The 576,716-nt window shown below is 44.2% G+C and overlaps 7 protein-coding genes and 3 long non-coding RNA genes across 40 annotated transcripts; 3 read left to right on the top strand and 7 right to left on the bottom strand.

Annotated features, from left to right (window-relative positions):
• Nucleotides 1-105,556: 105,556 nt before the first annotated feature.
• SMIM23 (small integral membrane protein 23) lies at nucleotides 105,557-112,997 on the top strand. Its single transcript, XM_045035597.1, has 5 exons — nucleotides 105,557-105,733; nucleotides 111,072-111,123; nucleotides 111,348-111,415; nucleotides 111,682-111,886; nucleotides 111,993-112,997. Exons 1-5 carry the CDS (start codon nucleotides 105,644-105,646, stop codon nucleotides 112,019-112,021), a joined length of 444 nt encoding a protein of 147 aa, XP_044891532.1. The 5' UTR covers nucleotides 105,557-105,643; the 3' UTR covers nucleotides 112,022-112,997.
• Nucleotides 112,998-173,901: 60,904 nt separating this feature from the next.
• Nucleotides 173,902-178,338, bottom strand: LOC123379571. Its single transcript, XR_006584194.1, has 3 exons — nucleotides 174,619-178,338; nucleotides 174,304-174,513; nucleotides 173,902-174,166 (listed from the first exon to the last, which is right to left on the bottom strand). It is a non-coding gene; the product is annotated as an uncharacterized LOC123379571 (long non-coding RNA).
• A 1,016-nt stretch (nucleotides 178,339-179,354) lies between these two features.
• On the bottom strand, nucleotides 179,355-302,081 carry FBXW11 (F-box and WD repeat domain containing 11). Of its 9 annotated transcripts, XM_045035547.1 has the most exons (15): nucleotides 301,943-302,081; nucleotides 293,023-293,184; nucleotides 279,730-279,906; nucleotides 223,506-223,568; nucleotides 220,230-220,455; nucleotides 210,171-210,357; nucleotides 209,212-209,302; nucleotides 201,581-201,718; nucleotides 197,125-197,243; nucleotides 195,645-195,894; nucleotides 192,799-192,917; nucleotides 190,860-190,970; nucleotides 189,653-189,731; nucleotides 188,157-188,342; nucleotides 179,355-181,921 (listed from the first exon to the last, which is right to left on the bottom strand). In XM_045035547.1, the coding sequence occupies exons 3-14, from the start codon at nucleotides 279,772-279,774 to the stop codon at nucleotides 188,181-188,183; spliced, it is 1,590 nt and encodes a 529-aa protein (XP_044891482.1). In that variant the 5' UTR covers nucleotides 279,775-279,906; nucleotides 293,023-293,184; nucleotides 301,943-302,081; the 3' UTR covers nucleotides 179,355-181,921; nucleotides 188,157-188,180. The 9 variants fall into 9 exon arrangements, with proteins under 9 accessions (XP_044891482.1, XP_044891492.1, XP_006927983.1 ...); XM_045035557.1 differs by lacking the exon at nucleotides 223,506-223,568; XM_006927921.4 differs by lacking the exon at nucleotides 279,730-279,906.
• On the bottom strand, nucleotides 282,590-290,635 carry LOC123379570. Its single transcript, XR_006584193.1, has 2 exons — nucleotides 289,870-290,635; nucleotides 282,590-289,626 (listed from the first exon to the last, which is right to left on the bottom strand). It is a non-coding gene; the product is annotated as an uncharacterized LOC123379570 (long non-coding RNA).
• Nucleotides 301,280-372,955, top strand: LOC105260865 (alanine and glycine-rich protein-like). Of its 16 annotated transcripts, XR_006584170.1 has the most exons (8): nucleotides 307,423-309,472; nucleotides 310,699-310,751; nucleotides 311,483-311,523; nucleotides 353,317-353,474; nucleotides 358,968-359,172; nucleotides 360,645-360,711; nucleotides 372,185-372,364; nucleotides 372,704-372,955. XR_006584170.1 is itself a non-coding variant. In XM_045035558.1 (3 exons), exon 1 carries the CDS (start codon nucleotides 301,635-301,637, stop codon nucleotides 302,265-302,267), a length of 633 nt encoding a protein of 210 aa, XP_044891493.1. In that variant the 5' UTR covers nucleotides 301,280-301,634; the 3' UTR covers nucleotides 302,268-302,457; nucleotides 353,317-353,474; nucleotides 353,960-355,896. The 16 variants fall into 16 exon arrangements, 1 of the variants encoding a protein (XP_044891493.1); XR_006584168.1 differs by lacking the exons at nucleotides 307,423-309,472; nucleotides 310,699-310,751 and adding an exon at nucleotides 302,464-302,599; XR_890685.3 differs by lacking the exons at nucleotides 307,423-309,472; nucleotides 310,699-310,751; nucleotides 311,483-311,523 and adding an exon at nucleotides 302,441-302,599.
• STK10 (serine/threonine kinase 10) lies at nucleotides 349,551-468,430 on the bottom strand. 2 transcript variants are annotated; one of them, XM_011285468.4, is made up of 19 exons: nucleotides 468,122-468,430; nucleotides 442,650-442,814; nucleotides 414,447-414,495; nucleotides 408,678-408,827; nucleotides 392,632-392,704; nucleotides 391,180-391,374; nucleotides 390,517-390,598; nucleotides 383,054-383,188; nucleotides 380,410-380,955; nucleotides 377,938-378,068; nucleotides 373,553-373,676; nucleotides 372,955-373,134; nucleotides 368,795-368,887; nucleotides 365,851-365,980; nucleotides 363,953-364,077; nucleotides 362,767-362,955; nucleotides 362,049-362,174; nucleotides 359,034-359,147; nucleotides 349,551-352,014 (listed from the first exon to the last, which is right to left on the bottom strand). In XM_011285468.4, the coding sequence occupies exons 1-19, from the start codon at nucleotides 468,275-468,277 to the stop codon at nucleotides 351,874-351,876; spliced, it is 2,904 nt and encodes a 967-aa protein (XP_011283770.2). In that variant the 5' UTR covers nucleotides 468,278-468,430; the 3' UTR covers nucleotides 349,551-351,873. The 2 variants fall into 2 exon arrangements, with proteins under 2 accessions (XP_011283770.2, XP_044891462.1); XM_045035527.1 differs by lacking the exon at nucleotides 468,122-468,430 and adding an exon at nucleotides 461,751-461,872.
• Nucleotides 468,330-476,761, bottom strand: LOC123379569 (translation initiation factor IF-2-like). The gene is made up of 2 exons (XM_045035581.1): nucleotides 476,020-476,761; nucleotides 468,330-469,197 (listed from the first exon to the last, which is right to left on the bottom strand). The coding sequence occupies exon 2, from the start codon at nucleotides 468,915-468,917 to the stop codon at nucleotides 468,330-468,332; it is 588 nt and encodes a 195-aa protein (XP_044891516.1). The 5' UTR covers nucleotides 468,918-469,197; nucleotides 476,020-476,761.
• A 2,143-nt stretch (nucleotides 476,762-478,904) lies between these two features.
• LOC123379559 lies at nucleotides 478,905-489,312 on the bottom strand. Its single transcript, XR_006584148.1, has 2 exons — nucleotides 489,108-489,312; nucleotides 478,905-479,635 (listed from the first exon to the last, which is right to left on the bottom strand). It is a non-coding gene; the product is annotated as an uncharacterized LOC123379559 (long non-coding RNA).
• Nucleotides 479,221-539,194, top strand: EFCAB9 (EF-hand calcium binding domain 9). 2 transcript variants are annotated; one of them, XM_045035496.1, is made up of 5 exons: nucleotides 479,221-479,356; nucleotides 482,799-482,947; nucleotides 483,893-484,069; nucleotides 484,800-484,993; nucleotides 537,556-539,194. In XM_045035496.1, the coding sequence occupies exons 1-5, from the start codon at nucleotides 479,221-479,223 to the stop codon at nucleotides 537,821-537,823; spliced, it is 924 nt and encodes a 307-aa protein (XP_044891431.1). In that variant the 3' UTR covers nucleotides 537,824-539,194. The 2 variants fall into 2 exon arrangements, with proteins under 2 accessions (XP_044891431.1, XP_023115378.2); XM_023259610.2 differs by lacking the exon at nucleotides 537,556-539,194 and having other exon boundaries at nucleotides 484,800-485,044.
• On the bottom strand, nucleotides 492,231-554,549 carry UBTD2 (ubiquitin domain containing 2). 6 transcript variants are annotated; one of them, XM_023259612.2, is made up of 3 exons: nucleotides 554,039-554,540; nucleotides 512,540-512,776; nucleotides 492,231-494,718 (listed from the first exon to the last, which is right to left on the bottom strand). In XM_023259612.2, the coding sequence occupies exons 1-3, from the start codon at nucleotides 554,106-554,108 to the stop codon at nucleotides 494,321-494,323; spliced, it is 705 nt and encodes a 234-aa protein (XP_023115380.1). In that variant the 5' UTR covers nucleotides 554,109-554,540; the 3' UTR covers nucleotides 492,231-494,320. The 6 variants fall into 6 exon arrangements, with proteins under 6 accessions (XP_023115380.1, XP_044891452.1, XP_044891449.1 ...); XM_045035517.1 differs by having other exon boundaries at nucleotides 554,035-554,242; XM_045035514.1 differs by lacking the exon at nucleotides 554,039-554,540 and adding an exon at nucleotides 553,536-553,960.
• Nucleotides 554,550-576,716: the final 22,167 nt, after the last annotated feature.

Genomic DNA, 576,716 nt, shown 5'->3' with positions numbered 1-576,716 from the left:
TATTGCTTCTGGGGGGCTCAGATCAGTTTGCAAATATTGTTGAATTTAGAAAGGAGTTTTAATACCCACTGTGTAATTTGTCCTCACCCCATCTGTCGACTGCAGAAACAAATTAGCTTCTCTCCACATGGCCTGCCACTCCCCTGTTCCTTCCCCACCCCCCATCTTCTAGCTGCAATCCTTTTCCAAGAATCCAAACTTGGAAGAAAAGCTGAGTGCACAAAAGGCAAGACCTCTTCTTGCCAAGGCAATAAGAAACATGGGCAGCACGCGTCTGCATCTGAGTGTGTGTGTGTGTGTGTGTGATGTGTTTATACATGTGTGCATCTGCATATGTGCATATGTGTGTGTGTCCCTGTGTGTGTCTACGTGTGCATGTATACATGCGCATGACTATAAATGTGTTTAAAGGTATCTTTGTGTATGGACATTTACGTAGGTGACCAGTATGCCCATTTCTCCAGCTCAGGATGAGGTCACATTTCTCTTATGTAAGGAGTATGGCCAAGAGAGAATATACTCTGCTTATTGAGGAAAAGTCAGTTCCTCCCAATGGCCCTTCTGTGATGATCAAGTGGCCCAAGCCCTCCTTGTTCTGGGAGGTAGGATCCATCTAGCTACTATCTTCTAGAATAGGAAATGGCCTTCCTTAGACACGCCCTCCGCTGCAGCTGTCACCCCATGGTGTTTCTGCAAACACAGAAAGGCTCTGAGGCAAAATCCCTCTCACCCTACATACCGTGGCAGGAGCTATCACCCACTGCCCAGGAAACCTGCATTGATTGCTTTGATAGCTCGGGTCCCTCAAGTCAGCACTTCTCAGTGTGGGATGGAGGGAGACAGGAAGTCCCATCCTTCTGGTGGGGTGCTCCACTACGGGTCTTTGTGCTAAAGGAAATGACGTCAGTGACTGGAACAGAGAGGTTGCCCCCAGAATTGGCATCCTGGCCACCACACTCACCTGCAGCATTCAGCCCTGGTTCAGACCCCTTTTCTGGGTGGGGAGCTTCTGGTCAAATGCCCTCTCCCATGAGAGGCCTTCTCATAGCTTTGAACCTCAAAGGCTAGTGTCGGGTCTCAATCCCCTTTCTTCCAGGAATCCTGTGTGCCTGCGTGCAGATTGGCTCACCTCCCTCCCAGTGACCCTCAGGCACACTGGATGTGGGTAAGAAGGGGTAGGTGGGGGAAACTGAGTCCACTAAAAAGTGAAGCCCCAGGCTCTGAAGAAAACAAATAGCTACCCCCACCAAAACCCAAACTGAAAGCCTATCAGTGAGCGTCTATTTGTCTGATGTCCGCATAATTCGGAAGAGAATTCAAATGCTTTGGCTTAAAGACAAAAGACTCTTCCAGCTAGTAACAGAACTTACCGATGATCTTTAAACGACAGTTTTTGCTTTAAAAAAATAATAAATAGACTAAGAAAAGCAAACCCTACATCCATAATAATTCTACTACATGCATGTGTGAATTACATCTATCACAATACTTATCATTTAATAAGTACCATGTATGTGCCAGACATTATGCCGAAGTCCTTCATGGGCAATGTATTCCTTTATTCTCCAAACAACGAGGTGAGTTGAACAGCATTCTTAGCCCTCCGCCGCTGATGATGAAACAGAGACTTAAAGGGGGTTAAAATAATTTGCCCAAAGTCAGGCAGCCAAAAGTTGTGTTAAAGCCGGCATGCAAACCCAAGCTATTGGACACAAAGTCTTCACTGTGTGGGGGTGATTTTTCAGATTAATGGACTTTCGGGGCACCTGGGTGGCATAGTCAGTTAAGCATCTGACTCTTGACTTTGGTTCAGGTCATGATCTCACAGTTGTGAGATCTGGTCTGGGCATGGAGCCTGCTTGGTATTCTCTCTGCCTCTCTCTCTCTCTCAAAAATAAGAGAAAATAACCCCTTATTAAAATCTTAGGTTAATAGATTTTATTTCATTCATAACCTTTGTTTGTTTAGAGCAGTTTTAGATTGACAGAAAAAGTGAGCAAATCGTACAGAGACTTCTCCGGTTCCACCCCCTGCCACCTGCACAGTCACCCCTATCAGCGTCTTACATTAGCGTGGTAAATTTATTACAACTAATGAACCAGTACTGACACGTTATTATTAATTAAATTCCACAGTTTATTCAGATTTTTTTTAACCTGATGTCCCCTTTCTGTCCTAGCTTCCCATCCAACGTACCACATCACCTTTACTCAACATGTGTCCTTAGGTTCCTCTTGGCTCTGACAGTTTCTCAAACTCTCCCTGTTTTCAATGACCTGACCATCGTCGTGGCTCCTAGGCAAGTATTTGGAGGATGCCTCTCTGTTGGAATTTATCTGGTGTTTTTCTCATGATTAGACTGGGGTGATGTGTGGGTTTTGGGGAGAGAAATCCCAGAGGAAAAGTACCATTTTTTATTGCACCCTTCCAGGAGTGCCTACTACCAACATGATCTGTGATTACTGATGTTGACCTTGACCGCCTGGCTGAAGTAGGCTCCTTTTATGAAGCAGTGGAAGCTTATGTGAAGTAGTAGTTGCAAAACAGTGTGATTTTGAGACCCAGGCAGAAAGAACTCAGGCTTTGGAGGATGGAGTTTGTTGGTCTCTGTTCAGGACCCTACAAAACCTTCGAGCCAGTTTCATGTGGGTTCCCTGGGCAGTACACACACCCCTGCACCATGGACTACCAGACAGCACGCCCTCCCTAGCGCTCCAAGTGGTAGGACCAAGCCCCCTCTCCATACCTGGAACTGAGCGGGATTGTCCCTGCTCATCTCAGGTATCCCGCCTCAGATTCTTCTACTTCCTTAATTGCCAGAGACATTCCAACCTAGACACTCTATCTGGAACTATTTTTCATTCCAGAAAGCCTAGGGATTGCTACTTAACCCTGGACAGGGTGCCTGGGGTGTGGCCTGGAATTGTTCCACCTCCTTGCGGCCACTTTTGTTCTTTCATGACAATCAGGACATCGGACAAGCAGAAAGAGGCAACTCTGATGGTGACCATGACCTGAGAATACGAAAACATTCTCACCTAATACATGCGCCTGTGGGAGAGGAAGACTTGAAACCAAGAGGTGCTTGGGTTTGAGGATCTAGGATCAATTTCTCAGGCATCACATCTCGCAGCCTGTGGACTCTCAGGCCACATTCAGCCCAAAGGCATATTGTTATTATTTTTTTTTCATTAATAGGTTTTGCATTTTAGAGCAGTTTTAGACTCACAGCAAAACTGAGCAAAAAGAAGAGTGTTCCCATACCGTTGCCCCCTCCCCACAACCTCCCCACTAACGACGTTTCCCCCCAACAGAGTGGGACATTTGTTACAATCGATGAACCTGCATGAGAGTCCATTATCACTGAGAGTACTTAGCTACATCAGTCCATAGTATACACCACTCTCATTGGTGTATATTCTGTGGGTTTGGACAAACATATAATGACACGTGTCCATCATTATAGTATTGTACAGAATAGTTTCACTGCTCTACAAGTCCCTGAGCTCTATTTATCCTTCCCTCCCTTCCCCCAACCCCTTGGCACCCACAGATCTATCCAGTATCTCCGTAGTTTTTGCCTTTTCTAGAATGTCATATAGTTGGAACCTTACAGTGTGTAGGCTTTTCAGATTGGCTTCTTCCACTTAGTAATATACATTTAAGCTCCCTCCGTGTCTTTTCCTGGCCTGGTAGCTCATTTCTTTTTAGCACTGAATAATATTTCAGTGTCTGGATGTACCAGAGTTTATTTATCCATTCACCTACTGAAGGACATCTTGGTTCCTCCCAAGTTTTGGCAATTCTGAATAAAGCTGCTATAAACATTTGTGTGTAGCTTTTTGTGGGGACGTAAGTCTTGACATCATTTGGGTGAATACCAAGGAGAACAATTGCCGGATTCTATGGTAAGACTATGTTTAGTTTTGAAGGAAACTGCCAAACTCTCTTCCAAAGTGGCTGTACCATTTTGCATTCCCACAGACAATGCATGCGAATTCCTGTTGTCATATTGGTATGATAGGACCATACCTCCCAGCCCTGCTATCCGTTCCAGGATGAGCAAGTTACCCACGCAAGGTCAATTTCAATTGTTCCCCATGAATTCAGGATCTGGAACTGCACTGACGGTTGCTGAAACCACAAAGGCTGGCAGCTACTGGAACCGAGTCACATGAAGATGATGCTAGGAGAAGGTCCTGTGACCTCCAAACATTGAAGGCCCATGGCTGCTGCTGAGGTTTTTCTGTAACTCAATGCTTCATGCCTCTTTGAATTCTAGGGCACCCCTGGAGTATCCTTCCCCACTTTTTTTTTAATGTTTATTTATTCTTGAGACAGGGACAGAGCATGAACAGGGGAGGGGCAGAGAGAGAGGAAGACACAGAATCTGAAACAGGCTCCAGGCTCTGAGCTGTCAGCACAGAGCCAGACGTGGGGCTCAAACTCACGAACTGTGAGATCATGACCTGAGCCGAAGTCAGATGCTCAATCGACTGAGCCACCCAGGCGCCCCCCTTCCCCACTTTTTAAAGAGCTACTCACAACAACAACAAAAAAATTAACTCATTCACCTTTCCTATCAAATTGCCCATGAAACCAGACTTTCAGGTGTCAGAATCAAGATGAAACAGGAGACCGGAACGATGACCCAGAAATCAGGTTCTTGTAGCCAACTCTGTTATGTCATCTGAGCAGATCCCTCTCTTCTGTTTTCAGTCTCCCAGGGAACTTTCTAGTTAGAGCTACAGGAGAATTTGGGGAGCATGTTGGGAATCTGTGGGCCCTCATATTCACGGTGGCCATCTTGGTTGTAACCAAAAAAAGTTAGCCCTGAAAAGGAGAGAAGGAGCCAATAGGCAAATAACAAGAGATGTAGAGAAAGACTTCTAGCAGTGCCTGAGGCCTCCCTGAGTTTGGTGATGGGTCACTTGGTCCCAAAAGCCTTATGACTTATACAGCCATTTCTAGCAAGGATGGTCCTGAGGACAGGATATTTCTTACAACCGTGGGATGTGGCACACAGTAGACACTCAATAAATGTTTGTTGAATCACTAGGCAAATCAATAGCATATGACTGGCAGCTTCTTGTTCCTGGGGATTGGTGCCACCAGACTGACTGGGCTCAGGAGGAGCACTGCTTATCACAGTCACAGTGGGCAGAGGCAGATATGGCCACTATGGGGTGCAATAGGGTGATTCCTGGGGGCAGGTCATGGTTAGACTTGCCTTTGCATCACAGCCCTTGGCCAGCGCCTGGCACAGTGCCTCCCACATAGCAGGTGCTCAGTACACAGTAATGAAGGCAAGAATAAGTGAGTGGGCATTCATAAACTTAACACCTCTGCATGCTAAGCATAGCCTCACCTGCAAGGCAGAAAGAGGATCCACTCCTCATTCTTTTTTTTTTAAGTTTACTTATTTGTTTTGAGAGAGAGATAGAGCACAAGTGGAGGAGAGGCAGACAGAGAGAGGGAGAGAGAGAGACAGAGAAAATCCCAAGCAGACTCTGCACCATCAGCACAGAGCTCAAGGTAGGGCTTGAACCCACGAACCACAAGATCATGACCTGAGCTGACGTTGGACGCTTAACCAACTGAACCACCCAGGTGCTCCTACTTTTCATTCTTTAGTTGAGGAGAGCAAACTAAAAACCCTGTAACCATAGAATAATAATAATAATAAGTAAGGGTTAAGCTACAGTGACTAAAGACACAATAAGAGATTGATGTATTCCTTCAACAGACACTGAGAAAGGACCTTCTTGGGTCTGGAGCCGAGCACTGGGGGGATTCAGATAGGAGTAAGATACTGTCGCAGTAATTATGCTCCAAGAAGGGAGTTCCATAATAACACTCATATAGTCATTCGTTCATTCAAGACATCTTACCAAACTCCTACATGACGCCAGGGCCTGGCATGGTGCGGTGCAATAAAGGGCCGGGCAGCTGGGGCTCTTGCTAAGGTCGCTGCATCCTTGTATCATCTTGAGGAAGGGCCTCTTCCTCTGTGGGCCTCAGTTTCTCCATCTGTAGAGTTGGTGACAAGACCAAATGATGCAAGGACCTTTCCATTTCTGACAACCTATTCAGATCCTCGTGGGTAGCGTTCGATTGAACTCTAATCCTCAGTTTCCTCATCTGTGAAAAGGGGCTTATCAGGAACAGCACCTACGTCCTTGAGTTCCTGTGAGAATTAAATACAAGAATAGATGTAAATTACTAAGGACGGTGTCTGGCACCCCGTCCATGCTCTCTGCTCAACAGCCTCGGTTATTATTACTGTCACACGGACTCCTGCCTTGTGCCCCTCCATGCACAGGGCACTGAGCTGGTTATTGTGGAAGAAGCACGAAAGACCCTCCAGGGCCCACCCCTGGGAGAGATCAGTGGAGTATGTAGCAGGAGGGAACTCAAGTCCAGGGTGGGAAGGTGAGCCTGGAAGCCTGCCCTGGGGACGGGGGATCAGAGGAAGCCTCCTGGGGGGGGGAGGGGCCGGGCCTTCATCCTTCCCTTCCAGGAGCCAATGGTGGCTGGGGCTGGGCTGGGGCTGCCGAAAGGTGGCCTTGTGGGTAAGTCCTTCCAGCTGCGGACAGGTAATCCTGGGCCTTGGAGCTGGAGAGATGATACCCCCCGAGGGCCAGGCCTGGTCCCGCTCAGGATGCTTTCCCTGTGAAAATGCTCAGCAGTCCTCGCGTTTAGGAGTGCTCGGGTCCAGCATGAATCATTCCTTTTTGAACTTGTCTAAATGTGTTTATAAAATAAAGCTGCGGCCCAGGGCTGCTCCGGGCCGAGCGGGAAGGTAATATGTTTTTAATTGGAGAGATTGGGGGAAGGAGGCAGCGGGCCAGAGTGAGCTCACCCCACATGAATGCGGCTGGGCGGAGAACAATGTACGTTCACATTCCTGGACTACAGCAGGACCCGCTCGGTGGGCAATCCTCGGCTGAGTGGCGGCCTCCACCAACGCAGGCAGTCCGGGGTTAGCCAGGAGCTTGAGTCCTGGGGTGGGGTGGGGGCAGTCAGTAACCCCTGGATCTGATGTCAGCATGGGTCAGAGCAGGGGTTGCAAACTCCAGTGCACCCCGGAGCCAGGCAGGGGCTAGCAGCCTGAACGCACCCGGTGTAGACCTGGTGGATGGGAGGTGTGCGGCCCTTGCAAAGGGGCCCGTCACCGCTCGACTGGGCCCTCCCCCATCATCAGATCTGATGATTTCTCAAGAGAAACCAGAAATACGGACGTGAAATCTCATTCTCAATGTTGGCTTTATTTGATTTTATCCTATTTTCTTTCTTTGGCTATTGGGCCAACTAAAACAGATGTGCAAACCATATTTGGCCCCGCAGCTGCCCCCTGAAGCTCATCTTTGAGACTGTGGTGTGGACCTCACTGTGTCATTTACTAGCCATCATGACTCGAGGCAAGTTAATTAGCTTCTCTGGGCTCTGGTTTCCTCTACTAGAAATCTGGTATTCTAATGCTATTTTTCCTGACGTTTCCAATAGCTTCCAAGTTGAGGATAAAGGAGGGAGGAAAGAAGGTGATATTTATGGTGCGTCTGCTATGGGCCAGGCGTGGTGCTAATGATTCGTGTGTTGTTGTTTTGCTTTGTTTTGCTTTGTCTTATTCTTTTCATCATCACAATGATTCCTAAGTAGGCATTATTCCCCTTCTGAAGATGAGAAGACAGAAGCTTGGAGAGCCGAACTAGAATTTTAACCAGCTTTCAGAAGTTTGGAACCGTGGGGCGCCTGGGTGGCTTAGTCAGTTAAGCGTGTGACTCTTGGTTCTGGCTCAGGTCATGATCTCACAGTTCGTGAGTTTGAGCCCTGCATTGGGCTCTGCGCTGACAGAGTGGAGACTGCTTAGGATTCTCTCCCTCCCTCTCTCTCTCTCTGCTCCTCCCACTCTCTCTCTCTCTCTCTTAAAACAAATAAATTAATTAAAACTTAAGAAAAAAAAGAAGTTTGGAACCGTCCTCTGTGTTTTAGCAACACCTGTCACAGTAAGGGTGGGGAAACTGAGTCAACATTTAATGCGGCACAGCCGTGCTGAGTAAAGGCACTAATTATTTTAGATCCTTGTTCAGTAATAGTAATTCACCTGTTTAATTAGCAACAGTTGGTTTACAAAGTAAAATGGGCAGAGAGGTCAAGGGTATGAAGGGGCTCTGTCCCCACACTGCTCCAGTTACAAAGTGCCAAAAAACAACAGAACAATGTGTATTAAGATATTCACACTCTTTCAGCCAGTAATTCATCTTGAAGGACTCAATCCTAAAGTAAAAAGAGCTGTGGGCAAAGATTTAAAAAAAAAAAAAAAAAAGGACTCAGAAAATCAAATGTTCATCGTAAATGAAATAGTTAAATAAGTTATGTAATAACCATACCAAGGCAAGTAGGATAAATGTTTAGGAAGCATGTGCAGTAACATGAGAAAAGGCTTACAATATATTAAGAAAAGAAAATAGAATGCAAAATTGGGTAAAGACATATATTATACTTAAAGAAATGCAAAGAAGGAGGACAGAAGGAAATTCACCCCAATGTTAATTCTCCATGTGTTGGGATTTTAATTTAATTTTCTTCGTTCTTTTTTGGGGGGAAATTGTTAGATTCTCCCTAATGAGCATATTGCATTTTATAATTGGAAATGTATATATTTGCAGGAGGTAATGGCCCTCATCTCATCCAGGCTGAGAAGCGGAGAGGTCTGGAGTCAGGTATCACATTTATTTTAAAAATAAAAGCCCAGAAAGAAACTCTAGAGAGAAAAATACCACAATGTAAAGTGGTTATTACTGGCTGATAGGATTATGGGTGATTTCTTTTCCCCTACTTCTTTATACTTCTATGTGTTTTTCAAACTTTCTACACTGAGATTTCTTTGAAATTGGCAAACAAACAGACAAACCGTAAAATACTCCCTTGCACTTACAACCGTTCCAGGCAGGGAGATATTCTTGGCAAGAGAGCTGTACCAGAATCCAGGCTTTCCTCACTCATTGCTCTCTGTCCATTCTGGGCTTTGTACCTGTGCCCCCAACCACCGCCACTACCAATTCTGGAGGTTTTAATAACACTTGAATCTGTTTAAACCTAAAGAAACGTGGACTTAGGATTCTTGTCTAGCTGATGGAAGAATGGCTTGGCTCAGTTTGTTCTTGAAACCTGTTTTCCGCCATCCTGCCAAGTTCAAATGGCCTATCGTGGATTATATTTCATTGAGGCAAACCTGCCTGTAATCAGGACATTACTGACCTAGAAGGCACATGTCCCTGACACTCCTCCAAGATCTGAACTGTGTCCTCACCTCCTAAGCTTACCCTTTCGTGGAGCTGATCCGTCTTCTGTCTTGGAAGGCCAGAACCTCTCCAAGTGTCCTTGTTATGAGTGAAGGCCTTGTGTTCTGTGGTCAGAGCTCCTTGGGGTCCTTTGTGGGATGTACCACCTGATGGGGCTTCGTCCCTGTGTAGCTCATCATCTTGAATGTACCCCCTGCCCTTGTTCCCCGAGATCCGCCAGTCTCCATAGTCCAGAAGACCTGGAACTGACCGATGTGAACTTAAGCCGATCCCTGCACTCCTCCCGGGCCTCCTTCCACGTCTGCAGAAGGGAAGCAACACCAACTGAACCTCTTTAATTAGAGGATTAAAATAAGGCACCTTCGGAGTGCCCGGGTGGCTTAGTCGGCTCAGTGTCGAACTCTTGGTTTCAGATCTCAGGGTTCGTGAGTTCGAGCCCCACGTCGCGCTCTATGCTGAGAGTGGAGAGCCTGCTTGGGATTCTTTCTCTCCCTCTTTCTCTGCCCCTCCCTTGTTTGCGCTCTCTCTCCCTCTCTCTCTCTCTCTCTCAAAATAAATAAATAAATAAACTTAAAACAATAAAATAAAAATAAAAAATAAAATAAGGCACCTTGTTATATAAAGCCTTGAACACAATACAGGTGATCTTTCTTCTTGCCTGTCCAGCATCTTTCCTTTTTTCCTGATCCAAGAGCATTCAAATATGCACTTTGGCACATTTCAGCAGGTCTGCAAACCCTCATAGTACTTTCCACATAGGACTACTGTGGGAATTAAGAACACTGAGGGCACTCTCACTGGGACCAGGCACGGGGCATGCCTGAGCTCCATTTCATGTGGTCCCCAGCATGGGGGGACTCTGTGAGGTAGGACGCACAATCATCAGTCACATTGTGTAGGACGCTGAGGCACAGACAGGTGATATGACAGCTGTTAAGTCCCTTAGTGGACATTTTATGTTTATTTACGTTTTCCCCCTTTCGTTCTGCTGAGTCTTCCTTTCCCTCCTTTCACTGAGGATTCTTCCAAGTTCACACAAATGGAAGTCGTCCTTAAAGAAGAAGGCAAACAATTGAGAAACCCCATTGTGGCCCAAATCGATGGCTATCACCTCACTTCTTTAGACCCAAGTGGATTTCTGAAGACTGTACCTAGAGTCAGTTCCTCCAAAACCCAGTTAATGTAAATTGCATGCCTCCCAAGGTAACACTGGTTCTTGCTCAATGGGATGGCATCAACCTCTTTTGGAAGTTTCTAGATCTTCTTTAATATCTTTTTTTTACTTTCGGAACTCTTGGACATTTCAAGGTTTTATAAGGTTTGGGGTTTGTTTTATTTTGTTATTATTTTTAAGTGAATTCACCTCAGGTGATTCTACCTTAATTTCAAGAAAACAAGCACATTTTAAGCTGATAGCTAGGAGGGAGGTGATGGATAACCACGGGAAGTGAGGCTCATCGAAAAAAACTGACAACCACCCTAAGTGTATGGCCTTGGGCAAGTTGCTTAAGCCTCAGTTCTCCTCATCAGTACAACAGGGGTAACAATTTCTATCTCATGTGGACGTCTGATGACTAACTTCAGTGACACAGCGTGTCACTAAATATTCTAAATATAGATGTTCAGTTATACAACAATGATCATCTCTTTCGTTAGGGGCAATGATCACAGTCTTGCATGTTTTGTGCCACTTCTGGTATCTTTGCTTCTGTTTGGCCTGGAGAAGAGAAAACAAGCTCAGGATGGGGAGAGAAGGGAGCTTGGATGTGTCAATGGCGCCCCTCCTCCTACAAATTACAAACCTGCAGTTAGACCCTTCCATATCCATACCGTGCACTGAAATGCATTCCAGATGCACTGAAGAACTGAACATTTAAAAAAAAAAATCAAACCATAGAGGGAAAAAGACTTGAATATTTATCAGACCTCAAGGGAGAAAAGGCTGGTTAAACTTAGAAGCGTAAGAAAACATCACCGAGAAAGAGATGGACAGAATTGACTGCAGGAAAATTTAGCACATTTGTACATTGAAAAAAGAAAGGAAAATGTATGTGGCAGTGGCCAAGTGACAGGCAACGACATCGTACCTGTATTACAGAGATTGTCATATATGTATGTACATATGTATGGAAAGAGTTGAGAAAGTCATCCAGACCCTTCTAGATTGAGGAACAAAGAAGTCAAATAAATAATGTGCAAATAAGAAATATATTTGGGGATAAAAAGGGAGGAAGAAATCTCATTGGCAATCCAAGAAATTAATTACCACTTTCCTACCATCCCATAGTACTGCTTGTCAAGATAGTAAGACCTACTGTTAAAGAGGGTATTGCGAAGTAGGCACACTCGTACACTGGCTGTAGGAATGTAAAGCAGCCTCTTTGGGAGAAAAAAATGTTATAGCACCATGTGTTGTAAAAAAAAAAAATCTGGGATATGGAGAAAAATACAACCAGGCCCCCACCTTAAAACATACACAAAGATGGACACCAAGTGGCTTAAAAACCTCACTGTGAAAGATAAAGTAGAAAGCGAGTTACAAAAGACGTAGGAGACATTCTCACCCTGACGCTTAATAGCCATGTGGCCTTGGCAGGATATTTTACACCTCTGTAAAATTAGAGATTGAATACCCACCTTACAAGGTCATGTCTGTAAAACACCTGGCACAGGTAGGTGTCTTTGACAAAGATAACTGATTATTCCTTTCCTCCTGGGTGCCTCGCTTGATCACCACTCCAGGCCTGTCTTGTGAGTGAGCTCTGACTAGTAAAAGTGATGAGTGCACTTCTAGGCCTCCCCTGCACAATCCCACATTTGCTTTCCCCCATCCACTGGCTGCATAGGGAGAATCTGGGGCCATAAAAGAGGGTAGTGTATCAAGACGAAAGGAACCCAGGTCCCTGAGTCACCACCTAGAAGGCTGCTTGGCCAAAGCCCCCGGATGAAACTTTATGCATAGGATACCAACTTCCATTGAGTTAAGCCACTGCAATTTGAGGATTCTTCATTATAGCAGCTAACAATACCTTTCATAACTAACAGGCCACCCAATAATTATTATGCAGTTTGGCCAATGAATTCCATCTCTGGGAAATCTAATGGTTGGGGTTCATTAAATCTGATTCCTGTATAGCCTCCGGTGGGCAGCAGTGGGGTTTCTTAATCCAGTCGCTAATCAAAAGTGCACATTGGAAGATTTCCAGAGAAGTGGCTAATAGAAAAATGGATTCTGTTGGTTGACTTAAGGTTTTGTTCTAAGTCGTTAAAGTTGGGTTTGACACAAATTCTGAGGTTGGGATTGGCTACAGTGTTTTGACTAGACTGGACTAGAGCTCAAAAAATAGTCAAAGGATAAGCCAAAATAAAAGTAGAAATAGGAAAATATGGAAGTAATCAGATTGTCTGTATCAGCTGATAATATTCTGTCCCTGGGCACAAAGCCAGCGAACGTTAACCCTGGCCAGCTACTCACACACTGCAGGTGATGTGCTGTAACAAATGACAGTGACAGCTAGCCTGAGGAGGGGAGGACACAGCTCGAGGGGCACTGAGATGCAGAAAAGTCCCCTGACTGTGCACCTCCAGCCTGATTCCCAAGACAACATGGAGTGTGTGTATCCAACCACCTCACTAAGGAGATCTTTTTCTTTAATGTTTTTTTTTTTAATTTTTTGAGAGACACACAGAGAGAGACAGAGAGAGAGAGACAGAGTGAGAGCAGGGGAAGGGCAGAGAGAGAGGGAGACACAGGATCTGAAGCAGGCTCCAGGCTCTGAGCTGTCAGTGCAGAGCCTGACGCGGGGCTTGACCCCATGAGCCGTGAGATCATGACCTGAGCCGAAGTCAGATGCTTAGCTGACTGAGCCACCCGGGTGCCCCTAAGGCGATCTTTTAAATATACAAAAATCTTTATGCCAAAGACTATTTAGGACAGTATTATCTACATAGTGAAAAATTTCAGAAGCATCTGAAATGCGTGTGGCAGGTGCTGCTGGTCTCCTACCCGGCAGCCATTCTCCCTTCCTTCCTAGAGAACAGTATCCCGATTTTGTGCTGGCTCCAAAAGTGGAGTCAGGATCGTTCTATTCCAGTTTTGGTCCTCCCATTCCTTCTTGGCAGTGATTGGTCTAGGATTGGTCCTACGATTCTGGCCAATGAAGCGTAAGGGGGAAGGGAAAGTTCGCCAGGAGCTTTTCAGAAAGACTAAGGGCAGAGGCACTCAGGAAAATGTCCTTTCCTCCCACACACACACGCACAGGCACTTTGGACTCTGCTGATGAAGCTGTGATCCCTGGAGAGGCTGCAGCCATCTTGCCCTCTTGAGTCAAAGAGACTCATACAGAGACATTAATCCAGAGCTACTGAGCCTCTGGACCAACCTGGAAGTGTGTTATGTGAAATAATTATGTCTTTACTATGCACTTTTATTTAGATGTTCTGCTGCAGGTTCGCCCTGTGATGCCGTTGGAGTGTACAGGTGGTAGAAAAATCGTTGGGAAAACTGAACTGGCACACCTGGAGTTATCTAGACATGGTATCTGCCTCTCACGAGGGAAGTCTGAAGGCAAAAGCCTGGGGGTCTGCTCACGAGAACTAACGAAAGAGAGAATGCTGCCGTGCCCTTCCAGAGTCTGGTGGGGCAAAGAAGGTGGACTTTTCTCATGGGCTAAGGGAGGACTATAGAAAATAGCTGGGCTATAGCCTTCGGGAAAGGACCTCACTTAAGAAGAAGGCCTAACTGGGGCGCCTGAGTGGCTCAGTCGGTCGGGTGTCTGACTTCGGCTCAGGTCATGACCTTGTGGTTCGTGGGTTCGAGCCCCTCATCGGACTCTGCGCTGACAGCTCCGGTCCTGGAGCCTGCTTCGGATTCTGTGTCTCCCTCTTGTCCTGCCCCTCCCCTGCTCAGTCTCTCTCTCTCTCTCTCTCTCTCTCAAATAAACATGAAAAAATTTAAAAATAATAATAATAAAAAGAAGGCCTAACGGGGTAAGAGGGCTCCAGAAGGATCTCTGTGTGTAGCATGTATTGCAAGATCTCCAGACAAGGTAACATTCACAGGTACCAAGCAGTAGGGCTTCTATCTATCTTGGGGGAGTGGGGAGTGGACACAACACCTTCCTATCATACACGGGGCTTAGGTATTGCTGTTGAAGTGTGTTTCTGCATAGGGATGAGGTATCGGGTCTATCTGCACTGATGCCTCACTGATCCAGATCCTTATACAATCAGGTGGCCCTTGAGGGCGGACCATCCCTCTGCTGCTCTGTGGTTCCGCTCCCGGCTCCAGCCCTTCCATTTACACTCATGGGTTCAGCTCTTGCCACCTGTGCCTTCCCCTGCCGTGACTTTTCTCACTCTGATTTTGTGGTCCGCTTCTTGCTAATCCCCTTGTCTGTAAGCTCCTTGAGATCAGGGAACTCACCTGATTCACTTCTGAGTTCCCGGTGCCTGGCAGAAGCCCTGACACCACGTGGGTGAGCTGACGGGTCAATTGGATGAATTGGTAAGTGTGTAAGTGGAGAGCCAACGTGTATAATACTCAAAGTCATGAAAAACGAAGACGGACTGGGGAGTTTTCACAGATGGGAGGAGGCCAAGGAGACATAATGACTAAATGCGACACGGTATCCTGGACAGGAGCAAGGACGTTAGCGAATAAACTGGTGAAATTGGCATAAGGCTGATGCACTAGGAGTAGTTTAATAGTGTCCCATCAACGTTCTTAGTTGGGACGAATGTCACAGAAGATATTTGCATTAGGGGAAGCTGGGTAAAGGCTATGTGGAAACCCTCTCATTGCCTTTCTAGCTCTTGTAAATCTAACACTATTTCAAAATAAAAACCTAACTAAATAAATGTTGAGGAAGGGCAGGCACCACGATTGTCCAGGGATTTACTAAATTGGTGAATACGCTGGGCCTTGAAGGAGAAGATGGAGAGACGGGATCAGGGTCCATGAGCGACAAATATCTGGGTGGAAAAAATGAGCAAGTGTTGCTCAATTTTGGCAAGCCCTTTTGGCCACCCATCTGCAAAATGGGTGAAAACCCACAGGTCAGATGAGGCCATGTCAGCTGCAGGTCTAGCTAGGGTTGCCTGAAGACCTCAATCCCATCAGCTGGAGCAGATTAGAACCTTCTAAGACTTCTGTGAATTTTCAGAGGTTTGGGGTCTCATCATCAGTCATGCTTCTTGGCTCCTACAGTAAGAATATGTATGTTGTCTGATAGCCCCATCCGATGAATTCATCACACACACACGCGCACACACACACACACACACACACACACACAGACATGCATGCACCACTGGATCATTTGGGAGAGTGTCTGAAAGTTTGGGTATCACACGACAGAGAGACATCCAACATAGGAGAGGCTTCCATTCTCTTGCTGGCTCCTTCCTCCCCTCCTCTCCCCTTCCTGCTCCTTTCCCTTCCTTCCTCCTGAGCTGTCTCTGTGCTGGACACTGTCCCTAGGGCCCTCAGTGTCCTACCTCCCTCAGTTCAATCTATATTAAAACACAATTCCCTTCCTAGGAGGAATTTTGACACCAGCTATTAAAACACCATTTGCTTTAGCTCCTTACATGAGTCTGAAGCCAGTGCTGTCTCGTCTTGGGCTCATTACAGCCGTGGCTTTGATCCACTGTGTCTAGACAACCTTGTGGGTCAGAATCAGTTGGGAGAAGCCTGGCAATGTAATTATTTGCTAATGTCAAAGCACTAATATTTCCAATGTTTTGGGTTACAATCATTCCATTGAAAGTGTCTCCAAGGTTAGCCCTGTGACAATGTCACCCTTCCCCATTTGCATTCTCAAATGCAAATTTGAGAGAAAAAGGACAAAATGTGAAAGTGGCCTGTGGGAATTCTGCATGGCAGAATGCCACGTGTGTGGTGACCTCATCACATGCATGCCAACAGAAAACTAGGTTGAGAAGGGCTGGGTGAGAGGATCAAATGAGATCTCTGCAAACTGTGAATTACTTAAAGTTAGTGCCTAAGGTTCTAACATTTGGTCCAGGAGAGCCTTAAAGGTGAGCTGGTCCTGTCATTTTAAAGATGGGGAAACTGAGGCCACGGAACAGAAGTGACCGTGGGTATGCCCAAGGTCATACTATGAGCCCCTGACAGCCCAGGCCCCCTCCAGCACCTTACAGTCTCCCTTATTCCTGGAGGTGCTCAAATGCAAAAGGGATGGCCACGAGGAGACATCAGCAGCTGGCCACTGTTTTCCCCATGAATTTCTAAGACTTCAGGGGGGTGAGTATTGATCGTGGTCACTCAGGGACAGCATTGCTCTGCAACACTTTTGCTCTCTCTTCTCAGAGTGTGTCTTGTTCGATAATGTTAGGGATAATTAAGACCAAACACGTGGAATCAGCCAGGCTCCAAGGGGGAAAGGATGCCACAAGTTGGGAAGGTTGGGATTTTGGTGCCATGGTGTCCTACTGCCTGACTTTGGCCGAGCAGGTTCACCTAAGCATGCCTTCCTTTTCCCCTCTGAAAAACCACGACAGCTGCAGCTCTCCCGCAAGTTGATGTGAAAAGGGAATGAGGTAAAAAGCGTACAGTACATGCTTGCTTAGACTTCCCAGCGTGTGCCCCAGCCCAGAGTTCACAGCTTTGCTTCTTATGGGACAGGAATGGCTCTACACGCTGTCCTTCCACTTCTGCAGGTATACCGGCTGCTTCTCTTCCCTCCTCCTCCCAAATAACTCTCCTATAGGAGAGGAAGCCACCCCAAGCTGTCTGTGCTCAGGGCGAATGTCCAGGGTGGAGAGGAAGGGCATATGAATGAATTGGAATCTTATTCTTGTGAGAGACAGATGCCCAGTTTAGACCACAGTATTCATCTCCTCAAGGACATCCCCTCCCCTAACCCCACAGTTTCTCATTGTGCCTTGCGATCCACGGACAGTTCATTGGCACATTAAACAATGGTGCATCGGGGCGCCTGAGTGGCTCGTCGGTTAAGTGTCAGACTTTGGCTCAGGTCATGATCTCACAGTTCGTGGGTTTGAGCCCCGTGATGGGCTCTGTGCTGACAGCTCAGCGCCTGGAGCCTGCTTCGGATTCTGTGTCTCCCTCTCTCTCTCTCTCTCTCTGCCCCTCCCCACTCACACTCTGTCTCTCTCCCGCTCTCAAAAATAAATAAAACATTTAAAAAAATAAAAAATAATAATGGTGCATCTATGATCCACAGCACGTCAGATTCTATGCAACATGGCAGCTGAGGCAACCAAGGGGATCCATTGGCTCATGTAACTAAGCCACGGAAAGGAGTGATCATCAGCGGATGAAGGAGATGGGCGGGTGGACTTCAAGACCTAGGAATCCATTCTCTCTCTCCCCTCACCTTGACCTCCCTATGTTGTCTTGGCTTCATCCCCTCACGTCAGCAACCCCACAAAGCTGGGGGCATGGCCCATGCAGTCCCCATCTTACAGAAGAGACAGCTCTTCCCTGCCTGGCTGGGTCACGAGCCAGGTGCTGGCTGGGTCACGAGCCCTTGCCGGGCCAACCACTTCTGGGCCTTGGCCATGATACCCCTGTGGCTGGGAAAGTGGGGTTCTCTGAGCGCCAGCCTCCCCCAGACCCACAGGGCTGAAATGGAGGAAGAGAGCCATTCTTCTGGGTAGGTCGCACAAGAAGAGTCCACTGTCTTCAGGACTGGATCCACACGCTTCATGGCGACCAGGAGCCTGGTCCAAGAGCTTCTGGGTTTTGTTCCTCGCTAAGTCAAAGGAACGTGGTCACTTCTGCTTTCGAACTCACTAGCTATCATTGTACTGTTACTTCTCACTATGGCCCCAGTTCAGACTACACGCTTACGGAGGCCGGGCGTGTTTCCTCCATTTCTTTTGAGATCGAGATCTTCTACTGCAATAGGCAGTCACTAAAGTATTCTAGGAATTACTGATAGCAAATATTTATGGAGAACTGGTAATGGGTCAGGCACAATTCTAAGTGTATTGACTATTTGTATTAGTCATTCTCAAACCACCCCATGAGGTAGATACTGCGATTATCCCCATTGTACAGAGCAGATAACTGAGGCACAGGGAAGCGGAGTAAATAGCAGAGTAAATAAGTTAGGAGAGCCAGAATTCACCAGCAGGCAGCTGGGCTTCAACATCCACGTTCTCCACCACCACAACCCTTGGGGTAGGACTGAGTTTGTCCATCGAATCCCACTGAGCAGAGGCTTGTGAAGACATATCCTAGAGCCCCAGCTCCTGCTACCATCCAAATGGCCGGTCTGGGTGCTGGGCAGCATGGAGTTGGAGTCCTCACAGATTTGATTTTAATCTTTGATCATAACAGTTACCATTTGTTGGCACTGGTCTAAGAGCTTACATTACATGATCTCAATTTTTCTTCTAGACAACTCATCTTGAAGCTGAAGAGTCAGAGGTTCAGAGAGGGTAAGTAACTTGCTTAGAGACACACAGCTAGGGAAGCGGGGAGCCAAGGTTTTAACCTAGAATGGCCTGACTCCAACACCCAAACTCCTAACCATGCTCCTCTCTGCCCCAATCCGAGTCTGGGGTGAGGGTGTGCAAGCTGGTCAGAAAGAGCCTTGGGAAGTTAGACTTTCCTCCTCTGGCCCACATTTCCATGCCCATTTCTGCCCTGAGAACTGCCATGGCCTCGGGGGCAGGGCTGGGAGGGGCTGCTCACTTCCTCCCGTGCTCCTACACCTGTCCCAGCGCAGAGTCTCCAGATGTCCGGAACAATGCCACCACAATTTCAGGTAGCTGTGGCTGTGGTTGTATGTGAACTGTTCCCGCGCCCGAGCTGCACCACTGCCGGGATTATCCGTGATTTTCATAGGACTGCCTCCACTGGACCAACAACATGTAGTAATAATCATAGCTAGCACTTATTAAATGCCTAGAATTGGCAGGGCCCAGTGCTAAGGGTAGTGGAAACTTCCTCCCTCATTCTTCCTAATGACCCTTTATAATGAGTGTTCAGGAAATTGAGACTAGAAAGGAGGCAGAGAAAGGAATGCGGCCAATGCTGTGCAGTCATCAGGTGGCCGAGTTGGAACTCGAACCTGGGTCTGATGGACTTCAAAGTCCATGACTTTAATGCCAACTTGAGGCTGTACCTTAGCCTCTGCCAAGACAACAGAGCTCAAGAAGGCATAGCCTTTGCTCCCAGGAAGCTCAGAGTTCAGTAGCCCACATACGTGATTGAACAAATTGCAGTTGGGTGAATGCATGAGGAACGACACATGTGTGTGCCCTGGGGTTGCCAGGGGGAGAGAGCGTTGTCCTGGATGAGATATTCTCCATGACTCGATGGCAAGTGACGGGAGTCCAACTCAAACTGGCTTAGGAGAAGAGGCAGGGGTGGGGCAGAGACTGACTGGCTCATGTTTCCCCAAAGTTCAGGGAATTGGCTTCAAGCATGGTTTGATCCAGGAACTGAAGGTTAAGAGGAATCTCTTTGCAGCTTTGAGCTGTGCTTTCAGCCATGTTGACTTTAATTTCAAGAAGGGTCCTTGACAGGCGAGATGTCCCCCAGAGAGAGGTTACCTGCTCCTTAGTCTACAAAGCCAAGGTGGTTAGCAATCCCAGTGAAAAGAGAGTCTCTGTTTACTTTTAACTTCAGCCAAATGCCCAGGATGGAGCGTCATTGGATTTGCTCAGGTCCCATGTAACTTGCTCTGGTCTCAATCACCGTGGCCAGAGAGGTGAGGCCATTGATCAGCTATTGGCCAGGTCTGGGTTCCCTGCTTATTCCTGAGATTGCACATGAGGGTGCTGGCGCTAGGAGAAGGAAGGGGCGGGAACGCTGGGAGGGCAGAGACAGTCAGTGCCCACCCGAGACCAGGTGGGTGAGGGAGACTTTGCAGAAGACGGCCCCGGGAGGTTGGTTCTGAGGGACAAACAGAAGCGTGCCGGGCACAGCTGGGGCTGAGCAGAAGGGCGTTTCCTATCAGAGGGAACAGCCTGTGCCTGGCCATGGAAGTGTGAACTAATTGTTTGGCACCGCTGGAGGCCAGAGCATACGTAGGAGAGGAGTGTCAGATGTGGCTGGAGAGGGGACAGGCAAGGGACTACAGGCCTGGGGCCCATGCTCAGCAGTTTGAACTTACTCCTGCAGGGACCCCAGGGAGGTAGAGCCTGCGGGTCAGGGGCAAGGACTCTGGGCTGGACCTCCTGTCCTGTCCTTCCTCTCTGGGTGACTCTGTTTCTCTGATTCTCAGCTTCCCCATCTGTGAAATGGGGAGGATATGGTACAACCTTCAAAGAATCTAAGTGAGGCTAAAGGGAGGCCGATCCATGATAAGCAGAGAGACTGTATACAGTAAGTACTGACCCACAAAGACCATTACTTTGGACAGAGTTTAAGCACCAGGGGGACATGCTCTGAGCTACACACTAGAAAGTTCCTTCTGGGGTAGGGTGGAAGATAGAAGCCAAGAGGCCCACCGAATGTGATGGTTCAGGTCCTGGTGAGAGAGAAAAAGAACTGTTGTGTGGAGAGGGAGAACACAGGGCTGACGGGCGAGGGCTCATGAAGAAAAATTTCCACGGCGTTTGGCAAAAGCCTGGATGTGGGGAGAAGGAAGAATGCAGGATAAAAACAAACAGGAAGACAAAAATCTATCTTTGATTTGGGATCCCGTAACTTTTCACTTTTGAACAAATAAATCTTCTCAGATAAAATCCAACCAATTCCCCTAGATTTTTTTTGTCTTTTCCTCTTCAAATATCTCAAGAAAACAAACATCCCTAGACCGTTTTATTCCCAGTTTTGAAATCTTAGAGTTTTGTTTTGAGCCTGAACATGCTTTGAACGCTCCACCTGATCCCTGATGGCCTCACCTGAGAAGTTCGCCCAGTTTTCTAGGCCGTGGGTTCTTTGTGGGGCGAAACAGGCTTGTTCAGGTGGACGTACAACCCACTACTCACCACGATGAGTCTGAATCTCAAACAAGCTTTCTGGACTCAAGTTCTAATGAATTCTCACCCAAAATAAATTAAAAAGGGGCAGAGGAGGAGGAGGTGGAAGAAAAAGCGGCAGCCGCCATCGCAAATTCAAAAGAAAACAGAAATTTGACCAGAAAAGCCCCTCAGCCACTTAACAAAATCTTTCACAAGAGCTATTTGATGTCTAAGTGTAAATAATAATGAAGCTGAGACTTTGTACTAAACTTTGTCATTTCAAAGCCATTTTTACAATCATTAGTTAATCAGCAAATGAATCAAAAACATATGGATCATATTTCACTGGAATCACATGACTTTAAATCAGAGGAAAATGGCTGTAGGGAAAACAAACAATAAAAAGGCTTTTTTTTTTTTTTTTTTTTTTTTTTTTTACTTTTTAAATTTTTGGTTTTGTTAAGGCCCAGCGCTTGATAACTGGATGAAATGAAGTTGGACACAGATAGGATCAGGTTGCTCATTGAGTTTAATGAGAATATAAACCCCAGATTTCCATTACGGCACCCAAGCATCCCTGGATGGAAACGCTGGAGGGAAGGAAGGAATAAACAGTATATTTACCTGGCCCTGTACCCAATAAATCTCAGCGAGAATTTCCCTGGGGAACCAGCTGCTGGGTACAACAAACCGAATGCACCGTGGACACTCTGTCGAACCGCAGTGGACGTTTCTGGAGAACTTTGAGGCTTGTAGCCTCTCAGTACCGCACGCTCTGCTGGCCAGGTGTGGGCAATTCCTCAGGCACGTGAGGCCTGGTGATTAATAACAAAACTTGGGGCACCTGGGTGGTTCAGTCTGTTAAGCGTCCAACTCTGGCTCGGGTCGTGATCTCACGGTTGGTGGGTTCGAGCCCCGCATCGTGGGCTCTGTGCTGACAGCTCGGAGCCTGGAGCCTGCTTCAGATTCTGTGTCTCCCTCTCTCTCTGCCCCTCCCCTGCTCATGCTCTGTCTCTCTCTGTCTCAAAACTAAATAAATAACCAGTTTTTTTTAAAGGTATACAAATATTAACAATAATAGTTGTTGAAGCCCATTGAACCGCAACTATGCGTTGGGCACTCTTCAAGTACCTGACATTCAATAACTCCTTTAATCTCATGCTGACTCTATGTCCTATTGTCTCCTTTATGTAAATAGGATGGGGAGGGGGGTGGAGGATGTTCCAGTAAGTTATCCAAGATTACCAGTAGTTACAGGGTGAAATGCATCTTCAAACTCAGGCACCTGCACCCTCAACCACTAAGCTGGACCTCCACCTCAGGCACGGGGGGCGGTCCAAGGTGCCTCCCTCTCCTTATCAGCCAGCACCCACGGGGAGGCTTAAAGCATGTCTTTGCAGTGTCCCCCAGGGTTGTGGTATGCTTGCATTTCTCCCAAAGATGTGATCTCAGAAAAGAGCAACTTCAAAGCCAAACCTGCCATCCACTTGGTCCCTCTGGGCCCGGAGAATAAGTTCCCCAACGGTCTTGACTTCCTCTTCCCATACCCAGGCTGACAGAGCAGACAGCCCTTCATGGGGGTAAGGGATGCCAGGAGCCTGCACACACTTCCCCAAGAAAGCATCATGCTGTTCAAAGATAGGGTTTTCCGGGGCAAGAAAGGGGCTGAGCTACAAGGAGGATGAGAGAAGAGGCATCCAGACCGCCTTTTGCATGTCGCCCACTCCTCCCTCACTCCGCTCCAGTGACACCCACTCCCCTTATGTCCCTCCAAAGCACCAAGCTCTTTCCCGCCTCCCAGGCTTTGCCAGTGCTGATCCCTCAACCTGGAGGGCCCTTCCCAAGGCCTCCAGTCCTCAGCTTCAATGCCTCCCTCTCCAGATACCTTCTGACCACACTGTCCAAGTAGGCCCCTCTACTTTCTCAGTTGGCTTTCGCCCTTCAGTGTCTTACCCCAGCTTGTAACTGCACTTGCGTTTGCTCACTGACATGTGGATTCTCGCTCCCCATCTCATCTGTGCCCTCCAGGAAACCTTGTGGAGAGTAGCCAGCAAAACAGGATCTAGTCCCGAGCCCTGTAACTGAACCTGGACCACAGAGCATGTGCTCAAGAAATACTTAATTGAACAAGAACTATCAGTCAGATTCTGATCTAGGATTGGAGCTCTGGATTCTCTAGATCGGAGAATCTTCTCTCCTTCATTGTCTGTTGCTGGGACTCTACACTCCGCGGGAGCTAGACTCAACTTGATTTCCTTTTACTGTAATTTGACAAACTCATGGAGCTGGGAACCTGGAACGTGGAACCTGGAAGTACCAGTTACTGCCTTCCAGGAGCTGTGAGTCCAGGGCAAGAGACCAACTCCAATTTCTCCCAGATTGAGCTTGACATCCAGGATGACTGCCAGTGGAGTTAGGGCAGGTGACCACGACCTTCCCAGGCAGAGAGGCAGAAGAGGCAAAGGGTGGGAGAGATGGGGGCATATTTGGGGAACTTCCCATGGTTTGCCATTACTGGCATGGAAAAGGTGGCAGAGGACGAGGCTGGAGAGCCAGGCCACCGCCAGATCCTCAAATGTGTCAGGTTTATGCAGTGGGGACGCCTGAAGGTTTTGCCCCAGAAGTCTGGTCGGGTCCTCCTCTTGGTACAGTGACCAGTGGGGAGGCAGCAAGGCCCGGGGCAGGGAGACCAAGGGGTGAGCGAACAGATCTGAGGGCTATTTGGTGGCAGGCCTGACAGGACTGGGCTCTCTGGGGACAAGTTCAGAGAGAGAAAGAAGAAAGTTCCAGAGACTCGGTGGTCCTGCAGAAGCCGTATCGCGAGCATGCATTCCCTTGGCTCCTGCTGCAGACTCTTGTCTGAATAGGCGTTGTCCTCTAGGCCCTGACCTCTCCCCCCACTGGCAGGGCCCCCGCACAGTGCGCAGCTCCGCCCTGCTCCTGGATAGAGTTTCTAGCAGATCCCAGAATATTGAGGTCTTTCAAATTCACCAGCACCCGGAGGCACCCGGCTCTCACCCACGGCAGTAACTCTTCGGTTCCAGGGCTGCAGGAAGGATGATCTACGCTTTGGCAACCACAACTGTCGTTTCCCTCACCACGGAGAACTCCCAATTCACAAGGACCAGTGCGCAGGACTCCACCAGCAGAGTATCGCTTCTTGGCTCTCGGGCCAGAGGCAAGATTTAATTTTTAATTTTCAAAAACATAAGTGGTCAGACCATGGCTCAAAAATTGAAACCATCCTCCCAGCAGTTCTGCGTCTCCCACACGGACCTTCCCGACCGCACCGCATGATGTAACTGGGACGGGGCGGCCCTTCACAGCCTCCCAGCTAACAAACCAGCCAAGAGGCAGTTTTCCTTATAAAAACAATGATAACTTCCCAGCTTCTAATTCTCTAGCCCCTGTGACCTCGAGCATGGTTCTGAGCTGCTTCAAACCTCAGTTTCCTCATCTGCTCAATGGGAGCATTAGTATTAACACCTCACTGAGCTATTGTGAGGAACAAAAGAGATAGGCATGTTAACTCTCCAGACCGCGTCCATCATATAGTAGGTATGTAATAGGAAATAGTCTAGATTTCTCTGAGTTCTAGACTGAGCCCATGCTTTCACTTTAGAGGACTGAAAATTACATCAGTGAAAACTTTGCTGACTCATACTCCCATTGTCTCCCTTCTCTGGCCAGGTCTATGAAAACTTTGAGAAGAGTGGGGCAGCTGGGAAGCCGTGTGATCTTTAGCAAGTCTCTGAACCTTTCTAGGCCTCAGTTTATTCATCTGTAAAATAGGAGCATTAATGACTGCCGACCTCAGGCCGTGTGAATTCAAGGAGTGACGACTTGCCCAGCTCTCAGGCAATGTTCCCTGATGGAGGAATAAGCTGTGTGAGGGGTTCAAGGAGGCTGCTCTTGAAAGAATAAGAGGATTTCCCCTTTTCTCTTTGAAGGAGGAAAGGCGGGGGAGAGCTTGTGCCCTAAAGGACAGAGGTTTCCCTAGCCCATGCAAGAGGTAAGGGGCTTAGCTATTTTCAAAATGTTAGGTTCAGAGACACAAAGAACTGGCCTGTCCGATTCCAAGAAATGAAAGACACATAAGATTTCCAAGGATGGGTACGTGGTGGAGGGTGTGGGCTCCCCATGCAGCAGAGAGGGGCCTCCTGCTCCCATAAAGGGCCCTGGAGGAGTAGAATCATTCCAGGGAGAATGACACAGACCCTCCGGGCAGGACCAGCTACCTAATTTGCAGAGCCCGGTGCAAAACAAAAATGCAAATCCCTTGTTCCAAAATTATTCAGAATTGCCAGACAGTGACAGAGAGCAGTTAAGCCAAGCATTAGGCCTTCTGAGCATGGGGCTCTGTCCAACTGCACAGGTTAGACCCTCAGGAGGCTGGCCTTGCCTTGCCTTGTCCTCAGAAGCCCAGTGAAGTATCCATAGCCCAGATGGGCACCAAGGGAGTGGATGCCACAAGCAGAGAATCCCTGACAACAGAGTTTGAGGCCTTGGACAAGTAAGGAAGACCAGACGCCCAGCCCTGATTTTCGGTCCACGTAAGGTTTCCAGAATTCTCGTTTAGGGAAAGCAAGCCTGTCCCTACTCTGCACCCCTAAAGAGCTGAGACTGAATATCCTGCCAGCCAGGTGCATATGGAGCCAGATTTAAGGTGCCTTAGCAGAATGGAGAAAACGTGACCGTCCTTGTGTCCGAGTTCCGGGCAACAGATGCAACCGGCTAATCGGGCCGAATCTCATTTCGTCCTCGGAACAGTCCTACTGGCTCCACATCCAGGGCTGCGCAAACACATGTCGCGTCAGGAATAGTACACTCAAAGCCAGCCCCGCGCTCTTTGCTTTAGCTCGGGGAACCCTCACGACCATGACCCCAAGGGCTAGTTTCGTTTGCAGACGGGGACACAGAGACATAGGGAGGTCAAGTCATCTGCCCGAAGTCCAAGAACCAGTAAGTGGTGGAGCTGAGATCTGGGCCCGGGGACCCTGACCCGAAAGGTCACTGCTTCACGGCTCCAGCAGACTGCCCGCTAAGCCCCAAGGGCTATCTTCTCGAGGCCTCATGATGTGACTTCTCTCCTCTTTCTCTAGCTACTGTCTTTTGCTTTGCATTCCTTGATCTTAGTCTTTATTACACTAGTGCTCTTACCACCGGGGCCCCCGATCCTGTGTGGAAGCTGATGGGGTGATGGCAGTTAAGACAAGTGGTTCCCCTGTGTTGCCTGCTCACTCTTCCTGCAAATCACCGGCCTCAGCCCCTCTCCCGCCCATGAAGGCACAAGAGAGGGTGCACTGGTGTCATGTCACACGTAAGGAAAGTGGGGCTCCAAGAGGGGAAGTTGCTTGGCCAACATCACTCAGTGGGGATTGAACCCACGTCTGGGTGACCACAGAGCCAAATTACCAAAAGGCAGGGTGTATTTTCTTCAGCAAGTAAGTGTAGCCAGAAAGCACCTGGACTTTTTCACATCATGGAATAGCTGTTCTCTGAGGTCCTGCTGCGTGAGACAATCCCTTCTTCCCCCTCTGGCCCCAGCTTCCCCATCTGTAAAATGGGAAGCATGAAAGAAAGCCGCTTAACAAGAGCACATGTCCAATGGTCCAACTTCCCAGTTCAAACTCCAGCACGGCAGGCTGTATGACTTTGGGCAATTTATTTAACGTCTCTGTGCCTCAGTTTTCTCATCTGTAAAATGGGGTCGGTGACCATAACTATTTCTAATCTTAGAGCTGTAAAGTTAAATGAGATTAAAATATGTAAAGCATTCAACCCAGAGCCTGTCACATAGTAGGCACTGAGTAAATAGCCTGAGTAGGCTCTGAGGCACTGAGGAGGCACTGAGTAAATGTTAGATTTTCTTACCAGCATGAAAGATTCTCACTGGGTCCTTCTGTCACCTAGCTACACCCTCCCGCACACACATTCCTGACCCCCAACATCCTGGAGGGGGTCCCCTACGGCCCTGGCATGGTGACCCCGCAGGGGTCAGTGCTCCCCCACTCTCACTGCCCCTGTGTGGAGGCAACAGTGGGCAGGAAAGATGACTTCCTGCCCATGAGTCTGGCCAGTGACCCAGGAGCTGGGCGTGAGGTAATGGAAAGCTAGAGCTCACAGCAGGCGTGATGGCATAAATTATCACTAGAGCGGTCAGAAGCGAGAGTCACTAACATGTTCTGGACCCCAGTGGCCAAAGAGCCACCATACAAGAGCCCGGTTCAGGAGGGCCACTTCCTTGTCCTCACCTTGGGAAGAAGAAATAGGAATGGAATCATGCCAGACTAAATGGGCAAAGTGAGCCTCGGCGTTCTCATCTGTCACATTGGTGGGTGTCCCGCCCTCGAGTTTTCAAGACATAAGAGGACCTGACCCTGAACTACCAGGTGTTTAGGGTGTGGAGGGGAGACAGAGCTCAGAAAGCGTAACCATGCTATTGATGATTTGGGGACCCTTGAAAACCATGGTAAGGAGTCTGGATTTTGTCCTGAGGACCATGTGGGTCTGTAGAGCATTCAAGCAGGAGAAAGAACCGGTCACATTAGCAACTAGCAGGGCACACCATGGGGTAGAGCAGAGAATGGAGGCAAAGGATCCAGAATGGAGTAAGGTCAGAAAATCACCGGCCCTGGTGTCACCCCCTGACCCGAGGACCACAGCCCCAGGACCTGGCGTCTGATTACCCTTCCAGACCCTTTTCTTCACATATACTGCGAGCACACTGCGTAGCTTCAGCTCCGCCTTGCTCCAGGCTTCCCTCACTTTCTCACGTCTGCCCAGAAAGCTCCTTCTGCTCCTCTTTGCCTAGGTGGTATCATCCACACCACCCTCCCGTTCCAGCTTACAGGTCACTTCCTTCAGAAAACCTTCCTCAATGACTTACCTCTTCCAACTAGGCCAGATGGATGGCCGTGTTCTGCGTTTCCTGGTCACTCTGCCCCACTCCTCCGACCAGGCTCATTGTTTTCCCCTTTAAGAAAGGGTGCAGAACTGGGGCGCCTGGGTGGCTCAGTCCATTAAGCGTCTGACGTCAGCTCAGATCATAATCTTGCCATTCCTGAGTTCGAGCCCCGCCTCAGGCTCTGTGCTGACAGCTCGGACCTGGAGCCTGCTTCAGATTCTGTGTCTCCCTCTCTCTCTCTGCCCCTCCCCGACTCGCTCTCTGTCTCTATGTGTCAAAAATAAATAAACATTAAAAAAATTTAAAAAAAAAAAAAGAAAGATACAGAACTTGGCATCCCTACCTGATGCCCCAGCGCTCAGCACATGGAGCAGCCCCTGGGCATCCAAGGGCTTCCAGATTGGGGTTCCGAGGCCGCAACGTCTCCTTAGAAAATCCTCAGTCCCACTCACCTCCCACACACTCGAGCTAGACGTCCATCCTCAACCCTCACTCACTGAGTCCCTCCTGGTCTTAGAGACATTGTGTAATGAAGTAGGCACCTGACAACAGTTTTAAGGGAAGTTTTGAAACATTAGGTAGGTGCAGTCGTGTTGTCTTGAGATGGAGAAAAGTGAGTCAGTTCAGGGAACTTCTTCTCTGAGACTGATGTGTCCACTCCCACCCTGTTCGGCCCCTGGCGGATGGAATGGGGTTCCTCCCGGGCTCCTCCTTTTGGACGTGCCCACCCACCCTCCCACTAGACTGGGTCTGACTGAGCTCCCTGTCCGAAGCCTGCCCGGCACACGGCAGGTGCTTCAGCACCTGTTGAATTACCAATTGAATGAATGGCCTGATAAACATAAAATGCAGTAATGAACATTTCAAATTGAATGATGCCCATGGCTGGACTACGGACGCGGAGGCCACCTTGGCTCAGTGTGGATGAACCAGAGGGACCCACGTGGGAGCCAGCTCCACCTCCTACAGGGACTGGGATAGGCAATGTCTGCAGATGACAGAGACATGCTTGGGTAAGTTAGGGCCTCATTTCCCGTAGGTCCCTTCCTCCTGAGGAGTAATTACTTTCCTCCTTGATTCCTATCTGAGTGGGTCATACAGTGTCATCCCCCTTGCTGGCCTACTGTAGACACCTGCTAACCCAGGCGGCCCATCCCTGTCTCAAGGAACCCACAGATCTGCTTTCCTTCGTCTTGTGGGGGAGGTGGGGGAGGTGGGGTGCCCAGGGCTACCTCTTCCCAAAGCTCAGAGTGGAGAGAGGGGGCCCTGAGGCACAGCAGCGAGTTTTTCCATATTAGCAAGGTGATGGGCAATTAAAATCTGTTAACACCTCCCACGAGCCAAACACTTTACATACTCTGTCTCCGACCTCTACACCAGCCTTACAGATGGCTGCTTCCCCCCCTCCCCCATCTTACAGATGAGAAAACTGAGGCAAGGGGGCAAAGTGGCCGGCCCAAGGTAACACACTGAATTGGTGGTGGAGCCGGGGTTCACATTGGGCTCTCCGTGGCTCCACAGTGTTCCTAGCAACCATCCCTGCCAGTGCCCTGTGCCCCTCTCCTGCGGCCTGGACGCCGAGTTTGGCTTCCACCCGCGCTCGGCTCATGCCGCCCAGTTCTCGCCACCGCTGCCAAGTTCTGGGACCTGATTTGAATTTGGGGTTCTCTCCACTGCAGCCTAACAAAGGTTTTTATTGGAATGCCCCTCAGATCTGCAGACTTTGAAGATGTTTCAACAATGCAGTCAAAGGCAGGTCTTTGCCACAACAAAAGGCAGAAATATCACCGAGGAGTAAACAGAATTCCTTGGCCTCCTCAGAGCATGTGTCAACATCGTTTTCTTCCCCTTCCCCCTTCTTCTATTTGTTTCTGCAGATTCAGGGCTTGTCGGGGAGGGCGCCTCCCAAGCACTGATGGGGTGGGCCGTGGGCCGCCCCGAACCCAGCAGCTCCGCCTCAGAACAGATGCCGGGGCTTTGGTAAACTGAGAAAGCGTAACTGCTCTGAGCCACTCTCCTGACGGCCACAATTACCCACATGGAAAAGCCATTCCCTGCTCCCAGCCCCCTCGCCCTGCCCCTGGCACACACATGTGGCGTGCACGGCTCCACAAACACGCCTTCCCAGGACGAAAATGTATGTGACATGTACGAAACGGCTTGATTTCAACTGATGGCTGGAGATTAAATGGATCTGAAACGTACATGCTTAAAAACAATTTCGGCGGAAAGCATACCCATTTAATATTGCGTCTCCAAACGAGGCCTCGCTCCCCAGGCAGGCTTGTAACGTGATGAAAACCAGCAGTCAGACCCCACCTGGGACCCCCACTCACCAAGGACACGGGACCCAGGGGCAGGGTGTGTATGTAAGTGTGTGTGAGTGTGTCTGAGTATGAGGATGATGAATGTGTGTGTGTGTGTGTGTGTGTGTGTGTGTGTGTGAAGGGATAGAAGGAGGGGCAAGATGCTGGCCTTCAGTACTGTTTCAAGTCAGCAAATGTTACCTGAGCACCCACCTTGTGTCTGCAGGGGACACAGGGACGCAGGGAGAGAGTGTTGATCACAGGAAAGGAGAGGTCACGGCCTTTCCGAGCTTATAGGCTATTTGAGACACTGAAACCGAGTCAAGGAAATCACCGAAGAGCGAGCCAAGACCATCTTTAAGTGTTGAACTGGAAGGGGAAAAGGAAGTTAACGAATTAAGCATAACCTGGGCATTGCTATGGGATCTTGAAGAGCATCTGAGCTCTGAAACACTTAGTCCTGGGTATGGATTCATTTCTGCCACTTCCTGACCGTGAGACCTTGAGCAAGTCACTTTTCTTTCTTTTTTTTTTAATTTTTTTTTTTAACATTTATTGATTTTTGAGAGAGAGAGAGACAGAGCACGAGTTGGGGAAGGGAGGGAGAGAGAGGGAGACACAGAATCCGAAGCAGGCTCTGTGCTCTGAGCTGTCAGCCCAGAGCCTGATGTGGGGCTTGAACTCACAGAGTATGAGATCGTGACCTGAGTCGAAGTCCAACACTTAATGGACAGAGCCACCCAGGTGCCCCATGCAAGTCACTTTTCTCTGGGCCTCAGTTTTCTTGCTGGTAAAATGGGTATAATAAACTTACTGCATTCATAGAAAGATGAAAAAGAGTGTGCACAAAGCAACTCATTGGGCCCCCTGTTTGCCAAGCACTCAATAAATAATAACTTGTACTCAAATTACGATATGAATATTATTATCAGATCTGACCCGGGTAGTAGTCATGATTCCCATTTTATTTTTTTTAAGTAGGCCCCGTGTCCAACATGGGGCTCAAAGTCACGGCCCTGAGATCAAGAGTCACATGCTCTACCGACTGAGCCAGTCAGGTGCCCCAGTCATGTCCATTTTAGAGATGGGAAAACCAAGGCCCAACGGCCTCCCAGTCGCATAGTGACAGAACCAGAACCGGAACCCAGAGCCATCTGGCTTCAAAGCCCACCATGTCACCTGGCCCTCGGAGGCTCTGGCCCCCAGAAATACTGGTTTTGGAGGTAGGGGGGCCGCTACCCGTGCAGTAGGAAGGAGAGGTCCGGCAGAGAGAAAGAGCTTTCGTCGTGGACACAGACGCTGAGACAGGAGGTGGCCCTGAAGGAAGGTCCGCTCTTTTTCCAGAGTGAGAGGGAGAAGCAGCTCTTCTCTTGCTGAACTTGGTAAAGGCCCTGGGGTTGAGAGGTGATCGAGACACAGCCCTGGTCCCTGTTAAATACCATCTCATCCTGGCCATTTTGTCCCCCTAGCCAATGATCATTGAACTTCAGATATTGGCCCCTTCCCAAAAAGAAGAGCTCCAAATCATAATCAGAGGCCATTGTTTTTTCTAATGTCTATAGTCACCCAAACACAGAGTTAGCCCCCTTGTGAGGTAGTGAGGTCCCCGTCAGTGGCTAGTCTGGGATATTACTGTAGAACTGAATCTGTTAGATCATAGGACATGCACCAGTTCAATGACTGGTACAATTTAGTGTGACAAGAGGCTCTGTTTGTTCAACCAAACACCCGGCAAGCATTCATTAAGCACTGCTTGTATGCTATTCACAGGGGATACAGAATTAGTATGACATAATCCTTGCCCTTAAGAAGCTCCTGTCCTAGTTTAATTCTCTCAGCCTTACTGATTCTTGGTTTGTTGTAGTTATGGCCTAAGTCTGAGCGACTATGGTTTTAACTTCCTAAGCAAATATATTGAATGTTTGGTATTTACGGTTCTTTTTAAAAAGTCTTTAAAACAAGTCAGTTGGATTGTTTTTACTAGCATACGGCCATGCATGGCCTGACTGCCTTTCTTCTACAGCCGGGGTTTCTCAACATCAGCACTAGTAACATTTGGGGCTGGATAATTCTTTGTTGTAGGAGGCTGTTCTGTGTTAGCAGCATCCCTGGCCTCCACCCACTAGATGCCAGTAACACCCCTCTGCCCACAGGTGACGACCAAAATGTCTCCAGATATTGCCAAATGTCCTCAGTTGGGGACAATGTCCCCAGTCGAGAATGATTGTCGTAAAGGATTATCTCCACTGATACAAGGCCCAAAAGGGGCAATAAGGTAAATAAAGGAAATTCAGGGTCCCTGTACCTCAAGAATTTATAATCCCGTAGGGCCTCCACAAACTAACCACATGGAAAATAAAGCCTCACTAAGGACCTCCTATGCGCTAGGCACTGGGCAAAGTGCTGCTGGAGGAGGAGAGAGCCCAGGTTCTAGGTCAGACAGCCCTGATCATCAAATCCCATAGAAAACCTGCATAGTCTGAATACCAGTGTCCTTCTTAGCAAAAGGTATTACTGTGAGCACTTGAGTGAAATACAGTCAGTACCAAGCACAAAGAAGGTTCAGTGTCCAACTGACGCGGATCGCGCTCTTTTCTCCAAATCTAACCCCACTTTTCCAGACCCTGGGGTCAGCAGCAGCAAATGCTGCCTGCGTCCGCCCTCTGCATCCAGACAAAGCGGCAAGGTAATGCAGCCTCACCTTGGGGATCCAGGCAAACAGGTACCTGAGCGTCTCCACGTTGGAACCTCCGGGGTCTGGAGTACACCCATTGTCCTCTCCAGGCTGTCTGTCCATCTTGAATCCACTCACAGGCATTCCAAAAAAAAAAGTTTTCACAAGGCCAGGCTTCGAAAGCATAAAATTAGCTTCAGAAAAGTCCTGAACTTGAGCTAGCATGTTATTGGGCAAATTTTGAGTGCCATTTGCATTCATTTCAAACAGCTCTTGGAGGGGTTCTGGGAAATCTGTTGGGCAGTGATTTTAGATTTCATTAGACACCAGTCACTAGACGCACGGGCATCACAGTGCTCTGTGCACATGGTTCGTAAGCAGCTGAAAACCTGAGATCAAGTGCAAGGAGGACTCCGGCTGCCAAATTTCAGAGCAGGAGGGAAAAAAAAAGAAATCTGGAATGTGTTTCTACTTACTGTCCATTCCAGTAAAATGAAACGGTCTCTCCTCCAAACATGTGTTACTGCTTAGGCCAGAAACTGTATATATTGGTCTAAATCCAGAATGGTCTATGTGACATATTACTCCATATGACAAAATTACTACAACCTGCATTCTCTGTACAAACGCCTGTTGCAACAGTATAGGATGATAATTTGTTGTACAACAAAAGTACATAATAATTTCATGTCAGTGTGGGCCAGGCCTCGGGATTTTCAAAGGGAAATCTTGGAGGCATGTGGACCAGTACTGAATCTGCACCCCCCTCCCAATTCCTCCACTTCCCCCCGCCCCACATGCTCATATGGTATGTGATCAGGATGGGAGAAAGTGGGGCTTTATTTATAACATACCATATTCCACTTGAAAGTGACAAGAACACACACACACACACACACACACACACACACACACACCTAAAAATAAAGCCAAATGGAAATCTGGTGTTCTCATGCTTGAGGCATCAGTGGCCAGAGCTGGTTCACCTACTAAAGGGTAAAGGAAGGTAATGAAGCCAAAAGACAGGAATGTTCATCTTTCAGCACTGAGCTGTTTTGAACCCATCCAGAGCGAAGCCACGTGAATTCCTCAAGACCCCCCAAACCACAGCCTCCTCTTCGGCCCTTGTCTGGGCTAGGGTTTCATTACGAACCCCGGGCCCCATTCCAGTCCTCTCATCTGTCCCTCTAAGCGGCTCCGACAGATCACTCCACAGTACACGGATTCTCGTTGCGATAATGTCTTGGAGAGTAACAACCTGAAATATGATCCAGTCAGAGTGCGTTAACGGTAAAGCATTTCTTTATGACACTTTTCACAAAGCAAGGTTGCAAACCAGGGAGAAACATATAACTAGAAAAATTGAATGCAGAGCATAAAACTACTCAGTTGCTAATACATTTTAGTGTGACACCATTTTTCCTGATGTGGAAACTTTGATTATAGGAAAACATTAAAACATTCTTTTTTTTCCCCCTCCCTCCTTCCTTCCTTCTTTCTTTTCTTTTTCCTTTTCTCTCCTCCCTTTCTCTTTCCTTCCATCTTTCCTTCCATTTTCCCTCCCATCGGTTATGGTTTCAGAGTGGAAAACAAGAGATTTTTCTGGGTAGGCTTCTCAAAGTCTCCTTTCCTGGACCTTCCCCCTTTCCTGGATGTACCTCCAAATGCCCCCGATCCGCCCCCAACCCAGAGCACAGCTAAATGTCAAACCTACTGCTCTCCCAGCAAATTAGCTGGGCTCCTCTCAGATACACTTACAATATTCCTATAAAGAAAAAGATCCTATAAAAGCCTTTTATATCTCAATTACATCAAAATCTAACTTAATTTGTCTGTGCTATCAAGGGCCGTGGCTTAAGCTACTGTGGCTTAAGAGAACTAAGTTTTCTCTACAGTCAGCCTGAGCAGCCTGACCTGTCTTCTGGGTTTGGTGACCGTCGAAAATCCATCTTCTTAGAGTTTTTTGGTTCAATAAAACCTGAAACATATTTTGCCTGGCATTTTTCCTCAGGATTTTTAAACCCGTGTGCACTTTATGGCAAATGAGATCCATATGTCCCTGATTCATTGATACTTAAGCCATTAGGATGCTGTTTTGTAAGAACACTTTGATGTCTAAGGGCCGTCGAGCTATTTGGATGGCTTTTTTTTTTCTTCACAAACAGGAAGTTTTCCCTTCTCGGGGAGTACACAAAGGGAGAGACCGGCTCCCCCAGAATGCCGGACAGTGAGCAGGAAGTGGTTCCAGCCCGTCAAGATGTGTTTGTCCTGCTTGGCCACAGGACAGCCCCCAGACCCTGCCCCCAGGGGGTGGGGTGGGAAGGGGTCTTGTGTAAGGAGGCTCAGAGCCGGCATTGGGCCTGGCCTGGCGCCTGGGTCATTAATGCCCTGCCCACACCCCTGGGACTCAGACCCGTCTCCCAGAGTGGACTCAACATGCCTTGGCATGTTTATTGCTTTTATGGGACTTCAAAATAACATGTGACAAAACAAAGAGCCAAATGCCATGGCTGGGGAGAAGGGTCGGGATGTCACTTGGCTTCCCTTCTCCAGGACTGCTGCGGGGATGGTGACCTAGACTTGGTTCAGGGAGTGGGTAGGACTCAAGCGAGGAAGTTTGGAGACCAGTTCCAGGTGACCGAGTTTGGAATACCAGCTCTGCCGCCCACAACTTGAGTGAGAGGTGTCACCCATCGGAGCCTCAGTTTCCCCCTCTGTAAATAGTAACACCCAGAGTAAGGGCAGCTGCACCACCACACCTTAGTGGTCACTCTCACCTACAACGGACATTTGTCACTTGTTTGGCTTTCCAGCACTAGATCTGCTCTTTCTGGTCTACCCAATGCTCTCTCTTAGGTGAGGACTGGGGGCTATCTTCTAGTCCCAAGAGGCCAGACTCTCCCCTCCTCACCCACTGCAGCCAGGGCGCCATCACATGACATCGGCTCAGCCGGTGGGATGCTTTCATCTGTGATTTTGAATCTTGAGCTTATGACTTCAGCACACAAAGACGGCTGCATGTCAGGCTTGCCACAGCAGCCGTAGAGCTGGGGACCACTTATTTCTGCTGCTTGAGCCTGCCTCTCTGTCCCGGGACAACCTTGGTTCACACTCACAGTCCAAGCCTAGCTCTCCAGGCTCCTGTCAACTCTGGGAGCGCCCAAAGTCCTTCTAATGAGGACTCTTGTGCTCAGGACAGAGGAAATCTTTGTCTTGCAGCCAACAGCCCCAACAAATCCATACCCCTGAGCTCAGTCTTCACATTCATCCTGTTGTCTACCCCAATGACAATCCCTACTCATTGCAAGCGCCTCATCTAAACAGGCCCATCATTGTTCACTTGAACCAATCCTTTGCCAGTTCCCGTGGCTCCTTTGTTGTCCTAACTCTCCCACCTTGCAAAACCCCAACCCTAGATCAGCCCACCTGTTGATGCTTCGTGGCTCTAACTCCCACACCAGACACACTGGAGTCACTTCAGATCCAGGGTCTCCAAACTCAACCTAGTTCTCGGCGGTGCCCTATGATCCTGCTGGGGTCCCCTGGTGAACCCCCTCACCCCAGCCCAACGTAGCTGTCCCAAACATTAAATTCCTCTTCCAAATCTCCAGCCTCACCAGTACCTCCCCTCTCAACAAATGTCTTACCCGTGTTCATTAGCCTGATAGCAGCGATCGCTTCACAACGTATGCACATCTCAAAGAGTCAAGTTGGACGCCTCAAATATACAGACTTTTAAAAAATTACACCTCTAAAAACCTGGGGGGAAAAAGACTACCCTTGACTTTCTGCCCTTTCTGTCCACACACCCACACACTAGCCCCACAAAATTGTCCCTGCAGGCACAATGTCCTTTCCTTCTTGGCTCCTGTGGCCCCTGGACAGATGGGCTGCCTCTTGTGCAAGGCTGTTTCTTTCTCCCTTCTCCTTTGGCTTTGGACCAAAACACAACCTGAGTTCAACATCAGCCCTGCCACAAAAACTAACCACATGTAGCCGTGGGTGTGGTGGCTCGGCTCCCCACGAACAGTCCCTCCTGGGCTTTCGTGGCATCGCAGAGGACAGCGTGTGTCCCCAGACGCTTTTGGCTGCATAATGGTAACATGATCACCAGTGATGACGTACCATTACTATATGACCTGTCGATCATGAAGCAACACGTCCTGAGATATGGGAGCAGATGATTCCTGTACTCCAATTTTTTTATTTTAAAATTTTTTTAATGTTTAGTCATTACTAGAGAGAGAGAGAGACAGCACGAGTGGGGGGAGGAGCAGAGAGAGAGGGAGACACAGAATCGGAAGCAGGCTCCGGGCTCTGAGCTGTCAGCACAGAACCTAATGCGGGGCTTGAACCCCTGAACCGCGAGATCACGACCTGAGCCGAAGTGGCTGAGTCACCCAGGTGCCCCTCCTGTAATCCAATTCTGATAACAATACCAAGTATTCGTGTCAGAGTTCCTGGGGAATGGAGCTGGGCATGGGGGGACAGGACATCTGAAAGGCATCTACTCCAGGCTTCCTACCACCTGGCAGGACCCTCTGCTGGACAGGCAGCAAAACCCCCCCTGGCACGGCCAAAGGGAATCTGTCGGAAGGGAGCCGGGAGAAACCTGAGAAGGCATGCCGCCTGAACCCCCTAACCTGACATCACGCCGCAATTCACGTTGGCCTGCCCAGTTTGGGCTCATCGCCGGGAGCAATTTTGAATCGATGTGTGTGTGCCAGAGTATTCTTCGCCAACCCTCCGATGCAGTATTTCCGAGGAAGATTTCACCAGGTGTCCAGGCGATGGCACCTTTTTGAGTTTGGTCGCCTGGTCCGCAGCAAAGGCTGATGTGACCCTCTCCTCGGAGGGCCGCCGGGAAGACTGTTGGAGGGGACGGGACGGAGGCCTCGGCACCCATGGCACACAGTCAGCTCGCAATGAATAGTGCTGCTTTTTGCTCACCTGGCTCCCCACCCACCCAACTGGAATGTGCAGCCTCAGCCCACATCCAGTTACCGCCCCATCTCTGTCTTCCCTTGACAACCGAATTTCTGGAGTTCCCACCCTGGCAAGTTCTACGACCGACCGCACTTCCCACTCCCGCCTTAAAGCTTGCCGCCCTCTCATTTCTGACCCAGCCTCCCCTGTGCAAGTCCTCTCCTCAGGCTCACCAGCCACCCGTGGCAAGGCCTCTTTCTGTATGTACCTCAATGGTGCAAAGAAGCTGCTGGAAGCAGCAACCTCAGTCAGTTCAGGGCCAGAGTATGCTGAGCAAGGTGCCGAGTGTATGGTTGTAGGTGATTGTGCAAGGGTGACACCCCCTTGAATTGTGTGCCCAAGGCACCGCACTCCCCTCCCTCCCCCCCAGCCCTGGCCCTGCTTTCCAATAGGATCCAAAGTGCAGTTTATTTTTAATCCAAAAGGATACAAGAGCCACACAATGGAAAGCAGCAGTCACTAAGAGGAATAAAATGGGGACAGTGACTTCCTCTGGCTATTCATTCCCATAGGAATGCAGGCCCAAGGTTGCCAGATTCTAACCTATCAAGAATTTGGGAAGCTGGATTTTTTGTGTGTGAGAGCTTTATTTTTTTTCATTTTCTTTTAATGTTTATTTATTTTTGAGAGAAAGAGACAAAGCACGAGCAGGGGAGGGGCAGAGAGAGAGGAGACACAGAATCCAAAGCAGGCTCCAGCCTCCAAGCTGTCAGCACAGAGTCTGACGCGGGGTTCTAACCCATGAGCCATGAGATCATGACCTGAGCCGAAGTCGGACGCTTCACCAACTGAGGTACCCAGGCGCCCCTGTGTGAAAGCTTTAAATGTCAGCATCAAAGTCAAATTAAAACTGGAACTTTGTGTATGCCCAATAAAATACATTAGGCTAGATTCAGACCTGTTGGTCCGGGGCACAGACCTCTGGCCTGAGCTGGCCAGGAGATGATGCCAGCTGGAAGGTATAGATGTATGTTGGGGATGATGCAGGAAGGGGAGAGTCCAAAGGGGTAAAGAGATAGAGGGTGAGGAAAGGGATTTCTCTGGGCCCAGGGAGAGTGGGGATCCACACCCCCAACTCCAACACCTTAAGGGATGGCAGGAGGTGGCCATCAGGTGGCCACAGGAGGCTGTGTGGTATGATTCTGCACACCGAGGTTTCTAGTCTCTGCGAAACCTCCCTCTCCGTGTTTGAGGAGAACATGTCGGCTGGGGCAGTGGACATCCTCCTGGCAACCAGTGTGAACTGAGGTGTTGGAGGAACAAAAATCCTTCCTATGGAACCACCCAGGGAAGGGCGCCCCCCAGTAATGACCAGAGTTGTTTCCTGCTAAACCATTAGAATGGTACCTTCAGGGCACATTTGAAGCTGGTCAAAAGAAAATAGCAAATGCTCATTTCTTGCCCACCTGGGATTCACCTCCTCTGTGCTTTTAAGTACACTCTTCCATTTCTGTCTACATTTAGCCTTTTAGAGAATTTTTTCAGAGCTACGCTCTAGCTTAAGAACAGCCATTCCTGAGGTCTGTTCTCCCCACTGTATTTCCAGTGCCTACCCAGCATCATCCAATAGAAGTAGAACACGAGCCCCATATAAAATTCTAAATTTTCTAATATTTAAAGAATATAAGAAAACACAAGATTAATTTTAATAATGTATTTTATTTAACCCTACATGTCAAAAATAAATCCCTTTAACATGTAATCAATATAAAAACCCGTGAGATATCTTATATTCTCTTATTGGTACTGGTCTTTAAAATCCATTGTGTGTTTTATATGTATAGTACCTGCATATCCATGTGGATTAGCTGTATTTCAAGTGCTCGGTGGCCCTGCTCTGTGGGGGGACTAAAGGCTGGGTGTTGAACAGTGCAGGCTGGGCATGCTGTGAGTGTCCAACGAGTGAGTAATTGGGGGCTGTAAGAAAGTTATTGAATCTCACTAAGCCTCAGGATTCTCAGCAGGGGTGGTACGTAGCTTGCAGGCTGGTCCAAAGGTCCACCCTGAGAGGCAGAGACAATGCCTGTGGGATCACGCTACCTGCCCAGTGCCTGCACTCAGCAGGCACAAAGTGTACATTCATGGAATGCGTATATGAAAAAGGATGTTAGGTATCGTGTTGTTATATTTGTCTAAAATGGTGATTCTGAAACTTTTGGGCCTTTTGGACATTTCCCCCCATCCCCAAAAAAGAGATCCAAACTCAAAATATTTGGATAAAATTTCATATTTAGAGTCTCTAAAAACCATCCCCAGACTTCCTGGTGTATGGCCTCCATAAGAAACTTGTGGTCTAAAGGATTATTTCTATTTCCAACAAGTGCTTATCAAGTTTATAATATATGATTAGTATTCTGTATGCTTTCTTTAAGACACTCTTGCCTTTAATTGGTGGTTTTCTTTCTGCAGAATCATTTATAAAACTTGGAAAATAGCTAATCTCCACTTCAATCGAGTGACCTGTGATGATCGTGCCAGTGAGGGAAAGCTTTTGAGCAAGTGCAACAAAAATTCACTTTTTGCTGTTGAACTTGATTTTCTGGTAGCATCTAAATCATGCACCAGCACTGTCTCACCAAATATGAATTCGGTGGCCACAAATCATTTTGCATGACTTGTTCAAATGAAACATGTTTATTGAATTAAAAGAGAAAATGCAGAAAAAACAGAAATAGGACCGGGGCGCCTGGGTGGCTCACAGTCAGTTAAGCATCCCACTCTTAATTTCAGCTCAGGTCATTGATCTTGCAGTTCTTGAGATAGGGTTCCAAGACGGGCTCTGTACTGGCAGCACGGAGCCTGCTTGGGATTCTCTCTCTCACTCTCTCTCTGCCCCTCCCCGACTCGTGCACTCACACACACATGTGTTCTCTCTCTCTGAACATAAATAAATAAACTTTTAAAAAATTAGGAAGGGGACAAAAACACTAATAGTGCTTACCACTCACACATCTATTCATATTTTTATCTGTTTTTCCTACACCTTTTTTCTGGGTATAAGTTCCTGATAATTATTATAGGTTCACTGATGTTTTATCTATGATTGTATGTCATATTTACATTATATGTATATTCAATTATATTTATTTTTATATCTTTTTTTTTAATTTTTTTTCAACGTTTTTATTTATTTTTGGGACAGAGAGAGACAGAGCATGAACGGGGGAGGGGCAGAGAGAGAGAGAGACACAGAATCGGAAACAGGCTCCAGGCTCCGAGCCATCAGCCCAGAGCCTGATGCGGGGCTCGAACTCACGGACCGCGAGATCGTGACCTGGCTGAAGTCGGACGCTTAACCGACTGCGCCACCCAGGCGCCCCTATTTTTATATCTTGACATATATATTTTAAAATTTTTATATGTGTGTGTATATTATATACATATATTTCCCACTTTTTAAAATTTATCGTTCTTTCTTTCATTGGGATATAGTTGCCATATAAGCATTGCATTAGTTTTAGGTGTACAATATAATGACTTGGGATATACAAAGATAGAGAGATAAATAGATAGGTATCAAAATGATCTTAGTTAACATCCATCACCACATATAGTTACAATTTTTTTCTTGTGATGAATTATTATTTCTCAAGCATTTCCTTGGATTTCTCTAAACTCTCCTTAAACATTATTGTAAATGGTTGGGTAATATTCTATAGAATGGAGGCACTATGCTTTCCCTAACCATCCCTCTACTGTTAGATTTTTAGTTGTTTCCAATTGGTTTTATAAATAGCATTAAAATGAACATCTTTCCACATAAAGGTTTCCATCTTGTTAAGTTGAAGGGTCTGAGCATTTAAAAACACGTCATATGCATTTCCATACCCTTTCCGATTTATCCTCTCTTCTGAATTATATTCCCACGAGTCATACCAGAACCTGCCAGGCCCAACCCACTGCAGAGCCGGCCCAGAGCAGACACTGTGGCCTGTGGAGGTTGCCTGCCCCTCGCGGTCTCTGGCTGACGTTGTACTTCTGGTCATCCCCAAGGCTCTAGGGCACCAGCAGGCACCTGGACAGCCCGGGCACAACCTGAAAGTAGAGAGAGAGGAGAGCAGCAGACACACAGAGCCACGTGCATCCAGAATCACCTTCTCTCCTTTGAGCAAATGTGTACGGCAGGACCACTGTGGGCCAGCCGGGCTCCAGGAGCTGGTCCTACAATGGGAAGAAAAGCAGACATGCTCCTCCCTCTGGGAGTTTACACGCGACTGGAGATACATCATGGTCACATACGTTATGATCTGTGCAATGGGAGTGTGCCCGATTTAACTTGAGGACTCGCTGGCCTCACTTTAAACAAAATCTGAAAGCCTTAAGGGGGATGGGAGGGCTACATAGGCAAAGAGCTGGTGAAAAGGGACTTTCAGGCAGAGGCAACTGTGCTTGGAAACTTCCCGGGGCAAAAAGAGTTTGCTGTGTTCCCCAAACTTAGAGATCAGCCTGATGGGAGCATCCCAGAAAGAAGGCAGGAGACTGACACGAGCCTGGAGATGTCGACAGGGCTGCGTCCCACCGGGCCTTGCAGAGCCTGGTCAAGGGGGTGAGCTTTGTCCCAAGGACAAGAAGAAACCAGTGACTAGGTTGGGTGATGACCTGGTTTAACTCACCCCTTGTCAGACTGGCTGCTATGTGGAAAATGCATCAGTACAGATAAGACTAGAGGCCCAGAAGAACACTTAGGGGGGCCATTGTTGTTATCCAGGTGAGAGATGGCTTGGACAAGGGGATGGAGACACAGTTGATTAGGTGGAGGGGTGGGTGCCATCACTGACTCCCAGGATCCTGATGGATGTCACCACTGTTCACTGAAATGGGAAAGGCTGAAGGCAGGCACACTGGACACAGAAGACAAAGCATTCTTATTCTGTCCCTACAGGGTTTCTATTGAGTTGTCCCTGAGACAGAAGTGATAGTTGAAGATTTGACCCTAAGGGAGGAACCGCATTTCAGTTTTCCCAGAAATATGTTGCACCAATGACCCAATGCTCTTATGGTCTGTGGTTTTCAAAGTTTGGAAATGCTGTCGACCATGTATCTCCCAATTAGGGCCTCACAATGCACTTTGGCACAGACACCTTTCTTTGCAGAGAGGAAGCCTGTTTAACTTTGTTTAAACCTGTGCTTCATACATCATTTGATCAAGGGATTTTTTGTGTGTCTGTCTATAGCACCTATTAATATTCCCTGGCACTGAAATTCAGTGGAAAGCCCTTTAGGAAATATTGATCTAACTATAAAATTATTGGTAAAAAAAAAAAAAAAAAAGCGTAACAGACTCCCTAGCCACAATGAAACACAGAGCAGTGCAGTTTGTGAGAGCCCTTCAAACACACTACCCAAAGACGTCACTTCTTCCCATAGTCACCGAGGTGGAAATTCCATGGGTAACTTCCTTTTGAGGCCTGATGTCTCCTTCATGCATTGCCTATGGAAATGAAAACACCCCTGGGAGAGGTTCAGTAACATCTAGTTCATTCAACACACTCGCCCTGTGCTTGATCCTGAGAGACACAGAGAGGAAGACATCCTCTTTCCTCTCGAGGAGCTGACAGTTTCGTGAGAAAGATAAGCAGTTTAGCCAATGATTATGACACAGAAGGAAAAGTGCGGAACATACCGTAGGAGCACTGGGGCCGGCTCGAGAGTCCAGTCGGGAGGCCCCAGGAAGGCTTTCCTGATGAGATGGCATCTGAGTAGGACTCTGATTGCCAAACGGGTGGTTTACAGGTAGGAGGGAGGCCTGGGCTGGGCTTGGCTTAGCCGTGCTTCCTTTGATAAAACTGCTCCTCTCTCTCATCTACTGTGGGGCTCTCTAATCTTTTCTGCGACAGCAGCCCAGACCATGTTTCAATGGGAATACCTGCTAAGAATTCTTCAGTGGCTTCCCAGAGCTTTTAAGATGAAGACCCAAATCCTCAAAATGGACTATCAGGTACTGCCTGGCCCACCCCTAGCCTGCCTTCTGCTTCCTGACGTCCTTTTGCTATGCTCGGTTCTCTGTCCCCTCTAGCCTGATCTCCATTCTCAAACCTGCCGCTCTCCCCCATCTCAACTCCTTTGTCCATACTGCTCCCCCTGCAGAGACACCCTTCCCAAGCGCTGCCCACACTCCTTAGCTGAGTGTTCCTACTTCTCCTTCAGAGCTTGGTTCCAAATGTCACTCATCAGGGAAGCTGTCCTGACACTTCAGATGATATCAGGCCCCCTCATAGTCCTCTGAACTTTTTTATGTCACGGCATTTACCATAAGATGACACTATATATCTGCTTGTTTTATTATTTGACTAAAGCCAGCCTCTCCCACGAGGAGAGCCTCCCTAGTTCCCGAGGTCAGGGACCATGTTTGACAGTTCATTGCACTGTGTCTGGTGTAAAGTAAGTGTGCATAAATATTTGTTGCACACATTAATGAATATCAGTGGGAGATCAGGACCTGTCACAGGGAGGGAACTTGGAGAGAAGAGAGTACAGTCAGAGGGCAAATGACATTGTTCAACCAGCAGAGCAGAACCGTTAGGAGATTAAGAGATTTACTGCAAGGAATTGGCTTACACAATTGCGGAGCCTGGCTAGATAGGTCTGAAATCTATAGGCAGGCCGTCAGGAAGGACAGGCTGGAAACCACTGGGCATAGATGGGCACTGATGCGCACAGGTGGAATTTCTCCTTCAGCAGGAAAGTCTCAGTTTTCCTATTAAGGCCATTCAACTGGATGAATCAGGCCGACCTGGATCATCTACGACCATCTCCCCTACTTAAAGTCAACCGATTATGGACTTTAACCACATCTATGAAATAACTTCATAGCGACACCTAGTGTTGGAATGAATAACTGGAGACTGTAGCCTAGCCAGGTTGATGCATCAAAAGATCATCACAGACATCAAACCCAGGAGGCAACAGAGACAAACCAAAAGACACCGAGCTTCAGAATCAGGATGACGCGTTTGCCTCTGCAGCTTCTAGCTGAGTGACCCCAGTGTGGCAGAGACTAGCTGACTCTTTAGCAGAAACATTTCCTCTTCTACTTGGGCACACAGGTAGACTACCTTTGTGAGCTTCCCTTGCAGTTAGATTTGCCATGTGACAGAGTTCTAGCCAATGAAAGTGAGAAAGGTGTGTGCCACTTCATGATCTGGCCCATGAAACTCCCCGGTCCTTCTCCATGCTTTCCTCCCCTCCTGGCCGGCTGGAAGGGAGCTGGCCTCCAAGACAAGATCTCCATGTTGGAATTTGCATTGGAATTTACACATTGAAGGTGGAAGCACCTCCATTATCCCGGGTCTCTGATGACTGCAAAGAGAAGGTTGCCCCACTGACTTTTTCATCTTCCAACTACTGTCAAGTGAGCCGAAAATAAACATCATAGTGTTTAAGACTACATATGTCTGGCATTGGGTCTATTTGTCACCATAACTAGTGTTAACACTAATGCACTTTTTGCAAGTTTCTAAACCTTTCTGAGCTTTGTTTTACTCATCGCAGCAAAGGGTGGAAAGCGTGTTCTCCTAAAGATGCAGATGTATCGTTGGGGTCTCTTTTACAACGGCAGAACTCATATTCAACCCTAAGAGATTTGTTTGTCTCCAGGCATGATCTGATGTCTCCAGGCATGAGCACTTCAGGGTTGATATGGGGGCTCCAGAGTCCCAGGAACTTAGGTTCCTTCTCTCTTGCTGCTCTGTGTCCTCATGGACCCAATGGCTCACCATCATGCATTCATGCCAGCCAGCATGTAGAGGAGAAAGGACACGCCCCTATCCTTCTAAGAGCAAGACACTGAACTTGCACAGATCTCTCTGTTCACATCCCATTGACCAGAATACACTCTAACTAGCTAAAAGAAAGGGGTGGGACATGCCTTTATTCTGGATACTGATGTGCAGAGGTTAACATTGGGGTCCTGATCCTATTGGAGAGAAGGGACAACAGACACCAGGAGACAACCTGTAGTCTTTGCATCGATATGAAGCATTTAACACGGGCTTCACCCTCATCTCCCAGTCTCTGTACCGCCTTCGATGTGCATTTAGATAAGATTGTTACCAGTGCTCTTGGGCCTTTATTTAACAAGTCACCAGACACCAGGCTGGACAGAGGCCTGTCCCGCCCTCCCCATGCAGATGCTTGACAGGGGAAGCCTGTGGCCTGAGCCCCCATCGAGCTGTATCCCTGTGGTCTAAGTGATAGCAACACGTCCTCAACACTTGCTTTTCGGAGCCCAGATGTCAGCCACATGAAACCTAATGATCTGCAGCTGGTCCTTGGGCATCCGTAGACTCCCAGAGGCCCAAACCAGGGAATGATAATAATTATAATAATAATTGCTACCATTTAGTGCTTGCCCGTGGCCTGGGTGCCAAATGGAGCCCTTTACATGACTGCTCATTTGCACACAGACTGTAAGTGAGGAGGTATCTTCTCCACTCTATAATGAGACAACTGAGGCTCAAACAAGCAGACTTTCCTGAGTCCTCCCAGCAAGTAAGTGGCCAAGCTAGGTAGGATTTGAACGCAGAGCTTTTTTCACTCCTCCCCATTTTCTAAAATATTGATAGTGGAGAGCTTGCAGCAACTTCTGTCATCTTTCCCTGTAACACCCATTCCCTTTACCCTCCAAAGAGCTCTCGGTTCCCTTGTAGGGATGTGAGGGGGGTGGGGAGGACCACACCCCCCCCCACTTACTGTCCACATGGTCTAGGCCCCAGAAGTGGACAACACGGCCCAGGCCTAAGCTCATCGGTGTGTTACACCCCACGGCCACACTGATCGTGGGTCTGTGACCCCACTGAGCAACCTCTGGCTGGGAAGGTGACACTGAATCAGAAAGCATGTGAGGCTTGGCCCTGAGGCTGCCAACTTGTGAGATTCAGAGAGAGATGGAGAAGGTGCGTTCTGGGAGTGTCCTTGATTCCCTGCACCAAGCCCTGCCTGAGCTGGAATTACCTGGGCGGTTCAGTGATGTGCGCCCAAGGCCGCACATCCAGGAAGCTGGCTGAGATGGGATTTGAAGCAGGTCTGGAGCACTTGGCCACGCACCAGAATAAAGATGATGGCCGTGCCACAGCCCGATAGGGTAGATTCCACTCTCCCCTGCGATCCTATCTCCACTGACCCAGCCCTTTTACCTTTTCCCAACCTCACCTGGAACCCGCAAGGCTTATTCATTTGTGACCAATGTGGCCTTGATCAAACGGCTCGAAATTCCTGCGCTGAATGCCCTCACTGGGTTGTACTTAGTATTTTACCCATTAAATGCGGATGGTACCATCCTAAGCCGCTGGGGGTGTAGGGAGGGGTGCTGTTGCTACTGCGGGGTTTCCAATGTATCAGGGTTTGCCACGTGTCAGGTGCTTTCCTATGTGCCCGACAGTCAAGAGTGAGCCAACACAGAAATGATTCCCACCCTTGAAGATCTAACAGTCTAGTACCCAGTGGAAACTTCTGGGCCTCCTTCCGGGACTGAGTTCAGAAATTACCAATAGACACTACATTCGGGTTTGCATTCTTAGATTAAGGTTTCGCAATGGAAGCCTGCAGCTTCAGCCCATTATGGGCTGCTTAAATGCTTATCAGGTATGTGCCCAGATGTTGAACATGAGGGAGAATAAGGGATGTTACTTTTCATAAACTGTTTCATAATTGGGTATCAGTCAGGGTCTCAGGAGGAAACAGATGGCACGTGCAAAAGGAGTGTTAGAATTTAGAGGTGTGAAAGCCAACAAGGGGGTGTAAAGCCCCCAGTGGGGACCTGCCACCACCTATAGGCAAAAGAGGCAAGGGGAAGAAAGGTGGGGCTGCAGAATCCAGAAAGAATCTCTCTGTGGCTTTCCCACGGATCTGATGTTGTGCGACTGCAGCCATTAGCAATATATGTCCCAGTTCTGTATCTAAAGCTCACTTTTGGGGTGCCTGGGTGGCTCAGTTGGTTAAGAGCCCTACTCTTGACTTCGGCTCAGGTCACGATCTCACAGTCTGTGAGTTCGAACACCACACTGGGCTCTGCACCGACAGTGCAGAGCCTGCTTGGGATTCTGTCTCCCTCGCTCTCTGCCCCTCCCCCACTTGCTCTCTGTTTCTCTCAAAATAAATAAAAATAAACTTAAAAAGGGGTACCCGGGTGGCTCAGTTGGTTGAGCGTCCAACTTCGGCTCAGGTCATCATCTCGTGGTTCACAAGTTCAAGCCCCACATCAGGCTCTGTGCTGACAGCTCACAGCCTGGAGCCTGCTTCTGATACTGTGTCTCCAGCTCTCTCTGCCCCTCCCCCGCTTGTGCTCATTATCTCTTTCTCAAAAATAAACATTGAAAAAAAATTTTTAGTATACTTAAAAAAAAAGAAAAATAAAGCTCAGTCTTTTCTCCTGGGCTCCAGCCCACCCAATGCCTGACGGCTGGTTCCACCTGAGTCAGCCACAGGCAATGCAAATACAACCCATGAAAAATCAGCAGTCAGAGCTGGATTACGACGTAGGCAAGTGAAGCATGCATCCAGCAAACCAGAGGGACCAGATATACAAGGCACAGAAAGTATTTCAATAAATTGCTATTTCAAAAAAGTATCTGAGTGTGCAAGGTGGTTACACCAGTGCCAGGACAACTAGATAGTTGTAAGGACAAAAGTGGACCTATCTCTTGTGTCATACCACGCACAAAACATAACTCTCCTAACAGCTAAAAATTCTAAATTTCTAGAAGAAAACATAGGAGAAAATCTTTACAGACTTGGGCTGAGCAAAGGTTCCTTGGATGTGACAAAAACCGTGAACCAAAACAAAACGTTATGAATTGATTCTAACAAAATTTAAACCTTCTCTTTTTCGAAAGCCACAATTAATTAAGAAAATTAAAGGCAAACTACAGACCGGAGAAGTTATTTTCAAAACAATTGTTTGACAGAGGGCTTGTATCCAGAATACAAAAAAAACCCCAAAAAACAAAAGAAAACCTTCTACGATTTGACAAGAAGAAGAGAGGGGCGCCTGGGTGGCTCAGTCGGTTAAGCGGCCGACTCGGCTCAGGTCATGATCTCGCGGTCCGTGAGTTCGAGCCCCGCGTCGGGCTCTGTGCTGACAGCTCGGAGCCTGGAGCCTGTTTCGGATTCTGTGTCTCCCTCTCTCTGACCCTCCCCCGTTCATGCTCTGCCTCTCTCTGTCTCAAAAATAAATAAACATTAAAAAAAAATTAAAAAAAGAAGAAGAGAAATAATCTAATTCTTTTTAAGTGGGGAAAAAAACCCCACTTTGCTTCTCAAAAGAGGGTACATGAATCTCCGATACACGTATAGAAAGATGGTGGTTATCGGGAAAATACAAATTTAAACCACAGTGAGATACAACGTCATATCCACCGAAATGGCTAAAAATCTTTAAAAGGAAATAAAATAAAAAGTCTGATGGTACCAAGTGTTGTTAAGGATGTGGTGCCAATGACATGCTCGTGTACTGCTGATGAACAACAGAATGGTACAACCACTTTGGAAAACGATTCAGCAGCTTCCGCAAGAAGTTGAATATCTACTTAGCATAGGATCGAGCTCTTCCACCTCCAGGTAATTACCTGAGATAAATGAAAATACAGGCTTGTACATAAATGTTCGTAAGGGTCTGTTCACAACAGCCAAAACCTGAAGGCAATCCAAATATCCAACAACACGTGAATGGATAAACAAATTGTGGGTGTATTTACACAGCGGAATACTGCCTGGAATTAGAAACAAACACACAACAACACTAGGAATCTAAGAAGCAGGACGCAGAGTAAAAGAAGCCATACCAAAAAGAGTATTTTCTGAATTATTCCATGTATGTGATGTCCCAAATCAGGCAAACTAGTTCATACTCACAGAAATCAGAGCCGCATTTGCCAGGGGTAGGGGATGTAGGGCCTGAGTGGGAAGGGGCACCGGGGAACTTTCCGTAATTATGGGAACATTCTCTACCTTGACTGGGGTGGTGGTTACCCAAAAGGTGTACGCAGTTGACAAAATTCATTGAACGGTGCACTTCAAAGGTGTGCGTTTATTGTATGTAAGCTATAGCTCAATAAAGGTGACTTTTGAAAAATGTGTTTAAGCAGGGGCATCTGGGCGGCTCAGTCAGCTGAGCGTCTGACCGGCCCGGGTCATGATCCCGCGCTTCGTGGGATCTCTTTGTCAGAAGAGAGGCACAGGGCAAGGTGTGGGGAGGTTCCACGCACGCCCTCCATGCCCCCCTCTCTCCCCGCATCTCCACGCGTTCACACGAAGCCCGTGTGCTCCACGACGCACTCTGAACCTCATCCTTTTGGGTTTTCAAGGAGGCTTCATTGCACAGGTATGACTGATTAAGTCATTGATCGTTGCTGATTGAGTCAAATCCCCAGCACCTTCCCCACCACCCTCAGAAGTCAGGGGGCAGGACTGTAAGTTCGAACCCTCTAATCACAGGGTTGGTTCTGGCAACCAGCCCCCATCCATGGGCGGGGTCCTGAGGTCTCCTCATTAACAGAACAAAAACCAACTTTATTGCTCTAATCGCTTAGGGGATCCTGAGGGTTTCAGGAGCTCTGTGACAGAAATGGGGACAGAGACCAAATACATACTTGTTACCATAAGTCACAGTGCCACCCTCCCTCTCTTCCACCCTCACATCCCATCCACCACCAAGTCCTGTTGCTCCCGGCTTCTCCCCTTTGACTTCTCTCCATGCCCGCAGTCCCCACGCCAACTCAGGCTCCTTCACCATCTCTCTGTCTCCTGTTTTCCCTTGCTCTTTCCAGGCTGCAATCCATTGTACTAGCAACATGACCTTGCAACATCCCTGCTTCCAATCTTCCTACCCCTCAGGTGGAGACAGCACCCTGCCCACCCAGTGCCCATTCTCCTCTCCTCCCTTAGGACAAGAGCCTATTTGGGTAGGACCGGCAATCAGTCCAAATGAGAACCTACATTGCCAAGGCCTTTCAGATACATATCTAAGTTTTGCACAACAGTATGGGGGTGGGAGTTACTTGACGGGGCTTCCAGGAAAGCATACTTACTAAGGAACTGACTCAGCTGGGAGACCCATTTGACCTCTCCAGGCCCTCCTTCTTACTGACTGGAATACTAACATGATGGCTAGGGTGGCAGGGGCTAACTGGTGACCATGAAGGGATACTGAGGATGGAAACCAGTACTAGGAATGGTGGAGCTGGGAGATAAAACATAGTCTGGGATGTTGACAACTGTGAACTGCCAACTTCTGGATTCTTTTGCAAAAGAGAGAAGTATCTATCTTGCTTGCACCACAGAGAAATATCTATCTGTGTCTCTCTTACCAAGAGCTGAAAATAAGTCCTAGCTCTTACGGTATCCTAAATGCCCTCCACAGAGAGTACTGGATTCCTTAACGTGGTACTTCACGCTCTAGCCGTCTAGGCTTTTATGGATGAACTCCAACGACGTCATTAAATCTTAAGCAAAATCATGGAAGGGAGTGTTTTTGTGTGTATACATTTTTCCCTAGAAAGGGGATCACCACTTTTCATCAGATCTTCAAAGGGACCTGTGACCCATGCCCCCCGGCAAAATGTTTTCAACCTTCTATAACAAGCCTGCTTAGTATGCGTAACTGTCTCCTTTTGCACGTGAGGAAACCGATTCTGAATGTTTAAGCACCTTGTAAAGTGCTACACTCAGGGCAAGTGAAGGGAGAAGCCATGGATGAATTGTGGAGGAAAAGACACCACGAAGGGAAGCAGAGTGTTTCTCAGGGTCGGAAGCCAGAGCAGGGGACCTGCGTTTGCACACTGGGCCTGGGATGTGCCAGGACTTTCCTAGGGCCTTCTGCGTCCCTATGCCAGCATGGCTTTCATTACTGAGGGCCATCCTTTTAATGAGCTGTCTGCCTTCAGTTCTGCTTGACTGTAATGTTCTCCAGTTGATTCCTCAGTAATGGAGAGGCTCTGGCGTTTGAAGTCATCTCATCAACCCAGTTTGTTGCTCTGTTCAATTTTGGGGGGTTACCCCGGAGAGGGGCAAGCCCCCATATTTCCAAGGGTGCATTAGAGCATGTGCTTGGAGCCTTATTCAGTGGCCATAGTGGGGCCTAACAGGCCCAGCTAACTTCTGTAAGCCCTGTTTCGCTCAGTTCCAGGAGAGAATTAATGCAACTTGTGAAAAATCACAAGGTTTGCTGAGCACCTGATTTGCTAAGCCCCCTACCAAGCCTCACAGACTCCCTTTGTAAGCATTTTCTCATACTCTTGGAACAACATTAGGAAGGATTTTGTGTGGCGGCCTTTTTTCTTCCTGTATTTAGGTGGCCAGCATCTGAATTCCTTCCTGTGTTTGGGGTATTCCCTAGTACATGAATCTTAGTGAAAGGCAGGGTCCTTTAGTTTCCTTTAGGAAACTAAAATCTAGGCACCTCCCTCACCTTCCAGCCTCCCCTGCAGGCACCACCAGCCATCATTTCATAATGTCACATGGGAGCTAGTGACACTAAGCTGAGGGACAATGACGAAACCACCCTGGTAGAAGCAGCTGGAGTGAAACATGTCACTTCTGGCACCAACACTTAGTGGCCAGTACAGGGGCGTAGCATGGCCATTTATGGCATCTGGACCTTGGTCACTACAGTGGTTAACAGAGTCCTTGCAGGACAGGCTCAATGACTTGATTGTGGCCAATGTTCTGGCTGCCCTTTCTTCCAAGCCAGTTTTCCTCTTCACATTATAGATGGGGTAACCAAGGTTACCCATGAGCAAAGTAACCCATGAAACATACTAGCCATAGTCTGGGACCACTGTCCAGGTCTCCCAAACTTGAGTCCACTGCACTTTTCTCTGACCTATATTCCCTCTTTAAACTTGGAAGTCAGCTATAAAATATTCTAAAACCGGGGCACCTGGGGTTAAGCGTCCGACTTCGGCTCAGGTCGTGATCTCACGGTCCGTGAGTTCGAGCCCCGCGTCGGTCTCTGTGCTGACAGCTCAGAGCCTGGAGCCTGCTTCCGATTCTGTGTCTCCCTCTCTCTCTGCCTCTCCCCTGCTTGTGCTCTGTCTCCCTCTGTCTCTCAAAAATAAACTTAAAAAAATTATTAAAAAAAGAGAAAATATGGGGCGCCTGGGTGGCGCAGTCGGTTAAGCGTCCGACTTCAGCCAGGTCACGATCTCGCGGTCCGTGAGTTCGAGCCCCGCGTCGGGCTCTGGGCTGATGGCTCAGAGCCTGGAGCCTGTTTCCGATTCTGTGTCTCCCTCTCTCTCTGCCCCTCGCCCGTTCATGCTCTGTCTCTCTCTGTCCCAAAAATAAATAAACGTTGAAAAAAAAAAAGAGAGAAAATATTCTAAAGCCACATAAAAATGTAGGTCCTTAATTCCATGACATGAGAGTATCTCACTCCACAAAACAGGCATTTATGTAGCACTTACAATGTACGCGGTCACTGTGCAGGTCCTGGGAGAGTATGATAACTATTGTTCTGTAGCAGACCATCCTTAAACTTAGTAGCTTGAAACAACAAGCATTTATCATTGCTCACGAGTCTTCGGGTCAGCTGAGTGGTTCTACTAGTCTTAGCTGGCTTATGTATGCATCTGCAGTCAGCCACGTGTCATCCAGGCAGCTCTGATTTGGCTGGGATCTCTCCCATGCTCAGGGGTCAGTCGGCTGTAGGATGGCTCTCCTCCACATGGACTTCACCCTGTGGCAGGCTAGCCTAGGATTGTTCTTGATGGCGGGGTCCAAGACAGCAAGTGGAGGCATTCAAGACTTCCTATACCAAGGGTTGGAACCAGCACACCCTCACTTTTGCTGAATCCTATTGACCAAAGCAAGTCAACATGGCAGCCCAGATTGAAGGGGTGGAGAACTAGACACACCCCACTTCTTGCGGGAAGAGTGGCAAAGCCACCTTACAAAGGCCAGGCTATCACAGGATGATAATACAAGAGAGAAAAGCTGTTCTACTTGTATGCTATCTATGCCTCTGTCTCATTGTTCAAAGGATTCAGGGTAGCTTGCAAAACAAAACGTGCAATTGAAAATATAAGTACGGAAACTAAAATCTAGAAGAAAATCCTAAGTCCTGGGAGGGAGTCAAGACTCTGAGAAAACAAATAATCCCCAGGAGCCCTGGGCTCCCAGCAGCCTACTCTCCTCCCATCTGACATGGACTCTCCAGTCTGTGAACGTCTCAAGTCAGGGGGTACAGCTCACCATCCCCTGACTGGTGCAGAGATGCGTGTTCAGGTACAGTTGTTGATCTGTCCGTGGTACATCCTGCTGAGTTTCCCAGCAGCCAAAGTGGAGGGAGGAGCATCAGTTTCCCTAATTGTTGTTGTTTTGTTGTTGTTAGAGAGAAAATAATTCCCAGCAAAGCTTTCCCTTAACACCTTCTGATACAAAAAAGTAAGCTTCACACAGGGCTTCATCCAAGTGGCCCTAAACCCATAAAGGGCCAAATATCTACAATAACCTGACAAGACTAGAATACATAGGATACACAGAGCTGGCTCCTCGGCTGCCTCCGGGTGAAGGGTGGGGGGACAACGGTTGACCGACATAAGGCACAGGGTAAACTCACACGATACGCAAGCCATGTCAGATGCGTTGGTCTGCAAGAAGGCAGAGAAGTGGTCCTGTGGTACAAGAAGCAAGGGGTTGTGGGAGACATGGCCACCCTGGGGAGGCCTCAGTCTGCCAGGTACTGTGCCACAGAGCACCCATCCAGAATCCCCTTGATGGGCATTTCCTCCTATAATGAAAGAAGCTGGGACTCAAAGGAGCCGGTGTGACTTGCCCAAGGTCCCATAGCTAGGAAGTGGCCAAAACCTGTCTGTTTCAGCCAAAGTTCTTTCCCTAGGCCATACGGAGAAGCAATCCACTCTACTCCTCCGCTATTATATCAAAAATAGAAACTTGTGTGGGTCAGGAGAAGGGAAATGCGTGGCCCCTATAACGCACACGAATACCTGGTTTTTAGAGTTTCTACCTCATTTTTCAGGCTTCAACTTAGAGGAAATGCATAGCACAGTTGCACACTCCTTCTCTCCTATACTTGCTTTTATAACTTGGGCGTCTTTTTGTTTGTGTGTTTATAACACTCTTCTTCCATAAAGGAATCTGGGGGTGGTGTAAACAAAAACACATACAATGTATGGTGCACAGAACACGAGAACCAAGGCAAAGAAAAATGTACCAGTCACAAGGTGGTATAGAATAACCTGAAATTGAGCTTTGAATGTGGTTCTGAGCTTCCTGTCAGCCAAAGCAAAAAAAAAAAAAAAAAAAAAAAAAAAAAGAGGAGAGAGAGAGGTTACAAGATTAGTTATTCACATATTTTCAGAAGGGGAGGAGGGTATACCTTTTCCTCAAGTTTCTCCTAACACTGAATTCTAAAAGAAATTTATTTACGAAACATCACTGAGCGATACAAAGATATCTTCAGTGATATTTTTTATAATGAATACATTCATGAATTTTATATGGCTATCTATGCATGACATTAAAGCTCAACTCAGAAAATACAATTCTGGGGTGCCTGGGTGGCTCAGTCAGTTAAACATCCAACTCTTTTTTTTTTAAAAGAGAGAGAACGTTCAAGTGGGGGAGAAGGGCAGAGGGAATGAGAGAGAGAGAGAGAGGGAGAGAGAGACTCTTATGTTTAAGAGCAGGCTCCACCCTGAGCACAGAGCCCGAGGCGGGGCTCAATCCCATAACTCTGGGATCATGACCTGAGCTGCAATCAAGAGTCAGATGCTCAACTGACTGAGTCACCCAGGAGCCCCAAGCACCTGATCTTGATTTCAGCTCAGGTCATGATCTCACAATCATGAGGTTGTGAGATGGAGGCCCACATTGGGCTCCACACTGGGCATGGAACCTGCTTAAGATTCTCTCTCTTCCTCTCCCTTTTCCCCTCCCCCAATCATGCTCGCACACATGTATGCTCTCTCTCTCAAAATAAAATAAAATAAAATAAAATAAAATAAAATAAAATAAAATAAAATAAAATAAAAATCCAAGACAGGAATTCTGATAGGTATTATAGGAAACTGACAGGAATGGGCTCTTTAAATACTGCTGGAAGTTCACACATAATTGTCTCTTTTACTATTCAGGCACAGTATTGTGGTGCTTACTAGATTTTTTTCACTCCATATCAACCTTTTCAGCTGCAAGTTGTAGAAAACCCAACTTCAAAGTGATTTATCAAAAAAAAGACTTTTGGATTCATGTTATTGAAAAGTTCTGGCTTCAGGCACAGCTAGATCCAGGGGTTCACAGAAGGTCAAATCAGGTTGGTTTCTCAACAACTCTCCGTACTACGCTGGCTTCATTCTCATGATTCTTGTGGTGGCAAAATGGTTCCTATAACTTTGAACTTACATCTGGTCTACTTCGTGCCCAGAGGGAAAGAATTCCCCCAGCGGAGAACCGTGCCAATAACCTCGGGGGGAAAAAAAGCATTTACTTTTTCACCATCTCAGTTTTCTCATGAAAACATCCCAGAGCCAGTGATGGTGGCGAGAGGAATGTGACACCTACCTGGGTTAAGCTGCAATCCCTTAACCTGACCACACACCTTGAGAGCTGCCGGGAAAGAGGAAACGGATGGGGAGGGGAGAGACAGCAATGGTCGTGATGCACATCTTCTACATTCATAGATCGGCTTGCAAGAAAAGAGGGCTTGGTCTGTGAAATCAGATTATTTTCAGAGGCCTGAGAGATTACCAATTCTTCCAGAACTTCATGCTTATGCTTTTAATGATCATTCAAATTTATAATCATTAAATTCTTGATAAGGAACTCCCTAAGCCATTTTCTAGGTGGGCAGAGAGGGTCACTTGACTGTCACCCTTACAATTCAGCAATTACCATCCCTCTCATATCTCCTATTTTATTGATTCTAAGATACACATTTTTTTCACATATTAACACTTCCAAAATTGGGTTGTGGGGTAGCTATTGAGCCGTCCAAAAAGTAGGCCGGTTCTCTCCCTCTGGGAGCAAGGTAGCGTCGCACTTCTCCAGTCGCATAGCCCTTTGAAGTTAAACGTGCCCATGGAACTTGCTTTGGCCAACAGTGTGGTTTCTGAATAGGAGCCTTGAAGAGCCAGTGCGGTTGGCCATGTAGCTTTGTCCCTGCCAAATGATCACGGAGCCTCCCCTAGTCTGGCCTCCTGTTATGGGCTGAATTGTGTCCCCCTCAAAATTCGTATGTTGAAGCCCTAACCCCCGATAGCTCAGAATGGAGCTATATTTAGAAATAGGGTCTCTAAAGAGATAATGAAGTTAAAATCAGGTCATTACAGTGGACCCTAACCCAATGTGACTGGTATCCTTATAAGAAGAAGACACTAGGACACAGACACCCAGAAAAGCCCACGTGAGGACACAGGGAGAAGACAGCCACCTACAAGCCAAGGAGAGAGGCCTCAGAAGAAACCAGCCCTGAGATCACCTTGATCTTGAACTTTTAGAAATGTTAAACAACATTTCTGTTGTTTAATCCCCTTCTCTGTGGTGCTTTGTTATGACAGCCCGAACAAACGAATAGAGTCCCCAGGCGACCACAGTGAGCAGAACCCTCCCATCCCCTGCATCTGGCAGGTAACATAAGCTAGAAATAAACTTTGGTTGTATACGCCACTGGAACTTTGTGGCTGTTTGTTACTGCTGCATAACCTATTCTATCCTAACTGAAAAGGATACACCTGACAGCTGATGTAGCCAGAAAGCAATGTGCCACAGTTTGATGGACTGCCTTTTTTTCTCTCTTAGAAGCAATACAACAATCATCTTGCAACAGGTGTCATTTTGTATTAGTTGAAACATGGTACATGCAGCATGTAATAGTTGATAAAACACGCATATATCTCTTACTCCTTTGCATTTCCACAATAACACAGTTGTAGCAGAAATAATAATAATAGCAGTAATAACAGTTAACATATTCAAGCACTTATCTTATGATAGCCACAATACCATTTTCCATGCTTATATATATTTTTAATGTTTATTTATTTTTGAGAGAGAGAGAGCATGAGTGGGGAAGGGGCAGAGAGAGGGGGAGAGAGAGAATCCTAAGCAGGTTCCACGCTATCAGCAGAGTCCAATGCAGGGCTCGAACTCACGAACCGTGAGATCCTGACCTGAGCTGAAACCAAGAGTTGGACACTTAACTGACTGAGTCACCCACGCACCCCCCATACTTATATTTTTGATCCTCTCAAAAACCCCATGAGGCATATCATCCCCATTTGAAGATGAGGAAACTTAAAGAAGTAAAATGAACCCCGTGCCCCCACCCTACCCCACGGTAAGTTGTAGAACCCTTAGAAGGTCTCTAAGCCCAGGGGGACTCTGCTGCTTTCCATGAGGCTGGCTATTTTTTTCTTTCATTTTGTAAATATCACATATCTTTCATTTTGGGATATGCATTATACTTAATAGTAATAAAACTTTAATGTTTTCGTTTAATCATTTAAGCTGTCCAGTGAAACCTGGGAAACTTTTCTCATACACACTTCAAATACCTAAATACATGTAGCTAACCGCTGCACGTGAATACGGTGGAATTTTTTTATGCGTAATATCCATAGCGCACGCGATAAGCCATCTTTTTTTTTGTTCTGGTTGGAAAAACAACCCTTCTCTACAAACTGTGTGATGATTTATTCGATTGTTGTTATTCATGGCTCGGAAAAACTTAGAATGCTCAAAATAAGCAAAAACAGTTCTGCAGCTGCCGCAGATGTCCTGCTCCCCGATACAAAGTTGGCCCTGAACAGCGTGGATCGCGCAAAAGTGCCAGCCTCATACTGAAGCCATTAGCACTTTAAAGGAGCTTGCGCTAATGGGGATGTCCTTGTGAAAAGTCTGATTACTGGGAGAATGCCCAAGCTAATCTTTGACCCTGAAATCAGTGCGGCGATCTCCAGGGCCCCTTGCATGCAAGAGCACCCTTTCTCACGCAACTGGAGCTGTATGGAGCAGGGAAGGATGAGGTGTTAAGAGAGTCCTAATGAGCCATGTTACAGATGTGTAAAACAGCTGGGGGGATGATGTCATTGTGCTCACCCTGCCGCCTCTGCTACTTGCTGCTGTTATTAGAAACAGACACTGGAGGAGGGCACCTAGAATACGCGCCCGTCCCTTCGCGACCACTCTCTGGTCCTAATTAGGTAGGCTGGGCCCCAGCTGGTGCACATAAACCCCACCAGGTGACTCCAAACCGCCAAGGTTTACAATCCAGATGAGCTCTGCTCCAGCTCGCACAAGAACGAGGCCATCTTCGCTGAGGGATTTATTGTACTTGTTACATTGTGAGCCTGACCCCGGCTGGGTGGGGAGAAAAATGAAATTCTCAGGGAAAGGATCTGAAAAGGACTACAATTAATCACAAACTTTGAACATGTTCAATTAAGAGTGTGATCCTTAAAGCGCCTTATGTCTGATGATGTCAGACTCTGTCACGGCTGTGAGTTTAAGACTTGTTTTCCAAAACAAACATGAGGAATCATCCTGTCTTGTTGCTAACTCCAAACATACATTTTTTCCCTCATTAAGCTGGAAAAGGAATCCCTTAAGTGCCTACTATGTGCCAAGTGGTTACACAGAGTGGCTTATTTAATACTTTAACAACCCTAGGAAAAATTGTTGCAGGTGAAATTGGGCTCAGAGACGTGTGGTGATTTATCCAAAATCACACAGCTAGGAAGTGGAGTGGAATTTGCACTCAAGCCAGCAAACCTGCAGACCATGTTCCCGGCTTCCCCAACCACATTCGCCAGGACCGCCCCCCCCCACCCCATCGTGGGTCAGTTTCCTGACTACATGCTACACAACTGGCTTTCTTTCCCTTCGTAGCACCGACCTCAGTTTTAATTACATGTTTATCAGAGCGATTAGATAAATCTCCCCCACCAAACCGTAAGCCCCACAAAGGGAGAACCCACATCTCATTTTGGCAACCATTTATATAAGTCACTAGTGGTTGCCACCTATTGTTCATGTCACCCCCTCTCTCCTTGCTAGCTGAGTCAAGATTTTGACCTGCTATTTACTTCTTCAAGTGACTCAAGGATAGATCCCAGTTAGTCTAAGCCAATGATGGTGTCCCCATTCCCCTTACCGGTAAATGACCGAGGAGAGAGGCCTGAGGGCCAGTTCTGGTCAATGAGATAGGAAAGGGAGCCAGCTGGAGGAATTCTGGGAAAATTGTTTCTGCTCTTAAAAGCAAAGGCATAGGAAGAAACAGTCTCTTCCCTTCCTCTTGGCATTGTCATCTGTGCATGAGATGCTTGGAACTATAGCAGCTGTCGTGTGACTGTAAGAAGAGCCAGCCAAAGGGCAAAGCTGAGAACAGAGGGGGAAATGGAAAGAACATAACATGGGAGTTGTGAGAATTAAATAGCACATTCATTTATTCATCCTGCTATTATTTGTTGAGTGACTACTAAATACCAAACAATGAGAACGCAACAGTAAGCAAAACCAAAGTGGTCTGTTCTGACAGAGTTCCCTCTCGTGAGAGAGGCAGACATTAAATAAGTGAACATTGATATCATATACAAATGCAGGAAGTTACACTTCCAGTAATGGTACGGTAACTTGTGTTGTAATAACTCTCCTAGCAGCCTACAAACTGGACAAAACAACCATCTGAAGGCAGTGGAGAGTTACCAAAAGCAGACCGAAACTGAAGGGAAGTTGACTAGGTTCCAACCTAAGAATATGCCCCAATGGATGTAGCCCAGAGTGGCTGTAACTCAAGCAAAAATCCTCAGCATTACTGGTTTAAAGAGTCAGAGAATGAAGTTTGAGGCTGCCAGAAGGGTTGAAACCGAGGGGGAAATCCTGGAAAGGAGAGAGCCACAAAATACGAAACCTCTAAAATCTGCACTAAAAACTCTACCTCAAATTCTTGTTGACTCCTGAATTGTGGGTGCGTAGGGAAGATTCCAAGATTCTCAGCAAAAAGCAACAGGCTGGAAGTTGCAGAAACTGAGCAGTTTCAGCTGCTATCCACAGCAAAGGAGACTGAGTTTGGAGTTTAAACTCAACTGAGTCAACAGCTTGGTGGGGCAAAGCCCCACATTCTTCAAAGGAAGATAACTGAATCCAGAAGTCATACAAGGCATGGTTTGAAATCTTCAGGATACAGTAAAAAAAAAATTACCAGGCACGCAAAGAAACAAAAAAGCATGACTCACAGCCAAGAGAAAATCACCATCAACAGATACCAACTCTGAGACAATCCAAATGTTCACATTAGCAGAAAAGCACTTCAAAACAGGTATTATAAATATGTTCTAGGATTTTAAAGGAAAACATTGTCATCATTATAAAACAGATGAGGCATCTCAGCCAAGAAAGTAAAACCATTTTAAAAGTAATAACACAATACATACAAAGGAACAAATATATAAATGATGGCTAACCTCTCATCAAAAACAGTAAAATCCAGAAGACAATAAAAGGGCACCTTTAAAACGTCAGGAAAAATGTATCAGCCTAGGAATCTATGTTGAGTAAAAAACAGCCTTCAAAAGTGAAGGTAAAATCAAGATTTCTTTTTTCAGGTAAATAAAAACGTAGAGACTTTCTACAGCTTTCATTTATAGAATAGAATATAAAGAACTCCTACAACTCAAAAAACAAAATATTTAACTTACTTTATTGTCAAAAGACTACAACAGACATTTCATAAAAGAAGATATACCAATGACATTTGAGCACATGAAAAAGCCCTCACCATCATTAGTCATCAGGGAGATATTAATTAGAACTACAATGAGATACCTCTCCATAACCACCAACATGGCTAAAATTTAAAACACTGACAACTTCAGGGGCACCTGGGTGGCTCAGTCACTTAACCATCCGATTTCGGCTGAGGTCATGATCTCATGGTCATGAGTTCAAGCCCCGTGTCGGGCTGTGTGCTGACAGCTCAGAGCCTGGAGCCTGCTTCAGATTCTGTGTCTCTCTCTCTCTCTCTCTCTCTGCCCCTCTCCCACTCACTCTCTGTCTCTCAAAAATAAATAAATGTTAAAAATGTTTAAAACAAACAAACAAAAAAAAACACTGACAACTTTAAATACTGGTTAGGTTGTGAAACAGGAGAAATTCTCATACATTGTTGCTGGAAGTACAAAATAGTACAACTACTTTAGAAAACTATCTGGTTGTTTCGTATAAAGTTAATTATGTGTGAGCTATATTCAGTAGAGCTGTTACCTGCCCCCCCCTCCCACCAAGCAAAAAGGGAAAAGGAAAAAACAGACACCTAACCATTAATCTAGCAATTCCACTTTTAGGTATTTATCCAGGAGCAACAAATATTTAAGTTCACAAAAACACATTTACATGAATCCTCATAGCGGCTTTATTCATTATAGCCCTAAACTGGAAATAACCCAAATGTCCATCAACGGGAGAATGAATAAACAAACTGTGGTGTACTCATAAAACAGAGTAAGTACCACTTAGCAAAAAGAAGAAACAAACTAATGACACATGCAATAACATAAATGCCTCTCACACACATTACATTAGCTGAAAGAACCCAGATACAAAAACGATAATTACTGTATACTGAATTGCATTTCTATGAAGTTCTAGGATAGGCAAAATCTCAATGATGAACCTACATAGACAAAAATATCAGAAAACTTGTCATGGAAGTAAAATTAAGAGGTTCTAGAAGCAATGACACCTAGGTAGCAAGGCACATACAGCCTGCGCTCAGATCTTGCTTTCTAAATATCATCCTCCACTCACGGGTGCCTGGGTGGGTCAGTCGGTTAAGTGTCCGCCTTCAGCTCAGGTCATGATCTCGTGGTTCGTGAGTTCGAGCCCCATGGCGGGCTCACCGCTGTCAGCGCAGAGCTTTTTTAGGATCCTCTGTCCCCCTCTCTCCGCCCCTCCCCGCCCATGTTTTTTCTCTCTGTCTCTCAAAAATAAACAATAAAAAATAAATAATAATAAAAGTAAATATCATTCTCCACTCAAAGGAACTAGCAAAATCTTCTGGGAAAATTGCTGATTTAGGGGCTGGGGCAGATGAGGCGAGAACTCGTGGTTGCGCCCAAAAGCAAGGTGGTGTGCAAAGAACAGAGGCACATCAAGAGGACGCAAGAATCAGCTTGGAGGAGCCCCCACTGCCAAATCTGAGACAACTCAGAGGAGAACTTTCTTTCTTGCAATAGAATGCCAGCTAATTAACATACAAGGAATGACAGAATTAGGAAATTATTAACAGATGATAAAATTAGTGGGTGTGTGGTAAAGAGCAAGATATTTACATAGTCTCCAACTATCTCCCCACAGATGATTTATTGAGTCTGAAGACAAAGATAGAATTATAATGAAGATATCCCTTTGACCAAGTGAGCAAAACTAACATCACCAAAACTGGGACAAAGCAACCCCACATGCCTCCTGACATGATGCCTTGAAAAAGACACAATATCACTTTGGTGGTATTCCTGCCCCCAAATGCATGATACGAATATAATTGTGAGGCAACACCAGCTAAACTTAAATTTAATAACATCCTGCCAAATAACTAGCCTTTAATCTTCAAAAGAGTTACAGCCATGAAAGATGAAGAAAGGCTGAGGGCCTATTCTATATTAAAGGAGGCTGAAAAACATGACGATGAACGTAATCCTGGTCTTGAATTGGCTCCTGGACTGGGGAAATGGCTATTAAAGACAGGATTATTGAGTCAACTGATAACATTTAAATATGGTCTGTGGATTACATAAGAGGATTCCATTAATGTTAATTTTCCTGATTTTGATCCTTGTTAGAAAAGAGAATGTTTTTGTTCTTAGGCAAGACATACTGAAATACCTAGGGTTAAAGGGACATCTCTAGGGGCACCTGGGTGGCTCAGTCGGCTAGGCATCCGTCTGACTTGAGCTCAGGTCACGATCTCGTGATTCGTGGGTTCAAGCCCTGCATCAGGCTCTGTGCTGACAGCTCAGAGCCTGGAGCCTGCAGGCTGTTTCATATTTTGTGTCTCCCTCTTTCTCTCTGCCCTTCTCCTGCTCACACGCTGTCTCTCCCTCTCTCTCTCAAAAATAAATAAACACTGAAAAAAGGCACATCTCTATATATGATCATATATATGCAGAGAGAGAGGAGAATGAATGAATGGATAAGTGGATGCATGAGTGATAAGGCAAATGAGGTAGGAGGTAAATAATTGATGGATCACAGAATGTCAAAGGATATTCCTGAATTCTTTCTCTTGTCCTTGCAACTTTTCTGGAGCTTAAAATTATATACAAAATAAAAAGGTTTTAAACATTCAATTATCCATACTGGTAAGTGCAATGAAGAGATAATGCATGTAAAAAGCACTTAGCCCAGAGTCAGCACCTACTAGACAGCACCTACTGTCCTCATTCTCAAAGGCAGAAGAAAACAGGAAGACAGGAGCTGAGTATCACGACAGTAGGTAACTCAGCCAGATCTTGCCCAGCTCTCTCCTGACAGATGAGGCAGATCAGCCCAATGGTAGGGTTCCCTCCGAACTAAGGGAACTGAGTTATTTGGTTTTTGTTGTTTTGTACAATAGCAGGAATATCCACAGTGTCCAGGGAAATGTAGGCTCCATGATATTTGCATTAACAATAATGGAGAGGTATTTTAAAACAGGCCTTGGCAGTTACATAATGCAATCCAAAAATCCAAATTCATCAGCTTTATCGTGCAGTGATACACAGTAATAGCCCTAGAACAAGTAACTGCTTGCTCAATCCGCAAAATGTAGGTGAGTCTACATGCGTGTAGCTGACATGTCTGTCACTTCCTCTGCTATATTAGGACACTGGTCAAGACCTTTGAGATAGAAAGTGACAGAAAGCCCAACCTGGAATGGGCTACACTAGAAGACAATATATGTAAATAAATAGTCCAGGATCAAACTGGGTTCAGGCATGGCTTGATTCAGCACCTTAAACACTGGGATCTAATCTCTCTATGTCTCTGCTTTCCTGGTTCTGCAGCCTCCACAAGCTGGCAGAATGGCTGCTGTAGCTCCAGGCTCCTGTCCTCTCAGGTCCAAATTCAGCAGGAGACAGCAAGCAAATGCCTTTCCATGGGACTTAAGACACGGCCTTAGGGTTGGTTGTCTTTGATTGCCCCAGTTTGGTGTGGTTTGAAGCACATGCCCATTCCTGAACCAGTGACTCCAGTTGGGAGCATAACATACACTGGCTGAGGCCAAAGTAAGAAGCCTCTTCCTGGGATTGTTGAAGGACTCACATCCAGTCTAAGTAGTAACCACTGCCCAAACCAAAATGGGGAGCGGTCTTAAGAGTAAACGGATGTTGAAGGTTTCTCAGTTACCCTGACCCAACAACAGCTACTGAAAAGACTAGCCCTATATCTCCTGTGGCCTTCCCCCTCTCTCCACATACACACACATCCAAGCCACAGAGAACTGAGCATGTGAACCTAAGGGAACCAATCCCCGGCTCTGGCTAACAGCCAATCAGATGCCCTCTCTGTGATCTAGCAGTTGCAAAAGGGGCCCCAATTCTTCAGGCCTCCCGGCTGCCATACCCTTTGCAGTGTGACACTGCATCCTCAAGTATGACTTTTCCCCTCAAGAGGTAGACCCAATTTCCCCTTTCCTTGAATCTAGGCTGGCCCATGACTCACTTTGGACAATAGAATCCAGAAGAGATGGTGTACGAGTTCTCAGACTGGGGCTTTGGAGGGCTTGAGTACTTCCACTCTCTCTCGCTTGACTCTTTGCTTTTCCATGAGGATATGACTGAGCTAGCCTGCTGGAGGTAGACACAAAGAACAGAGCCGCGTCAGTCCATGTGCCCCTAGTGAGGGTCAGACATGTGAGAAAGCCTATCCAAGATTCTCAAAGCCACCCAGCTAACCCAAAGCTGACCACAGATGCACAGAAGAGTCCTGCCAAGCTCTGCTCCGCCCAGCAACCCACAGAACAGACTGGTACGTAAAAATAAACGTTTATTGCTCTACCCCTCTGAGATGTTGTTGATGATTGTTACGCAGCATGACTGTGGCAACAGATAACCGATACACTCTCCTAAAAACCGGTGGAGAATCCCAGAGATGGCAGCCATTGATGGACGGTGCTGTACTTGTAGAGTCACGTGGAGACGGGGTTGGAGATAGTGCCAAAATCCTGGCGCAAGCCAAAGTTGTGGAGAGACAGAAACCACAAGGAGGCAGAGAGGCCAGTCTGTTGCCTCTCAGGAACAGATGCCAGGCGGCACCACAAAGGAAGAAACGGGAAGATGAATTGCCAGACCACTTTCTAGTTCCCACAAGGCTGGGCTTAATTCTGTACTTTCTTGTCACGAGAATCCCTTTTATTATTCCCCAATTAGTCGCCCTTTTATCTGAGCTATTTTAAATGGCATTCTATTCCTTACAGCCATCCTTTACTACTATGGAGTAGACAGACCTCGATGTTTGCAACCCCATTAAAAAATAATGTGATTTCATGTACACACGTGGGCCCAAACGTCGCCCAGAGCTGGACCAGATAGCCAGAAGTATCAGGATATAATTCTAAGATCTATACCCACCTCCGTGATTCAGAGTCACAGGGGCTTCCGGATGAGCATCACTTTCATCCTGCCCAAGCAATGTCTTCTTAAAACAGCCACATGGACTGTTCGGGCCAGCTGAACCTCCGGACCCATCTCCAGGTGTGCGCAGCAAACACAGCCACTGAAACCTTAACCAAGACTCTTGACTCCTCAGAAAACTGAGATTCTCTCCTGAAAATGTAGCCATGCCCACAAAATGGCGTGGACCCTTCCATAACCGTGACGGCAGAGTGGTCAGGGCAGGTAGGCACGGAAATATGAACCGCGCCCCGAGTTGCGGAACGTGGGTGCCCAGCGTGAGTCTGGATTCCTGCACTTCCGTGGACAGAAAAGCACGTGACGTCGTTCCTTTTCCCGGCAGCCTCAACTGCAGCTTCACCCAGACGTCTCTTCGCATCACTGAGAAAGTACAGTCACAGGGGTCAGGTGTCTCCGAGGCCTTCAAATCCGCACGTTTTCAGGTCTGAGGAATCCCCAGGCATCCCCCAGGTGGCCACATGACATTACACGGTTCTTCGTGCGCCACTCCAGCCTCTTTCACATATCCCGCAAACTGACCGGAGGAAAGGGAAACCTCACAGCTCCGTGGATTTCTCCCTCCCTCACAGCCCACAGCGATTTCAGCTGCAGAACTTCCTCCTCAGACCCTCCTGACGGTGGAGGGGTGAAAGGGGGCTGTGGCAGTCTCCTCTTCTGACTCAAGGAGAGGGTTCAAACCGTCTCCCCTTCCCTGCAGGCGCTCCTCTGGGGTAAGTGAGCTCAGCTTTTCCATATTTAGACCAAACGCCTCAAATTCCTTCCTGGCAGGTGTTCACAGACGTGAGCAAATTAGATTTGGAAAGTCCTCTCTGCCACAAGTCTCGGGCCTGCGACGTAGGTTGCGTGAAGTCCCGGGCTAGCCAACACTGCTTCTCTGAGGCGCTGGAAGTCGGGGCCGGTGGAAAGGAGGATTGATAAAGCCCAGAATTCAGAATCAGAGCGCCCTGGGTTCGAATTCCAACACCGCCACTCACTGGCTGTGCAACTTTGCACACGTCACTACAGCTCCCTGAGCTCCCGGGTCCTCATTTGGAAAGCAGGTGTACTCATGCCTTCCTCACCAGGGCATTTGGGAATCCTACAAGACGTCACATGCCAGGCGTCTGGCTCATACTTCGCGTTTAATAAATGGCTGTGCATTAGTCAGGGTTCTTGAATGCGAGCTGGGTGGCAATAAAATGGAATTTATTGGAAGGCTATCAGGGGCTCATAGAATTGGCAGAGAGAGTCGCGATAAAGTTTGGAAAATGACCAGAAACCAAGAGATTACTGGAAGGTTAGGCAACAGAGCCTTAGTGAAGTCATGGGCCACGGCCAACACACCACCACTGACTCTGAATCGCTCACTCAAGCTTCCAGGTCCTGGAGTGAACTTCTGGTTGCCCTCATCTGAATTAGATGCCCAGCCCCCCGCAGTTGCAGCTCAAGCAGAGAGGGAGAACTGTGCTGTTTGCGTATCTACGGGGGGGGGGGGGGCAGACACACCCCCTGCCCACCTATGACTATACACGATGGCAGAAGGGTGGGTCTCCATGGGGAAATCGAGGTGTTGTTAGAAGGCAGGCTGGATGTCAGATAGCCCCAAACCCACAAATGCACACTGCAGATGTTACTACTGACATCCAGGACAGAAGGCAGACTGCGTCTCCTTGAAACCAGGGCTGGAGTTACGTGGCATGAAGGGAATGGGTGGGCTTAGGCTTCTAGTAAGCTCCATTCCTTGAGGTGAGGGAAGCTGAGAGTGGCGGTGCCAAGCCTTCACAGGGCCTGCCTGTGTACCCTTGGGCAAGCAACTTCGCCTGTCTGTCTGAGCTTTTGTTCTAAGCAGGAAAATAACAGCGGTGAGCGTCCAACAGGATGATCCATCTAGATCCATCTAGAACATGAGCAGGCACCTGGCAAACACAGGAAGGGTTAGCTATGGCGACTGCAGTACCTTCTGCACAGAGAAGCAGCCTGGGGGCCCCAAAGTAGAGAAGCAGGGGCGGGGAGTATGCGACCCTTGCAGTACAGGTATGTTGCACACTGGGATGGGAATAGATGGCTTTCTCACACAGGGCACAGACACCCACTAAACTTGCTGAATCTGGGCTTTTCTGGGACTTCCAGCAATAACACCCAGTCATCAGCAAGAGCAGGGGGTATGCATTTCTCTCCTAAAAGAAAATGACTTCCCACCTAAAATACTCCGCCAAATCACTCTCAGTCTGTCCTCAGAGGTTTTCCAGGGACGTTGAGCAACTTACCTATTTCGCAGCCCGGATCTTCCCATCCCACCCACTCGTGACTCTGCTAAAATGTCAGAGAAACCCCGGCCCAGCTTCATGTAACCCGAGAGCTGCCAAGGACAGCCAGCCTACGGAAAGAGAATCTGGTTCAGTGAAAACATTGGAGACAGAGCAGACATACACATCTCTCTTTTTCTTTTTTCTGGAAGATGATTTTCCACAGTGAGCCACAAGATCCATTTTCTAAATGAGAAAATAATGGCCTGTATGTAGCAATTTGGAGCCGAAGCATTTATCATTGATTAACTCCGCAGCCTTTATGAGGCACCTATTCTATACGGAGCATTCTATTACATACCCTTAAAGGATGATGGGGAGAAGGCTAAATAAACCTCAGATTCGCTTTGCCACTTATTTTCCCCTGGTTTTCCAGGTTTCCCACCCTCATGGTTTGCTCCCAGTGTCATTCAGTTCTGACTTTGTCACATCCTTGCTTGAAATTCTTTATTGACTTTCCATTACCATCAGGAGCCTCCACACAATTTACAAAGTCTTTCTGGACCTGGCTCCTCGCCACTTCTCCAGCCTTTGTTCCTTCCCTGTCCCTCAGGCCTTCTGTCTCCAGCCATTCAGGCATTGATTGGCCATTCATTCATTCCCTAACACTTCCTGGGCAGCCACTCCAAATCGGATACTCTGTCAGCTGCTAGGGATCCAGCAGGAGGGGACTAGACAAAGGAGACCGCATCTCCTAGGAAGCATACGTTCTAGTGGGATGTAAATGACAAGGAGAGAAAAGAGGAGCATTTCTGACCTTGAAAAGTGCCGCAAGGAAAACGCAACAGGGTGATGCGCTAGCGACAGGGGAAGAGGCCAGACATCTTTAGAGGAGGTGGTCGAGGGAAGGCAGTCATACGAGAGCTTTCCAAATTCTGCGATCGTACAATACGCGGTCTATGCTCTGCGCATGCGCACACGCCACTGCCGCCTCCAAAATGCGCTCTCCCTCCCCCACCCCTCCCCACTTCCTCCTCCGCCTGTAAGGCTGGCTCTCCATCATCTCCGCAGGGAAGCCGTTCCCGATCTGCCAGGGACCTGCTTGGGCACCCCTCCTCTGTGCTCCCCAGATGCCCTGAGCCTTTCTCCAGCTTTCGCCACTGCACTGCGGCTCACCTACTCCACCCCACGATGCCCAGCATGAAAAGAGCAGAGCCCAAAAGTCACCTCTGCCGCATGTGCAGAACCAGGGAAGGAGGAAAAAGCAGGAGGGGGACCGGGGGGCACCCAGATGGGGTCTGAGCTTGGTGAACATCAACAATTTTTCCAGCATTTTTTGTTTGATTAAATCCCAGAGGACATGTTTTCCTCCAGCTCCTTTTTCCTTTAACTTTTAAGCCATATGGTTCTGATTCATTTATACTTAACTAATTACAACATTGGTTTTGCAAGAGCTATTTGATGTCCGTGAGTCTTCTGAGCCCTTTCATACAATTTTCTAACCCTTTTTACTGTGAAAACCCAGAGTGGTCTTTCGCCAGCTGTAAACAGCGTCCAGCGCCAGAAGGTTACAGTTTGGTCTTTTTGGTCACAGGGACCAAGCCTTGTGGTTACAAGGCCTTGGAATTTGGCAGAATGTGTTTTCTGACTCCCAGGGAAATTCTAAACAGGTCCTCAGAGAAGTAATGAGAAGAGGACACGTAAATAAGATAAGCAACTCTTAAAAAGCAAGGCCCTTCCCTCCAGAGAAGCACTCCTGGGGTCATGGCTTCCTCCAGCCCTCCCCCCCCAGGAAGAGCAGCCAGGAGTTGGACTGCTCAATAAAGTCTGATGGTGTTTTCACTTCATGATCCTGCTGTGCCTCTTAGGGTCTTAGAAAGTGGCATTTGTGTAAACAGGTAGGATTTTATAAGGATGCTAGTGTTCCAGCCAATTTGGCAGCAAAGAAATTCTATTCTTGTTATGGGAGATGAAAGGCACTAAAACCAGCTGAGGGCCCACTATGTGCCAGGCGCTCTGTAAAGCCAAGGGCACACGGAAATGAAAAAACAGCAGTCCTCACTCTTCACCAGTTTAGAGTTCACAGAGTTATAGTAATGTTCATGAGCCACTATCATTGACCACAACATACCAGGCATGATGTCGAGCGCTTCCAGAATGCGATTTCAATTAACATTTGTGATAACTTCGGAGGTCAGCGTTCTTCATATCGCCCACTAGCACATGAGGAGAGTGAGTCTCTGAGAATGTAAGTGACATAGTTGGTAAGCAGTAGAGTTAGGGTTGGAACCCAAGTCAGTCTAACCCCAAAGATCATAGTCCATGAAAAGAAGCTTATAGGAAGGCCCGTGGGTTCTGAGAAGTTGCATGCCAGGAATCAGGCCAAAGATCATCATGATAAAGGTCAAAGAATGAGACGTGGGTGAAGGAGACGTGGTAGGTGGAGACATGAATTAACGTTGTTGAATACCTCCTATGTGCCAGGAGCTCAGCCCTAGTCATACTCTCATTTTGTAGATGAGGAAGCTGAGGCTCAGATTGGTGAGGTCACTTGCCCAACACCACATGGCCAGAAAAAAGGACCGCTAGAGTTTGGACCCCATTCTGTCTGACTGCAAGGTTCTCTGAACACATCCTTACAGGCGTGATGACCTCTCTTTCCCACTGGGTCAGTGATAAAATCACCATCTTCTGCATTCAGCTAAAATCTATGTGAAGTGGGACATTTCAGAGGAAGTCAAGGTAAGGCCTATGTAAGACAACTTCAACAAATGCTACACAGGGCAAGGAGCTGGGCCAGGAGAGAGGGCTGAAATCACGGAAGGAGGGTTTGGACCAATTAACCGTGGAAAAGACGTATGAAATGCAATCACCTGAATAGTAAAAGCGCAGAGTTCTCAACACAATGAGGAGGGAGCAGACAACAGCCAAATTCGGGTGGGAGCCAACAAATAGAAAAGTGAAACCATGACACTAACATGTGTCGAGGCTGGTCATGAGGGAAGCGGGTTTGCAGATAGATGACAATACACAGTTTCTTTTAAAAAGGAAGAGAGGTGGGGTGCCTGGGTGGCACAGTCGGTTAAGCGTCCGACTTCAGCCAGGTCACGATCTCGCGGTCTGTGAGTTCGAGCCCCGCGTCGGGCTCTGGGCTGATGGCTCGGAGCCTGGAGCCTGTTTCCGATTCTGTGTCTCCCTCTCTCTCTGCCCCTCCCCCGTTCATGCTCTGTCTCTCTCTGTCCCAAAAATAAATAAACGTTGAAAAAAAAAAATTAAAAAGGAAGAGAGGAAAACCTTTACAGAGATCTGCCGAGGCCCAGCCATGTTCAAATAGGTTTATCTCATTTAGCACATTTTCTCGTTTAATCTTTACAGGGTCTTTCAAACGTTGCCTGATTCTCATCAGCATCTACAGAGGAGAACAAGAAAAACTCAGGGACACAACATGACTTTCCCAAGGTCGTGGACCTTGAAAGCATATACTGCATTATGTCAAGTGTCCTGCATAAGAGCCTCTGATGGCTTCCCATTGTTCTTAGAATAAAACATAAATGTCACACCAGGACCTCTAAGGCCTTGAGTGATCTGGTTCCTGCTGACATCTCCGACCATATCCTGAGCTCCCCCCCTCCACCCATCACCCTGAATATTCCAGTCCCAAGTTCATTTTTAATTCCTTGAGTAAATACACAGTCTTATTTCCAATTTGGGGGCCTTTGCATACGCTGTTTCTCTGCCCACAAGACTGTCCTTCCTCCAGCTCTTGATCCATCCAGATCCTTTGGTTATTCAAGCTTTAGTTCCAGTGACTTCTCCAAGGTGCTTTTCTTGACTGCACAATCTACAATGGGCCCTCCCACTGCTCTCTCAGACCGCACCCCACCTTTTATCATAGACTGTAGTCTCTTCTATTGCAGTGTTTTCTTGTCTGTTGCCCATCTCCCCGGCTAGGCTATAAGCTCCCTGAGACCTGATTTTGTTCAAACCCTCACATGAAACATCCCTTACTATGACTCAGTGCCAATTCAGGGTATGTTCAAATAGAGTCTTCATAGGAGAGATGTCAACCCCAGCACTGCCCTACTCACAGCCCCTCCTGTGGGGGGAGCACATGTAGGTCACATGACACCACAGCGGATGGACACTAGATGGATAACAGACCCTCACATGACCCCCAGCACAGCAGTTTGGACCCAGGCTGGATACCTGACCTGAGAATCCACAAACTGACCAGCAACCTGAGACGTGTCATGAAACAATGGGCTGGCCTGTCCTATTCCTCCTTCCAGACTTTCCAGTGAGCACTGAAGTTGAAAGAATGGCACGTGGTAGAGTCAAGGCCTCACTGGGTCACCTGCTCGTGGAGATTTGAGGGAGCAAAACCCATGAGAAGGCAGGGGACGCTTGTGAATGAAACTGGATCAGAGCTCCCACAAGAGAAGAGACGCAGGGGTCTCCCGTCCCCAGAGCTGCCTTGGCTTCTGCCTGAACCAGACGCCAGGTCCCGGCATCAGGGATCCTCAGTGAACCTCGATACCTTCAATGCCTTTTCCAGAAGGCAACTAGCAGTTGCTTGCAGCAAGGAGTAATCTCCAAATGGAAGCAATCTCCAAGCCAAAGTTATATAGTTATACACCAAAAATGTGTTTGAGTGTGTGATGAGAAGATAGGGGTTGTCAATATACTACATACATGAAACATCACAGAATTTTTTCAGGAAAGATGTACCAAAAATTGACCTAGAGGGATTGCCTCCCTGACCTCTTTCATAAATATACTGCCATGGTAGCAGGTGTATCAGTCGTGACTCTTCCCATTACAAGAGACAGAAACCGAACTCCTGGCTTCAGGAACTGATGGATCCAGGTGCTCAAATGCGCCTTCCGTCATCTCTCAGCTCTACTTCCCTCTGCTTCAGCTTTTTTCTCAGATATACCTAGAGTGTCTCAGAGTCCAGCATCCTGACTTACGTCCCTACCAGCAGAAGAGAAGCTTGTCTTTCCTAAGGGTTTCACAGGATTCCCAGGATTTCAGACACTAGATGATTTGGGCACTCTGTCTCAAGCTTTGGTCAGATGGAAGGAATGCTCTGATAGGTCAGAACCACACCATGTGACCATCCCTGCCATGTGGGTGAGGAGTGAGGAAAAAAGAAGAGTCTGTCTCCCCTAATACACGGACTAAGGGTGGAGTTGAGATGGTTATCACAAAGAAAAACTGGAATGTGCCACCCAAAGAGGAGGGGTTGGATGCTAAGGAGGCAGAAACTCCAAGATGCCCCTACTAGGATAGTATAATACAGTCTAGGCAAAGGCTATTTGCTGTCCTCCAAGAAGGTCATCTGATCATTAGGAAACTTGTAGCAACTGAACCTGCACAAAAGCTCTTCCCGGCCCTGGGCCTTGGGGTCACAGCTTTACCCCAGAGCACATTTATTTGAGGAGCATGGGCTCCTTCTTGAGCAGCATCTGAAACAATCAAATGGACAAAGTGGCTTCTAAATGAGACAAATCCGTGAGTCAGTCAGTTAAGTGTCCGACTTCGGCTCAAGTCATGATCTCACAGCTTGTGAGTTTGAGCCCCCCTTCAGGCTCTGTGCTGACAGCTCAGAAGCCTGGAGCCTGCTTTGGATTCTATGTCTCCCTCTCTCTTTGCCCCTCCCCCATTCACAATCTCCCTCCCTCTCTCTCTCTCAAAAAATAAACATTAAAAAAATAAATTAAATTAATAAATAAGACCAATCCTATCCTGGAGGTTCTGATCTTTACTCCGTAACCTACCTGCTGGATGATCTTGGGCAAATCCTCTCCCTTCTCTGAGCCTCGGCTTCCTAAACTATTAGATGTCAGTAAAAATACCCACCTTACAGTTTCGCCATGAGGATTCAGTGTGTTCACGCAGGTAGAGGACTCAGGAGAGTGCTTAGTATAAGATAACACTCAAGAGATGGTGATGATGATGATGGGAAAAAAAAAGACAGAGGAAGAAGAGTTAATGATGATGTTGGTGCTGGACTTTGGGCTTCAGATTCAGAGGGTTCCGAGCCAGAAAGGACCTTGGAAAGTCACCTGGGCCATCCAACTCTTAACATCTACACAAAGACCCCAAGAGATATGATTTGGCTTTGCTCAAGTTGGAGAAACTGAGGCTCAGATGGGAAGAAGTTTGCCCAAGGCCTCTGAGCCGAAGAAGTAGCAGAAACCCAAGTTGGTTAGTTCCGAAGCCTACACAGAACCTGCAACCCACCCAGCATGTTAATGAACTCTTTCCACCCAGCAGAATGTACGCAGCGCCTCCAAAAGTACGCACCCATTATATTGTGGCTTTGCACCCATGCACTGGAGGAGGGGCCCCCGCATTGCAGGACCCTCACCTCTTTTTCCTTGGGCTTTCTTTCTACCCTCAGTGAGCAGCAGACCAAAAAGTAAAATAAAATAAGACAAAAAAAGAAAGAAAGGAAAGGGGGGAAAAAAAACCCTTCTTTCTAAAAATGTAAAAAGCACACAAATTATAAGAGCCACCCATATTTCAAAAGCAATTTCACATCTGCACTGAAATTCCTCCACTTACAAACACTCACAGATAAGAACAAAGCTATGCACTAAAGAAAAAGTAGGCCAGCTTTGCCTGCTCCCCACAGATGGTGTGAAACAGTCATGCGCATCCATTTTCGTCTTGGCCATCACGTTATTCATTAGTGTTGGCCCATGAGCTGTTTAAAGAAGTGTCTTCTTACCATGAAAAGAAGAAAGTCAAAGTAAAAACATCTTTGGATACATTTTTGAAGAGCTGAAAAGAACCAAGGAGAGCCAGAATCAATGCCAGCACATCACTGGTTCTCTTGTGAAACTCAACTTTACACAGACACATACACTGAAGCGGCTTATATATAATGTCTCTTTTGGGCTTAGAAAGAAAGAGACTAAAACACAGCCTTTTGGACATATGTTTGTACATGGATACTTTCCGAGTTTCTATCAGCAGCAACAGCACTGAGCATTGCCTTATTTTAGCCAGACAATTAATGGTATTATCTAGACACAACCAAACCTTACATCTCACCATGGCAGACGCTGTTGGTTGCCTATTCAACGGCCATTCTCCTCCTTTATCATCCTTCCTGGTGAAATCTCTCTCCAATAACAGAATTGAGCATAGCAGATACTTTCTCAGATTCCCTTGAATTTGTATTACTGACCAATGAAATGTAAGAGGAAATCTGTAAGGATTTGAAAAATAAAAAAATAGATGTAGGGGGAGAGGTCTGGTGCTTCCCGCTTTAGGTAGTACCCTGTGAAGGTGTGATGGCTGGAGCTGCATGGCCATTTTGCAACCATGAAGCAACAAGCTTAAAGACAAAGAACAACAGGCAAAGGATGGCAGAACTGAAGGACGGAAAGATCCCAGCTTCTCGATAACAAGGCTGAACCGTGAACCAAGCCCAGCACCCCTACTTCAAAGACTATTTGGTAGATAAGAAAATAAAAGTATTTGATAGTTAAACCGCTATTAGTTGAGTATTCTGTTACTTGTATTCCAAGTGATACGCTCATAAAGCCACATTTTATAGATAAGGAACTGAGACAGAGGGAAGGCAGGTCTGCCCAACTCCAGTGACTACGTCTGATGGACAGTTGAATCCACTGGTGCGACAGCTGTGTTTGTACCACATGACCCCACCGCCTGGCCACAGCTGATTGTACCAGGGATGGACCCCTCACCCACGCCGAGTCCATCTGAGTCTCTCTGCTGGGAACTGAGAATTGGGGTTCAGAGACAACTAGAGAGCTTCTGCAAGTAAGTTTGGGGGAAATGTACACAGAGAAATGGAGGAAGGCTGCATTTGGACAAGTAAACAGAAGCAGAGAAGACAGACTTACTGGCTCCAGAAAAGGAGAGCCAGATGGAGTAGGTGGTTGACTGGTAGCATTGACCTTCCATTTCCAGTTCCAGGTCATTGTGATTTTCCACCTTTGGGTTCTGTGAAAGCCCCCATCTCCTTTGCTTTAAGCTGTTTGAAGTAGAAGTTTATTTCTAACAGCCTTGCCAAGATCCCGCGATGCTGGTGGCAAAGCTGGGGTAGAACTCACTTCTCCTGACTTTTTGCTGTATCCTGCCGCCTCCAAAAGCCATAACTAACACTTACTGGGCATCTCCTCAGTGTCAGACACTCTTCTCCAGCACTTCACATGTGTTATATTTGAATCTCACAACAATCCTATGAGATAGGTCCTATTAGCAACCCCATTTTCCAGAAGAGGAAACTGAGGCTCAGAGGTTTTAAGTAACTTGCCTATAATCACACAGCCAGCCTGTGACTGAGCCAGGATTTGAACTCCAAATCTTAAACTCATAACCACTCTGCTTTATGATCTCACTGTCCTCTTCCTTTTCCCCTTCATTACCACCTAATAGACAGACAAATTATGCAAATGTTTTCAGTGGGTCCATCCAAACTGTCTCCTGTATTGCTATGGTTCTCATAACACCTTGTATACACCTAGGAGCCCAGATGCTTGCGCTACTAACTGCCTGTTACTTGCAACTTGAAGGTAACCAAGGGGAAAAAAATCCAAGAAGGCTTCCTGGAAGAGGCACTATTTGAGTAGAGGGTTTAAAGATGCGTTGGAATTTGCAGAACAAATGGAATGGAGAGGGAGAGTATACTAGTCAGAGTTCATGGTTGCCAGTAAAGATGCTGATTTTGGCTCTTTCAAACAGGAAAATGAATTCATTAAAAGGATATTTACTGGGAGCTCACAGTAGTGCTGGGAGGAATGGAGTACCACATTCAAGACAGCATGGCCAGGAGCACTGCTCTAAATTATGTTATAGAATTGGTCCAAAGAGAACCTCACAACCACCACCTGCAGCACCACAGCACCCCCATTAGCCCCTGAAGGGGTTCCTTCACTCTTTTCCACTCTGCTTCAACAGCTCCTGATCTCAAGGCCAGGGCAAGTACATCTGATTGGCAGAGCATGGGTCACTTGCTGTGCCCTAGCGGCAAGGAAGGTTTGGAAAGTAGATGTCACCCTTCCCGTATCTTATTCCGAAGGATGAACTCTGGACCCACCAAGACTCATGTGAAGGACGTTCAGATGCTGGATGGCCAAAGACAATGTCAAGTGTCCACAGTGGGGGCCACTTAAGGCAAAGGAACGGAAAGTATGTGCCTCTCTCGGCTCAGTGTAGGAAGATGGTCACTGTGCTTCTTAGGATATATATTTAGTGCTGGATTATGCCTCCTGAATTGCTGTTTGGACAGCTTGCCTTTGCATTTCAATGTCTTCTGTCTGCAAGGGCAGACTATGTGTTCTTGTCGGGCCTCAGAAGGCCTGGAGGGGTGCCAAGTGTTCCAGAAAGGTTCAACTGCCGTTGAGAGGGAGAAGGAGGTATGGGTGATGGAAGAACAGAGCCACAATGCAGGATCCTTTGATCCGAGGCCCAGCTCCCCAGAGAAGCAAGTTCGCAAAGGATCCCAGCCTCTGTGGAAGGTCATCCTTGTGCCTAAAAATGCCCTTTCAGAAAACACCAGAGCCCTGCGCAGATGGTTCTTCTGAAAGGGTCAGCTGCCACCTGTCCAGCCCCTCCTCCCAAGGTCTTCTCTGCCTGCACAAAGCTCAGAAGAGGGAGGGGCCACTGCTTCTTTAGCTCCCTTCCCCTCTCCCAGCCATCAACAACCTAGGACTTCCTTCACCCTTCAAATACTGGCGAGAAATCCTGTTCCGGGCTCTGGTCCCAGTAAAGCCAAATTGAACGAATGTCAGACAGTAGCAAGAACATAGCCAGAGCCCGGGGTTTTCTGTTGGAAAGACGTGAGGCTTCTCTGGCCAGGGTGGTGACCCGTCCTGTCTCCGTTCCTTCTCCTTGCCTTAGAGAGCGGCAGCTGTGGGAGCCCGTCCTCAAAGATGCTGAGGGGACAGTTTTTAGACAGGGCCAGAGAAGGTGGGAGGGGCAGGCAAAGGAGGATTGAATTCAGAGCATTTCCCTTCTCTCTTTACTGGGTGAGTCCTGCTCACCCAGAGCGACTCCTTTCCTGGCTCCTGGAACGGCAGCCTGCACAGTGGCCCAAGCCAGACACCTGGAAGTTACCCTTAACTACCCCTTCTTCCCAGGCTGTGAGTCCAAACAGCAGCTCCAGGACATCGCTCAGAACCGTCCCTGTCCCAGAACAACCCCAAAGGTTCCCTTACCGAGACCCTGCCTCTAGTTTGGCCCTCTCTAAATTATTGCCCCTGGGGCGCCGAGTGGTGGGCAATGTTTCTCGTGGTCCACTCTTGTACAAGAGAGGTCCCCGATGCCTCTTTGTTCGCGGTTCTCAAGGTCACGATTCTCAATTTGAGGCAATTTTACCACCTCGGAGACATTTGGCAATGTCTGGAGACCTTTTGGGTTGTCACAACTGGGGCAGGGGAATGCTACTGGCATCTAGTGGGTAGAGGCCAAGACCGCTGCCGAACATTTTGCAATACACAGGACAGCCCCTACAATGGAGAACCAGCCGCCCAAACTGCCAGTGGTGTCCAGGTCGAGAAACTCTGCACGAAGCTGCCTCACCCATGTCCTGGTAGCCGTTCGAGTCCTCCCAGGGGCCACCGCAAAGGCTTGCCCACCACAGCTCTGACATCTGTGACCTCTGTCCCTGAGCGTCCTGCCTGTGCTGTCGCCCATGACTTTCAGGCCTGGACACTCCCTCAGGGTTGACCACAGATGCCCGCCCCCCAGAGCCATTACCTCCACTCTAGAGATCTCTCTGGCAGGCCTTATGCCACCGTGGCAGCCCTCCCAGCACATCCAGGGAGACACAAGACCCAGCGACCCTCTGGCTGTTCAGAGACGCGTCTTTCTCCAAAGAGACTGAGCGGGCGCCCTCACTGGTGTGAAGAAGGAGAGACAGGCAGGGACATCTCCCCCAGAGTCGCTCTGCTTGGGGGAAAAATAGGCTAACCAGCTGAACAGCAACAAGGCCCAAGTCATTCCTTCTGTCCCCCCAAGGCTCGGTGTCACAGTCTCGTGGAAGTTTTGCCAAGCCTGGGGCAACAGATGTCTGTGGTTCCGTGGAAGGATCTGGGATAAAGACGGCCTGACCCACTGCCGGGCTTCAACACCCTTCCAGCTTTGACTCCTGTGGCTCCCCCTCAGGTCGAGTACAACCCCCGGCTCTGCTCTCCTGCCTCTGTGCCTTTGCTCGTGCTGGGCCCTCCCCCTGGAAGGTGTCTCCCCTGCTAGCCCTACACAGAGGCCCTGCCTGTTACATGCTGTCCAAGAAGTCCCCTTTGTCCTCACTGTTAGAAGGGATCACATCTTTTTTTTTTTTTAAGTTTATTTATTTATTTTTGAGAGAGACAGAGACAACGTGAGTGGGGGAAGGGAAGAGAGAGAGAGGGAGACAGAGAATCCCAAGCAGGCTCCACGCTGTCAGCGCAGAGCCCGAGGCGGGGCTCCCAACTCAGAGCCATGAGATCGTGACCTGAGCCAAAACCAAGAGTGAGACGTTTAACCAACGGAGCCACCCAGGCACCCTGGGATCGTAGCATTTGAAAGATATATTTCCCCTTGGTTCCTTGTCATGAATGTTTATACTTCATCCTTCCTAATGGACAGTGACTTTCCCAAGGGCAGGAGGTCTCCATTCCTCAAAACCCTTAGTGCCTAGCACAGGACTGCCCTATAGGAAGTGAAAAGCTACAGGAATAAACATGCCACCTAGGCCATGATCTCTCCTTCCTGTTAGCCTTCTCACAGCCTCTTCCCTCTGCCTGGAACACCCTTCCCACCATCCCCCACCTGGGCCTGTCTGCCCACACTAGGCCACTACTCCAACCGCCTTCACAGGGCCACTTCCCCTTGGAGGCCTCCCCATCCTCCTCACCCAGGTAAGTGCCCTGCCACAGGAACCAGTAACAGCTGTGCATCTTTCTTCATAACCTGCACCACACTTCAGAAGATGCTCTCTTAATGAGCATCTACTTGGCCAGCTCCCTAGATTAAGAGACACTCTCCAGCCCCTCCCTCTGTAAGGTACACAACTGATGCCCAGTACAAGCCAGATGCTCATGCCTGCCAGGCCACAATGCCCTTCCCTTTGGGCTGCCTTCCTGACACTCTTTCCCCTTCCTTTCGTCCTTTCTGGCAGAGCCCATTGCTCTATAGAGGCTGAAGATGCCAGTCACCTGCTCTCCCAGCTTCCTTTGTAGCCAGGATGTAAGCATGTGACCAATCCTGGCCAAGAGAAGTTGAGGAGAATTCAGCTGGGGGCTTCAGGAAGGGTTCCCTCTCACTCTTCTTTGCTGAATGAAGTTCTGTCTGTGTGAAAGTGCTGCTAGATGTGGGAGCCATTCTGTACCATGAAGGGAGACATCCCTAGTCCTCTGAGGATGGCCAGAGAAAAAAAAGGACACTGTTTTGCCATTGCAACAACTCAGGGACTCCCCTGTCTCTGGACTTCTTCCTGTGTGAAATAATAGATGTCTTTATCAGGGGCACCTGGGTGGCTCAGTCTGTTGAGTGTCCTACTTTGGCTCAGGTCATGATCTAGCAGTTCATGAGTTCAAGCCCCACATCAGGCTCCTGCTGTCAGGCCGCTTTGGATCCTCTGCCCCCCTCTCTGCCCCTTCCCACTTGCTCTCTCTCAAAAATAAACATTAAAAAAAATAATCAATGTCTTTATCATTTAAGCCAATGGTTTTCATACTGTGGGTCGCACCTCTTAATAGGGCATGTGATTATTCTTGTGGGCTATGACCAATATTTTCTTTTAATAGATGAGGAAAGAATAGACTAGAATAGAAAACATTAGATAGCGATCCACACAATAAAGGTAAGTAGTGTTTGTGAAAATGTGTTTCTATTCACATTCTATGTATGTGTAGGTGCTTGTGTACTAAATGAAAATGTAAATTGTATTTTTTTTCTATGTATTGAAGGTTTTGTGAAGGCAAAACTTAAAAGCTAGTTTTACAGTATGGAGGTTCCTCAAAAAATTAAAAATAGAACCACCCCAGGATCCAGCAATTGCACTATTAGGTATTTATCCAAAGGATATGGAAATGTTGATTCAAAGGGGCACATGCACCCCAATGTTTATAGCAGCACTATCAACAATAGCCAAATTAAGGAAAAAGTCCAAATGTCCATCGACTGACAAATGGATAAAGAAGATGTGATATATATATGTATAATGGAATATTACTTGGCAACCAAAAAGAATGAAACCTTGCCGTTTGCAACAATGTGGATGGAACTAAAGAGTATTTTGCTAAACGAAATAAGTCAGTCAGAGAAAGACAAATATCCTATGATTTCACTCATATGTGGAATTTAAGAAACACAACAGATGAACATAGGGGAAGGAAGGAAAAATGAGACAAAAGAGAGAGGGAGGCAAACCATAAGAGACTCCTAAATACAGAGAATGAACTGAGGGTTGCTGGAGGGGAGAGGGGTGGGAGTTGGGCTAAATGGGTGATGGATATTAAGGAGGGGTTCTACTCTTGAGAACAATACTACACCGTATGTTAAATAACTTGAGTTTAAATAAGTATTTTTTTTTTAAAGCTAGTTTTAGGTAAAGATTCTGTTACTTGCAGCCAAATGCATCATATCCCACACAGCCACTCTTCAGCATGACCTTGAACTTCAGTTCCTACAAGTTAAGCTGTGTACTGACCAAAAGACCATTCTATCTGTGTCTAAATTGTTTATGGCAGACATAGGCAGTATTATAATTATATAATTTAATTGAATATCATGCAAATTAGTGAAATTTGAGCATTTTTAAAAATTTTTGTTTTGGGGGTGGCTAGGTAGCTCCGTCAGTTAAACGTTCAACTCTGGCTCAGGTCATGATCTTGTGGTTCATGAGTTCAAGCCCCATGTCAGGCTCTCTGCTGTCAGCATGGAGCCCACTTCAGATCCTCTGTCCACCCCCCTCTGCCTCTCTCTCTCTCTCTCTCTCTCTCTCTCTCAAAAATAAAAAAAAAATTTTAAAAATGCTGTTTCTAGGGGCGCCTGGGTGGCTCAGTTGGTTAAGCATCTGACTTAGGCTCAGGTCATGATCTCACAATCCGTGAGTTCGAGCCCCACGTCGGGCTCTGTGCTGACAGCTCAGAGCCTGGAGCCTGCTTCACATTCTGTGTCTCCCTCTCTCTCTGACCCTTCCCTGCTCGTGCTCTGTCTCTGTCTCAAAAATAAATAAACATTAAAAAAATTTTTAAAAAAATAATAAAAAAAAATTAAAATGCTGTTTCTACTCTGAAAAGAATCAATAAAGGCAAATCCCCGAAAACATAACTGTCAGATGCAGGTGAGGAGAAAACTCCACACAATTGGAGACAATAAGCATAAAATTCCAGAAGGATTATGCACTTGTATTAATTCATAAATATCTTGCCTCACTCTAAAGAAAGTGGTATATGAAAAAAAGGACAGAACCCCACCCAATACAAAAGGCCAAGAAAAGACCCTTTCCTACATCAAAATATTGGTGAATAAGTATATATGTATGTGTTTTTAATCCAAACAAAATGCTTACAGCATATATGTATCATTTTCTTAATTTCTGATGGTAACCCAGTTTTGTTTTTAATTGACTGGCTACCATTTTCATTGGCTACATTGCACAAGGAACTTCGAGTTAAATTGTTTAATTTCTGTGTTCTACAATTGGTTGTAAACTCCACAGGAGAAGAAGACACATCTTCTTGTTCATCTTGTTCATCTTGTTCATCACTTTCTGCCCCAGCACAGTACCAGGCACACAGGAGATTCTTAACAGATGTTGTTTGGGCGGACACATAACTAAACAAAGGAACAAACCAACCACTGAACATGAGGTTATATGATCCTCACAGAAGCCTCATGGGAAAGAAGGGCTGGTAGTTTTTACCCCAATATTGACAATGAATTTAACTGAGGTTCAGAAAAGCAAACTGACTTAAGGAGCACCACTAGCATGAGAGCCAAGCCAAGCACCCAGAATTTTTAGCTCATGGGATTACTCAGCTGCCGGAAGGTTATGACGCAAGGCCATCGCATCACCACAGAATGTTCATTACATTTCCACTTCCGGTGCTTTGATTTTGTGATTTCTTTGGAACGCCGCAGGGGATTCTGAGTTGTGTGAGTCCCATCAGCATTTTGAGGGTTATTGGTAAGGTTTTATCAGAGAATTGGTTTTCTTAAGTGTGGGCCTACAGCTGGAGGTCAACATGTGTTCCCCTAAAAGAGAGTGTTTCCAATTTTACTATAGGAGTTGATGCGAAAAGATTATTTTTGATAGAAATTCACTTTACAGTTGATTTTGCCGGGTTACATCTCTTCAGTTGGGTAAAAGATTCCTGATCCTGAATAGTCAGACATTTGGTATTATAGGTTGTCATGTCCTTCAGTGTAGCTTCGTGTTTCACCTTCCTTGAGCATCTACTTCCTTTTTTATTCTAGAACATTTATGGTTGCTTATAAAAGAAAACATACAATATAAACGGAAGGTTTTTTTACTCATGTGTATATGTTCAAAAATGTGTCAGAGAGTGGGGCATGAGGGAACCTTCTAGGACAAGTTCTGTATCTTGTTCTGGGTAGTGGTTCCCTAGTGTATAAGTGTCATTTAAGACCTGTGTACTTTACTGTGTATAAGACATTCTTAAATAAAAACTGTTTTAAATGTGTCTGGCTTTAATTTTACAGAGAGCTCGAATGTGAGGGATGAAACTAGCACATCCTAAAGTAAATCAGTTCAAGTTTATAGGCATTTATTAAGCATTTACTGTGTACAAGGCACTGTGCTAAACTCTGAATAAGAAAGACTACAGAGATTGTACTAATTATAAATGGTCCTTTGCACAAGTTGGGCTCTCAAGAAATATTTGTGGAATAAATGAATGAGTTCATTAATTAATAGCTAGTACAGACTAAGGGGTTAAATTTAAGTAGGAACAGAGATGCACTGTCCCCTGATACTGAATGAAGGAAGATAAAGATGTGTGAATATATGGTTATTCTCGGTGGTCTAAGATGATCAATCCCCATGTGAATATCTCTAGAATATCATTTAGGTGAAGAAGATCAACTTGACACCTGCTACATCCCATGCATCAAGCCTGACAATTGGAACAGCACTAAGTAAGCTGCTAACTGTAGCAGATGAGGAGAGAGAAGTAGGAGGGGGATCCTACAGTGCTGTTAGGACGTCATTGGCCACTTAGCTGTGGAATGGGGGGACAGAGCAGAAGTAAGTGCACAGGGAACTGAGCACAGGACGGAAAGAGCAAAAGTCAGGCAACAGTTGTAGATTTCTTTTGAAAATTTCGTGTGAGAAGGAGAAGGAGATTGGACAGTACCTGGAAAGGGACAATGAAACAAAGATTATTTTATAACATAGGGGACTATGTTATGTATATAGACTGGGGAGAAAGAGAAAAGAAAGGGATTGAAAATATTGGGGAGACTGAGGAGATAGCTGCTTAAGTTAAGTGTTGGATAAAATGGGGGAAGGAAGGGAGCAGAGCCTCCTGCACAGGTTTACATCACCTCTCACCTGTGATTACAGTAGACTTAGCCTCGGCCCCCCTCCTCCCAACCTTATCCCTCAATCCACGCTTCCCAAGCAGCCATGGCAATCTGCCTGAAATGTAAATCTAATCATGTAACACTCCTGACCTTATCAATCCCAAACCTTCTCGATCCATGTTGTATAAAATCCAAACTCCTTGCCGTGAACTTCAGAGTCCTACAATGGCCCCAGCCTCCTTCTCTAACCTCATCTCTCTCCATTTTCTCCTTCCCTCACTGTGCTCCCCCACACTGCCCTACTCTCAGTTCCTGACATGGGCCAATCTCTTTCCTGCCAGAAGACCTTTATACAAGCCAGTCTCTCTTAAATGCTTTTCTCTCCCACTCATCCTCTGGCTGGCTCATTCTTATCTTTCGGGCTTTAGGATTCTGATCACCAGTCCCAATACGTAAGGATTTTTCCCACACCACTGAGCAATTCTCCAACAGCAGCTGGGTGTCGTGCAATTCAGTTCTGATACTATCTACCCAGAGACACTGTCAGATCTCACCGGTTACGAGCTCAGTCCTACAAGACTGCCCCTCCTCCCAGTTTTAGGCACCAATGACAAGTCCAGGTTGTCACCTGGCTTCTGACCAAAGGGGTAAAGATAGGAGGTTCCAACAACCCCCTCTGTGGGTTCAGTTAATTTGCTAGTGTGGCTCACAGAACTCAGAGAAGCATTTTACTTACTAGATTACCAGTTTATTGTAGAAGGATATCACTCAGGAAGAGCCAAATGGAAGAGATAGATAGGACAGGGCATGGGGAAGGGGCCTGGAGATATGGTGCCCTTTTGGAATGCACCACTGTCTAGGGCTTTGCACATGTTCACCAACCCAGAAGTTCTCTAAACCCCGTCCTTTGGGGCTTTTTATGGAGGCTACATTACATAGGCATGATTGATTAAATCATTAGTGATTGAACTCAATCTCCAGCCATCCTCCCCTCCCCTGAGGTCGTGGGATGGGACTAAAAGTTCCAACCCTTTAATCACAGGATTAGCTTCCCCAGTGACCAGCTCCTACCTTTATATAACTTATGGGCATTCCAAAAGTCACCTCATTAACATAACAAAAACACTTTCATCCCTTTCAGTGCTTAGGAAATTCCAAGGGTTTTAGGAGCTCTGTGCCAGGAATGGGGTCAAAGACCAAATATATATCTATGATAAATCACAATATCACAGGCCTCAGCTAAAATGTTACCATCCCAGCAAAGACTTCCATAACTGTCCATTATTAAGTAAGGCTCCCAAGTTCTGTTCCTTTGTAGGATGTGATAAGTAGAGGCAAGCTATAGCTTTTATGGCAACAACAACAATAAAAATGTATGGATTATTAAATCATATTTTAGAGATGTCATAGAACTGTGAAAGCAGAGAGGAGCTAAGTTCTCAATCAGGAAGACCCCTTCCTACATTCCTGAAATGGCCAGTCATTTCTCACCAAGCTTGGGCACCGGTTATGGATCAGGCTTTCCATAGGCAAAGAGAAATGATAAATTTGAGTCCTCTACTAAAACAATTACTACACTAAGTATAAACAGACCAGAAGAAACACTTCTGGAATGGAGGACCAAGGACCTCCAAAAATCTGCTATACCATAAAAGCACCATTAACCCTGGCGAAAACCCACATCCTCAGAACTCTGGAAATTAACTAAAAGCTTGCAACAATCCAAGGAGAAAATGAAGTACTTAAGGTAATTATTAGCTTCTCATTCGTAGATGACTAAACCTGAGTATCTGGTTATGCCTCTGCTGTAAATGAAAACGCTGAAGATTAGAGAGGATGAATGACTTCCCCAAGGTCACACAGAAGTAAGTGGATAAGAGGTGTCCTGAACCCGGGTTTCCTGACTCCACTGGATAATGGGTCCAATAGCCCTGGGTTCTAGTCCTAGCTCTGGTGTTCATTGGCTCTGTAACCTGGAGATGGTCACTCCATCTTGCTGAGCCTCAGCACATTCATCTGCCCTCCAAGGCTGTACTTACTGTCACTGACCTTTCTTGAGATTCTTCAAAATGTATCCAGTCTATAGTCCCAATTTTTGAAATGTAAGGATCTTAATATGAGATCCCTAGATTCCCATTTCAGCAGATCCATCAACACCAGGAAATCATAAGTAAGTTTTGTGCAGATGTATGAATGCACATTTTGGGAGGGTCCATCAGAGTTCTATGTCCCCCTCAATTTAAGAATGTTGCCTCAAAGCCATGCTAGATGAGCAGTACATATGACATGCCTTAATATGCCTTCTTTTCTCTGGTTGGATTTGTTTTTGAACCCGAACTTTCCATGCTTAACGCAAAGCAATGGTAAGTATCAGAAATTTCAGGCATTGGGGCAGGGCCAATTCAAATGAGATAGCCTGAGATGGAAGTTTTTGCTCCCCCTGAATAAAAATAACACTCATAACGATAATGCTTCTAGCACTAACAACTCATACCCAGTTTTGGTCTTGATCTTCAGCAATAATTCTCTTTGAGAAAGGAACAGAAAAATGATTCCCCATTATGTGGTTAGAGGTTCAAAGAATTGATCAGGTTCAACAGTCAGCGCTTGGTTCCTTCTTTCTCTCTTTTCAGAGGCACAACTAGGACTTAAAATCAGGAGTTTCCGAAATGGGGACTGCTAGCCATGGGAGTCCTTTATTCCTCCCTGGGGTGGGATCAGTGCAGTGAGGAAAGGGACAGAGTCCTAAGCACATTTCTTCCTCCACATCGCCTTCCTGTTTTCTAAAGCCCAGACTCAACAGGCAGCCCACACAACCCCCGTCCCCGGTCACCATTCCCAAGGCGCAGAGGGATGGCAAAAGTGGTTGGGATCTCCAGCCTGGTGTTAACAAGTCACATCTTGTTAATAGCATACTATTCCCTCAGTCACATGCATGTTTGTGGGCGTGCTGAAGATGACTAATCAAGTGCAGCTGGCCTCAAGCTGACAGCCAGGACACATGCGTGTACACGCATGCACACACACACACAGACACATGCACGCACACTCTCACTCACTCATGTTTAGAGGATGCCTGCTGCCAATTTCTTGCCTGGCAAACCAGAAATATTTTAGTGGTTTACAAATATGACCCCACTCCATCTTGGGACACTTCTCAGGTTCAAGCCCATCTGTGTCAGGTGCTCACAGGACTCCAGGTCCATTCATACCCACGCTCAACCCCAACAAGCCTTCCATGTCCCAAGACGCACAGCGAACTCCTAAGCACCAAAGAGACATCTGAAATGGACAATTTCACAGGCTGCATCCAGTCGTGTCTTGATTTGTTCTTTTTTGTCTCTCCTGTTATTGAAATGTTATTTTTTCCACTCATATACCACCACCCCTAACCCCTCCCAAATCAGCCTGTTGGAAAAGATGTTTATTTTGCTTTTCCTTGGCATAATTTAATATCAGGCAAGTGCATCTCTGAGGCAGACAGTATATTCTTGGGGCATACATTTGAGATTCTGGCTGATTAGAATTACAAATTTGTCATGCAATCCTGACCAATTTGGAACTGGCTCTCTGACATCATGTTTATGTCCTTTCGGCCTTGCCAGCGGTTACTAGGATTGTTGGGGGGGGTGGGGGGACTTTTCTCAGCAATAAGTTAGAATTTCATAAATAGTTGGCAGGGCCTTAAAAGAAGCCTGCTCTTTAACATGAGATAATGTATGTTTTCTTTCTACTTACTTGGAGCAGGTCGTATTGGGAGCCACCCAAGTTCACTTTTAAATCGTTTCTCTACATTGCCAGACGCGGCTTTTGAAGTCATCTGCCCCAGCTCACTGGGAAGCCAGAGCCCAGGCTTCTACCAGTGGCCCCACTGTGTGCCCTGCCACCCATAACAGGAAGCGTCTCAGAGCCTGGTGGGCACAGGGTGGGTGGAGCAGGCCCGCAGGGCTCTGTTCCACCACATGGAAAATCCTCTGACGTGTCTTCTGTCTTCGGCGCGCGTGTCTGGAGCTCAGGCAGGTCAGATGTCACCCTTGCCTCCAAGTCTCAACACCCCTTTCTGTCTGCCCCGTTGGCCTTCAGATGCGGCACATGGCGTAACAGCAGGCGTTTTCAAAGTGCAGGCCACAGGAAATCACATTTGAAGTGCCTGGCACGGAGGGTATTTTTATACCGTTCACTTTTTCCCTTTTCTTTTCATCTGTTTTCTGCATTTTTTCAGTTTGCTTTTTCTTCTTGATTTATTGTTGTATTATTCTATTTTTAAACCAAGACATACTTTCCCATCAGACTCTTTAATGTAACTCATATGAAAATTAGTGATGGGTGGACCTCAGACCGTCCAGGAGCTGGATCCAGTAGGCATCGACTTCCCCAAGTGCAGATGCTTATCTGAATCCACACCAGCTGCTGGAGTCTAGGGGAGCGGAGCAAGGGGGGGAAAGAACCCCTCTCCTTTCCTCCCTCGCTAACCAATCTGGGGTTCGACAGCGCGGGCTCCTGGACCTTCCCCTAGAACATATAATGAATGGTTTCCTCACCCCACTCAGCTTGCATCCCCTTCCGTGTGGAAGCGCTGGCTTTCCAATAAGGATCATAGAGTCCCCAACACAGGAAGGAAGAAAACCCAGTGTGGCCTCACCCAATTTGCCCACCTTGGGGATCAGTCTCCTGGAGCTGGATTCCAGAGCGGGATGGGTGATGGTTGGGGCACATCTGACCCTCTTTCAAGCTCTTCCATATCTCAAGGAGACCACCTCAAGCTCCAAAGCCAATGAGATGTGGGCTGAACCCCTACTAGCCTCGTGACCTGGGGTGAGCCTCCTTAACAACCAGTGTCTCCGTGAAAATCTGAATGAGATACTTTTCTTCTGGACTTGCAGACATTAGAGAAATTGCTTGTCAAATGGTCAGTGCTTAGTAAAATGGTAGCTGGTCCTATGATTCCAGGATCGTAGGAATTCCGATCCCCATTCGATCTGAACTCCCCCCAGCCTCCAGCTGAAAATTTGTCAGTCTCCCTTCTATTTTTTTTTTTTACATGATTTATGTGTCTCTCTCCCACTTCTGCCCAAATTGGAGATATTATGCAGGGTAAGGGCCACATAGCATGTGACTTGCAAGTTAAAAACACAGAGACCAACAGCCTATCTTCACTGCCTCTTAGTGAGTCCATCCATCTACTCAGCACAGCACAGCTTAGTGAGTCCTTGTGGGTGTTGAGGATTCGGCAGAGGACAGGACCAGTGTGCTTCCTGCAGCAGGCGCTTCTGGATCTCCTCTTACCACAGCCCGCGCCATGAGTGTGTTTCACCGGCACAGGTGAGCACCTTCCTTATGCCCATAGCATCTCCCGTTCAGAATCCACATGCCTTCCGTCCTCTGCATTTTCACTCTGCTGCTGACACAAACCACCTGCCTTCCTTCTCCCTGAATCTACCCACCTCACTTTCTCTGGAAGCTCTCCCTGATGAGCCCAGTGCACGTGGAGCTCCCTCCCCACTGAACCTCAAATTCCAGCCATATTTACTTCTTGTCTTTCATAGGATGCTGAACTGGCTAGCCTGACATCCAGGGTCCAGCATGATCTGACTCCTGCTACCCTCCTCCATTTTGCCTTCCACCCTTACCCCTTGGAGCCAGTGCCTCAAATGCACCACGCTCTCCCCCCTTAGGGCTGCCTGACGCTGCCCCTCTGCCTCTTCTGCCCTCCCCACTCCTTCCTCTGCCAGAGAGTGCCTTTAACACTGAACTCCTCAGGAGGCCTTCTCAGGACTCCCTCTCCATGGACTTCAGACTGAGGTGCTTCTCCGTATTCTCTGGTTATCTCTCATAAGACTTACACCACAGTGAGGCTTATCTACAGGCTGCCTCTCTCGACAGACTCAGAGCTCCTTGAAGTCAAATTGGATCATTGGTCTCTGTGTCCCCAGTAACCAACAGAGCACCCTCAAACCTCCACCCCCATGTCCCCATAAGTACGCTTCTCTAATCTGAGAAGTGTCCCCATCTGAGACACTATGAGACTGTCAGGGCAGTTGGCGGAAGAGAGGAAGGGCTGATAAAAACAGATTGAGTATCGTAGATCAATAACAAATGATGGATTAGAAAATGGCATTGTGGGGCTCAGTCGGTTAAGCATCCAACTTCAGCTCAGGTCATGATCTCACAGTCTGTGGGTTCGATCCCCGCGTCGGGTTCTGTGCTGACAGCTCGGAGCCTGGAGCCTGCTTCGGATTCTGTGTCTCCCTCTCTCTCTGCCCCTCCCCCGCTCACGCTCTGTCTGTCTCTGTCTCAAAAATAAATAAAAACATTAAAAAAAATTTTTTTAAATGGCATTGTATTATTATTAATGATATTTCAAAAGGGCGTAGAGAAGGGTAGTTTGAGTGGACAAATACACATTTACTTTCCTTTACGTGAAGACAGCCAGCACCTCCCAGACTAATCTGTTATTTCAGAGGCAGAAAAATTAACTTGCTTACCCTGAAAAGAAGTGAAAAATTATCCAAAAAGTACCATTCTTTTACTTATTCATCCATTCAAACACTCTCTCTCTCCTCTCTCTCTCTCACTCTCTCTCTCTCTCTCACACACACACACACACACACACACACACACACCCTCCCTTCTCTCCTTGGTAGTATATAGTCTGACTTCTAAAAAATGGTTGTTCCTTTCTGCTTGAAAGACGGTATTAGCTATTCAGGGAATACTAGCCCTTTCCTTGGACTCAAAAAAGTATTTTATCCATTAAAATCTAACCAGGGTGTAGTAACCATAAAATCCAGCCGCTCTGTTAGGAAGACGGATATCCTCAAAGATTTATGTCTGGCCGTCTCAAAGAAAATGTGTAAGATGGAGTTTTCTCGAGACTTCCTGGCTGCACTCCACCCCACACATAATTTCTGTTTGCATAAACCTCAGATCAAAACTCAGGAAGGGTTAAGGGAAACCTTTATGAACCACAGGTTATGTCTGCTCACCATCCTCGGTTGACCGTTTGGAATGAATTAACCAGTCCCTAACCAGCCCACAACGGGTTCTTGGACAGAATTAACCAACCTCTTCAGTCCAAATGGTCAAACCATTTGGGGTCTCAGATTCCATCCAGATTTGGGGCGAGGGTATATTCAAAGTCATTTGCATGTCCCTATAATTGTGGCAAAAGATAATGAAAACACACCACATTATTAGTCTCCAGGATATGGAGGAGACCATTGGAAACATCAGAATTCGGGAAGGGGTGGAGAAGGGGGTGTGACTGTTTTGAATGAACCTGAAAGAAAATACTTCCCGAACCTTCCTTCAGAAGGCAATTTCAGTCCCAATTTTTCATAAGGTTGGAAAAAGTTAAGCAAACGAGAACTATAGACACTTGTTTATAGAAGGTTTTTCTCTTTAATTGCTGTTTTTGTTTCATGAAAGAAAAGTCCCATAAAATAAAACCTCGTCTCTGGTTCAGCGAGGCGGCGAGACCCCTGAGGAGGCCACAAAAGGGCTGACTTGACACTAGCCGGCTGAGGAGTCCCGAAGACTTGAACGTCTGTAGATTTCCGTAGCAAGGTATGTGCCTTTCTCACCCTCCACCCTGAAGGTCCCTCCATACATTTGAGACGGTTTCTAAAATCTGAAGTGTGGGACCGTCTGGTCTCTGGCAAGCATTCCAGACAAGTGGTTTTCTAAGAAGCCAAGTTCTGGTTTGACTCTTTGATTGGAAAAGTATCTATTTCACTAAGGGTGATAGGCCCCTGGATGCATTCTCACCAAAAAACCCATAAACCAATACTTGAAATGCCAGCAGCGAGTTGTAGGGAATTCTTTTGGTTTGCCTTCAAGGACACAAAACATCGCAAAGGTCTTCTCTTTGGCAGAGAGGGGAGACTGGCTTGGAGAGTTGGCCCGGGGTGTGTGTGGAAAGAGTCAGACGTGGGAGTCAACAGACCCGGGTTCGAATCCTGGCTCTGCCACCAGCAAGCTGTTCTGACCTTAGGTGGGCCTCTTCACTTCTCCTGAGTCTGATTTTCCTCCCCAGTAAAATGGGGGTACTGACCTCAGCCTCGGGGACGTGTAGGGCTCAGAGAGATGGTGTTTGCATGAATCCTTCCACTGTGTCTCGTACGTAACAGGAGCTTAATAAGCAACGGTTTCATATCCACCACCCCACCACAATACAGACCAATGGGGACACAACAGCTCTGAGATTACTGAATCCCTTCCGACACTCCTGTCTGGAGCCTTCCAAGAAAACAGTTTGTCACCTGCTTTCATTAATCCAGTCAACAGATCCTTACAGGTCATGGGCCCTGGGGCTGGCACAAGGCCCCAGACAGGAGGGATGCTGAAAACGTAGACGGTATTTCCCCCTGCATAGGAGTGAGTGCCAGCACAACAGGGAGCAAACAATGCATAGGAAGTATTTGCTAGTAACCCAAGGTGTCGTGATTAGACAACTAAACCGGGAGTGAGATTCACCAAGCCACGTGCCTTCAGGACCAGATAAATAGCATAACAGCAGCTAGTGGATGACAGGAGGGCCCAGGCCCCATTTGAAGGCAGGCGCCAGCACCAGGCAAGTGTCCTTATGCAGGAACATGAGACAGTGCGGCCAGGTTTCTCATTCTTCGAGAACAGCCAGAAATCTGGATTTGTATATAAAGGCTCTTAAGTTTCAAATATTGACAGCTTTTTAAAAATGTAAACATCTGTCTGTGGGCCAGATGGCTAGGGAGAGATCCCTGCGTCTGGAGGGCTCCCCCAAGGAGGTGGGTTCCCGCCAGGCCTCAGCTGGGGAGTAGAATTTAGATTTGCCTGTTTGCGTGTTTACCATAAGGATGCTTCTCAGGAGGTGGTGTGGCTTGGTGGTTATGGACTTGGTTGGTGTCTGATTCCTCATGTGCAAAATAAGAAAAATGACATGTATTCAGAGGGTGGTTGTGGGGATCATATGAAATCAAGCTCATTAGTTTCCACACGATCAAGGGGCGCCTGGGTGGCTCAGTCGGTTAAGCGGCCGACTTCAGCTCAGGTCACGATCTTGCGGTCCGTGAGTTCGAGCCCCGCGTCGGGCTCTGGGCTGATGGCTCAGAGCCTGGAGCCTGCTTCCGATTCTGTGTCTCCCTCTCTCTCTGCCCCTCCCCCGTTCATACTCTGTCTCTCTCTGTCTCAAAAATAAATAAACGTTAAAAAAAAAAAAAAGATTCCACACGATCAAGAGCTCAGTCACGTTAGCCATTGCTATCCCAACCATCTTGTGTGCTGTAATTGCTATCGCTATTAAAGCAGGGACTAGGGGCACCTGGGTGGCTCAGTCGGTTGGGCGTCCGACTTCGGCTCAAGTCATGATCTCGAGGTCCATGAGTTTGAGCTCCGCATCGGGCTCTGTGCTGACAGCTCAGAGCCTGGAGCCTGTTTCAGATTCTGTGTCTCCCTCTTTCTCTGACCCTCCCCTGTTCATGCTCTCTCTCTCTCTCTGTCTCAAAAATAAATAAATGTTAAAAAAAAAATTTAGAGCAGGGACTGATGGCGGCTACAGCTCTGTCACCTTCCACCCCGACCCACCCCATTTGGAGAGCCCACGCTTGCCCCTACCCTGACACAGTGGCCCAGTGAAACCGATGATGACGTGGTTATCCCCATTTTACAGATAAGGAAACTGAGGCAGCTCAGAGAAGCGAAGAACCCTTGCAAAGTTACACAGAGTCGGTGGAGTCTCTCTGGCTCCACGGCTCACCTTCTATCTGCTCCGGCCACACCCACAGGACCTGCTCCGTGGACGGCCGTGGGTGCCCCCGTGTAGACTAGATTCCAGGAGCTCACGCCCCCTGAAAGTTTCTTGTGGGCTCATCTCACACAGGTCCATGACCTACCATCCTCGTCCTGCCCTGCCCCGCCATCCAATCCCATCAAATGTTCCTTTGCACTGGGTGGCAAGGCTCATCCACAAAGCCCAGGAAGCGTCTTGGACACAGAAAAGAGTTTCACGGTGTTCCTTATAAAAGCACAACCTGACATGCAGCTATTGTGTCAATGATCCCTCCCTTCCCAACTGCCAGAAACCCAAAACAGCTTAAAACAAAAAGAAACTGGCTCAAGGTCTGCAGGAGCCTCATTTCAGGCCGCGTCTACACCCTCACTCTGTTTTTATTAACTGGGCCTGAGGTTCCCAACCCACAGGTCTAGGGCAGCCCTCCTCAGGAGCCCCCTGGGGAAGGACACAGGGCATGTCTGGGGGCACGGGCAGTCCGAACTGGGCAGCACTCTGCGACAAACGTCCCAGACACAGATGTTTTGGTCTCATCTTGAAGCCATTTCAACCCAAGGCGGGGTGCAGAGGGCTGTTGGCCAAACCCGGACACTCATCCTCGGCCACATTCATTTGGCAGACCCTGAGCACTCACTATGAGCCAGGAATGCTGGGTATTTGTAGCACCTTTACAGGGTCCTCCCAGGCATGGGCCCTTGGCCATCTAACTTACTCAAATTCAAATATACGCAATCAGATGGGGCGCCTGGGTGGCTCAGGCAGTTAAGTGGTCGACTTCAGCTCGGGTCATGATCTCACGGTTTGTGGGTTCAAGCCCTGCATCGGGCTCTGGGCTGACTGCTCGGAGCCTGGAACCTGCTTCGGATTCTGTGTCTCCCTCTCTCTCTGCCCCTCCCCTGCTCATGCTCTCTCTCTCAAAAACACAAAAAACAAAAAGCAAAAAATATATAAATAAATAAACATTTAAAAAAAAAGAAATTTTAAAACATATGCAATCAGAGAGGGAATGAAACGTCCAGAATATACCAAAACAGTGCTGCCCTCCCAACCCAGCACCAGGAACTGAGCATTGCCCCCTTCCCTGGGGCTCCACTGCCACGGGTCCCTCCTAGAGTGGGCACCCTGTCCCTCTGAGGGCAGCTCTACCATTTGAAAAGATCTTCCAGTTCAATACGTGCCTGCAACAACTTTGACTTGTGCTCAGATGAAGGCCCGGTGGTCTTTCCGTCACCACAGGAACGGAGACTGCGTGGCGCTTTTCAAGAGACTCCGTCTCTTCTGACTTGACTACGTACGCTTTTTGCTGTACGAGCTTCTCTTTAAGGCCTAATCTTCATGGGAGACGGTGGATGTTGAGAGCTCAGCCTCCGGGGATAGACAGGCCTTCATTCACAGCCTGTGCATTTGTGATCTTGGGTGAAGCCCTGAATCTTCCTTAGCCTCGGTTTTCCCGTCTGTAGGACAGAGATGGGGTCAGTTCCGCCTCCCAGAGTTGCTGTGAGGGCTCCATGACAAAAGGGAAGCAAAGTGCCTAACTGGACACCTGGAGGTAAGTGTGCAGTAAAAGGGAGCAGTTGTTATCCCTGCAGGTCAAGACTTCTACGTGCATTATCTTTTTTTCCTTCCAACCACCTGGGAGGCAGCTATTTTTATGCCCACCTTACAGATGAGGAAACTGAGGCCTGGCAGGGTGGAGTGCTCCGTCCAGGGTCTTGCAGCGGATGAATGGTAGGGTGGGATTCGTCCCCAGGACTGGCTGGCTCTGCGGCCTGGGGTCCTAACCGCCACCACATCACAGTGCCTTTAAAGAAGGCCCAAAGCGAGGACAGACGGATAGACACCCCTTGGTGTTCCCACCCATCACCCCTCTATGCAGCCGGTGCTGGCCAGCGCAGAGCCGACCCCACGCTCCTCTTCCCTGTACCCGCCGAAGCCCCTCCATCTGCCAAAAGCCCAGCCTTCAACCAGGACTTCCAGGAACAGCGCGGCCACGGATTTCACGCCGACACACGTTTCCCATGGCAAAGGAGCCACACGCCCTTTTGGCCCCACCAAGGCCACTTGCCGGAGTTCGGGGATGCCTCTTTATCATCTCTACAGATGCCCCTCTCACGTTTCGGCATCCCATTGCTCCTGGAATCTAGCGGCTCGCCTGTCGTGTCTCGAATTCTACTCCTAGGCTAATTTTCCATGAAGAGTCTCCGATGCAGGAGCCAGTGGCCTTAGGAATTCAACGGCCCCACTGGGGTTTCTCCCTCACCCAGCAACCTGAGGCCCGGTGTAACACACTCGGCTAATTGAGGTGAGCGCCCCACGCTGCAGTCTTTTCCGCCCTCTGCTCCTGCAGGTGGAGGCTGAAGTCACATGCAGAAGGACCCAGGTGTCTGAGGAATTCAGAGCCCTGTCGTTGATTCATTTGTCTGCAGACATTCTAGACTCCACGTCTCCGAGACAAGCCACGACAGAGTGCATTACGAGGTGAGCCCGCTATTTTTCCCTCCAGCTTTCCCCCCGTTTCTTTTTTTCTTCTTGGCCTCAGGGCCCAAAGTATTCTGGACATATTTTTCATTTTTCCAAATATCAATTGCTCTCTTATTCCCTCTTCGAAGCAGTGAGTAATAAGAGTTGTGTCTGGTCCTGAAATTCCGACTGAAATAAATTAGCCCAATGACCAACAGGAGGTGCCTAGAACAATAACGACGGAATATTTGGCATATTACAAAAGAGCCCCTGGATGTCGAAGTACAGTAAGTCTAGAAGCACATTACTGAGCAGCGTTGCCAAGACGGGTATGCAATGAGCCATCCAGGCAGCAGAACGCCTCATAAATTAATCCCGCTTTTTTTTTTTCTTTCTTGGTCCACTGTTCACAGTTCTTTTAGCCCTCTGGTTAATGGGGCATGCAGACGGGTATTTTTGGCGTGGCCCTGGTCCCCAGCAGGCAGGCATATGCCAAGGCTGTGTATTAATGTGTACATTGACCCCCTCGCTCATCTGGCATCCCAGGTGCCATGCTGCATCCTAGGGCCAGAACCCAGACACTGGAGGCGGCAAGCCGTCGGCAGATCCCGAGCACCTACTAAGTGCCAGGTATGGTGCTAAGTTCTGGGGATGCCACGGAGGACAACGGGGGGAGGGTCTCTGTCCTCATGGCGCTGATGGTGCCATCCGCATCCCACATCCCTCCTTTACTGGAGGGAACCACCCATGATGCGAGTCCTGGAGAGGAGACACAAGCCTGCCTGCTGCCCACTGTGGAAAAAACAGAAGCCCCGACCTCCTCCCTGCCTCCTGGCAGCCAGGAGCCCAGCCTACAGCTTGCCTCCGCTCGGAGCTTTGAATCTCGACGGAATGTCCCAGAGGCATTGGGGTAGGGTGGGAAAAGTCCCCCAAGATATCCATGACCTAATCCCTGGATCCTGTGAATGCAAAGGGCTTTGCCGATGTCATTAAATTCCGGATTTTGAGATGAGAAGACTACCCAGGCTTACCTGGGCGGGCCCCAGTGTAATCTCTGCATCCTTGTAAGAGAAAGATGACACACACATTTCCTATTATAAGAGGAGAACACGGTGTGACCACAGAGGCAGAGGTCGGGGTGACGTGGCCATAAGCCACGGAGCGCGGGCAGCCAGCAGCAGCTGGAAGAGGCAAGGAACAGATTCTCCCCTAGAGCCTCTGGAGGGAGTGAGGCCAGGCCGATGCCCTGATCTCAGCTCTGTGATACGGACTTTGGACTTCTGGTCTCCAGAACTATGAGAAAATGAGCTTCTGTGGTTTTAAGCCACCCAGTTTGTTGCAATTTGTTACAGGAGCCGTAGGTAACTGATGCAGACGCCAAAAGAATTTAGAATTCTCTCATGGCGTTGGGATCCAACCGCTGGGAGCCTGCATTGGCCCCCATATACAGTCCTGGGCTCAGACTGTTTCTGTGATCGGCCCTTGTCTGTGGTTCTGACGGTTGTTTCCCTCCCTGGATCCTCAGCCTCTTCATCAATTCCAGGAGCTCCCTTTGGACATTCCTCCCAAACTTTCTTTTCTGATCTTAGTGAGGCATCAGGGCTTCTGTTGGTTGGCATCTTAGGTAAGAAACCGCACGTGGCAGGGCGGTTGTGAGGATGAGGGAGAGGCCATATTTGGGCCCAGCACAGCGCCCATCACACAGGCGACACACGATAAATCAGAGTTCACAAACCAATGGCCTGCATTTCCCTCACATGGTGTATTTTTAACTAAAGTGGAATGTGTTGCCAACATTTATAAGTCAGGAGACTCCACATTCAAAACTGAATTTCTTTTATTTTTAAATGTTTGTTTATTTATTTTGAGAGAGAGTGAGCAAGGGAGGTACAGAGAGAGGGTGAGAGAGAGAGAGAGAGAGAGAGAATCCCAAGCAGGCTCCGCGTTGTCAGCACAGAGACCGATGCGGGGCTCGAACTCACGAACCGTGAGATCGCGACCTGAGCCGAAACCAAAAGTTGGACGCTTAACTGACTGAGCCACCCAGGTGCCCCAAAAGCCTGAATTTCTAACTTCTCTTGAAAAAAATCAGTTCTTGCAACACTAGACCCCACACTTTCATGGCAACAATTTGTTGCCCCTTCTAGACATGCATGTTATAATTTGCCATAGGCCTTTTGGTTGTATACCCAGCCCACTCCCCTCATTTCATTAATTGTTCAGTACCTCTAGGCTCTGAGTTTGTCATTCTTATTACAAATACGAGTTTCTCTCCCATCAGACTAGAGGCAGGCACCAGAGCCAGAGTAGGACAGGGCTCCTGTGGGAGGCCCAGGTGGGAAAGTCTTTGCCCGGGAGGCTCAGTCTCCCCACGTAGCCTTTCTTCTCCTTTCCGGTAGCCAAAAACGCCTGCCCCTTTATGAAGCCATTCTGTCCCCTCCTCCATCTCCCCATTATTCCCCACCCACTCCTACCCAGGCTTGCCTGTTATACTGCTGTATCAGCTTCTTGAGTACACTTCTCTTTTCTTTATTTTTTGAAGTTTACTTATTTTGAGAGAGAGAGAGAGAGAGAGAGCGAGAGAGAGAGAGAGAGCACATGAGAGCTCGAGCAGGGGAGGGACAGAGAAAGAGGGAGATTGGGAATCTCTAGTGGGCTCTGTACCACCAGCGTGGAGCCCGACGCGGGGCTCGAACTCACACGAGATGGTGACCCGAGCCAAAATAGAGAGTCAGAAGCTTAACCGACCGAGCCACCCAGGTGCTCCCTCTGAGTACCCTCTTCATAGAGAAGTCTTTGCGTTCTTAAATTATTGGGAGGGAGAGACATTGGCATTGAGTTGTCCCAGGAGCAGCTAGTCAATAAATTTTGGAGAAGTGAGGAAAAGAAGGAAGGAAGGGAAATTGAAAAAAGGAGAGAGAGGGTGAGGGAGAAGCGGGAAACCGAGGTTCCTGCTGTGAAGCCGGCACAATCCCATCAGTTCATCCTGCGTAGCCCTCCCGATAACCCCACAAGACGTACACCATCGTCGGCTTCGGTTTTCAGATGCCTGAGACTCAGAGACAGGATGTCACGTTCCTTAGGGACGTGTTTCAGTGACATCAGGACTTGAATCCAGATATGGTTGAGTGACTGGACTTAAGCACACAGCACTGCTTGAGCCACACTTGTTGGGTATGGGGCAGACGTCCCCTGTGGCAGGGTGGAATTTTTCAATTAGTTATTTGCCTGGAACACCATTCGTTCGCGCATTTTCCATTCATTCCCTCCCTCCCCCATCCATTCCCACATTCACGCAAGAAGCCTAATTCCCTTGTTTACAGCACCCCTCCTCCCTTCTCATCCCCGCCTTCTTCCTTTACTGGGAAATGGGAGGCCGGGGTAGGCTGTCAGCCCCAGGGCTCAGTGTGGACCCTTCCCAGCCCTCAACCCAGACCAGTTTCTGGGCATGCACTCTGAGGGCCAGGCAAGGCCCTTCCTTCCTCTCTTCCCTGCCCTGAAGCTGAATCCACAGCAAATGGCCCTACCAACTAATCTCAGAAGCTTCCCGACTCGTCGCTGTTCCTCAGGGCAGTTTCCTGGAAGAATTCATTGGCTTTCCTAGAAAAAGTTCCTGGTCATCTTCTCTTTCCATGACTGTAATTCATTACTCTCCGTGTGTTGTAATTAGTCTAATGCCCCGTCTTTGATCCGCATTTGACATCGGAAATGTTTCTGCGAGGTTAAGTCCGAGAGGCCAATAGCTGCCCTGGAGCAATGGCGTCATCTCCATGATCTTGCACCATGGGAATGACACAAACGGCCTTTTAAAAAGCCCCCTGCGTGGGGATCAGAGACTTGAGATCTGGTCCCTTTGTTCCAACTGACTCGGACAGGTCCTTTTCTTTTTCTGGTCTTGAGTTTCTCCAAGGAAGAGGCAAATCTCATGGCAATCAAGAGCCTAGGAGCTTACATGAGACACACAGAGTTCAGATCTCAGCCCTGGCTCTCACTAGTTGTGTAACCTTGAGAAAGAAACTTTAACCACTGTGAGCCTCAGTCTCCTCATCTGTAAATGGGGACAATGATATTATTTATTACCTAGAGTTGCAATAATAATACAGTGAGCCAATATATGTGAAGCACAGTGCCTGGTACTCAGTCATTTCTTGAAATATCTTAGCTGTGGATGATAATAATAAGAATATGCTAGAGAAAGGGGAAGGAGAAGGAATGGTATGAAAGGACAGGTATGAGATCCCTACGTACTAAGCTAAGGGAGTCATAGAGTTGGACGGAGAGGAGAGAATAAAGCTACTTTTGATATTTCAAAAAGTTTAATGGGAATCCCACATCTCCTTATGCACAATAAAGCCATAAAGGATAATAAGAAAGGCAACTTTCTTTGCTTTGGGCTGAAATTACATTAATTCCTTGTGGTCAACTAAAAGGCTCTGGAATTAAATAGACCCGCACTCAGCCCAGGTAAGGTGTGTGATCTTGAATGAGGAAAGTAACATCCCCCAAGGGGAGACTGGCAACCCTAACCTTGCAGGGCAGCTATGAGGATTAAATGAGATAATGTATGGAAAAAGCACTTAACATGGGGTCTGGCACAAAGTCAATACTCACTACATGCCAGCCACTACGGCTAATATCCTTCCCTAGCCTCCCTAGGGCTCAGCTTCTTCATTGGTAAAATTAAAATCATACCACCTGCTTTACTCATTCAACAAATATTTACTGAGCCAAGTATTATGAATACAAAAATGTATTCACCAGACACAGTTCATGGCCTCTCAGAACCCACAGTTTGAAGTTGCTCATTATTCATCCCTTCAACAAATATTTTTTACCGAACATTTAGTGTGTAACAGCCTGCATAATGGGAATTAGAGACACAATGGCTAGTAAAACATACTTAATCCCCAACTATCTACAAAATTATAGCCCAGAGAAGACGCAATAAAAATAAGCTAGTGAAATGACTAAAGTATAGTAGGTGTTCAATGAGTAAGTTATCCGGGTGCTAATCAGAAGCTGTGGACGTGTAACTTTGGGAAAGTTAGTGCATAAAAATGTTGCAGATTAATGATTTCTTAACACATGAAATTTGTTTGATAGACAAGGGCTTTGTATGAAAGTGTTGAATCACTCTATTGTACACCTGAAACTAAATTTTTTTTTTAAAAGGAATGGGTAGTTAATTTTTTAATTAAAAAATATACGAGAGAAGTAAAAAAAAATGTAATATTTAAATATACATTTAAAGAGGCTCTGTCTGCTGAAAACTGCAAAATGCTGACCAAAGAAAACCTAAATAAATGGAGAGGCATACTGTGTTCACGGATTGGGAGACACAACACAGTGAAGATGTCACTTCTCCCCAGAGGGATCTATAGGGGTTTTTTTTTAATTTCTTTTTTAACATGTATTTATTTTTGAGACAGAGAGAGACAGAGCATGAATGGGGGAGGGACAGAGAGAGAGGGAGACACAGAATCTGAAGAAGGTTCCAGGCTCTGAGCTGTCAGCACAGAGCCCGATGCAGGGCTCGAACCCACCAACCATGAGATCATGACCTGAGCCGAAGTCGGACACTTAACCAACTGAGACACCCAGGCGCCCCTATAGGTTTAATGCAATTACTATCAAAATCCCAGCCAGGGTTTCTTTTTGTAGATGTAGACAAGCTTGTTCTAAAGTGTATATGGAAAAACATAACAGCCCTAGAAGTGCTGAGACCTCCTTGATAAAGGAGAACAAAGAAGAAGAAATCACTCTACTCAATACTAAGGCTTGTTGTATAGCCATGGTAAACAAGACAATGTGGTATTGGTGCAAGGATACACAGATCAATGAAACAAAATAGAGAACACAGAAATAGACCTACACAAATATGTGCAACTGATTTTTTACAAAGGTGCAACAACAACAAAAAAAAGACAAAACAAGCAAACAAAAAAAGAACCGTGATCCCAACCTCACACCTCATATAAAAATTAACTCCAAACAGATTATGGACTGGACTGTAAGACATAAAACTATAGCATGTTTTTTTTAATGGTTTTACTTATTTTTGAGAGAGAGAGAGATGGAACACAGAATCTGAAGCAGGCTCCAGGCTCTGAGCTGTCAGCACAGAACCCGACGTGGGGCTCGAACTCACAAACTGTGAGATCATGACCTGAGCCGAAGTCAGACACCTAACCGACTGAGCCACGCAGGCGCCCCAACATGTTTTTAAAATAGGAGAAAATCTTCTGTTTCTAGGGCCAGGCAAAGAGTTCTTAGACTTTACACACACACAAAAAAAAAACATGATTCATAAAAGAAAAATTAATAAATCAGACCTCGTTAAAATTAAAAACTTTGTCTCTGCAAAAATCCACATGAAGAGGATGAAGAGACAAGCTACACATTGGAAGAAAATATTCACAAGCCATATATTCAAAAAGGACTAGTATCTAGAACATACAAAGAACTCTTGGGGCCCCTGGATGGCTCAGTCAGTTAAGTGTCCAACTCTTGATTTCGGCTCAGGTTATGATCTCATGGTCTGCTGACAGTGCAGAGCCTGCTTAGGATTCTCTCTCTCTCTCTCTCTCTCTCTCTCTCTCTCTCTCTCTCTCAAAATAAACAAATTAATTAAAGAATAATAACTCTCAAAACTCAAGTGTAAAAAGAACCAATCCAGTTAGAAAATGGGCAGGAGACATGAACAGAGATTTTACTGAAAAGGAGATACAGATGGCAAATAAGCACACGGTAAAAGTTCAATATCATTAACTATTAGGAAAACGCAAAGTAAAACCACAATGAGATCACTAACTACCTATCAAAATGTCCAAAATAAAAAATAATGGAAACACCAAGAGCTGGTGAGGTTGAGGAGAAGCCGTATTGTTCATACATTGCTAATGGGAATGTGAAACGGTACAGCCATTCTAGAAAACAGTTTGACAGTTTCTTACAAAACTATTAAGCAATTACCATAAAGCTCAGCAATTCGCATCTTAGGCATCCCAGAGAAACGAAAACTTAGGTTCACACAAAAACTGTGCAAAAATGTCCATATCAGCTTATTCGGAAGAGCCAGTAATTAGAACTAGCCCAGATGTCCTTCAGTGGGTGAACGGTTAAACAAACACATACATGCCATGGGGCACTAAAGAGGAACGAACTAATGATACTTCGCCAATCTGGATGAATCTCCAGAGAACGATGCGAAGTACAAGAAAGCCCACATCCAAAGATAGCTTACTATTTGATATTCCAGTTTTGAAAAGACAACATCTTAGAAGTGGAGAACAGATGAGTGGTTGCCAGGAGGTGGGGACAGTGGAAAGGATGGTGGGCGTGCACTATTCTTCTGGAATCTCGAAATTCTGCTGCATCTTGACTGTAGGGATGGATACAGACACCCACACACGTGGCAAATATTTAGAATTAAATACACATACAAAATGAGTGCAAGTAAGACTGGAGGGGTCTGAATAAGATTGGTAGATTGGGTCAATGGCAGTATCTTGGGGATGGATACTGGGGATCTAGGGGATTACAGGGGGAAACTGGGTATAAGGTACAGTGGACCCCCTGTATTATTTCTTACTACTGCATTTGTATTTACAACTATCTCAATAAAAGTTTCAGTGAAAACTTTTATTGATTTGTATTTTAAAACTCCTATTTTATTAAAGATTTGAAAATACAGGAGAAAAAAATCTGAAAAGTCACCATCCTGAAACACAATATTTTGATGCTTTTGTTTTTCCTGATCTTTGTTTTTTACATTTATATGGAAAAAAAAAATGTGAGAGGTAGGAATAAAAATCAGGGTGGTGACGAGGTGGGGGCCTTGCTGTCTCCCACCTTCTATGACATCAGAACTCAGTGTTTGATGCCTGGTGACCAGAGGCCAGGACGGAGGAGGGTGCCCCTCTACCCGGCAGGTGGGGGTACTTTGCTGCACCCAGGCAGCCTGACCTGAGGCCATGGTGATCCAACAGGTGGGCAGCAGGGGGCGAGTGGCAGCCGAGAGTCTTGAAAGGAGAAGGGGCAGTCGCTGTGAGGACAAGAAACAGGTGAGGCCAGACCAGACGCATGCTGCCTTCCTCCCATCTGGGGTCCCTTTGACACTCCAGACAGACTGTAAGGCCCTCAAAGTCAGAAGAGGCTGAATTTCAGCCGGACTCTCCCTGGAGCCCGACCTGGTTGAACACAGCATGCGTGCTTGGGTTCTCCGTCCCTGAAACCACTACTGACTGACTCTCTAACTTCATCCCCAGCACCGCCAGTATAACGTGCGCTCCAGAAGGGCTGGGTTTTTCATTTAGTTTCCTACTATATCCCTAGTGCCTACAGTGGTGCTTGGTTCGTATTAGTAGCTGAATGAATGAATGAGTGAAGGAACGACTTGAAATAAATAGGATACATCTGAATTATAGACCTCCCGGAGTATTTGTTCTTAGGACTGAAATTCAACCTCATGTAGAACTTTGTCAAAATGGGAAATGTTATCACTTACTATGCACAGCCTGGTGCTTCCACCCCCCTCTCTCTTTCATGACTTACAGCATTCCCGAGAGGCAGCTATTAACAGCTTCATTCACAGATGGGTAAACCGAGGCTCAGAAAGGCAAAAAGACCATATAGCCACGATCTACCAGGATTTGAAGCCAGGTCCATCTGATTTCAGAACTCTTAGCAAGCTTACCCTGCACTCCGTTGCCTCCCAGCCGGGGAAGTGAGGAAGGCATATAAAAGAAGGCTGGGGAGGTCAGCTGGGCCTGATCATGCACACCACGGAAAGGGACGGGATTTTATTCTGAGATTCATAAGAGGCCATTAAAGGTTTGTTGGTTTGTTGGTTTGTTGGTTTGTTTAAGCCATTGACGGATCATAAGCAGAGCAATGGACGGCTGTTCTCTATATGTTTCCAAAAGATTTGTTCACTTGTTCATTTGATATACATGCTCCAACGCCTCCTTTGTGCTGGACCTCACAGCAAGATGGGGCCTTATGGGATCCCATCATGCTGTAGCTTTTCCTAACAAGAGTCCCACAAATACCAAGCCCCAGGAAGGCTCTTTGAGAAAAATCTCCAAAAGACTTCTGCCATTCAAGGAATGCCAATACTCTTTCTTGTCCCCTCTTGGAGATTGACACTGCTCATTCACATAATGAAGGATCTGAGAAGTTCTGCAACAAGGAATTCACTTTGTTGACCACAGCATTTCCCAGACCAATCAAACACCGAGCCCCAGCTTTTGTTTTTGAAAGACCTTTCAGTATACTTTAGAATCCATTTTCCAGATGAAGCGGTTGAGGCTCAGAGAGAAGAAATGATTTGGCTCAGGCCCCAAGGCAACATGGGAGAAGAGCTAAAACTTAATCCTGCCCCTGTTCCCCCCTTAGTCTCCAAACAGCACAAAATAAAAAACCCAACAGCAAGTGTACTGGGGAAGGCATTGTTCTGTAAAGTACATGGACAGAGGGGCTGTTAAAGAAATATGAGAGCATTGAGCATCAGCCATTACAAAGAATGAGATAATTCTGTGTGTCTATAGAAAGATTCCCAGGGAACACTGTTAAGAAAAAGCCCCTTAGCGCCTGGGTGGCTCAGTCGGTTGGGCATCCAACTTCGGCTCGGGTCATGATCTCACGGTCTGTGAGTTCGAGCCCTGCGTCGGGCTCTGTGCTGACAGCTCAGAGCCTGGAGCCTGCTTTGGATTCTGTGTCTCCCTCTCTCTCTCTGCCCCTCCCTGCTCATGCTCTGTCTCTCTCTGTCTCAAAAATAAATAAAAACATTTAAAAAAATAAAAAATAAACTATAAAAGAAAAAGCCCCCTAAACTTAAGTGTAAAATGCAATGATCTTTACATTGAATGCACACACCCAGGTATCGTCCCCCACATCAAGCAATGGAACATTTCCACTTCCAGTACCCCAGAAGCCTCCTTGAGGCCCCTCCCATCTCACGCCCCGCCCCCATAACCATGATCTCTGATCTCTACCATCGTAGAGTTTTGTGTGTTCTTGAATTTCACGTGAACGGAATCCGTCAGTGTGTACCTTTACGCCTGGCCTCTTTCCCTCGTCAGTGTCTGTAAGACTGTAAGACTCAGCCAGACTGATGCTTTGTAAATTTATTTTTATTTTTAAAGTTAATCATAATAATAATATAGTTACTAGTATATATAAAGAAAACTATCTGGGGGACAGGGAAATTATGCAAATCTTTTATCTTTGTTGTGGTAGCAGGTCTAAATCTTGCTTCGTGAACTCGGGTAAGTAAGAAATATATTATTTCAAGTCAAATTAAATCTGACTCAGCCCACATCTAATGAGTCGAGCAAAGTTCCATGTCAGTCAATACTGTGTTTGTCTTAATCCTTTGTCGACTTCTGCTTGTCCCTGACACCATCACTGTCACAGCTCACACTGTCTGTTGAAAGCAGGTGTCTCTGAACTCCCTGGGCTAAGGCCTGCCGAGACACACCACAAAGCCACCGAGAGCGGGCGCCAGGCCCCTCCCAGACTCAGACTCGGCCTCTCTCTTCTCCCACCTCTCTAAAAGGCCCCTGTCTCCTCTCCTAATCCTGGCACATCCACCAGAATCTCCTAAATGATCGTGGGCTGACCCAAGCATCAGCGAGCGATGTTGCCTCCAGGCAGCTCCTTCACTCCAGCCTGCACTAAAACGCTATGATTAGACTTCCACTTGCAGCCTTAACCCAGTAGCTGGGGCGAAGCTAGCCCTCCCATCGTAAGAAACCACGAAACTGTCGATATCTAGAAAGCAGCCATTTTCAGGGGAGGGGTAACAGGCAGCACAAGAGTGCCATCCCTGAATAAAGGAAAACTCGTGATAGCCTCGCCTCTTTCCCAGAGGCTGCTGCTCCGAGAAGCAGAGCCCAAGCACGCACAGCAGTCCCCACTGAGCTGCCCAGTGTAGGACAGCTAAAGCAGCTGGGCTCTAGGGAACATGGCCCTGGAGAGGGAGGAGAGCTGTGCACCAAGGGGAGCCCCATGACTCCCTGGCTGAGGGGGCGGGGATGTGCATGCCAAGGGCTAAATTAGCTGCTCTCCGCAGAGTGGCTGCTATGCAGTTGGGAGCAGAGCAGAGATACTGGAAACCCAGCGGTGCTGGAGGTTCACAACGGACCACATACCTAACTGGAAAGCTAAAGCAATAAAATGTCTAGAAGACAGAGGAGAGACTCTTCACAACCTCGAGTTCGACAAAATTTTTTAGACTGCGCACAAAAGGCACAACCATAAAGGGAATATATTTGATGATTTGAACTTCATCAATATTGAAACCGTTTATGGGGCGCCTGGGTGGCTCAGTGAGTTAGGCGTCCAACTTCGGCTCATGATCTCGCGGTTCCTGGGTTCGAGCCCCACGTCAGGCTCTGTGCTGACAGCTCAGAGCCTGGAGCCTGCTTCGGATTCTGTGTCTCCCTCTTTCTGTCCCTCCCCCACTAGTGCTCTCTCTCTATCTCTCTCTCTCTCTCTCAAAAATAAATAAACTTAAAAAAAATTGAAACCGTTTAATTTTCAAAGACACTGGTAAGAAAACAAGAAGGCAAGCCACAGACTTTGACTTTGTAGTCACGATACAAACATCTGACAAAAAAATGTATATCCAAAACACATAAAGAACTATAACTTAATATGAAGACAACTGCTCAACAGCAACAAAAATGAGCAAAGAGTTTTTAATAGACACACCCACAAAGTAAGATGTGTGAATTATGATCAGTAAGCACATGAAAAGATGCTCAACATCTGTTATGGACTAAATGCTTATGTCCCCCCCCCAAATTCCTATGTTGAAATCCTAACTCCCAAAATGATGGTATTAGGAGTTGGGATCTTTGGGTGATGATTAGAGCCCTTATTTAAAAAAGACCCCAGAGAGCTCTCTCTGCTCTCTGCCACATGAGGATACGATGAGAAAATAAATGGCTGCTTACAACCCAGAAGAGCGCCCTCACCAGACCCCGACCCTACTGCCCCCCTGATCCTGAACTTACAGCCTCTAGAACTATAAGAAGTTTCTGTTGTTTATAAGCCACCGGCTCTGTGCTAACTTCATTACAGCAGTGCAAATGGACTAAGACAACATCATTAATCATTGGGGAAATGCAGGTAAAAACTAGGTTGAGATATTACCACACAACCAACGGAATGCCTAACATGAAGAAGATTACTGACAGAGATGTGGGGCAACTAGAATCCTCGTGTTGCTGGTAGAAATGCAAATTGGTACCAGTCCATGGAAAACAGTTTGGTGGTTTCTTATCAAATTAAACATACACTCGCCATATGACCCGGCATTTGCATTTCTGGGTACTGCCCCAGCAGAATGAGAACACATGTCCACACAAAGAGGCGTATCCAAGGTGTTCACAGCAGTTTTATTCATGATAGTCAGAAACTAGAAGGAGCCCAAGGTCCATCAGGAGGTGAAGAGATAAACTGCACCATATTCACACAAGATGATATTACTCATCAATAGCAGTGAACACAAAAACATGGACACACCTCAGAAGCTTTCCGTTGCGCAAAAGTAGCTTACCACAGGGGCGCCTGGGTGGCTCAGTCGGTTAAGTGTCCCACCTCAGCTCAGGGCACGATCTTGCGGTCCTTGAGTTTGAGCCCTGCATCTGGCTCTGTGCTGACAGCTCAGAGCCTGGAGCCTGCTTCCGATTCTGTGTCTCCCTCTCTCTCTGCCCCTCCTCCACTCGCACTCTGTCTCTCTCTGTCTCTCAAAAATAAACGTTAAAAAAAAAGTAGCTTACCACAAAAGAGTACAGACTATGAGTTTCCATTCATTTGAAGTTTTGAAACAGGCAAAACTACTCCATAGTGACAGAGCACATTAGTGGATACTTCTGGCATGGTGAGGGCAAGGAGGCAACAGACTATAGAAGGACATAAGGGAACGTGCTGGGATGATGGAAATGTTCTTTCTCTTGAGTGGGATGATCGTCCACAGGTGTAGACGTGTCAAAATTCACCAAACCATACATTTAAAATGTGTGCCTTTTGCTGCCTGTGAAGTATACCACGATAAGGTTGATTCCTTTTAAAGATCATGTAGAGCAAAAATGTAAAAAAAAAAAAAAAAAAGCAAGGCAAGACTGAGAAGAGAGGCGGGCCTTCCCAGCAGGCAGAAGGGAGGAAAAACACCAATGGAATGGCGGGAGGCCGCCATGTGACCGACTTTTGCAATGTTTGGGGGTTGTGTGATAAGCATGCATGACGTGGATGAAGTTAAGATAAGGATAAAGAAAAAAGTTGAGCTCTAAAAACGATCTTATAGCACCCCCGTGCCTAGCCCTCTGTGAGGGAAGCAGGGATGCCTGCTGTCCCCCGAGAAAGTCACCTCCTTCCTCCTCCTCTTGCCCCCAGACGCTGTTGGCGTTGCTGATCTTGGTCCTGTACGTGGGCACAGGAATATCAGGTGAGCATTCCGAAATCTCAGAAAGGAGGAGCCGAGTCCACACGGGGTCGGGAGGGGTGTTCTGGAGATGGCTGCATGCCAACGAGGCCTCCACAGCCTGCCTTCTCCTACCTCCTTCACCCACTGGGAGGACCGAACATGTTCATTTCAACTACTTTCTTTCTCTTGAGTGGGATGATTGCTCACTTGCCCTTGTTAAGGGGCGATGTTCGTGCCTGTTTCAGGAAGAAGTTGGGAGGTGTCAGAAAGGATCAGAGAATGTAACTATCCCCAGAATCCTGTGGCTTCCCAGGTAACATATTCAGGAAGGGTACGGAGGGGATGTCAAGCTTGGCTGAGGAAATCCGGGAAGGCTTCCCAGAGGTGTCACTGGCGAGCTGGATCTTGAAGGATCGATAATTAGGAGCTGGCCAGGTGGCGAAGGTGGGGGTAGACACTCCAGACAGAAACCCTGCAAAGGCTCAGAAAGCTTTTTGAAACCAGTGGCAAGAGGTGGGGGGTTGGGGGGGCGTCCTACATGAAAAAGTTCAAGATGCAATTTTGATATCTGCCTTTCAGGGATTTGAATACCAGACCGATGAACCCGCAGAAGAGCCAATAAAGGTCATCAGGACCTGGCTGAAGGAACACTTGCACGTTTTCTTGGAGAAGCTAGAAAAAGAGGTGCAGGAGTTGGAGCAGCTGGTACAGGACCTGGAGGGGTGGTTAGATGCCCTTCTGGGAGAGGGGCACCCGGAGGATCCCTGCTCCAGCTTCAAGAACGGTTTGTGAGGGCCCGGGGCTGGACCTGGGGAGGACGCCAAGTGAAAGGCGGGGGAAGGCTTGCCAGCTGACAAGAGCTGAGCTGTGACACTTGAATTTCAAAGCAGGCAAGACAATAAAATACCCGAGACCCTGAGAACTTTGCCGGCACCACGGCTGGTTCACGAACGAATGCCATCAGAAGGACACCAGGGCCCTGCTGAGATAGCCTCCAGGGCACCAGGACTCCGGGATGCCAGAACGAAGCCAGCCTCCGGGGCAGAACCCTTGCCCACTTCCCCGAGATCCGGCACAAATCCCCTAACCTCTCTGAGACGCAAGTGCCTCATGAGGAAAAATCAGGGTCACAAATTTGCCTCCCAGCACTATGAGGGTGTATATGTAGAGTGCCTGATAGATAGGTCTTCCTTTCTTTCACTCCTTTTCCTTCCTCCCCGGAACTTAGCGAGACGAGTCTGGTTCTAGAGTATATAGATGTTAATGTGGCAGCTCAACCCTCTGGCCCCGCTTCTAGCAGCATCAATTGCCAAAACCCCTGTGCAGGGCAATGTGGTGACAGCTATGAAATTCACAAATGCATTTACCACTTGACCCAGCAATCTGCCTCAGGGATTTATCTCCTATAAATGTGTGAAATATATATTTATCATATATATTCTACATATATACTTGTCATAGTTATAGCATTATATAATTATGTATAACATATATATTATATTGAAATATATACTTACAACACATATACATACATGTGTGAAATTATACGTACGTAATGTTACTCTCCTAGCTTCGTTTATAATAGCAAAACAAAGGAAACAACCTAAATGATTATCCATAGGTCCCAGGTTAAATTAGGTAAATTTAAGTAAATTAGGCCCCTGTAGGTATGAAAGAGAATGAGGGAGCTTTTCTACTGATATGGAAAAGTCTACAAGAAAGGTTGTTAAATGAAAGAAATCAAGGTATAAGAAGAGCCTGGGAATAAGAATCTGTATTTTGTTGATGATGATGATGATGATGACGACGATATTACTGAATGTGCATAAAAACTAGTAGGATACAGGGGCGCCTGGGTGGCGCAGTCGGTTAAGCGTCCGACTTCAGCCAGGTCACGATCTCGCGGTCCGTGGGTTCGAGCCCCGCGTCAGGCTCTGGGCTGATGGCTCAGAGCCTGGAGCCTGTTTCCGATTCTGTGTCTCCCTCTCTCTCTGCCCCTCCCCCGTTCATGCTCTGTCTCTCTCTGTCCCAAAAATAAATAAGCGTTGAAAAAAAAAAAATTAAAAAAAAAAAAAAAAACTTGTAGGATACAAAACGGGGCGGGGGTGGTTGGGGGAATTGAAATGGGCAAATGCATGACCAGGATGAGAGCGAAACTTTTCACACTTTGTTATTTTCAGACTATGTGAATGTTTTGCCTATTCGAATATTTTTTAAATAAAATTACCTATTATTTTGCTTACAGAGACACTGGAATACGGTGTCTACAAGTAAAATAAGAATATCACTGTGATGAAATTACGAGTGACTTTTAATTTTGATGACTTTGATTAAACAATGATAATTCTTATCTAGGATTTTCCCTTTTTTTTAATTTTTTTAACATTTATTTATTTTTGAGAGATAGAGACAGAGCGTGAGCAGGGGAGGGGCAGAGACAGAGGGAGACACAGAATCCGAAGCAGGCTCCAGGCTCTGAGCTGTCAGCACAGAGCCCGACATAGAGCTCAAACCCACGAACTGTGAGATCATAATCTGAGCCGAAGTTGGACGCTTAACCAACTGAGCCACCCAGGCACCCCTAGGATCTTCCCTTTTTCCCTTGACTTCAGAAGTTCAGAGTTCAGTTGTCCATTGTGGGAATGATATCAGCCTCATTTTTTTTTCATTATTTGACCCTTTCTATGATTTTTTGGGTTTGTTTTCTAGTTTACTGGAGCTATTATCTATATGCCAATTATCAGAGCTACCTCAGATCTTTGGAAAGTCATGAGGGTTGCAATAAAAATTGTCTCCTAGAATATCTGACTTACAGGGAATGTCACGGCGATTCGTTTGCCGGGAGAAATTATTCGGTTGCCGCTTGGGAAGGAAAATGTCTTTACAAGTCATGGTCACAGTTTTGCCACTTTGAACATTCAGCAGGGGCTGGGAAACCTGAATCTGTTTTCCTTGTTTGCAATTACTTCAGCAAGCGCTCTGCAGGAAGGTCTCATATTGGCATTTCTCTGCACTTATCTTTACTATTACTATAAAGCTGTAGTTCCAGAACCCCAAATCATGTACATGTGCTCTACAGGTGTTGAGAGGGTTCTCAGGCATGATTCTGACTGTATACAGCCTTGGCTTAACACACACCGCAGACTCTAACCCCCGTCGAAGTTGCAACTGTTCTGTACCTGTAACATATGGGTGTGTGTTTATATTTAGATATCATATATATTTATAGTTTATATATGATACGGTTATGAGTGTTTTTATAAAACATACAGGTATATAAAATTGGGGGATACGTGAAAAAAAGAAAACAGAGCTAGATCCTTGAGGAATGCAACCACCCCTGTGGATATTAGCAGAGCATTTGAAGAGAGGCATCACACCCTGAAAGCTCTTATGCATCACCCCCACGCACCCACACACAGAGCCTAACAGAAACAGCCCATGCTGGTGTGGGGCTGCAGCCCACTGGTGGTAGTTACTTTTGGTATGTCGACTTGTGAGCCCATAAGGGCAGCAAGCCATTCGGGGTGGCTCAGGCAATGAGGGTTTGTTGTGGCACAACAACACAGGAGTCAGAAATCTCATGGAAATCAGGGGTGTACCATAACCTGGGATCCTGGAATCTGGACCAGGAAGGGCTTCGAGAACCCAAAGCATCCACCAAGGTGCTCCAGGAGCCCCTGCTGCAAGACTCTGGGAGCTTCCCTCTAGCATTCCACCTTTACCTTGACCTGGCCACTCTCTGGGTCTCTGCTTTTCTTTGTGTGTCTGCCCCATCTCTTCCTGCTTCCAGTGGCTTCCTTGAGCACCACTCTAACCATCCCCTCTTCAGCTCAGCACTTCTGCCTCTGAGTCCTCCTAACTCTGATTTGCTCCTGGGCCCACAAGGCCTCTCCCTTTCTCATGACCTTCCAAACTTCCAGTGACCATATAATTCTGTCTGCATTTCCCAGATCAAGCTCCAAAGGGGGTGGATGGGAGGTGACTGACTCATTTCATTGGCTGGAGTTTCCTGTCTTGAGTCAGGATCTGTGTCTACCAGCCTTTGGATTGGATGGCCTTGGGGTGACCACTCCCGCTCCAATTAGCTGTGGCAGAAGGGGGAAGGGAGAATCAAATACGCCAGGATGGAGCTTCCTCATACGAGAAACAGCCTGGGATCCTTCCTGATGAGTGACTCTGGACCATGTGTAATGACCTCATATTTCCCAAGGTGGTCACAAATGTGGCAGAGAGAGAGAGTGATGGCAACCCTTGTACCTCAGAGCCCCCAGAGCCAATATCAGGGAAGCAGAATTGTGTGAGGCAAACATTCAAAAGCTGAATATAATTGCTAAGAATGAGGTGGAAGTGGCTTGACTACCAGAGTCACCATAGGCGAGTAGGTCATCTTAATTTGGCAATATTTCATTCATTCTCCAGCTCCTGAGTGTGAAAAATACAAATGACACACTTCAAAGGGAGAGCATGACTACCTTTCATGACTTTGAAGTCTTATAATTTGAAGGACTTTGGCAAAATGTTGCCCAGAAGGTCTATCAGGGGCCCACTTTCATTATCTATAGAGTGGACTTCCCTTTGGGAAAGAAAATGTCTTTTACTTGAGAAGGCAACTATTTCCAGCTCTTTCCATTCAATCAAGAAACAATGCTGCCAGCAGAGCAGGGTCTCCCTGCCCCCACCACAGTCCCCAACCCAACTCCCTTACAACAACCGGCTCCAAGTGATTCTGCAAGGCCAGGCTTCCCAGCGACCGAAGACTAAATAGAAAAGAGAAATTGAATAACAAAATCAGGAGTCAAAACTGAAGGGGCACCTGGGTAACTTAGTTGGTTAAGCATTTGACTTCGACTCAGGTCATGATCTCACCGCTCATGAGTTCTAGCCCCGCATCGGGCTCTGTGCCCACAGCTCAGAGCCTGGAGCCTATTTCAGATTCTGTGTCTCCATCTTTCTCTGCCCCTCCCCAACTTGTGCTCTGTCTCTCTCTCTCTCTCTCTCTCAAAAATACATAAACATTAAATAAAAATTGAAAAAATTGAAAAAAAAGAAATGATGGGGCCATGGGTGTACCAGCCACTGGCAAACGCAAAGTTTACAGGCTAATGGGAAAAACAAGTAGAAAAATCAAGACAAGGCAATTTCAGAGAATGATAAATGTAAGAGTAGAAACAAGAAAACCGCTTAGCAAGGCACTGTGGTTTTCCAGCTGGAAACGGAGGCTTGGAGTAGGGGGAGAGGTACAGAGAAGCAGAATTCAGTTTGAAAGTGTAATCAGCAGGACATGCTGCTGGATAAGAATGAGGAAGAAAGGTCTAGACAGCTGCCTGCCAGGCCTCAGGACTTCCTCTCCAGCGGAGTGCAACCTAAGCCATGATTCAGGTCCTGACCCAAGGAGCTCATGAGGAAGAGACAGGTGTGGTCTTGTTAAGAGAAAAGTGGCCAGTTGGAAAAATGTCATGGCCACTCAATTATCCACATTTCTTCTTTTGTTTCAGGCACCTGGAGCATGAGGTCAGCATCACAAACAATTAAAATTTTCAATTAATTTTAATTGATGGTTTTCTCCCCATCTCTCTTTTACTTAATAGATCTATTTGGCAGCCTTCTTAATGCTCCCTCGGGCTCTTCTCTTTTGCTAACACTGATTCATTCTACGTTTTTCTTTGTTTTATTGTTTTTGGTCAGCTTCTATTCTGTTCCTCCAACTTATATAATGGTGAAAAAACCCACAGTCATCCAGATAATTCATGTTTTAAAGATAAGAATCTGATAATCGAGACAAAAATTGGGTAAGATAAAGTCTGCCTACCTATTAGCGGTATGTATTTTCTAAGACTATAAGGACTATTGGAAAGACATAATGAAATTGTGGCAACAGACACTTAGAGAATGTGGTCCTGTTTTAGGCGCTTCGTCGAGTGTTATTGTTACTTCCAGTTTATGGACAGGGAAACTGAGGCATAGAGAGATTATATCATTGTTAAAATCATATAATCAGTGAATGGGGAGCCAGGATTCAAACCCAGGCTCTCTAGCATCAGAGCCCTCACATTAACCCAATGTATTTTACAGCCTCGCCTCCACTAAGCCTAGCCAAGATCATGTATTGTTAAGTAATCACATGCCAATTAAATTTATAAGGTAATAAATTCTCATTTCATGCTACTACATGTTGGGTACATATATAGAAAAGTAGAAGTCACATTCCCTGCCCACATATAGCTTGTCTTTCTACCATGAAACCAAGAAACAAAGGTGAGAAAAGTGAAGTATTTATATTCTTTTAGTAGCTATTGGGTAAAGTGCCAAAGGCACCTAATTGCCAAATGAGCTATATATTTATTGGCCTAACTAAGAATTTAGAGAAGGGATAGGGAACTTGATTTGGCACTAACATGAAAATCTGTTAGTCCGGTTATAGAAAAATGCAGAAACTTAAATTGGGCTGTAGCCAAGGGAGAGTCACAGGGGCAACAGAAGACAGATGAATGATGGGTGGGGGCAGAGAGGCCCCCTTCCCACTAGAGTCACATCTCAGGTACGGGCTGGTGTGGCCTCGCCTCACCCCAAGTGTCAGATCCCAGGTCTCACGTAAGATTTGGGACCAGGCTTCCTACAGGTGTTTGTGAGAATCCGGATTTTTTTTTGTTGTTTGTTGTTTGTTGTTTGTTGTTTTGCTTTGTTTTTTAAACAAATACCCTTGGGATGTAGGGATTTGGTCTTCACTGAAATTATTCCCAGACCAGGAAGGTCCATTTCCAGTCTGCATGTCATATTTTTGATGATGTCAAATAAAAATGTGGATTTAATTTGTTCCCTTAATCCACAAATTTGTTCAAAAAAAATTGTGAAATGCACTAAATCCAATTTGGTTCTGATCTGGCTGTCAGAAGGATAATTGAGGGTGGTGAGGGAGGGAGCCAAAGAAGACGCCTTTCTAGGGCATCCATCCCTTCTGTTGTGACATTTCCAGGAGGACATGCACCCTTGCTGGAGGGCAAAGAAAGAAGACAGGAACTTTATTCAGACACTGTCGCTGGCTTTCTCAGTAGAGCGACTGAGCCCTCAGCAGAAGGAACTCTGCTCACCTGTGTGCTTTGGCCACATCACTTCACACTCAGAGCCTCAGTTTCCCCCTCTGTCATATGGGGCTATTACCACCTCCTCTGAGTGGCTGTTGGGATATGAAAAGCACATAACAGTCAAGCACAGCGTTAGAAGGCCAGTAGGTGCCAACAAAAGGTAGCGGAACAGAAGAGTCCCAGGAAATCTAGACTCATACCCAGTTAAGTCCAGGGGACACTGGCCCTTGGCTCAGTCTCCATCTACAGCTCTGCTTGTCTCTGGGCAGGCCCCATTCTCAGCAGGCTGTCCCCACCGTGGTAGCAAGATGGCGTCGGGAGCTCAGGCTCTATCCCATACTCCCGCTCTCCCGGCTCTCCCCGGAGGAAAGCAAACGCCTCTGCCCCAACAACCATGATCAAATCCCTACAACTGAACCTGGTGGTTCCCAGATTGGATCAAATACTGATTTCAGAGCTAATCCTGGTGGCTAAAATGACACAGTGCTCACATTGACCGGACCTGTGTTACACACCCATCCCTCTAGCCACGGACAATCCTACGCCCAGACTGAATGGGCAAGTGGTGGTTCCCCCTAGGAAATCAGGGTGCTGTTACCAGAACGTGGGAAACCAGTGCCAGGAAAAAATTTTAAATACTTTATTAAAGTATTAGTAACAATTCTTTACATTCCCATCATACTCTGGCCGAATACAAAGCGACTTCTCAGCTATCTTCATTCGGGTTGTAGCTCATCTAGACAAGACGGGTGATCTTTCCTGACACCCGGTGCAGGGGCAGACTCTCCTGCCCATGAGCCCAGGCAAAGTGCATGTCAGAGGAGGTGGCATGAAGAGGCTGGAAAGTCACGGCTTTGGGGTGACACAGACCTGGTCCAAGCCCTGCCTCCCCACCCCAACCTCTCCAGTGTGACCTCAGACAGGTCACTCCATCCTTCTGAGCCCCAGTCAGCTGCCCATAAAGTGGGGTATGTCTACATATCTCCAGGGTCCACTGAGAGAATTGAGTAATAACAAGCAACTTTTATTTAGTGTTTACTATGCTCCAGGCACAATTCTAAGCACTTTATGAGCACCGCCTACCTTATTTAATTATCACAACAAATCTGTGTGTGCTATCAGTGTCTTCACCGCACATGTAAGGAAACTGGGACATGGGGTGCACAAATATTCCGGGGTCAACAGTAAGTGGTGCAGCCAGGATGCAAACTCAGACAAGCCAACTCTGGGGCCACGTGCTGAAGCCCCACCCTATGCTCCTTCCGGATTAAATGAGGTAATGCACATGCTGAGCTATGTAAACTGTAACACATTATATAAATGTCACTCGCTATTACTTCTCTCCTCCCGCCCTGGTCATGAAAGTCATGAGGGACCTCATGAATCTACCATACAGATATGTTCTCTCAGGGCTGGCCTCAGCCCCTTAGCGGCACTTTCAGAGCCTGCCCGTGGCTCTGAGGCTACGCCTACAGACCCATCTGATTCTTTTCTCTCTAGAGTCTGGGCAAAGTCATTTCTTGTACAAAGGCATTCATTTACTCCAGAACTCTTAATGGCCGAAAGGATAAGCTGGGGTCATACCGGACAGCAAAGAGATTGAACTGGAGAACTGAACCAACATGGTCTCTACTCCCAGTGCGGTGGAGAAGTCAGAGAAAATGGCACCTGGGGAGGAGACACAACATCACGGGTAACTTGGGCATAATACTGGAACCCGGCTGCCAGGGTGGGGGTGAGATACACGGGACAGGAGCAGCTAGCCGAGCCGAGCATGTTGATCTACTGTCACAAAGGGAATTCTACTCCCCGCTCCCTCTGGCATAAGCTTAGCATCAATTCTTCATAACATACTTGTTTCCCCTCCAGAAGACATCCTTCCTTGTTCTTGGTTTCTGCTTTACTTCTCGTATCGAAGCACATACTCATTAGCAAAAAGTCAGAAAAAAGATACCAAATGTATATACTTGTAAACATTTTTTTTTTATTTTTGAGAGATAGAGAAAGAGAGAGCACGAGCAGGGGAGGGGCAGAAAGAGAGGGAGGCAGAGAATCTGAAGCAGGCCCCAGGCTCTGAGCTGTCAGCACGGAGCCTGATGTGGGGCTGGAACCCACGGACCGCGAGATCACGACCTGAGCCGAAGTTCGACGCTTAACCGACTGAGCCATCCAGGAGCCCCAAATGTATATATTTCTAAAATAGCAGGCACATAGAGGCAGAAAGCAGATTAGTGTTTGCCAGGGACTATGGGAGGAGGGATAGGGAATGACTGTTTAATAGGTACAGGGTTTTCATTTGGGGTGATGGGGAAGTTCTGGAGTTAGATCGTGGTGACGATGGTTGTACAACATCATCAATGTACTTAATGCCACTGAACTGTACATTTTAAAATGGCGAAAATGGTAAATTTTATGTTATGTGCATTTACCACAACAAAGAACTGCAGGAGAGCATAATCTCACTACCCAGAGTCAGCCAAAGCAATGTTTTATGTATTTCTCTCCACCTTTTAAAATGCGTATTTTTAAATAATTAAGGTCATAATGCAAAGTAAAATGTTGCATCCTCCTCTTTCAATCCAACAGTCGTAATAAGTATTTTCATCATATCCCGCATAACATTATTGGGCACCTAGAGGATTCTTTTCCTCAAAGAACTATTTACTATTATTAACAAATGCACCAAGAAAATGAAAGCCAGGCCATAGATTGGGAGAAATTACTCACAATACATATATCTGACAAAAGACTTATATCCAGAATATATAAAGAGCTCCTACAAATCAATAAGAAAAATATAGACCACCCAATGTTTAAAGTGTGCTAAAAAGAAGATATATGAATGGACAATAAGCATGAGGAAAGTGCTCAACAGCATGGTTCATCAAGGTCATGCACAGTAAAATCACAGTGGGACACCAAGGCAATACCACACTTGGGGAGGAAGGCAGAGCACTGCAAATCTCATACATCGCTGATAAGGTATAAAATTATGCAAACCAGTCTGGAAATCAGTTTGGCAGTTTATTATAAATGTAGACCTACAGAATGCCCTAGTGGTTCTATTCTGAGTATTTACCCAAGAGAATGACAAAGTGGGGGGGGGGGGAGGCATTGAAAAATATATAAGTGCACAAAAACTGCAACAATTAGAAATAACTCAAACGTCCATAAATAAATTGTAGCTAGATTCATACAGTAGAATAGTGCTCATAAATAAAAGAATAAACCGCTGATACATACAACAGCCAGATGAGTTTCAAAAGCATTACCTGGCATGAAATAAGGAAGACAAGTGTAGCTATTGTCTGATTCCATAGAAACCTGAGCTCTGGTGATGAAAATCAGGTCAACATCTCAAGGCCGTGTATAAGGAAAGGTTCTGGAGTGATGGAAATAACCTACATCTTAATTTGGGTGGTAGCTATGTGGGTACTTTAAACTCTTTATTGTATATAAATTATGCTTAAATAATATGAATTGGAAACAATAAAATTAAACACCAACTCTGTGACCCAACAATTTCATTCCTAGATTAACCCAAGAAAAAAGCATATACTCACAAAAAGTCTTGTATTAAAATACTCACTGCAACTTGATCCAGAAGAGCCAAAAACTAGAAATGGACTAAATGTTCCAATTAAAACAGAATGGCAATTAATCTAGATTTTTTTAAATGCATGTTGCTTATAAGAGACACAAATAAAAACTTAAAAATAAATGGATGGGAAAACATCCATAAAAACATCAAAGAATAAACAGATTATTTTTAAAAGGAGGTATAGATCTATTAATACTAGATGAAACAGACATTAAGACCAAAAGTATTAGTAGACATTAAGAATAACAATTCATGGGGCACCTGGGTGGCTCAGTCGGTGGAGCATCCGACTTCCACTCAGGTCATGATCTCACAGTTCGTGGGTTCGAGTCCGGCATCAGACCCGCTACATCAGGATTCTCTCTCTCCTCTCTCTCTGCCCCTCCCCCGCTTGCATTCTCTCTCTCTCCCTCTCAAAAATAAAAAATAAACATTAAAAAAATAGTAACAATTTATAATTATAGAGGGTCCAGCTCGACAGGAATACATAACAATCCTAAATTCGAACGAGTTTAGTAATGGAGCCTCAAACATTGTTAGAACTAAAAGGAAAATAACCAATTCCATAATCATAGTGGAATGTTTTGAAACATATCTCTCAGTAACTGATAATACAAACAGACACAAAAGTAAATAAGGCTGTATAAAGATTGAAGGGACTTGACTAACAAACTTGAGATCAGACACAAATTTTGTAAAAATACAGTCACCTGATTTATGGCAAAGATACCACTACAGCATAGTGGGGAGGAAACTGTCGTGTCAATAATGGTACTAGACGAATTGCACAAACTTATGGAAAATATGGCTGTTGATTCTCACCTCATAACATACTCTAAATGCTACTTCAGGTGAATCATAAGCTTAAATGTGAAAAGTAAAACAATAAAGTTCCTAGAATAAAACACAGGAGTGTATGTTTATGACCATGGATGGACACAGATTTCTTAACAAAACACGAAGAACACTAAACATAAAGGAAAAGATCGGTACATTAGACTATTTAAAAAAAATTTTTTTTAAATTTTTTTTAACGTTTATTTATTTTTGAGACAGAGAGAGACAGAGCATGAACGGGGGAGGGTCAGAGAGAGAGGGAGACACAGAATCAGAAGCAGGCTCCAGGCTCTGAGTGGTCAGCACAGAGCCGGATGCGGGGCTCGAATTCACGGACTGTGAGATCATGACCTGAGCCGAAGTCAGACGCTTAACCGACTGAGCCACCCAGGTGCCCCTAAAAAAAATTTTTTAATGTTTCTTTTTGAGAGAGAGAGACAGACAGAGCGTGAGCGGGGGAGGGGCAGAGAGACAAGGAGACACAGAATCTGAAGCAGACTCCAGGCTCTGAGCTGTCAGCACAGAGCCCAACGTGGGGCTCGAACCCATGAGCCGTGAGATCCATGACCTGAGCCAAAGTCAGACAATTAACCGGCTGAGTCCCCCAGGTGCCCAGGTACATTAGACTATTTTAAAATTAAGAATTACTGTTCATGGAAAGACACCATTAAAAGGGGGAACGGCAAACAAAATGCAAGAAGACATTTACAATACAAAGAAACTGTACATTGAATATATAAAGAACTCCTCTGAATAATAAGAAAAAGACACCTCCCCAAATGGGAAAAAAATCTTGAACAGGCACTTCACAACAGGGCAATACCCAAGGACTCAATTTGTTATTTGCGAACGCCTAATTAAAACCACAATGAGATATCATCCCCTACAATCAGAATGTATAAATTGTTTTAAACCAAAACCAAGTGCTGTTAGGATATAGGTCTATTAGCACTCTCCTATATTTCTGTGGAAGTGTAAAGTAGACAACTGCTTTTGAGAACTGTTAGCAGTACCTCCTACAGCTGAACATACATATGTTTTATGAACCAAGAATTCTACTACAAATGTATAGTATGCTCTTGGAAATGGATATGTGTATATGTGTGTATCTGTGTGTGTGTATTGAAAAGTCATGTCCAAAGATATCACACATTATTTTTAACACTTAGGAACTAGAAACCATTCAACAGTCAATAGTAGAATGGATAAATAAGTAGTATTCCATTAATACTTGGAATGGAATGGAATGGAATGGAATGGAATGGAATGGAATGGAATGGAATGGAATAAACAGTATTCCATTATATTTGGAATGGAATGGAATACTATCCAGCAGTGAAAAAGAAAGCAAATCAGTATATACAAGACCATGGATAAGTCTCAAAGATATAATGTGACTAAAAGTCAGACAAGAAAGAGCACAATTCTTATCTATGATCCCATTTATATGAAATGCAGAATTGGGCACAATTAGTCTATAGTGCTATAAGCCAGGATATTGGTTACTTTTGGAGAGTAATGATCAGGAGACAGTACAAGAGAGACTTTTGGAGGTGCTGGTAATGTTTTATCTGAATGGTGGACACCCATGTGAATTCACTTTTAAAACTTCATCAAGCTCAGGGCACCTGGGTAGCTCAGTCAGTTAAGCGTCCGACTTCAGCTCAGGTCATGATCTCACAGTCCATGGGTTCAAGCCCCGCGTCAGGCTCTGTGCTGACAGCTCGGAGCCCAGAGTCTGCTTTGGATTTGGTGTCTCCCTCTCTCTATGCCCCTCCCCTGCTCATGCTCTGTTTCTCTCTGTCTCAAAAATAAATAAAAACATCTTAAAAATTTTAAATAAAAATAAAAATTCATCAAGCTCTTCACTTAAGGCTCATGCATGGAAACTGTATCATGTTATCATTCGGTTTAAAAGTTTAGCAAAACATAACAGATGATATTATTAAAATTCATGATACATATTACCAAATTACTTTTGGGTAACATTGTATCAGTTCCCACCAGCATTGCCCAGGAGTTGTGTCCCAACCAAAGCCTCCCAAATATTGAGCATTATAATCTTCAAAGTCGTTCTTCATTAACTTGACTTTATCCAGCAAATAGTTATCACATCTCAAGGTACAATGAATTCAGATCAAACTGTTTTACTCTGTCTGCCTTCCATCCTTCCCCCTACCAGATGGGAAAGGAGAGGGAAGGATGAATTTGAAAGAGATGTAATAGAAAGTAGCAACAAGATTTATCATGGAGTGTGCTGGTATGCACTCAAATACCTTCCTGAGAGCAGCCTTTAAAGAAATGGGGCAAGGAGGTGGCTAAAGATACATGGCCCAGAGCAAAGAGCACTGGGACAGGCGTCAGGAAGTCCAGGTTCTTAGTTCACCTTCCCCACTACTTCATGGTGACCCTGGGTAAGTCCCTTCCCCTTTTTGGGTATCTGTTTCCTAACCTGTAAAATGAAGGTTTAGATTAGTGGTTCTCCAAAGCCTTTTTCAGTTTGAATTGGCTAGGATCACATATGACTCCATGGATCTATATGTATAAAACCCTTGTTTTGGTTTTGTCTTTGGGATTTTTGAGGGTTTTGGGGTTTTCGTCTTTGGGGTTTTTTTAATGTGTATTTTTGAGAGAGAGAGAGAAGAGAGAGAGAGAGAGAGAGAGAGAGAGAGAATGAGCAGGTGAGGGGCAGAGAAGGAGACACAGAATCTGAAGGAGGCTCCAGGTTCCAAGCTGTCAGCACAGAGCCCTATTTGGGGCCCAAACTCACGAACCATAGATGGTGACCTGAGCTGAAGTTGGACACTTAACCAACTGAGCCACCCAGGTGCCCCGTTTTGTGTGTGTTTTTTTTAAGTTTATTTATTTTGAGAGAGAGAGAGAGAGAGAGAGAGAGAGAGAGAGAGAGAGAGAGAACGTGCAGGAGGGGCAGAGAGAGGGAAATATAGAATACCAAGCAGGCTCCACACTGCCAGTGCAGAGCCCAACGTGGGGCTGGAATTCACAAACCGCAAGATCATGACCTGAGCTGAGATTAAGAGTCAGACGCTTAATAGACTGAGCCACCCAGATGCCTCTTTTTTTTTTTTTTTTAAGTTTACTTATTTATTTTGAGAAAGAGAGAGAGTGAGAACGTGCGGGAGGGCATGTAACACTACTTTAAATGCTCTGCGAGGTGCCTATGGGTACTTTTATGCTTGAGTTGAACATTTAGTTCATTTAATTCACCTAAGGAATTCTCCTTAGGAGAGGAAAAGTATTTGAGCAGGGGTGTGAGCCAATCATGGCACCTGAGTATGTGAGAAAGGGGCTCTTCTCTAGGAGGAAAGACGATAACTTTGTTCATTTCTCCAGAGAGGGAAGAAGACAGAGGGAGGGAAGGAAAAAACCCAGATAGACACACAAGATGGCGGAAGGCTGTGTGCTCTAAAAGCACCCACTCCTTATACCCTCCCCAAGGGTCAGTGACGTTGCCAAATTCATGACATGCCTGATTTTCTAGGTAAAACCAGAGAAGGGGTCAAACTCCCTGCACAGACGGACATGGCCCAGTCTCAAGGCAGCCCATGCAAACACAGGGTCCAGGAGGGAGCGGGAAGTGTGAAAACATTCTCCACAGGGAATGCCATATGGGGGAACACGCACTCAGCTTTCCCATCGAGGGCAGGGAATTGGGGTACAAGTCTCAACGAACCCCATCTCCAGGGCACAGGAGAGCCATAGGTGACAAACACCTCGTATTTTCTAGGCTAATGATAGCTATCTGCTGCCCTCAACCTGAATAAAGTAATGTTGGGAAACTGACAGGGTTCCTCTCATTTCCCTCGTCTCTTCTCTGCCCCTGGGGCGGGGCCTGCAGCAACCCTGACACCCCCACCGCCACCGACCTCTTGTTTGGGGCCACCCTCACCTGCGTCGGGCCGGTACTGATGGCTGGCACTGGGTGCTCTGGAAGTATGGCCCTCTCCACCCATCACACGGGCTTTGCACCCTGGAAGCCATTTCCCCCTCTCTTGATTGAAAACAAGGTTGAATTCATAATTTTACAATTTTCAAAACCACCTAACTCTGAGGGGGGAAGAAGGAGCTTTCAGTAACCCCTATTCGGTAGCCAAGAATTAGCAAGGGAAACACGGCTTCCCGCTCTCTAATTGATGCCCCTGCCAAGGGCCCCAGGTATGTCGGCTCCTGAACACACATCTTTGGGGAATTAGTCTCAGGAAACATATCCTCCTAGGCCATGTGTGCTTCCTGTCGCCAGCAGGACTCCGGGGGCCCGCTCGACGCTAATTTTCTTAATACAAAACCATTTCTTTTTTCGAAATGAAAAATGACTTGTGAAACCCCTCCCGGGTCACTTTCTTCCCCCCCTCCCAGAGAAATACATTAAAGTAAACAAACTTGAGATGTAAAATGAAAACAGGGGCCTCCGTAGCACCTGCAGGGTTTAACCAGCTCACATTACAAAGCCCCGTCTGAAGTGGCCCGAGAACTGTTTCCATTACAAATAGCTAGTTCTCCTGAAAGTGAGGCAAAAGCCAAATTAGTCAGATTACATCAGGATATATTTTCCTGTAGCATAAGTTCTTTGGAAACACCTGCCTGACATATTTCAGACTCGTGCCCAGGCAAGCCGGGCCCTTGGTGGCTTCAAGGGCTCGTCAAAGTCTCAACAAAAATGGGTGTTTGGGTTTTACTGAGTAAAACTGGGTGAGATGCCTAGGTGGAATCTGAGTTGCTACAGGCGGCCTTTCTGGTGCCTTTTAGCCAGCAAGTTATAACCAGCGGCTGTCCCCGTGGCATTGCATGGTGCCAAGATGGTCCTGGAACTCAGGCATCCTGTGTCCGAACCTCCTTTGGATGGCAGCAGGAAGGGGTCACATGGTCACGTGGCGGTTCCATGGTCAGAGAGGACTGAAAGGACCGGATGGAGAAGGAGCATGACATCACTCTGTGGGAAAGGTTAATATTAGGGAAGATTGCAGAGCCCGCAGCCAGGTGGGGAGCTGAGTGGAGAAGACAGAAGCAGGCAGGTGATGTTCTGGGTCAAAGCTGGGGGGGGACGGGGGTTCTAGCCCCACCCCTTATCTCTCCCTATACCCTAATTAGCATTCCACTTTTGACAACTGTCTCCCACGTGAGTCTTTGTTATTTATTTTCTTACCACCTAGTAACCATGGATCGTTTACTTTCTCGAATGATCTGCATTGCTTAAAAGTGCCTGGTCAAGTAGGTTAAATAAATTATGGTAAATCCACAATATGGAGTACTACTTACCCATTCAAATGAATCAGGGAAAAGGACAGGGACTGTCATGGAAAGGCCTCTAAGATATAGTAAGTGAAAAAAAAAATCAAGTTGCACAACAGTGTGGTTAAGCTGATCCCGTGTATTCAAAAGGGGGTGGGGGGGCGCAAAGACCCCACATATGCCAGGAAACGCATAGAAAGTGGACAGGGAGAAGGGGTGGTAAACTATTAATCGTGGCCACCCAGCGGAGGAAAAGGGGAAGAAAGAGAGGTAAGGACGAACTTTCACATTCTCGTTGGAATATTCTTGAAATGTTCACAATGAGAATAAAGTCATGTGTTACTTATGTAAAGAAAAATGCCCAGAATAAAATAATATAAAAAGCGTGTGTGCTGGTGGAACTCCAGATGAGTTCCTAAATCCTGAAAGCTGAAGAATCCACATTTCCAGGCGTGTGATGGGCACGGCCCTGGGGAATTGCTGAGCTCTGACTCATTGGATTTTCTTGCACCCTGACGGGGTCAGACGCTGGCCAGAGAGGCCCACTTAGCAAGCATGCGGTTCCTGGAAGGTGTTCATCAGCAATGATATCAGTGTATCAGTAAAGAGTAAAAGCTTTAGAATCAACCACCCTGGACTGACATCCTCACAAGCAACAGGACTTAGGACACCCTCCTGGACCTCTCTATGCCTCATTTTCTCAGCAATAAAATGGAGAAGGGATGGGAAACTACCCAATAAGGTGGTCATGGGGATTAGAGTAGGTAAATCAAGTAAATGCCTTCAGCACAGTGCTTGGTACATGGTGAACACTCTACAACGTGAGTTAGTGTTAATATAGGACATATACTGAAAGATTTATTTTTTACACTTATATGTCCTGCACGAGCGCCTGGTAGGATCCAATTCAACAGATGGACATTTCCTCCTAAAACAAGGATAGGTATTTAGCTCAGATCCTTGCCTACTGGCAGAGCAGGGCCACACAAACGTCCAGAGTGTGCAGGAGCAGGACTAGGTTCTTACACACCCTATTCCATAGGGAGAGAGCCAAGATATGTAGACACAAGTCTACAGCGCGCCCCAGGGGAGGTGTTACAATGGGTCAGCCAGAGGAAAGTGCTGAAGCAGAACTCTAAAGGCAAGGAAAACAGGTCATCTGTAATCAAGGAGCCAGAGACCTGGAGATCCACTGGAGGAGAGTGGGGAGGGCCAGGGAGGTGCTCCAGCCCAGCTGCAGCACCTTGCTGGGGTGCACCAGCTGTATTAAAGGCCAGGGTTGGGATGCCTAGGCAGCTCAGTCAGTTGAACATCAGACTTCGGCTCAGATCATGATCCCATGGCTCATGGGTTCGAGCCCCACATCAGGCTCTGTGCAGACAGCTCAGAGCCTGGAGCTTGCTTCGGATTCTGTGTCTTCCTCTCTCTGACCCTCCCCCACCCATTTTCTCTCTCTCTCTCTCTCTCTCTCTCTCTCTCTCTCTCTCTCTCTCTCTCTCAAAAATAAATAAACATTAAATTTTTTTTTAAAAATGGTGATGTCTAAAAAAAATAAGGTTCAGAACAATCCTTAAAAAAAAAAAAAAAAAAAAGACGAGGGTTGAACTAATCAGCCAGAGCTGCTTAAAGCCAGGAAATTATTGACCTGGAGAATGACCGTAGACGATCGTCAAACGTAACACGTGCCAGGTCCAACCTGCCTTCTCTCCCAACCAGCAGGAATCTTAACTGTACAAACTCTGAAACCGGCCCCTGGACTCCTTTGTCTCATACATCACAGCCCAGATCGCCAGCACAATTCCCCCCGGTAGGGTTTTTATGACTGGCGATGATGTAAGGAGGCAGAGAAAACACAGCTGCTCCTGCGTGCAGTTTACAGAGAGGGCGCTGGGAGAAAGTGTGCCTGTCCCCAAACACCAGCCCTTACAGCTGCTCTGCCCCCCTCCGAAGGCTGAGGGTCCCCACCACCTCTCGTGGAAGGAAACACATGGCTCAGACCAGTGAGACATTTCTTTAATTTGAAAATAAAATTCAGATGTAGGTATTTTTAAAGCACTGAGAAGTGTGGGGTTCTCCTTCCCTGCTGCTTTCATCAGTGAGTTCCCATCCTTGCCAACTTTGCCTATTAAATACCACTCTCAAATTCATCCCCTTCTCTGCATCCCCAGCACCACTTCCTGCGTTGGGCCTCATTATCTCTCACTTAGGGTCAATACCACCTTCTAACTGTTCTTCCTGTCTTCAGTCTTGGCTCCTCCAATCCTCTCTCCACCCAGTAGCCAGAGGGACTTTCTCAAACACAAATCATATGTGTCTCTCTACTGTTAAAAAAAAAAAAAAAAAAAAAAAGCCCTTCAGTGGTTCCCTGTTTCTTCCAGAATAAAGTGTAAGCTCTTTTACATAGAACATTTTACATACAACAGTCCATTCTTGTTATCCAAAGTAGCCAAGTTCTATAAAGTCACTGCCAACACTGTATTAGTGAATACTAAACTATTCCTCTTGGGGGAAATGCATTTAGAGTCCTGTGAGCCTCTGATCACAACATTTTTGTCAACCGATAATATGTAACCTTGTTGTGTGTGTGTTTTGGTTTAATTTTTACATATATACTAATATATGCTGGTGATTCATTAACAGTGAACTCACTGCCAATAGGACTACAACTCATGCGTCCATGAAACTTATCTAACACACATGTTTTCTCCATAAGGCACAACATATCTTTCATGAGCTTAGGATCGCTAGACAGCGCCTCAGCGCTATGCTTGGAAGCCATTTTAAATAGTGAAATCACCATGAAAAAGCACACACAAAAAAAGGGGAAAACATGGCATTAAATAGACCATGACAAAGACACTTGGTTGCAGTTTGAGAGCTGAAACAGGAGGGCAAGCATCACCTTGTTCGTCCTGAGCTAGGAATGTGCGCATCAGGTGACATAAATTTTTCTTTGCTCTCCACGCATCCGTCAGCGACCACAAAAGCACTATGAGTGCTGGTGTGGGGATTACAAATAAATTTTAGTAAGCAAACTTGAAAATATGGAATCTGTGAATAATGGGGATCAACTGTATTTATAACCATTGCCTTCCCAGCACCTTTTCCTCTTACTTCTGTCTGGGGATAAAGTGAATGCAAGGACAGGCACATGACCACACAGAGCCAATCCCAACGTCCTATCCCCTTGGCTACAGCGATTGGTCCAAAAACTGGCATATGATCCAAACACAACCAATCAGAGACCTCTCCTGGAATTTTTCTCCTGAAACTGGGAGGAAAGATTCTTCAATTTGGAGGATAGACTTAGAAAGATGTGACTCCAGGGGCACCTGGGTGGCTCAGTCAGTTAAGACTCCGACTCTTGATTTCAGCTCAGGTCATGATCTCATGGTCATGAACTCAAGCACTCCAATGGGCTTGATGCTGAGCATGGAGCCTGCTTAAGATTCTCTCTCTCTCCCTCCCCCTCTGCCCCTCCCCTGCTTGTGCTTTCTCTCTCTCTCTCCCTCATAGATAGATAGATAAATAGATGGATGGATGGATAGATAGATAGATAGATAGATAGATAGATAGATAGATATGACTCTGGCTATTGATGACCATGTTCCTTGTCATGTTGGCCACGTGTGATAGGAAAGATGGTAACTGAAGGTAGGAAAGAGTGAGAGACAGAGACCAGGAACTGTCAAATCTAGTTTTTCTGTACTGCTGCCCTCAATTCTCTGAACTCTCCCGGCATCCTTCAACAAATCCTTTCTTTCTGTTCTTTTATCTTACCTTCATCTGGTTGCCTCTTACAACAAAAGGACGCCACACGAACACAGCATTGGAGGCCTTTCGTGATCTGGCCCCCATCTACCTTGCCTTCTATCATGTTCTTACTTCAAAAGTTACGTGCCATGACATAGAAACACTCGGAGTTTCCTGCACGCACTCTGAAGCTCCTCTCCTTCACATCTGCTCAGGCTGTTCCTTGTGCCTGGAACCTGCTTCCTTCACACATTAGCCATTCTCGAACCCCTCGTGCTGGGCTACCTGCCTCTCTCCTCAGGGTTCCTGTTGCAGCAGACCAGGGTTCCCTCTCCTTGAGGCTCCTGCAGCATCCAGCCCCACCCCCTCTCCTCACTCAACACATGACATTGAACTTACTTGTTTATAGACCACAAGCATTCATACAGCACACAGCAGGGGGCTGGCACACTAAGGGTGCCCAGTGGCAAGGTGGAAAACTATTGAATTTTTGGCCGAAATGTAGAGTCCAGGTTTCTGCTGCCACTTCTCTCCTGAGGCTAAGCCAGCGCTGCTGATAAAGCACTCACATCTGAACGATGGTTCGTGGTTCAGGAAAGCCCTTTGACATGCATGATGTCGTTTGAACCTCACAAGAGCCTCGGGAGGCAACTGGATTGTTCTCTCTTTGAGGAAACTGAGACTCTCAGAAGTAAAGTGCTAGTGTCCCATATATACAACTAGGAGGTGACAGAGCAGGGCACCAAGCACAGGCTTCCTGACTTTGAGGTCAGTGCGTTCTGGACCCCGAGGACAAGCTCTGGGCCTTTCTTAGATCGAGTGTCCCCGAAACTCAAAAAGCCTGCCAACCTCACCTCATGTGAATGAAGAATTGAGAGAGACAGTGTCCAATATGGGAGAGGAGAGGGGCCCATCCTATGCTGTGGGAACTCATGCCATCTTGAGGGAAGGAGCACCTCTTTTTTTACTAGCTCCAGTAAACCTCGGTCAAAATCTAGACAGTAAATAATATTCTCAACCTTTGTGAAAGGTTTTCCGCATGCCTCAAATACTCCACAGGCCCTGTCTTATGTGATCTTCACAACCCAGGTGACCCACTCATCCCAGTCTTCCCAGGACTATCCCCAGTTTAAAACTAAAATCCTGCATCCCAGGAACGCTCTCAGTCTCCAGCAAACCCGGATGGTTGGTCCCAACACCTCATAACCATGATGTGAGGCAAGTATTGAAACTGTTCCCACTTACACTGCAGAAAACTGAAGCTCAGAAAGGAACGGCGACTGCCAAAGGTCACACAAGCAATCCCTGGCAGGGCCAAGTGACAAACCGACATCCCTCTGACTCCAAAGCGCCTCGCGCCTGTCAGCAAGGCCTCTACTATCAACCGTTTAACCAACCAGCCAGTCATCCGGAATGCATTACCAAAATTGAGGCATCACGCAGGAAGAGTGGGTGTCAGGCCACAAATATTATACAGCCGTGTAAAAAGGGAAACAAGGCATCTAACCACCATGTTCCCTGGGCCTATATTTCTCATCTGATCTTAACGACAGTTGCGTCTCCACGGGCCTTCCAGATCAGCTAGTGGAACAACAAGTTTGACAGATGTTTCTCCCCCACTGAATTGGCCAACGATTTGACTGTAACTGTGTCTGTGCCCAATGCCAAACAACAGGCCAATTAATCCCATTCCATTGGCCAATACAGTGGAAAGAGAAAATAAACAAAGCTGGTTGTCTGAGAGAGATGACCCAGTTGAAGACGGAATCTGGCTGGTTACCTCACTACACTGACTAGTGAACTTGGGGGTCTATCGGCTCACCTTGAAACCTTTAGCAGACTCAGCCTGCCCTGGATGAAGTAACCGGTTCTATTGGCAAGGTCTATATGTGGCCCCTATCTCCCCAACCGTAAAAGACTAGATCAAATTGATGGTGGGTGTTGTACATTTTTCCATGTTATGTAATGACTGCCCATGCTAAATGCTTGCTGGGAATCATTATTTTCAAAGGCCTCTGAGTGCATTATGTAAGAGACACTAGCTCATGCATTATGAGCAGACCAGGGCAAAAAAAAAAAAAAATGACATTTAAGATATTGCTCAAGTTTTAAAACGAGTGGCTCTACAAATAAACAGTGATTTTTAAAAGAGAGGAGAAAAAAGAGTTTATAAACCCAATAAAGATGCAACAGGGGCCAAGCAAGATGAAAAGAAGAAGTTTAAAGCTGCGGTGAGCCACCTTCTGAGGCCTTCAGAACCCTCAAATCCAGAATAATTCCCCACACAGAAGAAGGAAAGGGAGTATTCTCAGACACGCCAACCAATAACTCACCCTCCTCCCTCCCCACCCCATCACCACCACTAAGTTGTTTGGATTCAATGTACGAAGTAAGAGGCAGCCAGCAAAGGATTTCACCCAGGAGGAACTGTCCATTCCGCCTCTAGCTCTTGGAGCACACTCTGCCAAGATCCGAGCCCGCTCACCTCAGAAAGAGCTAAGGGCAAGTAATAGACACCTTCCCTTCTTGCTTCTCACGTGATCACACCAGCTTCCCGTTAAAATAGCCACCAACAGAAAACATTAAGTACCTGCTGCATACCAAGCTCTGTTCTAAGCACCTTCCATACATTATTCCATTTAATCCTCATGACTTTGTGATAGTTGTTATTATCAAATCCAATTTAAACAAGGCACAGAAGGGGCGCCTGGGTGGCTCAGTCAGTTGAGCGTCCGACTTCGGCTCAAGTCATGATCTCATGGTTCATGGGTTGGGGTCCCACGTTGGGCTCTGTGCTGACAGCTCAGAGCCTGGAGCCTGTTTCGGATTCTATGTATCCCTCTCTCTCTGACTTTCTCCCCCCTCATGCTCTGTCTTTCTCTCTATCTTTCTCTCTCTCTCTCAAAAATAAATAAACATTTAAAAAAAATTTTAATGAGGCATGGAGAAGTAAAATTGCTTTTCTTCTTGGTCCCCCAGTGGTGGAGTGGGGACTTGAAACCAGAGGTCTGATTCTAGAACTTTTTGTTTTGAGTACCTGTTGTCAACCCCCCGGATTCTCCAGCCATCAATGCCATACTCTGGCTCCCAATAACTGCCCTAGGTTCTCCTTATTTGGGGAGCCCCAGCTGGAATACCGAGCTGAGGTTTAATGTGCAAGTGTGGCCACCTTCAGTGGATTTGTGGGCAGTGGGGGCGGGCGGGGGGTGTTGGCTGGAGGAGAGAACAGGTATTTGCAAACAGCAAAGAATCAAGTTTCATGGATTTGCATCTGAGTCCTTTCAAGAGAGGATTTAAAGACAGATTAAAAAAAAAAAAGAGCTAAGTATATGTCAAAATCCTTCAGAGAGCAAATGAAAAAAAAAAAATCAAACCGGCTAGAGATAGTCAATTTATCTGTTCAAATAATAGCAAATCTTGTGGGGCAGAGGGGCAGGGGAGACTTCAAATTCAATTGATCCAGTGTCTCACTGTCAATGGTCTATCTTTCCATCTACTGACCACAGTGTCAGCTTCACGCCAAGGCTGGTTCCCCTGGGTCTGTGAGATGGCTCTCCACAGGAGCCATGGCTACCGTGCCCTCACTGGATTTGCTGTGAGAGAAAGAGAGCTTGGTTCCCCATGGGCCTCTCAAAGCAACGAGAAAACTTCTTTCGGCAGAAGGCACCCCACTCTGTCTGGAACTCATCCTGGCTTCAACACTGAGCAAGCCTCCCAGAAAGACTGGCCAGACTGGTCCCTTGAAGGGTTGTGGCTACAAAAGCAAGGTACTACGTCCCCATCAAAACATCTCACTCCCATAGAGCTCACCAGTGGCATCGCGACTGGCAACGCACTGCCCTCGAGTAGGTTTTTGGGCAGCAGACGTTATTAAGGGGACTAGATGATCATCTAAATGGACTTAGTTTGTAGGTTCACATAAGACACCCCCAGAGATTCCCGGAAATAACCAGGGAAACACTGAGGAATCCAATGTCCTACATTGTGTGAATTGTAGTAAAAAAGTCTGTGAAAGTTGAATGCGTTGGCACCATGAAACTGGAAAGCCCTAGGAAAAATTGGGTCGCGTTTGCTTTTTTTTTTTTTTAATTTTTTTTTTTAACGTTTATTTATTTTTGAGACAGAGAGAGACAGAGCATGAACGGGGGAGGGGCAGAGAGAGAGGGAGACACAGAATCGGAAGCAGGCTCCAGGCTCTGAGCCATCAGCCCAGAGCCTGACTCAGGGCTCGAACTCACGGACCGTGAGATCGTGACCTGAGCTGAAGTCGGAGGCTTAACCGACTGAGCCACCCAGGCGCCCCAAGGGTTGCGTTTGCTTTAATGACCCTGTCGGAGCCACTTGTACTTCTACCTGACCCTCAGCCTTCCCCCAGACGTATTTATTCCCTCTGGCTCTTTGCATCAGAGTGATGGGTACAAGACACCCTCAGCTGCATGGCCTGTTCCAGGTGGTCCATAATCTTTGCGTCCCAGTCAGGGGAGAGGCTCAGACACCAATCGATTTAGTGTATTCATTATCTTGCAGAGCCTACGTGGGCTAAAACGAAGTTGGCTGAAGTAACCAAGTTTCTAGTTTTGGCTCCAATCACACCAATGACCCTATTTGTTTTCCAACTTCAACCTAACAGTCCTCTGCTTGAATCTACCCAGGTAGAGTTTTTGAGGAAAAGCCAAGGCTAGAAAATACCCTTGTCCTCAAAACAGATCAGCTCACCTGTCTTTAATCAATCCCCCCCAGACAACCAGTCAACAGGCAAAGGGAACCTTAACTTCAGACACTGGTAGGTCTGATGCCCCCTGCAGGACTGAGAACTCCCACACTCGCTGATGGCTCACAGCTGAGATCCTTCCTGGGAGCCGCCCTTGACAAAGATCAAACTCCACTCAGGCCCCTCTGAGCCTTCTTCTCAAATGGTCTCAACCTTGAGCTTCCACATCCATCCTTGCTGAGTCCAGCTTAGCAAGAACTACCCACCCTCCCCAACCCTTGATATCTGACCAAGCTCCTCACCCCCGTTCCTCATCCCAAATTCTTCATCCCTCATTCCTTGGCCTGCCTCTAGTAAGAATCCTGCCTGGCCAGTTTAGCAAGAACCTCCTACCCTCGATGTCTCCTAGTAATTTTCTATCCACTGACCTCCTCACCCTGTCCTTGGTTGTAAACCCCCATGCATCCTTCTGTTTGGAGTTGAGCCCAATCTCTCACCCCTCCTGCAATATCCCTATTGCAATAATTTTGAATAAAGTCCTCCTTGCCCTTTTAAGCGTCAGAATAATTTTTGTCTTTATCACCCTCGGCTAAAAGGAAGCCATCTCAACCACAGTGACGCTTCCTTTGCACAGAAGCCCACACCACATGGCTGGTTGGTGCAGAAAGGCCAGTTCAACCTCCACGTTCCCCGAGGGATCAGCCGAATCCTCTGCTGCAACGGCATTGGTTCATCTTCTCTTCTGCCTAGTCCTGCTTCTCTCTCTCTAGACAGGTGCCCGCTACGGGTAGAAAGAGACTCTTACCCAGAAGGAGCCAACATGGACCAGCAGACAGGATCATATGCTGGATCAAGGGGACAGAATATAATTAGAAAAGGGAGAGTTTATCAACATGGTCACCTCCCATATGATACAGCACTTCACATCCCGGCGAGGACCCCAGGAGAAAGCACTAAACATGTTACTCGGTGGCTTTTAGAATGGCCAACACTAAGTGAAGCAGAAATCCCAGAGCTGCCATCGTAGATGATGGAAGAAGGGATAAAAAGAGTAGCTATGTTCTCCAATTCTATTCTGCAGGTGGACCTAGAGCATGCCCCATCTTCCAATGCAGTAAGTAATGAGCTGGTGAGAGGGACAGAGACAGGACTGAAGTTCAGGGGGGCTGGGCTCCAGGAGCCAGGGCTGATAGTAGGAGATGCTGCTACAGGATTCCATGATAGCAAGTGGATCACAGAAGAATAGAGGCCAGGTGGTGCTGCTGACCTGTCTGAAGCAAGGTCAGTGCAACCACAGGTGTGACTGGCAAGATGGCGTGGCAACCCAGAGGCTGGCTCACAGAGACCCATGGGAGTGGTGAAGAGAATGCAGTGCCTCTATGCACAGAATGGATGGCCTCCCAAAGGATATTACTCAAACTATACCAATGAAAAGAAATCAAGGATGACTTCTCAGGAAACTGAGGGGAGCTGTATCAGTAGAGTTTTGATACCTGGCCCAGTTTTTAGACCTGAAAGCTGTCTACTAAAGCTGTCCTCATGAGGATGGACCCTGCATCACTGCCTCGGGTATACACAGTCATGAATCCCCCAGTCATCTCCCAAAGGGACTGATAGCCAATTTACTCAGATAAAATGTCCAGATCTTTCAAGGACTGTGAGACACTGGATCTAAGTTGCAGCATCCCCTGGTCTCCTGTAAGCTGGGGATGGGAGGGAGCCAGGTAATCAGTGGACCCACCTCGCGGTAATTTCCCTGGTTCTCATATATAAATGGAATGGGTACCTTTTGTAGTTAGGAGAACCCCAACATTGGCGCTCCTTGACATGTGGAGCCATCCTCATGGGGAAAGCCAAGTGGAATCTCCTGAAACTGTCCCCCACCCTTCATCCAAGGTATTCAATCAAAAACAATATCACATCCCAAAAAGAATCTTTAAGAAGCCACCTTTATCGAGGAGGGAAGGAGCGTCCTCTGAAGGGGCAGGTGTAGTAGTCCCCACAATATCCCCGTTTAGTTCGCCCATTTGTCCCCTACAAGAAGCGGGTCAATTCTGGAAGAGGACAGTGGACTATAATCACAGCTGCCGGTTCAGATGTAGTATCTTTGCTGGGGGACACAGAGCCAGCATATGGTACGCAGCCCCATCTCTGGTAAGTGTATTCTTTTCTACCCCTGTCAAGAAAGAGTACAACAAGAAGTTTGCATCCCCATGGAACAGTCCACAGTAGAAATTTTACAGTCTCACTCTAGGGCTATATTAATCCTCCCATCCTTTTTCATAATATTGTTCAAAGGGATCTGGAGCATCTGAACATTCTGCAGAGCATCCCATTTTTCACTGACAGACATGTCAGATATCACTATATCGGTGATATCCTGTTGATCAAATTGGACGAATATGCTGGAGGCCTTGATAGGACACATGAGTTCCAGAAGTTGGGAAGCAAACGTTACAAAAATTCAGAGCCTCCCTTCATCAGTGCAATTGTTCGGGGTCTTATCGTCTGAAGCCCGTAAGAGTCAATATACTAAGTAAGGGAACATATCTTTCAAAACAAAGGACAGCTGCTGTGCTCACCGGAGACCCTGACAGTGAGCAGAAAGCAAGAAATGCATCCGTCCATCCACCCATCCGTCCATCCACCCAACTTTGTTGACAGCTACTCTGTACAACCTGCTCCTTGCCTGAGGCTGAGGTGAGGTGGGTTGGGAACCATCTGACAGTGCCTGGATCCTGCCTCTTACCATCACCACCCTCCCCCAGGGAGAATCCGTGCAGCCAGAGCCAAAGAGAAACAAAGGAGCCATTTCAGAAACAGCATCCCAGGTGACCCTTATAAAATTTACTCTAGACGAAGGTCAAAGTAAGGTCACCCAGCCCAACTCCAAATCTTTTAGTTGTCGACTCCCTTTGAAATTCCCTCCAGTGAACACAGCGAATGCTCAATAAAAATCCAGACTGTCTTGCAGAAAAGAGGGTTTCCTCGGCGGGGGATCGGTATATTCATCAGGAGAGCTTTATGAAGTCAGGTTGGGTTATTTTTCCCCCCGAATTGCGGGTATTTTTGAAGCTGGTTTGTGGCGTGCACACGCCCTGTCCTCTCAGAATGCTTGGCCGCCGAGGGCTCCGCGCCCTCTCCCTGAGTTCTGCTTGGTGGCCGCTGAACCAACAAACATCCTTCACTTGTACACAGTGAGCTAGAGACGGGCCAACTCCAGCAGATTTCTGCTGCTTTTGCTTCCAAAATTATCCAGCAAGCTCGCTGGCGGCCGTTCACGTTCTTCCAGGTTTCAGTGGGGACAGAGGCTGAAAATTGGCCTCTCAAAGCACCCTTGGCTGAACTGAGTGAGTTCGTGAAAAGAAAAAAAGAAAGAAAGAAAACATGGCACAACCACTCCAAGAAAATTCCCACTGGGCTGCAGTTGTATCACTCCATCTGACCTTTTCCAAAGTAGGGTAACCATCTTTACGGAATAAAATGTCCGAAGTAAGGGCTTATCACATAGTGTCATACAAAGTAAAAAGGCTTTGGTATCAGAAGGAGCCAAATTCAAATCCTGGCTCTGCTTCTGTGTCAACCTGAGCTATCCACGTGGCTTCTCAGAGCCTCGATTTCCACATCTGCAAAATGGGGATATGGATTGACTCCTCACATAAGGGAGGAGCGCATCAAAGGAGAGGGTGGCTGTGAGGTGCCTGGCACACAGCCCACGTTCTTGGAGTCCCTTTACCATAACTGGATCAGCTTGCACAGAATCAGAGCTCATCAGAATTGGAAAGGGCCAGACAGAGTACTCTGTCCAAGTCCAGTCGAATATTCAGTTCTTACAGCCCCTGGGGCTTCTGTCTTATGGCTGACCTCATCCAAAATGGATAGAGAAGTCTCAAAAAGGAAATCAAGACAACATTTCATTAAAAAGAAAATATTAGAAGGCATATTCTCCCACCCGTTTCTGAGATGTCACCATCATCCAAGGGTGCCGCATCGGTCTGACATCTGGACTATGGCAGGGGGTTGTGACAGAGAGGGTGGAGAGGCTGGGCCTTGGCAGCCAGGCAGGGATCTCTGACCTCCCCCAGGTGCTGTCCCCTGAGCCCAGTGCTGGGGTATAACTCAGAGGCTGCATCTGCAAGATGGCCCGAAATGCTTTCCAAAGAAAAGAACATGGACGAGGCAGTAGCTCTGTAAATCACTTAGGAACACCTCATTCCCAAGTAATACACAATAGTGAATTAAGGGAATTTAGTGGCCCCTGCAACTGAGAAGTCCAGGGAGGGGCAGGATAGGTTTTAGCAACGCGTGGTTAGCAGCTCGGGGGAGGGTGCGAGAAGCTTGTTTCTTTCCATCTCCCCACTCTGCCTTCTGCCTGAGTCTGCCTCTCCTCTTGACCACGAGATGGCTGCCTGCAGCAAAAAGGGCATCCTAGTCCAGTGAGGAAAGAGAGCTCCTCCAAGATAGCTTCTATGAAAGAATAACAACAAAAAAGGCTTCCTTCTCAAAAATGTCCAGCTTCCCGAGGACACTTGCCAGTCACTGAGGCCCAGGATGTTAAGCTGTGAACACATGCTTAGGCCAAACAGGATCCACCTCCTGAAACTAGGGTTTGGGCCTGTTTCCCACTGAAGAATAAGAGTGATGTGGGGGGACAGCACCCAGTGGAAAATTGGGGTGCTGACACCAAGAAAAAGGGGGAGTGGACAGTGAGAAGCCAACGGCAGCAAATACCCACCTCACCATCGAATGCTTTGCCTTATCCTAGACTTATATCAGCTCTGATTCTCCCACTGTGTCCACTCCCCTCCATTCTTGTAAAGGTAGAGAAGCAAATCTGACCAGTTCATCTGTCTCCAGGGTGGATGTGACTCACGGATTGGCTGATGTTCTGGTGGAAGGGGCCCAGGGTTGTCCAACTGCCTGAAAAATCTGGTCTCCAAGCTTTGTTCCAAGAAGCATTTTTTGTCCATGGAGCAGCCTTGAGGGGCATTGGAGTACAGCAGAAAGGGAGTGCCTGGGGATGAAGGAGGCTAAACAGATCAGGTTCTGGATCCCCTCCTTCTGTGCTAGGTTCACACATCTGTCCCTTAAAATGGGCATTAGTTGTAGTCTTGACTGTGGGCTTTGACCCTGCCCCACATGCTATGCAGATGCCAAATCCTCCCAGCCTCTGCCTCCAAAAGCCCAGTTTCCTGCTCGTGAGTGACCTCAGTCTTCAGATCAATGCCCTGAGATTTGCTTCCCTTGCGACCCTGAGCAGACCCCTAGACCTTCTACATCACACAGACAGTGAGCACTGTCACTCAGCCAACCTGCTATTAGCCAGTTTCCACTAACGTCCTACCTGTGTGACCTTGGGGGGATCCCTTGACCTCCCTCAGCCTCAGCTTTCTTCTCTATTAAATTGCAGGAACAATCCACAATTTAGACCAACTAATATGCTGCCTATTGGGGCATTGCATTGACTGTTAACATTTGCAGAATCTCTCTTTTATTATCAGTAATGGCTGCAACTGCTTGGCCTGCTCAACATTACTGCGAACTGTATCCAGGCTCCATTTAAAAAAAAACAACAACAAAAAAAACCACACCTCTTTAAAAAGGGAATTAGAGGCCTCTAAAGACAACACTTGCACTAAGTGGGCTATGAGTGGCCCCAGGCTGGTTCCCCAGAGCTCCATAACTTTCTAGAGCCTCTCCAAATAGAATGCTTAGAGCTCAGTCCCCCCTTCCAAAGCTGGATCCATTTACAGACATGTCTGCCCTTCAGAACTGCTTTCTGTGGTGGCTACCAAGATACGCGTCTTCTCATCGCTGCTTCAACTCTCCTGCCTTTGCAAGCCTGACCGCTGGACTCAACCAAGACCCTGCCAGTGAGCAGAAGACGACATCGAGGATACACATCTATCCATTCACTCATTCATGCATCCACCCAAGACTTGTTGACAGCTCTTCTGTGCAACCTGTTCCATGCTTGAGGGGAGGTGAGGTGGGTTGGGAACTATTTGATGGTGTCACTGCACAGGACCCAGGAGTGTCTGGATGCTGCTTTTTTGCTACCACCCTCCCCACGGAGGAAACCCAAGAAGCAAGAGCAGAAGAGAATTAGGAGCCATTTCAGAAACTGCGTCTCAGATGACCCTTATTAAGTGCACCTTAGACAAGGTTCAAGGTCAAAGTGAGGCCGCCTATCTCTACTCCAAATCGTAATCTTAAAATCATCACACCAATGCATGCTGAAAATACATACAAGAGAAGGAGGGGGAAGATTCTGGTTGGGGGAGGAGAACAACCACGAGAAAGAACCAAACACCAAGAGGGGTGCCGAATCCCCTTACCCACCCACGGGTATGAAGAGGAAACGGAAGACAAACGAGAATGTCCCTGACCCTTGAAGCCAGACCTCGCTTATTCAGAAATGATACAATGGGGTTGAAGCAGTGAAGAGTGTTCCGGGCCCCTGGAATAGCATGTGCACAGGTGCCGAGTGTGACAAGAAAGAACTGGGGCAGCTGAGGTCTGCAAGGACCAGCTTCAGAGGATGTATCGTACAACCTCACTTTTGCCATGGTCCTGAGAGTCCCTTCATATTCGGTTTAACCATGTGACTTGCTTTGACCTCCAGATGCTAGCAGGCCTGAGAAGAGCAACGGCTGTAAATGCGTCTCCAAGATTAGGACTGTCTCCTTGAACTCCTCCCTTCTGCCTTGAGAAGAACACGCTTTAGGCCATCACTGATCCAAGGAGCATGGGACATATGGGGCAGACCCGAGACCCAACACCCAGCCTGCGGTCAAGCCCATTCCGCCTGGCCAACACCAGCCACATGCTAGCCACTCCACAGGTGCATGAACAAGAACTATTCACAAGGAGATTTTGTGGTTATTTGTTACACCACAAACGCTAACTCGTAAGCCTTGTGTGCCCGGGTAAGACATTCAGAACCTACCCGGCATGCAAAAAGGACTCACTTAATAATTTTATGCAAACAGTCCTCTCACGACTGCCCCAGTAAAATCTGGAGTATGAAATTCACTCCCTCCTTATTCCCTGGAGCGGGGCTGGCCATGTAGAGCACACACACTGAATCCTTGCTGATATGCTGACAAAATCACGTGGCTTTGCTTCCACTGGTTCCTCTGCCTGGAAAAATGCTGCCCACCTAAGAGATACATTTTCTACTTCAAGCACTCTGTTGGAAACATTCACAGAACCTTCCCCCAGCTACAGTAGGAACTCAGGAGGATTTGGCTCCCCAGTGCCTAGGACAGGACCTAGAGAGAGTTGGTGCCTGGTAAATGTTTGTTGAATGAACAAATGAACCTCCTGACAGCTTCCAGCACAAAGCTAGGCCAGTGGCCCTCATGCAACAAATACTTGGTTGCCTGGCTGCCAATGTTTGTCCTAATTAATTCCCTTGCCTGTTATTTCTTTCTTCTCTCATTTAGAATCACAAACTCCCTCCCATGTGCTACTCAGCCTCTGCTACAGTAACCTCTTTATTCCATTTTAATAATACCTAGACTATGGACAGAGTGACATAAAGGAAACCCGTGAGTCAAAACATCTATGGTAGGAAAAATACAGGTGACCTATAAAGTACTTCACCAACTTTCCTGAAGACTTCATGTTTGGACCTTATAAATCACAGGCGCCTGTCCCGCGCAGGCTGGCCAGCCACACTGCAGCAAGCGGCCCATCTTTAAGAGGCCTGGGCACAATGGCTTGTTGATGCAGGGTATTTATACAGAATTTCCCACATCAATCTTGGTGTAAAAAGCGAGGTGATGTCATCGAGCAGTGAAACAACTATCATCTGTAGAAAATCCTAAGCAGTGCCTGGGACCGAGTTGTGCTTATTTATTTATTCAAGCGTGTAGGGATTGTAAGATGGGACACAGAGGCTGCACCACAAAGACTCGGAGCTTTGCACTCGGTCATGCCCTCTGACCCAGGAAATCATTCCCCTTCTAGGAACCTGTCCTAATAAAATCACTGAGAGGTGCGTGGAGAGACGCACAAAGATTTCTGTCTACACTTTGACCCCTGAGATGGTATCTAGAAAAGGAAAAATACAAACAAACTCGACTTGCTTACCGTGGTAAGCAAACTAGGTTACATCCACCTAATGTAGTATTTTACAGCCATCACAAATGATCATTAGGTCCTTACTCCCTCCCTTCCCTTCCTGATTAATTCTGTCTAGGAGCCATTAGGTGCGGCTGAGCAAGGTAGGCATCTCCTGAAGGTGAGGGTGGGGAGTCCCAGAGCCTCAGTAAGTTACGTACAGAGTATGTCTACACAGGGTGGTGGCAGTGGCAGGGGTGGCTCGGCCCAGGGTGCTGAAGCATGAGTGTCCATGCAGGAGGGTGGCCTGGCACAGGGTGCCTCACCAAGAAGATGAGAAGGGGACCCCTGCAGGGAGGCGGTGGGGGGGGGACAGTCTAGCACAGGGATTCAGAGCCTGAGTGGATGGAGGAGAATGTCCTCATAAGCAGCGGCAGCTGCAGCGGGCCAGCAAGGGGTGTGGAGTCTGACTGGGGTAAGGAGGACCTCCACACGGCGTGAGAAGAGATGCATCCCAGCATTTTGGTTCAGAACCCAAGTGGTCAGGAAGTCATCCATATGTCTGGAGGGTGGGTTGAAGTGGCAGTGAAGAGACTATAGGAGCATTAAGCCAAATGGGAAATACGTTTTGAATTTCTCATTGCCAGAGAAGAGAGTTACAAATCTGGAAAGGCAGAAAACTGGAATGAACCTGTGGCACTGCAGATATCACTGTGACTTCATGTGAATTCAGAGAGAGATACATAGATGGCTCTGTGTGTGTGCGTGTGTGTGTGTGTGTGTGTGTGTGTACAGTTCCCCTAGCTCTGTCTTCTGAGAGCATCTAGGAACGACAATAGCTCAAGAGCAATGAGCACACCTCACTAGGAGATCTTGGTTTCTAAATACCATTCTCCTCTAAAAGAACCCAGCGGGTCTGTGAAGAAATGGCTGTTGGAAGAAGCAATCTGCAATCGGCCTAAGCATTCCTGCACATTCTTGGTTGGTGTGCCAAGAATAGAAGAATCCGATCACTCCTTTCTAGGCCTGTCCCAGGGTCATGTCAGCACTGACCAACTTTGCAGAATGCATAATGTCTCCCTCCTCCAGGCTGAAGAGAAGGCTTGCTTCATGCTTTCTATAAAAGCAGTGGGCTCCCCAAGCTCAGTGTCCAGTTCTCAGGCAAATGCACTGCAGCTGTCCATGGAGGCCATATCACATTGCTCCCGTCGGACTTGGGTGTAGGAAAAACCAATGTGAGTGTGCTGATGCTCATGCTACTTCCTGTGTCATGAGTAATAAAGTCCCTTGTCTCTGACTCAGAGGTCTCATGTATTTTATCAGCATCCATGAAAGAGTAAAGGGCTCTTAATAGTTTGTAATTAGAATACAATCCAATCCCAGACCAAATGGTAACTAATTCTAGGGCTGGGCCAGGAAAAGTATGAGACATGACTGTAATATGCTTTACCGGAGAATAAGGGAATGCTCAGAAAGAGATGGGGACACATCAAAAGGATACAGGATGCAGCTTTACGGGGCTCTCACTGGACAAATCGGGGATGAGTGGAACATCAAAATAAATAATAGTAACAGATTATAACCTATTAAGATAGGAACTCATGATTCATACTGACTTAAGTAAACAAATAAACAAAACAAGAGGTTCAAAGAGGTTTTAGGAAATGGGAAAAATGTTCCACTCTACATATAGGACAGAAGACATGAACTTTTTCCGGTTTATCAGAATCCAGTCCCCGTTTCCCAATATTTGTTTATGACTCCCCCTCCCTTCTCAGGCCCTGAGCTCTGGATGAAAATCTGTTTCAGATGTGGAGCGCATGATCCAGTCCTGGTCCATCAAAGCAGGCCATGCCCGTGGCCACTGGAACTAGTTCAGGGATGGGCACTTGACCTAGTCTGTCTGATCAAAGTGAATCTCAAAGTTTTATGGGGGAAAAACAATCTTACTCTTTTCCACTGGTCTTGAATTTGAAAGGGTGTGACTTTGGAGCTGCTCTGCTATCCTGTCACCATCAGGGAAGAGCCTGGAACTCTTGAGTGAGTAAAGCTGCTGTATAGACTTGTCGTGTTGTCTGGATGCCCACTGACTTCTGAACACCCTTAATATGCACATTATGTGTGTCCTTTTCCACACCACCAAAGAATTCAATTCTGACACTCTCTGTCTGAAATAGCATCAGATGCCCCAGATTAAAAGCTCAGTCCACAACACTACTCCCCGCTAACACACACAACACACACACACACACACACACACACACACACACACACACACAGACTTCAGATGCTAATCACAAGTATAGGTTGTCACCTGGGCTTCCGACTGAGCAGTTATAGATTGCAGGTTCCCACTCAATCTATAGATTGAGTTCAATTAGTTTGCTAGAATGGCTCACAGAACTCAGAAACATTCTACCTAGTGACTACCAGTTTATTATAAAAGGCTATAACTCAGGAACAGCCACATGGAAGTGATGAACAGAGCAAGGTATGTGGGAAGGAGTCAGAGAACCTGCTCTCCTGGAATCCCCTTATCTTCACCAAGTGGGAAGTCCTCTGAATCCCACCCACCCTTTTGGGTTTTTGTACAGGCCTCATTGTACCGGCATGTTTGATTAAATCGTCATCATTGGTGATTGAATTTAATCTCCAGCCCTTCTCCCCTCCTCTGAGGTCAGCGGGATAGGAGGGAAAGTCCCAACCCTCTAATCCCATGGCTGATTTCCTCTAGTGACCAGCCCCCATCCTTAGGTGACCTGGGAGGCTTCCAAAAGTCTCATTTACATAACAAAAGCCGCCTTTATTGCTCTTATCACTTAGGAAACCCAAGGCTCTTAGGAGCTCTGCACTGGAAACAGAGAGGAAGACCAAATACATGTATCTTCTTATAAATCATAATATAGTTATAACTCTTTGGCTTTATGAATCCATAAGGTAGAATTCAGAAAACTTGCTTCTCTAGCTCCTTTGTCCCTGGTCACAGGCCTGTGCTCTGGGTGCCACCAACAAGGTGTATTCATGCAGGCTTTGCGTATAAAGTAACCAAGGGGGCAAGGAGGCATTGCTCGAAACACATGTTGCAGGGGAAGGCAGGAGCAGAGGCAGCTGGCTGCAAGGGTGGTAGTGGCTGAGAAGTCAAGTTGCTGGCACACGGGAGGAGCATCAGTAGAAATAGTAGCTGCGCTGAAGCTGAGCTCCTGACAGCAATGCAACTGCTTGCTTATAGCAGGGGTGACAGTTTTCTCTTCATATTGGTTCCCAAGAATTTATAGGGACATTGTCTCTGGACACTTAACCTTGACCCTGATTCTTCAGCCCTTGCAACAATTCTAAATTACCCAATATTCTTTCATCAATCTTCTTTTCTGCTTGGTAAGCCAGACTCAACTTCTGCTGCACGCAACTAAAAGTTCTCTCTGATTCAAAAAAAAAAAAATGGGGGGCACGAGGGTGGCTCAGTCAGTGAAGCACCTGACTTCGGCTCACGTCACGATCTCACGGTCCATGAGTTTGAGCCCCGCGTCGGGTTCTGTGCTAATAAATAGCTCAGAGCCTGGAGCCTGCTTCAAATTCTGTGTCTCCCTCTCTCTCTCTGCCCCTCCCCCCCCAAAATGAATAAAAACATTAAAAGAAGAAAGAAAATTAAAAAAAAAAAATTGGTGCCAAGAGTAGGGTAATAAAGGTAACAGAACCTAAAACATGGGAGGGAGCACCTGATCTTTACTGGCTGAAGCAGATGACACCTTTTATGCAGTGGCAAACATTTGATCAAATTGTTGCCTGCTCTACCTTAAGACTTCATGCCAATTGAGGGGCCCCTGGGTGGCTCAGTGGGTTAAGCCTCCGACTTCAGCTCAGGTTAATCTCATGGCTCATGAGTTCAAGCCCCACATCAGGCTCTGTGCTGACCGCTCAGAGCCTGGAGCCTACTTTGAATTCTGTGTCTCCGTCTGTCTCTGCCTCTTCCCTGCTCATGCTCTGTGTCTGTCTCTCTCTTTCTCTCTCAGAAATAAACATTAAAGGGGCGCCTGGGTGGCGCAGTCGGTTAAGCATCCGACTTCAGCCAGGTCACGATCTTGCGGTCCGTGAGTTCGAGCCCCGCATCAGGCTCTGGGCTGATGGCTCGGAGCCTGGAGCCTGTTTCCGATTCTGTGTCTCCCTCTCTCTCTGCCCCTCCCCCGTTCATGCTCTGTCTCTCTCTGTCCCAAAAATAAATTAAAAAAAAAATTTTTTTTTTAAAGAAATAAACATTAAAAAAAATTTTTTTTTAAAAGACTTCATGCCAACTGAGATTGAAGAGCCAGAAGAAATGATAGGAAAATTCCAGAATATTAGTCCATGCCGGCTACTTCTCGCTATTTTTTAAAAATGTTTATTTATTTTTGAGAGAGAGCACAAGCAGAAAAGGGGCAGAGAGAGAGGGAGACACAGAATCCGAAGCAGAGCCCAGGCTCTGAGCTGTCAGCACAGAGCCCGATGCAGGGCCTGAACCCACAAACCGTGAGATCATGACCTGAGCCGAAGTCAGACGCTTAACCCACTGAGCCACCCAGGCACCCCTTGCCATTTTTAATAAAGTCCTGCAAAAGAGAGATGATCTCAGACAAGACCTAGCCAGTCTGCAAGCCACTGGAAGGGATAGTGTTTTGCTAAGAGAGGCACCTTCTGACTGCAGCCTATAATCTAAATTGACTGAGAATTCCAGAATTTGAAGGCTTCCAAGTTGGAAAAGCCCATGTAACAGCAATGAAGCTACAATGTTAACAGGAAATGAGATCAGACTTAGACTATTGTCTAGAATCTTCCCCTAAGAGCTGTCAAATAAAGGAGGAGCACCAACAAAGATCAAATTAAAGGAGGTATCTCTCCACTCAAGATCACTATATTAAATTGCCCCAAAGAATTAGCCATTAAACCAGGGACTAGAGTGTTGGGCAGAGCACAGAGAGTGGGTAAAAGAGGAGACTCTTTAGGCTTACACACTATGTCTACATGAAACCTTTTGCTGTGGGTACTTATACATGGAAGTCTCTGAAATCAAAGACCAATCTCTATTACATTTTTGAGGGATATATATTTCCAAAACAATCTGAGCTTGGCCTATGATAGGCTGTTAAACCCTACAAATAATCTTTGGGAGTCAAACTCTCACCAAGAAGAATGGGCTACTAAAGCCGGTACAGTCCCCAGAAAAGACACCCACCCTAAAATCTGTCTCACACATAGCTAAGATAATAGACAAGGCAGTGTCGTCTCACATCTGGATCTAATGGGTGGCCTGCATTTCGTCACTCAAAGATCCCAGAGTTCAAGACAGATGTAGCAATTGACTTTGGACTTTAGACTATATACAGAGTATATGTATAGAAAGAAAGGCATGTGTGAATGCTGAGTAACTATAGATTGAACTCTGACAGATGTTTTTAATTGGCCACCCAACAGCTCCTCACAATTCTTCCTTGCTTTCCTCTACTAGCAAAGCTAAAAACTCATCACCTTCTCAGACCCCTTTGCAGCTAAGGGTGGCCATGTAACCCAGTTCTGGCCAATTCAATATGAGGGAAATCATTGAGTGGGGCTTACAGTCATGGTTTTAAGAGGAGATAGGCTCTGGGCACCTGGGTGGCTCAGTCGGTTGAGCATCTGACTCTTGATTTTGGCTCAGGTCATGGTCCCAGGGTTATGGGATCGAGCCCTGCATTGGGCTCCATCCTGAGCATGGAGTCTGCTTAATATTCTCTCTCTCTCTCCCTCTGCCCCTCTCCCCCACACTCTCTCTGTCTCTCAAATAAAATTAAAAACTTAGAGAAAGAGAGAGAGAGAGAGAGAGAGAGAGAGAGAGAGAGAGAGAATCAACTGATATAAGTAAGGTAATTAAACTTTTTCTTTAAAAAATACCAAAAATACCATATACAGGGGACACCTGGCTGGCTCAATCAGTAGAGCATGTGACTCTTGATCTCAGAGTCATGAGTTCAAGCCTCATGTTAGGTGTAGAGCTACTTTGTAAAAAAGTACCTTTGGGGTGCCTGGCTGGCTCAGTCAGTGGAGCATGTGACTCTTAATCTCAGGGTTATGAGTTCAAGTATCACATTGGGCATAGAGCCTACTTACAACAAAATAATACTACCTACAAAGCTGAGGTTTCCTTTGACCATCCCTCAAGTCTAGTCTCTTATCCTCCTTCCTCTCCTGTTATCAGTTTCTTGAGCACCCTTCCAGGCCATTCCCATGCATTTGAACATACTTCTATTTGTATACAGACAACACATGTATTTGTATGTGTATATATCATATGTAATATAATATATACAGTTATACTGTATATGTAAATGTACAATGCACAATATTACAAATGATCTGTAATATTTTTGGGGATTACACATATGGTATCATACTGAGGGTATCATTCTGCAACTTGTCTTTCTCATTCCACAACATGTTTTAGAGATTTTTCCATGCCATACTTAAAGATCTACCTCATTCTATTTACCTGTTTCATAGTTTTTCATAGTATGGATGTTCTACAATTCATTTAGCCATTTTGTTTTACTGATGGACATTTAGATCATTTCCAATTCCGTGATTTACTTCTTACCCTTAGAAACAACAATGGAATGAAAATTCGTGTCCAGAGCTCTTCATGCACATGTGCAAGCATTTCTCTAGGGTAGATACTTAAAAGTGTAATTGCTGGGTCATAGGCTATGCACATTTTTTATTTTTATGTCCTTTTAAAATTTTAATAGATCCTGCCAAATTTCCCTCCAAAGTGGCAGTACAAATTTATAGTCTCTCAGCAGTGCATGAGAATTCCCCCACACTCTCACCAACTTAACTCCACCCCCCCCCCCCCAATCTGATGGGTAAGAAATGGCTTCTGGTTGCAATCATGTGCAATTTTCTGATGAGCAGTGAGTTCGGCTTTGTCTGTCCGACTCCTGTCTCCAAAGTGCTTGCTTTGGCTCCAGCAGCCCAGTGGGTTCAGTCAGGCATCTGCATCATGGAAAGGGACAGTCTCTGAAGTGGGAACCAGCAGAGTCAGGCTCTACTGTCTTTGCCGCAGTAACTCAGGAAAGTTAACAAATCTTCCTGGTTCAAAGAGTAGTGTGGAATTAAGTGAGATAACGCAAAGAAGGGGGTTAGCCCCGTGCCTGCACATCAAACTACGAATAAATACTGGCTATCACCACCAGCCTCGTTCCTGTTACTCTGATCACCACGGCTTCTTTTCCATTGCGCGGTAGGCAGCTGCTGACGTGGCCGTCAGTGATCCCTGCCTCCTGGTATTCACACCCTTGTGTAATCCCCTCCCCTTGAGCGCAGGCTGGACCCAGTGGCTTGCTTCTGCAGCAAAAAGTGATGGGATCATTTCACTTTCATGATTAGGTTAGAAAAGGCCGTGGCTCCCATCTTGCCGACCCAGTCCTATTGCCTTCACTGCTTGTACACTTGGATGAAGCAAGCAGCCATATTGGGCAGGGCCATGCGGCAAGGGACTCAGGCCATTAGCCAGTTCCTCCCTGAGGCCCACAACAGCCTGTGGGGGACTGAAGCCTGTCAACAACCACGTGAGTGAGCGTGGAAGCAGACCTTGTCCCTAGTCAACCCTTCTGATGACGACAGCCCCACCTAACACCTTGTCTATAGTCCATGAGAGGCCCTGAGCCAGAGGATCCAGCTAGGTCATTGCCAGATTGCTGACCTACAGAAACTGTGAGAAAATAAATGTCGTTATTTCAAGATGCTAAATTTTGGGGTAATTTGTTACACAACAACAGATAACTAATACAGCATATTCCTTCCTTGAAAAAACAGGTTCCACTGACCCCCTCTCTTGATCAGTAACACGAAATTGAGAATCTCCCCCGAAAACATGGCAGTAATTTACATTTGACTAAAGATAACCATTGAACAGTTCCCTGAGACAGGAAGATGCTGTGAACTATTTCGAAGAAAAAAATCTGTGTATTTTCATAGCTGGTAGTTTGATTTGCCGCCCCTGTGCTTGCAAAGGTGGGAGGCACTGTAGTGCAAAGTCTTGATGATCAGACGGACCTGGCTTTCAAGTTCAACGCTGCTACTTCTGAGCTGGACCACCTTGGGCATGTCCCTTGTCCTCTCTGAGCCTCCGTTTCCTCAACCTTCAAAAGAGGCTTAGGGAGGAAGACAGCCTCCACGAGCTCCCATGGTTTTACTGTGAGGATGCCGAGATACGACATATTCACGCACCCAATGTGCAGCCGGCATGAAAATATTACTCTCTTCTTCTAAGACTTTTTGACCTGGACATTCCCGTCCCTTCACAACCAGAGAAAACGCTGAAAAATACACCAGGGAAATGGCAAAGGAGAAATAGCAGCTCTGTTTGAGCTTGTACAAAAAGAGAAGGAAGGCCCAGGCCTCACGAGATCCAGAATAAAAGTGGATGAGGTGTGGGAACCCACTCAGGAATGGACAGTATTGTAAGAGAACGTTTTCGAAATCGCTCTACACGTTCGCACTCTCTTCAGCTTTGCAAAGGAAGAAAAAGAAATTTTTAAAAAAGAGGTTTGGGAGTATTCCCTAGAAGGGTGTGAGCTGGTTTTCTTTTAACATCTCAGTTAATCTTCTCAATCACCTTCTAAGTAATTAGGGGCTGAAGAGTAAAGCTCTGCTGGCTTTGGAGAGACCTTATCTGGGGCACTTTTTCTTCTTTTTTCCACAAGAAAGACTCTAAAACCACAAACTTGCACCTGTTTCCCTTAAATTAAGGGCCCCCAAAATGATGTTTTCAATTAATAGATGCCTTTCTTTCTAAACTTGATCTCAGGCCAAGCTGTCTCAAGCTAAAATATTCATTTTCTCTCATAGAACCTCCCCCAACCAAAAAGATAAGAAAGAGGAGGTGTGGCACCTACTGTTTCTTACCTTTTGTTAAATTATTCACTGTGAAAATTCAAACTTTTCCTTCAGTGGAAGCACAAATCCTTTGAAATGAGAGCGAGAAACAGCCCTGGGCCAATTCTGACTAGGGCCCAGGCAGTCTGAGGATGGCTTGGGGAAGACAGGTGGTGAGAGCTTTAGCCAAAGCCCACTTGTGTCTGCTTTCCTCCCCGTCCAGAGGATGGAGCCCTGCCTAGACAGTCAACCCCATAGATTATTTCCATTTCAGCTCAGCTCCGTCACCTGCTCTTGAGTGACGAGGGTACGTTGGTAAAGACTTCAGGCTCGTTCCAGAAAGGTCCTTGAGTTCTCTGCCTCCAAGACGGCGGCCCAGTGCGGGGAGAGTGGGGAAGGGACATCTTTTGTGTTATGAAAAGTGGGCACAGAAAAGGAATGACCGTGTGAGTCATTCCTGCCACCCAGGCCCTCTCTGGGTGAAGGCAGCTTTGAAAACAAGTCAGGCGTGCGACGTGTTTCTTAAAGGCAGGTTTTGAGGAATTGCAGTTGATCTGTTTTGTGACTACGCTGCATCCAACAATACAATCAATCCAGTCCTTCCAGACTGGCGTTCTTGCTACAGAAGCGGAGGAGCAGATATCCCCTCCCACCGACCTAAAACAGAGCAAGGCCCTTTGGGTAAGCGGGCCAGAGTTAGCAAATAAAAATAGACAAGGCCCAGTTACATTTGAATCGCAGATAAACAACCACTTCATCAACTAAGAAAGCTTTTTTATTATCTGAAATTTAAATTTCAATGGGCATCCTGTGTTGTTTTTTTTTTTTTTTTCCCCAACCCGGTGTGTGGGGAATTTGTCTCTGGAAGGAGGAACCCAAAGGCACAGAGAGAGAGATGGCTCAGAGAGGCTTCAATGGTATTCCGTTCAGCGGGGGTAGATGAGACCCAGGGCTGGTAGTGCCACTGGGGATTGCAAGTGTCCCATGGCAATGGTGTCAGTACCTTTGTGTGAAAGGGACCATCTCTGGGCAGGGACTTCTCCATGCCTCAGTTTCCTCCTTCTTGCCTAAGGCTCATCCTGCCACTTGTCTCTTGATTCTCAGAGCTATCTAAGAATCATTCAAGAAATTCCTTCCTGACAGTGTTTTTTTTTTTTAATTTTTAATGTTTATTTATTTTTGAGAGAGAGACAGAGACAGAGAGAGAGAGCAGGGGAGGGGCAGAGAGAGAGGGAGACACAAAATCTGAAGCCGGCTCCAGGCTCTGCCGAGATGTCAGCACAGAGACTAGCGTGGGGCTCGAACCTACCAATTGCGAGATCATGACCTGAGCCGAAGTTCGATGTTTAACTGACTGAGCCACCCAGGCACCCCCATAATTATGCATTTTTAAAATTTTTTAACGGTTTTATTTATTTTTGAGAGAGAGAGACACACACAGAGTGTGAGTAGGGGAGGGGCAGAGAGAGGGAGACACAATCTGAAGCAGGCTCCAGGCTCTGACCTGTCAGCACAGAGCCCGATATGGAGGTCGAACTCTTGAACCTCGAGATCATGACCTGAGCTAAAGTCGGACGCTTAGCCAACTAAGCCACCCAGGTACCCCCCTGATAATGCATTTTTAATAGAAGTTTTCCCAAATCTATCTTCTCTCTCAGTTAAACAAATGAATAAGAAAGATGCACACGAGCATTTGGGCTCTCAGTCCAACTCAGGGGCAGTCCTGGTCCAGGGGCAGTGGCCAGAACCCCCACCCCAACCCTAACCCCTCGGAAGGGGCCCGCCGTGTTCCTTTGGCAGGTGGGTGACCCGGAGGCCACTCTGCTCTCCCTTGATTGGTGAACTTGGCCACACCGCAATGCTTCTGCAATGCTTCTGGGCTGGCCACTTTTTCTCTATTGTTTGTGGGTTCACAAGGAAAGGGGCCATTTCCCGGATGGCTTTTAGGGCAGTGGGCACTGCCATTCCAACACCGGCTGTGTTCTGTTCACCTTGGAAGGCCAGCGCCGGCAGGGGGAGGGGTGGTTTCTGTGCTCCATCCCCCACCCATAAAGAGCCCCCCCGCCCCCCGCCCCCGTCCTGTTTCAGCTGGGAGCTGGTTCATCAAGCCACTTGCTAAAGAATTAATTCAGAGCAGCGGGACCCTGGCCCTTGCAGCTCATCGCTGGGCTCATTGCTGGAGGACCGCCGCGATCCCCCTGGGAACCCGCCTTTCACCTCCACCTCTAGCCTTTTCCTCCCTGTGTCTCCCCGTTTAAATACAAAGGGTTTGGAGCTGCACAAATGCGGGTACCAACCCTGGCTGTACTATTCCTTGGCAGTGTGACCTCAGCCACTGTCTGAGCCTCGGCTTTCTCACCTATAAAAAAGGGGTAATAAATCCATCTAGCTGATGGGTTGTGGCGAGAATGCAGTGAAATAATGCATGTGAGGTGCTTAACCAGGACATCCCCTGGCCTCTGCTTGCACCCTCTCTTACAGAACTGAAGGCAGGTTACTAAGTAGGCCGGCTGTGGTGTCTTCTCTTTCCCGCCTGGACCACAAGCCCACAGACAGCCCCTGTAGGACGCCACCCAGCGGTCTCAGCCAATGCCAGACGATCATGAATCGAGTTAACAGTAACAATGACTCGCATTTATTTACTGTCTTTATGTCTCAGGAACCACAAATAAAAATAAAATAAAATGACAAAACCGCCAGTCCTCATGAAGTTTACATGCTTTAGCTCAGGCAGTCCTCACAGTCACGCCCACGATGAGCTGCTGTGCCTACTTTACAGATCAGGAAACCGAGGCTCGGAAAAGGTAAGCGACTGGCCCAAGGTCACTCAGCTTAATAAGGAAATAGACCGGGATTTAAACCCAGACCCCAGAGCCTGTCCCTTTGTTACTACTCGGTTTCACGTACGCTTCATGAGAAGGCGGTGAGACTGAGATTATCTGGTACCGTTTAGCCAGGGTGAGGATGAAAAGCGCTGAGCCCTAGTAAGCCACTCACCACAAGTCACCAGGTTGGTCAAGCCCAGAGCACCAAGTGAACGCTGGTGTGTTGAGTCCCCAGGGCTGTTGGTACCCTCGTCTCACCACCAGAAGGGCCACCTCTGAGCATTGCGGGAGGAGGCTAAGGCCTGGTACCTAGGAGGCCCCTCCAAATCCCTCTTCTGTTGAAGGAGACCCCAAGCTGGACTCAGCAGCAATGAGAATGGCAGAGATCAAAGCCACGGAAGGGTCAGGCATCCACTTCAAGACTGCAAGGCACAGAGACTGAACTCCCTCTTCACCCCGTTTCTATTGCTTTCTCTTCATTTCTGCGCAGCTGATGGGGACCACCTCAGCCGTGGCCTCTCCTTGCTCAGCACCTCACACGAGGTCTGAAGAAGCTACACCCAGCACAGTGCTTGCTGGACGACTCCTGCCTGTTAACACCTTGAGCCAAACCGCTGCTCCTGAGTTCTGTCTGAGCGTCTCCCAGGGAGATACCACCTGTGAAGCGTTACTCTCAGCTCATCCTTCACGGCCCCATCCAAGGCTTCTCAACATGATCTCTCCCCTTCTTGAAAGCCTTTTTAACCCCCAACTGCATTTTTATTTTTACTCGCCAGCACCCTAGCCTACTCTATGCATTAGAAATGTTGGGGGTAAAGGAGGTTTCTCCAGCCCTGTCCCCCATGGCTTCAGGGCTAAGGTGGAAATTCCTGCCTAAGTGGGAAGAGGCTGGTGCCAACTCAGATGATATTTTTTCTGGATTTGCTACCTCTGGCTATTGGAGTTGGATAGACCTGGGTGCAAATACAAGCACTATCTTGCAAGATGAAGTTTAATTAGAGGTGGACTATCTTACTAACTGGTTCCCCTGTATGTTACTCAGGAATTTCAGATGTAGTAAGAGAAAGCCAATTCAATTAGTTTAATAAAAAGGGGGAAATAATGCTTAGGTATTTATTGGCTCATGAAATGTAGAGTCCGGGATAGTATGAGTTCAGCTTTAGGTACCACTGGATCCAGGAGCTCAAATAAGGTCAGGACTCAGTCTCTTACTCTACCTTCAGGTGGTTTTTTTCTGTTTTGGTTTCTGTTATGAGCTGAAGTGTGTCTCCTCAGAATTCATATGCTAAAGTCCTACCTCCATTTAAAGTGCCTTATAGGGGCGCCTGGGTGGCGCAGTCGGTTAAGCGTCCGACTTCAGCCAGGTCACGGTCTTGCGGTCCGTGAGTTCGAGCCCCGCGTCAGGCTCTGGGCTGATGGCTCGGAGCCTGGAGCCTGTTTCCGATTCTGTGTCTCCCTCTCTCTCTGCCCCTCCCCCGTTCATGCTCTGTCTCTCTCTGTCCCAAAGATACATAAACGTTGAAAAAAAAATTAAAAAAAAAAATAAAGTGCCTTAAAATGTCACTATGTGTTGTGACAGGATCTTTAAAAAGATAAGTCAGGGAAAATGAGGTTACATGGGTGGGCCCTACTCCAATATGACTGGTTTCCTTATAAGCAAAGGAGATTTGAACACAGACAGACACAGAGGGAAGACCATGTGAAGACACCAGAAGATAGTCATTTACAAGCCAAGGAGAGAGGCCTCAGAAGAAGCCAACCTTGTTGACACCTTGATCTTGGACTTCCAACTCCAGAGCTATGAAGAAATAAACGAGTGTTGAATTTAAGCTGCCCAGTCTCTGGTGCTTTGGTATCGCAGCCCTAGCAAACTAATACAGCTTCATTTTCAAGCAGATGCTTCCCAGGAAATGATGATATGGCCCCTGCAGTTACAGGCTTACATCCTCAGTTCAGCAACCTCCGTGGAAAGAGTCTCTTTTCCCTAACAGGTCTGACAAAAATCCCAGAACTGAGTCTCATTGGCCTGATTTGGGTCACATGTATACTCCTGAGCCAATCCCTGGGCCCAGAGGGATGGAAGAAGCTGATTGGCCAGCCCTGAGTCCTATGCCCACCCCTCAAGTCTAGCTGGACTCATCCAAACTCCCTGGCTTGAGAGCAAAGGGGAGGCAGAGTGAGATCCCCTGGGGAAGGTCAGAGCAAAAGGGAAAGTGGGTGCCAAAAAGCTGAAACTGCCCTGCTCTAATCTACCCCCACCCACAATGCATCCTCCACTGAGCTGCCCCAGAGCTCTTTCTTCATTTAAAATCAGACTGTCTCACCCCCTTGCTTCAATAAAGTTTCATTATCTGGCCCTGTCTGCCTCTCCATTTCCCCTCTCAGGACACACCCACCCCCGCAGCTCTTGGCATGTGGCAGGCACCCTCAACTCTGGGGGTCTTGGGTTGCCACTTCTACCTCAGAAACTTCCCTAGTCCCTCCTCAAGACCCAGACTCACAAATCACTCTCTCCAAAGTACCCCCCCCCCCGCCTTTTTTTTTCTTTTGAGGCTGACCCACCTCATATCCAAAGTGGAGCTAGGAAAGGATGATGGTAAAAAGGCGGACAGACTGCCTAGGTGCAGATCTGTTTGCTGTGTGGCCGTGGGCAGTTATTCACATTTCTGGGCCTTCATTTTCTCAGGATCTAGTTCCTGGGATTGTTGATGAGGTGAACGACTTAATACATGAAAAGCCCTTGGAACAGCGTCTGGTACACGGAGAACGCCTAACAGGTTAGTTATTGTTACCTCGTGCCGTTTGCACCCATCCCTTTTGGGGATGATCTGTTTCCCCTGGGGAGGCTAGGCTCTCCTGGGAAGGGAGGAATGCCTATTCAAAGCATTGCACCCCCAGGGCTCAGTAGGTATGCTAGTTCCCCAGCTCGGAGAAGGTGCTCAGAATTTTGAAACCTTAAATGCAGTTGAGTGCGAGAGTAAGCAAATGAATGAATGAACACAGAGGAAGAGCCTGGGACAACGGAGGGAACAACATCTTCCCTGGATCTGTGATCTGGGCACATCTCCACCTGTCCCGCTCTGAGCCAGCCCCACCCTTTTCTCCCAAAAGCCCTTTTCCTCCAACCCCCTCCTCCTGCTCCATTCAGCCCAAGTTCAAGTGCAAACCACCAGGAAAACCCAAAGAACGTTCATGGGATAAATCACCCGATTACTAATCAGGTCCACCCGTCCCACCGTTAACCGCTATTTTCCCTGCGAAAAGTAAATACGCCTCCTCCCCACCGCCTGACAGCGAAGCCATTAAACCCAGGAAGGGCGTGTCTCCACAGCAGCCCAGAAACAACTTGAAAGTGGAAAAATACGGTGGATTCGGTGATTCAGTGGTCGTTAAGATAGCCAAAATGTTTGGTTTCAGCTTTGACGGAACCCATTCCTCTCCCCTATTTTGTCTCTTCCCAGATCAGAGGAAGCAGAGCCTCAGGAGACACTTGAGCAGTTCTGACGCCTTTGCGCTCCCAGGTGAGTCTGCCAAGCACGTGGGTTTCTTGCCGATCTGCCCCCTACCCGCGGGACGGGGCGTTGGGGGTGCCCCGAGGTTCTGACACAGGCAGGTGAGCCTGAACAGCGCCCCCTGGAGGAGGCCGGGGCGGTGCTGAGAAACCAGGGAGCACGGCCCCCAGCACTTGGGCGACACATTTGGCTCCGGCTTCTGGCAGCTGAGGCAGAAAGAGAAACACATCGGGTTGCATAGTTTTCATTTTCCGACAACAGAAAGCATGTTCAAACCTCGGCAGAGACAACATTTTTACTGGAACCAGGCTCCAGAAGGAATGTATTGGGGGCACGGCGGGGATAAAGGACACTGGGCGACAGGGCAGCCATCTCTGCCACCGCAGTTTCATTTGCCCCCACATGGGTTCCTTCACTCCCGGAACACCTGCTGAGCCCACATGCTGTGCCTGGCCTCAGCTGGGGCCGCGGGGCCACAGACGGGACAGGACACACTCCCTGCTGCCCAAGGTTCGGGTTGTCTCCCTCCTCCTTCAGCACTGGGGATGCCCACTCCTCAAGTTATCACTTCCATCTGCCCATGAGTAACAACCATGACAGCAGTGTTACCCTAAGGGCTGGATGGGGCCAAGAGTAGCCCACACACCTAGGTGCCCCCCACTCCCAACATCCAGTCCCTCTCTTTGTCTTTGCTAACAGAACTCCCATCTTGGTAGGCTGTGCCCAGCCTTAGGGGACACACATGCTACATCTCTGAAAGCCAAGGTGCCCCCCATTCCCTTTTATTAATTACTCACTTTCCCATCCCTTGTAGCTAAGGCTGATCCTGTGAGCCAGTTCTTGTCGAAGAAATGCCTGCTAAAGCCTCTGGGGCAGGTCTTCCCACCCCCCCCCCCCGCCCCCGATACATGGGAAGCTCCCTACTTTCTGCTTTGACCATGATATGTGAAGACTGACACTCTCAGCTATGGCAGCCTTTTAAGACTATGAGGTGACAAGGCTGGACTCCTAAAAGGAATACATGGCGGGGAGCAGAATACAGAAGGAGAGTCCTTGATGTGAACTCTGATCACTGAACCAGCCTATGCCCAACTGCCTGCCTGCAGATTTACAGCATAAGATGTTTTTATTGCTTTCGCTACTGTTAGATGAGCGTCCTATTACTTGCAGCCAAGTACATCCTGATTAATGCAACAGGTGTACACACAGCATAAGACAGTTCGGTCCTGGGGTCCCACAAGGGGTCATGAAAAGAAAGCACGCTTTGCAGTAAAGTGGCTCTGGCTTTCATCTTGGGCTCCCGGTGATGACAGGGGAGACTAGACGTGGAAGTGCTGGACACACTTCCTGTCGGGCTGCCTGCCTGTCTCCTGCACTGCGCTTTCCCCAGCATCCAGAGGCATGCCTAGCTCATGGTGGGCATCCGGGAAAGTTTTGTGGAACAAAGGGATAAATTCCTTTCCTTCCCTCTTGTAAAATGAGGTTTCGGTGGTGCGTCGGCTTTGCTAAGGCTGCCACAATAAACTACGACAGGCTGGGTGGCTTAAACAACAGAAACTTATTTTCTCACAGATCTGGAGGCTGGGAGTCCAAGGTCAAGGTGTCAGCAGGTTTGATGTCTGCGGAGGCCTCTTTCCTTGGCCTGCAGATGGCATCCTGCTTCCTCTGCCTGCGCGTGATCTGTCCTCTGTGCTTGTAACCCTGGTGTCTTGCTGTGTGTCCAAATTTCCTTCTCTTATAAGGACACCAGTCATATTACACTCGGGTCCACCCTCACGACCCTTTTAAAGACAGTGTCTGCAAACACAGTCCCGTTCTGAGATACTGGAGGTTAGGGCTTCAACGTATGGATTTGGGAGGGGGGGGGGGCACTATTCATCCCATAACAATTGGTTATTACCGAGTCTGCCCCCCAACTGGTTAACTCAAATCTTTCCCTCATTCCCTGCATGTCCAGTGGTCATTTGGACCTCACTCTTAGAATATTTAATGAAAATTATTGTGATAAATGCTTTCATAACATTCATTTGACAAATACCAGAATAGCCCTTTTTTTTTTTTTTTTTTTTTTGCTTTATCCAAAGTACCTTCCACATCCACGATCCCACAGCGTCCTAGGTGTTCTCATTTTGCGCATAGGAAAACCAGTGCTTAGAGAGGTCACCTGACCTTCCCGAGGCCGTTTGCTAATAGCCGGACCAAAAGTCAGGAGGCTGAACGCGGGGCCTCTCCTCACTGTCTGATGTGTGCGTGTGCCATGGACGGCGGGAGCTGGAGGGTGGATTCTTTAGGTGATGTGGACGATGGCAGGGACCCCGGGCCTCTTCTTCAAGGAAGCCCTTCTCTGTGCCAGTCTGGCTGTCTCCCGCCCCACCCTGTCTTTCACTTCAGGCTCCAATCATACAGCACTTCCTGGCACACACACACCCTTTCTCATTTTGATGGGTTGTGCCTCTGGCTAGCACATCCTTTCCCCGCTCCTCCCGCCATCCTCCTCATTGTCTTGATTTCCCCAGAAATGCCTGTGCTCCCCTCCCCTGTAATCTCCGTGTCTACCCCTGACCTCCTCGGGTTGAAATTGTCCAGCCCGTGCCGGCCTCCCCGTTGGGGCCAAGGGCATTTCCTGTTGCTTCTGTATCCTCGGCACCGGGCGGCAGGCAGCACGGGGCTTGGCGGAGCATCACTGCCCAGCGACTGTGGCTCCGAACTGACGTGAATCCTGGGGGCAGAGACAGCATCCTTGTTCCCGTACGAAAGCAGTGTTTTGGAAGAATATTTTTTGAGAGACTGGGGGAAGGCAGAGTAACAGGAGATACGGGCCGAGACACAGGGAGGGGCCAGAGAGGACGAAGAAGGGGTGCAATGCTCACAGGTCTCCAGGAGGGAGACGGTCAGCTTGCGCACAGAACTTCCCCGCTCCAGGAAAACAGGAAGCAGGCTTTACCTCCTGTCTTCTGGCCAAAAGAGAGGGAGTCCACACCTGAGCGTCCCATGACTTCCTTGCCCAGGGAAGGGGGAACATCCTATTCTCCTGCCAAGGAGAAGGCCTAGCTAGCTTTTGGTAGAGAAATAATGACATCCAGTGGACAGCCATGTCATCCTCAGACTCGGCTGATGGCTTCCCCAGTCAGGAGACCTTCTGGGGCCGGGACAGCAAGGAGTTGGGAATCCAGCACTGGAAGGTTGAACCTTCAGTTGAACCTGAATCCTGATTCAGCCTCTTAGCTGTCTGACCTTGGGTAAGTGACTCCTCCTTCCTGAGCCTCTGTTTCCTCCATGGAAATAGACTCCGAAAGCATGTTTTATGAACTGTTTAGCAGACATCGCTTCTCCTGCTATCAGAACTTGGGTTTCTTGGGAACGGTACCTTCGAGGCAGTGCTATGAAGTAAATGGAGGACAAGTTCTGGAATCAGATGGCCCTGGGTCCAAATGCTAAATTCCCCACTGAATGGCCTGAAGCAATTAACCATCTCCCTGAGCACATAGTTCTGCAAAATGGGTTCATGACTGCTTCCAATCCCAAAGGTTATCACCAGTATGAGACCCTATTGTGGGTGCACAGGCAACAGCATTCCTGAAATTTGGGAAGACTGATGTGTCCCCACCTCAGGGGCACAGGGAGGGCTATGCAGATGGCAGAGCGGTCAGCAACTGAGAAAATAGGAGGAGAGCTTCACGTCCCTGCATTTCCTGAATGGCCCCAGCCGACCTCCAGCCACGTTCAGGGGCTCGAGGTCTCTGAGATCTCACCAGGCTCTAGGGCCAGCACTAGCCAGAGGTCAAGGCCACCATTTGACCTCTGCTGGAACAGTCCCCCAGGCTGAGGGGGCCAGGCTAGAGAGAAGTGAGGGGGGCCAAGGGAGGAGCGGAGCCCCCACTGCATCCCTCCAAGAGGAGAGAGGAACCGGGGAAGGAGGGCCAGTCAAATCCGACGGTGACTCAGTGGTAATTGACAGAGCCGAAGTCCCTGGGCTGGAGCGAGGCAAGTCGGAAAATGACCAGATTAAGCAGCTGCCACGAGGCACGCAAGGAACTCTGGGAGCTGGGAAACCGGTTGTCAGCCTGTGTTCCAGAAACAAAGCGACATTTTTGCATGCCTGAGTTTGTGACTAAGAAGTTAATGCACTTGAGGTAGGCAAAGTGTATGGGCATAGTAGGCCCTCAGGAGAGGTTGCCTGGCTTTCTGCCTCTTGCTCTGTTTGTGTGGAAGCTGGCTAGTTCCACAGGTCTGTGTGTGAGGCTACCCTGAGCACCTGTCCTGTTCATCTTAATCCCCTGGAGGAAAGGAAACGTGTGTGTGTGTGTGTGTGTGTGTGTGTGTGTGTGTGTGTGTGCGCGCGATCCTGACCCTCAGAGGTTAGCCCGGGCCTGGGCAGGAGAAAAGCCTGGCCACTCATAATTGTACTGTACCCTCTCATCCTCCAACAAACCTGTGAGGGAGAATTATCCCCCACCCCAGCCACTTTACAAACCAGGAAGCAGGAACCCTGCGAGGGCCTGTGATGTTGCCCCAGTCACCCAGGTAGGAACCTGAGGGGCTGGAGTTTAACCCTGGCCTCTGGCCCCTGCCTCCCAGAAAGGGCTCTGGATGGTCTTTGCCGATGCCCCACTGTGTGCAAGGCCTCACACCAAGGCTTCATGCTCCACGCCTTCCCGCACTGTCGCATGTATGCCTCATGAAAGCCCCATAAACCACTCCTTCCTGTCGCCACCTCCCCTCCCATTCCACGGATGAGGAAACTGAAGCTCATGGAGGTTCCACGACTCACGTAAGGTCACTCAGCTGGCCCGCAGCAGGGCCAGGACCCCGTCTAAGCAGAGGCCGACATCCTCCCGTCTACCCACTCTGTGATCCCAGGTGAGGCAGTCATGCCCGAACAGAGGCTGGTTATGGTGTCCACACTGCAGAAGTTCTCTCGGGCCTCCACTGTGCCTGTCAGCTGCTCTCATCATCACCCGCCCGCCTGAAATTTGGCATACCCTTATGCCGTAAACAACACACGGTATTTCTTTCCTCTTCTCTCCTCAACCAGCTCTGTGACATTCACCTCTCCGAGGTGCCTTCGCCCCTCTCAGCCTCGGCGTTCTCATGCATGAAAGGGGGCCGGTAAATCCCATCTACAAAAGTATCGTGAGCCGGTGTTTTCATCCCAAATGCCTCTCCTCCCTGAGCACACCTGTGAGGCGCCCTTCAACCCCCCCCCCCCCCCCCCACAGCCTGGATTCCAGCCACCAGCTCTCCTGTCCTGGCTCCTTCACGCAGGCCCCTGCCACAGGCCAGAACATCTGCCGGAGAACGCCATGGAACTCTGCCCCTGAGCCGGGGTCCTGCCAGCAAAGAGTTTAAACAAACAGAACCGGGCAGAAACGAAATGGTCCGTCGGTCGTAAAAGGTTGTGCCTCATGCTCATGCACTCGGGTTTCATGATAATCCGAGTGATGGTTCTCCTGAGGAGGATTGGAGAGAAAATGGTTGGGCGCTCTGAGGGGAGCAAGAAAAAAAAAAAAAAAACAGCCATGTACCCAAGGCAAGCACCGCCAAGAAAGTGGCCCTGCATGGTCAATAAACGGAAGATGGCGGGGGGCGGGGGGCGGGGTGGCGGTTGGGGCACTGGAGGAAAAGTGGGGCTCTTTCCAACTGTTCCAGTGTCCAAGTCAGACCTTCACCAGTGAGAGCTCTTTCCACCTAATTTGTGCAGGACTATCAGCAACCCCAAACCACTGTGGTCAGAATCGGGGAGGTGGGGCGGGCAGCTCAGACACCCTCTGAGGCTGTGCAGGTAAACCATGAAGCACGTAAAGGAAACACCAGAACACACATGATGAGCCTTGACCACTGACCCACAGTGTTGGGAAGGCAAGAGGGAGCGATGGGGACTGCGGCAGTGGAGACAGCCGGGCCCGGGGCCGTCAGCTCCCGCCAAGCCCTGCCACTCGGGAACGCGGACCCAGGATCGCCAATCTTCTGCTTTTTTTCAAGACAAGCAGGAAAGAACGGATTTTGTTTTTTAATGTGCAGGTTCCCAATTTTTAAACATTGGCCACTAATTCAAATGTTTTTTTTTTTTTCTTTTTTTCAAAAGCGCTACATGGGCCAAACAAAATATATCTGTAAGCCAAATTTGACTCACAGGCCACGGGTTGCAACTTCTGCAGTTTTGTGTCACGGTCAAGGCGACGGGATCTGCCCGGATTCAGGTCCCAGTTCTCCCATCGACTGGCAGGGTGACCTTGGGCACGTCACCTAGCCTGTCCAAGTCTCAGTTACTTTGTCTGTAAAATGGGAATCGCAGTAGCATCGACATATGGCATTTGAGGAAGTTTTATGAAATTTATGTCATGGAAATTCCTTGGCACAGTGCCCAGTATATGGTAAGCCCTGAAGAAATGTTAGCTATTGTTATTAATTCACCCGGGGCGGGGTGGGGGTGGGGGACGGAGTGGGGGGGGGGGTAGATAGAATAGCAGGTCATGGACAAAGAATGAGGCCAGGAAAAGAGACCAAGCGGGCAAAACAGGGCAAAGCCTGGAAACGCCAACCAAGCTTTCTCTCTCTAGAATGGCCCTTACAGAATGACTGTCACAAACTGGCACCAAACTGCCAAGAGAATTTTGGGCAGGTCGGACAGTGGCCGGAAGGCTGGTGGCCCTCCACTATCCCCCCACCTCTTTCCAGACTATCACCAAACAGACCTCATGAAACCTTCCGGACTGCTGCAGAGCAAAAGACAGATAGGCAGGGGGCCCTACAAGAGGCCAAATGGTGCTTCACGTCTGTGGCTCAGCTGCGGTGGGCAGGGTGACTTTGGCTATGTCATTTCATCTCCCTCTGAGACTCTGTTTACCTGTCCGTACAATGGGATAACTACACTTATCTCCCAAGATACTGATTGGGATTAGGAATAAGGCAGGGTAGGATCCAGTATGGCACTCATGTTCCACAATTGCGGGCTGCCACTGCTGGTTATTGTTGTTACAGTTTTTATCATTAATGGGGCAATAGAGATGCTTGTCTGACCAGCATCCATCCACCTCTCTTCAGGTAACCATCCCAGTTCTCTGAAGAAATATCCCTTCTCCATTCCCAACTGAATGGTTCAATTGGTGTGGACTCCTCCCCTCCCTCCAGCGAGAGGTGTGTGAATCAGGTGTAGCTAATGAGAGTAGCATAGTTTCCTGGGCCAACACAGGACATTCATTCAAACTGTGATGGAGGGGCGCCTGGGTGGCGCAGTCGGTTAAGCGTCCGACTTCAGCCAGGTCACGATCTTGCGGTCCGTGAGTTCGAGCCCCGCGTCGGGCTCTGGGCTGATGGCTCGGAGCCTGGAGCCTGTTTCCGATTCTGTGTCTCCCTCTCTCTCTGCCCCTCCCCCGTTCATGCTCTGTCTCTCTCTGTCCCAAAAAAAAATAAATAAAAAACGTTGAAAAAAAAAAAAACAAACTGTGATGGAAAAGAAGGTCTCTGTTTTCCATCAGATGCGTTGTGGTGAGGAGTAAGCTGGAGCCACAGCAGCCATCTCACTACCACATGGGAAGAGCCTGTCTAAGAATGGAACCAGTATCGAGGAAATCATGGCAAAGGGTTGGAAACGTTCTTGATAACACTACTTAAGCGCCTGGATCCAGCTGTACCTGAAGTTCACACTACACTGAACTATTCCATCTCATGAGCCAAAAAATTCCTTTTTCTGCTTAGACCATTTTGGATTGAATTTTCTGTATCTTGCAACAAGAACCTCAACAGACACATGAGCCTTAAGGATGAGTTAAGAAAATGACCCACACCTGAATGGCTCAGTCAGCTGAGCGTCCAACTTTGGCTCAGGTCATGATCTCATGGTCCGTGAATTCAAGCCCCATGTGCTGAGCTGTCAGCACAGAGACCGGAGCCTGCTTCAGATTCTGTGTCTCCCTCTCTCTCTGCCCCTCCCCTTCTCACACTCTGTCTCTCCCCAAAATAAATAAACATTTAAAAAAAGAAGGAAAAAAAAAAAAAGGAAATGCCCCGAAAGGAGAGTTTCATTAGTCGGCAGTTCTTATAGGCTGTCAGACCATGCTCTGAGCATGACTGCACTATTTGCCTTTTTCTGGGAGTACAGTAATATATCCTGAAAGCCTTTCACAGACTTTGGTCAAGCTTTCCTTAAAACAATGGTTGTGAATCAGGGGCAAATCTTCCCCCCCCCCCCCAGAGGACACGTAGCAACGTCTGGAGACATTTTTGGTTGTCACAGTGGGGCAAGGGGTAGGCACTCTGTGCTACTGGCCTCTTGGGGGTAGAGGCCAAGGATGCCGCCCAACATCCTACAGTGCACAAGCCAGCACCCCTCCTGGGATCAGGAATGATCCCATCCAAACAGCAACAGTGCTGAGGGTGAGAAACACAGGAGAAGTAATACACCAACCCCTTCTCTAGCCACCTCAGCTTCCCTGGAGTCTTAAAGTGCTACATGCTTGAAGACAGAAACCAGGCTATTAGGGGACTTTATATACTTCATCGTGTTCTCTTGGGGTAGACAATGCTGTGACTCCAACCCAATTCAAAGAGGCTGCCCCAAATGTACACACCGTTTACGCATAATCCCCCCATGGGTCTGCAGCAACCTTCCCCGTCACTGTAACAACCACAACCCATAACTAGTGGGCCAACAGGAAGAGCAGGCAACCTCTCTGAAGACGGACAGTCTCATCCGGTGACACATGCGTGTCTTCCCCATCTGGCGATAATGGATCAGACAAATGAGCAAATGACCTAAGTCCCACATATCCAATAGAAAGGAAAGATAGTATTCCCTTACTGTCTAGAGTAGCATTTCTCAGTGTGTTTCCCCTTAGAGTACTACTCCTGTGAGATAGTCACAGGGGGAAAAAAATGATTCCAAGATCAAATAAATGTGGGAAACACAAAAGCCTCCACTACCTTCATGGGCAGCAACAGCATGCGTTAGCCCATTAAAGGCTCTGATAAGACCTGCAGTTTAAAAAAATGTGCTTGAATTTCTTTTAGTCCGCATTTTTCAAACTCCACCACGCAATCTTTTTTCACTTATAATACTTATTTAGTATCCATGGAACTATCATCCCAGAGGACACGCATTGGGAAACATTTCAAAGAGACTACAGAGAAAGTGAAATATAGTATATTAATGAGATGTAAAAGCCAATCCAACAAAATCAAGTAATGGTGGCAATAGACCAAAGCCCTTTGGCCAGAGAACTCTGCCTTAAATGTGTCAGTACGGCTCATCCTTATTTTATTTGAGCATCCCTGCTTTTTTTTTTTTTTTTTTTTTTTTTAATTAAGTAGGCCTCACACCCAGCACAGAGCCCTATGCAGGGGTGAACTCTCAATCCTGAGATCAAGACCTGAGCCAAGACGAAGAGTCAGACTCCTAACCAAATGAGCCACCCAGGTGCCCCATCTCTACATTTTTGTAGCTGCTCCAAGGGCCTCCCAAGGGCTGCCCAAGTGTCAGGCCTTATGCCAGATCTTGGAATTGTGAAAACAAAAAGTCACACTTTGGTAGGTACTGCAGTACAGGATGTGCAGAAACTGCTAGCCTTCCTGGAGAGCCTTCTGATGCAGTAAAGAACAGGGGCATCTGCCCCTTGAACCTTAAGACCTCCAAGTCATTTCAGGAATATGCAGTTCGTACGTTATCAGTCAGTTATATTGACCCTGTCAGCATTTACCAAAGAGATGGGCAGGGAGTCAGGAGGGGACGGGTGGTATCAGCCACCCGTAAGTGCCCTCCTAAGGGAAACAGTCCACCCAAGCCCGCTGTGCTTCAGGGGTGCTTCAACAAAGGATGGTCAAGGGTTGGACAAAAGATGCGCACCTGATTCAAGGGCAGCCCCTTCATTGGCTGGTTGGTGACCTATGAGGAGGCCAGGACAAAAAAGCTCCTCCCAGTCCGTTCAAGTAATTGACCTGAGGAGGCTCTGTCGCTCTGGGACTCGACCAGGCAAACCGCGAGGGAGGCTGCAAGTTGGTGGCAGAAGAAAAATGCACAAGAAACAGGAGCTGACACTGGTTCCACGGCGTGAAGATTGGTGACCCGCCACGAAGAGATCTGACAGCAAAAAGCCCGCTCAATTCCTGACCTCTGAGCACTCACACGCAGAGATGGGAGTCAGACTCCAGGCTGTTGTTAATCAGCGGGTCAGCACAGGGAGCCAGTGTTTCTGCCATTCCACAAAGAACCAGCGCCGCTGGCCTTGGCCCGCCCTAGGCCAAGGAAAGGCGTGGTTTCAGAGACCACAGTCAGGAGAACTGCAACGTGGGTAATGACAGTCGAAGCGTGCAAACGCCGGTGGGAAGGACCTGGGCTTCCGCAGGAAGCCTCTCGGCCTTTGGACGCACCTCTGGATTCTAGGGCCCTTTGGACCTCACAGTTTCCTTTCTCCCCAAGGGACACTGCAATCATGACACAGTATGGCTAAAGTCACACCCAGAGGCTTGACGCGGCTGGCCCGGAAATCACACGGCCTGCAAAAACACAGGATAAACCTTCGTTCCTGGAATAACAATGCCGCAGTGCTCTTGACTCAAGGGCTGGGTGGCTTTGAGGGATGGGAAGGGGGAGAGGAGGTGGTTGAGGTTACGTACTTGTCCTGAAAGTAATATGCTGCTAACCAAGACTCAGGGAAAAGGGACCAAGGTCAGCTTCACTTGCCGGGATTTTACACCCCAGCCACAGGGTTATGGAGGCGGGAGCAGCAGCGCAACTACGTCCATGCCGCCTGACTTTCACCCCAGGCTTTAGGACCTACATGTCAGTGACCGATGTCTCAAAGCGAGTGCGAGAGTCAGTTTGGTGCAGCCGCCAGCAGGAGATGCAGGCAGCTGAGACCTCTACAGCAACCCAGGGAATCGCTGCATGTCAGACCACCGAGCAAGACTTGGGTTTGGTCCATCACATTCACGGGGCCCCCACTCTGTGCTTCACACTGTCCTCCACGCACTTACATATATGGTCACAAATGTTCTCCGCATAACAAACAAGTCTCTTGACATGTATTAAACTTAGAAAATAAGGCTGCACATTAAGCCAGAATGGAGTGAAACTTGCAGGCAATTTGAAATTCAGAACTTCCCACTTTCTCTTCTCCTTTTCCCCTCGTAACTCTCCATCCCTCCTGATAGTCCTTTTAAGAGCAGAATCATTTGAGTGACCGAGTGTCTGTGTTTAGACTTGTCTCGTCTTCCCTGATCAGCCTGGGGGTTCTCAACCTCTAAACGGGTGTGAGAATTGCTGTCCTGGGTCATACCACACACACCTTATGTGTGGTACTGCATTCACATCACGAGAGTTTTCAAGAGTCTCTGACTGTGGTTTTTCACCTGACGGGCTCACTTTGAATCTGAATGCCACAAAAGGGGAGACCCTAGGGCACCCTGACAGCTCTGAAATCACACTACGGGTCTGTTCATTCAACACACATGTACCAGTGCCTGTGATCAGGGCTGGGGACACAGGGTTAGAGAGTGGCAGGTAGGAAATCAAAAGCCCTCTGTGAACCCAGGCTGGGCTGGCTTCGTCCCAAGCAGCTCCTGGGGAGAGGAATGATCACGAAGAAGTACCTAGTCCTTGGTCACCAAATCAATGAACAGCAGGGTGAGATCTGAACCCAAACCCTGTGTCCCCAAAGGCGGACTCTTCACCCTCTCCACCTGCAGGCCCTCAGATGTGCACACTACTAGCTACAACACTTAGGGGAAAGTGGAAGGCAGGAGAGGGGTTCGGGTATGGAGGGTTTAGTCCCTGTTCCACGGATGGGGCAGGAGGCAGCATTTGAGCTGAGCCTGGAAGAACATGCAAACTTCGTCACTCGCCATGGGGAAAATGTATGCCTGGTGTCAGGAGCAGCAGACCCGGGGTTTTATCTCCCCGGCCTCTGCCCTCCTTTGTTTTTGGACCTCAGCACCCTGCTCTTCCCTTGGGATCTGCCTCCCTTCCCTTCTCAGTCTGTATGGTTTGTGTGGGCTAGACCCCCGGGCCCTGGTTCCAGGCCTGTGACCCAGGCCTGGCCAGCCAGAGCATCACATTTTACTGACCACAGCCATGGCTTTCAGAGTGGGCACGTGAGCCAATCCGAGCCAAGGGGTCTTGAGTCCAGGGTTCTTTGGGCCTGCCAGGAAGAGAGACATTGTTCCACCCAGAGATACCCAGAGGATAGGATGTGCCCCTAGGGTTGTTAGCGGTCACCTGGCCACCGTGTGCACAGAGAGCCTGTCTTCAAACGAGACCATGAGACAGGAGAGCTGGGCAGGGAGGGAGAGTGAGACCCAAGGGCTGATGACATAGCTGGAGGCTCCCAGATCCATGCCTAAAGCTTAGCCCTTTCCTGGGTTCCTGTGTAATATGAGCCGATCAATGCCTTTCTTTGCCCAGGCAATTGTGAATTGGGCTTCTATCCCTGGAGCAGCAGAGTGAGCTGAGTAGAGGGCTAGAAATAAGAGTCTGAGAAGAGATAGCCACTGAGACTGTGTTGGCCCTTGACATTACTATTCAGCTGGGGCTGCAGAAATCAAAATTAGTTTTCAACCTGTCCTGAACCCAATTTACAGATCAGTTAATCAGAACTCAAGATACCAGAACCTCGAGAGCTTTGGCAAATCTACTGTGGTTTAAATTCTCACTTTGACCAGGGACCTGGGCCTCAGGGAGCTCACGGATATGGCCCAGAGTGACACAGAAACCTAGTAGCCCCACAGAGAGTGGGGAGCTGAAGGCACAGTCATGAGATAGGTCAGATGGCGGTGGGGGAGACGAGGAGGACCCAGATATTGGGCTGGGAGGAGGAAACAGTAGGGAAGGCACCCTGCAAGAGGCCTTGGACTGGGCCGGCCTTGTAGGGAGCCCTCTTCAGAATCACACAGAGCTGGATTCAGATCCTTGCTCTGCCGTTTTGAAAACCACTTTCTGTTCTGTCGTCCTCAATGCCACTGTTTATACAATGGGGTCCAGTCCTTTATTTAACTATGTGGTTACCATGCCCAAAATGGACTCTAAAGAACAAAAATAAGGTCCCAGACTTCAGGAAGTTTACACTTCTGATAAGGGATATCAGAAACCATACAATTTGTTTATCATGTGCCTTCCCGTGTCATACTGTAGGCTTCCCAGGAGCAGGGATATTTGTTCTGTCACTGCCTGCCTCGGTACCTGGCACATAGTAAGCCTTCAATAAATATGTCTTGAATAAATACAAGTAAACAAAGTAATAAACGGGTGAGTACTGTGGAATAAATAGAACACAGGATGCAACGGAGAGTGACATGTAAGAGAAGGCTCCTAGGAGAAGAGGGTATTTGAGCTGAGACCTGAATGATGAGGGAGCAGCCATAATGAATAACTGAGGAAACGCATGCTAAGCAGAGGGAACCGCACATGCAAAGGCCCTGAGGCAGAAATAAGGAATGGGAAGCCAGCCCCACAGCTGGAGTGGGAGTGACAGAGGGAACTGTGATTGGGGAGGCAGGCAGGGGCTAGATTGCTGCGTCATGACAATGAGTTTGAACTTGATTCTAACTAAGCACAATGGCCAGCCACTGGAGTGTGTTGGGCAGGGCAGTGACCTCTGACTTAGAGGTTCAAGAGATCACTCTGCCTACAGTGTGGTAGATGGATCTCAGCAGGAAAGACAGTAACGTATGTCACACACAGCATCTGGCACACAGTAAGTGTTCAATGAACAAGCAGTGTGCATCACTACCCCCGGTGCCACATCCACAAAAGCTTGCCAATGTCCATTCCAGTCCAAGAAATGTGCTCTTTATCCTCTTGGGTTCAGGCTCTCTCTAGCTACCCTCTGTGCACTGTGACGGTCAAAGTAAAGCCAACAGACAAGCTTTGGGGGAAAATCCTCTCCTCTTGTTGGTTACAGGAACAGCCCGGGAGCCATGGCGGGGAGGGGCAGGATGGGGGCGGTGGAGTGGGAGCCTTCTGTTAAATGTTGAGTTGCTCCCAACATACTTTTCAAACATTCGTTTGCTTTTGCCCAGTCTCCTCCGTAAGAGACATGCTTTCGGATGTGTTTTGAAAAATATTCCATATGCTAATGGAATGTCACCATCTGCCAAAGAAGGCAGAGCTGTTTTTAAAGGAAAAACTATTACAGAAATGAGGTATTCACAGAGGGGCACTAAAGAGCCCAAACGTCGCTGACCTGAGGCTGACCTGGGCCGCCTCGTGTTACCAACATGAAAAGGGAGTGAGAAAATCTGAGGCCAATTAACTTCTCTCCCCCACCACCACCTCTCCCTCTCTCATTTTCCCCCTCCCCTTCTTGGAGACATGATGAAATTTCCTGAAACAAAAACTCGCAGCCCGTTCTATAAAATGCTTTCGCCTTTGGTGGAAAAAGCCCCGATGGTCCCTTTTATCTTCTCATTCCTGAGGCGCAGACCTGGCCCCCGTCTGTTTGTGCAGATGGGCTGCAGGGAACACTCCCAAGGACAAGAGAGGCTAGGGCCGGGCCGGGCTGTTTGCTGTTGCGACCGGAGCCTGGCCATCGGGAGAATGGGGCGCTGTGCTGAAGGAGGGGAAAGCAGGATTAGGTGTCCCGCGGCATGATGAGTGGACAGGCATTGTTCCCCGGGAGGCCCGGCCAGGCCGGAGGCAACTCTTCAGAGAGGAAGGCTTTCCAAGCTCTGGGAGCAGCCACCCTACCTTTACAGCTGCTCCTTCTCCGCCTCTGTCGCTGGCTTGTCTTCCTGTGCCCTTGTCCTAAATGCAACATCCTTCCCGACTCAGCGTCTGGGCTCTTCTTCGAAAGCCTGCCTCTCTCTCTCTCTCTCTCTCTCTCTCTCTCTCTCTCTCTCTCTCTCTCTCTCTCTCTCGGCAGCCCGAGTCAGCTTCACGTGACTATTTCTCAGGCACCTGCAATGTCCAAATCCGAAAGCGTCACCCCTCCACCCAAACCTCCCTCCCTTATCGGGGAGACCAAGTGCCCCTCCTGCCAGTTTGGTCCAGGGACATACCCACCTTACAGCCTTTGCATGTGTTTCCCCGGCCTGGGACGTCCCCCACCGGCTCCTGCTTGTATCCTTGAGGTCTTGGTTCAGATGTCCCACAGCCCGCTGCACGCTCGCAGACGGTCGTAATCGCTTCACAGCACTTAGCGCGATCAGGATGTAGCCCGTGAATTCACCGGCGCGTGCGTATACCGTAGCAACCACGGTATATTGTCTATTTCCTCCGGACTGGAAGCTTCCTGAGAGCAGGGGCGGGGCTCCTGTCCCTACAGCTCCACCTAGCGGCGCATGGGAGACACGCCAACCGTGGGTGCCCTCGCTAAGGCCTCCTACTCCCTCAACCTCGGATCGCACAGCTCCTGCCTCCTCAACACCCCTCAAAACCGCCCTCTCTCACCGCCTCAGTGTTCCGCCTTATTCCAGACCTCAACATGCCTCTCCTGAATCTTGGCACCAGCCTTCTGACTGCTCATCCCCGGCTTTAAACCCATCAGTGGCTGCCCAGTGCTGCCAAGATAGACGCTCAGCCTGGCCCACCAACCTGGCCACGGTCGGGTCCCCGGCACCTATGTTGTTGTGTTCTTTACACTCTACCAAACTTTGTGCATTGATGAAAGCGCTGCACACATTTATTAATGACCAAAGAATGTATGGCAGGGGAGGAAAACAGATGTGCAAAGCGTCTGTTAATGTAAGAGGAAGGCTCCTCCGGGGAGACGCTGCTGATCACAGCGCCCGTGGAGCACGGGCGGGGTGGCGGTGGGTGGGCAGAGGGTGGCGTGGTAAGAGGCCAGCTGTGGCAGCCGAGATAGACTGGAATCAAGGCTAAACCCAGCCGCCTAGCAAGACAGACCTGGGCCTCAGTTTCCTCAGCTGTCAAGTGGTACGAACACATAGCACACAGGGCTTTTGTGAGGATCACACGGTGTGGAAGGCCCTTCCCAGCAGGCCTGGCACTCACTGTTTGGTGGTTATGTTTATTCTTGTTGTTGCTATAGCTGGCGTTGAACCACCCTCTTCCCTGCACTGCCCACCCTGCTCCCCGCCCCACCGCCCACTTGCGCGCGCGTGCACGCACGCACACACACACGCGCTTAGGACGTGAAAGTCTCGCCTGTCCACTCTGGAGACACTACAATCTGCTGAGCATACTGGCGTGTTGAGGTCTCACTCTCTTCCCAGAAACACCCCAGGAGGATATAAGTTGACTGCTTTTAAAGCTGAATTATTCTAAACTTAAAAACCAACAAAAGTAACTTGGCATAAATACTATCCATCTGGTCCACCTCCCTCAGTTGCACCGACTGAGCAGCCCAGGCCCTGGTTACTGACTCAAATGCTCCCTGGGGACGGTCAGCATAATTCCAAGTGCCAGCTCCTGTGTTTCCCTTCAAGAGGCCCAGACAGGCCTCGCTCAGGCTGCCTGAGCACGTTTGGTTTTGTCTCATCCCCCACCATCCTGAACCCTAACCCTCATAATACCTTTCTCTGCTCCGGACACTCTGTACCAGCTGCTTAAAAGCCACAGTTGGAGCTGCCCAAAGGAGCAGGCACTGATAAAGGTATCTTATGTACGGGTACAGAGCTTCGAGTCGACTTGAACTGAGATTTCAGATGAGGTACTTTAGGCTATGTCATTTAATTCTTGAAGAGACTTTAAAACACTGTCTCCACTTCCTAGAGGAAGCTCAGGTTCAGCGCAGAGAATGTCCTTGCTTATGGGGCTGCTGCCAGATAGGTGGCAGAGCTCCAGTCTCAAGCTGGGTCTCATGACGCCAAGGCTCATGCTCTTTCCTCCATCCAGTAGACCAGAGCCCCCCCATGGGGTATCTCTGGGCGTGATACTAAGCTCCAAAGGCTGCAGTGCTCTGAGAGCATTCCTTCTCAACCCCTAGAGCTGCAGGGCATTTGAGAGTAAGACACAGCCCTCGAGAAAGGTCCGTTAGATCCGAGGTTGGTAGTAGAGGGTGGAGGGAGCTTACGCTGTGTCACTGAGATCTCGCCAGCTTTAAGCGGTTCCTTGGGCATGACCCCACTACAGATGAAGTCTATGGCTGTCACTCGTAGGTTCTCCCAGGCCAGTCCAACAACATACGAAAAATACGATGAAGCAATTCCTAGAGACAGGATGAGTAAAAAGCCAGAAAGTTGAAAGCAATCAAGAATACCACTCCACTTTTGGAGTCTGCTTTCCAGTTTACCCTACATGCACACAAAAAAAGTTACTTGTGGCCTGCACTATAATTCTTTCACATGGCTACACATAACCAAGAAAAATTCTTACAAACTGGATTAGGATTTCAGCGCATTTGATGTATGGGGTCCATCACCCCATCTTTGGGCAGGTAAACACCTTAAGACAGCCATGTACGCAGTCACCCCACATATAAGTTTGAACGTCTATGAGGTCTCAGACCCAGCATCACGAAAACCCAGCATCAAGGAGCTTGGAGGTCCTAGAGCTCCCAGAATTTTCTCCAGCCGGAAGCCCAAGTCGATCCTGGGCCTAAAGCCTGCCTTGCTGTAACGTGAACTCAGTCCCAGCACAAAAGCAGGCAGCTGGTCTCAACACTCACAATGTGACTGAAGACGGTGGTCGCCAGCTCTTGGCTCCTTCCTTCCCCTTCCTCCTCCTTTTTTTTTCTCAAACTCCTCCCTTGTTTGGTCATTTTTCCTAAAGGAATATGTATGGAGTCATTCTATGGGCTGGTCACTTTGTCACAGGGCATATCATTTAATTTGTCCCTTTTCTCTGAAATCTCTATTCTTCAAGTGTTCGGTGGCCAAACCTAGGCACAATATTTCAAGAGGTCGCTACTAGAAATGTTTCAAATCATGTTGGTTCAGGGATCACAATGCTGTCAGTGCTCCAGTGACTGACTTTAAAAGTTCCCAACTTATAAAAATTGGGTCTTTACATAATATGGATGTTCAGTTTTTCTTAGAAATCTAGACCTGGCATTACAGGGTCTGCATTCCTGCAAGCCAATAGATCGTCTAGAGCTGGGGCATGTGCCCTCCAGGACTTGAGCTAGTGACACCTTCTTTTAGACATGGGGAAGCTAAGACCCCAAAGGGGGTATTGCCACACAGCTAATTAGTAACAGGGTTATTAGCCAGATGGCCCAACTTCCTTTTCTCCTTATTAACTAGAAAACCAATAGGCTGAATGGCAAAGAACCACTCATCTCTGATTGTATATCCAAGGAGCTCTACAAAACCTCTCTTAGAATCTCCACAATCAATATGGGATGCATTTGTAGCTGTCAATTTCTTGCAGTAACACCTCACCTACTGAGGAAAAAAGAAACTATTATTTATTGAACAGTTATGTGACTGTAGGAGTCGACTGGAGAGGTTAAGATCGTCTGACACCCGAGGTCCTTCCCACTCTGCAGCAATGTTCGGGCTCAAGGTCTGCTGTTCATAATGATGAGCACAAGTTACCAATAGTTTTTCACATTTAGCACAGGCACAGACAGAAAGACCTGTGAAAAATGAGTCACTACAGGGAAGGGCAAGCAATCACCTCAACTCCTCCCTCAAGGAACTTGCTGAATAAATTATGGTAACCAAATATTACACGGTCATGCTCAAGGAGGTAAAATTACATGCACTCGCATGGAATGATCTCCTAGAGAATATTAGATGGAAGGGCGCCTGGGTGGCTCGGTTGGCTAAGCATCTCTTGATCTCGGCTCAGGCCATGATCGCGGGGGTTCATGGATCGAGCCCCGCACTGGGTCCTGCGCTGACAGCGTGGCGCCTGCTTGTGGTTCTTCTCTCTGCCCCTCCCCCCTCACACACACTCTCTCAAAATAAAAAAAATTTAAAAAAAAGCGTAGGATGAAAGTGCGGCACAGCATGCTACCGTTGATGTTAAAAGGGGTGTGGTGATGTGTGTATGTGTACATATATATCATATGTACACATACACACACAGAGTATTATTAGCTGTTGAAGGATATACAAAAAACTGGGTAATACTAGGGGACTGAGGGTCCAGGGTGAAAGGGAGGATCACTTTTTACTCTGTGATTTGTACATAGGTTTGCTTAATCATATGCATGTTACATATTTTTAAAACATTTACAAGAAAAATGGATGGAGGCAATACTGTCTAGAAACACTCTCATCCCCAAAGTCCACATTACCAACCTGGCGGGTTGATTGGGGGGGGGGGGGGCGGAGATCTAGTTAGCGGAAACTTCCGCTACCACGCAGGACTTCTGAGCAGAATCCTACACACGCAAATGGTATCCTTCCTGATTTAGTAACCAGCCAGTGGTGTGTGCATCTGTGAACGTGGACAACTCAACAGTCCCACGGCCTGCATTTACCGGGGTCAGGCAGCAAGCGTGCTTTTCACACCTCCACCTGCTTCTTCGAGAACCAGAGGATCCACTTACCCTCGGAGCCACTTGGGACACTGAAGGGGCCGTTTTCGGATTTTTACAGTAACTTGTGAAGCAGTGAAGAAAGAACTTATGGGGAAGCCAGCCCCCACCCAGCTCCTCAGATGAAAGTGAAACAAAAGAGCAAGACGCCCCAGCATGGACTGGTATTATCGCACACAAACCTCTCCCAAGTCAAAAAGCAGTTTGCTTTCAACCTCATTTTACAGAGCAGATGAGTTGTTGTTGTTGTTTTTTAATCTACAAACTTTAATGGTACATCACTGAATTACTGAGAGAACATAACAGTTGGTTTGTTGTTTTTTTTTTTGAAAAATTTCTTAACAGAGCATCAGAGTATTGCAACACTTTATTAAGAGTATTGGCTTTGAATTAGTAGCTGAAGTAACAATTGCATGAAGCCAGATTAGGTGTACTGCATAATACTCATACTTGATTTATTGACATTACTTAGCAATTTATTGGACAAAAGTCAAACTTTTTGTTTTTTATTAAGCACATTCCACAGTACAAAGCTGTCATGAATAATATCTGTACAATTTAACAGTTTCAATAGCTGTTCAGACACAAATTTATTTCAAACAGATAATTGGCAAACATAATTAATTACAAGTTAGAATTAGACTATCCCAGTGCTTTAAAACATTAATATAGCAGTAATTTACAGTTGCTCAATTATGGTTAGCAAAATAAAGTCCAGAGTACGGCTGGGAATTACTACTATAATCCCAGAAAGTCAGAATTCCTTGGGTGCCAGAGTCCCCTGCTATAATTTAATAGGCACAATTCAAAGGTTGTGTGCATATTCAAAGGCCATGATCTCCCAAGGAACAAGAACTTCTATATTAAACATGCAAAAACAACAACAGAAAGTCCATTCGTTCAGAAGAATTGCCTCCTCCCCCGCCCCTCCCACACCCCCGGGCTCTCCTAACCAGTCTGATATAAAGCTGTAAGGTGGAGAGTGGTAAAGGTGAACTCACTTCCACAGCCACTGTCAAGCTTACAACATCTACCTCACGAAATAGAGATTTCCTTTTATTTATTTATTTTTTTTACACTTGGAGACTCAACTTCTCAAAAATAGAAATTAATTTGGTAACATGTGGAAGGGAAGGATGCATTTTTAGAAAAGGAGAAAAGAAAAACCAAAAAAGCCAAGCCAAACCAATAAACAAATCACATACACACACTTTGATCCCCACACCGTTCTCAATGCAAAGGACAGAACAGAGCCCAGGGCCCTTCCCTTTAGTTATAGAGTGTGCTTCCACGGGAAGAGGTTTAGTTAACAGGAGGTTCTTATTGGTCCTTTAAAATGTTACTGACGTTGCTTAATCTTTGGAAACAATGGCAAGGGGCAAACAGGAACCTAATATTGAACAAGGGAAAAGGAGTGCCAACCGAATGCCAAAGTCCTTTCGGTGCACGGTCGGCGTGAGAGTGCCATTCACACATTCGGGCTGCGGGGCACTCGGGAGCTTTGAGAACCTGCCAGGGCCACAGCGACATGTGACACCAGAGATGACGGCAATGGGATTCAGGAGCTTGAGGCTTTGCACCACACAGGAGTACCCTTGCACTCAAGATGGGCCCCTGAAGCAACCTGCCATGGGATACGGGCTCCGACATATGAGCAGGCCCGGTTAACATCCTGGTAAAGCCAGGATGCCTGAATTCCAGAGCCAGGAAACCCAGTCAACAGGGCCTTCTTGTTCCTCCCTTTCCAGGGTTACTAATGCACAGAAGAATGATCTTTGACAGTGAAGTCAAATAAACGCTAGTACTCAGAGAAGTACTTGGGAGGAAAAGAACAACAAGAAGTAATGTTAAGGTACCTCTCTGTTGTATATGCTGCACAATGAATGAAACATTTTGTGTTAAACTTTAGAAACTACATTTTAAAAACAAGATTCCCGTTAAAACCACACACACCACACACACACACACAAAATGACAATGACAAAATAAAAATACCGTATGAATACTGCAGGAAGGGTTCTAGGTAATCCACATCAACCCTGGTATCAGGTTCTTGAGCCCAGCCCATGGCTAAGTGCGAACACACTCTGTATTAGTGTCTCAGGCACAGGGGCCCTGACTCTAGCAACCTTGAGGTTAAACTGTTATGTACATTATATCTACATGCGGATACAGTATTTTAAATTAGGAGGCAAGCACACGTGTAAAAGTGTTACTCTACCAAATATCAGGAGACGGTTGGGGGACAGAGAACAGTTAATAAAAGAAAAGAGCTATATTACCTGTTGGGAGATAATATAACCTGGCTTATAGTTCTTTAAATTAAAAGAAATCGGTACAGAAAGGAAGTGTGATCCAAAAAATATTACTAAAACAAACCAGAGAAATGTTTCCATTGTCCAACATGTTCCTAATACAGGTCAGAATTCATAATGACTTGGACGGTCAAAAGGAGAATGCTAACTTCTGAAAAGGAAAGCCCTGGACATTCTGGGTAGGTGTTTGGCACCCAAAATTTCACCAAAGAAGAATGCGGTTTCTTAGTATCAGACCAAAGTGCAAAGCAATATAAATTAGAGGCCAAGTCTTCTCTTGATGGTCGATTTACTTCTGTAAAACAGACAGACTGTACGTTCCTTTTATATGAACAATTTACATTTGAAGCATTAGATTTTGTTTTTTTTCACTGATGGGGGGAGGAAATGGGCTTCTGTTCTACTGGAAGTCGGTGAAGCTAAGGTATCCTTCTCAAAGTAGAGGCCGGAATCGGAGGTGAGAAATGTTGGTACTTGGAAGAGTTAGGCTGCTTTGCATCTACCCAGCGTCTAGAACCAATTCCAGCTTCATAACTCAGCTGCGAAGAACTCCCTTAGGCATTTGGTAGCCATGTAGCCAGTAGTTCAAGACTAGGAAACCCTGGGAAAACAAAACAACAAAACAAAACACAAAGGGAGTATGGATGGATATTCTGGTTAGACATGGAGATATACACCACAGCCCATCCACATCCACACAGACATGCCCTTGTGCACACATAACACATTACTGATTTTCAAATATATAAAACATATAAAAATATAAAAAAATAGACTTTATGTATTATATAAAAATATATAAAAAATAAAAGCTGCAAGATGTTTTGAGTGTACTACATACCAGGCATCGTATTTATTTAAAACCACAACAATCTTATGAGGTAGAAACTATTATACCCACTTGACAAATAAAAGAACTAAGGCTCAGACACATTGTTTAGCTCAAAGCATTAGCCATTAAGTGACAGAGAGGGCATTAGAAGAGATGACTGACCCCTATAACGTACATCTTTCAGTGCTTCTTGCTAAAAATTATGCATGTAACAAAATATGCTTCATGTTAGATTTTATAGTTAGCATAATCTTTTATGACATCCAAAGCCTATGACGGCTGGTCTCATATCTGCCCGAGAGAGCCCTCATCTATCATTGTGAAACAAAAATATGCAAAAACTAGTAAATAAAGTATTCATTCTAAATAGAATGCTAATAATCAGAAACTACTTCTTTTCAAAATAAATCATTTATAAAAGGACAATACAACGTAGAGGGAAAGACTACTGAATGTTAAATATTGTTTTGACGGTGACCTTGAGTCAGGGACACATTTTAATCATATATATTCTACACTCATCCATGTATATAAATATGTGTACACACACACACACACACACACACACACACACACACACACACACACACGCACCTAAACTTATCATTACTATGTACAATGCAGGCTGACATTTTCTATTCTAAATTTCATCAAAACAAAGTCAAAATCCATTAGAATGATTTCACCATCACTAATGGGTCACAACCCTTTCCAAACACAGCACTAAACCAATAGCCTAGAAGATCTAAAAGTTACCTATATGTCTAAGATTCTCTGACAAAAAGAGAGAGAAAGAGATTTTTTTTTAAAGCTTGTATGTTTTTTTAAAGGAAACTTTCCTAAAAGGTTGTCTATTTTCATAAAGATCAAGAATCCTAACAAGCCTTTTCAATGAGTTCAAGAGAGATTTAATTTCATTCACCACAGCTTTTGCATGAAGGATCTTTAAGAGTATTATTTTTAAAACATTAACATCCACAGATAAGAAGCAGGCACTCTCAAACACTGCTGGCAGGAACGTAAACTGATTTAACTCTTCTGGTGAGTAACATGACTCTATGAACCAAAGTCTTTAAACATCATACCTTTAAACCTGACACTGCAGACATTTCTAGAATTTTATCCAAAGGTAATAAAGCAAAGATTAAGCTAAAAGAATGATTCCAGCAGCGTGTTTTATAACAGCTAAAAGCTGGGGGAAAACTTATGTATATAACAGGGCCCATGCAAACAACTGAATATTATTTTGCCATTAGGGATGGTGATTTAGACAAATACCGACATTACAGACAAGGAACAAATTTACAATAAAGGGGGGGGGGGAAGCATTTTAAAAACATATACAGTTCTCAACCATAATTTTAGAAAGCCTGAAAGAATATCTACAAGGGAGTGAATAATGATGAATCATGAGTAGGAGTTTATTTTCTTTTGGCTTATCTACTTATTCTAATTTCCTAATAATGATCTTATATTGTCTTGTAATAAAAAAGAGAACTACTGTATATATTAGCTCTTAGGAGTTAGTAATTTAAAAAAATGACTCAGCAAATAAATCTGTTGCTAACTTTCCTGACATAGAAATACTCTTACCTTATATTTTAGGGGTGAATATTTTACTGCAAGGTTAAATCATCATTAGGGTAGTGTTTCTTATTATGCATAAATCTTACAGTATCACATGGTAATAATTTTTTTCATGTTACAATAAATGAAAAGAATTTGGAAAAGAGCAGTAAAATCTATAGAGCTGACTGCCAAGGTTGTCAAAAGTAATTCACTTTGAAGAGACAAACACATTTGAGGTTTCACTGCTTGTGCTGCTTAAAAAGCAGATAAGATTTTTCCATTGATTTATAATTGTGGATCATAACAAGGGCAGTTGTTCTTACATTCCCAAAAAGGGGCGGGAGGAGGGCCTGGAAGAAGTAACACCACAGTTTCCTTTCTACCACAGCCAATGAGAGAAACACCATGGGTGACCATTATTCCATTTCTCAACCAAAGAAATCTTGTTCCGGGGCACTTTAAAGTAATATGTAAAAGTTGTCCAATTTGTGAAATTTTACTGTGTTCTAACATTCATCTACTAAATATGCCAGAGAGGGAAAACATACTATGGATGTCTTGGATTTCACCACGTACCTCTCTAAACAGAATGTGAAGACAAACACACATATCAAAAATACAAAAGAAAAAAAAAGCATTAACCACTTAAGTTGTTCTCTGATACACCTATTCCCCTGAGACTATCCATTCCAGCTACAGTTGCCCATGTCCTATTTTATGTGCTGCTCTTATGTGGAAAAACAAAAGCATGGGTGGGATGCAGCTAAAGCAATGTGCAGAGGAAAATGTATAGCTTAGAAAAGAAAAAGAATGAAATAAATTGAACAGAAGATGTGCAAAGCTGCTTTTGCAAAGCAAAGGGAAGCAAAGCAAAGCAAAAGTGCAATACTGCTAGGAGGCTGACGACCTAAATAATAGAGAGTTCTACCATGTTTATGGGTTGTAAGACTCAACATTTGTTAAGGTGGAAATTCTCCCCCAGAATGATCTTACAATTCAATGCAGTGCTAACTATAATCCCGGTTGTCCTTTTCATAGACTTTGACAATTCAAAACTGAATATGAAAACCTAAAGAATCTAGAATAGTCAAAGCAATTTTTTTTTAAGTTGGAACATTTATTACACACTATGGTATTGGCGAAAGGACAGCCACATAAATCATGGACTTAGAACAGAGTCCAGAAATAGACCTACAAATAAATGGTCAATTGACTTTTGGACAAAGACGCTAAAGCAAATCTATGAGAAACGGAAATTCTTTTCATCAGATAGTGCTGGAACAACTAGACAGCTATATAAAAAGACCAGTGACTTTCTTATCTCACACCACACACACAAATTAAATGATCAAAGACGGAAATGTAAAAGCTAAAAATACAAAACTTTTGAAACTATGCCGGTCCAAACAGGCATCACTACCTATGTGTAACTATTTGAATGTAATGTTAAATAAAGTATGATTAAATACAATTAAACATTCAATTAAATTCAATTAAAACTTAATTTAACACTTAGTTCCTGAGTCACACTGGCCACATTTCAAGAGCTCAATAGCCACAAGTGGCTATTGCCTACCACAGTGGACAGTGCACTTTAGAAAATGTAAACTGATGCAGGCCAGTCTTTGCTAAGGCTGGGATGGGGTCAGGCTTTGACTACAAAGGTGGCACAAGGGAACTTTTGAGGGTGACAGAAATATTCTTATCTTGATTGTGGAGATATTTTCAGGTATACATTTGTAAAAACTCATCAAACGGTACACTTTAAACGAGTGCAAGTTTTGCACAAATCCTATCTCCGTAAAACTGGTTTAAAAAACAACAGGGGCAGGGGCAGAGGGAGACACGTACATCTAGGTGACCTGTCTACCTAGGGAACGTATCTAGTACCTGACCGTGTCAGTTTAGATGATTTACTCCAATTTTTCACTGACTTATTATCTTTATGCTTGCTGAAGGTGACTGCAGGAATACCCTAAAACTATTTATCTACTTAAGGGTAAATTCTTGTGTGGCCTCGGAGAAAAAACACAAATATGTCATTTTGGCCATGGGTGTCACTTGCCCAACAAACATCAATGAGCGCTTGCAATATACTGGGGACTCCAATGAACCCTGGAGCTCCGCAACACGAGGAGGCCCACGGCCTTGTGAGTGGGACAGGCGTGCAAACCATTTCAATATCAAATAATAAATTAAGCATGAAATGAAAGGGCAGAGGGGGAGTGGGGCTGTCTAGAAGCCATAATAACACAAGCAAGGGGAGGGAGATGGTGGAGGTCTGCACTACTGTAGTGTAATTAGAGACATTAAACAGAGTTCAGTCTGGCTGCAGCTAGGGTTTTGGAAGGGAGTAACAGGAGACGAGAGCATGGGGAGGATAGTGAGGACACAAGGTAACAGCCAGACGCTCAAACTCCTGTCAGCTAATGTGAAGTAGTTGAACCATGATCCCGTGAACGGCAGGAAACCAGTAAGGCAGAGGACGGCAGAGGCAGGGCTTAAGATGATCCTAAATGACAGCAGAATGGAGATCGGGCTGAAGAGGGAGAGGAAAGACCAGGAGGGAAACCAGTTTTCATTTAGGTCCATTTCTACTTCCCAGTATCTTCCTTAGGATTTTGGGGAAGGGCGGTTGAAGCGCGGAGGAGCAATCACTCAAGAGATCCTTGCCTTCTTCCTCTGTAATCCCCCATTGTATCTATTTTAAGGCTCCATTCAAAAAAATGTAATAATTCTGCCATACAGTTTTTTCAACTTTGGAAGAATCCATCCAGAGAGAAGGTGGCAAGGCAGATAGATGGTCACTATCATGAGAAATAATATGAACGCACTTGGGACCAGAAACAGTAACTATGTATGTGGCTTACAGGTCATTACTGCTCACCTCCCACATCCAGGCAGACACTGCCAACCCATCACAGCATTATCCCTTGGGGTCACAAGGTCCCAGAATCCTTCCAAAGGCAGCACTCCAGTCAGGCACTACTGATCAAACTCAGCCAGGATGAAGAAAAAGCTTATTTGCCATTCCTGCAGACCCTGGGTTTATCACTAATCGATGGCACAGGGGCAAGACTGGAGGACGGCAAACTTTCTTAAAGAGCTGTCTAATAAATATTTTAGATGTCACAAGCCATATGGTCTCTGTGGCATCTAGTCAACTCTTCCAATGAAGTATGAAAACAGCCACAGACAATACGTAAACAACTGAGCATGGCTATTATAATAAAATTTCATTCATGGACACTAGAACTTGAATTTCACATAATTTTCGTGTGTCATGAAATAGTACTCTTCTTCTAATTTTTTTCAATTATTTAAAAGTGTAAAAAACTATTCTTAGCTTGCTATAGCAGGGGAATAAAATCAGGCAGTGGAACAAATTTGGACTCTGCCTATAGTCTGCTGACCCTTGGGTAAGACAAACTTCCTGGACATCTGTGTTTTGGGCCTTAGAGTCTTAAGTAAGAAGTATTAGAAATGATGGTAACTTGGTGATCTAAGGGCCCCTTTTTTTTTTTCTCCCCACAATTCTGCATCTAAACTCTCTTTACACTTTTAACATTTAATGAGCAGAAAACATACAACGATAAAGAGCCACTAAGTAGTAAGTAATATTTTAAAATAAGTATGAATTTTATTTATTAATCAGTCTTTACATACATATATACATAGTAATACAAGTAGGTACAAACCAATTTATTCAATCTGTAAAGTTTAACGTGCACAGGATTTACTGGCCCCCTTGCAAAATATTCAGAGCTGGAAATACTGCTCCAGATGAACAGGGTCATCAGGTTCCAGGACACAGCCAAGTAAGGCTTCTCATCCTCTAGACTGGACACCCTTAGTAATCAAAACATGCCATTATCAATGGTTACAATGGCTCTAACTCTTCCTGTAACCAGAGCAAAGGACTTTGCCTCCAGGGTACCTGCTGTATCTAGTGGACGAAGAACGGGTTCTAGGGGCTCACTCAACAAACACCTTTCTTTCATTCCTCTTCTAGGGGACAGTGATGGTGGGTAGATTATACCAGGGACAGAGGGGGAAGTTTGAGTGTTTGGCTGATGTTGATTTTTTTTTTTTTTTTAAATAAAAGAACTGAAAAACAGGAAAGAGAAAAAGGAGATTCCTGCACCCCAAAACAGAATCTGAAGGACCTTGCCTGTGTTAAACTGACAGGAAATCATTTAGGAAATCAGTTTCTAAAAACAGGAATCACACTGTCTGCCCATGTGAAAACCCACAATATGTAGGACTCTGATTTAGATCTTATTTTAATGTGACCATAAAGATCTAGCCTTACATGAGAACTGCAAAGTTGACACAGCTAAAAAACACTAATCACTTTGGTTCCTGTCGATGGGGAGCCCAAATCACAAAATTCCCCCAAAGGGAAGATGAATTCAATTAGCAAGATTAAACTCACCTGAAACGGGTAAAGTGCAGACTGTTATCTGGAGATGTAAGTGTATGTTCTGGAAGGAGAACGGGTCTCATTCTGGGCACTGGGAGGCACATTTAAGAAATCCCAAATCAAAATAGTGTCATCATGGGAGCTGCTGATGATCTGAAATTCATCAAACTGTAGCCGAAACACACGTCCAGAATGTTCCTGTGAAATGTGACAGCTTGATGAGTAAAATGAGACCTTTACAATCCCTCACTTCTACCCGTGCTCTGGCGCAGGCTGAAAATGCAGCTACTTATCCAGGCTTACTGAATGTTCCAGAGCTTACTGATCTTTGCCCTTCACCCCAGGGACAAAACTCTGGCTTTTCCTTCTAGGCCTCTTCTTTAAATTAATCTTTGTATCTGAGATCCTGGCTCATTAATGTGTCAAAGAAGACAAATTGTGTGATCGCCTCACCAAAGATCTTGGAAAGGTAAACAACAATATTTAATACCCATTCTTGATACACTGCAAAAAGGACCAGAAGGATAGTGTTTTTAACATTACCATGAACATCTATCTCAACCACAGCCAAACTCAAAATTAATGGTGGAATGTAAGAAGCATTCTCATTAAAATCACGAAGAAAACAAGAATGGCCCTCACCATAGTTCTGCATGTCCTAATCGATGCAAGAAGCAAAGAAATAGAAAAAAAGATAAAGCTACGAAAAATACGAAAAATCTATCAATATTTTCAAAAAACTGTCTCCTCATTAATATAACAAAATCAATCAGACTACTAGAAATAATGAGCCTGCTAAAGATGTTAAAACAAGATTTACATAAAGTATTTTTAAATGCCAAAGAAATAATTCACACAATATAGACTGAGGAGAAATTCCATCTTAATAATACAGAAATGCGCTGTATTATAAAAATTCAACGTAACCAGATACCCGTATTAAGAACTCTCCCAAGGGGCACCTGGGTAGCTCAGTCGGTTAAGCATCCGACTTCGGCTTAGGTCATGATCTCACAGTTCATGGGTTTGAGCCCCGCATCGGGCTCTGTGCTGACAGCTCGGAGCCTGAGGCCTGCTTGGAATTCTGTGTCTCCCTCCCTCTCTGCCTCTCCCCCTCTCTCAAAAATGAATAAACATCTAAATAAATAAATAATAAATAAATAAATAAATAAATAAATAAATAAATAAATAAATAAATAAATAAAAGAACTCTTCCAAATCTATAGGAAGGAAATACTTTGAGCTCTACGAGGAAACCAATCCACCTACAAATGAGGATGTCTGCTTTCATGTTTTAAGTTGTATTAATGTTCCTTAGGGAAGAGCTCACTGTAACGTCAATGTCAATTACTCTCTGATTTGGGCTAACCAAAATGAATAAAACAGTGCATTTCTCTGAAGGCATGCTGTGAGATACACAAGATTTCCTGTGACACAGCTGGGCAGGTTCATCTACAGGAGGCCACCCTCCAGCACGGGAACCACTCCCACTTCAACAGATTACCTACCACCAACGTGCGCAAACACAACGTGCTTGCTGGGGCTCGAGGGTCAAGAGCAGCTTGCAAGTCCCAAACTTTAATTTTCCTAGAAAAGAAGACTGCGATTAGTGGGAAAGTTAACATTTTATATATTGTCGAGCACTTCCTTGATAGAAAGGAGTGCACATGAACTGCTAGTACAAAAGCTAGTGGAGGGGTGCCTGGGTGGCTCCACTGGTTAAGCATCTGACCCTTGATCTCGGCTCAGGGTGTGATCTTGCAGTTTGTGGGATCAAGCCCGGCATCGGGCTCTAAGCTGACAGTGTGGCGCCTGCTCGGGATTCTCTCTCCCTCTCTCTCTGCCTCTCTCCACTTGTACTCTCAATCTCTCTCTCAAGATAAATTTTAGAAAATAATAATAAGCTAATGGAGAACATGCTTATGTTTTTACAAATTACTTAAACTAATTACATCTGATTTTGGAAAAAACAAGGACCTACACATTCTCAGGATTGCTGAAACTGTGAAGAAATATTTTTAAGGGAGATAAGAAAACAACTTCATGCTATCTGAATTCAGTTCCTGACTTGATAATCTATGTCACCAAATTCATTAATCAGGGGGCTCTCTAGGGCTGAGTAGGTGCTGCTGACAGAAACTAGGGCTCTCTGGGAAATTCCAAGGATACCTTTCTTCAAACTAAGCAAATGCTGAAAGTTAATAATAGGAGCATAAACAGACCAACTAATCTGTGAGTATATACAAGGTCACCTTGAAAGGTTTACAGTTGCCACTTGCTCATTTAAAAAGTCACAAGGCTTTTTAAAGAGTATTTGTTCAATTAACCAAAAGGGAAAAGGAAATGTATCGCCGAACGAACACACACACACACACACACACACACACACACACACACACACACACACACACACACACACAGTTAGTTTAATTTAGGGCGAAGGCAAAGAACTGAATTCCCACACAACCTTTACAATAATGGTTAAAGCTGTAAGCACAGGAGTTACAGAGGCTCTGCTAGACTTGGGACAAGACTGCTCATCCTTCTGGGCCAGAGTGGCCTCACTTGATCAAGCGGTACGGCAACACCTGCCATCCACCATTACACAGAAAGGACCGGGCACAGAACTGGCAGACACGTAGCTGCTTAATATTCAACACTCCTTTTCCTCTAGATACCATGGCAGCAGTGCACTTAGAAATCTGAAATACATACCCATCATAGGCCCCACTGACAATCCTCTTGTTATCAAACCGGATGCATCGGACCAATTCTTCATGTCCCTCTAGGACTCTTAAACAGGCACCACATTCGATATCCCATAGCCTTGAATATGAAACAGATCTCTGTGAAACAACTTCCCACACATGATTCACACTATCTGCCCCGTAACGTGACTTTCACTCTCTCCTGAACTTTGTTTCTATCTTGTTCCCAGTCTACACTGTACACAGAGAGAGATACACATGTACATTTATACCACTTGTACATTTTAAAGCACTAATTTGGGTAGAAGCCTTACTTCTCATTGTATTTTCTTTTACTCAACTGGAAACCTTTTTTAATCACACGCGTGTATTACTATTTAAATAAGATCAACAAACAACAAACTTCAATTATATTTAGTTCCTAGGCATTCTTTTGATGTCTGAATTGATTAAACCATGTAGCCAAATGGTCTAGGAAGGGCTTTTCCGGGGGAGATAGGGACTGTAGGCAGGAGAGAAGAAAAGGCATGATGTGTGTGGGCTGGGGGAGGATAACATACAGTCAGGAGGGTAGGCTTCCACCCCAGGCACTTCTAGCCTGGAACCCATGAGACCCACTGAAGTTAGAACCAGTGGGCCAGCATAATGGTCTTCCTCTCCTGATGAGGTTTAGGGACACCCCTCCTAGATAACACTCCCGGACACGAGGGTTGTCCAGTTTACACAGTCACAGTGGGAGCCTCTCATTAAGTATATGAAGTGTCTCAGGAACATGAACCCACACACTACGCCCAGCCTTCTTCTTGGTGTATGATTTACAGAACAGTTCTGAAAATAAAAATTTTTTAATTTTTCTGTCATCATTGATTTTTCTACATTGTTTGTAAACATAAATCACAGCAAACTAACGTGTACAAAACAAAGTTAGCAAACTCATTCTGTAACAACCTTTTCTTCGCCCCTCTCCCAATAGCTCTTACCATACACCCAATGAATATTTTACCACAGCCACCCTCAGCAAATCTTCTCATCAGTGTCAGTGACGGTGGCTTCTCTAACCTACTGTGAGCAGAGCCATTCAGCACTGCCACTGACTCCAAAGTGGTTCCCCTCTATAAACTATAAAGGAATATACATTATTATTTTGTAAAATCTCAGATATTCCGGTGAGAAAGGTAAGGACTATTTACTGATGAAATATTAAGTAATATAAAGCATGATGGATACAAGAGAACCAAGATTCAGGGTCAACTGACTTTAATAATATCTTAAAACTTAAAATGATAAAGAAAACTTGCAGCAGTTTCAGCTTTATTGCTGTTTTGTTCCCTCCTTCCTTCCTTCTTTCTTTTAAAAATCATCTTGAAACCAAACTTTATTTTGCCCAAACATTAAACAATTTGGTTAAAAAAAGCATATGTTGGGACAATGGAAAAACGACTTGGGATCAGTGAGTAGATATTTAAGGGAAATTCTTAACAAATACAGTGTTTATGGATAGTCAGATTTATTAGAAAGCAAGGACACTGAGTGCTGGGAAGAAAAAAGGGAGACAAAATAAATGATGAAACAGGAGTGGATGATGTTGTAGTGTAGCCTCGGGTGAGACACAGATAAATCAAGTACACTCCTCCCACCTGTTAGTGAGGGAGACAGGAGCTCACAGATAAGGGAAAGTAGAGAGTCAGGCTGGAGCGTCCTCTCTTCTGAGGAGTTCTGGTATTAAGGGATCTTGGGTGGAGTTTATGTCATAAAAAGTGTGTATTGGAGGAGTCAGTTTACCCACTTCAGTTCACAGGACCAAATGGACTAATAAAAGTTACCTATAGTTTTCTTACTTGAAGTATCTCCAAAGGCTCCAAGTCTTTTGAGCATCAGGACTGGGGCAGGAGTCAAAACTACAGCAAAAATCAGCCTACTCTGTCAGCACACCAGCTTCTACTCACCTTATGGTATTATCTGATGATCCACTAACAACCAGCCGATCCCTGTACTGGAGACAGGCAATGCCTCGCTTGTGCCCATTCAGAGTACGAACAAACTCACAGGTGCTCGTGCTCCAGACCTGCATAACCAATTAATAATACTTTAAGAATAAACGCCGAAAAGTCCCCTCACAATATACCTTTTTAAAAACATCAGCGCTTCTAAGAATGACCAAAATACTTGATTATGAAATCTGGTTCAGAAGCTGGGGGACAGACTGGCCAGCATACAGTTTTCTTAGCTGCAGAGTGATAAAACAGGAATGAAACACAGAGGGAAGCTGTGAAGTCTCCAACCTTGAGATATTCACAAAGAGAACATCTCCTGGATGGTTCAGACATTCACTTGCCTAGAGGGAAGAGTGTGGGCCAGATTTTATGTTTTCATGCCAGCTGACATGTCATATCCAATGCAACTGATGTGAAAAAGTTTCACCTTTCACATCCTCCTCTTTTCCAGCATAGTTTCTTGAACAGCTCCATTTGTTTTGACACATCACTCCTAATATTATGTATGTGGAATAAATAATCCCTCTTTTGTGAAACCATCTGCAAGACTTAGATGTTCACAGACACACTTAATATATTACAAGCCAAATAAGGAGACGCAAAGCAACCAGAGTGCCCTGAATTATTTTACCAGCTGCGTTTGTAGTTGAATGGGGTAACTAGATCTCCACATGCAAAAGAATGAAGTCGGACCCCCAACTCACACAATATACAAAAATACAATTCAGGATAAACCAAAGGCCTAAATGTGAGAGCTGAATCTATGAAACTCTCAGAAGAAAACACAGGAGTAAATCTCTGTGATCTTGGATTAGGCAATGGTTTCTCAGACAGGACAATAAATGCACAGGCAACAAAAGGCAAAAATTGATCAATTGCACTTCATCAAAATTAAAGTTGTCTGTGTGGCAAAGAACATCATCAAGACAGTGAAAAGAGAAGCCACAAGATGGTAGAAAATATTTCCAAATCATTCACCTCTTAAGGTACTTGTAACCAGAATATATAAAGAATTTTTGTAACTACACATTAAAAAAAAACAAAAACAAACAAAAAACACCCAAATAATCCCATTTTTTAAGTACATGAAAGTTTCTCCAAAGAAGATACAAAAAAGGCCAATAAGCACTGAAAAGATGCTCAATATCAGTGGTCACAAGGGAAATGGAAACCAAAACCAGAGATAACCACTACACAACTACAAGGATGGCTGTAATAAAAAAGACGGACAATAACAAGTGCTGGCAAGGATACGGAGAAATCCTCCAGGCTGATATTATGCAACGGCTGCTCTGTAAAAAAGGCCCAAACCCTCCTGACTTCCAGGCAGTGATCTTGTTCCAACTGGTCTGACTGAATGGTAAGTGAGTTACTGCACACAAACCCTACTTGTTCAACTGCTAGACCACTTTATCTAAAGGATGATGCTACCTCTGTGATATGTGGGGCTAGATACTAGATACCAGAATGCCACCTAGTGCTGGTCATAAAAAAAAGGTTTTTTGATCCAAATTCAAACGCTCACACAATGCTGGTGGGATTTTAACACAGTGCAGCCACTTTGGAAAACGTTTGGCAGCTCTTCAAAATATCAAACCCAGAGTTACAATTCCAAGAGAACTGAAAATGTATGTCTGTGCAAAAAGTTATACACAAATGTTCATGGCAGCACTATGTTTAACAAATGAAAGGTGCAAACAACCAAAACGTCCATCAACTGATGAACAGATAAACAGAGCGTAGTACATCCACACAATGGAATTTTCTTCAGTCGTTAGAATGAATGAAGTCCTGACACGTGCTACAATATTCATGGATGAACCATGAAAACACCACACTAAGTGCAAGAAGCCAGACAGAAAATGCCACATATTATAGGATTACATTTATATGAAATGTCTAGAAGAGGCAAATCCATGCACAGAAAATAGATTAGTGATTGCTAAGGACCAGAAGAAGAGAACAGGGGTTGACTGTCAGTGGGTAGGAGGTTTTTCAGGGGGCAATGAAAATGTTCTGAAACTAAACTATATTAAATGGCTAACACTGTAACTACATTAAGGGGCACTGGACTGCATGCTGCATGCTTTAAGTAGTGAAACTCACGGTATGTGAACTATATCTCAAAAGCTAACATTTTAAAAAGTTAAAATGGATACTGGGATCAGACCTGCATTTACTACATCCTATGACTCACCGTAGACTGCAACCATTTGTCTCATGCCTGCCACCCACCGTATGCCGAGCTTCTTGAGGGCAGGGATGGGTCTTATTCATTATTGTATCTCCAGCATCCAGCCTAGGGTCTATGGCACGGCATAGACCATTAAGTGGATTAATTCAAATGAAGTGAATTAAGTGAATAAATCAAATCTCAGCTCCGCCACTAACTAGCTGTGTGGTCTCCAGCCCAGTTCTTCACTCCCTGAGCCCCATTTGTAAAATGGAGGCAATACCTTCCTCAACAGAGTGCTGGAAGAGATCAGCGACAGGGTAAGGTGAAGCTCCTTGCACACAGTACATGTTCCACAGGTTAGTTCTCTTCCCCTTGAACACGCGATCGATGGTGTCATTTCATGAAATAGAAGGCTGCTCTCCATCATGGACCCATGACCCTTTCCTCCTACCTTGCCTGTGATTCCAGAAGCATGAAGAATGGGATTGCCTCAAGGGCTCAAGCACAGATGAAGGAGATTACAGATCTTGCCCAGTACCAGGTTGGTAAAGCCCACCTCTGCTTCCTCTGTGCTTGAAAAGGCACAGGCGGAAGCAGAGTTATGACTAGTAGATACACTTACTTTGATGGTTCTGTCACCAGAGGCAGACACGATGTATTTATCATCAAAGTCTACCACATTGACAGCAGCACGGTGGCCAACCAGGACACGGCGTAGAGTGATATCGGTAGCAGAAGCCATGTCCCACACAGCGATGGAGCGATCCTTGGAACAGGTCACCATAAGTCCATTGCTGAAGCGTAAGTGCAGTACAGCCTCATTGTGGTGGATCAATGTGTTCAGAACTTCACCCGTGTTCACATCCCAGACTCTAAAGAACAGAAAAGCACAATGCGTGATTACTGAGACAACCAGGAAGAGTCAGTGTCTGTGCCCTGGGCCCATTCTTAGTAGTAGGCTAGGGAGATGTAAGCTTCACTTGTGACTGGGACCTCACACCCAAGACCAGACCATGTTTAAAAGGAGCCCCCAGAAGCAATTATTGTATTTGCTGAGAAGTACTGAGAGGGTTTCAAAAAAAGGCGGCCAATTATGGAGGGGCCTGGGTAGCTGCTCAGTCAGTTAAGTGTCTGACTGTTAATTTCAGCTCAGGTCATGATCTCACAGTTCATGTGTTTGAGCCCCACATCGGGCTCTGCACTGACAGTGCGAAGCCTGCTTGGGATTCTCTCTCTCCCCTTCTCTTTCTGCCCCTCCCCCATTCATGCTCTCTTGATCTCTCAAAATAAATAAATAAACTTAAAAAAAAAAAAGGAAGAAAGAAGGCCAACTCTGGCTCTGTCCAGGTTTAGGTTTATTTAACATCAGGTAATCAGGGACAGTGAGGACAACAAAATGATTCTTCAAGTAAGTGGGCTCGCAGGGAGTCTGAGATGACAGGGGAAGGAGGCTTCATAGCTGGGGAACTGAGGGCAGTTTCCAAGCTTAAGGCTCTTTTTGGCCTCTCATAGGTCTCAGAGTCCATTACTTATCCATTGCACACTAGAGACTGTAAGTCATGACAACTCATCAATTCCCACATGCATCTATTTACCCAACTGCTTTATGGACAAAGGCAATATGGCAGCTGCTCCATCCATGACATATAAGGTTCTCAGGGGCAGCCCTTTCACGTCACAGCTTTTCTGTAAACCCAATCTCCTAAGAGGACAAATTCACACAGACCAAAGGAGGAAAGTCACAGGCTTCTGTGGCAGAAGCAGTGCCTCAAAAGCACTGAGTCAGAGAAAGGACACTAGCATGCTGGTGACTTTTCCAAATGTCTGGAGCATGGTCTCCCAGGAGAAAGCTAGTCTAACACTAGGTAATATTTCCTAGTACATTTCCATCTCTATAACATACAACAATGAGCATAGGACCTACTTAACAAAAGGTGGCTTTCTAGCCTGCTTTGTTCAAATAAACCCACACCTAAAGTGGTTTTGAAATACAGCACATAAAACATATACAAAGAATGTGTGTCCTTATCCCCGAAAAGGGTGCAGTCTCAGTCTTCTCACGGAAGATATGGAAGTCAGACCAGCGAAGCCAAATCACTCACCTCACTGTAGAGTCTGAAGAACCAGTCACAATGACACGTTCATCATACTGGAGACAAAGGACAGAGCCAGTGTGTCCCGTTAACACTTTCAAACATTCCAAGCTGGTTTTATCCCAAATCTATGGAGACAAGAAAACCACAAACAGTGATTTAGTCTATCACCTTCTGATAAATGTTTTTGTCTCACCTTACTTTCTGAATCACAAAATAGAACAAACCTGCATTACAGTAAATAAGAACAGTTAAACTTCAAACAGGTGGAAAATGACAAAAAAAGGGAAGAGGCAATATCGAATAACTTCCAAAAACAGATGTGCTATTTTGTTTACTTTGTCCCTCTATTATACTTACTATATTTAACAGCCTTATAAAGGGAATTTTTAATTAAACTCTGAAAAACAGTGTGACATCTATTAAGAGCCTTTAAAAATGCATTATCTCTAACCCATTATGATTACTTACAAAAATTTTTAAATGAAAAATGTTCGACATTTCAGAAAAATTTCAAAGTAAACTGCAAAGCTTTTAATGAGAGAATATAATGCTTCATTACAGTTATGTTTTTTAAAAAATAGAATAAAAGCCATCTATATGGTGATATAATCAATATATTTAAAACAAAAAAAAGATGAAAAGGAAAGATAACGTTAATAATAGTCGGCTTTGCTCTCTGAGTGTTCTTTTTCTCCCTTCTTTTGATCTTTCCAATGTTTTTCAAGTTTTCAATACTCCCCACATATAACAGGGGATAGGAAATCATTTATTTTAAAGATTGGATTGTTAAAAATAGATCATGTGAACCTGTTTCTTCCTTTGTAAAATCATACTGTCATAATTTGCAGCATCCCTCAAGTTTACTACAAATAGCCAAAACAAGACATTTAACTGTCTTTCTACAACAGCAAGACCTGCTTCTAATTTCTGACCTATTAGAACCACGGTTATTTTGAAAGAGCGATTGGTGATCCAGGACTGGTACAGAATGAAGGACAAAAGGTTTCCAACCACTGTCCTAGATGATCTCTCTAAAGTGCATCTCTGCTCTACTGTTTATGTCTCGTAAATAAAATGCATGCCTATTTTAAACATGGTGTGCCTCTATTAACGGCACTCTTTTAGAAACACATCCAGTGTAAATGGAACACAAGCCTGTGGTCAGCCTATGCTCTGACAAGGTCCTTATAAACCATTCTTTTTTTTTTTTCTTTTTAAGGTGTATTTATTTATTTTGAGAGAGAGAGAGAGTGTGCACCCATGTGGGGGAAGGGCAGACAGAGAAGGGGAGAGAGAGAGAGAGAGAGAGAGAGAGAGAGAGAGAGAGAGAGAGAGAGAGAGTGAGTCCCACGCAGGCTCCACATTGTTGGGTTGGAGCCTGATGCAGGGCTTGAACCCACGAACCATGTGATCATGAGCTGGATGCTTAACCAACTGAGCCACCCAGGCACCTCCCTTATAAAACATTCTCACTATTCCTTAAAGGATAACTGCCCAAATTAAATAGTAACATACGTCACTCTTGCCAGAGTATATTTATGGCTGCAGGTTATCACGGCTATTGATTGATAAGTATCACATAAAAATAGGATTCTGAGGTCAAATATATTTTGGAAGTGGGGAAACACTGGGTGTCTCTCTCCTGCAGACCTCAGAGTCTTTATGTGCTACTCTATCCTGTGAATTTCTAAGGAGATACAGCATGCCATCAGCTTGAGGACAGACTAAAAGAAATTATTCAGAAAAGAGTGGGGGGCGGGGGGGGAAGCCTGGAGAAAATGTAAGACAATAACAAAAGATCTACTATTTATGTAACTAGAGTCTCAGAAGGAGAAAAAAAGAAAAGGGGGCAGAAAAAATATTTGAAAAAATAATGGCCAAAGACTTTTGAAATTTGGTGAATGAAAGACATAAATTTACAGATCCAAAAGCTCAGTGAAAAACTTGCTAGGTATGACATCAAAAGCATGATCCATAAGACAGGCACCTAGATGGCTCAGTTGGTTGAGCATCTGACTCTTGATTTCTGCTCAGGTATTGATCTCTCAGTTCATGGGATTGAGCCCTGCATCAGCCCTGCACTGACAGTACAGAGCCTGCTTGGGATTCTCTCTCCTTCTCTCTCTGCCCCTCCCCCACTCTCATACACTCTCTCTCTCAAAACAAATGAACTTTAAAATAAAAAAGCATGATCCATAAAAGAAAAAAATGGTACACTATTCTTCATCAAAATCAAAATCAAAATCTCCTGGTCTATGAAAGATATCATTGAGGAAATGAGAAGACAAGACTGGAAGAAAATATCTGCAAAACATATCTCAAAAAAGGATTTGTATCCAAGGGAACCTGGGTGGCTCAGTCAGTTGAGCATAGAACTTCAGCTCAGGTCAGGATCTCTCAATTTGTGAGGTCAAGTCCAACATCGGGCTAGCTGCTGTCAGCACAGAGCCCACTTCAGATCCTCTGTCCCCCTCTCTGCCCTTCCCCTACTTGCACTCTCTCAAAAATAAATAAAAATATTTTTAAAAAAAAGGATTTGTATTCAGAATATGTAAAGAACTCTCAAAGTTCAATAATATGAAAACAACCCATTTTAAAAATGGACAAAAGATTTGGATACTTCACGGGGCGCCTGGGTGGCTCAGGTCATGATCTCACAGTTCGTGGGTTTGAGCCCCGTGTCGGGCTCTGTGCTGACAGCTCAGGGCCTGAAGCCTGCTTTGGATTCTGTGTCTCCCTCTTTCTCTCTGCCCCTCCCCTGCTCGCTCGCTCTCTCTCTCTCAAAATAAACAAACATTAAAAAAAAAAAAAAAAAAAAAAAAAAAGATTTGGATACTTCACCACCAAATATACAGATGGCAAATAAGCACATGAAAAGATCATGTGATCATCAGTCATTGGGGAAATGTAAATTAACTCAAAATGACATATGTCTACATACTTATTAGAATGGCAAATATCAACCTGAGAATACCAAGGGCTGACAAGGCTGCATAACAAAGGGAACTCTCATACCTTATTGATAGGAACATAAAATAGTACAGCCACTTTGAAAACCAGCTTGGCCATTTCTTAGCAAGAAATACAGATACTTACCATATGGGTCAACAATCCCACTCCTATGTTTTTACGCAAGCGAACTGAAAATGTATGTTCTCATAAAAACTTGCATACATGTTTATCGTGGCTTTATTCATAATTGTGAAAACTGGAAACACAAATGTCCTTCAACAGGTAGACGGATAAACACACTGGGGTGCACCAGAAAGTAGACTGCTACTCAGCAAGAAAAGGGAATCAACTACTGCTAAATGTAACAAAGGAGATAATCTCATCTAAGATGCTAAGTATAAGAAGCCAAACTCAAAAAGCTACATACTGTGTGAGTCCATTTACAGACTGTTCTCTAAAAAGCAAAATTATAAGGATAGGGAAAAAAAGACTGAGAAAAAAAAAGGTTGGGGCACCTGGGTGGCTCGGCTGGTCAAGCATCCAACTCCCGGTTTCAGCTCAGGTCATGATCTCACAGGTTCGTTGAGTTCAAGCCCCAAGTAGGGTTCTGCACTGACAGCACAGAGTCTGGAGCCTGCCTGGGATTCTCAGTCTCCCACTCTCTCTGCCCCTCCCCCCCCTCCACATGAGCACACGTGCTCACTTGCACTCGCGCGTGCTCTCTCAAAAATAAACTTTAAAAAAAAATTAAAAAGTAAATAAATAAATTTAAAAAGCCCAGTGCCTAAGGGGAATAACTGAACACAAAGGGGCTGAATAAGGGAACTTCTGGGGATGATGGAACTGTTCTATATCTTGATTTTTGTTACGGTTACACAATTCTTTGTGCTTGTCAAAACTCATAAAACTTTACAACAAAAAGAGTGAATTTTCCTGTATGTAACTTGTAACTTTAAAAAAAATGGCAAAAAAAAAAAAAATCCTGCTATGTTTTCTTAAATACGAGAAAATAAGCTATAAACAATGTAAAACAAAATCTGTCAGATCAGCTGCTGAACATTAAAAACACAGAAATGATCCAGCTTATCTACTTTTGAAGAGTGAATTAAAACATATAAATATAAATTGCTCTATCATTCTTTTGTGTTATCACTTGAGCCTTCGTCAGCACCCATAAAAGGCAATGACTTTGATTTACAGGCAAGGCAGCAATGCCTCCACCAGCTAGCAAAGTCAGCAAGAGTCCTGTGATACTGAGATATTTTCCATGCGCACCTAAACACAGAACACAGAATGCACATGTGCTTAGAGAAGGATAAGAAATGAGACAATCCAGGGCTCTTGTGTTAGTCTAGGGAAACACTCTGCGGTTCCTGAGAACCACACTGAGAGCTGCCAAGATGGAAGGGCACTGATGAAAACAGTCTGGAATAAATGGAGAGATTCAGTGATCTAGTATCTAACACAACCACAATTCTAAGAAGAACACATACAAAATACAGTCATTCACCTTAATAGAATTATCTCGTAGGCCACTGATAATTTTTTCATCATCATACTGTAAACAGTAGACACCTTTACTATTTTCAGAGCGGCACTGAATCCTCTGCAAGTTGTGTCGTCCACACCGCCAGTTAGATTCTATAGTCTGGGGGGAAAAGGAGGCAACAGATGAGTTTTTGTGAATCAACCATTCTATTAGGCTTCAGACTCTAGTGTTGCTTCCAGGAACAGCATACCAGATACCCCATCTTGGTTTGCATAACTGTCTGTGGATAGGAATCATGCTCTTTCCAAGTAAGACATTAGCCCAACAGTGTTTTTTGTCAAACGCTCCCTATCTGGCAACCACCATAGGATTTCCAATGAGTTTGAGTTGGGTTTGAAAAAAACTAGCCTAGACAGAACTCAATATGCTTAAAGAATGCCATTTGCACCCAAAATATACAAATACGTAGTAACTCACTGGGTCACTCTCTAATGCCAATTAAAATATTTGGCAGAAGACCACCACCAACATTAAGCATATACTGACAATCTATGTATCCATCCAAGGCATTGTCTTAATCACTGAGAAAAGACATCGAACGATTACTACCTGTCAACTACTACAGAAAGAATTTTATTTGTTATCCATTTTTAATCATCTACTAGACTGAAAGGTCTTTTAGAATAAGAATGGCACACCTGGGCCCTGGATAACATTCTTCCATCATTCATGCAACATTTACTGAGATGCTAATTTTTCCATATACTGACTGTGCTAGGTGCTGGGGATTAAAAGAACAGGAAGCACACTGTTCAAGGGAGCTACCACTACAGGCACACAGGTATCTAGGCACACAGTACCTGGAACTAGATATACTCAAAAGATGTTTATCTGGTTAAATGATCCACACACTAACCTTGGAAGGAAGTTCTTATTACTTCCCTTTTAAAAACAAGGGAAGAGTTTAATTTCCTGAGGCCACAAAACTAAGTAACTAGACTAAATGGAAATTATACCCGGTTCTTCCTGACAACGAGTCCATGCTTTTCCACTAAAATATGCGGTGTCTGTAAAGAAGTACAGTCCTAGCTATTGAGGCAGTGAACACAGAACATAAGATCGGTAACAATTTCAGATAAAATATGAGTGCCAAATGAGTGATTAAAACTATAAGTTCTGTAGGACACTTACAGGAGAAAAACAGAACCAAGGCCTCAGACCAGTGGGCAAAGTTTAATGAGAAAGTGGATCATGCCCAGGGCACTAGAAGACCTAAGCTTTGGTAGTAGATACGAGGCATTTTTAGGATCAAAGGGCACAATGTTTCTAAGAACAACCCGAGCGTCAACTCCAAATCCTTGAAATTAGGGGACGATGGGGACTAAAATAATTGGTTACACCTGAGTTCAGGATATAGCCTGAAAGATTATCTCTGAGTAGTTAATTATATGAGTAGCTGAAAGTTTAATTAGTTGCTCTGCTAAAGGAAGGTGATAAATCTCATCTTCATTCACAATATGCACTTAATTACTAGCTCTGCTGACATCTGACAAACTGTATCTCCTCTTATGTTGAAGGCAGTATGCTTCTGTATGCTCTAAACTGTTCAAATTTACTGAATGTTATGTGCCAGGTGCTATGCTTTCATAACACTATGGTATGTGATTTAAATATTTTATAGCTAATTTAATCGTCACAACTCTGAAGCCGAAATTACTGTCCTCCTTTTATAGAAAAAGAAATGGAAGGTTGGAGATAGTGATACACGTATACCTAAAAAGGAAAATGTTTCATCATTTGTGGCCTCCACACTTAGCACAGGAGCCTGGAAATATAATCCCTGCCCTCAAAGAGCTCCTATGTACAGCCTTGAGAGAGGGCAGGATTGCATATTTCTAACACCCGAGGGATGCAAGGAGGTGTCATGGAGATGCCAGGAGTGAGGAAACGCTCATCTGCCCATCTGCTACCAAGTCAGAGCTTCTGAGCCAGCATCATCATCTCCAGTAAGTTTGTGAAATGTCAGAAATAAACAATATTCCAAAACCAAAATTAATAATAAGAATATTAATAATTCACCCCACCTCTGTTACCGCTACCAACGTAGATAACAGATCTGAGCATATAAGCGACTTTTAGAAAAGGGGTCCAGAAAAAAAGACTTAAACTGAACTCAATGCTTAGAATCATTTAGAGAGCTAATATATTTTTAGATAGTGACTGAGCCACCTCAGCATGCTAAGTATACCAGGAAAACGCTGACTTAGGAGACAGATGCACTGGTAACAAGTCTCATTCATGGCCAGTGACTCTTGGCAGTGGTTACCGATATTCAGGCTACACCCTACAGGGGCCCAGAGAGTTGCTGCAGAAGGCATGACTCCATATAAGCCCGAAGTATTACAAAGTTGAATACGTAACATAACTTACATATATACATATATATGCATATGTGTGTGTGTGTATATATATATGTGTGTGCATCTCGGGTGTTATTTTAAAAATTCATACAACTGCTTTCAGTTATAAAACATAAACATTTGCTTTAAAATATCATCAAATCAGTAAAGCAGCTTTGTTACTCTATATATTTCAATGCAAAGGAAAAGTATTTACTATCACATGGGAGACTGAAAAAAAAATAATGTAAAAAGAGAAAGCAGAAGAAGCCTCATACCAAAAAGAACTGCCTATATGCTCCCTCGAGTGGAAAATGTTTTCTAGAACTGGGCGACTTGATTACAATCTTTTACTATACCTAAAAACCTAAAGATACAGCAGAGAGGACCAACGAGGAGTTGGGGTGAGGCAGCAGTCATCCTGGGGTACACCCATCCCCTGCAACGCCTGGTCAGAGAACACCGCCTGACGTGACAGCCTGGGCCATACCCTCTGCCTCTGGCCCTCACATGAGAAATGGAGGCCAGGCCCTCTCCAAAGCTGTCAGATAACAGGCTCTTGTTCTAAGCTGAATGGAAGTTAAGAACTAGGAAATGGCTTAGCTTTTCAATATTCAGAAAAGAGCCTAGTTTTTCTAAAATACATTTCTGAATTTTAAATAAAAGGTCTGCCAGGTCATTCTTGATGGGTCGTTTGAGGGAGCTCCCGCTTAAGGCTGTGTTAAAAAAAAATTTTTAAGCTCCTGAATCACCACAGAAGTGGTTTGTTTCAAAATGCCAGGAAAGGGACACTAACCCAGAGCAGGGAACAGATGGTTTTGCTGCACACCAATCTCGTGTAACTCCTGAGACTCTACTCTTCTCAATTCCCTGGGCCACCCACAAAAGAAAGCAGCACGTCCTGCTGACTATGACTGCCCAAAATACTACCTACCACCATATTCGACGACCTCAACTCTTACTAGAATGCTTATAAGCCAGGTCTTTAAAAAAATAAATAAATAAAAAATAAAATACTAGACCCTTAAAAATGGAAGGCAGCCCAGTGTGGTACAGAAAATACCTAGGTCAGTTAGCAGCTTTGGCAAATGAGGTGGGACTGTTTGCGCTGCAGTTTCCTCCTCTGTAAAAATGGGAAAAATAAGATCTACTTCCTTAAAACTCTTGTAAGGAGCAAATGAAATTACACATATAAAGTGCTCATCACAGTGCCTACAAACGACAGCAGCGATGCTCCTCCTCAGCTGCGGAGAACACAGACCCAAAGGAGTAGGCTGTGACCAACAAAATCTTCTCACCAAGATGTCAGGAACGGTTGTCTCGGTCTGGGCTGGTATCTAATGCTGCTAGCCCTGGGCCCTCCCTAACCATTCCTGGGAAGGGGCTCAGCCTTCCAGTGCATTTCAACTGTGACTCCAGCAGCAGGGATACAGGGCATACACAGGTGCACCTCTTTAATTATGCAGATACCTGCCATTACACTTAGACATCATGTGGTGTGGCTACTGTAGAGGAGTCCTTCGTGTTTTTGAGAACTTGTAAAATCCCCTTACCCTGTGCAAATTTTAAAAATACTGGGAAAGTAGCCATGATACACAGAGTATACAGCGGCATTTAAATTGGCAATAGAGTGAAAACAGATGTCTGAGTATGGAGGAATAACATTATTTTTAGAAGCCTAAACACAACTGGGTGGGTGGGCAAGTTTCAGCATTTTCTGGTCAGGACAATATTAATATCAAGTTTGCAAACCACAAAAAAGCTTCCCACTTTCCCTGAATAAAATGTGGTTTATTAAAAGGTGCGATACAACACACCATCATTTTACCAGTGGTCTATTCCAAGGAGAGTGCTTCAAAGGCTTTAATCCAGTGAATAAAAAGAGGGGAAATGCATATTACATGAAAGAGTTTACACTACTCTGAGATGGCAACAGAGAAAAATCCAAGTTCAGGACACAGAATTCTGATTAAGTCTATTGTAACAATTCCCACCTCTGCTGAGAGACGATTGGGGGCATGGTAGACCCCCAAAAGAGCATGAAAAGAGCATGAGCTTTGGACTAAGACTGTTTTGATCGTCTGAGAGTTAAATCAAATCACTGCAGCAAAGCACCTAATAGTAAGCTCACCATTAGCAGTGAGCAGAACAACTGAGACTCTAGATAGCAGGAGAAATATGGCTGCACCTTTGAGGAATGTGCCTCGGGTTTTCCAGGAATTCCTTCTCAACTCAGAGGTACTCTAAACCACGTCCCGTCCCCCCCCCCCCCCCCCCGTGTGGCAAGAACACCCAAGAGAAATGAAGCTTTGCAGAAAGCTAAGAATTCTTATTTATTCTCCCCAGGCTTCATCTCTCACATCTTCGTTTCCTCAATAATGGGAGTTGGCCACACTAAGCTAGGTTTTCTATTTTTTTTCTTAAAAATTAGCCGATTTGTGATGGGTCAATGTAGAAAGGCAAGGTCATCTGCTCATCACAGTCAAATCTAGGAATGGACAGATGACACAAGACAGTACCTGAAACACAGCTGTCAAAGTAGAGCAAGAAAAGAAGAAGCTGTTGTGTACTGGCAACTTCGCCAAGTATATGGGAACTACACAGAGACTCTGCAGGCATGGAGGGGCAACTGGGCAGGGGGCACAAGCACCCACTTGATGCTCGGGGTGTAATTTATCTTTGGCAATGTGCTTCTTAAAATTAAAACCCTTTAAAATACTACCTTTGCCGTAAGTAGACTATAACAAGGCCAATTAATCTTACCTTAACTCATGCCCCTTTTTTAAACTAGCAGTCAAGGATGCTGAGTACTCACACAACTGGGGAGAGATGAGATCACCTTGAAAAGTCCATAGGCATGTAACATCACACCTCTTTCTCCACTTCCTGACTTTTCCACTTTGAAAATGATAAACAACACACTAACCCCAAAGCTAAACAGACCTCAGGTCAATTCCCATCTCTTAGTCTCAGTTTTCCCTTGTTACAGATAGGGATAATATGTACCTTGTTGTAAGAATTAAACGCAATACTCTTTGTAAGTCATACAACATAGTTCATGGTATACTGCAAGAGCTCAACAGAGGGTACCTGTAATTATTCTCTTCTGCTATGAGAGTTTCATGCCAGCCATATGGTCAAGAATCAAGTCCTTGAGTCTCTATTTGTTTGATCCATAGGTCACTGACACAACTCTCTACATGTGTGTTCACCCTGGTCAGAATAAAACACACTCCCAAAACAGAGGTAAAGAACTCTATTCTGATGAGGCACCAGTGATCTCGAGTATAAAAAAGTGGTAGTAAGTGCAGAAGAATTGTAGGTTGATCACAGACTCTATTACTCACTGTGTGATCTGGGGCGAGCTATTTAATGTTGTTGAGTCTCCATTTCCTTAGCTCTGAGTAAGGACATGGCCTACCTTTCAGGTACTGTTCAGAATGCTAAATGGAAAAGTGTATCATAAGATGCTTAACAAAGTATCTAGTACAAGTAAACGGTCTTGTAGGCATGATACATTATTTTTTATTATGACTACTATTAGTGAATATGCCAAAGTATAAAACATCATCCCTTACACTAAGAGATCTAGCCCACAAAAATCTGGAGGAGACTCTTGTGGGCCACCAGTGGGTTTTCCCAAACCACACTTTAAGAACCACTGGGTAGACCACCATGATGTAGAGGTTTTGCATCAAATAGGGTTTTCCCCCATAGCTCTATTTCCCTCACATCTGCCTCCTCCACTAACTTTAAAATATTATTTTAGCCTGAGGAAATGGTTACGGTAGGTAGTGTCACATATTACCATGCCACAGAGTACTGAGTTCATACTACTGATTATAACAGTACTCATGAGGATTAAATAATCTATGTCACCAAAATCTTCAACCTGATCAAAGTTCTTCCAGAGTTCCTATTTATTAATATTGACTTTAAACATCATCCTTCTCATAACAAAGGATTTGCTGAAATTAGTCAAGGAAATCTGGAGTTGCTTTGGAAAGAACAGTTGAAAAAAGAAGCGAAAAGTAATATAGTTTCTAATATGTATGCAAAGCAATAATTAGTACAACTATCTTGGGGTAAGAGACAGCTCCTCTCCCCTAAAACACACACACACCGACTCAAGATTCAAGTTAACAGTGTAGGAGCAATTTATTCTAAGTTTTGAACTTCCAGTGGATCAAGTAATTCCTAACCTTTGATTAGTCAGGCAGAAGTTTTAAATTATTTAGCCCTCCGTAAAAGATTGCTTTACAGCTCATTTTAGGAAGTAGATACTCAAAACAAGGGTTTGTGTTTTAAATATGATGTTCCAGTCACATTGAAATTTACCATTAACCTAATGATTCCATCAGTTCACATCTGCCTTAAAAGGGAAGGGGGTGGGGGAGAACTCCCCAAAAAGCACATGTTTCTCCATTAATGAATTTTGGCACAATAACTTTTATGTCTATCACCTGGGAGAGAGGATTACTTGACATTTGGGAAACTGAGTATAACTTTATGGGTGATACAGCACTGCCTAGCAAAGGCTAAACTTTTCGCCAAGGAGGAAATAGTGAAGTAACCAAGACCTGCCAAGAACACATGTGAAAGAGTTAATGAGAAATGCCTGTGCCTGTCTTTCCTGGTTCAAGGAAAAGGGCTAAATAATAAAACTGAACTAATTAGAACACATGAATAATATCAAACATCTCCAATGTTTCTCATCAAGTTTACAGAGTTTTACTGGTCTGGTGAAGTTACACTCAAATCCAAAATGGTCCAGGAGCATAATTTGCTGTATAAAACCCACTTAACTATTGCTTAGATTCATATTTGAGACATTTTTATGAAAAAAATTATGGGAAATTTACAGAAGAAACTGAGCCTTGTGCCTTCTCTAATTCTCTAGAGATGGCTCAAAAATGTAAAACTGCTAACCTGAAAAACTGTGCCTGGGATTTTGGAAAATTTATCAAATTAGAATAAAAAGCTGACTTTGGACTCAGGTTTTAATTAACTGGCAACTTTGCAGAAGCATTTCAGGTTTTAGAAAAGTAAGGTCAGTTTTTACAAACAGGCATTATCTACCCTGAAGTATGGCTGCAGGTTAGACTGACTGTTGACATATTTGCTTCAAGAGTTCAACTTAAAAAAAAAAATTACTAGCTCCATGTTTTTAGATCAACAAAACGCTCTAAGGCAACATAAAAAGTTGAGAACAAGACACAAAGAGCCCATAAAACAGATAAATCATAAAGTTACCTCTATGTCCTGGATAATCTTTGGGTATAATGACCTATAAAATGAATTGGGAGGGCCATCTGTAGGTCTGTTCTTAAACAGGTACTGATCCCTGGCAAATGGAAACAAACAGATGTTATAATCTTGCACATAAAAAGGTGAATTTTATTTAAACGTGGTGCTGACAAAGATAGTGTACCCTTCGAGTGCTTTGATTTTAACAGTTCAAAAGTAGGATTTCTGACCATTACATTTCCATATTAGACACAAATGTACTTTAACTTCCAGCTCTCTAGCACAATCCTGGCCTTTTATTTTCTGAATACCCAACGCATATTAATCCAGCCTTTCATTCTACAATTTAATAAAAAACGCTAAGGCAGCTTTGTGAAAAACCTTACTTGGGACACATCAAACTTCCTCCCATAAGGAAAACAACAGCCCTATCCCTCACTCACACCATAGCCTGTACAAGGTGTAACTCTCTTTCTGTGCTAAGTGGGCCAGGTTATGGACACGTATAAAGGTAAAGAACTGTACGTAAGTTAATGGGTCGGCCGAAAATTCCTGCCCGCCTCGCCTCCCATATCTTCAGTCAGAGCAATGACCAAAAACAAAATGTTATTGACTTTCTCATATTTTCTTTTTTCTTATCTATCTTTTGGTAATAGTATCATCACCTAAGAAAAATGTGAAAGGAAAACGAAAACATAAACTCATAGATTTGAAAAGCCCAATCACTCACTCAAACTATATAATACTTCCTAACAGTTAATACTTGTAAAGGAAATATGCATTGCAGAAGGAATTACTCTAACAGCTTTAACTCCCCCTCCCCCACGTGCCGCTTGTGACCACTCCTCCTTCCCACTTCAAAATAGGCCAACACATCTGGCAAGTCAAACTGCTTGTTTGAATAACCAAACTGACCCTACGTGCAAGAAACGTTTTTCAGGGGAACAAGCAACCCAGCAACTTACCACCCTCTTCTTTCTGAAAGTCCCTTCCACAGAGGGTCAGTGCGCACCATCCTTTCAATCAGCTTCTTCCAAAGCATTCCTTCCGAGATCACTCGCTGCCATTCTTTACATACCAGCTCTGCTGCACACAGAGACCTGGCATCCAGGTAAGAAAGAATGTTTTCTGCTATGTGATCTAAGCCTTGCTCTACAAAATAGAAAAGGCAATGAAGGAATGGGAAGGGAGATGGAAATGTACCAGTCACCGTTTCTGTAAAGGTAAGAGGAATAAAGAAATCCTGAACCAGGTAACATACCTGACGAGTATCAAAAGTTCAGATATACAAGTGCATGAGTACATAAACACATACACTTCTTTTTGGTTCTGAGTTTTTAAGATAAAATAATTGATGGCAGGGTGCCTGGCTGGTTCAATCAGTAGAGCATGCAACTCTTGATCTGGGGGTTGTGAGGTCAAGCTCCAGGATGGGCACAGAGCTTACTTAAAAAAAATACATTTATTTTTTTAATGGTTATTTATTTTTGAGAGAGAGAGAGAGAGAGAGAGAGAGAGAGAGAGAGAGAGAGAGAGCGCGCGCGCGACCGGGGAAGGGGCAGACAGAGAGGGAGACACAGAATCCAAAGCAGGCTCCAGGCTCTGAGCTGTCAGCACAGTCAGATCCCCAACTGACTGAGCCACCCAGGCACCCTCAAAATTAAAAAAAAAAACAAAAAACTGTTTTGATGGCAACAGATTCTATGTATAAAAGTGGATCCTGGACAGGTCTCTATTTGTCAGATGTTACGAAAAAAGACTTATTTGCATTCTTTTACATAACTCTTAGAAAACTACTACAGGGAAATGATTCCTCAAATTTTAAGGATGAGGCATAGAGAGGTTATTAAGTCCTCAAGGTTTCACAACTATAGAATACTAAAACTAAGATTGCAACTCCGATCTCTTGCTCCTAAGTTTGTGTTCTTTCCCCTCTGACTTACCGTCTCTCATAACAAATCATCCATTTAATATATGACCTATGTGAATCTCTTGGAGCCAAGGAGACAAAGAAGGAGAAACACTCACACATCTTAAAAAGCTTATGAAAAGTCAAGTGACAATCCAAGAGTTAAAGGCAGGTCTCCTTAAATGTATCTTTGCCAATCATTTCTTCATCCCCTTCTTATGGAGGTAGAATCCTCAAAAGCAAGAACCACATGTCTGTAAATTCTTAAACCTTATGAGATTTATCCCACACAATGCAAGGGTCATCCCAAAGACAACCAAGATTCAGAGTCTGCCTGACACTGCCATCTAGTAAGGAAATCACCATTTTCATCAACGTTGCCACCTGTGAACTCCCATCCTATGGCTCTAGGCAAGTCTTCTGTAGCTACAAAAAATAAAGCTCACCTCCCAGACCTATTGTAGTGGTGGGAACACTAGACGTATAGGCAGAAAACTTCAATTTCAAGTGAAGGCTCACCATGTAGCAGTTCTCTGACATGAAACAAATATTTAAACATAATCCTGAAACATCACTGCCCCTTGGTCTTTTACCATTAAAAAATGGTAATTGCCAGTAACCACTGTCCTTTCGCATACTACCAGTAAGAATCAGATGGAAGAACTTTATAAAAAGATTTTAAGGCAACAAAACACCATATAAGGTAAATACTTGTTCTCTTTTTCAAGATAAATAGAAGCCATATAGTAGCATTAACTTTGCAGGATGTAAGTAATTCTTTTAAACTTTCAGAGCTCAGTTTTCCTCATCTGTATAAGATGGGGATAATAATCTCTATTTTGAAAATATCAAAATGAGATGGTGCATTAAAATGCTTTACAGACTAATGGTTTCTTCAACTCTGAGAATGACACTTTATACTCTTTCCTGATTGTGGTTTACAGGCTTTTCATATACTAATTCTCCTACTCTGGACTAGATCTAATATCCAAGCTCTGATCTGATCATAAGGACTACATACACTGAGACCACTATTTTTTCTGGTGACTGTCACTGTATCACAGTTAATGCAGTCAAAGATTATACTGCCTTTATCTAAGTAGTCCTATCACAGTAGATTCCTAAGATGAGTAAGATAAATAAATTCCTAGGCCTGATTTCCAAAAGGATTTATTAAAGCAATTCCCCCACGGTGCCCAGGTGGCTCGGTCAGTTATGTGTCTGGCACTCTTGATTTTGGCTCAGGTCACGATCTCTCGGTTCGTGGGATCAAGCCCCACATTGGGCTTGGTGCTGACAGTGTGGAGCTTGCTTGGTATTCTCCCTCATCTTCCCTTTGCCCCTCCCCTGCTCACAGGCATGCTCTCTCTCTCCCTCAAAATAAATAAATAAACTTAAAAAATAAAATTCCCCCTAATTCTACATTTGTATGGCTAATGGAGAGGTGAAGGGCAGCTTCATCCAAAAGTTTATAGTTATCCTTACTGTAATTCACCTTTGAAGCTTAATCTGACCCTTGCATGTCACCTCTAGAATTCTGATTCTGTCATCCAGAAGAGTGGATATTCCACACCAAATCTGCATGATGGGCAAATGTAGTAAGTTTTTATCCCAAGTTCTTGGCAAACATGTTAAATGGGTCAGAACCAAGGACAGCACCCATGATTCTAGATCTGTATTTCCATCGAGGCTACTGTGGATCCATTCATTAAATACTCACAGTACCAATACAGAGCCACTGGTTCTGTGGCCACCCGGATGTACTACTGTCCAGCCCACATCTCTCTATTCAGTGTTCGGATATTTGGAGAAACTCTGCCCCCCATAAAGACCCTATCACCTTTACCTTTGCACCATTCTTCTGACCTACTAATCTGATAGGCTTATCCCAATCTCCCACCCCACAATCAAGTGAATTTGGTATGGTTACTCTTTGTATTCCCTTGCTGGTGCTTCCTACATAAAGTTGGTATTGTATTTTTTGTTTACAAGTTGGCAAGGAGCTGCTTTGTATCCCTTTTTTTTAACATATATAACCCAAGTTCATGACACAAAAATTATAAAATGCATATAAGCAAAAATTTTTAATCCCTAAATCCTCTCAGAGATAAAGGTTCCTAGCACTCTGTATATATCCGTATAGGTTTACACAACCCTACACGGTCTCTTCAGCTGCAAATTAATTAAATTTGATAATCCATTTTAAAAGTCTGCCACAGTATAACATTAAATTTACTAGCCAATATCCCCCAAGTACACCCAACCTCAGGTCTCCAGCTCTTAACACCAGGAAGTCTGCTCATCAATCATCTCAGAGTACTATCCACGCAGGGCTACCAAATGCAGTTGTACAAGCTGTAAAGGGTACAACTGTACCTAGTAGCTCTGCCTACGGTTTTCTAATGCTTGTTTATTTTGAGCTGCAGAGAGAGATGGAGAGACGGAGAGATGGAGGGATGGAGGGGGAGAGGGAGAGAGAAAGAGTGAATCCTAAGCAGGCTCCATACTGTCAGAACAGAGCCCAATGTGGGGCTGGAACCCACGAACTCTGAGATCATGACCTGAGCCAAAATCAAGTCAGACACTTAACCGACGGAGCCGCCCAGGAGCCCCTCTGCCTATGGTTTTCAATTACTTCTCAACGTTCCATAATTCTGAAAATCACAACCCCGTGTTCAATCACTACCCTGGCACACAATGTCTTTAGGTCTACTTGTCTATAGAAGCTATGTGTTTCCTTTTTGTGTATCTCCATGATCATGTGCTCTTTTCTTCCATTTGCATTTAAAATCAGGGAGATCCATGGATAATCATAGGGTACTTGTACCTCTCCACTGCTAGGGCTGACAAATTTACTGACAAGAATTTCAAATTTCAGAATCTCTCTGCCCTCTACAATCACATTTTCTTTTAGCACCTCTAATCATGGGCTAATAGTTTAGCTCTTCTCTGAATTTTTCTAGTTCTGGGTACTTATCTCATCTAGTTTCTCACGTTCTATGAGAACAGTCACCTTTCAAGGTCCACATTACTTCCATATCGTCAACTAAATCCTCTTAATTGGTTATAAACACACCCCTAACCAATTCCCCTCATGAGTCCCTCGCTCTGAGTGATGAAATGCATAGTGAGATAAGAACGCATCAGATAGTTGAGTTGCTTTCTCACTGCAACTCAGTGCAACTTCCTCAATGACTGCAACACCTCCATCGTCTGTATTTGAGCTGGGAAAGTGGCATCCATCCAAGTCTTCTACCTGGCTGGGTGGTCCAGGAGCTGGCTCTCAGAAGCCTGTGTAGTTGTAGTTGAATCACTTAGGGCAAGTGATTTTTAAAAATAAACAGGGGCACCTGGGTGGATCAGTCAATAGCGTATCTGACTCTTGGTTTCAGCTCAGGTCCTCAGGTCATGACCTCATGGTTCGTGGGATTGAGCTCCGAGTGGGAATCTGTGCTGACAGCGTGGAGCCTACTTAGGATTCTCTCTCCACCCCACTTGCTGTCCCTCCCCCATTCATGTGTGTGCCTGTGGGCTCGCTCATTCTTTCTCTAAAAAACAACAACAACAAAAAAAAAAAAAACAACTTAAAATAAAACAAACAAAAACACCACCACCAAAAACAGATTCCCCGGACATTGTTTTGGTCTACTGAATCAGCGTGTTTACATGGTGAAGACCAGGAATCTGTCTTTTTAGAAGTGCCACCAGATAATTCTGATACTGGGAACTACTGCCTTATAGCAATTGATCTCCTTTTTTGTCTAGTGATAGTCTAATGACTATCACTGAGTTTCTACATAAGGAAATCTCAAACACATCTTTCCTCCTCTTTCAAATGCCATCACTCCAATCCAGCCACATCTCCATCATATCTAGAAGACTGACTTCCCTTGCATAATGCTTTAAGTTCACGCCATCAATTCCAGGAGGCAGGGCATTTCAGTCTCTTGGAAAATGCACTGGCTGTAGAGTCAGATAGCCTGGGTTGAAGCAAATCAGTTTTCCTTTTTGGATCCCAGTCTCCCATAAAATAGGAATAATATCAGACACCTGTCATGAATGATCTGATATAATGTGCACAGTAACACTCTGACAACAGTTATTCTCAATATCCTCATTTTACAGACAAGGAACTTCTTAGCCTTGCTGGGAAGGTTAACAGGAGAAGGTTACGAAGGAGCCAGACACAGAGCAGGCTCTTGCTAAGTGTCAGTCTCTGCTCTCCTTCCCTCATCTCCAAATCCCCTTAACTGCTACCATTGGTCAAAGAAACTAAGCAATGTTGCTCTTGTTATTTTCCACAAAGAAAAACGCTGAACAGCTCCTCTAGCAAAGCACTAAAGCCCATTCTAACATCTTGGTGCTAAGTCGCATATCCCCTTAAATGTCAGCATAACAGGAATCCCACAACCTCTACGAGAACACCTTAGAACAGTATCCCCAGGAGCCAAGCAGACCATGGAACTTTCTCGTTTCAAGCCTATTCAGGACAAAGAAGTTACTGAAGAAGGTGGGCCATCTGCTCAGGCCAGAAAGTGCTTTGAAGTGTTAAAACTAAGCATTTTCTTAAGTACCAATATCTGGCTCTCATTTCTCTATCTTGCTGAGACCCCCCCCCTCCGTCTCCCACTACCACCTCCCTTCCCAAGGCAACAAGAGGACACATTATGGTTTCAGAAAATGAGGCCAGAATACGGCACACACAATGCTGAAGAAGTGCTTCTGTTGCTAATTATAGGCACCAGACGAAGGTCTGGAAAATTTTCAACAATAAATTAAAACAATTAAGAGGCACAAATTTCAAAGCTCAGTATGTAAACAACACTGTATCAAAATGAAACTCAAATGTATAATGTCACTTCAATGCCCTTGACTACAGCCAGTTTTAACACAGCTGCTTAGATCATACAATTACAGAAACTTTTATTATTTTAGAAACACATTTCAAAGGGCAGCTGCAAAGAAACTTCCTTCCCCACCCACTCCTGCTGTCCCTTCCTAGTCACAGATCTAGTGGTAAAATCTGAACTTAGCAACCTTTTGAAAGAAAAAACAATGCAACTGCTGACAGCAATAGGATGTCAATGGATGCCTTTAACTTGGCATATACAGACCTAAGGATTCAGACAGAAATGAAGTGAAATGACACTCAAGTCACAAAGTTCAACATTTTGTTGTCCCAACAAAATGGCACAAGCATCTACCTCTATGATGTCAGGATGAATCAATTCAGAAATTAGCAGGTGAATAATTAAAACTTCCTGGCAACAAATCTTACTACCTCTGGAGAAGCAGGTGTTTCCTGTCTCTCCAGGTTTTTTTTTTTTTTTTCTTTTTTCTTTTTCTTTTTCAAGCTACCATCCTCACAATACCCACCAGATGTCAGGCATATTACATACCTTGTCTTTAATCTTTACAATATCCCATGAAGTATTATTATTATTATTCCCATACAGATAAGGACACGGAGGCTCCAAAAAGTGGGCTCATGTAACTATCAAGTGCAGGGGTTGGGATTCAAATTTAGGGACTGTCTAAATCCAACACCCACACTCTTTCCACTCTGTCATGCTGGTCCTTGGCCCTACACCCAGCCTGAAGCCTCAGCTATGCTCTCTCAAGACCTTTGATTTAGTCTGTCACATTTACAGTCCATAACGGTTTATCGCCCTTACTTGGGGATAAGACAAATGAATAAACCATGGCCAGGAAGCTAAGTGTTTCAAAATTCTTAATTGCTCAGATACCTCACCAAAAACATCGCCAATGCTTATCATCCTCTTTGAAGTACAATCTGCCTCTACTTCAAATGATGTAAATTTTCCCTTTAACAACAGTTCTTACAAACCACAAACTTAGCCTGCAGAAATTGACATTGCAGACTAAACATTTACCATGATTTTTAGAAAAGCATATCATAATTATCACTTTTTCCACTGAACCAAAAGGAGCCAGAGACCACAAACATTTTCCATTTTCCCTATACTGACAGGTATGATATTCACAGTAAGCATTAAAAAGCGAGAACTACAGACAATTTTTATAGAATTAATGGTTTCCCCAATCAAAAGAAGTCTTAACTTGACAACTGAAACAGTAAAACTTCAAACTCAAGATCATCTATGGTAAAAGTTCAACACCAAACTAGAATAGTGATTACTAAGTTGCTCCATACATTATTAAATTTAAGTATGCACGTACACATGGACCAGTTTCTCCCCTAATACTCTTAAGGCAGGGTCTGTGTTAAGGAACTAATGCCAGGTTTAATCCAAGTCTACTAGACACGAACACAATCAACTTGGCCAGCTTGTCCCCAGCTATTAGATTCGTATGTATGATATATACTGACATATGTATATATGTTCAGATCAAATCCTGTTAAAACAAATAGCATTTTAACAAAAATATTTCCATGTCCCAGCCAATGGTCCATTCATTTCATGTAATATTCAATACCACAAAATTCCACTTTAACAGAGATATGGACAATGCCTTAAAATTCGCTGTAATGAAAACTGAATTGTATGCAATTATACTAACCATATTTATATACATAACACATGTTCATCTGTTCTGTCTCTTCTCCAAGACTGTACACTCCCCAAGAGAAGGGGTTGCCTCTGGACTACACTCTGCAAATCAAGGGAACTTCAACAGTGCCACCTTGTGGATATTCTGTAAATACAAGGTGAGTTTCCTGGCACTCTAAAATGTTTGAGAAGCAAATTACAGGCAAAAATAAAATAAAACCAGAACAGCAGGAAGCAAGCACACCAAAAAACAACAGGTTTCCTTGAGCAAAATGGAGGCATAGTTTCAAAGCACTTATGAGGAACAAGTACCATCATCGAATATTTAACTGTCTGATCTTTTCTAGATATGAGATGCAACCTGAGTCCACAGAAAGGCTTGGCTGCTGCTGGAGGTTCTGAGTTCTGGCACTGCTCATACCAGAGAGACGGCACCACATGGTCAATCACCTTACTTAAACTCACTTATAATTCTCTCCCCCTGAACCCCTCACCCTCCTTCCCTCCCATACAATTAAAACCATATCTGTTTCCTCCTTTCTCCCTATCATAAATAACTGGGCTGTAAATTGGGTTGTAAACATGTATTCTATACTATGGCCAATAAGAATTTTCCAGAGTAATCCTAGCAATTTCAGCCTTTGCACTAACTTTTGAACCAGCCCCCACCATCGCCCACAATTCAATCACCACAATAACCAAGATGTATGATCTTCGTCATTTCATGAAATTTCTCTGATCCTTGGCTTCCTGGTCTATACAGTGAGAAAGAGGATTAAGTGATGGCTAAGATCCTTCGTAGCAATTAAATACTATACAATTCTAGAAAGAGAGGGTTCTTATTTTCTTTTCTAGAAATACTAATGAATGAAATGGAGCAAACAGTGCTATATTTCAGCATAAAATAAACCAGAAGAGTCAAAATTTCCTAAGCTAACTCTCAAATATCCTTACACTCCCACCGTAGAAAGTAAATGTACACATTTTGGAAGAAAGATTCGAAATTCAAAACTGGCCTTTCAATTTGCCTGAGACCTGAGAACAGCTCCTATTTGCCATGAAAATACTTAGAGCATGGAGTCCTGATGCACTGTAAATCACAGACAAGCTAAGGAAGGAGCTCCTCTTTGAAGAGAAGAGCTCTTCTTTGAAGAGAAGCTCTGACGGGACAGGGCTGGTGGCAATGGCACTTTTATCCCTGGCTATTTCTAGGTCTACCCTGGCATGGCAGTTATAACCTCTAGACCACAATGACCATTATTAGAAGAAACATTCTGGCCAGCATTCTCTTCAGAAATCTATCTTACCTAGCCAAATTTAAAATTAAAGTTAAAATCAAAATTAAAGGAAGAAGGAGAAGGAGGAGGAGGAGGAGGAGGAAGAGAAATAAAGAGAGAAAAGACAGAATTAATGAGTGATCAAAAATCAAAGTGGGCATAAAACAGGCAGAGCACAGAGGCTTTTTAGAGCAGTGAACCTATTCAATATGATACGATAATGGCAGATACATGTCATTACACATTTGTGCAAACCCAAAGAATGCACACCAAGAGTGACCCCTAATGAGTATGGAGTGGGTGATAATAATGTGTCAATGTAGGCCCATGTGTCCCAGAACAAATGAGCCACCTGGATGGGATGTTAACGGGGGAGGCTGGATGGGATGGTGATAGTGAGGTAGGATGGGGATATGGAGACTATATGAATTCTCTGGATTTTCCGTTCAATTTTGCTCTGAATCTAAAACTACTCTAAAAAAATAGTTTCTCTCTCTCTCTCTTTTTTTTTTTTTTTTAAATCAAAGTAAACTTAACCAGAGGAGTATGGGGATGGGAGGAAGAGGGAGAGAGAGAGACAGAGAGGGAGGGAGAGAGAAAAAGAGAAGTGGTGAGGGAGAAGATCCAGAAATAAGTTTTTCAAAAAATGTAATAAAGACATGCCATCAGTTTTTCCAAGACATTTGTACCATTCCCTACCCTAAGTGTCATTTTAAGTACAAATGAACATCCTAAACTTTGGGATACTGCTTAAACATAAATGCTGTAGGAAAAATTATCTCATATATTTTTTAAATTACTTATAAAAGCAAAATCCAGATTATATATAGGCTACCTCAAAACTAACAGCATAGGGATGCCTGGGTGGCACAGTCAGCTAAGCGTCCAACTCTTGATTTCAGCTGAGGTCTTGATCTCACAGTTCATGGGATCAAGCTCTGCATTGGGCTCTGTGCTGACAGTACACAGCCTGCTTGGGTTTCTCTTTCCCTCTCTCTTTGCCTCTCCCCCACCTCAAAATAAATAAACACTTTAAAAAACAGGATAGCATTAGCTCATTAAACTAAATTAAACAATGGTATGACCAATGATCAACACCACTAATCGTGGCAACTGCCTACATTTCCTATACAGATCCTAAATTATAACTCCTTTTCCAATGCCATAATAAAATATAGTATGGGTACCAAAGAAACTCACACTGTACTCATTCATTCATTTCACAAATATCTACTGATTTCTGCGTAGGCCCTTGGACTAGACATTCTTCTACTGCTCGGCTTTTTAAAAGACAAGTACAGTTACCTGGTAAAGCGGTAATAAAGTCCCGCTGCAACATGGGCTTCAGGTAAGAGTTAATATGTCCATGCTGATAATGACACATTCGTGAAATAAGGTGTTCCACAAATTCCACTTGATCTGATTCAGACCACTGGTCAAAATATTTAATACACAAGTCTTTTTCTTTTTGATAGTTTCCTTCTGATGGCCTCTTTCTGGAGACGATCACAGATGATGTTCCATTACTTATCTATTTTAGAAAAATAAACAAAAAAAATAATTAGTTTGACAAAGAAAAAAACTCTAATTAGTATTTTATTGGAAACATTTTTCACCCTGTGTATTTAATCTTAAAATACCAGCTATACCCTGAAGCCAAACTCATTCCTTTATTAATTCATTCATGAAGTAATTTAAAACGTATTTAGGGCCTCAAATTAAGTGTCTAAAGTAAATGTCGAATTTACAGCTATTTATAAAGCTATCTGGTGTCCCAAGTCATCATTCTCCAATGCTTATTCCAAAACCATGTGGTTATTAGATAACCGATGTCAGAGATAACTATCTTAGAGAACGTGCTCAACTTGGCAAAGTAGCAACTGATTGACTATTAGTAGTTTGCTTTACTTCTTCAAAGATCAAAGTCAATGCTATATTCATCTAGCCAATGGTTCTCACACCTGTGTGTGCATCAGAGTAACAAGAGGGCTTCTTAACAGACAGACTGCCAGGCTCCACCACAGATGTCCTCATTCTATAGGTCTGGAGTAGAGCCTGAGAAGTTGCAAGTTCCCAGGTGGTATTGGTGCTGATGGTCCGGAGAATGCACTTTAGAGACCACACTTTGAAAACCACTGGTCCATTTAATGAAGAAATCTGAAGGCAATTCAATCTAAAAATTGAACCCATCTCCAAACTGTTACCAGAGCTACTAGACTGCTAGCAAATAACAGTTTAGACTTTCACTCCTTTTTTTTCTTCACCTACTCTGAAAGCAACCCAAGGTGAACCACATACACCTCAAAAGATTCTCATCCTATAGAGTTGTCGATGATATCCCACAGACTCCTATACTACCTATGCATCATTTCTCCTCAAAGCTACATGGATGATGGTTCTTGCATAAAACCAGTATATTTCTTAAAAAATAAAAACTACATATACTTTATCTGACAACAGCATCAAAAAAAAAAAAAATTGGAATCCCCAGACTGAAGCCACAACTGCCACTGGTGTTATGAGGCTCAGTAACATCCCTGTTTAAAACCAAAATTACTTCAATGTTTTTGTCAAACATTTGCCAAGCTATCTACCAGTCACTCCTTTGAGAGCCCCTTCATGTGTAACACCAGAAATAGCCTAGAAGAGAATTTTGAAAACTGAAGAGTTATATTACAGACATGCATTAACTCCATGCACGAGCTTATCTCAGAAGTTTTACACAGAAAGAACCAAGAGCTGTGTTTTCACTATGTCCCCTAATTTAACTGAATCTATCCCAGAAAGAGGACATCCTTCATAAATAACCAAAGGAGTCTGACTTTCCTTATTAAAATCTTATATATCATACCTCTCTGCAGCAAGTTTTTATGTCCACATTTAAAGGTACATAGTGAGAAGGCATTCACCTCCCATCCCATTTATCTTACTACCTCCTTCTCTAGGAATGTTTTTCCCCCCCTGGAAATTGGATGGAGAGCTCACTGACACTGGGTACCACCAGAGGGCAGCATTGAACAGAAATTTATGATGCTGCTTGTAGTTAAGACCTCTATCTGACAGAGCCCAAAAATCAACATTCAAAACAGTCAGAAGTGAAAATTCTTCACGGTGGTGAGTATCAGCTAGTATAAGGGACATCTCTGCTACTTTTAAGTATAAGGATGTTGAGTATAATGTTATAGTAACTGCCCGACTATAGGCAACTGGTTAAAGCAAATAATAATACATCTACATAAGGTACTATAATGAAGCCATTAAAATTAGGTTTATATAGTAACATCTTAATAACAAGAGAACATGTTTATGAAACAATATTAAGGAACAAAAGACAAGATGCAGAATTTTATACAGCATTACAATCACGGTTAGTTTGTGCAATGGGGAACACACAAGACAGAATAAAGGATATATTAAAAAAAAAAGCCGTATTTCCTTCCTCCTTCTTTTCTACATTTTACTCATTGTAACTTGTCAAAATAATTGCTTTCCTGACAGGTTAAATATATGGTAACAACTTGCATTTGTGTACTGCTTTATAATTTCCAAAATACTTTCACATCATCATTTGATAAGCAAAGAGATTATTTCATTTACAGAAGGGTTCTTAAACATCTAACTTCCCTACAGCATTGGGATACCATTAACTAGTTAACTAAAAGAACTTACGAAAGAAAAACTGAAAGCCAAAATGTTAAGAACCACTGTGAACTGAAAAATCAATAGTCAATGAAGAGAACCCTATTGGAAAATACGGAGCATGAAGGAGGAACAGACATCAAGCTGCACACAGTTCCCCCGACGCAGTGGCAAGTGCACAGTTCTACAGCACATTTCCCATTTCTACTTCTAGCCACCTGCTGAGCCCAGATTTTCCTGACATTGTTTTGCTTTGCTTATTTCATCATAAATTTGTTGGGCATACTTTATTCTTGCTAACTCATCTACTCCTCTCATTTCAAATCAAATGAACGCAGAGAATATTTTTTAACATTATTCTCTTCATCTTTAGGTTTATTTGCCTCTTACTGTGTCTTTCTGAGGGGCAAAGTTATTTGCACCACAATGGTTGATGGAAAGATCCAATCATGAAACTTTACATAGCATCCCTCCCCGTAGCTAGGGCAAAAAAAACCCTGGGGAATTGGAAGGAAAACTGGCAGGACTAAAAAGAACCAAGAAAGAAGAAAGGAAAGGGCAAACTAACAAGAAATGGGGGAGAAGGGTGAGGGTAGGGAGACAAAATCACCAATGCACACACACTGGTATGGCATGGTGCTATTCTGGTGACAAAGGATGCCACCACTGACCATCTTTGGCTTGGACTGTGGCGACAAACTGAGTATTTTAGGCTACAGACACTTCAGAATCTTAGTAGCAACTCCAAAATTTTTTTACTATTCGTAATGACACCTCCCTGAGGAACAGAAGATAAATTAGGGTGAATTCCGAAACTAGCAAAATTGCACAAAAGAAAACAAAAACGCTTGCTTGGCTCTGGTTTTCATTGAGGACATGAGCTGAGGGAGCATCTTATCTATAGTAAGTCAACTGCTCTTATCTGTGCGTCGTCATTCCTACCTGCCAAAGAGTATTTTTCTTTGGGGACTCATCTTCATTTTGATCCTCCATAACTGAAGTGTTCTAAGGGGGGAAAAACAGGTTATTTGAATTATGCCGAGTTTTGCAAATCCTACACCAAAATATAATTTTGAAAACCCAAAGTAGAATGTACCAACACCAACCCAAGAACTATTTGGCTTGTGACTGACAGATGCCATCTTGGGGTCAAAAGGGTTGTGCTCATCTTCATACATTAGTTGAAATTACAGTTAGTTGCTGGACAAAACTAAGCATAAAGTCTTTATTTATGAAGGCTGGGCATACTTAGAAAACAAGCTAAATTATGGGACTGGGGCTGAGGCTCTACCTCAACCATCACTGTTATTCTTTTAACTTGTGGCAAGAAGCCACGGAGACCCACTTAGTTCTTTGATTGCACAAACATTTACTAGAATGTCTGCTATTCAGTAATCCATCCCAACCATCACCTGCAATTAGGACTGCCAAGCTCTGGAAGTCCCCCCTTGCTTTTCTCTTTCCTTCCTTGATAACCTTGTTTTTCTAGACCGGCTTTGCAATCTCCCTTAGCAAGCACCAGTGGTGGGTGCCCCAACTTCTTCCCTGAAGGGGAGGATGCTGGTAGCCAGTAACAATCTGGCTTGCCTTGGGAATGCATTAGCTTTTGATTTTTGTGTTTACCACACAAAGAGGCACTGTGTGATTATTCTTTCTGGTGACCTAGTCGCTCAATAGATGCCCATTAACTAGAGATTATACATGATTGGATTTTCCCTTTTGAAGCTCCTACCTAATGGCTAAATGGAAACTTAATGAGAAGGGGAAGTGGGAGAATAGTGCTCCGAAAGGAATAACAATTCAAGAACCTCTAAGATTCTTTCCCAAACCTAAAGTTCTAAGATTGGGGTACAAAAGATAAACTGTAACCCTCCACAGTATTATTCAAAAGAATCCTATAGATCTGTTTAAGTCACTGGTGTTTACAAGATTCTGTTTACTGCCTTTAGGGATAAGCCTATCTCTCAAAACTTCCCTATTTTTCCTTTTTTTCTTCAAGTCATAAAATGTTTGCACCCACACAGTATTTCCAACGTGGGTAATGACAGAAGAATCACTACAGAACACTAGTGCTTTGCAGGTCACACAGCTCGCTCTGATCAGGAATACAGTATGTAGTACAACAGTCAAAGGCTTTGAAACCAGAGACACGTTGCATTTGTGAGGTGGTCACTTATTCAGTGTGTGTGTGTGTGTGTGTGTGTGTGTGTGTGTGATTCTGAGTAAGGTGTTTTACCCATGGACAAATACAAACCATATAGAGGCACTGTGGGATGGAGACTCCCCAGCACAGTGTTTGGTGTGTAACTGGTACTCAAAACATCATTCATGCCCAGCTTTGAAGATGCTACTTTCCCTTAAGTGTTATCGTCTCACACTTTTTAACCTCAGGCTTTGACAGAATGGCTCCAGATGGCTGCCTGTAGAGAAAATCCACTGGCTCCCTCAATAAAATCTTACAAGTCCCACAGTGCCAAGGTCTGCAATGGGGGAGAAAGGCAAACGGTCAGGGTTCCCCACATGTGGAAAGCCAACCATGAGCTAGAGAGGAGGACATTGTGTCCAAGAGTCCAAAACAGGTCTAGAGTAGATGGTAATAAATGATCCTGAATGGGAAGAAGAGGGTGGAGAAGAGAAAAACAAAAGTAGTACTTCTCTCTCCATGTAATTTTCCTTTTACTGCTATCTTGAAGGACTTAAGATTCATAAAGCTGGCAGGAGAATGAACAAAGTGGCAACAGTGACTTATTAATACCTCATCTGCTGAGTCCAACTAGTAGTTACAAAGCCATCTTTGCAAGGTCACAATGTCCTGGGTTCTAAGAGAGTAACAAGAAGAAACCATGGCTGGAAACATGAAGAGTAAGCGTATAAAGTAGAAGAAAAATGGCAAGTCCCTGCCCCCATCTTCAGGCACCTGAGGAAATGTATGAGGAATGCATATATGTAGGGTTTTAAACTAAAAACTTTTGGGGCGCCTGGGTGGCTCAGTTGGTTAAGCATCCGACTTCGGCTAAGGTCATCATCTCACAGTTGGTGGGTCCGAGCCCCATGTTGTGGGGCTGACAGCTCAGAGCCTGGAGCCTGCTTCAGATTCTGTGTCTCCCTCTCTCTCTGCCCCTCCCCCGTTTAGGCTCTGTCTCTCAAAAATGAATACAATGTTAAAACAACTAAAGTAAAAACTTCTGTTACACAGGAGTCTGAACCCACCAGAACTCTTCTGACCTAAGCTACCTAAATACTTTCCTTACTCAGGGAGGAAATAAAAAGTCAGAAGTCCCTACAGATTACACAAGAAACAACTGTCTTTCTTCCTTTCACTCATTCCAAAACAGAGAAATGGTGTTTATTTATACAGATGAGAAAGAAACAACCCCTCTGATAAAAATAGCAACTATTCTCTTAAGGCTTGATAAAAATGGATGAAAAGATACGATTTAATAAAATTGTATTTAATAAAGCCCTGGGGTGGCCGGAATAGCTCCCCCATCATACATATCTTTTCAACTTCTCTTATAAAGCCCTGAGGAGAAGCTGCCAAAGGGAAAATGCTACTCTGAAGCTACATTGATCAGAGGATCATTTCCCAAGAGTCTTCCAGGTGACACAAGAGACGCTCAGAGAAAAAAGGGTCCCACGGTGTAATAAAATCTGACAAATGCTATATGCTGCACAAACACTTGCTCTCTCCCTCCCCACCCCTGAGGTTAAAAACCACTTCGTTAAGGGGGCACCTGGGTGGCTCAATCGGTTAAGCATCCGACTTCAGCTCAGGTCATGATCTCACGGTCTGTGAGTTTGAGCCCCACATCGGGCTCTGTGCTGACAGCTCAGAGCCTGGAGCCTGCTTCAGATTCTGTGTCTCCCTCTCTCCTTGCCCCTCCCCTGCTCATGCTCTGTCTCTGTCTCAAAAATAAATAAAAACATTAAAAAAAAACCAACACTTAAGACACTAAAGGTTCAGAAATGTCTCGTAAGTAACAATCAGGTTAAGATAGTTTAACCTAGCTTTCCCAAGTTTGTTGGACATGGACACCTCTCTTATTATAACAATACCTCATTTAACAAGAGCTCAGCAAATACTGGAAAACACTGGACTAGGGCAATAGCATGCAGAAGTCCTCCCTCCTCTCACTTCACCAGACCCAGGTTTCTGGGAGACAAAGGAAATGACCACTTTGGTAGGCACAAAATATTCCGAGTCTCCTCTCATCTTTCCCAGACTGCTTTATGAGCTGAGTCTATGTGTAGGTACAATAAGCTCTAAGTCGTGATACATCTTTGCCAGTAGGTGCCACCAGCTAAGAGAATATATGTCACTTGGAAAAATTTACTTTAAGAGTTATATAAGAGAAATACATTTCCTACTTTAAAAATGCTAAAAATTCGGCATTATGAGTTTCACGATAGAAATGCTTATACAGGGGCACCTGGGTGGCTCAGTAGGTTAAGCGTCCGACTTTGGCTCAGGTCATGATCTCAAAGTTCGTGAGTTCAAGCCCCGCATTGGGCTCTGTGCTGACAGCCCAGAGCCTGGAGCCTGCTTCAGATTCTGTCTCCCTCTCTCTCTGCCCCTTCCCTGTTTGTACTTTCTCGCTCAAAAATAAACAAACATTAAAAATTTTTTTTAAAAAAGAGAAATGTTTATACAACGTAAGATTTTCATACAAAAGGAGTCTTTACTCTTTAGAGGAAGCAAAAATTAAAAAAACCATAAAGGATCTGGAAAACATGGGAGCATTCTGCCATTTTCTTTAGTGTTTTAAAATTGGGGGACTTAAGACATTAAGAATGACAGACATATAATGCAAAAATGCTATTAGCTAACTTCATTGGGTCTCTAATCTAGGCTTGTTTCATACATTGCCTTTTAATTTTGAGGAAACAAATATGAATGTATATATTGCAATTTTACAAAAAAAAATGAGGAACAGATAAGTAAGTGATTAAAAGTCACAAAGCTGGTAAATGAGAGATGCAGGAATCAGATCTAGGTCTGTTCTAATCAGAAGTCAATGTCCTTTCCGTACAGAAAAACACATCTCAAGTATTTTCCAACTGCTGGTTGTAGCCTATGAAGTTCATTTAATGGGTCGCTATCAGCATTTTCTAATAAAACGAAATTGAATCTGGGCATTCCCCTGCTCACAAAGGTAAGCATAACAAAAATCACAAGGGGCAAATAAAAGGAATGAGCAAAACCAGAACAGGAAAATTCAAATTAAGGAAAGAAAAACTCATTATTGCACAAGGAGAACAATACTCAAGTCAAATCACTGAGTGACAAAGAGTTTTTAAAAATCTCTAAAAGTCGTAATTTGTGAAGAGGATAATGTGTACTTTTATATATACACTAAATATAAAATTCCACAAAATATATCAAGGAAAAAAGTTGTATATTTTTTTTTAATTTTTATTTTTTTTTTAATTTTTTTTTTCAACGTTTATTTATTTTTGGGACAGAGAGAGACAGAGCATGAACGGGGGAGGGGCAGAGAGAGAGGGAGACACAGAATCGGAAACAGGCTCCAGGCTCTGAGCCATCAGCCCAGAGCCCGACGCGGGGCTCGAACTCACGGACCGCGAGATCGTGACCTGGCTGAAGTCGGACGCTCAACCGACTGCGCCACCCAGGCGCCCCTTTTTTTTTTAATTTTTAAAACACCCTTGCATCTTTGACAGATCAAGTAGACCAAACAAATAAAAGCTTGGCTTTCCACAGAACATTAAAAAAACAACTGACAGAGTATCCTAGGCCACAGAAAAAGTATCAAATACAGCCAGACATCAAGAAAAGATTATTGTGTTAAGATCAAGCCAAGCAGAAATGTCCAAATCTAGTTTGCTAGTTACTATGTGCCACAAATTCCAAAGATAAACAGAACAATGACTCACACAAATAAACCAAACACCTCTGTGTTGTTATTGTTAATTCCACCCAGGCCCCTAGTCTAACCTAAAATTCTCTCCCCTTAAACCTAAATCTTACCAACACATTACTGGTAAATGAGATCACTGAAGAGGGAGAAACATTCACTTGGAAAAAGAAGAGACAAGCTTTTCCAAAAAAGCAGTCCCCTCTCTCATAGTAATCTCACAACTCCAGAAGAAAGAAAAACATGAACGCATCTATGCATACATGACTTTTTAAAGCAACAACTCCAGCCACCATTAAACATAGCTAATCAAAAATCTTCTTGGGGAGCCTGGGTGGCGCAGTCGGTTAAGCGTCCGACTTCAGCCAGGTCACGATCTCGCGGTCCGTGAGTTCGAGCCCCGCGTCGGGCTCTGGGCTGATGGCTCAGAGCCTGGAGCCTGTTTCCGATTCTGTGTGTCCCTCTCTCTCTGCCCCTCCCCCGTTCATGCTCTGTCTCTCTCTATCCCAAAAAAAATAAATACAACATTAAAAAAAAAAAAAATCTTCTTGTCCCTCCACACAAATATCAACATATAGGAACAAACCAGTTGTTTTCTTTCTACAATTAAAATAAAATTTTTAAATTTTAATTCTTTGGGAGTTTGTCTGAAATCACTGCCACGTAATTTCTATAATGTAGTAAGTTCTGTTCCAGTTTATCTAATCTGCAGTTCTACTCACACTTCTGACTAGGTGTTTGGCTGTTCCTGACACTACATGACAAGATCATATCAAAGTATGTAGAAGAATGAACACAGGGTAAAATTTTTCTTCCTTTCCTCACCACCAATTATTTTTTAAAAGAGGGGAATGCTTATATTATTAGATATTTTTTTAAAAATTTAAGCTACAATAATTAAAGCAGTATGGTTCTGACAAAGCAAGATCAATGAAACAATTTAAATAGAAAGTCCAGAAACCGATCATTTATACTTACAAAATCTGTGTATTTTCAAGTCAGAGTTTCAAATTGGTGAGAAAGAGATAATACTCTTTATGGGATTAAAAATAAAAGATGGGGGTGGAGGGCGCCTGGGCGTCTCAGTCAGTTGAGGGTTTGACTCTAGATTTTGGCTCAGGTCATGATCCCAGGGTCTTGGAATCAAGTCCCCTGTGGGGCTCACATTGAGTGTGGAGCCTGCTTTAAGATTCATTGATTCATTCATTCTCTCTCTCTCTCTCTCTCTCTCTCTCTCTCTCTCTCTCTCCCTCTGCCCCTGCCCTGTGCACACACGCACATGCTCGTAAAACATAAATAAAAATAAACAAAAGTTGGGCACCTGGGTGGCTCAGCTGGTCAAGCATGGGTCTCTTGATCTCAGCTCAGGTCTTGATCTCATGTCTGTGAGTTCAAGCCCCACAATGGGATCCACACTGGGTGTGGAGCCTGCTTTGAATGAATGAATGAATGAATGAATGAATGAATGAATGAATGAATGAATATAAAAAATTTTTAAAAATAAAGAAAAGTTAAAATGCTACCTCATATTACATCCCAATAAATACTATGGATACAAAGAATCAAGTGTGAAAAATTACAACCATAAAACTACTAAAAGCAAGCATACAGGAGTTTCTACAAATTCATGGAACCAGGGAAAGGCTGTCTAAGCATGATACCAAAGACAGAAATAAATGTAGATGTGATTGGATAAAAATATTCAAACTCATGAATGTTCACAATAAATTTCAAAAACAAATACAATACATTGGGGGAAGTATTGCAATGTATGATAAATAAGTTACTATATAAATATTTCTAATAAATTAATAAGAAACCAAAACTAATACCCTAATAGGCAAATAAGAGTAAGTAGATATTTCAAAATGAGAAATTTAAATGGCCATCAAAAATGAACACCTACAACAATAAAAAGATGCAATTTTTCACCTACCAAAATTGGCAACTTTTATTTTTATGTACTCTACAGGAATTGGGCGCTCTGGTAAGATTATAAATTGTTACTTTTCAGAGAATATTTATCAATACATAACTTCAAAAAGTACTACTTAACAATGGACATAATTTAACTTTAGCAATTTTTCCTAAGGAACTGTATGTCTATAGAAAATTATAGCTACGACAATTTATAACATGGAAAACTAGAAAACAATGTAAATGTCCAACAACAGGGTATCATTTAAAAATATGATACAGACGCCTGGGTGGCTCAGTCGGTTAAGCGTCCAACTTCGGCTCAAGGTCATGATCTCATGGTTTGTGAGTTCGAGCCCCGTGTTGAGCTCTGTGCTGACAGCTCAGAGCCTGGAGCCTGTTTCGGATTCTGTGTCTCCTTCTCTCTCTGCCCCTCCTCCACTTGTGCTCTGTCTCTCTCTGTCTCTCAAAAATAAATGTAAAAAAAATTTTTTCTTTTTAATATATGATAGTAGAAATTTTTAGTTCTTTTTAAAAACATTTCTATTGAAGTATAATATAATAAAGGGTTTAATTCTCAAGTGTAACTAGTACTCAGACCAAAACATAAAGAACATTGCCAGGGTCCATAAATATTTTCCTCATATTACCTCTGTCATTAATGGCCAAAGGTAACCACTATTTTTTTTAATACCACCATAGATTTATACATTCATTTTTGAACTTTTTTTTAATGTTTATTTATTTTGAGAGAGACAGAGACAGAAGAGACAGAGAGTGCACACATGTGCACAAGCAGGAAAGGGGCAGAAAGACAGAGTCCCAAACAGGCTTTGTGCTGTCAGCACAGAGCCCAATGTGGGTCTCAAATCATAAAATCATGACCTGAGCCAAAGCCAAGAGTCTGACACTTAACCGACTGAGCCACTCAGGTTGCTCCCATTTTTGAACTTTAAGTAAATAGATTCTTATCATATATACTCTTTAGGTCTAGCTTCTTTTGCTTAACACTATGATTTGAGATTCTTAAATACAGCAACAGTTCATTCTTTTTCACTGCTCTATATTATTTCAAAAAATATTTATTCATTTTACTACTGATTAACATGTAGGTCACTTCCACTTTTGGCATTTAAAATAATTCTGTCATGTCTGCTGGTGTACATGGGCAGGTATTTCTGTTGGGTCTATAGTAGGGGTGAACAATCATCATAAAATATAGTAACTTTTACTGTAAATGCTTAAAAATGCAGACAGTAATGCTGAACTTCAGGGTTTAGATGTACATTCTCTGGTCATTGACCACATCTAGGTGAACAAAGCCCCCAGGATGCAGCACAGAACTTGCGGAGCTCATGGTCGGATTAACCCATACATGAACTCTCCCTGACACATTGAGATGATCCTTACTGAAAAAGAGCAAAGTATTCCTAAATCAGAAGAGGTGGTTGCACCAAAGAAAAAGATATCCAAGAGGAAACTGGAGAAACAAAAACTTGCGGCCCAGGAATAAATTCAGAATAAAATAAATGTTAAAAAAATAGCTTTTGACCATTTTTAATTGGACAGTCTTTTCTTACTCATTTCCAGAAATTCTTTATTTATCCTAGAATAGAGTCCCTTTCCAAATATATTTATTGCAAAGGTCTCCTCTTAATCTGTGGCTTAACTTTCCATTCTCTTAATGGTGTCTTTTGATAAAGAGAAGTAATTAATCTTAATTTTTTAATGTTTATTTATTATATAGTCTCCCATGGAGTAGCCTAGAAGTTTTACTTTTTTCCTCCCCAAAGTTTATTTATTTTAAGAGAGAGAGGGAGAGAGGGAGAGGGAGGGAGAGAGAGAGCACAGGCACATACATTGAGTGAAAACAGGGGAGGGGCAGAGAGAGGGAGAGAGAATCCCAAGCAGGTTCCATGCTGTCAGCACTGAGCCTGACTTGCTCTCTCAGGAACCGGGAGATCACAACCTGAGCCAAAACCAAGAGTCCCAACACTTAACCAACTGAGTCACCCAGGTGACCCTATTTCATCTTTATACTTACATCTAAAATTCATCTATACTAATCTTTATGCAAAGTAGGAGTCAGCATTCATTATGTTTTTCAAATTGCAGTTTACAACCCACTGTGGTTTATAATACCAACTTAATGGACACCCAGCATGAAAGAAAGAAAGAAAGAAAGAAAGAAAGAAAGAAAGAAAGAAAGAAAGAAAGAAAGAAAGAAAGAAAGAAAGAAAGAAAGACACAACACATCTCTTATTTCATCAATTCTAACACATATTTTTTCACATTTTAGTATCTCTGAAATTGAGATATTTCTTAACCATCAATGGCATCTTAAAACTGGTAGCATTTTTTTCTGAATGTTACAGAAAATGGCATATCTTACAATCTATGCTGTCTTATGTTTCACAGTGGAATACAGTATACATTGGGGTGACTTTAGGAATGTATGTTATGTTACACACACAAACATATATAAAACATATACATAAATATGTGTGTGCACATATGATTACACATATGATTACATGTACTAAGTCTAAATGTAAATCTGGGCGGGGTCTAAATATAAGTTTTATTTCTCACTATGAAAATACTTAAAAACACTGAAAACCCCTAATTAAGGTACTGGAGTACAATGGATCCCATACTGCGAAAGTTACCTACCACCTTTTCAGTTGTCTTTCGATTCTTCTAACTATATCAAAAGATATTTTTTACACTGTTAAATACTTTCAATTATCTGTTTTTAACAAAAAGACCTAGCTTCCTATTCAGTTTACTGTAACAAACGGTATGTGGCTAGAATTTTATATGGGTCTCAGCAAGTGCCATGATTTTCCAGTCACACAACAATACGGTCTCCTTTTCTGATTTTTTAAAAGAGAGCAGATTTTTTAAATATGTGAAGTAGATAAAAGGACACATAGTATACAGATATGTCCAAAACTGTGAAGATAGTACTCACCTGTCTAAAGTTACGGGAAAACTACTTCTTGGAAGAATAGTGACATGAAAAAAGGTCTAAGGTAAATTTTAAATGAAAAATAAAATAGGGGGGGGGGGGGTCAATATATCTGTAGGACTCCATCTTCATGGATAAAACTTAATTATTGATTTATTTAGAGCAGTATCTAGAAAAGGTGTGTTAAAATGCTAACAATGTTATCTCTGTATATTTTGCTTTCTATTTGCTTAAAGACATCTCTTTTTAACAGTAAGGAATGGTGATTTTTAACATTAAACTTTCAAAAGTAAAAATCCATGCCAAGACCCCAGATATATATGCTCTAGTCTAAGGAAACAGAAACTAGTTACTGAAAGTTGAGGCAGGATCCTCCTGCATGTCACCTGACCTCTCTGTGCCCACTTCCTCATCCAGAAAACTGAGGTTGAAACAGGCCTCCCTGACAAAGGGAGTGACAAAATTTAAAAGAGAATCCTGGCACTTATAAGGGCTCCCTTAGTCAAATTTAACCTCCAAAGGGCAGAAAAAGCTTGGCTGAGTTATTCATTCTGTATTCCTTCCACTTCCGATAATTCCTGGCACACTACTTAAGTACAGAAGTACAATAAGTATCTGTTGATATGAGTCTTGGCTATAATTATTACAATCTTCCTATGAATTGTAATGACAAAAGTGGTAATTTTGTTTCTGCTTATTCCTTTCCCATAGTTTCCAAACTGTCTACAAAGAGCAAGGATTCAAAATGGGGGGGGGGGGGGACATGCAACACAATTTCTGGCCCTCACAAAAAGCAGTAAGAAACAAAATCTAGTTTCAGAAAGGCAGTCATCTTTATTACCCCTAAAGTATTCATTCACCTACATAAAAGAAGAATACCTCATTAATTATTTGACTGCTTAAAAAGGTCCAACAAAAGGATAGATAGATAAAAGTCTGCTAGAGTCCGAGAAAGCAAACGGGGAGTAGCAGAATGTGCCCTTAATGCTTCCTGGTGCTTAACACTTGGAAGAGAACTACTAAAGTAAAACCTGTAAAATGTTTCATATTCACTAGAGGAAGGAAGCCAGAAAAAGAAGGTGCTTTCAAAGTAGTAGAAGAATGGCCAAAGGACACTGAGTCATGGCACCACAGAGGGAGTCAGTCAGCTGAAGAGTAAAGAGCAGGCCTTTAGAGACACAATGCCCCCACTGCAAACTCTGGGCTCTGACAATGACAAACTGTCTTGACTTCCTGTTGGTTACTTGACTTCTCTCTCGGATTCAGTTTCCTCTTTTATAGGGCAGGGAGAACACTGCCTACATTGCAGGAAGAGAAATAACTCGTGCAAAGCACCTACAGGATAACATTGCTCAAAAATATAAACCAGAAAAACATTTTTACTTTTTTGCTTCTAACGTTAACCATTTTAAAAGAAACCTGACGAGCACCTGGATGGCTCAGTCAGTTAAGCGTCCAAAATTTAAGTCATGATCTTATGGTTTGTGAGATGGAGCCCCACGTCAGGCTCTGTGCTGACAGCACGGAGCCTGTTTGGGATTCTCTCCCTCTCTCTCCCGCTCTCTCTGCCCCTCCCCACCCCTCTCCCTGCGCACATGCACTCTCTCTCTCAAAATAAATAAATAAGCATTAAAAAAAACTTTTTAAATAAAACCAAACATACCAATAACTAATTAAATATAAGTAGTCAAAACACTCCAATTAAAAAGCAGAGATTGTGAAACTGGATAACTATATGCCCTCTAAAAGAACCCCACTTTAAACGTAAAGACACACTGGTTAAAAGGACAGAAAAAAGTATACACCATGAATTACTTATCAAAGGAAATCCAAAAGTCAAAGTAAATTAATATTAATAATAGGCAAAACAGATTTCAGAACAAGGAATGTTATCAGGGATCAAGTGAGGTATTTCATATTGATGAAAGGATCAACTTATCAAAAAAATATAACAATCCAAAATGTATATGCCCTTTTCTAACAAAGATTTGAGATACATCTGGAGGAAAAAACAATGACACAACTCCAAGGAGAAATAGACAAATCCAAATTTATATTTGGACACTTCAACACTCCTCTCTTAGTTATACATAGAACAAGCAGACAGAAAAGAGTAAAGATATGGAGGACATGAAAAACACTATCAGCCAACTTAACCTAGTTGACATTTATAGAACACTCTACCCAACAAGAGAACACATTCTTTCCAAGTACACAACATTCACCAAGATAAATGTTATTCTGGGCCATAAAACAGGTTTCAATAAATTTTAAAGGGCTGAATTTATACAAAGTATGCTCCAGAATGACAAAGAATTAATCCAAAATTAATGTAACAGAAAATCCCAAAAGGTTCGGAAATTAATATATCACTAAAAGATATCACAAAGAAAATTAGAAAATATTGTGAACTGAATGAAAGTAAAAATTCAACATATTAAATACTGTGGGATATAACTAAAATGGTGGTTAGAGAGAAACTTATAACATTAAATGCATTAGAAAAGGACATGGTCTTCAAAGCAACAATCTAAGCTTCCCCTTTAAAAAACTAGAAAATTAGCAAATGAAACCCAAAATAAGCAGCAGGAAGGAAATAGTAAAGATGAGATCCAAAATTAATATAATATGAAACAGAAAAAGAATAATGAAAAATCAATGAAACCAAAAGCTGTATCTTTGAAACAATTAATAGAAGTGATAAACCTCTAGCCAAGCTGATAAGGAAAATAAAATAGATAAGAAACAAATTTCCAATCTCAGGATAAAAAGTGGGACCATGAATACAGATCCTATAGACATTAAAGGAAAATAAGGAAATATTATAATTTTACACTAATATATTCTACAACTCAGACGGAAGAGACAAATTCCTTAAAAGACACATGGATACCAACAAGAGAAATAGATAACTTCAGCAGCCCCGTATCTGTTAAAGAAAATTGTCTTCACTGGTGAATTTTATTTAGTATTTACAAAAGAAGTAATATTAATTCTACATAAACTTCTAGAAAGTAAATGAGGCAAGAACATTCCCAATTCACATTCTGAGGCCAACATTACCTTGATACCGAAGTCTCTCAAACACATCACAAGAAACAAAACAAAACAAAACGGATAAATATACATGTATTCATTTGTCAAACCTACATAAACTACACACTTAAAATTGGAAAATTTTATTATATATAAAGTATACCTCAAAAAAGTTAACTTTTTAAAAACTTTAAGTGCTACACAAAAACAAAAACTTTCCCACAAAGCAAATTCAAGGCCTAAATGACTTGCTTGGTAAATACTATCAAACATTTAGACAAGAAATAACAGCAATCTTTCACATTCTTTTTAAAAACAGAGAGAATGAGTCATTGTATTAGAATAATCCTAATGCTAAAACCTGAGAAAAGACACTATCAAAATAGAAAACTGACCAATTACCTTCAGGCAGGAAGGTGTAAAAACCCTCAACAAAATATTGGCAAATCAAATACAAAATTACATAAAAAGGATAATACATCATCATCAGTTGGGGCTTTCCCAGAATTAAAGACTGGCTGAAGAGTCAAAAAATCAATGTAATACACAGTAAGGCAGTAAGTTATACGATGATTTCAATACATGTATTTAGGGCATATAACAAAATTCAAAACCCTCTCATGATTAAAAACCCTTAGGTGTGGGGCACCGGGGTGGCTCAGTCAGTTGAACATCTGACTTCAGCTCAGGTTATGATCTCGTGTTTCATGAGTTCGAGCCCCACATCAGGCTCCCTGCTATCAATGCAAAGAGCGCTTTGAATCCTCTGTCTCCCTCTCTCTGCCCCTCCCTTACTTGCACTCTCTCAAAAATAAACATTTTTTTAACGCTTTTAAAAAATTATTTATTTTTGAGAGACAGAGACAGAGACAGAGCATGAACAGGGGAGGGGCAGAGAGAGAGGGAGACACAGAATCCGAAGCAGCTCTAGGGCTGTCAGCACAGAGCCTGACACGGGGCTCAAACTCATGAACCGTAAGATCGTGACCTGAGCCAAAGTCAGACGCTTAACCGACTGAGCCACCCAGGCACCTCAATAAACAAACATTTTTAAAAAAATAAAAACTCTCAGGTAACTTACTCAATGTGATAAAGAATATATAGATGTATATGTGCATGTGCGCGCGCGCGCGCGCACACACACACACACACACACACACACACCTATAGCTAACACACTTAATGGTCAAATGGAAAACTTTCCCCCATCCTCAAGTACAAAAGTAGAATGTCCATTCTATACAAATTTCACTAATCATAGCCAGTACAATAAGGCAAGAAAAAGGCAAAATAAATGTCAGGAAGGAACCAGACAGCATGATGTCTACACAGAAAATCCTAGGAAACCTACAAAACAAGTCTAACTAATATGTGATGGTAGTAAAGTCACAGGATACAAAGAATAAAAAGGACGAATAAAGCTGCATGAAACTCAAGCCCTCAGCATAACCAGAAGGAACAAAACATAAGTAGAAAAGTAAATAAATTCTGGGACACCTATATTCTCCTGCCATAAGCCGTCCTAGAGAGCAAGAGTAGACCAGGATAAAATACACAAAAGACAAAAAGAGAGAAACAAGCAACAGACCAAAGATGGACATAAAACCACATTAAGTATGAAAAAAATGAGAATGAGTCCTAATGTATCAGAGTTGATTATAGATAAGCAACTTAAAAAAAAGTATCAGAGATGCAAAAAAGGAGTCATCAAGGGGAGGCTCTTTTTTAAAAAAAAGAGTGCAAAAGGAAAGGTGAATAGAAGGAAGCTCCTTAATTTGATTTAAAAAAAAAATCTACAAAAAAAGTAAACATAACATCATACTTAAAATACTTGAAGTTTTCAATGTTAAGATCAAGAACAATTCAAGGATGTCCCCTCTCAACACTATTTTTCAAGGAGGTAGTTAATACAATAAGACACCAAAAAAGAAAAAAAGGTATACATAGTGAGGAAAAAAGAAATGCAACTGTCTTTGCTCACAGATGACATGATCATCTATGTAAACAAAAAACCAAACACATAAAACCTAACAAAAAAAGAAAAAAACTCTTGAAATGAACACACAATTGTAACAAGGTTGGAGAATGCAACCTTAATACATAAAAGTCATTTGCATTCAGGTACACCAACAGTGGTATTTAAAATTAAGAATACATTACTTTTGTCTACAGCCATACCATCCTGAACGCACCCAATCTCACCTGATTTCAGAAGAATACATTACTATTTATATTAGGATCTCCAAAAATTAAATATTTAGGTCTAAATTTAACAAAATATGTATAAGATCTATATGAGAAAAACTATAAAACTCTGGTGAAAGGTATCAAAGAACTATATAATTGGATAGATATTCCATGTTCATGGATAGGAAGACTCAACACTGTCGAGATGTCAACTCTTCTCTATTCGATCTAAAAATTCAATGCAATCCCAATCAAAATCTCAACAAGTTATTTTATGGATATCAACAAATTTTAAAAGTTTATATGAAGAGGTAAAAGATCTAGAACAGCCAAAAAAATATTAAAGGAGAAGAATAAGCTAGAAGACTGGTACTTTCCAACTTCGAGGATTATCATAAGCGACAGCAGCAATCAAGACAGTGTGGTATTGGTAAAAGAACTGACAAATAAATCAATGAAACACAGAGTCCAGAAACAGACCAATATAGTCTGCTGATATTTGACAAAGGACTAATGACAATACAGTGGAGCAAAGACAGACTTCTCAATGAACAGGACTGGAATAACGTAAGGGAAAATCTAGGTGATCTTGGGTATGGTGATGACTTTTAAGATATGCACCAAAAGCATAATCCATGGAAGAAATAGCTGGTAAGCTGGACTTCATTAAAAGTAAAAACTTCTGCTCTGTGAAAGACACTGTCAAGAGAATGAAAAGAAAAGCCACAGACTGGGAGAAAACATTTGCAAAAGACACATCTGATAAAGAACTGTTAGTCAAAATATATAAAGAACTCAAAGAAATAAAGAGAATAAACAATCCAATTTTTAAAATGGGCAAAGGACATGAACAGAAACCTCACCAGAGAAGATATACAAATGGCAGTAAGCAAATGAAAAGATGCTCAACATCGTATGTCAACAGGAAACTGCAAATTAAAATGAGGAGATACTACCATACACCTATTGGAATGTCCAAAATCTAAAACATGAAAACACTAAATGCTGCTGAAGATGCAGAGCAACAGTCCTCATTCACTGCTGGTGGGAATGCAAAATGGTACGGCCACTTTGGAAGACAGTTGGACAGTTTCAAAACTAAACATACTTTTACCATATGATCACACAAATGCACTCCACAGTTATTTACCCAAAGGATGTAAACACTTATGTCCGTACAAAAGCCTGCATACAGATTTTTATAGCCACTCTATTCATAACTGCCAAAACTTGGAAGCAATCAAGAGGTCCTTCAGTAGGTAAATGGATAAACTATGTACATCCAAACAATGGAATATTATTCAGCACTAAACAGAAATAAGTTATCAAGCCATGAAAAAAACACAAAGGAACATTAAATGCACATTACTAAGTGAAAGAAGCCAATGTGAAAAGGTTACATACTGTATGATTCCAACTATATGACATTCTGGAAAAGGTAAAACCATGGAGACAGTAAAAAGATTAGTGGCTGGCAGGGGTTAGAGGAAAGGAGGGATGAACAGGCAAAGGAAGATCTTTAAGGCAGTGAAACAATTACATATGGTACTATAATGGTGAATATGTATCATTATACATTTGTTGAAACCCATCAAGTGATCAACAGGGTTCATTCACCAAGAGTGAACTATGTGAACTATGAACTGTGGGTGATGATGTAGGTTCATATCGTAGTAAAAGTATCACTGTCATGAGAGGTTGTTCATGTGTGAGAACCCTCTATACTTTCCACTCAATTTTGCTATGAACCTAAAACCGCACTAAGAAAGTCTATTTATTTTTTTTAAAAGAAGAGAAAAGCCTAGGCATCTTTTAGAAACTATATGAGTAGAGGAAAAAGAAATGCCAGGGGAGGGATTTTAAGATCCTGCAACATTAAAGAATTTTTAAAAACCATTCAAAGGATCCAAAGCTTGCCCCCACCGTATCTCCTACTCCCTATCAATCCCCCCTCCTGCAAAAAAAGATCATCCAGTAAAGAAACTATACTTTGTTACACTGGCAAAGGATGTTCTTACACTAAAATTTTGTGAATTTAACTTCAAACTGCCAGTCCTGTCCCAAAAAATGTAGTGACATCAGCAACCTTCATCAATACAAAAACAGAAAAACACCTACACATGAAAGAAGGAAAGAGAGAAGGGGGACAGAAGAAGAAAACTAAAATACCAGAAATCAGCCTTTCTTAACTGGGGTTCAACAAGATAATTAAGCCCTAATATCAGTAACTATCTTCTTAATTTTCCTAAGGACAGTATATAGGTAACTATCATTCTAGTTATGTATGAGAAAAGTGAATTTATAATATACCATGCATGCCTTAACTGCTCTTATGGAATCTGATTGAAAAGAGTTACTCCAAACTGAGTTACATATGCTCAAAAAAGTTTTTGATGTTATTTTTTACATGTGTTAAGTCAGAAGTTCAAAACAAGAATAGAAATGCACCAAAAGCAGAAAGAAGTGAAACATGACTTAGAAAAGAAAAACAAGCCTATAACAAATAAAAGTAAATTATAATGCCACAAAGTGATAAATTCAAATGAAAAACATAGTAAGAATCATTGAAGAAAAGCAGGAAAATAACCTAAGAGAATGGAAATGAGTAAAAGAAAGAAGCAAAATGGGACAAAATTAGTTGAAATAATGGAAGAAAAAAAAAAATCCAGCTCAAGCAAAACTGGAGTTCATACACACATATACACACACAAAATGAAACCAAAATAACATTTAAAACTATGATCCAAGTTTTTCAAAATAAAGTTCTAGGGTTCAGTGAGTGAAGAAGAATAGAGAGTGACAGCTAAAAGGGTTTCCTTTTGGGGTGATGAAAATGTTCTAAGTTGACTGTGGTTAATGCTTGCACAACTCTGTAACTATACTAAATATCAATGAATTGTATACTTCAAATGGGTATATTGTATGATATGTGAATTACACCCCAATAAAGCCGTTTTAAAAATACTATAATTCAAGAAAATGTATCAGAAATAAAAAGAAACCTAAACTGCATGGGTTTTTTTGTTGTTGTTTTTTTTTAATTTTTTTTTCAACGTTTTTTTATTTATTTTTGGGACAGAGAGAGACAGAGCATGAACAGGGGAGGGGCAGAGAGAGAGCGAGACACAGAATCGGAAACAGGCTCCAAGCTCTGAGCCATCAGCCCAGAGCCTGACGCGGGGCTCGAACTCACGGACCGCAAGATCGTGACCTGGCTGAAGTCGGACGCTTAACCGAATGTGCCACCCAGGCACCCCTAAACTGCATGTTAAAAACGTGTCCAGGTACTACAGAAAATTGGTTCACAGCATTAAACTCTAGTGGATAGCTAATGAAAATTATTAGATTTTAAAGAGAAAGAGAAAACTTCTCACAGTCTCTAGTCCAAAATAATTTTCATTGGGAAAAAAAAAAAACTTACAAGAGAGAGAGCATTAGACTAGCATCAAATGTCTTAAAAACAATGTGTCAAGCAAGGCATCAGTGGAGAAGCATTTTCTTTTTTTTTTTTTTTTAATTTTTTTTTCAACGTTTTTTATTTATTTTTGGGACAGAGAGAGAGAGAGCATGAACGGGGGAGGGGCAGAGAGAGAGGGAGACACAGAATCGGAAACAGGCTCCAGGCTCTGAGCCATTAGCCCAGACCTGACGCGGGGCTCGAACTGACGGACTGCGAGATCGTGACCTGGCTGAAGTCGGACGCTTAACCGACTGTGCCACCCAGGCGCCCCTACATTTTCAAAACACTGTAGAAAATAAAGTGTGGAGGGGCGCCTGGGTGGCTCAGTAAGTTAAGTGGCTGACTTCGGCCCAGGTCATGATCTCATGGTCCATGAGTTCAAGCCCCGCGTCAGGCTCTATGCTGACAGCTCAGAGCCTGGAGCCTGTTTCGGATTCTGTGTCTCCCTTTCTCTGACCCTCCCCTGTTCATGCGCTGTCTCTCTCTGTCTCAAAAATAAATAAACATTAAAAAAAGAAAAGAAAAGAAAAGAAAGAAAAGAAAAGAAAAGAAAAGAAAGAAAAGAAAAGAAAAGAAAAGAAAAGAAAAGAAAAGAAAAGAAAAGAAAAGAAAAGAAAAGAAAAGAAAAGAAAAGAAAAGTGTAGAGCAAAGATGTTCTATCCAAAGGCAATAGAAAAGGAGTTTTAAACAGGTAAACAGGTCAGAGAATTCTGTACCCCTGAGCCCTTCTTCAGAAACCAAGAGATGACTCAGAAAACTTTAGCAAAAAAATTAATGGTAGACATTTAAAACAACTAATTATGGACCTATGAATAAAACAAAGGGAGAAGGGTAGAAGAATACGCCATTCATTCTGGCAAAGTCAAAATAATGCAACTTAAAAATTGGAAGAATCTCCCTCTCTCTCTGCCCCTCCCCCGTTCATGCTCTGTCTCTCTCTGTCCCAAAAATAAATAAACGTTGAAAAAAAAAAAATTAAAAAAAAAAATTGGAAGAAGAGGGGTACCTGGGTGGCTCAGTTGGTTAAGCGGCTGACTTCAGCTCAGGTCATGATCTCCTGGTCTGCAGGTTCAAGCCCTGGGTGGGGCTCTGCACTGACAGCTCAGAGCCTGGAGCCTGCTTCAGATTCTGTCTCCCTCTCTCTCTGCCCCTCTCCTGTCTCTATCTCTGTCCCCATCTCTCAAAAACTAATAAACATTAAAAAAAAAAAAATTGGAAGGAGAGGGGCACCTGGGTGGCTCAGTCGGTTAAGTGTCCTGACTCTTAATTTCGGCTCAGATCATGATCTCAGAGTTTGTGGAATCCAGCCTCACTGTCAGTGCAGAGCCTGTTTGGGATTCTCTCTCCCCTAATCTCTCTGCCCCTCCCTGCTTTCTCACTCACTCTCTCTCTCTCAAAATAAACAAAACTTTTTTAAAAAATTGAAAGGAGAAGGGATCAGAAAGAGCAAAGAACAAACTCTGTTATATAGGCAGTAGGTGGGAGTTAAAGGATTTCACTGAAGATTGATAAACTTCTTAATAAAACATTAAGTAAAAAACAAAGAATTAGAGGCCTTTAAAAAATTATAAGGGTAATTAACAGAACAATTATAGAACAATTATAATTAATTGAGCCTTCCTAATCTTAAAAAGAAGTTTCAAAAAGAAAAAACTACATCATGAAAAGAGTAGAAGATATGCAAAGAGACATGGATTGAAAATACACAAACACATACAAGACAAAACAAAATTCAAAAGAATAAATGGGGAGGCCGGGGAGGCTCAGTCGGTTGAGTGTCTGACTCAGTTTTGGCTCAGGTCATGATCTCACATTTGGTGGGATCAAACCCCACGTCGGGCTCCACGCTAGTAGTGTGGGCCTACTTGGGATTCTCTCTCTCCCCATCTCTCTGCCCCTCCTCCACTATCTCTCTCTCTCAAAATAAATAAACTTTTTTAAAAAAGAGTAAGCGCGGGGGCGCCTAGGTGGCTCAGTCAGTTGAGCGTCCAACTTCAGCTCAGGTCATGATCTCACAGTTTGTGAGTTCAAGCCCCACATCAGGGTCTGTGCTGACAGCTCAGAGCCTGCAGCCTGCTTCAGATTCTGTGTCTCCCTCTCTCTCTGCTCTTCCCCCACTCATGCTCTGTCTCTCTCTCCTTCAAAAATAAGTAAACATTAAAAAAATTTTTTTAATAAAAAAAGTAAATGTAATCAAGAAAGCAGGCAGATCTCAGAGATAGTAACTTTACACTCTTTTCTTAAATTAATTTCACCTCTTTATTTATTTTTAACATGTTATTTTAGAGAGAGAGAGAGAGACAGAGTATGAGCAGGGAAGGGGCAGAGAGAGAGGGAGACACAGAATCCGAAGCAGGCTCCAGGCTCTGAGCTGTCAGCACAGAGGCCAATGCAGGGTTTGAACTCATGAACCACAAGATAATGACCTGAGCTGAAGTCAGATGCTTAACCCACTGAGCCACCCAGGTGGCCCAAAACTTTACACTCTTAATAGAGACTAAACCTACTGTTCAAGCACACATGAAAATTTCATGAAAATTGATCACATTTAGATCACAAAGAAATAGTAAATTCCATAAAAGGAGAAAAATCAAATAATAGTCACTGATCAAAAGACAATAAAACTAAAAATGATTTCTATAAAAATAATTTAAGCATTCTCCTTCAAAATCAATGCTACAAAACTTATGAAGCTTCTGGTCTGTATGTCCTTTGAAGGTTTAGTAGAATTCCCCCCGTGAAGCCATGTTGGTCTGATGCATTTTTGTGGACTAGTTCTTTGGTAAGTTTCCCTATTCTTGTCTTCATAACTTGTTCTTAGATAAGACAACTCAACACTATAAAGAATGCAGTTTACCCTAATTTATATGTTTAACACATGCCCAACAATTACAAAAAAGGTTCTTGTGGAAATAAGCAAGTTGATACTCAAGTTCATATGAAAACAAAGTTGTTAGAATACTCAGGGAAAAAAACATGGGAAAAGAAAAGCTACAAGGGATGGGGTGGGGTGGGGGGAGGGGAGTGGAATCAGCCCTAACAGACATTAAAATACACTACTATAAGCCATTCTAATTAAAAAGAAGGCACTTCTATGGCAAAGGAATACATAATTACTTCAGTGGAGGGTCAGCAAGTTTTTTTCTGTAAAGGGTCAAGGGTAAATATTTTAAACTTTGCAAGACTCACCATCTCTGTCACAACTACTCAACTCTTCTGTTGTAGCATAAAAGCAGCCATATACAATATGTAAATGAGTGACTGTGGCTGTGTTCCAAAACACTGTTATTTACAAAAACAAGGCTGAGTTTGGCCAGCAGGCAACAGTGTGCCAAATCCTGGTCTAACAGAATAGAATATCCAGAAATAGACCCAAGTACATAATGGACAGTTAGTATATGATAAAAGTGGCATCTCAAATCACTCGGGAACTTATTTTTTTATTCTTTATTTATCTATACAGACATTTGGAACAAAGCCTGGACCCACCAACAGGCTTTACAGACAAGTTTCGTTAAACATTACATATTGCCTGTAATTTAGTCCCACAGATTAAACCACACATATTTTAAACATAAATAACCTTACCGTTATATGCGCTGCTAAAGATAACACGTTACGTATTACCAATCAGTGGGGAAATGTTAAACCCCAATGATAAAGGGTTTTTTTTTTGTTTTTTGGGGTTTTTTTGGCATTTCTGAGAGTTACTGAGAAATAATTAACAAACATCAATTTTAAGTTTAAGGCATACAGCAAGATGGTTTGATTTACATATACTGTAAAATGATTACCACAACAACTAACATCCGTATACTTACAGTAAAAAGAAAAGAAAGAAGAATAAAGGGGAAATTATTTTTTTCCTTGTGATGAGAACTCTTAAAATTTACTCTCTTAACAATATTCCTATATATTGTACAGCAGCGTTCACTACGGTTATCATGTTGCACATTACATCCCTACTGATGTTGGTTGGTACCTTTTGACCACTTTCCTCCAATTCTCCCACCACCCATATCCTGCCTTGGTAACCCAAGTCTGATCTCTTTCTCTGTTGAGTTTGGGGGCTTCTGTTTGTTTGCTTTTTAAGATTCTCATAGAAGGGAAATAATACAGTATTTATCTTTCTCTGTCTGACTTAAAGTCTATTCAAGATATGTCACAAATGGTAGGATTTCCTCATTTTTTATAACTGAGTAATATTCCATTGAATATATATAACACAATTTCTTTATGCATTCATCCATGAATGAACAATTAGGTCGGTTCCATGTCTTGGCCACTGTAAATAATGCTACTATGAATACGTGAGTGCAGGTAATCTTTTCGAGTTTGTGTTTTCCAAACCTTGTATTCCCAGATCTTTTTAACAAGAAGGGATAACTTGTTAACCATTTGGAAAAAGATATTAGATCCATACTTAACAAATTATACATGAATAGATTCCAAATAGATCAGAAATTCAAAGAGTGAGACCCTAAGTACTGGAAAAGACATTTGTGAATTTCTTTAAAATCTGGGTACAGGGTAAGGTTATTTAATTAGCTAGGAGTCAAAATCCAAATGCAATAAAAGAAAAAATAGGAAAATCTCGCCAATGAAAATTTTTAACTTTTGCATAGCAGTTTTTTTCTTCTTTTCTCTTTCTTTCTTTCTTTCTTTCTTTCTTTCTTTCTTTCTTTCTTTCTTTCTTTCAGTTTATTTATTTGGGGGTGGGACAGAGAGAGAGGGAAAGAGAATCCCAAGCAGACTCCACAATGTCAGAGCAGAGCCTGACATGGGGCTCAAGCTCACCAACGGTGAGATCATGACCTGAGCCAAAATCAAGAGTCAGATGCTTAACAAACTGAGCCACTCAGGTGCCCCCTGCATAGCAATATTTTTTAAAAACACTATAAAATCAACAAGAGAATGGAAAGACTGGGAAAAAAATATTTGCACATATATGTCACAGATGAAAAGACTTACATGCCTAAAAATTTCTTTTGGACTGAGGGGTAAAAAGTTACCAAACTCCTAAGAGGAAATGGGGATAAGACACGAGCATTTTTTAAAAGAAACAAAAATGACCCTTAAATAAAAAAAGATGTTCGGATTTGCTCATAATTATAAGAGATGCAAATCAAAGTTACACATTGCTCACCTAACACTGGCAAATATTTAGAAGTACGACCACACATTCTGTCAGTGAAACAGTAAGGAAAGAGGCACTCTCCTATGTCTGATGGGAAAGCAAATGTGTACAACCCTTGGGAGAATTTGGCAATATTTAACAAAATTACACCTATAGTTTACATTTTGTTTCAGCAATCCCATTTCTAGGAATTTTCCCTGAAGATACACTGTAATTAATTAACGTCATGAAAATAACACAAGGTTATTCATTGGAGCATTGTTTATAGTTTGAAAAAAAAAAACTGGATGGCACAAAAACAGACACATAGACCAATGGAATAGAATAGAAACTCCAGAACTAGACCCACAAACGTATGGCCAACTCATCTTTGACAAAGCAGGAAAGAACATCCAATGGAAAAAAGATAGTCTCTTTAACAAATGGTGCTGGGAGAACTGGACAGCAACATGCAGAAGGTTGAAACTAGACCACTTTCTCACACCATTCACAAAAATAAACTCAAAATGGATAAAGGACCTAAATGTGAGACAGGAAACCATCAAAACCTTAGAGGAGAAAGCAGGAAAAGACCTCTCTGACCTCAGCCGTAGCAATCTCTTACTCGACACATCCCCAAAGGCAAGGGAATTAAAAGCAAAAGTGAATTACTGGGACCTTATGAAGATAAAAAGCTTCTGCACAGCAAAGGAAACGACCAACAAAACTAAAAGGCAACCAACGGAATGGGAAAAGATATTCGCAAATGACATATCGGACAAAGGGCTAGTATCCAAAATCTATAAAGAGCTCACCAAACTCCACACCCGAAAAACAAATAACCCAGTGAAGAAATGGGCAGAAAACATGAATAGACACTTCTCTAAAGAAGACATCCGGATGGCCAACAGGCACATGAAAAGATGTTCAGCGTCGCTCCTTATCAGGGAAATACAAATCAAAACCACACTCAGGTATCACCTCACGCCAGTCAGAGTGGCCAAAATGAACAAATCAGGAGACTATAGATGCTGGAGAGGAGGTGGAGAAACGGGAACCCTCTTGCACTGTTGGTGGGAATGCAAATTGGTGCAGCCGCTCTGGAAAGCAGTGTGGAGGTTCCTCAGAAAATTAAAAATAGACCTACCCTATGACCCAGCAATAGCACTGCTAGGAATTTATCCAAGGGATACAGGAGTACTGATGCATAGGGCCACTTGTACCCCAATGTTCATAGCAGCACTCTCAACAATAGCCAAATTATGGAAAGAGCCTAAATGTCCATCAACTGATGAATGGATAAAGAAATTGTGGTTTATATACAAAATGGAATTCTACGTGGCAATGAGAAAAAATGAAATATGGCCTTTTGTAGCAACGTGGATGGAACTGGAGAGTGTGATGCTAAGTGAAATAAAGCCATACAGAGAAAGACAGATACCATATGGTTTCACTCTTATGTGGATCCTGAGAAACTTAACAGGAACCCATGGGGGAAGGGAAGGAAAAAAAAAAAAGAGGTTAGAGTGGGAGAGAGCCAAAGCATAAGAGACTGTTAAAAACTGAGAACAAACTGAGGGTTGATGGGGGGTGGGAGGGAGGAGAGGGTGGGTGATGGGTATTGAGGAGGGCACCTTTTGGGATGAGCACTGGGTGTTGTATGGACACCAATTTGTCAATAAATTTCATATTAAAAAAAAAAAGAAAAAAAAAGAAAAAAAACTGGAAACAACCTACATGCTCATATATAAGATACTGGCTGAATAAACTATGGCACATCAACACAAAGGGAATATTATGCAACCTTTAGCAAGAATAAAGAAGGCCTGAACAGACCAAAAAGAGTAATTTTCAAGATACATTTTTCAGTGAAAAAAGCAAAGTGAAAAAAGGTATCTATGTACCACCTTTTGTGGAAGAAATAAGCAGAAATAATAAACGTATGTGTACCTGTTCATTAGTGTGCTAAGAAACCCAGAAAGAATAAACCAGAAGAAACCAATGAAATTGGTTACCCAGTGGAAACAATGGAAAAATGAGAACAGGACAAAAACGATGACTATACCTTCTTGTGTTATTTTGATTCTTAGAACGAGGTAAGTTAAATGCTTTATATACTCAAATAAAAATACAATCATCAAGGACTGGGAGAGATGGAGTATCAGCAGAAAGAAATAAAACTAAATATATTTCAAATGAATAATATAATCACACTTAATGGTGGGGGAAAACCATATCAAGTGACTCTTGAACTCAGTAGTTAAGACTGACTATACAGCCACAAGCAAAAGACTTATTTTTTAATTACAAAGAAATATTCAGCATTGATGAGTACATTTATTTTCAGTGATGTAAGTGAGCAATCCTAAAACGACTTAATACACATTCTAGAATTGAGTAAATATATTGTGGAAGACAGAAGCCAAGTTTCTCACTGTCAGAGAAGGGAGTTATAAAAACAAAAAGCATGACCTTACAAAAGGCTAGAATGAAATTATGAGATTAGACTAGATTTGGAGATATTGTGAACTCATGGATTTAATACACAGAAAAGGAGGGAATTTTTTTTTTTTAACAGAGAAAGACAAAATTATACGTGTGTTACCTAACATGATTGGCTGAAAAGGCCTAGAAGCAATGACTAGAAGCAATCCCAGTAGCACTAAACACACCTACCACCAAGATTTAACTGCCATTCTTCACTAAAAGTCACCAACACTCCTTGGAGAATTGACTCAACCCAGCTCTGAGTATGGGAAAATATAAAATGAGCCTGGAACATTTTTGTTGCAGCAGAAAGTAAGAAGTGTTTAAAGAATTATGAGGACAGATCAAAAGGATACAGGAAGCAAGGTGAAAGGGCATCTATCCACTAGCCAAACTTTGAACACTGACCATCAAAATAAATAATGATAATAACATTATAACTACTGAATAAATAGGAACCACAAATCTATACTAATACAGTAAATGAGTAAGCTGACATTCTAATGAAAAGAGGATATTTATACAGTTTCAAAACACCTCTCCACAAAATATTTAATTACAAAGGGAAAAAGGATAACTTTACAGCGAAGAAAGTTGCTAGACGCTACCTTACTTGGGTAATCAAGGTGATCACCATTAGTAGTGAGGCAAACCAAAATCCTACACCACCTGATAATCAGATGCAGTGAGAAGAACACAGCACCACTTTTGTGTTATTCCTTTCAAAGATATGTAACCTAAATCTATTCATAAGGAAACAGACAAACCCAAATTGACAGACCTACTACAAAATAAATTATCCGTAATCCTCAAAAGTGTCAAGGTCAAGAAAAGTCCAGCAAAGACTGAGAAACTGTTCAAAATTGAAAGAAACGAAGTATGACAACTTCACGTCATTCTGAACTGGGTATCTTTGCTATAAAATTAAAAAAACAAAACAAAAAAAGTTAGTGAACCTTTGATGAAACTTAGAGACTGAAGACTCAATGGCAGTCGTGTATCAAAGTTGTTTTACTAATTTGATTCTCATATTAAAATTATGTAGGACCACCTCCTTTGTAAGAAATATACACTAAAACATTAGAGCATGACAAAACACTCATTCAGCTTTACTTTCAAATAGTTTGGAAAACAAAAAGTTCTTTGCATTGTACTTACAATTAAGCTTGAGACTGTCTCAAAATAAATAAAAAGCAATCTTTCAACAGTTGGTTTGCATTAATTAGTAACACTTCAAATTGTCAGATCATATCCATAGGAAAAAAATGTGCTGAAATCTTTTGTGCTCTTTTTCACCACTACTGCTAAATGATCTTAGTAAACATCTCAAACTAGTACTGAGGACACTACAGGTTCATGTCTTCCCCAAGCCATTCACTACTAAATCAGCAATGAGGGGTTCATCCATCTATCCCTTCCCTGTGAACTCTACCAGATCCCCTGGGGCAATATTTCCTTTGGCAAAATCTTTTTCTTTGAAATTAATTAGGTAATAGTGTCTTCTGCTACCAGTACTGTAATCCTTAATTTTTCATTTCCTGTTGTCTTAAAGGTGGATGATTTAACATTTGCCTTTTACTCCAAATTAAACAACTAGGAAGCATCCTATAAGAAGGGATCTTACAAGGACTCCAGTAACTGATTCCTAGTTTTCTAAAGGAGGACAGGGTAGAAAGAACCTTCCTTCTATTAGGGTAAGGAGTATTTTTGTGCAATCTATCTACAAAAATTGGTAGTTGGTTCTTTGTATTACCACGCCATCGTGTGGTATCTGATGCATGGCACATAGTAGGTAGTCAGTAAATCTGGACAGGATTTACGAATGATTCTAAGATTTCTTAAGTATTTTCTGAATAACCTCATTCTAACTGAATGATCTCAATTTTGAACTCCATCATAGCACCCAGGCAATTCAGTAATTGGAAGGAACAGGCTGGCACAGTTGCTATGTGTTTGAAAATGTCTCTGGAGTTCTTTTCCTTGGCCAAGCCTATCCAGTAGTATTATATCTTCTTTTAGTAGGCCATGCCTTAGCTGACTCAGCATATACTCAAATTGCTCAGAGAGGAGAGGTGCCATTTGCAAGGAGGCTTGTGAATTTAGAGTATACTACTGAACAGGCTTGTTAAACTTTTTCGAAATAAAAATGTTTAATCCTAGTCTGGGTACAACAAGATACAAATTCTTTGGAAAACAATTTAACAAAACATATATAGTATATCTCCTGAAAATATATCCTAAGGATTTCAAAATGAAAGCAAAGATTTATGTACAATGATGGTGCTTAGGTTTTTGATAGTTAAAAATGAAGATTCTAAGCACCCAGAAAAATTACAAATCGTGGGATGTTCATGAAATACATTTACATGGAAATTTCAAAGTATGCCATGAGAAATTTTTAATAATAGGAAAACATTTACACAATCATCCTGAATAAATGTACAAGGCATATAAAGTAAAATAAATGTATGAAATTATATACACATATAAAAATTCTCAACTACATAAAACACACCCGTAGATTAAATACTAAGAAAAAATATGCCAAAATAGTAAAAATTATACTCCCTAAATTGAGGATTATTTCTCAATTTCCTTTCCATTCTTATCCCAATGTTCTACAATATGCATGCATTACTTTTATAATCAGAAAAGAGTATTTTTAAAGCAAAGCAAAAATACAAGCTAGTCTTCAAAGCAAAATCAATTTTTACTCAAGATACTCTTTCAACTCACATGAACACTTGGATTCAAAGAATTCAGAGAACAAAGTTCAAAGCAGTTCTAGCTCGGACAGCAAATACCACTATACCATATAATCCGAACAAAACTTAAAGACAGCCATTCCTTCACATTCCAGTTTATTATGCCTATTTGGGAACTATTCTAGAAACGGGCATATTTACCATGCAATGAACAAGACACAACTCTTTTTCTCGTGGAACTTACATGCTGGTGGGGGAGAAAGACAACAGATACGAGGAAAAAAACAAACATGGAATATAATTTCAGGCAGTGCTAAGTGCTATGAATTAAAAATAAAGCAGAGTAAAGGAACCGAGTGAAAAGGGGGAAGTTATTTTAGATTGGATGGTCAGAGAAGGCCTCTAAAGAAGAGATATTTGATCACGTAAGCTACTCACTTAATAACATAAATAGCATTGCTATTGCGTAATTGTCCCAAGATTTAGAAAACTCTATTTACAACATAAAAAACCAAATAATCATCCCTATGAAAATAGCTTCTATTTTTAAGAGGCAGTAAGGTATACTGAACTAGACAGACTAGGTTTAAACCCTTCACTTTGCCACTTAGCACGTGTGTGCCCTTAAGTGAGTCGTAAGCTCCATGTCTGTCTGTCTGTCTCCCTCTCTCTGAATCTCAATTTTCCCATGTATAAAAGAGACATACTAGTACCTTGTTTATAAAGTTGTTCAGGGGATTAAGAAAAGTAATGTATGGGAAAGAGTCTAGTAATATAACAGGCATAAGTATTCATTCACTGTGAGTTCCCTACACATTATGGTTCTTCCACCAAATGAATGCTATATATATATTCATTCAGTATATATACATACTGAATGATTTTTCCTGAAGACTCATTATTGCAAGCATACCATTACTACAAACAGACACATACGTTTTTATCTTCCAATCATATCAGGGACTCCAAAGCCCAAATCACCTCTGACTAAATGCTTGTTAGACATTGGTGATATAAACGACACTGGCTTGACAAGGTTGTTATCATTTTTACTAATGTCACACTCACCTTTTCTTTCTTCACTCGGTCATGAACTGCCTGTTTCCATTCTGTGCCCCTAACTCCCAAAGTTTAGGCTCTTCTCAGTCACCAGTTGTAATGATTGATTTCATATGTCAAAATGGCCATGCTATGGTAGCCAGTTGTTTGCTCAAGCACTAATCTAGATGATGCTGTGAAGGTATTTTGTGAATGTGATTTACATTTATAATTGAGATAATTTGAGCAATGCATATTACCTTCTATAATGAGATGGGCTTCATCCAATAAGTTGAAGGCCTTAACGCAAAGATTCTGTCTCAAGACTGCAACAGAGAAATCTTGCCTGGGTTTCCCCACAAATGTCACAGTTGCCAGTCCCCACAATCACATGAGCCAAAGGTCTAAAATATCTATTTACCCACGTACGTACCTATCTACCTACTTATCCATCTATCTACTATTGGTTCTGCTTCTCTGAAGAAGCCTAATACACTAGCCAAAGTCAGAATTGGTCTCCCTGCTTCCTCTTTTCATTCTATCATCTACACAGCAGCCAAAGATCCTGTTAACATGTTAGTGAGATAAATTACTCCTCTGGTCAAAATTCTCTAATGGCTTCCCATCTCATACAGAATAAAAGCCCCAAACCCTGAAGTGCCCAATCTCCCCTCTTCTCCATAGCACTTATTACTATCTAACATATTATGTGCTTTACTCATTTTCTTGCTTTCCCCACTAAAATTTAGGTTCCAAGACAAAGTGGCTTTTTGTCTATTTGATGCACTCCTGTATACCCATCCCCTACATGAATTCCTGGCACACAACAGAAACATCGTAAATATTTGTTGCTTGAAGAAAATCAAGTGAGTGATTTTTAAAACAAACAAAAAAACAAAACAAACAAACAAAAAAAAAACCAAGAGTGATTTTTAATTTGGTCTTTGTGCTTTCCAGTTTTCTACACTGGGCATGTTATTTCTATTATACTCCAACACTGCTGAGAAGACAACAGTGCCCCTTATCCACAGTTTTGCTTTCTGTGGTTCGAGTCACCCGCAGTCAACTGCAGTGTGAAGGCAGATGATCCTCCTCTGACATACTATCAGAAGGTCAATGGTAGCCTAGCACTACGTCACAATGCTTACATCATTCACCTCACTTCATCTCATCAGGTAGGCATTCTATCATCTGATATCATCATAAGAAGGGTAAGTACAGTACAATAAGATATTCTGAGAGACCACATCCACATAACTTTTATTATAGTATATTGTTATAATTGTTCTATTTTATTATGAGTTGTCACTAATCTCTTATTGTGCCTAATTTATAAATTAAACTTTATCATAGGTATATATGTATAGGAAAAAACCTAGCATACACAGGGTTTGATACTATCTGCAGTTTCACACATCCACTTGGAGTCTTAGAAAGTATCCCCCAAAGATAATGGGGGAGACTACTGTAATGTAAATTAGAATAATCTTTTTTGTGGAAGTTTGGTCGAAAGTTTAAAACCCTAAGAAAGGTCATATCCTCTGACTCAGAATTTTTCCAATGAATAATATAACTTAAGAATTAATCACAAATAGACACTAAAATTTAGTGACGTTAATGCCCATCAACAAGAGACTGATTAAATTATTGTATGCCCAGTGAATGAAACTCAGTTATTAAAAATAGAGACCTAAGGGGTGCCTGGGTGGCTCAGTCGGTTAAGTGTCAGACTTTGGCTCAGGTGGTGATCTCACGATTCGTGAGTTTGAGCCCCATATCGGGCTCTCTGCTGTCAATGCAGAGCCAGCTTCAGATCCTCTGTCCCCCTCTCTCTCTGCCCCTCCCCCGCTTGCATTTGTTCTATCAAAAATAAACATTTAAAAAAAATTTTTAAATAGAGACCTAAATATACTAATATGAGCCATACTGATAAAAATCAGGTTATAATTCAGTATATAAAGTACGGGCCTATACATAAAGAAACAATAAATACATGTACATATATATTATATATTATATATAACATAATATATAATATATAATATATAATATATAATATATAATATATATAAAATTCCAGAAAGAAAAAGAGAGCCAAGAAGAAAAAACAAAGGTTGGACACAAAAATGAAGTGGGATTACGGTAAATGGTTCATTTTGTTTTCTCTTCTCTAAAATTTTTGCAAAAGTTGAATATAAATCAATAGAAATACATAAAAACAGCATTTTTACAAGCAACGTAACAAATGTCTGTTGCATGAGGCTTTAAGATATCATTTTTATTGAAACAAGTAAAAAGACATTTTCTAATGTGGTCTGAGTCTCATCTGCTCACTTCCCTATCCTCAAAAATATACTGTTAAACCTTATCACCAAGCACTCTGTTTTAGAAACCACAAATTAAATTATTAGATGTAGTTTTAATTTTCCCATAGCAGAGGCTCTCCTCCACAGGAAATGTGATTTCTTTAGTGCTAGTACTACACGTGAGGCATTGTGATATGACAACTTTCTCCAAAATATGAATTTACTTGCTGCTCTTCTGATGCTTCAAAGTCTTATTAGATCATCAAGTCACCCTCACTGTTTTCCGAAAATATGACATGGAAATGATGAGAAACAACCAGCCAAAAATTTCAATTCATAGTAAGAATAGAGAAAAATCACTCTTCTAGAAAAATGTTAGAATGAAATCTTTCTGTTTGGCATTGGACTTTCAAAGCCTATCATCATTAACAAAATACTGAAACTAGCATTAATATGTAAAGGATGGCATGATATAGCACAAGGACCACAGAGGTTGATAACCGATGATGATACTTAGGGAAGGAAAAAACAACAAAAGCTTGAAAGAGACTTCTGTGAGTGAGCATCATGGAATACAAGGAAGTGAAACATGAGCATATGATTTCAAATCAATGGGAAAAAGCGAGATCAGTAAACTGCATATGGAAAACAGACTGGCCATTTAGAAAGAATGTGGATCCCTAATTTACAGCATATACCAAAATAAATTACACAGAAACTCAAAGATTTAAGTGTAGAACAGAAAGCCTTAAATCACTGGAGGAACAGTAAAGGACAGGAATAAGTATGACTACATAAAAAGGAAAACTTCCTTTCGAAATTTTCTTCAAAGTAAAAAGCATTATGAACAAAACTGACAGGCAAATGTCAAACTAGGGAAAATATGCAATAAATGAGTTACTCTAACACATAAAAAGAATTCCTACAAATCAGATTTTTAAAAAATAAAACCATCAATAGAAAAAATGGAGGAAAGGGATGAAGAGACAACTCACAAAACAAGAAACAGAGATGTCCAATAAATAAATATGCATTTACATATATTCCATCTCACTAACAAGCAAATAAATGTACATTACTACAACATATTGACATATTAATCCATCAAAATAGCGAAGAAATACAAAATTAAAATATCCAATGTCATCTAGGGCATCTGAAAAGGGAATCTCTCTTCTCATCCACTCCTTTTAGGAGTATAATTTGACCCAGCCTCTCAAAAGTACAATTTAGCCACCTAAAGTATTTTCAAGTGTACACTCTTACCTACGAGATTATTACAAAAATATACAAAAACTTAGCTACAATAAGGTTCTATTCAACATTACTTCAAATGTCTTAAAAACTGGAGGCAGCCTTGATGCAGATAGGACGGACTTTTCAAACCAATAATATTAAATGGAATATTATGCAGGGATTTAATTTTTTAACTTTTTTTAAGTTTATTTTGAGATAGAGCAGGTGAGGGGCAGAGAAAGGGAGGGAGGTGGGGGGGGGGAAGAGAGAGACAGACAGACAGACAGACAGACTCCCAAGCAGGCTCCACACTGTCAGCACAGAGCCTGACATGGCGCTTTGAATCCATGAACCGTGAGATGATGACCTGAGCAAAAGTGAAGAGTCAAGACACTTAACCAGGTGAGCCACCCAGGAGCCCTTTATGCAGTGATTTTAAATGACGACAGAAAGTTCATGTTACTATTTGCCACTTTCTATTACTGGTTTAATTTTAAACAATAATAAGTTATTTTAAATAAAAATTTAAAAGTAAAGCTTAAACATTTTTGTGATGATATCCATAGCTTATGGCAATGACTGGACTATAAAATGGTCCAACCTTCATTAAAACAATTTAGCCACATGGGGCACCTGGGTGGCTCAGTCGGTTAAGCGTCTGACTTTGGCACAGGACATGATCTCACAGTTCGTGGGTTTGAGCCCCACGTTGGGTTCTGTGCTGAGAGCTCAGAGTCTGGAGCCTGCTTCGGATTCTGTGCATCCCTGTCTCTCTGCCCCTCCCCTGCTTGTTTCCTTTCTCTCTTTCTCTCTGCCTCTCTCTCTCTCTCTCAAAAATGAACATTAAAAAAATTTTTTTAATTAAAAAAAAATTTAGCCATACCTTTCAAAATAAAGCACTGCCTACTTTGTGATAAACCAGTTAAGTTTTCTGCACTTTGCTATACATGTGTTCTAACTCAAAAAAGAATAAAAAAACTATACTCTCCTTTCTCCCCAACCCTACCAAATCTGTGAATGATAAAAGTACCACTGGTGAAAAAGTTATTTAGACTTTATAAATCTGGGGACATGTCTGTAATACAATGTTAAGTAAATAAAGGAAGTTAACAAAAGTGCAGTGTGAGCCCATTTTCCCTAAATCCCTTAAATATAGTGCTACATATACTCAGATGAATGACAACAACAACAACAACAACAACAACAAATACACAGTGGCAGACAACAAACTGTAAACATCTGGATGTGGCATTTGGGGGATATTGGAAGGGAGATAGTATTAAACTTTTCTATATATAGATAATTGAATTAACAATAAAACACTGATATTCTTTGGTCAAGCAATTATATTTCTAGGAGTTCCTTCTATAGACATAATCGTAAGTCTAAGATATATGTTCAATAAAATTAGTAAAGTGCTATGATACAAAAAAACTGAAGTCTAAAGTTCCTTGAGTAGGGAATTGGCCAAATTTTGTTTTCAATGATAAATGATATGATGGAACATTACTGCAGCTATAAAAAAGAAGATGTTATATGGTTTTATATACTGATAGGGAAGAATGCTCAACATATATTATTAATTGAAAAAGTTACTAATTGGGGCCCCTCGGTAGTTCAGTCAGTTCAGGGACTGACTCTTGGTTTCGTCCCAGGTCATGATCTCATGGTTCATGGAACTGAGCTCCACATCAGACTCCACACTGACAGTGCAAAGCCTACTTGGGATTGTCTCTCTCCTCTCTCTCTGTTCCCCTCTCTCTCTCTCTCTCTCTCTCTCTCAAAATACATAAATAAACCTTTTAACAAGTTCTTAATTGAAAAACAGTACGTATAGTATGGTTCCATTTGTATTTTTTTAAGCTCTTGTCTAAAAGGATACTGGGAAACAGTTAAGTGATCCTTTGGGAAGTGAGATCTGGGGTCAAAGGAAATTTTATATGTCTTTTATAACTTTCAGTACCAATCCTATTATTTTCAAGTCTATGAACCATTTTTCTAATTTTTTTAAATGCTGACATGAAACAGTGATTTGTCAAACTCTTTTTTATCTCTTAGACCATCTTAGATTTGCTTTAAAATGCCCCAGAAAAAGATAAAGTTGGAGAAGAAAGTTGAACCAAGAATAGCATGATTTTGAAAATTGTTCAAGGGTTGAATAGTTCTCTTTATTGTTCTGTATGTTTGGGAATTCCCACAGCCAAAATCTTCACATAAAATCTTACTTAGAGCCCTGCTATATAATACAGATAAATCCAGAGCTATTCTGGGTGAGGCACAAGTAGGAGGAAGCACTGTGCTAGGCCCTCTTTTATCCCTCTAGTGACTCCAAAGTCAAACTCTGGGCTTCCATGGGACATTTAAAACACCACTCTTATAATCATTACCATCACCATAATAACAGCCTGCACAACTTGATGGTTCCTCCTTGCCTAACAGGCAGAAGGAAGACCCTAAAACAGCAACAAATGTTCTCTCTGGGTGGTGAGTTTACCAATGGATTTTTTTTTTTTAATAAGAGTATTTTGTAAATTTTCTTATAAAGAGAAATAAGGTGTTTTTTTTAACGTTCATAAAACATAAAAGACTCTTCCATTAAATAATCCAAAAGGTTACTCAAAGCCTTCAAGTGGCCTCAGAGTGCAACAAGATAATCAACAAGAAATGATAAAACCCCCAATGCTCATTAGAAACGAGACAGTGAGTTGGAACAGCCATGTCTGACCTAAGGAAACAGTCCTGAACAAAAGGGGAACACTTGACAGAAGGGGCCATATCATGTGCCTTTATCTTATTCTTACTTGCCCCGGAATGGAATCTAAGACTTATAAGACTGGAATTCGCTCTTCTTGAATAGGGAACCAGGAAGAAGCAATGAAAGATAGGGATTTTCATCCCCTCAACAACAAGCAATCACTAAGAGGTAGCTTCCTCTACTTCACAAAATCCTGTACGTAGATACATCTCCACTTTTAAGGACGAGGAAACTGAGATTCAGCTAATTTAAGTCACTTGCCTAGTGTCACAGAGCTACTGAGTAGCAGGCAGAAGACTAGAACTGAGGTTTGTCTGCTCCAGAGCCAGGATTCTTTCTACCAAGCTACAGCTCATATCTAAAAAATATCCTCTTTTGCTGGCAGCTGTAAGTTCCACCTGTAGTGTTCTTAACCCACTGTGGCTCACTATCCATACTTAAAGAAAAGAAACAAGAAAGGTAGCTGTCAAGAAGTTGTACTGATTGTCCAGCACTACCCACACCAGAGCTTGGAAGGAGGCACTACAACTTGATTCACATGATCCCTGCTGTCGATCCAAATCATCAGTCCTACCCTTGAGGAAGGCTTAGCACTAACACTCTCCCCAGCTGACAGCTCACAAATGGCATTCCCAAGAAAATCTGTCCGTCCACTACATGGAACCACTACATTCTAGGTGCGTTAGCTTTCAACTTTTGATACTAGAAATAAGGAATTTGTTCTCAAACAAAAGGCAGTTGCCAAGTTAATATCACTACAGAATGGTGACTAGAGCACTGGCTTTGCAGCTATCCAGACCTACATTCATAGCCCAGTTCTGTCACTTAAATAAATGTGCAACCTTAAGCAAGTCAGTTCAGTTCAATAACTGCATATACCAAAAAGCCACCACAGAGAACTTGTGCATAAGGATTACATGAAACAACCTAGTGCCTAGAGCCTGACACATAAAAAGGAGGTGGAAAATAAATGATACACACTGTTATTAACACTAGTATTATTACTCCTGTGCCCCATTAGTCTTGGAATCTTAGCAAATACTCTACACGGTCTGAACGCTTGATTATCTGACGTAACGATCAACTGGTTCAATCTGGATACCTGAACCAACTGAGATATTGATTCAGTTCAGCTTGTTCACAGACATCCAGATATTCCAGTCCAGCTGTTCTTTAAAAAAATGCTGAGAGTTAGTCCTAGTTTAAACTGGTTCACTTTTTTTTTTTTTTTTTTGGCTAACTTCATAGTTTTATTAGACACACACTTTCTCTCTCTCTCTCTCTCTCTCTCTCGGACTTTATTTGTAGTTCAGTCTGGATTTTCATTCATGGGTCTGCTTACTACAGGGTACCCCACGAGAATAGGGAACAAGTCTGTATTCATCTTTATGTGTCCAGCAGCAGTATAGGCCAAGGCACATAGCAAATGCTCAGTAAATATTCTCACAGAAAAGCCATTCAGGAACCTCACTAGCTTTAAGATTCAGGAGGGCTCATTCTGGCAATAGAAATACAATTTTTTTCACCTGCAGGTATCTGGCAGGTTTTCCCTTTCTGATTTTCAAATAAATAATGACGAAACAAGCCACACACCAGATAGCTCACTAGTAAAGTTTTCACAAACAAAACTAAGATGGGAAACTCTAGAAATAGTAGCATTCAAGCACCGAGGAAAGAAAAACAACTTTGGAATCAGGCAAATCTGGGGTTCAAATGCCAACTCCACCATCTCACAGCTATGTAGTATTAACTTAGGTCGAGTCACCCATAACACCTCTGAAACTCAGTTTTCCACATCTGAAAAATGGGGATAAGTACACCTACCTCACCAGGTTATCACGAAGTTAATATATGTGAAGCACCAAGTACAGTTGATGGTAAATGATCTTTATTTTTTAAACAGCTTATTGAGGTAAATGAGTGATTTTCACTTTTTCAGTCTTTGCTATCCCTTTTCTCACAAATGGCAGAAACCAGAGGGACTGTATAATGCCAAAGATAACTACTATCTTTATTTCTGCTTTTCAAAAGGTATGCTAATTCAGCCACACAGTCTAATTGGCTAAAGCTCCATCTGGCAATGGGTCTAGTGTGGTAATTTTAAGGGGGACCCTGTCATGCAACTCCAGAGCCTAGTCAACTAGGCTCTTCAGATAACCTGTTTCTTCCCTTCTGAGGCCTTCTTAAAATGGGTGAGCTGAGGGGCACGTGGGTGGCGCAGTCGGTTAAGCGTCCGACTTCAGCCAGGTCACGATCTCGCGGTCCGTGAGTTCGAGCCCCGCGTCAGGCTCTGGGCTGATGGCTCGGAGCCTGGAGCCTGTTTCCGATTCTGTGTCTCCCTCTCTCTCTGCCCCTCCCCCGTTCATGCTCTGTCTCTCTCTGTCCCAAAAATAAATAAAAACGTTAAAAAAAAAAATTTAAAAAAAAAAAATTTTAAATGGGTGAGCTGAGAGATGTGTCAAGTCAAGCGAGAGTCATCTTTGTGATAAACCAAAGATGTAGCATATAAGCCAAAAGGCATTCTTTGAAAACCCAAACCCAAATTAAGCCAACTAAATTGTAGCACTGTTTGGAGACTGTAGGTAGAGAGCAGGAACACAGGTGTTAAAAAGTAATAGGTAAAACCAGTGACTGGACAGGAAAGAAATCTTCCATGTTCATGGATACATGCTTACTTTCCATTCACAAACGGAAGAGAGTAATTATTTGCAAATTCCAATCAGCTGAGTATGAATTTCACTTTACTGTGCTGCAGATTCTCAATTATATACTTAAGAAAATAAAAACCTAAATAAACAAAATTCCCTATACATCTCTAAAGACAGTATTTGCTCCATTCACATTTCAGTGAATATCATTCAATACTTCACCTTATTTCAAGATCCAGTCAAGGCAAGTTTACATTTTTTTCTCTTAAAGGATTTTCACTGGGAGAGATAAGTCAAAGAACTTTGAACACATTAGTGTTTCCATTTTCAACAAGGTAAGAACCAGTATTTCCTCCTACTCACCCCACCTCCAGAGATCTCAAAATAATGTTACTAAAATATATTGAATAATGCTTCCCATTGGTCAATTACTTTTAACCAAATTCAATAAAAAGAATTTGCGCTTCAATCTGCACAACAATTCTTCCCCTACTTATATTTCTGGAAAAAAACTCAATCACTCCACCGAAAATTAACTTTAACATTCAAGTAAGCATTTTCAGAAAAACAGAGACACTGTTACTACAAGGCAAATATCCATTATTTAGCACCAAGGAGAGTACATGCGACAATGTCTGCTATTTCAAGAACATTTTTGTTAAAGCTACATTGCATGCAGGGAAGCTGCTTTTCCAAAGGTAAATGCACACCACGCTGGAGCCTCACTGAAACATCCGATCCCTGGACCCTGAAGAGCTGTATTGCCTTTTTATGCACACTCCTATAACAACTGGATCTTACACTGAACTTACTCTCTAGTTAATTGTGTTAATGAGGTTCCAGTCGAGTTTTCTAAAGAAAGCAATCTGAATCAATAACCACACTAATGCTACTCAGAATGTTTGCTAGTAAGTAAATAAAATACACAATCCCAATGTGAAAGAAGTTCTTCTCCCTCCTTGCTTCCCCGCTCCATTTAGAGACTGTAAACATGAATAGAAAGATAACCTTGAGAACAGTAAAGTCATCCATGCCATCGATAATATCCCTCTAACTCATTTCCTGATTTTACAGTGTTTTCCTAAAACAGGGCAGTCTCCACAGGATACCAGGAATTTCATAATGCTTTTTAAAGATATAATAAACTGTGTGGAATATGCAGTGATGAAAACTAAATATTGCTACTGAAACCATACTTAATTAAATACACGTTTCCTCTAAACAGAGTTTCCCCAATAAAGCCACAACGTTTTCTGCCCTGGCTCCCTACGATTCCATCCCAACGAGTGCAAGAGTGCAATCCGGCCACACTGCTGCTGACAGTTTTTTTTCCTGAGCAACCCTCCCCACCCTCAAAAAAGTTTTACTTTTATCTGTGGAATTCTCTGCCAGCCTCGGCCTGGAAACCTGGGTGGACCCTGAGGACAGGTGTCAGATCTGGCCTTTGGGAGGTGGCCCAAACCGACAGTTATTGGCAGCATAAAGCTGTGACCTTCAATGAACTTCAATTTGAGGTTTTATACAATTAGGGATTCCCTCCCCACTCCTTTTTTGAAGGAGGGAGTGAAAGCATGCCAAAAGATGAGTTTCAAAATAGAAAAATCAGCACTTGAATTATGAAACCCTCCCAACTCAACAAAGAACTGTTAAAAGTAGCCAAATGGAAATTATCAGGGTTTTGTGGGCACATGCACAACTATTAAACATAAGAATCAGAACTTCAAGGTAGGGAGGAGGGGAGAATAAAAAGCAGGAGCAGAAAAAGAGGAGTAGAACAGGGCCCAGCCAAAGACCCATTTTCTCAGAAGGGCCCCTCTTGGTACTAAACTCCTTCATGGGGGGCACCCAGGCTGGAGAAAAGCAGAGGGTTACACAGAACATTTAGCAGACTTAACATTGGATTAAACACACTACTGCAAGTTTCAACAAATGTTCATGGCATACGTAAAAAACACATTTACAACAAGAAAGAAGAGAGGCACCTGGAGACATCTGACACTGGGCATGCTCTGCAGGCAACTCAGTGCGCACATGCTCTCTACCAGGTTGGCGCAGCCTAGCCACAAAGACCTTGGCACAGAACACTGCAGGATGACAAAAAGGAAGGAAGAGAAGAAGCAGTTAGAGGCCGCAACAAATCACTCCTTCACACAGGCAACTTGAATGTTAGTCGGGCAGGGGATGCACCCGTGGCAGTTTGGAGGTCAGGGGTGGTGGTCCTAGACAACTTACTGAAACCCTGGGAGAGGGCCCACTTTCTGTCCTACAGAAAGGAGGTTTCTGCTGCCAACCGCGAATTCCTCAGGACACAGTGAACAGAATCAAGAGGGAGAGAGAGAATGTTTAAATGGAAACCCACTAGAGGGAACTGTGAAAGTTGAGTGCACAAGATTAGGGGTGAGACTGTGACTATAACTTCATAAAAGTAACGGTTTCTAGTCTGCGTCATAGAATTATAACTCCCATCATTACCATCACTTACTATGTGCCTGGGACTTTAAACGTGTTTTCTAATTCCCACACCACAGTAAAGAAACTGAGGCTCAGAGGTTAAATCATTTGCACAAGGACACACAGCAAAGGAGTGGAAAGCCAGAATTTCAAATCTTCGTTTGTCTGCTATTAAACCCACATGAATTCTACAAGACTATGATGCTTCTATTGTAAAACCACCTGAATTTTTATCATGTAGATACAGTTTTGCACTTCCCTAAATAAAAATCACAGGACATCTACAGACATAAGGCAAAAGGAATAAGAAAGATGAGTGATAGATTGATAGACACAGGCAATAAAAGAGCTGATTAAAAACACATCTGATTTTCAGTGACACCCACACCTCTGCCCTCCAAAGAAAAAACTTTGGAATATGATGATATTGATTTTAGACTTTGTTTACAAAGTTCATTTGACACAAGTAAGAATTTAAAGGTTTGTTTCATTTACCCATTCCCATTCTCTTTCAAAAACTTGCTGGTTTTAAAGGAATTAAGAAAAAAGGGAAATATAAAAATGAATATAGGCATTGTGGCTAGTATTTTTAAGCCATTAGATTATATACTGTACTCAATAAGTACTTTTTTTGGCAGATCTAAGGTCAATGAATTCACTGTGGCAAAAACAACAACCATGCAAAAAAAAAAAATTTTTTTTTTAACTGAAGGTGGGTGTTTGGATTCAACCAAAATACTCCAGAAGTCTTAGACTCAACATCATAAACTTGTTTACCCTAGCTATAATTAGGATGGTCAGACATCCTCATTTTCCTTGGACAGTCCAGGTTTACACTTGTTGTCCCAGAATAACTTTCATTCTCAGAAGTGTTCTGGTTTGGGAGACAAATTCTGTGGTCACCCCAATTATATTATAAACAAAGTCAGCTATGCTTGAAACCAAATAAACCTGGGCTCCTATCCAGCATCTGCCACTTACTAGCTACATCTCACCTACAATTTAGCTAGAGTATTGAGATTATTTAGAAAAGGCATTTAAAGAATACAACACCAGAGGAACCAAACAGAATAAAAACTTGAGCAGCTTTTTGGTAACAACAAAAATGCCATACATTTCCAACATGTGCCTCAACTCCAAAGTTTACCAGAGACAATACAGAAATCTATCACTGATACTCCAGGCACACATTTTGTTACCCCAACCCTTTTGCAGAGTGCCACAAAAGATGCTGAATAAATATCTGTATAATAAAAATAGCTGCCATTTATCAAGTCCTTCTCATACACTAAACAGCTGACATAGTAAACCCTTACAAGAGTTTTACTCTTTTAAGGGAGGTATTATTCCATTTTACAGATGAGGAATCTGAGGATCAGCAAAGGAGCACTTAATTTACTCAAATAGCAACTTGTTCAAGGTACAAGAAAACAAGGGCTATGGGGCGTCTGGATGGCTCAGTCGGTTAAGCCTCGGACTTTGGCTCAGGTGGTGATATCAAGGTTCGTGAATTCAAGCCCCACGTCAGGCTCAGAGCCTGGGGCCTGCTTCTCTCTCTGCCCCTCCCCTGCTCGCTCGCTTGCTCGCTCACTCGCTGGCTCTCTCTCTCTCAAAAATAAACATTAAAAAAAAAAAAGCTAACACAAGAAAACAAGGGCTAACTGGTGGCAAAATTAGGACTAGAAGTTAATCCTGTCTGACTCTAAGCAAACTCATTTTCCTTCCACTAAAACTATTCAGAGATATCTAGTAAATGCTTATTAAAAGAATACTTACATCAGCATGCATCAGAAGTAGATGGGCAGAGAAAAGACCCAGACACAATACATTTGTACACACTGCTTACATCAATTATTTAAATTAAATAAACTCAATATCCCCATAGTTCAATTTAAGTTTCTTTTTTGGAATCTTTAACCAAATCACAGAATCACTTAGATCTGAGTATACAGTTTAAGGATTACACCTGGATTCAGCAATTGATACCAAATTAACACCAAAGCTCACCAGCAAACCAATTTTCATTTATTCCACAAAAAATAGGTTCCAGAGCTCGCAAGGTTTAATATGTATTTGACTCAAAGAGTAAAACTATGAAGGCCTAAGAATACTATACCCTGATCAGATTCTGCTAATGCCTTGGGATCCAAAACTTAAAAAAGGTGGGGGCGGGGAGGAGACACATTTTCACATTTAATAAACCAAAGAATCACAAAGAACTGGAAGACAATTTAGTCCATACTTCCACCCCTAATTTTAGAAGAAACTAAAGCCCAAAAAGAAAAATAATGATCTTCCCAAGGTTAGGAAACCGTCAAATGACCTAATACTTAAAAATATATGGAAAACAATATAAAGAAAATTTCCTGAGAACTTAACTTCAAAATATTAACCATTTAGTACTGTTTTTAAAAGTTTGATATTGAAATTGTACATTCAGGGAAATATAAGGACACTTTCAAGATCTAATTTCCAAGAATTTACCTTTATAACATCTATGAAGGACATTGTGGGATACAGAGTAATGCCAATATTTATTAAAGGTATTAGAACTGCTTTATTTTCACTCTTAATTACCTTGAAGCTAAGAGACCAACCACAGTGCTGAAAAAGTCTTTACTCAACAGAAAATGCCACTCTAGAAAATACACCCATTTTTAATAAGGATGTACCTGCTAGTCTAAACAAGGTTCCTCTTAAGTGTAGTGACCAAAAAGACATTGACGTAATTTGAAAACAATGGAAAAAACTAAAAGTTCCACATTTATCAACCTAAGAGCATTAAAATGCAGCTAGGACCACAGGCGTAATTGATTCTTGAAGATTCCAATCTTAAATTTAGGGACGTGGATAGAAACCTATGTTGACTATTATGGAATAACTATTATCTATCATTCTTCAACAGAATAAAGATTTCTTCCTGTGAGCTATATTCAAAATGTACAGACTATTGTCTTTTTTTTTTTTAAGATTATTGGTTTCTCTATAAACTTAAGGAACACTATCTATTAAAATATATCTCAAGAAGTTACCCTAACACTGTGGGTATTTACCGATTTTAACAAATGCTTATTGACCTACTTATTAGGCCAACAACAATACAAACTAAGCCTCTTTCCTCTTGAGACTTTAGCCTCAAGCTCAAGAGAAACCCACTGGGTCACAATGGGAACACTTAACAGAGGCTTTTTAGGGGTAGAAAACCCCCAAGAAATGTTTGCTCTAATTTCACATTTAGCTATTTGCAATGACTAGTATACTAATTTAGGATTATCCATAAAGAATAGGAAATGATTCACAAAGTGTTCTAATATTAACAGCAAATACTCAATTAGATTGATTATATTTGCAGTTCTATAGCCAAAGAAAATAGCAGTAGTCAAGGGAATAGAGAATGTTTATTAATTTTGTCATATCCACTGTATAATCAAAAACCAAAATCAAGGGCGCCTGGGTGGCTCAATTGGTTAAGCGTCCAACTTCGGCTCAAGTCATGATCTTACAGTTCGTGAGTTCAAGCCCTGCATTGGGCTCTGTGCTGACAGCTCTGAGCCTGGAGCCTGCTTCAGACTCTGTGTCTCCCTCTCTCTCTCTGCCCCTCCCCCTTCACATGCACGCGCACACACTCTCTCTCTCTCTCAAAAATATATAATCATCAAAAAAATTTTTTTAAAAATCAGGGCCATCATGGTGAGAAATACTGTAAGTAAAGACAAGAAGAATAACAGCTTTTGGCATTTTTCAAAAGCAAAAAGTTATTAAAAGAGGTAGGAGAGAAATGTCCTAGTCTCTCTTCCTATTGCCATAGGAACCACAAATCAAAAGGAAAAAGTAGCTGCAGGCACCTTGTCTTCTAATTGGCTGGCTTGAAGGAGAACTCACAAAAGCTAACTTTGGTCTGTTTCTAGATGGGATTGTTTTGAATATCCTGCCCTGATTCCTTCTCAAAGAGGCAATTCTTTTAAAAGCTACCCAAAGAGGTATTTTATGTCAATGGTCTCTCTAATGTCACTCTGATTCAGAAGTATGCCTTATTTTCTACATTTTTATAAATATATATTTAGGGGTTTTCTATAAATCCTCTAATTTCTTTTCTTTAAACCACCTCCCACAGAATCATTACCAGCCTCATCTAACTCCTATCATCATGCTTGGGATAACCAATAGAGTAGCTTAAATACTATTTCGTTCAACAAACAACTTATATCTGCAGACAGAAAAGCAATTAAGAAATTCTCTCTTGTCCGGGAGTTCAAAGGAGGGAATTTTGAGAATGTGCAGTGTAACACACACACACACACACACACACACACACACACACACACACACACACAGATTTAACCCGCCCAAAGGAGAAGGATGCCTAAACTAAGCCATAAAGGATGAGTAGGAGGCAGCCAGGGTAAAAAGAGAAAGAAAGACATTCCAGGCAGCATAAATAGCATAAGCAGAGCCAAAGAGCTAAGAAATGGCACATCCTACTCAAAGATCTGCAATTAATTTAGCATTACTGAAGTATTTCAGTACAAGATGGGGAAAGCGGAAAGGCCAAATCACAGAGGTCTTTCATAAACCCTTCTATCAAACTTGGACTTCATCCTGTAGGACAACAGCTCTCATACTGTGTGCTGTATAACTCACCAGTAAACAACCAAAACTCCCCAAGTGTGCGGTCCAATTCTTTATCAACATGTGCAAGTTTTTTTTTCCAGCAACTCAGCATACATACTGTTTCAAACACATCTGTCAAAAAGGGATAGAAGCAGAACATGCAACATACTGGCAAGGGTGGGGGTAAGGTTCTTAGACTCAAAGGTGGGGACAAAGCAGAATATCAAGCCAAAGCCAAGCCAACTCAAGCCAGCATCAGAGAAAGATCTATGTTTTCAGGCACATGTGGGAAGCATCTGCCACATGCAAGAATGGAGAAAAAAGAATTCTGCTCAATAGTAACCCAAATAAAGAGATAAAGAGAGGAAGTCAATGGTATAAAAACCATGTATGTTTTTATAGATATTGTGAAATAAGAGCGTTTTGATTTTTTAATGCCTTCAAGTGAGACATCAAAAACTTTAGAGTTCAAAACACTGCTAGAGTCAATGAGGAGACAACTGTTAAACCGTTTTAAGCAGAGAGGAACGACTCCTGGTAGCTGGAGAGAAGCATGTTGAAGAGAAGTTAGAAACAGAAGTCTCTTGAAGAACCTACAAGACAGTCTCTCGTTTTTATTTTACAACCAATACAAAGTTCTTCCAGCCAGGCTGCAAAGAGTGGATACAAGGGCCAGCACTTACCTTTGGAAGTACATACCTACAGTCAATTTTCATAACACAGTCTAGGTTCTTTTTTTCCTAATAAAATTTCCACTATGCCCTACTGATAGGACAGGATATAAAACAGAGAGTGCCATGATAATGAAATGAGGGCTACCAAATAACAGAAGTGAAATAAAAGCTCCATTTTATGGTTACCATTTGGCCATGACACTCTCCACTGGGAATCTCTATCCAGGAGTGGGGATTTGGTCCTGAAGAATCATACAATAGGCAGGCTCAAGGAGATTATGTAACTCTCTCTCTAAACATGGATGTGAAAGCTACAGAGTATCCATTCTTTCAGTTGGAGGCTGTCCTCACCTCAAAGCAAATAAAGCAAGTATTAAAAGTCATCCAAATTAGGAACTATCCTTATTGTGTCCGAATTCTCAGACTACTGCTTTTCAAGAAGCAGCAGCTGTAATGAAAATAGAGCCACAGAAAGCTTTTAAAAGCATCTCCTAAGATTCAAAACCTAGGCTTCTACTGTTAAAATGTTTGACAGCAAACTACAAGAGCAAACTCCACCAAAAATTGTATTACTTTTAAAACCAAGAACCATAATTCAGTAATCAGGTTGTAGAATAAAAGTTAACTCATGATTTAAAGGCATTCACCAAAGCCCTTTGAAGAACTGAATACTAGTCCAATGCCTCCATGTGTGAAAGACTTTCTTTTCCTTATAATGGTATTTTATTATAGCAGAATTTGATGGTATAAACTATATGACATAACTAAGAAAGTTACTGCTTTAATTGTTAACAACTGTATGGTAGAACTCCGTATTTATAAACAATATACCACAGAGCATCTTCAGGCTGGGATATATGTTAAAAGAAGAAAAGGGTATGAGGAAGAGGCCACAGTGGAAGGAGGAAGAAAAAAAAAAGAAGGGTGAGGAAACCTGATACTATCTGCAAGTTTTAGAGCTTCAAATTTAAACAAACAGCAGTGAAATCAGGACTCAAAGCCAGAGCCCAGACTTTCCTTAAGCCCTACAATAATTTTAAAAACAAATATTTTAATGTCCAGGAAATGATCTCATCTTGAATGATTATCTAAAATGAGAGACCAGAACTTGCAGCTAATAAAATTAAAATAGATCTCTGCAGATTTATCTTTGGTAGACAGATGAAGGTAATTTTTCTTTTTGAATTTTTATTCATTCATATTTTCTGATTTTTCTCCAATGAACATCGAGTACTTATAACAGTTTAACACTACATTGCATAATTTTAAGTGATGTTTTATTTTGTTTAATTGTAAGTTGTTATACATTATAAACAGTAATTTGACAACTTAAATAAAAACAAATTCTTTTCCGAAGAATGAGTTAAGTCCATTTTTAACAACTGTAGTTTACAGTTGTGTTAAGATGCTGGAATGGTGGAAAAATATTTTTTACCTAGTGACCCTCAGAAATAGCAGTACACCTCAAAATGATTAACACCTTATTCATGAGTAACTCCACAGGTAAAAAGGCATCCTTGTCCACTTAACAACTACCACCCAGCATTCAAAAATGTCCCCAGGTTTTTCAGAGCTCTCACAGAAGCTGGAAAGGAGGATTAGATATATGAATGGGGGGAGCAAAATCTCTATTCTAAGCAGCATGACAGAGAACAGGATGTAACAAAGTCATCTACTTCCGGCAGAGCCACAAGGGTCCTCAGTTGTACTAGGCCCAGTATCAGATTCAGCTGCCAAGAAGGAACAGTCTCCCCCAGCAAGCTCCAGGTCGGATCAGTCTGAACCCAATCCCAATGGGGTTTATCCAAGATCCACAAATCCTGAGACAGGAGAGAATTAAACACTAAGATTAAGTACATCTGAGCCTTTGTCAATTAGCATCTGTGGTCCAATAAGGAAGGTTATTCAGGACTAGGGGAGACCACCAAACTACAAGCTTAACCTCATTTTCAATGAAAATGATAAATGTAAATGAAAATTTACCAAAAAAGGATAAAGTGGGAGGGGGATGCACGTTCATATTTTCAAAGTGCCTACTATGTGCCACACACTGTACTGTGATCTCATTAACTCTCATACCACCTCTGGCCAGACAGGTACCTTAGCTTTAAAGAGGAAGAAACTGGGGCGCGTGGGTGGCTCAGTCACGGTCTCACGGCTCGTGAATTCAAGCCCCGCGTCAGGCTCTGTGCTTACAGCTCAGAGCCTGGAGCCTACTTCGAATTCTGTGTGTGTCTCTCTCTCTGCCTCTCTCCTACTCACACTCTGTCTCTCTCTCAAAAAATAAACATAAAAAGTAAAAAAAAATAAAGAGGAAGAAACTGAAGACAAGACACAGCAAATAACTGGCGAGAGGTCAAAAGTGCAGATTTGCAATTCTATCTGACTCCAAAATCCCTGCTTTCTTCCCTAAACTATACTGCCTCTCATTTCCTTTGCTTGCCATTAAACTCCCTGGAGCAGCAATTTCCTCTAATCTACTTGCAAATTTTATCTACTTGTTACCCATCTATACAACCTCTCCTGTGCAACTTATCAATACATACTCAATACTTGAAAAACAGGTACATCATTGTCTCAGCAATTTCAAGTGTGGAAAATTAAATTATGGACAAAAATAAAGACATGTCCAAAAATATAGCTAAGAATATGTTCATCACATCACTGTCATTACAGCAAAGGAAAAAATGCCCAACAATAGAGATTGGTTATATGAATTACAGACCATCCAGAAGACAGAATATTATGTGTCCACCAAATAAAAATCCTGTTGTAGGAGTATATTTATTGAGCCAGAAGGAAGTTTACAATATATGGAAAGTTAACAGACACTGAAAAAGTTCAAGAAATATGAAGTGAATAAAGGCTACAAATCAGGACTTTCGTAATGATCCCATTTTTACTTAATAAAACATAAAATATATATAAAATATCCAGAAGTAAATACAGATGATGTTTACTTTACTTTTTCTTTCTTTCTTTTTTTTTTTTTTTTTTTTTGGTCCACTATAGATTTTCAGATGCAGTTGACAGACAATGGGCAACACAGTACTCTGGTTTCTTAATCCTCTCTCTTCCAGGCCACCTCCAAACACAGGAACTGTCACTTCCCCACTGTTACTTACGGAACTGGTCATCGCAACTTGTCCCCCTGATTCTGGCCTATTACCCTTCAATGAAGGTGGAGAACAGGTGGGGTTAAGCTAGGTCTCAGAATTTAGCTGCACTGTGAGATAAGACACTAACCTAAATTCATTTCAATGCCTGAGGCTTCTAGACAGCTAACTAAGGGAACACAGCAAAAAAAAAAAAAAAAAACCTCTTAAGTACAGGTGTTCTGTCTTACAACGCTGCCACCTCCATGTATCCGACAACCCATACTCCATGACATCTGAGAGGACTTGCGGGTAAGAGACCTAAAACCTCACCTCATGTTTTCGACATCATCTGAGACCTGCGGGACACCTGATTTCATTATCTACACCACAGCACCAAACCCCACTCTGAGTTAATCCAACTTCCCATTCCAAACGTAGGGGTTGGCTGCATCCCTTCCTAGTCCTATCAACTCTCACAAGCCAAAAAAACTTTAATCAGAGAACTTGTGAACATGTCTGCACAACAAGGTCTGATTGCTATATGACACACTGAACCAAAATCCTTGACCTATTTTCATGAGAGTTCAAAGTTCATCATGTTTCTAAAAGACCATTAGAACATACAGAAAGGGAAAACTTTTTTCCCTGATATAATGGATATTCTCATTTTTTTCTAGGAAGAGATATCATTTTCAGGAAGATGATATGACTTATATCTACTCTCAATGGGTCTGACTCAATTACAGTCAGACCACACCACAATCATATTGGAACTTTTTCATTTTAAACTGATTATTTATTCAAAAAGGCTTACTGAGCATACCAGTACACTAACTGCCTCAATAGACACAAGAATTCTCAAAACTAAATATTCTGGGATTAAAATTCTTTCTGGAAATAAAGCTATACTATTTCCCAGTTCACTAAAGAAGACAGCTAAATTCCTAAAGAAGTATAAAATATTTTAAAGAAATGCAGTTTCACAGCTTTTAAGAGTATTAAAACCGGGGCGCCTGGGTGGCTCGGTCAGTTGAGCGTCCGACTTCAGCTCAGGTCATGATCTCACGGTTCGTGGGTTTGAGCCCCGCGTCGGGCTCTGTGCTGGCAGCTCAGAGCCTGGAGCCTGTTTCAGATTCTGTGTCTCCCTCTTTCTCTGCCCCTCCCCTGCTCATGCTCTCTCTCTGTCTCAAAAAAAATAAATAAACATTAAAAAAAAATCTTTTAAAAAAAAGAGTATTAAAACCTAAACCCTACTAACTAATGGTATTTTAAAAACACCAAAATACAAAAAAAAAAAAAAAAAAAAAAAAAAACCTTCCAAAGACTTTCAAAGCTTTCACCATCTAATATGCTTCCTGTTTCATTATTAACTCTGAAAAAGCATCTATAGAATGATAGTTGGTCCTATAAAGAAATCTTTTCAATTCAGACCTTACACCCTGTAAACAAGCCCTCTAACATTTTCTAAACACTGCTGATTTCTCAAATGTATACTTACTTTCAGAGACCTAACCAGCCAAGTTAGTAGAGTCTCAGTGTTTAAAACTTTATACATACACAAACACAATCAACTGTGTATTGACTGACTTAGAAAACAATGGTAATTGGGGCGCCTGAATGGCTCAATTGGTTAAGCGTTTGACTTTGGATCTCAGCTCAGGCCATGGTCCCAGGGTCATGGGATTGAGCCCGAGCTGGGCACTGCCCTGACAGCACAGAGCCAGCTTGGAATATTCTCTTCTCTTCTCTTCTCTTCTCTTCTTTCTCTCTCTCTCCCCCCCTCTCCCCCCCCCTTTTCCCTCTTGCACACTCCCACTCTCTCTCAAAATAAATTTAAAAACTTAAAAAAAAAGAAAAGAAAACAATGGCAATCAAAATTTTGCTTCTTTAGCTAGGAAGAGCACAAAGAGTTGTCAAAGCTAACCTATAAAGGGTCACATTTTATCATCCCTTAATTAAATTTATAGCAAACTTTACACTTGCTCTAGTTTCTCATGTAGTCCATTGTCCTCATATCCTAGGCTGACCTTGGTTTCAAATAAGAATGAAGTTATGTGCCTCACAATCCATTGGGCCCTGCGAACAAATGAATCTGTCTTTCAGCCAGGGGCTAGGGCTGCCTTAGTGAAGGATTCCTGCTGCTTGCTGCACAGCAAGGATGTCTTTGATTCCCTTCACACTGTCTGTTTCCTGCAGGCAACTGGGTAAGGAGAGTTCTCACTGCTTGAAGCCAGAGATTTCATTATATTCTGGAGCTGAAAGGGACTCTACAGAGCATTCTGTCCGTCTTCTTAAAATGCTTTTCTAGCCTAAGTCCTCTAAATCTCTCACATTGTGCTTTTGGTGCGCATCCTCTTGAAAGCACCTAGTCTCAACAGCAGATAATTACTGCTGAACACATGCTCCAGTAAGGTCAACCTGTACGTTTCAGACTCTTTTTGCAGGAGTACATATGAACATGGGTAGACGGTAGCACTCTGGGAGTCCTCACACAAAGTAATGAAGTCAAGATGGAAAGCCCAAATATAAGTTTAAGAGATACTGGACTTCTTTGTTCAACTTCACTGTTTTAATAACTTTATGAATGACTCAGCTATACGCAATCAGCCAAGATGTTCTACAAAGCACAGAACACAGATGTCACCATCATAATAAATTTTTCATTAACTCTGAGAGAATACAGAATTGAGAGGAAGATCAGAAAACAAATCTCAAAGGAACATTTCCTGCTGCATTTAAGAGGGGAAAAAAAATCCACAAGCCATATTTCTTTTAACTGGTGAGTTAAAATTCTACAAAGAAACAACAGAAACAGCTACTAAGATTGGGACGTAAATGAAAAAAGGCTCAAAAGGTGATATTACTCTGATGTTGAAAATAATCAAATTCCTAAGCCAAAAACTGGTCTATAAACCACAGGAAAATCTTAAAGTCATCAATTTTCTTTTAAAAAGTATACTTCATTTCCAGGAGTGTCTGGCTGGCTCAGTCGGTAGAGCATGCAACTCTTGATCTCAGGGTTGTAAGTTCAAGCCTCATGTTGGATGTAGAGATTACTTAAAAATAAAATCTTTAAGTGGCACCTGGGTGGCTCAAATCAGCTGAGCGTCCAACTCTTGATTTCAGCTCAGGTCATGATCTCACAGTTTGTGAGTTCAAGCCCTGCATTGGGCTCTGCACTGACAGCTTGGAACCTACTTGGCATTCTCTGTATTCCTCTCTCTCTCTCTCTCTCTCTCTCTCTCTCTCTCTGCCCCTCCCCACTCGCTCCCTCTCAAAAATAAACATTTACAAAAATAAAATCTTTAAATAAAAACAAAAATAAAATAAAAATTATAGTTTATTTCCAAAACAACTGTTATCTTTCCATAATAACATAAAAATAGAGAATTCTACAAGCAACTGGAAAGGCAATTTACCAATTTACAATGTGATATTTTGGGGTCACCAGGGTTGCTCAGTCGGCTAAGCATGGGACTTTGACCCAGGTCATGATCTCATAGTTCATGAGTTCGAGTCCCACATCAGGCTCTGCCATCAGCACAGAACACACTTTGGATCCTCTGTCCCCCTCCAACTTTGCCCCTCCCCCCCCCCACTCACTCTCTCAAAAATAAATAAACATTAAAAACTTCACAATGTAATATTTTTAAGTCCTTATAGTGCCTGTTCATAGTAGGAACTCCATAAATATTTGTTATCAAATAATTAACATGGAAAGTCCAGAAAGTTTACATGCAGGGCAAAAACCTGACTCAGGGGCCAGAGAAGAATGTGCTATAATTTTAAGGGGCTGATGGTGACATTTTGTTTTCTGCCCATATCTCCTAATCACAGCAATGAATTCAGAGGTGGGCACATGTTCTGCTTCGAATCCCAGGACCTCTATGGAAGCCACAAGAAAAGACATCTCTTTTCCCACTGAGCTTGAACATGAGACGATGAGAGCTGGAGGTGCTGATGCCCTCCTCATGCTACCACAAGGGAGAGTGTGGAGTTGGGTCACCAGGAGGTATCACTTTGCATCTGAGGAAGAAACCTGAATCCATAACTACCTCTGTATTTTTCGTATTACAAATTCCGTGTTTTGGCTTAAACCAGCTTTAAGTAGGCTTTTCGGCCACTTTAACTGGAAAGAACGGAAGAAACCTGAACTATTTAGTGTGAATACAACAGGCAAAACTCAAAAAAGATATCTGATATGGCCAAAGTTATAAAGACACCATATTCTGCTGGTGAAACATTCTGAAATTCTTATTTTCTTTCCTATAAAGTCACACTTTATTCTACTAATAAACAAAGGTTTTCAAAACTAAATGTCCCAAGAATATCTCATTTGTGTTCTACAACAGAGACTAGAGAACAAAAAACCTATATAACAGGATAAACGAATCAAAACTGTAAGAAAACTGTACAAAGAAGGCACAACAGAAAAAAATGAGTCCTGATTTTCTAATGAGCTCTGAAACCAAACACTGAGAAACCTGACCCACATCTTAGCAGGCACTTCATTCCAAATAAGCAATGAGACTGGCATTACTGAGTACAAACACCAAATAAATAAATAACCCTGGGGAAAGTAATATATTTGTCATCTAAAAATACAAAATTCCTGCAAACTGCTACAAAGAACACTATCGACAAGCAGAGCCTAATCTGTGCCCCTCCTATGATAATTGATCTTATTCTGTGCATTTTTACATTACTTTACTCCTTCCTTCATCTTATTTTCCTACATTTATTTTTCCTTTCATCTTCATTTTCCCACTTATTTTGTTTTTATGTTCCTACACTGTATGTGTCATTGTAATCATTCAAATTCTTTTTTTTAAATAAAGTTTAAGTATATACTAACAGTAGCAAAAGTCATTACATATCTGAATTGGGAAAAGGAGAAGGTTAAAAATAAAAACCTACAGGAATAATACTCTAATACTGATGGTCAATACCATAAATTGTGTCATCATCGTCCTTGGCAAAATTGACAACTACATGTAGACATGCCTGCCACCATACTGCTGCACTACCTACCATCAATAAATGATGCATTTTTTTTTTAATTATACAATTTTTAACTCAGAAAAACGTACATGCATGAGAGTCCTAGGTTTCTTCAAAACTCAGCTACTTGGAAAGAACAGAGAATATCACAAAAATAAGAAAGCACCATGGCACAGGAGAGCAAGCACGGGTTATGTTGTGTTTTGTTTTTTAACGAATACAGAATACACTGAACCTGAATCCAACAAACCTCTGGATTTAACTACCAATTTGCAAGAAATACCAAGAAGAGAATATGTAGACCTAAAGAGGATATAATCAGCAAAATCCAGAATTTGTAAAGTTACACACAACAAATGACCAACCCAGTTCTTCAATAAATATACAAGAAAAAAAAATGGGAGGGGCAATTTTTATAGATTAAAAAGATTTAAGAGGCTATTAACTATATGCAAGGTGTGAACCAAGTCTGGCCCCTAAACTGAAAAAAAAAACAATTATTAAAAAACCATTTATGAGAAAATCAAGATAATTCAATAGAGGGCAATACAATATACCTGACCAAAACTCCTCAGAACTGTCAACATCATCAAGAACAAAGTCTGAGAAATTGGCACAGCCAAGAAGAGCCTGAGGACACATGACCACTGAATGTTAAGATAGCATCCTGGATGGGATCCTGGAGCAAAAAAAGGACGTGAGGTTAAAAAAAAAAAAAAAAAAAGCTAAGGATACTTGCATAAACTATGGATTGTAGTTAATAATAAAACATCAATATTAGTTCATTAATTTTAACAAGTGTACCACACTGATGTAAGATGTTAATAGTGGGGAAAACTGCAAGGGGAGGGAAAATACATGAAATTCTGTACTGTCTGCTCAATTTTTCTGTAAATCTAAAATTATTCTAAAAAATTAAGTTTATTAATTCTAAAATTATTTCTGAGACAAGTAGGCAAATATAAACAGACTATTTGATAGCAAGGAATACTGGTAATGTTTTAGGTATAATAATGGAATTGTGTGCTCTGTGTGTGCTTTTAACAATCTTTTGCTTTGTTTTTAAAGTCCTCCTCTTTTACAGATGCATACTGAAGTATTCATGAATAAACAGATAAAGAGAAAAAGTTAAAAGGGTGGATTACAGGAACATTTCCCAAGGTTTAATATTCAAGGTGATTTTCAGTGGTATGTAAATGATGTTTTAATGTTTAATAGCCATATACTTCAATATATATTATAAAAAATAACTAGCACATCAAACCCATGATTTCATAGATTTTAATTGCTTAGGTAGGTTTTCCCTATGAAAAAATTTACTGAGGCTAAAAAAAAACCAAAAACACAAAAACAGAGGTGGGTTAAGATCCCAGGTTCAACACTATGTGACTTTAAGTGAGTCGGCTATTTAGAGGGCTAGAGAGGACAGCCTGCTACATCCAAAGCAGGCACCCAATAAGTATTAGCTCCTATGTTACTGATAAAAGCCAACCTAAAATTCCAACGAAGAAGTCACATACAGTAGGAAAGCCTGGAACTGAAGAGAATGAAGTAAGCAAGGAATGAGGGAGAGAAGAAAGCATGAAGGCTTACAAAGGCAGGAGGAGTCCAGGCTTTTCTCAGCCTTCTCTTCTCCATCTCTTCAAGCACCAACGCTGCTGCCCACCAAGAGCCTAGAGGCCCTGCGGCTCCTGAGGCTAACACTCCTCAAACGAACTTAAGTGATAGCTGGAGGTGCAGTTTCTCAAATCAGCAGAAGAGTGTTTTTCTCTACACAAGGGAAAGAACACAATGCTTTGTAGACACCGCAGATAAACAGATATAGATAAAACCCATTATGTGGCCTTCAGCAAAAAACAAAAACAAAAAAACAAAAAACCTCTCCTCTCCAGTCTCAGTTTCCTCACATGCTAAAATGTAGAAAATAAGCCTATCTTTCACTCAAAGTTATAGAAGGTTAAAAGGAATAACAGATGTAAATCTGGCATTTAACAAGTGCTAGCTCCCTCCCTCATTACTTTGACAAGAAGATAGAGAACTCTTGAATACAAGAAGTTGGGATGAAATGACAAAAATGACAGTCAAGAATAGCTCTTAGATTGCATCGGTTTTAAACCACAATAGAGGAAAAGAATTCTGGGGTCAGAAAGTTTGGGAAATGTTGGGAAACAAATTATTAAAATGACAACTATTAAGTGAATTTCCAAGAGGAGATTATATGAGGAATTTACCCAATTTACTTGACCTAAGGAACCAACTCCCAGGAATAGTGATCCTATTAGACAGACACACACACACACACACACACACACACACACACACACACACGGAAAGAGGAGGAGGAAAGAATCAGCAGTTACAACAGTTGACAAATCCTTCAGAATGACAGCTTAAGTATTAGCAAAATAATCTGGAGAGATTAGAAGTCAATAACAGATTTAGAAATCTGGTTTAGAGGCAGAGGGAAAGAAGGGATGCTTTTTGACCCCTGAAAGGAGTTTCTAATGCCGACGGTTTAATCTTCAGGATCAAGTCATTTAAAATTAAGAGATGATACTGAAACTGGAAACACCAAGCATGTAAGGAACAAATAAATTCATTTTTAAAGTGAATATAAACTTCTGATACAACATGGTAATTCTCATTTGCCCTCCCAAATTTATTCCCTCATTCAACTGGGCAGCTATAGGGTATGCACTGTATGCTGGAAATATTCTATGAGCTGAATGTGGCATGACAGACATGATCCTTGTCCCCATGAAGAGTACTTTCTAACAAAGGAGCTGTCTAGTGGGGGATTGTGCAATACATTTATCAAGTACAATTATGTTAACAGCGGCGAAGGAAAAGAAGTGAGTGCTAAGAATGTGACAGGGGAATCCAACCTGTAGGGGCACCTAGGTGATCCAGACACAACCCCTAAAGAACTGATGCTTGAAATCAGCTCTGAAGGACACACAGAGGTTAATTATGCAAGAAAGGAGGAAAGGGTGAAGTTTCCCCAATAAAGAACTTGTTGGGTCAAGACACTAGAGAAAGGGGTGGGGAATCACTGTAACTAAGTACAGAAAGCTAGAATGAAAAGGAACAAAACCAGACAAGACTTAGGAGGGAAACAGAGGTGTCAAGGTTGGGATTTCTGATTGGTGCAACTGAAATCATCAAAGCAATGTCAAAATAAAAGAGTCTACATTGGCACTGGAAACCTGGCTAGGATGCCCTGCACATATATAAAACATTTCAAGAAATTTCTATAAAATACAATTAAAAAAAAAAAAAAACCAGGAGTGGAAGTAGGGTTCACTGAATGTAAATAAACAGAAGCCTACCTAAAAAGTACATGAAATTCCCAGCAGAACCTCGCCTCCTAGCTCAAAGCAGGCTAGTAGGAAGGAGTGTCCTTGAGGCAGCGAGTGATCCCAAAGAGCTTCACAAAGAGCATCTGAAGCCAGGGTCTGGCCAGAGCAGGGACCAGCTTAAGCTCGCCACAGACAGGTCGCTGAGTAAAGCAAGTATTTCTGCAGCTGGCTTCTACCAAAAATGGCCATTTTGATCACAAAAAGGCAACACTGTCCCAGCCACAACAAACTCAGAAGTTCCCTACCCTGGTGACTTCCTTCCGCCAAATTCCCCAAGGCACCTGGATTTAAATCAACAAGAGTACAACTACAACTATTCTACACATTTCCCTTTCTTCACAAAAGAAACATAAATAGCGACAAGCATCATAACATACCCAATAACACTAGTGCTTACAGAAATCACTTAATTCTTTAACCAAATTGGTATTATTTAATTACTAACACTCAAAAATGGCATAAACATGGAGAAAACAGCAATTTTATAGAGAAAATATAAAGAATATTAATGTCCATATAAGTAATAGAAAATGGATAAAACTTTTGGCCATACAAAATAACCATGTTCTTAAAAATGTGTATTTGACCCATCAATTCCACCTCTTAGAAATTAATACTCAAGATCATACTCATGGATGTATTCAAAAATTAGATTATAAGAAGGAACAAGCCAGCTTTAAGTTGTTATAAATTAGAAATAATTTAAAGGTCTAACAAAGTAAGAGTTTAACTAGTTAGCTATTTCCACATTCATACACATAAGGCACACCTTCAAAATATTATAAAGAAATATAAAATGGCTCAGAAAGATGCCACAAGTATTGCTGAATTTTAAAAGCAGTTTGCAAAACAATTTTACATGTGAAAAACATACGAAATGTACATAAAAGAAAAAGTATGTACACGAAGGAAGGTAAATACTAAATGTTAACAGTTCTCAGGAATTTTTTCTTTTTGTTTCTTATTTTACATTATTTTTCTTTTAACTGTTCTATTGTAAAGACGGTTAATTCTGTAAAAACAAAAGCTTCTTATGTTCATATGTTCTTGTGTTCTTCAACAGTTTTTCAATAGTTTTTTAATGTATGTGTAAATAATGGCACTGAGCTAACTGGATAACCATATGGGGGAAAAAATGAATCTTGATTCCTAGCTCAACCATTAAAAAAAAGTTATTTTAATATAGTAAAACCATGAAGATGCTAGAATATTTTTAAGACTGTAGGCAAAGTTTCTTAAACAGGACACAAAACCCAGTAACAACAAAAAAAACTTGAGTAATTAGATTTTGTAAGTATTAAGACTTTTCTTCTGTCCATCAAAAGACAACATTAAGACACTGAAAAAGCAAGCCACAGAACAGATGTCTGCAATATGTGTATCTGACAAAGAATTTTGTTTCCTGGCTACTGTGAAGAATTCCCACAAATCAATAAGAAAGAGGTAACTCCATTTTTTAAAAGGGTCAAAGGATTTGAAAAAGCGCTTCTCTAGAGAGGATATCTAAATGGCCAACAGGCACATGTAAAAATGCTCAACATCATTAGTCCTTAAGAAATGTAAATTATAACCACAAGGAGATACTACTTCACATGTGTCAGAATGGCTAAAATCGTCTGACAATGCCAAGTGCTGTTAAGGCTGTAGAGCAACTGGAACTCTCATATATTGTAGGGAAAACCGTAAGGATGTACAACGATTTTGGGAAAAGCTAAACATACATCTACACTTCCCAGCAATTCCACTCCTAGGTATACCCAAGAGAAATGTCCCAACAAAAATTGGAACACAAATGTTCACACAAGCTTTATTCACAACAAACACTGGAAACAACCCAAATATTCTTCAGCAGGAGCACAGATAAACAAAATTGTTGTATACTTGTGTAATGTAACAGTGCTAAGCAAAGAAAAGGAATGAAAAACTAACTCCACAGGAATGAATCTCAAAAATATTACACTGGGCAAAATAAGCTAAAGACAAGAGTACCTGCAGTATATCCATGCTACATATGCTAGACACGTCCACCTAAAACAGGCACAACTAATTTACGGTTACAGAAAGCAGGCTACTTGAGGCCAAGGACAGGTGTGAGGGAACTGCAAAGGGAATGAGAGAAGTTTGGGGTTTTTTTTGATGGGAAGGGGATAGAAATGTTCTACACCTTGATCACAGTAGTGGTCATGAGCGTATATAGCTCTAAAAACTCAAAGAGTACACTTAAAATGAGTGCATTTTACTGCATGTAAACTATACCTCAATAGCTTATAGTCATAGATACCACTACACATTCATCCGAATAGCTAAAATTAAAAGGACTAGCAAAACCAAGCGATGACTGGAACTCCCCACATTAGAGGTGGGGGTGTAAATCGGCACGAGCACTTGAAAAGCTGTTCAGCAGTATCTACATATGAAGATATGCCTATCCTATGACCCAGCAGTTCCACTCTAGGTTTTTTATAACTGAAAGAACCAAGTGCTTATGTCCACCTTACGAGTGCTATTCACAATAGCAGCCAAATTTTGGAAACAATCCAACTAATTCATCAACAATAAAATAAACAAACCATGGACTATATATACTATGGAATAATGCACGGGGCAGGGCGGGGGGAACCTGTTACAACAAAATGGGTGAATTTCACATAGTAACAAGCAGGGGAAAAAAAAACACGAGACTATAAACTGTATGATTCCATTTGTATACTGACACGAGACTATAAACTGTATGATTCCAAAAACAGCCATGACTAGCTTACAGTGAAGAAGACCAGAACAGACCTTTGGGAGGTCTGGACTGGGTGAGCCATAAACATGAGGAAGCCCTCAAGAGGCTCTGGAAATATTCTATATCTTGATTTGGGTAGTGATTACACAATGTGCTGTATATACATATGCAAAAATTCATTCAGCTGACTTGTGGGTTTTTTTTCAGCTGATTTGTGTTCTATACTATATGTAAGTTATAACAAAAATGTATTTTCAAATGCCCTTTAAACCAATCTTTGTTCACCCCTTGAAGCCAAAGCTTATGACACAGAATCCTGGTATGGATTCTGTCACTGTGAGTCACTCTCACTCCCAGTCTTGTCACTTACATGCTCTGCATGTCTATCTCTCTCAGACTGCCTAAGCTGGTGATGCTATTAAATACCTGGAGTAATGGCATTGACAATGGAACTGGATCAAGTCATGCCCCAACCAGACAGGGAAGATGCCCAAAATACGTAACCACATACATGGTTTTAATACCCATGTGATTTTAAGTGTACCAGACAGTTCCATGTCAACTCATTATCCTTTGGATTAACTTCTGAGAGACACTGTGGGGAAAATGAATTACAAGCAGGCAGCTCTTTAAAAATAAGTATATAGCATTATTAATATTTTTGTCTGAATATTTAGCTCCATAATTATAAGGAAAATGATAAGATCATAAATATTCACTTCATCCACAACTTTCAGATAAAGCTGGGTCAGAGTTAGATTTTTTGATGAAAGATGCTATTGGCCTATTACAAAACTAAACTTTACACAGTGACAACAATGCATGGAACTATTACTACTATCTTCCAAAATTAACCAATAGATAATGAAAACATGTGGTTAACTTCCAGAAATCAATTTATGAATGCAAAGCTTTTTAAAAACAGGACATCATGTTTTAATAGAGCTTGATTTACATTCTCGTCAATATACACACACATACTCTCATCTATCAATACAATCTAACCATTCTACATTTAAAAATGTTTCATCTTATCCCCTTTGCACCATCTGTTACTATCTTGTATTTCCCTGGAATATTCCAATAGTCTACGTATTTGTCTCGCTCCTCCAAAACATCCTCCAAACCGACTGTGATCTTTCTAAAGCACAGGTCTTGCTCAAGCTTTCAGTCACCTCTCCTCTCAAATCACATCCACCACCCTCACACCCCTCCTTCAATCCTGCAGGATCACAAGATCAGAAGTTTGTAAGGGTCAAATAGATAAAGACAAACTTACAGGGGACACAGGAACCAGGAAAGCACAAGCCCTGACTCTAAAAAGCAGCCACTCCCCAGCTCGAATTTTCAGACAAAACCAGAAATCAGTGTTGACAAGGAATGTCTCAATTTTTTAAATCTATGCAGACCAAGTAAATCTGTGGAGCTCAATCCACAGGCTACTGGTTTATAACGTATGGCCTAAAGGATAAAGTCCAAGATTTGGTTACAATCTATCTTTACAAATTTATCTGCCCTCAATCCTACCACCCAAGTTATACTCCAACATTCACAGAACTACTTACTTGTCCCGCCCTATAGGCAATACACACCATTGCCTGCCAGCCATCGTTCATTTGTTTATCTTTGCTATGAAAGCCATCCCCTGCCCCAATACACCCACAATCACCTCTAATTTCCACTCAGGCCTCAAAGAGTAACTGTAAAACACTGTGTGTCTACCTCTCACAATCCCTACCAGTCTTCACCCTATACTATACTTTTTTATGCTAAAGACTGCAAGCTTCTGGAAGCCAGGTACATATCTGATTCTGTTCTGTATTCCCCAAATAATCAAACAGTACCTGTTTGAGTACATGCGGAATAATGAATGAAGTTATTTATCTGCCTATTTCCATAACAATTTGTATTTCAACTTGATGGCCATTACACATCAATATGGTCCCTTACAATGCTGTAAAATCAAAAGGCTAACGGGTTTAGAAAAACATCCCTGTTAATATTAAATTTGAATCAGAACATGATCTCATGGTTCTTTTTAAATATACTCTATAGCTCTGTTGAAAAGGTCTAGAAGCAATGACACGACCCAACAACAATGGTTTGGGCTTCTAAATACCATTCCCCACTAAAAGGAATCAGAGCTTCTTGGAGAAATGGCTGGTGTCTGAAATGCAGGGAAAGTAAAAAGTCAAGAAACAAAGACTGATAGGATCATATGAAAAAGAAGCAGAAACTACCTTGAAGGGGCTCTCATTAGCCAATCTGGGACAATTTAAGCACCAATAAAGACTCTGATTGTTAACACACTAAATAAAAAGTCCATGAGAGTACGATGCTACACAAAAGAAAGGAGAAGAAACAGGGATGGCCTCTGTGAATGATAGCTAATTAATGTAGACAGAATGATAGAAAACCACAATTTTGTAACTCTCATTATAACAACTGATTCTAGGATCAGGCTGCTGAAACCACTGGGTGAAATGTTGTAACAGAACAGGGTATTTACAAGGTGCCAAAATACTGTCCCATAAATTCCTTTCTAATAGCAGAGGATAAAATTGTTCCTTTAAAAAGGAGAGATCTGGCTATTGCCACCTCAGCCAAGGGATCAAATTTAGCATAGCTCATAATGGGATAACCTGTCATCAAGTGCCTCCCAACATGACTCAATGCAAAGTACACTTCACCTATGATGAAACATTCTTGTCAAAATGTTTAACCTGGTTGCAATCAAGCCTCTCACCTAACTTCCAGTTTACAGGAAACACAGTACCTACAGAAACCAGTTAAATGATACCATAAGGAAATAAACAAATGAAGAATGTTGCACATCCTACAGGACAACTGAGCTGAACTCTTCAAAAACAATGCCGGGAGAGGAGGGGAAAAGGTAGAGGGAATGTTCTAAATGAAAAGAAATTAAAGAGATAGAACAATCAAATACAAAGGGTGTCTTGGCATTAAAACAAAGGGGGGGGGGGGCATGCCAGAAAAGACATTCTTGGGACAATTAGGAAAACCTAACTAAATATTTGATATTACATTATGGAGTTATTTTCATTTTCTTAGACATAAAAATAGTATTGTGGTTTTATAAATGTATGAAATATATGACTATTATAATGTGTGGTTACATATGTATATAGATTATAGAGAGAGAGATAGATATATACCTTGTACGTGGCTGTGTGCTTATGTGGTTTTAGAGAAAGAGACTATTCTTACTCTTAGAGGAGACAGGTGCTGGAATGTTTAGAGAATGAAATATCATGTTTGCAACTCACTGTCAAATTTTTAACCACTACAAAGGATACGTATTTTGGGGGAGGACAGGAGAAGGTGAGAGACAGAGAAGGAGAAAGGATGAGAGGGAGACAAGGGGAGGGAAGAGGGGATAAGGAGAGGAAAGGGGGGGACTGAGGCAGAGAGCAGAGAAATGATCCAAATACGGCAAAATGTTAACAACTGTTGAGTCTAGGTGTTAAGACTACACAGGTGTTTGTTGTATTGTTTTTTTCCCCATATATATATGAAATTTTTCATAATAAAAAGTTATGGGAGGGAAAAAGAGAAGAACAGTTTAAAAAGTAATCAGCTTGAAATCCACATAACACCATTAAGAGTGTCAGGAAAAAAGAATATTCTCAAGCAAAACCTGTGAGAGTATGTACTGTTGCAGTATAACTGGAGGGCAATGTGGCAATGTCTATGGGATTTTTAAAAGTGTGTATCTAGTGATGCTTACTCCTAGGAATCTGTCCTGAAGATCTACTTCTCCATACATGAAATGACATACACACTAAATTATTCTTTACAGCATTAGGTGTAATAGCAAAAGACTGGAAATAATCTATATGTATATCAGTCCAGACTGGTTTCACAAATTATAGCACCTACAATAAATGAGTATGCATCTTCTAAATTATCTCTTCAAAAAATTTGAGAGCTCTTCGGGAACTGATATGAAAAATGACCGTGTCATGTTTTATATTAAAAAAATTCAAGATTCAGAAGAATTATGTACAGCACACACACGTATATGAAACCTATGCAAAAATATGGTTGAATAGCTGGAGCCAGAGGGAAAAAAGTTGCAGACTTTTTTTTAACTGTCCACTCCTTTTTGTACCTTATCAATCAATTTTGTAGCATAGACATATATAATGTATTCAAAAAATCTTTTTGGTAAGTACTGACTCACTGTAGCTATAATGAACTCTTCCAATCTCCATGTTTTCATTACCAAAATCATGGAGCTACAGCTCACCTGGGAATTAGTGAATAAGGTGAAAACAACATAGAGTAAACATTTGCCTAACAAATCCCTTAAATATATGCCCACTAGACTGATACACCATCTCAATAATTCCAACACAGCTAATTTTCACTCTACTTGAATAGTTCACCTTTTCTTCAACAAAACAGCTAGCTTGTCCTTAGACCTCATGCTGTGATGTTAAAATTGTGTCATTAAAAAACCATAATCACACTCATCACACAGCTAGATGAGAAGCATTCAGGAATTGAGACAGGCTGAGAGAAGAGCGAATTTTCATTTCCCATGTCACACTTGATCCAGAACCTTCACCGTTTAGGCTATTTCCCCCTTATTTTTGTCACCAGATGCATGGAACTTAATTTGCAAACTCCTTTGCATCTAAATCTGAATACTCAGGTTCAGAAAAAAAGGAGAGTGGTAATACCTCTTGATCAGTATCAAGGTCATTTGAACTGAGTTATAGCCCATTCCTTTATGTTAACATTCCCATACACTGATAATGTAGATTTCTAGATCTACACTCTGAGAAACAGAACTCTGAGTAAAGTGAGCTACCACTGAAACAAAATAAAAATTCCCAACCCATTCTCTCTCTCCCTGCTCTCTCTGATGTTCATATTCCCACTAGACACTTTTCTTGGAGGATTCACTGATAGGCAACTCAAATTCCTTATAAATTGGAACTCATTCTTTCTCCCTCCCCCACTCCCACTTCCTGTCTGCTCTTCTAGTACTCTCTATCTTGGAAAAGACAGTAAACATCCATCGGGTGCCCAAGGCAAAAACCTAAAATTCATACTGTACTCACCTATCACCTACTCCTTTAACTAGTCCCCAAGTTCTGTAGATCCTATCACCTACATTTCTTTTAAGTCCTCCCCACCCTCCTCACACCCACTGTCGACGCTTCGGTTTGCCTTCCCCATTGTTCACGTGAACTAACTGGTCTCCGCGCCTTCTGTCTCTTCAACCCACCTTGCACACACCTGAAAGGTTAACTTCCTAAAATACCAATTTGGTACTTTAAGAGCAGAAGGAACAAGTCCCAAAGTAACGATAAAGTAAGCTAAAAACAAGCTCTTTTAATAACATGATACAATGCAAAGAGAATGTACTACCTAATTTATTTCTTTTTTTTTTTTTAATTTTTTTTTCAACGTTTATTTATTTTTGGGACAGAGAGAGACAGAGCATGAACGGGGGAGGGGCAGAGAGAGAGGGAGACACAGAATCGGAAACAGGCTCCAGGCTCTGAGCCATCAGCCCGGAGCCTGACGCGGGGCTCGAACTCACCGACCGCAAGATCGTGACCTGGCTGAAGTCGGACGCTTAACCGACTGCGCCACCCAGGCGCCCCCTACCTAATTTATTTCTTATGAGTATGTTCTTACTCTACCCCACACTATATGACCAAATTAAATAAGCTAATAAATCTGTTTTGGTAAAAAGAGGCTACACAGAAGCAAAAACATCCAACTGCTTTCTTAGAGTAAAAAATGAACACAAAATGGATCATAGCAGTGATAAAGGCACCTGAAGGAAAACAAAGGGCTTCTGAGACCTATAAAGTCAAGAATGCATTCAAGTTGAATATACTAACTAGTCTAAAAACACGTGCCTTAATGAGAAAAAGACTGGGGAAATAAAAGCAAACAAAGAGGTTCTGCCACAGGGAAAAACCACCCATCCCTGACGTAGGGTGGGACCGAGGTGGCCTCAGTCCCTGTCCAGCAAATATCTCACTTCTCTGGTTGAGTTCATGCCAACTAAGCCACCCGACTATGTATGAACCTGATAGGTAAAGTCTACACACATAAATACAATATGCCAGTCACTAGGTTTGAACCTTCTGGTCCCTCTAACTTTTGTTTCTTATTCGAAAAAATTAAACTGGTATAGTAATTAGGAACTAATAAGCAAATTACCTATCAAAAAACTTTATATTGGGGTGCCTGGGTGGCTCAGTCAGTTAAGCGTCTGACTTCGACTCAGGTCACAATCTCACAGTTGGTGGGTTCAAGCGCTGTGTCGATCTCTGTGCTGACAGCTCAGAGCCTGGAGCCTGATTCGGATTCTGTGTGTCTGTCTCTCTCTGCCCCTCCCCCCCCTTCTCTCTCTCCCTCTCTCTCTCAAAAATAAAAAAAATCAAAAAGTTTATATTAATCATACCAAAATGCACATATCGTTAATAAACTGGAATTCTAGTTTTATACATCAGTCTTCATAGCTGGTTAACGTGCCCTGACCTGGAATAAGGAGTTGCTTTGAGCCTGTGACCAGATCAGATTTCTAAGGGGTTTAAACAAATGACCAGACCTAGGATTAAGGTAAGTTCTAAAAATGCACTGGTGGTTATTTAAATGTAAATTTAAATTAAATAAAATTTAAAATTCAGGTCCTCAGTGACAGAGCCACATTTCAAAATAACCACATGTGATTAGCGACTACCATACTGAACAGCACAGGCAGTGAACATTTTCGTTATCACAGAAAGTTCTACCGGACAGACTATTCTGGAAGATAACCTCCAATAAACCCTACCATGAGTCATCTTGGGAAACAGCCTGACAGTACTGGATGGCTACCACAGAACCGAGATCTAGACCGTTTTCTATACCAAAGGTAAGAGGTAGATATTCAACAACAATTTTCCTTTTCCTCTGCACTGATTTCAGTTTCAGCCCTCGGGATTTCCACCCCTCTTTATATCACAGGATGACACTCGTACTACAGGCGGCATAGCACAGATGTTAGAAGCACATTCTCTGAAGCCAGACTCCCTGAATTCATACCCCATCTTTGTCTTTTACTAGACGTGTAATCTTGGACACATTATTTAATTATTCTATCCTTCAGTTTCCTCATCAGTAAAGAAACAATGGCACCTACCTCCCTGGGTTACTATAAATATACAAAGTTTATACACATAAAGTGCTTATAGGGGTGCTGGGTGGCTCAGTTGGTTAAGTGTCTGACTTCGACTCAGGTCATAATCTCATGGTCCGTGAGTTCGAGCCCCGCGTCAGGCTCTGTACTGACAGCTCAGAGCCTGGAGCCTGTTTCAGATTCTGTGTCTCCCTCTCTCTCTGCCCCTCCCCTGCTCGCTCGCTCGCTCGCTCTCTCTAAAAACCATTAAAAAACAAATGAAGTGCTTATAATTGTGCTCAATACAGAGTAAGTGTCCAGTACGTGTTAACTGTTAGTATTTTTACTGTTCCCACCACACCACCCTCATAGCTCTTCAGATGACAAGTGTGTAAAATGCTCACTTAGGAGAAACATTAGCAAATATAAAGGAATTAAACTAAAACAAGGATCACAATGCAAGAGTATCCATCTATGATAAAAAGATATTCTTTTTTAAGATTAAAGGAAATGGATTCTGTAGGGAATATTAGATACCCAAAAAAGGCACGTTTTTAAGAGTTACCCAACAATGTCTTATTCGTAAGGCTGACAAACTACAGGTCAAAAGAAGTCCATGTAATAAGCTACTGAGCTATTTAAATAACCAGTAAAAACTAAAGAGGAACTGAGAAGATACAGGTTCGAGTTCACTAGACCAAATGATACTTCCCTGTATAAACCGTGTTTTGACATTTAAAGGCACTGCCTCTCTCATACTCCCTAAGTTACCTGTACGTTCACTTGAAGAACTGACCGAAGATCTTCTAATTTCTTCATCAAGCAGAAAAAGCACCAGATATAATTAAAATGCCACACCAAACAATAACCAGTCAGGTATTTTCTGAGTGGAAACCCATCATAGAAAACCACACCTTGCTCTTGCAGATGGGCCATTTGAAAATCCAGAAGTTGAAGTACAAATTTCAGCAAATGTAGTCACATGGAAAGAGCCAGAACTTTGGAAGCATAAAGACTCAAGCCTAAAGCCTGGCTTTGCCATTTACTAGCTCTATGACCCTGGGCAACTTGAACTTAATGCTTATGAGCTTCATCTCACTATCTGTAAAATGTAAGGTAAAAGCATGTGCCAACTGAATCAGAAACGTGTGTAAAGAGCCTCCAACAGTGCCTGGTACGCAGCAGATGCTCAAGAAACAGGTGCTACAGGTAGTAAATCTTCCCGAGAAGACCCTCCAAGAGTCCTAAGAATGAAACACCACTGCTTTACATAGTGACTACAAAAACTATTCTGACCAGGTATCAGGTATAAATCATGAGAGAATACCTCGAAATTACCATTTGTTTTCCATATTTTATAAGCTATTCCCCAAATTTCCCTTGTTTTCCGTACTCCCTGTTAGATTATAACTATAAACCATCTGGGCCTACAATGAAAATAACTGCCCTTCTCGCACTAAAACCAAGCGTCCACTAGCAATTCTGCCACATGCACCTTCACTAATCCACCCCAGACACGAACACTGTGTCTAAACATCTAACATCCTTCCCGTCTCTACCAATGGAAAAAAGTAGAGAAATTCTGTTTTTTAAGTTTCTTTCAGTGAGTTGAGGTCCATACAACAAAACAATACAGGGTAATTGCTTACCTGGAAAATATTTTGTACTTCAGATCCACCAATCCAGAATGAATGGGGGTATTCCCTTTCAGACTAGTCTGAGAAAAGACAGCAGTCAAGCAGCTTCCAAGATTCTTTCCGTTTACTGTATCCAGCTTTCTTCAATAAAATCCCAAACATGCACTTCGGTAACTGTTGAAAGACAGAAAGCAATCCGTACACCCACCATGGCACCAGCGGCAAAGGACAGCCACCAAGAAATGGAAGGAAGGGTCATCGGAGTGGTGGATCTGAGGCACAGAAAAGTCACAACCCCTGAGTCAGCTATTTGGTATAAAAGTTCTGTAGCAGCATTCTTCACCTCTGTGCCGACAAAAGGATAAGAAATTCTACATGGTAGAGAAAGAAACGTTCCCTAATATTAATTTTTACTCATGATAAATACGCGATTTCCAATGAGAGCAGCTAAAAACTTACTCCGTTATCCACATAAATTGTCCCAGACCATTCAGTACGATGAACTTCCTTACCCATTTTCTAAGACAGCTCCTCCAGCATTACAAAAAAATTAATGATATAGGAAGGCTCAAATACCTCCCAAAAAAGATATTTAGGCACCTAACAAGAAATCTTTTGGTTTGCTACCTATAAGACATCAAATCTACACATTACCCAAATCTTCAAACCTCACCTGAAAATACACGACATTTTAAAAACACATGGCATAATTTTAAGAGTGAACTTCTGATTCAATAAAGACCAACCCTCTACAATGACCAGTCATTGGGTAAACTAAGGAAAATAATTTAAAAAACACTAATAAACAATTTACTAAATAACACCTTTAAATATATAAGCCGAGTCAACATTGTATCAACATTCTTTTACTACCATACCAACTTCTCCATCAGACTGCAAATATACAAACAAATTATACGGGAGAGAGAAAAAAGCCATTCTATGGAATAACATAGATAAAAATTTTAAAAATCAGTCACAAGACTGTTAGTTACATATAAATTTTCTACTTCCTTAAAAACCTACAGCCAAAATGTTCCTGCAGTAATTAGAATACCTACCTTTAGGGCTACTAATGGGTCAGGACCTTTACATTCCTTACTCATATTTAATTCTCAAAAAAAAAAAAGAGAAGAAATAACTTGCCCAAAGTCCCACATCTACTAATTGGTAGAGACCATCCCCTTTCCACAGAGCACTGTGGCCTGCCAAGTCTAAGGATCAGAAAGGCCATGATTCCTGGGGCAGAAGAAACCAAGCTTTACTCTCAAAGGTCCGGAGTTAACGTCAGAATAGAGAAGCACAAAAATACAGAAGAGTAAATATTTCAGCCTAGCCAAACTAAAACACAACTGAACCAGTTAAGCCATCCTGAAAGGGCTAACGCTCCATATTTTACCACTTAAAAAAGCATTTCTTTAACAAAGGCATGCAATTGTGAGGCTCACAATATTTATAATAAAACACATTATAATGTTGCCAAGTAGGTCTTTGTGTTTAGCAGCAAAGACTGCCTGTGACAAAGAATCCCAAATCCAACTGAAACCAAGAAATTTTAAAATTCCAAGATTTGTCAATAAATAGTCCACAGGCAATCACTGAAGATGTTCTGATTTATCACATTGTAAGCAAAGCAACGGGAGTGACTGAAAAAAAGTCTATGATTAGCCTCACCATAGAGTAACAATCTTAGGAAAGTATCCTAATACCCACAACTTAAAAGAGAGATCACTTAAGTAAAATCTCAAGCAAAGAATGAGTGTTCAAGCTTCTCCCGTTAAGTGATATTAGAACAAGCCTAAGAATAAACTGAAAACCCTATTTTGATAGAAGCAGCGAGTTACTAGCTAACTGCTAAAAAGAATATACTCTGCTTTTCAAAGTGTAACTCGGTGCTACAACCAAAATGCTGAGCAATGATAGCAAAACACAACCACAATCTGACTAATGGACTCATTTCTGAACCTCCTGAGTCATCAAGCTTTTTCCTGTATTACTGTGTTAATTTTCTGGTCTTCCCTTCAAATAAATATTTACTGAATGCCTAATTCGTGGCGGCCCTAATGCTAGAGATACAAAGATTAATAGAAGCCAGACCAAAAGTGTAAAGACTGAGTTCTTCCTGTTCTCTGTCCCTTTCTCTTTGAGTCTCCCAAGCAATCATTTCACAGAACCAAAATGTATTTTATTATTAGTTCCCAAAACTGGTTAAGGGTTCTCAATTTAACTCTTAGAAAAATAAAAATTAAAAATGACTCAAGTTCCTTTTTCTCAACAGTAGAGCTCTCACTTAAATTTTCTTCTGTGAATCAGAGACAAGCTATGAGAATGGCTTCCCATATTCATTACACTTATGATATTTATCAATCTCTCTACTCACAGACTTTTTCTTCCCTTCATTTTACAAGTTAATGTCCCACTGTTTCTACTTCACAGCTTTCCACTCTGTGAAGTTCTTCATTGCTGACTAACCCTGAGAGGGAATTTCCTAAAAGTGCTTCCTGCTGACATCACAGAACTCTGCAATCTTTGAATTTTGTTAAAACAATAATAAGCTCCAGGTTAGAAATACCCTACTGGACTGTCAGGTCCTCCTGGTACGTCTCTCATTTGCCTACAAAGACAAACTTCCTGTTAGGCAATTGTGATCAGCAGAAACTTAACTGAAGCTAACAAGCACATTCTTGACCAACAGGTTTTTTCCCCCTTTGTCAACTAATTCAATGAACAACAATACAACTCAGGAGGAAATCTTGTATAATACTCACTGCTTATTCTGTTAAAGGTCAAAATCATCAGCTTTGCTAAAACCAGAATAAGAACTCAAAAATCCTAATTTCCTCATCAAAATTAAACTGATCAAACGTAAATCACAATGCTCAATGTTAATAGGAACGAATCACCAGTCTCTTTCCACCAGGATACCTAAAGCAGGGTCGGGTGGGTTCTCTCTGTAGTTCGAGTACAGGCCATTAAGTCTGACAGTTCTTAATAATTCTAACACTCCTTCCACTTCCCAAATTTCCAAAATAATACTGATTCTGTATGATTTCATGATTTCTTCCAAAGAGATACCTCATGAAACATATAATTAAAGCAACTCAATGTCAGGCTTCTGTAAAACTTCACAAATAAATACATGCACAACTAAGGGGGGAAAATAAAACTTTCTTCCCGCCATCTGCCTTGACTGTGCTTTACAAAACCCGGTCCCTGTACCGGTGGAAGTTAGCTCGGCAAGCAGTTGCTGAGATAAGCTTCTGCAAGGTCCTTTCACACACATTTCTCCCATCATCCTCCCAACAACTCAGAGCAAAACCTACATTTTCTTGTTTTTACCGATAATGAAATCATAGCACAGAAAGGTTAACTTTCTTAAGGTCACACAGCCAGCAGGTGACAAAGCTAGGATAAAACTTGGGTGCTTCCCTCTAAAGTCCACGCCCTTGCTGATAAATCACGCTTCCTCAGAATTTACTGTTTGGCAAGTTCACATCAACACGTATAAAAGGGTTTCCTCAATACTTTGCTATCAACCACTCTCTGGGATGTATGTAAATCCATCTGTTGGGTGTAAAAGTCTGTAAATAATGGTTTTACAGGATGTCTGTATAAACAGTAAACAATGGTCTATAGATGTGTGTGTGCCACACATCACTCTCCTCTTCTGCCTTACCAGTCTTATTCCTCTATTCATCTACGCCTTTGTCTTAAAAGTTATCAAAAGGAAACCTTAAAAAGATTTCACAGCATGAAAAAAGAAATACCTCACATTAATTTCAATCAATGTACCTATTACACACCCAAGTCCTAAGCATTGTGAAGGATTCAAAAGACAATACAGCCTCTGGAAGGGAAATTGAGACATAATCACAAGCTTTTACGATATACAGGAGGGTATGATTAAGTCCCATATGAGTTAGGAATACATTAAGAAAATTACTGATACAGGTGAGAATTACCAGACAGACAGACAGACAGCAATAATGCATATAAAATTCAACTCAACGTTTACTGAACGTGTACTGTAAGAAGGCACTGCGAGGAGTTTATCATTTAATAGGAGACACAAACAGGAAACTCTAATACAAGCCTGGAAAATGCTACGTGCCACAAGATAAACACAAAGTGCCAGAATTCATTCATTTCATTTAACAGTGAACATCGGGTAGGCAATGCTATAAAAACAAAATAGTATCTGCCACCATAACGTAAACTGACATCAAAAGAGGTGGCACCTAAATTGTGTTTTGAGGAGACAGGACTTTTCTCAGTACAGGCGGAAGAGAGAATTGCCGAGATCTGATTGAAGCCAGTTTGGCCAGAGAGCCAACTATTAGGTCCCGCCGGTAACTATCGGTAGCCTTCAATGCATGGGGGGAGAAAAAGAAAAAAAAAAAAAAAATGTGAGCAGAATCTGAAGAACCCTGGTCTACCGTCCGGCTGAAATATAGAATAAGTGAGGAATAATGTGGGAAGAAAAGCTAGAAGGGAATCTGTAACTGAAATTACTAGGACTTGAAACGCTTTCTTTCCCTTAAAGTGAAATACCAGCAGGTGGAACCCAGGAACCCGAGAGTACAAAATTCAGAGGATCATAGAATCAAACAGCACTGCTCAGAAGGATATATAGTTGACCCTTGAACAACATGGGAGATTAGGGGCACTGACCCGCATGTAACAGAAAATCCACATATAACTTTTGACTCCCCCAAAACTTAACTACTAATAACCTTCTTTTGACTGGAAGCCTTACCAATAAAATAAACAGGTGGTTAACACATACTTTGTATTTCATATGTATCACCTATTGTATTCTTACATAAAGTAAGCTAAAGAAGATAGTAAGACAATCATTAAAAGAGAAAATACATTTACAGTACTGTAAAAAACAAAAAATTATTATAAGTGGACCTGCACAGTTCAAACCCACGTCGTTCAAGGGTCAAGTGGCCTTAAGTGCTGTTCTGTGAACCCATGTAATGGCCTAGTGACTTTCCTATACCAGCTCTCTGTTTTCAGGTTAGAGCAGTCAGGAGCCAGGAGTACCAAGATGTGCGCACAGGATCGTATTTGTCCTTGTCACTTCTGAAGGGGCAGCTAACTTGCTCAAAAATCAGGAGCAAAAATTGATATATTTGAGCCACAGTGTCTTGAGGCAGGTAAATGAGTCTGTAAGTAGGTATACGTATGTGGTTTATTCCATTCGGACCCTACTTAATTAAACCTTTGTCTATTTAATCGGCATTTGGTAAATCAACACATGGCTAGAGGCAAATGAGGGTAAGTGATAGTGACAAACTAAGATCCAATTTCTTAAAGCAGTCACTAAAAAACAATCCCACTTACTCCACTTAGAGAACCAATGGCAGGAAGGGGGGGACAATCCAAAAAGAAAAAAAGAAAAATTTCCCATAACTTTACTTAGTTTCTTTCATCTCCTTAGCCTTGTAGCCTGCCTATACTTCAACAGCTCTAAAAAATAGCATTGATATCTTACCTTCTTAGGTCCAATGTATTTTACTACATTCAACAATATAGCCACTTAGAGACAACACAAAAAGAAAATGAGTCACTTAAGGTCACTTACCAAAGAGGGGGACCATCCAACAGCTAATAAGAGTATAATTTGTGCTTGGGGGTGACGGGTGGGCACACGCCCACACCCATAGAGAAAGCAAGGGTTACCTTTCCTAAAACTTTAACATCAGCTTCTGCTATCTTCTAATAGAGAAAACTTACCATCTTTCTCTTCCAATCAGCAGCTCTGTGAGCGCTTTCTAGCAATGAGTGCCTGAACATCAACTTCTACTCCTAACTCAAGCATTAAAAAACATCATGTGATACATAATGCAGTTTTCATTCTTTCCAGTGATATCCACCGCACTAGACATAGACATACTTCCAACTGGATTATTACTTCTCTACCTCATTAATAATAAAACTCATTTTACCAAAGTCAGAAACAAAGTCCCACAAACTAAGTACTATAGTCCAATATAAGGCCATGAAAGTCATTTGGTGGTTAAATTATTTACCATCAGCAATTATAAATGCAGTTGTCTCAATCAAGAGTTTATAGTCTATATTAAAGACTGAACCCTATGAGGTAGGTCACTTGGAGAAGCATTCTTTGTGGACCCAGCCTTAGGCAGAGACAGGAGTCACAAAGGGAGGTTATATTTTGGAGATTTAATTATTGGGCTATCACCAGCTTTATTTCCTAGCAAACTAAAAAGAAAAACAAAAACACAAGGGAAAAAAGAAAAAGAAAAAGAATCAAAATCAAAAGAAGTGGAAGGATGAAGATTAAGAAACTGGAGATACCCCAAAAGCCTGTTTCCTGTCTTTCATATAGCACTCTCTGGAATATCAAATGAAAGTTATCCTGTTAACCATTAAGTACCAAACTGGTACAGGCAGCACAATCGCAAATATTTGAGTATTGAAGCTGACTCATAAAAATCCAGAAATATTTCATGCTTTAGGCTCTTAACATACCATCAGTTTAACCCATTCCTTTCTTTCAATCATGTTATTTTAGAACCAACGTAAAGAGTATTTTTAACCTAGTTCTGGAAACTGTAATTAAAATGCAGCGAATACAGAGAGCCACATGCAATTAGATTTTAAGGCATTATCATTCCTACATCCAATCCTGGATTTACTAAATCAGTTGTTAAATACCTGCACTATCCACTACAATAAATGCATACATGTTTATGAAAAGGGTTGCCTAAGAGTCTTAACTGGTATCCCTTTGAGAGAATATCAAAATCCGTATATGAAAAGCCATTTCAAAATTGCTCTCTTTGTTAAATTTTCTGAGAATTCCGGTATATAACGTCCTTGAAAGGCTGAAATATCTTTTCAGATCACAGACAAGTACAATCATGTATAATCAAAACTTTAAGTTATGAGCATGGGAAACCAACAAATTTAGGGCAGAGTTTTTGTTTTGTTTTGTTTTGTTTTTTTTACCATACACTCAAAAATACTAAATGAATTATGCAGTATTTCTTCTAAGTCTTTTGAAAATAAAGACATTTTAGTCATTTTTTAAATGAATGAAAATGGAAGGAGCACAGAACAGCCAATTTCAAAGAGGCACCAAGTTACAATTTTTCAATATGAAGTACTCCTCCAGTTTAAGTGTTTGTATTGTACATCCATAAGAATACGGATGTACTATATGTGGAATCCCAATGAAGATATTTACCAAAATAACCCACTACAAAATTTTCAGAATACAAAGGCTTGACTACGATAGTTTGATAAATTATACTGAAAAAGGAAAAATTACTTACTACATGAAAATCAAAGAAAAACTCACAAGTGACAACATCCTTGAAAAAGCAAGCACACGTGTGCACACGAGCCCAAAGCAGGAACAACCAAAGCTTTTTTTTTTTTCTTTCCTTCCAGTTTTAAAGACTACTGGAGAGGTCTAGTTCTGTGAATTATGCAAAGGACAGCAAATATTAAGTTGTGTATTTACGCTACTGTACTTCCATTTTTAAAACATGCAGCTCAACTCCCCAGATACCATCATCCACAGAAACCATGCAGCTATCCAACAGACTTTCAGTGTCACCATTTATTATTTATAGCATTAAATGGGGGAAGTGGCTCTGATGTCACCGACCCTACCCAGTGGAATCACTGACTCAATAAACATTTTCACACTGGAGAAAATCTGGCTAGGAAAACATTGTGCTGGGTTAAGTAGATTCTTTCATCTTCCCTCTCAACCCTGGGGTTGAGGTGGTTACTGTGTTAGGAGAGATACAAAGAAACTGTCAAGGTTTCCACAGGAAAGAAACCCTGAAGACTTCCTCCTCCCAACTCTCCAAAGCCCAGTTTGATTCCCCCAATGTTCAAATTGGCAGGTAATAGCTGCCATGTTTCTTTTCTTCCACCAATCCATCCACCAAGCAGCACATTCTTCGCTTCTGGTAACCACTCTCTCACAGTCCTGTCTCCAAAAACCCCTCTGGCTCCAAGTCCTAAGGCGGAAAGCGGTTGGGGTGTCCGTAGGGCCAGGGAGTCTGGCATGGCTACCAATGGCTAGTAACAGAAGAGTGATCGCTTCCCCAAGGGCCTAGGATTCTCTCTCTCTCTTTTTTTTTTTTTTTTTTTTTTTTTTTTTAATAAGAAAGAACTGGCGGCAGTGATGAGGACAACCCTACCCCCCTCCTCCCCAATTTTCCCAAAGCAGCGCTGAAAAACATGAAGTTACAGTTTCCCTTTCCTGGGAGATGGAATCCGGAGTACCTGGGGCCTTGCTATGCAAACATCCCTCATCGCGGAGTAGGAAACCCTTTGTCCGAGAAGCCGGACACCACGGGGGCCCGGGAAAGAGGCCCCTTATACGTCACATCTACAAACCCCACAGCTCCCACCTCCACCCCTGTAGGGCCTATCCCGGCATCCACACAGCCCTACGCTGGGGAGAGGGTGCTGAGACCCCTACTAGGACGCGGAGACCGAGGCCCTGACCCATCTCCTCCTAACCCCCCTCCCACCACCATCTCACTCGGCCTGAGTGGGGCTTGCAAGAGCGGTGCAGGCCTGGGCCGGAGAAATAGAGAAAAAAAATCCCCTTCTAAAAGAAGGAGAATGAGATGCTAGACCGAGTGTACGCTAAGGCCACAGCAGAAGCGAGCGAGGGTCCTTCGAGAGACGGGCCCGGATATAGGACAGAGGAAGGAATGAGAACCGAGAAGCATGGAGGGGGCCGGGCCAGGTCCGGCCTGAGATCTCGAGGGATCTGGAGGAACCGCGCCGGCCCCGAGGCCAGGGAAGGCGGGGGGCCCAGGTCGGGGCCGCGGCGGCGGGGAAGGGCCGGAGCCGGCCTCGCGCCGGACGCTGAGGTGGGCAGGCCCGCCCGGGGCCGGTCGGACGGAAGAACGGTCCAGCGGGCCGCACTCACCATGAGCTCGATGGTCTTGTCCTCAATCACCGAGTCGGGCTCCATGGCGGCCCCGGCGGCCCCGCCTCGCTCTCCCCGCGCAGCAGCGAACGGCCCGGGCGGAGGAGGCGACGGCGGAGGCGGCAGAGGCGGAGGCGGCTATCGTACCCACTCTAGCTGCCAGCCCGCCCGGGCCGCCGGCAGCTCCGCCCTCCCCCTCGGCGAACGCAGTACGCCGATCGAGGACTACAGCTCCCAGCAGGCGCCGGGGAGCCCGCAGAGCGTTGTGGGAACGAGAAGCCAACACCAGGCTAATCTCTCTTGGCACCCCGAAGCTGAATTCTGAGCCGAAAGTAGCACTGGACTTTGAAAGTGGCACGTGCAAACCTAAAGAATGAAGGGCTCCTTCAAAACAGGGCCTCAGGAGCGCCACAACTACATGTCCCAGAAAGCCCTCGCGCGGATTCTCCTTCCGGCTAGTTTCTCCTGACTTCCTGGCAGCCCCAGGCGCTTCGGACCGGGACGGAAACTCCGAGGTAACTCTTCACTCGTCAGAAATCTTGCGTGTGGACCGATTTCCGCACATGCGCACTCGACGCCGCAGTGTCCACAAGACGCCTAGGTAGCGGGGAGGCTGGTGCGCGAGCCGCTGGTGATAGGGACAGATGTTGGAGACAGGTGGGTTCTAGGTGCGTTAGGAAGCCCTGGCGCTCAGGTGTGGGAGGGTGCCAGCCAGCGAAAGAAGCTCAGGCAAGGGAGGAGGCTCTGAGAGTTTGGGCATCCCAGGAGTGAGAGGTTTGGAAATCTAATTGGGGAAAGTGGGTTTATGGAGATGAACAATTGGTGCCGTCTGTACGCACCACGAACTGGGAAGAGCAGAGAAATGAAAGGGAACCTGTGCATATTGGGCCCCTCTTTGTCGTTCAGAAAGTACTTATTTTTTAAACTTCCAGCCTCTGCCGGGTACCAGTCTAGGCACTGGAAATCAGCTCCGAACGTTACAGGGAAGGATTCGGTTATCATGGAGTTTAATTCTAGTGGTGGAAAAACATTAACCAAAAGAGTGGGCGCTAAGAAGGACCACAGCCGGAGACCTGGAGACTCCTAGTGAATTCTGCCTTCATCTCTGTGTGAACTTTGTCAGGTCTGTCAGTGGTCACTAACCAAAGACCACTAGGGACACGCTGATTGAACAAGTTGGGCTAATTACTGGTTGCAATGAGAGAGAATACCCACCATGAAAAATCATAAGAGTTGTTAGGTGATTTGGGAGAGGGTGTAAGGAAGTGGGGCTTTACTCTGGATCAGATGCTGTCAGGAAGTGGGGGTAATTCTATGATGGGGCATCTCAGTCGTTCCTAGAACACGGGAACACTAGATTGAGGTTGCAGCTGTAATTGGTAAAGAAGCAGAAACCCCTCATTAGCCAAGATGACGGATGTTTGGTCATTTTTTGTGGTTTGGACAATGTTCATGTTTTATCTGCTTTCAAACGTAATTAAGGAGCGAGCTTGTCTTTGTCTTGATCTATCCATGGTCAGAGAGTGGCCTCATCTGATGTTTACATTCTGCCAAACTGTGTTCAACAGGAGAGCACAAGGTCTACCTAAGAGAGCTAGCTATCATCTAGTAGCATTACAACTAAATATCAGAAGCTGCTTTTCTCTTTCTCTAGTGTTTTGCATTCTCTGTACCTGTAAAGTGAGGGGACTTGATGACCTAGAAATCTTTCTATTTCTAAGGATCAAGTTATTACGGTAATTTGTATGCATGCAGGGCACAGTGTAAGTTCCACACTGGTAGAGTTTGAAGTTTCATAGTCCTTTGGTGCTTTCCACCAAAGGAATTAAAAGCAGTAGGAAAAGAGAGCACAGAATTGGAAAGTTACTGCCACTAACTTGCTGTCTGCATTTAACTAGAACCCTTCCCCTGTCTAGGCATTGGGACATTCATTAGTAAAACAGGAGTTAGGATAAATGACCTCTGTTTCACTAACCTTTTTGTATCATAATAAACCACGCCCAAGACTTAGTAACTTTAAAAACGGTGGTTTATTTTTACAATTCTGTGGGTCAGCTGGACTCAGCTGGGCCCACATGGTATAAGCTGAGGTTACTCATAGAGACTGCAATCAGCTGGGAGCTCATCAAAATAGCTTCTCATCCTCTCAGGCCTGTCTTCTCCACCTGGTGTCTTATTCAAATTTCTGCACGGCAACTGGCTTCCAAGAAGACAAGTCCCAATGAGCAAATGATTATCAAGCTTTTGGTTGCACCACGCTTGCTAATGTCCTGTTGGCCAAAGCAAGTCATAGAGCCAAACCCAGAGTGAATGTGGAAAGGGACTATGCAAGCTTGTTCACAAGCAATCATGGTTCACTGGGACTACCAGTGTAACAGCCAACCAAGACCTCTGAGTTCCCAGCATTTGCCACAGGACCTGGCACACAGGGTGAGGGTAGGAGTCACAAGCTGTAATCCCCAATATGTATATCCTACACCATATTTATTATTTTAAAATTTGACATTTTCATAAAGTCTGAAGTTCCATCTTATCTTGAAATATTAGAGAATCTGACTATATTGGATATACATGGCAACAGTATGCAATGGTTAAGTAGCAACTAACTTCTTTATAGGAAGCATGTGCTCTATAGATTTCCACTGTCACCATTGCCCCCTGTTGTCTTCTGTCTGCAGGCTCCACTCATTTAAATTGCATGCCTAACCCATAGAGATATTTGAGTTTGCAGCCCTTGGCGTTAGAACTATAATGGAGATAACTCAAGGTTTCTATCTTTTTATTAAAACCATATTCTACTGTAAGAGGAAAAAAATACTATTGGGTCAAATTCCAGCAGCTCAAGGAATTTAAAAAGTCTTATATTGATAGAAGCCTTACCCCAGCTATACGAGAGACAAGCTGAGCCAAGGCTTATCACTTTAGTCAAACAAGAACTCAGGTTCTCAGGTATTTTTATTGCTTCAGGCTTGAAGCCAGCTGGTGATTACATTTGGTCATCAATAAAGGCAGAAGACCTTGAGGCATATTTCAGTTTTTCAGATAGCTCTGCTTTGGGGTTTACAAGACCTGCTAACAACAAAGTGGTCAGGTCCACAATCCCTTAACCAAAATCCTAAGGTCTGAAACATATTCAGAATTCAAAATTGTTTAGATTGTACAAAGACAGTATGGTACACATGCAGTATATGTAATATAACACACACAGTGGGGTCTAGGAGAGCATTTCATAATAAAATACATTAATTTTGTGCAGCAGAACTTATGTGAACCTGTTACCAGTTAATAGCCTCTCAGTTCCAAGTTCTTTTACCTACTTTGAAACACAGGAGTGGGACCCTCTGAATGTTTCCCCTCTCCTCTGCCTGCTGGCACAACGTTCCTAGAGGAACACAAGCAGATGGAGGATCTTCTCTTCCTAATTCCAATATACTTTATTTTCCTTCTTGCTTTTGTGGTATACAGCAGCACATGGTTTGCAGAACCATATCCAAACCAGCCCCCCAACACATATACACGGGTGGCTGGGACATTCATAGGGTGGCTTCCCAGTGAACTCAGTGACAACCTCAGTGGGAAGTTTCCTGCTCGCCAGCCCTAACCTGGAGCACTTCAGCAAATGTCACCATCCAGTGGGTCACAATTAACCGTCTCGCCAGTAAGGTCTGAATCTCAGCCTAGCTGTGAGGGTGGAAGGCTCCTCCAAGTTTCTTCCTCAGGTACTCTGCATCAGCCCTAAAGGTGATGGTTGCTCCTTATGACTGCTGTTTCTCTATTTAGAGTTGTCTTTGCCCCTTAGTACTTGATGCCCTGTTCCTAGTTACTAGTTTTTTCTGCTTTTTGTTTCTTTTGTTTTTTAGATTCCACGTATAAGTGAAATCATCTGTACTTGGTTTTTTTCTCTGTCTGACTTCTTTCACTTAGCACAATACCCTCTAGGTCCATCCATGCTGTCCCAAATGGCAAGAGCTCACTCTTTTTTTGTGGCTGAATAATATCCCGCTGTGTATGCATACCACGTCTTCTTTTAACATTCCTCAATCAATGGACTTGTAGGTTGCTTCCATATTTTGGCTTTGTAAATGCTACAGTAACATTGGGGTGCATGTATCTTTTCAGGTTAGTATTTTCATTTTCCTTGGGTAAATGCCCAATAGTGGAGTACTAGATCATATGATCTTTCTATTTTTAATTTTTTGAGGAACCTTAATACCGTTTTCCACACTGGCTGCACCAATTTACATTCCCATTAACAGTGAACAAGGGTTCCTTTGTCTCCACATACTCAGCAACACTTGTCATTCCTTCTTTTTGATACTAGTCATTCTGACAGGTGTTAAGATGAGATCTCATTGTGATGCTCCGTAGCTCAGGGGTTAGAGCCCTGGTCTCGTAAGATGATATCTCATTGTGGTTTTGACTTGCATTTCCCTGATGATTAATGATGTTGAGCGTCTTTTCATGGGTCTGTTGGCCATCTGTATGTCTTTGTGGATAAAATGTTCAGGTCATCTGCCCATTTTTTAATGGAACATTTTTGGGGTTGAGTTGCTTAAGTTATTTCTATATTTTGGATGTTAACCCCTTATTGGATACATCATTCACAAATATCTTCTATTCAGTAGGTTACCTTTTCATTTCGTTTTGATATACAAAAGCTTTTTATTTTAGTGTAGTCCTAATATTGCATTTTTACTTTTGTTTCATTTGTCTGAGGGGGCATATCTAGACAAACGTTGTTAAGGCTGATGTCAAAGAAACTACTGCCTATATTTTCTTCTAGAAGTTTTATGGCTTCGGGTCTCACATCTAGGTCTTTAATCCATTTTGAGTTTATTTTTGTGTATGGTGTAAGAAAATGGTCCAGTTTCATTCTTTTGCATTTTTGAGAGAGAGAGAGAGGGAGAGCGCATGAGCAGGAGAGAGGAAGAGAGAGAGGGAGACAGAGAATTCCAAACTGTGTTAGCACAGAGCCTGACACAGGGCTTAAACTTACAAAGTAGGAGATCATGACCTGAGCAGAAATCAAGAGTCAGACATTTAACCTACTGAGCCACCCAGGTACCTCAATAATGTTTATTTTAAGCTGCTACATTTTGAGTTAATTTGTTCCACAGCAATAGATAACTAATAGAGATGCAAAAGAGAGAGAGTATGCATGCTAATTCAAAGTATTGGACTCCCGTGAGTTCTCTTTTAATCAAGGCACCATAAACCCTTGGGAGGGTTTTATGTCTTTCCCTTTCTTATGAATACCTTTGAAGACAAAGAGTGGCATTTTAAAATGGTATATTTTGACCTGTGATGGGTTTTTTTGATTCAGATACATTACTATAGAGAGGGATACTGCACTGAAATTTTTTTAAGTTTATTATTTTTTTTTATTAAGTAAACTCTATGCCCAACATGGGGCTCAAACTCACAACCCCAAGATCAGAGTCACATGCTCCACCAACTGAGCGAATCACATGCCCTTCCCTTTTTCAAATATTTTTATTTTTTTTTATTTTTTTATTTTATTTTTAAGTAATCTCTTCATCCAGCGTGGGGCTCAAACTCATGATCCCAAGATGAAGAGTCACATGCTCTACCGACTGAGCGCCATGCATCCTGCACTGAAATTTTGACTTCACTCATTTGCAACTAAAGTCAAAGAATGCAGTTCTTTTTGTTTGTTTGTTTGTTTGTTTGTTTGTTTAATCTGGAGAGGTTTTTTTAAGTTTATTTATTTATTTATTGAGTGAGAGGGAGAGAGAGAAAGCACGCATGGGGGAGAGGCAGAGAGAAGGGGAGAGAATCCCAAGCAGACCCTGTGATGTAGGCACAGAGTACAGCCTGGGGCTCAATCCCACAAACCAGGAGACTGAAACCAAGAGTTGGAAGTTGAACCTACTGAGACACTCAGGTGGCCCAAAGAATGCAGTTCTCTTAAGAGATAATCTTGTGAAACTCTAGGAAAGAGAACAGCAGTAAGAAGTAGTAAAGATAGCAGCTGCCGGGCTGCCTGGGTGGCTCAGTTAAGCGTCTGACTTCGGCTCAGGTCATGATCTCACAGTTTGTGGTTCGAGCCCTGCGTCTGGCTCTGTGCTAACAGCTCAGAGCCTGGAGCCTGTTTTAGATTCTGTGTCTCCCTCTCTCTCTGCCCCTCTCCCACTCACACTCTGTCTGTCTCTCTGTCTCTCTCTCAAAAATAAGTAAACATTAAAAAAAAAATTTTTGAAGATAGCAGCAGCCTGTTTATCCGTATGACTAGGCTCCATGCCTTATCCATCTATCTATAGAATTAAAAACAAGGTAGTTATCATAAACATACATATTAGCACATTTATTTGAACTGAAAAACAAAGCTAGACTTTATCTGACAGTCTTTTTGGCTGACTGGTTTGGTAGTGTAGACTGGCTTTGTCAATAATAGATTTTAGATGAGTTATATCTTTAGTTTCACAATTTTTTAGGAAAATACATTTAAAGCACGTAAATAGAAACATTTCACCAATTATTGACAGACATGTATGGAAATTAATATTTGTGCTTTCCCAACCCTTTTTAAACTTATCAGGTTATATAAGATACCTTCAAGTGAAAGAGTAAAGAAAGGTTGTATTAGAATAGAATACACGATGCCACAGTAGCAAATTATCCCTCTGTATCAGTCCAGTCAGTCAGAGAAGCAGAATCACTCAGTGTGTTAAGGGATTTTTTTTTTTTACAAGGAGTTGACCTTATATAATTGTTAAATGTAATTAAGCAGTCTCTGTAAGCCCATTGTCTTCACATTCAACACTGGATCGAAAGTCCATGGGGCAGGCAGTCAGGAAGGGAAGGAGGATATAAAATGGGGGAGAGCAAGCCTAAGCCAAACTGGAGCCCCATGAGGATAGACTGAAGCCTGTAAGTTCTTATTTCCTCTGACCTTGGTGGTGTAGCTGTCCTGCAGAGGCTGGAGCCCTTCGTCACATAGCTGACCGCACAATTGTGACCCCAGACTCAGAGAATCTAAAGAAGGCTGTAAGGGAACATGGAGTGACAGTGGACCCAGACACTCTTCACACCAAGGACGTAAGCGAGCAGACCAATGACAATGTGTATGGGCTACAAAATGACTTCAGTTTCACTTCTACTCTTCAAATGCCCCATAGGAACTACCTTGTGGCCCATGCTAATCAGAAACACAGTGGGACAAAATTCAGGGAAATGTCACTCAGCCTCACCAAGCAGACATCTTACTAAGTTTCCACACCCTGGGAACATAATGCCTTAACACACATTTTTTGTTCATTCACAGTCCAAAGAGGTCAGCTAGTCTTCTATCTTACAGTTACACCATCTAGAATTCATGGTCTCCCATATTGTTGGGAGAGAGAGGACAGAGGAGAGGGTCACCAGCTGTAACTGCCTTATCTCAGAAGCACATCATTCTTGCTCACTGTTCATTGGTCAGCACCTAATCATATGGCCCTAAGAAGCTGCAAGAGAGGCTAAACAATGTACTCTCCCTGCACACCTAGAAAAAAGGAAATAAAGTAGATGGTGAGTACATAGGACTGTCTCTGCTATGCAGGTATAATTAATAATTATTTTGTAAATCTTGATAAAGACTTTTAGGTATGCTTTCCAGAAATTGAGACGGTGAATTTCTCTAGTGACTGTATAAAAAATGCTTTTACTAAGATGATTTCCAAAACTTTGCACTCAACAAAATTGATGGTTGAATTAAATTTTAATGATAATTTAGAATTTTGTGGGGTGCTTGGGTGGCTCAGTTAAGCATCTGACTTTGGCTCAAGTGATGATCTCGCAGTTCTTGAGTCTGAGCCCCACATTGTGCTCGCTGCCATCAGCATGGAGCCCACTTTGGATCCTCAGATCCTCTGTCCTCCTCTCTTTGTCCTTTCCCAACTCATACTCTCTTTCTCTCAAAAATAAAAACAATAATAGTGCTGACTATGTAATATTTGACACAATAACTTTGAAGGAATCCAAAGAAGTTGCATAACATTGCTATAAGACAATTTTCATTTTTACATAAACAAGCCTCTTAAGTACTAACATCTATAAAAATGTGACCTAAAAATAAATTTGAGTAGTACCTGGCTGGTTCAGTAGGTTAAGCATCTGACTTTTGATTTCAGTTCAGGTCATGATCTCATGAGTCATGAGATCATGCCCTGCGTTGGGCTCCACAGTAACAGCCCAGAGCCTGCTTGGGATTCTCTCTCCCCCTCTCTCTCTGCCCCTCCCTGCTCACACACTGTCTCTCTCTCAAAGTAAATAAAAATAAACTAAAAAATAAACAAATAAAAATTTGATGCTGAATCCTCTCATTCTAGCAGTGAGTAATATTCATGCATGGATATGCAAACTATTTAAATTATTGGTTGATTTAAAGAAGTAGTTCTAATTAAATTATGTTTAATTGTTGTTTATCAAAATGTTAATGTACTGTTTGACCACTTGCATTTAATAACAATTACAATGATTATTTTTTAAGTTTATTTATTTATTTAGAGAGAGAGTGCGCGCATGTGTGAGCACAAGCAGGGAGGGGCAGAGAGAGAGGTAGAGAGAATCCCAAGCAGGCTCCACACCAGCAGTGCAGAGCCCGATGTGGGGCTCACTCTCACGAGTCATGAGATCATGACCTGAGCCAAAACCAAGAGTCAGGGACTTAACTGACTCAGCCACCCAGGTGACCCTACAATGATAATATAAATGCAGAAAGCTTTTTTTTTTTTTTTTTTTACCAACATTCTAAGCCTGTGATCACCAAAAATGAAAACTGTAACATACAGAAGAGACGTAGGATAAGGTGAGCATTAAGACTTTCAAGCATAAAACTTGGGGGTGGGGGGGGGGAGGGGAATGGAATGGAGATAAGAATTCAAGGAACAAAAAAAAAGGATATAAAATTTCCACCTATTGAAAAACAGCTTGTTCATGTATATTTTAAAAGGATTATGGTATGAAATTACTATATATTTAAATTTCACTGAGAAGAGTAACAGAACAGCTTTGTTTTTAAATGTCAATATTTACAATACACTGAAAACCGTATTCTTCTCGACTCTTTAAATTTATGCTGAAAAAATTTAGACATTTTAAGAAATGAGTAATTCTATAATGTTTCAAACTTTACAAGAGGAAAAAAAAGTCAACAATGCTCTAGATCATTTTGGTGAATGCAGAAAGGGTCTTGCCTTCCTGAGTGCCAGACTCAAGTCTAGGATCTTGAACAAGACTATACATGTGCCAAGAAGTCTTTGATGTAGATGTGAGAGAGTTGGATTTAGAAAATATTTCCCCTCGATAATAGCCACGGACATACCGGTTAAAACCAGGTAGCCAGTCTGTGTGTCCCACTCCTCACTCCTGAGTAGCAACATGGCAGGCACGTAGCACGGAAGGCTCTTCCCAGTGTAACTCCAATACACCCTTCCAAATTCATTTCTCACTATGCTTTGCTCCACTTCCTGTTCTGGCTCCTCATTTTTCCCAGAACAGGCCATCAACCCTCATAACGTCATGTCTTCACGTTTGCAGGTCCCTCTTTCTGGCAGTTCTCCCATCTTGGAGAGGATGAGGTGAGTGCTTGCAAGCAGAGTCCAAAATGAGGGGCAATGAGAGGTAGGGCAGTGCATTATTCAGCAATTTAGTGTGAACTTTTTTTGCCAGAGCCTATCCCAGGCCCTTCTATAGGCCCTGAGCAACTTGGAGGGTTCCAAGGATTAAGAAATTTATCCCAAGGAGTATCCTAAGTTCTGAGGAAACCAGCTGGCAGAAAACAGGTAAAGAGGAATGAAGTTATGTAGGGATTTCCTAATGAACCAGATTCTAGCTGCTAGAACACAGAAGTTATAAGACTGAGGTTTCCAGCATTAATCCCAATGAGTTTTTTGCTTGTGTATTCAGGTGCTTCTCCTGTTGATGGTCTTATTCTCTTCCCTCCCACCTGAATGGGAGTGTTGTATGCCTGCTTCTCCCTTTTTTTTTTTTTTTCCTCTCTGCTGGAGGAGCTTTGTAACCAGTAGCGGCTCAGAATTACCAAACTTGAAGGGAAGTGTATGCACAAGGAGCCTTATCTATGTAACAAGATGTGAAAATGGGACGCTTTCAGTCTGGAGTTTCAGCTGTGGCCTCAAACCTGAAAATAATAGGTGTCATTTTAATGCAGAGTCTCAGATGAAGTTTGGAAGGCCTATGAAGAAGGTTGTCCAAAAACCAGTTCTGCCAGCTTAATCAGCCCATCCCCCTACTTTGAGGGTGTACTGGAGAGATTTGGAGACTGATCAGCTAAGACAGAAGAGCATTTATAGAATTCTTCCCTCCTAGTACTGCCCAAGTGCACCGCAGGGGGCCTTCAGGGGCCACTCAGATACAGAAGTGTGTCCCCTAGAGTTCGGAAACATGGGCACTGGGTCCTCATTCTTGTCTGCAAAAGTGAATATGTGGGCAGTCCAAAGGCTGAGTGGCAGCCCTCTTTTCACAGAAAATACCCGTTTCTGGAAAGGCCTGCACTTCCAAAATTCTGAGGGGCAAACATGCATGCTTTGGGGTTAAGCCAGGGATTCCACAAAAAGATTGTCTTAAGACGGTTGCTGACTGGAGTGCCTGGGTGGCTCAGTCAGTTAAGCGCCTTGACTCCTGATTTCGGCTCAGGTCATGATCTCACAGTTCATGATTTCGAGTCCCATATTGGGCTCTGTGCTGACAGCACAGAGCCTGCTTGAGATTCTCTGTCTCTCTCTCTCTCTCTGTCTCTCTCTCTCTCTCTGTCTCTCTCTCTCTCTCTCTGTCTCTCTCTCTCTCTCTGCCCCTTCCCCACTCACTCTATCTCTCAAAATAAAAATAAACTTTAAGAAAAAAGAAATGGATGCTGACCAAGAGAGCCATCTGGAGGGGGAAGGTGATTCCTACAGTTGTACCCTATGAGGGGTGCAACATAAGAAGGAAGAGATTAAGAGGGGAAGTTTTGGGGCAGCTAGCCAGAGGAGGTAACTCTTATCTGGGAATAACAGGAACCCCAAAAAGTGCCCCTTGAGAAAAGATACCAGCCGTTGACACGAAATATTTAGGAGATACAGGTGCCGGATTGTAACTGGGCAAGTCAAGGTGTTTTCTCCCTTGCCTCAGGTTGGGCTCCCCAGGATAGTCCTCAAGAAGTATCCTGAGATGATACTGGACAAGGGCTTTATGAAGAAGTACTCCCAGGAAGACACCTGGGTGGCTCAGTTGGTTAAGCATTCAACTTTGGCTCAGGTCATGATCTCGGGGTTCATGAGTTTGAGCCCCATGCCAGGCTCTAAGCTGACAGCTCAGAGCCTGGAGCCTGTTTCGGATTCTGTGTTTCCTTCTCTCCCTACCCCTCCCCAGCTTGTTCTCTGTCTCTTTCTCACAAAAAAATAAAAAACAATTAAAAATTAAAAAAAAAAAAAGTACTTCCGGGAGAAACCTGTTACGGAATGGGGAACCAAGAAAGGGAAGGTGCACTCTGAGGCAGAGTTCAGTAAAGTAGGGTTTGGGCCTCAGGCTGATCCTGCGTGATGCTCCGGGATATAAGTGACTCCCCAGGGTTGGTCCTAACTTGAGCCAGAGCTTTCCTAATCCTGGATCAGCCAGTCAGCTTCCAGGCACTTCTGGCTCTCTATGCTTTGGGCAAAGCAGCAGCAATAGGAGGGCCATCCTTGAAAAACAGTACATTTGATCCTTGAGCAATTTGGCGGTTAGGAGTGCCAACCCCCTGTGCACTTGAAAATCCACATAGAACTTTAGACTCCCCAAAAACCTAACTTACAGCCTACTATTGACTAGAAGCCTTACCGAAAACATTAACAGTCAATAGTATTTTGCATATTATACGTATTATATGCTATATTCTTAAAATACAGTAAGCTAGAGAAAAGATAACATTAGGAAAATCATAAGGAAGAGAAAATACATTTATAGTACTATGCTGTTTCAGAAAAAAACCTGCATATAATTTAAGGGGATCCATGTAGTTTGAACCCATGTTTTTCTGTACATGTTCTAGGTGCCCATCACCCTTGACGGTAACACTTCTGCTGTTCTAGGTGGCTTGCCTTTAAAGGTGTCCTAGATCTTCATCCCTGAGGGGTCTGAGGCCATGGATACTTTTATCAAGCTGGGAGTGCTGTCATTGACTATTCAATGGGGCAGGGGCATTGGGGGATGCCTTTGTGGCAGGGGATGGGGGGCTTTCACTGACCTGGTAGCACAAGGGCTCACTGAGCTAGTGCCACAAAGGGAGCATGCATGGTCTGCAGTTCCCAGCCTCACTCCTAGGGGAGTTGTACAAAGTCCTGTTCTAGCTCTTCATCATAATGATGTATTGCATGGCGTCTTCTGTTTCCATTTCTGTCTTATTTGTCTTCTGTAGTCTCAGTGTATCAATATTAGCTTCCCGTGGCTTTCACAACAAATTGCCACAAACTTGATGGCTTTGAACAACAGAAATTTATGCTTTCACAGTTGCAGAGGCCAGAAGTCTGAAATTAAGGTATGGGCAGGACCATACTCCCTCAAAGTCTCTAAAAAAGATTCCTTCCTTTTCTCGTCTTTTCTTTTTCTTCCATGTTTTAATTATGGTAAAATATGCATAACTTAAATTTATCACGACACATTTTTAAGTGTACAGGTCAGTGGCATCAAGTGCATTCATGTTGTTGTGCAGCTGTCACCACTGTCCATCTCTGAACTTCGTAACGTTTTCCCAGACTACATACCCATTAAACAATAGCCCCCCATCCCACCTCCTCCCCAGACTCCAGCAACCACCATTCTACTTTCTAGCTCCATGAATTTGACTACTTAAGGTGCCTCATGAAATGGAATCATCTAGTATTTGTTCTTTTGCAACTGGCTCATTTCACTTAGCATAGTATCTGTAAGGTTCACCTATGTCATAACATGTGTTAGAAATCCTCCTTTTTTAAGGCCAAATGATATTCTATTGTGTGTATATGCCACATTTTGTTTATCTATGCCTCTGCTGATTGACACTTGGGCTGCTTCCACTTTCTGGCTGTCGTGAATAATGTAGCTATGAACATGGCTGTACAAATATCTCATCAAGTCCCTGCTTTCATTCCTTTGGGTATAGACTCAGAAGTGGAATTTCTGGATCACATACAATTTTATTTTTAATTTTTTTGAGGAACTGTGGTACTGTTTTCCACAGCAGCTGTACCATTTTACATTCCCACCAGCAAACGCCCAAGTGTTCTCATTTCTCCACATCCTTGCCAACACCTGCTATTTTCTGTTTTTTTTTCTTTTTTGTTTTGTTATTGTTTGTTTTGTTTTGTTTTTGATAAGAGCCATCATAACATGTGTGAAGTGTTATGTCATTGGGATTTCAATTTGCATTTCCCTTATAATGGAAGATGTTGAGCATCTTTTCGTATACTTGTTGGCTATTTGTTTATCTTCTTTGGGGGAATGTCTAGTCAAGTCCTTTACCCATTTTTGAATCCACTTGTTTTTTTCGCTTTTTGTTGTTGTGGTATAGGAATTTGTTACACATTCTGGATACTAATTTCTTAAAAGGTATATGATTTGCAAATATTTTCTTCCATTCCCTTTTTATTCTGTTGATAGTTTTCCTCGATGCATAAAAGATAAATTTTGATGTATTTGATTTTTTGTTGTTGTTGACTGTGCTTTTGGTGTCATATCCCAGAAATGTTTGCCAAATCCAAAGTCATGAAGTTTTTCCTGTTTTCTTCTAAGAATTTTATACTTTTAGCTCTTATTTTTAAGTCTTTGGTCCACTTTGAGTTCATTTTTGTGTATAATGTAAGGAAAGGGTTCACCTTCACTCTTTTGCTATTCTTACCTCTTCAAGCATCTGGTGCTTCCTTGTGTTCCTTGTCTTGTGGCATCACCACTCCAGTTCTGTCCTGGTGCTCACAAGGCCTTTTTCTCTTTCTCTCTGTGTTTCTCTTCTATGTCTGTATCTTATAAGGAACCCATTATTGGCCCACCTTAACCCATGATGATCTTAAGATCCTTAATTGCATCTACAAAAACACTTATTCCAAATAAGGTCACATGCTGACATTCTGGGTAGAAATATTGGTGGAGGACCACTATTCCTCCTACTATAATGTCTACTCTAATCTCCTTTGCCACAAGCAATTTTATTACCGATCCTTTTGTTTCCCTTCCTTAGAACAATCTTTATCATCCTCTGCCACATCCTACTTAAAACATTCCACTCAACCCAATAGTACCAGGTCCTGATCTATTGACTTTTTTAGCTATAACCCTTCCTTAGTTTTTTAGTGGTTGCTCTAAGGATTGCAATATACCTCTTTAACTTTTTACAGCCTACATAGAGTTAATATTTTAACATTTCACCTAAAATATAGAAAACTTGGAACTATATATGGATCCATTTAACCCTTCCCATCTTTTATACCATAAATGTCTTATGTGTTACATCTACATACATTACAAACCTCACAAGACAAAATGATACATTAAGCTTTAAATTTTTTGATGTATTTCTTTTATTTTTTTGTTTGTTTATACATTTTATGGGAGTTTTTACTTTTACTTTTTTTTTCATTTTATTTACTTGAGAGAGAGAGAGAGAGACCGAGTGCAAGCATGAGCTGAGGAGAGGGGCAAACGGACGGAGAGAGAGAGAGAGGGAGGGAGGGAGGGAGGGAGAGAGAGAGAGAGAGAGAGAGAGAGAGAGAGAGAGAATGAATCCCAAGCAGGCTCCATGCTCAGCACAGAGCCCAACATGGGGCTTGATACCATGACTCTGGGACCATAACCTGAGCCAAAATCAAGAGTCAGATGCTCAAATGACTGAACCACCCAGACACCTCTAGTTTTTGATACTTTACTCATAATGGGTCTTGGTATGGGTCCCTTTGGGTTCATCGTCTTTGGAACTCTTCGGGTTTTCTTGATCTTGATGTCTGTTTCATTCTCCAGATTAGGGAAGTTTTCTGCCATTATTTCTTTAAATAAATTTTCTGCCTTTTTTTCTCTTCTGCTTCTGAAACACCTAAATGTGGGTGTGTTGGGCTATCTTTACTTTTTCTCTTTTTTTCATTTTTGCTTCTCTGGTTGAATGAGTTCCAGGACCCGATCTTCCAGTTCACTGATCCTCTCTTCTGCTTCAGCTAGCCTGTTTTTGAACCTTTCTATCGTATTTTTCATTTCAGTTATTGTATTCCTCAGCTCTGTGACTTCCTTTTGTGTACCTTCTTACATTTTCTCTTTATTGAAATTCTTACTTTGTTCATCCATTCTTCTCCTGAGATTGATGAGCATCTTTATGACCATTATTTTCAACTCTTTGTCAGGTAAAGCACTTAACTCTGTTTCATGAACATCATTTTTTGAAGTTTTACCTTTTTGTTTGTTTGTTTGTTTTGGAATATATTCATCTCTATGCCTTTATTTTTCTTGATTCTGTGTTGGTTTGTATGTATTACATAAAACAGCCACATCTCCCAGTCTTCAGGAAGGGCCTCATGTAGATGAAGCTTATTATTTAACCTTGCCCTAGCTCTTGGTTGTTTCTCAAACCTTTATGATTGTCCAAGCAACGTACTTTATTTTTAGTGGCTCTCGGTAGCTGAGAGTAGCTTCTCAGTGTCAATATCAGTTAACACCCAGATTCAGACTGATTGAAAGTGAGACTCATGGGCAGCAGCTTTTAAAGTATGCAAATAATTATAGTCCTATAGGACTGCAAGCATAAGCTTCACTGGCCAGAGAGCCATATGATCTAGAGATGCCCCCTGAGCAGCAGCTGCAAGACTCAGGCTTCTAGGTGAGTGTACAGCTCTTTTCTGGGAGATACTGGCAACCTATAACAAAGCAGAGGCAGAGTGCCGAGATGTGTCCACTGGCCTCCATCCCTGGAGAGTACCTCAGTGGGTCCCTACATGTGTGCTGAACCTGAAGCCTGTCTCTCAGTCTGAAACTCCAGGACAAGCAAATAGGTCTTGTTCACAGAGACTGGGGGTATGTTTCATTCTGCTCTCTGCACTGTGCCCTGGGGATAGTAGACATCCAAGAACTATCTCTGATTGTTGCAGACACATGGGACGCAAGGAACACAAGCGCACACAGATGCAAGGGATCAAGGGGCATTGGGCAGTAGCCTCAAAAAGCAGGCACTGGGCATAATAACCAGGGCACCAGATGCATGTACGAGCTCCCTTCTGGGAGACATTGACCTCTAGAGAGTGGCAGAGGAAAGCATGAAGACAGCACCTGCCCTCCAAGGTCTCTGGAGAGGATGACAGTCAGCTCTTAGGTGTGTGTGTGTAATTAGAAGCCTGCCCCTCAGGCATAGCTCTGAACGTAAGATAATAGGCCTCTTTCACTGAGAGATTGGACGTCTTAGTCTGTTGCCTCTTTACCATGTCCTTGGGGTGGTAGCTGGTTAAGAACTGTTTTTTTGTTGTTGTTTTTAGTAGACTCTATACCCAATGTGGAGCTCAAACTCACAACCCTGAAGATCAGGAGTCACAAACCTCTACCTCCTGAGCCAGCCAAGCACTCCAGGAGCTCTTTTTTTATTTGTTACAGACCTGTGGGACCCACAAGCGTAAGTCCCATTGACCACCAGGGCCAAGCAACCTAGGGGTGTCCCCTGGGCAACAGGTGCAAAAATCAGGGTGCCAAATGAGGGTCCAAAGCCCCCTTCCAGGAGATACCTGTGCACTCAAGCAAGGCAGAGAGCATAAAAATGGTGCCTACTGGCCTCCATCTTGGGGCAGTATTTTAGTAGACTCCTGGATGTGTGTCACATTAGGCTAATGCTTTAAGATAAGCAAATAAGTCTCTTTCACAGAAAGCCCTGGGAGCTTTTCAGTTGTTTACCTCTGCACTGGGCTTTGAGGTTGGGTGAGTCTGTGCACATGTCCGTTTAAGAGTTGTTCCTCAGTTCTTTATAGCCTCGTGGTTCTCATGGACTCAAGCCCCCTTAGCATTTATGTATGTATGTATGTATTCAGAGACAGAGACAGTGCAAGTGGGGAAGGGGCAGAGAGAGAATCCCAAGCAGGCTCTGCACTGACAGTGCAGGGCCTCAAACTCACAAAACTACATCATCATGACCTGAGCCAAAACCAAGAGTCAGATGCTCAACCGACTGAGCCACCCAGCCACTCCCCCATTAGCTTTTAAAGATAGATGGTTGGGGACTCATCTCTCAGGTGCATGTCTTAAAAGTTGGGGTACAAGAGGTGGAGTTCAAACCATTCACTCCTCAGTGAAAAGCTTGGGGTTTTGCGTTCCCTTCTGATTATGAGTCACCACACTAATGGTAGGCTTCATGGGGAGATTGTCTCTCACTTTATTCTATCTTCTATGTGAGTTTTTTCTGTTGCACCCAATGTGTAAGCATCATTCAGCTGGTTTGGGTGTTTTTTGTTTTGTTTTGTTTTTGTTTATCAGAGGAAATTGTTCCATCTGTACTCATAGGTTCAGTGAGTCTATGGAAGGAAGTGAGTTCAGGATCCTCATACATCGTCACCTTGGACTGGAACAGATACATCTTTTGGAGGACCACAATTCAACCCTCTCCATCTGTCTTCTGACCTTCATTCTCTCTAAGTCAGTAGTCAATTCAAGTTGTTCTCCAGTATGTAATTTGCCATTTTTCTTTGGTGCTTTCAAGATTTCCTTTTTTTTTTTTTTTTAATTATTTTTTTAATCTTTATTTTTGAGAGAGAGAGTGTGAGCAGGGGGGGAGCAGAGAGAGAGGGAGACACAGAATCTGAAGCAGGCTTCAGGCCCTGAGCTGTTAGCACAGAGCCCAACACGGGGCTCAAACTCACAAACCGTGAGATCATGACCTGAGCCGAAGTCGGATGCTCAACCAACTGAGTCACCCAGGCACCCCAAGATTTCCTTTTTATTTTTGGTTTCAGCAGTTTCATTATGATGTCCCTGAGTATGGGTTTCTTCATATTTTTCCTACTTAAGATCTGCTGACCATGAATTTATCAATTTTTATGTCTTTCACTAGATTTGGGGCAATGCCAGTCATTTCTACAAATATTTTTCTGTGCTGTCTCTACCTCCTCCTTCTTGATATATCCTATAGGTCGCTGAGTCTCTGTTCATTTTTTACCCATTTTTTTCTCTCTTCTGTAGATTGAGTAATTTCTTTTACTAACTCTTTATCACCTCCACTGTGCTGGTAATCCTATCTAGTGAATTTTTTGTTTTGGATACTGTTTTTTTCAATTCTAGAATGTATATACATATATATATTTAGTGTTTCTTTATTTATTTTGAGAGAGAGCGTGAGTAGAGGAGGGACAGAGAGAGACACACACACAGAATCCTAAGCAGGTTCTGGGCTCTGAGCTGTTAGCACAGAGCCCAACATGGGGCTTGAATCCCCGAATCATGAGATCATGACCTGAGCTGAAGTCAGACAATTAACCAGCTGAGCCACCCAGGCTCCCCTTTATCTTTTTTTTTTTTTTTAACACGTATAGCTTCTGTTTTTCTGCTATGATTTCCTTTTCATTTATTGCAAATCAATTTTCCTTGATACCACTGAGTGTAGTTACAATAAACTCTTTAAAATCCTCATCTAAATTTCAACATCTGAGTCTTCTCAAAATTGGTTCCATGGGCTGTCTTCTCTCTGGAGAGCAGGTTTCATTTTCCTGTTTCTTCATAAAGTAATTTTGTACAGTATCCTGGGTGTTCTGAAGGTCATGCTGTAGAAACTGGATTCTGTTGTATTTCTCTGAAGAGTGGTTTTGTTTTCATTGTTGTTTCTAAGCAGCCAGTTAACTTGGTGGTTTTCAAACTGTAAAGTCTGTCTCCTGGGCATGAGCTCAAATCTCAGTTCATTTCTTTTATTTTTAAGCTGGGCTGCTTGCAGTTAGTCCTGTGTGTGCATAGTTCAGGAATGAACTAGAGTTTAGGCATTGTTTGTACACACAATCTGGAGCTTCTTGTCTCTCTCTCTGCTTTCTGGGATATCCCGCCTCACTTTATAGCAGCACAGTTGTCCTGAAGTTTGTTCTCTCATTTTTAAAGCAAAGAGACTGAGAATTTTCTTTGAGACTTTTTGCTGCCTTGAACAGCACCAACTGCCCTGTACCCTGAGGCTAAAGGCCACAAAAATTGGAAACACCTCATGCTATTCTCTTCTTTCAAGTGTCAACCCCCCTCCAGTATATACTTGCCTTTATTTACTCTCTAGTGTCTTCAGGTTGTTGTTGTTGTATTTTTGGTTTTGTCTTGCATTTGGTCTAGAGTTTATAGTAGTTACCTGTGGGAACATCAGATTTACTCATTGCTCAGGAATAGCACAGTATACCCATGTTTTTTCCTTCTCCATCAGTTCATTGTAGACAGCCTCTTCCAGTGAAGCCATAGGTATCAGCTAAAGTTGAGGCATTAGTGGGGCTCAGAACTGGAAGAGTATTAAGTCACCCAGTAAATCGTTCAGAGCTATATTTTCAAATGCAGAATATACTTTCTCTAAAGCCAAAAGAAGCCTGCCAAACATGATGCTTCTTACTTAGTATTAGGAGTTTCAAGGTGCAATAATAATTCCTATACTCTAATGGGAATGTCCTGGCGTGACATGCCCCGAATCACTGAGCACTTCAGAACCACCCTAGCATAGCAAGATATTTATCTCCCAACCTCTGGAGCACATGGTCTTACCAGGCACCTAGAGTAGTTGCCACGTCTTGCTCATCAAGTCCAGTTAATATGTATCCGTATAATAGACCAATGTAATGTTCCATGGAAGATCCAGAAAATCGGGGTCCACTGGGCTGTGTTTTGACAGAGAACAGTAGAGGTAACAGAAGAGCCCTGAGGTAAGACTGTGAATGTATGCTACGTAAGTGCAAATTGTGTCTCATCTTCCTTTCTGATGGATATTGAAATAGGTTCGTTAGATCAGTAGCTACATGCTATATAAGAGAGGCTAAGTTGCTTCGTTCTAGTATAGATCCTACATCATACAGAGCAGTTGCAGTGAGACTACCACTCAGTTAAGTTGGCAGTACTCCACTGTTGTCTGTGGTTTTCGTATGGACCAGACTGGTAAATTAAAATGGAATATAATGAGGGACTACTACCCTTGAATCCTTCACGTTTTTAGTGTTAGCACATCATTCCACCCAAGAGGCAATATTGTTTGCTGTTTGTGAATCAGTGTCTCAACCAGACTTGGAGTGGATTGTAGTTCAGGAGCTTTCATTTGGCCTTTCCTACTATAATAGTCCTCATTACGTAGATCAAGGAAGTAATGCAAGGGCTCTCCCAGACACTAAGCATATGCAACCTGATTGTGTATTGGGATACAAAGGAAATGGTCACTAGGTGTATCTGTGAAGATTTGGACCCACTGTAAAAAAGACCTGGGTCAGGACTGCATATATTGTCTGGCCTCCAGAACCCCTCCTCTCTAATGATGGGTCTTTGATGTGCTTTAGCTTTGGAACTTTTTTTTTTTTTTTTTTTTTTTTTTTTTTTTTTTGAGAGAGACACAGAGAGAGAGAGACAGCATGAGTATAGGGGAGGGGCAGAGAGAGAGGGAGAGCGAGACTCTCAAGCAGGTTCCACTCTTGTCAGCACAGAGTCCAACATGGGGCTCGATCCCACAAACTGTGAGATCCTGACTTGAGCTGAAATTAAGTCAGATGCTTAACTGATAGACGCCTCTAGTTTTGGAACTTTTAATCCCCTCCTCAGCACTCTGTCGTGGTAGTTCCAGCATAGTACCTCATTTAACGTGGGCATCATTTTTACCAAGTATTGAAGTACTGTCCCACTATTAGAGTCAGTTCCAAGGACCCTTGTCAGGGTATTAAACATTAAGTCCTGGAAGAGATCCCCATATCAACAAACACTCCTTTAACCAGACTGGTATTCCATCCCACAACCCCAAACCCTGCTTCAGCATCCTCAAGGTGCACTTATAAGAAGTACTCTTGGTTCTCACTGATACATAATAGCCTGGTCCTGTAGCTTCTTTCATGAGTAGTTCTTTTCCACCCTTAGCAGGGCCAGCTCTTCCCCAGATCGGTCATGCTGAGACTTAACCTCAGTTATTGGCCTAGTGTCCCGGAGGGGATGGGGCATATTATTGAAGAAGGGAGGTATTGTGCAGGACATCTGCCTCAGTTGAGGTCTCTGCAGGGAGGGTCCTACTTTTGTCCACTAGCAAAAGAACGTGATTCTGGGCACTTTTGCATGCCCGCATGTTCAAAGGGATCTAAAAGTTTTGTGTTCTCAAGTGCATCTTCCCAAATATCATCACCCCAAGTTTCAGGGTCCCACTCATTCCCCATCAAAGTCCTGACTTCAGTATGGGAGACTTACTGAGGATGCAAAGTTAGCTGTTGCTAAAGTTCTTTTTTTAGAATACAGTCTTATGCCTGGACTTCAACGTAATTTACCTTCCAGATAAGTAAATAGCAGTCTTTTTAAAAAGCTACTCAAAAGAGGCCCCTTGACTTTCATTTCTTGCCTTAAATTAGTAACTATCTGTATTGAGCCTGTCATTTTCTCTCTTCCATGCATCAATAGCATCCAGCAACAATAAACTAACTTCATAGCCCTTTAAATGATTGTTTCCTCTGTATTGCACAAGCTCCCATAACTCCTGTCAGCTATATCTGGTTCTAGTTGTGCAAAGGTACATATGTGAGTAATGGCAGTGCTACAGCATCCCAGGTGCTGACAACATGCATTTCCATCAGTAAGAATGTCCTTATTGCCACGTGGCCAGCAAGTGATCAAATTCCAAAATCCCATCCTTAAAGTCTGTGTCCTAGGACCAATACCAGTTTCAAACGTTTTCGGTAGATTTCCTCAGAAGTAGACTATGAAGTGGGAATTTGGCAGGAAGGAATCTATTAAAGAAATGCTCCCAGGAAAAACTGGAAAATGACTAGAAGAAGTGGGATGGGGGGGGGGGGGGGAGAAGCAAAGCAAGGGTGAGACTTCAAACAAAGTCCCATGGAGGGGGCCTTTAGCCTGATTCCACAACGGAACTTTGGAATATAAATCATGCCTCAGAGTTTGCCCTGACTTGTTACAAGGAACCTGGGCTTCTGTACTCCTACTTTCATACTCCAGGCAATCACTGGCTGTGATCCACCTTTTGGTGGGTGGATGTAAGTTCCCAGGCTCTTCTGACTCTGTGCCTATATAGACACAGTGGCTCCAGTAGCCCTGGAGCAGGCCTTTGAAGAGAGTCTCAGGTGTGGATGGTGAGAAGCAGAAGACACAAAAGCTGGGGGGCAGGTAGGGAGGTGGAGGTTAGCAAACATCATAAAGGGGACTTGGGTGGAGCACCAGATGTATCCATTACATACCTGTTACCTTTCCTTCCCTCCCTGACTCCTTAATTACTTCTCCAACCCTGGAGGAATCAGATGCACCTAAGTGGGAAAGAAGAGGAAGAGAGCAAAGTGGTAGCAATGGTGAAGTGCACTATACTGGGATAGGCTCTGTTATACTGGGGTAACAAGTAGCCCTAAAATCTCAGCAGCTGATACAATAAAGTTTATGTTTTGCGTATGCTTCATGTCCTACATGAATTGGCAGAGAGGACTGTGCTCCCCATGGTCACGAGGGACTTAAGTTGTTAGAAGGGCCACCGTCTTACTCTGCCCCATCTTGAACACACAGCTCCCCCGGTTTTCTTCATGGGAGAACTATGCTTGCATGGGCTTTTCGGTGTGCTTTAGCACAAGTGCGACAGTCACATGTCACTGGGCAGCACAAGTCACAAAGCCCTGCCTGACTGCGCAGGAACAAGAAACGTGGGGATCAAATGGTGCAGTCGGTGATTGTCATCCCAGCCATGCCTGTCTTTTTACTACAAGCTTCTAAGTCTAGTTCAAACTTCAGCTGAATGAGAAAAAGTTATAAACCAAATGAGAAAGTAAAACTTGGTAGCTAGAAGTAATCAAATAATTTTGGAAAACCTATGAGATTTGCCAGAGATTTTATCACTGAGGCGGGGGGAAAAGATTTTTACCTAGCAGAGAGGATAGGTACATAATAAGTGAATAAGCTTACCAATAAACAACTGAAAATAACCAAAATGCCTAACTGTATTGTAACCTATTGTGGTTAAATAGATTAGATTATGTGCATTCACAGGTGGGTAGATCATTTAGTCATTTAAAACTATGTTTCCAGAGAGCTTTTAGTGACATTGTTAAATGCTTGTGTTTTTTTGTTTTAAAGTGTTTTTTTTTTTTTTTAACGTGTATTTATTTTGAGAGAAAGCGCATGAGCATGTGCAGGAGAGGGGCAGAGAGAGAGAGAGAGAGACAGAGAGAGAGAAAATGAATCCCAAGCAAGCTCCGCACTGTTGCGGGGCTTCATCTCGTGAACCGTGATAGCACGACGTGAGCCGAAACCAAGAGTCAGACATTCAACTGACTGGGCCACCCAGGTGCACTGTTGTTTTTTTTAATGTTAACTTATTTATTTTTAGAGAGAGCATACACACGTGCTTGCAAGGAGGGGAGAGGCCAAGAGAGAGAAGCCCAAGTAGGCTCCACACCATCAGTGAAGAGCTTGACTCCAGGCCCAAAACACGAACCATGAGATCACAACCTGAGCCAAAATCTAGGGCCGGACGCTTAACCAACAGAGCCGCCCAGGCACCCCTAAATGCTCATGTTAGAAGTGAAAAAAGTCAGAATATAAAACTATGAGGGGCATCTGGATGGCTCGGTCAGTCAAGTGTCTGACTTTGATTCAGGTCATGGTCTCATGGTTCCTGGGATCTCAGCACAAAGCCGCTTCAGATTCTCTGTCTCCCTCTCTCTGCCCACCCACCCTGCACTCGCGCGCACACTCATGCACTCTCCTTTTCTCTCTCAAAAATAAATAAATAGGGGTGCCTGGGTGGCTCAGTCAGTTATTAAGCATCTGACTTCAGCTCAGGTCATGATGTCACAGTTCGTGAGTTCAAGCCCTGCATCAAGCTCTGTGCTAACAGCTTGGAGCCTGGAGCCTGCTTCAGATTCTGTGTCTCCCTCTCTCTCTGCCCCTTGCCTGTTCATGCTCTGTGTGTGTGTCTCTTTCTCTCTCAAAAATAAACGTTAAAAAAATTTGTTTAATAATAAATAAACTTCTTAAAAAGAAACTGTATATGAGAATTCCCATCTCTTACCTGGATTACTGTAAAGGCCCTAATTACTACTGCCCCCCCATCCCTTAATGCAGTATGTTCCTTACACTGCAGCTGGTTACCTGTCCGCAATATAAAGCTGATGTAGCATGTGGCCTTCAGGATAAAATCCAAATTCCTTTTCGTAATGTCTATATATCCCTTTGGTCATCCCTGTATCTTCTTTGTTTTTCTCAAATACCCACTTCATACCTTCTCAAATTTATATTTCCATCCCAGGTGTTTCCTGGGCTCCAGATGTATATAGACAGGTGACATCCCTCTTTGGTTGTCCCATACTCATCTCAAATTTGATACATTCACAATTAAGCCTTTAAAAAAAAAAAAAAAGAGCTCTTTAAAATTGAACTTCTGATTCTCTGTCTTCACCACACCCACTGTTGTGTTGTGCCAGTCTTTTCTAACTCAGTAAGTGCTACCTCTACCTACTTAGCCAGCAAAGCCAGAAATCCAGGAACCATCCCTGAGTTTCAGCTCCTTTCTAACTCCGGCGTGCACTTGGCCTCTGATTCTTCACTATGTCTTGGTATTTCAGCTTCTCAACTTCCCTTCCTAACTGGCCTGTTCTCTGACTACAGCCGGGTTCAAAGAACTAAGAGATTCTGATTCAGCTTTGTCCCTCCTGGGTTTTTTTGATGTGCTGAAGGAAGTCAGCCCATCTTGTTGGCTCTGCTTCATGAGATTTTCAGTGTGTCCATGCTCTCATGGAACTGGTAAAGAAATGTTTTGCAAACTTTTTCAAAACTTTATCATCCCAGTCAAGGTGATAAGATACACAGAGGTAGCAAAGACAGAGCTGTGGACTAATTTAACAGTTGATGCAGTCCTCTGACAGTGTCTCTTCTTGTGCCTATACACTATTTTACTTCATTTATGTTTGTTTTACATCTAGACTTTTTACTTGTTTCTTTGTTTTTTTTAAGTTTATTTATTTATTTTGAGAGAGAGAGAGAGAAAGCACGAGTGGGGGTGGGGCAGAGAGAGAGAATCCCAAGCAGGCTCTGCAGTGTCAGCACAAAGTCCAATGTGGGGCTCAAATTCATGAACCCTGAGATCATGACCCGCACCGAAGTCAGGCACTTAACCGATTGAGCCACCCAGGCACCCACCCCCCTTTTTTTTTAATAACAGCTTTCTTGAAATGTTTCTCGCATACCATAAAATGCACTCTTTTAAAGAGTACAAGGGGCGCCTGGGTGGCGCAGTCGGTTAAGCGTCCGACTTCAGCCAGGTCACGATCTCGCAGTCCGTGAGTTCGAGCCCCGCGTCGGGCTCTGGGCTGATGGCTCAGAGCCTGGAGCCTGTTTCCGATTCTGTGTCTCCCTCTCTCTCTGCCCCTCCCCTGTTCACGCTCTGTCTCTCTCTGTCCCAAAAATAAATAAATGTTGAAAAAAAAAATTTTTTTTTAATAAAAATAAAAAAAATAAAAAAAAAATAAAGTGTACAAAAAGTGGGACTTTTTTTAGTATATTCAGGATTATGCAACCATCATCACTACTTCATTTTAGAATACTTGTTTCCTTTTTAAACTTTTATTTCCATCTCTGCTGAAATTTTTCAAATTGTGTTCTTTATCTCCTCAAACATAGTAAGCAGAGTGGTTTTGTACTTGGAGTTAGATTACTCCAGTATCTGGTCTGTCTGTTGGTCTGTTCCTAGTGTCCATTGTTTCTGTTGATTTCATTGATAAAATTTTCCTTGTGTGCCTAATTATTTTATAATTGAGTGCTAAATGTTTTATTTATAAAATTGTTTGCAGAAATTGTTGAAACCTAGAATGGTGTCTCCTCTAGTGAAGATTCACCTTTGCTTCTGCTAGGTACTTGTGAGAACTGGCAATTCTGAATTACCCCAGGGCAAGTTCAGAGGTTTTGATTATTTGAAGGAGAACTACAAACCCTATGAGGTTTGTCAGTATCAGCTTTATGCTTATTCATGGGTGTATACCCCTTTGAGTTTCCTACAAAGGGATCGCTTTCACTTGGGTTCCCTCCACTCTGCCTAGATCAGGTCCTGGGCACTAATCTTCATGCCCTTAGCCTTGGGAGGTTGTTAGCTGCTCAGTTCTACATTTTTTTGGTAAGTGAGGTATAATTGACCTTAACGTATTAGTTTGAGATGTACAACATAATGATTTAATATTTTTGTATATTGTGAAATGATCACAGTAAGTCTAGTTAACATTCATCACCATACATAGTGTTGAAAGTTCAGGAAAAATACAGAAGTAAAACCAATGAATCACTGAAGTAATCATTGAAAAAGCTTATTGTGCACATACCGAAAAGACAGTTTGCAAGCTAGAAGCACTCAAAACATGGAATGAGGCTCAGAAGTTTGTTGTTATAAATTAACTTATGTAGAATACAGATAGTGTTTATTCTTCATGGTGATTGGTTATTAGAATTTTCTTTTTATTTATTTTTTTAATGTTTATCTTAGAGGCAGAGTGCAAGTGGGGGAGGGGCAGAGAGAGAGAGGGAGACACAGAATCCAAAGCAGGCTGCAGGCTCCAAGCTGTCAGCACAGAGCCCAACGGGGAACTCAGACTTATGAACCATGAGATCATAACCTAAGCTGAAGTCAGACGCTTAACCGACTAAGCCACCCAGGTGCCAAGTATTAGAATTTTCTTAAATGAAAGGAAATTAGTGGTTACCTCATATCAATTTTGGGGAACAATTTAAGTTTCACTTATGATTTTCAGAGGCATGAACAAGAAGGGTCCCTCACTTGCTGTGCAAAATAAGCTCCATGCAAGTTCTGGTCTCCATTTGTGTTTGATTTTATTTATTTATTTTGAATGTTTATTTATTTTTGAGAGAGAGAGAGAGGGACAGAGCATGAGCGGGGGAGGGGCAGAAAGAGAGGGAGACACAGAATCCAAAGCAGACTCCAGGCTCCGAGCTGTCAGCACAGAGCCTGACACAGGGCTTGAGCTCATGAGCCATGAGATCATGACCTGAGCCAAAGTTGGACGCTCAACCGACTAAGCCACCCAGGTGCCCCGATTTGTGTTTGATTTTAACAATTACTTTTTGGTCATTCTCCTAGCAAGCTGAGTATAGCCAACTAGTATGTTACTCCCGGTTACCACTATTGATGTAGCCAGGCTGAGGAATCACACATTTATAGTTTCTAGTAGTTGAGTCCTCAGGATAGAGGGTCATTTAGTCACTGTCGCCAGCAGTCAGATCATCATATATATATGGGAGGTCAGATCATTGAGTTTCTTGCATTATCTAATCCTGATGGATATATTTTGATGTATGAATGGCTACCCAAAAGCATTTAAAGCCCTTGAGAGGCTATAATACACTAGAGAGATTAATATGATTGATAACTCTAAGGAGAACAATAAACAAGGATTGAAAAATTACCCAGAGCCGAGCTTCCCCGAAGCCAAGATTTAACCAACTAATCGACTTAAATGGGTTCTGATCAGATTCAGGTTTTACTTTTCTAATTCAATCTACTTTTTTTTTTTTTTGGAAGTTATCTTACATAAGCACAACAGACGTATTAGCAATCGCATATCCTTCTGATTATTTAGGACAGCATGAACATGAGGATGTGATACTGTACAGGAGGCAGTTTTACAAATGAGCTTCCATGTTAAGTAGGCCTCTGTGATATGAGCAATCAGGTAATCTAATAGGAGGCATTTAGATGGAAATAAAAACAAAAGTTAGTAGCTCAAGCAAATTATAAATTTATTGTTTGAGTTTAGAGCGCAGCCAGTTGAGAACATTTCTAGATTTGAGTTTGAAGCATTTTTATATGGTAAAATGAGGATGACAGCCGCAGGCACATGGATTTTCCTGGTTTGCAGTTTGACTGTCTTTGATGATGTCATCGGGTGTTGAATTTTCTTAAGTGGTGGCCTATACAGCAACAGACATGAAGATCTATTGTGATTTCTCTGAAGTCAAGTAGATAACAAAACCTTCGACAGTTAACAGGACTAGAATCTGATAATGGGTACACTACAGTTTTCTATTCAAATATAATTTGTTTATACTTATACCATTTTTATCAAAGATACATACAGTGAAACTAATTCGTAAAAATTAAATCTAATCTTATTAAACTTGGATTATTTACAGAAGTGTAGTAAGAAGAGTGATTCTATGCATATTCTCAAATAAGATGTTCTTGTCAAACTTTTGGCAATATCCAAGGGGTTTCATAGGCTTCATAAAGTCAACCTTAGTTCTTTAAAATTTCCTGATAGTAAGGAATCCCAGAACTTTAAAGTCTCTTTAGGCTAAGAGCCAAGTTAAGGATTTGTCTAATTGTGTCCTGTTATAAGGAGAACAGACTCTTATAGAACTTATTTAAATACATACATTGTCTTGAAAAATGAGAATATGTAATAACCTGGGTGGCTCAGTCGGTTAAGTGCCCAACTTTTGATTTCAACTCAGGTCATGATCTCACAGTTCTCGAGTTTGAGCCCGGCATCTGGGTCCACACTGACAGATCAGTGCAGAGCCTGCTTGAGATTCTTTCTCTTTCCTTCTCTCTCTGCCCCTCCCCCCACCACACACATGTGTGTGCTTGCTCTTCCTCTCTCTCTCAAAATAAATAAATAAACTTAATATTTAATAGGAGTTTCTGAATTCTGGAGGGATCAGGTAGGGAGGAAAAGGTAATGTTTCAACTTTTGTTTACAAATGTATACTTTATCAATTTGCTGTAAGATGTAAATTGCTTAGAAGAGAAAAGGGGATCCTTTAAATCTGGAAAACAAAACATTAACCATCAATGTTTTAATGAAGTCATTAAAAATTATAGTGTTATATTAGTTTCAGGGGTACAATATAGTGATTGAACAATTTCTAGGGTGCCTGGGTGGCTCAGTCAGTTGAGCCTCCGACTCTTGATTTTGGCTCAGGTCATTATCTCATGGTCATGGGATCCAGTGCCGAGTCTGGCTGCTCACTGGTCATGGAGCCTGCTTAAAATTCTCTCTCTCCCCCTCTGCCCTTCCCCCACTCGTGCATGCTCACGCGTGCTCGCTCGCTCTCTCTCTCTCTCTCTCTCTCTCAAAAAAAAAACAAAAAACAAAAAATGCCACCCAGTGCTCATCACAAGTGCCCTCCTCAATCCCCATCACCTATTTCACCAACTCCCCCATCCACTTCCCCTCTGATAACCATCAGTTCTCTATAGTGAAGAGTCTGTTTCTTAAGGGACATCTGGCTGGCTTAGTCAGTAGACCATAAGACTCTTGATCTTGGGGTCATGAGTTCAAGCCCCATGTTGGGCATAGAGCTTACCTAAAAGAAAAAGAGAGTCTGTTTCTTGGTTTGGCTCTGTGCTTTCTTTCCTTTGCTCATTTCTGGTGTTCTTTTGTTTGTTTATTTGTTTTTTAAGTAGGCTTCACGCCCAGCAGGGAGCCCAGTCCTGGGCTTGAACTCATGACCCTGAGATCAAGACCTAAGCTGAGATCAAGAGTCAGATGATTAGCCACCCAGGAGCCCCTCACTGGTTTTGTTTCTTAAATTCCACATATGAGTGAAATCATACAGTATTTGGCTTTGTCTGATTTATTTTGCTTAGCATTATACTCTCTAGCTCTATCCATGTCATTGCAAGTGGCAAGATTTCATCCTTTTTTTAGCCAAATAATATTCCATTGTATATATATTATACTACTTCTTTATTCATTCATCTATTTTTTTAATGTTTATTTTTGAGAGAGAGTGAGAGAGAGAAAGAGCACGAGTTGGGGAGGGGTAGAGTGAGAGGGAGGCACAGAATCTGAAGCAGACTCCAGGCTCTGAGCAGTCAGCACAGAGCCCGACATGGGGCTCGAACTCATGAACTGTGAGATCATGACCTGAGCCAAAGTCGGATGCTTAACTGACTGAGCCACTCAGGCGCCCCTATCCATCATCTATCGATATAACTTGGGCTGCTTCCATAATTTGGCTATTGTAAATAATGGTGCTATAAACATAAGGGTGCACGTATCTTTGAATTCGTGTTTTTGTACTTTGGGGGTAGATACCCAATGGTGCAATTTCTGAACCATAGAATAGTTCTATTTTTAACTTTTTGAGGAACCTCCATACTGTTTTCCACAGTGGCTTCACCAATTTGCATTCCCACCATTAGTGCAAGAGGGTTCCTTTTTCTCCATATCCTCACCAACACTGGTTTCTTTTGGGGGTTTTGTTTGTTTAGTTTTTATTTATTTAATCATTTAAGTAATCTCTACATCCAACTTGGAGCTCAAACTCACGACCCTGAGATCAAGAGTCACAGGGGTACCTGGGTGACTCAGTCGATTAAGCGTCTGACTTCAGCTCAGGTCATGATCTCGCAGTTTGTGAGTTCAAGCCCTTCATCGGGCTCTGTGCTGACAGCTTAGATAGAGCCTGGAGCCAGCTTCTGTTTCTGTGTCTCCCTCTCTCTCTCTGCTCCTCCACTGCTCGCTCTCTCTCTCTCTCTCTCTCTCTCTCTCTCTCTCAAAAATAAATAAACATTAAAAAATTAAGAAAAAAAAAGAGTCACATGCTCTACCCAGTGAGCCAGTCAGGTGCCCCCTTCTTGTGTTTTTTGTTTTAGCCATTCTGACAGGGGTGAGGTGATACCTCATTGTACTTTTGATTTACATTTTTAATTTGTATTTATAATCATCTTCATCAGTTTATTCAGAGACCTGTAATTTTTTTTTGCTTCATCTTGGGTTAGCAGCTTTGTGAATCAATCACCTTTCCATTAGATGTTTAGAAATTCTTACCTAGGTCAGTGGTAGTATTTAATGTTATCAGAAACCTGTATTATAGGGGCGCCTGGGTGGCGCAGTCGGTTAAGCGTCCGACTTCAGCCAGGTCACGATCTCGCGTTCCGGGAGTTCGAGCCCCGCGTCGGGCTCTGTGCTGATGGCTCAGAGCCTGGAGCCTGTTTCCAATTCTGTGTCTCCCTCTCTCTCTGCCCCTCCCCTGTTCATGCTCTGTCTCTCTCTGTCCCAAAAATAAATAAACATTGAAAAAAAAATTAAAAAAAAAAAAAAAAGAAAAGAAACCTGTATTATAGAGTAGTTGTCAGGGTCTTTTCCATGAATCTTTTTGAAGATGAAGCATTTTTGCCTGTAGTTGATTGTAAGTGCTTCCAGAGAAAAAGAGTAAAACAATAAATGATTGTGAATGAAGAGACTTAAAAATAGCTTTGGTTAAAGATCTGGTAAGAGTTCACCAAAAAAAAAAAAAAAGATGCAATTGAAAAGCAAATTGTTACTTTTGTGATATATAGTACTTTATTTTTATAAATTTATTTTAATGTTTATTTATTTTTGAGAGAGAGAGAGACAGACAGATCATGAGTAGGGGAGGGGCAGAGAGAGAAGGAGACACAGAATCGGAAGCAGGCTCCAGGCTTTGAGCTGTCAGCACAGAGCCCAATGCGAGGCTCGCTAAGGAGATTAAGCAAACTTCTTATTTGGCAATGTTTCCCATGCAGCTTAATATATCAACTAAGCCTAAATAAATTAATATTTCTCTTTTATGCGGAAAGAGCGCAAATCTTTTGAGATTTTTTTAAAGGTTCCTCAGGAAAATCCCAAAATTAGTTCAAATTAAAAAAGAGAATTTGATTTGGTGAGGAGCATCTGGCTGGCTCAGTTGGTGGAGCATGAGACTCTGGATCTTGGGGTTGTGAGTTCAAGCCCCACACTGAGTGTAGAGATTACTTCAAAATAAAAGCCTTTTTCTTTTTTCTTTTTTTTTAAGTTTTATTTATTTATTTATTTATTAGAGGGAGAGCGTGAGCAAGGGAAGGGCAGAGAGGGAGGGAGAGAGAGAGAGTCCTAAGCAGGCTCCTCATTGTCAGCACAGAGCCCAACACGGAGCTTGAACCCACAAACTGTGAGATCATAACCTGAGCTGAAATCAAGTGCCAAACGTTTAGCCAACTGAGCCACCCAGGCACCTCAAAAATAAAATCTTTAAAAAAACAAAAAATAATTTGATTTGGTGAAGTTCGTTAAAAATGTCAAAAGAGGGGCACCTGGGTGGCTCAGTCAGTTAAGCGTCCAACTTCGGCTCAGGTCATGATCTGATGATTCATGAGTTCCAGCCCCACATCCGGCTGTCTGTGGTCAGCAGAGCCCACGTTAGATCCTCTGTCCTCCTCTCTGGCCCTCCCTCCTCACTCATGTTCTCTCTCTCAAAAACAAAAAAATTAGAATTTTTTTAAAAAGTGTCAAAAGATTTAAATTTTTTTTTAATGTTTATTTTTGAGAGAGAGCGCAAGCAGGTGAGAGGCAGAGAGAGAGGGAGACACAGAATCTGAAGCAGGCTTCAGGCCCTGAGCTGTCAGCACAGAGCCTGACATGGGGCTCAAACTCATGAACTGCAAGATCATGACCTGAGCCCAAGTAAGGTGCTCAACCGACTGAGCCACCCAGGCACCCCAAAAGATTTAAAACACTTGATCAAATAGGACAACAGTTTCACTGTGAAACTGTACTTAATGTCCATTCAAAGTGACAAAAGATTTCAAAGGCAAATACAGAAAGTTGTATATTTGTAAAAAAAAAAAAAAAAACTTGGGGCGCCTGGGTGGCGCAGTCGGTTAAGCGTCCGACTTCAGCCGGGTCACGATCTCGCGGTCCGTGAGTTCGAGCCCCGCGTCGGGCTCTGGGCTGATGGCTCAGAGCCTGGAGCCTGTTTCCGATTCTGTGTCACCCTCTCTCTCTGCCCCTCCCCCTTTCATGCTCTGTCTCTCTCTGTCCCAAAAATAAATAAAAACGTTGAAAAAAAAATTTAAAAAAAAACAAAAAACTTATCTCTTTTAATGGCGAAGACTCGGGGTTTTTTAAAGTAATCAAAAGCATGATAAAGACAATATAAACCACAGGAAATTATTTTGATAAAACATAGAATCTTTGTTTTCTAAGCAAATTACTTAAAAGTCAAGGAAACCCTTTCATAATCCTGTTAAGAGCAGACCAAGGGCTCCTGGGTGGCTCAGTCAGTTAAGCATCGGATTTTGGCTCAGGTCATGATTTCATGGTCTGTGAGTTCAAGCCCATGTCAGGCTCTGTGCCGACAGCTCAGAGCCTGGAGCTTGCTTCTGATCCTGTGTGTCCCTCTCTGTCTGCTCCACCCCTGCTCACACTTTGGCTCTCTCTCTCTCAAAAATAAATAAACATTAAAAACATTTTTATAAAAAAAGAGCAGACCAATAATCTAAGAAAACTTTGTCCTTTTAGCATATGAAAGAAAATCAAATTACAGTTTTATATAAATACACTATATATTAAAGCTTATTTTTAAAAACCCTTATGGTAAATCTATTCAGTTTTACTCAGCTTTGACCTCACGACATAAAATTTCTTTTCCACAAACCTTCTGCAACTTTCTATATCCATTTAGGCTCTGTCCCATTCTTTTTACTTTCTTATTCTGGAACAACCATTTTAGTTCAAACCAATACTCTCTTTTTCCATAATGAAAAAACATCCTATCTTCTTTGCATATTCTGCACAAAATTGGATCCCTTTAACTTTTACTGTCTCTAATAAATAGATTTTTTTTTACATATTGATTATAAATTTTAATATTAGTAATCCTTACCTTCCGGTGAAAACTATGGCACAGACAATTGTGAACTGTCTTTCATATATTAGCATCCCATAGATCAGCAAATTTATAAATGCAGTTATAAAAACACAATTTTTAGAGACATGTTTTCCATAGTACAATTTTTCCCTTCTTTTTTTTTTTTAAGTTATTTTTTTTGAGAGAGACAGAGATAGCATGAGTAGGGGAGGGGCAGAGAGGGGAAGAGAGAGAATCCCAAGCAGGCTGCCAGCACAGAACCTGATGAAAGGCTCAAACCCACAAAGCTGCGAGATCATGATCCAAGCCAAAACCAAGAGTCAGATGCCTAGCTGACTGAGCAACCCAAGAGTCCCTTGTAGTACAATTTTTCAATGTGGCAAAGACATTTATTAATATACCCAAATATCTTTTGTCTCTGTAAAAATTAAAATGCAAGGGCACCTGGATGGCTCAGTCAGTTGAGCATCTGACTTTGGCTCAGGTCAGTATCTTACGGTTCATGAGCTAATGACCTACATCGGCCTCTCTGCTGTGAGCCCAGAGCCCACTTTGGATCCTCTGTTCCCCCTCTCTCTCTGCCTCCCCTGGTCTCACTTTCTCACTCTCTCTCTCTCTCTCTCTCTCTCTCAAAAATAAATAAACATTGGGGTGCCTGGGTGGCTCACTCGGTTGAGCATCCAACTTCGGCTCAGGTCATGATCTCAGTTTGTGGGTTCAAGCCCCATGTTGGGCTCTGTGCTGACAGCTCAGAGCCTGGAGCCTGCTTCTGATTCCGTGTCTCCCTCTCTCTCTGCCCCTCCCCTGCTCATGCTCTGTCTCTCCCTGTCTCTCAAAAATAAACGTTAAAAAATTAAAAATAATAATAAAAATAAATAAACATTAAAAAAATTAAAATGCCAAAACTAGATAAGCATGTTAAGCAATCCATGTCTCAGTATATTATCTTATTTGAGAATGACATATACTCAATGAATATTCATTATATAGTTTAACTTAATGTAAAATTTTCTTATTTAAATTTATTTAAATTATTTGTTTTTAACAATTATGCTTAGACATGAAACAGTTAATCATCATTTTAAGTTATTTTTCTTGTTGATAAAATTTGCAACATAAATATAGCATGAGCTAGTAAACCCAGGTAGAAAAAGTTGTATGTTTGCATTAATTTATGTTGACAATTCTGAATACATGCCTGTATTTACTAAACCAACAAACTTAAACTACTTTCTGTTTATCAGAAATTATCCCAGGGACCTCTGGCTGGCTCAGTTAGTGGAGCGTGCTACTCTTGATCTTGGGGTTGTGAGTTTGAGCCCCACATTGGTTGTAGAGATTACTTAAAAAAAAAATCTTAAAAAAAAAAAATTATCCCATATCATGTGAACTTGGAAAACATTTGGGTTAGATTATGTATTTCTGAAAGTTTTAGGAATACTTAATTTATACAAGTGTTTCTTTTGCTTTTAGCCAATTAAATATAACTCTTTTTTTTAAGACTTTTTTTTAAAGTGTTTATTAATGGGGGGGAGGGGCAGAGAAAGGAGATAGAGAATCCCAAGCAGGCTCTACGCTGTCAGCGCAGAGCCTGACGTGGGGCTTGATCCCGTGAAACGTGAGATCATGACCTGAGCCAAAATCAAGAGTCAGATGCTTAACCGACTGAGCCACCAGGCTCCCCTAAATAGAACTATTTTTAGAATACCACATATATATGATATACATAATATACATACTAGATAGACATAAACATACAGACACACACATAGATCTTATGTTTTCATCTTAAAATTTTTATTATGTCTCAGGTACAATAATTCAAAACTCAATAGTTTAGATCCAAATTGTGTTTGGCAGAGGGACTAAGTTAAGGTTTCCTGGTTAGATGGCCATAGTTTTTACTAAACATTTTTTATTTGTATGCTATAAAGATTCTTTTGCAGAAGCTATTTTTGGAGTCATCTTATCTTTTAGAAGCTTCTATGTACCAGTCAAAGCATGCATTCCATTATCTGTGAGAGTTTTTTTTTTTTTTTAATTTTTTTTTTCAACGTTTATTTATTTTTGGGACAGAGAGAGACAGAGCATGAATGGGGGAGGCGCAGAGAGATAGGAGACACAGAATCGGAAGCAGGCTCCAGGCTCCGAGCCATCAGCCCAGAGCCTGATGCGGGGCTCGAACTCCCGGACCGCGAGATCGTGACCTGGCTGAAGTCGGACACTTAACCGACTGCGCCACCCAGGCGCCCCTGTGAGAGTTTTGATCATCTCTTTTCAAGAGTGCTCTTTAAGCTGGATTTATCTAAGTGAAATGACCTCCAACTGGGCCACTACAATTCCAAATTATCTGAAAGTTCACACATTTTCCGAAAATACACAAGATCGTCATCCATAGTGGTTATACATACAAGAGGGAGGAATCTTTACAGGACGTACAGAAAGAGTTTTAGACCAGGTAGACCCCATCTTTGCCTTTAGTTTCCCTAACCCAAATAATGTATGGGAGCCTTAGTAATCCTACCATGACCTAAAATCCAGAGAATCATGGTTGTTTTTTTTTTTTCCCTTACACGTACAGAGGGTGACTTACCAAGAAGCTTCAACAAACAAAAACAGAAAATATATGTGACAATGAAGTTGGAGAGCCCAGAACAAAAATACTGGAGCTCAAATCAAGACAAATGTACCCTGGGGGTGCCTGAGTGGCTCAGTCAGTTAAGTGTCAGGCTTCCGCTCAGGTCATGATCTCACAGCTAGTGAGTTCAGGTGCCGCATCAGGATCTGTGCTGACAGCTCACAGCCTGGAGCCTGCTTGGGATTCTGTGTCTCCCACTCTCTCTGCCCCTCCCCTGCTCACTCTCTCTCTCTCTCTCTCTCTCTCTCTCCTTCAAAAATAAATAAACATTTTTTTAAAAAAAGAGAGAGAGGGGCGCCTGGGTGGCGCAGTCGGTTGGGCGTCCGACTTCAGCCAGGTCACGATCTCACGGTCCGTGAGTTCGAGCCCCGCGTCAGGCTCTGGGCTGATGGCTCGGAGCCTGGAGCCTGTTTCCGATTCTGTGTCTCCCTCTCTCTCTGCCCCTCCCCCGTTCATGCTCTGTCTCTCTCTGTCCCAAAAAATGAATAAAAAACGTTGAAAAAAAAATTTAAAAAAAAGAGAGAGAGATGTACCCTGAAACTCCAGGGTCAGTGGGAAATCAGTGAGCCCAGTGTACTGTGTCAAAAGTTCAGGGGGAAAAAAAAACAGACGTAAAACCAATGACTCCCCGAAGTACTATTAGTAAAAATTGTGCTTGCACTAAAAAGGCAGTGTGCAAGCCAGGGGCTCTCAAACCAAAACATAGAATGAGGCTCACAAGTATATCGTTATAAACCAGTTTATGTGGCATATAGGCAGTGACTGGTTACAGTATTTGAATTTTCTTAAATGAAAGGGAATCAGTGGTTACCTCATATCAGTTTTGGGATCAATTTAAGTTTCATTTATCATTTTCAGAGGCATAGGCAAGAAGTGTCCCAGGTCGAGTTAGCCTCACTTGCCTTAAAAAATAAGCTAGTAAGTTAAGCTTTGCCTGTACGACTCAACTGGTTTTGTCTACCCAGAGAATTTTCAAGTCTGGTCTTTATTTGTATTTGATTTTCACAAGTTAGAAAAAAATTATCTCTTGTCATAAGGACTCTTAAGAGCTACTCCCTTTGCAACTTTTTTTTTTCTTAGTTTATTTATTTTGAGAGAGAGGGTGAAAGCAAGCAGGGGAGAGGTAGAGAGAGAGGGTGATAGAATCTTCACTGTCAGTGCAGAGTCCGACACAGGGCTCGAACTCAAGAAACGTGAGACCATGACCTGAGCCAAAATCAAGAGTTGGATGCTTAACCAACTGAGCCATCCAGGCGCCCCCCTCCTTTTGCAACTTTCATATATGCAATACAGTATTATTAACTATAGTCTTCATGCTGTACATTATATCCCCATGACTTATTTATTTTATGATGGGAAGTTTGTATCTTTTGACCACCTTCACCCATTTCACCTATAAACCCTCATCCCCACCCCTGGCAACCACCAATCTATCTCTGTATCTATGCAGAGACCTCAAAGTCCATCTCTTTTGTTGCAAATAGCAAGATTTTATTCTTTTCTATGAATGAATAGTATTTCATCGTGCATGTACACACACCACAGATTCTTTATCCATTCATTCATTGATAGGCACAGGTTGTTTCCGTATATTGTTTATTATAAATAATGCTGCAATGAACATGGTAGTGCATATCTTTTTAAGTTAGTGTTTTCATTTCCTTGGATAAATACCCATAGTGGAATTGCTGGATCGTATGGTAATGGTATTTTTAATTTTTAGAAGAACCTCCATACTGTTCTCCCCAGTGGCTGCATCAATTTACATTCCCACAAAGAGTGCGTGATGGTTCCTTTTTCTCCTCATCCTCATCAACACATGCTGTTTCTTGTCTTTTGATGATAGCCATTCTAACAGGTGTGAGGTGATATCTCATCATGGTTTTGATTTGCATTTCCCTGATGATTAGTGATGTTGATCATATTTTCATATACTTTTTGGCCATCTATCTTTGAAGAAATGTATGGGGCACCTGTGTGGCTCAGTCGGTTAAGCACCCGACTCTTGATTTTGGCTCAGGTCATGATCTCACTGTTCATGGGATCGAGCTCTGCATCGGGCTCTGCACTGACAATGTGGAGCCTGCTTGGGATTCTGTCTCTCCCTCTCTCTCTGCCTGTCCCCTGCTTGCTCACTCTCTCTCAAAAATAAATAAATAAACTTGAAAAAAGAAAAAATGTCTGTTGAGGTCCTCTGCCCACTTTTTAATCAGATTGACTCTTGCTATTGAGTTGTATGAGTTTTTTTAAATAAATTTTGGATTTTTAGGCCCTTATTATATATGATTTGCAAAAGGTTTTCAGTTTGATATAGTTCTGCTTGTTTACTTTTTATTTTTTTACTTTTGTTGCCTTTGCTTTTGGTGTCAGATCCAAAAAAATCCTCACTAAAACCAATGTTAAGGAACTGACTGCCTGTTTTCCTCTAGGAGTTTAATGGTTTCAGGCCTTACATTCAAGCCTTTTTTACCCATTTTGAGTTAGTTTTATATATAATGTGAAATAGTTACCTAGTTTTCTTTTTTTTTAATATTTTAATGTTTATTTATTTTTGAGAGAGAGAGAGACAGAGTGTGAGCAGGGGAGGGGCAGAGTGAGAGGGAGGCACAGAATCTGAAGCAGACTCCAGGCTCTGAGCTGTCAGCACAGAGCCTGATATGGGTCTCAAACTCACGAGGCATGAGATCATGACCTGAGGTGAAGTCAGATGCTTAACCGATTGAGCCACCCAGGCGCCCCAATAGTCATCTACTTTTCATTTTTATCCTTATGGCTATTCAGTTTCCCCAGCAGCATTTACTGAAGAGACTGTCCTGCCCATTTTATATTCTTGGGTCCTTTGTCATAACTTAATTGACCATACATGTGGGCTCTCTGTTCTGTTCCATTGATCTTTGTGGCTCTTTTTATGCCAACACGATACTGTTTTGATTATTTTAGCCCTGTTATATAGTTAGAAGTCAAGGATTGTGATGCCTCTGGCTTTGTTCTTTTTTCTCAAGATTGCTGTTGTTATTCAAGGTCTTCTATGGTTCCCTACAAATTTTAGGGTTGTTGGTTCTATATCTGTAAAAAATGATGTTAGAATTTTGATAGGGATTATATTAAATCTGTAGATTGCTTTAGATAGTATGGACATTTTAACAATATTCTAAGCCATGAGCATGGAATATCTTTCCACTTAATTGTGTCCTCTTCATTTTCTTTCATCAGTATCTCATAGATTTCAGTGTATGGGTGTTTTATCTCCTTGGTTAAATTTATTCCTAGGTATTTTATTCTTTTTCATACAATTTTTTTTTTTAATTTTAATACTTATTTGAGTGAGAGAGAAACAACATGAGTCGGGGAAGGTCAGAGAGAGGGAGACACAGAATCTGAAGCAGGCTCCAGGCTCTGAGCTGTCAGCACAGAGCCCGACGCGGGGCTCGAACTCACAAACTGCGAGATCATGACCTGAGCTGAAGTCAGACGCTTAACCGACTGAGCCACCCAGGCACCCCCATACAATTGTAAATGGACTTGTGTTCTTAATTTCTCTTTCTGATAGTCTGTTATTAATGTGTAGAAACTTTTTTGCATACTTTATATTCTGGAACTTTCCTTAATTTATTAGGCCTAACAGGCACTTTTGTGTGTGGGGGGGCATCTTTAGGGTTTTCTACATTTAGTATCATGTCATTTCCAAATAGTGGTCATTTTCTTCTTGCTTTCCAATTTAGATGTTTTTTTTTTTTTTCTTGCCTAATTGCTCTGGCTAGGACTTCCAGTATTGTGTCGAAAAAAACTGGCAAGAATAGGTATCCTTGTCTTATTCCTGATCTTAAAAGCACTGTTAAGTGTGATATTAGCTGTGGGCTTGTCATATTATGACCTTTATATGTTGAGGTATGTCCCCTCAAGCCCACTTTGTCGAGACTTTTTTTGATCATGAATGGATGTTGAATTTTGTCAAACGCTTCTTCCACATCTATTCAGAAAATCATATGATTTTTATCCTTCGCTTTGTTAGTGTTGTGTATCATGATTGATTTGTGGATGTTGCACCATCCTTGCATCCCTCCCTGGTACGTATCCCACTTGGTCATGGCGTATGATCCTTTTCATGTATTGTTGAATTTGGTTTGCTAATGTTTTGTTGTGGATTTTTGCATCTATGTTCATCAATGATACTGGCCTGTAATTTTCTTTTATTGTGGAATCTTTGTCTGGTTTTGGTATTAGGGTCATACTGGCCTCATAACATGAGTTTGGAAGTATTCTTTCCTCTTGAGTTTTTCTGAAGAGTTTGAGAAGGATTGGTATGAATTCTTAGGATGGTAGAATTCGCCAGTGAAGCCATCTGGTCCTGGACTTTTATTTCTTGGGAGGTTTTTTGGTTTTGTTTTGTTTTGCTGTTCTTGTTGTTGTTGTTTGGAGGTTTCTGATTACTAATCACTCACCTTACTAGCAATTGGTATATTCAGATTTTCTATTTCTTCGTGACTTGGTCCTCTAAGGCTGTGTGTTTCTAGGAATTTTTTTTTTCTACCAGCTTGTCCAATTTGCTGGTGTTCGTATTACTGTGGTATCGGTAATGGCTCCTTTTTCATTTCCGATTTCATTTGAACCCTTGTCTTTTTCTTGGTGAGACTAAGTCTAGTTAATGGTGTGCCATTTTAATCTTTCCAAAGAACCAGTTGTTAGTTTCATTTATCTTTTCTATTGTCTTTTTAGTTGTTGTTTTTTTTTTTAAGTTTTATTTATTTTGAGAGAGACAGCATGAGCAGGGGAGGGGCAGACAGAGTAGGAGAGAGAGAGAATCCTAAGCAGGCTCTGCACTGCTGGCACAGAGCCAGACACAGGTCTTGAACCCACAAAACTGTGAGATCATGACCTGGGCAGAAACCAAGAGTCAGAAATTCAAATAACTGAGCCATCCAGGCACCCCCCATCTTTTTAGTTTCTATTTCATTTATTTATACTCTGATCTTCGTTATATCCTACCTTCTACTAACTTTGGATTTTGTTCTTTTTCTAGTTCCTTGAGGTGTCAAGTTCAAACATTTATTTGAAATATTTCTTGTTTCTTGATATAGGCCTTTATCAGTATAAACTTCCCTCTTAGAACTACTTCTATTGTATCTCATAAATTTGGGGATATTGTATTTCCATTTTATTTAGTCTCAACAAATTTTTGTTATTTCTCTTGACTCATTGGTTGTTCAGTAGCGTGTGGTTTAATCTCCACATAGTTGTGAATTTTCCAGGGTTTTTTTTTTAATGTTTATTATTTTGAGAGAAAGAGAGAGAGCGAGAGAGCACGAACAAAGGAGGAGCAGAGACAGAGGGAGACACAGAATATAAAGCAGGCTCCAGGCTGTTAGCCTAGAGCCTGATGTGGGGCTTGAAGTCATGGACTGCAAGATCATGACCTGAGCCAAAGTCAGATGTTTAACTGACTAACCCAGGCACCCTTCCAGTTTTCTCCTCGTAATTGATTTCTAGTTCCATTCAATTGTGGTTGGAAAAGATGCTTGATATGATTTCAGTATCCTTAATTTATTGACTTGTTTTGTGGACTAAACTATGATCTATTCTGTAGAGCATTCCATGTATGTTATTCTGTTGCTTTTGGATGGAATGTTCCATATGTATCTGTTAAATCTGTATGGTTTAACATGTTATTTAAGGCTGATTTATCCTTATTGAGTTTCTCTCCAGATGATCTATCTATTGATGTAAGTGGTATATTAACACCCCTTACTATTATTGTGTTGCTATTTCTCCCTTTAGGTATGTTAATATTTCCTTTATATGTTTAGGTGTTCCTGTGTTGGGTCTATAAATATCTTAAAAAGTTATATATTTTTATTGAATTGTGTCCTTTATCATTATATAATGTGCCCTTGTTTCTTATTATGATTTTGTTTTAAAGTGGGTTTTATTTTTTAATTTTTTTAATGTTTATTTATTTTTGAGAGAGAGACAGAGAACAAGTGGGGACAGGCAAAGAGAGGGAGACACAGAATCTGAAGCAGGCTCCAGGCTCTGAGCTGTCAGCACAGAGCCCAATGTGGGACTCGAACTCATGAACCACAAGATCATGACCTGAGCCAAAGTCGGATGCTCAACCGACTGAGCCACCCAGGCACCCCAAAGTGGGATTTTTTTAATATAATTATAGCTACCCCAACTTTATTTTGGTTTACATTTGTGTGGAACATCTTTTTTCATCCCTTTACTTTTAGTCTGTGTGTGTCCTTTACATGTGAAGTAAGTCTCTTGTAGACATCATGTAGATGGGTTTTATTTTTTTTTTTTCCATTCAGCCACTCTGTCTTTTGATTAAAGAATTTAGTCCTTTTACATTTAAAGTAGTTATTGATAGGTATGTACCTATTGTTATTTTGTTCATTGTTTTCTAGTTGTTTTGTAGTTTCTGTCTCTTCCTTTCTTCTCTTGCTCTCTTCCTTGGTGGCTTGATGACTTTCTTTAGTGGTATGCTCAAGTTCCTTACTCATGATCTTTTGTGTGTCTACTATAGGTATTTGCTTTGTGGTTACCAGGAGGCTTATATACAACAACCTATATTCATAACACTCTATTTTAAGTTGATAACACCTTGAATTTGAATGCATTTTAAAGCTTTATGTTTTTACTCTCCCCTAGCCTGTTTTATGTTTTTGTTGTCACAATTTTATACTTATCTTGTGTATTACTTGACTAATTACTGTAGTATTTTACTGCTTATTCTTTAAACTTCATACTAACTTTATAAATGATTGATCGACTACCTTTACTGTATATTTACCTTTCTGGTAAGATTTATTCTTTCATATGGTTTCTTGTTACTAATTGGCACCCTTTCTTTTCAGTGTATAAAGTACATTTAGCATTTCTTCTAAGGTCAGGTTGATGATAATGAATTCCTTTAGCCTTGCTCACCTGGAAAACTCTCTCTGCTTCAATTCTGAATGATAACTCTGCCAAATAGAGTATTCTTGGTTGGAAGGTTTTTTTCTTTCTGCACTTTGGATGTATCATGCCCCTCCTTCTGGCCTGCAATGGTTCTGCTGAAAAATCTGCTGAGTCTAATGGAGGTTCCTTTGTACATAACAAGTTGGTTTTCTTCTTGCTGCTCTTAAGGTTTCTCTCCTTGCTTAAACTTTTGACATTTTAATTATAATATGTCTTGGTATGGGGTCTTTTGAGTTTATCTCTTTGGAATTCTCTGGGTTTCTTGGATCTGGGTGTTCATTTCTTTCTCCAGCTTAGGGAAGTTTTCAGCCTTACTTCCTTCAAGTAAAATTTCTGCCCCTTTCTTCTCTTTCTGCGACCTCTATAATGCAAATGTTAGTCCACTTGATGTTGCCCTGTAAATCCCTTAAGCTGTCTTCACTCTTCAAAATTTTTTTTTCTTTTTGCTGCTCTGATTGGGGAGTTCCACTGCCCTGTGTTTGAGTTCACTGATCTGCTTCATCTAGTCTGCTGTTGAATTCCTCTAGTGTATTTTTCAGTTCAGTTATTGTATTCTTCAGCTCTGTGGCTTATTTGTACTTTCTTATATTTTCTATCCATTTGTTAAAGTTCTCACTGTGCTCATCCATTCTTCTTCCAAGTTGCGTGAGCATCCTTCTTTTCCCAAATTGGGTGAACATCTTTATGACCATTACTTTGAACTCTTCATCAAGCAAATTACTTACACATTTCATTAAGACTTTTTTTCTAAGGTTTTGTTCTTTTGTTTAGAACATATTCCTATTTCCTGATTTTGCTTGACTCTGTGTTTGTTTCTATGTATTAAGTGAAACAACCACCTCTTCTAGTCTTGAAGGAGTGGCCTTGTGTAAGAGATGAATATTATTGTTCAGCCTTGTCTAGCTCTTGAACCTTTATGATTTTCCATGCAGCCTATTTTATTTTTAGTGTAAAGCTCTCATTGTTGAGGGTGTACCAAGCTCTGTCCATCCTAAAGTAGGGGATCTCAGCATCTAGATTCAGGCTGACTGGAAGCCAGACCTTCAGGTAGCAGCTTTTGAGTATGCAAATATATACAGTACTGTGAGACCACAAGCATGAACCCTGCTGGCCACCAGACAAGGTGATCTGGAGGTGTTCCATGGATGACATTAGCAAAAATCAGGGCTCCAGATAAGTGTATATGCTCGTTTCTGGGAGATACTAGAGAGCTGGAGCAAGGCAGAGGGAGAGCACAAAGGTGGTATTCCCCCAGCCTACATAGGCACCTCCATAGGCCTCTAGATGTGTGCTAAACCTAGAGCCTGCCCCTCAGGCCACAGCTCCAGAACAAGCATTTGAACCTCTTTCACAGAAAAACTAGGGGTGTGTTTTAATTTACTGTCTGTGCAGTAGTATTCTGGGAGTGATAGCCTGCCATGAACTGTCTCCAGTTGTTATAGTCCCATGGGACCCTGGAACACAACCTCCCCGCACTTCAGCCCCCAGATCCAGGCAATCAAGAGGCATCCTGGGAGCAGCAGCCCAAAAAAACTGGGACACAGGATGCAACTAGTGCACTGACTACATGTACAAATTCTCCTTGCAGAGATCCTGGCACTCTGGTCAGGTTCACATTTATACCCTCTCTAGGATCAGCAAATGTTCTCAGGGTAAAGCACCAGAATCATCTCTCTGGCCTTCTCTCCTTGTTTCTTTTTTTTTTTTTTTAACATTTATTAATTTTTGAGAGACACAGAGACAGCGTGTGAATGGGGGAAGGGCAGAGAGAGAGGGAGACACAGAATCCGAAGCAGGATCCAGGCTCCGAGCTGTCAGCACAGAGCCCGATGTGGGGCTCGAACCCATGAACTGTGAGATCATGACCTGAGCCGAAGCCAGACACTCAACCGACTGAGCCACCCAGGTGCCCTGTTCTGTCCTTGTTTCAATCTGGGCTTTGTAAGTCTTCACTATCTTGTAGTTTTCTTGCGCCTTCAAGTAGACGTGTTGAATATTTTCGTCCAGATTTTCTAATTGTCCTCAGCTTTAGAGGACTGGTTTGAATTACCTAGTCTGCCATCACTGGAAGTGGATGTTCTCTCAGTTTTGTTTTTAACTGGCAACACATTGGTTAGTCAGACCTAGTGAACATCTCTGGTACCATACTAGGTTGATATACATCCAGTCTACAGCCCCCAGGCCACCGCTGCTCCCTTTTCAGATCCTTTATGGCACGAGGAGCCCAGACGGAGTAACTCAGTGTGGCAACATGCTGGGTTCTAGGTGTTTAGGGATCAGCTAGAGTCTTACTCCTGCCCTTATGGGGTCTACCATCTGTCCTTTCCTTCCTAAAGCCTCCAGCCTTTGTGGGCCATCATTCCCACCAGCATCAATGTTAATCTCTGTCCTCGGCTGGTCTCTTGAGTTGCTGCAGTCATGATTTCAACTGTCCTTCCCGAGTAAACTCTCTCCCAGACTTCTTACTGCCCTTGGGATGGTAAGGGTCAGCTTGAGCCCAGGTACATGGGTCTGGCCCTGTTCTCTCCAGCCTCATGGCTCATAAACCATTTCACAACCCAGTCCCTGAATGTGTTCTGGCACATAGTAACTAGTCCTCCCAGATTCTGCATCACCATCTCTGAGAGCTCTTCCCTCATTCTCCAAGGCTCCGTCAGCCTGAACTGACACTCTTTCTCCAGGTCTGTTTCCTCAGCAGGACAAGTATTTTGAAGACCATGTCAATGTCTTACTCATTTCAGCACCTCAAGCACTTAGTGCATAAGAGGGCTCAGTTACTGTGCAACGATCTCATTTCTCAAGTTCCATGTATCCTTTGATGCATTATCTTCTTCATCAGTCTCATGAATCCTTTTTCCTGGGAACCCCAGTCATTTTTCTGTCCCTTAATGGGAGGCATGCCAGCTGCTGTTTGCTTGCACTGCACCCCTTGCCCCAACACACCAAGTCACAGACGTATGAGACACCCTGAGAGTGGACCACCACCTGGTGGTCAGAAACCTGGTCAGCAGGTTTCTAGGACAGTGACAGCTCAGGGCTGCAGACACAGTAGAGGTTCTTAATTTGAAGGCATTCCACCAAGAATGCAAACCCCCTCTGAGAATACTTTCAGATGCACAATGTAAAGCACATAGATTACAAGTGAAACCTATCATAATGAAATATAGGTACCAAAATATTAGAAAATCTATATATATATTGGCTTATAGATGTGACCTATATATGTAATATGCACATCTCGATTTCTCTTAATGTTTATTTTGAGCAGGGGAGGGACAGAGAGGGAGAGGATCCCAAGCAGGCTCCACCTGGGGCTTGATCTCATGAACTGTAAGATCATGATCTGAGCCAAAATCAAGAGCTGGATGCCTAACCAACTGAGCCACCCAGGCGCCCCTGAATATCTCAATCTTAAATAACAGGAGCTAACAATTAGTACAATAACTACTGTTATTTCAGAGCGATGAACAAAATTTTGAGGTGTTTGCACAGCAGTAACATGAGATGAAATCTCTGAATTCTATTGCTGACAGTCTCAGGTACCACTTATCCTAACAGAGCTGGTTGCCTGCATCCATACAGAAAGGAAATACTGAATTTCAGTTAGAGCTTAGTCAAACTAAAAACCAAATCTTTTCCCATCCAGGAACAAAGACACCCTGAATTCTACCCTCGGACCCCTTGCTGGTGATAAGGGAGGTCTTTAGACCCCAGGTTAAGAACCCCTGAATGGGGTTTTAGAAGCATGGCAGAAAAATGCTTTTAAATAAAGCAGCTGATAGTTAAGTGCATGACTCTTAGTGAGTGTAATGGGCAGCTGAGAGTGGGAGAGGAGGTGTGGTGGAGACAGCACCTCAGAAGGTCTAATTTGAATTTCATAGGCATCATTTACCAGTGTGGTGAAGTTCAGCCTGACCCTACCCTTGCTTCATATCTATTTGCTCCTCTATAAAATGGGAATGACAATGTCTTCCTCACAGGTTGTTAAAAGGATTCAGTAAGTTCGTATTTGGAAACTCCTGGGGGCCAAATGTTTATTGTTGAATGAGAATGTTGTTCAATGTCTGTAGAGAACACACACACAATATAACTCCTTTCAAAACAGAAACCCACCCCAAGGTCTGACTGGCCGTGTGACCTGGAAAGCACCAGTGCACTGAGAAGATGGTGAACCCTTTCTTGCCTGGCAAATGTGGCTAAGTCTGCCGTGCCGTTTCCACCCCACCCAAGAGAACAAGCACAAATGCAGGGTTTCTCTCCTTTTGCTATTTTATTAGAAGCATATTTACATTCTTGCAGTTAAACTTTGTAGAGAACATTTTACAAAAGTTTTGTATAAAGTTTTGAAACTACATAAAAATAACTTCTATCCTTTATAAAGGGAAAATATAAGTTAGTTATATTTACTCTGCCAAAAACGGACTGAAAACAAGGAACAGTTCCATCTGTCCCTTCCCGAGGAAACATTAGCACGGGGCATGCGGAATACTGCGTGGGCCTTCTCACTGGTGGGCATGCGTGTTGGCTCAATCATGAGGCTGGAGGACCCAACCGGCCCCCATCCAGAAAGGAGAGGGGAGCCATCAGGACTTGGGCAGCACTGAACAGGAAAGCAGCAACTCTTGAACAAGATTCAAATGTGAATGAAAAGCCAAATAGGGGAATGATCAAAGACTTTCGTCTGAACCACGAAACCGTCATTTCATGTAAATGCCCCTTCTCACACCCCAGGCAATAGTGTAAACACAACCCAAATCAGCCCTGCCTGACCATTTGCCAGGGCCGGCCTTGGCTGGTGGAACGCGGACAGTGTTCTGTAATTACACTGCTGCTAGGTCACATTTTCCCGGCACCTGTGCACCAAAAAGAATAAAAGGGGACAATTGTTTCACTGGTCTCATCTGTGTGAGACCAGAAAACTGCTGCATCTGGGTCAAATACTGAAGCAGGCAAGCTCAAATGTTCACCAACTTAAGAGGACCACTGCCTTCCCACAGCCCGCAGAGCATCTTCACTGCATATGTAAGCCTTGGGAACCCTAAGTCCCTTCTTACTGAATGGCAACCCTCCCTCCCCAAGATCCAGTTACAACCAGTGCCAAGAAACTTGCAGAGAATTGCTGTAGGACAAAGTGTCAAACCTTAACGTGTAGGAGTGAAGAAGGAAAAAGTCCTCCCGGGATGTCAGCCACTTCATCATGACAAAACAGTACCCAGACTTAATACGTCATCCATGATTTCTCAAACTCGCCTTCAGTTTTCTGTTTTGTTTATTTAAAGCAGGTTATCGTCCTATAGAAGCCATTTGTTTATATTTGTTTCAAGTTAGAAATCAAAGTGAAAAAAGCTTTCTTTGTAGATAAACTGAATGCCTGTTTGAGCATTACTTTTTATCGACATCCTGCAGCCTGTGGGATCAGAATCTGTGGGTGGCCAGCTGAATAACCCGAAGGCCCAGGATTCCATCTGAGAAGCAGCAGCTTTGCATCTGCTCTGTTGCTGGGGGCAGGAAGCATTGCATTTCTCCCTGATGTTTTTTCTTCCTGAACAGAAATCCCAGCGACTACCAGCCTCTGTCTCAAGTATGAGGCCAGACTCCTGCTAGGAGGGGCAGAGGGAAACAGCCTACAGACAGGATGGGCAAGGATGAGACGGGAACAGCCTAGGCTGTGAAAGTCTTGTGTGGTGAGGAATTTATCCCTGAACACAGCATCCGGCGTAGGCGCCCAAGGGAATCACAGACCGGCAGTTCAGCCTATACCATCTTGTGCCAGTACCCAGCACCCTTCAAACCAATGGCTCCACCTAAACATGCTCAGTGGCACAGGCTCAGGCAATGAGTACGTTTCAACCCACGTGGCACAAGAGGCCCAGAGCAGAGGCAAGCCTGGGTAATGCCACGGGGCCAAGCCTTGTGTATGTACGTGTGTGCAGGCAGAGGGACACAAGATGGCAAGAAACACCCAAGGCCAGCAGAATGAATGATTCAGGCTCTCCTCCAGCCCACTATTGTAGACACAGCCTTGTCTCAAGAGGGAAGCAAATTGGGGGCTACTGGAAGAATGAGGGCACCCCCTGAGCAGCTGGCAGCAGGACGGGCTTCGCTAGGAACTGAAATGGCTGTTAGGAGCCGTGTTCTTGTCTGACACCACACCAAGAATCACAATATGGACAAACTCATGGTGACTGATGGTAGCGCTTTGTGCCCACAGATAGCAAAACTGATGTTTTGGCAAGCAGGAGGGTCTCAAGGCTGCAGAACACCATTCCTCCCGGGCCGTGACCCCACTAGCAGCCCAAATCACTGACACCTTGAAGGGATGTGGGGCTCAGAGGGGACATACATTAGGATCAGGCAACACATAATAAAACCTCGCCCTCCATGAGTGAGCGAGAATTAAGGAACACTGGGGTGGGTCTGTTGGGCATAGCTGGGGTAACACAAGGCAAGGGGCTAGATGCGAGTTGGCCTGGAAGCAAGAGGTAAGGGGGGGGGGGTCCTGAGTTACTTGTTCACAGAGAATGGGAGGGCCTTGGAGGCCCGCCAACCTGCCAGCCACAGCCCCAGGTGGCTGTTAAGAAGCATCCACAGAGCTATAGGGGAAGAACTTGGTGGCCTTGTTTGGGGTGGTAGGGTTCAGGCATTCTGTCTCCTCATTCAGTTTGAAGAACATCTCCTGCTCTCGCTTCTTCTGGTTCAGATCTTCTTCCAGAGCCTAGGACAGAGAGAGGGCGCAGTCAGATGCCATTGGCATGGATCTCCCAAACACAGGACCCCCACCAAAGTGGCCTCCTCTGGAAATTTCCCTTCCCTCCCAACAAGCCTTTGCTGCATGGGTAACTCGGTCTTCCATCTTTCCTTTCCCAGAGTGCATCACCCAGAAGACAGGTACCTCTAGCTTCCTTCTTTCACAACCATGCAGGATTTTGTTGTGGATCAAGGGCCACGGTTTGGTGAAATGCCATCTCGGGGGGGGGGGGGGGGGCGGGGGCGGTAGATGCCAGTCTCCTGGCAGGAAAACAATCGAATGGAGAAAGACCCAAGGTAGAAAATGGACAGATTTAACAGTGGGTGATTGGGGGGAGGTGGGAGGACAGGGCCAGAATGTCCAAGTACATTGTGTTCCTAATGAGGATACTGCCCCACAGAAATCACCTAGGGAGTTGTCTTCAAAAATCATGTGCCTTCCCACCATCCCCTGACACTGTGATTCTGAAAACCTGCAGTACGACGGGTTCTGTGTGTTGTAAAAGCCCATTTGGTAACTCAGAGCAAGTGTCTAGTGTCTTGGTTGAAGTTCTCCTTTGCCAGATGTATTAGCATTTTTTTAATTATGTTTTTTAGGGGCGCCTGGGTGGCTCAGTGGGTTGAGCATCCGACTTCAGCTCAGGTCATGAGCTCACGGTCTGTGAGTTTAAGCCCCGCGTCAGGCTCTGTGCTGACAGCTCAGAGCCTGGAGCCTGTTTCAGATTCTGTGTCTCCCTCTCTCTCTGCCCCTCCCCCACTTATGCTGTGCTCTGTCTCTTAAAATATGAATAAACGTTAAACATTTTTTTAATCTTAAAAAAAATAAATACGTTTTTTAAGTTTTTAATTTTTATTTTGAGAGAGAGAGAGAGAGAAGCAGCAGGGGAGGGGTGGGTGGAGAGAGAGGTGGGGACAGAGGATCTGAAGCAGGCTCTGTGCTGACAGCAGAGAGTCCAATATGGGGCTCAGACTCATGAGCCATGAGATCACGGCCCGAGATGAAGTTGGACGTTTAACTGACTGAGCCACCCAGGTGCCCCCGGATATATTAGTGTTAAAAGTGTTTGTGGTAAGCAAACATTATATATAAGCAAGATATAAGTGGGACTGTGTAAGCTCTTGTAACAAGTTACGAAATCCAGTGCCTATGGGAGCCAGCCAGATGAACTGAATGAAGAAAGAGAGCTGGGTGTGAGGCAATAGGGAGTGAGGAGGACTGCGGTGAGGTGAAGAGCACACACTGTGTCTGAAGACAGCGGTTTCTTTTCAGCTCCAGCTGATGTCTGTCACGTGGTACAAAGAGCCCAGTGTGGCCAGAGCTCCTGGATTCACAAAAGAAACTGGAAACCCAGATTCTTATGAAAAATTCCCTTACACAGGCATTCCCTCGGAGATACTGTGGGTTTAGTACCAGACTACTGCAATAAAGTGAGTATCATGATACACAAATGAACTTTCTGATTTCCTAATGCATATGAAATTTGTTTATAAAAAGTTATGTTTATAGTACACTGTGGTCTAAGTGTGCAATAGCCGTGTCTAAAAAAAGTGTATATACCATAATGAGCACATACTTTATTGCTAAAAAGTGCTAAACGTCATCTGAGCTTTCAGCAGTTCATGACATTTTTGCTTGTGGAGTGTCTTGCCTCAATGTCGATGGCTGCTGATTGAATGAGGTGACTGCTGACGGTGTGGCTGTGGCAATTTTTTTATTATTGACATATAATGTTATGTTTTGGGTGTGCAACATAGTGACGACAGTTTTGTACATTATGCTGTGCTCACCAGGGTAAACGTAGTTATTTCTTAATTTTTACTACTGAGGTATAGTTCACATACAATTCCTTAAAATAAGACAATGATGAAGTTTGCCACACTGATGGACCCTTCCTTTCACAATTTCTCTGTAGCCTGTGATGCTGTTTGACAGCATTTTACCCACAGTAGAACTTCTTCCAAAACTTGAGTCAGTCCTCTCAAACCCTGCCTCTGCCTTATCAACTAACTTCATGAGATATTCGAAATCCTTTCTTGGCATTTCAACAGTCTTCACCAGGAGTAGGTGTCACCTCCAGAAACCGTTTTCTTTGCTCATCCATCATCAGCAGTTCGTCCTCTGTTCAAGTTTTACCCTGAGACGATAGCAAGTCCACCACATCTTCAGGCTCCACTTCTAATCCAGTTCTCTTGCCATTTCCACCACATCACAGTTACTGTCTCCACTGAAGTCCTGAACCCCTCAAAGTCACCCACTTCTTCCAAAGCCCTGTTCATGTTGATATTTTGACCTCCTCCATGAATCACGAATGTACTTAATGGCATCTAGAGTGGTGAATCCTTTCCAGAAGGTTTTTAGCTTACTTTGCCCAGATCCATGAGAGGAATCACTACCTATGGCAGCTACAGCCTCACGAAATTGTATTTCTTAAATAATGACACTGGAAAGTCAAAGCTACTCCTTGACCACGGGCTGCAGAATAGATACTGTGTTACCAAGCATGAAAACAACATTCATCTTTTTTAAAAAAATAATAATCTTGTTGTACATCTCCATCAGAGCTGTTGGGTGACCAGGCACACTGCCAATGAGCAGAAGATATCAACAGCGGGTTTGAAACACTCAGTAAACCATGTCGTAAACAGATGTGCTATCATCGAGGCTTTGCCGTTCCGTTTATACAACACAGGCAGGATAGAGCATAATTCTAAAAGGCCCTGTGATTTTCAGAATGGCAAATGAGCACTGGCTTCCACTTAAAGTCAATAGCCTCACTAGCCCCTGACAAGAGAGAATCAGCCTGTCCTTTGAAGCTCTGAAGCCCAGCATGGACTGTTCCTCTCCAGCTCTAAAGTCTTCTCCTGACATAAGGCTGTTTCATCTATATTGAAACTCTGTTGTCTAGTGTAGCCAACTTCACGAATTCCCTTCCTGCATCTCCTGGATAACGTGCTGCAGCTTCTACATCAACACTAGCTGCTTCACCTTGCACTTTCACGTTCTGGAGACGGCGTCTTTCGTTAAGCCTCATGAACCAACCTCTACTAGCTTCAGACTTTTATTCTGCAGCTTTCTCACCTCAGCCTTCATAGCACCGAAGACAGGTTAGGGCCTTGCTCTGGATTAGGCCTAGCTTAAGGGAATTCGTGGCTGGTTTGATCTTCTACCTAGATCATAAAAATTTTCTCCCTTTCAGCAGTAAGGCTGTTTAGCTTTCTTATCATCCGTGTATCCATTGAAGTAGTACTTTTAATTAAAAAATTCTCCTTTGCATTCACAACTCGACTGTAGCTGTTTGGTGGGGTAGGACGGTATCTCAAGTCTCAGCGTGCCTTCCTCACTAAGCTCGATCATGTCTAGCTTTTGATTTAAAGCGAGAGACATGCAACCCTTCCTCTCACTTGACCACTTCGAGGCCACTGTAGGGTTATTCACTGGCCTCATTAATTTCACTAATACCGTGTCTCATGGAATGAGGCCTGAGCAGAAAGGAAGAGAGCCGGAGGAATGGTCAGTCAGTGGAACAGTCAGAATACACAACAGTTCGCCATCTTTTTTCCCCATAAAATGCATTTTTATTGTTTCTGTTGAAGTATAGTTGACACACAACGTTACATTAGTGTGAGGTGTACAACATAGTGATGTGACAACTCTGTACACTATGCTGGGCTCACAAGGGTAGCTGCCATCTGTCACCGTATAATGCTGTTACCGTTGACTATATTCCTCCCAATGCTGTAATTTTTATCCCATCCCCTCCTATCAGTTCTCTGTATTCACGGGTTTTGTTCCTGCTTTTTGTTTGCTTTGTTTAGATTCCACATATAAATGAAACATATGGCACTTGTCTTTCTGTGTCTGGCCTATTTCACTTAGCATAATACCCTCTAGATCCATCCATGTTGTCCAAAATGGCAAAATCTTGTTTTTTTAGGACTAATACTCTATTGTGTGTGTGTATGTGTTATACATGCAGTCATCTAGTGATGGACACTTGGGTTACTTCCCTATCTTGGCCATTATATATAATGCTGCAGTAAACAGGAGTGCATATAGCTTTTCAAATTAATGTTTTTCTTTTGTTTTCCAAATATCCAGTAGTGGAATTACTGGATCATATGGTATTTCTAGTTTTAATTTTTTAAAATATGTATATATTTTAAAGTTTATTGATTTTTGACAGAGAGAGAAACAGAGCATGAGTGGGGAGGGGCAGAGAGAGGGAGACACAGGATCGGAAGCAGGCTCCAGGCTCCGAGCTGTCAGCACAGAGCCCGACGTGGGGCTGGAACCCACGAACCGCGAGATCATGACCTGAGTCAAAGTCAGGCGCTCAACCGACTGAGCCACCCAGGTGCCCCTCTGTTTTTAATTTTTTAAGGACCCTCCATACTGTTTCCCATAGTGGCTGCACCGATTTACATTCCCATCAACAGTGCACAAAAGTTCTTTTTCCTCTGCGTCCCTGCCAACACTTGTTAATTTCTGCTCTTTTTGATACCTAGCCCTTCTGATAGGTATAAGGTAATATCTGTTTGTGGTTTTGATTTGTAGCTCCCTGAGGATTGGTGATGTTGAGCATCTCTTCATATATGATTGGTCAAATATAGGTCTTTGGAAAACTGTCCATTTTTAATCAGATTATTGGGGGGGGGGGGTTGGTATTAAGTTCTTTATGTATTTTGGATATCAACCCCCTATTGGATACATCATTTGCAAACATTTTTTTCCCATTCAGTAGGTTGCCTTTTCATCTTGTTGACGGTTTCCTTCATTCGCTATGCAAAAAACTTTGTGGAGTCTGGAGTAGCCTCAATAGTTTATTTTTGCTTTTGCTTCCCTTGCCTTAGAAGACATAGCTAGGAAAATGTTGCTGTGCCTGATGTCAGTTCACCATCTTTTGTGGTCACAAAACAGTTATGACAGTAACATCAAAGATCACTGATCACAGATTACCATAACAAAATAATGAAAAAGTTTAAAATATTGCAAGAATTATCAAAAGAGACACACAGAGACATGGAGTGAGCAAATGCTGTTGGAAAAAGGACACTGGTAGATTTACTCACCATGGGCTGCCACAAACTTTCATTTTGGAGGGAGAAAAAAATGCAATTATCTGTGAAGCGCCATAAAACAAAGTATGCCTGTACTTAAAGGTTGGCAACTTTCAAAAAATTTTGAAATTTCTATATGTTGGCCAAACCTAATGCCTGTGCGCCAATTTCAGCCCATGGATAATCAGTCTGTGACCTCTGCTAAAGAATAACAATTATAACGGCTACCACTGTTTGAACAGAGAGCTTTAGTAACTTGCCCCGCGTTTCATAGCTAGTAATAGGGGAGCCAGGACTTCATCCAAAACCTGTGCTCTTAAGCGCTACTCTCTTCTACCTACCATATATATTCATGTATATAACCTAAGGCAGGAGTCTAATCTTTTTTCTGTAAAGGGCCAGATTATAAATATTTTCAGCTTTGCAGGCTGTGAAGTCTCTGTCACAACTACTCAAACTGCCGTTGTACTTCAAACTCGGCCACTGACAATGTGTAAATGAACGAGCATGGCTGTGTTCCAATAAAATTTTATTTACAAATACAGATGGTAGGCCAGATTTGCCCATGGACAATAGTTTACTAACACATGCTTTAAGGGAAGAAATGTTCTATCTACATTTTACAATCCTAAAAAGCAAAGGTTGCGAAGGGAGGACTGGTCTGAGGCCACATTCTGTGTCAGCTGTGACCCAAGCAACACTTTATGGATGCTACCAGATATTCTATACTTACTTGAAAGAATTAAGTCTGAAGTTTTCTAAAAATATTCCACAGTGTACAGTCATCTCTCTTCCCCTGTATAGCTCAAGATTGCTGACTGTAACACGAGTGTGAAAGAACATTTCTATCACCTCTGGTTAAGTGTTCCAGCAGTAACCCAGGTAGCTAATGACAATTGTACAAAGAACTCTGCGAAACAGCAGCCCCCAGAGGCAAAATCCAATGCCAGCTCCCCAGACATACACCACAGTACCTCCCCCAAACCCCAGTGCCCCTGAAATAGGAGGCAGTTGCTAGAGGCAACGTGACCATTCATCTTCAAACTCTCTCAGGATGTGCCAAGGGTATAGAACCACCAGGTAAGAGAACCAGGTGAACGTTTGTTTCCTGATACCAGAGTCAACCGATGTCAGCAGGAGCATTATTGATTTGAGTGTCAAGTATCAAAAGGCCCAACAGGCCATGATTACAGAAAATGACGAACATGGGCCTGCTGCCAGGAAGGTCCAGGACCCCGGCCAGCTGCCAGCCATAAAGCTCCATTAGCACAGGTTAGGGAAGCCTCAATTCAAGGACTTCCAAGGCCATTACTTAGCTGAGGTGGGCAGCTGCCTCTTGTCCAGACCACAGTGAAAGCAAGCAGAGCTGATGTATGACGGCAGAACAAACCTCAGGGCTTCAAGACATGTAATCAAGGGTAATTAAGGCAGCTCTCTCCTCAGAGAGCTTAGGGGCAGAAGGAAATGAGGATGTCCTTGGTCTGCACTACGGGCTGATGACTTTTTTGCATCACACGGTACAATATTCACATCTGCACTTTACAAATGACCACACTGAGGCCCTGTGATGGTTAATTTTATGTGTCAACCTGGCAAGACATGGCACCCAGTTGTTTGGTCAAACACCCATCAAGATGGCACTGTGAAGGAATTTTTAGATGTGATTAAAATTTAACTCAGTAGACTTTGAGTAAAGCAGATTACCCTCCCTAACATGGGTGGGCCTCAAAACTGCAACATCAACTCTTTCCTGGATCTCCCGCCTACAACCTGCCCTGCAGATTTCAGACTTACTAGCCCTCCACAATCATATGAACCAACTTCCTAAAGTAAATCTGTATCTTATCTATATTCGCATCCTAGGCAGACGCCTGTGGCTCAACATGGAGAAAAGCCTACTATTGAGCCCACGAGCCCAGACGTGGTTACCTTTTTGCGTGGCCGAAGCTTGTCCCGCCATTCCTTCAGGTTCTGATTATGGCTCTCATCTAGGGCCTTCAGCTTCTGGGTTTCATGTTCTACCAGGAGGTGACACTTTTCATTCTGGAACAAATTCCAGGCAGAACAGGTAAGAAAACTTAGAAGGCAGAGGTGCAGAAGGCTGAAACATACCTCATGCTGTAGCCAATGACAGCACCAGCATTATTATTATTTCTTCCCTTTGATTGTAATTTATAGGAAACTATGCATATAAATACATACCAAGAGATGCCTGGAGGAACATTTCAGAATATTCATGTTAATAGTTCTTATTGTGTAGTGGGATCTGCAGTAATTTGCACTTTACTTCTTTGTGCTATTTTGCATTGTTTGAATTTTTCAGCATGAACATATGTCATTTTAACAAAACAGTAAAACTATTAATAATAAATAAAAATGTGTCCTAATCCCACCACTAGAGGCAGCCACTGCAAAAATGTGATTTTCTGGCAGCCTCTGTCCTAAATGTTGTTTAGCTCACCCTCTATATACAATTCTGAAACCTGCTTTCCCACCACCCTTAACATTATAATGTAAACATTAATTAACTGCTAAAGAATTAACATTTTTCATTGTTTGTAATGAAAATTTTAATGCCTACAGAGTATCCCACAGCATGGATTCATCAAATCTACTTAAATATTCCTCCATTTTTGGTCACTTAGGTTGCTTTTAATTTTCACTATGTTAAATAGCATTGTATTAACCATTTGTGCTATGGACTGAATCGTGTCCCCCCAAGGTTCATATGTTGAAGCCCTAACCCCCAGTGTGGTGGTATTTGGAGGTGGGACCTTTAGGAGATAATTACATTTATTTCTTTTTTAATGTTTATTCATTTTTTTTTAATTTTTTTTTTAAACGTTTATTTATTTTTGGGACAGAGAGAGACAGAGCATGAACGGGGGAGGGGCAGAGAGAGAGGGAGACACAGAATCGGAAACAGGCTCCAGGCTCTGAGCCATCAGCCCGGAGCCTGACGCGGGGCTCGAACTCACGGACTGCGAGATCGTGACCTGGCTGAAGTCGGACGCTTAACCGACTGCGCCACCCAGGTGCCCCAATGTTTATTCATTTTTGAGAGAGAGCATGAATGGGGCAGAGAGGGAAGGGGACAGAGGATCTGAAGAGGGCTCTGCAAGCGAGCCCCACAGGTGCTGGAACTCACGAACTGTGAGATCATGACCTGAGGTGAAGTCAGACGTTCAACCAACTGGGCCACCCAGGTGCCCCGGGGATAATTAAATTTAGATAAGGTCCTGGGAGTGGGGCCCTTATGATGGGATTAGTGTCCTTACAAGAGACACTGGGAAGGTTGCTTTTTCTTTCTCTGTGCCATGTGAGGACACAGCAAGAAGGCAGCCATCTGCAAGCCAGAATCCAACCGCAATGACAACCTGATTTTAGATTTCCAGGTTCCAAAATTATGAGAAACGAAACTGTTGTTTAAGCCGCCAGACTGGTATTTTGTTATGGCAGTCAGAGCTAAGATAATCTGTATGTACAAATATTTATATAAATTATATATGTAATTTTCTGTATTATGTATCATTTCCTCAGGAGAGATTTGTGTAAAGATGAGGACATGGACCTGACAGAGACACTCCCAACTTTATTATTCTCTGAGGTCAGTCATCCGCCTCACAAAATTTACCTGGAATTTCTCGCAAGGCAGAAGTGATCAGTCCCTGTTGATCCTCACAGAGAATCCATCTTGTGGTTTATAAGGCATTGATAAAGCAAGAGGAAAGGGTCTCCATCCAGATACCTCAATCGTTTGGGGTTGGAAGAGTGGGACACCTTGGGGGGATTTTCATTTTGGATTTCAACTCAAGGCTCCCGAGAGTTTAGAAATCAGTTTAGTTAGAAATAATACTACAGCACGGAATACCTGTGACCTGCCAGAAGCTGGGCTCCTGGCACTTTCTGTGGGTTCTCTCAGTTAATCCTCCCAGTCACCCCGTGAGCAGATGCAGAAGCTGAGGGAGTTGGCTAAAATTTACAGTGACAAATGACAAGAGTCCCTACCTGACAGGCGTCAATGCCCGTCACGTTTCCTCCACCCCTCCTTGCGTCTCCAGAAATTGCCAAATGGGTGCAAAAGCCTGAGCAATTTCCTGAAGTCACAGGGGTTTGAGTCTGCCCGTCCCTCAGGCATGACAATGCCTTGCTCCGCTGCAAGGAGGCTCCAAGTACCGGCTCCTGGGGTGGCGCCCTTCAGGCAGGGACAGGCTCAGGAGTCAGGAAACTGGAAGAGGCCAGGACCTCCCGAGGGAAGGGGGTCACCAAGAGGCTGGCAACACCAAAACAGCCTTCCCTGATCTCAGTGGGAAAGCTTTGCGCTTCTCACCGTTAAGGATGATATCAGCTGCAGGTTTTATCAAGTTAGGGAAGTTCCTCTCTACTCCTGTTTTTACTGAGAGTGTTGTTGTGAATAAGTGCTGGGTTTTGTCAAATGCTTTTTCTGCGTCTGTTGCTGTGATCGTGTGATTTTTCTTTAGCCTGTTATGTTGCGGATTGCACTGGTTTTTGAATGTTGAGCCAGCCTGGGATAAAGCCTACTTGGTCATGGTGTATAATTCTTTCTATACATTGTTGAAGTCGATTTGCTAATAATATCTCGTTGAGGCATTGTTTGCCATCTTCCTTACTTGTAATGTCCGGTTTTGGTATTGGAGTAACTTGGACACCTTGTCCCAAGACACAGTGATGAACCAGAAGCCCAGCACAGGCCACTGCCAGGCCCCAGGCGCGGCACTTTCAGCTCAGTCCTTCCAAACAGGAATGCTCACCCCCTACCCCGTCCCCATTTTATGGATGCAGGAACTATGGCTTGGAAGATGATGGATCTGGCCAGCATGACACGGCAGGATTGAACCATTTTAGCCCGGGCTTGTCTGACGAGAGTCCTTCCCTACCGTAGAAACAGAGGCGATGCGAGAAGGGGGGCGGGGAGGCCTGTACCTGCAGCTGCTGCAGCTCGCTCATGTTGCTGTCACACTGTGCCACCATGTCCCGCATCTGGTTCTCATGCTTTTGCTGCTGCTGTAGCCGCTCCGACTTCTGCCTTTTCTCCTCTTGCTGGGAGAACTGGAACAGAGGGAGGGTGGGTGCCTCAGAGGGTCACAGGCCTGGCTGGGGGCAGGGGGTGGGGTGGGGGAAGCCTCTACCCCCACCCCATTCCAGAAAGCCCCGTCAGAGGGGCTGGTTTGTGCACAGCCCTAGTGCCCTACACCATTCAGGCCATGCTCTCTTCCTGAGCGGAGACCCAGGCTGGTGGGGACACAACGTTGTGCTGTGCCACGTGCTAAGACAACGTGCGTTACCACACAGGAATCACGGGAGCCCAGGGCCACCAGCGCCATGTCCCCAAGACGAATGGGTGACACGCAAGTGGGGTCTTGGTGGATGAGAAGAAGGGGTTTACCAGCAGAGGAAGCCACAGGATCAAAGCACCACAGTGTGAAAGGGAACCGTGCATGAGAAAGCAACACCAAGCTTCCCCCTCTGTCCACCGGAGGGACATTCGCCGTGGAGCTTGTGAGGCTTCCAGGCTGTGACCGACACCCCCCTTCCAAGACCCCGTACTGCAGCTTGTATTTCTATTCCCCAAGCCACATAAAGTTCAGGCCCCACCAAACCGGCATCTGTCCCCACTGCAGTACACGCACAGAGCCCCCACCTGCTTGATCTTCTCACGCTGCTCAGAGGCACTGCCCGCGCCATTGATGTGGAGGCTCTTCTTGTACATGGCCATGCGCGTCTTGCCCTCGCTCCTCTGAATCTTGGGCAGCCGTGCTTTCTCCTGCTGCTGCCGCACCTTCAGCTGCTCCACCATGCGCTGGTTGTAGCGTTGCATCTGCTCCCGTTCCTGGGGGCACAGCCAGCCGGGGCTGAGGTCAGGTGTGCTCTGGGCCGGGGGTGTGATCAGAGGCCAAAGGCGGCCACCCTCCGCTCGGGAGCCCAGGACACACGTGGCCCTGAATGCTCAGCAGAGCGAGTCTGGCATCATTTTACCTCTACTGTTAATTTTTTAAGTGAGAACAGAAAATGTTACTCTTTGTTAGTAACGCTTTGGATTTTTACCTTCTAAATGTCTTCTCATCTAATCAATGGTTGGCATGTCATTAAAGCTAATACCTCAAAGCAAGACGTACACTAGTGATGGCAGATGTCAATTCATACTTTTAAAAGTCATGATAAATTTGAGTTTTTCCTTCACCTAACACCTATTTGTATTTCAAAACTTGGCACGGGTATCACCTCCTCCAGGGAGCCTCCCCTGACTTCCAAACCAGGTTGAGCACCCTTATTCAGAGCCGCCACAGCCCAAAGCTGTTTGTCCATCATTGCATTTAGATTAGGAATTGTAATTATCCACTAATTGTGCATCCAGATCTCAGTTTGTCCCTGCTCCCACTAAGGGGACCAAATCAAGACAATTACATAGAAGTAAGAGAGTGCTCTGGCCACACAAAGCAGGGGCCCTTGCCTGGTCTGAGGGAGATAAGGAAGGCTTCCTGGCAGAGGTGGTGATTAAGTTGAGACTTAAAAGTATTCCGAGGGAATGCATGCAAAAGAGAGAGATTAGGGGAAAATGGAAAGGTCACGGAGAAGAGGAAAAAAGTAAAAGGCACACACTGAGGTGTCTAAGTCAGTGAGGGAGCTGCCATCTGCTTCCCTGCAGGGCTTCCCCCATTCCTGGCCCTTTCATCAGAGGAAGAACATCTCACAGAACCTCCCAGGGCCTTACCATGACCAATGCCTGCCTCCTCTTGGGAGCACAGATGGTACCCAAGTAGTGCCCCACTTGGCCCTCCCAGAGCTTCCGGTGGCAGCCCCATGCCCCGCCCAAGTCGGGACCTCACCTTCTCATGCTTGCGCACCAGCTCATGCCTCTGGAGGAAGTACTGGTCTTTGAGCTGCTGCTTCACCAGCTGGTGCCTCTCCTGTAGGTGATGCTCCTCCATTTCCCACAGGGCTGCCTCCCGGTCTGTGGACGACATGAGGCCTGGTGAGATGCTAATGGCCAGAGCGCCACTGAGCACTGCCCTGCCCTCTCCTGCATCAGATGTTAGCTCCCAGGAGCCTGGTACACCAGGAAGCGAATGGAGCCAAGAACCAGAGAAACCAGAGACCGAGGCTAGAACCCAGCTCCTTCACTGGGGTTTGGGACGGGTAACAAATCCTCTCCAGGCCTCCACTTCCACCTCTACCAAACGTGTGCAACCATTCCGTGGAGGCAGAAATGGTCTTGGGAGACCATTATGTTCAGCTCACAGTGCACTGCTGCTTTCCTAATGGGCCAGTGGGAAGGGCTCACGAAACCCCATGAAGAAGACAGGAACAGCCTCCTGTCACTATTTACTCCTTTGAAGAATGGACGAGACCCTCCTTGGCCACTGTACATCCCTTATGTATACATTATTATTAAGACACAGCATCTGGCATTTTATCACTGGAAGTCTATCAATTGACCTTCTGCTCAGCCACAGGCACGGAGCTGGCGTCAGATGAAGACTTCATGCCCTGTAAGACATGGAGCGGGTGGTGCTCAACCCACATGAATGTTCATTTCATTTCACTGCGGTCCTGATCTATGAAAACTGGTAACTACCCACACAGTACATCAGAACAGTGATTTGGCTTCCTATCAAAGTCGAAAGCGCTGTCCCACAAGTAGGGTGGTTCCTACTGGCATCATGGGACCCAAAAAGAAAATGAGGGCTTTCCTGAAACCACGGTGGCTCTTCAGAACGTCAGAACATCAAGGACCCCGTTTTGCTGCCCCACACCAAGTACTGAAGGGTTTACAAGGCTTGCCTGCACCGGCCATCACAGCCCTGGCCGCAGCACCTGCTGTGTAAGTAAGCCAGAGATGGCGCCTGTACAACCGGCCCTATGTTGTTTACGTCTTTACCGCAGGCTGGACTGTTGACTCTCAGAAGCCCACGGGTGCCAAACTCTGAACTTCTCCCATCCAACTGTTTCAAGTGTAGCTCAAACAGCAGACTTTTGGCCATTCAGAGCCCACCTGCTTTGCACGCCCCACAAAACTGCACCCAACATCCGCTAGGCATAGAGAAGATAAACCTAAGGGGCTAAAGAAAGACCCTAAGCCCTGCTGCCCTTCAGAACTCTACCCCAGAACCTCCCCTGCTAGTGACCCCATCCAGATACAGAAGCCCTCTCTCTGTACCCTAGAGTTCCTCTGCCCTCCTCCCTCCGGGAGTGGCCTGCACTAGTGTCTCTGGAAGGTCTTGGGCTCGAAGGACTTGCCAGCCCACAAACCCGTCAGAGCACGAGCACACCAGAGCAGTCAGGAACTCGGCTTCAAGAGGAGATCCACGTTCAAGGCTCATTCTACCACGCATTAGCCGAGCAACCCCGGCCCAAGCACAGTGGCTCTTGCAAGCCTTTGTTTCCTCGTCTACAAAAACGACTTGTCGGGTTAAGGTGAAGATTCAAGGAGAGAGAGCCATGAAAACTGGCACACAGCCTGGCACAGCCGTCACTCCACATGTGATGGATGTCATAAGGGGCACGATACTTTCCCCACCACCCCGTAGTTTCCACCCACTCTACGTGGCTTGCTGGCTTTCTTCCTTCCTCAACCTTAGGAAAGAGGTCAAATAATGTCGGCTCTGTGCCTCAGTCCTGACTGCAGTGGAGGCTTTCCCCATGTGTCGCCCTGAAGGATGCTATTCGGTTTTAGGATGGAGAAGAACCTAGCAGTTCCTAACACAGCCCACTCTCTGGCAGCCACCTCGAAGGAGTTCCTGCTTCCTGGTGAGACACTCGCGCTCCTTGTCACAGATCTCCCGCCTGTTGTCCGCAGTGATCTTCTTCATCGCCAGTTCCAGGTCCTCCTTCTGCTTGGCCAGGAAGTCCCGGTCCTGGGCGGGAGAGAGGAGGACAGACCTTTAGCACCGGTTCCGGCACCTCAACGTCTACTTTTACTACAGAGGAGTCATTGTGATCGGCAAAGAAAACATACACAGGGGAAACCTGAGACTTAGAGACACGTCCACCAACTGTGGCATATGCGCTTCATGTGGACCCTGATTCAAACAACAGATTAAAAAAAAAACATTCATGAGACAAATGGAAATGTAACTAATGACTCAACTGCAAATGGGATGTCATGAAGCAGTTACCGATAAATATTTAAATTCTTAGGTGACTTTATAGTATTGTGGGTTCTTTTAGAGATGCATACTAAGACACTGACAGGTGAAAGGATACGATACGTGGGATTTGATTCGAAATAACCCTGAAGGGTGGGGGAGTGAGTAGACATGAGCTCCTAATTACTGAGACCAGGTAACAGGTGACAGGTATGTGGGGGTTCCTGATATACCTATTTCTGCCTATGTTTTTAATTTTCCATAGTCAGATTTAAAAAATTAAAATTTAAAAATTTTAGGGAACACGTAAGCAGAAACTAGAAATCCCCACTAATCCTATCACCCGGGAGCAGCAGCTGGTTTTGGTGTACCTATACAAACATGTTTGCATCTGTATTTCACAAATTATTTAAAAGGACTTAGAGATTTGTACACCCGTGTTCATAACAGCATTATTCACAACAGCCATGGGATGGAAACACTCAAGTGCCTACAGACAGAGGAGTGGATAAACAAAATGTGGCATATATGCACAATGGAATCTTACTCCTCCCTGAAAATTCCCACATATGCCACAACATGGATGAATCTCAAAGACATGTCAAGTAAATCAGACACAAAAGGACAAATACCACATGATCCCACTTACAGGAAGTCAGATTTGTGGAGACAGAGAGTAGAATAGTGGTTGCCAGGGACTAGGGGAAGGGCATGGGGTGTTATTATCTAATGGGTAGAGTTTCAGTCTTGCAAGATAAACTGTTCTGGACACGGACAGTGGTGATGGTTTGCACAACAGTGTGAATGTACCTAATACTACTGAACTGTATGCTTAAAAATGGTTAAGGTGCTAAATTCGTTATGCCTTATCTTACTATAATTTTTAAAAATTAAAAATACCTTTCCATGTGATAATGTAATCTTCTATCAAGTGAGTTTTGATGGCCGAAAACATTTCATGGCACAGGTAGGTATACCCTAACCTTATTCACCCAATACCTAATAATTTTTTCCAAGTTATCTCTATTTTGTTTATGTTTATTTATTTATTTGCAGAGAGAGAGAGAGTGAGAGAGTGGGGAAGAGGCAGAGAAGAGAGCGAGAGAAGAATCGCAATTAGGCTCTGTACTGGCCACACAGACCCTGATGCGGTGCTCAAACTCATGAACTGTGAGATCATGACCTGAGCCAAAATCAAGAGTTGGATGCTTAACTGACTGAGCCCCCTGGGTGCCCCGGGTGTCTCTATTTTAGATGGAGTATGTCTTCATACTCTGGTAGCTAAATATTTGTGAACTTCTGTGATGATTAATCCTTAGGATTAGTCTCTAGAAGCAAAAAAAATCCAGGCCAATAATGTGTACATTTTTGAGGCTCTTGATGCCCTTGCAAGAATGGCCCCCTTAAAGGCCCAATATGCTCTCCCTGTGTGGGGATGGGGCCTATCTCCCCCACCCTCCCCAGCCCTGCATTTTTTTTTTCTGATCACAGCATCAAAGGACAGGTTGTAGGAAAGTATGATGGTGTCCTGGAGAGAACATGAAGCCTGGAGTCAGACTGAGTTTCAAGCCTTGCCCCATACCATTAACTCTACAAAGTCACCTCTCTAAGCCTTATTTTCTTTCTCTGTAAAGGGAAAAACAAATAGCACCTACCCTGATAAGCCATGAACACTAAACTGGGTAATATACAAAAGCATTTTAAGTGTAGACTCTAATTTTCTATACATTTGGGGGCAGAGGCAGCAAAATGTACAGACGCCCCAATAGGAGAAAAACAAGCACATGGTCCGACAAGGGCTAAGGAGAAGGCCAGTGAGGCTGGGGCCGGGAGGATCGAGTGGAGCGGGGAGAGGCTAGCAGGGGCCAGACGGACAGGGCCTTGTAAGCACATGAGGAGGCTCGTCTTATCTTATACACAAAGTGGGAGCCCCTGAAGGTTTTCAGGACACAAGGCTATAGGGGGAGGGTGACATGATGAGATCTGGAGTTCATGTTGATGACACTGGCTGGTGGGAGAGAAAATTGCAGGAGAGCAAGAGAGGAAGCAGGGAGACTAGCTGGGAGGCTACTGCAGTAGTCCAGGCAAAAGATGACAGTCGCTATGGAGTCACAGAGATATTGACAAAGTTGGCAGATCCAGAGACAGTTTGGAGCTTAAAAACAAAAAAACAAAATCCATGCTTCAGGAGGTGATAAAGGGTTGGAAGGAAAGGAACGGTCAGAAATAACAACGTTTCTGGCCTGACAGCAGGATGAAGGACAGTGCCCCCTCAGAATACAAGAACAGGACCAGGTCTGGGAGGTCATGGGTTTGTCTTAAGATTCTAAAAGGTGCCAAGTGGGCAGGTGGATGTACTGGGTTATTCAAGGAGACATGGCCTACAAACAACCCTAAGACACGGATGTACAGGGCTGGGGTGTCCGGAGACAGGGAGCTCACTTCTACCTGGAGCGAGAGCAATCAAGGAAGGCTGCGTGAGGGAGGTGCCAACAAAATAGGCTGGACTTGAGACAGAGGAGGAACCTGGTCATCACTCGGGTCCTCCAACCTGGGACTCGCTGACCGAGGGCAAGGACTCACGAGAAGCTGCTTCTTTTGTGCGTGCTCCTCCATTTTCTGCTTCATGCTCTCCTTCCGCTGCTGCCTCGGAAGCCTCTCCACCTCGTTCTTCACCTGTACCAGAAACAGAAGACAGCGACTGGGTCAGCGTCCCTCCTCACACTTCCTAGAAAGAAAGACTACAACACCAGAACTCCTGGGCCAGGGAGGCCAAAGGCGAGGCGCAGCTTTCTAGACACTGGCCCCCCACCCCGCTCTCCACCAAGCCCCTGACAGGTAGTCTTCTCTGGCCTACTCCTGTCTGCTGCTGGCTTGGGTTTCAGACTCCCCCAGAGCGAAGAGGTCCTGCTTTTGCTGCTTGACATCCTGCGGCCTTCTGAGAGCATCACGTCCCCTTCCTTGAGGGCAGACTTTGTCAACCTTTCTTCATACTGTGCCCCCAGAAACCTCTGTAGACATTTGCTTCCTAATCACCCACCCCCAAGAAATATTAATCCCACAAACTGTCACTCTGTTAAACCCTTATAATGATCTAAGATATTTCTCACCCCTCAAGGGAGACATCTCCTCTGTTCCCAAGGTTCAGGTGGTGTTGATACCCAGCCCCCCCCCCCCCCGCCCCCGGCCACCTCCATCTGGCTCCCAGGCACACATATGATGCAGGCTGTCGGTCAACATGTTCCATGCCCTGGCCTCAGGGATTGGTTCAGACACCTTGCTGGGCCAGTGAGAGCTTTAGGATGTGTGCTGGAACTATCGAGGAAAGCAGATCTCTGTCCTCCGGGGTTGCTAAACTAGGATGTAGGCCATGGTGGGCCACCCTGGAAGGGCCCGCCAGAGACAAAGATGAATGCAGGGAAGCAATGCCAAAACACGAAAAAGAAGGGTTCCTGGTGATACTTCTGCCCTCCCGATCAGGGCCAGTAAGTGTTCTCAAGCCAGCTGGAAATGGGTTTCTTTGTTTTTTGTTTTTTTTTTTTGGTAAGTAATCTCTACACCAAATGTAGGGTTCTATCTCACAACCCTAAGATCAAGAGCTGCACACTCTACTGAATGAGCCAGCCAGGTGCCCCCAGTTTGTCTTTTATAACAGAAGAGGGAGAAGAGATTCATGACATTTCTCTCCAAGGCACCCAGAGTTCCTCAGACAGTTCTGAGGAACCCACACCTCTACGGGTGCCTGAAACACCACTCCAAACTCACTGATGGAAGGCTCTTAGGAGCAGCTGGTGGAAAAATACTGTCCATGATCAAAAGAACATTCCAGGGGAGTTCTTCTGGCATGGTCAGCGTAAGCCAAAACAGCCTCCCTGTCCTGCCGATCACAATGAAAAACCCTGGATAAAATACAAAAAACAACTACTCTGGAAAGTAAACAAAAGCAGGTGACTATCAGAAGAGTCAAAACTTGTAGGAGGGGCCAGCACAGGAGCGAGTTTCCTAGTTTTTTTTTTTTTTTTTCCCTTTTGCTGTCCTGGCTTTGCACCACTCTCAGACCTGCACAGCAGTGCCATGGGAAAGGTAACTAAGACTGTAAGAAACTTCATGTTTCTGGCCAGAGAACCATGAAGAAGGGCCTGTGCGGGTCAGAGAGTGTGGGAAGAATCCCAGAGAGAAGACAGCAGGAGGGAAACCCTAATTCTGTGCATGACCCCACGCATGTCTCAAGTTCACCCGTGCCGAGCAGGAGCAAGACAGACCCAAAGCAGTACAGCAGGGGCTTTGAAAACTATACTACGATCAGAGCCACCACCCACAGAAGACAGGACAGAACCTGTGGTCTGAACCTAACAAGATCAACTGCCTGCTAAAACAAAAATGTCAACACTCTCCAGACTGTAACAGGACCCAGAGTCCACAGACTAGAACATTCAAAATGTCAATGATGCGATCCAAAATTACTCTACGTACAAAGAATCAGGAAATGTGACCCATTTGCAAAGAAAAAAAATCATCACATACCAATTCCAAGATGGCACAGACGTTGGAATTATCAGACAAAAACTATAAAGCAGCTATTATAACCACACTCTGTCAGGTAAAGGTAAACATATTTGAGGTTAATGGAGCGAGAGAATGTTGCCACAGAGAAATACAAACTCTAAAACAGAGACAATTAGAAAGCTTAGGACCAAACAATACAGCATCTAACAGTAAACACAGAAAGCACTGGATGGACCCAGGGTGGAGGGGAGGCGGCAGAAGAGCCCGTGAATTTGAAGACTAATAAAAATTATGAAAACTAAAGGTTTAGGGACTTACAGGAAAATACCAAAGGTCTAATATTTGTGTTTTGGGGAGAAAGAGACTGGAATGGAAAATGCACAGCAGGGGCACCTGGGTGGCTCAGTTGGTTAAGCGTCTGACTCTTGGTTTTGGCTTAGGTCATGATCCTAGGGTCATGGGATCAAGCACCATGTTGGACTCCGTACTGAGCATGGAGCCTACTTAGCATTCTCTCTCTCTCTCTCTCTCTCTCTCTCTCTCTCTCTCTCTCTCTCTCTCTCCCCGCCCCCCCTCCCCCCTTGTGCTCTCTCTCTCCCTCTCAAAAATAAAATTTTTAATGAATATCAGAAATGGCCAAAAACTTCTGGATTCCATGGCAGTTAACAGCTTCTTGAGGGTAGAGTCCCTATCTATTCTGCTCAGTACCCCCAGCACCTAGCACAGGGCCATACATGTAGACAGTCAATAAAACAGGTGCTGAATAGCTCTCATTTTGATAGGAGGTAACTAGGGCTCAGGAAGATCACTTGTCCAAAGCTCAATAGTTAGTAATCCAGAGCCACGACTCCGAACCAGACCTGACTCCCAAGCCTGTGCTCCCTGCACTTGCCCTGGAGCTGGGGGGTATGCTTAGTGTCAGCGCTGTACCCCAGCAGGAGAGCCAGGACCAGGGTAAGGCCAGTGAGGCACTCACCGCAGGCATAAAAAGGAATACCAAAAATCTCAGTAATGAAGATAAAATTACATTAAAAAAAATCAAAATTCGGGGGCTCCTGGGTGGCTCAGTTAGTTAAATATCTGACTTTGGCTCAGATCATGATCTCACGGTTCATGAGTTCAAGCCCTGCATCGGGCTATCTACTGTCAACGCAGAGCCGGCTTCGGATCGTCTCTCCCCTGCGTGCGCACGCGCTCTCACTCTCTCTCAAAAACAAAGATTCTTTTAAAAATAAATAAAAATTTAAAAATCAAAATTCCCGCCACGAACATAATATCAAAATTGTCAATACAGACGGGATCCACCCTATACTTGCAGGACTCATTCTCACCGCCTTACCCTAAACCTGGCCCTGTTGAATCCTGACTTTAAATAGCCAACAGTCTGTTCATCATGACTTTTCTGCAATAATTTTGATGTTAAAATTAAAACACTACGCTACAATATTATTTGTCTTGATTACCAAGGTTTTTGGCGCCCCCACTTAAGTTTTGTGCTCCAGCTCCAGCCCAGCCCCTGCAGCTGCCTGAGGCCCCTTGGATACAAATGTCACCCCCATAGACTGCAGTCTGGGAGCTGGGCTCTGAAGCCTGCAGCACTACGGACCACCCTTAGAAGCTGTTTGTCTGAAGACTGGGAATGGCCTAGTAAGTATGTCCCAGGCTCCACAGAGGGAGGTGTGAGCTGTTATTTGGGACCCAGATGCCCTTCCTCAGGGCAGGCTAGGAGACTCACCTCCCTCCCCTTGTCTCGGGACCATCTACCTCTTTGTCACCTATCCCCCCCCCCCCCCACCTCTTCAGTTGGGAGAGAAAAGAGAAGAGCCACATGGGTCCCAACTAGGGGACTGTTGTTTTGGGAGAAGAGAGGGCAGGGCACAGAAGACGTATTGTGTTTGCCACCCGGCACCTGTTCCCCTGCTCTGGTGAAAGCATCTCAGATCCCCCTGGGCTGCCAGCCCTTCCTCCTCCCCTATTCTCTTTCAGCTGGGGTTGCTGAGCTGGGACGACATACAGGAAGCTGCCTGCGAGCCAAGTCAACACAGGAAAGGAGAGCCCAAATGACAGAGAAGTAGCTCCTCATGACGCAGCTGGAGCACACGAATCCCGACACGTGGACATGAGCTTTTCAGATACATGAGCTCCCCAGAGTCTCCTCTGTTGCTGAAGCGGGACTGAGCTGGGGTTTCGATCGCTTGCGTCCTAGAGCCCCTGGCCTCCGCCCAGCACATATTCACCTCCTTCTTCATCAGTTTGAGCTGCTCCTGGAACTTGGCATAGTCCCGATCCTGCTCCAGGCGGATCCGCCTGGCCTCCTCCCGGCGGCGCACGGCATGGTCTTGCTCCATCTTCTCCACCTGCTGCTTCTGCTGGCGTTCCAGGTTCTCCAGCTCCGTGTCAAAGAACTTCTTCTTGGCCTGGAAGGAGTAGGAGGAGAAACTGAGCAAAGTCTCTTTATACCTGGGAGGAAGATGGGATGCAAGATGGGGAGAGCCCAGAGTTTATCTTCAGACCGGGGCCTGAATCCCAGCTCTACACCTCTCTGCTGTACGACCCGGGGCGAGTCATTTAACCGGAGTTTCTGCTGCCTCTGTACAAAAGGGAGGCCAGACCATCTGCCTTGCAGAGTTCTTGCATGGTGCTCGGCAAAGGTCGGTCTCCCTCTAGAGGTCCTCCTCTGTCACTCCGAGGAGCTCTGTGACCTTCATGAGATCCTGTGTTTATGAATCAGTGGCCCAGGAGACCAAGAAACCAAAGGAACCGGGCTCTCTCCTGCCCCTAAAGAAAACATGGAGGCAAGAAGCCCTCCAGGGACCCATCTGTCCTCACACTCACGTTGATTTCTTGTTCAAAACGCTTATGCATCTGCTCCAGCTGTAGCTCATGCTTGCTGCTCAGCTGGGTCTGGTTCCGGTGTTCTTCTTTCTGGAGCAGCCGAAGCTCTCGGAGCTCCTGGCGCCTGAAGGGTTAAAGATGCGGACATGTCAGTCAGAAAGTGGCCCGCCTCAGAGGGCACATAATTCATAGCCAGAGACACTGAAGGCTGGAGTGTGGAACGGCATCACAGAAGTCTGGGGGCAGAGGCAGGACTAGAACTGGGGCTTAATTTGACATTTATTGACAGACAGAACATTAATAATCTTAACGTATAAAGAGTCCTTACAAATCAATAAGAAAAACAGGAGCAGCCTACTTTTAAAAAGGCACACAAGGGGCACCTGGTGGCTCAATCGATTGAACACCCCCAACTTTGGCTCAGGTCATGATCTCGTGGTTCGTGGGTTTGAGCCCTGCGTCAGGCTCTGTGCTGACAGCTCGGAGCCTGGAGCCTACTTTGGATTCTGGTCTCCTCTCTCTCTCTCTCTCTCTCTCTCTCTGTCCCTCCCCCCGCCCTCCCCTCTCAAAAATGGATAGACATTTAAAAAAATGTTTTTTAATTTAAAAAGGGACACAAAACATAAGTAGACATGAACCAAAAAACAAAAACAAAAAAATTTAAATTTACCTAATATGGATATGAAATGCAAATTAAAAATTGTTTTCATTAAAAAGGCTAGACTATAGGGGAAGTTGATACTTTCATAACCTGCTCATAAGTATAAATTGGTACATTTCTGGCAGACAGTTTGGTAATAAGTTCATGCCTTTTAACACAGTATTTCCATTTCTAGATATTAATTCTAAAGAAATATTTATAGATACACAGCACAACTGAATAAGGATATCCATAACAAAATTATTTAGAATAGCACAAAATTTGAAATGACTTAAATGTCCATTATCTATGTCTAATTAAATAAATTAAAATGTATGCATCTGGTATCCATATGATGTTAATTTTGTATACACAACCATGAAAAAAAATCAAGTTTTACATAAAATATTAACACAGATAGGGGAACTGGTTGCTGGCAGAAAAGGGAGGGAGATTTTTCACAGTTTACCCTCTCCTTTTTTGTTGTTTTTTTTTTTTTGAATTTTGAACCATGATATTATATTACCTATTCAAAATATAATACAATAAAAACCTGACCTAAACCACATAATAGACCTTAATTTTATATCACATTATTGGTGATGTGTACATGTGTTTATTCACAGAAAAAAAATAATCGCAGGATAAACTTCAAAGCGTTAATTGTGTTTCTGGACAAATCCATTAAAGACTGGTATGTATCATTTATGTCATCAGAAAAGAAAATTATGGGGCTCCTGAGTGGCTCAGTCGGTTAAGCTTCTGACTTCGGCTCAGGTCACGATCTCACAGTTCGTGGGTTCGAGCCCTGCGTCAGGCTCTGTGCTGACAGCTCAGAGCCTGGATCCTGCTTTAGATTCTGTGTCTCCCTCTGTCTCTGCCCTCTCCCACTTGTGGTCTGTCTCTCTCTCAAAAATAAATAAACATTTAAAAAATAATAAAAGAAAAAAGAAAAGAAAATGATGCAGAAGGAACCTGGACCTCCTGACTATGAATCAGGACTCCCTGGTGGCCCCTCAGGAGGGACCTTGTTTGAATCGTAGCTCTGCTGACTTTCTGCTGGGCGCCTTCAGTCAGTCACTCAAACTCTAGGCCCCTGTTCCGTCATCTGTAAAATGTGCAGATAATGTCTACCGCAGGTAATGCCAACATGGTAACTAAGAGGTAAAACGTGCTAAGTTTGTTACTAACAAACTAAGTGGGAGCTGCTGGAGTGAGCATGAGAAAGAAGAGGCAAAATAGCCACATAAGGAAGCTTCCATCCGAGCCTCTGCTCTTGGGGCAGCGAGAGGGTTGAGAGTGTTAATGAAGAAATAGAAATCCTGACTCCAGAGAAACTGACTCAGAGAACAACTGACCAAAGAGCAAAGGCATACAAAAGAAGGTGGGCAGCCAGGTTCTAACATTACCTCCCTGCCCCACCTGAGTTCTCACAAGGGAAGGCAGGACAAGAGACAGGCTGATTCTTAAGAAGGCGGGCATTGGCACTGGCAATCTTAGGGAAAAACAGGAAAAACTCTGACCTAGAAGCCTCAACCTGGGAGAGTGAATATCTGATCACATGGTTCAAAAGCCTGTGTGTGACCCAATCCTCTGGAAATCCTCGAATCCAGGTATTACAGGGACAAGGAGGGAGGGGAAGGAGGCGGGGACTGCCAGCCAGGAAACAATGAGAGCCTTCCGCACCCCTGCAGAACAAGGCTGGGGGTGGGGGGTGGTATTCGATATTCGGAACACTCAGCCCTCTGGACCATGACAGGCAAATAAGAAAAGCTTCTCAACCTCTGCGAAGTCTCACCTTTCAAACCTGAGCAGCACACAGCCGGCCAGGGCCAGAGGGCATCCATTCTAGATGGGGTATGGTGGATCTAGAATGTCAACCCAGAAGCCCAAACCGGAGATGATGGAAAGGAAACTCAGCCAGTGAGGTCTGACACTTAGGAGAGAGGTTGCCTCCCAGGTGACTGTGAAAATGGAAGGTGGTGTCATCCTCCAAAAGCAACCATCCTCCCACCCCCTGCCTGAGCTTCCCCAGCCCACATGATGAGGATGACTCTGTGTGTGTGTGTGTGTGTGTGTGTGTGTGTACACGTGTATGTGTATTCGTGCAGAAACACCACTAATGAAAAGGCAGCATTTCATCTCTGTGGTCCCTAGAGGGGGAAGTACCCCAGAGCATCCAAAACCGCTTCCATTTGGCTTTGGAATGCTTGTGCTTTTTATAAGTATCAATGTGTCTGACATTCTAGAAATTGTTCTCCAAACTAATCATGAATTTACCCTGCAAAGGCCTGGCCCCAAGGGAGCTCCAGGGGGAGCTAAGCCTCTCCCTGGCAGCCCCAGGAAGCTTCCAGTCCAGTGGAAGCCTGGTAGAATCTTCACATGGGTCTAGTTAGAATCTCAGCTCTACCTTCGCACCTGAGTGAACCGGGGCAAGTACTTACCTGCCAAAAAACAGTTTTGTCATTTACAAAATGGGGGGAATAGGGTCTCCCATGGAAGACCGTTAGGGGGCCTGAGCACCTCCAAAGTGCAGAAATGGTTCACAGCAGACAGCTGTGCCTCACACTCTCCCCGCCTCACCAGTCTCAGTGCTGTTGCCTCCAAAATGCATGTTGAACTGCCCACTTCTTCCCTCTTCTTGGTCACTGCCCCAGCCCAAGCCTACAACCCAACTGTCCTGGGCGGGGTCTCCCTGTCACCCTAAGTCCACCTTGCCCCTCTACAGCCCACACTCATACAGCAGCCAGAGCCATCTTTCAAAAGGGACATGAGAGCCAGTCACTCTCCAGCTGTTTCATTCTGGCTGTGCCTGGGACAGAATCAACCCTCCTCCACCCTGGCCCACAGGCCCATGTGACCTCTACCCTCACATTCCACACTCCAGCCCTATCGTCTCAGCTCCCTAAATAAGCCCAGCAGTCACTGCTTGGGCCTTAGCCTCGCAGGCCCCTCTGTGCTCCCCCAGCCACTCCACTCAGGTTGTTTCCCACACACAGAGAAGCCTCCGCCAGCCCAGGGCTTGCTGTCCTATCACCCACTACTTCCCTCATGGCGTGTACCACTACTGTGGATTATCTTGTGTATCCTGTGTTGGCCCATTCGGTCCAGGTTCTACAATGGCAACAGCCTCAGCTATCTGGGTCACCACCATATACCCCACCCTGGTGGGTGGGTAACTACATGGGTAGGTGGACTGATGGATGGGTGGGTAGATGAGTGGAGGGATGGGTAAATGAGTAGATGGATGGGTAGATGGGTATATGGATGGGCAGGTGGGTAGATGGATGGAAAGGTGGGTGGGTAGGTGGGTGAGTAGATGGGTGAGTGAGTGGATGAATGGGTAGGTGAGCAGATGGATGGATGGATAGATGGGTAGGTGGATGCGTGCGTGGGAGGATGGATGGATGGTGGGCAGATGAGTGGGTGGATAGATATAGGTAGATGGATGGGTAAGTGGATGGGTAGGTGGTGGATGGATATGTGTGGGTGAGTGGATGGGTGGTGGGTAGATGAGTGGGTGAACAGGTAAATGTATGGGCAGGTGGGTGAATGAATGGATAGGTGGGTGGGTAGATGGATGGTTGAGTGGATTGGGAAGTGCAGGAGCAAAACCAGTTTCCTTTTATGTCCTGATCCCTTACTTCAGAGCTGTACATAGCTCCCTAACCAAAGGAACCTACACCCTTCCCTCTCACCACACCCCCACTCTGTTACAGCGATCACTGGCCCTTCCCAGGCTTGCCTGAGAAATCGCATCTCCTCATCCTTCTTCTCATCCTCGCTGATGATCTTGGAGGTGGTGATGCTCACCTCTACGCCATCCACCACAAACTTGCGTGTCCTCTTGAGGGTTTTGTTGTGCAGCCTTGAGTCCTGGGCAGGGTAAAACCATTAGGTAAAGCTCAGGATCAGCTAGGAATCTGTGGGTGACACAGGAGTGTGGCGCGGAGCCTTCTTGGCCCCACAGCCTCGACGTCCAGATAGGACATAGCTGTCCATCATCCCCCTTTTGCCTCAAGCTTCTCAACTTGGGGTCCTGAGTGTCTGGGCTTACCACCCCCCACCCCGATCCCCCTGATCTTGGCCTTCGGATACTACTTGCTGGCCCCACACCTGGCTGCCAGCACACTCACATACAGGACATGGCACCAGAATGGTCAGGGTTCCAATCTTGCCTCTACCACCTACTGGCTCTGTGACTCTGAACAAGTCCCTTGTCCTGTCCAAGCCTCAGCTTCCTCAACTTGTCAGAGGAAGAGAACAGCAGTACTTGCCTCGCCCAAGACGGTTACAAAGGTACAGTGAGAGAATGCGTGGGGGACACAGCACAGAGCCCAGCTCATGGCAATTGTGCAGTACGTTGGTATTTATAGCTCACAGTTATTACCGTAGACCACAATCTTTTACCCAAAGTGCCAAAATCCAAACAGCCTGGCAAACTGAAGTTCATAACTGTTTTGGAAGCCAAACCTGAGCTGACCTGAACTCCACAGGAGGCCACGCCCATCCGAGCCATGAAATTATTCATGACCTTTTCCTGTGAATAACCACACATTTCAGACGCAAGCACTCACAAAATGCTGCTGGGACTCCTGGACGTGTCCTGATTCAACTGAGAGCCTGTGGGCCTGCAGCTGGAGTCATCATGGCATCTCTCCCTCTGACCTCCACTGGCTTCCAAGGGCCTTCTAGCCAGAAAAAGGAGGGCAGGCCAGGGTGGCACCCTGCCATAGGTCTCTGCGCCCTCAAAGCGTGTGCTGAACCCCCACTCCTGCTCAGCCAGGACCAGCGGACGGTCCTTACTCCCTGAGGGCTCGGCTCCCCCCACCCCCACCCCAAGGCTTCCACCTGTTCCCATCAGCCACACCTGACTCTCATCTTCCTACAGTCACATGTCCTAGGGCCCAACCAAGATTGGCGGTGAGAAATGGGGAGCGGCTGGGAAGAAAGGTGGCCTGGGGCTGCGGCCCTCACCCTGAAACCCTGATCACAGGGCCTCCTGCCCCCGAGGTAACAAGCCCTTTATCTCACCCAAGTGTGCTGATGCAGCCCATGGACTTTTATCAGCACAGCCGCGTTCCCCGACTCACTGCCAGTCAGCCAGCAAAGGAATATTCTCAACACCCTTGAGAACAGGCAGGGGAGACCCTGCTCTGCCCTTTTTTTTTTTTAATTACCTTTTTTTTGTTGTTGCTTTTTCTTAGTGTTTTTGTTTTTTGTTTTTTTTAACTAGAGAAGAGACAGGACATCTGTCTGAAGGAAGATGATGGGCCCTGATGCTATGTGTGTAGAAGAGCCGTGTATGTCTGTGCCTGTCCTGGTCACGTGTTAGAACCATGCTATCTTTCTGGTCCTGAGGCTAATTGTTGGGCTGGCCAGCTGCTTTTCCTTCTTTCACTTCCTTTCATTCAGCAAATATTTTGGAGTCTCTACTGTGTGGTTTCCACCAGGTAGACAATGGGAGAAAAAAACCAAATGATACAGTATCTTCCCTAAAATCAGCCTTGCTTGGGGGAGATCCTCAGTGTGGCCTAGTCAAGTGGCCAACAGTGAGTTCAAGAACACCCTGACATGTATCAGAGCAGGCAGGGGAGGGGTCAGCTCACCCTGGGGAGGCGGCCAGCCTTGCACTGGGAAAGCAGATCGGCATGTGGGGTTCAGAGCACAAAGTCCGTGGGTCTCACCAGCCCTCCACTTCCCACCTAAGCATCCGTTTGCTCATCTGTACATTGAGAAATGGAACCTCCATTGTCTTCAAAGCGCTTCACGGTGTTGGCCTCCATGCTGAGGCCTTAAGCACAGTGGCTGCTGCCATTCACGATGTTACCCACGTCCAGAAAGGCCACTGACCCCACAGAGCGCCTTGAGCCCACTGCCGATAACCGAATCTCCCAGTCAGCAGCTGCACCACACGGCGGACCCCAAAATAAGAGAACTTCTTTCCTAGACTTCTCTCCCGAATTTCACCCGGGCCTTTAACTGAACCCAACTGAAATGGCTACACAAATTGAACCAACCGCCTGGCATGACTAAATCCCAGACTGAATCCAGATATTCTGGAGATTAAACTATGAGCTGGAGCTCAAAGATCTTTCAAGAAAAGCCATCGTCACGAACCACTTAAGATGGAAGGCAGCCACCAGCTAAACGCTTTCAAAAACCAAGCCCGGGCAGCAGCACAGCCCACAGACTGCAGTACAAGAGGTGGCATTACCTTGACGGACAGGGAGCCTGTTTCTCTGTTTAGGGACAGGTCAGCTGAGAGGGAGGTGCTGTAGTCCCCACTCTGGTTGGTGGACAGGCTGCCACAGTCCGAGTCCCTCTTGGAAGGGCCCGGAGCTGCCTGGATGGGGAGCTCCAGGCTGCCGTTGGCCAGCTTCTCGGCAACCAAGGTCTCCAGGGCGCTGCTGTTGGGACGGCTCTGGCTGGCTTTTTGGGACCTGTTGGCCGCTGGACTGAGGTCCCCGCCCTGGTCAGCGACTTGCTTCTCCCCGGAAACCTGAATTCTGGCATCCATGGACACTGGCCGGGACTTCCGGAGAGGTGCTGGCACTGCCAGGCCATTCTCGTCTCCAGGAGCCACGTCCGGGGGGCTGGCGCTTTGGGGGGATCTGTCCCCAGAGGGCTGGCTGGGCCCGTTCACGTTGTCCTGGGGCTGGCTGGGCGGCAGTGAGGTGAAAGATGATTCTTTGAGAAGCTTGTCGGTATTGAGACTCAGCTGACTCACCTCAGAAGAGTCTCGAGTATGGTTCCCCAGAGGCTAGGGAAGAAAAATAAAAACAAGTCAAGACCATGCGATGTCATGTCCCAGGCCAGAGTCCAAGATGCAGTAGGGCTGGAGAGGCAGACACCCACGAGGTCAAGTAGGCCAGGACCCAGGAAGCAGAGGAGGTATCCCTCTCCAGTGAGCCACAGTCTTCACCACTCCCTACCGGCCAACCAACAATAAAATTACTACTTATTGTGAGTTAGTTTGGTGCCCGCTTCTCCTCCTAGGACTGGAGGCAACTGTGGCCAGCTGGACAGCTGATGCCCTGTCTAAAGGTGCCAGTGGCTACTCTGCTGCAGCTAATTGTGACAATATAAGAAAAATGGCTCCCCTGTGGACAGACCTTCCAACTGTTTTAAAACAAGCTGGAATCCGGATTTTTACCTGACACCTTCTGACTTTCCGACAGCAACTAATTCCAGTTTTTTGTTTTTTTGTCTTTTTTAGCTGCGTAAAAACTAAACCCAAACTATCCAGGGGCTGGACTCAGCCTATCAGCCACTGAGTTTTTAAAGTTTTGTTTTGTTTTTTCTTTAGAGCTTTTTCTTTGGGGAGAGGGGTGCAAAGTACTGGAAATGTTGCTATTGTTAAATACAACACCCAGTTCTGTGAATAAAACATAAATGTCTGATGAATGAACAAAGTGAGCACCCACTTAGCCGCCTTCCACATTAGGAATGGAACACTGCCCACCAGAGAGACCCCCTTCCATGTCTGTCCCTCCCCTTAACATAATAGTTGTCCTGACATTGATCTCTAAGTGTTACAAGTGAGTTTGCTGGGTTTTAGATATTAACGGAATCACACCATTAGCACTCCCTTGGGTCCCAGTGGCCGCTAGTTTTTAACCTTGGATATGGAAGCTTCCAGAAGCAACTCTAATCCACCTCCTATTCAACACCCCTAGGGTGATGGTTCAGAAATTCAGATCTGATCCTATCATCCCCACACCAATGTCCTTGCCTGAAACCCTCATTAGCCCCACCGCCCTCATGACAAGGAGCAGCCTCCTACCTGCAGAGAACCCGCCAGCGTAACTGCTTGCTGCTTCCCTCCCCAACCTCGCTGCCTGCTGCCACCTCCTGGAGCCAGGCCCCAGACCCACCACCTCCCTCTCCCACCATGGTTCTCCTACACCTGGCTGTGCCTCCTATCAGCTCAACCAGCCACTTCATTGCTCGGACCTCAGTCTTCCTATCTATTAAATGGAGCCCTGGTCCTCCTATCAGAGTTGCAGAGTGCCCAGCACGCAGCAAGGGCTCAGTAAAAGGCTGTGGCTACTGTGCTGGTTCTGCTCGTCCTCCTCGGTCTTCCCTTCTTCACCCTAGTAAGGATTCACACTAGCCTCTGGCTCCTCCCGGGATCCCGTTAACCTCCAGACAGCACCGTACTGCCCATTCCCTCTAGACAAGGCCAGCCCCTGCCTCACTCGGTCCACAACACCACCTGCACCTCAAGTTTCCCTCTTGGAAGAGGCCCTTCCCAAACAGCTTAGACCAGGGATGTAAGCGGCAGCTCAGGACAGAATCCAGCCCACGGACGTGTTTTGCTTGGCTCAGATGTTTTTAAATTTTTAAATTAGCTTTAATTTAAACTTAAATTCAGCCAAGTGCTGAAGCTACAGATGGGTTGCAAATGTGCCAAGACATGGGTCCCCTGGGCACGTGAGAAGCCAAACAGGGTCTGTCTGGGGCACCCGGAGCCCCTCGGCTTGTTGCCTCCGGTCACGTGCAGCCTTTATCTGCATTTACCCCACAGTGTGCTAAAACATTTTCATTTTGTATGTGAGCCACAACAGGAAAAAGGCTGGGAAGTAATGACTCAGCTACCAACTTTTGAAAATTGGAAGGTCCCAAGTGAAAATCCAGATTACTGCTCTTTCCTGAAAACTTACAGAATCTGGCCAATACACTCTGCTGCCTCACCCCGGCCCGTGAGCCGACTCACGTAACCTGCGATACGGGAGCCTGTAGCCTCTAAGCCGTGGGAGAACAGGAATCCTTCCTGCACCCCAGCACGTTCCCTCTCATACCAGCCAAGGCCTGCTGGGATCCCATCCTTCCCCAGCGCCCGTTCTTCCAGGCCTTACAGACGCGGCATCAATGGAGTCCTCCTCTTCCCCCTCCTCACGGCCATCTTCGATCTCCTCCATCACTTCGGCCTTGGCCTCAGCCACCAGCTCCCGCAGAGCCTTGTTACTGGTGACACTGCTGACGAAGGGATGCTGAGGGGGTAAGACACACCTGGATTAGAACTACTTTGGGCTGGAGGGTACAGGAGGAGGAGGCAGAGGCGGAGGGGAGACGATCTCCCAGGCAGAGAAGGCCAACGGCATCTCTGAGAGAAATGTGAACATACACTTGGTACAGGTGGGCCAGGGGCAGCTCACAAAGTCCTGTGGGTGGTAGGAGAGTGGCTCTGCCACTCACCGGCTATGTGACACTGGGCAAGTCACTTTCCCTCTCTGAGTTGCAGGCTCATCTCCAAAGTGGAGATAATAATGCCAAACCTACAGGGAGATCGTAAGGATTAAACGAAATAAGGTACAAGGAAGTGTTTTAGCCCAAACAGGCGCCCCATGTATTTGCAAATTCTTAAGGCAAAGCTGTATATGTTCTATTCCTAGGCATTTACAGAAACACTGCATCTTTAAAAAAGGAAGGTTCTGGGCCCCTGGGTGGATCAGTCAGTTAAGCATCTGACTCTTGGTTTTGGCTCAGGTGATGATCTTATGGTTTGCAAATTCAAGCCCTGTGTCAGTGCAGAGCCTGCTTGAGATTCTCTCTCTCTCTACCCCTGTCTCTTTCTGCCCCCTCTCTCTGGCTCACTCGAAGGAAGGAAGGAAGGAAGGAAGGAAGGAAGGAAGGAAGGAAGGAAGGAAGGAAGGAAGGAATAGAGAGAGAAAGAGAGAGGAAGGAAGGGAGAGGGAAGGAAGGAAGGAAGGAAGGAAGGAAGGAAGGAAGGAAGGAAGGAAGGAAGGGAGGGAGGGAGGGAGGGAGGGAGGGAGGGAGGGGAAAGAAAGAAGGTTCTTTTACACACCTTGCAAAACACCAAAGTTTTCAAGGCCTCAGCAGATGTTACATCGGCACAAGCATCTCCCTGGTAGAAATCTGTCCTTGGGCACCCAACCCCCAGCACCAGGAGTGTGTATGGCGGGGCGGGGGGGGGGGGGGCAGTCATTAAATTGGAGTTTGTTCATTTGAAATGTAGAGGAAGGCTCTGATGACATCTGCCACCTTTACGGTCAGAAAATTTATCAGCGGAGGAACAGTGTCAACGAGATTGCAGGAAGTATGTAAATGACGAAGAATAAATTTTCTAGCACCCTGTAAACACATTCACAACTGATAGGTCCATTACAAATCATTTTTATCTGCTTGTTCGTTTACAACAGTTCATTTGTGGAGGCTCACGAGGCACCACCCCATTCCACTTGGTCACCTAACTCTGCACATGTGAAAAGCACCAAACCTCACTCCTTTTAAAGAGCCCTACACCAGCCGGGCTTTCTCTAGTCCAAAGTAGTAAAGATTTTAAGTATTTCATCTCTTTCCTTTCTCTCCCATGCTCCCATTGACTATCTGATTCCTGCCACAGCCACATGCTGTGCCACGTGCTGAGATCTGAGATAAGGCTCAACAACAGGATAGGCAAGGTCCTTGCCCCTACGGGCTTGCAGCTGAGGGGGAGAGACAACAGACGCGTGGCCAACCCACAAACAGATCAAGTCAGATCAGGTAATGGGACAGCAAGAGGCTGGAACCGCGTGGGCCTGGGCTGGGCGGTGGAGGCTACTTAGTCTGCGGTCAGCGGGGCCTCCAAGAGGAGGTGATATTTGAGCTGAGACCTGAGGGAGGTGAAGGGGCTGGCCAAGGAAAGATCTGGGCACGGAGAATTCCAGGCAGGGGGAGCAGCAGAGCGCGAGGGCCCTGGGGCAGGACTGAGCTTGTGTGCTGGAGGCACGGCTGGAAGTCCGAGGAGGCAGGGCTTTGGGGAGAGGAGAGAGGAGGGGCCAGAGGAGGAAGGGCAGGGTGGTGCATGCAGGGTCCCCCCAGCCTGTAGTGAGAAACTGAGACTTTCTTCTCGGAAGCTGCTGGAGGGCGCAGCAGAGCAGTGGCATTAACACTCACCCCTCACCCCTTAAAGGGAGCAGTCTGGCTGCTGTGTGGTTCCAAAAGGTCTTGAGTGTGGTTCCAAAAGGGCTTACTAATCATGCGAGGCAGGAGAGTGTAGTGGTTAGAGTACTGGCTTTACATTCTGCAGCCAGGGTGCCTGGGATGAAATCCTGCCTCCACCACCACCTTGGGCAAGTCGCTTAACCTCTCTAAGCCTCAGCGTGCTCATCTGTATACTGGGAATAACAGTATGGTTGTGAGAAGCATTACAAGAAGTGCTCCAAGTATGGCAGCTATCATCCACATCGTTGTTATCGCCTCCAACACCATTTGCCGCCACCATCGCTGCCACTGTCACCACCACGACCACCGTCACCACCAGCAGCAGCATAGCTGGAGAGGCCTTCATGGCTCACTTTGCACCCCCCGCCAACCCTATTCCCTCCTGCATCCCCACAGGGCACAGCTTTTGGGACGGAGGGTGAGAATCAGTTCCCAAAGGTTCCCGAGCCTCACACTGCACAACTTCACGCATGAATTTGAGCAGGAAGCCACAGGACACTTCCCTGCAGTTGCTGAAGCAGATGTGGCAGAGGCAAAGAATGCAGGCACAGGCTTCTGGGAATACCAGGTTTTCATCAGGGCACACTACATACTGACCAAATCAGTGGCTTTTCAGCATGGCCAGGAGTCTTTCTTGAGGCAGGACAATCTGCCCCACTGCCTCCCACGAGCACCCCAGGGTCCTTAGGAAGCAGAGGCGGAAGCCATGGGGAAGAAAGCCCTCTGACAGAGGTGCGGGTGAGCTGGGCAGTTGCCCTGGATGCCAACCCCGGAATCCCCAGGCAAGTGGGGCTGACAGGGCAGACCCTCCCGTGGCTGATTAGGCCCAGAACACTGCTGTGTAAACAGCCCCGGCAGAGAAAAAGCAGAGACAACCTCCCGCACTGCCTCAGCTCGGCTACCTCCAGGGATGTGTCTAAAAAGGACAACACCCAAACCCAAACTGTCGAGGCCCAGCAGAGAGACAGAAGCCCTGCAAGGAGGGCTGGGGCCTTCCCAGGCGGGAAGCACGGTGTGTGCCAGCATGGGGACAGGCCAGTCCGGGTACACGGGTCACCGGAAAGGTGCTCAGGCACCCCTGCAGGAGGCCCACGTCGGAGGGGAGCTCGGCCGTCTGCTCCTTGGGGAAGAGGCACAGCTGTTCAGTGCCATTTCTGCAGGGTGCCCCACGATGCCACACAGCTGGCCAACCGGCACCTTCCCCCCCCTGGCCAGGAGCCCTCCCGCCACCTACACAGACATTCTTTCCAAGAGCAGGAGCCTAGCTTTCCTCTGTGTACTGAGAAACCACCTACCAGGGGTCCTACACGCTGAGGCTGGCTTTAGACAACACCAGATACCCCTCTCCAGGTTTCAGTTGTCAGCATCTGTTCAACTCACCCCGGCTAACCTTTTCTCTCGTTCTTGTTCTCTTTGTTCCTTCTTTCTCTCCTTTGTTCATTCGGAGAGGCGGCTTACCAGAGTGGTCAAGAGAACAGGCTTTGGAAGGAGACAACCAGGATCGATATCCCAGCTCTGTCTTTTATAAGCTGTGTGACTTTGTGCCGGCTAACCTAACCTCTCTGTGCTTCAGTTTTATCATCTGTTTGATGGAAATCGGAACAGTTCCTACTTCATAGGGTTGTCACAAGGATTAAATTGGTTAACATTTGCTAAACATTTAGAATAGTACCTGGCATGGACAAAGGGTTACACAACAGTTTGTTAAGTAAAAATAAGTAACTGTACTTAATGAATACTTGCTGAGGGCCCTCCATATATCAGACACCGTCCTGGATGCTTGGGACAGACCAGTGAACAAAACAGACTGCTGTCCTCCGAGAGCTGACATGCTGGTCAGGGAGATTAACAATACACTTAATAACAAGTAAGCCATGGAAAAAAATCAAAAGTAGGGCAGGGAAAGGAGAATTAGGAATATGTAGGGGGTGGGGTGGCAGGTTTGTAGTCTAAAATAGGATAGTTGGTGGAAGCCTCACTGAGAAGCTAACATCTGAGACAATACCTTAAAAAGGAGAGTCATCCCTGGAAGTGTCAGGAAAACACATCACAGGCAGTGTGAAGAGCTGTGCAAAGGCCCTGAGGTAGTTGTATGCCTGGAGTGTCTGAAATACAGCAAGAAGGCCAGAGAGGCTGGCAGTGAGTGAGGGGGCCAGAAGAAGGCAGAAGGTCTAGGGGGTCAGGATGGGGCGGGTAGATCATGCAGGTCCCTGCAGGACACCGAGACTCTGGGTGATAGCCTGAGCAAGAGGGGAGCCAACGAGGGAGGGACGGGAGGTTTCCCTCTGGCTGCTGCGCTGAGAACAGACTGAAGGAGGGCAGAGAGACCGGTGAGGAAGCAATCATCCAAGCAAGAGACACTGATGGCAGCTCAGACCCGTGGCTGCAATGGAAGACGTGAGAAGTGATCAGATTCTGGACATGTTTTGAAGGCAGGGACCACAGGACTCCCTGACCGAACGGACATGGAGCATGCAAGAAAGAAAGGTACAGTCTGGGGCCCGACGGCTGAGGGGACGGGTTGCCACGGACTGAGACAGGACGGCCACTGGTAGAAGCGGAGGGCACGCGGGTGTGGACGTCTGCGTGGCGGTGGAGCGTAAACGGCTGGGCGCAGACGTGGGGCAGGTGGGGCTGCGTGGGCTACAGGGGAAAACATGGCCGTCGCTGTAACTGGGGTGGGACCCTCGAGGTGAGTGGAGGCGGGGGACGAGGCCCTGATGCGCTTCCACGGTGAGCAGTCACAGGGAAGAGGAGCCGGTGAAGGGCATGGAGGAGGAGTGACGGGCGAGAAGGTGTGGGGACCCGGAAGCCAAGCGCTAGCAGGGGTGAGGACGAGCATCGGCTGTGGCCATGGTGGCCGGGTCCCCAGGGGCGAGCACTGAGGCCGGAGTCCACCACTGCATCCGACAACGTAAACGTCACTGATGCTGCTGACGAGAGCGACAACAAACTCAACGAGTATACACTGAGCACCTGACGTGCCGGCCACGATGCTAAAAACAGTACGTAAAGAATCTCATTCACTCACACGATTCCGTTAAGTGAGCGCTATCCACATCTCACAGACGAGGAAACTGAGGCACAGAGCGAGCACCACTCACGTGCCGGGTGGTCAGAGCCTGGGTTACTAATCACCACGGGACACGGTCCCCAAGAATCTCTGTGCAAGCGAGCAAGTGAATCGGAAACCAACGTGAGCTCAAGGCAGAACAGGGGGTCGGGTGGGGAGGCTGAGGGGCCGGGAGGAACCTCCCAGAAGCAGGCAGATACAAGGGGCATGAGCGGCTCTGCAGGGGGGGCACTGGGAAGCCGAGACCTGAGGTCTACCTGTCACTCAAAGCCGGGTGACCTCAGCAAGTCACGGTCTACCCTCCCACACCCAGAGATAAAGCGGCACGCGGAAAAGGCTGACGGCGGCCTAAGCCAGGTTTTATTGAGCTCAAGGGATCTCTCCTTTCTTCTGCAACCCTTTCTGTCTCATGCTGAAGATCCCCTGGCAGGACATTTTTTCCAACTACGGAGTAAAAATTCCTGGCTCAGGCTGAGGCTTTAGGGCTGCCATGTGGGAACGGAGGACAGCTGGTCTCTTCTCCGTGGAATGTCCTGACTGTCCTAGAGGCCGGATGTTATCAGGCCAGGAGGCTCTGCTTACAGGAAACAATCGGCCCCAACGGTGACGCCCCCGCCCCCCTCCCCCCACCTCTGGCTTCCCCACCAACCAGCACACAATACCCAGAAAATGAGGCCTCGGGATACTCCAGACATTGGAATTCAATGCATCACTCAGCGAGCTGGCCCTTAGCTAAGCACTTGACCGTATCTTCATACTTAACCCTCACAGCTACCTGGTTAAGGGGGACACTGCTATTATCCCATTTCAGAGCAAGAACAGGGTCACAGATAAGTGAAGCCAATTTCCTAGGGTCTTACCGCCAGTAAGTGGCAGAGCTGGGATTTGAACCCAGGACCTTACAACCACAGTCCACACACTTAATCGCTGTGCTGCACACCCCAGAGGGATGCGCTGTAGCCCAGCATGTCGACCGGGGGCCCAGTGTCTGTCACACGGCAGGCACGCAGGGGGAGTGGCCGATCGTGAACAAAGCCTCAGTGCTTGGTGTGGCCTCTTGGTCCCTCCCCCCCAGCACACATCAGAGGCTGGGTCACACACGCGGAAGAACCAGAGGGGGCAGGGTGTGGAGGAGCGGCCCCTCCCCAGCACCCAGGCCACTGTCTCTCCATCTCCCATCAGCGTTGATGGCATGGGGACAGCAACTGGCCCACCTGAGGATGGCTGGGCAGGTGATATGTGCCACTGTCAAAACACAAGGCACTAGCCCAGGCAAAGAGCAGCTCCCAGCTGCCCCCAATATTTCGAAAAGCTTCTAGGAAACCACCGTCACCTTCCCCATGCTAAGGCCGGAGGTTCCTCACATGGCAGCCAGAGGGGCCCTTGTAAGTATAAGTCAGACGCCATCTCCCCAGTCCAAATCCTCAGGGGCGCCCCACTGCACACAGGGTAAAGCTCAAGTCCTGGACCCCGCGTGACCCTGTGCGACATGGCCCTTCGTGCAGAAAAGAGCGAGCGCGGCAGCCTGCCTGCCCCCCTTTGAAGGGCCTGCTTCCGCCACCGGCCCTTAGCAAGCCGCTGGAAACTTGGGTTTGGGGAGGGGTCCACCGTGAAGGGACAGGAGTGGCTCGCTCTGCCTAAACTGTTTGCACAGACGGTATGGTTCACGCTGAGCACCTGCCTTCCTTCTGGGGTCTGTGTCCTGCTGCAAAGCATCAGAGTAGTGAGCGCGCCGTGGCGGTACGGGTACCCTCCCGGCAAACCATCCAAACTTCAGGTGGACAGACCACACGCCTCTCTGATCTCTGCCCTCACCCCTGGCTCGGTGCCTTGGCCTCCTAGCCCTTCCCAGCCATGCTCACAGGCCAGGCCTTTGCCTCCACTCCCCAGGACCACTTACCTAGTCCCCTCCCCGACTCTGGGTGTCTGTTCACACAGAGCCCCTCCATGCCCTCCTTTTATCGGGGAGCAAACCCTCCCAGGCCCCCCTCTTCCTGAGCTGTTTTATTTTTCTCCCCCTCTTCATGTGCACCTACCCGCTGTCTGCGGCCTGTCTCCCCCAGTAGAACATAAGCTGTTTGAGGACAGGCTCTGGGGGAGCCTCCACAAGACAGCCCTCCCAGGACAAGAGCAGGCACTCAGGAGGCGCCCAGCGAGAATCAGCTGATGAATAAATGGTTGCTCCTGTGGTCACCCGAGCTGAGGAGAAACACACCCAGCTTCCAGGCCATCTCCTGCCTCCAAAGCAAGGGCAGGGCAGAGGGGGCAGGCCGCCACCCCCGGGAGAGGGGCACCGCTTACCTCCAGAAGCTGCGCAGCATTGGGCCGGGTCTCTGGGTTCTTATCTAGGGCCACCTTCAGGAAGTCTCGGAACTCCACAGACCTGGGGGGGTGGGGGTGGGGGGCGCCCACCGGTGGCAGCAGTCAGCTCCAAGTAGGGCAGAAACTGAGAAAATTCTCCCCGTCGCACACTCTACTCTCCTGGGAGTTGTGTGCTTCCCAAACACAGCCCTCAAAGACAAAGGCGCCTTTATGAGCTAAAGCGGTGAAGGCTACGGGGTTTTCACGATGACCTTTTCATTGTGAACATCACCGTACAGACGGGATGTGGAAATCAGAGAGCAGGGACTTGCCCAAGGCCACACGGTAATACACAGAAGTGCAGGGACTTATGCCCGAGCCTCGGTTCCCAGCCCAGGGTCGTGCCATGTGGCTGCTGGGGCTCATTTAGGCACTTACTCCCACAGCGGGATCCGGCTTATGGGATCACCCAGTCTGCTTTGATGGACAACCCATGTCCAGAGCACATGGAGGGCCTGGGTAGCTCAGAAAGGCCCAGAGACCTCCAGGCCCCAACTGCTCCCCCACTCTGGGCACTCCACCCACCCAATCCCACCTGCCCTGTGACCCAGGCCTGTTGGCCATGCAACAAACACCCTCAGGCAGACAGGCCTTGCTCCTTACCACTTAGAAGGCGTGAGCAGAGTGGGGGGATCCGACTTGGCAATCTTGAGCAGGACCCGCATGGGGTTGAGCTCATGGTGCGGGGGCTCGATCTGGGCCATCTCAATCAGAGTGATGCCCAGGGACCAGATGTCAGCTTTGTAGTCATACGGGGTGTCCTTCATGGTCTCACACATCACCACCTCGGGGGCCATCCTGAACCAACCAAGGGATAACACAGGGCTAAGAACCTGGCCTTCATAGGCCCTTCTCAGAGACTCGGGGTCAGGACCACCACAAGCCAGTGTCAGAGAGCTGGCAGCACTCCTGAATCACGATTTGCATTGCTGTCCATCCCACTGTCTTCCTTACGATGGTCTTCACTCAGTAAGATGCCTTCAAGGAGCTCCAATGCCATGTCCCGCTGCAGTTCCCGAAGCCTACCACAAGATGGCAGCAACAATCCAGAACACAGAGTCCTGGGGAAGGGGTGGGTAGAGGCAGAGGGGAAGGTGCCCAGAAAAAACTGGGGGCACAAGGTGGAGGGTGTGGAGAGAATACACCAGCACAGACAGAACGGATGGGAGAGAACAGGAGAAAGAGGAATGAAAGGGCAGAGAGAGAGAAAGAAAGGGTGAGTAATAAGCAAGCAAGAAAGGAGCCTAACTCCACATTGAGAAGTAATGCACATGAAAAACAGAAAGCAGTTAGGTGTGAAACTGAGAGAGGTTTTTTGTTTGGTTTGGTTTTTTTTATTTTGTTGCCTTTTTTGTTTGTTTGTTTAAGTAATAGTTTGGGGAAAGAAGGAAACACAATGGCCTAGAGAAGCCCAGAGAAACTTCACGGGAGGGTAGGAATTGAACTTGTTCATCCTCACAGTCCCAGCCCAGGGCCTCACATTCAATCTGTACTTGTTGAATTAATTAAGAATTAAACCATTTTCAGGGCATCTGGGTGGCTCAGTCAGTTAAGCACCCCACTCTTGATTTCAACTCAGGTCATGATCTCACAGTTCATGGGTTCGAGCCCCACATCGAGCTTTGTGCTGACAGCACGCAGAGCCTGCTTGAATTCTCTCTCTCTCCTCTTTCTCTGCCACTCCCCCACTCGCACATGCACTTTCTCTCTCTCTCAAAATAAATAAACTTTAAAAAAAAAAAGAATTAAACCATTTTCGAGGGGTTCCCGTTGAGGTGTCCCTAATGGAGTATTTTCTATACACATCATCGCATTTCATCCTCTCAACAACCTGTGCAGTAGGTGCTGTTCTATCCCTGATTTCGTAGGGGAGGAAACGGAGGGACAAGGAAGCTAAGCAACTTGGCCAAGGTCACAGCACTCGTGAGTGGTGGAGACCAGGCTCAGACCCAGCAGGCTGACTCAGGAGCCCTTGACGCGGCCAGAGGTCACCTTGGGGAGTCTGAGGTTGAGCCTTCAGTCCACCATTCCCTTTCCAGAAACTGCACAACTCACCAGTAAGGCGTTCCTATGAAGGAATCTCGTTTCTGCAGAGTTTTCAGATTCTTGGCAGACACACCAAAGTCAGCTGCAAGACAAAAATCAGATACAGTATTTGATGGACATTCCTCCACCCACAGTGCTGGGGTGTGAACTCAAGAGACAGACGTTCCAAGTCAATTAACAGATGCCATTTCCTATCTAGCAAATTTTTGATCATTAAAAATATATCTACTGCTGGAAGGATATATTGAGACATGCAATTTCCTTCTTGCTAATAACGGTATAAATTGAAGAGCCTTTCGGAAAAGTAGTGGGGCAATAAATTGCAAGAACCTTTAAAATATCTATACACTCTTCCGACGCAGTAATCCCAAACCTAGATATTTACCCTAATGAAATCTCAAATAAAAAAAAATTATGCAGAACGATGTTCATCCAAGTGCTATTGTAATAGTGACAAATTAAAAAGAACCATAATTATTTAGCTTTCAGAGAGTGATTTTAGCCAGAAATAATTGTGCCTTGGTTAAAGCTCACTGGCTATGATACTGTCTCTGCACAAAGCTGAAGGAGTGACTTTAAAACTTCTTATGTAAGAAATAAAGAAAATAAAACTTCTCATATACTATATTGTCTTCTCCAAAAAGGGCTTATGATGGCATATCTCTCTCTCTCACACACACACACACACACACACACACACACACACACACACACACATTGAGAGAGAGGTAAGAAAGATAAGGTAAAGGGTAAACAACTGAGCAGATTAAGGAAAGTGTGATGGGGCATCTGGGTGGCTCAGTCAGTTAAGCATCGACTCTTGATTTCAGCTCAGGTCATGATTTCACGTTCATGAAACGGAGCCCCGCATCAGGCTCTGTGCCGACAGCACTGCGGACCCTGCTTAAGACTCTCTCTCCCTCTGCCTCTGTCCCTCCTCTGCTCGCTCGCTCTCTCTCTCTCAAAAAAGAAAAAAAGAAAAAACAAAAAGTAAAGTGTGATGTACTGGCATATGACGGAGTATCTTATAGGTATTAAAATTAGTTTTGAAGTATTTTTATTCAATATTTTAACACTGAATTACACGTACGAATACATATCAATATTAAATGTTTAGTATGTATTTAACATTTGATATTATTTAACATGTATTTAAATATGTCAATATTTAACACCATATTAAGATATTGTATTTATAGGGGCGCCTGGGTGGCGCAGTCGGTTAAGCGTCCAACTTCAGCCAGGTCACGATCTCGCGGTCCGTGAGTTCGAGCCCTGCGTCAGGCTCTGGGCTGATGGCTCGGAGCCTGGAGCCTGTTTCCGATTCTGTGTCTCCCTCTCTCTCTGCCCTTCCCCCGTTCATGCTCTGTCTCTCTCTGTCCCAAAAATAAATAAACGTTGAAAAAAAAAATTTTTTTTTAAAGATATTGTATTTATAGACTTAGAAGGTGCAGCAGGAAAGGGGAGGACACACAGTTGAACAGTGTGTGGTCGGCTCAATGCTCCCTTCCCCCACAAAAAAGGGCAAAATATACATGAACTGACTTGGAGGAAATACACCAACTGGCTAAAACGGTTGTGTGTGGATCATGAGACCAGGCTAGGTTTCTTCTACTTTTCTGAATTCTTCAGGTTTCCCATGATGAACATACAAGACTTTCAAGACTAACAAAAATTAAATGTATCTTTAAGCCATCCAACAGCACCAGCCAGTCTTCCTTCACAAGCCCAATACTAAGAGAAGAGTCCAATGCCACATGCTCAGTTGGAGCACGTGACTCTTGATCTCGGGGTTGGGAGTTCAAGCCCCATGTTGGGCATAGGGACTACATCAAAATAAAATCTTTTTGGGGGCGCCTGGGTGGCTCAGTCGGTTTAAACGTCCAACTTCGGCACAGGTCATGATCTCACGGTTGGTGGGTTGGAGCCCCACGTCAGGCTCTGTGCTGACAGTTCAGAACCTGGAGCCTGCTTCGGATTCTATGTCTCTCTCTCTCTCTCTGCCCCTCCCCGCTTGCACTCTGCACGTGTGCACGCTCTCTCCCTCTCTCTCAAAAATAAAAATTAAACAAAATTTTTTAATAAAATAAAATCTTAAAAAAAAAAACTTTTTTTAAAGCATTCCAACTAGTAAGTTAACATAAACTTTTGTATGACAGAAAAAACAGGTAAGTTTCATCTTGATTAAAAAATAAATTCAAAAGGAAGCAACACCTTGAGCAGACTGCTGCTGCTTAATTCAAAGCAAGACAAGTTGCAAAGCTGTTACAACTGCCAGCCGCCCCAGAAGCCTGTCTAGGTCTTGAAATGAGCTGGCCCGAACCACAGTCACATAACAACTGCTGTCCTGGAGAGCTTGAATCAGACCCACAATTTCAAACCAGGAAGGAGCATAATGCTAAGAGCATAGGCCTGAATACCAGAGAGCTGGTTCCAGTCTCAGCTCTTTTTTTTTTTTTTTAAACATTTATTTATTGTTGAGAGAGAGAGAGACAGAGCATGAGCAGGGGAGGGGCAGAGAGAGAGGCAGACACAGAATCTGAAGCAAGTTCCAGGCTCTGGGCTGTCAGCACAGAGCCCAACGCAGGGCTCGAACTCACCAACTGCGAGATCATGACCTAAGCTGAAGTCAGATGCTTAACCGACTGAGCCACCCAGGTGCCCCCGGGCTCTTCTTTTTCACTGGTTCATTCACCTATTCATCAGGGTGCCATCTGGAGGCAGACATCAGCCAGGAGCAAATTAAGTCCTTGCCCTCAGCAGCTCAAAGTTCAGTGGTGGAAGGAGAGGACAACCGGACAAACGCCAGTAAGTACATATTCCTAACTGTGTAAAGGGTGGAAAGATGGGATAGGCAGTCTACGGTCAGAGAAGTATGTGTGAGAGAGAGAGAGAGAGAGGGAGGGAGAGAGAGAGACAGTGAGCAGGAGAGAGCACAAACAGGGAAGGAAGGAGTGAATATTAACTGAACATCTATTATGTGCCAGGCATCCATTCATTCAACACATATTAATTGAACATCTATTATGTTCTAGGTGCAGGAGTGAACCAAAATCTTCACCCTAGTGTGGCTTGTTACTCTAGCAGTAAAAACAGGCCCTCCACAAGCCCCACGGCAGGTGAGAGGCGGACGGGCGGTTCTTTTAGACAGGAGGTCAAGATCTGGGGGAAGAGATTTACAGACAGGGATGACAAATGGGCTGAAGGGCCTGGAAGGGGCAAGGCAGAGTGGCTAGAGGGAGAGGAGGTGGCAGCAGATAAGGCAGGAGACAGGCAGGGGTCAGGACAGTTAGTACACCTCTGACCCTCAGTCTCCCTGTGATACAGGGGTGGTGATTCCGTAGAACTACTCTGTAGGGTTGCCACGAGGATTCAATGACACACACGAGGCACTCAGCTCCAAGCCCAGCGCTGTGTAAATGCCCTGTCCATGGGGCACGTGAGCCAGCAGACTCAAGAATCTTAGACTGGAGCCTGGCCGAGGGTCCTGGGAATGGTCAGGAAAGCTGGTCTCTGAGCCCGGTCAAGGCTAAGTAGATGGTAGGTGCTCCGTCAGCGGATGACAGGCCCGGAGGGACCAACGGCTGTGGCAGAGTGAAGTTCAAAACCAGGAAACCCACAGGAGAACCTGGCTCTGCTGAGGACTACCTGGGAGGCCAGGACAAGTTGCCACGTTTCCGGGCTCCTGGGTAAGAACGGGGGGGGCCTGCCTTACCTCCTCCCTACGCGGCCCCTGCAAACACCAACAATGGCCAGCACAGATTTCCTAGGAAATCTTTTGGGAACAACAGTGACTGCCTCTCAGACCCAGCGTGAGGCTCCCTGGAGGGAGGCAGGAGGCACTCCCCCACCAGGGTCTCCATTCCCCGCCTGAGAAGAAAGAGGAAAAGCAGAAACCACCACAGTTTTGCAACGACACACAGCTGGTCTCCAAGACCCTCCCTTAGGCATGAGCCAGCCAGCCTCTTGGATGGCGGCTACTTCCCCTTCTGCCCCACGTCTGCCCCCCAAGACGGGGCCCACCCAGGAGGGTGGGGCGGCCCCTCCCGGCAGCCCTGGGACTTCAGGCTGCCTGAATGGTGTTTACAGGAGGCGTCCCCTGACAGGTGGGGGGCTGCCTCCGACAGCTCAAAGGGGCTTTTCCCCATGCAGTCTCTTCTAATGCAAACATTCCTCTGTCCTTCTCCCGTTTCACAAGGATCAGAAGCAAGGGCAGCAGGTAGGAAGGTGGGGCCTGTTTCATAAGTTATCATCTCCATAAGGAAAGAGGTCATTTCTGCTGTATCCAGAGCTGCACTGCGGGCACAGCTGACACAGGAAGTACAGCTGAATCAATGAATGGACGGACTTTGCTAGACCGCGTCTTATGTTTGGGAAAAAAATAACTGGTTTGGGGTGCCTGGGTGGCTCAGACAGTTAAGTGTCCGACTCTTGATTTCACCTCAGGTCATGATCTCGGGGTCGCAGCATCGAGCCCCGCATCAGGCTCCATGCTAAGGGTGGAGCCTGCTTAAGATTCTCTCTCTCTTCCTCTGCCCCATTCCCCTACTCGCTCGCTCTCTCAATCTCTAAAACAAACAAACAAATAAATAAATAAAACTGGGTTTTAAGAAATATATTTGTTGCTTCTCCAAAGAGATTGTTAAAAAAAAAAAAAGAAATATATTTGACACAGCGATTCTCTTTCTAGAAATAGATTCCCCCAAATCATGTTTATAATATATATGGAAGCTTACAGAAGCATTATTGGAAAGAGTAAGAAATTGGAAAGCACCCAGTTGTTGCCAAAGCTGAGCTGGCAAAGGAGTTAGAAAAACTGTGGTGCAGCCCAGCCGTGAACTAGTATGCAGCCCTTTTTTTTTTTTTTTTTTTTTTAATTTTTTTTTTCAACGTTTATTTATTTTTGGGACAGAGAGAGACAGAGCATGAACGGGGGAGGGGCAGAGAGAGAGGGAGACACAGAACCGGAAACAGGCTCCAGGCTCTGAGCCATCAGCCCAGAGCCTGACGCGGGGCTCGAACTCACGGACCGCGAGATCGTGACCTGGCTGAAGTCGGACGCTTAACCGACTGCGCCACCCAGGCGCCCCTAGTATGCAGCCCTTAAAGAGAATGAGATTGCAGGGGCACCTGGGTGGCTCAGTCAAGCATCCAACTCGTGCTTTCAGCTCAGGTCAGCAACCCAGGGTCATGAGATCGAGCCCCACGTGGGGCTCCACGCTGAGTGTAGAGCCAGCTTGATAGTCTCTCCACACCCCCCGGCCCTCTCCCCCACCTAAAAAAATACATATATCAAAAAAAAAAGGAGATTGCATTTGTATGTACTAACTTGGGACTTCATCCATAACATGTTGCCCTGAACATGATGGTGACTGATGCATATGATAGAATGTACAGAATTCCAGTTGTATTTTAAAAGAAAGACATACACCTACTGTGTGCACACATACACCCACAAACACAGAACAGCGTCTGTGAGGTTATACATCAAACCTAATGGTAACCACCTCCCCAGAAGCAGGATTTGGGGAGAGCACACAAGGGGGTCTTACATTTTGCTTTTAAACATTTTTCTAACGTTTATTTATTTTGAGAGAAAGAGACAGAGAACGCATGTGCTCCCAAGCCGAAGAGGAGCAGAGAAAGCGAGGGAGATAAAGGATCCCATGGGGCGCCTGGGTGGCGCAGTCGGTTAAGCGTCCGACTTCAGCCGGGTCACGGTCTCACGGTCCGTGAATTCGAGCCCCGCGTCGGGCTCTGGGCTGATGGCTCAGAGCCTGGAGCCTGTTTCCGATTCTGTGTCTCCCTCTCTCTCTGCCCCTCCCCCGTTCATGCTCTGTCTCTCTCTGTCCCAAAAATGAATAAACGTTGAAAAAAAAAAAAAAAAAAAGAATCCCAAGCAGGCTCCGCATTGTTACAGTTCGTGAGACCATGACCTGAGATGAAATCAAGAGTTGGATCCCTAAGGGGCGCCTGGGTGGCGCAGTCGGTTAAGCGTCCGACTTCAGCCAGGTCACGATCTCACGGTCTGTGAGTTCGAGCCCCGCGTCGGGCTCTGGGCTGATGGCTCAGAGCCTGGAGCCTGTTTCCGATTCTGTGTCTCCCTCTCTCTCTGCCCCTCACCCGTTCATGCTCTCTCTCTGTCCCAAAAATAAATAAACGTTGAAAAAAAATTAAAAAAAAAAAAAAAAAGAGTTGGATCCCTTAACCAATTGAGCCACCCAGGTGCCCCAGGTCTTACATTTTTTAACTTTAGATGCTTTTATTCTTTAAAATGTTTCTGATAAAGAGGACACCGCTTTTCTGGCTTAAAAAGCTGAAATGCACGTAGCAGAAGTCTTTTAGGCTTGTGGGTTCTTGTTTTTGCTTTTTGAGTAAAACCCAGTGGGAGCCAGGATGTGGTGAGAGAACTTCACACTCGCCGGGGGTGAGCTGCGCACCCTGGACGGAGGGCACACTGACTGCAGGGATTAGCAAAAAACTGACACACTGCACACGCCCAACAGTCGTAACAAACGCTAATATTTACTGAGAACTTGCCAGGTGCACAGCACTGTGCAGACTTCTGCACATCACTTACATCTTCCTCTGCAAATCATTTTGCATATCATGTGCATATATATATATATCCCTGTGCAGATCATTTATAGCCAGGACCCTCGGAGCAGGGAAAATTATTATCCCCCTTCTCTACAGATGAGAAAACTGAGGAGCTTGCAGATGGTTACCCAGCTCTAAGGACAGACATATGCTAAGTCTGTGCTTTTTTTTTTTTTTTTTAATGTTTATTTTTGAGAGACAGAGACAGAGTGCAAGTGGGGAAGGGGCAGGGAGAGGGAGACACAGAATCCAAAGCAGGCTCCGGGCTCCGAGCTGGCAGCCAGAGCCTGATGCGGGGCTCGAACCCACGAACCGTGAGATCGTGACCTGAGCTGAAGTCGGATGCTTAACCGACTGGGCCACCCAGGCATCCCGAAGTCTGTGCTCTTTACCACTACCAGGTTCTACCATTCTGTGCGCAGAAAAAATACTGAAAGGAAGACTAGGGTGGTGCATTGTGGCAACATCAGGAATGACTTTCACGTCCTTCTTTGTGGGTCTTATTCCAGACTGTCTGGAATTCTAGACTGTCCAGACTGTATCAATCTATATACTCGTTTATAAATATGTTTTTCTTATGACCAAAGCAATGCTGCTTATCAAAAATCCAAACATTTACAGATTCGAAAGTCTCCATAATCCTGGCAGAGATAAACACTTTAAGTGTTTGCTGCACACAGCTCCATGTTTATTTACATAAATAAGAAGTATATGCGTAAATAAAAATACTTTTGAAAAATAAAACCAGATGAAGCCTACTATCTTGCAGCTTGTGTTTTGTCCCTTCACGGTGTGTACATACATTTTTACAAGAGATTACACATTTCCTACAATCTTCAGTAGCTGAAGAAGACTTCATTGTAGGCTAGTACCATAACTCTACAGGAATTAGCTGGATCATTTCTCATTTCTTGCTGTTACAAATATTGTTGCAATGGGTATCATTGTACGTATCTTCCTATACGTAAATCCCACATATTACTTTTATAAACAAAAAAAAATCACACAATGTAAGAAGTTATAGATTACACACACACACACACACACACACAGAGCCGTGAACTTAGACCGTATGGAGATACCTAACAGAAACTCTCATCTGTCCCCTTAACTGCAGAGGACCAAAAGAATCCAAGGTAAGAGGAGCCTATTCCCAGATAATGTCAGGCCAGTTAAAGGCAAACCGCCTTCCCTCCTGGACCCTCTACCCCAGGCCAGTGAGTCTGTAGGCCAGCATGGTCAGGGCTTACCCTGGGATTTAGGTCTGAGAACCTTCTAGGTGGTCCTCAACCATGGGGTGCTGTGTGTTCCAGGATGATTGAAAGTGGGTGGGGGTGGTCTGGCTGTCACATGAAGGCGAGTGTTCCTGCCATTTCACGGGGGAGAACCTCCTAAGGTAAAAATGGTCTCATCTAAAATGCCAGCAGTGGTCCCGTGGACAAACCCCAGCCAGGGTCCTCATGGTGCCGACAGGGAAGCGAAACCTGGAGAGGGTGAGGGACCCGCTGAAAGTGAGCTGGGGACAGGAGAAAACAAAGGCTTTGCCCCCAGCCCTGGAATCCCACGGGCCTTCCTCCTCAGGATTACAGCACCAGCTCATTAACAGGGAGGCCCCACCACGGCACCCAAGTGACTTCTCTGAATTGGCAGCACGGTCTGCCTCTCCAGAAGGCAGCTTTCCTGCCTCTGCTGTCACGGAGGCAGCACCTGGCAGGAAAGCGAGAAGATTCTGTGATCTGAGACAAACTGCTTCATGTTTCTGAGCCTCAGTTTCCTCATCTAGGAAACAGGCATCATACTAGGTAGCCAAATGTGAGGCTGACCGAACTGCTCTATTTTTCTGTTTCCATGTTTATTTTCTTTTGTTTATTAGATACACGTGACCACTATAGAAGCCTTTGTTTTCCCATTCATTCTGGTCCACCTTCAGCCTCCCAGCCCCGCGGCCTTCGCTGACTCTCTCTCTCCTCCCCTACATAACCCTGTCTTTTTCTGGTATTTTCTCCCTCAACCTCAATTACACATTCAGAACTCTGTTCTTGCTTCCAACAGGCTGTGCCAGTCTACGGGGGACAACAATTTGGTTTTCTGGTCAGTGCAAATCTACTTTCCTTCTGGCAAACCATCCAACCCACCCCAACCACACTCTTCCATGGAGAGGACGAGGGAATGGGGTGGGTTAATATTTCCATATTGCTACCTGACCCCTCTTCCTTCTCAGAGAAGCCCTCCTTACTGGACCTTGTCGATTGATCCAGAGGGTCTATGCCCACACCAACGTAGGCCAATCAGAATCCTTCACTGGGATTTTTTTTTTAATATTTATTTTTGGGAGAGAAAGAAACAGAATGTGACCAGAGGAGGGGCAGAGAGAAAGGGAAACACAGAGTTCAAAGCAGGCTCCAGGCTCTGAGCTGTCAGCACAGAGCCCAACGCAGGACTCGGACTCCTGAACCCTGAGATCACAACTGAGCCAAAGTCAGACGCTTAGCTCACGGAGCCACCCACACACCCCTCACTGGGATTATTAACCGGAGACCTGAAATGGTGAGGTTCCGATGATCAACCTTCAGAAGATGATGCTGGGAAAATTAAAACTAGCCCTAGCCAGAGGCTTTGTGGAGGGGGCTGGTCAGAGCCTAACCAACGTGCACAGAAAGGCAGACCAGAGAGAGTCTCAGGAGCGTTTGTGTTCCAGGGTTCAACTGCCCTGGATGCCCAGCTGATCTCTTCCCCAACACAGAGGCACTTTCTCCTGTCTGCCTTCGATCACAGGAGAACGGTTCTCATCATTTATTGCTACAATAAGGTAATGGTTAAGCACGTGGGCTCTGAAGCCAGATGCGCTGGTCTGAACCCCAGTTGTGCCTCTTACTGGCTGTACGATCTGGGGTTAAGTTAACCTCTTTAGACGCCAGGTATCTCCATCTCCTCTGTACAATGTTAGCAGTGGTCTTTAAGGACTGAATGAATTACTACACATCAAACACCGGCTCAGTACATGATAGTCATACTGAAAGAATCAGGTCACCAGCCCGCTGGCTGCAGCAAGCAGGAATTCTGGGTTGGGGGTCAAGGTGGGGGTGAGGGGCAGGTAATGGGCTCCCGCCAGGCCCACTCGCCTGGCCTCCTATGCATCAAGGGGACTTTGGGAATTAGGAATCCTGCAGTAATCATAACGTGGTAAAGTGACGACAATGCTACAGAAACTACCACTGACTGGTACCCAGGTTCTGGGCTGAGCATTTTGACTTTTAGGCCAGTCTGGACTCCTGCTTAGAATGTGAAAGACTCCAAAAGTAAAATTCTCCTCCCATTTTCAGAGATGCACCACTGGGGAGAGGAACACAGACTCTCCGGAGAAGAGGGAACACTGTCTCTCATAGCAGCGTCTCTGAAATGTCCCTAGGCCCAAGAAAGAAACCTAACGTTTGCTGGCCCCTCTCTGTGTAGATGCTTTTAAAAAAATGTTTATTTTAGGGGCGCCTGGGTGGCGCAGTCGGTTAAGCGTCCGACTTCAGCCAGGTCACGATCTCGCGGTCCGTGAGTTCGAGCCCCGCGTCGGGCTCTGTGCTGATGATGGCTCAGAGCCTGGAGCCTGTTTCCGATTCTGTGTCTCCCTCTCTCTCTGCCCCTCCCCCGTTCATGCTCTGTCTCTCTCTGTCCCAAAAATAAATAAACGTTGAAAAAAAAAATTAAAAAAAAATGTTTATTTTTGAGAGGGGGGCGAGGGGGAGGGGCAAAGAGAGACAGGAAGAGAGAGACAGAACCCCAAGCAGGCTCCACACTGTCAGCGCGGAGCCCGACACGGGGCGCAAAACCACGAACCTGCGAGATCATGACCTGAGCTGAAATCAAGTGTCGGACACTCAACCACCTGAGCCAGCCAGGCGCCCCACCTGCAGATCCACGCTCTGTGCGCACGGTCTCACTACACTGTCATACGAATCCCGTGAGATGGGAACTGTTACCACACTCTTGACTTTGAGAAACTGATGCCCAAAAGGGTGAGGTGACTCACCCAAGGTCACCCAAGGTGACATGGCAGATCCGGGGCCAGAACACGGTTCTTCAGACCGCAGCGTCCACCCCCCACCAAATATCCCAATGGTCTCTGGGCGGCAGGCGTGCTTCCTCTCTCTCTCTCTCTCTCTGCGCCTATGGGTTCCCACTGGTCATCAGAAATCGCTTCCCCCCACTCAGAGCGGGAGCTCGTGCCTTCCTTGGCAATGACCAAATGAGCCTCAGGGAAGTCTGGTATGAACAAGGAAGAAGGCAAAGTGTCTAGCAGCAGAGAAGGACACAGCCCTGAGCCTCCCTGTGACAGTACTTTGCATACTTCACCCGACTGGTCCCAACTAACCCTGAGAGGCGATCTACTGTTACACCCATTGCACAGATCGAAGAACTGAGGTTTGGATAGTTACGTACGGTTCTCCGGCTCGAGGTGGCAGAGCCAGGACTTGAACCGTGCCTGTCTGTCTAGAGCCCACGCTCTGCTCAGCTCTCCCTGCTGCTTTTCACTCTATTCCCACTCCACTGAGAAGCCTGGGTGTGGCCCTTGCTTGGGAGAGAGATCTGCTAAGCAACTGTCTTATGCATCCCTGAGTTATATAAGGACATGGGGGAGAGGGGGCCTCAGGGCCCGAGGCAGTCTCAAGAAGCCAGCAAGAGTCAGTCGAGCTGCCACTGTGTCTCCCAGGCCTCCTCCGCTGCTCTGCCAGGCTGCAGATTCCAGGCCCAAGGGGGATGGAGAATTTTCCAAAACAGAACAACAGGCCCCGGCAGGCGTGCACATCACGGCTCCCAGGGCTCCGTGAAATCGTGTAAATACTCACACTCAACTCTCCCTGCACTTTTTGCCTTTTTCATTGGCTTCCTGGTGTTCTCAACTGCATATGCCAAGTCATTTGGAAACCTGATGCACCCGTCTGCTTCCATCCGGCCCCCTGCTAGGCTCTGAGTGAGATTCTGGAGTCCGCTCGGCGTGTCAGTTCAGTGCCCTCCAGATTTAGGGGGTGTGCAGGGGGAGATGGCAACGGGAGATGGGAACCCCATGGGGACACCTCAGCCCAAGGCTGCTGGGACCCTCCCTCCCTCCCTGCCCCCACCAGGGCCTCTCTGCTCTGACTGGCTGGTCCTGACCAGGTTTGCTGTGTGCTGCCTCCTCCAAGTGAGAAGTTCTTGAAGGATGGAGCTGAAGGTTTCCCTTGAATCCCTCGGAGCACAAGAGGCTCTCTTCTGTCCCCCACCCCATACTCCCTGAGCCTGAAGGCAAAGACACTCCCCAACCTGGCCCCTCCCTGACCACCCATGCTCCACCCCTGAATGACCCCAACCACTGGCAGCTGTGAAGTCCGAAAGACCCAAGTCCCAACCCTGCTACTTCTCCTCCCTCATGGTCTGAACTCAGTGTCCTCATCTATGTTGGGTACAGTCCCTCCCCTCCCCACACTCCTGCCCAGTACCCCCTGGAGTGCAGATTAAATGACCCATCTAGAAAGTGCCTCCTCTGATGGCTGGCATCTAGCGGGTGCTTCATAAACCCAGTTAAGTGTGCATTATCTTTTTTTAATGTTTATTTTTTATTTTTCAGAGAGCATGGGGAGAGGGGCAGAGAGATGGGGGGGGGGGTGGGGGACAGGATCTGAAGGGGGCTCTGTGCTGACAGCAGAGAGCCCTGACACGGGGCTCGAACTCACGAATCATGAGATCATGACCTGAGCCGAAGTCAGATGCTTAACTGATTGAGCCAACCAGGTGCCCCAATGTGTATTATTTTTATTATCAGTCCCCCCAAAACATTCTGCTGTTCTTTACTTCCATGCCCCTGCCTGCTAGGCTCCCTCTTCCTGGCTTGCCCTGCCCAACCTGGTTTACTTGGTAAATACCTATCCGCCTTTCACAACTCAGCTCAAACTATCCTCCTACCAAAGCCTCTTCTAAACCCACACCTCCAGGCTCAGGTGGAAGAACCGAGCCCCCCCCCCCAACCACCACCATAAACTCCCCACTCCAGCCCTGATGCTCTCAAGTGTCTCCCCACTGCCTGGGAACTCTGCAGGAGCAGGAAGGAGACCAGAATCTCACTCCCTTCCAGTTCCCAGAGCCCAGCACAGGGCCTGGCACACAGCAGACACTTAAGGAAACAACGGTAATGACAGCCGGCCTTTACAGAGAGCTTGTTACACATACACCTGCTTGTAACTGGTATCACAACCTTCCAACAGATGTTTTATTATCATTCGCATTTTACAGATGCGGAAATGGAAAAGCAGCGAGGTTAGGGGGCTTTACCAAGGTCACAGACCTAGAGGCAGACTTGGGATTTGAACTCAGGACTCTCTGACTAGAGTGCATGCCCTTAACCATTCCAGGTACAAGAAGGAATACGGAGGAAGAAGAGCCACAGGGATGTGAGCTGACCCCCGGAAGGTACCAGGACATAGCACAGAGTGTGGCCCTCCCTGCTCACGCCTGGTCTGAGAAACTTCTTCATACTGCTGGTTTCAAGACAGAACCAACCCGACCCTCTGGACAACAGAGCATTTCTAACAAGCTGCCAGGTCAGGCTGCTGCTACCACCAACCATACTTTGGATAGCGAGGGTCAAAAGTGGTGGTTGTCACAGTGGTCCCATCACTACTGCTGCACGTGGGAGCTTATTAGAAATGCAAGTTCTGGGGCCCCTGAGAAACTCAGTTGGCTAAACTTCCGACTCCTGACTTCGGCTCAGGTCAGGATCTCACGGTTTGTGGGTTTGAGCTCTGCGTCAGGCTCTGTGCTCACCGTGTGGAGCCTGCTTGGGATTCTCTCTCTCCTCTCTGCTCCTCTCCCATTTGTGCTCTCTCTCTCTCTCAAAATAAATGAATAAACTTTAAAAAAGGAAGGAAGGAGGGAAGGAGGGAGGGAGGCAGGAAGGAAAAGAAAGAAAGAAAAAGAAAGAAAGAAAGAAAGAAAGAAAGAAAGAAAGAAAGAAAGAAAGAAAGAAAGACAGACAGACAAGGAGGGAGGGAGGGAGGGAGGAAAGAATAGAAAGAAAGAAGGAAAGAAGGAAAGAAGGAAAGGAAAGAAGGAAAGAAGGAAAGAAGGAAAGAAGGAAAGAAAGAAAGAAAGAAAGAAAGAAAGAAAGAAAGAAAGAAAGAAAGAAAGAAAGAAAGAAAGAGAGAAGGAGGGAGGGAGGGAGGGAGGAAGGAATAGAAAGAAAGAAAGAAAGAAAGAAAGAAAGAAAGAAAGAAAGAAAGAAAGAAAGAAAGAGAGAGAGAGAGGGAGGGAGGGAGGGAGGGAGGGAGGGAGGGAGGGAGGAAGGAAGGAAGGAAGGAAGGAAGGAAGGAAGGAAGGAAGGAAGGAAGGAAGGAAGGAAAGTTCTTGGGCCCCACCCAAGACAGAAACGCTGGCGTTAACACCCAGCAATCTTGAGTGTTGGGAGCCCTCCAGAGGACTAAAATGCACTAAGTCTGAGAACCCACTAGAACTGCATCCATTTTGTAAGGCCCAGCCCCACCCTAAGGATCGAAGCGCTCATGGAGGGGAGTGCGGTGATGTGGGCGAGCCCTGGGAAGCAAGCCAGCGGGCCCTGGGGTCAGCCCTGGCTCTGTCCTTACTAGCTCTGACCCAGGGCAGGTCCCCACCCTCTGAGCTTCAGAGCCCTCAAAGCAAGGATGCTGGGAGCTGCTCTCCTGTGGCAGAAGATGTACTAGATGATTGCACTGCACCATTTCTGTTCCAACCCTCATGATGATCTCTGCAGTTCTCCATCACAGGGACACAACGCTGGTGCAGTTTCTTGTGGCCATGATGCAAATTGTTCCTTACAGCTACGCAGGTTACCACTAGAGAAAGTACAATAGTGACGTTCCTATGCTGGAAGGACACGGTCGAGGGAGGGGGAGAGGTGCGGACGAATGAGTGATTTAGCCACCAGGAAGGTGTTACTAGAAAAGAGTGGAATGAAGTCAAACTGTCTCTCTGTCACTGACAGACAAAACATCTCTCTGTCCGGACACCCTTCCACTGGCAGAGACGTATGCACACGTGATCTGGGAGGACAACCAGTGCCAACTTCTGGAGAATGAGATTGGAGGGACTTCCAGGCTCTCCCCTCCCAACGTTCCTGTACTGTGTAAGTTGTGGATAATAAACATGTATGATTTTCCATCAAACAATAAAAGCCATTAGTTAAGAAACAGCATTACAGGGGCGCCTGGGTGGCTCAGTCGATTAAGTGCGTCAGACTTGATTTCGGCCCGGGGGGTGAGCTCACGGTGGTGAGATTGAGCCCCACATCAGGCTCTGTGCCAGCAGCACGGAGCCTGGCTGGGATTCTCTCTCTCCCCCTCTGCCCCTTCCCTCTCGTGTTTACACTCTCTCTCTCAAAATAAATAAATAAACAAACATTTTTTAAAAAAGGAAATAGCATTATAAGCATATGATTGATCAATGCAGGAGTAAATAGGACAAGAGTTCAGTGTCATTGGTGGAAATGGATGGGGAAAGAAGGTGGTGGTAGCAGATGAGGTGTGCCTGTGTTATTTTGGTTAAAAAAAAAAAGGTATTAAAAACACAAAGAAATTCTGACACCTGCTACAACACGGATGAACCTCAAGGACATTATGCTGAGTGAAACAAGCCAGAAACGAAAGCACAAATGATTGCACTTATAGGGGGTCCCTAGAACAGTCAAAATCGTAGACAAAATGTAGAATGGAGGTGACCAGGGCCTGGGGGTGGGGGTTAGTGTTTACTGGGGACTGTGTTTCAGTCTGGGATTTCGGAAATGTCCTGGAGACAGATGGTCGTGATGGCTGCACGACAACGTGAACGTACTTCATGCCACTGACCTGGACACTTAAAAACTACACTTCAAAGTTAAGGTGATCAATTTTATGTCACATGCATTTTACCACAATCTGAAAAAAAAAAGAAAAGAAAAGAAAGAAAACCCAAGGAGAGAAGAGACGAAAACAAAAAAAAGTTTGTTTCCACACATACGCCTGACGTCCTATTTTCTACCTGCGAACGGAGGCGGACTCGTCCCTCTGTCCGCCACTCTCACTCAAATTCTCTAGATTAGAAGCAGGAGCAAAAGGGTCAGACCAGCGCCTCCCACAGGACACCACCAGCCTCATGGGCAGATCCCTGGCGAGGGGCCGTCCTGGGCGCTGGAGGATGGTGAGCCACAGATGCCAGGGGTCTCCTTTGTCCCTAGTTGTGACAACCAAATGTTCCTGGGGGACAAAAATCACCCTCAGTTAAGAACCAGTGGGTGAGACCGAGCCAATGGGAACCATCCTGTGGCCCGGGGCAGGTGGCGGAAAGACCAGCGACATCTCGGGCCGCCGTGGGAGTGAGGATCCCACACGCACTCCCTCCTGCCCACAGAGGCCAGGCTGACAACCCCCAGGCGGGCCCCGTGGGGCTCTGCCTTCCTGTCCTCACCCACAGACACCCCGTACCCAGCCTGATGTCTCCCTCGAGGGTCATCAGCACATTGCCAGCTTTCAGATCCCGGTGGATGATCCTCTTGCCGTGCAGAAAGTTGAGGGCTTCCAGCATCTGGCGGCAAACCACCTGAATCTGGGGCTCGGTGAGGCCTCTGTCCAGCTCTGGAAACAGACAGGGGAACCACTGTCAATGCAGCGCCCACTACAGGCAGCTGAATGTCAAGTTCATGCCAGGTACAAGAAATACAAAAGCCCCCACCATTACTGAGCACTTGACCACGTACCGAGTTCATTTCTAAACACTCCACATGTTACCTGTTTTGTCCTCAGAGTAACACTATGGAGCAGACACAATTATTACCTCATTTTACAGAGGAAGAAGCCAAGGCTCAGAAAGGTCAACATACTTGCTCACGGTCACACAGGAAGAAATTCACCGATCTTAGATTCAAGCCAGCCAGTCTGGCTTTAGAACTCAGGTTCATATCAAGAGGCAAAGATCCATTCTGCAAGCAGACAGTCAGTGACACTTACACCATGTCAGGCTCCGTGCCTGGTGCAGGGACACGGAGAGGCACGTGGAAACGGTGAGCAATGCTTGGAACAGAGTGGGATTTGGATGAGGGTTGGGGGCAGACAGGATGGGCAGCAACCCCTTCTGCCTGGGAATTAGGAGGCTCCCCAGGAGAAAGGGGACACATTCAAGCTGTGTCTTGTACGAAGAACAGGTGTTCGAGAGGCGAAAAGGCGAGGCCAGGGCATTCCAGGTCAAGGAAGCAGCAGAAGCAGAGGCCCGGAGGCTGACACGAGCTGGCGTTAAAGAAACGTCCGCTGGCTGGTGGTGGTGTTGGAGGAGCGAAGGTGCTGGAAGGTGAAGGGCTAGTGGGAAGGCCGTCATCAAGAGCCTCTTGTGCGCGAGTCAGGGAGACACACACACACACACACACACACACACACACACACACAATATACAACCCTGTGTCTGCTTTTTAGAGATGGCAGGACCCTTCTCTGAGCAGGTGGGGAGCACTAAGAAGGGCATTCCACACAGGGAGCAGAGCACGTGCAAAGGGCCCTTGTTGACTAAAGGGGAAGGATGAGGGGAAAGCGAATCAAGGTCAGAGGTCAGAAGGGCCTGATTTTGCAGGACCTTGCAGGCCATCTATGAGGGTTGCACTTTATTTGAAATGCGATGGGCAGTCCAGGAGAGGCTCGAAGCAAGGCAGAGACCGTCTGATTTTTGCATTTAAAAAAGTCTCCCTCGTGGGGTGAGTGAGGAGCTTGCAGGCAGCTCGGTGGCGGGCCATCGTGGCGGTGCAGGACAAGAAGGCGGCCAAGGCTTCGAAGAGGAAGCATTCTCGACTCAACGGGTCAGGGAGGTGGGAACGACAGAAAGTGGGACTGAGTGGGTGTAGGGGGGGAAGGGCGTGAGAAGATTCAAGGTCAACGTCCTGTGCTCACTGCCCCACTGGCCAGCGGGATTATTTAGTTCTTGTGGCCACCAGGCCACCTGTGCTGCAGGGAGCTCCCACCGCCCTGCCTGCTGGGTCCTCCGGCTGCAGGTTCCAGGGCTGGCCGGCCAGGGCACTGCTCCCAGGCCTCCCTCCAATCAGGGCAGTCCTCTCCCATCTGTTTTCCCTGGCCGCGCGTGGCCAGAAATCCTGAAGGACAGATCCCACAGGCTTGGTAAAAAAAAAAAAAAATAACAAAAAAAATAACAAAAGAAAAAAAACACATGCCAGAGCCAGCAGCAATGCCCTGGGAAGCCTGGCCCCAGACCAGGGGTCCTTCTCCGGGATCCACAACCACTATCCCTCCCTGTGGCCTCAGCCTTAACTCCCATGTCCTGCCATCCACGGACAGGGTTAGAGCCTGGGGGAACACCAGGACCACGCAGACTGAGCCTGAACCCAGGTGCTGCCCCTTGCTAGCTATGTGGTTTCTCAAAGGCGCTCCATCCGTCTGAGCCTTCATCTCCCAATCTGTAAAATGGGATGATGGGAATGGACGTAGGCGGGGCCCCGGCGATAAAGCACGTTCACTTCTCAGCACAAAGGACGGCCAATAAAAGGCGATTACTGTTAGGCTGGTCCTGAGATTATGCTGGATTATCTGTGGCCATTTTTTTTAAAGGTCAAACTGTGACCTCTTGTGCCTGATTTATTTACATAAATGAAATCAGAACAAGCAAAGTGATGATGATGATGATGATGATGATGTTGATGATGGTGGTGGAGATCTCACGGCCATCATTTTCTGAGGTTTTACCAACATATGAGGCCCAGTGTTAGGGACTTGGATGCATTCTTTCAGTTAATCTTCACAATGACCCAACCAGGTAGATATGCCTTATGTAGATAAAATTTATCAACGGTAAAATTCATTTTTGTTTAGGTGTACAATTCTATGAGTTTTGGCAAACGTATATAGTCACGTGACCACCACCACGAATTAGATGCAGAATGTTTCGATCACTCCCCCGAACCCGTGTGTGATCAACATTTCAGCCCCACGTCTCCAGCCCATGAGCTGGAGAAATCATTACTTTGATTTCTGTCCCCAGTCTTGCCTTTTTTAGAACGTCATGTAATTGGAATCATACAGTATGATAAATTCTTGAGATTAATTTTTGATTACACAGCAATACATGAATATTTTCTTCAGATTAAAAAAATCTGCAACACTGCAGATGAGTCCTACGTCTGTTTGAAACCACAGCTAGTCCCACTCCACCCCCTCTCCTCCGCAGGAGGGCTGAGAGCCAAACGTTGAAGAGCCGACAAGGCAAGGCCAACTGGATCAGAGCAAACACTGGGTGTTAAGTAACCAGCCTGGCCATACAGTGACACGCTCTGCATATTCCCCCCATCTCGCAAAGGGGCCAGCCGAGCACCCCACAGCTACCCCACAGAGGAACCTAGAAACAGACCTCAGGTCCCTTGGACCCCAGGTCCAGGCTCGTCACTCTATGCAACTCTGCAGGGCGATGGGGAGATGCCGAGGACGGAAAGTGCCTCTAAGCAGGGTCGGCGTCTGTGGGAGAGCCCACCCCTCGTCACACAGCTGCAACCAGTTCTCACCTGGTCAGCTCTCCCCATCCCACCTTCTCTTCTCTCACCCTAATTTCTTGAATGCTGATGGTGAGGCGCCTGGGTGACTCAGCCGGTTCAGCATCTGACTTTGGCTTAGGTCATGATCTCACAATTCACGGGTTTGAGCCCCACGTTGGGTTCTCTGCTATTAACGCAAAGCCTGCTTGGGATTCTCTCCCTCCCTCTCTCTCTCTGCCCCTCCTACACACATGCTCTCTCTAATTCTCCCTCTCTCTCTCAAAAACAAACAAACATTAGGGGGGTCTGGGTGGCTCAGTCATTGAGCATCCAACTTCGACTCAGGTCATGATCTCACGGTTTGTGGCTTGGAGCCCCGCGTCGGGCTGTGTGCTGACAGCTCAGAGCCTGGAGCCTGCTTCGGATTCAGTATCTCCCTCTCTCTCCGCCCCTCCCCAACTCACACTGTCTCACTCTCTCTCAAAAATAAACAAACATTAAAAACAAAAAAAAGGGGCGCCTGGGTGGTGCAGTCGGTTAAGCGTCCGACTTCAGCCAGGTCACGATCTCGCGGTCCGTGAGTTCGAGCCCCGCGTCGGGCTCTGGGCTTGATGGCTCGGAGCCTGGAGCCTGTTTCCGATTCTGTGTCTCCCTCTCTCTCTGCCCCTCCCCCGTTCATGCTCTCTCTCTGTCCCAAAAATAAATAAACGTTGAAAAAAAAACAAACAAACAAACAAAAAAGATTCTCTCTTTCCCTCTCCTTCTGCCCCTCCCCTGCTCACTCTCTCAAAAAAAACAAACAAAAAAAACACAAAACCCACTTGGGATGCCGATGGCAATGGCAATGCTCCTTTAACTGCTGCCACCAACAAGAAGAAAACCACCTGGGACTGGAGCAGGAGAACTGAGAGAGCAGCCAGAGAGTGAGTCTGCCTGCAGGCTAAGCCACAGCCTGGGGTCCTGCCCCAGCTATGAATGAGGTCAAGGACCCAGTAAGTGCAAGGTATGTGTAAATGTCTTTTCCATCTCTGACATTCTCCCCCCACAGGAGCTAAGCTGCATGCCTGGAGTAGCAGGAGCCGGTAGATGGCTCCCATTCCCCCCCTTCTTTGTGAGTATCTGAACACATGGCCACCCGTTAGAAGACCACATTTCCCAGCCTCCCTTCTAGCTGTGTGCTATTATGTTCTGGCCAATGAGATGTAAATGGAGGTATCATATGGGGCTTCTGTAATGTCTCCTTAAAAAAGTGGAAAGTGTGTTTGTGGAGTTGTCCTACCCTCCCTTCTTCTATCTTGCTGTTCGGAATACAGATATGATTGCTGGAGCTCCTACAGCCACCTTGTCACCATAAACAGAAAGCCAGTATGAGAATGGGACCAACACAGAATAAAGTGGGGCCAAGAGTTGGAGTAGGAAACCATGTTTTTTGAGAACTTGAAAACAAAACAAAACAAAGCAAAACAAAAACTCCTAGATCAAGCTGTGCCTGAAGCTGGCCACCCTTGAACTTTTTAGTTATTTGTGCCAATAAATTCTCCCTCCCATATCTCCCACCTTTTTTTCCCCCTAAACCAATTTAAAGAGTCCTCTGATCGCCTTATAACCTAGAGAGTCTCAACTCCTACAAGACCACCATTTTTATTTTGTTAAATTCTACCCAGAACGATGAAAATCTTCAAAGGCAGTCTCTGCTGAGAGAGGGAACACCCAAAGTCCGCATCATACGTACTCCCATCCATCATTTACCCATCTGACAACTCTGGGAGTGTGGTAAGGGGCTCTGCAAGGAAGGCCAGCATTTCTGTATTTCCAGAAAGGGCCGCCACAAATTCAACATTCCTGAGATAAACTCAGGGGGAAAATACCTTCCTCATAGTAAGAGAGTGGCTGAATAGTGCTACATTGTACTGAAAACCTCCCCTCTCCTGAGCCACCGCAAAATCCTAGGCCTGCCTATCAATGCTCTGGGGCCCCAGACCCTCAGCCTCTCCTTACTCACTGCCCACCAAGCCAGCAAGAGCCAGGCTCCTGTCTCAGCCCTGCTGTGGGACTCTGGGACAGCTCCTTAACCCCTCTAAGTGTCAATCTGGTCAGGAAGTCAGATGTGCAACGGACTGAGCTACCCAGGTGCCCCTCTGTAAACATTTTTTTAATGTTTATTTATCTTTGAGAGAGAGAGAGAGAGAGAGAGAGAGAGAGAGAGAGAGAGCGCGCACAAGCAGGGGAGGGGCAGAGAGAGAGGGAGACACAGAATCTGCAGCAGGCTTCAGGCTCCGAGCTGTCAGCACAGAGCCCGACGTGGAACTCGAACCCACGAACCGCGAGATCATGACCTGAGCCGAAGTCAGAGGCTTACCAGGCTGAGCCACCCAGGTGCCCCAGAATTCCCACTCTTCAAAGAATCTCCCTTAGGTGTCTCATTTTCACCTCCTCAGGGTGCTGTGGGGTGAGGCAAAGAAGGCCTCACCCATCTTACGGCCAACAAGGCTGGAGGGGATGAGTGACCAGCTCAAGGACACATGGCTTTTTGAATAGGAAGTGTTGGTTTTCTAACGAGCACCCTGCATTCCCTCCAAGAACCCAACCCCATTCCCAAAAGGGGACAGAGCATAAAAGTACTCAAACAGGCCACATGAACTGCTGGGGCAGGGGAGTGCGGAACACCAGTCCTGGACTAGAGCCCTCAAGCCCACCCCAGCACCACTGCACTGGGTCAAGGGACACTCACCCAGCATGATGGCATCCACAGCTCCCCCAGGACAGAACTCGATCATGATCTGCAGAAAACACAAGGCAAAGTAAGAGTTAGCAGGGGTGCACAGCCCATGGGATGGGGAGCACCTCGGGACCCGGCCCCAGCAGGATCAGCCGGCACCCACTGCCCCCGCTCCCTGGCCTCTCCTCATCCTGCCCCAGGGCCTGTCCAGTCTGCACCACCCCCTCTGATCTGACCCCAACCCTCACAGGAGGCTCTGAAACCCAGAGGGGTCCCTGGCCAGTTCATTTTTCAGGGGGGAAAAAAAAAAGTTGCCACGGAAACCCACAACGGTAGCCAATGGCCTTTTGCCCCCCGCCTGCACCCTCCCTTCTCCTCCAGCCTGCCCTCCTCCCTTGTCCCCACCTGCCAGCTGCTCTACTTCCTAGGCCCCACAGCCAGGAAGCTCAAAGGACACCATCGCCCACATACAAGCCGGCCAAGTCCTCACGGAATCCTGGCACCTATCTCGCGCCTCTCTCCATCTCTCAGAGGCCAGGGCCCTCGCTGGCTTGCAACAGAACGTCAGGGCCTTGAAGACCAGCCCAGGTGTAGAAACCCAGGCCCGGGAAGGGGATGGGACTGAGCGAGGCCAGATTCTTAAGTGGCAGGTCCTGCACCAGAAAGGTTTTCTAACGCCCCAGGTCATTCTTGCATGCATGCATTCATGCGTTCATCACACACCCAGCAGGGACGGGGCCCAGGAGAACAACCAGACCCAGGCCTTCCAGGGCTGGCTCCCAGCTCAGCGCAGGGGCTGGAGAAGGACAACGAGCGTGCAGACTGCCACTGATGCTGACCCAGGCCCTCCCTCTCTAGCCCTCCCATCTTTGTTCTTTCTCACCCACACTGGGCTCCTATCACATGTGCAAAGATGCTGTTTTTCTCTGAAATTACAGATACAGGTAGGTGGGGAAGGGGGAAGCGTCACAAACTCGAGCAGCCGTTCCCGGAATCTCCTCACCGCTTCCAGCTCCTGGCCCAGCGTGTGTCGTAAAGTCCCTCCAACCTAGCTGGGCAGAGGCAGGCGCCGTGCCCTGGGGCCAGTCATTCCCCCCGAGGGGAAAGAAAACCTCCGCCATAATCCTCTGGGCCAGAGCAGCTCTCCAGTCAGAGGAGGGAGGAGTGGCCTCACTGTTTCCATGAGTCTCCAGCTTGTGGCAGACCTTCCAGAGGCTTCCTGGCCATGTAAATGTAAGGATGCGGTGATCCGTGGCTGGACCCAGGTCCCAGGCCCGCCGTTCACTAGCTGCAGCCGTGGGCAGGTCACTTCAACAGAGCACATTTTCTCAGCTGGAAGATGGGGCTTGTTGATGCCACTGCACTTAACTGCCCCCCCCCCCCCACTGGGCTATATTTTCGGGGGACAAGCCACACCTGGATGCAAGAAACCAGAGCAGGCAGGGGGCCAGAGGTCCCAGATGCTGGGGGTAGCAAGACAGTGCTGGCCCTCCTAGCTTGGCCCTGAGCAGGAGACAGGCCTGCTCCATGCTGTGGGAGGCTCCGTGCTGGGGGAGAGAGCCTTGTAAGGGGACACCGCCAGCTTGCACACCACCTCCCGCCAGGGAGGAAGGACATGGCCCCTGAAGCCCCTAGGGTCACTCCGATGGTGCTTGGCCTGCACCGCCCCAGGACTTCCAACACTACAGTGACCCTGAATAACAGCCATCAGAGATGAATTAATGTCTTGCAACCCAGAACAGTGAGAAAGAGGTACTTCTTTCTTCCACTCGTTCCTTCATTCACTGCTTCATTTCACCAACCGCTCCCCAACCAGACTTGTTCCCCTGGGGCCGGGGAACAAAGGTGGCCTGGACACAGGCACTGACCTCTTGCACAGCAGCAGATCGTTCTGGCTTTTAATAATTCTCAGCTCCACAGAAGGACAAAAAATCCTACTAATTGCTAGGAAAAGCCCAGCCACGAGAAGCAAACCTTGTCATCGTGCAAAACCGCTTACTATCTGAGCAGCCCGGTTGCTGCTCACCCGACCGCCGCAGGAATGACAGGTCACCAGGCCTTGCCGGGTGGCAGGCACCGGGCTGGGGCTCAGTCAGTATGAACTGTTACTATGGCTCCTTCCTTGAGCTCAAAGGTCTGAGATTTTTTCTCTTGAGACTCCATGAAAGGTATCCTCTCCTCTCATTCAGAAAAATGCAAACAGGAACAGGGGACTGCATGCAATTCTACTGAATTTTTGCACACCCTGAAGTCCCCCCACCAAACCCAGGTTAGGAGCCGCAGCTCTGCCTCTGCACCCCTTACTATCTGTGTGGCTCGGGTAATACTAAGGACCACCCAGAGCTACCCTAAGGATTGGATGAGGTGGTGTTTACAAAACAACAGGCCCATGGCTCAGCCGGTTAAGCGGCCGACTTCGGCTCAGGTCATGATCTCGCGGTCCGTGAGTTCGAGCCCCGCGTCAGGCTCTGTGCTGACAGCTCAGAGCCTGGAGCCTGTTTCAGATTCCGTGTCTCCCTCTCTCTCTGACCCTCCCCGGTTCATGCTCTGTCTCTCTCTGTCTCAAAAATAAGTAAACGTTAAAAAAAAAATTTAAAACAAAACAAAACAACAGGCCCAGCCTCCCACACAGTGCATGCAGGACAGGCTCAGGCACTGCCCCCTTCTCTAAGGGTGCAGCTGAAAGGTGGTGAACTTGAGTTCCGGTACTGATGGTGCAGCTTAACTGGCTATGTGACCTTGAGTAAGTCACTTCATCTCCCCGAGCCTCAATTTCATCTATAAAATGGCACTAACCACCTCCACCTCCAAAGTCAAGGCAGTTAAAGGAGATTCTCAACGCGAAAGCCCAGTAGCAAAGCCACACCGATTAACATGTTCTCGTTGAACCTCTAGCAAACAAAACCCGCCAGCAAGTATCACACCTACACCACCTTATTCAGGCTCCCTACAAATCTGTGCCTTCCTAGAACTAAGTCTATCAGCACACCCTCTGTTATTACCAACAGTCAGTATGAGAAGTGGCCAAACCCAGGCAGTTCCTGCATCTGTCAGTGAACTTGTCCCTTACACAATCCCCTTACACAAGACCCCCCCATCCTCTCCAGAGCTCGGCACTAGGAAAGCTTGACCATTCCGCCGATCCGGTTTGCTTCCTCTTCTGCAATTCAAGAGCTCCGTGACCCCATGCACTTCCCTTTTGTAATTTTTTAAAATGTACTGATTGATTGATTGATTGCTCTAGCTGCTGGAAAGTTCTGAGCTTAGCTTTGGTTCTATTCCCGGGAAAAAAAATGTACCGACTTTTTTGGTTCTATACCGAGATTAAACCCGCAACATTCCACAGTTTGTATATGGACCCCAATGAAATGTTTTTAAAAGATAATCATCCTGCAGAAGTCTGAAGAAACAACGCTCCTTGGTATTAATCACACATGTGTTAGAGTGATATTCCATTAACCTTTGTGTAAATACCACCTGACTATACCCTCACATGTGGCAAAATAGGGTTTGGTTTTTCTTCCTTTTTCTTTTTTTTTTTGAAAGTGTTTTTACCCCCAATTGGTTTTAAAAATTTCACATCTTAGGGAGCCCGGGTCACTCAGTTGGTTAAGCGTCTGACTTTGGCTCAAGTCATGATCTCACAGTTCATCGGTTTGAGCCCCACGTTGGGCTCTGTGCCGACAGCTCAGAGCCTGGAGCCTGCTTCGGATTCTGTCTCCCTCTCTCTCTGCCCCTCCCCTGCTCAAGCTCTGCCTCTCTCTGTCTCAAAAATAAATAAACATTTTAAAAAATTGTTTTAATAAATAAATAAATAAAAATTTCACATCTTAGTGCCCTGATGGGATGGGGGAAAGAAAAAAAGTCCCTTTCATGATAGTTCTTACTAGGTTCCATTCCATGTGTCTTAACGTTCTACCTTTCACCTTGTCACTGGCAGGGCTGTAGGGGACTTCTACTGAAATGCGTGGGGTTTAGTTAACAAAATAATCTCAATTAATAAAAATAACAGAGCAAAAATAAAATAATTATCTTAATACCTTTCGAAGTTACGAAATATGCATGCTTAGAAGATAGAATGGAGGTACATACATCAATGCTCAGGGAAGGATTACAGGTGGTCTATACTTAAATATTTTCCAAATTTTATTCAACAAATATGTATAAAAATATTAGAAATACTTTGTTTTTAATGGGAAGAACAGGCCTAAAATAACCCCTGGCTGTAGATGCATCGATTCCTCTGAAGGAGGAGGAAGTTATCTGTGGCTGTCCACAATTAAAGCAGGCCTGTGTCCACGGTGTCCTGGGATGAAAGAAGGCTCCTTAGGATCAAGGATTCTGCGGTGCAGAACTGAAGGCCTCTAAGCCCTTACCAAGCCCCAAATCCAGCTCTAAGTACCAAGGACCAACAACTTGAACCCATCAGAGGCTCATCCTTCACACTCCCTTGAGAGCAGCAAGCCACTTGTGGCTCTAGGATTTCTCAGGACCAGGAGAAGTGAGGTTTGTGATCAGTTTAATCCATCCACAACTCTACCAAGGGCTCCACATTGCAAGGGCTCCACATTGCTAGGCGCAGCAGGGCCATAAATGTAGTATTTAATCAACAAACACTATCTGAGCTCCTAGTCTATAACAAGCCTGGGGACCAGGGAACCAGGAGGAACCAGACACATCCCTGCCCCAAGGCAGAGGCCAGTACAGGCACATGGTGACTGTGTTACCTAGAAGCCTGTAACTATGGAGGGCTTCCCAGAGAAGAGCTGGGTTTTGAAGGGCAATTTTGCCTAATGAGGAAGGACAAAGACATTCCAGGTAAAATACAGCAACTGCAGAGGCAGAACAGCAAGGAAGAGTAGGAAGGGGAGAAGGGAGGAATGTTCCAAGGGGTTCAAAAGGGTGAGAAGAGAGCGGGCCACAAAGGCCAACTGGAACTAGAATTCAAACATCTCCAAGTATGAACTTTACCCTGAGAGCTGTGTATATCTGTCTGGAGAAAGGCACCAGAGGGTTTTAATAAGGGGTGTTATAGACAGTTTCTGCTTTAGAGGATCCCTCTGGACATGGTATCTCTAAAGGGTAGGAAAGCAGAGGAACAGTGGATTTGGCTGGCGCAAATAGTAAAAAGGCCATTTTATGGGTCCCGGTGCCCAGGGCATCATGGATGTCTTCCCCCTGCACACAGAGCATTCTTTCCTTCCCCTTTGTGAAACAGCCACGAAAACTGGGTGGGACTCATCTCATCCCCAGTGGGGAGAGGAGGCCTAAGCCAATCAGGGAAATTCTCTGCCTCTTGCCCTGTGGGCTGATTCAGGGCTGGTCTAATCACAACCAAGCCCTGAGCTCTGCTTGATGGTGTGGGAAGCCATGATATCTCCTCTGGAGCCATAAGGAAACACAAAGCCCTGATGGTTGCAAGCAGCCATCTTGCAACCATGAGGGAAGCCAATGTGAAGACAAACCTATTACAAAGAGGAGGACAAAGAGAATCTAAGTCCTGCTCAAAATCCCCCTTAAACCTGACCTTCCTCCAGACTTTTCTTTTCTTTTTTTTTTTTTTTCAACATTTATTTATTTTTGGGACAGAGAGAGACAGAGCATGAACAGGGGAGGAGCAGAGAGAGAGGGAGACACAGAATCGGAAACAGGCTCCAGGCTCTGAGCCATCAGCCCAGAGCCCGACGCGGGGCTCGAACTCACGGACCGCGAGATTGTGACCTGGCTGAAGTCGGACGCTTAACTGACTGCGCCACCCAGGCGCCCCTCCTCCAGACTTTTCAAATAAAATATGCATTAATTTCTTTTGTCGTTTAGGCTAGTTTGAGATTCTCTGTTACTTGTTACCAAAAGCATCTGATCTCACATTTGGCAAGAGATGATGAGGATGAATTAGAACAGTGAGAGAGGAGGACAAGGATGCCATCTCATGGGGCAAATAAGATTTCCCCAGTAATCTCTAGGTGGTACCAGCTAGAAACACTATGCCAGTAGTCTTTAAACTTTAGCGTGCAACAGAATCACCTGGAGAGGTTATTAAAAACAAGGTCACTGGGCCCTAACCCAGAGTTTCTGATTCAGTAGGGCTGGGGTGGGTCCAAGAATCCGCATTTCCAACAAATGCCTGAGGGTTGCTGCCCCCAGTCCCCTGACCATCCTTTGAGAACCACTGCTCTACAGAAATTTGCAAAAGAGCAAGAGGCCTGGACCTTGGGGCCACACCCCTCCTCCCTCTAGCAAACACATAGTGCAAGATGGCAGTAGAGAAATCTTAGGAGCAAACTGGAAGAATTATGATTTCTTTTATCCTCTTTATGGTGCCATGCTTTGAGGACCTTTGAACGCATGTCAAGGAGACAGGGATTAGTCCAGATGGGGTGTTTGGAAATGACACCAAAATCACAAGCAACAAAAACCAAACACAATGGACTTCATCAACAATAAAAGCTTTTGCACATCCAAGGGCATGATCAGGAAAGTGAAAAGACAACCCACAGAATGGGGAAAACCGTGAGAATCATGTATTTTGATAAAAGACTAGTGTTCAGACTATATAAAGAACTCTTACAACTCAACAATAAAAGGACAAATATGGGGCACCTGGGTGGCTCTGTCAGTTAAGCGTCTGACTTCAGCTCTGGTCATGATCTCACTGTTTGGGGTTCAAACCCTGCGTCGGGTTCTGTGCGGGCAGTGCGGAGCCTGCTTGGGATTCTCTCTCTTTCCGTCCCTCCCTCACTCTCTCTAGCTCTCAAAATAAATAAACTTAAAAAAAATTTTAAAGGACAAATAACCCAATTTAAAAATGGACAAAGGGGGCGCCTGGGTGGCTCAGTGGGTTGAGAGTCCAACTCCTTGATCTCGGCTCAGGTCATGATCCCAGAGATCATGGGATCCAGCCTTGTGTTGGGCTCTGTGCTGACAGTGTGGGGCCTGCTTGGGATTCTCTCTCTCCCCAACCCCACCACTCACACAGGCACACTCACAATCTCTCTCTCTCTGTCTGTCTCTCTCAAAATAAATAAATAAACTTAAAAAGATGGACAAAGGATTTGAATAAATGTTTCTCCCAAAAAAGGGAAACATATGGCCAAATACATATATGAAAAGGTGCTGACTGTCATTGGTCTTTAGCGAAATGTCCGTCAAAACTACAATAAAATACCACTTCATAGAGGCTAGGATGCCTAGAATCAAAAAGATGCTGGGGCGCCTGGGTGGCGCAGTCGGTTAAGCGTCCAACTTCAGCCAGGTCACGATCTCGCGGTCCGTGAGTTCGAGCCCCGCGTCGGGCTCTGGGCTAATGGTTCAGAGCCTGGAGCCTGTTTCGGTTTCTGTGTCTCCCTCTCTCTCTGCCCCTCGCCCGTTCATGCTCTGTCTCTCTCTGTCCCAAAAATAAATAAACGTTGAAAAAAAAAATTTAAAAAAAAAAAAAAAGATGCACAATAATCAGTGTTGGCAAGGATACTGACAAACTGAAACCCTCGTACAATGATAGTGGGAATGTAAAATTTCGCAGGCACTTTAGAAAACAGTGTGGCAATTCCTCAAAATGTTAAACATAGCATTACCATATGATCCAGCAATTCCACTCCAAGGTGTGTGTGTGTGTGTGTGTGTGTGTGTGTGTGTGTATCACCACATGTCCACTGATTAAAAACATATGTCCATTAGCCAGATTGACTAAGAAAAAAAAGAGGACTCAAATTACTAATATGAGAAATCAGAGTGGAGACATTACTACTGATTTTACAGAAATAAAAAAGATCGTAAGAGAGTACCATGAACACGTATATGCCAACAAACTGGAAAACCTAGACAAATTCCTGGAAGCAGACAACCTACCTAGATTGAATCATGAAAAAATGGAAAATCTTAACGGACACTACCTAACTCATCCTATGAGGTCAGCATGACCCTAATATCAAAGCCAGGCAAACACTGCAAGAAAATAAAACTACAGATCAATATCCCTGATGAATACTGATGCAAAAATCCTCAACAAAATACTAGCAAATCAAATTCAGCAACATATTAAGAGGATTATACACCACGACCCAGTGGGATTTACTTCTGGAAGCAAGGATGGTTTAACATACAAAGATCAGTCAATGGAACTGACCACATTAATGGAATGAAGGAGGGAAAAAACACCATCACTTGAATTGATGCAATCTAACAAAATTCAACACTCTTTCCCAGGAAAACCACCAACAAACTAGGAATAGGATAAAACCACCTCAACATATCAAAGGCCATATATGAAAACCCATAGTGGGCTTTATACTCGAAGTGAAAGACTGAAAGCTTCTTGTCTAGGATTAGGAACAAGACAAGGATGCCCACTTCCTTCACTCCTATTCGACACAATACTGGAAGTCCTAGCCAGCATAATTAAGTAAGAAAAATAAGAGGCCAGCACATTGCAAAGGAGGGGTAAAATTATCTCTGCAAACGACATGACCCAACATGTAGAAAGCCCTAAAGATTATAAACACCCAGAAAACTGTTACAACCAATAAACAATTTTTAGCAAAGTTGCAGGACATAAAGCAACACACAAAAATCAGTTGAGATTCTATATTCTGACAATGAATAATCCAAAAGGAAATTAAGAAAACAATTCCATTTACAATAGCATCAAAAAGAAGAAAATAACTCAGGAATAGCTAGGAAGAAAAAAAAAAAACCCAAGAAGGCAAAATATGTGTACCCTGAAAAGTATAAAACATTGCTAAAAGAAGTTAAAGACGGACAAGTAAATAGAAAGACATCCCATGTTCGTGGGTGGAAAGACTCCATATTGTTAAGATGTCAATGTTACCCCATCTACAGAGTCCCTATCAAATCCTGATGGCATCTTTTACAAAAATTAAAAAATCCATTGTGAAATTCATATGGAATATCAAAGGACCCCAAATAGCCAAGACAATCGTTCTTAAAAAAGAAGAAAGTTAGAAATCTCACACTTCTTAATTTAAAACTTGCTACAGGGGTGCCTGGGTGGCTCAGTCGGTTGGGCTTCCGACTTCAGCTCAAGTCATGATCTCGCGGTTCATGAGTTCGAGCCCCGCGTCGGGCTCTGTGCTGACAGCTCAGAGCCTGGAGCTGCTACGGATTCTGTGTCTCCCTCTCTCCCTGCCCCTCCCCTGCTCACACTCTGTCTCTCTCAAAAATAAATAATAAATAATAATTTAAAAAAAAACTTGCTACAAAGCTAGAGTAATCAAAACACTTTGGTACTGAAGAAAGGCTGACATATACATCAGTGGAAAGGCAGCCCAGAAATAAACTCTTACATATGTGGTATATAAAACTCACCGTTTGTGAGTTCAAGCACAGAGCCTGCTTGGGATTCTCTCTCTCCACCCCTCCCCAGCTTGTGCTCTGTTGATCTCTCTCAAAACAAATAAATAGACTTAAAAAAAATTCACTCAAGGCGCTGGGGAGACTCAGTCGGTTAAGTGTCCAACTTCAGCTCCGGTCACGATCTCACAGTTCACAAGTTTAAGCCCCGCATCAGGCTCTCTGCTGTCAGCGCAGAGCTCATTTCGGCTGCTCTGTCTCCCTCTCTCCCTGCCCCTCCCCTGCTTGTGCAATCTCTCCCCAAAACAAATAGATGTTAAAAATAAAATCATAGGGGCGCCTGGGTGGCTCAGTCGGTTAAGCCACCGACTTCGGCTCAGGTCATGATCTCGCGGTCCGTGAGTTCGAGCCCCGCGTCGGGCTCTGTGCTGACAGCTCAGAGCCTGGAGCCTGTTTCAGATTCTGTGTCTCCCTCTCTCTGACCCTCCCCCGTTCATGCTCTGTCTCTCTCTGTCTCAAAAATAAATAAACGTTAAAAAATATATATAAAAATAATAAAATAAAATAAATAAAATAAAATTATAAAAATTCCAAAAAAGCAAAGTCTAACACAAGTTACGGCACGGGTGAACCTCAAAGACAATATGCTAAGTGAAATGCCAGCCGCAATAGCACAAATATGAGCTCTCTTACATGAGGTACCTCTACTAGTCAAATTCATAGAAACAGAAAGTATTAAGAGGATTGTCAGTGGGTGGTGGGGGGAGGAGAACGGGAAGTTAGTGCTTAACGGGACCCAGTTTCAGTTCGGGAAGATGAAAAATTTCTGGACATGATGGTGGTGACGGTTGCACAACACTGAGGAAGTACTTGATGCCAATGGCCTGTGCACTTAAAAACGATTAAAATGGCTGATGTTGTTTATGCGTGTTTTGCCCCAATTAAAAAAAACACACACACATGGGGCGCCTGGGTGGCTCAGTCGGTTAAGCGGCTGACTTCGGCTCAGGTCATGATCTCACGGTCTGTGAGTTTGAGCCCCGCGTCGGGCTCTGTGCTGACAGCTCAGAGCCTGGAGCCTGTTTCAGATTCTGTGTCTCCCTCATTCTGACCCTCCCCTGTTCATGCTCTGTCTCTCCCTGTTTTAAAAATAAATAAAACGTTAAAAAAAAAAATTAAAAAAAAAAAAACACACAAATCCACACCAAAGCTTGTACACAAATGTTCACAGAAGCATGATTCACAATAGGCAAAAAGCGGAAATAAATGTCTATCAGCTAATGAATGCAGAAACAAAATGTGGCATTAGCTTTATCCGGTGGAAGGTCATGAAAAGGAATGAGGCACTGACACCATCCTGCAGTGTGGATGCACCTTGAAAACTTCATACCGAGTAAAAGAAGTCAGATGGCAAAAGGCCACGTATGATAGGATTCCATTTACGTAAAACATCCAGAGCAGGCAAATCCATAGAAACAGAGATTGGTGGTTACAAGGGACTAGGGGGAGGGAGCACTGGAGGGGCGGGGTACGGAGCAGGGGAGGGCGGGCTCCCGGAGCAATACACTGCACGGCTCTCAAAATGCGACCCAGCGCTCTCCGGATCAGAAGGCTGTTGACACCGTGTGCCAAGCCCCGTCCCAGGCCCTCTCTGGCCCTTTATTCACAGTCTCTCATTTAATCCTCATTCTATAGATCAAGGGCTGCCAAACTTGTTCTGCGAAGGGCCAGATAGTAAATGCTTTCAGGTCTGCAGCCATAAGGTGTCTGTCGCATGCAAATCACTCTTATAGCCAGAAAGCAGCCAGAGATGGTACCTGAACAAATGGGCACAGCTCTGTGCCCACAAACCTTCATCTACGAACACGGGGGACAGGCCAGATTTGGTGCTCAGGCGCTTGTCCGTCATCCCCGATTCCAGATGAGAAAACTGAAGCATAGAGAGAGTCAGTAACTTGTCAAGGTCCCCAACTAATAAGAGGTGAGGCCAGGACATGACCCAGGTGCTTGACTAAAGAGCTCCTATTCCATTCCCTGGGCTCAACTTCCCCAACCAGTGGGGAGGGCCTACAACGCATCAGACATCTTCCCTACTGGTACCTGAATATCTTTCTTTTTTTTTTTTTTTTTTTTAACGTTTATTTATTTTTGAGAGAGAGAACACAAGCAGGGGAGGGGAAGAGACGGGGAGACAGAGGATCCGAAGCGGGCTCTGCACTGACGGCAGCCAGTCTGACGAGGGGCTCAAACTCACAAACCGCGAGATCATGACCCGAGCCGAAGTCAGATGCTCAGTTGACTGAGCCCCCCCAGGCAGCTCCTTGGTACCTGAGTACCTTTATTTTAAGGTTTCACCTCAACCTGTAAGGTGGGCATTCCCCTCCCGCCCTACCCTCGAACCCACAGCTGGCAGAGGTGGGATCTGAACCCTGGCCATGGGAGCCGGGCTGCTCGCAGCAGCTGCCCTGCATTAAGAAGGCGGGGTTGGGGCGCCTGGGTGGCTCAGTCGGTTAAGCATCCGACTTCGGCTCAGGTCATGATCTCACAGTCCATGAGTTCGAGCCCCGCGTCAGGCTCTGCGCTGACAGCTCGGAGCCTGGAGCCTGTCTCAGATTCTGTGACTCCCTCTCTCTCTGACCCTCCCCGCTTCATGCTCTGTCTCCCTCTGTCTCAAAAGTAATTAAAAAAAAAAAAAAAAAGAAGGCGGGGCTGCCTGAGCCTGGACACAAGTCGCACATTCTGCTAAGGGAGGCGCCTGCTTTTTCCAGGCCCTCTCGTCAGAGTGCCCTCACCGCGACTGGTCTCCCTCCTCAGCACTCTGGAGCTTTGTTTCCCTGGAGACGCCAGCCCATACACACAGCTGGGGGTGCCGGATGGGGGACAGCCCATAGCTGCCGGCTTCTTCTCTGGCTGCAGGCCAAAGGAAACTGGAAACCTGTGTTTACCTCCCCATCAGTTTAGATTAAGCAGCTGTCACAGCACGGCACAGGGGTCACGGCCTTGTTACGTGATCTTGGCAGGCCAGGTCACCTCTCCAGTCACTCATTCATTCGTTGATTCATTCATCCACGGATTTCTCAGGCACCTACCCTGTACCTATACTATTTTAGCCCCTGGGATTACAGCAGTGAGAAACAGTCCTCGTGCACCTGGAGTTTCATTCAGAAAACCAATCTACGTGTCTGGGTGGGTGATGAGCCCACCTGGCAGGGTGTCGGGGCGGTCGTGTACCCAGCCCCGCACCTGCACAGCTCAATTAAAGAAGTAACGTCTCCCTTTTCCGGCCTGGGAATGGCTACCGTACAACCTTCTTTGGAGCGGTGCAAAGGATCGACTCAATAGTCCATAAGACTGATACGGCCAGAATTAAAAATGTCTCCTCTCTACCAGATCCACCTTTCGGGGCTAAACATCAATACCAAGGTGATTTCCGCCTTTCTAAGTAACACACACAAAGAAACCCCCACGAACACAGCTGTTTTACCTACGTCTCACTCCGTGCCCTCAACCTCCTCGAGAGGTGAGTGGTTGCCAGGTCTGTGACCTGGCGTCAAGCCTCAGTTTCCCCATCCATGACATTTAATTGGAATCAAGAGCTTACTCTGTGCCAGGCCCTATGCCGAGTCCTTTGCACAGATTATCTTCCACTCACTAATCGAGGTAGGCATCCTAAAAAATACCTATACCTCGTGGGGCTTATTGTGAGGATTAAATAAGATAATGTATGCCGGGCACTTAAAACATTATCTAGCACACAGTAAGTAAATGCTCAATAAATGTTACCAATTGTTATTAGCAGTTAGTGATATTTTATTCCCGTTTTACATATGGGGAAACTGAGGCTCGGAAAGATTAGTCTGTGATTAAGGGTTTTTTTTTTTTTCTTTTTAAATATTTTAAATGTTTATTTACTTTTGAGAGAGAGAGACAGACAGGGCACGAGCGGGGCAGAGGCAGAGAGCAAAGGAGACACAGACTCCAAAGCAGGCTCCAGGCCCCAAGCTATCGTCACAGAGCCCCACGCAGGGCTTGAACTCACGAACTGTGAGATCATGACCTGAGCTGAAGTCAGACACTTAACCCACTGAGCCACCCAGGCGCCCCCAAGGTTTTTTTTCTTTTCTTTTTTGATAAAAGCAAACTAAAACCAGAATAAGAAAAAAACCCACAGAAGATTTCTGGTTGGGCTTAATTCCATTCACAGAGAAAGAGAGGGAGGCTGCACAAGAGGCCATCACAATCCATGCAGGAAAGGGACGGTTGGGTGCGTGGAAGCATCTGTGATGACACAGCTGGTCCCTCCCCAGCCAAGGAGGACACACAGCACATCTCTCAAGACCGTGAATGTATGAAGTAAGTAGTGGCACAGCCAGGACCTGAACTGGGACCCTATCTGGGTGACAATCGGCTCTGTTCATCTCCCTGGTGGAAGAGAGCTGGTGACCCCACCCCACCCCTCCTTCCTCAGGCCTCAAGGGGGAAGCAGCAAAAAGCGTTGAGTCACAGCCTCTGGGTGGGTCGGAGAAAGGCCCCCTCTCTCTCCTTGCTCAGCTCTCCCTGGGCCCCACCGGTCAGCTCACACATACCAAGTTAGCTTGCTCACCCAGAGATAAGGGAGCTAGGATGTCCCGGCCCCAATAAGAGCAAGCATGGACCACCCACAGGGTTTAGAAATTAACTTTTACAGCCCACAGGCAGCAGGGCCAACCAGCAGGATCTGGCCCGTACTGCCACAGCCTGGCAGTCCCAGAGAGACAACTGAGGCACGCTCAAGCCAGAGAGGAGACGTCAACACTCTGCTCTGGGCCTGGGTCCCCTCACCTCTCTGGCCTCCCCTGTAGCCAACAGGGGCACCGAGTACGCAAAAGGCAGTCAATAAATAAACATTGGCAACATTCCTGGCAACATTCCTGGGACTAAAATTAACGAAGCCATATATCTGTCCAGCCGGGAGGTCTGGACACAGTCCCCGATCTGCCACTGTCCTTCGTGGAGCTATCATAACCCCTTTCCTGCTCTGATCCTCAGCTGCCACATCTGGAAAATGAAGCTTCTAATAGCCATAAGGTTATGTGCAACACTGACCTTTCAGAGTTCAAGGGGAGTGACTAAAGTCACTTTGTCATTAAATAAATAGTAGTTTGTACTTATAAAAGTCCATTCATATCATCCATTAGCAGAGCCTGAACCTAGCACGTGATCATAGATGAATCACGTGCTAGGTTGTATACACAGATCATGTATCAAGGGATCCGTCAATGAATGAATACATATCAGTGAAATGTTTCAGTGGCGTTAAGATGCCCAAAGATCAGGCAGAACAGCCAAAGGGTGACTAACGCTGCTGACAGCCAGATTCTGCAAAGAAAGCCAGACAGAAGCCAGCCCTACCCCCGCCATCCGGCCACCCAAGACAGTAGAGATGAGGGCTGCCATTAGTGAGCACCTAATGCATACAGGCACTGTACTAAGCACTCCTCTACTGGGAGCAGTAATACTTATCCCTAGTACACAGACGGGGAAACTGAGGTTTGGTGGGGAAAGGGCTTCCCCAAAGCCACTCGGCACATAAGGGACAGAACCAGGACACAAACCCAGGTCTGTCTGACTCTAAGACAGAGCTGAGGCCTATAGCCTCAAGCAAGCCCTTTGTCCCTCTGGGCTGTTTCGTCCCAGGGAAGTGGAGATAGGTACTACAGTCATCCAGGCCTCCCTGCTCTGAGAGGCACCGTGCCCTGGGCAGGGGGACACCCCATCAGCACAGATGGTTACTCAACAGAGGCCTGTGGAAAGAGGTCCGTGGGGCAGCCACGAGAAAACAAAACAGTCAACACAAAAATGTCTCCTCCAGCTTCTGGGCCGCCTGTCCCTGTAGGTGGAGCCCCAGAACCTCAGCACCTCTGAGCTCTGGGCCAAACAATGTGGCCATTGAGTGGGGCAGCCCACACCCACAAGGCCTCCCTGGAACGCAGTGCCTCCTTCCTCCGCCCCCAGCCCCACCCGCCACATTCACAGAAAGCCAAGGGAAGGAATTCGGGCTCCCCTTGAGCCCATGTGAACTAGAGCACAGGGGATGACCTTGGGGTTCCTGGGGGTAGAGGTGCAATTCTGCCAAGGCAAAGGGGAGGAGTGAAGACTGGCGAGCTTCCAAGCCTGTCTAGCACATTCTATGGCCCCTCTGCCACAATCGCTAGGGTGGGATCACCAGATGAGGAGACAGAGGTGGTTCCACATCCTCATGTGCTGGCCCAAGTGCGCACAGCTGTGGGGTGCTATGGAGGGGATTCAAATCCGGGAATTCCTAACTCCTGGCACCATCTGGCCCGGAGGTCAGCAGCGTTGGCTTCAGGACCAGAGTCCCCGAGCCTGAGTCCACAGGCCGCTACGGGAGGACTACAGGCCTTCATTCTCGGAGCCTCCATTTGCACATCTGCAAAATGAGGCAACACATTCCTGCCCTGAAGCAATCTTGGGAGATTAAATGAGATCAGAGGTGTAAAATTAACAAACAGTGCCTGGCACCTAGCCAGAACGTGACAAACAAGAGCCACTGTCATCATTATGATGGCCACCAACATCACCACCGCCCTCCTCACACACCACTCAGGAAAGGCCAAGTTCAGGGTTGGAACCAGGCTCCTGGGCAGGTGCAAACTGGACCTCCAGCCCCTGGGGAGAGACACAGGCTCTAGTGTGTCTGCAAAGACATTTCTGATCCCTCTGACCATCTGTCGGCCCAGCCACCATTCCCTAAAGCCAGCTGTGACCAGGGTTCCTGCAGATAGAGAGGAACAAGGCAGGGCCATAGCCCTGCCCTGGGGGAAGTGACTAGAAGGGAGGGGTCAGGAGTTGGCCTCCCAAATCCATGAGACATGGAGTGAGTAGGGTCATAGGAAACGCCTGCCTGGTAGGAGACCCCATTTTCAACTAAATTTGTTAAACACTGTGGCATCTGAGATGGTCCTTAAGGGACAAGCATGATTTGAAACAAAGGGGTCGGGGCGGTGGAGGGGGGGGATGAAGTACAACAGGCAGAGCCAGGAAAGTGGTGCAGGGTGGGCATTCAGGTCTTACTACCTAAGACAACCGCTGGCCTTCCCTGACTCGTTGCTTGAGGGACACAAGCCTCCAAGGAACCAATACTCCTACGTAAACTAAGGTGAACACGGGATTTCAGGACTGGAGTCACACACAGCTGGGTTCTAGTTCGGGCTCTGACACTAACAGAACAACCCCGGGGGCACGTCCAGAGCTCCGAGCCTGGTTTGCTCATCTGTCAAGTGGGGGGAACTGTAGGACCTGCCTCCCAGGTAGTGATCAAACAGGGTGACGTGAGGAAGGCCGAGGGCGCGTTCGGCAAGTGCACTAACTGTCCGTGACACCAGCTGTATGCACTTGGGGAGCGTGCGCCCCACCAGCGCGTGCCCCGCGAGAGGGTGAAGGAGCAGTTATTCCAGAGCAGCAGGGAGCTGGGGAAAAACACTGGGTGTCCCAGGCAAGTCCAAGCGCCCATCTGTTCACAGCACACACCATCACCTGACACCCGATGCGTGGTCCATGCTCATTTTATCTATTGTCCCCTCCCCAAGCCACCCCCAGAGTGGAGTTTCCCTGAAGGCAGGGCTTTGTGTCCGTGCCCTCACCAGAAACAGTGCCCAGCACACAGCTGGTGCTCTGTGAACATCTGTTGGTGAAGGAAGGGAGGGAGGAAGCCACAAGCCAGTGAGTGAATGAATGAATGAGTGAATGAATGAATGAATGAATGAATACATGAATGAAGTGTGGCCGCCCCGTCTGCTCCAGGGAGGTCTCGGTCCCAACACGTGAGGCTGTGGATGTGGAACAGCAGACACAGACAGGAGTGACCATGACAGGGACTCACAGACCGTGTGACAGCTGTAGGGGTTAAAGGTCCCCTCAGTGACAATGCAAGCCGGAAGCGCTCTGACAGAACCCAGTAGGGACACCACCAGGAAGGCAGCAATCCACACAGAAGAGAGCCCCACAGCCCCCCATATGCCCGTTTCCCCACTCCCCACCGAGGACCGGAATCATTTGTCCCCTCGGGGCCCGGCAGAGCATAAATGCTGCCTGGGCAGGGGCAGCGGCAGGCAGGAGGGCAGGTGCCCAACTATGGGGCAGCTATACTCAGCCAGCTCACAGGGCCATGCAGAAATACGGGCCCGTGTGGCCGGAGCTGCTGATCCTTCAAGCCAAGCCAGGTGCCTGGATTCTTGTGTGAAAGATGTCAATTTATGAAGGTTCACGCTATTTCAAAAAACTGAAAAGGCCTGACCTCGATGCAGCCTGTGGGCCTGGTTGACACATCTATCTGCCCACCTAGACCCGTTAGCTAAGTGCCTGACACTGAGCTCCTACTATCCGCCAGCTGGGACATGATGGGTTTCTGACCCCGGACAAAGGGCTGTGAAGTCAGTGTCATCACCGTCAACGTCCAGATGAGGAAACTGAGTCTCCGAAGCATGAAGAGATACGTCTAGGGTCACACGGCAGCACAGGGGGCGGACTGCAGCCCAGGTCTGGGTGACTCCAAGGCCCATGCCTGGTGGGCTGAAGGACTGTGAGGAGGACCTAGGAGGGGACAACAGCTGCCCGACAGGGTCACAGAGCAAACAAAACCCACGTGGACGTGCTTGAGAATGTGGTGGGCAAATCCCCAGACTACAGAGTCACCCTTGCTCCTGAGACTGTGATACACAGAGCCCAGCCTGGCCATCCCAACAGCAAGATTCCAGGTGGCCCCAGGTTACTCCAGCCTGTCCATCCACGTCTGCATGACCCCACCTGCTCCCAGCCAGGGGACCCCAGCAACACCAGGGGGGTCTACTGTGCCTGAGGTAGAAGCCTGGCCACAGGCCCTTTCCCACCAGACACTGCCAAACATGTTCTGTTGGACAAGGGGCTCCTCGGGTGGACAGCAGGGGGGGTCACACACTGTATCCTTTGAACTGTTCCCAGTGGTACCCAGGGCTGGCACCAGGAGGGGCACTGTTTTGAAGCCCAACTGATCTGGGCTGGAAACTGGCTGAGTCAAGACAAGTCTCTCGCTCTCTCTCTCTCTCTGACCCTGTCTTCCCATCTGTAAAATGGAGGTAACAGCATCTGTATCCCATGGATTTGGGACAATCCGGCGAGATAATCATGAAAGAGCCCAGCAAAGGGCAGGTATTTTGCTGACTCTTCCTTCTCGTCCCCCCTGCCTGATTCATCCTCTACTCCAAGAAGCTACAAGCCTCCCCCCGCTGCTTTCCCTCCCCAAGTTTCAGGGCACTCTAGCTGTACAAGGGGAATGGCAAGAAAGTAATAACACATCTGCCTCAAAGGACTGAGAAGCCTGTGCAGAGACTTTCAGGTACTACTGCGTGTGTGTGTGTGTGTGTGTGTGTGTGTGTGTGTGTGTGTGTGTGTGTGAGACAAGTGGGTGCCGCACAGACCCCACCCAGAGGGAAAGAAGAGGTTAGTGAATGCCAGGCTGCTCCAGGGGGGCCAGGACCCTAGAGCCCGTGGAAAGGGGTCCTGGCCCACAACACTGATGCCCGCGAATGCAGAATTCAAGATTTCAGGGAACCACGGGTCAGGACAAAATGAGCTGACGTACGTGAAAAGACCTCCTTGGGAGCAACCCTTCCAAGCCCCTGGCACTGTGGGCCGGGGGGCAGAGGCACAGATAAGGGGACAGTGCTTGGCTACGGTCACACAGCAAGTTGGTCTCGGATCAGGGGAGATCTCAGGTCTCCTGATACCAGCCCAGCACTCCTGCCACACCCAGCGACTTTCTAGACGTACACAGAGCTGCTAAGTACTTTCTAACATCACCTTCTCTTTATAGCTCTGGCTTGTTTAAGGCCAGATATGCAATCTCTGTCAGCAACCAACAGCTGGCCTCCTAGCCCAAGGCGACAAGCCACAGAAACCTTGGCCGATGAAATGTGGTCATATGAACATGTGTGGACAGTGGGCCCCTCCCACCCACACCCTGCTCTGTGACCCTGGGACCTGTACTTCCTCTCTGCAGAATGTTTACTTTCAGACAAGAAGTCACTCTCTGAAAAGCCCCTAGTCATTCCTTCTGGGTACCACACACACACACACACACACACACACAAAGTTGGCATACGTGTTCAGGAAGTTCACAGATCCCCCACAAGCCTATTTTTGGACTCCCTAGGCCAGAAGGCCTGACTTCAGAGCTCACCAGGTCTGGTGACTTCAGGGGCAAACGAGGCTGCATATATAAAAAGATATACATATGCTCTCAACATTTTTCTAGGAACACAATCTTCTTGTTTGTCCTTACTTTCCTCAGTTTTGACAGAGATGCGAGATGAGAAACATTTCCTCTCAATTCTACTTGAAGTGACAGCAGTACCCCCCAATGACAAACAGACCTCAGTATCGGGAATGCGTCAGGGAGCAGTGAGGTCTGAGGCTAATCGGAGAGCACATCCCTGTCTGTGGGGGCCCCAGGCAATCGCCACCACGCAGAAAGGTAGCCTATACAACCACATCTCCAGAATGGTCTGACAAAATGCTAGCAGCAAATTTCTAAAAGCATCTCGCATGCCAAACAAAAGCATCCGCAGGCCCAATCCGGCCTGAGGTCATCAGTCTGCAATTTTCTCCAAGGCTTCACATGCAGGTGAGGGGCCCTGGCTCGTGGCCCGTCTGGCATGGTAGATACCCTTCCACCCCAACAGCAAAAGACTGAATGGCAAAGACCTGTAGCTCTCAAGGTGGGGGCGATTTTGCCTCCCACCCCCGCACCACGGGACATTTGGCAATATCTGGAGACATTTTGGTTGTCAAACTGAGCCGGGAGGTGGGAGGTGGGAGGTTCTATTAGAATCCACTGGGTAGAGGCAGGGACATTGCTGAACATTCTACAATGTACAGGACAACTACACACACACACACACACACACACACACACACACACACACGACCCAAACCCCAGTGTAGACCAGAGTCCATGGGGCTACTCTGGGGGCCACCTTAGGAGTGGGAAGTCAGTACTAATGTGCTCAAGAGGCCCATTGTGACAACTTCCTTTTAACAGGGAGTGCAGTACCCAGGCTGAGGCTTTGGCAGGCAAAGGGATAGGGTTAGAATTCAACACAATTGGTTTCTTTTCTTTTATTTCTGTTTATGACAAGTGGGTCCTAGTTTCCCATGTAGGGTAGTAAGATGAAAGTTTCTTTTTATTTTTTTTTTAATTTTTTAAAAATGTTTTTATTTATTTTTGAAGGAGAGAGAGACAGAGCATGAGCAGGGGAAGAGCAGGGAGAGAGGGAGACACAGAATCCAAAACAGGCTCCAGGCTCTGAGCTGTCAGCCCAGAGCCCGATGTGGAGCTCGAAGTCACGAACTGTGAGATCATGACCTGAGCCGAAGTCGGACGCTTAATTGACTGAGCCACCCAGGCGCCCCTGAAAGTTTCTTTTTAAATACATGTATTTAATTTCTAGAAAGTGCGTCACTTTAAGTTCGAGCCCCACCTTGGGCTCCACACTGACAGCACAGAACCTGCTTGGGATTCTCTCTGTCTGTCTCTCTCTCTCTCTCTCTCTCTCTCTCTCTCTCTCTCTCTCTCTCTCCCCCCCCCCCCACTCTCTCTCTCTTTGAAATTAAATAAACTTAAAAAAAAAAAAAAAAAGAGTGAGGGGCACCTGGGTGGCTCAGTCACAGTTAAGCATCTGACTCTTGATTTCAGCTCAGGTCATGATCTCATGATTTGTGAGTTCAGGCCCCATGTCGGGCTCTGTGCTGCTTGGAAATCCATGTCTCTGGCCCTCCCTCCCTCACGCTCATGCTCTATCTCTCCCTCAAAATAAATAGAAGGTTAACGATTATAGCAGTAGCCGAACAGATGAGCTGTGGAAGCAGCAGCCCTATCGAGAATACCCTATAAATACCATAGATATTCAGCACTGAGAATAGTCTGTTCACACCCAGGGAAAACCCAGGAAGACTCCATGATGGTACAGACCCCCCGTGCAAGCAGAAGAGTCACTGCTCTATTTGATGCTCAGCAAGGACACTGCTGGGCCAATAAACTCGCTGCAAAGCCTTCTGACCAGGTGAAACCTGGGGACACAGGGACTTCTGAACTTGACCTGTGCCGAGTCTCCAGGGCAGGCCAGGGTGGCAGGGCCTGCTGTGTGCACACGAAAGGCCTTTCCTCCCTCTGTCGGTGTCGTCCTCGAACCCTAACGTTACCTTTCTTATTGTTCTGGGAGGACAAAATCACAGCGAAGCCTCAGGAAGGTTCGCCAGGCAAAAGGCAGAGAAGCCAGGAGAGAGGGAGCTGCAGGAAACTAGGGGTAGGAGGCATCCGGGGAATGGGGCCAAAAGGGTTGGGAGGAGAGGGGAGAGAGGGACAAGGGCATTAACTAAGCACACACTCTGTGCCAGGCACTGCTGCCCACACCTGACCTGCAGGCCTCACTTCATCCTTACAACAGGATAAGCTTTGTGATCATCCTCTCCATCTGTGCTGAACAGATGGAGACTCGAAGGTTAGCTGAGATCCACACTGGCACCAAGAGACAGGACCGGACCTGGCTCCTACACCGCAGGGCCGGGAAGGGAGCAAATGCATGTGACCAGCACGGAGGAGGTACAAAGGGACTCAGACCGGCTAAGAAGCGGGCAGGCACTGCCCTGCTTGAAACACCCCAGGGGTTTCCCAACACCTACAATAAGATCGCAACTCCTACCTTCCTGACCCCCATCTCCTCCCACCCAGCCCAGACACTGCCCCTCGCTGTCTTTAAACGCAGTGAACACACTCCCACTTGATGTAACCTCTGTCCTCCCTCCACTGGCTCCTTCTCAGCTATCACCTCGAGGCTTCCCAGACCACACACTGAAGGTGGTTTGCCCCGTCCTTAGGCCTCACCTCCTGCTGGCTTGAATTTGATTTCCATCCTGCACCAAGCCAAGGACCCTCTTGGCTAGTCCTGTGGGACCCCCTCTGGGTCCTCGGACCCAACCTGTCTGCATCACTTTCTGTATCCAAAGGGCCCGGGACATGGCTCGGCACAAGGAAGGAACCCGACAGAGACTTGGTTAAGTGACTAAATGGAGAATGCGGCAGTCCTCCAGGGCTGCAGGCTCAACTGCCCCGGCATCACCCACGCTCGTAGAGGCCAAGGCTGGAGGTCCTGGGGTGAACAGGTAACACATCAAAACTCAGGGTTTGTGTCCGTCAAAAAGGCCAAGCAAGATCTGTGCTCAGGAACTGATCAGAAGGGGCTTGAAAATGCTCACCAGGTGCAAAAGCAGGATTCCAGCCACCTTCACCTTCTTCCACTCAACACAAGGAAAAGCTTTAGAGGAATGCAGATTCCTTCCCTCCTCCCTACCAGCTGTCACTAGCTAGAGAACAAAGCCCAAAGTCAACCTTAGGACATTGAACAAAGCCCAAAGTCAACCTTAGGACATCGGCTTTGTGGGACTTCACTCCCCCAGGGCAGGGCTGGCCCCAAGCACCTCAGCTGTCTTTTTTTTTTTAATGTTTATTTATTTATTTTTGAGAGAAGAGAGAGAGAGAGAGAGAGCGAGCGAGCAGCAGCAGGGAAAGGGAGAGAATGGGAGACAGAAAATCCCAAGCAGGCTCCACACTGACAGCACAGGGCTCGATCTCACGAACCATGAGATCATGACCTAAACCGAAATCAAGAATCGGACCCCTGCCTCAGCTGTCTTGAGGGGACCGGCCTGGACCTCCACTCCCTCCCTTATGCTGGACCAGAATGAAGGTAGGACCCAGTCTCCCGAAGGCGACACCAAGACTGGTAACTGTGCTAAAACATGCCTGGTAAAAGGAGAGAAAAGAAATGGAGCAGAGAGGAGAGGAAGAGGAGATACATTCCACCTAGAGGTACAGGGAAGTGAAAATGCCTCATGGAGGCAGTGATGCTCTCGCTGACCACAGATGACGATGGGCACGCCTGGAAGAGGGTACCAGATGAGCAAAGGTCTGGGGGTGTCGCCTGCAAGGGGCTTAGAATAGGTCTGGGAAAGCATCTGCTGATGGGAGGCCACAGCCTGTGTACCGGGTAATGGATTTGGAATATATTCTGGGCAGCCGTGGAAGGGCTTTCCATAGAGCAGCGTTAACACGACTAGGTTCTCTCATCCCTGGTCTTTGAAGACTTCCGTGTGTCTGGCCTTGTGACTAATTTGCTGTGTGACCTCAGGTAAATCCCGGACCCTGTCCGGCCTGCAGTTGTCTCATCTTTCAAATGAGAGGATGGCTGTGTGATACCCGGCGGCAGTGTCCCGTGGCCTAGTCAACACTCCTCTGGTCTGGCTCCAGTGGTAGGCCAGAGCAAGCATTCACTGGCTTGGGAAACTGATTGTGAAATTTTCAGGAATTGTCGTCAGCCTGCTGTTAAACACAACCACTATTAAAAATGAAGTTATATGACGTTATCATTTTTGGACTTACGTTGAAAACAAAGATTATAAACACTCAAGACCTAGCCTTTCCCTAATGACTGTACTACATTCTACTATCACCTATGCACTTGAGATTATTTACATCTACTAAATCTGTGCGGCAGAAATACTTTATCATGGAATACCACTGCAAACCTCTTTCCAACTCTGTTAGCGACATGGTGTTTATAGCCAGAAATTAACCAAAGCGGGAATGTTCATACCACAGAAAATGGCAGACGGTACACGCCGGGGCTGCTCTCCTCGGGAGGTGACTGTTACAAATTTCCCATCGTCCTACTCTTCCACTCCCAAACACCTATAGGAAAACACACCCAACCCTTGAAAGACTTTGCCAGAGGCCAAAATCTGGCTCAGGGCAGGGGTTGGGGACCGGAGGGATGCTAGTGAGGAGGGGCCGTTATAAACCCAAGGAAAGGGGCGCCTGGGTGGCTCAGTCGGTTAAGCGTCCGACTTCAGCTCAGGTCACGATCTCGCAGTCCGTGAGTTCGAGCCCCGCGTCGGGCTCTGGGCTGATGGCTCAGAGCCTGGAGCCTGCTTCCGATTCTGTGTCTCCCTCTCTCTCTGCCCCTCCCCCGTTCATGCTCTGTCTCTGTCTCAAAAATAAATAAAACGTTAAAAAAAAAAAATTAAAACCCAAGGAAAGTCATGAGGGCAGCCAGCATTTCCTGCACTCCCTCATTTCTGGGCCCTGGGTCTACCTCCAGAGTTGCACTGTCGACAGCGTCCAAGCCAGTACCATTAACCACACGTGGCTATCAAGCACTTGAAATGCGGCTAATGTAGAACTTTACTCACTTGTAATCAATTTAAATTTAAAATCTGACACTCAATTCTGTTACTAGGAAACGTTTAAGAATGTGGAGACAACACTGAATCTACTTTGTCAACAGTAAATTTTACGACATCTAAATATAGATTTCTGATGAAAATGTAGCTCCTGAATTGAGACGTCTATAAGTGTAAAACACACACTGGATTTGAAGCCTTAGAATGAAAAATAAAGTGAAATGTCTCATAATTTTTCTATTGATTCCTTGTCAAAATAATATTTTTGATATACCAGCTTAAATAAATGATATTATTTAAATTAACTTCATCTGTTTCTTTCTTTTTTAAATATAGCTATTAGAGGGGCGCCTGGGTGGCTCAGTCGGTTAAGCGTCCAACTTCAGCTCAGGTCACGATCTCACAGCTTGTGAGTTCAAGCCCCATGTCAGGCTCTGTGCTGAGCGCTCAGAGCCTGGAGGCTGCTGGGGATTCTGTGTCTCCCTGTCCCTGTCTGTCTGTCTCTGTCTCTGTCTCTGTCTCTGTCTCTGTCTCTCTCTCTCCCTCTGACCCTCCCCACTCGCGTGCTGTTTTTCTCTCTCAAAAATAAAACATTAAAAAAAAAAAGCTTAAAAATTCTCCCAAAGAGGCACAGACAAGCATACAAAAAGTCAAAGAGGGGGCGCCTGGGTGGCTCAGTCGGTTAAGCGTCCGACTTCAGCTCAGGTCACGATCTCGCGGTCCGTGAGTTCGAGCCCTGCGTCAGGCTATGGGCTGATGGCTCAGAGCCTGGAGCCTGCTTCCAATTCTGTGTCTCCCTCTCTCTCTGCCCCTCCCCTGTTCATGCTCTGTCTCTCTCTGTCTCAAAAATAAACATTAAATTTTTTTTTTTTTTAAAGTCAGAGGTCCATCACAAAGTTGTTTATAACAGAAAAAAAAAAAAAAAAAAGGCAACCTAAATGCCCAACAATAGAGAATGGCACAGCCAGGAGATGGAATTCTACAGAAAAACCAAATATGAAGATGCGGTGTCCCCCCACTGACATGAAAAGTTGTTCTTAATAGACCTTAAATAAAAAGACTAAAAGGCAAAGTAATAAGTATGATACCAATTTTTCTTTTTTTAAAAGAAACCTGTGGGCATGGGTACGTATACGTATATATTTTAGAAACTTAGAAAAATATATTCTACATTTATCAGCAGTTATCTCTGGTACAAAATTTTGAATGGTTTTAATCATTTTTTTTCTTTTGTTTTTCTGTAGCCTCTCATTTTTCTCCAGGGATCATAGATACAGTATTTGTTTAATTTCTTAAAAGAAAGAACTTTCTGAGAAGCAGCTCCATGAACAGGACAGAGGAAACAAGCAGGTTCAGGTACGTGGCCATGAGCAAGAGGCCCCGCCCTCTCTGGACCTGTGTCCCCACCCCACTCACCTCCCAAGGTGCCTGGAGACAGGGGATGAGGAAAGACTTTGGAATCTGCATCTAGCAGTCAGTGGTGGTGGTTTCATCCCCCCAGTGACATCCAAGGGGCTCCCCAAAGAGACTCTCAGGCAAACGAAAGTTGGCTTCCATCCAGGATTGGAAGGGGAGGCGTTTCAGTGGACAGAGCTCTGGGCAGGGCCAGGGGGCCACATTCTCACTCCCCTCAGACACTGGCTTCCTTCACTTCTGTGAAATGACAGGGAGAAACTCCGACAGTGGTTTCCCTAAACTCTCCTTTGGTTTTTCTTAAACAGCAGGATCCTTTTCTCAAATGAAACACAGATTTCCCCATCAAGCATCAGTAGTCTGTACCTAAAATCAGGTATCTTGTACAGAAAGAAAAAACCTAGGGTCTATTTCCCCTTATTTTATTTTATTACTTTTTTTTTTTTTAATTTTTTTTTTCAACGTTTATTTATTTTTGGGACAGAGAGAGACAGAGCATGATCGGGGGAGGAGCAGAGAGAAAGGGAGACACAGAATCGGAAACAGGCTCCAGGCTCTGAGCCATCAGCCCAGAGCCCGACGCGGGGCTCGAACTCCCGGACCGCGAGATCGTGACCTGGCTGAAGTCGGACGCTTAACCAACTGCGCCACCCAGGCGCCCCAATTTTATTACTTTTTTTAACATTTATTTTTGAAAGAGATGACGCATGAGTGGGGGAAGGGCAGAAGAGAGAGAGGGAGACACAGAATCCGAAGCAGGCTCCAGGCTCTGAGCTGTCAGCACAGAGCCCACCGTGGGGCTTGATCTCGGGAATGGCGAGATCATGACCTGAGCCAAAGTCAGATGCCCAACTGACTGAGCCACGTAGGCGCCTCTATTTCCCCTTATTTTAAATGGGAAAAATTAAAAAGCACATCAACTCCAAACTCTCCATTAATTTCCTAAAATATAACTAAAACATAGTAACTCTCTCTACACATAATAACCTATCACGATAGGAGGTTGAACACTGAGAACATCCCCCTCGTAACCACTAAATCATCATTAACCTTGCTGTGCGCAGCAACACGGACCTGGGCCAGCTCTCTCAGCTCCAGCACCTCTGCAGGTGCCCGGTCCTGCCAACCCCTGGGATGTCTTTGCAAAACATCTACGTGTGATTCTGACAGTCTTCCAATTGCATCTAGAATTCACGGGAGACTTTTCCTGCACGTGATTTTGTTGAACGGAGTTTTGGGAACATAAACATGTTGCTCTACATATAAAACGCTTGCTGAAAAATAGTTTGAAGAGACATGTATGTTCTAGGGAGTCCGGGTTTCATAAACGAGAGAGGCATTCATCCCAGAAGAGCGTCCATGGGACAAGCATTCTTCAGGACAGACATGTCCTATGAAAAGCAGGGAGCCTGCAAAATTTCTCTAGAGAGGCTAGGGAGTGAGGCTGGGTTTGGAAGGCGGGGCTTGAAGCTACGCCCGCACTGCGCACATCCAGCCATGAGGCTCCTGGGTGGAGAATGAGGGGTGTTAAGGGGACCCCTCCTCTGATGCTGCCATTGCAGAGAATCCCCACACAGCAGCCACAGGAATGACACCGCTATTGCAAATGACATAACATATACGAACAGTCCGTCAGTCGACAGTCACCAGGCTCTTGCACCTGCCAGGTACACTTGTAAACACCGATCGTGAGTTAATTTATTTGGTCCCTGTAATAACCAAATGAGCCAGGTACTATTATTACTCCCATCTTACAGTTGGGAAAACTGAGGCACAGAGAAGTTAAGAGCTTGCCTAGGATTCTCTAACTCGTAAGTGGCAGAGCCTTAGAATTCCGTGGGGCGCCTGGGTGGCTTACTCGGCTAAGCGTCCAACTCTCAACTTTGGCTCATGGCATGACTTCAGGGTCATGGGATCGAGCCCTGCGTCAGGCTCTACTCTGGGCATGGAGGCTACTTGGGATTCTGTCTCTCTCTCTCTCTGCCCCTCTCCCATCCAAAAAGAATTCCTTCCTGCTCAAACCACTGCCCCCACCCCCAAAAGTGGGGAGGCTCTGTAGAAAGGGAAGGAGAGGGGATCTAGAGCCGCCCTACTTCACCTTCTTCTCACCCGGGCCCCGGCCCTCAAAGCAGACACTAAGAAAGAGCAGAGCACCTGTGAACCTGGCTAGCTCCGGCCTACCGGGCCACAAGGACCAGGAGGGGGCAGGCAGGCGGCCCTTACCCACAGCTTCCTGTCATAGTAGTAGGCTCCCAGGAGCTTCACGATGTAGGGGTGGTCGCAGGTGGCGAGGATGTCGATCTCCACCGTGTAGTCCTCAAGCTCCTCCTCACTCTTGGTCTCAATTACCTTGGCAGCAGCCAAGGCACCCGTCTCCTTGTTCTTGGCCTGTGAAGCGGAGGCAAAGAAGGTCAACGAGGCACATCCGACAGGAAAGCCGGAAGCCGCTCGGACAGCCCTGCGTGAAAACCGGTGTTCGGCGATTCATGCTAATGTGGTTTAAAGTACCCACACTATGCGATAAATAAAAATACAAAAATCGCGTATCCCTACAAACACCAACAGGGAAAGATTGCTAAGTTGTGTTCAGTAAGAGATCCAAGTCACTGAACAATCAAGTGGTAGGACACTTTTTCTGTAACAATGGAAAAGTGGGGCCCCTGGGTGGCTCAGTCGGTCAAGCATCTGACTCTTGGTTTCGGCTCAGGTCACGATCTCACAGTTCGTGGGTTCAAGCCCTACATAGGGCTCTGTGCTGATGGTGTGGAGCCTGCTTGGGATTCTCTCCCTCTCTCTCTCTCTCTCTGTCCCTCTCCTGCTTGTGCGGTCTCTCTCTCTCTCTCTCAAATAAATAAACTTTAAAAAATTTAATGGAAAACTGCATAAATGCATGGAAAACTCTGGAAACATGCTGCCTGACAGCAGGCTAGGAAGCTGCCTAAAATGGGGAGAATTAAAGGGCACCTTCACTCTCTGCGTGTTGTTTAAAACATTAACAGACACATTTCATATGTGTATTTGCATATTTCCCACACGTTAAAAGTAAAATGAAAAGAGGTTTTAAGTCCCCACCAAGTGCAGTGCAAGTGCTTCCCAGATGCATCTCCCTGGTATGACAACGGTTTATTTGATGAAAAAGAAGGAGGGAATTTCACACCTACAAGGATGGCTAAAAAAATTTTTTTTCTGAGAGAGAGACGGAGAGCATGAGTGGGGGGGGGGGAGGGAGAGGGAGAGAGAGAGAGAGAATGAACCCCAAGCAGGCTCCATGCTCAGTGTGGAGCCCAAAGCAGGGCTTGACCCCATGACCCTGAGACTACGACCTGCGCCTAAATCAAGAGTCAGACACTCAACCAACTGAGCTATCCAGGTGCCCCTCTAATTTTCTGAAAAACGAAAAATAGGGGCACCTGGCTGGCTCAGTAGGTAGAGCATGCGACTCTTGATCTCAGGGTTGTGAGTTCGAGCCCCACATGAGGTACAGAGATTACTTAAAAATCAAATCTAAAAGAAAAAGAAAGCAAGAAAAGTAGCGTTGGTGAGACTGTGGAAACATTGGAACCTCTGAGCATTGCTCGTGGGAAGGTAAAATGGTGCACCTACCATGGAAAACCGTTTGGGGGTTTCTCAAAAGGTTAAACACAGAACCACCGTGGCCCGGCAGTTCCACTCCTGGGGAGAGATACAAAAGAACTCACAGCAGGGATCCGAGCAGGTATCTGTCCACCCATGTTCACGGCAGCACTACCCACTGACGTCAAAAGGTGCAAATGAGCCACATGTCCATCAGCAGATGAATGGACAAACAAAAAAGTGGAATATACACTCAGTGGAATGTTATTTGGCCTTAAAAAGGAAGGAAATCCTTCTTTTCTTTCTTTTTTTCTTTTGTCTAGGAAACTGTATTGCTCCTATCCTGAATGAAAGCCTCGCTGGATAGAAAAAGGAAGGAAATTCTGATGCATGCTAGAACAGGACGAACTTCATGCTCGATGAAAAAAGCCAAGTCACAAAAGAACAAATATCGTATGATCCCACTTATGTGAGATACCTACACGAGTGAAATTCAGAGACAGGACGTATAATCGAGGCCACCAGGGCAAATGGAGAGTTGGTGTTAAACGGGCACCGAGTTTCTGTTTGGGATGACGAAGAGGTTCTGGAAACGGACAAGGGGGGGAACGTTGTACAACACTGTGAACGTACGTAATGCCAATGAATTGTGCACTTAGGGCTAAAAATGGTCAGTTTTAGGTTATACATATTTTACCGCAATTTTAAGAACTGAGAGCAAGAGAGAAAGAACCAGGCAAACAGTGCAAGCTACCGCACCCACGGGGAGCTGGTATCCAGGAAAAGGGAACAGAACCCACACGCCCTCAAGTGGCCCCGTGACCCTCAAGGGCCGCTGGGAGCATTCACCCACTGTGCTGCATGGGCTTGGGTGTTTTAAGAGAACACACTTGGGGCGCCTGGGTGGCTCAGTCGGTGAAGCGTCCGACTTCGGCTCAGGTCATGATCTCGCGGCCTGTGAGTTCGAGCCCCGCGTCGGGCTCTGTGCTGACAGCTCAGAGCCTGATGGCTGTTTCAGATTCTGTGTCTCCCTCTCTCTGACCCTCCCCTGTTCATGCTCTGTCTCTCCCTGTCTCAAAAATAAATTAAAAAAAAAAAAAAAGTTAAAAAAAAAATTAAAAAAAAAAAAAGAGAGAGAGAGCACACTTTCCAACAACACGGGCCCAGGAAGCAGGCCACTCGTCTGGAGCCCTTGAATAGCCATCTGTGGGGAAGCACACGGGAAACGGGCTCTTCTGGACTCCATGAGCAGCCCTGGTGGTCTCCACTGTGGTGGCTTCCTGAGGACAGTATCACACACAACCCTCACCTCCTAGGACAACTCTGACCGGCCCCACGACGTGGTGATTGATGGCCCAGATGCTCCTGCATGCCTAGCACCCCCAAGGATGACAATGAGCATTAGCATCACCTCACACGACACCGCAGTACCCAGCACCTCAGTGTCCCCATTCTAGAGGCTTGGAGAGGGGACATGGCTGGAACTAGGATAGTGGCACCAGAATTTGAACCTGGGTCCTCTAACTTCCAAGACCCTGTGCACTTTCCACTGCTGTACAAGGTCTCTGATCGTCTCCAGAACTCAGAAGCCCTAAGACTAGATGCCCACAGACACCTACGAGAGAGCTCCCAGGCCAGCCCCGCACAGGGCACCCTCCCCGCAGAGACAGAGTGGCCCATCCCGTGGCCTCAAGGTCCAGCCAGAGACCCACCCCTCTACTGCCAGTGACTAGAGGGCATGCTCATAGAGGGTGGGGTAACTGCGAGGGGGTGGCAAACCCCGCCAGGGAACCTTGTGGAAGGGAGTGATGCCAATAGGCAATCTTTGAGCTCATTTGCAAATTTATTCTCTGTGTAACTGTTTCTGTTAACAGAGCTGCAAAATCCCCAGGGCCCCACGCAGTGATGACAATGGTCTCCCACTGATCAAGGTCACTAGTCTACACTCCAACATGTGCTAACTCATTTATCTCTTCAAGCACCCCCGAATGCTGGTGCTCCTACTATCTCATGCACAGACGAGGAGACTGAGCAGAGTCCCCAACACAGGTGAGGTGACAGGGCCGGTCTGGACGCCTGCTCCCAGGTCTGCGCTTCGGCAGGGACACCCTTCCTCCACACAGTCCCTTCCTCATGAGGCCCAGGAGCCAAGTGTGGGGGAAAGGGCGGGGAGACAGAATTTCCCAGGGGGCCATAACCCAGTGTCAGTCCTTGTGCTAGAACCCACCTGCTCACTCGCCCCACCTGAGTGGGGGCCGCCCCTATAAACTCAGTCGTGAAAGCTTGTTGAGAACACCCGAGAAACTCATGACTTCAGCCATTGGGCGCTTGTGCTCTGGTGCTCACTCACGCGGGCACACACTCACTCCCTTTCTCACACCTGACTGTGTACCTGCCCTTTCATTTCCGGTAAGGCTGATTTTTAAGTGCCCGCAAGAGGACCATCAAAGCACCCTTTCACATTGTACACCACTCTCGCTCCCCCTCCTCTCCAGACCCAGAAGAGGAGGTAAGGCCCGCTCTGCTCCTTTACCAGAAGGAAGGTCGGAAAGCTCAGCGGGGTGGCCAGAGGTGGGGCCCGGGTGAGCACGGCAACCACCTTGACCATGCTCTCCCAGCCCCCCAGCCAGAGCAGCACAGGGGAGAACTGAGCGGGGCAAAAGCCACTCCCTCAGTCACTCACCCTGCACTCCTGAGAGACGGTCAAGGAGGCTGCATGGCACCTCTTCCCGGGTTTCCTTACCAGTATTTTCTCCCAGGAGTGAGGGAGGCCCAGGCAGGGACCGTTTTCCGTGAGCGCACAAAACCTGCCTTGCCCGTCACCCTGAAAGGCAGCACTGACCACAGGGCTGGGCCTCCAGCCGGGTGCCAGGGTCAACACCGAGGAACACCCGCTGCCCAGCACCTCGCTCGGATCACAGAGACCAGAGCCTGCCAGAAAGGGGTTAGCTGGCAGCAGTCGTGGTGCATAAAGTGACTTCGCCAAAATTAAATTCTTTACAAGTCTGGTTGAGGCAGCAATCGACTCACCTCTGTGCCAGAAGACGTAATAATGGCTGATGATAAAAACAGCTAACACTGCCTGTGCGCTCACCGTGTGCCAGGACGGGCCTTAAATGGAATCTCTCGTTTCATAAGTATTAGTAACCCCAACTTACAGATGAGAAAACAGAGATTGAGAGAGGCATGGTGATTTGCCTCAGGTCACACAGCAAGCGGGGAGTGGAAGCAGATCCAAATGCAGGCCCACCTTGCTCAAAGAGCCTACACTCCAAGTCTCTTCCCAGCCAGCCCTCCCTGGGGGGCACCCTGCTCCGCCTGCCATCGCTGAAGATAAACGACTATAGACCACAACTGATAACATGTTGGCAGCTAAGTACTAAAAATACCAAACTTTAATCCGCCCACATGCCATTAAGGCATGCCCATTTCCCAGATTAGCAGACTAAGGCTCAAAGGCGTACCAGGACCCGTCCAGTGTTCTCTTGACTGCACTAGGCTGCCAGAAATCAGCTTGTTCCCTGTTCCTTCATTCAACCATTATTTACTGAGCTCATGTTCTAGAGGAGGTCCTTTTCTAGTGAACAAGACAGTTTCTGCTAGAAGGAGCACTGGTAATAAAAATCACGGCCCTCTCATGACATAACTCACCCTACCTGATTTTTCTTCGGGGGAGCTAACCCGCCCTCATTCCCAGTCCCTAAAATGCACTGGAGCAGAATCCGCCTCCAACTCTAGAAGTGGGTGGGTGACTCATACTGGTCGATCAGAACATGAATGGCTCAGGCAGAAGAATGTGATCACGTCAGCCAATGAGATGCAACCTCGGAACAATAGCAGAGATGGCTGAGATAACCCCAAACCCCACTTTAAGCTAGCCTCCAGCATAAACATTTCATGAAAATGAAACTGGCTGAAGCAATAGAGCCTAGAGAGGGCACAAGAGGACACTGCTTGATCCCCTCAATTAATTTTTATACCCGGGAGGTACTATGAAGAGCCTCATTTTATGTGTAAGAAAACTCATGCTCAGAGAGGCAAAGCCACTTGCTCAAGAACACACAGCAGATAAACAACGGGGCTGAGAGTTGAATTCAGGTCTATGTGGCTTCAGTGTCCACGCTCTTGACCTCTTTACCAGTGGTCAAATTCTGCAAAGGTCCTGTCCGGGCCCCAGTTTCCTCCCTGTACAGTAGCAGGGTGGGGAAATGATGCCCAAGCTCTCTTCATGGTCTGATGCGTAGAGCATCTTGTGAGAGTGGGTAGGTCCTGGAAAGCTATGGGTGGTCCGAGCGGATGGGGCACCTGTGGGAGTTGACAGTCAAGGAGTCGCATAAAGAACAAGTGGCTGTCTGTGGCCTCTGACGTCCATCTCTCCCACTGGCTGAGGCAAGGCTGGGGTCCAGCAAAGGGTGGGGGAGCCCCCGCCCAGCCCTCCGCTGCTGGCTGGCAGTGACTAACGCCTCAGCCCACACCCTTGAGAGCAGACACACAGTGGCCACTTGTGTTTACTGGCCCAGGCACCTTGGCGGGAACAATCTTCCCCCTTGTGCGGCTCAGGCGCCCAGCCTGGAGGAGGTGGGGACAACCCTCCCAGCAGGGAGCCCTGCCCCACCCAAGGGGCCCAGCCAGGCCAGGCCAGGCCAGTCCAGTTCGGTCCACTCAGGGGCCGGGGGCTTCCTGAAAGTCCATCACAAAGCAGCAGCTGAGGGGGACAACCCCCAGCCCACCCCGTCCCTCCCAGCTGCGGGCTGATCACGGTGTCCCTCCCTCCTCCCCCAGGGAAAGAGCTGATATCACAGAACTCAGAGACCAGAATGTTAGCCCCCACTCCTAAATCCCAACTCCCCCGTGCCCTCTGCAGATGAGGAAACAAAAGTGAATGCAGTGACCTGGGTCCAGTCTGGGACAGTTGCAGATTCACAACCCTCCTTTCCCTTGGCAACTGCCCCTCCCTCTTGGTGCAAGGGACTCACGAGGGGCTGAGCCCACCTGGCCCCAGTGCTCAGCGCAGGCCCAGCCACGCATTCCTGGCCCTCTCGGTCACCGCCAGTGCTTCAGACTTGCACAAGTGACCCAAGGCAGGCCAACAGGGTTGTACCTGGGTGGTTTGGGGGTTGTTTTGGGGTTTTCGGTAAAGTTCTTCAGTAAAGAAGCTCTTTCTTTCTCTGGGGTTGCTAAACGGGTAGAATGGAAGAGTCTGGAGGGTTTTATAGCCCACATGGCCATTCCTCCAGAGACCCTGCCTGAGGATGAAGCCATGACAAAGGAAGCAGGGCCCACAAATGGAGGAGGGCAGATGCTGAGGTCCACGGACACCTGGAGACAGCTGTTCCTGAAGACAGGGTCTGCCTTTAGACTTTTCAGTCCCTTCTGGACTTCTGTCATCTGCCACCAAAAAATAAGTAGGTTTGCCATCTCTGGGGGTATTCCAGCAGAGAACAGGTATCTGTGAAGGTACTTCACCACATACCACACGTGTAACAAGAGCCACCTTCAAAAGGGCCACCAAGACCTACAAAGTGATCTTCACTGAGGCCCCTCCGAGGACCTAACTGATAACCCAGGACACAAAGCCCCAAGTGGAAAACACGGTTACTAACAGGCCACAGACAACAGAAACCAGGGGATACTTCCACCCCCAAAACCCTCCTCCAAAAAAGCAGAGATTTATAATTATTAAATTAACAAAAACAAGGAATGACCACTTCCAGGACTGGTGACAAAGAGGGTGGTAAAATGGGTATACTCATTACTGACAAAAATACAGATTCATGGGGCGCCTGGGTGGCTCAGTCGGTTGAGCGTCCGACTTCAGCTCAGGTCACGATCTCGCGGTTCGTGAGTTCGAGCCCTGTGTCGGGCTCTGGGCTGATGGCTCGGAGCTTGGAGCCTGCTTCCGATTCTGTGTCTCCCTCTCTCTCTGCCCCTCCCCCGTTCATGCTCTGTCTCTGTCCCAAAAATAAATAAATGTTAAAAAAAAAAAATTAAAAAAAAATACAGATTCATTTTCTTTTTAATGTTTATTTTTGAGACAATGTGAGCAGGGGAGGGGCAGAGAGAGAGAATGGGACAGAAGATCTGAAGCGGGCTCCGTGCGGCCAGCAGCAAGCCCGACGCAGGGCTGGAACTCACAAACTGCACGATCGTGACCTGAGCCGAAGTCGGATAACCGACTGGCGCCCAGATCCAATCCTCCAAAGACAAAAGCCAGCAATAGGTTTTAAAATCCTTAACGATATCTTTTAAGCCTATCAGTCCTCATTCCTAAGAAAGTAAGGCCAGGAAATTATTCAAATAAAGACAACAAAAGAAATGTACTAGGAGCATGGTCACCATAGTCCATAACAATGGCAAAAAAAAAAAAAAAACCCAGAAAGAACCTAAATGTTCAACAGTAAGACAGTGGTCAAATTAACTCAGTGGGATATTAAGCAACCCTTTAAGATGATAAATAGAAAAACAATATAGTAATGAGAAAAAATAATTAAGCCATAATAGTATGTCAACAAAGCAGGCTAATAAAATGGGGCTAAGCTAGAACTTTGGGGAGATCGTTGCACCTACGAATCAGGAGAACCTGAAAACACAGCATAAGGAATACAAGCGGCTTGTAAAAGTTAATTTCCCTCAATGGCATCTGACAATTATCCACAGGGGTCCCAGCAAGGACAGTGGAGGATGGTGCCCTACAAGTAACCACTTTATCTTGACCTTGTCTTGAATGTATCCAGGCATGGTCACCCTCGTCCTCTCAGGAACCCACTTGAGCTGCGCTGTGCAATATGGCAGCTACCAGCCACACTGAAGAGAGGAGAAACAATGTTCCTATCACTGCAAAAAGTTCTAGGAAGCAGCTTTGAACATAAGGCTGAACCTGGCAGAAGATACTTTCTCATAAAGGTGAGGGAGCATCTGAAACTCACTCCCATGTTCCAGACCCAGCCTCAGAAACGTGTATTTCTTTGTCGAGGAAGAAACAAAGGTCTCAAGTGCAAAGAGTGGGTAGAACCTCAGGTGGTGATCGTTAGGGAGTCCGGTCTCCTAGCAACCTGGCCGGAAGGCAGGCGTGAAGGAAGGCTCCCAGCTGACCTGTCAGATGAACAGCCTAGGCATGTGGGTCAGAGCCAAAGAATGGAGTAGACAAGGCTAAAGGTTTCTATTTTCCCCGCCCTCTGGATTCTGGATGGCTGTGCCAGGCATGTGTCAAATATGGGTCAGGCCGCTGGAACCAAGAAGGAGCCTGGTCTGCGTCCTACAATACACAGCTGTGGTGTCCCTGCCCGAAAACATTTTATCTTTGTGTGGTGAGGTCTGTTACCAATCACGGGAAAGGCTTCCACTCTATTATGGAGGGAAGAAATCTGGCCCCACAAGGTCACAGCAGGACGGGCCACGTGCAGGGGAAGGGGCCCAACATAAATCCAAGCAGGGTGGCCTGAGGGCACCAGACACAGAGCCAATGTGGCCTTGGGTTCAGATTCCACTAACACCCCTGGGTGGCAGGCATGAGTCAGTCGAGGAGGGGAGTCTGTGTTCCACAGCCCAGCCTTCCGGACACTTGGGTCTTGTGGGCCTCAGGAAGAAGGCCGGCCAAGACCTCCTGAGATCTCTTGAGGCGGGATAAGCATCCCCTCACCAGTGTCCGGCATAGGTCCACGAGGTAGGCAGCTGTTCTGTCTGCCCCTGTTAAGAAAAAATGAAGGCCCTGTCCCAGGTCATGCAGCTAGGAAGTGCGATCAGGACTCGACGCAGGCCCAGCCTTCTGCCCAGTGCTTTTTCCCTTCAGGAGCCCGCCAGAGGAAGTATCTCCAGGGGTTCCCACCCAGTTTCTACGTTTGCCCGTCCTCCTTCCCCTTCTCTTCCTTTACTCCCTTGAGCCAGAAACCCGTTGGGGGCAAACTTCAATGGCTCCCTGCTGCTGATGCAAAGCTCAAACTCCCCGGCCTGGGACACGGAGCCCGGGTGATTTACCCCTTCTACTTTTCTGGGAGTCCAGTACTCCTCCACATGCACCCCGTTATGGCCAGTGCCCTCCTGCTTCCTACTTCCACGCGTTTCTTCCCCCCGCCGGAATGCCTTCCCCATACATGTGTTTATCCCACAAAGTCTAACTCCACAGCCTGTTCCCTGAAGTGCTCTCAGAACCCCAACTCCCCTACTACCATTTCACACCTTATTAGGGCTTTCTTCACAGACCTCCTGGTACCCCAGGCATTGGTGTTCCAAGATTCTCTCTCTGACTTCGTTGTGAGCTCTGAAAGGCTAAGCCCATGTCTAATTCATTCTAGTCCACCCCACAGAGCCTGGCACAGAATATCTAGTGGATAGGAGTCTGGGAGGGTGAGTAAATGGGAAGATGAGAGAATGATAGGCAGGTGGGTAGTGGACGGGGAGCTGGATGGACAGGTGCATGAAAAGGAGGGTGGGTGGATGGGTTAGTGGAAGAGAGGGAGGGAGAGAGGGCTACATGGAAGGATGGGCGTGTGGCAGGATGCACGGACAGGAGAGTGAGTAAGCAGGACTATGAATGGGTGGATGGGAGAGCAGGTGTGTGTGAGACAGGAAGAAAGGAATGAAAAGTATGACTAGACAGTAAACAATCATCAAATCTTTTTTTCCAAAAGGCACTAGAGCCTGTTTTTTTTTTTTTTTAAGTTTATTTGACAGAGAGAGAGAGAGCGAGCTTGCACGCGTGCATACGCACGCATGAGCAAGCAGGGGAGGGGCAGAGAGAGAGGGAGAGAAAATCCCAAGCAGACTCTGTGCTGTCAGTGCAGAGCCTGATGCGGGGCTCAAACTCACAAACCCTGAGATCATGACCTGGGCCGAAATCAAGAGTCAGATGCTTGACTGAGCCACCCAGGCACCCTGAGCTACACTGTTGGCTTCTGTGAACACCAGACTCTCTCCTTCCCTTCATCTTGTAGCCAAGAAAGTTTTTTCTACAGGCACCTACCCTACTCCATTCCACCCATGTCCCCATCTTGGCAAACTTAGAAGCGGGCAAATTTCCATCAAATGATTTGTGGAATGGAAAAAGCACAGGAGGTGGGTTCAAATCCCGACTCTACTACTTACCAGCTAAGCGCCCTTCAGGAAGGCAAGGAACCAGACTTCAGTTTCCCGGCAGAGATGTGGACAATTCCAGAGACACACGAGAAAGTTTATAAACCACCATGGGTTAATGGGTTAACTACTGACTGTTACGTTCCTCGCTTAGGACCGTGTATGTTTCACTTTCAAAAGCCTAAAAGCATGTTTAGCTTGTTCACCAATATATCTGCCACCATGTTCAGCCATAGTACACACTACGTATTTTTAAGTTATGGGTGGATGGCTGAATTGGCATTGGTATCTCCGTGCAAAAAAAGAAACGATGTGTCCTCCACCTAAGGATGGAAAGGAAGTGATGAGAAGTCCCTTTTCTCCTCAACGTATTTATATTCCTGAATCTCTAGCTGTTCTCTGGTTTTGAAAGCTGTCTCCTCTCTACCTTGGGGAAGCCCAAGCCTCTGACTGAGCAGGATATACACACTTAACTGAGTCCTGCCAAGTGGAGAGAAACCACTTCCCTATCAATAATCGCTGGGCCAAGTTTCAGCTCAGGACGAACGAGAGTGCCAAGTTTCAGAACAAGTGACACTTAAGGATGGCAAAGATTGTGAAGCACAAAGCAGAGGAGTGGTATGGCTTCCAAAGACGGCCATTTAATACTCTCTCCCAGGGGGTGGGGGGGTGGGGGGGTGGGAAGAGATGTCTGGCGAGCTATCCTGACACAGCAGGGAATGCCTGAGCCTCCAAATCCTTCTGGGCTAGCAAATAAAAAACCAAAACCCAACAGGATTAGCCTAAAAGATATCGCACCGTGGCCTTGACAGAAAACCCGGGCAAGCTGTCCAACTAGGCCAGGGATGTGGGAGCCTTCAGATCTCAGCTCTTCAGAAGCGATGGGGATCCAACCTCACCTCGTGCTGATAAAGGGGGTGAGAAAGGTGATGTAGAGACGCTGCTCCCACCTCTCCCAAGCCCCCTGGAGCCAGCGGAGGGCCCGCAGAGGAATGGGTGCTGAGTCACAGCAGGAGGGCAGCCCAGGGTCAAGAGCAGAGAGGAGGGAGGGAAGAAAGAAGGAAGCACCTTTCTCCAGGGCTGCCTTAGTCGGTTGAGCATCCAACTCTTGATTTCAGCCCAGGTCATGATCTCACAGTTTGTGAGTTTGAGCCCCTGCTTGGGATTCTCAATCTCTCTCAATCTCTCTCTCTCTCTCTCTCTCTCTCTCTCTCTCTCTCTCTGCCCCCCCCCCAAAAATAAACATTAAAAAACAAAAGAGTCTTCAAAATGTATTATTACAAAGAAGACAATCAAACCACCCATAATCCCTTGAGCAGACCTAGAGGGTATCACGCTAAGCGAAACAAAATGAGATGGAAAGACAAACACCTTATGATTTCACTTTTATAAGGAATCTAAAAAACACACAAATGAACCAACAGATAGACTCTTAAATACAGAGAACTGGTTGTTGCCAGAGGGGAGGTGGGTGGGGGATGGTGAAATAAAGGGGATTAAGAGGTACAAACGTCCAGTTATAAAATAAGTCATGGAGATAAAAATTACAGTATAGGGGATGTAGTCAATGATACTGTGATAATGTTGTTTGGGGACAGATGGCAACCGCTGACCGTGGTGAGCACGGAGTTTGACACTGAACTACTGAATCGTTACATGCTCCACGTAATAGAACACTGTGCATTACTTATACTTCAGTTAAAGAAAAACACCCATAATCCCAGAGAAAACTGCCTGCAGCACTTTGTAGCACCTCTTGCCTGTGCCTGCTGTGGCTGAACCCACCCTAACATTTCCCAGCTGTGTGACCCCAGGGGACTTATGTGGCCTCTCTGTCCCTCACTCTCCTCCTTTTGCTAAGCAGTTCCTGCCTCGCGGCTGTTGTGGGCATTCATTGAGCTAATTAATTATGTGACCGACGCTCGGGGCAGGGCTGGCCCGAAGTGAGCACCCCACAAGTGTTTGTTCACTATTCTCTCTCTCCACGGATATGTTCTCCCATACCTTATAAAAGTGGGGTTAAACTGTACACACTGATTTGTCATTTTCACTTCACTGACCAGTATGCTCGTGTATTGTACGCGGTGACGGTCATGCCATTTAACAAGGCGTCACGATCGGCCCTGTGGATCACAGGACACTCTGCCGCGGCATCAGCTCCAATAGCTGCAGACTGCTCCGCTAAAGGGCAAGGCCATGACGGGTCGGACATATGGTCAGGCCACTCCACGCCGTCACATGGTGCTGCATCCAGGGGCCCGAGACTCCATCACGAGATGCCAGACAGCTCTCCAAATGGCTGGGCCGCTTCATGCCTCACGGTCGTGCAGGCTGACAGCCCTCCCCACGCCCTGGCTGACACGAGATGTAATAAATATGTGAAGCGAGGCGCAGGCCAGTCCTGCTGTATCCTGGCTGCGTGTCCTTGGGTACTGGCCTCATAAGACTGCAGGTGGTAAAGACACAGACCTGTCGGAATCACCACGAGATGAAACTAGTAACATTAATTATACATTACATCACATGTACGTGAATTATACTTCAGTTAAAAAAAAAAAAAAAAAAACACACCGATACTCCCAGAAAAACTGCCGTGAGCATTTGGGAATACCTCCTGCCGGTATTCCATGGTGCGGGACAAGAATTACGTCCCACTTGTGAGAGGAACGGTATTATCCCCATTTTGCAGAAAAGGACACCGAGGCTCAGAGGGGTAACGTCACTCGCCTAAAGTCACACAGCAAAAAGACGACAATGGCCGAGCCGGGACTCCTGCACCACCAAGTAGGAGCCTCGGAGGCGGGGCTCCCGTGGGAGGTGGGAGGTGCTCCACAGGCCTTCTGAGGTTCACCTTGTCGGCCTCAGACGGTCTACAGACAGAGCAGAGCCTCGGCCAGAGCCGGCACCGGTTCCTCATTACTGTAGGCACCAGTCCCCCGCTCCCTCCTTGGCCAACAGAAGCAGCAGTGGGTTTCCTGTCACCTCAAAGCGGGGTGGGGGTGGAGGGCACTCGAGGGAGGAGGAGGCTTGAATAAGAGCCAGGGGACCAGAGCCCACGAAGCGAAGCGGCAAAACAAAGGTAGAAAGAATCTCCAGGCCAAACAGGGAAGCAGGCCAGCTCCGAGGGGGTCATTGCCTCAGGGTGACAAAGCCAGCTTTGATGGTGGCAACAGCCTCAGGGGCCAAGAATTGGGCCTGGGCTCCCAGACAGAACAGGCCGGAGCTTTCCAGGAAGGAGGGCAAAGGCAGGCGTGCCCTCTGGGGCATGAATGTTGCTCTTTCACCACCCAGAGCGGCCACCCTGGACCCAACGGAGCAGGCAGGGAGCGAGCTTCCCAAAGGCTGGGTGGAGCCTCTTTATCACGTTCTTGGGCAGGAGAGCAAGAAGCTTCCGGCTGACCCCTGGGAACCCGAAACACCAGCTTCTATGTAAGAAGCAGCCTCCTGCATGACCAGAAAGGGGAGGCGGACCAGGGGCCTCCAGGGACTCTGCCTGCCAACCCTCAGGAGCCAGGTGTGCTGGTCAACCAGCAGGAATAATCATCAGCACCACGACGGCATTTACCTCTCCCTCCATTCTGAGCACTATGGGTGGTAAGGACTGGCCAGGTCTCCATCTTCTATTAAGTTTTCTAAAGGAAGCGCTATCTCGATCCTCATTTTACAGCTCAAGATGCCGAGGCTCAGAGAGGTGAGGCGACTTTCCCAAAGTCACACAGCAAGGAGGCAGGGAAACTAGGAGAAAGCTCAGCAGGGATCCCTGTGCCTACACTCATTAGCACAGTGCTGGGCCTGCCTACAGAGAAGAAGCTAGGGCTAGCATTTACTCATTCGTTGTTCATTCACACAGGAGAAATTAACTAAGCATCTGCTATGAGCATCTACTATGTTGGCCACAAAAAAAATGGAGAACTCCCTGCCTGCGGGGACCTTACATCTTCCAGAGAGGAAAGAAAAATAAACAAGACAACACGCAAAAGAAACCCAGTCTGTGGCTGGAGCTCCGAAAGAAATCAGCAGGGAACTGGCACCATGGCCAGGGAGGGGTAGTCAGAGCAGGCCTGAGAAGGGACATGTCAGTCGAGACCCAGAGGATGAGAAGGGGCCCTGGTTGCACAGAGTAGTGGGAAGAGAGTGGGAGGCAGAGAGAGCAGCAAGTGCAAAGGTCCTGAGACAGAAAAGGGATGTCCTTCCTTCAACTCCTCTCAGTGGCCCCTCCCCCACCGGACAGAGGCTGGCTACAGTTAATGCTTTAGTCGCTAGCACAGTGGTTAATCCTCTGGAGTCTCAGGGCCTCAATTCTGGTTCTGGTATTGCCTGTTAGTGAGAAAACAAAATAAGCAAGCTATGGGGAAAGGAAGGAAAAAAAAAAAAAGTGTAGCAAAGGGGAAAGCAGAGAGAAAGGGGAAGAGAGAAAAGAGTGAGTGAAGAGGAAGGGGAGTGCAGGGGAGGAGGGAGAAGGGGGGTGGGGAGAAAGGGGAAGGGAGGAAGAAGCTCTTCGAGTAACAAGCCTCCCTACCCTGCTGGCAGCACTCAGGGGCACCCAGAACCTTAGGATGCTGTGGCACCAGCACGCCCACACCCACCAGAGCCCCAGGAGGAGGCCAGGAGCACCCAGCTTCCCCCGCCACTTCCTCTGTGAGCCTGAGCCCTGCCTACACTAGTCACCACTTCCTCTGCATGTGAGAGGCCGCCGCCCCCATCTCGGGGCCCAGACCCAGCTAAGGTTGAGCCAGGCCTAGGGAGGAGGGTCACGTCGCTGGGCACAGAAACGCCAAGGCCACAAGGAGACACCACACTGAGGTGGCCCGGGAATCTCTCCTCACACTAAGCCCCCTCATCTTTCCCTCCATAGTGTACAGTAGAAAAGGCTTAGGCTCCTAGCCAGAGACATCTAGGTTCAAGTCCCAGCCTTGCCACGGAGAAGCGGTGTGAGCCGAAGCAAGTCCATCCAGGTACCTCTCTGGGCCTCTGCTTCGTCAGGTGCAGAGAGAGGATGCTAACTAACCCTTGCCCTTCCCGAGGTTGGCAGAAGCATCAACGATGAACGGATAAGAAGAGCAACTCCCCACTCATTTATCTTGTTCACCTTGGAACCCACAGTGCCTGGCACACGGGAAGTGCTCAATTAATAATTCCAATGGCTAACCTGGATTTGAGCTTTTCCAAGGTCCTGGGCCAAGTGGTTTACCACTTGGGTTATTTCATTCTCCATCCACCCTGCAGCAGTACTACTCCCACCGCCGTCTTGCAGCTAAAGACACAGAGGCACGCGGGTAAGTACTTCTCTCAGGATCACCGCAAGAGGCAGCGAGCCAGGCTGTAACTCCAGAAACTCATCCAAGTTCCTACGCCATCTCTGATCCCGGGCAAATGTGAGTTTCCCTTCCCACCTCATCCTCTCTAACTTCTTGCCTCTTCCTAACTACCATCCCTTGCTCTCTAGAATCTTCCACGCCTCCCGCCCATGGTACAACATCTCATTCTTGGACTGGATGCCTTCCGTCAGTGCTTCTCCCTGGGCTCTGACTTGGGCCCCAACCACAGCTCTGGCCTTTCCTCTTACCCCCACCTGCTCCAGCCAGCAGGGTGTGGCCACTCTGTCCCAGCCTTCACTCATTAATGGCTACCCCGGCCTTGGGCAGCCAGGAACCCTGGCTCTGACATCCCCCAACTCCCCTCCTCTGGTGACCATCCAAAATTAGCTCCACTCTAACACTGCGGGAGGCTGGTCTGGTCAGGCCCTGGACACAGGGCAGGCAGGACATTAGCTGAGCTCAAAACCAACACAACCAAATTCCTCAGCTTGGCATTCGAGGCCTTCTTGACTGGGCCCCCAAATAGTATTCTTGATCTGGCCCTGCCCTAGCCAGCCCCTCCGGCCATGCCCAGCTCCCAAACCCACTGACCGCTGGTCTTGAGGCAGCAACAGAAATGTGTAGAGGGGCCCAGGAGGAAGGCACAAGGTGTTGGTAAACGTCAGAGGCCAGATCTGCACTGTACCGAACAGCGGTCACACGTCACCACTGAGCCCCTGAAATGTGGCTAGCCCAGATTGAGAGGTGCTGGAAACACAAAACACAAACCAATTGTAAAGACTTAATATGGAATAAGAATATTAAATATCTCTTTTATTCTATATTGATTATATCCTGAAATGATACTTTGGATATATTGGGTTAAATAGAATATACTATTAAACTGGTGGCCACCAGCAAAATAACATAAAAACAGGAAGGGGGACAAAACATAAGAGGCTCCTAAATACAAAGAACAAACTGAGGGTTACTGGAGGGCTTGTGGGTGGGGGGAAGGGCTAAATGGGTGATGGGCATTGAGGAGGACACTTGTTGGGACGAACACTGGGAGTTCTACGTAGGGGATGAATCGCTAGAGTCTACTCCTGAAATCAACATTGCACTGTATGCTAACTAACTTGGATGTGAATTGAAAAATAAGAACCAACAAACAAAAAATTGCTGGCCAATAGACACATGAAAAGACGCTCACCGTCACTGATCATCAGGAAAATGCAAATCAAAACCACAATGATACCACCTCACACTCAGAATGACTAGTATCAAAAACAAGAAACAGGGGCGCCTGGGTGGCACAGTCGGTTAAGCGTCCGACTTCAGCCAGGTCACGATCTCGCGGTCCGGGAGTTCGAGCCCCGCGTCGGGCTCTGTGCTGATGATGGCTCAGAGCCTGGAGCCTGTTTCCGATTCTGTGTCTCCCTCTCTCTCTGCCCCTCCCCCGTTCATGCTCTGTCTCTCTCTGTCCCAAAAATAAATAAACGTTGAAAAAAATATATATAAAAAAAAAAAAAACAAGAAACAAGTGTTGGTGAGGATGTGCAGAAAAAGGGACCCTCATGCACTGCCGGCGGGAAGGCAAACGGCTGAAGCTACTGTGGAAAACAGGACAGAGGTTCCTCAAAAACGTAAAAATAGAAATACCGCACAATCCAGTATTTCTACTACGGGTATTTACCCAAAGAAAGTGAAAACACGAATTCAAAAAGACATATGCACCTCGATGTCTGCTGCAGCATTATTTACAATAGCCAAGATATGGAAGCAACTCATGTGTCCAGTGGTAAATAGATGGATAAAGAAGACTTTATATGTTACTATTAATCAGCCATAAAAAGAAATGAGATCTTGCCATCTGGGACAACATGGATGGACCCAGAGGGTATAATGCTAAGTGAAGTAAGTCAGAGAAAGACCAGTGCCATATGATTTCACTTATATGTGGAATCTAGGGGAAAAAAGCAAACAAAGCAACCAAAAACAGACTCCTAAATACAGAGAACAGACTGGTGGTAGCCAGAGGGAAGGGGGGCTTTTATGTGACACATGATTTCAAAATGCTGGCAATCGCTTCAAATTTGGTTCAGCCACCGTGGGAGCCACACAAATCAGTGTGCAGGCCGGCAACCTCAGGCCTCACTCTCTGACCTCTCTCCTGGCCCAGGCTTCCTTCTCTCCAGCTTGCTATCACCACCCCACCTGCCCTGCCTGGTGGAAGCCTTCCCCTTTCTCCACTTTCCCCAGCAGAACCCCCTGTGTCCTCCCCCCACCAAGCAGCAGAGGAGGCTGCTGGCACCACGGAGCACCTCCTCTGAGCCAACTGCTGTGCCCTTCGTGGGGGGTGAGTCCTAGTCTCAGCCCCACTGTACACATGAGAAAACTGAGGCTCAGATCGCACAGCTGCTAAGTGGGACAGCCAGGATTCGAACGCTGGTCCCCCTGGCTGCAAGGCCTGAGTCTCCCATCCTACACTCAGGGACCTGACCCGCAGACACGAACAAATACTGTTTGCCATAGTGAATCGAGCCAGTTCACTCCAATGAGGCAGTGGTGCCCAACTAGAGCAATTCTGCCCCCCAGAGAGCAGGCGGCAATGTCTGGAGACACTTCGGGCCGTCACAAGTAGGGGGGCCGAGGGGAGGGTGGTGCTGGCCCTGGTGGCACTTCTAACGAGTGGAAGCGAAGGATGCTGCTAACACCCGATAATGCACGGACAGCCCCTTCAACAAAGGATTCCTGCCCAAAATGTCAACAGTGCCGAGGTGGCGAGCCCTGGCATAAGAGCCAAGCTACTGTCACCAGCTAGACCCCCAAGACCTGTCCTGTACTGCTCACCCGCTTGTTCCCACAGACCTTTGTCCCACCTATTTCCTCAGGCTCTTCTTTCCAACTATCTCTTAACTCGGGCAAAAGGCGCGATGGACACAGCATCCTCGAAGGAAATCGAAACTACCCCTCAAGCAAGAAGGACGGCCAGGACAAACTCCGCCGGCCCAGACCCCCCCGGACCATTTTGAGCTCAACCCCCAACCCACACCTGCACAGATGGACCACGGAGGGACCTGTGGAATGACTGACAGTTACCGTTCCCTCATCAGAAAGCTAAAATCTCCGCCCAAGGAGCACAAGCCTCATTTACGTGACTCAGAATATACTTATCGGTATGTTTCCTCCAGGTACATGCCCGACTTTATGCCGGCTTCTACCTGGGGCCGAGGCTCCCCTTTCTAATTATTCATCCCAACCCTAAATAAAAGGAGCCCATTCACCCTTGCTCCGGGAGTCACGGCTTTGGAAGTTATTCCCCGCGATGTGCTTATTTGCCACAAGTTTTTGCGGGACAACTCCACCTGTACCTGTGACTCACCAAGGAGCGAACTCACGCTGGTTCTCTGTCACAACAAACACGAACGTATTTCTTCCTGGTCCCCAGTTAAACAGCAGTAACTGGCCAGGACCTTCTCTTTGTGATACCAAGAGCATCAACAATAACAAAGTATCTTCCTTTCCTGCCCACTTCCTGGGTGGGGATCAGGAGCTACAAGCACCTTGGCCCTCCTATCCTCTGACTTATCACCTTCATTTACAGACAAGAGCCTGAGGCTCAGAGTGGGACGTCACTGGCTCAGGTGGAAACCCAGATCTTGCTGACCCTCAAACTTCTTCCCTTAATCACCCTGCTGTACTGCCCTAAGCGGCAGCTGGCACAGGGCTATTTTCTGGGGGCTTTGGGGTGGCAGTCCCTGCGGTTGTCCCCTGGTCTGGGTAACCTCCAGAGGTCAGGGGACCCAGATGGAAGTGGGGGTGGGGATCTGGTTAGCTGTTTAGCTCACATCGCCAGGGCCTGCTCTGGAGCCAGCCAGAAAAGGTCTCAGTGCTAAATCAGCTGCTCAAGAGACACCCCCACCCCCGCCACCCTACCCCGCAAGGTGGGCAACACCCCAGGAAGCTAGGGCCACTTGAGTTTAGGATCGAGCCAGGAACACACTCACAATAGCATGGACTTCTATTTAGAAACACTAGGCTGAGCGGAAATAAGGTTACTGCCTGGGGGCAGATCTCTTTCCGGAGGAGGAGGAGGAGGAGGGGAGGCGCACAGGCCAAGCCCTCAGCAGCCCCAGAGGAAGCGGAAACCGGGCCTTAAAACTAAGGGCAGGAGAGGAGGTGAAAGCATGACTCTGGCCGGGAGGGGCGGAAGGCCCGACAGCTGGCTCCCACCTCACCAAACGTCCCCTTTGTCGGCTTTGTCATCTGAAATCGCAGGGCAGGATATGGCACTTGAAGGGTGAGGGTTAACAATGGCTCTCTGGGTCCAAGGGCACCTGAGGTCCCCAAGGAGGGCAGGCCTTTCCAAGGCCCCAGAGAACTCAGAGGATTGGCCCTTGGCGAGAGCAAGGGGCAAAAGGAAGCCTCTACTAACTTCTCTCATTTTCTTTTAAAAATCATCCTCAAATAGGCATACCCTTCAACCCAGTAAAGCCCTTCTGGGAGTCTAGCCTGAAAAAGGATTTAAAACACAAAAAGAACTTTACCAGCAAAACTCATCATCAACGTACAGCTCAGCCATAATGCTCACTTTGGACACGCCAACTCGGTCCCAAGACTACTGATATATTACGGAACAATTTCATCAAGACGCTTAAATGTGAATTTGCTCACGGGCAGTTTTGCCTGCCAGAAACACTAGGTGAACACGGAAAACTGCATCCACCCAAATCAAGCTGCAAAGAAACGCCCACAACACACAGGCATGGACCTCAAACATCTGTCAGCGGCCTCTGGGCCACAGCCCTCCGCATCTGGGGTCCCACCTAGTGCCGGATTTCAGATAACCCTCCTCCCACGGCTTCACCTGCCCTAACGCACCCACAGCCACAGCACCCGGCAGCTCTTTTTCACCATACAGTGCTATATTTATTGTAGTATGTTTGTATTTCTTATCTGCAAAACTTGTGTACAACTGTACCACGGGGTTCTTAGCTTCCTTTTTTTTTTTTTTTTTTAATGGGCTCCTGCTGCCGTTTTTTAAGCACTGCCCTTAGCAGCATGTCTTATAAGGCGTCCATTCTTTACTGATTTTGCACAGCTCCAAAATTTTTAGGAACACTTAGTTACATTACAGCAGAACTGACTATATTATGTACAGTGCTTAACACAGCACACAGCACTTAATAAGCATTTAATCGTTTTTTTAAAAATCATTTAATTTAAAAAAAAATTAAATATCCAGTAAGATTAAGAGCAAGGCGGTACTGAGCCATCACAGAAAGTATGTAGGAAGCATTTAGAATAATACGGAAAGATGTTTTAGGAACGAAAGACAGTATACAACACTGTAGGTATGTCTGATTGTATGATTCCAACCCTGCATTAAAACATTTTTCTCACCATAAAAGCTGATAAAGTCTGTAAGGAAATGTATCAAAATGTCAAAAGCAATGGATGGGACTTATTAGGATGGTGTTTTTCTTTTTACCTAAAGAAAAAAAAAAAACGTTCTTTGCAAAATCATAAGGCTTTTAACAGCTCACAAGCAGCATAAGATCAGAACCAAAATAGTTTTTTTTTTTTTTAATTTTTTTTTTTCAACGTTTATTTATTTTTGGGACAGAGAGAGACAGAGCATGAACGGGGGAGGGGCAGAGAGAGAGGGAGACACAGAATCGGAAACAGGCTCCAGGCTCTGAGCCATCAGCCCAGAGCCTGACGTGGGGCTCGAACTCACAGACCGTGAGATCGTGACCTGGCTGAAGTCGGACGCTTAACCGACTGCGCCACCCAGGCGCCCCCCAAAATAGTTTTTTTTAAGAAGCAGAAAAATGGGGCGCCTGGCTGGTACAGTCAGTGGAGCATGTGACTCCTGGTGTCAGGACTGTGAGTTTGAGTCCCACATTGGGGGTAGAGGTTACTTAAAAATAAAATCTTTAAAAAGAAAAAAAAAAGGCAGAAAAATAATCTCAGACTGCTAAGTCAACTCTTAAAGTTTATTTTTATTTTGAGGGGCGCCTGGGTGGCTGGGTCAGTTGAGCCTCTGACTTCGGCTCAGGTCATAATCTCGAGGTTCATGAGTTTGAGCCCCGTGTCAGGCTCTATGCTGACAGCTCAGAGCCTGGAACCTGCTTCAGATTCTGTGTCTCCCTCTCTCTCTCTGGACCTCCCCCGCTCACACACACACACACACACACACACTCTCTCTTACTCTCTCTCAAAAATAAACAATTAAAAAAAGAAAAGTTTATTTTTATTTTAAGAGAGAGCATGCACAGGAGAGGGGCAGAGAGAAAAGGAGACAGAGAGAATCTCAAGCAGGCTCTGGTGTTGTCAGTGGGGAGTCCAACATGAGGCTTGAACTCACAAACCCATAAACTGTGAGATCATGATCTGAGCCAAAACCAAGAGTCTGCCGCTCAACCAACTGAGCCACCCAGGCACCCCCAACCCAACTCTTGATGTTTGCTCACTCTGTGCTCAGCACACGAGTACCATCCTGCCGCTATAACAGCAACCACAACCTGCTTAAAGGCAGCTTCGTTCTACTCAATAGGATATCAAACACTCCCTCCCCTTTCTACCTTGTCTTCAGAATAAAGATGATTTTTTTAAGAAGAATTTTGAAATGGGGACGCCTGGGTGGCTCAGTTGGCTGGGCAGCCGATTTCAGCTCAGGTCATGATCTCACGGTTCATGGGTTCGAGCCCCACATCAGGCTCTGTGCTGACAGCTCAGAGCCTGGAGCCTGCTTCGGATTCTGTGTCTCCCTCTCTCTGTCTGCCCCTCCCCGGCTCATGTCTCTCAAAACTGAATAAACATTTAAAAAATAAATTAAGAAAAAAAAAAGAATTTTGAAATGATATAAGAAATTTGAAACCATAGATATGGTAACATTTGCTTTGTACCTAGTAATAAGCTAGAAATGATTTTCTTTTGAAATCCATTTGCATCCCACAAGGATTAGGTGAGAAGGACCCTGACTCCGCCCAAAATTAATCCAACCCTCCTCTTTGAGGCCAAATGTTGGTTTATCAGGAAGAAGGGGAGCAAAGGGGCTCCCTATCTGGAGACTGCTAATGTTTAGGCTTTGAGCTTCTGCAAGACTCATCAGGAAACCTGTAATCAGTCTTGTCCTGACACGAATCTGACAAATTGGGATCCCTAAGGCGTCATAGGCCAGGGAAGTCCTCGGGAAGGTCTTCACCACGTGGGGAGCCAGGAGAACCTGTTCCTTCTAAGATAGAAAGATGAGACGGTGCCATTACTTCCCCAGTTCACAGCCAGCTAGTTCCCCAGGCACTGTGTCAAAACGTTAAGTCCTGTCCCAGCCATAAAACCTAGATGGACCTTCCGGCCTTTGCTGCCATGGCGGCCACGCCAGGGAACAATGAAGTGGGAAAGAGTTATGGTCCCTGATTAGAGTCTTTTGTAAAGCAATACCTGCTTCAACGTCAATGTGAAGGGACCGAGCAAGCAGTACTTCAGAATAGGAAGCCTGGGTGACAGGGATCTCCCATCCAGGATGGGTCTTCCTTAGCTGGTAACTAAGGCAAGTGTTAAACTGAAGCTCAGAGCCCTGGGTTCTAGTCCCTTCTTCTCCCAGAGCCCCAGTATCAGTATCCCCACACACAACATGAGGTCGGGTTAGATCAGCGGGTCACACCCTAAGCTCAAGCAGGTGACCTAATAAATTGTCCACGAGTATCAGCCATCACACAGCTCTCTTGGCCTAGCTCTCCCTTGTCTTAATTATGAGAAAATCAGGGGTTCTGAGATGGTGTGAGGCAGCTCACAGCTTGGGGAACTAGATTCACTTAAAAAGGGTCCCCTCACTCTGGAGATACCAGGAGACAAAGCAACTTGTGAATCAGATGCACTCCTCTGCATGAAACTTCCAGAGTAGCGAGGGCGTTTTACAGGGCTAAAGCAGGCGGAAATGACAAGTGAAACTGACAAGGGGGAAATCTTAACCAGTATAAAAGCAAAGTTCTGCATTTAGGTTTGAAAGAAAATGATCCATATGGAGCCAGGTACACTGGGAGAGGGGGACAAGACTGCGATTGAAAGCCAGCCCCTAACAGACAAGAAACATCAGTGAGAGCCAACAGTGTGAGCTAAAAACACCAACTGCATCTTCTGGACAAAAAGGATGTGGTAAGCTGACCAAGGGTCCAGCTGCCCTCGTGGTGGTCAGGGCACATCTGGAAGAGCAGGCTCCCACTGGAGAAGGCAGCATGTCCAGGAAGATTGCTGCAAGGCTGAGGGCAGTTTCCTGGGGCCACCAGGAGGAAGACGCAGCTGTGAGAAGGGTAAAGAAGAGATGTGCCAAGTTAAGAATGTGCTGGCTGTCCTCAAAGACAGCAGAGCCCTCAAGCAGAGAAGGGCAGCAAATCAAGGCAGCCAGAAAGCCACGGGTGTGAGTGACACAGAGGCCTGCTTCTCCAACCACAGGACCTCTGCTCCAGTGGGGGTTCCACCCTGTAACAGGAAGTGCGGGCTCTGAGGAGAGGTGGTGAGGTAACAACACAGGCACCCAGTGGGCCTGAATGGCCTCAAAACTGCCCCTAGGCGCAGTGCGCTTAGCAATCACCTGAGCATCTTGTTAAAATGCAGGCTCTAATTGAGCAGGGTTGGGGCCAGACCTGCAAGTCTGCATTTCTAACAAGCTCCCAGGTGATGCTAATGCCAGGGACTACACTTTGGTAACTAGGCTCTAGACCACTTGCAGGGCAGAGAGCAAGTCCTGAGCAGGTGGGTCTGGAGAAGCCCCCTCTGTGGGCCAGCCTCCTGAAAGGGCAATCCTGGGGTCAGAGTGGGGTACAAGCTAACTGGAACCCCAAGAACGGTGATGGTGCCTTAGGAAGGAAGACCTCTCCTGGAGTTACACAGCAACTGGGGGATTCTCTCAGTGAAGCTTCAGGGAAAGGAGATGGGGGGGGGGGGAGGGAAGGGTGGAGTCAAGCCCCATGTGTTTGGGTCTCCAATACAACTCAGCAACTCAGACTTGGTTCACAGGAGCAGGAACCAGACAATGACCTGCTGCAAACGTGTCTAGAATTAATCAGCTCTGCCCCACCCATCCCTCCACAAAAGCTCTCTGCCCCCTTATTCCTCTAGGGGAAAGGTGACTGACTGCAAACTGGAAGGCTCCCCGGCTGTGACTCACACACACAGTCAAATCCAATCCCTGCAGCCTAATATTCACAGAGCCCTGACCTCCCCTTCTTTCCAAGCCTAACGCCTCACTCTAGGGCCACCTCCTTTCCTGGCTCTGGCTCAAGTTCAGGTGTGTCCCCAGCTCCACCGATCCCAACTCTTCCAGACACGGCAGAAGTTTCTCGGTCTCCACGCCTCGGCATTCTCACAGCATCTGTGTGGCCTTACAAAGTATGCCTAGAATCCGTTTTACGGCGGATGTCTCGTCTCGGATGCCAAGGTCCTATAAGCGCCCCTTTGTCTCCCCCTGCGGCGCCCAGCGCGGTGCCGGACGCACAGGAAGTACTCAGAAACGAGCTGGGGGCAGCGGCCGTGACCAGAGGGGGCGCCCAGCACGGAGGGACCAGCCGGGCTGAGGGAGGGTCTCCCCAAAGAACAAGGGTCACCAGGACCGAAGCGCGGAACCCCGAGTTCAGGGCCGGCAGCCCCTCTGCGCCCTTCTGAGCCGGGGCCAGGACTGATCCGGGCCCGCGCCCCTTCCTTCCGGACCCGGTCCACGCGCCCGGGGCCACCCATCCCCAGCGCCCTCACCTTGTAAACCTTTCCGAAGGCGCCGTCGCCCAGCTCGCCCACGATCTCCCACACTTCGTTGGGGTCCACGTCCCGGCGGACGTGCTCATATTCGCGGGACTTTCTCTTCTCGAAGGTAGACAGGCGCAGGATGCGACGAAAATTGGCGAAAGCCATGGCTGAGGGCGCGCGAGCCGGGGGGCGAGGTGGCGCCGGCTCCGGCTCGGGCTCAGGCTGTGGCTCCGGCGGCCGCGAGGAGGAGGGGCTGGAGGACGCCGCGGCGCTCGGGGGTTCTCCCCAGACCCGCCCTTCCCCGCAGCCCGTCCCCGGTCAAGTGCGCCCCGGGCTGCGCGCGGCGGGAGCACCCGGAACCGCGCAGGCGGCCGCGGTCCCCGCCCCCGCTCGGTCCCGTCCCGGGGGCCGCCTCCCGACTGCCCGCCCAGTTCGCGCCGCGCCCCCACCGGGGCTCGGGACGCGTTCTGGGGACCTGGCCCCGCGCCCACCCACGGCCCGGCTCCACCTGCCGCTCCCCGGCAACGCCCGAAGACCCCTTAATTGGCTGCGGGCGCTCCCCGGCTCCGCCCGTCGCCGCAGGGCACTCTGGAAACTGTAGTCCCCTGCGCGCCGCCCGCCCGCGAGCTACGGGCTGGGCTTTAACACAGCTTAGGGCATCCTTCCGCGGGACCGGCCCGGGTCTGCGAGGCCAGCCACGCCGCGTGGCTCTCAAAATGTCTGTGGGGGCGAGAGGGGAAGCAAATTGGCTTTCGCGAACGCCCACTGATTTGTTGTCCAAAGCCAAGAAGGTGAAAGGCATCATTAATCACTTAATCTGCCCCGCAACTACTCCGCAAGCCTGCTCTGCTCGCGCCCACTTTTCAAGTGAGGACTCCCGGCGAGCAAAGGCACCAGCCCCAGGCTGCACATCCCGTTGGCGGATCCAGTGCGGTTTCCTCGGCGTGGTGCTGCCTCCTAGTGCACGAAATGCTGCGCCCCTTGCGGCCGCCGTCAGGCCCTGGAGGCCTGGGCTTCCTCGCTCGTTTCCTGCTTCCCAGGGGCTCTTCCCGACCAGGATCCACAAACCGGTCAGCATTAGAGGGCTGGAGGAAAAAACTTAGTTATCACATGCTTTATGATGGATCTTAAGGTATATACACATATTAAGTAAAAACTTTCTTAGTCTTAATTTCCCAATTTTAAAAAATGAGCTCATTACAGATAGAACTGAAGTTTTCTTTGACCACCATCATCTTTCATCCTGCCTGTTTGACACGCTCCACTGCCACTGTACCAGCTACTGTTCGCTGTCACTGGGGCAATGATACTTTTATCTAATCTACAAAGTGATTCTGTGAAAACTGATAAAAAGAAACCTCACTAGAGCGGAGTCCTGAGGCTAGAAGGGGGATCTGGCAGCACTTGATGTCAATTACAGAAAAATTGTCAGTTGCAAACCCCAACATAAGAATATTTAGCAGGAGGGACGCCTGGGTGGCTCAGTCGGTTGGGCGGCCGACTTCGGCTCAGGTCATGGTCTCGCGGTCCGTGAGTTCGAGTCCTGCGTCGGGCTCTGTGCTGACAACTCAGAGCCTGGAGCCTGCTTCACATTCTGTGTCTCCCTCTCTCTCTCTGCCCCTTCCCTGCTCATGCTGTCTCTCTCTGTCTCAAAAATAAATAAACGTTAAAAAAATTTTTTTAAAAAAAATAAAAAAAAAGAATATTCAACAGGAAAACCATCAATTACAGGGCCCAACAGGGAAAGATGCATATTGCATCTTGGGGAAGAAATTGACTACCCTGGTAACTCAGTCAATGGAAAACCATTATCACCCCAAACTCTTGCTTTTCTCTAATAGGATTTCCTTCCAAACAATTCTCTCCAACTTTCTCCTTCTCCATAAAATACAGTTATTTTCCTTCGTCTGTTGTATTTGCCTATGGTTTTGCCTTAGCATGCATGTCCTGAATTGTGATTTTCTTATATTCTTGTATAAACCCATTTTGCTGGTAAAAACAAAAACAAAAACAAAAAACCTGGCCACTTTTTATATTACATTTCCAAATAAAGTATGCTGAAGGGTAGGAAGACTGGATTATAAATCTACCTCATAATCAAATAGCATTTCAGGGAATGTCACTCTCCGGGAATCCCCACCCCTACAGAGCATGCCAATATTGAGATGTTTTCACCCCTTCTTGAGCAGGGTGCAAATATAAAGTGTAGTTCTTAGTTTGGAAAACTAACTAAAGAAGCCTGGGATGCTGGTTGGTGGTGGTCTGCACAACACGTTCCCCGAGTAAAGGTTGCCAAGAGGTTTGAAAGGTTCCAACACCTTCCCGAGCAGTTAGAACTGTAGAGGGTCTTTGCCACTAAAAGAAGGAAAATTCTCACTGAGAAAGCCAATGTTTCAACCTCCCCAAACAAGCTGAAAGGCGGGTCTTTCATTAGTTTCTGTCCATTTGACCAACTCCACGAAGAGGGTGAGGGGACAAAGGGGAAGTCTTTCCCCCTGGAAAGTGGAGATTGTGACTTTGCAGAAGCTGTAGGTCTGAGGGGATGAGAGGTCCAAGCCTTAGCTCATCCCCAGGCCTGCACCAACCCAGGTGCACCAACCCAGGGCTCTGTGACTGGCTCTGTGATCGCTCCAGAAAGAAATGAAATGAGAAACAAAAATGGAGAGGTTCATCCAAATGCATTAAGTGAAAGAAGCCCAACCCAAAAGAACACATATGATTTCGCTGATACGAAATGTCTGGAAGAGGCAAAAGACCACATATTTTAAGGTTCTATTTTCATGAAACATCTAGAAAAGGCAAACTCACAGAGACAGAAAATAGATTAATGTTGCTACGAAATGGGGATTAACTGTAAATAGACATGAAGAACCTTACTAGGGTGATGAAAATATTCTAAAGTTGGAGTATATGGGCATGTGGGTGGGTCAGTTGAGAGTCGGACTCGACTTCAGCTCAGGTCGTGATACGAAGGTCATGGGATCAAGCCCGGAATTAGGCTCCAGGCTGAGTGTGGAGCCTGCTCAAAATTCTCTCTCTCTCTCCCTCCCTCTCTCTCTCTCTCTCTCTCTCTCTCTCTCTCTCTCTCTCCCACTCTCCCTCTCCCACATTCATGCACTCTCTCTCTAGGAATAAATAAATAAGATTATGGTGATGATGTCACAACTCAGTAGATTTTCTAAAAATCACTGAACTGAGGGGCACCTGGGTGGCTCAGTCGGTTAAATGTCTGACTCCTGGTTTGTGCTCAGGTCGTGATCTCACAGTTTCTGAGATCAAGCCCCGTGTCAGGCTCTGCACTGACAGCACAGAGCCTGCCTAGGATTCACTCCCTCTCCCTCTCCCTCTGCCCCTCTCTCTTTCTCTCTCTCTCAAAATAAATTAAATAAATAAATATCACTGAATTGTACACTTGAAATGGGTGAATATTACGACACGTAAACTGTACTTCAATCAGGTTGTAAGAAATCAAACAGGTTCAACAAAACTAGAGGAACATTTCAGAAGTAACTAGTAGACTAGTCAAAAAAAATTTTTAAAGAGAGGAAAAATATTCACCGGAGACAATGAAAAAAGAGATATAATATCAGGTACTGTGAAGGTTTTTAAATCACAAAATGATATTTTAAACAAATTTATGTGAATAAATTTTAAAAAAATTAAGTGGTCTCCTCACCCAACATGGGGCTCAAACTCACGACCTCGAAATGGAGTCGCATGCTCCTTGACTGAGCCAACCAGGCGCTCCAACATAAAAAATTGTAATCTACATGAAATTAGTAATCATGTGCAAGAAAATAGAAATGATATAAATAATATATATAAATGATGTATAAAGATACATAATTTCTTGTTTTAATGTTTATTTTTTTAATTTTTTTTAACGCTTTTATTTATTTTTGAGACAGGGAGAGACAGAGCATGAACAGGGGAGGGTCAGAGAGAGAGGGAGACACAGAATCCAAAACAGGCTCCAGGCTCCGAGCTGTCAGCACAGAGCCCGACGCGGGGCTCGAACTCACGGACCGCGAGATCATGACCTGAGCCGAAGTCAGCCGCCCAACCGACTGAGCCACCTGGGTGCCCCTATGTTTATTTTTGAGAAAGAGAGTGCAGGGGAGAGGCAGAGAGAGAGGGAGAGAGAGAATCCCAAGCAGACTCTGAGCTGTCCGTGCAGGGCCCAACCCAGGGCTCTGTCTCACAAACTGTGAGATCAGGACCTGAGTGGAAATCAAGAGTCGGACACTTAACTGACTGAGCCACCCGGGTGCCCTATAAATATACATAATTTGAATTAGAAACAAAAGCCTAAATAAACTAATAACCAATAAAGAAAATAAAAAATCAAAAGTCTATACCTACCAAAAGACATCAGGTTATGTAGCACTACAAATAATTTCCCCCTATACGTATTCTTTTTGCTTTGTTTTGTTTTGTTTTTCTCTCTTTATATACATTTTTTTATATTTATTTTTGAGAGAGAGAGAGAAAGAGAGAGAAAGACAGAGTGCAAGCAGAGAGAGATGGAGACACAGAATCCAAAGCAGGCTCCAGGCTCTGAGCTGTCAGCACAGAGCCCAGCACGGGGCTTGAACTCACAGACCGTGAGATCATGACCAGAGCCAAAGTCCAACACTTCACCCACTGAGCCACCCAGGCGTCTCTTCATATACATTTTTTAAGAAGATAGGAAAAAAAGGAATTCTACTCATTTTATGAAATAAGATTGACCACAACTAGATAAGGACAGTAAAAGAAAATTATAGGCTATTTTCACTTATGAATTAAATGAGAGAAAAATAAATTACTAGCCAGATGAAACCAGAGGTGAATAAAAACATCATGACCAAGAAAGGTTTATCCAGGAGTACAAGAACGGTCTTACATCAGACCGTTATCAATGTAAGACATTGCACTGACAAAGGAAAAAAGAAAATCACAGTCACAACATAGAAAAAGCATTTGACACCATTCTTAGGTCGGATTCCCCCAGACGGAAGGATCAGGATTTGGGTACAAGTAGTTTATTTGGGAGGTGATGCCAGGAGGCACCAGTAGGGAATGGGAGGCATGAAGCCAGTAAAAGATGGACTTTGGGGCGCCTGGGTGGCTCTGTCAGTTAAGCACTCGACTTCAGCTCAGGCCATGGTCTCACAGTTCATGAGTTCAAGCCCTGCATCGAGCTTCAAGCTAATAGCACAGAGCCTGCTTGCGATTCTCTCTCTCTCTCTCTCTCTCTCTCTCTCTCTCTCTCCCTCTCTGCTCCTCCCCCACTCTCTCTCAAAATGAACTTGTAAAAAAAAAAAAAAGAAAGAAAGAAAAAAGATGCACTTTGGAGCTGATTACTACTGCAGCCACCTGGGGCTAAATCCCACTGGGGAATTCTGGAACTCAAGACACAACACACTTCAGAGTCAACTCACCCCAGAGGCAAGGAAATGGGAAGTTTTTCCCCAAGCCCCATCTGTCCTTGGCCAAGAGCTGCTCCCTTGGGCAGCACTTCCAGCATGCCCTGCTTGAGGGACAAGAAAACACCCCTAAGTTGAGAGATGTCACGGGGCTTTGTAGAGCTTCTACTACAAGTCTTTACATTTCCTATTTCTTGTCCTTTCCTATAGCATTTGCTAGGGGCTCTAGCCATATGTTAGTTACACAGTAACGGTGAAGATGGGAATTTTTGTCTTGGTCCAACATTTAATGGAAAAGGGTTTAAAGTGTCTCCACCAGGTATGATATTTGTGAAAGCATGGTGGCAAACGATTTTTACACAAAAAGAAGCTTCCTGCTATTCCTAATTTGCTAAAAATTTTTTTATCATAGCATATCGTTTTTATATCATCTATAAAGTAGAACGTTAGCAAATATTTTTATGCATTTATTATATGTCAATCATATAATTAATCATATGATTTTTCTCCCCTAGCCTATAAACATGGTGAATTTCACTGGGGCGCCTGGTTGGCTCAGTCGGTTGGGCGTCGACTTCGGCTCAGGTCATGATCTCGCGGTCCGTGAGTTCGAGCCCCGCGTCGGGCTCTGGGCTGACAGCTCAGAGCCTGGAGCCTGTTTCGGATTCTGTGTCTCCCTCTCTCTCTGCCCCTCCCCTGCTCATGCTCTGTCTCTCTCTGTCTCAAAAATAAATAAATGTTAAAAAAAAATTTAAAAAAATGGTGAATTTCATTGATTAAAATATTCTTGCATTCCCGGAAAGTAAGTATTTTGCCTGGCAAATCTTATATTTAGGATTTTTGTATCTATGCTCACAAGTCAAATGGGTCTATACTTTTCTTGTGCTGCCTTTATCTGGTTTTAAAATCAAGATAATGTTAAAATAAAAAACAAATGGAGACCAGGCTTGCTTGAAAATTCTTCAGCAGACAAAACCATTTTAGTCATACAAACAAAGCTTAATTTAGCTTATTTTGCAAGACTAACTTGACCTGGGTCATTTCTTGCATATGCCTCTGGAAATCACAAGCAAAAGTTGAACTGGTTCCCAAGGTTGATAGGTGGTAACCACTGACAATTTCCTTATCATTTAAGAATATTCTAATAACAAATCACTGTGAGAAATAGTCACTACTTTCTCACTATATAAACTGCTTTTTAACAATATACTCCTGAGCCTCATTCCATGTTTTGGTTTGAGTGTTCCTGGTCTGAGAACTGTATTTTTGGTGTTTGCACAATATATTTTACTAATTACTACTTAAGTGATTTGTCAGTTTCACTGCTATTGTTCCTGAATTTTTTGTAAGATTTTATTTTATTTTTTAAATTTTTAAATATTTATTTATCTTTGAGAGAGAGACAGAGCGAACATGAGCAGGGGAGGGGAAGAGAGAGAGGGGAATAGAGGATCTGAAGCAGGCTCTGTGCTGACAGCTCGAACTCACCGACTGTGAGATCATGACCTGAGCCGAAGTTGGATGCTTAACCAACTGAGCCACCCAGGTGCCCTTAAGATTTTATTTTTAAGTAATCTCTACACCTGCCATGGAGCTCGAACTTACAACTCCAAGATCAAGAATTGCACGCTCTACCAGTAGCCAGGTGCCCCTCTTGTCTCACTTTTTGATGGCAGTTTATTATTTGGTTTAGACATTGCAAATCTCTCTCTGATTTATCATCCATTAACTTTGTAAACAGTGTCTTCTATGGAGCAAATATGCTTAATACTGATGTGATTGAATTATTTGTGTCTAATTTTTGTAATTTTTAAAAATCAACTTTATTGAGGTTTAATTTACATTCAAGAAAAATGCACCCATTGTGAACACACAGTTCTAGGAGTTCTGACAAATGTATATGCCCATGTAACTGTCACCAGAGTCAAGGTACAGAACTTGTCCTTCATCTGAGAAAATTCCTTCTGCTTCTTCACCAGGCAATCCCCATTCACACTCCTGGCCCCAGCAACAGCTGATGTTTTCTGCCACCATATATTGGAACTGCCTTTCCTAATTTATCATCTAAGTGGAATCATATTCTTTTTAAAATTAATTTGTTTATTTTGAGAGAGAGAGAGACAGACGGTGCATGAGCAAGAGAAGGCAGAGAAAGGGAGAGAGAGAATCCCAAGCAGGCTCCGTGCTGTCAGCATGGAGCCCCGTGCAGGGCTCCGTATCACGAACCGTGAGATCGTGACCTGGGCTGAAACCAAGAGTCGAACGCTTAACCTACTGAGCCACCCAGGCGCCCCCAGTATGTGCTCTTTTAAGTCTGGCTTCTTTTCACTCATGTTGTTGCAATATTTAATGGTGGCTGCCAGGAGAGGAGTATAAGGCCTCCACTACTTCCCCAGAAGTGCAAAAGCAACCGCCTTCAAAGCAAAAGCTTTGTGCTATTGGGAGAGGAGAACAAAACCCCTCCCTCCCAGTGCCCAGGTAAAGACCTCTGGCTCTTACCTTGGGCAAAGGGAAGGGTCCTTTGTCTTTTTGTGCGGTCACTCAGGAACTCCGCTGACCTGACGGAGCACCAGGTCTTGAATGCTACCAATTACCATGGCATTGGCAAAGAGTTCTGATATTCCAAGAGTCGTTACAGCAGCTAGCAGCACTCACTCTGACTACAACGCTGGAAAAATGCGGTTAAATATGACACGGTTTCTTCTCCCTCCTCCCAGCGGCAGCAGATCTTTCCCTTGGTAGCTCCTGGTGAGTTCTGAGGGCACCTGCAGCTAGAGTCCTCATATGACATTATTTTTAGTGTCGTATACGGTAAATACTCATTTAGATTTACTCACTCATTTTCAATTTCTGGTGCTCTTGTTCCCTTCTTAAATTTCTGTGTTTCCACATGGGATTATTTTTCTGTGCTGGAAGAATTCACTTGTGGGTGTTATTTTTCTCAGTGTTTATGTGTATGGGTTTAGTTTGCTAATGTTTTCTTTAGAATTATTGCATTTATGTTCATGAGTGAGATTTATAACTTTCCTTTCTTATACTGATTTGCCATGTGTTGGCATGCAGATAATATTAGACACATAAAATGAGTTGGAGAGTTTCCTCTCTTCCTGATTCTTCAGAAGACTAGTAAAGCTGTCGTACCCCCATTTTTTTTAGAGTAAACTCTATGCCCAAGGTGGGGCTGGAACTCACAACCCCAAAATCAAGAGTCATGCGCTCTGGGTGCCTGGGTGGCTCAGTCGGTTGAGCATCTAACTTCAGCTCAGGTCATGATCACATGGCTCATGGGTTTGAGCCCTGCATTGGGCTCTGTGCTGACAGCTCAGAGCCTGGAGCCTGCTTCGGATTCCGTGTCTTCTTCTCTGCCCTTCTCCTGCTTGTGCTCTGTCTCTGTCTCTTTCTCAAAAATTAATAAACATTAAAAAAAAAAAGTCATGTTTTACTAACTGAGCCAGCCAGGTGCCCCGCATGTTGTACAGTTTAAACTCACATAATGTTGGGGCACTTGGGTGGCTCAGTCGGTTGAGCATCGCACTTCCACTCAGGTCATGATCTCACAGTCGTGAGTTTGAGCCCCGCATAGGGCTTGTGGCTGTCAGTGCAAAGCCTGCTTCAGATCCTCTGTCTCCCTCTCCTGCCCCTCCCCGACTCGTGCTGTCTCAAAAATAAATAAACATTAAAAAATTTTTTTCACTCAGTGTCGTATGTCAATTGAATCTCAAGAGTTCGAAAAAAGAATTGTAAAATAGCTAATTAAAAAGTATATTGATTACAAATTGAAATAACATTTCAGACACACTGGGTTAAATGTTATCAAAATTAATTTCTTCTTTTTACTTTTTAAAAAAATGTGGCTACTAGAAAATTTCAAATTATGTACGTGACTCATATTTGTGGTTCACGGTGTATATTTATTGGACGTAGATATTTTAGCTTTTGAAGATTTTAAGTAATCTCTACACCCAACATAGGGCTTCAAACCTACAACCCCAAGATCCAGAGTCACAAGCCCCACCCACTGAGCCAGCCAGGCGCCCCTAATGTAGCTTTTTAGAGCTGTGTATAGTATTCTTATATGTATTTTGAACTCTTCCACATCAATAATTGTTCCCTTCCTCGTTCTCAGTTTTAGAAATCTTTTTATCACACTTGCCAAAAGTTTATCTGTGTTTATTGGTCTTTCCCTAAAACCAGCTTTCATGCTAGACCTAACCACGAGTTTATAGAAAATACAGGAGACAGAGGAATGTGTTAACACATTGGAGAGAAAATCTGCAAAAACCAGAATGTTTTCTTCTACACAACAGTCTGGATTCTTCAACAAATAAATTTCAAGAAAAAGAAAAGAGGAGCCTAAAGATATTAAGAAACAGACTAAAGTAATACTTAGATCTGTTTGGCTTCCTGACTTAAATAAATCATCTATTAAAAATCTAAAAGGGGGCGCCTGGGTGATTCAGTTGGTTGAGTGTCTAACTCTTGATTTCAGCTCAAGTCCTGATCCCAGGGTTGTGGGATCAAGCCCTGGGTCGGGCTCCCTGCTCAGCATGGAGCCTGCTTGGGATTCTCTCTCTCTTTCTCTCTCTCTCTTTCTCTCTCTCTCTCTCTCTCTCAAATGAATTAAGATTTGTTTAAAAAAATTTTTAAATACAGAAAAATTTAAAAAATTAAAGAAAATTAGGAAAACTTGAATGCCGAGTGAATATTTGATGACACTAAGGAATGCTGTTTGGTTTTAGGTATAGAAGTGATAGGTGGTTATGTTAAAAATAAAAGAGTCACTTTTTTTTTTTTGAAATATATATTCAAATCTTCACAGATGAGAAGTTATGTCTGGGATTTGCTTCAAAATAATCCAGTTGGCGGTGGTGGTGGATGGGGAATAGAGATGAAACAAGATGGGCCCTGAGTTGGTAATTGTTGAGGCTGGATGCTGATTGCATGTACGTTTTTACACCAATCTCTTTACTTTGTGATATACAGTATTTGCAAATTCCATAATAAATTCTGTGAAAGAAAAAAACAGGCCTTGGGGCACCTGGCTGGCTCAGTCAGTGGAGCACGTGACTCTTCTAAAAAAATTTTTTCTGTCTCAAAAATAAATAAAAACCTTAAAAAATAAAAATAAAAATTAGGGGAGGGGAGGCGCCTGGGTGGCTCAGTCGGTTGAGCGTCTGACTTCGGCTCAGGTCATGATCTCGCAGTGCGTGAGTTAGAGCCCCGCAGCGTCGGGCTCTGTGCTGATGGCTCGGAGCCTGGAGCTTGCTTCGGATTCTGTGTCTCCCTCTCTCTCTGCCCCTCCCCTGCTCATATTCTGTCTCTCTCTGTCTCAAAAATAAATAAAAACATTTAAAAAAATTTTTTAAATAAATAAATAAAAAATGTGTGTGGGGGGGTCTTTATTTTGAGAGAGACAGAGTGTAAGCAGAGAGTGTTCTCGCATTCATTTCTAAACAGTCTGTGATTTTCGGTTACAACTGGTGATGTGGTGGCAGAGGAAAACCAAGGTAGCGAGAGATTTAAGACCACAGATACTACCAGCCAGGCCAGAGGACTGGGAGGAAGCAATTTTAATTTTTTTACTGACCGCTTCCTGTGAGGTCTCTGCCTACTCCCAGAGCCTCTCTGGAGCCAGCATTCCAGTTCCAGAACCCTCCTCTGTTCCAGGTCGCCCGCGCCGTCGGCCTCCGGAGCGCCACGATGAAACTGAAGCAGGGCTCGTTTCTGTGGTACCTCTATCTGGACAAGCTATACTGCCTGTTATCCGTGAGGAACGTGAGGGTCTTGGTGGAGTACTTTCACCTTCTCGACGTGCACCACAACAACACCTTGAACGGTCAGTGCTTTCAGCCACGTCTGCTCTGAGATGTCACCTGGTTTTTAACTAACGTGCAGGGGCACTTGCGGGGCTGGGAACGGCCTGATTAACAGAGATGCATTTTATCCTCTCAGCGAAGCAGGGAGAAATGGCCAACTGAGACTTGACACTGGGGGCGGTTGCGGGAGGGGGAGAAGGTTGCGGGCTCTGGGGTGAAATTCTGGCGCTCCTTGGTGGTTTGGAGAAGGTATCATCACCTTCTTTGAGTATCATTTTCCTCGTCCATACAGGAGGCTCCTAGTAAAAAAAAAAAAAGATAATGAGATAACGTATGGAAAACGTTTAGCACAGTGCCTGGCACATGGTAAGAACTTAGTGTTTGTTATTATTATAATTATTCCTGGGGGCTGAGTCCCATTCAGACATTAACCCTTAAGACCCCCTAACAGGATCTCTCATCTGTCAAATGGAAGGTTTGAGTCAGTAATCTGCAGGATCCCTTCTAATTCTTGGTACTTGTGACCAAGTATTGACAATCTCAACCCTGCCTTTGAATGCATAAACTAATAGACCAGTTAAAATACTTTAAGCTTGTTTCATTTTGTTTTGTTCTTAAGGACCAGCTATAAGCAAAGTATCCTAACCATTCCTCGTGACCTGAAGGAAATAAATGCCATTTGTGAATAAGGTGTTTCTTCCGTAAAGATTTGTTAAGAGTTTACACAATCTTTAAAAAATGCTTAAAAGACACCTTCATTTTCTCATAATTTCATGTCTCAGTTTTTCTCTTTACATACAGATGTACACATAGTATGCCACCAAATCTCCGCACTAACCCCGACCTAGATAAGGCAAGTGTAGGGCATCTTGCTGTAAACAGAAAAGCTGGGACTGAAACCCAGGGCTTTCTGATCACAAAGCCTACGCTCATAATCTCACTGGAATATTTGCTGAGAAGTCTGATCTCCCTAGTAACTAAATCACTCCCTGATGATGCAGTGCCTGAGAGATAAAGTCACACTCCTGTCTTCTGGTCACCAAGGGATTGGATAGTGACCTGACGGAGTGAAGGCAACAGCCTTAAGTTTTGCCTTCCAGGGAGGCAGTGACATAAGGCTTTGGACACTTGAGTGGGCCAGAGCCAGATGCTTTTTTTTTTTTCATGTTTTTTATTTTTGAGAGAGCACACGTGAGGGAGAGTCAGAGAGAGAGAGAGAGAGAGAGAGAGAGAGAGAGAGAGAAAGGAGACACAGAATCCAAAGCAGACTCCAGACTCCCAGCTGTCAGCACAGAGCCCAACGCGGGGCTTGAACTCGTGAACTATGAGATCATGACCTGAGCTGAAGTTGGACGCTTAACCGACCAAGCCACCCAGGCGCCCCAAGCCAACTGCTTTAAAAACAGTATTTGTTAAGTAGCTACTATATCCCACACTAAAACATTTCTCCAGGAGCAACTACACAAAAAACACTGTGTATATACATAATGTGCTATTCCCACGTGTTCGTACCTGGTGGGGTGTGGGGAAGGAACATCAAGAGACCATCAGATTCTTCTCAAATCATGACACTGTGGGGACACCTGGGTGGCTCAGTCAGTTAAGCGTCCAACTCTTGGTTTTGGTTCAGGTCATGATCTTGCAATTTGTGAGTTTGAGCCTCACATTGGGCTCCATGCTGATGGTGCAGAGCCTGCCGGGAATTCTCTCTCTCTCCCTGTCCTGTGCACTCTCTCAAAATAAATAAACTATTAAAAAATTGTTTAAAAAATCATGACATTGTGATGACTGGTTCACTATGCTCTTCAGCTGGGACTCCAAATACATACATGTTTTATGTATTTATTAGAGCCACATTTTACGCAAGAGATAGTTTCTGGAATCAGCGGGTAAAGGGATATCACATATTCACAAAGTTACACTTCAAAATCCCTGGTTACCATGAGTGATTTGCATACACAATCTGTAAGCCACATGCTGTTATATAAATGTGTCACCATGTTGGTTTCTTCCATCTTGTACTCCCTGAGACAGATGATTAGTGAGTAGAATTTCTGGCAAAAACCTTCCTTGTTTTTTTTTAAATTACAGTATTTTTTCTCTGTATATGATTGAATACATATGTATTAATTAATCTGCAACAGATATGGCATCACTATGGAAAGAACAAGGCAGAGTCAGACAGACTCTGAATCCCAGCTCTGTCACTCCAAGTAGGGTCCACGGACCAGCAGCAGCCATATCACCTGGGAGCTTGCGAGAAGTGTAGACTCAGGGGGCGCCTGGGTGGTTCAGTTGGTTAAATGTCTGACCCTGATCTCGGCTCAGGTCATGATCTCACAGTTATGAGATCGAGCCTCACATCAGGCTCTGCACCGACAGCTCGGAGCCTGCTTGGATTCTCTCTCTCCCTCTCCCTCTCCCCCTCCCCCACTCGTGTGTACACGCTCTCTCTCTCTCAAAATAAACTTTAAAAAAAAGAAAGAAATGTAGACTCAGTCCAACACCAGATTTCTTGAATCAGAATCTGTATTTTTACAAGATTCTCAAGTGAACAGTATGCTCATTACAGTTACACAAGTACTGAAATAGACTAGTTACTATCTGAGGCTTATTTTAAACGAGTATCATACCACTTTCCCTGTAGGGTTGTCAGGCTTCAATGAAATGTGGCATTTAAAGCACCTAGAACCTAACGTGTTCAGTGATTGCTCTTTCCCCCATAGCCAAATCCATTTGCTTTATAGAAGCATGAGGAACACTGATACTTTTTTTTTTTGATACAGAGTGTATGCATGAGCGGGGGAGGGATAGAGGGGGAGAGAGAGAGAGAGAGAGAGAGAGAGAGAGACAGAGACAGAGAGAGAGAGAGAGAGAGAGAGAGAGAATCTTAAGCAGGCTCCACACTCAGTGCGGAGCCCCATGCAGGGCTCAATCCCACTACCCTGAGATCATGACCTGAGCTGAAATCAAAAGTCGGACACTTAACTGACTGGGCTATCCATGCTCCCCGGTACTTTTCTAAACATGATTTTTAAATTTCTCATTTTGATGACCTCAAGTGAAAGACCCTTGCAAAATGTCAGTTTCTCCAAGAAAGCGTCCTGGGCTCCCAGTGAGAATTAACCTCTTCCATGTAGGATAGAGCACTCCATGCCCTTTACTGGTTACGGACACACATCTGTCTGCTCAGTCGAGCGCAGGAGCCGGGGTGGAGAATCAAGCCCAATCTACTATCTCCTTCCCCACAAATCTGGGCACAGTGCTTTGTCACACAGCTCAAGGGCAATTACGACTGGAGGCGTTGTGGAAGGAACAGTGACAAAGCCAGAAACAGTGTTACCATGACTATTCCCAGGCGGGCAAGCTTCCAACAGCTGCTACCGTTTCTGTGGCTCCCGCTTGTTTAGCATTTGGAACAGTTTCGGAACAATCCAGCTCTGCATCTCCCCACCTTAACAGATGTGCTGTTTTACCACTTCCTTCATAATGTGACTAACTGGAAACGGAGGCAGATCATGATTGTGTTTAACATGCTGGACTGGAATGCTACGGGCGAGATTGGTTTTGACCAGTTCTACATGTTGGTCTGCATACTGCTGGCACAACAGGTGAGTAACAAGTCAGGATCTGGGGCAGAGGATGCAGAGCGTGGCTGCTGCCGCCATCTTGCTGAAGGTGAACTTGCAGTGAACTAAGACTGCATCAGACTTTGCCTTCCTTCCACTCGAAACAGGAAGAACAAAATGTGGAGAGAACTAGCTTTGGTTCCTAAACTGTCCATTTATAACCTAGAAATTCCCAAGTTAGCCAGCCTCCCTCGCCTGCTGCCCCGTCCATCTTTAGCCCTCCTGCACCCTCTTCCGGAAGATAGATCTCACTCTATCACTTCCCTCCTTGGCATGTCCATCCTTGCCCTTCATAGAGAGTCACCAGTGATCCCAAGTGTCTCACTCTCTCAATGATCCCTTCTCTCAGAGAATTTTCTGAAGGGGATGAAAGATGGAAATGAGACACGTTCTTCTTTGGGTTCCCACCTTACCTTATATATACTTTCTCGGTGTGTATTTATCTACTTCCCCCTTGGGAAGGAAACTTTTGTGTTCATCATCTTAACATCTTGTGATGTCTCACGGGCAGATTTTCACTCGAAATGCGTTCTAGTGACAAGGGTTCTGTCTAGCAGAATTGATCACAGCAGGTGGCTTAAGTTCCCCTTGAATGCAGATGCTGAAGCAGGACTTGCCACATTGACCATAGAAAGCTTTCAACCCTGAGCTCCTAGGATTTTGCCTTTTGGTTTTTTGTGTTTTAAGTAGGTTCACACCCAGCACTGAGCCCAATGCGGGCTTGAACTCATGACCCTGAGATCAAGACCTGAGCTGAGATTCAGAGTCAGACGCTTAACTGATGGAGTCGCCCAGGCACCCCTCTGCCTTTTGCTTTTAGTTCTCTGGGAAATGGATAAGTGAATATACTACTCTTGATGCAGCCCAAGTTTTGAAAGTAGCACCAACAACACTGTTCATCTTATTACGTATTTCTTCTCTCAATAGAATCACTTAGAAGAGCAGTTTATGTTCCGCCACTCCCGGCCTGTTTTTGAGCTGCTTGACCTGGAGGGGGAGCTGAGAATTGGTGCAGACAACTTCCACATGTACAACTTTCTCTTCAATATTAAAAAACAGGAACTCAAAGAGCTCTACCACGACTTTGACGTCACAGGTGACCGTGTAAGCGCAGATCCCCTAAGTGTGATTCCCTGGAAGCCTCTCTGTCCAAAGGCAGAGACAATGTCCTACTGCCTATGATAGACGCAGTGGGGAGGAAGATGGGGAAATCCTGTTTGAGCGTGTCATGGCACTGGGAGCAGGAAAAAAAAACCCAGAGATTTATAGGCCCATGAAGAGAGAGGACCGAATACGTGTTATAGCATATAGATGCAAAATTACAGAAGGTTAGAGACGAAAATTTTGTTTAGAAGTTCAGAGAAGTGACTAGATCAATATGGCAGGAGGTGGCATTGGGGAAAGAGTGTATAGAGTTAACTAAGTAGAAAGGAAGAAAGTCTCTGGTGGTAACGCAGGAGCAAACTCCTAAGAGGACACAAGTATGGTAAAGACCCTGAATCCTGCCTATTTAAAGAGGGAGACTATGGCAGGGAAGAGAGTGGGAGCTAAGGTTGAAAAAGATGGATGATACTGTGTAGAACCTTGGATGCCAGCCCGAAGCGTCTGGACTGGACGCAGAAGTAAGAAAGTGACCCATGGCTCCTTTGGAGTCTACAATACACTCTCTGTTCCTGGCTCCTAGACGACAATCAGACTATAATTATGTCCTAATTATTGAGCCTCTTCAAGTTTCCAAGTTTTTAAATGAGAAATGATTACAATCCTGTAGTCATCTGAAACAAAGTATCAAATCCTTCCTGAAATAATTTTTCTTTCTTTCCCTCAACAAAAGCGTCTTAATTACAAGGAATTTAAGCTGTTTACTATCTTCACCATGGACAAATACCAGGAGAGGCAGAAAGCAGAGAAAGAGAACGAGAAAAAGAGAAAGAAAGAGAAAAAGGCTCTGCTCAAAAAGAAAACGCAGCATCAGGTTAACGTGAGCTCCAAACAGTCTTCTTTTACAAATAGATCTGAAAGTAGAATGTAAGTAATTACAGCTGTTAACATGCCTAAAAATACATTTAGAAGATCGAAGTGGGTATCTTTACATTGACTTCTACACTTGAAAGGTTCAAATACGTGTTCTTCGATCAGCAAGTTAATCCTTTAATAACTTCTTGACCCCACAATAATGTAACATGAAGTGCACGTCTCAGTTCTGTTGCCGCTTTTCAGATCAACACTGCTCCTAAGGTCCCTGCATATCCAAATACTTACAAACACTGGCTGGAGCTAAGCAGCTGAAAGACAATGATACTTTTCCAATGTTTGTTCACTAGTTGTCCAATACTCTCAGAATCCTTTCGATTCTCTCAAGCCTTAAGCTAAAACCACCTGGATGCAAGACACTTCAAATTGGTGAAGTGCCTCTACCTGTAAGGGAAAGACATTTTTTCCTCTTTAAAAAAACAACAACAACAAAAAAAGTTTATTTATTTTGAGAGCGAGTGAGCAGGGGAAGGGCAGAGAGAGAGGGAGGAAGAGAGAAAATCTCAAGCAGACTCTGCACTGTCAGCGCAGAGACCGACATGGGGCTCAATCTCACGAACGCTGAGACGATCTGAGCTGAAATCACGAGTTGGACGCTTAACCGACTGAGCCACCCAGGGGCCCTAAGACTTTTAAGGATATAGGGGGCTTGTTCTTCCTAGGACCTAAATTACTAAGTTAGGTGCTTAAGCAACTGTACAAATCTACTACGGTAAAATAATTATTACATGTCCTTGTATAATTTTATTTTTTTGTATAAGTAATGCCTTGAATAATTTTTAAATGATTTTAGTATGGGACTTGTGAATTCGCCCACCTGAATGTACTGTGATATATATATTTTTTTAATGTTTATTTACTTATTTTTGAGAGACAGACAGACACACACACAGAGAGAGAGAGAGAGAGAGAGAGAGAGAGAGAGAGAGAGAGAGAGAACAAGCAGGGGAGGGAACAGAAAGAGGGAAACAGAATCCCAAACAGGCTCCTAGCTGTCAGGACAGAGCCTGAAGTGGGGCTAAAACTCACAGAATTGTGAGACCATGACCTGAGCCAAAATCAAGAGTTGGACACTTAACTGACTGAGCCCCAGGCGCCCCTGACTGCACTGTGATATTAATGGTGATAATTACCATTTAGTAAGTAGTTGCTATGGGTTAGGCAGGTGCTTTAGACGCATGAAGTTATTTATACTCATAACCCTGTGAATCAGGTGTTATCCAGAATTTACAGGTGAGGAAATTGAGGCCTAGAGAAATTAACAACCTTTCCCCAAAACACATAGTGTGCTAGTGGTAGGACCATGATTCAAATTGAAGGTCAGTTAGATGCCCGTGCTCAGAGCAAATGATCGGAGTAACTGACTTCAGTTCTAGCAGATTCTGTTTAAATTTCAAGCCAGGATTTCACTGGCTCTGAATCCCCTTCTGCACAATGCTAATTACCACCTCTCCTTCTACCATAAACTTTAGAGGAACAAGTTGGGCAATTAAAGAAATACAGCTCATTTACTATAAACCAGGAATTTCTTAAGGATCGGTTATACATTATAACCAACCATAAGGCATCCAGACTTCATTACCTAATAACCATCAGAAATCACCTTCAACGTGCAACAGAAAAGAATACTGCTTATCTAAGATTGTGGCTGGTAAGTCAAACTTGCAAGAACACAAATCAAGTTCTTTACCGTGAACACACTGTGTATTTAACATACAAAGCACCTCAGAACAATGCTCCTCTCTTCCTCTGATTTGGTGAAAAGTTTGCAGGTATTCCCCAAGGAGAATACCCTCTGGCAAACAGTTTAGACACTACTGAACAGACACAGAGTATTGAACTGAGAGACTGGTATTTAGCTGCAAAATGACAGCTGGAAATCCATCATCATTTCAAAGGGTCTTGCCAATAAGCTTATCTTGGGATAGGTTTCTGCCTCTTTTCTGGAAGCCTAGATAGCTTTTGTTACCAGACAGCCTTAAGATCTACAGAGTTCTGGGAGGAGAAACTATAATGAGGTCTTAGAAAGGTTTCTCTTTCCTATTTTCCAAGGGCAACAGTCCTGAGATATATAAAAAGGAACCATGGCATATGTGATTTTTACAGACACAGTCTCTAAAACAATGAAGATACTATACCTTTAACTATTTCAGAATGGGGGTAGGAAGGAAGAAGGGAAAGTTGAAGATAAGTTCATTGGTTTGAATTTTAACTAAATTTTAAACTAAAATTTAAAATAACTTACTCATTTATTTCAGTTAATTTAAAATGAGTATCAAATGACTAAAGTTTCAGGAATGAGTTTTCCCTCCTCCCTGGATATCATTAGGTGACAATAAAAGGTACATGATCCAACTATCAGATGTTTTTAAATCCTTAAAAAAAAAATGTTTGTTTATTTCTTTTGAGAGAGAGAGAGAGTGAGAGCCCGAGCGGGAGAGAGAGAATCTCAAGCAGGCTCCACACCCCGTGCAGAGACCAACCTGACTGTGAGATCATGACCTGAGCCGAAATCAAGAGTCCAACACTTAACCAATTGAGCCACCCAGGCGCCCCTAAGAAATCCTAAGAGCATTTTCATAAATTGGGCAGTTTAAGAATGGAATCAGGAAACTGAGCATTCAGCTCTGATGGGCCCCAACTGAAACTCTGTGTAAAAACTAAAATTCAATAGCAGGGGTAAAGTGACACTTTGGAGACTAGGGGTACAACAAAGAAAACAATCTGTCAAGGTCTACTTTGGAACTTTTTTTCTCAATTACATTACAGGACTTCAAGTTTTTAAACTTTTTTCTTTTTTAATGTTTATTATTTCTGAGAGAGAGCAAGCACAAGTGGGGGAAGGGCAGAGAGAGAGGGAGACACAGAATCTGAAGCAGGCTTCAGCTGTCAGCACCGAGCCTGATGTGGGGCTTGAACTCCTGACCTATGAGACTGAAGCCAGTCACTAACCGACAGAGGCACCAAGGCACACCGGGACTTAAAGTTTTTAAAAATGTCTGTGTATGGGGCACCTGGGTGGCTACATCGGTTAAGCGTCTGCCTCCTGATTCCAGCTCAGGTCATGATCTCACAGTTTGTGAGTTCGAGCCCTGCATCGGGGGTGGGGAGGCCTCTGCACTGACAGTTCGAAGCCTGCTTGGGATTCTCCTTCTCTCCCTCTCTCTCAAAATAAATAAATGTAAAATAATAATAATAATAATAATAATAATAATAACAGAATACAAATGTGTATGTAGATGCTTCAATTAAGTTTATTTCCACAGTGAGTTAATCCACTGTGTCCGGTTGGACCAAGTACATTTACGTATTTTTTGGGTGGTGGTTAACACACTATATTCTATGTCATAGTTAGATTAGAATTCCTTGGTCAGCAAAACACGTGTTGTTCAGGGAGCCTAAGCAATGGGCAGAGCGGCCGCACTTGCAGTGCAGGAGAACGGCAGGCTGGGCTGGGGAGAGGACTACAGTGTCAGCCCCGGAACCCAGCACCACAGGACGGGTTCCTCCACAAACTGTATCAGCTATACAGAGGAAATCATCTTATGTTTAATTTTCATTTATTTTTGAGAAAAAGTGTGAGTGGGGAAGGGGCAGAGAGAAAGGGAAACAGAGAATCCAAAGTGGGCTCCACGCTGACAGGAGAAAGTCCGATGCGGGGCTCAAGCTCACGAACCGTGAGATCACCACCTGAGCCTAAGTCAGACGCTTAACCAACTGAGCCACCCAGGCGCCGCGAGAGGAAAGAATTTTAGAGGAAGCTAAGCAAAGTGAAATCATTTCTCTTCCACTAGTCCTTAGCCCTCTTGTATTATCACTTGCCTCATGCCAAAGACAGAGACTAGAAAAGGCCAAATCAACTCTGCCGACACCCGCCAAAATGGGGCTACCTTCATGAACACCCTTCACAGAGCCAGAGAACAGAAATCACAGGAGGCCAGTTACTGCAAGGGAGGTTATCAGCCACACTCTTCTTTCTTTTCTGTAAATAAAAATGTTAAATCATAACATTTGAAAGTTGGAGGCAGACACAGATATATTTGCTAATTATATAGTTCAATTAGACCATTAAAAAAAGTATAGTCTTAAAAACCGTGAAAAGGGGCACCTGAGTGGCTCAGTCAGTTAAGTGTCGGACTCTTGATTCCCGCTCAAGTCATGATTTCAGTCGTGTGGGGCTCTTGCATTGGGTATGGAGACTGCTTGAGATTCTCTCTCTCCCTCTGCCCCTGCCCAGCTTGTGCTCTCTGTAATTAATAAACAAACAAATAAGCAAGCAAATAAATAAATAAATAGGTGCCTGGGTGGCCAGTTAAGCAACTTTTTTTTTTTTAATTTTTTTTTTTCAACGTTTATTTATTTTTGGGACAGAGACAGAGCATGAACGGGGGAGGGGCAGAGAGAGAGGGAGACACAGAATCAGAAACAGGCTCCAGGCTCCGAGCCATCAGACCAGAGCCTGACGCGGGGCTTGAACTCACGGACCGCGAGATCGTGACCTGGCCGAAGTCGGACGCTTAACCGACTGCGCCACCCAGGCGCCCCAAGCAACTTTTTTTTTAACGTTTATTTATTTTTGAGAGAGAGAGGATGAGCAGGGGAGGGGCAGAGAGAGAAGGAGACAGAGGATCTGAAGTAGGCTCCTCACCAAGAGGGGAGAGCCCAATGTGGGGCTTAAACTCACAAACCACAAGGTCATGACTTGAGTTTAAGTCAGATGCTTAAATGACCGAGCCACCCAGGCACCCCAAGCAACTGACTTTTGATATCAGCTCTGGTCATGATTTCATGGTTCGTGGGATCGAGCCTGGCGTCAGGTTCTGCACTGTGTGTGGAGCTGGCTTAGGATTCTCCCTCCCTCTCTCTCTGCCCCCCGCCCCCCGCTCATGCACATACACACTCTAACAAACTTAAAAAGCCATAAAATAAGAGTGATTTTTCCCACATCAATGGGAAAAAAGAACAATGAAAATTATTCAGTAAGTAGTATCAGGAAAAGTGGGATTAACTAGCTACCTACAAAAACAAAGAAATAAATCTGGGCAGCTACTATATTCCTTGCACCAAAATAATTCCAGATAATGAAACCATAAAACATATTAAAAACATGAGAAAAAAACTTCTATAATCCAGGTGAGTAAGACCTTTTGAAGTAAAGAAGAAAACCCAGAAGCCATAAAACACAAGACTGATAGATCCAACCAAGGAAAACTTCAAATTTGTGCATGGTAAATTACCCAAACCAAAAACAAATGGTAATACAGGATAGAAAATGACTAATTCCCTTAAATATTTACAAATCAAGAGGATAAGGACCAAAATGCACTAGAAATATGAGCAAACAGACAATTTGCAGGGGGAAAAAAAAAAGGCCTAAAGTAAAATGCTAAACTTCAAAGAAAATATACAAAGTAGGACCACAGGACACAGATTTTCACTTAGATTGTCAAAGATCAAAATGTTGGTTAGGGTATATAGGAAAACCAAAGCAGTCATATTGCTCTAGTGTTAAACTGGTAAAATCTACTTGGAGGGCAATTGTGCTTCTACTCTCTAAATGTACAGACTCTTCGATCTAGCAATTCTCTCTTCAGGAGTGCATTCTATAGACATACATAGACACCAAGACATAACTATAGAGAAGGACATTTCACGGCAGCATGGTTTACAGCAGCAAGATTGCAAATAGCCAATCTGACCAAATTTAGTCTGAAATAACTGGTACCCCAGACAGTAGAATAAGAAGGATGATGCAGATCCAAGATTTATCACTTTAACGAGTAATCAAGGTGCAGAATAGTATATGTATTTATGCATATTTACAGAAAAAACAGGGTAGGGTGGGTGAATGTATTCAAGGTACACCAGAACAGTGGTTCTAATGGTGTGAATCTCAACCAGCAACAATAGCACCTGGGAATGTTCAGAAAACCAAATTACTGTGGCCCCACTCAGACCTAATGTGGAACTCGCAAGAGAAAAGTCCGGCAATGTGTGTTTTAATATGCCTTCTAGATAATTCTAAATTTTTTTTTAATGTTTTTATTTTTGAGACAGAGAGAGACAGAGCATGAGCAGGGGAGGGGCAGAGAGAGAGGGAGACACAGAATCTGAAACAGGCTCCAGGCTCCAAGCTGTCAGCACAGAGCCTGACGCGGGGCTCAAACTCACGGACCGTAAGATCATGACCTGAGCCGAAGTCGGAAGCCCAACCGACCGAGCCACCCAGGCACCCTGCCTTCTAGGTAATTCTGATGCATGCTCAAGTTGAGGAACTGCTGTGATAGAGCATCTTTAAAGATACCCAGAAGAGTGGTAAGAGTTGTTATATCTAGGGAGTGGATAGATTACTTTGGTATGTTTGGATTTCCTCTCCATGTGTATTTATCACCTATTTTGAATAAAGGATTAATTGGGGTGCCTGGTATTAGGGGCACCTGGGTGGCCTGGTTGGTTAAGCGTAGGACTTTAGCTCAGGTCATGATCTTATGGTTCATGGGTTTGAGCCCCGTGTCGGGTTCTGTGCTGACAGCTCAGAGCCTGGAGCCTGCTTCAGATTCTGTGTCTCCCTCTCTCTCTGCTCCTCCCATGGTTGTGCTCTGTCTCTCTCAAAACTAAATAAACATTAAAAAATTTAAAAATAAAATAATTATCAAAACCTGCCACTTTGATGCAAACGGGTAAGAAAGTTCAGTTTCTAGAAAACGGAATTATGAGTTCTGAATTATGACTCAAAAAAACAAAACCAAACAAAAAAACAAAACAAAAAAACAGCAGCAGCAGCTGGGGCGCCTGGGTGGCTCAGTCAGTTGAGTATCTGACTCTTGATTTTGGCTCAGGTCACAATCCCAGGGTCATGGAAATGAGCCACGTGTCAGGCTCTGCTACTCTGCCCTGAGCATGGAGGCTGCTTAAGATTCTCTTTCTTTGCCCTTCTCCCCTACTCACACTCTAGCTCTAAAAGAGAGGAAAAAAAAAAAAAAAAAAAAGAAAAAAACACAATAGCCTACTTTAGACCAAGATTTCAACGTGAAAGATAAAGCATATCTATAAATGACCATGTATGGTTTGGCACAGCAGAGCCAAAGCCTGGTGATAATGAACTTGTTATTTATTGAGGTAAGGTTTTTTCAAAAGAAGAAAAACCTTCTTAGAGGTTTCATTAGAATGAGGCAGATTACCCTTCTGTAGAGAATAACAAAAACCCAGAATAAAAGCCAAGACAAAGAGAAAAATTGAACTTTTTTTTTTTTAAAAAAAGCACAAAAACCCTACATACTAAAATTGTACACATCAAGTATTGGTCCAATCTTGTATCAATCTATTTACATTAAACAGCACCATGGTTTTCTCATCCAGGTTAGTTAAACATGCCCAGAAAATTGTTATGCAAAGTATATTTTCCTTTAAAACAAAATAAATTCTTGAGAGCTCAAATTCTAAACAAACAAGAAAACTTCTTACCAACCATAGATTATTGATGATATCACCCAATGTAACTTAAGAAAAATAGGTTTGAACACTTTTCCAGTTGTCTGACTTTGAGAGATGTTGCTATTAGTCAATGTGGCACACAAATGACAACGAAACTCTTCGATGACAGGGCATTACAGTCAAATACCCTCAAACCTCTACCTTCAAATATCAAAATACTCCTTCGGAATGAACGCTGCTATCGTCTCTTGAATTTAGATTCAATTATTAGCAATCCTAAATTAAATGTAGCCACAATCTTTAAGATGATTGCATAAAGAAAGGGAAGTAAAGCTCTCAGAAACACAAGTTACAATTACAGATATTATATCTAATCAGGCTATAGGAAATTTAATGCCATTTTAAACTTTACATTAGCAGTTTCATTTTGCCATTAAAATTAATAATAATAATGCTTCTCATCCAAATAGGTGTGGAGGTCTGATCATTTTCCAGGGAGAGCAGTATAAGCACCTTCCTGCCTCTACCTTGCCATCTCACCGAGGCTTGGGGCTACAGTGATTATGGGATAGCCCCCTTCTCATTTGTGGAACTTCGAAAAGGCTCCAAATTAAATATAACCCTTGGCAGCTTTATTCCAGTCATAGTATGAGAGAATCAGGCGCTCTCATCAGATTTTTTTGTCTTCTCATCTAATCTGCACATGGTTCTTAACTGGACTCTTTGCTAGGAAAGATGAGAGAGGAAAATTGTCATCCACCACAAGTAGAGGTAACAGTGAACTGGAAAGCACTAACATATAAAGCAATATTTCATCATTTGGTCTCACTGCTGATGTTTAAGCGATGTCCGTAAACATACTAGTAAATTAGGAGTTGAAATTTTCTCTTAAAGACTGAAAATAGGCACAATTCTCCCAGGCACAGATACAATGGGTTTTCCTTACACCCTTCCTGCAGAGTGGGGGAGAAGAGAGAATTTACCTTATTATCTTACAGTGGGAACACTTGCCCTTGATTCCTTGCATTCCCTGGCCCAGTGCATTTGGGGGAACATGCTGAAAAGTCCCAAGCACAGTAGGTAGATGAATTGAAGGTATTACATTGTAGTGACCTTCTAAGCCTGGATATAAAAACAGCTTCATCATAGAGACATTTCAAAATATCTATGCAGCAAATGGACAAGTGACTTTTCAAGTGAGTATCAGCTGAAAATCAGAGATCTGACCGCACTAAATTATTGCCTAGTGTTCCAGAAGGGTGCCTGCCACCAATGTGTTGGAAGGCACCAAAATTTAGTGTGAATGTAAATAAGGAGCTCAAGATATGGGGATGGGGAAAGCAATACTAAAACACAATTTGCCAGTCTCTACTCCTTTATGGCTAAATACTATTGAGCAAAGAATCAAGACCAGAATAGAAGTGAACCTTGAATACTGCTCTTTTCAGTTTCCATTTTAAAAAGCTCAAGTTTTATAACTGTTATTGATGATTTCTTGAATCTATTTTTTTTTTTTTTGATTCTGTATTCACAAGGTGCTTGGTGCTGTTCTTCATGGACATAACATTCTATTTACAGTCCAAATTGTTTAAATACAGTCATTACATTGTTGTTGGCTATTTTAAAATAAATGGTTATCTATTTTTTAACTGCCTTACAAATTAGAAACTGTAATTACATGAGTCTCAAAGGCTGGCTCTTTGTGTTTTATTAATTATTTTTGTTGGTCTCCATCACAGATGGAATTTTTCACTGGTAATTCCTCAGAACTAAATCCATTCATACGGAATTCAGAGCAGTGAAAATAAATTTCACGCCATAGAGTAGGAAATGACAACAACAATAAAAAGGGGCGGGAGGGATCTGGGGACCAGCCAATAGGACCAATCAGTTCTCCACTGGTGTTGGGTTTTGCAAAGGCTGGCTCATTATAACCTGTACAACATAGTCCTTTGGGATCTTCAGCTCTTCCAACTTCATTTTGTCGGTGAGAGGTCTGCCAGAAAAGAACCATCGCTGACTACTCGGTTCCACTCCTTCTGCTGCATGTAGCCTCCTCTTCATGTGGTATACCGTGTCTGTGCTGCGGACCACAAGTTTGAGGTCTTTGCCTGTGGAAAGGCGCAAACGGAGCTGACATTCGTATCCAGAATTAGGTGGTGGCTCAGGAATATCCAGAGTCTCTATGTCGCTCTTTTCCTCGATCATGTTGATTGGTGGTGCCAAGCAATAGACTGGAAGCTGGTATCTGTTTCCCAGTTCATCATAGCACTCTGTAAGTGCACCTTCAAAAAGAGAAGATATGAGTAAGAGTTTCAGCTCAATGAATGCATTTTTATTTATACCCTGCAAAATGCTCAAGCCTCTTGCTAGCTTGCCACTGTAGAGGAGAAAAAATATATAAGGCCAATCACTGCCAGCTGCTCATCAAAGATCATCATGAAGGCCCATGGCCAATGATTTGGTCTTAACCTTACCTTAACCAGGACCCTAGCCCCTTACCCTCACGTTTTCTAAGCCATTTCGTACCTGATTCACACTTTCATTAAAAGAGGATAAAGGAAAAGAGGGGCACCTGGGTTGCTCAGTCGGTTAAGCATCCAACTCTTGATTTCAGCTCAGGTCATGATCTCACCATTTGTAAGATCGAGCCCTGCATCAAGCTCCTTGCTGACAGCATGGAACCTGCTTGGGGTTCTCCCTCTCCGTCTCTCTCTTTGCCCCTCCTCCACTGGTGCTTGCTTTCTCGCTCTCAAAATAAATAAACTTAAAAAAAAAAGGTAAAGGAAAAAAAAAAGCACACAGAATCCAAATTTACTAATATTATTAGTGTTTGGATCAAGCTAAGGGGATATTCAAATTGTGCTGGGATATCTTGTAAAGAAATAAATCAGCGACCTTAACAACCAAAAAGGCAAAAAACAGATCTCTAAACCCAATTCACCCCAACACAGTGTTCCAGAGCAGTTCCCTCAGTGCCTCAACTTCCTAAATACTTAGCCAAAAGTCCTTCGTCAAAGACACCACAAACTGGAGATGATGAGCTTACCAGCTGCTCTGGCTCCTGGCTTATAGATGAACCTCATTTGCACAATCACCACAAAAATGACTGAGGGGTTTTATTTAACCCCAATTAGTTAATCTGTTACAGAGAAGTTATGGGTTGAAAAGGAAGAACAAAAGGGGTAAGAAGTTTATAACCAGATAGCTCAGGGGAGAGAAAAAAAATCATTTATGGTTTAGAAGGAGGTATTAATGGCTGATTTCTTTATAAAGCATAAATTGCATTATAATTACCAGGACTTCCCCTGGGAAGCTTGAAAGAATACATAATGAATGTTTTCTTACAAGGTTATTCATATCACGTCCTTTGTTCAAACTGGAACATTAATGTCAGCTGATTATCAATTTGGATAAAAAATAAAAACATCTACCATATTCAAAACACTCACACAGGCTAATGAGAATGGGGTTGGGACACTGAGAAATACTTATTAATGAACAAATAAGTCAATGAACTGAACTTTGTGGCCACTACCAATAGGCTGAAAATATAAGGCATCCAAAATGAGACTGGAACAGTCACCAGCCCACCATGGCTTCTGTCTTCTAAATTACATGAAAACGGGCTGGGGTGAGAATTCAGTCACCAAGCGTAACACACGTGAATCTCCCCTTTCCTCTGTGTTTAAATTTTTTTTTTAATGTTTATTTATTTTTGACAGAAAGAGAGAGAGAGAGACAGAGCATGAGTGGGGGAGGGGCAGAGAGAGAGGGAGACACAGAATCCGAAGCAGGCTCCAGGCTCTGAGCTGTCAGCACAGAGCCTGACGCGGGGCTCGAACTCATCAACCGCGAGATCATGACGTGAGCCGAAGTCGGATGCTCAAGTGACTGAGCCACCCAAGTGCCCCTGTGTTTAAAGATATCATTCAGCCTCTGTGTTGTTCACTAATTAATGCGAATGCTAGGACATTGCAGAAATGGATACACTTCAAGCACAGTTGCAGTACCAACGCTATTTATGAATAATGGTAGAGTCAGTTGTGCAAACTTCACTATTTATATAGCCTAGTCCTGAGGCAAAGAAATCTACTAGTGTCTTCCAGCTGGGCTGGCCACCAGGAGAACTAGGAGAGAGAACATGGAGAGTTCACTAAAGACCCATCACCTCTATTAAGGAAACACCTCAGATATATATCCCACTGATATTGCTGGGGCGGGGGGAGGGGGGGTCAGTATGGTCAGCCTAAGTACCAGAGCATATCTACATAATTGTTCTGCTAGAAAAACATTCTTTTAGAGAAGTACCATTCCAAATTATTACCTTCGAAATCTAGAGACCAAGATGAAACTCCCAGCCTTGCTATTAACTAGCTGTGCAACCTTAAGCAATATTCTTTAACCTGAAATACGCTTCTCACTCAGCAAAATGAGGCAGGAGAAAAACTCTAAAGTGGTTTCCAGGTTTGCATGTGCTGCTTTGTCGTCAGTGCCATGACAGATATAAAATAGCAGGTCTGCAAACAAAAGCAGTCAAATGGCAAGCAGAACCATGTCCAGACTGAAAGACAGCTCTTTAGAAAAGGACTAGAGATGTCATAGCAGCTTTTGTACATTGCTACAACAGGAGTGCATGCCAATCTCAAAACAAACATACAATCAAATAGGTACTTTGGCTCTTTTTACATCTGAATGCCCCTATGCCATAGATAGCAGGCTTCTCTCTCTCTTTTTTTAAACGTTTATTTATTTTTGAGAGAGAGAGAGAGAGACAGAGCATGAGTGGGGGAGGGGCAGAGAGAGGGGGAGACACAGAATCCGAAGCAGGTTCCAGGCTCCGAGCTGTCAGTACAGAGTCTGATGTGGGGCTTGAACTCACTCACGGACAGCGAGATCATGACCTGAGCCGAAGTCGGATGCTCAACCAACTGGGCCACCCAGGCGCCCCTTCTCTCTTTTTCTTAAAACTAATTTCAGGGGCACTTGGGTGGCACAGTCAGTTGAGCGTCCGACTCTTGGTCTCAGCTCAGGTCGTGATCTCATGGTTTGTGGGTTCAAGTCCCAAATTGGGCTCTGCACTGATGGCATGGAGCCTGCTTGGGATTCTGTCTCTCCTTCTCTCTGCCCCTTCTCTGCTTGTGTCAGTTTGGTCAAAGTAAATAAATGAACTTAAAAAAACAAAATTAAAAAACAAAATGCTAATTTCAGGCATCTTCTGCCAATTCATTCACTCATTTCTCTCCCTCCCCCACCTTTTTAAGATAATATCATAAAGGAAGAGATTTTATTTATTCATTTATTTTTAAAGTATACTCTACCCCCAATGTGGGGCTCAGATTCACAGTCCTAAGATCAAGAGCTGCATGCTTTATTGATTGAGCCAGCCAGGTGCCCCTGGAATGCAGTCTTCCCTTCTGCCCTTCAGCCCAACAAGTCAGAAATTCAGTTTTCAGACTTAAATCAGTGAGAATAAAAATTCCATGGAAGTGATGCCAGTAGATGGCATATCTTCTTATTCTAGCTCAGGCAGCACTCATGTCTATGATGCTGGAAATAAGCTATCCAGACTTCGTATTGCTTAGCTTCCATATTTTAATATTTTGGGAAAGGTAACTTGCATTTCGTTAACATGAAGTTTTCTGATTTACTCTTTTCCTCACTTTTGTCAAATTATAATCTGAGTTACAAACATGCTGTAAATAACTAAATAGGGGAAGTCAGATATGATTTTGTTACACTTTAAGCTATAGTTTTATTGGTTATTTTCTCCCAATATCTGGGATCATAAGTTATCATTAAAAACAATCATTGCTGACAATATATATAGCCCACAGCTGAATATTACCCCAGAATTACCTGCTCAGAGCAGAATGCCTTCTCTGTAGGCCCAGAGTTTTGAACAATACACTCCCAATCCTCCATTGTTTATTAGCCCTAAATCTCTACACTAAAGACACAATGCTCTAATAGTGATCTCTAACACACCTTTGTAGGACTTCACAAGGACTACTAGAAAAGAATCTTCACAGTCCACACAGTTGTTGCAGGTACATTTACTAAACACATGGAAGAGTGTAAGACCCTAGGGAGAAAAGGTTACAAGAGAGCCAACATTGTCCTAGATCCCCAGAAACTTCTAATTGAGGTAAGCAGATACAGCAAACCCACCAGAGATTTTAAGTATAAGTTGACACATTGAAAATCAAACAAAAGCTGAGACATCACACAACAGAAGAGTGACTAAAGTTAACAGAGCAAAGGAGGAGAAATTCTGAAGAAAGAGTGTGTTCTGGGCAGGACACGGAAAGGGCATCTCAAGAAATAGGAACAATAAGAAAACAAGAATTAGTACAAGGTAAGCAGGAAATAGCAAGTGATTTTGCTAAGGTAGAACAGAGAATCGATGATGTGAAATGACTAGATAGACAGAAACAGTGGCAACCTGATAGAAAGATTTGGGACTTTAGACTTCGTAATGTAGGAAGTAACCGGAGGTGGCTGATACAGTACATGAGTTACTCATCCAGCAGATACTGAGTGGCTGTTACATGCCAAGCAATGTTCCAGGTGCTAGGGTTAGGCTAGTGAACAACAAAAGGCTGAAGGCTATTTTATCATTTGTATAAAGAGACAATGCCTGGTATCGGGGACGTGCTGAAATGACTGCCTGACTACAGCAATGGAAAGAATTGGATCTGAGAGAATATGGTCACTGGCCAGACCTATCGAGTGGTTATGGATGATGGAAAAGAAAAAGGAAAGAATCACCTAAATAGGAAATGAGAGTGACAGAGAATTTAGGGTTACAAGATTTTTTGCTTAGTTTCTTAACTGCTTCAGGTTTAGCGAGATACTTCAACTGAATTATGTGCAGGTAACTGAAAAGGCATACTGGGAAAAGGGTTAAGAGCAGCTTGTAGAGTAATAATCTCAGATGTACAGGTTTGAACATAAAAGCAGACATTCGCTCTAGCTCTAAGCACTTCTCACACATTAACATTTAATCCTCACAATAGCCCTCTATGGCCAGTCTATTCCACTCATTCTACAAATGAGAAAATTGAAGCAGAGAGAAAGAACTTGTCCAGGGTCAGACACAATAAGTGATAGACTGAAATAATCTGATTCCTGAAGAAGTAAATGTGTAACATAGGGGTAAAACTACAGGGCTGGGTTCCCAAGTGATATGGCTAATGGAAAGAAAGAAATGGACATGGGGCGGGGGGGGAGGGGGGAGAAGGCAGAGGAAAATTAAAAATTTTTTTTTAATGTTTATTTTTGAGAGAGAGTGAGAGAGGGAGACAGAGTGTGAATAGGAGAGGGGCAGAAAGAGAAGGAGACACAGAATTCGAAGTAGGCTCCAGGCTCTGAGCTGTTAGCACAGAGCTCGAACTCATGGACCACGAGATCATGACCTGAGCTGAAGTCAAACGCTCAACCGACTGAGCCACTCAGGTGCTCCATGAAGAGGAAACTTTTAGAGGGATGAAAAGTCAAACATGAATCACAAGGAGCAAGAAGCCAACAGTCCAAATGCAGCCCACCAACACAACTGCCAATGATATGAACAATATAAGATCCAAGAAGGAACTGGAAGATGAGGCAAAAGAAAACGGTGACTAAATTTCAGTGCTGTGAGGCCACCAAACGTAGTGACAAAATGGACCTATTACTGTCACTGTCTCACCTACCATATGTGAGGAATGTATGAACAACAGGGCAAAGTTGTAAGATGGAGAGTTTTCCTTAAAGAAAGCCTGTACGTTTAAACACAAGAAGGAAATAACCACTTTGAATGTCAATAATGTAGGCATTTTTCTACCTTTCTAAAATCACTTTTAGCTATGTTTACATTTGCAATTTCTAGGTTTTTACTCACTGCCCACTGGACCCTGAGGGTATGGTTCATTTAGCAAATTCACTAGTTCTAAAGAAGTTCTGGTCAGGCTTGCTTACACTGCTCACCAAGCAGTCTCAGTGCAAGGATGCTCCTGTCTTTTTTCCCTTCTCCTCACAAACCTATCACAGGCTTCAAGTCCTAGGAGGGACAGATGGCCACCAGGATAGACAACTGCCAGGGTATCACCTCCCCAGGTCAGGAAGCCCTGAAATCTCCCCATGATAGAAAGAAAGCTGCCAAGGCTCCACCTTGTGTCCTAATTTCATACATATTTTCTCAAGTTTTTATTTACCTTCTGTCTAGATGACTTGTGCAGATATTCTCTTTTCCTCGGTCAACTGTTTTCTATGGTTATTTTATGAAGTATTTTAAAATACTTCACAAGAAAATTAAAAAGATAAAACTAGATTATATGCCAAATAATAAGAATAGCTTTACTAAATGCCAGAACTCTTTCTCAAGCAATGTTTCAGGTTAAAAAAAAGAGGCCTTTTTCAGCCTTTCATTCAAAGGCCTCACTGCTTATCCCTCTATGCTCACTCCTATAAGACTGCATGCAGTCAGTCTTAATGTTTTTACTACCTGAGACTCACATAGCAACATGAACAAATTTTTGTTTTTTGGATTTTTTTAATGTTTGAGAGAGAGAGAGTGAGAGTGAGAGAGCGTGCGTGCAGGGAAGAGGCAGACAGAGAGGGGGATGAAGGATCCAAAGCAGGCTCTGAGCTGTCACCATAGAGCCCGATGCAGGGCTTGAACTTACGAACTGTGAGATCATGACCTAAGCTGAAGTCAGACACACTTAACTGACTGAGCCACCCAGGTGCCCCTACATGAACAAACTTGTAAAAGTTAAAAATAAATTTTTACATTAGGCAACTTCTGGAGATACGAAAGGTTATCTTGTGATGATGGTTTCATGGTGTATACATGCCAAAGCTGATCAAGTTGTACACTTGGGGCGCCTGGGTGGCTCGGTCGGTTAAGCATCCGACTTCGGCTCAGGTCATGATCTTACAGTCTGTGAGTTCGAGCTCTGCATCGGGCTCTGTGCTGACAGCTCAGAGCCTGGAGTCTGCTTCGGATTCTGTGTCTCCCTCTCTCTCTGTCCCTCCCCCGCTCATGCTGCCTGTCTCTCAAAAATAAACATTAAAAAATTTTTAAAAATATGTGCTGTTAGTATACTTCAATATACCTCAATACAGTTGAAATTTTAATATTCAAAATACACTGACAATCTGATATAGAAAACTGTCCTCCCAAAATTAACTAAGTGGGCAATGTCCTGGAACTACAAGGCTTTTGTCACATTGGGGGTCTCTTCCAAAGCTTGTAGAAATACTGTCTTTATTCTGAACTTCTCTTTTCTTTCTTTCTTTCTTTCTTTCTTTCTTTCTTTCTTTCTTTCTTTCTTTCTTTCTTTCTTTCTTTCTTTCTTTCTCTTTCTTTCCTTCCTTCCTTCCTTCCTTCCTTCCTTCCTTCCTTTCCTTCCTTCCTTCCTTCCTTCCTTCCTTTCCTTCCTTCCTTCCTTCCCTTCCTTCCTTCCCTTCCTTCCCTTCCTTTTTTTCCCCTGATTTCTCTTTTCTAACTGACCCAAAAGGCACAAACTCTTTTTCAACAAATGTGACTTCTTATGGCAAAGGAAGGCCTAATGAAGTTGGATAGAAGCACGGAAATAACAGAAAGACTGTACAGGAACAAAACAGTAGGTTCATCCTATGATTTGGGAAGCCTACTGTCAAGTCTAATGGAGGACCAGAAGACTGGAGGAGAAGTAGTGAATCTGATGCAAGAGTAGCAGCTTTGGAGTTGATCATACTCAAATTTTAATTTAGACACTAATTTTGGATATATTCAATCTGTTTCCCCAAGGACTATAGTATCTATCTCAGAACTGTCGTAAGGATTAAATAATAAAACTCATGCAAAATTGCCTAATACATATAATAAACCCATTGAAAACAATAATGTTGGTTCCCTTCTCACACAGGTTTTAAATCTCAGAACCAGATTTACAGGGGAGAGCTCACTCACAGCAGCATCACAAAGCATCAAACCTTCACAGAGTTCGAGTCCAATGCGTTATGCCTCATGGGGTCCTCTACAAACCTGAATCGCAATGTCAAAAGGACCATCAAAATTACCCTTCATTCAAATATGAGTGGTCTTTTAGGACTAACTAATGTCAAGCTCTCATGCAAACAACACTTTCCTGGGAATTATATTAAGCTTATATCTGGCAGTCAAACACTAGGAGATGCTACCAAGTTAGCTATTAAGACGGTAGCATTCAGAAGCACCAAGTCTAATATGGAACCTGCTTGGGATTCGGTCTCTCCCTCTCTCTCTGTCTTCTAGCAAGCATGTGAAAGGTGGCTTAGCTTGTGTACATTGCTCAAGCCATCTGATAGCTACACCATGATTAAGAGCTTGTGCAACATTTTGTCACATATTTAAGGGGACAATGATCTTCAGAGAAGCCTACTGACACAGGGACAATCTTTTACCTCCGCTATTTCAAGGCCTTTGTCACTCTAATTGAAAAAAAAAGGGGGGGGGGGTGACAGAAACAGAAGAATGGTTAAGTTTACATTTTATTTTATTTTTTAAATTTATTTTTATTTATCTTGAGAGAGATAGAGAGCAAGCAGGGGAGGGGCAGAGAGAGAGGGAGAGGCAGAATCCCAAGCAGTCTCCGAGCCACAAACCGTGAGATCATGACCTGAGCTGAAATCAAGTCGGATGCTTAACCAACTGAGCCACCCATAATGCCCCGGGGAAGTTTACATTTTATAACTCCAAATCATTTTTGTTTCTTCGAGGATAGAGTGGAAATCATTAATTAATATATTAATATACTATTAACTTATGGTTAGTCATTCAACAGATCCTATATTAATTTCCTGTTTCATTTCTAAACACAATAGTCTGGAGAAAATCCTCTGTCTCCATGTGTGTGTAATGTCTTCATGCTTTCATTCTTAAGCTTTATGTTGATGACAAATTTATCAGTTAAGCTTATTAAAAGACAAATTCTGGGACACCTGGGTGGCTCAATTGGTTAAGCATCTGACTTTGGCTCAGGTCATGATCTCACTGTTTGTGAGTTCGAGCCCCACATCAGGCTCTCTGCTGTCAGCACAGAGCCTCCTTCAAGCTCCTCTGTCCCCCTCTCTTTCTGTCCCTCCCCTGCTTGCAGTGCCTCTCTCTCAAAATAAACATTAAAAAAAAAAAAAAAAAAAGGCAGAGGGAGAGAGTGAGCGAATCTCAAGCAGGCTCCATGCTCATCGTGGAGCCCAGCACAGGGCTCAACCCCATGACCTGAGCTGTAATCAAGAGTCAGACACAATCAACTGAGCCACCTAGGCACCTCTATAGGGACCTTTAAATAACCCAGAATTCATGCACTGCTTCTTTTTTTATTTAAGTTTAATTTTAAGCCAATTTTAAAAATCGTTTTAATCTTCTATATAATAATTCTAAAAAGCATTAAATGCTCATCTTTATAAAACAGATACTGTTTCTGAAACAAACTATGAGCCAGATTCTGTGAAAAATAAGAATTAACAACCACCTTTTAAAAAATATGTTATTTTTTGGGTGCCTGGATGGCTCAGTTAAGCAAGTGACTCCTGATTTCAGCTCAGGTGATGATCTCATGGTTCATGGGTTCAAGCCCCACTTTGGTCTCTGTGCTGACAGCACAAGCCTGCTTAGGATTCATTCATATTCATTCTCTCTCTCTCCTCCTCCTCCTCCTCCTCCTCCTCCTCCTCCTCCTCCTCCCTCCCTCCCTCTCTCTCTCTCTCTCTCTCCCCTGCTTGCGCCCTGCTCTCTTTCTCTCTAAATAGATAAACTTTAAAAAATAATAAAATAAAGGGCGCCTGAGTGGCTCAGTTGGTTAAGTGTCCGACTTTGACTCAGGTCATGATCTCACAGCTCGTTGAGTTCAAGCCCCATGTCGGACTCTGCACTGACAGGTTGGAGCCTGGAGCCTGCTTTATTCAGATTTGCTGACTCCCTCTCTCTCTGCCCCTCCCCAGCTTGTGCTCTCTCAAAAATAAATAAATAAACATAATAATAATAATACATAATTTTACTTTTAATTAATCTCTACACCCAATGTGGGGCTCAACTCACAACCCCAAGATCAAGAGTCACACATTCCACCAACTGAGCCCGGCAGGCATCTCACACCTTAAAAAAACAAAAACAAAAGGAAAAAACTGTTTATGCTAATTTGGGTAAGCCATTTAATCTGTAACCTAGTTTTAGTGGCAAAATACTGTGTTAGGAATGTTTTTATGATTTTTAGGTAATGCCAAAATAGCAATCAGTTAGAAAAAGGAGATATTCTTTAAGAAATTTAGGACCATAAGTAAAAAATGTTGTGTAAATCATGAAAAATAAAGCTCTGGGGTGCCTGGGTGGCTCAGTCAGTTCAGCATCCAACTTCGGCTCAGGTAATGATTTCGTGGCTCGTGGTTTGAGCCCCGCGTTAGGTTCTGTGCTGACAGCTCAGAGCCTGGAGCCTGCTTGGGATTCTAGGTCTCCTCTCTCTGCCTCTCCTCACTCGTGCTCCGTCTCTCTCTCAAGAATAAATACACATTAAAAAAAAAATTAAAAATTAATAAATAAATAAAGCTCTTAAAGGATAGAAGGCTACAGAAAAGAGATGCCAGATACGAGAATCACTAGGAAGATTTTTCCACAATATACATGTCCATATCATCCTCAATCTGAGTCACAATTTGCAGAGTGAAAATATATGCATACATATAATATTCCCAGGTAGTTATGACACCAGCCGCCCTCTTAACTCTCCCTACTGCCATTTGAGAGTAATGAACTAAAGACACCACTGATATTAATAAAGGGAGATCATTAGGAAGCACGGAATTATTTTGCACTTGGACAAGGCAAAAATATAATGAATATGACCTGCAGACTGGAACTGAGACAAGGACAGAATCATTCAAGGAACCACTGTAAGAAAATAAGGGAGGAAACATGGGGTAGAGGCAATGGGTGGTGGGATGTGTTTTGGTTGTTTCTTTCAAAAACAACTCAGGAAAAAAGATAGTTATTTTATAGGAACAAAAGCCATTGAGAAATACATAATTTTTGTGCACATAACACTGATATTAAATACAATTTAAACAAAAAAGTGTATAATCCTTGCTTATTTTGTACACACAAAACCTAAAATAACAGACAAGATAGCAAGACCTATACAAATAACATTTACAAAGACATTTCCATATAGTTTTCAAACGTTGAAGAATTTTTTATAATATTTATATTGGGAAGATAATATGAATAGGTTGAGATAATAAGATTATGGAAAGAGAAGACAGAGAGGATGAGATGAAAACAAGATAGGAGAGAGATTTGACTGAAAGAATCTTAGAAAGGAATGTATGGCCTAAGATCTCTTCAGATTGTCAATCTAATATCTAAGTATTGTTCAATACTCTTATGGTAATACTAACAGATGCAGATGAAAGGGATAGGGATGGCCCAGATATGGGATGATACTAACTATGTCCTCAATGTTTAGGTGTCTAATAAACCTGTAGCTATTGAGTTAACACAACCTCCAAATTCGATTAGGCATATGCCCATGGGCAATCTCCTAAAAGCCAGAAAAAGATGTTATCAGTAGATAATATATCCAGAAAAATGGACAAACTCTATAATTAAAGATTTGGTACAACAAATTTACTTGTTAATGTCAGAGTTCAAGAAATACAACCGTTACCTTCCTAAAGAAGGAAGAAAGGTGGTCAGCGATACACAACCTAACCTTACACCTTAAGGACTGGAAAAAGAACAGCAAATAAAACCCCAAACCAACAGAACACAGGAAGCAAAAAAGATTAGAGCAGAAACCAAAAAAACAACAGAACAGATCAACGAAACCAGAAGCTGGTTCTTTGAAAGAATTAACAAAATTGATAAACCCTAGCCAGTTTGATCAAAAAGAAAAAGGAAAGGACCCAAATAAATAAAATCAAGAATGAAAGAGGACAGATCACAACACAACAGAAATACAAACAATAATAAGAGAATATTATGAGCAATTATATGCCAATAAAATGGGCAATCTGGAAGAAATGGACAAATTCCTAGTAACATATAAACTACCAAAACTGAAACAGGAAGAAATAGAACATTTGAACAGACCCATAACTGGTAAAGAAATCGAATTAGTAATCAAAAATCTCCCAAAAAACAAGAGTTCAGGGCCAGATGGCTTTCCAGGGGAATTCTACCAAACATTTAAGGAAGAGTTAACACCTAATCTCTTGAAGCTGTTCCAAGAAATAGAAATGGAAGGAAGACTTCCAAACTCTTTCTATGAAGCCAGCATTACCTTGATTCCAAAACCAGACAAAGACCCCACTAAAAAGGAGAACTATAGAACAATTTCCCTGATGAACATGGGCGCAAAAATCCTCAACAAGATACTGGCCAATCGGATCCAAAAATACCTTAAAAAAATTATTTACCACTACCAAATGGGATTTATGTGGGATGCAGGGCTGGTTCAATATCTGGAAAACAACCAATGTGATTCATAACATCAATAAAAGAAAGGACAAGAACCACATGATCCTCTCAATAGATGCAGAGAAAGCATTTGACAAAATATAGCATCCTTTCTTAATAAAAACCCTCAAGAAAGTAGGGACAGTAGGATCATACCTCAAGATCATAAAGACCATATATGAAAGACCCACCACTACTATCATTCTCAGTGGGGAAAAACTGAGAGCTTTCCCCCTAAGGTCAGGAATAAGACAGGGATGCCCACTCTCACCACTGTTATTTAACACAGTATTGGAAGTCTTAGCCTCAGCAATCAGACAACACAAAGAAATAAAAGACATCCAAACTGACCAGGAGGAGGTCAAACTTTCACTCTTCGCAGATGACATGATACTCTATATGAAAACCCAAAAGGTTCTACCAAAAAATTGCTAGAACTGATCCATGAATTCAGCCAAGTTGCAGGATATAAAATCAATGCACAGAAACCGGTTGCCTTCCTATACACCAATAATGAAGCAACAGAAAGAGAAACCAAGGAATTGATCCCATTTACAATTGCACCAAAACCATAAAATACCTAGGAATAAATCTAACCAAAGAGGTAAAAAATCTATACACTGAAAACTATAGAAAGCTTATGAAAGAAATTGAAGAAGACACAAAAAAATGGAAAAGTATTATTTCATGCTCCTGGATAGGAAGAACAAATGTTGCTAAAATGTCAATACTACCCAAAGCAATCTACATATTCAATGCAATACCTATATCAAAATAACACCAGCATTCTTCACAGAGCTAGAACAAACAATCCTAAAATTTGTATGGAACCTGAAACGACCCTGAATAGCCAAAGCAATCTTGAAAAAGAAAACCAAAGCAGGAGGCACCACGATCCTGGACTTCAAGCTGTATTACAAAGCTGTAATCATCAAGACAGTATGGTACTGGTACAAAAAGACACTCACATCAATGGAACAGAACAGAGAACCCAGAAACCCACAAACGTATGGCCAACTTATCTTTGATAAAGCAGGAAAGAATATCCAATGGAATAAAGACAATCTCTTCAGCAAATGGTGCTGGGAAAACTGGACAGCAACATGCAGACGAATGAACCTAGACCACTTTATGACACCATACACAAAAATAAACTCAAATGGATGAAAGACCTAAACTTAAGACAGGAAGTCATCAAAAGCCTAGAGGAGAAAGCAGGCAAAACCTCTTTGTCTTGGCTGCAGTAACTTCTTACTCAACACATCTCCAGAGGCAAGAGAAACCAAAGCAAAAATGAACTACTGGGGCCTCATCAAAATAAAAAGCAAAGGAAACAATCAGCAAAGCTAAAAGGCAACCGACGGAATGGGACAAGATATTTGCAAACGACATATCAGATAAAGGGTTAGTATCCAAAATCTCTAGAGAACTTACCAAACTCAACATTCAAAAATAAATAACCCAGTGAAGAAATGGGCAAAACACATGAATAGACACTTCTCCAAAGAAGACATCCAGATGGTCAACTGGCACATGAAAAAATGCTCAACATCACTCATCATCTGGGAAATACAAATTAAAACCACACTGAGATACCACCTCATACCTATCAGAATGGCTAACATTAACAACTCAGTCAACAATAGATGATTTTAGGATGCGGAGAAAGAGGATCTCTTTTGCACTGCTGGTAGGAATGCAAACTGGTGCAGCCATTCTGAAAAACAGTATGGAGGTTCCTCAAAAAATTAAAATGTAGAACTACCCTATGACCCAGCAATTGCACTATGAAATATTTATCCAAGGGATACAGGTATGCCGTTTTGAAGGGACACATGCACCCCAATGTTTATAGCAGCACTATCAACAATAGCCAAAGTATGGAAAGATCCCAAATATCCATTGATGGATGAATGGATAAAGATGTGGTATATACATACAATGGAGTATTACTCAGGAATCATAATGAAATCTTGCCATTTGCAACTATGTGGATGGAACTAGAGGGTATTATGCTAAGCGAGATTAGTCAGAGAAAGACAAATATCTGACTTCACTCATATGAGGACTTTACGATACAAAACAGATGAACTTAAGGGAAGGGAAGCAAATATAATATAAAAACGGGGAGGGGGACAAAACATAAGAAACTCTTAAATATAGAGAACAGAGAGTTGCTGGAGGGGTTGTTGGAGGGAGAATGGGCTAAATGGGTAAGGGGCTTAACGAATGAATCTACTCCTGAAATCATTGTTGCACCATGTGCTAACTAACTTGGTTATAAATTATAAAAAATAAATTTAAAAAATTTAAAAAAAAAGAAGTACAACCATTAGCACTACTATTTATCAAATGTTTTCTGGACTATGGTAAGTAATTTATATGTGTTATTATCACATTTAATCAACACAACCACCCTATGAGGTAGGTAGTTATAATCCATATTTTACAAATGAGAACACTTAAACTTAAATTTTAGCAACACCACTGAGTACTTCTAGGTAAAATCATGTAGCTAAATAGCTAAGTTATAAACTAATGGTGAGTTAGAGCACACGACAGAACACAATTCAAAAGTCCACCCAAGAAACACCGTTAAGTTTCAGATATGAACAAGGAAATTCAGTCAAGGGTACCAATGTCAGTAATACCCAGAAAGTTATTTTAGACATTTGAACAAGGAAAGATCAAACATCAGTTTGATTCCTTCATACTAAAGCAGAGAATAAGCAAAGAGATCTGAGCCCATATCCAATAAAATAATGCATAGGCTCTTGCCTTACATAAAACAGAGCTACTTTGTCTCCATGAACCTGTAAACAGGCTATAATTTATAGAACACAATCAGATATTCCTATAGATAACTATGATAAGTACAAAGTAAGGGAAGTCAAAGTTCTAAGATTCTGGGTCTCAGGCTTATTCTACATTAAGGCAATCACAGATAAACAATTATTCTTTCCCACCCCGAATCCCCTACTCCCAACTTGCAAACCTATGCAAACAATAAATAAATACTGCTCTAAAAATATAGGCTATAAGTATTAAAAACAGAAGGAATGTAAAAAGTAATTATAAAGGAAGACTCTTTCCTTTATATAAAGCTAGCTTGCTTTTTTTTTTTTTTTTAAGTAGGCTTCACGCCCAGCACAGAGCCCAACACAGGACTTCAACTCACAAACTGTACATTAAGACCTAAGCTGAGTTCAAGAGTCAGATGCTTACCCAACTGAGCCACCCAGGTGCCCATAAAGTTAGTATCTGAAGACAAGACATAGAACTGAAAGAGGTAACAGAGCAAGATGATGTCCACCACCCCAATTATTATAAGAGGTAAAGAATTTAGAGGGTATTCATGAAAATCAGGACTAAAGAGTCACACTGAAATGACATTCAATTAAACATTTTTTAAATGTAGGAAGGATAATTTTTCCATCTGTGCAGAAAAAGTGATCTATATATAGTAGGTGCTCAATAAATGTTATTAACACAAGCCTATGCTAATAAGCTTTCATAATGAAGAACAGGACAGCTATGGAATATGTATTTAAAATTTTTTTTAATTTATTAAAAAATTTTTTTTAATTTATTAAAAAAAAATTTTTTTAATGTTTATTTTTTAGAGAGACAGAGAGTGTGAGCAGCAGTGGGGCAGAGAGAGAGGGAGACACAGAATCTGAAGTAGGCTCCAGGCTCTGAGCTGCCAGCACACAGCCCGATATGGGGCTCGAACTCACCAACCACGAGATCATGACCTGAGCTGAAGTTGGATGCTTAACCTACCAAGCCACCCAGGCGCCCCTAAATTTATTATTTTTGAGAGAGAGAGAGAGAGAGAGAGAGAGAGAGGGAGGGAGGGAGAGAGAGAGAGGGAGAGAGAATATGCACACATGAGTGGGGAAGGGGTAGAGAGAGAGGCAGGGGGCAGGGATAGAGGATCCGAAGCAGGCTCTGTGGTGACAGCAGAGCCCAATGTGGGGCTCGAATTCACAAACCGTGAGATCATGACCTGGGCCAAAGTCGGGCACTTAACAGACTGAGGCATCCAGGTGCCCCTGGAATATGTATTTTTAAAAGTTTTTGGGGCGCCTGGGTGGTGCATTCGGTTAAGCGTCCGACTTCAGCCAGGTCATGATCTCGCGGTCGGTGAGTTCGAGCCCCGCGTCGGGCTCTGGGCTGATGGCTCGGAGCCTGGAGCCTGTTTCCGATTCTGTGTCTCCCTCTCTCTCTGCCCCTCCCCCGTTCATGCTCTGTCTCTCTCTGTCCCAAAAAATAAATAAAAAAACGTTGAAAAAAAAATTAAAAAAAAAAAAAGTTTCTTGGAAGCACAGTTAGTTCAGAAAATTAACAGAGATTTGGAAAACTGGGAAGGATACTATCTTTATTAAAGTTAAAATATCTTTATTTGAAAAGGAGTCAAAGGACATAAAGCAGATGATTAAACAGTGAAAAGCATGTGTTCTGAAAATGTAGACAAAAAGGGAGATATTGAAAAAGAAACAATGAAGATATAAATGAACAGAAAAGGATACAGAAGAACGCAGGTGATTATATACAGGACTAACTTGGAAAAATATTAATTTGAAAAACTAAAGAGAAAAATTTATAAATACAGTATAAAATTAACACTTAAAGCTCAGCATACCATGAAAAATTTTGAAGTGTTTCTAATCAAAGAGACCAAGCAAGAGGATGTGCATGGGTCCAGCAGATATGTGTTCCTGGAAATACTCAAAGCTAATGGTGGTCCCTAGAGTCACATTCCTAAGCAAAAGAAAAAGGTTCTTCATAATGCTCAGGCCTGCAACCATAGAAACCTGTCCTTCAAAATATGTGACTTCTATGTTTAGTTTTTTTCATTTTGCTAAAAATAGGCTTGATGAGAAAGTATAAAGACTAAAGAAGCATCCACTGAGTCTCTAAGGCTTCTGAGATCTAAATTTGAGACTACTTCTCTAGTGCTCATAGGAAAGGAATAAAGTAGAAGCTCTAAAAGATTGGGGTAGGGGGTGGAGGGTCCTTGATGAAGAGCAAGGAAGTTTCTGAGGACGTAAGTTAGAAAATACAGGTTATTAAGCATTCTCTTTCATGAGATTAAAAATATTAAATCTTTCATTTTTATTTATTTGCAAGAGAAAGCACACAAGTGGGGGAGAGGGGCAAAGGGAGAGAGGGAGAGAGAATCCCAAGCAGGCTCCGTGCTCAGTGCAGAGCCCCATGCAGGGCTTGATCCCGCAACCCTGGGACCATGACCTGAGCCAAAATAGAGTTGGATGCTCAACCAACTAAGCCACCCAGGCATACCCAAGATATTTAGATATTAAAAAATACATATATTGGGGCACCTAGCTGGCTCAGTCAGTGGACCATGCGACTCTTGATGTCAGGGTCATGGGTTCAAGGCCTTATGTTGGGCACAGCTTACTTAAAAAAAAAATACACACACACACACACACACACACACACACACACACACAAAGTAAATCCACAAAGAAGCAAAGACAAATGTTCCTCTTTGATGGTGGGGGGGGGGGGTGTGCAGGGAGGAGAATCATGCACAGCAAGTAAAATGAACACTTCCCATTTGGTTTCTTGTTATTAGAAAGGAGATGATTATGTTCCCCTTTGTCCCTGAGGACCACCAAACCTACCATGTGGTAATGTTATGTTTGCACCATCAATGATTGCTTGTGCCAGTTCATGATCATTGCTCTCAAAAGCATGTGCTGCAGCCTTCAAGGCATCCCAAATCTCTTTACGGCCTTCAAAAGCTGGTGCAGTATCCCAAAATTCATCCCTCTTGCTGCGCAGTTGTCCATCTGTCATGGGATAATCACTTTTCCATTTGGGTTTCTCCTTTTTCAAAGGCTGGTTACGACCTAAAGCGACTGAGAAGAAAAATAAAAAGCTGAAATGAAAACCAAAATTTATAAACAGTGTATTAAAAGTGATCTGGTCAGTTCTCTTTGATTCATCAAAATTATAGCTACAAGTTTGCCTACTAGTCATTCTTTTTTTTTTAGTTTATTCATTTATTTTGAGAAAAACAGAGCGTGAGTGGGGACGGGCAGAGAGTGAGAGAATCTCAAGCAGGTTCTGAGCAGTCAGGGCAGAGCCTGACACAGACTGAACTCCTGAAACCATGAGATCAAGACCTGAGCTGCTATCAATAACCAAATGAGCCACCCAGGTGCCCCGCCTACTAGTTAATTCTTGCATTCTGAAATCTCCCTATTTAAAAATTTTTAAATGTTTTTTATTTATTTTTGAGAGACAGAGACAGGCGGAGCTTGAGTGGGGGAGGGGCAGAGAGCAAACGGGAGACACGGAATCCGAAGCAGGCTCTAGGCTCTGAGCTGTCAGCATACAGCCCGACACAGGGCTCAAACTCGTGAACCGCAAGATCAGGACCTGAGCCGAAGTTGGACGCCTAACCGACTGAGCCACCCAGGGGCCCCTGAAATTTCCCTATTTTAGAACTCCAAGAGCAAATGAGGACATTAGAAGGTTCTATCCAAAATGTCCATTGACAAGTTAGTAATTCTTTTCAACTCAGTTATGCCTTCTCCCCAGGATGACTTTAAAAATTACCCAGAAAAATAGCAATAAGGGTTTCATCAAACAGTAACGGCAGTATTTTAAAAAGTCAAAGGATGGGGCGCCTGGGTGGCGCAGTCGGTTAAGCGTCCGACTTCAGCCAGGTCACGATCTCGCGGTCCGGGAGTTTGAGCCCCGCGTCGGGCTCTGGGCTGATGGCTCAGAGCCTGGAGCCTGTTTCCGATTCTGTGTCTCCCTCTCTCTCTGCCCCTGCCCCGTTCATGCTCTGTCTCTCTCTGTCCCAAATAAATAAATAAACGTTAAAAAAAAATTTTTTTTAAAGTCAAAGGATGACATAAAGAGAGGTAAGATATTAGGAAAAATGAAGTAGCAACATTAGCTGGACTCTCAGGACTCTGGACATATGAAGCCAGAAAGTAGGAACTGAGAAATCCCCAAGAAGGGAAAGACTGTTTTGTGGTGTCCAAAGAACAGTCAAACCACCGGCTCCATATGAAGAAACCTAATCATAGGAGCATCCCCTGCACTTCAGTCAAGAAAGTGTAAATACTTTTCTCTGAAACCTATACAGGAGCTTATTTTGAAAGTAGTGAGGGAGAAGGTCAGAAATCAGGGCTTCACTCTTTGGAGAAAATAGGACTGAACAGGTGATCCTTGATAATGAACCAAGGGAGAAACTCCTGACTACAAGGAGCAGAAAAAAGAGGGCAAGAGTCCACTCCTCTGTTGCTGTAAAAGGCATCATAGCTCCTTAGAGAACGTCACATAGTAGTAGAGCTAGAACAAGTGTGATGTAAGTTTTTTGCACCCAGACACTTACCTGGCCTAGGATCACTGATCTCACACTGACATACAGAGCCATTCTTAATCTTATATGGAGCCATAGGTAAGAAATAGTTTGACAGATGGAAAAATAAGTAAAAAGAAAACTGAAGCTTGATGGAGTCTTGGGTAAGAGTGGGTGGAAAGTAAATGACACAGTGGTGGGAAGGAGAGGGTGTACATCAAAATTCAATGTTCTATATTTAAGAGCAGAAAGAATACTAATTTAAAAGAAATGATTCTCAAAATGGTTCTAAAGAGGCCATGAAATTAACCACTCCCTTACTGGCCCAGAGCCAAATAAATCTGAGCTATTCATAACTCCAGTCCCTGGGCAATCTCTATACCCTATACCAAGCTATGTTCCTGATGACAGAACTAATACTGCCAAATGTGTCTGGTTTGACACTTGGATTAAACCATGCTCTCTCCCCCCAAACTGGCCATTTTGTCTCAAGGCAGCAAACACGAGATCTCATCTTCTACCTTCAGAACAGCACATCATGTCACTGCCAGCTGTTTTCTCTTAAAACATTCAGTGTTTTGACTCCTTGTACTTTTTGGCTCTGTAACTTATCCTAGTAAAATGCCAACCAGTTGAGTTCTAAAAGGGTATGAACAGCAGAGTAGGAAAACTGTCTATTTAGTAGCAAAGCTAGAAATAGAATCCAAGTCTCTTTATTTAACAGGTATTTACTGAACGTCCACTAAGGGTAACACTATAGGTGTGTGTATCTGGTTTAATTCAAATGTGAGAAACACAATCTATACTAAAGATTTTCCCTTGCATCTTCCAAATAATAAATGTATACAGAGCATTATTCTCTAAAAGGTGTTCACAATATGTCAGATAATCGCAATCTACTGGTTCTACCAAAAGGTAAAATGAAAGGCAAAATTTATTTTCTGCTGTATTAGCCTTTAAAGTCAGAAATAACTTAGGGACAACACTCAGTATTAGTTTACTGAACAGACAGTAGAGGGCAGGATACAATAGGTAAATACCGCCCACCCCCCCTTTTTTGTAAGTAGTCTTCATTCCCAGCATGGAGCCCAAAGTAGGGCTTGAACTCAGGACCCTGAGATCAAGACCTGAGCTGAGATCAAGAGTCAGATGCTTGGGCACCTGGGTGGCTGAATCAGTTAAGTGTCCAACTCTTGATTTCAGCTGGGCTCTGATTGTGATCTCATGGTTCATGAGTTCAAGCCTCATATTGGACTCTGTGTTGAGAGCATGGAGCCTGTTTGGGTTTCTCTCTCTGTCCCTCCCTGCTCATGTGCTCTCTCAAAATAAATAAATAAAACTAACAACAACAACAAAAAGAGAAACTCAGTGGATGAGCCACCCAGGCACCCTGGTAAATGCTTATTTGAATAGGTATTCAACCTTCAAATTAGTATCTATTATTCAAAGTTATCTATTCAATAATCAAATAAGATACCCATTTGAATAAAGTTTTGAGTCTTCCTGAGTAGTTCCAGAGAACTGTCTAGCCTCACATATATCAAACATATCAGAGAGATAACTAGTTGTAATTCTGTTATTGTGAGAGAATTGCAAAGCAAAGGCAGAAACAACAAAACCTGAACAATCTCAGTACCTACACCCAAGAAACCTAAAGAGGCCCTCAGAGGGACCAAAAAGAAAAACAATAAAGGTAGAAAATACTTTGGAAAAAGTAAAAGCCCCTCCCCTACAAACATGAGGTAGATTTTACCTCCCTCCACATAGAGAAGTTTTAAGAACTCCCATAAAAAAAACGTGATGCATTATGCTTCTTAAGGATAATCATTCCAAATCCATGTCAAATCTATATGCTGTAAAGTTCCAAAGTAATTGCTTTATGTAAAAGCAAGTAAGACAAAATAAATGCTTGTGACATCAAGTAAGCCTCCTTTTCTCTGTCTAGGTCTCTGTTTTTCTCCGTATCACAAACATACGTAATAAAGAATGTCTTTCTATTAAATGTCCATTATTAAAATACTTAAGCCTTTACAACATATTATTTTAGTGCAACCATCGAGCAGTGATTTTTCACTAAAAAATATGAGGTTAAAAGCTTCATCATTTTAAACTAAATGCAGTTTGTTGCCTAACTTACCTTTGTTAAATAAACTGGAGAAAAAATGGATATTTAGCAATTAATATTTAGCATAATTTAGCATTTAAACTATGCTCTTATGAAAACATGAAAATATTTAGGGTTTTATGAGGATTTTAATATCTGTAAAGCACTAATAAAAATCATTAGTATATAATAAACTACAAATAAGTATTTGCTAAGTAAAAATAAATTTGGGACGGCTATATAAAATAAAAAACCTTAAGACATTTTTGCAAAAATACACAGGCTAAGTCTTTTTTCTCTTCATACCTTCTGAATAGAACCTGACATTCTGAGAATTTGACATCAAATACCTCCCTTAATTTTGAAAAGAAATGTTCTATGACTGTCATGCTCTTCCTATGTGTTCATCGGAGTGTTTTTTTTAGGAATTGGTCATCAAATGTGCTATGATTTTAGCCAATACTATAAACCTTTATTTCTGAAAATACCTGGACACAGAAATGAGTCTCGCAGCTAAGAAGCTACGTTTTTTTTTTGAACCAAGTCAACCATTTTCAATTATGAAGGAAAAGATGTAAACTATGTATACTTAATTAGATTACATCTTATGCTCTGAAACTTTCAGATTTACCTGTTTCACACATCAGTCTGACTCCTGATACCGAGAGAGATGCTCATTATCATTCATGTATCTGGGACTAAGTACAGTATTATGCTCTAACAATGAATTTAAAGACAGGACACAGTTCTTATTCCCTAAATTTCTGATTTAAATTGCAGGCAATCAACCACATTAAGTTTATTCCATGGTTTAACATACAACAAAAGATTAATGAAGAAATCTAATTTTATTATTTCAGAAAATACACTTCTTTCCCTCATCAATCCACAGTTACTTTTTAAAACTTCGCCAAAAACTCACCTTCTGAGAAGCCTCTTTAAAAAAAAATGTTTTTAATGTTTATTTTGAGAGAGATAGAGAGAGAGAAAGAGAGAGAGAGAGAGAGAGAGAGGGAGGGAGGGAGGGAGACACATAATCCAAAGCAGGCTCCAGGCTCTAAGCTGTCAGCACAGAGCCTGAACCAGGGCTCAAACCCATGAACAGTGAGATCGTGACCTGAGCAGAAATCAGACGCCCGGGGGAAGCCTCTTAATCACACTCATCTACTTATCTTATCTTTCCTTATAACTATTCAACACTTCTTCCCACTCTGACAAATAGATCTAACATGCAGAAAACCCAAGAAAGGTCTGCTTCTCAGATCCAAATAGCAACATAATCTTAAATATTTAGTTTTACACAATTGAATGAATTTTGCACAAAATTCACTTTGACATTTTGATAAAAAACAATGATCTCCAAAATGAAGTATGTTGATAGTTATTTTCCTGCTTTTGGTTCCTCTCTTTTGGTTTTCCTCCCTCTTGGTTTCCTGATTTAATACTGAGACTCTTCAAATGAATAAAGGAGAAGCCATAATGTATAAGGTAAACATCAAGATATGACTCAAGTAATAATAGCTTTAACAGACTGAAAACTAGAGCATCAGTTTTGCTAACACAACAGCCCAAGGGAAAAGACTGAATATTTAAAGAGATCACCATCAAAGGACAAAATGTTGTTTAACAGAATTCTAAAAACTTGAAAGCAGCAAGGAATAGGATTGGGATAATGTTCCTATATTTAGATTGAGTCTGAAGATCATGAAAACTAAAGGGAAATTTTTGTTACTCCCAAGAGTTAAGAATAGATCCTACAGAACTCTTCCACAACAGATGGTGCTAGCCTAAAAGGATACTCGTATTTTATTCTCATGTAAATTTAGAACACACTACACAAACACACACACACACACACACACACACACACACACACACCCCCAACATACATTCCCTTTACCTAAAGCAACTGTCAAAATAAAAATAAGGATATGGGGATTAAAATGCTTAAACTAAGAGCATCAACATGGCCAACTGTCAAAACCATACTCATAAGTTCTCTAATATCTGAGAATCTAGATGTGGAAGAGACCTTAGATGGTACCAGCCAACCTTACTATTTGACAGGAAGGGAAATAAGACCTAAGGAGGTTAAACAACTTGCTCAAGATCAAAAAGAGCCAGAACTAGAACCCAGATGACTAGATTCAAAGTCCAGAGCTCTCTTTCCATTATAGCACTCCATGTCTCACTTGGGCTGAGAAATGTATTTTGTTTTACATACCAAATCAATTACAAGCTTCATTTAAAATAAAGCATGTGTTGAGTCGTTTTTCTAGTGATCCATCTTTCACAGACTTATTTTAGGACCATGGAATATCTCTGGAGAAAGAAAAAGTTAACTGAGCAGCACCAAATCCCCAACCTAATTCATTTCTTTGGAGATAACACGCTCACCAAAGAGGAATTCTATAATAAAGGAGAAGCTAATGCAGTTTTCTGGTCTGTCAGCTTCAACTTATAAGTACTCAGCGTCTATAGCTGATTAGGCACTAAAGATCACATGTATACGTACTTATCTACGTAAGTTAAATATACCATTTTTAATGCTATTTTATAAAAAATAGAAACAAGAACTTTGACCATGCTTCCATCCTACAGTTTATAGAAATTAAGCAGTTAATTTTATAGATACAATATAAGATATAATTTTAAAGACATACATATAATTTCTAATGTTGTCTGAGCTAGCTTTATTGATGGGGAGGGGGGGAAAGTAAATATAATGACTTCCTGGCCTGTTTTTCAGAGTATAAATCCACTTACCAATGGCCTGAGCATACAAACAGGCAACAGGAATGCCAACTTAGAACAAAGTATGCCAAAGGACTTTTCTTAATGGGCGAGTCTTAATAAAAATGTTACAAAAGCATACATTAAATCCCACAAATGTACACGGAAAGCCCCAACTTTATTTGGAAAGCTAAAATTACATAAAATTGGAACTAAGAAAATGGTCGCTTAACAGAAGCCCACTGTACCTTCTAAAGTAATAAGTGCAATTTTCAGAGGAGTCTACTGGGTAGGGGGGAATAGCTTTATCTAGAATTACAGTCTTTGGAATCCAGGGACTTTTACTTCTATTAATTTATGGGTAATCCAAGGGAGGGGAAGCACACATAAGTCAAGGATGCCCATCATCTCCACAACTATTTAACATTGTTTTGAAAGTGTTAGCGCAATCAGAACAAAGCAATCAAAAGCATAATAACCAGAAGGGAAGAAGTAAAACCATCTCTAATTGCAGTATGATTGGAAAATACAAGAAAATCAGTGCTAAAATTAAATAAGAAAAAATCAATATGATAATGGGATATAAAATATAAGCCTTATATACATAAAATACCCAGCTAGAAGAGATAATGGAAGAAATGGTCCCATTTATAACAGTAATAGAAAAGACAAAATATTTTGAATGCAACACCTGTTATCGGGATGCATTTTTTAAACTCCTGAAAGACCCCTAAGTAGACTAGACTTGAACAAAATGAAGACATCTCTTATACTTGGATGTTAACATTATGAAGATGTCAATTCTTCCCAAGTTATCTACATTTAACATGTCTCCAATGAAAATAATTTAAAAAAAAAAAACCTTCCTGAAGCTAGATGAGATTTTTTTTTTTAATTTTTTTTTTAACATTTATTTATTTTTGAGACAGAGAGAGAGAGAACATGAATAGGGGAGGGTCAGAGAAAGAGGGAGACACAGAATCCAAAACAGGCTCCAGGCTCTGAGCTGTCAGCCCAGAGCCCGACACGGGGCTCGAACCCATGGACCGTGAGATCATGACCTGAGCAAAGTTGGACGCCCAACCGACTGAGCCACCCAGGCGCCCCGAGTAGATTTTTTTTTAAAGTTTATTTATTTTGAGAGAGAGAGAGAGAGAGAGAGAGGAGAGGGGCAGAGAGAGAAGGGAAGAGAGAATCCCAAGCAGGCTCCATGCTCAGTGCAGAGCCCAACATGGGGCTCCATCCCATGACCACAGGATCATGACCTGCAGAAATCAATAGTTGGATTCTCAACCAACTGAGCCACCCAGGTGCCCCAAAGTTGTGACAATTCTTTCAAATGATTCAGCTGTTAAAAGGGGGAGTGTGTGTGACTGTATAAACACATACACATATATACACAAAAGAGAAAAATGTAAATACAGCAAAATGTTAACTACTAAATTTACATGGGAAGTACACGGATATTCATCGTACTATTTTTTCATGCTTGAAGATTTTCACAGTAAAACCTTTTTGGTAAAAACTCAAACGGTGAGAAGCAGTTAAGACCTGAATTCAATATTTAAGGTACTTCAGTTCTGATCAGTTCTTGATACTCAATGTTATGTTTACATAACTGTTTAAGTTCCCCATGTTTGATTATAATAAAGAATCAGAGAACTCTAAGTTTATACTACACCAAGCACATAATTCAGAAGCTAAATCTGTGCTACTCAAACTTCCAGTTTCAGAGTTCTATTTATATGTGTACGGCTTTTTGGCATATGCCTAATCCACTCTTATATATTCCCATGTCCAGGTTCCTGTGCCTATCCTTGAGAAAGAAAATAATAAAAAGCAGAAACCAAAGAAATTGAAAACAGAAAAAAAGAGAAAAATCATGAAGGCAAAACCTGACTTAAAAAAAAAAAAATCAATAAATTGATAAACCTCTAGCCAGAATGGCCAAGGTGGGGGAGGTGGTGACAAAAATTACAACATAAGAATGAAAGAGGTGGTATCATTAGAGATCCAGCAGATATTTAAGGGATAATGAAGGTGTATTTACTCAGGAAAAAAGGGATAACTAAAGACATATATATATATATATATATATAAAAGGGTAAATATATATATATATATATATATATATATATATATATATATATATATATATATATATAAATAAAAGGGTACTAAAGATATTTTGTTTTTAAAAACTTCCTGACAAAGGAAACTCCAGGGCCAGATGGGATTACTGAATTCTACCAACACAAAGAAGAAATAATATGGAGCTCCTGGTGGCTCAGTCAGTTAAGCCTCCGACTTTGGCTCAGGTCATGATCTCATGTTTGTGGGTTTGGCCCCACATCGGGCTTTGCGCTGTCAGCATGGAACCTGCTTTGGATTCTCTATCTCCCTCTCTCTCTCTGTACCTCCCCTGTTCATGCTCTCTCTCTCTCTCAAAAATTAAACATTAAAAAAATAATAATAAAATAAAAAAAGAAATGATACTAATTACTCACACTTTCATAGAACAAAAGAGAAAGGAATACTCCCTAATTCAATTTATGGGGCCACAACTGCAAAAAATAAAATATAAAAAAACTATAAACAAGTATTCCTCATAAACACAGATGCAAAGATGAAATAAAGACCTTATCAGCCATATAAAGACTGAAAGATCTCGGGGTGCCTGGGTGGCTCAGTCAGTTAAGTGTCTGACTTTGGCTCAGGTCATGATCTCTCGGTTTGAGGGTTCGAGTCCCACGTCAGGCTTTGTGTTGACAGCTCAGAGCCTGGAGCTTGCTTCAGATTCTGTGTCTCCCCCTCTCTCTGCCCCTCTCCTGCTCACACTCTGTCTCTTTCTCAAATATAAACAAACATTTAAAAAAAAAAAAGACTAAAAGAATTTATCACCTACATACCTGTACCCAAATATTACAAAGTACTTTGGGCAGAAAGAAAATGGTAACAGATGGAAACCTAAATCTACACAAAGGAATGGGGACCATTACAAATGGTTAACTACATGGACAAATATAAAAGACATTTTAAGTTATTATTCAAACCTCCTTACAAAATAATTGAGTGATGGGGTGCCAGGGTGGCTCAGTAGGTTGAGTGTCCCAACTCTTGATTTCAGCTCAAGTTATTATCTCAAAGTTTGTGGGATCAAGCCCAGTGTCAGTGGGGAGCCTATTTGGGATCCTCTCTCTCCCTCTCTCTGCTCTTCCTCTGCTCATGCTCTCTCTCAAAATAAATACATAAGCTTAAAAAAAATTGAGTGCTATCACCAGAAAAGATAAAGAACTTTTTTTTTTTTTTTTTAATATTTATTTTGTGTGTGTGCGAGAGTGAGACAGACAGACAGAATCCAAAGCAAGGCTCCAGGCTCTGAGTTGTCAGTACAGAGCCCAACACGGGGCTCCAAACCCACAGACTGTGAGATTATGATCTGAGCCAAAGTTGGACAGTTAACCAACTGAGCCACCCAGGTGCCCCAAGGACTTCTGAAAATCTTCTCTATAAATGCAATGAGAACATTGGCAAAAATTGTCAAAATAAACTTCAGAAATCTGGAAATTAACCAAAGACTTCTTACAATCCAGGGAGGATTTACTCCTTCTTATTCAAGAAAAAGTGCTGAATTTTGGTAAAAACCATGAGTATTGTGGTATTTTAACATGCCTTGACCAATTCCCCTCTCCCCAGCTCCAAGGCAGACTTGAGAACCAACAGACAGCAATCACAGTGAAAGTCCCCAGCCCCACAGCCACGGGAGGGGTCTAATGGGGTTGGAGCTCTTTAAAAGCCCCAATCCCAAACAAACAAACAAACAAACAAACAGTCGTTTTTGGCCTATGTGGAAGTTCTCTGGGAAATATTACTCATAGGGCTTATATTTATTTGACCTAACTTACAGCTCTCCCAGGATGAACAGCCTTTTCCTGGGGCATTTGTCAAAAACTATAAGCAGAAATTGTTTAACACTGCACCTGCAAGAGGCAGTGAAACATTTGGGGCAAGCAAGAAGGTAATCAAAGCTGGGGAATGAGATGTCCAGAAAAACTGACGTATTTCTGGGAATCTAAAAGGCTGTTCATGCATAGAACTGTGCATATTCAGGGACTGTGTACATGTTTAGGAAAGACAAGAGAATATCCTAAGGTCTTATTTCTGACTGATACTGAGGCTCTGTACAAGTAGGAAATAAAGGCTAAGGTACAGCAGTACCAATATGAGCCCCAATATGTGAGCCCCAATACAAACACAGAGCCATGTAGCAAAGAATAGGACAATTATTGATTCTGCACTTTTAAGGAAATATGTACACAGCCATTAGCTCACCACTAAACTAAGCAGAGACTTCAGTGGCCATACCTAACAAAGAATACAAACTTTACAGAATTAGTTCAGTAAAGGCAGTAAAAAAACAAAAAAACAGTAATAATAACAAACCCTGAGGGAGAGAGAATTTGAAATCAAGGGTTGTCATGTAGTATCTTAAATGTTCAGTTTTCAACCAAAAAAATTATGAGACATGCAAAGAATGTATGGCCCACACACAGGGGAGGGGGCAGCAGATAAAAGAAACTGTCACTGAGAAAGTCCAGACATTGGACTTACAAGACAAAGAATTTAAGCTATCTTAAATATGTTCAAAGAACTAAAGGAAACCATGTGTAAAGAACTAGAAGAATAAGATTAAGTCTTAATAAAGAGAAATTATTTTTCGGAGTATAGTTGACACACAATATTACATTAGTTTCAGGTGCACAATACTGATTCAACATCTCTATTCCTTATGTTATGCTCAGCACAAATGTTAGCTACATTTGTCACCACACAACACTATTACAATATCATTGACTGTATTCCCTATGCTGTGCATTTCTGTGACTTATTCATTCCATAATTGGAAGCCTGTAGCTCCCACTTGCCTTTATCCATTTTGCTTCCTCCACCCCCCAAGAGATAGAAATTATTTTTAAAATGATGAAAGTGCAATAACAGGGACACCTAGGTGGCTCAGTCAGTTAAACGTCCGACTTCAGCTCAGGTCATGATCTTGCAGTTCATGGGTTCAAGCCCCACGTCAAGCTCTGTGCTGACAGCTCAGAGCCTGCAGCCTGCTTCAGATTCTGTTTCCCTTCCCTCTCTCTCTGCCCCTTTCCTGGTCATGCTCTGTCTCTCAAAAATAAATAAAAGTTGAAAGAAAGAACAAAAGGAAGGAAGGAAGGAAGGAAGGAAGGAAGGAAGGAAGGAAGGAAGGAAGGAAGGAAGGAAGGAAGGAAGGAAGGGCAATAACAATGAAAAAGTCACTGGAGAGACTTAATAACAGATTTGAGCAGGCAGAAGAATCAGTGAACATGAAGATAGGTCCTTTAAGCTGATCTACTCTGAGGAACATTTAAAAAAAAAAAAACAAAAACAAAGAAAATGAGCAAAATCTCAAGAGATCCTGATAAAGGTGTAACCATCAAGATTACCAATACACATACACATAATATGAGTACTAGAAGGAGAGAGAAGGGGCACCTGGGTGGCTCAGCTGTTTCAGTGTCCAACTCCTGATTTCGCCTCAGGTCACAATCTTGGAGTTTGTGAGATCAAGCCTCATGTGGGGCTCTGCACTGACAGCATGGAGCCTGCTTGGGATTCTCTCTCTGCCACTCTCTTGTGCTCGCACACTATCTCTCTCTCTCTCTCAAATAAACATTAAAACAAAGAAGAGGAAGAAGAACAAGAGAGAAAAAGGTACAACGAGTATTGGAAAAATAATGGCCCCAAACTTCTTATATATGATGAAATACATTGATCTATATATGCAAGAGATCCCTACCTAGACATATAATAAAACAGTCAAAAGCCAAATACAGAGATCTTTTTAAAAAATATTTTATTTAAGTAATCTCTACACCCAAGGTGGGGTCCTAACTCATGACCCTGAAATCAAGAGTCTCATGCTTTTCCCACTGAGCCTCCCAGGTGCCCCACATATAGTAAATATTGTTGTTTTCTTTCTTTTTTTTTTTTTTAATGTTTTTATTTATTTTTGAGACAGAGAGAGACAGAGCATGAGCAGGGGAGGGGCAAAGAGAGAGGGAGACACAGAATCCGAAGCAGGCTCCAAGCTCTGAGCTGTCAGCACAGAGCCCGACACAGGGCTCAAACTCACAGACCACGAGATCATGACCTGAGCCAGTCAGAGGCTTAACCGACTAACCACCCAGGTGTCCCTGTTGTTTTCTTTTTTGTTTATTTATTTTCAGAGAGAGGAAGCATGAGTGGGGGAGTGGCAGAGAGAGGGGGAGAGAGAGAATCCCAAGCAGGCTCTACACTGTCAGTGCAGAGCCTGATATGGGGCTCAAATTCTGGAAACGTGAGGTCATGACCTGGGCTGAAAACAAGAGTTGGATGCTTAACCAACTAAGCCACCCAGGAGCCCCCAAAGAGAAGATCTTTAAAGAACAAGAAGGAATTCTCACATACAAGACATCCTCAAAAAGTTTAACAACTGATTTCTCATCAGAAGCCACAGAGGACAAAAGGCAGTGAGATGGATATTCAAAATAATGAAAAGAAGAGTGTGTTAACCAAGAATTCTATATCCACCAAAAAGTATCTTTTGAAAATTATGGAGAAAGTAAAATATGCCCAGATAAACAAAAGCTGAGAGGTTTTGTTGCTAGCAGACTAGCTCTGCAAAAAAACCCAAAAAACAAAACAAAACAAAAAAACAACTATAGGAAGTCCTTCAGGCTGGAACAAAATGATATTCAACAGTATTGTGAATATACATTTAGAAATAAAAAAAAATCAGTAAAGGTAAATTTACATATGCAAATTTACTCAGTTCAGTATAAAACCCAGCAAATATAGATTTTTCACTTGAAATTGTTTCTTCTTATTTGATCTAAAGGACATGTGTATAAAGCAATAATTATAAATCTGTGTTCATGAGCATACAATGTACAATAAAACCTTGATTTGCAAGCATAATTCATTCCAGAAACATGCTTGTAATCCAAAGCACTTGTATATCAAAGCAAATTTCCCCATAAGAAATAATGGAAACTCAGATGATTTGTTCCACAATGGAAAAATATTCATAAAAAAATGATTACAATACTGTAATATTATACCAAACAATAAAGAAAATACAAAATATAAAGAAAAATAAGTAAATTAACCTGCACTTACCTTTGAAAACCTTTGTGGCTGATGTGAGGGAAACAAGAGTAAGGAGAGTTATTGTGTAGGACAACTCTCACTATCACTAACAGAATCACTGCTATCACCTCAACAGGATCTTTTTCTGCATGCAGACCACTATATATACTCGCACAGATGTTGACTACAGTACAGTAGTAATAAATTCTTGTTATATACTGTATTTAATGTAACTGGCAATAATGCAGCAGAGGAAAAGGGCCTATATCTGCAGACAGCCTGATCTAGAATGGAGCAAAGCATTCCTAAGCTTACTCTTGCACAGAAAAGCAAAGGACTGTCCATAGGTGCTTTGAAGTGACAAAAATTACACTAATGTCAGTTGTGGGCACCTTCCAACATTCTGGAAAACCACTGATTTCTGCCAAACACCACGGCCTGAGTCCAGCAACCAAGCATGAGAGATGATCACCCTCAATCCCACACACACACACACACACACACACACAGAGAGAGAGAGAGAGAGAGAGAGAGAGAGAGAGAGAGAGAGAGAGAGGGAGGGAGGGAGGGAAAAGAACCACTGGCTCATTTGTCATCATGTGACATTTGGTGCCAGGTACTACTCGTATTGCAAGACACTGCTCGCTTATCAAGTTAAAATTTATTAGAAATGTTTGCTCATCTTGTGGAACACTTGCAGAACAAGAAGTCGCAATTCAAGGTTTTACTATATAAAGATGTAATTTGTATGTTAACAAGAGCACAAAGGAGGGAGGGGAAGGAGCTTTGTACAAGTTTTTATGTGCTACTGAAATTAGATTGCTTTCAATTAGATTGTTATAAATTGTTAATTATAATCTTCAGAGCAACCACTAGGAAAACGATGCAAAAATATATAGCAAAAGAAATGACAAAGAAATTAAAATGATACACTAGAAAAATACCTATTTAACACTAAATAAACCATTAATAGAGGGACAGAAGAAAAAAGGAATAAAACATATAGCAACCTCCCCAGAAAATGGCAAATATAAATTCTATTTTACTAGTATTAACATGAAATATAAATATTAAGCATTCTAATCAAAATGTTGAAATTTACAAAAGCGCCTGGCCGGCTCAGTCACAGAGCATGCAACTCTTGAACATGGGGTCGCAGGTTCTAGCCCCTTGTTGGGCATGGAGGTTACTTAAAAACATTTTTTTTAATCTTAAAAAAATGTTGAAATTTACAGAATTGGACCAAAAAACCATCATTCAACTATATGCTACCCACAAGATACACTTTAGAATGAAAAACACATTTAAGTTGAAAGCAAAAAATGGAAAAAGATATACCACGCAGGGAGTCACCAAAAGAGAGCTGGCATGACTAGGTTGTATCAGACAAAACAGACTTTAACACAAACATTTTTACTAAAGACAAAGAAGGACATTTTATAATAAACAGGTCAATTTATCAGGAAAATATAACAATTATAAACATGTATGTACTTAACAACAGAGTCCCAGAATATATTAAGGAAATAACCGACAGAATTGAAGGGATAAAGTTCTACAGTAATAGTTGGAAATTATAATACTCCATTTTCAATAACGAATAGAATAGCCAAACAGAAGACTTGAACAATATTATAAACCAAGTAAACCTAACAGATTGATATATAGAAGATTTCACCAACAACAGCAAAAATACATATCCGTCTTAAGTGCACATGGAAATTCTCCAGGACAGACTAATAAATTAGGCCAGAAAACCAGTCTCAATAAACTTCAGACTGAAATCATACAACATATATTCTCTGACCATAATGGAATAAAGGTGGAAACCAATAAAAAAGACAACTGGAAAAGTCACAAATATATAATATGGAAATTAAACAACACACTCATATCCAATGGATCAATTAAGAAACCACAAGGAAATGAGAAAAGACGAATGAAAACAAAAACACAAAATATAAAAACTCATAAGATACAGCAAAAGCAATATTCACAGGGGAATTCAGAACTAGAAATGTTTACATTTAAAAAGAAGAAAACTCTCAATCAATAACCTAACTACACACCTTAAGGAACCATAAACCCAAAGCTAGCAGAAGCAAGGTAATAATAAAGATTAGAGCAGAGGTAAATAAAATACAGAACAGAGAAACAACAGAGATTCAACAAAACCAAAAACTAGTCCTTTGAAAAGACCAACAAAATTGTCAAATTTGTAGCTTGACTAAGAATAAAAAAGACACAAGTAACTAAAATCAGAAACAAAAGTACAGATATTATGGCTAAAGTTACAGGAATAAAAAAAGATTATAATACTAGAATACTATGTGGTACACCAGCAAATTAAACGACTTAGATGAAATGGACAAGTTCTCAGAAATAAATTATCAAAACTGATTTAAGAAGAGAGATTGGGAATGCAAGCTGGTGCAGCTACTCTGGAAAACAGGATGGAGATTCCTCAAAAAACTAAAAACAGAACTACCCTACAACCAGCAATTGCACTACTAGGCATTTATCCATGGGATACAGGTGTGCTGTTTCGAAGGGACACATGCACCCCCATGTTTATAGCAGCACTATCAACAATAGCCAAATTATGGAAAGAGCCCCAATGTCCACCGATGGATGAATGGATAAAGAAGATGTGGTATACGTATATACAATGGAGTATTACTCGGCAATCAAAAAGAATGAAATTTTGCCATTTGCAATTACGAGGATGGAACTGGAGGTTATTATGCTAAGTGAAATTAATCAGAGAAAGACAAAACTCATCTGACTTCACTCATATGAGGACTTTAAGAGACAAAAAGGATAAACATAAGGGAAGGGAAACAAAAATGATATAAAAACAGGGAGGGGATAAAACAGAAGAGACTCATAAATAAGGAGAACAAACTGAGGGTTACTGGAGGGGTTGTGAGAGGGGGGTGGGATAAATGGGTAAGGAGCACTAAGGAATCTAACTCCTGAAATCATTGTTGTGCTATATGCTAACTAATTTGGATGTAAATTAAAAAAAAATAAAAACAAATAAATAAAATTTAAAAGAAGAATAAGTTTTTATTATGCTAGGCCATGGCTACATTTTTCTAGAGTGTCTCCTGAGGCAGAGGAAATAAAAACAAAATTAAACTATTGGGGCTACATCAAAATAAATTGCTCCTGCTCAGCGATGGAAACAATCAACAAAACTGAAAAGCAACTTACTAAATGGGAGAAGATATCTGCAAATGGCATAGCTGATAAACGGTTAGTACCCAAAATATATGAAGAAATTATACAACTCAACAGCCAGAAAACAATACAGTATACAAATGGGCCCAAGTCACAAACAGACATTTCCACGAAGAAGACATTCAGATGGCCAACAGACACATGAAAAGATGCTCAACATCACTCATGATCAGGGAAATGCAAATCAAAACTACCACGTGATATCACCTTACACCTGTCACAACGGCTAAAATCAATAAGAAAAAAACTAATGTTGGTGAGGATGTGGAGAAAAAGGAACCCTCATGCACTTTTGCTGGGAATGCAGATTGCTGCTGCCATTTTGAAAAACAGTATGGAAATTCCTCAGATAATTAAAAATAGAACTAATTTGTGATGCAGCAATTGGACTAATGGGTACTTACCCAAAGAATACAAAAGAAAAAAAAAAAACTACTTCTAAAGGATATATGCACCCCTGTGGGGGATAAGCTTAGGAATCCCCTGAGTTTACACCAATGGGTTAACAAGACACAAAGAAATACAAAGTCAATATAATGCTCACACCCGAGTTTGGGTAAACCAGATTGGCACTCCAAGAATAGGGTGGTGCAAAGACACCCCGAGAATAGGAAGGCACAAAGGTGCCAGGAATAGGGAGGTGCAAAGCACCCCAACATAGGGAGGGGTTGCTGAGCCCCCAAAAATAGAGAGAGAGGCAAAGGCCTGAAATAGAAATGGCGCACAGGAATAACAAGATTAGATATTCAAGGTGAAAGCACCCCATAGCAGAAAGCTGCTTCCATAGGAGATTGGGGCCAGGTTAGGTAAAAAAATTGGTGAATTGGACTCTGGACCACTGCGCTGCAGGCAAAGCAGCCCAGAGCAGAGATGGTTAACAAAAGAAAAGGTGGCATATTAACCCTGAGGTTATTCCCCCTGTCTGTCTCATCCCCTAGGCTGGCAAAGATAAACAGGTGAGGCGCCTCCTGTCTGCTGTTAACAACCATCTACCCATCTGCCTGGTGCCTGGATTTTGTTTTATATTGACCCAAACCCCAAACACTGTATATCTTTAAAATCCCCTTTTCCCCCTCACATCCACAAGTTAATGTTCCTAGTTTATCTCTTTATACACGCCTATCCATTTGCAAGCCTTCTGGTCTGAATAAATACAGGGCAAGGACCCTTATTTGGGGCTCTTGTCTTTTTCCTGTGGAAAAAAAAAAAAAAAGAAGAGAGGCACCTGGCTGGCTCAGTCAGCTGCATGTGACTCTTGATCTCGAGGGTTGTGAGTTTAAGCCCCACATCAAAAATTTTTCAAAAAAAAAAAAAAAAAAAAAAAAGAAGATGGCTCAACTGGTTAAGTGACTCTTGATTTCGGCTCATGTCATGATTTCACAGTTTGTGAGTTCAAGCACTGCATCAGGCTCTGTGCTGACAGCAAAAGCTGCTTGGGATTCTCTCTCTCTTTCAAAACAAATAAGTAAACTTAAAAAAAAAAAAAGAAAACTTAAAAAAAAAGTGTGCATCTAACTTAAACTTCAGAGGACAGAAATTTTGTTAGTAATATTGTTTTAAAGTTCTTTATTTTGTGAGAGAGTGAGACAGAGGAACATGCTCCCAAGTGTGAGTGGGGGAGGGGCAGAGTGAGGGAGAGAATCCTAAACAGGGAACCGACGCAGAGCTGGATCCCACAAAGGGTGAAATCATGACATGAGCCAAAATCAAGAGTTGGACGCTTACTTGGCTTAACTGATTGAGACACCCAGGCACCTCTTTTGTTAGTAATTTTACCCTTAAGCTAAAGACACACAGAACTGTAAACAATTCCAGTTGGTGGTTTTGCTTTTCACAATAAAATGAATTGGCAATTCCAAAAGTACGTATTTTAAGATTGAGTAAATAAATAAATATATTGTGGAAACTGAGAGCCAAATTTTTCACTGTGAGAAATACAATTGTAAATACAGGCAGGGGAATGCTAGATATCATTATGAACTCACTGTTTTTAATACATAAAAAGAGATGTGTGTTGGGGCACCTGGGTGGCTCAGTTGGTTGAGGGTCCGACTTTGACTCAGGTCATGATCTCACGGTTTGTGGGTTCAAGCCCCGCATCAGGTTCTGTGCTGACAGCTCAGAGCCTGGAGTCTGCTTTGGATTCTGTGTCTCCCTCTCTCCCTGTCCCTTCCCTGCTCATGCTCTCTCTCTCTCTCTCTCTCTCTCTCAAAAATAAATAAACATTTAAAAAAAAAAAAAAAGAGATGTGTGTTATACACACATATATGTCACTTATATTTAGGGATATATCTGTATCTATACCTATATATCTACATATTTATTATCTATCCTAACTCTTTTCACTGAGAGAATCTAGAAGCAATGCCACTCCAATAGTACCAAATACACCTGGAATCTAGATCCTGGCTTCCAAATATCATTCTCCACTAAAAGGAACCAGGGATCCCTGGCTGATTACAGGGCTAAAAATACAAGATGAGCCTGAAACATCTTGTTATACCAGAAAACAAATATACTAGCAAACAATACTAGAAAACAAATAGGTGCTTAACAAATAATCAAGCCATGCCAAAGGAAAAGAGGCCAGTTTGGAAGAGCTCCCACTGGCCAATATGGTACCATTTAAGCATCAAAATAAATGACAATGGTAACAGATTATACCTCATGGAATAAAATAGAAAACCATTAGTACATTACTGTACTAATACAATAAGTAAATGAATGGAGGAGATGAGGGCTCTTTTTTACATTAAATTTAATAATTAAAAGAAGTGATGAAATTAGAAAAAAATCACCATTTGACAACCACAATTGTTTGAGACAAGAATTATCAATGGATGCTAAAACTAATGCCTGTTTGATAACAAAATATTTACATATACTCAATCTTCCTACTAGATACTTTTTTTTCTCCCTACTAGATTATTATTTGTACAGGGAAAAAGTTAACTTTACAGTAAAGAAATATGGCTAGCACCAGAACGGATCAAAATCGACATCACCCATAATGGAAAAAGAGACATTATATGACTCCTGACATCATGCACTAGGAAGGACACAATCTCTGTGGTATTACCTAATCATGAGGTATCCAAGCATGAGGAAACATCAGAAAATTCAAATTGATGGAACATTCTGCCTGTACATTTGAAATGTACATAACTGGCCTGTATGTACATTTCAAAATACCAAGGTCATGAAAGATAAAGTCTCCTAAACTGCTCCAGATTAAAGTAGACTAAAGAGATATGACAACCAAAACACAATGCATGATCCTGGGTGATTTTCTTTGAATACTAGGGAAGACAATGGTGAAACTGAATAAAGTCTACAGAGCAAATATTAACATGATATCAATATTAATGTCATGATTTTGATCATTATATTGTGGTTAAATAAGAGAATGTCCTTGCTCTTAGGAAATATATATTAAAGTATTTTTGGGTAAAAAGATTTCCTGTCTCCAACTTAATCATATGGTTAAAGAAAAGTATTTACACACATGTAGGTATATACAAAGAAAGAATATTATAAACGACAAAATAACATTTAGGGAAATCTGGATGAAGGGTATACAGAATTTCTTCCTACCATTTTTGCAACTTTCTGTAAATCTGAGATTATTTTTAAAATAAAGTAAAACAAACAAAAAAAGATCTGTGACTCTGATAATCCCCTGGATACAGATTTGGATTGGGGAGAGCAACCATTGTATTAACCTAGATCTCAACAGGCCCCAAAGACCCAGGGCAATGTAAAGGTGCTGACTGTGTCTGGATGGAGTTAGACTCTTAGAGACTTTCCCTGACCAACTCAAATTCTTCAGGAATTTGCAGGAATGCTCCTGTATGCATTTGGAAGACCCTGCAGGGAATGACTCCTATCACTCTGATTGTTACATCACAGTTAAAGAAGGTAGCAGTTTGCCACATAATGCTGCCTTTCTCAGAAACAGTAAGTCAACAGAGAATGATTACCATGGCCCAGCCACTGTGTAGAGTGCTATCCATATACTGTCCTACTGAATGTTCAACTCCAGTAAAATCTCCATCTTAAAATGAGAAAACAAACTTAAAAGGTAAAACACATAGGTGGGGAGGAGGAGAAGGGAGATGACAAAAATAAAATAAGTTTAATTGGATAGTTAAAGATTTAATGAAGTAGTATTTCTCTGACACACAATTAGAACATTGCCTAGCATATTAAAAAAAAACAATGCCTAAATGTCTCTTAAATTAATAAAAATTAAAAATCTCCCAAAGATCATCAAACTAATGGTACGGCTGGGACTCAACCCCAGATTGACTGACTCCAGGGTTCATATTCTTAAGCCACTAGGACTATACTACCTCATGGCTTTAAGAGTTACTGGATTAATGTTCAACATGGTCCTAGACTTTCACCTACCCTCCCAAAGTGAACTTGGTAATCAATCCATCTATAAGGTTGCAGGGCTCCATGAGGTTAAAGGTGTATACCAGAGGGGCGCCTGGGTGGCTCAGTCGGTTGAGCGTCCGATTTTGGCTCAGGTCATGATCTCACAGCTCATGAGTTCGAGCCCCACGTCGGGCTCTGTGCTGACAGCTCAGAGCCTGGAGCCTGCTTCTGCTTCTGTGTCTCCTTCTCTCTCTGCCCTAAAACCACTCGCAGTCTGTCTCTGTCAAAAATAAATAAACATTAAAAAAATAATAATAAAAAATAAATAAAAAAAAATAAAGGTGTATACCAGAGCTTAGGATGGCATAGCAAGTTGGCATGGATTTTAAGTGCCCAAACTATACACTATTTCCCAGACAGCACATACCAATTACCCAAAGCATGTTGGTGTCTGTCCCTGCCAGTGATCCATCAGACTCTATTCAGGGGGGCGGGGAGGGTCTCCATTTTCAATCTGAAAAGTTTCCTTTGCTTGAGAAATTGTTGGGCAAAAATGTGGGTAAATGCACTTCACTTGAATTGTATTCATTTGCCAAGTCCTTTGGTTTTAAGTACAATCAAAGCCCGCTTAATTTTAAGAACAGGTAAGAATCAAAGAGTACGTTCAACAGATCCACAGAACATAATGGGATTTTGGCTTGTCCAAGATTTTGCCACAAAATCTGTAAAGCAGAACCAGGACTCAATCATCAAATTCTCTACCTCTCCACCAAGTTATAAGAAAGTGATGGGTGATGGAAACAATCAAACTAACAGGAAAACTACTAGAAACTGTATTGTCTTGGGGTCAGACTCATGGGAAGAGATAGATCTTGAATGTCACTTAATTATTTTAAATTGCATCTATAGCTATGTCCATTACAAAACTCCAAGCTTTACTTTTAGCTTATTTAACTACACTGTTCAGAAGGATGTAATGTCCTAAGAAATACTGTATTCTCACAAACTGCCCACATAAACGCCTTGGGTAACTTGCCCAATTACAGCAGGGTATTCCCTTTGCTCTAGTTTATACTGCATTTCCTCAGATTAAGTCGTGGGATGCGCATCTCGCACATCATTGTGGTGACTCTACAAAACAGACAGTGAGGTCAGGTCAATTTTAGAAAAAATACTGATAAACCCTCCCAAAATGAAAAGCTAACAATGACATTTCTGTTATATCCCAGAACATCATAAAGTCAAACTCTAGAAGTCATAACTGCTCTAGAAGCATAGCTGCAATGACTTTAAAAAGCACTTCACATTCCTCTGAATATACGACCCGATTTTTGTGCTTACTCTCCCTCTCTTTTATACATACAGCACACAACCTGAGCATGAAAGAATGTACACCAAAATATTTGTTAGGTGTTAAGATAAATGTGATTTACTTTTTCTTAAATAAACTTTTTTTTTTTTAACTTTGAGAGAGCGTGCACATGCAGGGGAGGGGAGAGAGAGAGAGAGAGAGAGAGAGAGAGGGAGGGAGGGAGGGGAGGGGAGGGGGGAGGGGGGAGGGGGAGGGGGAGGGGGAGGGAGAGAATATCCCAAGCAGGCTCCTCACTGTCAGTGCAGAGCCTGATGCAGGGCTCGAAATTACAAACCACAACACCATGACCTGAGCCGAAGTCAGATGCTTAACTGACTCAGCCACCCAGGAGCACCTTAAATACGCTTTTTGACTTAAAATTTTTTGCAAAGAGTGTTTTTTTTTAATGTTTATTTTAGAGAGGGAGGGGGAGAGAGAGCGCACGCATGTGCGTGTGTTGGGGAGGGGCAAAGAGAGAGGGACACACAGAAACCTAAGCAGGCTCCAGGCTCTGAACTGTCAGCACACAGCCTGATGCGGGGCTCGAACTCACAAACTGTGAGATCAGGACCTGAGCTGAAGTCAGACGCTTAACCGACTAAGCCACCCAGGCGCCCCACAAAGAGTTCTTAAAAAGTTTTTTAAATAACCATAAATATATACAGTAAGAAAGAATTAGTCCTAAACAAGTCCTCCTGTAAAACATGAGACTATATATAAGAATAAATATACCAAAAAAGAGTACATACATATATATTTTTTCTATGTGTATATATATTTTATGTATATTATATATAATGTGTGTGTGCGTGTGTGCACATGCGTGCAAAAGCTTCAATTACTCTTTCTTACCTAGAAAGCAAAGTGATCCAGGTTTGATTTAGTTTAGTAACGTTATAAGTAGCTTTTAGACTGTATCAGGAGTAAATGCAAAGATATCATTAGTCAATACTTTCCAACTCATTAAAATTGTATAACATTTTCCCTCAAGACTTCGGTACAAAAATAACTTGCCAATGTGTTTTATACCACCTATTATTAAATAAGAACTATTTTTCAATGGAAACTGAATTTTATTCTACATCTTAATTTTCTTTAATCTCCCTTGATGTTTCATCTGAGAACTTCTTTTTCTTCCCTCTTTAATAAATGTTGGAACTGGAGTGCCTGGGTGGCTCAGTCGGTTAAGCGTCCGACTTCAGCTCAGATCATGATCTCACAGTTTGTGAGTTCAAGCCCCACATCAGGCTCTGTGCTGACAGCTTAGAGCCTGGAGCCTGTTTCGAATTCTGTGTCTCCCTGTCTCTCTGCTCCTTCCCCGCTCATGTTCTGTCTCTCTCTCTCTCCTTCAAAAATAAATAAAAACATTAAAAAATAATAAGAAAATAATAAGAAAATAAATGGTGGAAGTTTGGGGTGCCTGGGTGACTCAGTCAGTTGAGCATCCGACTTCAGCTCAGGTCATGAATGATCTCACAGTTTGTGAGTTCAGGCCCCCCATCAGGCTCTGTGCTGACAGGTTGGAGCCTGGAGCCTGCTTCAGATTCTATGTGTGTCTCTCTCTTTCTGCTCCTCCCCCACTCACGCTCTGTCTCTATCTCAAAAATGAATAAACATTAAAAAAAATTTTTTTTAGTAAATGAACGTGGAACTTCTCACACTTTTCGTGTTTAGGCTTTTAGTATTCATCCTTATTGTAAACTGAAAAACCTACCTTTACCATTCAAATGTAGTTCTGTCCCTGTTTATTATTCCCTTCTTAAAATGCTTAAGGATCGATTGTTCCAGAAAAAAAAGTTAAATGTTTTTCAGTCATTTGTTTGCCCTAGGCAGTTACATTATAATTTCTAGTCAGTATATTTAGTGTTGGTATACAGAAAATAAAAATACAAGCCAAGAACCTATTTTCAACCCCATGACAGATCCAGTGCAAAAAGATACTCTCCTTCTTGCTTCCAAGGGTATATTACATTTCATTCAATAACAGATAAGCAACTCTCCCCATTCTCAGAGCTCTTGTTACAGGCTGAAGTGTCTTATTCAATGTTCATTCCAGAGTACTAGGTATCATTTTATTGTTTCTCAAGTTCCTTTTCATTATGTCCTATTTATATGTAGTAGCACACATCTCAATTTTTCACTTCAAAATTATGAGACTTTATAAACTACTCTGAGTCATTTAGGAAGACACAGCTACCCACAACATGATGCAACCATCACAAACTCAGAGAAGCGAAAGCCAAATTCACAGAAGGGTGTGTTCAATAGGTCCTGTGTGTTAATTTTTGGCAATACATCAATGATTAAAGGTCCAAAGGCTTTTTAATCGTCAAGTTAAAATTCTTATTTTCAGGGTAACTGAAGTTCAAGGCAGAAATGTATTGAGGACTGCCAGAAAAAGCACAAGCTACTATAATGAAACTACATTATGGGACCAACATAGTTTTCACCTCCTCCTTCAGAGCAAGACATATTCAGGAAATGGATGGTCTCTGTTCCTTTTCTCAGCTATAAAACTAGAAGATAGTTCCAATGATTCATATGCTGACATTTTAAGTACAAACACTAATTCACTTCTGGGTTCCAATCCCCATCCTTTAACTGCTGGATATACCAATTAGAAAGAACTTTCATGTAACCTCCTTCAACTCACCCCTTGGAGTGATCACCACTTTAGGATCTGAGACCGACTTTCTAATACTTCTATACTAAAGGTAATTTCAGAGGACAGGCCTAGAAAAACTTTATTAAGCTTTCTTCAGATTAGACAAATCCTTCTTTTCTTGTACTTTAAGAAACTCAAGGAAACTTGTTCCCCCACACAGTTCAACTGCGAAGTTCAAGGTCAAGTTTGAGTAAACTGAGTTTTAAGCTGAAAACATTCAATCTAGGTTAGGAGGCAGAGGTAAAAGTGCAAAAGATAAGCAAGTAAAAGGGCACAAAAGATGAACAAGACTAACACTTTTTTCCATTTACCAGTTTTAGATAACTAACATCTTAGTTCAAATTTTCTATCTTGTGAAAAGCAAGATAATTTATTGACTAAGATCAAAGGCAACTATCTACCTCATTTTTTACTGCTGTCATCTCCATTTTGAATACAAGAGTGAACATGAGAGTCCTTAAGAAACACATTCCATTAACTTCAACTATGCTTATTGCCACAAAGGAAAAACACACACACTTCTGCAGCAAGGAAAGAAAAGTCCACCCAAACCCCTCACCATCTGTGGAGAGGATATGGAGTTAGAAAACAGAAAATGGAGCTTACAGTTTGGGATACTCGTTTTATTCCTTATTCGAAACATCTCTGTGCTTCAGTTTCCTCCCCTGTGAACCAGCGATATCAACATCATCTTTCCTTAAAGTCAAAGGGTCCTTGTAAGAATCAAGAAAATGTGAAGATTTATTTTTAAACTAAAAACTACAACAAAGGAAAAGATTATGTATTGCAATTATGGCTCTTCTCACATATTAATTATACTTGTGAACCTTAAACAATCGAAAAGCCATTACTCTGAATTACTTCAAGCTCTCATTCAACAAGTATTTCTTATGTATATGTTACTTACAAGCCACTGTGCTAGGCCCTGTTGAAACAGTATGTACACTCAGTTTGTCATATTGGTATACTCAATGTGTCTGCTGTGCAAATAACAGGGAGATTTTGATATGTAAAAACAGGATGAAAAGTGCAAAATATATTTGCATTACTAAATATCTCATAACACAAGGCATGTGTTAAAGAGCTACATGTTATAATATTGTATTTGTGTAACTAATTTCCTCCCAAACACAAAGCTCCTTATACTTTTTACATGGAGGAGTGTGGGTTAGACCCCCAAAGTGAAATTTGTGTTTAGTAAAATACTTCAAAGATCAGTTTCATCCTACAACTTGTCCTCAGACTTTGCCCTCCTCTAACATCCCCTAAAATGTCTGCTGAAAAAAACCCACCGAATAAACAAAAACCCCTAAATTCAGAAAATTCATAAAGAGTGTCTTTATTATTCCCTGTTAATAGAATACTTTATAGGCTATATGTGAAAACTAGATTTCTGCTGCATTCAATGTAAACACAAATTCAGCTCAAGGGCAGCCTAACAATTCTACTGGGCTGGGTGGGCTATAAATATAATTAACTCTTTTCATATGCAAAGCAATTCAAATCATCACTAGGTTTGCTAAGGATGACAGGAGAAAATAACAAAAATACACACAAAATAAGCAGGGAGACCTTAACAAGCAAATTAGATCACTGCCTCCTTCAGTTGGGCAAATAAGTATTTATCCCAGAGTTAATTATGGTGAGGAGTCTCTATAAGACAATGGGCTTTCATACAACTAAGGAACTAGTAATAAAATAATTTCGTCCAAAAATCAAATTAAATAACTAAAGCCAAGTAGTAAACTTTTCATTCTCCAAGTGATAAAAGTCATAATTATCCATTTATTATTTCAGAGCTTATAATATTGTGAGGCAAGTAAGAAATAAACAAGTAAACAAATAATTTCTAAAAGCAATTAAAAAAATGAGGAAGGGCCATGCTATTTTTAAGAACTTAATAAAAAAGCATTTCATAGCAAATATTTACTATGTAAATAAATACTAAGTGAAAAGGTCAAAGGCCTTGAAAAGGAAAGAAAATCCAAGCCTTGCTCACTAGATGCGAAGATCTTTCTTTCATTGACATTCCTTCTTTGTTTTATCTCCATATAGTCCACTCTTTATAAGCAAAGTCTGACCAGCATATATGACAGACATCAGACCTCACCTACTAGGTCCCTCTCAGCATCATCTCATTCTGGTTCTTCCTTCATAAGCCACAGTCAAATCTTTCAAACGCAAGATCTCATTTATCAACCCCATTTCCATTAAGCACTTCCTGCCTGAACTTCCAAAGTTTTCTTTTTTTTTAATGTTTATGTATTTATTTTGAAAGGGGGGGGAGGGGCAGAGTGGGAGAGAGAGAATCCCAAGCAGGCTCTGCACTGCCAGCACAGAGCCTGACACAGGGCTTGATCCTACGGATCCATGAGATCATGACCTGAGCCAAAATCAAGTCAGACGCTTAACCGACTAATCCACCCAGACACCCCTGAAACTCCAAAGTTTAAACATAACACAAGCATGCCTGAATTGTAGCCAAAGAGTTGAAATATTTGACACCCAAGAGAGAAAGGAGAAAAGTGAAGCTGTGTCAGACAGAGAGAAGAGTAGGCCTAATAGTACCAAGCTTCAAATGGGCTGAAAGGTAAAGTTCATGTCTTAAATAATGAAACAGGTTCACTTACAGAGTACATTATGAAGCCAAAAGTTGCTCCAGAAGAAAGAGACCACCTGTGGGCTTGTTACTACCCTTTTAATTCCTGGCAAAGGCAAGTCACATGCAGGCAGTAAACAAACTTCCAGATCTAAAACCAGACTGCAATTAGTGATATAGGCACAAGTTACCACCGCATTGATTCCCTTCACTATCTCTCTTTTAAGTAAGCTCTATGCCCAACGTGGGATTTGAACTCATGACCCCAAGATCAAACGCACAACCCCAAGATCAAGAGTTGCATGCTCTACTGACTAAGCCAACCAGGCCCCCCCATCTTCGCTACTTTTAATGTGTTACCTTTCTTTTGTTTGCTCTTAAAGTTTTATACTTAATTCATATAGTACTTTTTCAGTAATTCTATGAAACCACAGATATCTAATACAATGCCCACGACAGTATGCCTATCCTGAGAATAGAGAAAAACCGACTGAAATTATGTGTTAAAGACTTTTCCTAGGATCTAATCAACTAATTTTAAAAACTGGTTCCAAAGAATTCAAGGAAACAAAACAGTTGCTTCAGAGTTCTACAAACATGATTCAAATTATATGTAAAATTTGTTACTTTTTAAGAATCATAACAAGACCCCACACATCAAATGTTAAATTTCAAACATACAGACCATCATGAAACATGTTCATCATGAAACTAATCATGGTGACATTGGAATAAAGCTTCTCTTACTTTCTCTATGCACATATGAAACTTAGGGAACTTCTTGAAATGGGTCATTGATTGGGAAATCAAGAGCTCTGCACGGTGCCTTTTGTTTAATACAGGCACACACATGTCCACACATGTAACAATGTACCAGTGAACACACTAATATGGTACTGTGCAGGTCTGGGCCCCATTAAATGTCACAGCAAGTTTAGATATACCTGCTCAGCATATTCTCATGACAAAAAGTAACTCAACAATGCTTAATGAAAATATAACATAAGTCACAATGCTGGAAGACATAATGTTGAAGTTTTGAGTACAGTTGATAGTGATTCAAACTTCAAAAAAAAAACCTATAGAACTTTATGAGACTCTAATTTTTTTTAGTGAGTGTACAATCAAAATAAAAGAAAATGAAATGCTGAGGCTGATACTTTAGTATTCAATGTAAGGTATACCTAAAAAAAGGAGATTCAACTGTTAAAAAAGTTTGAGTATACTGATCTCATCCAACAAACATGCTCATTTTATAGATAAGAAAAAAACAAGAAATGGGGAAGTCAAGTGACTTAAGGTCATATTAGATATAGAGAGACAGAGGTGGAACTGAACTTTTCATTACGCTATATGGTTCTAGTTAACAAAGAGCTCTTGTTCTAGAATTAAATAAGTCTTCTATTAGTGGAATTTTACTTTCTCCCTAACACCATTATAAAGTCAAAAATGTATGTCACGCAACAGTTAACTGAGTCTAAGGTATTATGAAACCTCAAGTATTATGAAGTCTGTACCAGGCCAATGCAGCTTACATCCCGAGAAGATAAGTAATGTCGAAAAATAACCATGATGGGGCACCTGGGTGGCTTAGTCCGTTAAGCGTCCGACCTCAGCTCAGGTCATGATCTCATGGCTTGTGAGTTTGAGCCCCGTGTCCGGCTCTGTGCTGACAGCCTGGAGCCTGCTTCACATTCTGTGTCTCCATCTCTCTCTGCCCCTCTGCCACTTGTGCTCTCTTTCTCTCTCTGATATAAACATTAAAAAAAAAATTAAAAAAAAACATGATAGAACCTTTTTATAAAAATGAGAGAAAGGAGGGGAGCCTGGGTGGCTCAGTCGGTTAACTGGCTGACTTCAGCTCAGTTCATGATCTCACAGTTTGTGAGTTTGAGCCCTGCATCAGGCTCTGTGCTGACAGCTCAGAGCCTGCAGCCTGCTTTGGATTGTCTCCCCCTCTCTCTCTGCCCTCCCCCACTCACACTCTGAAAGAAAGGAATGTAGATACAAAGGGTACAAACTTTCAGTTATAAAAAGAATAAACTCTGAGAATCTAATAATGTACAGCATAGTGACTATAGTTAATAATAGGGTACTGTAGACTTGCAGGCTGACAGTAGATCTTAAGCTTGTTTCTGGGTGGGAAAATGAAAATAAGGTTCAGATCTATTCAGTAATCAAAGAGTATCCCAGTGTTGGAAGTTAGGAGAAAAGAACTGGGAAAAGTTTGGATTTTGGATCCAGGATACCCTAGGAAATAATCACATTCTGTTAGTATTAGATCTACCAAATTTTCAGTTTAAAGAAAATACAGAGGCTAGAGAAATACACTAAATGACAATCAGACAAACCCAGAATGTGATACATTCTATAATACTCTTCAAAAAATCAATGTCATAGGGAAGAAAAGGGGAGAAGCTGTTCTAGATTTTAAAAAATTAAATACAAAAACAAATACAATGTCTCAATGCTGAATAGATCTTAATTTGAAAAAAATAGCTATAAAAGGCATTTTGGGACAATTGGTGGACTGTGATTATGGACTTGATCTTAGGGAATAATCTTCTTAGGAGTGATAATGGCATTTACATGTTGAAGTGTCATAATGTCTATACTCTCAGTTAAGCAAATACACACACTGTTTAATCTAAGTGATGGATATTCAAATGTTTATTATATTAATTTTTTCAATATGCTTGAAAACTGTCATTAAAAATATTTTTAAAAAGAATTAAGATATAATCTTGACAAAGATGATCTAATCCATTCTCTTCTTTCAACAATGTGAGAAACGGAGCCCAAAGCACCACAGATAATGCAGGCCTTTTCAAGAGATTAAAACTCAGGCAGGTCTGCAGAATCTTAGTGCAAACTCTTTCCATGTGCCAGAAACCTAGGACCAGAGACAAAAACTGATGTGGGACAAACATATACATACATGTACATATAAAAAAGGTGTTTTTTTTTTTTAAGTTTATTTATTTATTAATAATCTCTACACCCAGCGTGGGGCTGGAACTCACGACCTCACGACCTCACCTGAGTGGGTGAGCCAGGCACCCCATGTGCATGCAAAAAAGTGAAACACATTTCTGATGTTTAATATGTGACAATATGATTAAAATTACAAAAGAATAAAAATATGCTAAAGATTGTAACACCTTGCTACATCAGAATTTTGTATCAAATAACCTCAGAATGCAGCATTAAATGGGAATTAGCACACAAAAAATCCACTTAAATACCATCACCTATATATTGTCTCGCAACTGGTCTATTAATTGTGGCAACTGTGCCTTCCTAAAATCTGACAACATACCTTAATAACTTCATATTTCACCTACCCCTCCACAAGCTTCTTGCCAGTCCGCCAAAATGCCAGGTTTTCTCATATTGCTATACAAATAATTTCCTCTGCCTTCTACTTTGTCTCCATCTACTCCTCTTTCAAGACCAACTACTTATATCCCCTCTTCAGTGAAGCTTTCTCACCCTGCTCCCCACTATTCTCTGAACTTCCATAATACTTTTTCCATTGCTGTAGAGGCTTTAAAAAAAATTTTTTTTAATGTTTATTTTTAAAGGAGAGAGAAAGAAAAAAAAGAAAAGAAAAAAGAGGGAAGGGCAGATGGGGTGTGGGGGGGGAAATAAAGGAGAGAGAAACAGAGAATGTGCAGAGGAGGGACAGAAAGAGAGGGAGACACAGAATCCAAAGTGGGCTCCAGGTCTGAGCCGTCAGCACAGAGCCCCACGCGGGGCTCAAACTCCCAAGCTGTGAGATCATGACCCGAGCGGAAGTCGGACGCTTAACTGACTGAGCCACCCAGGAGCCCCACTGTAGAGGCTTTTAAAACTTTTCCTAATTAAATGTATGATTCCTCTACTCAACCACAGGCTACTTGATATCAGAGAGCAGGCCTTATTTATATGGTTAGCTATAAGCACTGGCAGTTAGAAATAATGGAGGCTGGCTATTTTTAAGAGTTCCAGTTTAAAAAAATAAGATGTTTGCCCTGAGTTGAAAGTGATAGTTTATCATGAAGCATAACCAAGTGATCTGGACTATCTGTTACTCTGCCCCTTTGATACTCTTGTCACATAGTCCACAAGCACGGAAATGATCTGAACTGATGCAAAGAGGCCTGCCCTAGCTCATACCTATGAGCCAATCATAATACATGCAAAAAATTATCTGAAGGGTTTTGAGGACTTCATGAGAAAAGTCCAAAAGTCACTACTTCATTATTTAGTCAAGTCTTGATATATCAAGACCTCACTCACACTCAAGTAAAATTCACTTAAAATGACTTTCACACATCAGGATGTTTTTGTTTAGACATCTAACTTGAACAGAAATTCCATTTCTGAAAACAGAGCAATAATGGAAATGCCTAAAACTTTTACTGCAAACACGCAAAAAACGGCATTACAACACTCAGTGCATACTCAGCAATATTTAACCTCTCAGCTCAATATATGGAATATATTCAAAAACAAACTTGATTGTTGCTGACTGCAAGTCAAAAGTGGCTGATGCAAGGCAAATACATGCTGATTGTTCTCGGCCAACACACATGCATCTTTTAGTACATACGCGTTAGTAAAGTCTCAACCTATGGTCCTTGAACTACCAGTGAATCATGAGGAGCTTGCTGGTAGCCTAGTATGCCCGATAAGCAGAAGCAGAAAGCTGGGTAGGGATGGTGAGGGGCGGCGGGAAGAATCAGGTGCAATGGTCCACCAAATGAAGATAAACCATTCAGGTGGTCTGCAGTAAGGAAAAATGAGAGAATCACTAAATCAGCAAATTGATCATCATGCCCAATTAATATGATTATGTTGTTTAACGAAATCAATCTAATGCTTTCTTGCAACAAGAGAAGAATGTGTCTTGGTCAAAAGCCACAAGAGAGATAACTAACTCATAAACACAATGGCAAAAGTTCCTCACTACAAGAGAGTAACACTCAATAATCATTCCTATTAGAAGACTCACCTAAGTATAGTACCACTAGCAGGTGCTGCCAAAGCTCTGCATTTGCAGTAAGAAAATCAGATTTTAAAATAGGGGCGCCTGAATGGCTCAGTGAGTTGAGCGTCCGACTCTTGATTTCGGCTCAGGTCATGATCCCACAGTTGTGGGCTGACAGCATGTTGACTACTTGAGACACTCACACTCTCTCTCCCTCTCTCTCTCTCTCCCCATCCCCCCATTGCATTTGCTTGTGCTCTTTCACTCTCTCAAAATAAATAATAAACTAAAACAAAAACGTTTAAACAAAAAAATAGGGGCTCCTGGCTGGCTCAGTTGGAAAAGCATCCAACTCTTGATCTAAGGGTTGTGAGTTCAAGCCCCATGTTGGGTGTAGAGATTACTTAAAAAATAAAATCTTAAAAAAAAAAAAAAAGTAAAATCCATCTATTAAAATTTCTCCATAAGAGAGGTGTTACAGGGGCACCCAGGTGGCTCAGTTGGTTAAGCATCTGACTTCGGCTCAGATCATGATCTCGCAGTTTGTGAGTTCCAGCCCTGCATCGGGCTCTGTGCTGACAGCTCGGAGCCTGGAGCCTACTTCAGATTCTGTGTCTCCCTCTCTCTCTGCCCCATCCCCACTCATGCTCTGTCTCTCTCTGTCTTAAAAATAAATAAAACATTAAAAAAATTTTTTTTTAAGAGAGGTGTTACAGACTAGGATCATCAAAAATCAGAATGAAGATTCTTATCATTTCTAATGGCATAAAGATTCTACCCATGGTATATAGCACTAGCAACTGATTTTTTTTTTTTTTAATGTTTATTTTTGAGAGAGAGAGACAGAGTGTGAGCAGGCGAGAGGCAGAGAGAGGGAGACACAGAATCGAAGCAGGCTCTAGGCTCTGAGCTGTCAGCACAGAGCCCAATATGGAGCTAGAACCCACAAACTCTGAGATCATGACGTGAGCCCAAGTGGACACTTAACCAACTGAGCCATCCAGGCGCCCCCTAGCAACTGATTCCTAAATAAAATCAGAGATGAAAAAAATCCAGGCCATTTACTATCCATAGCAAGAATCTTTAAAAATGCCATTCCAACATAAAGTCCAAGATAATCTTGACTGGGAAAAAATGTCAACCTTTTATTTGCTAGAAAACTGAAAACAAAATTGGACTAGCCAGGGATATAATATCCCATGTCTATTTTTAATAAAAACTTGAGTGCTTAAATCTCTTTCCAAAGAGGAATCAGCTTTCCCCACATCTCAGTATTTTCCAACGGTAGCGTCCCCGACCTAAATTTTGTTCTCATACCTACAGCCTTCCTACCCAGAGTTCCCCTGGATTTCCAACACACACCTTCTTGCTGCCTATTTTCCTTTTGGCCTTCCCCCACAGCTATACTCATTCTGGTAAAATCAAGCACCCTCTGCTTTATATCCAGTAAATGCCTCCTATTTTGTAGTATGTCTTTCTCCAACTGGCATAAAATTTTATGCATCCTACTCATAAAGCCACAGAGCTACCAGCCCAGAAAATAGGAAAAATTTTTACTTCAACTGTCACACTGAGAAGGGCAGCCTAATCATCAGCCCTCCTCATGCTCAGTTCTACTTCATTTTTAATTATAGACCCAGTCCTAAGAGTAGAAGCGTAAGAAAATTCAATCAGCAAACTAATTAGATGATGTGTAGAATATATGGGACATTGAAAATACATAAGATAGAGATATGAATGATATTCTTGGTGAAGAAAAAAAAAACAGTGTTTTGTAGAGAAATGTGTTTGTTCTGAAGTATATCAACCTCAAAAGGCCTACTGGTATATTCTAGGGTTGGATGCCCAAGAAGTCTACCTCGATTCTGGATGTGAGTAATACACTACAGGTAGAATTTCTGCAAACACCACACTAGAATGAGAAGTTAACAAAATAAATTATTTTCTGAAATTGTAAGAATGGTCAGGTCCATCTTCTGTGAAATTTTCATGACTCAGTTCTTAGTACTTTCTTCTTCTTTTCACTTACTTATAGCAGTCATTTACTTTTACACCTTCAGTCAACCTCCCCCAAAGACTCCAAAATCCACATTCCTAATCCTGAATAAGAGTTCCATATCTAAACATCTGCACCACCCTACATGATGTCCCAACTTAAAAATTCTTGTGTCAACTAAACCTTGGCATACTGAAAGGCAAATTATAGCTTGCCCCAGATAGCTCTTTCTTATTCCCCAAAACCTGCCAAGCCACCTCAATATTCCTGGTCACCCAGATTCACAAACATGGGTTTACAGATCTTCCCTGACTTAGGACGAGGTTACGTTCCAATAAACCTATCGTAAATTGAAATCATCATAAATTGAAAATGCATTTAATACAACTAACCTACAGAACATCATAGTTTAGCCTAGCCTACCTTAAATGTGCTCAGAACACTTACATTAGCCCACAGTTGGGCAAAATCATCTAACACAAAGCCTAATACCACGTAATTTGTTGAATACTATACTGAAGGTGAGAAACAAAATGGTAAGAGTATCCGTTGCTTACCCTCATGATCCTGACCACGTGGCTGACTGGGAGCTGCAGGTTGCTGCCTCTGCCCAGCATCTCGAGAGAGTATCATATCACCTATCATCAGCCATGGAAAAAAAACTAAATTCAAACTCTCAAGTATGGTTTCTACTGAATGTGTATGTATCACGTTGCACCACTGTAAAATTGAAAAATCCTAAATTGAGCCATCATAAGTCAGGGACTGTCTGTATTTTACTTTCTTTCCTATACCCCTTTATCCATATAGTCCCAATTCATGCCATTTTTTTCCTAATGGGTTCCTTGCTCTAATCTCTTCCCACTGTAAGCAATCCTGTACAGTGCTTCTCAAACTTCAATATGCAGAGGAACCATTTGAGAATCTAGTTACAATGAAGATTCTGATTTACTAGGTCTGGGGGCGGGCCTGAGATTTTGCACTTCTAACATACTCCCAGGTTACAGCAAAACTGCTGGTAGCGGACCACCTTTGAGCAGCTCAGATCACTATTTTCTTTTATTCCCTCAGCACTTGCGCAGTTTATCCTACAGTATATTTATCTGTTTACCAGTGTTTTACAGTTGTTTCATGTGTGCATATTTTATTATGCTTTCCTAAAAAAGGATTCTGACATACTCAAGAAATAAGATCATGATTCCTTTTTTGGAACAACAGCAACCAACCCAATGTTGGGCATATTGTGGGTTTTCAATGCCTTTTGATTGTGAAATGCTTCTACGGAAAATGTAACAATCATCTCTTGATTAAGAAGTCAAAGTAGGTTTATGGATTACTTTTGTCAACTTTTTAAAAACCATTTCACTACTAATCAACCTTTTCACGACATAAGACAGAAAATAAACTTCAAATAGTTTTCTATTCATAGTTAAGAAAGCAAATGTTAGTTAAGTTAGACTTATGAATTACCGGTTAAAGATTTATTCTTTCTCCATCAGTGAAGGATTAGTTAAATATACATTTAAAAAACCAGAAGCCCAGGCAACAAAAGAAAAAATAAATTTGACTTCATTAAAATTAAAAACTTTTATGCATCAAAGGACACTACCAAGAGAGAGTAAAGATGGGGCACCTGGCTAGCTCAGTTGGTAGAGCATGGGATTCTTGACCTCAGGGTTGTAAGTTCAAGCCCCACCTTGGGTACAGAGATTACTTAAAAATAAAATCTTAAAAACAAAAAAAAAGTGAAAAGATGGGAGAAAATATCTTCGAATCACGTATCTGATAAGAGTTTATATACAGAATATACAAAGGCCTCCCACAACACAACAACAAAAAACCCCAAAACAACCCAATTAAAAAACAGGCAAAGGACTTAAACAGACATTTCTCCAAAGAAGATAAACAAACGTCCAAGAAGCACTTTAATTAAAAGATGCTCAACATCACTAGTCATTTGGGAAATGCAAACCAAAACCACAGTGAGATACCCACTACAAGGGCTATTAATTTTAAAAATGGGAAATAACAAGTGTTGATGAAGATATGGAGAAACTGAAACCCTTGTATGTTGCCGGTAGGAATGAAAAATGATGCAGCCACTGTGGTAAAGTTTGGCAGTTCCTCAAAAAAGTAAACCATTTAACCTAGCAACTCCACACCTAGGTATATTATATCCAAAAGAACCAAAAACAGGGACTCAAACAGCTCTTTGTACACCAAAGTTCATAGCCACGTTATTCACAATAGCCAAAAAGTGGACACAGCCCAAATGTCTGTGTAGAAGAATGGATAAACAAAATGTGGTATATACATACAATGGAGTATTATTGAGCCATAAAAAGGATGAGGTACTGATACTTGCTACCACAGGATTAACCTGAAGACATTATGCAAAGTGAAATATATCAGAAAGAAAAGGACAAATACTGTATGATTCTACTTATGTGAAATATCTAGACTTGGTAAATTCACAGAGAAAAAACTTAGATTTAGAAGTTAACGGGTTGGGAGAGGGGAGAAGAAATACTCCTTAATGATCTAGAGTTTCTGTTTGAAGAGATGAAAAATTTTAGAAATACATAGTTTCTAAAACTATGGGGGGATGGTTGCACATGGGAATGGTGAATGTAATTAATGCCACGAAATTGTACACTTAAAAATGGTTAAAATGGCAAATTTTATATGTATTTTGTCACAAATTTAAAAATGAAACTAGAAAAAAAGAGAAACTAGCATTTTTTATCACAGCACTGAGTTCAAGTTCTGCCTGCCATTTATAAACAATGCAATGTTAAGCAACTTAATTTCTTTCAGGTTCAATCCATCCATAAAATAGAAATATTATCCACCTTCCAGAGTTATTGAAGACTAAATGAGAAAACCAAATCACTGAGCACAACATCTGTTACATAATAAATACTGGATAAATGGTAGTTATTATTCAAAAACCACTGTTACTCAAGTAGGTGTCTATAAGGCTGCTATAAATGGATACCCAAAAGAATTCCATGATATTCTCAAGACATTATGAAATAAAGAAATGAATGGCCAGCAGTTAGTTATCCTGCTGTAAACCTGGAAACTTGTGACCACCGAGGGTTAGTCCCCTTGGGATATCACTGACTATGCAAAACAAAAGATACACCCAGAAAGTGAGAACCCACTTTCTACATCAAGTTCATTAAAGAAGTGAACAAAATAATAGTTGGCTGTCTTCAACTAATTTTACTTTACTGTTTTTTCCCCACATACTTATTTTTAAAAATCATGAGATTTCATTCTTTAGCCAATGCCATGGACTACATAAAGCCTTGTCTAGAGGTCCTGAGTTCCAACCCCAGCATCACAATGTCACATCATAATAAGGCAGACAACTATACAGAACATGCTGTCTAAAAAATGTTCTAGGAACATGGAAGCCTGAAGTGAATTGCTAAATAATCTTGTATAATGTATATACTATACTTGTCTTGATGAAAATTAGGCTTTTAAAAAATGATCAAACTAGCTGAAACTCAGAAACTGAATTCTAGGCAAGATATACCAGAGGAAGATACTACAAATGATTCCAAAATAACATACAACACAAATCTTATGGATTTAATGTGGATTAAGCAATTTCCATATTCTACAGTCTTTTGCAAAAATTTCTCAAATTCCTTCAAAGTACATCCCTTAGTAAGCAAGTTTTTTTCCTATATGCAATTACTTGCATGCACAAGAGACTTAGATCCAGAGGGAAAGAGAAAGTACAGTATCTCAAATGGCCAAAAAGATTTTTAAAACAGTCATTTTTTACTAAGGTTACCTGATATTCAAGAGTTAAACCAATCTAGGGGCACCTATGTGGCTCAGTCGGTTGAGCGTCTGACTCTTGATTTCAGCTCAGGTTATGATCTCAAGGTTGTGAGATCGAGTGCTCAGTGTGGAGTCCACTTAGGATTCTCTCTCCCTCCCTCTACCCTCCCCAATTCACACACTCTTTAAAAAAAAAAAAAAAGTCAAACCAATCTAAAATGGTGAGACTTGAAAACAATGTGAATGTAAAACTGTCATGAAAAATTACTTCATGTTGATAAAAGAATTTTTCATAACACAAATGTCCAGGTGAAAACTACAAACCATCAATTTATGTTTGAAAAGCAAAGGATCTGTGCCAACACCCTTAGGAAAAATACTCTTTCCCTTCTCAACAAAAACTACTATAATAAGTAAAAACTATTTAATGTGTTAACCTAAAACACTCACCTGAGCTAATTCCTTTAAACCGCAATTAACTCTTAACTATCGTGACAATAATGAAGAACAAAGTCTTCTATAATTAAATTCCAAAAACAATGCTTTTATCCCATGCAGCCCCTTCCTCTACTTCTTCCACTCGTTACATGAGGCCCATACTTTCTCTTCAGAAGAAAAGTAAGAGGTTTTGTGGTTGGTGTTCCTTTTTTCTAAATTTTACTTTAGAAAGTTATAGCGCAGCTTAAGGTCCAGAGATCTCAGTTCTCAAAGAAACTAATACTATGGTTATCTAACTAGACACTACTGGTAATAAATTACCAAAAGCTAAGACTTCATGCTTTTAAAGGCCCGTGCTAATAATGCCTGGCTGGTCCTAAGTCACATTACCAAAAGGTTTTCAATAAATTGGTTCAAATTCATTACCAAGAAGAGAAAAATGTTTATTAAAATTTTTAAATGAGTGTAAAACAAATTAGATTTAACTGAAACTAAACACTACCAGGGTGGCCTGGCTGGCAGTCAGTAGAGCATGTGACTCTTGATCTCGGGGTTGTGAATTTGAGCCCCGCATGGGTTGCAGAGATTACTTAAAAAAAAATAAAATAAAATAATTTTTTTTAAGTTTATTTATTTTGAGAGAGAGAAAGTGCAAGAGGGTAGGGGCAGAAAGGGAGCGGGGAGAAAGAATTCCAAGCAGGCTCCACGCTGTCAGAGCAGGGCCCAATGCAGGGCTTGATCCCACAAACGGAGATCATGACCCTAGATGAAACCAAGAGTCAGACGCCTAACCAGCTGAGCCACTGAGACATCCCAAATTTAAAATCTTAAAACAAACAAACAAAACCCCACTATTTATAGCACATACTAGTGTATTTTGGTACCACTAATGATCACTTCAATTGCAGGAAGAATCATTTTGACCCCCAATTTGACCTTAACCCAGGGCTGTTTTAAATCATGAGCTTTTAATCTTCTGCTTCGTCCTCAGTGGGGATCTCACTGTTAATGTGCCACCAAAACACAATGCTACGACTTGAAATGCACTATTAAGTAGTGTTTTCATGGACAATTTTTTTTTCACCACACACTTCAATGAACCCTCAAACTATTCGTCCAGGATTTAATCATACAAGAAACCCACAGATTTTAATCAAGTGGCATGGCAAAATATCATGTAATTCAGGAAATTTATCAGCTAAGCGTTAGTGTGCACAGTTTACAGATGGAGCTCCAGGGACAGGGCGAGCAATTGGTCCAAAAAGCTAGTAAAAGAAAAAGTTGTAAACCCTCTCATCCCCCACCCCCCAAACGATTTAGTTCAGGAACTTATAAATACGTCTTACATTCTGAGACATCTAACAGAAGGTTGGAACGGAACCAGCACTGTCATCTTTGCTATTCCTAGCTGTTTCTTCTTTAACTACAACATTCTGCCCTCTACACAAGCTACAGAGCGGCCTCAGCCAAAGGTCATTTAAGCAAAGGTAGAATTAATTGTGTTGTTACACTGTTATACTACAATGCCGATTGAATTAAAAAGCTCTCCTCCGCCAGCTGCTATTTACAATAAATTAGAAGTGCGTTCCGTGTTCGAAAACTTTTAAAGCACTGGGCTAAGTCGGACTCCTGCATTTGTACTTTTACTCTACATATTTTCCTTTACGTAAGGCGGATAGGAATTCAACTAGCCCACCCCGACAGCAAACTGGCCCAACACCCGCAAGCCGTAGCAAGAAGCCACGTTTTCCTCGGGCGGACGGTTTCCCCACCCCTCCTTAAAATAATGCGTGTGGCCACTCGAGACTTCCCCAGCCAAGCTCCAGAAACTTGCAGGTTTAAATGGCCAAATTGGAACCAACCAGGGCAGCTGTCATCTGAAACTCAGGAAAGCTGAGACCAGCCAACTCTGCCGAACGAGGAAGGGTGCGGAGAGATGTGGCGGGGCCCGTCGGAGGGAATGCATTAAGCTCCCCTCCCCAACCCCCCATCAATTCGCTTTTCTGCAACCCCAGCGCCGCCATCCTGTTCCTGAATAATTAAACGGGCTGGAGAGGGGGGTGAGGTGGCCAAGAAAGGCAGTTTCTGGTCCGAGTTTCCCGAGCCGAGGCGGTGGGGTCGAGAGGCCGAGGGCTACATCCCCGGCGGGCGAAGGACTTTCCTCAGGGGCCGGCAGGGCAAGGGGCGACCCCGCGGCCGGCGGGGCGGCCGGAAGCGGAGCGCGGGGAGTGACGTGGAGGAGGGGATGACAAAGGGGCTCAGGGGCCCCGGCCGCGCGGCCCGCGGGCCCGCAGGGGCCGGGACAGGTGGCCGGGCCTGGCCGGGAACAATGGGGGGCCGAGGCTGCCCCCTGGCGCTCACCTACCTCCGGTGCCCTCCGAGTTCTCGTTGAGGCTGCCCGAGGAGTCGTGCTGGGCGCCCACACACCCGCCCATGGGGGCCCCCGGCGCCTCGTCCGCCACCTCCGGGCGCTCGTCCGGCCCGCCGCCGCCGCCTCAGCCTCCTCAAGAGCCGCCGCCGCCGCCACCGAGCCCCGGACAGGCGCGCCGCTCCGCTCGCCCGCCGCGGCCCAGCCTCCGCCCCCCTCGCCGCTCCACCCACCGCCTTGGCTCGGCCCCTTCCTCCGCGCCCACTTCTACCTCAGCCCCCGGGCCGCCCGCCCGGCAGGCCTGGCCCGCGTGCCGCCCTCGCCTCCGGCTCGGCCCCGCCAGGCCAGGGCCGGCCCATCCCGGGAGGGCCGCAGCGCCCGCCTCGCCCGCTCACTGCCCCGCACACCCGCGTCCAGGCGAGCCCCGCGCCGGCGCCGCCAGTCCGCCAGGCCCCATCGGCCCCCGCCCCGCGGCGCCACCCTCCGCACCCGCGGCCTGGGCTCAACCGGGCCCGCCCGGAACGGCCGGCGGGGGCGGGGCCGCGGGAGGCCGCGCGCTGATTGGCTGCGGGAGGGGCCGCGAGCCGAGGGCTGGGGCGGTGGGGAGGGGAGGGGAAGGGAGGGGAGGGGAGCTCCGAGCTGGAGGAGCGGAGGCGAACTGCGGATCCGTCCGGGGAAGAGGCAGGGAAAGGAGGCGTGGAGGAAGGATGGGGAAAGAAGAGAAGAAAAGGAGAGAGAAGGGAGAGGCAGCAGGAAAGGAGGAACAAAAGTGAGAAAGGAGATGTAGAGAGGGGCGAAATCGAGTTTCTGGCTGCTCCTCGGGCGTCAGCTTTCTCTTTCTCTGGGAAGCGAGTCAGAGGGGGCAGAGAGAAGTAATAGAAGCCTCGTAGGCGGAAACGGGGCTGGTTCCCAAATAACTGGCGAAGGTGGGTGGGGGGTTCTTGGCCGAAGGCTGAGGTTCCAGCACCTTTGGGATTTGTGTCGAATTCAGTGGATTGGTACGCCGAGTCTGGGCTTCCCCTTGCCTGCACCGCTCCCACGAGACCCCCCCCCCCCAATCACTGTGCCCCATTATTAGACGTAGAAGCGGTCATTGTGGTTGCAAGCTGGACTCAGATTACAGAGGCGAGGCATTCCGTGTAGGAGAGATAAGCGCTGACCGTAGTTCTGAGGGCGTGGGTTCATTTCATCTCCACGGGATTGATTATTCAGACACAATGCTACTCCTTTTAGGTATTTACATCGCCTTTAGAACAAAGTGAAGTATTAAAAAAGATTAAATACCCAGCTTTTTCGAAACCAAAATTTGGTACATGGACCACGCCCAACATTCTTGGCGGTCGCTATCCTAATCTAAGCCAAATTGTTAATGGTCCCTTCAGAATTGTGTTTTGCTATGATGCCTTAAAATTTTTTATCAGCCTGCTTGGGCCTTTTTAAAGCTTATTTCTGCCCAAGCTGTTTTAACTATCTGCTCCATTTTTATATCAGACTTTCTTTTTTTAACATCTTGGGTCGGCTTTTGCTTAGCATTAAAAAAAAAAATTGTTTTCTTAAGTGAAATACCTAAGAAAAAGACTCTCTGCAGTTTGGAATTTGCATTTAAATATATTTTCATACACTGGTGGTGGGAGTGTAAATTGGTTTAATCTTTTTGCAAATTAATTTGGAAACGAGGATCAAGAACCTTAAAAATGTTCATACCCTTTGACTTGGGATTATCCCACCCATGGGTATCTACTCAGAAATAGTCCAAAATGCAAAGACAGATTTCTGTCCTTTATTCATTTGATAATCAGATAAAAATGAGGGTTTGACAAACAAAACCCTATACTTACATAAAAGCACAGAAATGTGAGAAACAGAAATCTGTTATATTAAATTTATACTGACAAATCAGTATTGTTCTGGGTAGTCATGAAAATTCAGAAGAGCTTATATACAATCATGTTTTTATGAGTTTTCAGAGGTTGCTCTGACATTCAGGTACTGTGTCACAAAGCCTTCTATCTGATCATTACCAGCTGAGTATTCACATTGGTAGACAGACATCACTTCATCACTTCCCTGAAGGAGAGAAGCTGCATGATGAATATCTTCAAAAAGATTGCTTTGTCCTGAATTTTGCTTTAGAAATGGCAGAAACCAAGACTTCCACAATGTCTATTAAACGGATAATAGGCACCCAAATGATGAGTGTTTCTGATGAGCACTGAGGAGTTGCCCTAGGAAGAGAGAGCCATGCCATTGAGAGATTTTCAGTTGTGGGTGTTCCCCTCCTTGCCTTTATCTTAAAGCAGAATCAGGAGTTTCAAGGAGACAGAGTAATGTGGCAGTTAAGGGCCACAGCTTTGCTATCAACTTCCTAGGTTGGAATCTGGCTTCCATTCTGTACTAGCTGTAAGACCTTAAATTTCTACATAGCTCAATTTCCCCACCTGTAAAACTGGGCCAATAACAATGCTCTAAACTCTGTGGGGGCTCTTTATTAACCGTCCTCTACTTCATGCCTAGCATCACCTATTTAAACTTACTGCATGGCTCAATCCACTTAAGACCTTCTTTAGAAACAGTGCCTTCTTTGTGTGTCTATGTGTATGTGTGTGTGTGTGTGTGCTTCTCTTTTTATGTAACATTTTATTGAGCTCTATTTCATATACCCTATATTTCACCAGTTTAAGGTGTACAATTCAAATGGGTACAGCCACTATGGACAACAGTATGGAGGTTCCTCAAAAAATTAAAAATAGAACTACCATCAGATCCAACAATTCTACTTCTGGGTATTTACCCAAAGAAAATAAAACATTAACTCAAAAAGATGTACGCACCCCCATGTTTATTGCAGCATTATTTATAATAGCCAAGACATGGAAACAACCCAAGTGTCCATCAGTAGATAAATGGATAAAGAAAATGTGATACACACACACACACACACACACACACAACACACACACACACACACACATTCACACAGTGGAATATTATCCAGCCATAAAAAAAAAGAAAGAAATCTTGGGGTACCTGAGTGGCTCCGTTGGTTGAGTGTCTGGCTTTGGCTCAGGTCATGGTCTCACAGTTGATGGGTTTGGCCCCACATCGGGCTCTCTGCTGTCAGTGCAGAACTCTCTTCGGATCCTCTGTCCCCCTTTCTCTCTGCCCCTCCCAGACTCATGCACGCATGCACTCTTTCTCTCTCTCAAAAATAAACTTAAAAAAAATTTAAAAAAGGGGGCGCCTGGGTGGCTCAGTTGGTTAAGCGTCTGACTTCGGCTCAGGTCATGATCTTGTGGTTGGTGAGTTCGAGCCCCATGTCAGGCTCTGTACTGATACCTTGGAGCCTGGAACCTGCTTCAGATACTGTGTCTCCCTCTCTCTCCGCCCCTGCTTGCACTTGTCTTTCTGTCTCAAAAACAAATAAACGTTAAAAAAATTTTTTTTTCAGTTTCTGTGTCTCCCTTGCTCTCTGCCCCTCCCCCCTCAAAAATAAACATTAAGAATTTTGTTTAATCTTTAAAAAAAAAGAAGAATGAAATCTTGCCATTTGTGACAACATGGATGGCCCCTGAGGGCATTATGCTAAGTGAAATGAGTCACAGAAAGAGAAATACCTATGATCTCACTTATATGTGGAATTTAAAACAACAATGAAAACAAAGCCAGTCCAAGCTCATCAATGCACAGACAGATTGGTTATTGCCAGAGGTGGGGGGGGGGGGGCGCGAGTGGGGCAGAAGAATGAGTGAAAGGGTAAAAATGCACAAACTTCTAGTTATGAAATAAATAAGTCACAGAGATATAATGTACGGCATGGTGACTATAGTTAATACTGTATTGCATGTTGCTAAGGGATTAAATCTTGAAAGTTCTCATCACAAGAAAAAAATTTTATAACCATGGATAGTGATGGATGTTAATTAGACTTCTTGTAGTGATCATTTTGCAATATATACAAATATTGACTCAGGTTGTAGACGTGTCATATGACAATTACACTTTTTTTTGGAAAGACAGCACGTGCATGGGAGGGCACAGAAGTTGGGGAGGGGCAGATAGCAAGGGAGAAAGAATCTTAAGCAGACTCCGTACTGGGCTTGGAGCCTTACTGAGGGTTCCATCTCACAACTGCAAGACCATGACCTGAGCCAAAATCAAGAGTTGGACACTTAACCGATTGAGACACTCAGGTACCCCTGACAATTATACCTTGATTAAAAATGATAATAAAAATAAAGTATACAATTCACGGGTTTTTAGTATATTTACAATCAATTTTAGAACATTTTCATCATCTCAAAAAGAAACTCCATACTTATTAGCAGTCACTCCCCATTTCCTCCCGACTCACAGCCCCAGCTCAGGCAACACTAATCAATTTTTTGTCTCTATAGATTTGCCTATTCTGGACATTTCATATAAATGGAATCATATGTGGTCTTTTGTGGCTGGTTTCTCTCATGTAGCATAATGTTTTCAAGGTTGATCCATGTTGTATGATGTGTATTTCATTCCTGTTTATAGCTGATGAATTTTTCATTGTGTGGCTATATCACATTTTGTTTATTCATCAGTTGATGAGCATTTGGGTTTCCATTTTTGGGGTATTATGCATAAAGCTGTTATGAACGTTCATGTATGAGTTTCTGAATGGACGTGAGTTTTCAGTTGTTTTGGGTATATAGCTAGGAGTGGAATCGCTTGGGCCTATGATAACTCTACATTTAATTTTCTGAGGAATTGGCAAAGTATTTTCTAAAATGTCTGCACCATTTTGTATCCCCACCAGCAGTTTATTTTTATTTTTTTAAGTGTTTATCTATTTATTTTGAGAGCAAGTGGGGCAGGGGCAGAGTGAGGGGGAGAGAGAATCCCCAAGCAGTGGGACTCTGACAGTGTGGAGCCTGACTTGGGGCTGGATCTCATGAACTGTAAGATCATGGCCTGAGCCAAAATCAAATTTGGACGCTTAACTGAGTCACCCAGTGTCTGCCTCCCCCCCACCCCCCAGCAATTTATAAGGAAATGTGAAATGGAACAGCTGTTTTGCATATGTAGGGTATCTCACCGTGACTCAGTAAGATCTCAATGTATCTCAAGTGCCTTGCACTTCCCTGATGACTAAAAATGTTGAATGTCTTTATGTGCTTATAGACCATTTGTATATCAATTTTTGGAAAAATATTTACTCAGATCCTTTGCACATTAAAAAAAATTTTTTTTAACGTTTATTTATTTTTGAGACAGAGAGAGACAGAGCATGAAGTGGGGAGGGGCAGAGAGAGAAGGAGACACAGAATCGGAAGCAGGCTCCAGGCTCTGAGCCATCAGCCCAGAGCCCGACGTGGGGCTCGAACTCACAGACTGCGAGATCGTGACCTGAGCTGAAGTCGGATGCCCAACCGACTGCGCCATCCAGGCGCCCCCCTTTTGCACATTTTTAAATAGTATTATTTGTCTTTTCATATTGAATTGTAAGTGTTCTTTCTATATGCTAACCACAAATCCCTTAGCAGATATATGATTTGCAAGTATTTTCTCCCATAGTTCCATAATTTTCTTGATAGTCTCCTTTGTTTTTTTAAAATATTTTAAAGTTTATTTTTTATTTATCCTGAGAAAAAGAGAGAGAGAAAGCGCACACTCACAAGCGGGGAGGGGCCAAGAGAGAGAAGGAGAGAAAGAATCCCAAGCAGGCTCCATGCTGTCAGCACAGAGCCTGATAAGGGGCTCGATCCCATGACCATGAGATTATGACCTGAGCAGAAATCAAGAGTCAGGTGCTTAACCAACTGAGCCATCCAGGTGTCCCATGATAGTGTCCTTTGAAGCATGAAAGTTTTCAATTTTCATGAAGTTCATTTTTCCAATTTTTTATTTGATTACTTGTGCTTTGGGGCTCATATCTAAAAAACCACTGTCTAATCCAAAGTCATGAAAACCAACCCTATTTTCCTCTAAGAATTTTAATTTTTTAGTATGATGTGAGGTAGGGGTCCAACTTTATTCTTTTACATGTGGATTTCCTGTGTTCCATCATTTGTTGAAAAGACTATGCTGGAGCACCCGGGTGGCTTAGTCAATTGAGTGTCCGACTCTTGATTTCTGCTCAGGTCAGGATCTCACAGTTTATGAGTTCAAGCCCCGAGTCGGGCTTTGCACTGACAGTGAAGAGCCTGGTTGGGATTCTCTCCCTCCCCCTCTCTCTTCCTTTTTCTCTGCCCCTCTCCCTTTGTCATACGTGCTGTCTCTCAAAATAAGTAAATAAACTTAAAAAAGAAGAAAACTTTAAAAAAGAAGACTATTCTTTTCCCCATTGGATTGTCTTGGCATTCCTGTTGAAAATCAGTTAACCATAAAAGTTTTAGTTTATTTCTAGACTCAAGTCTATTGGTCTTTTTTTTTTTTTGAAAGCGTCAGGTTTGTTTGTTGGTTGTTTTTTTTGTTTGTTTAAGTAAGCTCTATGCCCAATGTGGGGCTTGAACTCATGACCCTGAGATCATGAGTTTCATGTGCTATTGACTGAGCCAGCCAGGTGCCCCTATTCCATTGGTCTTTATGTCTATCTTTATGCCAGTACCACACTGTCTTGATTACTGTAGTTTCATAGTAAGTATTGAAGTTAGGAAGTATGAGCCCCCCAAATTTGTTCTCCTTTCAAGATTGTTTTGGCTATTCTGGGTCCCTTATATATCCACACGAATTTTACCAGCTTGTCCATTTCTGGGGGAAAAAAAAGAATTTTGATGGGAAATGTGTTGAATCTATAGATCAATCAGGTGAATATTGCCATCTTAACAATATTAAGCTTTCCAATTTAAGAACATGGATATCTTTCTACTTGTTTATGTATGCCTCAAATTCCTTTCAATGATATTTTGTAGTTTTCAGTGTGTAAGACTTGCACTTTTTAAAAATTTATTCCTGGGGAGCCTGGGTGGCTCAGTCGGTTGACCATCCGACTTCAACTCAGATCATGATCTCACGTTGTGGGTTTGAGCCCCGTGTCAGGCTCTGTGCTGACAGATCAGAGCCTGGAGCCTGGTTTGGATTCTGTCTCTCTCTCCCTCTGCCCCTCCCCCAATCATGCTCGCTCTCTCAAAAAATAAATAAAACATTAAAAAAATTTTTTTTAAATTTATTCCTAAGTATTTTATTCTTTTTCATCCTATTGTATATTGTGTGTTTTGCTGTTTACAAGTAGAGTTATTGTCTTAATTTCCCTTTCAAGTTGTTCATTACAAGTGTATAGAAATATAATTGATTTTTGTATATTGGTCAAGTCTCCTGCATCCTTGCTGAGCTCATTTATTCGTTCATTTAATAGTTTTCCCTTCATGAATTTTGGGACTTTGTTGTTAGGTATTATGTGTTTACAATTGTTACACTTGCAGTGCCTTCTTAGTTAACTTTCTTTAAAATTTTTTTTATTTGAGAGAGACAGAGTAAGCAGGGGAGAGGGGCAGAGGGAAAGAGAGAGAATCTTAAGCAGGCTCAACACTCGTTGTGGGGCCTGATGTGGGGCTTGATCTCATGATCATGAGATCATGACCTGAGCTGAAATCAAGAGTCGGATGCTTTAACCAACTGAGCCACCCAGGCGCCCCTTCTAAGCTAATTCTTCAGGGCGAACTGGCAAGTGAGAAAGAAAAAAGTGGGAAGAAGGGAAAAGGGGAAGGGAGAAATGAAATCCAGTAGCCATCAAACTTTAGTATGGATTTCAGTGGCCTGGGGAGATTCTTTAGATCACAGTTTCCCAGAGATGCTGATTTGGTCTGAGGTGGAGTCCAGCAATCAGCATTTTTAACTCACACATCGGGCATTTCCCGATGCAGTTCAGACCACAGATGGGAATTCCAAGAACACATGGCCTTGAAAAACTCAATTCTCCCCACGCTGCCAAACTGTTTTTTAGTCTTTTTCATCCTCCACAAATGGCACCGTAATCCACCCAATTGCTCAAGCCTCAAACCCAAGACTTATCAGTGATTCCTCCATTTTCTTCCCCTCCCACACCCAATCCATTACCAAGTCCTCTGTATTCTATCCATTAAACGTAGTCTGAATCTCTCTGCTTTTTCTCTGTGTCTGCTGCCATCACCACTTCCTCTCACCTTGGCTACTGCAAAACCTTTTCAACTGAACTTGCTGTGGTTTCTCCTGTCTCATCCTACAACACGTTCTTCCACCAGCAGTCAGCATGATTTCTAAATAACTAAATACACTACAATGCACACACTTGAAGTGTACATTTTTATAAGTTTGACATGTGTATACAGCTGTGAAACCATCACTGTAATCAAGATAATATGTCCGGTATTCCAAAAAGTTTCCTTATGCCCCTTGGTAATTAATCCCTCTCTACTGCACCTCCCCAGTCACCAGTCCTCAGGCAACCACTCATCTGCTTTATGTCACTATAGATTACGTTGCATTTTCTAAAAATTTCTGTACATGAATATATACCACATGGGGTCTTTTATTGGTATGGCTTCTTTCACTCAGCATAATTATTTTGAGATTCATCCATATTATAAGGCTCATTCCTTTTAATTAATGAATAGTTTTCCATTGTATGGACGTGGCAGTTTGTCGAACGTGTGGATGGATACACCATGTTTTCACAATTATAAGTCAAGTTGCTGTGAACGTTCATGTACACGTCTATGTATGGGCACTTGTCTTCCTTTCTCTTCGGTAAATGTCTAGTAGGAGAATGAATGGCTTTGGTTTTTGTTTGTTTGGAGGAACTGCCAAACTATTTTCCAAAGTGGTCTTACCGTTTACGTTCCTACCAGAATTGTATGAAAATATTACTTCTCCACATCCCTACCAACACTTGTTTGGGGTCAGTTTTTAATAGTAGCCATTCTGATAGATATATAGTGGATATCTCACTGTAGTTTTAATTTCCACTTCCCGAATGACTAATGATGTTGACCATTTTTTTATGTGCTTATTTGCCATTTTTATATCTTCTTTGGTGAAGCATAAGTTCGCATCCTTTGCCCATTTGTAAATCGGGTTGTTTGCGTATTATGGAGTTTGAGAGTTCTTTATATTTTTTGGATACAACTCTTTTATCTGATATACGGCTTGCAGTTACTGACTCCCAGTCTTTACCTGATCTTTTTATTCTCTTAGCAGTGTCTTGTGAAAAAGCAGAGTTTTAAATTTTTTATAAAGTCCAGTTTATCAACGTATGCTTTTATGGATCATGCGTTTGGTGTCATATATAAGAAATCTCTGCCTAATCCAAAGTCAAAAAGGCTTTCTTCTATGTTTTCTTCTTGAAGATTTAGAGTTTGGGGGTTTACATTTAGGCCTATTACCCACATTGGGTGAATTTTTGTGTATGGTATGAAGTATGGATCAAAGTTGTTTGTTTTTTAATATCTTAAAATATTTATTTATTTTTGAGAGAGCAAGCGTGAGTAGGGGAGAGACAGAGAGGGAGGGAGTCACAGAATCCAAACCAGGCTCCAGGCTCTGAGCTGTCAGCACAGAGGCTGACATGGGGCTCGAACTCACAGACCACAAGATTATGACCTGAGCTGAAGTTGGATGCTTAACCGACTGAGCCACCCAGGTGCCCCTTGTTTTTGTTTTTGAATATACATATCCATTTATTCAGCAATATTTGTTGAAAGACCCACCTGCCTTCACATTTTGTAAAAAAAAAAAAAAAAAAAAGACAGTTGTCCACATGCATGTGGGTGTCTATTTCTGAACTTACTACCCTGTCTCATGGATCTGTTTGTCTCTCTTGATGGTAACACCATATTATCTTGATTACTATAACTTTATTGTTTTTTATATATGTTTATTTATTTTTGAGAGAGAAAGAGAGTGCATGTACACTAGAGAGGGAGGGGCAGAGAGAGCGAGACAGAGGATATAAGCAGGCTCTGTGCTGTTAGCACAGAGCCTGATATGGGGTTTGAACTCACAAACCATGAGATCATGATCTGAGCTGAAGCTGGACACTTAACTGACTGGGCCACCTAGCCACCCCTAATGCCTTATAAGAAGGACTTTATAAGAAGTCCTGATATTAGGCTGTATTAATCCTCCAATGTTGTTCTTTCTTTTCAAAGTAGTTTTGACTCTTCTAGGCTCTTTGCCTTTCCGTGTGAATTTTAGAATCATCTTTTCAATTTCTACCAAAAAGAAAATGTGTTGGGTTTTGTCTGAGATAACATAGAATCTATAGATAAAGTTGAGGAAGATTGACATATTAACAATATTGACTCTTCCAACCCATGAACATGGTATATCTCTCTTTATTTACATCTTCTTTAATTTTTATCAGCAATGCATTGTACTTTTGAGGGCATAGGTCTTGCACACTTTTTATCAGATGTATCCCTAAGGACTTCAGTTTTAGATGCTTTTGAAAACAGTATTGGTTTTATAATTTCAATTACTGCTTGTTTGTTGATAGCACATAGATATACAATTGATTTTTGTATGTTGATATTGCATCCTACAAACTTGCTAAGTCATTTATTTGTTTCTAGTAGTTCTTTTTCTTTTTTAAGTTTACTTATTTATTTTTTGGTGGGGAGGGACAGAGAGAGAGGGAAAGAGAATCCCAAGCAGGTTCCGTGCTGTCAGCATGGAGCCTGATGTGGGGCTCAATCCCATGAACCATGAGATCATGACATACAACCTGAGCCAAAATCAAGAGTCAGACACCTAACCGACTGAGCCACCCAGACACCCCAAGTTCTAGTAGTTCTTTTAGAGATTCCATTGGATTTTCTAAATAGATGATCATGTTGTCTGTGAATAAAGAGAATTTTACTTCTTCTTGTCCAAGGTTTTGCTTTCATTGCCTAGCTGCACTAATGCAGGCCTTACAATACTGAATGGAAGTGGTGAGAGCAGGCATCCTTATTCTTTATCATAGGGGAAAAGCATTCATTCTTCACCATTAAGTGTGATGCTAGATGTAGGCTTATTGTTAAATATTGTGGCAACATATACCTAGCAAAAAATCCCGGTATTAGATATTTCAATTTTATGGAAGGGAGAAAGGAAATCTAAAGAACAGAAGAATGGCCAACTAAGAAACAGCTAGGCCCCTAGGACTGAGAGAGTGTGTTTTAAGGAAGGGGCCCCTCTAGGATTAAGAGCCAGACCTTCTTAGAGAGGACATGGCCCTGGATCTGTGAATGGCAGAGAGGTTATTATTGTGCCGCACCAGTGAAGTTGCTGGAAATCTACACTCCAGGAATGGCTAGAAATTTGTCCCATAGGGTTCTGGGAACTGTTCATAGGAGGCATCTCATGATAGCCATTTTGCTATGTAACTACTTGACAGGGTTGTGCCTGGGGAGGCTGCTGCTTGCTGGGTGTTGTTAGCTCCTGTGTATTGTAGGACCCAACCTTGGAGAAGCTACCCATGCTGAGGAAGCCTACTGAATGAGTAAATGGAAATTCCTTCGGTGTTGTCTCTCCAGCGCCCTCTACTGTCAAAGCTAAATGTGTGCCAACTGACAAAGGCACAATATTTAAAGGGCCCATATCCATTTTCACAGAGCAGGCAATGAAGAGTGAATTTGGATATGAGATGCAATAATTTGATAACTGGCATGATTTTCCACCTAGAAACTTAAAAACCTTATATTTAACAATGATTGGGTATAAGGGAATTACTGAAGTTACAGAATTGCTGCATATCAGAATCTATGGGATATATGTAAAACACATATCCCAAGGAATATTCATATAGCCAAGAAAAATTCATATCCCTAAAACCCATATTGATAAAATTAAACAATCAATTGAATTGAATTAAAATTAATTAAATTCCCAATTCAAGTTAGAAAAAAAAAAAAAAACAACAGAAGAAACCACAAGGAAGAAAATAACAAAGATAAAAGCAGGAAGTAATAGAGAACTAGAAAATAGATCAAAAAAATAAAAATTCTGGCTTTTTGCATAAAGTCAGAAAATAGACCAGCCACTAGCTAATTTAACTAAGGAGAAAGCAGAGATACGTGGAATAAGAAATGACAAGAGGAAAGTAGCTACTAATACAGAGGAAGCCAGAAAGTCATAAAACAGTCCTTTACATACACAGCCCTATGCAAAGAAATTTATAAACCTAATGAAATGGATAATGTGTTAGGAAAATATAGTTGGCCAAAATTGACTCTCCCAAGATAAAAAGTTAATCAATTTCAAGGAAGAAATATAGAATGTTATTAAAGAACTATCACACATCAAAACACCAAGCTCAAGTTTCACAAGAGAATTCTACCAAATCTTAGAAAATAGTCCCATTACTATTTTATAAGTTGTTCCAGAGTAGAGAAAATAAAGGTAACTTCTAAATTCTTTATATGAAGTAGGTTAGCACTGATATTTCAAGCTGATAAAGATACCCCACATAAGATAAAATTGCAGACCAATATCATTTATACTGATTTAAAAAATCTGGAATAAAAGATTAGCAAACAGACTCAAATGCAACATTAAAGAAAATAATAAACCATAACCAAATGGGGTTTATTATAGAAATGCAAGGATGGTTCAATGTTAGATATTTATTAATATAATTCAACATATTTATAGATCCAAGAAGAAAATTCATGTGATTATTCCATACGTGTTTTATTACTATTTTTTTTTTAATTTATTTTGAGAGAGAGAGAGAGAGTTGTGAGTGCATGAGCAGGGGAGGCGCAGAGAGAGATAATCCCAAGCAGGCGCCACACTGTCAGTGCAGAGTCCAACGCGGGGCTCAAACTCACGAACTGTGAGATCATGACCTGATCCAAAATCAAGAGTAGGACACTTAGCTGACTAAGCCACCCCCGGCGCCCCAGGAAAAGATGGAATTTTTAATTAGTGTTGGGCTAAGTGGAAAACTGTTGGAATAAAGTGACAAAATCATATTCATTCTTAATCCCACACATCACAAGAAATTCCAAATGGATCACAGCTTTAAACATAAAAGATGAAACCAGGTGACCAGATAAGGACTGGATGAAAACAAGGATGAATTTTTCTATAACTTGGATATAGGGAAAAGCTTTAAAAAATCCAGATGTATCTTAAAATCCAGATGTTGGAGCACCTGGGTGGCTCAGTCAATTAAGCATCTGACTCTTGGTTTCGGCTCAAGTCATGATCTGGTTCGTGGTTTTGAGCTCTGCACTGGCAGTGTGGAGCCTGCTTTCGATTCCCTCTCTCTCCCTTTCTCTCTGTCCCTCCCATGCACATGCTCTCTCTCTTCCGCTGTCAAAATAAATAAATAAACTTTAAAAGTCTTTAAAAAATTCCAGATGTAATCGTTAAAAAAATTATTCATTTGGCTACATAAAAATAAAAGTTTTACTTAACCAAAACCATCACAAACAAAGTTAAAAGACGAAAGTCTGGGGCACCTGAGTGGCTCAGTCGGTTAAGTGTCCGACTTTGGCTCAGGTCATGATCTCACTGTTCGTGAGTTTGAGCCCCCCATTGGGTTGTGTGTTGACAGCTCAAAGCCTGGAGCCTGCCTCGAATTCTGCGTCTCCCTCTCTCTCTGCCCCTCTGTGCTTGCACTCTGTCTCTCTCTCTCTCAAAAATAAACATTAAAAAAAAATTTGTTTTTTCAAATGCTAATCTCATCCAGAAATATCCTCACAGACACCCAAGAAATCATGTTTAATCTGGTCACCCTGTGACCAGCCAAGCTGACACAAAAAATTAACCATCACATATGTTTACATGTATATGTTTATATATGTATGCATATAAGTATATTTTATGTTTGTGTGCATAGGATTATGTATGTGTGTGTAGCTAGAAGCACAAAATCCTTATTAGCATGTCTTGGACCCAGATGTTGGGCTCTAATACCATTCCACACAACCAGGAAGCAGGGTTCCTTCTAGAAATGGCATATCCCAAGCTGAAGGAGAGAGGCTCTTGTTATGCCATAAAATTAAAAAGTGCCAAAAAAAGAATGGTGGAGACATGTCACGAGGACACAAGAGCCAGCCTGAAGGAGTTTCATTGGCCAAATCTAGGACAATTTGAACACCAAAAAATAAGGACAGTAAGGAATTACACATCACTGAAGATAATAGAACTCCATTAGTATACACACATAATGCATAGATAAATAGATGAGACACAAGAGAGGCACTTGCTTACAGCAGAGTGCTGACTGGTGAATGTGAAGAAAGTGCTGGAGCTGGAAATTCATCATGTTTCAGGTGCAGTAGTTGCAATGGACTGAATGTTTGTGATCTCCCAGAATTCCTATGTCGGAACTCTAATGTGATGGTCTTTGGAAGTAGGACCGTAGGAGCCCCCATGGTGGGGTTAGTGTCCTTATCAGAGGAGGAAGAGAGGTAGCCCTTTGTCTGTTTCTGTTATCTGAGGATACAAAGAGAAGACAGCCATCTGCACACCGGGCATCGGGCCCTCACCAGGAACCCGACCACACTGACACCTGATCTCAGACTTCCAACCTTTAGAACTGTGAGAAAGAAATGTTTAGTATTTCAGCCACATAGTTGATGGTATTTTGTTATAGCAGCCTGAACTAAGACAGCAGCAAAGACTAGGTCAGGCAAAAATCATCAATGGATGCTAAATATATGAAGACAGTTTTGATGAAGAGCTAGATATTTGCATTGTCTTAAAATATCACCCCACAGATTGCTTATTCATTGCAAGCAGAAAAAACAGTAATGATGCCGAAGGAAAAAAATACACGATACCTTGACCAAATGATTAAATGGATGTCATGTGCCTCCAAATGGAATTTCCTGAGAATGACACCGTCATTTCTGTAGTATTCTAACTGGAGAGGTACAGCCTGGATGGAATTATGAGAAAGCACTAGCCAAACACAAAAGGAGGACATTCTATAATAAAAAGAAGAGAGACACTGTATTTTTTTCAATGTCGATGTTATTAAAGTCCAAGAACAGCTAAGAAACTGTTCCAGATTACAGCAGATTAAAGGCACTTGATCCTATAGAGGATATTACTGGCTCAATAGATAAAATTGGAATATGAATGGTAAAGTAGGTAAAAATATTGTATCAATGTGAAATTGCCTGCAGTTAACAATTGCAATTGCTCTGTGGCTCTAAAAGAGAATGTTCTTATTCTTAAGCAAAACACACAGACGGATTTAGGGGTAAAAAGGTATGATATATATAACTTATTCTCAAATGTTTCAGAAAAAAACTTACATAGAAGGAGAGCAAGGGACGCCTGGGTGGCTCAGCTGATTAAGTGTCTGACTTTGGCTCAGGTCATGATCTCACAGTTTGTGAGTTCGAGCCCCACATCAGGCTCTCTGCTGTCAGCATGGAGCCTGCTTCGGATCCTCTGTCCCCCCCCCCCCGCCCCCCCCCCCCCCCGCCTTCTGTCTCTCTCTCTCTCTCTCTCTCTCTCTCAAATAAATAAACTTAAAAAAAGGGGAGCAAATGATAAAGTAAATGGGACAAAATGTTAACAACTAGTATATCCAGATAAAGATGTTTTTGGACTATTCTTACAACTATTCTGTATGTTTGAAATTATTTCTTTTTTTTTAATGTTTTTATTTTTGAGACAGAGAGAGGCAGAGCATGAGCAGGGGAGGGGCAGAGGGAGAGGGAGACACAGAACCCGAAGCAGGCTCCAGGCTCTGAGCTGTCAGCACAGAGCCTGACGCGGGGCTCAAACTCACAGACCGTGAGATCATGACCTGAGCTGAGGTCGGACGCTTAACTGACTGAGCCACCCAGGCGCCCCTGTTTGAAATGATTTCTAAAGAAGTTATGCCTTCCCATGGGTCTTCACTTCAGCAGGGGCTTTCTCACATCAGTTGGGGATCTTTGTTCTCCAAACTGAATTTTGTTTCAGGTTGAGGGTTCAGTCAAGGCCAGCTTCAGGTGTCTCTCGTTGCCCTTGGAACAATATGCTAAGACGGAGTATATTCTCATGGCTAAGGGAGTGGTGCAAGAAGGCACAGCCAACTGCACAAATACAGGCTGAGATCACTGCTTGGGGCACATCCATCTGCCAACATCCCATTAGCCACGACAAGTCACATGGCCAAGCCCAAAGTCAGGGGGTGGAGAAGTCCATTCTGTCCCTAGTGAGAGAGACTGAAAACTCCCAGGCAAAAGGAGTGGATACAGGGAGGGTGAAAAATCAGAGCCAAAAATAATTTAACGTTCCACAGGTGGCCAACAGGAATACGTGGTTACTATTTAGAAAACTACTTGTTAAATCATAGCAAGCCAGGATGCTAATTGGTAGGGATGAAAATATTGCTTTTTCCTATGAGTTTGCCTCTGAAAAGGGCAATGTTGCAGCTAACAAGTAGCAAAGAGAGAGACTGATTGCTTCAGTCTGCTTTACTGACACCTCATGTCCACTTGCGGAGGCTTCCTCAGTTTAAATACCTGATTTTTATCTTTTCACCAAAGGAGGAAAGCTCAGAGATGACAAGGAAGAGATGTGCACAGTGGAATGGCACATTATTCATCTCTGTCTGGAAAGACAACTACTGGCTGTTTGTGCCAGAGTCTCTCTCCCAGTGTGGCAGGTGTGGGGCCTTTCAAGACCAAGTTCAGAAAGTGGCTTGTTAAGCAAATAATTCGAGCAGATGGAGTTGGATCTTCCTGAGGAAGTTTCTGTTACCTTATGCCTTTTCTTTCTCTCGTCTGCAAATAAGCAGATGTTCTTTTCTCTGGATACCTGTCCTAAATCCTGAAAAACAGAATATTCTGTCCCTTGGAAAATGCTGAAGAGACCCCACAAAGTCTTGCCCGCCAACCATTTTCCAGACCCCGTATGGAACACTGTATTATGACCAGACCACGGCCTTACTGTAACAGCTCAATGATTAGATTTTAGTCTGTGTAGTTTGTGCCTCCCCAGTATCCACTCAGCCTTCCTCCAGTAATAGTGCCCTGAATTCCCTTTGAAGACCCAATTCCTCCCACTCATGACTCAGTCCGTTTGGCTCTCATGGAGCCCATTCCATCCCCTACTGCAGGGTGGTTGTGACACCCAGACTTGAGCCAATTGGCGTATTCCAAACCCATGACTGGTTTAGGAGGGGCACATGAATCACTTTAGGAGACAGACGCTCAGAGTCAGATCCAGGACTTTTTTTTGCAAACAACCATTTAGAAGAAAGAATCTCCTTTCTTCTGCCCGTGAATTTGGGATGAAGTAAACCTGGAGCTGCTTGGAGTCCCCGTTAAGGGAAAACTTGGGGCCACTTTCCAATGAGGGAGAGCCTACCCAAGAGGGAAGCCACCATAGAGGGAAGTACAGCTGAGAAGGGAAGAAAAAAACTAAATCCTGAAAATCATCTGAGTTGGATCCAGGGATGCCTACATTTACTCCCTAGAACTTCCAGTTCCAGAAGTCAATGCACTTTAATTTTATTCCCTATAAGTCTGTTTGAGTGGGGTTTCTCTTGCTTGAGGGCAGGAACAGGTTTTGTTGATCTTTGTCTCCCAAGCACCTGGAGCGATCCCTGGCACACTTGAGAAGAACCTTCCCTGTGCACCAAGTGAAAGGGCTTAGACTATGTTGGGCAGGTGAGGAGTAATGAAGGGCAAGCAAAGATACAAGAGACATTTTGTGTATCAGAGCTTTAGGTGGGTGGAGCTTGGTGCTTTCGCTATTTTGAAAAGCAAGCAGGGGTGCCCACAATGCCATTCCCTCACAGCCCCCTGGCTGAAACCACACACCCTCCAAGGAGAGGACGGAGCATAACTGAGTTATATGCTTCTTCCGTAGGTATATGAAGGGTAGGTTTTCTGTTTGGCTCCCCGCCCCAGGAGGCCTCCCCGTCTCTTCATATCTGGATTGCTTCCAGAAGGAGACTTCTAGGTATCAGGTGGGCACACATTCAGAGCAGCATAAAGCACGCTTCATTCCGCTTGGTAACATCAAGCACTCGTTAAAGGAATACACGAGCTGTGGGTGATTAAAATCTAATTGAAATAGGCAGCCTGTGAATGGCTTCCAGAACCCAGGCAAGAGAACACTGTTAAATGTCTGCAAATTGGTGTGTTTTTTTGTTTTTGTTTTTTAGTTTATTTTGAGAGAGGGGGCTGGCAGAGGGAGAGAGAGGCAATCCCAAGCAGGCTCTGTGCTGTCAGCGCAAAGCCCCATGGGGGGCTCGAGCCTACCACCCCGGGATCATGACCTGAGCAGAAACCACCAAGAGTCGGTCGCTTAACCGACTGAGCCACCCAGGTGTCCCTGCAAATTGTTTTATGGTAAAGCGGCCGTACTCCCTTCTCTTCCAGACAGTCCTAAGGCAGAACGGACCTTCCTCTGTTTCCTGTTCTATTACATTCCTCACCTCTCAATTTCTTTTTTTTTTTAAACATTTATTTATTTTTGAAACAGAGAGAGACAAAGCATGAACAGGGGAGGGTCAGAGAGAGAGGGAGACACAGAATCTGAAACAGGCTCCAGGCTCCGAGCTGTCCGCACAGAGCCCGACGCGGGGCTCGAACTCACGGACCGTGAGATCATGACCTGAGCCGAAGTCAGACGCTGAACCGACTGAGCCACCCAGGCGCCCCCTCACCTCTCAATTTCAACATGTATTATGTGATGGCTATAAAGTTTGTACTTCCTTCTAGATGTGGACCTTGAGCGTAGGAGCAGTCTTACTCACATTCACGTTCCCTGCTCTCCTGCCCCCCACACAGTGCCGATTTGTTGAACTGAATTGGTGAAACTCGCTCTAAATAAGGCATCCAAAAAAAGTGATTGAAGATCCACATACCGTCTGACTAACTATGTATATTAGGACTCTTCGGTGACCATTGACAGAAACAACTCAAACTGACCTGACAAAAACAAAAATCCAATCATCCATTCACCTTCAGGTACAGCTAGATCCGGAGTCTCAAGCAGCGTCACCCAGACTTTTTCTCCACATCTTTTGGCGCTTTGCTTTGGGCGTCATTCTCCGGTAGGCGCGGCACTTGAGGTGACAAGCACGGTCACCCGCAACTAGAGGCTACAGTCGGCCAGCTTTGCAAGCCTCTTCTCAAAATCTCTGCAAAAGTCAAGTCTCATTGGCTCGACTTAGGTCACGTGCCCATTACCGAGCCAGTTGTAGCCAGGAGACTGGGCTTTCCTGATTGGCCACATCTGGGTCACGTGCTTGTTCTTGGCCCTGGTGAAGCCTGCCCCACCCACATCACGTGAATTGAGAGTAGGGGGGAAAAGTGGTTGGTTCCTTAAAGGGAGATGAGGGTGATACTACCCGGGGAAAGGAAAATAGATTGTGGGCAGCTAATAGTCGCAATGTCCACCCTATGCAAGCATTTGACAGTTCGTGTATATGTGTGTGTGTGTGTGTGTGTGTGTGTGTGTGTGTGCGCGCGCACAGCACGCAGGTGTAATTGTATGAATTATAACAGGAATAACGGTAGCTACCATCAATTGAATGTTTATTTACTAGCACTGTTCTAATCACTTTACATCTATTAGCTCATTTAATCCTTATGCCAACCCTGTTATTATCTTCAACAGGCAAGAATTCAGGTCTAAACGAATTAATTACCATGCTCCATTGTCTCACATTAAGAAAACATTGGTCAGAAGCATTCTGGAGTACTATTTCGTTTCTTTCTTCCCCTCCCGCCACTCTACCGGCGAGGCTGATTCACACAGCAGACACAGAGGGCTGTCCGTCTCTTCCACCATGTACTCAGGAGACAGACAAAAGTAACAGGAGATCCCTGCCAGAGAGGATCCCAGTCTGGGGGGTGAGAGGGGAGGGAGACGGACACATAAACACAGGATTACCGTGCGGTGTGGTGTTATAGCAACATTCTCTGCAAAGAACTCTCCCTTTTCTTTCCTTCCACATAAAAGGTTTAAAAAACCTTACTATACTTCAGTAGTGTTTTGAAAAGAGGATCAAGGACTTTCAATTAAAAGCAAAATTATTTCTACTATGTACCTCATTGAGTATTTTTAGATCCAGAAAAGGGTGATTACATGGGGGTCGTCCTGGTCAAACTTCACTTTGCAATCATGGAAATGTACATACGGGCCGCCAGCTGCCAGCTTCCACTATGCGGTGTCTACCCTTTCACGTTTTTGACCTGGAGTCATTTATAGGTCGGTCTTTCCGGCTAGACTCTCCTTCTCTTGTTCATTTCTCTGTCTCCAGCTCCCAGCACCACGTCTGGCCCAGAGAAGGCCCCAGAAGTAGGCTGCTTGTTCCTGTATTCTCACGCGTGAACATGGAGCTTTCAGGACTGTCTACACAGCATCTAGGCTCAGCTACCGCGTGCGAAGGCAGTTTTCGCCCCTTGGAAGCCTCTCTGTTATGGAACTGCTGGGGTCAGAGAGGAGGTGTGTGAAGGAACTTCAGCAAGGACACACTGGATTCCTAACTGATGTGAATGGCAAGTGGACCACACACCCTAGGGTGTGTTCTTGGCTGATGTCACCGACCCACTATCGGAGGGGAGGGGCAGATTTTGAAGGAGACATTGTTGTCCCTGTAGGCTGAAAGAAAGCAGTTTGCAAGGGGCTGCTTGCTCTCCTCCTTGTCCCCAGAGCCACTTGTTTAAAAAAAATTTTTTTTAATGTTTATTTATTTTTGAGAGAGGAAGAGAGACAAAGCACGAGTGGGGAAGGGGCAGAGAGAGAGGGAGACGTAGGATCTGAAGCAGGCTCCAGGCTCTGCGCTGACAGCAGAAAGCCTGATGCTGGGCTCAAACTCATGAACCATGAGATCATGACCTGAGCAGAAGTCGGATGCTTAACCTACTGAGCCACCCATTCGGCCCTCACCAGAGCCACTTGTTAAGTTACCACTGGGCAGCTGTCTTTTCAGCCCACGTAGAAGGGATACTTCATTTGATGTTGGAACATCCAGCTTTCGATGATGAGTGACGAGCACAGAGGTGGGAGCCCTCATCCTGTTCATGGAGCTTGTGTATGTGTGTGGGTTCAAAAGGACAGGGGAGGGCGTGGTAGCACCTGAGTGTCCGACCTTGGTCTTGTCTGAGTCCCTAGTCCTGATTCTGAATATTTGAGGTACACGTTTGGCAAGTAGGGAGTTCCCCTCCCACCATCCCTACCCCAAACTTGTACCCCTTAGCTGAAAAATTACAAAGTATTTTCTTAAGGTGATTAAATACAGGCAGAAGTTAATGGAAGGGCTCCCCACCACGTGACCAGAAGAATTAAGAGTTTTAATTTTTTTTTAACGTTTATTTATTTTTGAGACAGAGGGAGACAGATCATGAATGGGGGAGGGGCAGAGAGAGAGGGAGACACAGAATCAGAAGCAGGCTCCAGGCTCTGAGCCGTCAGCCCAGAGCCCAACACGGGGCTTGAACTCATGGACCGTGAGATCGTGACCTGAGCCGAAGTTGGACGCTTAACCGACTGAGCCACCCAGGCACCCCAGAATTAACAGTTTTAAAAAGCACGGGAGCACCTGGGTGGCTCAGTCAGTTAAATGTCTGACTTCGGCTCAGGTCATGATCTCACGGTCCGTAAGTTCGAGCCCCACATCACGCACCGTGCTGACGGTTCAGAGCCTGGAGCCTGCTTCCGATTCTGTGTCTCCCTCTCTCCCTCCCCTGCTCATGCTCTGTCTCTCTGTCTCTCTCAAAAATAAATAAACATTAAAAAAATTTTTTTTTAAGTTTTACCAAGCAGGAGTTTCTCAGAAGCATTTGCTTTTGCACACAAGCTCTCTCTGCCCACACTTAGGGTACTATCGTGGGACCTTTTTCTGAGAATCTCTACAGCTCATCCTCTATGGGGCATCTGGTTTTGATTGATAATGAACCCAGTTAGAAAACTACACCTGGAAGGAGAGAGTCTCCTAATTGGTTTCGCCCTATTTGCCAGTGGCAGGAGTGATGAATCACTTAGTTTCTCAAACTTTACTGATTCAAGTTCCCTCAAGGGGCCTGGGGCCTGGGGCCTGGCCCGGAGCAGTCCACCGAAGCCAAAATTTCTTTGAAGTCTGCAGTTTTATCTTAAAAGTGCAAATTTTATATTCTACTGCATAACCTATCCTTGTTTATTTCAACATGAAAATGTGTAAAATGACTTGCTGGTTAAATTGCTTAAACCTTGAATCCAAACTTTTTTTCCCTGTCACCAATTTTTGGGCAAGAATGAAATTCCAGGAGCAGCTTTGGGTGTCTTTTAATACACTGCTACTCTGTGCTCTTAGGAAGCCAGCCCCAGAGTGCAAGTAAAGCATTGGGTGATCCCAGAACTTTCCAAATGCCTTCCAGAACACACACAGAACTTCTTTACACCTTCTTCCTTGCAGGGCGTGTTCACGGGAAGTGGAGAGGCTGGTGGCAGAAAGAGTGTCCAACTGGAGAGTGTCTGTGTGCTTGTCCCTAGGGGTTGGCGCAGTTAGGGGGAGGGTTAGAAAGACAGTATTTCTTGGGTATAAAACTTATCTAGAAGAATGTTTAAATTTTGCATTTTCATTTTGATGATTTTTAAACATTTTTTAAAATGTTTATTTATTATTGAGAGACACAGAGAGACAGAGCATGAGCAGGGGAGGGGCAGAGAGAGTGGGAGACCCGGAATCCGAAGCACGCTCCAGGCTCTGAGCTGTCAGCACAGAGCCCGATGAGGGTCTCAAACCCACGAACCATGAAATCGTGACCTGAGCCGAAGCCGGACACCTAACTGATGG

Source organism: Felis catus, chromosome A1, assembly GCF_018350175.1.
Source record: "Felis catus isolate Fca126 chromosome A1, F.catus_Fca126_mat1.0, whole genome shotgun sequence".
Taxonomy (NCBI): domain Eukaryota; kingdom Metazoa; phylum Chordata; class Mammalia; order Carnivora; family Felidae; genus Felis; species Felis catus.
Note: the sequence above shows the minus strand (reverse complement) of the source record. Positions and strands in the feature narration are given on the sequence as shown.

What these genes read in the sequence shown, in the direction of transcription:
- SMIM23 (XM_045035597.1), top strand. Translation starts at nt 105,644, where the DNA reads ATGGTGATCCAACAGGTGGGCAGCAGGGGGCGAGTGGCAGCCGAGAGT. An exon ending in CGTGGGCACAGGAATATCAG is followed by an intron (nt 111,124 to 111,347) that starts GTGAGCATTCCG and finishes TGCCTGTTTCAG; the next exon opens with GAAGAAGTTGGGAGGTGTCA. An exon ending in AGAATCCTGTGGCTTCCCAG is followed by an intron (nt 111,416 to 111,681) that starts GTAACATATTCA and finishes TCTGCCTTTCAG; the next exon opens with GGATTTGAATACCAGACCGA.
- LOC123379569 (XM_045035581.1), bottom strand. Translation starts at nt 468,917, where the DNA reads ATGATGCCTTTCACCTTCTTGGCTTTGGACAACAAATCAGTGGGCGTT.
- FBXW11 (XM_006927920.5), bottom strand. Translation starts at nt 301,987, where the DNA reads ATGGAGCCCGACTCGGTGATTGAGGACAAGACCATCGAGCTCATG. An exon ending in CTGGTGACAGAACCATCAAA is followed by an intron (nt 192,918 to 195,644) that starts GTAAGTGTATCT and finishes TTGGTTATGCAG; the next exon opens with GTCTGGAGCACGAGCACCTG. An exon ending in GTCAGTGGGGCCTATGATGG is followed by an intron (nt 189,732 to 190,859) that starts GTATGTATTTCA and finishes CTTCTTTTCTAG; the next exon opens with GAAAATTAAAGTTTGGGACT.
- EFCAB9 (XM_045035496.1), top strand. Translation starts at nt 479,221, where the DNA reads ATGAAACTGAAGCAGGGCTCGTTTCTGTGGTACCTCTATCTGGACAAG. An exon ending in CCACAACAACACCTTGAACG is followed by an intron (nt 479,357 to 482,798) that starts GTCAGTGCTTTC and finishes CCACCTTAACAG; the next exon opens with ATGTGCTGTTTTACCACTTC. An exon ending in TTGACGTCACAGGTGACCGT is followed by an intron (nt 484,070 to 484,799) that starts GTAAGCGCAGAT and finishes CCTCAACAAAAG; the next exon opens with CGTCTTAATTACAAGGAATT.
- STK10 (XM_011285468.4), bottom strand. Translation starts at nt 468,277, where the DNA reads ATGGCTTTCGCCAATTTTCGTCGCATCCTGCGCCTGTCTACCTTCGAG. An exon ending in GTTTTGAACAAGAAATCAAC is followed by an intron (nt 373,135 to 373,552) that starts GTGAGTGTGAGG and finishes TACTCCTTCCAG; the next exon opens with GCCAAGAAGAAGTTCTTTGA. An exon ending in TGGTGCGCAAGCATGAGAAG is followed by an intron (nt 362,956 to 363,952) that starts GTGAGGTCCCGA and finishes CTGTGCCCCCAG; the next exon opens with GAACGGGAGCAGATGCAACG.
- LOC105260865 (XM_045035558.1), top strand. Translation starts at nt 301,635, where the DNA reads ATGCTAGACCGAGTGTACGCTAAGGCCACAGCAGAAGCGAGCGAGGGT.
- UBTD2 (XM_023259612.2), bottom strand. Translation starts at nt 554,108, where the DNA reads ATGGGCGGGTGTGTGGGCGCCCAGCACGACTCCTCGGGCAGCCTCAAC. An exon ending in GAACTCGGAGGGCACCGGAG is followed by an intron (nt 512,777 to 554,038) that starts GTAGGTGAGCGC and finishes TTTTCTTCTCAG; the next exon opens with TCGCTTTAGGTCGTAACCAG. An exon ending in AAACATAACATTACCACATG is followed by an intron (nt 494,719 to 512,539) that starts GTAGGTTTGGTG and finishes CTCTTTTTGAAG; the next exon opens with GTGCACTTACAGAGTGCTAT.